The 527,205-nt window shown below is 50.9% G+C and overlaps 13 protein-coding genes across 42 annotated transcripts; 2 read left to right on the forward strand and 11 right to left on the reverse strand.

Moving 5' to 3' along the window:
* Positions 1–3,317: 3,317 nt before the first annotated feature.
* Positions 3,318–4,202, reverse strand: LOC139601143 (splicing factor 3A subunit 2-like). The gene has a single exon (XM_071449923.1). The coding sequence runs from the start codon at positions 4,200–4,202 to the stop codon at positions 3,318–3,320; it is 885 nt and encodes a 294-aa protein (XP_071306024.1).
* Positions 4,203–4,275: 73 nt separating this feature from the next.
* On the reverse strand, positions 4,276–7,590 carry PHLDA3 (pleckstrin homology like domain family A member 3). Its single transcript, XM_071449982.1, has 2 exons — positions 5,339–7,590; positions 4,276–4,969 (listed from the first exon to the last, which is right to left on the reverse strand). The coding sequence occupies exons 1-2, from the start codon at positions 5,688–5,690 to the stop codon at positions 4,848–4,850; spliced, it is 474 nt and encodes a 157-aa protein (XP_071306083.1). The 5' UTR covers positions 5,691–7,590; the 3' UTR covers positions 4,276–4,847.
* A 4,098-nt stretch (positions 7,591–11,688) lies between these two features.
* Positions 11,689–27,211, reverse strand: CSRP1 (cysteine and glycine rich protein 1). 2 transcript variants are annotated; one of them, XM_071450227.1, is made up of 6 exons: positions 26,893–27,211; positions 20,217–20,329; positions 15,265–15,433; positions 14,415–14,541; positions 12,362–12,455; positions 11,689–12,091 (listed from the first exon to the last, which is right to left on the reverse strand). In XM_071450227.1, the coding sequence occupies exons 2-6, from the start codon at positions 20,326–20,328 to the stop codon at positions 12,015–12,017; spliced, it is 579 nt and encodes a 192-aa protein (XP_071306328.1). In that variant the 5' UTR covers position 20,329; positions 26,893–27,211; the 3' UTR covers positions 11,689–12,014. The 2 variants fall into 2 exon arrangements, with proteins under 2 accessions (XP_071306328.1, XP_071306329.1); XM_071450228.1 differs by lacking the exons at positions 20,217–20,329; positions 26,893–27,211 and adding an exon at positions 20,180–20,188.
* An 18,802-nt stretch (positions 27,212–46,013) lies between these two features.
* On the forward strand, positions 46,014–181,405 carry PPP1R12B (protein phosphatase 1 regulatory subunit 12B). Of its 25 annotated transcripts, none has more exons than XR_011682810.1 (26): positions 46,014–46,509; positions 80,692–80,822; positions 82,062–82,180; positions 85,044–85,203; positions 89,367–89,511; positions 91,786–91,860; positions 94,594–94,673; positions 95,243–95,382; positions 100,330–100,433; positions 103,506–103,703; positions 104,468–104,550; positions 106,673–106,798; positions 112,907–113,092; positions 126,581–126,671; positions 127,655–127,798; positions 128,521–128,704; positions 129,245–129,357; positions 130,638–130,682; positions 163,729–163,745; positions 164,214–164,361; positions 166,549–166,653; positions 166,920–166,973; positions 168,309–168,359; positions 178,002–180,338; positions 180,378–180,408; positions 180,448–181,405. XR_011682810.1 is itself a non-coding variant. In XM_071449873.1 (24 exons), exons 1-24 carry the CDS (start codon positions 46,222–46,224, stop codon positions 178,086–178,088), a joined length of 2,874 nt encoding a protein of 957 aa, XP_071305974.1. In that variant the 5' UTR covers positions 46,014–46,221; the 3' UTR covers positions 178,089–181,405. The 25 variants fall into 25 exon arrangements, 2 of the variants coding, with proteins under 2 accessions (XP_071305974.1, XP_071305976.1); XR_011682809.1 differs by having other exon boundaries at positions 178,002–180,317; positions 180,357–180,408; XR_011682814.1 differs by having other exon boundaries at positions 178,002–180,299.
* Positions 181,406–182,493: 1,088 nt separating this feature from the next.
* SYT2 (synaptotagmin 2) lies at positions 182,494–206,301 on the reverse strand. The gene is made up of 9 exons (XM_071450087.1): positions 206,076–206,301; positions 191,709–191,891; positions 191,402–191,571; positions 189,757–189,873; positions 189,377–189,544; positions 189,060–189,227; positions 188,535–188,652; positions 187,182–187,315; positions 182,494–186,397 (listed from the first exon to the last, which is right to left on the reverse strand). Exons 2-9 carry the CDS (start codon positions 191,872–191,874, stop codon positions 186,191–186,193), a joined length of 1,248 nt encoding a protein of 415 aa, XP_071306188.1. The 5' UTR covers positions 191,875–191,891; positions 206,076–206,301; the 3' UTR covers positions 182,494–186,190.
* A 2,657-nt stretch (positions 206,302–208,958) lies between these two features.
* On the reverse strand, positions 208,959–284,268 carry NAV1 (neuron navigator 1). 4 transcript variants are annotated; one of them, XM_071450463.1, is made up of 32 exons: positions 284,184–284,267; positions 270,021–270,632; positions 269,551–269,651; positions 266,702–267,418; positions 239,340–239,442; positions 235,295–235,660; positions 224,406–224,544; positions 223,898–224,195; positions 222,834–223,527; positions 222,273–222,731; positions 222,027–222,068; positions 221,725–221,873; positions 220,948–221,118; positions 220,404–220,456; positions 220,208–220,231; positions 220,044–220,121; positions 219,768–219,851; positions 219,558–219,669; positions 218,846–218,967; positions 216,879–217,075; positions 216,632–216,794; positions 216,319–216,493; positions 216,010–216,107; positions 215,789–215,884; positions 215,497–215,656; positions 215,164–215,399; positions 214,910–215,064; positions 214,649–214,720; positions 214,180–214,376; positions 213,514–213,632; positions 213,084–213,281; positions 208,959–212,538 (listed from the first exon to the last, which is right to left on the reverse strand). In XM_071450463.1, exons 2-32 carry the CDS (start codon positions 270,605–270,607, stop codon positions 212,443–212,445), a joined length of 6,261 nt encoding a protein of 2,086 aa, XP_071306564.1. In that variant the 5' UTR covers positions 270,608–270,632; positions 284,184–284,267; the 3' UTR covers positions 208,959–212,442. The 4 variants fall into 4 exon arrangements, with proteins under 4 accessions (XP_071306564.1, XP_071306562.1, XP_071306563.1 ...); XM_071450461.1 differs by having other exon boundaries at positions 216,632–217,075; positions 284,184–284,268; XM_071450462.1 differs by lacking the exon at positions 220,208–220,231 and having other exon boundaries at positions 216,632–217,075; positions 284,184–284,268.
* Positions 284,269–285,856: 1,588 nt separating this feature from the next.
* RNPEP (arginyl aminopeptidase) lies at positions 285,857–294,162 on the forward strand. Its single transcript, XM_071450216.1, has 11 exons — positions 285,857–286,320; positions 286,767–286,907; positions 288,506–288,654; positions 289,187–289,303; positions 289,420–289,655; positions 290,410–290,523; positions 290,824–290,936; positions 291,258–291,366; positions 291,953–292,177; positions 292,769–292,911; positions 293,906–294,162. The coding sequence occupies exons 1-11, from the start codon at positions 285,898–285,900 to the stop codon at positions 294,068–294,070; spliced, it is 1,935 nt and encodes a 644-aa protein (XP_071306317.1). The 5' UTR covers positions 285,857–285,897; the 3' UTR covers positions 294,071–294,162.
* A 1,681-nt stretch (positions 294,163–295,843) lies between these two features.
* On the reverse strand, positions 295,844–332,161 carry LZTR1 (leucine zipper like post translational regulator 1). The gene is made up of 20 exons (XM_071449894.1): positions 331,947–332,161; positions 331,812–331,874; positions 331,517–331,573; positions 330,822–330,901; positions 330,364–330,472; positions 328,638–328,721; positions 327,097–327,154; positions 326,409–326,548; positions 325,391–325,592; positions 310,558–310,668; positions 309,323–309,415; positions 308,319–308,414; positions 307,078–307,261; positions 305,085–305,254; positions 303,109–303,265; positions 301,691–301,817; positions 300,471–300,620; positions 300,158–300,263; positions 299,397–299,477; positions 295,844–296,647 (listed from the first exon to the last, which is right to left on the reverse strand). The coding sequence occupies exons 1-20, from the start codon at positions 332,120–332,122 to the stop codon at positions 296,531–296,533; spliced, it is 2,361 nt and encodes a 786-aa protein (XP_071305995.1). The 5' UTR covers positions 332,123–332,161; the 3' UTR covers positions 295,844–296,530.
* A 2,576-nt stretch (positions 332,162–334,737) lies between these two features.
* Positions 334,738–375,897, reverse strand: IPO9 (importin 9). The gene is made up of 24 exons (XM_071449959.1): positions 375,739–375,897; positions 365,502–365,563; positions 364,826–364,912; positions 363,434–363,635; positions 362,880–362,968; positions 362,460–362,546; positions 360,627–360,746; positions 355,763–355,863; positions 354,419–354,477; positions 353,772–353,923; positions 352,652–352,750; positions 352,409–352,515; positions 350,968–351,107; positions 349,164–349,323; positions 347,994–348,220; positions 347,647–347,795; positions 346,660–346,788; positions 344,137–344,412; positions 342,385–342,551; positions 340,298–340,431; positions 338,700–338,819; positions 337,734–337,835; positions 336,872–336,948; positions 334,738–336,274 (listed from the first exon to the last, which is right to left on the reverse strand). Exons 1-24 carry the CDS (start codon positions 375,887–375,889, stop codon positions 336,164–336,166), a joined length of 3,108 nt encoding a protein of 1,035 aa, XP_071306060.1. The 5' UTR covers positions 375,890–375,897; the 3' UTR covers positions 334,738–336,163.
* A 7,782-nt stretch (positions 375,898–383,679) lies between these two features.
* Positions 383,680–443,150, reverse strand: KDM5B (lysine demethylase 5B). Of its 2 annotated transcripts, none has more exons than XM_071450499.1 (27): positions 442,506–443,150; positions 429,994–430,071; positions 428,599–428,721; positions 427,538–427,708; positions 421,637–421,771; positions 417,069–417,159; positions 415,812–415,915; positions 414,216–414,374; positions 413,541–413,660; positions 412,943–413,101; positions 412,310–412,491; positions 409,355–409,517; positions 408,260–408,379; positions 406,445–406,639; positions 405,716–405,897; positions 404,862–404,986; positions 404,350–404,500; positions 400,281–400,395; positions 397,415–397,770; positions 396,116–396,254; positions 394,126–394,305; positions 393,022–393,180; positions 389,915–390,400; positions 387,552–387,663; positions 386,077–386,231; positions 385,092–385,418; positions 383,680–384,544 (listed from the first exon to the last, which is right to left on the reverse strand). In XM_071450499.1, the coding sequence occupies exons 1-27, from the start codon at positions 442,641–442,643 to the stop codon at positions 384,407–384,409; spliced, it is 4,563 nt and encodes a 1,520-aa protein (XP_071306600.1). In that variant the 5' UTR covers positions 442,644–443,150; the 3' UTR covers positions 383,680–384,406. The 2 variants fall into 2 exon arrangements, with proteins under 2 accessions (XP_071306600.1, XP_071306599.1); XM_071450498.1 differs by having other exon boundaries at positions 417,066–417,159; positions 442,506–443,149.
* Positions 443,151–457,431: 14,281 nt separating this feature from the next.
* Positions 457,432–469,472, reverse strand: LOC139601303 (tubulin alpha-1C chain-like). The gene is made up of 5 exons (XM_071450232.1): positions 469,391–469,472; positions 464,556–464,778; positions 460,633–460,781; positions 458,655–459,335; positions 457,432–457,822 (listed from the first exon to the last, which is right to left on the reverse strand). The coding sequence occupies exons 1-5, from the start codon at positions 469,391–469,393 to the stop codon at positions 457,529–457,531; spliced, it is 1,350 nt and encodes a 449-aa protein (XP_071306333.1). The 5' UTR covers positions 469,394–469,472; the 3' UTR covers positions 457,432–457,528.
* Positions 469,473–482,606: 13,134 nt separating this feature from the next.
* Positions 482,607–485,855, reverse strand: RABIF (RAB interacting factor). Its single transcript, XM_071449975.1, has 2 exons — positions 485,613–485,855; positions 482,607–485,546 (listed from the first exon to the last, which is right to left on the reverse strand). Exons 1-2 carry the CDS (start codon positions 485,850–485,852, stop codon positions 485,304–485,306), a joined length of 483 nt encoding a protein of 160 aa, XP_071306076.1. The 5' UTR covers positions 485,853–485,855; the 3' UTR covers positions 482,607–485,303.
* Positions 485,856–492,556: 6,701 nt separating this feature from the next.
* KLHL12 (kelch like family member 12) lies at positions 492,557–520,355 on the reverse strand. The gene is made up of 12 exons (XM_071449909.1): positions 520,237–520,355; positions 519,789–519,986; positions 512,995–513,148; positions 512,011–512,228; positions 508,823–508,972; positions 506,494–506,608; positions 503,430–503,536; positions 502,373–502,568; positions 501,065–501,223; positions 499,801–499,899; positions 495,429–495,615; positions 492,557–494,105 (listed from the first exon to the last, which is right to left on the reverse strand). Exons 1-12 carry the CDS (start codon positions 520,318–520,320, stop codon positions 493,979–493,981), a joined length of 1,794 nt encoding a protein of 597 aa, XP_071306010.1. The 5' UTR covers positions 520,321–520,355; the 3' UTR covers positions 492,557–493,978.
* Between the last annotated feature and the right edge of the window lie 6,850 nt (positions 520,356–527,205).

The raw sequence follows: 527,205 nt of genomic DNA on the forward strand, positions 1-527,205 counted from the left end.
CCCTTCCCACCTGGCTACAGAGGGCAAATCCATTGGAGGCAGCTGGGGCTGAATGCCAAAGCAGGACAATTATCCCAAAATGCAAGAAACACCTTCCACTTCTAGAAATATCATGGCCAGTTTGTTTTTCTCTGCTTGAATACTTTGGGGAGGCCTGAAATGTTTGCAGAAGGTCCCAAAGCTGGGGAAGGTCCCCCAAAAGCCAAGGGGCCCTTTAGGAACAGCACAGGCCTCTGGCACATGGAAAAGGCTTTGTTAAATGAGGAGGAATTACCTACTTTGGGATAGTGGAAGGACATTATTGAAATGGAGCCACCCACTGAAGACTTGAAGCTTTCAATGGCTTTGCTGGTGACACATGAAACCTTCCCAGTGCTGATCCTGTGGGCTCTTCTCACCAGGAGAGGGATTTGGGCTGTTCTGTGCCAGTGGCAGCCATGGCTCAGCAGTGACATCAGTTTGAGTATCACAAACTCCAGGCTGGTTTCCTGCCTAAGCAAGAAAGGGCTGTTGCAAATAATCCAAAATTTCTGGCCCAGGCAGGGACCCTGACAGAGTTTTTGGACATTTTCAGGGTATTTTCAGACCTTTACCTCTGTCTCTGAGACACATCTCAGTATCCACTTTGGGTTGTCTGTGCCACCCCTGCCTCCAGAGCCACTCAGTGGCTCCTGCTCGGGGACAGTGGGGGACAGACAGGTGCTGGCATGTGCTGGTTGTTCCTCCTGCAGCTCCAGCAATGTCTGGGCCCTTGTTTGGATTCTTCCTGGTGAGTCCCTGCCCTTCCTGGGCTCCCACAACCTCAGCTCTTCTGCTGGGGAATGTCACAGGCACAGCTCTGAACCCCCTGGGACACGGAGTCCCAGACCCTCCCACAGGACCCTGTGGCTGGGGAGTGAAGGTGTGACCCTGCAGTCCCTGCCCTTACCCCTCAGCACCCCAGGGGCTGTGCTGCAAGCACAGTCACTTCTTCCTACACTGCAGTGCAGGAGGAGTCAGTGGAGATGGCCAAGCCCCCACAGCAGTGCTGGGGACATCCCAGCCTCTGCTTCCTGAAGCATGGACATGCAGACAGCAGAGCTCTGGGCAGGTGCCGTGTCCCAAACCAAAATCCAGTGATTTAGGAATTGTCATTAAGGAATGGCCAACAATGAAATCATTTTAGGAGCATCTGGAGGAAGTTGGACAGTTGACCTAAAGCCAAAAAGCAGAATGCTACTTGGTACAGCTGGGATTATTTTCATTTTTATCTAAAGAGGAACCACCCACAAGCTGAGGGATGATCCCAGGAGAAGCAGGGCAGTGCCAGGCTCTCCACAGGGCACTTGGTGATGGAGGAGGTCCCACGTGACAAAAGCATTGGCACCATCAGGCTGCACCTCCCTGTCTCAGCACTGTGACCCCAGTGCCCTCCCTGGAACTTAAAGTGCCCAGCCAGCCCCAAACTGATCCCAAAGGCAGACCTGGGATGTCCTCAGGTGGGAAAAACTCCTGTCCTCTGCACCCACTGCACCCCTGTGGTGCTGCAGGGAGGGTGCCAGTCCCTGTGGGTGCTGGCAGAGCCCCTGCCCAGGGTGGGGGCACAGGGCAGCCCCCCAGCACAACCTCAGCACTGGGGCACCCTCAGAGAAGTGTGGGGAGGGATGCTGGAACAGGGGCACCGTGGGCTGGGAGCAGCAGAGCCAGATTTTCAGGCTCCTGCCTTTGAACTCTGGGCAAAGCCCCAGGGCACCTCTCTCTTCTCCCTGGAGGCCCAGGGGGGCTCTGGCCATGGGGGCCCTTGTGCTGGAGGGGCTGAGGGGCCACAAAGCCACCCTGCATCCCCCTGTTGTGCCTCAGTTTCCCCACCTCCAGGGGCATTAGAAATGCTTCCCACGAGTCCTCTCCTGCTTTGCAGGCTGCCTGGGAGGGTGCTGGCACCACGTCCCTGGTGCTGGGGATGCTCCAGCCTCTGGCCCTGGCCCTACTCCACTCCCTGGCCAGCTCTCTGGGCTGTTTATTTGTTTTTCAGTCTCGGGGTGACTTTTCCTCTGCAGAGACATTCAGCCCTCCCAGGGGAGATGAAGCCAACACATCTTTCACCCCCACGCTGCTGGCTGGGCTCTGACCCAGCCCCTGCTCCAGGGTCAGCCTGGGAATCCACCCCCAGAGGATGGGTCAGGTGTGGGTGTCTGCTCAGAAGGAAATCCCAAACCTGGAGGCTTGGGGAGCTCTAAAGTCCCTGGGGGATTTGGGGTCCAGGCAGGGAGCCTGGATGTGTGTTGGACTGGATGAAGGGCTCAGGATGAGGATGGAAAAGCTTGACTTTTCCTGGACCTGAAACGCTGACACAGGGATTTGTGTTTTCTTATTGTCCCCTCCCTGCATTGACTGCCTAAAGTTCTCCCCAGCTCTGGGGTACCGTGGCCTCTCTGCTGCCTCATCATCAGTGCCCAGGGATGTACCATGGCCAGGGCTGGTGCTTACATGCTCTCCTTGATAATTTTCTCTGACAGTTCCTTGCTGGCAGTTGGAAAACAGAATATATCTATTTACAGGGGGCAAGAGAGCAGAGAAAATGAAAAAAAAAAGGAGTCACACGGAATAAAACTGATAACTTTGGGAACCCCCTGGCACTGGGTGCTCCCCACCCTGGCACCCACCATGGCACAGTCTTGGAATGCTCACATGGCTTTGATTGAGCCTCACTGAGTCCCCTGGCTCTGGGAGCTGGGGATTCAGGGGGAAGCCCAGGACAGTGATCCTTGCCCTGGAAATGCTCTGTAAGCAGCAGCACCTTCTTGGCCACCCCATTCCCCCCTGACACGTGTGCAGGGACCTGGTCTGAGGCTTGTCCACACAGGGCACCACAGCTGAAGCATGTCCTGCAGAGGGTCCCACCACCCCTGGAGTCCCCCCCGTCCCTGTCATGACTCTGGGATGGTGCAGAGCTCCATCTATGCAGTGCTTGGGTCCGGCTCCATCTGCACCCCGGGCCTGGTCCCCGCCCCTCTGCACCCCCAGCCGGGGGGGTCTCAGTAAATTCAGCTCTGAGCCCCCCCCGGCCAAGGAGGCTCTGCCAGGTGGAACCCCTGGTGCCTGCTCCTGCAGAGCCAGCACGAGCCTGGCCCTGCACAGAGAGCCCTGCCACTGTCCCCAAAGCCCCCGGTGCTGCCCTGGCACGGGGACGGGACCCTCAGGCTGGGGTGCAGGCTGGGGTGCAGGTACAGGCTGGGGTACAGGGGTACAGGCTGGGGTACAGGGGTACAGGCTGGGGTTCAGGCTGGGGTACAGGTGCAGGTACAGACTGGGGTGCAGGGTGGGGTGCAGATTGGGGATCAGGCTGGGGTGCAGGCTGGGTTCAGGCTGGGGTGCAGGCTGGGTTCAGGTTGGGTGCAGGTTGGGTTCAGGCTGGGGTACAGATCGGGGATCAGGCTGGGTGCAGGTTGGGTGCAGGCTGGGTTCAGGCTGGGTACAGGTGGGTGCAGGTTGGGTACAGGTGGGTGCAGGTTGGGTACAGGTGGGTGCAGGTTGGGTTCAGGCTGGGTACAGGTTGGGTGCAGGCTGGGGTGCAGATCGGGGATCAGACTGGGGTGCAGGTGGGTGCAGGTGGGTGCAGGTGGGTACAGGTGGGTGCAGGCTGGGTTCAGGCTGGGTACAGGTGGGTGCAGGCTGGGGTGCAGATCGGGGATCAGGCTGTGTTCAGGTTGGGTGCAGGCTGGGTTCAGGCTGGGTACAGGTGGGTGCAGGTTGGGTGCAGGTGGGTGCAGGCTGGGTACAGGTGGGTGCAGGTGGGTGCAGGCTGGGTGCAGGATGGGTGCAGGTGGGTGCAGGCTGTGTTCAGGCTGGGTGCAGGCTGCCTGGCCCGGGCAATACGGATACCGCGCTCCGTGGTTCCCACGCGGCCGGGAAATCTCCGGCAGGATCCGCAGCGCCTCCGGCCCCGGGCTGGGCTCAGGCTCCGGCTTGCGGAGCGCTGCTGGCTCCAGGCGCTGCTGTCTGCGCTGCCTGTCGGGGCAGGGCCATCCCTCCCTGCTGCGGAGCCACAGCGCTGCTCCCGCGTCACCGGCGCTCAAACCACCGTGGGAATCCCTGGGGACACGGGCGCAGCGGGACTGGTGATCGGGGAGCCTCGGGGTGCTGCTGGGGGGCTTTGGAGAGAGCCTCGGGGCGCTGCCGGGGGGCGTTGGAGCCCGACTGGGGGATGATGGTTTAGGAGTCATGACTGCAAAGCTCTATGCAGGATTTGTGCTCTCCCATGCCCTGTGGGTCCCACAAATCAAAGCAACACCAGGGTAAGAAGCTGAAAGTCCTGTTAAGGGACACTTTTGATACAGGGAATTGGGGTCCCCAGCATTCCCCTCAGCCCAAGGACATCCCAGGGTGAGACAATGTCCAGCAGCACGGCTGTGTCACCACAGCATCGTTTCAGTGCCCTGCTGAGGGGTCCCTGCTGCAGCAGCAGCTTTCCAGCCCCTTTTTAAAATTGGGACCCAGCCACATCCATCTGTCCCAGTGTCACTGTCACACAGGCAGAGCTCTCTGTGGCACAGATCCTTCAGGCACAGCCTCATCCATCCCCTGTCCTGCAGGAGAGGCCTGGGGTCCCCAGCAGTGCACCAAGGTCCTGCACACGTTAGCTGAATGAAGGGTGGTGGGGCCCCAGGCAGGGATGTCACCTCCTGCCTTGTCTGAAGTGCCAGGTGGTGGCCCTGTCTGTGTCCTGTGTCCTGCTGTGCCAAGGGGAGGTGGCTGTGCCAGCCCAGCTCTTGCGGTGCCTCTGTCCTGCCCCGGCAAGGGGGGAGCCAGTGCCAGCACCGGCCTCCCCGGGGCCACTGTCCTCGTCCCCGGGCTGCACAGCGGTGACCTCACTTGCCCGCAGGGATCCCGTTCTCCCCAGCGCCTGCCGAGCCGAGCGCCATCTCCATGCGACTCCTGGGAAGCTGCGATTCCCGGGGCTGTCCCACCGGGGCTGTGTCCAGCTGCATCGCTGCCGAGAGAAGGCTCCTGTCACCCACTGGGCCAGCGCTGGGACATGGGGCATCCTGAGGGGACTGGGGAGTGGGGCCAGACACCATCCCCACCCCATCCCACGTGCAGGATAGCAAAGGGCTCTGTATCCCTCAGGCCACCCCAGACAGAAGGAGGATGTTAGAAATCCCTGTCCAGGGATACGGAGAGGCCAAACCCACGGGGGCGTCCCAGCCAGTGCACGGGGACATGGGAACATCAACCTGCAGACCCATCCCGCTCCACGGGACCCCCTCTGTGATTCCCCAAACCTCAGGGATGGGAACCTGCGGCCAAGGACCTCATGCTGGGCTGGGTCCCGCTCCCTGGGCCGCGGTGGCTGCGGTACCTGCTCGGCAGCTGTGCCGGGCGCGCACCTCCTGCATCGCCTGCTGGTTCTTGAAGCGCACCAGCCCCATGGTGATCTCGGCGTTCCAGCCCGGGTCCTCCTGGGCGCAGCGGAAATCGATCTCGAGGCTGTCGTCCATCACCACCGTGAAGTAAATGTGCCGCTCCTTCCACTCCACGCACTCCACGGCCTTCATGCGGGCGAAGCTCAGCTCCTTGCGCCGCGAGCCCTTGGGCTCGAAGAGCTGCAGCCCCTTCTCCGTCAGCAGGCACCGCTTCTTCTTCCAGAGCTGCAGCAGCCCTCCACTCCGCTTCTCCAGCACCCCCTCCCTCAGCACCTTCTCGGGGGTCATCGCGGCTGCTCGGCCCCGGGGTCCTCAGCACCCTGCGCCGGCCCAGCCGAGCATTACCCGCCGGGGCAATTCCAGCCGAGCTCCCGGGGCCGGGACCCGCGGTGGCCGTGCTGCCCCCGGGCCTCGCCGCTCCCGCTGCGGCTCTCAGAGGGGCTGAGGCTCGGGGAGCCCCATTCCGGCCCCGTGCCGGGCTCCGCTCCCTGCCCGAGCCGCGTGTGGGATCCGCGCTCGCAGGAGCTGTCGCTACTTGCCCGGCCGCTCTCCCACTCGCATTCCTGCGCCTCGCCTGGCCCCTCCTGCTCCCAGGCTCCCTTCACGCCCAGGCGAAGCCCGACCAGGCCCGGCGCAGCCCCGCTTCACCCGGGAGGAGCTTCTGGGGTGCCCGAGGGCAGGCGCAGCCTCAGGGCCTTCGTGTGAACAGGCGGGGTGTGGGACGGGGCTGCATGGCAGCGGTGCAGGGTGTGTGAGGGATGGGGCTGCATGGCAGCGCTGCAGGGATGGGACGGGGCAGGGCTCGGGGACTTGTGCACGACAGCCCGGGGTGCAGGGACAGATATTGGAGGGGCAAGAGCAGCTCTTGGGGGTGCAGCACCAGCTGTTGGGGGTGCAGCCCTCCGGGCACAGAGCTATAGGGTGCAGGGCTGGTGGGACAATGGGCTCTGGGGCACAGGGCCGACTGGGCAGGGGGCTCTGCGTAGCCAGGCAGGGGTACAGAGTGCAGTGCTACCTGGACTGGGGGTTGCAGTGCCAGCCAAGAAGGCACAATGGGCCGCAGTGCCAGGGCAGGGGCTGCTGGGGTGCAGTGCCAGCTGGGACAGTAGGCTGTGCCTGCAGCACCAGCCAGGCAGGGGCTCTGGGGACCCCGAGTGCAGCCCAGGAGGAGAGACAAAGGCAGAGAACGGACAGCAGCAATGGGGACAACCCCAGACAGCCACCCACCGCCCCAGGCACTCACCCAAGGGTGCTGGGCCACCCCTCAGCACACAGAGCTCCCATCGCTCAAAGGCCCTGAGATAGGGGTTTGAAGCGCACAGGCTGTCCCACAGCAAGGGGCAGCATCCCCCAGCCCGTGACCTGTGCAGGGGGAAGGAGCCGTGGAGCGGGACCGGGGCAGCGCAGCCCGGTCCTCCTGCCTGATCCTCCCTCCCCTGCAGCCAAACACCGTCTCCTTTCCAGCCCGTCTCGTTCCCGGCCACCGCAGCACCATCTGTTCCTGTGCCAGCGCCTGGCACCGAGGGTTCCCCGGGCCGGGCTGGGCTGCCGGGGGTCACACCTGGGGACTTGTGGGCTGCCAGGGCGGGTGACGGTCACAGGCGGCTGGGCAGCTGAATGTGCCCCTGCAAACGCTGTGAGGGTGGGTCCTTCACCCAGGTGAGGTCTGCAATGCGAAGAGATGCCCCCGGGAATGTGCCGGGGTCACTGACGGGGCCTGGATCAGCCCCTGGCTCCCTGGCACACAGCGCCCACCCTGCTCCTGCACCCCTCGCAGCCCCGCAGAGCCCCCGGCTGGAGTCCCCTCCTGCCCCAGCCCCTCCATCGCTGCCGCTCCCTGCCGGGGGCTTTGCCGGCAGCCGCCGTGGCCAGCGGGCAAGTCTGCAGCGCTGATGAGATGCACCTCATTATCCCTCATTAAGAGGGCAGGGCGGCTGGCGGAGCCAGGAACCGGTTCGTGCTCCCTGGGGCCAACCTCGCCACGCTGGCAGAGATCCCGGGTGTCCCAGGAGACCCGGGCTCCTGACGGCAGGTGGCCCCGGAGGTCACCCCGAGCACCCCAGCGCTTGGGAAGGGGTAGAGCAGTGTGGGTTTCCCAGCAGAGCAGAGCAGAGCAGTGTGGGTTCCCCTGGCAGAGCAGAGCACTGTGGGTTCCCCAGCAGAGCAGAGCAGTGTGGGTTCCCCCAGCAGAGCACTGTGGGTTCCCCCGGCAGAGCAGAGCACTGTGGGTTCCCCAGCAGAGCAGAGCAGTGTGGGTTCCCTCAGCACAGCAGTGTGGGTTCCCCAGCAGAGCAGAGCACTGTGGGTTCCCTCAGCACAGCAGTGTGGGTTCCCCTGGCAGAGCAGAGCACTGTGGGTTCCCTCAGCACAGCAGTGTGGGTTCCCCAGCAGAGCAGAGCACTGTGGGTTCCCCCAGCAGAGCAGAGCAGTGTGGGTTCCCCTGGCAGAGCAGAGCACTGTGGGTTCCCTCAGCACAGCAGTGTGGGTTCCCCCAGCAGAGCAGAGCAGTGTGGGTTCCCCAGCAGAGCAGAGCACTGTGGGTTCCCCCGGCAGAGCAGAGCAGTGTGGGTTCCCCTGGCAGAGCAGAGCAGTGTGGGTTCCTCTGGCAGAGCAGAGCAGTGTGGGTTCCTCTGGCAGAGCAGAGCACTGTGGGTTCCCCAGCAGAGCAGAGCAGTGTGGGCTCCCCTAGCAGAGCACTGTGGGTTCCCCAGCAGAGCAGAGCACTGTGGGTTCTCCTGGCAGAGCAGAGCACTGTGGGTTCCCCCAGCAAGGCTGTTTTCCCACACGCAGGTAACGCTCAGCTCCAGGGATGCCGAGCCCTGGGAGCTCGGGGGGAGCAGTTTTGTGACTGTCAATGTTCTGGTAATCTGGGATGTCCGTGGGCAGTTCTGGTTCACCATCCAGCTCCAGCTCCATCCTCACAGCCCGGGGGAGAGCCAAGGGCTGCCAGCCCGGCCCCTCTGCTCACCGCAGTCGCTGCTTCTCCAGGTACCAGCCACCAAGGGAAGGAGCTGGTCCTGCAGCTCTGGGTGTGAAGGAGCTTTGGGAATGTCCTTCTTCACTCCTGTCTCCCCAGCTGTCCATTCCCAGACACAGCAGGGGCAGGACTCTCACCCTGCCAGGCTGCCCGGGGGGCACATGGCACCTCCTGCCCTGCAGCAAACCCTGCAGGACCCGCTGTGCCAGGCTGTGGGTGAGCCAAGGGCTCTGCTCCATGGGCTGCCCACAGCTCATCCCATCCACAGGGGCCCTCAGGGCAGGTGACATCCCCTCTCACGGGGCTGCCGGGCTCAGCCCTGCCCCGAGGTGACATCCCCACAGGGCTTGGTGACAGGGTGACATCCCCCCTGAAGCCCCCCTGGCCATGGGGCTTGGGGGCTCCAGTCTGACCCCTCAAGCGGTGCCATCACCTCAAGGCTCCAGGATGCTTGGACACAAGCCACTCCCTGGTTTGTCCCTTCAGGGCAGGTTTGGGTGCCACAGCCCCTTCCCCAGGCTGCAGCCCCCCAAGGGTGGGAGCTGCCAGGCACAGCGCGGCTCTGCTGCCTCGAGGGGGAGCTGGACAGCACCTGGGCACAGGTGAGCAGACTCGGCTGGGCCCTGCCGTGCTGCTGACCAGCAGAGGGTAGCATGTCAGAGCTGTCCTACTGCAGCTCGGGCAGGAGGTGCCCAAAAAGCACCTCTAGTCCCACCCTGCTTCTCCTAGGCCATGTCCCACCACCTCCTCCAGCCCCCCTCTGTCAGGATGTGCAGCCCCCGTGAGCCCATCCTGGTGTCCCCATGGTGGTCTCTGTCACTCCCTAAGCCACTCTGAGTGACCAGTGCAGGCTCAGCAGGAGTGTGGCACCCAGGGCAAAGCCTCAGCGCATGGTCCCTGTCCTGGGACATGGTTTATCCGGGACCTTTGGGGCTGGGAGCTCAGCAGGGACCCACTAGGCAGGAGAAAAGAGGACCTGGGGAGGCTGAACTTCAGTTTTCCACTGTCTATAGAAAGGTTGTGGAGACATGGCCCTGCCTGGCAAAAGGACACAAGACACCAGGCACAGGGGCACAACAGGACAGTCGGGGATTCAAAGAATCATTAATGTTGGAAAAAGCCCTCCCAGGTCACAAGATCATCCATTCCAACCACTCCCCCAGCACTGCCACAATCACCACTAACCCACGTCCCCATGTGCCACATCCCACACATCTTCTGAACACCCCAGGGGTGGTGACTCCACCACTGCCCTGGGCAGCTGTGCCAGGGCCTGACCATCCTTTCAGTGATGAAACAATCCTTTCAAGGCTTGTGTGGCTCAATGCTCTGACAACATCCACAGTGGTGGGACCTCCATCCTCAGAGGGTTCCTGTACCTGAGTGGACACAAATGCCCTGATCAACCTGACCTTTGGAACCCTGCCTTAAGCAGGAGGTTGCAGTTAAGGCTTCTGCTGGCCCCTTCTACATCTTTCCATGGCCCTTCAAAACCAAATCCAGCATCTTCTCTTGGCTTTAACCAGGCCTCCAGTAGAATTGGCCTCTCTGAGGTCCATCACATGTGAAATGTCACCATCCCATAGAACCACCAGCTGGTTTGGGTTTAAAGGGTAAGAACCATCCTGTTCCACCCCCTGCCATGGCAGGGACACCTTCCACTAGCCCAGGCTGCCCCAAGCCCCGTCCAGCCTGGCCTTGAGCACTTCCAGGGATCCGGGGGCAGCCACAGCTGCTCTGGGCACCCTGTGCCAGGACCTCACCATCCTCACAGCCAAGAATTCCTTCCCAATATCCCATCTAACCCTGCCCTCTGGCAGTGGGAAGCCATTCCCTCTTGTCCTGTCCCTTCCAGCCCCTCGTCCCCAGTCCCTCTCCAGCTCTCCTGGAGCCCCTTTAGGCATTGGAAGGGGCTTTGAACTCTCCCTGGAGATTTCTCCAGGTGACATCCCCAGCTCTCCCAGCCTGGCTCTGGAGCAGAGGGGGTCCCTCTCCTCCCCTCTCTCTGACAGAACCTCTACAGCTGCATGAGGAAGGGACAAAATACTCATTGTAGCTTTACTGACCAACCAGCACTGCCTGGGCACAATCCCATCTGGGGCACATCCAGCTGAGATGCACAGCAGCAGCACAGCATCCCCTGCACACTCACAGAGAAGGCAGTGGCTTCCTGAGCCCTCCATCCCTGCAGCAGCCCCACCTCACACCTCTGCAGCAGCTTCCTGACCCCCCATCTCTGCAGGAGCTTCCAAAACAAGCCCCCCTCACCTCCGCGTGGGAGCAGCAGGGCCTCTGCCAAGCGAGGGAGGCAGGTTTGGGTCTCCACACCAGGCAGGTACCTGAGCCCTCTGTGCTGCAGCTCCCAGCCCTACCCGAGCCTGGGCTGTGTGCCCCCCACACCAGACCCCTCATCCCAGCCACCACACAGCCCAGAGCAGTGGGTCCTGCTGGAATCTAGAGCGGGGAAGGTTTTGGAGATGGTGAAGACTCAACTCCCCATCTCCATTTCATAAACACCATGTAAGGCTGAGGGTGTGATGAACAGGAGAAAGCAGTGAGATTGATAAAGGAGCCCCAATCCTGCCCCAAAAAAGGATTTCTGCCTCTGTTGTGCTTCTCAGAGCACTCCCCATCTCATTTGCTCAACCACAATGTTTATAACTTTAAAAACCCCAGAACTCAATTGCCTGTGGAGTCCCTAAGCTGCAGCGAGGCTGATCCGAGTCTGTCCCACCAGTCCAACAGGAGAATCACAGAAAGGGAGTGCGGAGTTTAGATGGAAACCAATTAAACCTGGGCAGCTGCCAAACTGGAGGCTTAATGATCCACAAGCTGTAAAAAAGCAGGGAGTAGGTGAAAAGCTGTTAATTACTCGGCACTGCTGGGCATGCCTGCTTGGAGAGGTGCCACCTAAAAGTACTGATAGGGGTTTTGAGAGCCTGAGCACACGTGTGGTGCTACCAACACACCCAGGAGGGCTGTCCCTGGCCTCCCAGCATCAACCTCTGCTTTTGGAATAGTTATCCCCATTCCTGGAAGTCTTCAACGACAGAGCTTGGAGCAGCCTGGGCTAGTGGAAGGTGGAACAAGATGAGCTTTAAGGTCTCCTCCCATCCAAACCATTCCATGCTGATTCTTGGTGGGAGCAGAGGGGGAGCCCATCCCAGCGGGCTGCAGAGCTCAGCTGGGCCGTGTCAGACTGCACCGACACATTCCTGCCATTGGGCTTTAATTCCAAGCCAGGGCTGCAAACGCCTCCCCAGCCCTGGGCCCTCAGCCCCAGCCGGAGTCAGAGGCAGGGCCAGGCTCTGATGTCGCTGATGTTTTATTGCTTGCTCGGTGTCACGGCTGCGCACGGGCCAGCGGGACGGGCGGGACTCGGGCACCGGGGCCTCTCTGCAGAGCCAGGGAGTGCCCCCCTGTGCCCCCTGCCCAGCAGGACCCCTCGGGGACAAGGCTGGGACCCCCGGCTCTGGGGAGCGCCGGGGCAGGGCAGGAGGGGCTGGTGCTGCGAAGCAGCGGTGGCTGGGGGTGACAGTGGGTGACAGTGGGTGACAGTGGGGCACTCACTGCGGCGTGGGGCGGGCGGGCAGCGCAGGACAGCCCTGGGTGAGGGCAGGGCTCAGCCCTGGGGCTCACTGGGAGTGGATCAGTGCCCCGGCGCCCTGCCCGAAGCCAAAGCCCTTGGGACCGAAGTTCTTGGCGTAACAACCTGCAGAGGATGGAAGGGAGACACGGGTGAGGCTGGCACAGGAGCAGGTCCCTCCAAGGGGCACATCCTGCCTGGCCAGACAAGGTTTGCCAGATTTGTTGGGCAAACAGAGGCCCTGGCTCAGCAGGAAATTCTCCAGCTCTGTGGCTGGCACAGTCTGTCCTGAAAGCAGCTGCTGGGCCACCCCTTCCCCAGCCTCCAACCCCCCTGGGTCCTTTCAGCCCCACCCCTCAGAGCCCAGGACAAGGCAGCAGGGAAGGTGGGGCTCACCTTTGCAGTAGATCTCCCCATCTTTGTCTGCCAGGGTGGTGGACTCCAAGCTTTTGCCACACTTGGCACAGCGGAAGCAGGACTTGTGCCAGGACTGTGGGACAGGAGCAGAGCCCAGTCAGAGCCCAGGGACAGGGCAGCCAGGCTCTGGTACCAACCAGGCCCCCTGCCCTGCTTCTGATCCAAAGGGGCTGGCAAAAGCTCTGAACAGGATAAAAGCTTTTCCCTGGAAAGCACTCCCAGCCCCACAGGGAAAATACGGAGAGGAAACATCAGGTGTAGGCACTGCTCCTGTGCTGATCTGGTTTTGGAGACCTTTTGCCGACACTCTAAGAAGTCATTTGTGCAGTAATTTCTACAATAATTTGTAAGGAGCAATCCCCCCCTCTTTGGGGACTGCCCTCTCTAAACCAGTGAGACACATCCCCCCATTGTCCAGCTGAAACCCACGACTGGGGTGGCAGCAGGGATGGGACAAGTGCCCCACACAACCACAGCTCCAAGGAAGGCAGAAAACAGAGAGGAAAAATGCCAAAACCAGACAGTGTTTAAAAATAACCCCCCATGGTTCCAGCAGTCCCCTGGAGATAAATGAGCTCACAGCCTTCAGGCAGACCTTAAGTAGCCAGAGCTGCTCACCGAGGAATTTAAACAAACACTTGGGAAAACATGAAACCTTTTTTGGAAGAAAATGTGAAATTCATGGGCTGGAGGAGGAGGTATTGGATGCAGTCATCCAGCAAACATTAGCACATGAAATACATGCTCTGGAATCCTCTGTGGGTCTGCTTTAATGTAATTGCTTCACCAACTTTGGTTCTCAGTAAACATTGGGGCCAGAAGCTGACCAGGAAGCCCAGATCATGGTTTTAAGGGTAAATTCAGCTTCTGAGCCTGGGCTGACCCTCAATGTGTTCATCACAAGCCAGCTGGGGGGTGATGATGCTGAGGGGCCCTTTCTTTCTGTTGACCCCCTCCTTGTTCTGGGGACACAGGACAAGCACAAAGCCCCAGGAGGACAGAGCCCAGCCAGGTCAGGGAGTGAAACTTCATCCCTAGTGAGGCTGTCCCAGCATGGCCACCCTGTCCCCATGGCACAAAGCCTGGCAGCCTGGCCTGGTGTCCCTGAAAAGCTCTGCATGTGCCTGACCTCATGGGGAGGGCAGCTCCAGGCAGGGACCTCATCTGGGGTCCCAGGGCTGGCAGGGCAGAAGGGGTCCCCAGGCCTTGCAGAGGAGCTGGGCTGGACCAGGTCACAGCTCAGGGTACAAAGAACCCTGGTGAAGGGATGACTCTGGCACAGGGAGTGCCAGGGCTGTGACAGTGACCTTCACAGCAAACCTGAGCTGACCCAGCCACCACCAGAACAGCCCCAGGACCATTCACCAAACCCATGCCCCCAGCTCCAGCACCCTGCCCGACCTGTGGGCAGTGCTGACCACTGGGATTCACTGCCTGCCCCAAATCCTGGCCACAGCATCCTGACTGTGGCGCAGAGGGGAGAAAGAGGCACCTTTCAGCAACCAGGGACATTGGTCTTGTCACTGCTCACCCTCCCAGCACATCCACAGCAGGATGGGAGGGTAAGCAGTGACAAGGCCAGTGTCCCTTGACACTGAGCAGGGCCAGAAATATTTAATATAAAATGTATTTCTCCCCCATCTACAAATCTGTGAGAGCGCTGCAGCCTGGACAGCCTGGCTTCCAGACATGCCAAGATCTCCTTTTGCTGCCAGGCTTCCAGGTGAACGTGGCATTGGAGCCAAGCCCAGCCCTGGCCGAGGGCAGGTCCAGACCCTCTCTGAAGGTGTCCCTGCCATGCAGCACCCTGTGCCCCCCCTCCCTGTGCCCCCACCCCTGTGCCCCGTGGCCCCCATCCCTGTCTCCCCTCATCCCCGTGCCTCCCACCCCTGTGCCCCCATCCCTGTGCCCCCACCCCTGTGCCCCCATCCCTGTGCTCCCATCCCTGTGCCCCCACCCCTGTGCTCCCATCCCTGTGCCCCATGGCCCCCATCCCCATGCCCCCCACCCCTGTGCCCCCCATCCCTTTTACCTTCCCAGCTCCGATGACCTTCTCGGCCGCATACACGGCCTGGCCACAGCGGGGGCACCCATCAGCTCCTCCCACCTTCTGGGCCATCCGGGCTGCGTTGGGGTTCAGGGGTCGGTGGGGCTGGCCTCTGTGGGTGGCAGGGAGCTCACGATCAGGGGTGCAAGGTGGATCCCAAATCCCACCCCAGTTTATAAGGGAACATTTCCCATGGAAAGTTCAGCCTGGGGGCTGTGTGCTGGGAGGGGTGGGCAGTGTGCTCAGGCAATGGGGACATGTCCCATCCCATCCCATCCCACCCACCAAATGGGGTTCAGTGGGATTCCCTGGAGGGGCAGAGGGGCCAGGCAGCCCATGGACACTGTTGGGAGCTCAGCACAGGCTGCACCACAGCCAAGCACCACAGGACAGGTGTGGGGAGAAGGTGCCCACAGCCCCAGTGTCGAAAACTGGAGCCATGGTATTTTCTGAAAAATCCTTTCCTTAGGATTTTTTCTCCTGAGAAGCTGAGAGGCCTCAGGAACAAAATGTAAACAATGGTTATCTGCTGCTGTGGAATGCAACAGGTGGAGCTGTGATTGGCCCATGTTGGTTGTTTCTAATTAATGGCCAATCATGGTCCAGCTGTCCAGACTGTCTTGGTCAGTCACAAGCCTTTGTTATTCATTCCTTTTCTATTCTTAGCCAGCCTTCTGATGAAATCCTTTCTTCTATTCTTTTAGTATAGTTTTAATATAATATATATCATAAAATAATAAATCAAGCCTTCTGAAACATGGAGTCAGATCCTCGTCTCTTCCCTCATCCTGGGACCCCTGTGAACACGGTCACAGAAAACAAGGCTCCAACTCACTCTTCATATTTGATTCCCAGGGACTCTCCCTTGTCCGTGCTCAGGGTCCCTGCTCCCTGCCCGTAGCCGTAGCCCTTGGGGCCGTACTTCTTCCCGTAGCAGGACTTGCAGTAGATCTCCTCACCGTGCACGGCCACGGTGGTGCTGTCCAAATTCTTCTTACAGACCACTAGAACAGAGGGGAGGGTGTGGCATCAGCCTGCTCTCACAGAGCTCATAATGAGCTGGGGAAAACAAGCCCTCACATGGACAGCAGAGCTGAGCTTTCAAGGAGCAGGGAAAGCCTCGACAGGATCCAGCTGCAGGGAGCACATGCAAACCAGGCAGATAAGGATCACAACAAGAGCAGTGTCTGGCTTAAAAGGAAGCAACCATCAAAGCCAACAGGGTGATACCAAGGGAAGGAAAGCTCCCTTAACCCTCTGGGTGCTGCTCTCCTGCAGCTGCACTTAAACCATGGGGGTGAATTTTCCCTAGGAATCACTGCAGGATTCTCAGGCCTGGGGATGGATGCCCTGGCCCCATGCCTTGTCCACTGCAAATCCACAGCAGGAAGCACTCGGGGCAAAGAAATGTGAGCAAATGTGGTTTTGCTGGTGTTTGGATGGACCAAGAGCCATCCAAGAGCAGCCCTGTGGCCATCACCACACCTGAGGCACTGCACATTGGGCACACTCACCTGTCCAGAGCTCAAAGGCTCCCATGACACCTCAGCCCTGGGTCTGGGGGTGGGCATGGGGGTCTCAGGTGAGGAACACCAACTCAGGCAGGTGTTTGAGCCCTGGGGGTCAATGTGGGATGCAAGATGGGACAGGAGGAGATGGCAGCCAGGCCCAGGGGCCCTGCTGAGCCCACCCAGAGCTTGAGCTTGGTGCTGGGCTCAGGGCTCCTCTTAATTTTTAGGTTTCCACAGAATGACAGACTGGTTTGGGTTGGAAGGGACCTTCAGTTTGGATTATCCGATTCCAACTGTCTGCCATGGATACTTTCCACTATCCCAGGTTGCTGCAAGCCCTGTCCAACTTGGTCTTGAACACTTCCAAGGATGGAGCAGCCACAACTTCTCTGGAATGCAATGTTCCACCACCCTCTGAGTAAAGAATCACTTCCTTATATCTAATCTAACTTTCTCCCTTATATCTAATATAGATTGCTCCTCTTTCAGTTTGAAAACATCCCCAGTACCCAGTCATTATCTGCCTGTGTTTAAAGTCACTCTGCCTCTCTTTCATAAACCCCATTAAGGTCCTGGAAGTACCAGCTCCTGTCCCAGCTCTGCTCACAGCTGCCATGTTCCTTCCCAGCCCTTCCTGAAACCCTCTGTGTTATGAGTAGAACAGCTGCCCATTTTTTTAAGAAGTTGCAGAGTTAACAGGCTGGGCCAGTTGCCGCCAGGGTGGAGTTCTAACTGTTTGTTGTTGTAATCGCCTTTTTCGTTAACTGCCTGTTGTTGATGGTTAAGAATTCCCCCTTCTGTCGAGTGGCACCCTGCTGCTTCCTGGAGGATGGCACCCGGATGGTGAAGAGGAGGGGACATCGAGTTGGCATGCAAATGACATTGGGGTTGGCACACAAATGAAGAAACCCCTCCCCAAACCCAGCAAAAACCCCTAAAAACAACGAGCCAACACGGAATTGAGGGATTGAAGTGATGTCTAGACATGAGGAACAGAATCCAGTCCACTAAGACCCTTTTTACCCCTCACCCTGACCTAAAGATGTCGGCTGGACAGAGGACCCCGAACGTCAAACCAAAGAACTGGGAATCTCTTGATGCTCTTGTGAGCACAGATGCCCCAGCTCTGCCCACAGACCAGTGGACAAAGCTGCAGTTTTCCTCCTCCTCCTCCGTGCCACTCCTGGGAGCCTGTCGGTTCATCCCACCCGAGCTGATTTTTAACAAAGGCATTAGAAAGGAGAAAGATCTCCTGCCCTATTTATTTCACTCTGCCAGGCAGGGGAGGCCCCCAGCACCCAAACTGCAGGTGCTGCCCCGTGTCCCTGTGCAGGATGGCACTCCTGGGGCAGAGTCTGCAGTGCTGGCAGCCAGCCCCACACAGATCCAGCTGCAGCTGCCACGGCTCCCCCAGCCTGCTTTCCACGCCTTAAATGTCGAGGCTTCCAGCAGCTTCTGGGCCAGCAGAGCAGCTCCTTGGCCTTTCCCAATATCACAGGAATGCAAACAGAGCAGAGTTCTCCCCTTGGAGCAGCACAAACTGAGCAGGGGCAGAAGGCAGCCCTTCCATGACTAAAAACAGCCAGGAGAACCCTGTGTGCCTCTGCTGGGCCAAGGAGGAGGAAAGGGAAGCATCTCCTGCCATCTAAGGAGGCTCTGGCAGAGTCCTCTCCTGGCTACATGCCCTGACCACAGCAGGAGCTGGGATGGAGAGAACAGAGCAGGTAACTGGCTCCAAAGCTGCTCCTGGGCTCTCTGCATTGCCCTGGAGTGACACTGCTCAGCCAGACCATCAGGAAGGAATTTGGGCACTTTCACTGGCATTTCAAAGGGTTTTGTGTGAGCTTTGTCGGGGGCAGCAGTGAATGGTCTCGGTGGGATCTGGATGGATTTGGAGCTCCAGCCCAACCTTTCACAGTCCCTCATCTGTACTCACAGAGCTTTGAGAGGCAACAGAAAAATTTCTTACCCAGCCCCCGGGTTTGTGCATTGCAGAAATTCCAGGGCACTGCACGCAGGAGTTAAGGACCCTTTGTTTTTCTAAGAGCAGCTGAGCTGCTCCCAAAACAATCAGACAAGAGCTGCCTCTGCTTTCCAAGGCCATGGGGCTCATTCCAGCTCACTTCTGCTGCACTACCCAGGCAGCTGGATCACGGCCAGGAGTCAATCACCAAGTTGCTCCCCGAGCTCTAGTGCACTGTGGTAGGCTTGGCTCCTTTTAGATGATGTTTTTGGCAGATCTGGTTGAAGTATTTGTTATTCTCCCCTAAAGATAATGGTTTTAAGTTCCTTGATGGGGCCCAAATGCAGCACTGGGGAACAGGCAGGGAATGCAGGAGCTCAGGAGCACCATCCACAGACTGGGAACAGACTAGGAACAGTGGGCAGCAGGGTGGACTGGCACGAGCCACAGCCAGGACAGGCAGAGCTGCTGGGTACATGTGGAGTGGCAAAACAAATGCCTACAAAGCACAGGGACAGCAGCCCTGAGCCCAGGACCACTCCCTGGGCACTTGCTTCCATGATCACACACGGGGGACCTTCTTCCCCACTCTGGCTGTGTATTCCCTCCTGGAAGAAATGCCTTTAGCCTCATTCCATGGCTCTGGAGGCCTGCCCAGCATCCCATGGCAGCAGCTTCCCCTGGCAAACCAGCTGTGTGCACAAGGGGTGAGGGCAACATTCCCACCCTCCTTATCGAGGCCAAAGCACAAACAGGATTTCCTTCTGCAGAGCAGCTGCCATACAAACCCAGCCTGTCACCCTGGTCCTGCCCAGGAAACACCTCAGCAACTCCCTCTGAGCCCTTCCAGCCAAAGCAGGTTTGCAGCCTGGAAACTGCCCCAGATGGGAGCTCCTGGCCATGCTGCTCACCCTGCAGGGAGCACAGACACAGCAGCAGCTCCCCATGCCCTGTGCCAGCTGCAGCCAGCTGTGCCTGCTGTGCCCAGGCAGGCTGGACAAGAAGTCCTGCAGCCAGGCTGGGTGGGCACAGGGGCATCACAGGGATCATCCCATGAGGGCACTGGAGTTTCCCTGCTGGAAGAGATCAGTTCCAGAGTGTGCCTTGTTTCCAGATCCCACCTCTGCTGGCTGTCCCTATGGAAAAGATCCCAGCTGTGCTCCCTGCTGTGATGGGATGCTGAGACTGGGACCAGGGCACTGGGACCAGCTCAGGAAACATTAAACTTCAGTGGGGCCCTGCTGCAAGGCCAGCCTGGAGATGCTCTTCTACTGCTCTGTGACAGATGCAATGTCTCAAGGAGCCATCAGCAGACACAGACAATATGTGTGCTCCTGTCCACAGAATTCCAGAGAGGTTTGGGTGGGAAGGGACCTTAAAACTCATCTTGTCCTACCCCTGCCATGAGCAGGGACACCTTCCACCAGACCAGGCTGCTCCATGCCCCATCTCCTGTAGGCACAGGAGAATCACTGGTTCTGATATGTGACAGAGGACAGTAATCTGGTGCCACACAGGCTGAGGACACTGCTCATCTTCTGAATCAAACCTCTTGTGGCCCCTCTGGATTCCCCAGGTTTAAGGAGCTGCTCTCAGCACTGCAACACCACCAGCTCTGGGATCCCCAAAGGCAGGGAAGGGTGTCTGGGGATTGTGCCCAGGCAGGAGTTGTAGGATCCTGCAGAGGAGGCAGAGGAAGGGAGCTCAGCACTGCATCACCTGCAGCCAGGTCCTGCTCTGCTGCCCCCACCCAGAGGTGACACTTGGGTCCAGACACACCCCAGAGACACCCTCAGTAACAGGGGATCTGCAGACAGGCTGGGGGTGATGCTTCAGCACTTCTCAGGAAGCTTTCCATCAGCACAAGGGCCAGGACAGGATCTCCTTCCCATCATCCCCTCAGACATGAGGAGATTCCATGCCAGCTCCCCAGGCTCAGCCACCTTTTAGTGTGGCACAGGCACTGAGAAGGCCAAAGCCAGCCCCTCCTGCAGCACTGCATGGGATGTGCCACCTCCTGCCACCCCTGCTGGGAGAGGCCCTGGCTCCTGCTCCAATCCTCAACATCTGCACACAGAGCAGAGAACCCAGCCTGGCCTTTCCCTGCAGGAGGGATGGGCAAAGTCTTTGTGGGTGCTGGCTGAGCTCAGCCCTGGCAGCTTGGGCAGCCCACATGTCCTGGGATGATCTGTGCTCCTGCCATGCTGGGGTTTGGAGAGATCCTGAGGAGCCCTGCCCAGGAAGCAGAGAGGGGTCAGGGAAGGGAGGGTACTCACTGCACAAGAAGCAGGGAAGGGAAGGGGGGGTACTCACTGCACAAGAAGCAGGACTTGTGGAAGCTGTTGCCTTCACACTGCACCTCCTCAGCGAAGTACACGGCCTTCTGGCACACCCCACACTTCTTCCCTCCTCCCCAGTTTGGCATCCTGCAGGGGAAAGCAGAGTCAGGAGCAGGGGCAGGGCTCTGTGGGGCTGGGATGGGGCAGCCAGAGCAGGCCTGGAGCTCCAGCACCTTCCCACACCACAGTTGCAGAGAGCACCCACAGTGTCTGCAGGGGCACAGACTGCAGGGCTGGCAATGAGCACTGGAACTCAGGGACCCAGCAGTGCCTCCCGGGGACCACTGGTCCTGTCTGCCAGGAGCAGCAGAAATCCCTGCCTTGGTGCCATGGGACCTCACAGCTCCTGGCAGTGCCAGGAAAAGGGAGGAAGCAGCACAAAGCTGGGAGAGAGCACCCACAGAGCCACCCAGGCACCTCCTCGGGTCACAGCCCTCCTGCCAGCCCTGCCATGGTCAGGGTGACTGAGCCTTGGTGCTGCAGTGGCAGAGCTGCTGCTGCTGCTGCCACAGCCCTGGACACAGTCCCAGCTCCTCCTCCCTGACCAAGCTCAGGCACTGCAGGGCAGGGCACAGTCAGGGCTGCCCGAGGGCAGGAGCTGCCCCTGACAACACCAAGGCTCTGGCACAGGTCCCACAGCACCATCAGCTCCTGCCTGACCAAACCCTCCCTCCCAGGCACTCCCTGCACTGTCAGTCTCCCCCAGGACTGCAGGCAGAGTCACAGCCTGGAAAATCTGAAAGCAAGGAGACAGAGCAGGGCAAAAACCTGAGCACCAGCCTAAGGCACCATCCAGCTCCTCAGCAGGCTATAAATGCTTCTATTTCTCTTCTCATTCCTAAACTGTATCTGATAAGACACCATCAAGAGGCCCCTGGATTTGCAGATAACCCCAAAATACTGTAAGCTGCTTACACGAGCAGCAGAGCTCCAGCCCAGAGGAGCCCTGACACTTGTGCAGACCATAAACCTTGAGACATTCACACAACCAAGGAGATCCTGAGGGAGCCAGGCTAATTGAGTGTGGCCAAGAGGAAGCTAAGGAGGATCAAACAGCAGGGGATGCTACAAAGACAATAAAACACTTTTTGGAGGGGCCCAATGATGCAAGCAAGGTCAACAGGCACAAGCTACAGCTTGAGAGGTCTCCAGGGGCCTCTTTCCATCAACACCTCTGGAATTCCCCATCCTGCTCCCCTCTGGGGACAGGCAGCAGAAGTCACCATGTGCTTCCTGACCCCTGAACAGCTAAAGCAGGGCAGGGGTCTCCAAAAGCAAACCCCATTTTCAGAGTACAAGATTTGCCAGCCCACCATGTGTGTAGGATCTTGTCCCCTCCCTCAGCTCAGCTGTGTGGAGATGAGGAAGGGACCTGGCTCTGCCAGGGCACACCAGGAGCCTTGGAGCCCCCCTTGCAGCAGATCCTGGGTCACCTCGGGCAGCTGCAGCCCCCCAGGCCCAGTGGCTGTCCCAGCTGGGGAGGTGGGTACTGAACCCAGCAGGACTGGGGCTGTGCAAACACCAAACAGAGATGGGGAGCATGAAGGGCACAAGGCACAGCAGGGTCCCTGCACATCCCAGGCCAGGGGGGAGTCAAGATCTTCCCTGTGTGAGAGCATTTTGTCAGGAAAAGGGAACTGATCCCAGCCTGGTTACCAGGGCAGGGGTCAGAACCGACCCCACTTTATCCTGGCCACAGCTCCCAGGTGCCCAGAGGGTCTCAGTGCAGGACAGACGGACAGAGAAGGGGAGGAGCAGGGCTGGGGAGGCTGTGCTGGCTCCCGGGATGCTGGGAGCCGTGTCTGGGCTGCGATCACAGCTGGGAAGTCTCTCTTCCACAGGCCGGGCTTCCCGCTGTGCCAAACCCCTCCCTTCCAGCCACCGGTTCCTCCAGTCCCAGCCTTTGGATTGCCTTAAAAGGACACAGGCTGCTCTCTCCAGAGCCTGCCTTTTCCCCTCCATCAGGACAGCCTGACCTGGTTCAGGAGTTTCCTTGGAGGGCAGAAACATCCAGCAGCACCCCCTGAGCCCTGCATGGGCTGGGAGCCCACCAGCCCCGTGTCAGATCCCACGTCAGGAATGACAGACTGCAATTCTTGCAGGCCCCCCTCCCTTTCCAGCTCCCAGAGCTGGCAGACCCCATCTCTGGGATTCCCAGCCCTGCTTTTGGGGCAGCCTCTTGCCAGCCCTGAGCCAGGGCATCCACCAGTGCACCCCAAGGTTTGGGACCAGCTGCTCCCCTTTGCCTCCACAGCACGTTTTGTTCCCCTCAGAGCAGCAGCAGTGAAGGAAGATGTGGTATTCACATTCTCTGAACTTGGTTTGTCCTGAAGATCAAGGCTACCCTGCTCAAACCAAGAGATCAGCAATGGGGACACCTTCCCCTGAGCTACCTGGAAGCCTAAAGGAGGAGAAAACCTGATTGTAGGTGAAGCTCACCTGACATTTGCCACAAGAGGAGTCCCAGCCCTTTTGCTGCTGCTGATTTTCCTCAATCCACCATGGGAAGGCTGCAGGTGCTTCCACTCAGTTTAAATGATGTGATTAAATGTGATTTGAGCAGCTGACTCTCACCATGAAGCACAAACACAGCCCCAGCAAAGCCACATCCCAGCAAAACCTCCTGGCACACACCAGGATGGATTTTCTGAGGGGAGAGACCATGGACATTAGTTTGTCCTGGGGATCCCTGTGAGGGCTCACAGCCAGACACAGAGAAAACCTGAGATAAGATTTAAGTTGCTGAGAATTCCCCGTTAGTCCACAACAAACCACCCCCACATGCTGTGAGCCCAGCAGGCCACACACAGCCCAAATTTGTGCTACAGGCTTTCAGCAGCAGCAAAAAAAGGAATAGGAAAACCCTGCTCTGGGTGCCTGGACCAGCCAAATCCTCACAACTGCCATCCAGAGAGATCCACCCTCCCAATTCCCTAAGTAATGGCCACTTTAAGATATGTCAGAGTGTTTACAATCCCTTCAGCATTATTTTCAGAATACTTTGTGTATTTTGCCCAATTGCAACACTCAGTGACCACAGTTACACTTCTCCAAGTCATTCTGCGCCCCATGCAAAATAAGGAACAGGAGGTGACAATCCTAGAGCCAATGACCTCACTAAGTACAGGCAAGGGGCTGCCAAAAAAAACAAGATTATTCTCCTTCCTCCTGCAGCTCCCAACTCCCAGTAAACATACCCAGAGCCCTATAAACACCACACTCAGTGCCAAGCAGGGCTTGGCCCTGGAGCCACTCCATTTTCCATCACAGATAAGAGAAGAGGCTCCCAAACCAAGCTCCCATCCTTTAGCAGCAGCTGCACCGTGGGGAGCACAGACAAGGGGAGCTTGTGCAGAAGCAGCCAAGGCTGACCCCAGTTCCAGAGTATGATGTTGCAGCAGTCCAGCTCTCTGACAAAGACCAGCTTGGATGGAGCCTGGAGCAACTGAGACAGTGGAAGGTGCCCCTGCCTATGGCTGGGGTGGCACTGGGTAACCTTCCAGGTCCTTCCAACCCAAACCTGGCTGTGGCTCTCTGAAATCCCGGCTCAGACTCACGGGCTGCACCAGCCTGGCAGGCAGTGTAAGCTACACTGAACAACCAGGAATAAACCAGTATGGATCCAGTATGCACTGGTGCTCTGGGATGTCATCACTGGCTGTAAGAGGAAGCAGTGAGCTGATGCAGCCATCAGGCAGCAGAAACACAGTCATCCTCTTTTTTGAGTGGGTTGAAAGGTCCCTGTGCTCCTGTCACTGCCCCCAGAGCTGACCCCTCCACCCTGCCATCCTGAGAGCAGCTGGGTGGGAGCTGCTGGAGCTGAGCACAGCCTGTGGCTGTGTGGATGCAGCTCCATGGGAGCACTCAGGGCAGGGCAGGTCCTACCTGTCACCTGCAGCCACCAGGATGTCAGCTCAACCATCCCACCTTCTGCAATAGCTGGACAATCTTCCTGTGTCTGTGCCCTACTAAAATCCTACAGTAATTAATTGCAGAGCAATCACTTAGTGTTTGGAGATCACTTGTACTGACCCATATAAAAAGTTCTTTTTTCCCAAATGAGAGCATTAAAACAAGCGAATGACGGAAGAGCACCATCAGTGCTGCACAAAATTCACTCCTAAGCATGTTCACGGCAGTCCAGGCAGAATTAATCCATGCCCTGGCAAAGGGAAGTCAAAGGGGAGGAAGCCACAGCAGGAGCCCCAAGCCCAGGGGTCTCAGTAGTGCCTGCCAGTTTAGAGAGCAGCTGGCATGGCCATAAAATGGGCAGAAATTTGAAGCAAGAGGGACCCAGACAGATGAGATGTGAGCAGAGCAGAGAGGAAGCAGCTCCCAGGGACAGACCAGGGAACATCCCCTGCTCTGGGGATGTGGCACCAGGGGCTCAGCATCGGGACCTGCAGTCAGACCCATGGTGGGGGGGACTCTGCCCCAGGCAACCAGGAGCTGTCACAGAGCAGCTTCCCCATCACCTGGGCACAGGTGGGAACAGCTCTACAGGGGGCAAGCTAGAACTGTCCCCTTGTCCCCAGCTGTGTCATGAGCTGGGAGGAGCAGTAATGTGAGCAGACTCTGGGCCACCAACAGCATAAACAAGGATAAGTGAAGGTCATGTGTGATCCAGTGATGTTGAACTGGTGAGCAAGAGAACAGGGACCTGAGGCTGGTGAGCTCAGAGACATGGAAAACCACTGGGAATTACCAGGGAGAAATCACAGAACTGCCCCACGAGATGCAGCTGGATCATATCAGACACCTCTGAGGGCTTTGCTGGGATAGGAGGGAAGAAGTCAAGAGACTCTGAGCTCGAGAGTGATGCTCACATGTGGCTCATCTACTCTATGACTCCAAGAGCAGTCAGGCCTGACTCCAGCAGCAATCAAATGATTCTGCCACCAAGGCAGCCTCAGGTTGTGCAGAGCAGGGGCCTGAGAGAGGCCAGCACAGAGCTGAGCCACCAGCCAGACACAGCTCTCGCAGCCACGGGCCCCTGCCTGCACACACAGCTCCCAGGCTTGGCTTACAAAGAACTCACAGAATTCACAGAATCACCAGGCTGGAAGAGACCTTCAAGATCATAGAGTCTAACCCTTGCCCTAACACCTCAACTAAACCATGGCACTGAGTGCCACATCCAGGCTTTTTTTAAACACACCCAGGGATGGTGACTCCACCACCTCCCCAGTCAGGCTTTATCACTTTCTTCAGAACTTCACCAGAACTTTATCACTCTCTCATAAAAAACTTTTTCCTAATATCCAGCCTATATTTCTCTTGGCACAGCTTGAGACTTTGTCTCCTTGGAAGCAGGGTTCTCCATGAAAATCCCAACTTGATCCAGAACAAAAGCAACAGCATTTTCAGGGGTGCAAAGAAAAGCTCCTGACTCCCACAGGGATCAAGATCCATCACTGGACTGAGCCCACTTGAGCTTCCCCAAAGCCCTGAAATGCCCCAGTTGGTCTCATCCTCCCCTTCCAGGAGCAGGGGGCTGAGCTCAGATGCTCTCAGGCACTGCCATCCTGCCTGGAGAGCCCCTGATCCCGGGGACAGCAGAGGCTGGCACAGAGCCCATGACCCACTGGAGCAGCACAGCCCTGAGCTCCTGGGAAGGGCTGAATCCTCCCCAGGGCCAACTGCACCTTGCCAGCCTCACCCGCAGCAGAATCATCAGAACTGAACATCCTGAGCTGGAATTGATCCACAAGGATCACATCCAACCCCTGCCCTGCACAGACCCCCCAACAATCCCACCCTGGGCATCCCTGGCAGCGCTGCCCAAACACTCCTGGAGCTGTGGCAGCCTCGGGGCTGTGCCCATTCCCTGGGGAGCCTGGGCAGTGCCAGCACCCTCTGGGGGAAGAACCTTTCCTGATCTCCAGCCTGACCCTCCCCTGACACAGCTCCAGCCCTTCCTTGGGTCCTGTCCCATCTCACAGAGAGCAGAAACCAGAGCTGCCCCGGGGAGCTCTGACCTCAGGCTGCTCTGCTCCAGCAGGAACAGACCAAACGAGCACAGTTGCTCCTTGCAGGGCTTCTCCTCTCACCCTTCCCCAAGCTCTAGAGCCAGGAGGAGCAGCGCCCAAAGCCAGCCTCACCCCTCACACTGTTTTAGCACTGGCCCTTTCTCATGCAGGGAGAGACAGAAGATCTGATACAGGGACTTGGCAGAATCCGGGGCTTTTGCCCAGTGCTCCTGAACCCCCTCCCACGGGCTGAGGGCTCTGAGGTTGAAAAGCAGCACCTGGAGCTGTGCTCGAGCCTGTGCCCAGCCCGGTGCACAGCAGTGCAAATCTCCTCTGCGAACCGACCCGAGCCCACAGCTAAGCTGCCCCAGCTCCCTGGAAATGAGCTGTACTGGGTACCGATCTGATGCAAGAGCTTTGGCTTCCGCATCCCGCCATGTGCGCGGCCGCTCCGGCAGCGGGAGCAGCCTCGGGGGTCCCAGGGCTCCGTGCCCACCCCACGGGCACACGGGGGGCTGTGCCCCTCCCCAGCCCCGCATCCCCCGCTGCGGCCCGCGGGGATGGGGCATGCTCAGGGGAGGGACAGGGATGGACAGGGATGGAGGCAGCCCCGGGCACGGGAGGGGAGGCGGCTCCGCCGCGCTCGGCGGGACCCGGCGGCCGCCTCGGCCCCGCACCCACCTGCGGCCGGGCCGGGGACGGTGTCGGGCTCGGTGTCAAAGCCGGTCTCGGTGCGGGTCTCGGTGCGGGTCTCGGTGCCGGGGTCGGTCGAGGTTCGGTGCCGCTGTCGGTGTCGGAGCCGCTGGGGCCGGCCCCGCTCGGTGCTTTTGTCGCTGGCGGGGCAGGGCGGGCCCGGGCGGCGGCACTGATGTCACGGACCGGGGGACGGCGCGGCCGGAGCGGCCGCGGCAGCTCCCGAGGCTGCCCGGGAGCCCCGTCCCAGCACCCGGGCCAGGATCCTCCCGCTAGAGCCCCAGGCTGGTTCCGGGCGGCGGGAGCTCTTCCCAGGTGCTTCGGCGCTGTTTTGTTCTGCTGAACGTTTTCCTCTAAATTAAAAGAGACGTTGCAAGATTGGAGAATGGACAGAGAGCAGCCCTGGGGAGAAGGACATGGGGCTGTTGGTGGGGGAGAAGGACATGGGGGTGTTGGTGGATGAATGCTCAGCGTGCCCCAGCCCCGTGCTCTGGCAGCCCAGAACCCCCCTGTGCTGGGCTGATCCCCCAGGGGGGCAGCAGGGCAGGGGGGGATTCTGCCCCTGTGCCCTGCTCAGGTGAGACCCCACCTGCAGAGCTGCCCCAGCCCTGGGCTTCCAGCACAGGAGGGACCTGGAGCTGCTGGAGCCAGCCCAGAGGAGGCCACGGAGCTGCTCTGAGGCCTGGAGCCCCTCTGGGAGAGCTGGGGGTGTTCACCTGGAGAAGAGGATTCTCCAGGGAAGCCTTACTGCAACTTTTCCACAGGTAAAAAGGAGTTTATAAGACTTCAGCAAGAATTGTTGTACAATATGGGTGTTCAGGCCCTGGCACAGGGTGCCCAGAGCAGCTGTGGCTGCCCCATCTCTGGAAATGTCAAAGGCCGGGTTGAACAGGGCTTGGAGTAACCTGGGGTAGTGGAAGGTGTCCCTGGCAGGACAGGTGGGACAAGATGGGCTTTGAGGTCCCTTCCAACCAGCCCAGGCTGGGATTATGAGTGTCATAACAAATTGTAGAGCAGGGGATGAGGAGAGATTCTCTGGCAATGGCTCCCATGGGAACCCACAACAGTGCTGCTCTGGGTGCAGACAGATGGGGTGGAGAAATATGCACAGCCCCAAATTGCACAGGAAAGGCTGCAGAGGTGTTGGGAAAGCACTCCCAGCACAGCTGGAGGACAGGTGGGAGCCTGGCTCCCTGTGAAGTGAGAGCTCTGAGAAGCAAAGAGGCCAAAGCAGTGCAGGAGCAGAGACTCTGCTGCCCTTCCCTGATGTCCCACACACCCCCTGTACCCTCACACGTGTCCCTCTGAGCCCAAACTTTCCCAGAGCAGCCTGTTGTACAGAAAGTGTGGCTGCAGGTCTGCAAAGCTGCTTTTCCCTTTTCCTGCATGTTTCTATGCCAGGGCAGTACAAGAGTCCAGGAAGGCCCAGGACCTTGTGACAAACAATTCCAAGGCTCCAGGGGATGCTGTTTACACCTGAAAGGCCGAGGGTGGTCCATGTGTAGGCCCTGCAGCCTGACCCCACCCTGAGTGCTCTGTCCATGCTCAGAGCCCTGGCAGGACCCCGATCCCAGCTGGAGTTTGGCTGTCCCCTCATGTGCTCATCCCTGCTGGATTTGCAGGTGCTGGGGTGCAAACTCCCATTCTCCATCCCCTTGGGAAACAGTGTCCTGAATCTGTCCCCCTCTGGCACTCCCCCTGTGCCTGTGGAGGAGGGCATGGATGTGAGTGGGACACCCTCCCTGATCCCAGCAAAGCCCACACAGGGTCAGGAGTCAGGTGGCATCAGACATGGAAAGGATCTTTGGATCTTTTCTTTCTTAGGCATTTTTAGTGCCCTGGAAGATTCCATCCATCAGTGTTCTGTTCCCTGGATCTGGAGGTCAGCAAAAGGCTGCCACTTCCAGGAGCAGCTGCACAGGAAGCTCCTGGAGGGGAAGTCAGGAGAATGGAACTGTTTTGTTGGTGGCTAAATGGCTTCCCACCCTGAGCTGCTGCCCTGGCAGCCCCTGGGGCGTCTGTGCTCCAGGAGGATCTGCCAGCCCTTGCAGCAGGTGAGACTGGAGGGAAGCTGGATGCTCCAGTGCTCCTGATGGCAGTGGCCATGGGCAGGAGTGCCAAGGGAGGCCAGGATGCCGTTGGCAAAGGCTCCCATTGGATTCCTCTGGCCTGGGCTGGCCTTTTTCTCCTTGACAAATGGAAGAGGGTACTGAGGAGCAGGCAGCTGACACGAGGAGCCTGATGGCCACTCTCTGGGGCTCAGGGACTCTTCCTCCCACCCCTCTCCCAAGGCACCACAGCTCGCTGGGGCAGGCATTCTGCTGGCAGGAGCTGGGGAGCCCAGATTGCTGGAGCTGCTGGGATTGTGCAAATGAAACTGGCAGGAAGGGAGGAGGACTGGGAGGGCAACAGGGAGCTGCTTCCTTTGGACCTGGAAAGCTTTGGCACCAGATCCCACAGGAATTTTGCTGTGAACTCTGGGTGAAGAAATTCCTGGCACAACCTGAGCTATTTCCTCTTGTCCCGTTGCCTCCCACTTGGGAGAGGAGCCAGACCTCCACCTGGTTCCAACCGCCTGTCAGGAGTTGTAGAAAATGAGAAGGTTCCCCCTGAGCCTTCTTTTCTCCAAGCTGAGCCCCCCCAGCTGCTCCCCCAGTCAGTCCTGGTGCTCCAGACCCTTCCTCAGCTCAGTTCCCTTCCCTGGACATGCTCCAGCCCCTCAGTGTCTCTCTTGCCATAAGGGCCCCCAGCTGCCCCCAGGACTGGAGGTGCCCCAGCAGTGCCAGCACAGAGGGACGGGCACTGCTCCTGCTGGCTGCACCATGGCTGGTACAAGCCAGGATGCCACTGGCCTCCTTGCCCACTTGGGCACACTGACCACTCATGTTGAGCTCCTGTCAACCAAAACATCACACCCTGCAGTGCTCCTGGTGGCCAGGGATCTCCCACAGGGATCCCAAGGCCTTGTAGAGCATTAGACACATCCCAGAGCTGATACCACTGCAGCATTTGGGAATGAACATCCTTTCCCCGAGGGCTGGGAAGCCTCTGCCAGATGGCTCAGAGGCTGTGTCTAAGGCAGGCTGCAGGAGATGGTGCTGCAGATGCCAAACTTGGGCAGACCTGCCTCCTCCAGCCTCCACCCACAGGAGCAAGGCAGGGGCTGCCAGGTTTCAGAGGTTCTCCTACTCCTATTTCTTTTCTCCAGAGGAGGCAGAGCAAGTGGATTAAAAGGTGCCTGTAAGCTTCAGAGAAAGGTTCCCTGTATCCCCAGTTCTACTGTGGAAATGCCATCTCTGGTCTTTGCTCTGAAGAGCCCGAAGGGGACCAGGCTTGTGAAGGACCCCATTACAGAGGGAGTGGGGCCCAGGTCTGGCCCCTTCCAGCACTGGCTCAGGATGCCTTGTGTGCCCCAGGGACACTCTCAGCCCCTTTAGGGAGTGCAGAGAGCCCAGAGCCCTCCCAGCTCACCTCCCAGTGTCTCCCCAGTGGCAGAGTGGTGTCTCTTGCACTCTGTAACCTGGGGCTGTCCCTCTGCCTCTCATCTGCTGCAGCCTTCCCATCTCCCCAGCAGCACCCAGCAGAGCCCAGGGATGCAGGAGAGCAGGAGTGTCTGTTCAGGGACTTATAGCCAGGGGAGGGTCAGTCCCTTCTTCCAGGGAACAAGGGACAGGACAAGAGGAAGTGATCTCAAGTTTCCCCAGGAGAGAGTCAGGTTGGATATTAGAAAAAACTTGATGGTGCTTTGAGGCTGAGAAACTGCTCAGCACCTGCCAGCCACATCAGGGAGGAGGAAGTGTCCTGCTTCTGAGCCAACAGCTGGGTGAAAATGCTCTCCTCTGATAAACATGGTTCATTAAAGTCTAATTGTATCATTAACACACCCGTCCATCCCAAAGGTACCCCCTCCCCCAAAAATATGACTACCCCTCACTGGGGTGGTTTTTGTGACTCATCTTTAAAAGCAAAGCAAAAGAATTTTACACATAAAGGCCTCCATGACTTGAGTCACTCAAGTTCCCCCTAAACAGAAATAAACTGATAAAAAGTAAGTTGAGAATGGGGAGAAGTGAGGGAAGACTCCATGGTTACTGCTGGGCTCAGTCAATGGGCTGAACCTGCCTTCTTCCCCTTCAGGACCTGTTGGGTAAGAACTGCACTCTCTGCATATTGAATACTTTAACTGGGGATTAGAGCTTGTCTGGGGATTGCTTTGAACACCTTTATGCAGTCAGATCCTATCAGTGACAAATCCTATCACTGGCAGGTAGTATCATGCACAATTCTTGAGCTATAACCTCACAGTTTTATATCAATAAAGGGAGTTATTCTGTGAACTCTGAGGGTGAGTCCTTCCCCAGCACCAGCTGTCGCCAGCAGCAGGGAACATACTCAGTAAAGAGGAAGGGCCCTTGCAGAGTCAGAAAGTGGGAAGAGCTACTGAGGGCTCTGCCTTATGCTGGAGGAGGTCAGTGGCACCACCAGGATCCAGCAGGATGGCCTGGGGAGGCTCCCCCTGACAGGATGCTGACAGACTGCTCAGGCACAAGGGCTCTCCTGGGGCACTGAGACAAATTAAACACCCAGCGTGTCCTGGTTTGGAAAGCCAGGTGTGTGCTAAGGAAGGCAGGAGCCTTCCCTGAAATGGAAAATATGAACCCCCTCCCTCCAAACTGCTATGAATTTTAAATTAAGGGGCTCTCAGGCAAAAAAACAAGGGAGAAGGAATAACAGTTCTTTATTAGGGAAGAAAATAAAAGGATAAAATAAACAATGCAATAAACCAAACCAACACTGCCAGAGTCAGAACCCAGCCTGACACCCTGTGGGTCAGGCTGTTGGCAGCAGAACCATTGGAATTGTGGCTCAGCCCTCCTGCAGTGTCAGGGCTGGTTCTGCTGGAGCAGGGATCCTGGAGAAAGGTGCAGTCTCTGCCTCTGAAGATCCAGTGGAATAGGCAGCTGCTGTTCCTCTGGGCAATCCAGTGCAGAAGCCGTGCTGGTGTTCCAGAATCTCCAGATTATATCCAGGTAGGAATGCTTGGCTCCTCCCTCTGGGTTCACATCTCCCAATGGGATGCTGTAGTTCTTATCAGCCATGCAGGGACATTCAATGGCTGTTATCAGCAGAAGCCTCCCTGGAGGGAGGATTGGTTGTGGAAGAGATAAGGAAAACTGCCCACTGAACGACTGCCATACAGATGGCAAATAGAATACAATTTGCTTGGCAATCCAGGACAGAGGGTCAAGTAACTCTCCCCACACTAACAGTATAGAAAATCCTTTTTTCACATGAACAGATGTGGGTGTAGCACTCAGGGACACGGGGTAGTGCTGAGCGTGGCAGCTCAGGAGGAATGGTTGGACTCGATGGTCTTTAGAATTTTTAAGTTTAATAATAGGATAAAAAAGGACAATATTTCCAGTGCTGGTGTGCTTTCGACAAATTGTCAGAGAGCACACCAAAAAACTTAAAATCATGCTTTCTATATACAGTTACTTGCTGGGGTTACATGCATATTCATTAGCTTGTACATTATTTAAATATTCCCGAGAGCTTTTGATGTTGCAGGAGCTCTTTGTGTTTAGGTTTCCCATCCTGACTTATCTGTATGACATCCTGAGATCAAGTCAATAAATTGTATTCCTTCCCAAGATTTCATCGCCGTTGTTTCACACTTTTCTGATAAGAGGAGTTAAGGAGCTCTTCCCCAGTCTCCTCCGGTGCTCTGTCTTGTGTCACTGTTATCTTATCACTTGGACAGTCAGTCAGTGGATGGCCTTGCACTGCTCTTAGTTACACAAAAGCTTTTGCACATCTTATGTTTGCTAAGGTCTATGGTACAATATGTTCACCACACCACTATTTCTATAAGTGATACATAAATATCATATTCATTACACTACTATTTCTATGAGCAATACAGTACATAAGCTGATAGATTATATTGTATTAACAAGCAGCTAAAAAAAGTTATATTTTGTACCATATCTAAATACTTATGATCAATAACAACATGCAAAAGCTAATACATAAATATGAAATCCAATATTATCTGGTCATTTTTAACACTCGGGAATGCTCACACCTGAAGGTCCAGCCAAAGAGGGTCCTGGGGCAGTGAGGTGGGGCCAGAGGTGCCCAAAGCAGTGACCAAAACCAATCAAGGCATCACAAATCCTGTTTAGACCTCAAACAAACCCAGTGGTGTTCCCTGAGGGGAAGGACCCGGGGGGTACTGGTTCACGGGCAGTAGCCCCCTGTGGACAGGACACGTACTTAGGGCCAAGCCCTGCCTTGTGAATCCCTGACTGATGGGATTTAGCACGGAGTTTTCCAGAGAAAGCAGCTGTGCAGAAATTTGGGACAAACTCCGCCAGGTGCAGATTTCCCTGCTGCCCATGGCGTGGCCCATGCAGAGGCAGCTGTGCCCTGCAGCCCATGGAGGGCACGGGGGGCAGAGATCTCCTGCAGCCCCTGCAGGAGCCATGAAAGCTGGAGCAGGGGGATACCTGAGAGAGGCTTTGAGCCCCTGGGAAGCCCCTGCTGAGCAAGGGCCTGACAGGGCCCCACGGAGCCATGCAGGGAGGAGCCCTGTGTGCTGAAGCAGGTTTGCTGCCAGGCCTTGGGAACCTGTGGGGGACCCAGGCTGGAGCAGGAGGGCCTGAAGGACTGACCCTGAGGAAGAGTGAGCCACATGGCAGCAGGTTGTGGGGAGCTGTTTCCTGTGGGATGGACTCCAGTTGGAGAAGTTCCTGGAGAACAATCCCCGTAGCAGGGACCCCGTGCTGGAGCAGGGCAAGGACTCCAACTCCTCTCCCTGAGCAGCAGCAGCAACAATGTGGGATGAACTGACCAGAACCCAAATTCCCATCTCCCTGTACCACTGGAGGGGGGACCAGGGAGACTTTGGGAAGGAGGGAGGGCTGGGAGAAAAGTGACTGTGAGATTTGTTTGGTTTCTCATGATCCTGCCCTGATGCTGGGAGTAGTCAATTCAATCGATATCCAAAAACTGAGGCAGTTTTGCCAATGAAGCTGAAGGAGGAGGGGTCTCTCCCTGTCCTTATCTCAACCCAGGGACCCTTGGTTCTATTTTCTCTGCCCTGTCCAGGTGCAGAGGGCAGGGACAGAGCTGCTCTGGTGGGTACCTGGTGTCCGACCAGGGTCAAACCACTGCACACCTCCAGGCCTGGTGAGTTCACAACCTCTCTTGGCAACCTGGCCCAGTGCCCAGCCACACTTCAAGGCAAGAATTTCTTCCCAAGACCTCACTGAAACCTGCCCTCCCTCAGCTTCAGGCAATTCCCCCTGTCCTGTCCCTGAAGGCCGTGGGGAAAAGTCCCTCTGCAGCCTTCTGGTGGCCCTCTCCTGGTGGGTACTGGGAGGCTGCTGGGATGTGTCCCCTCAGTTCTCCAAGTTCTCTCCTCACGTCCCACCAATTGGTTACTGGGGACACAGCAGAGTGCAGGAGCTCTGGCAGCCTGAGGCCAGGTTGTCAAGGATCAGAGCAATGGAAGCCTTCTGCTGCAGAGCCAGAGGGAGCTGAGGCAGCTCCAGGGGCAGAGCCATCAGGAGGCAAGCACAGTGTGGCCTTTCCTCTGTCCCTGTTGCTTCCCTCTTGCTGCCTTTTGGCAGCCGTGACCTTCACTGGAAGTTCACCCCACATCATCTGCAGCCACCAGAGGAAGAGCAGGAAGAAATGGCTGCAATTGGCCCTGGGATCAGCCTTCCTCCCTGCAAGACCCACAGACTGGTAGAGGTTGCTGAGCTGATCACCTCTGCTTTCTCCTCAGCCAGCTTCAGGGAAAGGCTGGCACTGGGCCTTGAAGAAGGAAAGCCACATTCCCAAACTCTTAAAGCTTTTCCAAATCTGGAAGGGTTATAGCTTAGATGGGCCTTGCAGCATTTGTCAGCCATTTTGCAAGGAATTCTGTGGCTGGACCAAGTAGCTCTGCTAGAGGTGATGCTGTCCCAGAAGTGTATCATGGATGTGGCTGGATGCCTCGAGTATGGCCCCTCTCTGGCACAGCCCAAATGGCACTGGCAGCTCCTGCAGCAAACAACCAAGCTGAAGGAGCTTCTTCCCATCTGAGACTCTGAGCTCCAGCAAAAATTCCACCAGGTGTACTGGGCACAGGATATTCAGGCTGTCATCTTGGCCAAGGCAGCTGGGCTGGGAGAGGGTTCTCTGCCCAGCCTCACCTCCTTCATCAGCTGCAAGAAAGAGGAGATCTTCCATATCTTGGAGGTTAGTGCCTTCTGACCTGCTCTCAATGGCTTGGGACCTGGAGCTGGGGTTGCCAAGGGATCACTGTTCCTCAGACATGCTTGCATGAGCACAGGATGGGAATGATCCCCCTTCTTTCTCCCCCCTTGGATTCTGTAGTTTAGAAAGGGAAGAGCTCGGGGAAGGATCTAAAGATTCCTGAATGGGCTGTCAAGAGTCTCAAGTTCTTCTCTTTGATGGCCAAGTGACAGCCTGCTTTGGAGCTGGTTTGTGGGGGGAGCTGGGGAACAAGCAGCTTTTGGGATTTCCTCTCAGGGCCAGGTGCAATGTCTGTGGAACTCATTCTGAACCTGAGATGCCAACGAGCAGGCTCAGGGCTGCTTCCCATGGGAAGGAGTGGCGAGAAATGCAGGGACAGAGAGGGCAGATAGCATCCAAAGCCTTGAGAGATGATGATGATGATGATGATGATGATGATGATGATGATGATGATGATGATGATGATGATGATGGTGATGATGTTCAGCCTGGTTTTCTTGTCCCTCTGGAGGCTTAAGCAATGGGGGAACTGAAATCCTTGGCCAGAAGGGAGCTCTTGTCCTAGATGTCCTGAAGTGTTTCTTGGGAGGAGAGGCTGTGACTGTAGCAAGCCAAGGCTGGGGCAGAAGTGCAGAGCAGAGCATCTGCAAGGGGGAGCTGGTTTGAATGTGAGGAAGGGCAACCAGGCCGTGGCTGCAGCCAGCTGGGAACCTGTTCATCTGCTCCCCCTTGCCTTGGGGGGCCTGAAAAGATGCTTTGCAGGGTTGCAGCTGCACAAGACGGAAAGGGACCCCTGTGGGATGTTCTCAGGTCAGGGGGAGCAGGGCAGGTGCTGCAGGGGACAAACTGTGTCTCAGCTGGCTCTTGGGAGCTGCATTTTTGGGAGCCTCCCCTGAGCTCAGCTTCCCCTGTGGCTCTGGCCTTCTGCTTCTGCTTCTGCTGCACACAGGCACTGCTGAAACAATGCCCTGGGAAGGAAGGATCCTGTGGGATCTGTGTGCTCTGGCACTGGCCTTTGTTGGGCTACAGTGAATGGAGGGGTGGAGAGCTGGGCTTGAGGTAGCAGGGGATCCTCTCAAGATGGAAGTTCTGCCTTTCCAGAGGGCCCGTGTCAGTTGTGTTCCTGTTTTGTGTTGCACAGAAGGACCAGAAATTCTGGTCAGAAGTTGTGGCTCAGTTAGCAGATGGAGCTACAGGTGCCCACCAGCAATGGGAACTGGTGAGTCAGTGCTCACAGGCTTGAAAGGAGAGGGAGGAAGCAGAGAAAAGGAAACTGCTCTTGAGGCCTTCTGCAGTCCTTGAGGTCTTTCTGGAACCCAGGAATCCTTGCCAGTGCAGCTCAATCTTCATTCAAGTCCTCACTTGAAGAAATATTTCTGGCAATGTAAGCTCTGGTGTCTTTGTTGTAAATCAGGATTTCCTTGTGTAGAAAGGAACAGCTCGGAGCTGACACACTCGACTTCAAGCTTTGCTTTCTTCCCAGAATGTTTCAGCATCCCAGAGAACTTTATTTCTGTATCACTGTCTTTCTGAGTTCAAGGCCAAGTGCCAGATTTCTTCTTTCTCTGTGTGTTTCCTTTCCATGGTTTTGCTTTGTTGGTGTTGGCAAAGCTTGGAGGAGACACCACGAGAAGAAGACCACTCTCTAGGAAGGGCCAACCAGACCTCCAACTCTGCTAGAAATTGTAACCCTTTCCTCCTTTCAGAGACTTGTCTCACTCCAAGACACCAGAAATTCTTTTTCCTATGCAACTGGTGAATTTTCTGAAGGACTTCTGTGCCTGTTCCCTCATGTTTCACCAGAAGGGAGAGGCATTTTTACAAAGCTTGGCCAAGCTGGGACTTCTTCTGCTCTTGAAATTCTACTAGTAAGTAAAAACTTCCAGCTGCTCTTCCTCAAAGCAGGAAAGGCCAGAGCCACTGGCACACTTGTTGGACCTGCTGAGCACTTGTGTGTCCCTCTGCTGGCACAGAGTGGCTCTGCTGAGAGTGGAAGTGGATTGCACCACTCCAATGCCAAAGCTCCCATAGCTCTTGCAAGTGCCTACCTGGGCTGCCCTGATTCTTGTGACAGCACCAGGGGCAAGTTCTGTGCTCAGTGCAGTCCTTAGGACGAGGCAGAGTTAAGATGGAAGGAGACTCTTTGCCACGGGGCAGCTGCATTGGTGTTGTTTTCCTGGGACTGCTGTGCTTTTGCTTGGACCAGGGCCACAGAGTCTTTTTAGCTCCTCTGGGGCTGTTGGCTCATTCCTTCCCAGAAGATCCTATCCTCCTGGCAGCAGCAGATTTCTCTGTCTTGAGCAGCAACGGGAAACCAGAATTTTGTCCCTCCTTCAGCTGGGGCAGCTGTTGCCACCTGAGCATTGCAATCCAGGCTCAGTGCTGCTGTTCCTCACAAACACCAGACTCCAGGGGCTTTCTCTGCAGCAGGAACAACCTGGGAACTGAGCAAGGCACAGCACTGCCAGCAAAACATTTGTTCAGCCCTGCTCAGCTCAGCAGCTTTAGGGGAGGGTTGTTTGAACCCCTCACAGCCCTGTGTGGGAGAAACACTAACATTCCCAGCAAGTTCAAGAACAACCTTTGACTCGCAAGCTTGAGGAAATGAAGGCAGAATGAGGCACTTGACAAGTTTTTAAACAACATCCAGGCAAAGGAAGGCCCATCACAAACTTGACCTTGGCAAACTTAAGCTTAACCACCTTTAACTTACCCACACAACAAGGCAGGGACTGGAGTTGTTTAGTCTGGCTTACAATCCATTTGGATGAGGAGAAGAAGTGAGGAGAAGAAAGAGACAGATTGATTTGTACAATCAGTCCTTTGGTATAAAATGAATCAGTTGTGGTTAACAGGTACAGAAGATCAGTGTCTCAGCTATTCCAGCCAGAAAGTGGCACAATGGGAATGGTTCCTGTTTAAAAGGGGACTCACAGATTCACAGAAAGCCTTGTGTACATTCTAAAGGAGGCCATGGGTGGGCAAGAGAGATTGCTGGTTTATTGTTGCTTCTCTGCAACCATATTACTGTGTTTCTCAGAGAAACTTGGGAATGAAACTTTCCCAAAAGCTTTCACTCCCTTTTCTTTGCAGCTTTACCTGATGAGAAACAGCATACCTGATTTACCCTACCAAATTAATCTCTTTTTTTTCTTAGGGAATGGATGATCTGCAAGTGGCATCTGCTGCCACAGATATCTTGTCTTATCAACTTCTGTCCATTCCTGGTCCAAGAATTTGTCATGCAAGAGACCCAGCAGAGGAACCACATAAGTAAAAGTGGTTTGGAGGTGCTTGGATGGACCAGTCTAAGGCAAACAGGAAACAAACCAGCCAAACAAAATCTCAATTTTTCTATTTAATTTTAATTTTTATTAAAAGAAATGAACCAAACTGATAGAAACCAGGAAACCCATTGCACTCTAATTATTTAGGGCTTACTTTGTCTGGGATTTTTGCAGGGTACCAACCTCATCCATGCACTAATGCCATGATGTAATGCCATCATGCTGCTGCATTTGGAAGAGCTGAGCAGGTCATGGAACTGTTGCAGATTCTTCTTGATCCAGGGAATCATCTGGCCACAGCTGAGGTAAGGGAATGCAAAGGGCTGAAGACATGGGACTGTCTCAACCCAGGGAAACCCTGATTTCCCGACTGCTCTTCTTGTGGGCCCAGCATCCAAACAGGTTGGGCTTGGGCTCAGTGCTTGGCTGTACTGCATGCTATGAGCCTAAGAATGTCCAAGGCAGATGAAGTTTCCAGAGCCTTTGGCTGAGGCCAGGGCTGTGTCTGGGGCACTGTCTGGCCAGAGCTCCCACAGCAGAGTCCAGGAGAGGCCCTGGCACCCCCAATCCACAGGTTCATAGCCTGGAATGGACAGGAATAGCTGGGAAAAGGTTGGCAGGTTGTCATGATGCAATGACTGCATTGCAGAGAACTTGAAGGACACTTTGCCAAGCCTTGGCATGGATGGATTGCCACAAGAGATTAGTATCCCTGGTGGGGATTCTCTTGAGGATAGCAGGGTGGGCTGGATGTCTCTCAGATTTCCTTCCAAAGAAAGAAATGGCACTTTGTGCAGGGGACACCTGAAGGCTTCAGGCCCCACCAGAAAGATACAGGCAGAGCTGTTGGAGCCAAAGGAATTCTTTGTAGGCTGTTTCTGCTCATACTGTGCTTTCTGATTGGAAAGATCTCTGCCAAGGCCAGGATTTAATGAAGCTATTTTCTCCCTTAGGTATACAAAATACTTGGATTTTTCAATTCCTTCTATGTCCACTGTGTTCCCGTCCTGACTGCACTGCTTCTGGCCAATGCAGCAACAGGTACCTGAGAAACAGCAAAAGAGGATTTTTCCTTGTTTTTCCCTTTGGAGGCTTGTAGTGTCTGGGAGGGACTGACAGGGGTGGTCCCAGCAATCAGCTGGTCAGGCCAGCTGGGAATGCGCCTGAGAAAAATGGCTGCTCCCCAGGGACAGGGGTTCTGCAGGCAGCACTTTTCAGCCCCTTCTTTCCTCTCCCTGACATGGCTTCAGAGTGTGTTTTGTAGCAGATGGACTTCCTGGAGGAGGGCTGTTCATGGTGGAGGAGTTGGACTTGTATCCTTTCTAAGATTTGCTTCAAGGGCCAGAAAAGTCCCCATTGTGTTGGTTGTTTTGTTCTCCCCCAAAGTTCTGCCTCCTAAAGCAACCCAGGAAAGCCAAAGTCCACTAAAACCATGTCAGAAAGTTCAGGAGCACTTGAGCTGGGTGGACAGCACAGGACATTTCTTTCTTGTTTTTTTCTTTGTTGCTCATTGAAGGCGTTACTTTTCCTGTAGATGATTATCAAACAGCACAACTCCTGGTCTTAATTTTGGAGCTGTTGAGTTTTTGTGTGACGTGGCATAAGGAGCACATGAGGGGTTACACTCTCCACTGGGATTTGTTAAGAAGAGTTGTGCCCTTGATCAATTCCCAGCACACTTTTCTGGCCTTGAGTGAGTAGCCTTGGCATTTCCTTCTTCCAAGCTTAGCATGTCCTGGGTGGAAGGTGTTCCAGAGCACACTTGAACTCAGAATTCATGGGAAGGGATGGGAATGAATTTCTGGACTGCAGCCCTGGCCTGTGGCTCTGGAATCCTTGCATTTCTCTCTTCACAAAGGTGCTCTGCACTTCCTGAGGAAGATCATTGCCCTGAAGGATGAGCTTTATACCTTTTCATCACCCAGGGAAACCTCTTGGCACCCCTTTTGCAGGCTCTGCTGGACAATGGAGCTACGTCCAACCTGCTCCACTGGGCTGTGCCGGAGCTCTCGGAATTCCTCAGACTGGAGAGTTCAGCAGCAGCTGCAGCTCAGACATGGCCATGGCCTCTCAGCTCAACAGGCCCAGTGCAGCCTCCTCCTTCAAGTGTCACCAACAGCCTCAGACACTGCTGACTCTGGTGTCCCTTGCCATGGGAAGATGAATCCTTCTTTCCAGATTCCAGCTCTTGCCTTCAGGATCAACCTGAATTGCTTCACGATTGCTCCAGACAAATGTGTTTTAGTCTGGCCAAGGAATCTGTTCCTTTGCAAAGGGAACTCAGGAGCTTTCTGAACGTTGGCCTGTGACCACTGGAGACTTGGGACCATGTTTTGTTCCTCTGCAGGAAGATTGTAAATCCCTGGTTGCCCATGTCATTGAGAACTGGGTCCACTAAGGAGTGGATCTTGCCCTGCCCACTGGCTGGTCTGGCTGGGGCATGGACAGAGGAGATGGCATTTGGGTGTACAAAAATTGCACCTTTCTAAGTATTCTTTCAACTGGAGAATTTCCTTTTTTCTTTTTTCTATTTGGCAGAGACCTTGACCAGTGGAGTCTTCCAATGATCAAGAGGAAGCATTTCCAAAGAAAAGACAGCATCTGGCCGAAGGAAGGAAACCCACATTTTGGGATTTTCAGGCTAGGAACAGTTGGATGTTAAATAGTTTTAGTTTGTATTGGGTTTAGCTCTTGTTTGTTAAAAGATTTACTATTTTCTGTAGATAGACAAGTTGGTAGAGTTTGTTCAAGAAGGAGAAGTTTGCCTTCTGTTCAAGTTCCCAATAAAATTGTTTGAGCTTGTTCAAAAGTAGGTGATAAGATAATAGATTAAGGCTGAGCTGTAAAATTCGGGAATTGACATTGGACTCTGTAATTGTAGAATATGTATTATTTATACATGTTACTGGGAGTAAGATGTTCTCTGAAACTGGAATGGGTATGTTTGCCTGATTTCCTGAGAGTTCTTGGACAGTGCAGTCAGCCATGGAATGCCATGGGGAAAGGGGGACCTCTCCTGGTCTCATTTCCAGTCTCCTCACACCAAACCAAGAGAGGATTCCAAAAGATTTCTGTAACTCTTCACATCAATTGTTGGGGACAGCCCCAACTTGGCATCTAAGGCAATTCCTTTTGCCTCAAGTTGTGGTTATGGCAAATTTGGACCTACAGGCTGGGGAACTGCTCCAAATGTCAGTCAAATTATATAATCTGGTCTTCATATGGACATGACAGCTTGACTCCAATGTGCTGTATCTTTCACAAAAACCAGAAACAATGGCACAGACTGCAGGGCTTTGGGGATGGCTGTTGGTGTGGGTCACAGCCAGTTCTCCAGAGATGTGGCTGTGCAGGGCTTCTTGGCCTTTGGTAGCTCACTCCAATGTCCAGAAGTCCTGGGAAGAGGCAGAAATCTTCACAAATAGCAGGGTCAAGTCCTGTCAGGACAAGAAAAGGCCTGGTTTCAAATGGCTGATTGGCCCAGCCAGGCAGTTTGCACAGGAGTCTGCTCTTGTCAGCTGAGCAACCAGAGTGGGCTCTCTCCCAGTCCCACAGCTCAGGCAGGGAAGGGGATCCCAGAACCCAAAGCTGAACACAAAGACACCAATGTGGCCATGCCACAGCTTCAGGCCAGGGCTCCAGCTCACGCCAGCCTGGCTTCCAGCCCCAAGGAATTCCATTCTGGAAGCAAGAGGGGAAAAGCTCAGCAGCTGCAGGCCTGCTCCAGCACAGACCCAGCATGCCCATCCTCAGGAAGAACCAATCCTGCTGGGAAGAGACAGGCTGGGGATGAAGGCATCGAGAGCAGCCCTGAGGGGAGGGACTTGTGGGTGCCTGGTGGGTGAGAGGCACATGGCCCATCCACATGTGCTGGCACCCAGAACCCCCCTGTGCTGGGCTGATCCCCCAGCGTGGGCAGCAGGGCAGGGGGGAATTCTGCCCCACTCAGGTGAGACCCCACCTGCAGAGGTGCTTCCCACCCTGGAGCCCAGCACAGGAAGAACATGAAGGTGTTGCAGCAAGCCCAGAGGAGGCCACAGAGATGACTCAGAGAATTGAGGAAAGGCTGAGAGAGTTGGTGTTGTTCAAACAGAAATAACAAAGGCCTTATGGTGCCCTAATTGCAACCTTCCAGTACCTGAACAGAACCAACAAGGAAGATGAAGAGAGATTATTTACAAGGTCCTGGAGTGACAGGACAAGGGGGAACAGTTTTAAACTGCAAGAGGAAGGATTTTAGTTTGGATATTGGGAATAAATTCCTCCCTGTAATGGTGGTGAGGCCCTAGCACAGGTTGCCCAGAGAAGCTGTGGCTGCTCCATCTGTGAAAGTGTTCGAGTGTTCATCCAGCCAGGCTGGATGGGGCTTGGAGCAGCCTGGTCTAGTGGAAGGTGTCCCTGCACATGGCAGGGAGGGGAATGAGATAAGCTTTAAGATTCCTTCCAAATCAAACCATTCTGGGATTCTATGATTCTATGATATGAAGCACCCCACAACCCGTCTCCTGCTCCCCAGGAGTGTGTGCAGAGAGATCCCAGCTGGCATAAACATAATTCTCCTTTTCAGCCACGGAGAATTATTTGGTATTGACTTACTGTGTGTAAATAATTTGTCCTGTTGCTTTCACACTCACCTGAGAGGTACCAATCTGATTTTTATTTATGCCTCAGCATATGTTATATTCTTATAGGGGCTGCAGATGTGCTGGCAGCCCTGTCCCCGGGAAGGCTTCACCTGGAAGGCAATGAGGGCAGAGAAAGCCTCCACGATGGGGCTGTGAGTGGGCCCTCCACGCACTGGCCGGTGGGGCAAATGCCGCCAGGTCGGGCTGTGGGGGAGCGTTAGCACACGGCAGCAGCGGCTCCCGACGCACCGGGAGCGTTTCCTTTGGGCACCTCGGGGGTGCGGGGCTCGCCCGTAGGGATCCGCTCGGCCCCCTCTCCGCCTCGGCTGTTCCTCCCTGTGCTCCTGTGTCCCTGTCCGCCCCCGTCCTGCCCTGCCTGGCCGGTGCCGCGATGCAGCTCGCCACTGCCACGAGTCGGTGCTCCGCTCTTGTCCCGACGGAGCGGGCGCTGCTCCCGCGGCCCCCGGCCCGGAGCCACCGCGCCCTGACCGGAGAACACGCGGCGGCTGCAGGGCCGCGCCCGCGGCAGCTCGCTGTGTCCGAGGGAAGGAGCACACACAGCCTGCTGCTGTTTGGATACCGTGCCCAGCCCGCTGTGTCCGGGGGAAGGAGCACACACAGCCTGCTGCTGTTTGGATACCGTGTCCGAGGGAAGGAGCACACAGATCCTGCTGCTGTTCGGGTACCGTGCCCAGCCCGCTGTGTCCGAGGGAAGGAGCACACAGATCCTGCTGCTGTTTGGATACCGCGCCCAGCCCGCCTCAGCAGCCGCGCAGACGCACCGCGGTCCGCAGCGCACACGCTCGGTCTGCCAAGCCAGGCTGACACACGGCCGGGTGCTTCTGCTGACGCTGTCCCTGTCTTCTCTTTCGTTCTCTGTCTCTCGTTTTCCCTCTCTGCTCTTTTTTTCCTATGCCCCTTTAGTAAGAACACTTACCCTTTTTTATAAATAAACGGTTCTTAGATATAATATTGTTGCATTTGCACTTTATTTTCGTCTATCAAATCTATCAAAAAGAATCCTTGCTGACTCCTCCTTTTATAGTGGAATGGACGCCACCTCAACAGCCACTGTCCTTACCGCCCACTGCCAGGAGCTCCACACGGAACTCTGCCAGGTGAAGCCCTTGTCCTCGTTGCTCTGATCTGAACCATTTCTGTTCTAGCAATTCCAAGCTCCATGTTCGTGATTTTATATTGTCATGTTAACAATTATCTGGCCTTTCTATGAATATTGAACAGCCCTGTGGCTCATAACTGTTCATTAGAGTGGGTCGTGATATTTTGCACGCTGGGGATATCAGATACTCGGCTCCACAGCTCCTGGGGGTTTTCTCTGGAACTTTGCTGAAAACTGCTGGAGTTGTTTTAAGGCTAACGAGCAAATGCCATCTGCTCTGGGGGACTTGTCACTGATCATTCAGCAGCGTAGCCGTCCTGAAATTCTTCCAGTGAACAATTTGAGGCAAATCCTCCGTTCGGCAGCTGAACAACCTGGCGGAGAGGGGCAGCCCCTTCGCCGAGAACAGAGGTGCTGTGTGATGCTCAGCGGAACGGGACGGACGCGCAGCCACGAGAGGGGGCTCGGGGAAGGCGCAACGAAGCCAAAGCAAACCTCTCATCCAAGCCCTGAGCTCTGCAGCAGCTCCGGCTGGAAGGGAGCGGCCTGAGAGGGGCTGTGCCGGAGGAGGCCCGATGGAAGGGAGCGGCCGGGGCTGTGCCAGGGGAGCCTCGATGGAAGGGGACGGCCGGGGCTGTGCCGGGGAGGCTGTGCCCCGATGGAAGGGAGCGGCCGGGGCTGTGCCGGGGAGGCTGTGCCCCGATGGAAGGGAACGGCCGGGGCTGTGCCGGGGGGAGCCCCGCAGGTCCCGCTCGCCTCCCGGGGACGCCCGGGCTCGGGGCTAACCAGGGGAAGCCAGACATTGAAATACTAAGTGTATTCGATCACGCATGTTTGTGCCTCGCTATTTCCCCCTGGAATTCTTTAAATACATCTTTAAATGCCCAGAGAATAAAAAATTCTTGTAATATTTCTTCTCTAATATCTGTAACCTTGCGCAAATCCTGTATTCGTATGACGGAAGAGTTGCACAAAGTTCTGAGAAGGCTTTTTGCCTTCTTAGCTTTTCAAGGAGGATGAATTTGGTTTCACGAAGGTTTCAGAATTCCATACTTCTTTTTTTTATTATTGTTCTTTGTGCCAGGGTTAGAGAGTTTTCACAGACCTACTGATGATTATTGCTTAGTTCTTGCTTGCAAATCTACAGGTTCCGGCACTTTAAAAAATCAGCCACTTGTGTGACTGATTTTAGACCGGCAGCTCTGGGAGCTCCGCACCGCTCTGTCCGTCCCGATGGCAGCGGGACATTTATCCCGAGGCTCCAGGGACGAGAACGGAGCTGGGGAAGGGGCTGGAGCACCAGGAGCTGCTGAGGGAGCTGGGAAATGGGCTCAGCCTGGAGAAAAGGAGGCTCGGGGGGACCTTCTGGCTCTGCACAACTCCTGACAGGAGGGGGCAGCCTGGAGGAGTCGGGCTCTGCACCCTGGGAACAGGGACAGGACAGGAGGAAACGGCATCAAGTTGTGCCAGGGGAAAGTTTCAGTTGGATATTAGTAAGAATTTCTTCCCGGAAAGGGCGGTCAGGCGTTGGAAGGGGCTAGCCGGGGTAGTGGTGGAGTCTCCATCCCTGAAGGCACGAGGTCTAAGGGAGACTGGACGTGGCACTCAGTGCTCTGGGCTGGGTGACCAGGTGGCGATCGGGCACAGCCTGGCCCCGATGCTCCCGCAGCTCCTCCCCACCCTCAGCGGGGCCGGCGTTCCGTGATTCCGGGGAGGGCGGGATCCGAGGAAGCCACAGCAATGGCGCCCGACCACGCCCGCGCGGGGGGTCACCGGGAGTTGTAGTCCCGGTCGCGCCCAGGTGCGGCGCCGCGCGGGGGCCGCCGGGAGCCGCGGCCGCCCCGGGGCAGGTGCGGCGCCGCTCCCGCCCGAACTACATGTCCCGGGGTGCCGCGGGGCGCGCGCGGCGCGGGCGCGGCGGCGGCGGGGGCGTAGCGAAGATGGCGGCGGGGGCGCTGCGCCCCGCTCCGGGCTGAGCGCGGCGCGGCCCCGCGCGGCCCTCAGAGCGGCGGCGGCGATGTCCGAGCCGGAGCACCTGGGCGGGAAGCGGGCCGAGTCGGCGCGGCTGCGGCGGGCCGAGCAGCTGCGGCGCTGGAAGGGCTCCCTGACCGAGCAGGAGCCGGTGGCGGCGGGGGGCGGCCGTAGCCGGCACCGCGGCGCGGGGGGGTCCCGCGTCCGCTTCGAGGAGGGCGCCGTGTTCCTGGCCGCCTGCTCCAGCGGCGACACCGAGGAGGTGAAGAGGCTGCTGGGCCGCGGCGCCCGCATCAACACCACCAATGTGGACGGGCTGACAGCCCTGCACCAGGTACCGGGGCCGGGGAGGCGGCCCGGCTGTGTGTGCGCTCGGTCAGCACCGGGCCGGGGGCGCAGCGGTACCTGCAGCCCCGGCCGGGGGTGTCGGTAAACAAAGGGCTCGGTACGCCTTGGTCCGAGCGCCGTGCGGCGCGTTCAGCCTGTGTCAGAGAACAGACCGAGGTGCTTCCAGTCGGGCAGTGGGATGTACCAACTTTTCACAGGGTTATTAAGTAGCTTAATTAGCGAAATAAAGCGGGGGCTGGCAGGGCTGCGGGCCTGACCAGGCAGCCAATTTATTAATTTTTTGGAAACTTAGGATGTCATGGGGGTCTCCTGAAATGCTGGGAAAATTTTCTGGTAGGAGTGTGCGAATTTTGCAAGATCAGGGGTGTCTGGCCAATTCCTGTGTTGTGTTTTACCAGAGTTTCTTTGAAACTCCCCAAACTGTTCCTTGGCAGGGAGCAGAGAGTGGCCGCATGGCCGATAAGCGACATAGATTCTATTAATACTCATCCAAATGTGAAGATGATACAAAGTGGTTGCAGGAATTGGCTTCAGAGCGGTAAAGCCTTGACTGTCAAGAAACATGTGCTGTGTTCCATCCGTAGCTTTGGCTGCTCTTGTATAAATGAGCAGGAATGCAAGGGAACATGCAAAATTGCCTCCACAGAATATTGGGAAACCTGTTGCTATCCAAGACTGATTGAGGATTTAGCAAGGTGTGTGAAATCAGTGTCCCAGATTGGTGCATCTGGTCAGCGAAAGGAATCTGATTTGGATCCAGGCCAGCTTCATGAAGAAAATTTTCTTAGCTCAAGATAGTGTAGATTAAGCATGTAGTGTAACAACAGGAGTGGGGAAAAAAGCACAGTCCAGGAATAACATCTGGAACTAATGTGTTTGTAAAGAATAATGTGTTAACAGCACAAATAGCAGGATAGTTCTTGAGTTAATCAGGATTTCTTTTTTGCTGGGCTGATGTTATGGAAGCATTTTGGACTTGTACAAGGTGGTTCAGGGGCTTGCTGTCTCCCGGCTGTCAGGGAGCAAGGGGCAGGGAGATGTATTCATTTTGGTTTAGGCTTCCAAAAATAAGTAGTGAAGTAAAGAGCATGGAAGCTTACAGACTGTCAGGTTGAATAAGACTTCAGCTGGCAAAGCAGTGACCTTTGTAATGGATGGGCCTTTTTCTTGGTTATTTGTGGAGTTTGGTGTAGCAATAGCAAATAAATTGCGTTGGTAGCCTCCAGTACAGCACATGTACATTTATTATCAGGTAAATAAGTAGTCCTGTGGACACTGGGAAGAACCAGTCACTGAAAAGCAGATTGTTCACAGCATTTTGACAGCCAAGAAGGCTGAATTTAAGGTGGATACATGGTAGAGTTGGGATGACTTCATGAGGAGTTTCCAGCCAGGATGGATTGTGATCCCCTCCGAAGGGCCTGGCTCTCCTGCTGCTGTGGGTACTGTGAGGTGTCTGGTGAAGTGCTGGATCTGATGGCAGGCAGTGAGCTCAGCAAGGTCACACTCCTGGAGACTGTGGCAGGCCATGTATTGACAGGCAGGCTGCAAATTGAATTCTGTATACGTAAAGGATACAGAATTGTATCATATGTGCCTTAGGAGCACAGTATCAGGTGACACTGACCAGTAACACCTAGGGCTTGATACTTGGAAGAGCTTGGATGAGTGAGTGGTGGAGCAGATGCTGGCAGTACCAGCCAGCTGCTTACGTGAAGTGTTTCTTCACAAACTTGACAGAAAGGGAGGCTCACCTTACTGTGATTGGAATAAAAACTTTGTTCCAGCGTCCCATGCATGTAATAACAGTTTTGCTGAGGAGTGACAAGATGTTCTTGAACACCCAAATGGAACAAACACTGTTTTGTTAAAGGTTTTGCTGTGCATGTGTATCCTCAGTCTGTAAATCTCTATCAGATGAAAATGGTTTTTAGCATGGTCGGGGAGGTTGTTGTGAGTTCCTTTCTCTGAACCTCTCCAACACAGGTTTGTTTTCATGTTGCTTGGAGAATAGTGCTGCCTATGGTAAAGCATCAGCCAAGGCCAGTTAGGCTGGGGGTCCCCAGAGCACTGGTTGACAGCTGAAATGATGTAGTGCATGTAAGGATATTTAAATAACTTCTCTTAGTATTAGAAACACAATGTTACATTACAGGGCAGATAGTAGTCACAGTCTGCCCTTGTTTAATACCTGTGCAACCAAATGGTCACTCAATGCAGAAGGAAATCCTACACATTGAAAGGAGCTGTCTTTGTTGACAGAAAGATCAGGTAAAATATTTTTCTTTGGTTAAAGAATTTAGTACATGAGACCTGCTCTGGATGAGCATCAGGTCTTTTTAGGAAATGGAAGGGTTAACCAAGTCAATTGACTTAATTTGTCAGACTTGGCAGCTGCTCCCACAAAACCTAAGACCAATCTTACAAATCAGGTTAGTTTGTTTGAAGTGCAGGGTGGCCCCAAATATTGTATGTGTTCACAAAGGTAAAATTACACTTGCTCTGGTATCTGGGCCACTGTGGCTAAGACCCATTGTGTACTTGCTGTGTGAGAAGCTGGCTTGGCTATTTATAGCCACAAAGCTGTATTTTGAAAATAACCTTTTTTAATTACAAGTGATGTTTCTGAGCCTGCAGCCTGTGTCACTGCCCTCTTTGGAAGCATCAGGTGCCACACAGACCTGCACCACAGACCGTGTCTGGAACCTGCAGGGTGGCTTCAGCTGTAGTTTGTCTACCTCAGTGCCTGCAGAATGTTGCTGGAGGAGCATCAGTCCTGTATTTTCAATAATTAACTTAATTATATTCACTGAATTATTTTTGACAATGGTTTTGTGTCTAATGCAAAATGGAAAGGGAGATATTAGTTAAATGTGAGTGAACATTTAGAAATCATCAAGAAAACTGCTACCAGTTGGTGAAATGAGCTATTAGTGGCAGTTGAACTTCTCTGGTGTTTGCAGGTGGTGGGAAATGGGCATGAACTGCTCCTCTGTCTCCTGGGTGACAGATAAAACCAAAGAGTAAACTCATATGAAAATTGAGTCTTAAGGGAAAAACATTCTGCTGCTTCTAGTTGGTGAAGCATCTCCCAGTGTAATAATAGCAATGCTTGTTTGTCTTCAAGGACTGGTTCACAAAGGTTGACAGCAAAGATTGTTTATCCTCTGTCTGCCCTTTGATGATTTACTCTCTGTTTCCCTTTGGCCTGTTCCAAGGAGAAGTGAGTTGCTCATGAAATAACTTCTGTGTCATTTACAGTACTCTGCAGTACCTTGGTGCTTGCTGTTGACTTTGTTTCAGGTGCTGGGTGCCTGTGATAATTCAGGAGCTGCTTCCTGAATAGTCAGGTACTTTGTGCAGTAACTCTGGGTTAGGTGGAGGCTGTTTGTTGTTCTCAGTTTGTTATTCCTCCTTCTGAGCCAGAGCTGTAAAACTGCAGGCATGTCTGGTTGCTCCTCAGAGCTTTATAAGGTGGCATCTGTGTCAAAAGGTTTGGACAATTTGCAGTTGCTGCTCAGCAAGTTTGCAATTTCCTCATACAGGTTGTGTGCAGCTGTAACAAAGCAGGAAGCAGCAGAATTTTTGGACAGTCCAGAAACCAGACAGAAATGTTAGAGAGCACTCTGCCCATCACAGCAGTCTGGAGATGTTGGAAGAGTCACTGAGGTGCTAACACTGAGACAAAATCTGGGGACTGGGGGGGGAAGGAGGAAAGGATTCCCCCACTACCTCCATGTTCAGGACTAAACCATGTCCCTAGGTGCCACAGCTGTACACTTTCTGAACACTTTCAGGGATGGTGACTCCATCATGTTGCTGGGCAACCTTTGCCAGGGCCTGACCACCCTTTTGGCAAGGACTTTTCCATAAGATTCAACCTAAACCTCCCCTGGTACAGCTTGAGGCTCTTCTCTTTCATCCTGTCCCTGTTCCCTGGGTGCAGGTCCCACCCCCCAGCTGCCCCCTCCTGTCAGGAGCTGTGCAGAGCCAGAAGGGCCCCCTTGATCCTCCTTTTCTCCAGGCTGAGCCCCTTTCCCAGTTCCCTCAGCCACTCCTGGTGCTCCAGCCCCTTCCCCAGCTTCCTTCCCTTCTCTGGACACAATTTCTTAATCACCAAAAAGTAGCAGCCAGTCTGTGCCTTGAAAGGTGAGGAGATAACACAACTTCCAGTGGCATGATAACTCTGGAATGAATGTTCAGGTGCCCCCATCACAGCTGTGTTTTACGGTAGTTCAGCTTCTGATCTTTAAGTTGGTGATGATAGCATCATAAATCAGGCTGCATTTTTTAAGATTGGGTGGCTGCATTGCCTAAAAATATATTCATTCCTGGAATAGAAGGTTATCTAGGGAGAGTCATACCTTTCCCACTGTGCTGTGCAGAGTTCCTTTCTGAAGGTGTTCTTCTGCCAGGAAAAATAAAAGTTGCAATCTTCTTGTGCTGCATGTAACACTGCTTGTCAAAGTGAAATATGGCACTGTCAAAAATAGGGTTTATCACTAGGGTGAGTGGAATGGGGTTTTTGGGTTTCAGTTATAAATGGGAATTTAGTAGCATGTACCATCCCACAGGGCTCAGAATAAAGTGAGATAGCTTCGAAAATGTCTACAATACACAAGGAATTTATGAGACAAAATAGTTAAAATCTGAAGTGCTGTTTTATCAGCCTCATTCTTTTATTTTCTTCCTTTTGGCTTACTCAGTCTCTGTTTTGCCTTGATATTTTCATCAAGGGTTCAATTGTCTTTCCCTTGCATCTCTATTTCCAAGCAATCTCCTGAGTGGGCAGAATTAACTGTAGACTACACAAGCTAACCTTGAGCTGCAGTTAGAGCCTGGGAGAGCTGCTGCTCCTGGCAGCAGGGCAGGAAACCTTCCCCTGGTTTGGTTTGGGGCACTTTCAGCTGCTTGGTTTGGCTTCTGGAAACTGAAGACAACCACATCATTTACTCAGTACTGGGTGCCTGGGAGGAAACTGCATTTTAGTAAGTAAATGGGTATTTGGGAGGGGAAATGTGCATCTTCATTGCTTCCTTCCTCGGCCTTTGTTTATCCTACCCAGGGATTCCATGTGTCAGGCTCCACTACTCCCCATAAACACTGAACAAGGGAGCTGGTGGGATTTGCAGCAACAACTTTCATGGCAGCAGCTGGAAGTGCTGACCCTGGTCCTTTAGTGCTGCCTGTGGAAAAGTTCTCATCTCCACCAGAGCTGCTGGGCACTCTGGAGTTCTGGCCTCACATGGAAAGTTCATTTGGAAAGCAAAGATATTTTAGGGAAAGCTTGTTGTGCCTAATGTGTGCTGAAAGCTTTCTGACTCGTGCAAATGAAATTCTTGAGCCTGCATCAGAGATGGAGACAAGTTTTCCATGCTGCATACTTGTCTGAATCAACATGGCTTGATAAGATTGAAAGCCAGCTCAGCAGAAATGCAGGAATTAGCAATGAATGCAGTGCCTGGACAGTCCCTGCTCCAGCAGCACAGGGTACTGCAGCTCCTGCTGCCATGGCTGGAAATGTTCAGTGTTTGTGCTCAAACATTCAGCACATTTATGTGCAGAACTCTCAGCTGTAACCTAGATGAAGCTCCCATCATCCTGGCATTATTTTTTGCAATTTATAATGTCTTTTGCTTATTTTAACGGAGAGTGTTTAGGCTGGGATCTGTTTCTATTTCAAACAGTTTTAGAGATTTAGAATTCAGACTTGGTACTGTGGGGCTTGTGAGACATCACAAGTGCTGTGCTTTGTAATATACTGAGATAATAACTGACTAATATTAAAATATAGGACTTCTGAATTGGTATGCTGGCTCCCAGTTGAGGATTATTATATACCATAAGTATAAAAGGCCTGTCAGACTGTGCATATTAGAGCAATCAGTTTTAAGAAGGCTGGGAGAGAGGAATGTTTTGCAAGTGGCTGTATAAATTGATATTTATTCTTTCTAACTTTTGAATACAAATGAGGGCAGGTGGAGCATTAAATATTCTGAAACATGCTTTTTTAAAAAATTGTGTTTGTGCAGAGGGCTGGGGTAAAGAATGAAGGAGAAACCCAGAGCCTTTCAGGGGAATGGCAGCCCCTGCTATGCAGTGCCAGGATCCCCAGCTGAGTGAACCTTTTGACCTAGTGATGATGGTATGGCCCCAGCACGGTGAGGGTGACCAGTATAAATCCTGGGATCTGAGTCTGCAGTTTATTTTCAGCTGTCCTTCTGAAGGGAGGTGCCACAGCTGTCCCTGCAATCTCCTTTCTTGGGCTGCAGCAAACTGATCTCCACAGGGAGGAAAGGTGCAGCTTGCCTGAGGAGCTGGGCCATGGGCCTTGGCAGGAAAACTTCACTCCCTAAAAATTTGAGACCAGGTTGGACAGGACTTTGAGCAGCCTGGCCTAGTGGAAGATGTTCCTGTCTATGGCAGGGTGTTCAGTGAGATGCACTTTAAGGTCACTTCCAACCCACACCAGTTTGTGATTCTGTGAAGGAACGATTTAGTGGGGATTTAGGTGCCTGTTTTCATGGGGCTCACTTCAGCATGAATGGACTTAAGAACAAGCTCATGGTGATTATAGTCTGTGCAGGCCTGTGCAGAGATGCTCCAAGCTGCTGTGAACCTCAAATGGAAGCAGTGGAAGCCAGAGCATGGCTGTGAGATGAAGCTCCAACCTGCACGGCTTCAGGGACCCAAATTTTATTTCCTCCTTCCACTCCTGAGATGTTTCCCCTCTCACTGTAGTGAAACATGACCTTTCTTAAATACCTAAGTCTTCAAATGTTTTTCAGAAGAAATTTGCTTTTCTGCATTTCCAGGCTAATGAGCACAATACCACACATTGCCAACAGCCAGATCCTGGGAGTCAGGCTTCGCTTTTCACATCAAGCTGACAATCAAGGACATCACAATTCCTGATTGAGACACCTATGCAATTTTTCATGTCAGTTTTCATTCATAATAATTATAACATGCAGTGCTTACAGGTGATCAGTATTTTAGAAAATACATCTGTGTGTTCTCTTGTTAGATATTTTCCTTGTTAAACAAATTTTGGAAAAATCCGTCTCCTTCCAGCTTTAAACTCCAAGTTTAAATATAGTCTTTGCTGCTCTGAAAACAACCAAAATAACTGAAAATTCACTCTTTAAGAGTAAATGGTATGATTTATTTGTCTTTAATGCTGATTAGTTTGGGATTTTTGTAGCTTGTTTCCTGTGGCTGGACAAAATAGAACACTCTTAACTTCTAGGAGTTTCACTGGAAATGTTTCTATAATACAATAAGCTGACCTTGCAGAGGGACACAAGCAGCTTCAGCGTTGCTTTTCCAGCATTCAGCCTTGCTCATAAATCTTTGTGAGATGTACAGAATGCAGAGTGACCACCTGCCATTAGCTTTTTATGTGTCACTGCCTTTTCAGGGTAAAACTAAACCTGGTCCCTGTCTGATCCCCTGAGCCAGAGCATTGATTTGCCACAGTGATTGCTCACCATCCATTTCTGGAATCTCTCTGAAGCCACCTCCTATTTATAATTTGTCATTCCCTGCTGTACCAGTTAATGCAATTTTGTATCAAAGACTGACGGGTTTTACATCTGAAAGGTGGGATAGCAGCAAGTCCTGGTCCAGGCTTGTCTAAACACAAGTGCTGGCTTAGTGAGGGGACTCTAGCAGTGGTTTAGGGAAGTGAGGTGACTGTGTGTGGGCTCTGCCCATACCTAGCTTATGTCTGTTTAGTTTGGACCTGTAAATAGAGTAGCATCACCCAGAGGAATGTAAACCAGCATGAAGCTGGTAGGGCCTGCACAGGGAGCTGCTCCCAGTTCACCACATGGGCTTTGTGCTTCAATTGAAGCATCCAGAAGTGCTGCTGATTTCATTCTGAAGTCAAAGTATGAAACATCTTCATCTTCCAGGATTTCAATTCATATGGATTGTCATCCTTACCCAAGCTATTAATTATGAATTATCTTGAGTGACAATTATAAAAAGCAGGAACTTTAATTTAAAAGTGACTTTTTACACAGGCAGATAGCAATAAGACAAGGGGGAACAGTTTTAAGCTAAAAGGGAAGAGGTTTAGATTGGATATTGGGAAAAAAGTGTTCTCTGTGAAGGTGGGGGGGCCTTGGCACAGGTTGCCCAAAGAAGCTGTGGTTGCCCCACTCCTGGCAGTGTCCATGGCCAGGCTGGACAGGGCTTGGAGCCACCTGGTCTAATGGAAAGTGTCCCTGCCCATGGCAGGGAATGGAACTGGATGAACTTTAAGTTCCTTTCAAACCCAAACCAGCCTGGATTCTGTGATCTCTGACAATTTGGTACTTTATGTGAGACATGTAAATAGGAATTTCCCCCATAGAAGATTGGTGGGACAGGGGAGCTCTAACCCAGCTGGCTGTGAGTGCTGTGGCTTGTTTTAATTGTTTTGGTATACCCAAATATATATGTGTATATATATATTTATATCATTGCTCTGAGACTCTGCCTGTTCCAACAGAAATAATCAGTATATTTACCTTAAATACTGTTGTGGTACTGGAGGATGAAATGTTCTAAATTTTTATTTAACAAGCCATTTTTCTACCCCATTTGCTCTGTGGTTTCTGTAAGTGAGATGACACACTCAGCATAGACAGCTTTGGCGTTTTTGTGGATAGCACCTAAATCTGAGCAACTGGTTACATTAACAGAGCAAACACATGTCCAGGAAGAGGTGCACATCCTGAGCCTGGGTAGGAGTCTGACTGCACCTGTGACACACTTCACACTTGCCAACTGTGGGATTGAATTTTTTTTCAAGTCCTGTGAACATGCCAGTGGTAGTTTCTGCAGTAGTGAACCCTAGGCCCTTACTTGAGCCTTTTAATGAATATCACAAGTGATGTTGGTATGACTGACATGTTGTTTTAATGTAATAATTTGTATTACCAAAAAATATTCACTGGCCAAGATGCTTTCAAAGCAACTTGATGGCAGTGAAATGCTACATTCTAGCCTATTACCAGATCATCTTCCATTTTTTATGTGAGATGTGGGTTTTAAAAGTCTGCAGCGAATACTTCAAGCAGAATTATGATTTCTGGGCTGAAATAGCTCTCTAGAACAGAGGTAGAAAGAGCTGCTGACTTGCTGGGTTAAACCTTCAAAGCTGGTTCCATCACTTGATGCTGGCTTTCAGTTCTTCCCTGGCTTCATGCTCCTTCCCTGTGTTCTCAGGAAGCTGACTGATCTGCTCCATGCTTCAGCCAGCTTGACTCAGTGTGGGCTGATGTTCTCATCACACCCTTTTAGGGGATTCTGTCTACCCTGCAAGGCTTCGAAAGGGAGAAGTTGTGTTCAAAGAGACTCTTTCAAAGGCTTTTGAGAGGCAGAGAGTCACTGTTGAGTTGCAGAGTCTTCCAGACAGTGGTATGGATTATCTGTAGGAGCAGTTTATTGTGTCTGTCTGGCCTCTGTCCCCTTGTTCTCCCTGAGAGCTTGGCAGGTTGTTTGCTGCAGAGCTGCTTTACAGCCAGCTGCCCCAGGGTGTGCTGGTGCAAGAGCTGATTCTGTCCTGGGGCAGGACACTGTGTGCCTCTGTTCATAAACCCTCCATCAGCCCCTTTCTCCAGTCTGTGTAGATCCCTCTGAGAAGGATCTCCTGCCCCAGCCATGCCAGCAGTTTGATACCTGCAGACTTGGGGAGAGCACTCTCTGTCCCATAATTGGTGTTAATTGAGTTTGTTAATGAAGACATGGATTTGTATTGATCCCATATCAGCCCTGAGGGATGCTGCTGGTAATCAGCTGCTGGCTGGACTTTGTACAGCTTTTGAGCCTGATATTTTCACCAGTGTCAGTCATCTGCTTCTGCAGTCCAGCTCCTGCCTGTTGAGGACACTGGCAGAGATGGTGTCAAAGGTGTACCACACTTGCTCTCCTGTCTTCCACACAGGCAGCTTGGAGGGCAATCAAGTTAGGCAAGGTTTGCCACTGGTAAATCCATGCTGGCTGTTCCACCTCCTGCTGGAAATGGCTGTCAGGAAGATTTATTACACAGCCTCTCCAGGGGCTACAGTGAGACTGAGATGTCTGATGTTCCCTGGATCCTTCTAACATGGTGTGGTGGTGTTTGCATGTCATCAGCCTCCCTTTGTCACCATGACATTTGAAAGTTGGCAGTGATTTTCAGTGACATCAACCAGCTCCCTCTTAAGCCATGTCTGCATCCCACCTGGTCTCAAAAGTGGTCATGGTCATTGCTTCCCCCTCCCTCCCTGGCTCTGGGCTCTGGTGCTGCACAGTGGGGCTAACAGGACAAGTCTGTGCTTCCTGGGACCTGTACTTTGTCTGTTCCCTGGAGCACGTGTCCATCTTGTTGGGCCAGGGCTGTCATCAGGAGCGCTGCTGGAGTTGTGGGCCTGCAGGAAGCTGCAGCCATACTTGCCTCTGACTCTTTGCAGTGACTGTAAGACATTCCTAGAAACATAGAACTAGGGAATGGCTTGGGTTGGAGCAGCCCTTAAAGATTGTCTTGTTCCAGCCTTGGCAGGGACATTTTCCACTGAACCAGGTTGTTCAAAGCCCTGTCCAACCTGGCCTTGGACACTTGCGGGGTTGGGATACTCCTGTGAGCACAAACGAACCATTTGTAGGGCATTTTCCTGATTTTCCCCTCCACCAGCCCTGCCCTGCCTCTCCCTACCCCGCCTCTACAAAATGTAAGTTGCATGGTGAAGTCCCTGCCTGGAGGGAAACAGGAGATGTTCTTTCCACTTGACTCGTCTCCTGTTCTCCAGCACTCAGTCCTGCAGGAACAGCCAGTGAGCAGTAGCTGTTGTGTCATACCTGTGGTGCCTTCCCTACTTTTTGGTGCAGACTTGCACAGCACTTCACCATTAAGTTCCAAATGGCTTGTGTGTCAGCAGCACTTCAGTTCTAAGGCACATTGTGACCTCTGTTCTTCAGGAGCAGATATGCAATCAGCAGTGCTGCTACGTCCTGTCTCCCAGGAGAGATGATGACTGTAGATTTCTGCTTTCTGCTACCACTTTGGTAAATGTTTCTTCCCCAACCTGCAGCACAGACATCATAGGCTCCTAAGGTTGGATGTATTCTCTTATAGAACTTGGCTGTCTTAATTTTATTAATGGGCTTAGCAATTCCTTCCAGTTGCTGAGGAATGCTTCTCGCTGCTGCAGTGTGCTGACACTGTAGGAAATGCTATAAAGCTGAACAGACATTTTTGGTTCCTGAGCCCACTTTAGTGGAGCCCTTTCTACTTCCAGCCCAGCTACCAATTTAATCAGTACTGCACTTCAGATATTAAGTGTTGCTCAGTGCTCTCTGAATACGGGAAGGGAGTGCAGGAGGCACCAGGTAGGGGCTGGGCTCTGAGGAGGATGCACAGCCTGTGAGTGATAGCTGCTCAAGACTGAACAGCCATAAGTCAGCAGGCTCAGCTTGGTCCTTGCAAAAAGGAATGTCCCAGTCCCACTTGCTTAACCTCAGCACTCCATGAGCCTGTCACAAGTCAGTCCCAGGTGCCCTGCTGACCCATGTGCCACCCTGGGGAGCTGGGTTTGAGTAGCTTTGAGTGCTAAAGCTTTGTGCAGGCAAAGCCTTGCTTCTGCCAGCAGGTGAGGAAGCTGGGCTGGTGAGTGGGAGTCAGTGGCACCTGTGGTTTGGAGACCAGCAAGCAGGGCAGTGAGGGGAGAGCAGGGCTTGGCAGCTGCAGTCCCTCTCTTGGAGCAAGTGGAATAGCCTCTGGCTAGGAGGGGAAGGAACCAGTGAGGATAACAGCCCTGTTTGACAGCTTGTGGCTCTGTGTTCCTTTGCATAGTCCTGGGTGGGACTGTTTGTTTGCTGTTCCTGGGCAGTTCCACCATGTGTTGGCTGCTCTGCATCCCCAGGTGCTACTCCAGGGCTGCCCAGATGCTTTCTGGACCAAAGTGCTGCTCTGGGGCTTCAAACTTCCCTGGAGCTGTTGAGCTTGTGCCAGGCCCGTTTTCACTTGCCTACCTACTGCCATTTGTTTCCCAGACCCTCTAGTAACCTAACCTGATTAATTCAGTGAAAAGCTGAAAGGCAGTAGAGTTCCTGCCAGGTCCTCAGGAGTCCACTTTTCATCCAGGTGCCCTAGGAGCCAAGAAGGCCAGTGGTGTCCTGGGGTGCATTGGGATGAGCATTCCCAGCAGGTCAGGGAGGGATCCTGCCCCTCTGCCCAGCCCTGGTGAGGCACATCTGGAGTGCTGTGTCCAGGTCTGGACTCCTCAAGACAGGACCTCCCTCCTCAGGAGGGACCTGGAGCTCCTGGAGTGGGGCCAGCAGAGGCTGCACAGATGAGAAAGGGCCTGGAGCATCTCCCTGCCAAGGAAAGGCTGAGGGAGCTGGGGCTGTTCAGCCTCAAGAGGAGATAACTGAGATAGGATCTCATTCTTGTCTGTCAGTGTCTGCAGGGAGGGCTCAGAGCAGGGCCCAGGCTCTGCTCCCTGGGACCCAGCACTGGCACAAGAGGAATGGACAGGGACTGATGCCCAGGAAGTTCCCCCTGGACATGAGGCAGAACTTTGTCCCTGGGCAGTGATGGAGCCATGAACAAGCTGCCCAGAGAGGTGTGGAGTCCATCTCACTGGGATATCTCAGACCCATCTAGACAATCCTGGGCCATGTGCTCTGGGATGACTCTGCCTGAGCAGGAGGTGGGACCACATGAGCCACAGGGGTCCCTTCCATCCTGACACATCCTGTGATTCTGTGATGCCCAGTGCCATCTGAGCTGCACCCCAAATACTGCTGTAGACAGAGGTCCTCAGGTATTGCTGTGTCAGCCCTCTGTGCAAAGGCTCTGGGCATGAACTTCCCAAATTTCAGGTTAGATCACCCCCCCCTGCTGGGGTTTGCACCCATTCCCCATTCCCATACACATGATCTGGAGGGTGGGGTGTACAGGGAGAGCTGGGTTTTGAGGATGAGCATATTTGCTGCAGACACCTGGTAGTTCTGCAAACATCTTCACACTGGACCCATGAAATGGAACTTCCAATGAAGAAAATAGAAAAGTGATGATCTAGAAGAATTTAAATCCTAATTATTTCAAAGTGGAAAGAATGATATATTGTTCTTGTGACATATCTTTTATATGTTGTGGCTTGTGTGCATTCTCCTCTCTATCATAAATCACTGTAATAGGTACATGCTCTATTCAAGGAGCACACAGTGTCTATTTTTGAGGGGATTTTTTTGAGTATATTGGGAGAATCTGAGTCTTGGATACAGCTCAACAAAATAGTTTCAAATGACAAATCTGTCCCACTTTTGGCATTGTGTGCTGAATAGTTTTGTAGTGTTTTCTCAGTGATACCAGGGCTGTGTGCTGTCAGTCTTTCCTGTACAAACATCTCTTAAAATAAAAAATTAAAATTCAGCTTTCTGAGCTTTCCCAAGCTGTAGTATTGACAGAACAGGTTCCAGAACTGCTCAGACAAATGGAAAAGTATCAGGTCTTCAGCATCAGTTGGAACTGGCACATGAAATCACTGAGCTATTATCCATTGTGTATGATGTATCATTTAAAGCAGGGGATGTCAGCAGGAAGTGACAGTTTCAAAAGGGACTCCAAGAACCCGGGAAGTGATGAACCCAAAGCAGGCAACAAGCATGTGGAGAGGAGAAATCTGCTGGAGATGGTATGTTTGGATTTTCAAAACACTTTTGACAATATCCCTCTATGGAAGCTCTAAGAAGCAAAGCTGTTGTGAATAAAGAGATCTTATTAATTACTGTCTGAAAGAGAGAGAAAAAAGGCTGGCAATAAAGAGTCAGTTTGCAGGAGGAAGGAGAGTTATCCTGTGCATCTCCTCTGCAGTCTGTGCTGCTCTGCACACCTTTATGTGAGGCAGGAAAGGGAATAGAGTAAAGTTACCTTTTGCAAAGGTTCCTGCACAGTCGAGGTAGTGAAATGTGAGTTGGCCCTGAAGGGTGTCTGTATTGGCCAATTCACTGATAAAATGGCTGGCAAAATTTGGTCTGTAAATGGGGAGTAATGTTTATGGGGAAACAGTGGCTCCCAATCCAGCTGTCACAGTTGGAAAAGCTTGTATTGTGCTCATGTGTAGATTAGTATGTGCAGTTCTCTTTCTACCATCTCAGAAAAAATAGTTAAGGGAAAGAGATGGGAAATAACATCAAAGGGATCAAAGTCATGGATTGGGTTCTATACCAGGAAAGAGCAAAACTTTGTGATTCCTTCTGACTGACAGAAAGCCACAAGCACAGATAGGATAAAGGTTTCCAAAATTATATGTGAAATGGCATTAGGGATGTTCAGTTTTTACTACAAGGAAGGATTTAAGGACATCAGAGTTTTAAAACAAATACTTTTTCTCATCCAGTGTAAAATTCAGCTGTGGAACTAATTGCTTTAGGACACAGGTCATGCCAAAAGCTTCAGCGTGTTCAGAACCTGCATGATGGGTACAATTCTAACTGTGTAAATTAAGCTCTGGATTGCCAAGCTCTAGGATGGGTGGAAGATACAAAAAGCAATTAAAAAAAAGATTATTTATTGCATGCGAGAGTCAAGAAGAGAAAATAAGATATGGGAAAACTAGTAAGGCCAAAAACCTTCTCAAATGTTAAAGCAAAAGTTTCAAAATTAAAACCTGGTGCTTTTTAGAAGGCTCATAATACTGTCCTGCAGAAATTGTGGCAATTCTGCTTTGTGCTTAGTGGGCAATTTTATTGCATTTTTTGGTAACTTGTTGCAGTGGTGTGAACTTTATGTTTCATAATGCTCTCTAAACTAGAAAGAATATGTATAATGTGTGGGATATCATCTCACTAATCCAGGAGGTTTTGAGCATTTTTCTCTTCCTGGCTCATAGTGGACTAAACTGAACATCTGACTGAGCACAGTGTCCAGGTGTTCATCCAAGGGATGGATTTCCTCTTTCTTCATCATCTGCACTGACTTCTCTTTTCATTCTTGGGGGATTGACAAACAGAATTTGACCTTCACAGTCCTATATGGTTTGTCTTTTAAATGAATATCACTTGAGTCATTCTGAACAAGCATTCCCTCGTGCTGAAAAGGATAAGTGGTAAATGTGGCTGTCTGTCTCTCGATGAGAGATTCAGGGCTGTGCCAGCCTGTGCAGCAGCAGAGCCAGGGTTTGAACTTCAGAGCATATTGCAAGAGTTATTTTTGTTCCCTTATATTAATAGCTGCTGTAGAAGGAGCCCTGTGCTTAAGGCCAAATCCTGTCTTACACTTACTCTGAGTATTGGCTTCTCTACAGTCTACAACTCTGTCCTCAAAATCCATTCTTTTCCATTTAGTTTAGGTGCTGTCAATCTGTGAGAAAATTGTTCAATGTTGCAGAAAGTGAATAAGGAATAAAACATTGATTGTAGTCCTTGGGAGGGGATCCATATGCTGACAGCACACCCAGCTTCCTGCAAATTGTGCTTGGAATTTCAGTTCAAGCCCTGGCCTAAACAAGAACTGCTGCATCTTTTAAATTATAGTTGTGGTGATGAAACAAACCTTCAGAGTCCTGGGTGATACCTATTGTTGACAAAGCTACTAGCTTCTTTTTATAATTTATTTATTTTAAACATAGAGTCATGGAACCATTAAATGTGGAAAAGACCTCCAAGATCATCATGTCCAACCTTTGACCAGCCATGTTGTCAGGCACACCTGAGCACTGAGTGCCTTCTCCAGTTGGTCCTTAAACACCTCCAGAGATGGGGACTCCACCACCTCCTTGGGAAGCCCCTTCCAATGCCTGACCCACCTTTTCTGTGGAGAAATTCTTCCTGATATCCAACCTGAACCTCCCCTGGTAGGGCTTGAGGCTGTTCCTCTTGTCCTGTCCCTTATAGCCTGGGAGAAGCAGCCAACCCCTGTCCTGCTACTGTGTTGTGCTGGCCTGGTCTCAGTCTCTAACCATTCACCTCTTCTCCAGTTTGATTAAACTTGTTTCCTAATGCCTTCACTTCTTGGAGCAGTGCTTGGGTAATTCTCCTTCTGTGGTAGGATGCTGAAAGCTGCACCTCTTCTGCTGCCATGTGTTTGGCCTTGTGCTGTTTGCCCACAAACCAGACTGGGCTGTCTCATGGTGAGCTGTCACCTGCCTCTGGTGACAGACAGGTGAGGGCAGATGGTTGCTGTTGGAGAGTTCCAGACACAGCTGGAAGAGGTCACAGAAACGCTTCTAGTTAAGTCTTCTGTACTGAGACATGACCAGGTTTATCAGAGCTTTTTGGGAAAGACAGTTAATTATCCCCTTCCTAAACATCACAAAGCACTTGTCTGCACCTCCCCAGAAGGTGAGAGCCCCAGTGGTGGCAGGCCCAGCTGGAACCATGGGTGATGTGCTTCCTGCTTCAGCAGCACCCTCTGAGTCATTCAGGCAGCCCTCAATTACCCACTGGGGACAGAGAGGAGGGCACAGAGATGCTGGATTAAAAGCAGTGCTCTCAGTCACTGATGCTGTAACCACACATCAGTGAGTGCTGTGGTGGAGGACAGAGACCCCCAGGAAGCAGCGTGGGAGCTGCCAGGGCTGCAGCACAGCAGTGCTGGGGCTGCTCTGGCCTGCTCAGTGATCCCACAGTGCTGTGTCCTTTATGTGCTTGTTTTGCCTTTAGATTCTCCCACCTAAATGTAGGAATATTCCTATTTTGCTTCATTGTAAGACTGTTCATGAGAGGCTGGGCTCTGCTCTCTGGAGCTCTCCACCTTCTCTGCTTTGGGTTCATCTCACACTAGTAAAAGGTGATCTCTGATTCTCTTTTTGCTGAACAGGAGGAACAGAGCTGGGCCTCGTTAGTCTGTGCTGGTGGGGCCTTTGGAGGACTGTTCCCACAGGCCAGGGAACTGCAGGCTGTGGGTTCCCTACCCAGCCCCATCCCTGCTGTGTGGCTGCAGTGGGTCAGGGTAGCAGCTGTGGGGAGCAAATGTGGAACAAACGTCCTGCTTTCCCCAACTTTTTACAGCTTGTTCTCTTTTTATCTTTCTGAAATCTTCTTCAGCCAGTTTGTTTTATCCAAGGAGTTTATTTCTGTGGTGCCCTAGAAATAGCATAAACCATATTTGTGATGCCACAGAATTCCTTAAGAAATGCTATTGGAAAATAAGGGAAGTTGTTAGGGTTTTTTTGGGAGTGAGTTTTGTTTCTTGTTTGGGTTTTTTTTTTCTTTTTTTTTTAGCCGAGCTTTTTCTCATTCATGTCCTATTCATATCTTGTATCTTTTTCAGTTGTGGAGACCAGAATTTCTTATACAGAAAATCTGTTGCATTATATAGAGGCCTAATGATATTTTATGGTTTGTTTTGTTCCGCTCCAAGTAATTTCTAGAATTTGCTTTGATTTCTGAGCTTGGAGCTGATATTTTCCTACAGCTATGTGTTATAATCCTAAGAGCTTTTCCCTGAACTCAGTAATAAGCTCAGAGCCTTTCATTTTGGTATGTTTTGTTGGGTGTATTTTGTGCCTGTGATTCACTCTGCAGTGATCTGCACTGCATTTCATCTGCTCTTTTATCAGCAGTTGCTCAGTACTGTAAGATTTTTCAAGCTTGTCCTTTGCTTTACCCCTTGAATAGTTTCACCAGCTAACTTCACCTCACTGATCACCTCCTCTTCCAAGTCCTTTTTGCAGCACATTTGGTAGCACAAGACCGTGGGAGAGAGCTTTCTGCAGAGCTCTCCAGGAAGATCTGTCTCATATTCTGGTCTCCTCATCAGGAAAATACATTTAATTGTGCAAGAATCTTCTGTCTTACCTGGGCAACTCAGTGGCTTCAGGAGCCACAGTGAGAATCCTTTAGAAAATCTCATAGAATCTCTGGAGTTGGAAGGGACCCACAAGATTCATCAAGTTCATACCCTGTCTCTGCACAGGACAGCCTAAAAAATCACATAATGTATCTGAGGTGAATGTCACCTCTGGACCTTCCTTGTCTACATACTTATTTACCTTTCAAAAGATTCCAATGGCTTTCTGTCACATGACTTCCCTCTGTAAAAGCTTTGGTGGATATTTTCCAAAAAACAACAATTTCTTATACACCTGCTCTTCTGCATTGTGCCATCCACTAATGTGACCCCAGCAGGTTGGTGGTTCTTGGGTTTGGTGAAATCTTTCCCTTTCTCCATTCCAGGAGTTTCTTCACTTATCAGTGACTTTCTTTCCATCTTCTTAGTCATATAGTGACACACTTGCTGTTTGTCCATTTGTCTGGTGCTGTACCAGAGGAGGGTCAGGCTGGGTATCAGGGAAGGTTCTTCCCCCAGAGGGTGCTGGCACTGCCCAGGCTCCCCAGGGAATGGGCACAGCCCCGAGGCTGCCAGAGCTCCAGGAGTGTTTGGGCAGCGCTGCCAGGGATGCCCAGGGTGGGATTGTTGGGGGGTCTGTGCAGGGCAGGGGCTGGACTGGATGATCCTGGTGGGTCCTTTCCTGCTCAGAAGATTCCATTATTCTGATAGATGTAGCCTTGACGAGGTTTCCAGTCCTGCTGTCCAGCTCCTGTTCCAAGCCTTTGAGTTTCTGGAGCCTCCCCTGGCTGTGCAGCTGCCATGTCTGCAGCAGGGAACTCACCTGCATCCCATGGCCATCACCACCTGTCCAGACTTATGCCTGAAATCCACCTGCTCATGGCCTTGCTTTTGCTTCAAGCTGGGAACTCAGCCTGCAGCCAGGGGTGCATCCATGCTTTTGGGGATCTGCAGTCATGTTGCAGTGAGAGAAGCACAGGATTGCTCTCCCAAGGATCGTTTCACTGCATTCTTCTTTGAGCTCTTCCTTCACAGCTGGCACAGAGATGAGGCTGCATTTTGATCCCTCTGAAAGTCTTCCTGTGTGATGTTCTTTGTGTCTCTACTCTCCAGCAGAAACCATAGAATCATAGAATTGTTTGGGTTGGAAGGAGACCTTGAAGATCCGTCTGGTTCCAATCCCCCTGCCATGGGCAGGGGCACCTTCAACTTGACCCGGTTGTCCAGAACTTCATGCAGCCTGGCCTTGAACACCCCTAGGGTGGGGCATCCACAACTTCCCTGGGCTGCCTGTTCCAGGGCCTCACCTCCCTCACAGTAAATATTTTTTTCTTAAGATTGAACCTAGTTACCCTCTTTTAATTTGAACCCATTCTCCCTTGTCTGTCACTACATGTTCATGTAAATAGCAAGATAGTAAATAGTCTTGCCCCATCTTTCTTTAAATTTCTCTGACACTGGAAGGCAACAATTACGTCACTCTGGAGCCTTCTCTTTTCCAGGCTGAACAATCCCAATTCCCTCAGCCTTTCCTCACAGGAGTGGTGCTCTATCCCTCTGATTAACTTGGTGGCTTTGTCTGGCTGGGGTAATCCACTCAGACAAGAGGTTCCATGCCTCTGGCAGTTGGGCTTTGTTGACAAACCTCGCCCTCTCCTTAATTCTCCTGTTCACCATGCAGGTTGTAGTACTTTGTTCCTGAGGATTTCCTGTGCCACCCACCTGCAGGGCAGACTCATGCTCAGGAGACACAGTGCAATAAACAGAGAATTCACCATCCTCCAGCTGGACTTGCACCAGATTTTGATTTGCTTCAGGGATGAGTAAGGGCTGTAGTTCACCTGTAAGCCCAGGCAGCTGCCTGGCTGGTGCTCCTGGTGGCTCCAGAGGTGGGGAGTTTGCTCTGCTGCCAGCCCTCCCTTTACTGGATGCATTCATTGCTCTCACCATTTCTGGCTGTGACCTTTTTTCAGCCTCTGCCATGTGTGTGACACTGTGGGAGTCCTGTTGGGGCACTCAGGCAGGGTTCACAGCAGGCTGTCAGCCAGTGGGGTATGTGCACAGCACCGAGGCAATGACTGGGTTTATGTTACTCTGAGGAACACATCAAAGTTTGTATCAGGTCTGTATTTCTTAGATCACGGAGACCACAGTTTCTGATTAGATTTGAAATGTGATTCATGCCACTGGGGAAAGTTGACACCTTAGCTGTGTCCATCTTTCAAACTACCAAGGTATCTGATGTCATGCTCTGACAAGGGGCAGTGCATGGCCACATCCTTGGCACACTCAGCCACCCTGTGAGAGTCTCACAGGGCAGTCAAGCAGTTCCTCTCCCTCTGCAGTGACCTTATTCCACAGGTCATTTTCTTTAACAGCTCGGTGCTCTCTGTACCATGTTGGCCACCACCTCTCTTTTCCACAGACATCACCAGAATGGAGTTCCCCGCCCTTTCTTTGGACTGCTGATGGCAGCAGGAATGGAATGTGCTCAGAAACAAGCAGTGAAGGATTTTGTTACTGGTGGCTGTGCTGAGATTTGCTTTAGTTTGTTTCCCACAAGAATAGAAAAACTCAAAGACACTTATCTGTGACCGAGCAGCCCTAGCAGTGTCAATTGATTTCTTTTTCTTCTTTTTTTCCTTTGAATAAAGGCAAGTGCAAATGAGCTCTGCCTGAAAGTGTGGTTGGCATTTGAAAACTCACACAACTTGGATCCTCAAACATATATATTTTTCCAGTATTGGGAGTTCTTGAAAAAATTTTACCTCTGCTCTGGAGCTAGACTGGGGGAGCAGGGGGTGTTCAGCTTGGAGAAGGCAAAGGGATTCTGTAGGGGCCCTTCCAGTGCCTAAAGGGGCTCCAAGAGAGCTGGAGAGGGACTTTGAACAAGGGCATGAAATGTCAGGACACAAGAGAATGGCTTCCCACTGGCAGAAGGTAGGAATAGATGGGATATTGGGAAGGAATTCTTGGCTGTGAGGATGGGCAGGCCCTGGCACAGGGTGCCCAGAGCAGCTGTGGCTGCCCCTGGATCCCTGGAAGTGTTCCAGGCCAGGTTGGATGGGGCTTGGAGCAACCTGGGCTAGTGGAAGGTGTCCCTGCCCATGCCTCTCCTGGAGGCTCTTGGTCTCTCCAGAGCCTTCTCTTCTCCAGGCTGAGCACCCCCAGCTCTCCCAGCCTGGTATCAGAGCAGAGGGGCTTCAGAGCTTTAAGTTCCTTTCAAACCCAGACCAGGGGGATTCTGTGAAGGATGTGCAGACTCTGTCATAGGACCATGAACTCCTATGTTCTCCTTTACCTGCTACACTAAAAATGCCAGCTGTAGTCCAGGCTTAAATTGCTATGTTTAGGTAGGTTTATTTGCCATGTTTTGGGAAAATGCCTAACTTAACTTCTGCTGTAATATCTAATTATATCAAGGTTTCAGCAGCATTTAAAAGAAAGCATTTCCTTAAAGCTGAACTGTGATAAGTGATGTTGCAAATCTCAGTGATGGCACTAGAAATGGAAATGCTGCAAATTTGTGGCAGTGGGCCTTTTAGGAATAGTGTGGAATGACTTTATTTTTAGAAAGATTTCTTTATCCAGCCCCCTCTTTGTCAGCTCCATCATTTGTTATGCTTCAAAGAAACTTCTGTGTCCTCTGATTGATGTGGAGCCTTTTTCTGCTGGGAATAGTGACTGTGGCAGTTGAGCCATGGTGGATGCCAAGCTCTTGTTCAGGTGTGGGCAGGAACAGTGGCAAAACTCAGAAAAACCCCTTGTTTGCTTGACTGAGAAGGCTTTGAGTGCCATGGGAGTGGAAGATGCCTAAGCAAGATGCCACACATCTGTCTGGGGATGATTTTTGCCTCTAGGAGCACATGGACTGATCCTTAGAGAGGTTTTAGCCACTGAATATATAACTGCAAAGTAGCAAATTTAAACTTTCCTGTATGCTGCCAGACTGGAAAGGAAAATGAATAAATAGAATTACTGACTGTATGTTTTTCTGTTTATATACCACCTTCTTTTTTTCTGGCCACAAAGGTAAAATTCAGATCTTGAAACAAAACTTGATGTGGTGGCAAGACAGCAAGACAGGGATGTGCATGGAAACCAAGGGCCTGAGAGTCTGTCTGTGAATAAACTGACAATGAATCCCTCCAAGGAATCTCCTCTTGCTCTTCACCTGTAGTTGTGTTGAGGTGTTTCTGCTCACAGCCACTGGTTTCCAGTCACTTAGTACTAATTCAGCATTTTTGGCATTTGCAGGAGTTCATGAAAGTTCTCGTACATGAACTTTGATGTCTGTACAGTAGAGCTGGTTTCTGTGAAAGCAGTACTGGCCCTGGAGTGACTTGAATGCTTTCTGTGTTGAAAAATCCATTTTTCCCCGAGCTGTAGGCAGCATGAGCTGTCTGTCTTGACATAAGCAAGGTATTATGTGGCAGCTTAAGACTATCTCAGTCCTGCCCTTCCTGCTGCTCCTGTCATGTGCCTTTGACACCAGTGCTTGTCTGGTTCCACTGTGAGCCAGTTTAGCTCCTGGATCTGTTCAGTGGGGTATCAAATGAGTGTCAGTGCCCTTGCTGGGGGAGAGGGTCTGCTGGCAGGGTATCAGGTATATGAGGGCAGCCCTGGCTTCAGCAGAGCCTGCTGCAAAATCCTGCCATGGCAGAGACTAAAGAAAGCCTGGAGTGATCCACAGAGATTTTTCTGTCTGCCTTTGAGGTCTATAGTTAGGCAACACAAATCTCACCTTTAGTTTGCCAAGTTGTAGCTAAAATCATTTGCAGCTGTTTTTCCATGTCTCTGCTGGGGTGGAAGACCTGGAGAGGCTCTTCCTGTAGAGGATTCTCTGCCAGAGCATAGGGACCCTGCCTGGCCTTCCCACCCCACCTTGCTCTTCCAGCAGGTGTGGTGTGAGTGGAGCCACCTTTCCAAGTGGGCCACAAAGTGATTTTACATTTTTTCCTCCCATTATTCATCAGGAGAGCCCCCATTTGGCATTGGCCATACCGTGCTGCTTAGCCACCACCAGTGGCCCTGCAAGGCACTGGGGGTGAGTGTCAGCCCTGGCCTGCAGGGCACCACCTTGGTTTGGCTGAAGCTGATCTAAGGTTGCATCTTGGAAGTTTAGGGTATGTTTTTGTTGTAGAGATGATGGCAGAACCATATCTATATTTGCTTGTGTTGTGAAAATGAAGTCTTAAGGAACTGCATTAAATAGTGCATTGTAGCCCTTGATGGAGCTCCTGTCAGGTCAAAGGATTGTTAGCTGAACATTTCTTTGCTAAGCAAACCTGCAGTACCTAAATTTCCATTTTCCACTCAGGATTGAGATGCTTGTGAGTTTTCCAATTATAAAACATAGTTATTTTGGGCAGGAATGAAAATTTCAGTAATTTAAAGGCAAGGTTTTATATAGACTGTCTTGATCGAGTGCCAGGGAGCGCTGGCTGAGGGGGAGAGAAATTACATACTTAGTGGTCAGAATGACTAAACTGGTGAGACTTGAAAAGCCAGTGCTGTTCCACACCATTAGAAAACTGGCAGTCCCTGCTTTTTAGTGACAGAAAGACTTTATTTTTAGTGTTGGCAGTTGATCACGTACTGGACTCATTTCAAGCTCTTCTCAGATGGTACCAAGCATTAGCCTCTGCTGTTGAAATAATGGGTATTAAAAATCATACTGGAACTATTGGGATGATGATGATGATGAAAAGGAAGGGAGTAAAATGGTGATCTAGAGTGAATTTTGAAGTCAGTCCCACATGGCCTGGTGCTGGTTTAGAGCTGTGTTGTGGGCTGTAAACACAAATGGCAAACCAGTCAGTTGGCTGCAGAGGAGGAGCACTGTGGAAGTGGAAAATCAATGTCTTGGGCCCTGTTTGGATGAGAAGTGAATTCAGTGCAAGTTGCTGGACACATGGGAGCACAAATACTGTGAGGCTGGAGGGGTTCATAGGACCATAAAATGTCCTTGGTTGGAAGAGATCATGGAATCTAAGTCCTGGCCCTGCACAGATACCCCAGCAATCTTACTCTGTGTCTGAGGGCATTGTCCAAACCCTCCTTGAGCTCTGGCAGCCCTGGGGCTGTGACCATTCCCTGGTCCCTGGGGCTCTTTGCATAGTGAATCCATGTCTGTGTAGTCCATGCTGATCTTCCTAGGTTTGCCAAAATGTTCTTTGATTAGGAATGTTCAAGGAGTGGCAAAGAGCTGGCAATCCTGCATGCCTGTCATCCTAGAAGAGTAAAAGCAAAGCAATTTAGCTTTCTTGCCATTTCCCTCCCCTTTCAGTGACACAGAGTGTGAGTGTCCAGCTGACCTTCTCTCTCCTTCCCCAGTGGCTCCTGTTTCTTCACAGAAGCTGAGCTGGAAGCTTTGGTGTTCTGAGGGTGAGGGCAGGCCCTGCCCAGGCAGGGACAAGCAGAGTGTGGTGCTTCAGCACTCACTGGCAGCACCACCTCTGCAGCACATGCAGGAGTCCTGGCAGCTGGAAAGAATTCCACAGACATTTAGCCAAGCTATCTCTGCCTTAGTGCAGCAGGTATTTACATCTAACTCCCTGTAAATAACTTGATGGCCCCAGTACATATATGAAGGTGTGGGGAGTTTCAGAATAGTTTCAAAATGTGGCTTCTATTCAAAGCATTTCTCCACCTGACATTTCATGCTGCTATTTCATCTTGGAAATGCTACGTTCGTGGCATAATTATGCCTTTGCACGTATTCCTCTCTTCCCATGTGCTCTGCTGGGTTTTTTGTTGTGCTAATCATTGTAAGAGATTTGTTGTTGGTTTCTTTTGATGACTGACATGGATAGTGCTGAGTACTTCTCGTTGTGTGTGGGGCTTTTTCCAATGAAAAACTCTGACATAATCCACATATTTATCTTCCTGCTTACATGAGAAGTATGACTCAACTGCTGTTAAAGAAATGAACATCCATAGCTAATTAATCAGACTAGAAAATTAATCGTTTTATCTCATTTCGCTCCATTTCCTCTGTTCTTTTTAAAGCAGAATTTACCTCTCTCTCCTGGTTCTAATGTGGTTGTTTCAGAATTAGATTTGCCAAGAATTTTAAATCATAATGATTTTAAAGCTGGGTTGGTGGTACAGAAGTGCCTGTGCAGGGTGTCAAGGCATGAGGACATGCAGAAGCCAGGACTGAGCAGAGAGAGGGTGCAAAAGCTCTGTGGTTATGCAGGCACAGCACTGGGAGCTGTTTGTTGTTCCCCAGATCACTGGAGAGTGTAATCTGTGCTGCCAGAGATAGGGGATCACTTGGAGGTGGAATTTTTGGGCAGTGCTGGTTCTGACAGAAGCCCCTTAAGAGCAGAGCTGTGATCATGGGACACCATGGCAAGGTCATAGCTTCCAGTGCCGACAGTCCGAGTGCTGACAGTTGCCAGGCTATTTTGGGAGCGCTTTTCCCTTTGTTTTCTGTGAACTCCTCTCTCTGTGCTCCCAGATTTAACCCTGATGCTGTTCAGCTGTCATCAGCCCTGCCTTTGTTTGTGGTTTTGAGGTGTGTGTTGACATCACGTATTTACTCTTGCCTTGCATTTGCTGGAAGATGGACTCCCCTATCTCCTGGCTAACCTTGTTCCATGTATTTCTGACTTATGACAGGAGAACAGTCGAGAAGTGAGTCTTGTCATTTAATCCCTTTGGCTGTGCTGTGACAGCATGACTGAATTGCCCTGCCAGTGCTTCCAGCCCAGTGTGTAACAGTTAATGGTGCTGCTGCTGGTGTCAGCATTGGCCTCTGGTTTGCAGGAACCCTTTAACAATTTCCAGAACTTCAAAGTGGTCTCATTACACCAGTCCTGTAGAAAATGTTGTTATAAAGAAAACCCTCTCAAAGCTCCGGGTAAGGAGTGACCGGTGGATCTTGGCTCGAGGAGGGTGGCCTGTGGCTGCTGGTCAGTTCTGGAGGGTGGGGCTCAGCTCACCTGGTGTCACTGGGTCTGTGCTGCTCTGTACAGGCACATCCCACCCAGCTCGGGCAGGCAGCACCCTCTGGGCACATTCTGAAAATGTGGATGAAACTGATCCTGTGCAAGGCAAGGTGTGGGAGCACATGGCTGGGAAGGAGGAACCCTGGCAAGCTGGGCTTAAACCTGCTGGGACTCTTATGGTGATCTTAGGCTGAATTCAGATTGCACTTACATGAACTCAGAAACCATTCTGCTTGTAGACTACTGCTTTTGATGGCCTCTATTCAGTCTCACACTTCACTTAGCACAGAGCAAACCTTTTAATAATTTGAGTGTGCTGTCTCCCCTTGGTTTGTTTAAACAAAACTGACTTTTTTCACCCCATGTCTGAAGCAGATTTTTTTTGTAGCTCCTCCGTGGTGCAGCCTCTGTCACTCAAATGAGTCTACATCAGGTTTTCAGCATGAGGACATCATTTAGGAGGCAAAAGCCAGAGGCTTGGGCACATAAAGCATCAAAGCTGTGGAGGTGAGTCAGGTCTGGATCAGAATGGCTGCACAAATCTATGTCTTCTAGTCCTTCCCCACAGTTATAAAGTTCCCTGAATTTTCAAGGAATAAATGTGTCTGTGTATGTCTATATGAACATGTATGCACGTGCTTATGATAATCCACCCAGAAATGCACAGCCCAGAAGGGCGAGGAGAATTCCCTGCTGACACTGGGGGTACTAGATTAGGAGATTCCAGAGGTACTTCCCAGCTGCACTGATTCCCTGGTCTGTCTGTGGCTGTCTGTACCTGACCTGCACTGGGGTGTGTTGAGAGCTGGGTGCTCTTCAAGCAGTAGCAGCTGGTCCCTGCTCTGAGGGTCTCCATCTGAAGTGTAAGTGCTTTCACCAGATGGAAGGATGGAGTGGCCTTCTGGGCACACAGATGTGTGGAGAAAGGTCCTGAAGAGCAGTGCAAGAATGATGGATGTGTGGTTGTGTGGAAGAATCTCAGAGGACTCAAAAGTTACAGAAATTTGGGTCGGTGGTAGAACAGAGGGAAGCAAACCATGTTAGGGAAGGGCTGGGTGTGTAAACATGGTCCAACACTTGATTTCTAGACTGGAGGAGAGTCTGGTAGAAGAGTTAATAATGGGGGTTTCATGAGCAATCTGATTTAGCAGCAGCAGCATTTTGCATAGGGCAAGAGGTACCATGGTGCTGGGAGGCTCTGGAGATTGGTATTTCCTGGAGTAATCAAGAAGAGCTGAAGCATGGCCTCTCCTAGCCTGGCAGCTCATACTCCATTTCAAAAGCCAGCATGTGCCTGAGCAGTCAGTTTATGTATCACATTTATGTGTGACAAGGGGAACTGCCAAGTATGATTTCCATGTGGGAACCATGGGGATTGCTACCCCAGGATCTGACACGGTAGGATTACGAGATTTTCACAGAGAAGTCACCGAGATTGGATTCTGTCACAAGACTGGGTATTCATAGTAGAAACATGAAACACAGCAGCCAAGCATGCAGCCCTTTCTGCTTTCCCCTTCCTGCATTTTCCTTGTGCCTGGAGCAGATGCATGGCTTCTCTCTCTCAAATCCCAACCAACCACACTGGGAGCACCAGAGAGTTCAATTCAGCCAAAGTTAGCCCACAGCAGTTATTACAGGTTTCCTGGCTGGCTGATGCCAAGTGTCTACATGCTGCTTTATCCCATGATCATATGACACTGGCAGATGTGACATATTATTTGTAAACTGACTGTTGGCTCAGAGGGGCTGCAGGGAGCAGAGCTGTGTGCTCCCAGCCATTTTCCCCCCTTGTTACAGGTGTTGCTGTTGGCAGAGCCAGCACCTTGTGCAAATAGAGGGCAGGATGTGACCCTGCTGCTGAGTGGCTCTCACTGACATCCTGGCCAGAATTGTTTTTCCTGCAAACAGATGTGTTGAATGTTATTCTTGTATTTATGTTAAATCACCAACAATTGTGGAGAAAACAACCACCTCCACATGAGTGCCTGTGACAGCACTGCAGATGTGCAGTTACTGCCTGGCATCTGTGTTCTCCTGGGTTTGGAACCACTTTTCTCCTTGTGGAGGTGAAAAGGGTGTTTTTTTTTCCTCTCTCGGCTGATCCCAAGCAATTTCTTAGGAATTTGTGAGGTGGTTTAGATGCTTTCCTCACTGCTATCCTGTGTGTATCTAATATTGTGAAATATTGTAGTGAAATGTAACACCAGTCCTAGGCTGGGGCTTTGCTAAATGTGTTGCAGCCCTAGAAAGGGAGCAGTGTCACACTGTTCACACCTTCTTGGAGCTCGATTCCCAGTCCTCTGAACCCTCAGTCTCATCCCATCTGTCTCCTTTTCCTTGCTGATCCTCCAATCTCAGAACCAGGGGATGCTCAGGAGATATGCAAACCAAACCCTTGGCAGGCAGCTGGAGCAGATACTCATCAGGGCTCAGCGGTGCCTGTGCGTTCTGGGTGCTCAGAGGAAAGAGCAAACACAACACCATTGTAATAATGAGGTTTCATTCAAGATAAGATCAGATTTTGTCTGGTTGCTGGACAAGCCTTGCCAGACAAGCCAAGTTGTTCTGTCCCATTTCCTGGTGTCCCCGTTTCCTTACTGTAATGTAAACTTCATGCTGGGAAGAAGAATGCCTTGGCAACAGCTCCTGGCAAACTCCAATCTGCAGCGAGCGTCCCTGGCTGGAAAGGGCTCCACCTGTTCACTGCAGAGGGGGTAAGCTAATATGCCATATCTGCAAATTTTAGAAACTGAGCACTTCCTCCCTATGGAAAAACTGCTAAATGCTGGTCTCCTGCCAGGAGCTGGAGGAACACCATGAGCTGGGGATGGAGACTTGCCCAGCAATGCTTGGGATTTAAATCCTATGAGCCAACTTTCTTTGCGTGTTGAGTGGGTAATTCTGGGCACTGGATGTGGTTTGCATCAAGGACTGCTAAAACTGTAATACATTAGTACCATTCCAGAAACCCTTGAAGCTTATCAACTGCCAAGAAAAATACAGGGGTGGCAAGAGATTAGCCTGCTGAAGATCCACGATGAGAGGGGGAGAGACTCACCCTGTACTCCCACCCTGTCACATCACCTTGAAGGTTGTGTTAGAGCTTGTACAGAGGCAGAGGATAAAGAAGGAATTAAAAATTTAAAGACAAAATTGCTGTGCTTTGTAGCTAACCTTGCTTTTAGCCTCTCCTGAACCAAGCAGCTGAGGGTCAGCAAGGCCTGAATGGAAAGAATTAAGCCTATCCCTCTGTTTTTCTTCATGCCCGATTCCAAGGGCAGTTTAGGAGAGGGAGTGTTTCCTCACATGAAGAAACTACCCACCAGAAAGGCAACATTACTTCTCAACCAACTCTTTCTGACTGTCTCCCCTCCCTTTGGGGGCTGAGGGCGGGTGTCTGCTCTGTGACTCTGCTCCCTGAGGTCGTGGTCCTTACGGTGTTCCTGAGGAATGAGGGATCAAATAAGAGAGGAGAACTCTGCATAGCAATAGATCCTCTCGGGTTACTAAACTTATCCACTCTCCTAAATCTGTTGGAGGATTAGTAGTACTTAAAGGAGGACATATCTACCCCTTTACTTCCTCTTTGTCCTCTTCTCCTTCTTCCAGTAACCTCAGGTAACCCAGTTGCTCAGTCTGAAGGTGAGCTGTACCCCTGAACCCCAGGAAGGCAATTTTTCCTGCAGGCTGGCTCACAGGGCTTAATTTCAGTAGATTGGCACAAAAAAACACCACACAGCAGAGATGTGCTGGAGGGATATCAGCTGTCAGGCCTCTCAAAAATTTTAGGTGGACAAATGTGTGCCCTAAGTTCTTCTAAACAGTGAGAATTTTGTTCTTCACTGTGTATCTTGGTTAAATGGTGACATGTATGAAACTATAAATACCATTAATGTATGTGCAAGTATGAATTCCCTGATAACATCAGTGTTAATCAGTTGGTACCTTAAAAGTACTCACAGAAATACATTGCAACCCCTAAAAGTTGCCATTTAATCCGTTGTAACATTTTTAAAGGCTTTCTAAAGTTCTTAAAGTTCAGAAGATCTTTAAGTTACCAATTTTACTCATTATCCAAGTTATTGACCTCATAATTCTTGCTCTGAGTTATTATCATGTCATTATCATGTTAAGATCTGAGAAGTGTGTTCTTTTAGGGTGATTGACTAAAAAATTATGTAAATAATCCCTTGCCTGATAGTTTCTTGCATGACACCATGATGAGATTTTCAGAGCTGAGCAGGAGTTATTCAGTACTTTTTTGTCTAATGCCAGTTTTGGAAACTCCTTTTCCACCTCACTTTTTCAAATCTCAGCCAATGTAATTAGTTGCATGTAATGATACAACAATGCGAAAAAATTTTGTATTTTGGTATTTGAGGTAGGCATGGTCATACCTGTCACTTAAAAAACTGTTTGTGTTACTCTGCTCTGTCTCACTTCCATTCCTGTGTGTCACAGCTCATACTAAAGTCAATATTTGCCAGACAGTGTTCCATGGCTGGATTACATATGTGGAACAGCAGCTTTTCCTTGATCACATACATTGAACAGCAGCTTTTCATGAACTACAGAAGAGTGGAGGAGGGTTATTTCTCTTACAAATTAAAGAATATTCTCCTGCTCCATTAAGGATAAAGGTGGAGACCTTTGCACTTGGCTTTCTCTTGGTGGTAAATGCAGAAAGCAAGTGTTAAATGGTCTTGGCTCCCTTGGGAGTCCCTGGTGCTGTCAGCACCCACAGAGCCCTGACTCCTCATCATTGCTCTGTGCAGGAGCTGGGAGAGGCAAATCACTGCAGATTTCTGTGTAGGAACAGGTGGAGATTGATCCCATCATCCTGCTGCTTCTAGCATGCATTCCATCAGAGCCAGGCAGGGTGGGCACAGCACAACAGCAAGGCCAGTAACAGGGAGAAATTTAAAAGAGTGACAGGGCTCTTTTATGTATTTAAACAGGCATTTAACTTTAGAGTTCAGTTTATCCAGTGGCTTGGGCAAGAACCATGCTTTTCCCTTGGCTGATTCCCAGGCTGTGCAGATGTAGTGGGTGTGTTTGATAAACAATGTAAATAAAATCCTCTGTCAAATATGTACAAAGCTCACGCTCTAGAGGCATTTTTCAGTCTCAATTTAGATTCACACTCAAGCTACAGGTAACACTTGAACAAACCCAGCAGAGTAGTGAGTGTAGGCAGGATCCATCCATCCACCTTGCTGCCTTGGCTGATAAAATTCCTCTGTGAGGCTCCAGTGCTGTGGGCAGCCAGAAGGGATTGTGCCCAAAAGAAAAGCACTGCGTGGGTGAGCCTTTCCTGGCTATTTCCTGAGCAATATGCTTTTAGATGAAGTCAACACTGGTGATGTTCCAGGTCAAAATGTAAGTAACTCATCAGGAAGATGTTAAGTGCAGTTTATTTGAAGTGTGTTGGGGCAAAGCTTGAAGTAAATCACAATTAATATGAGTGGCAGCAAAACAGGGATTGGATCTGAGTTAATTCTCAGAGAATTTCTCCTTGAGCTGAAGAGGGATTATTATGGATCCATGTGTTTCCATGCACCTCTCTATACATCACATCCTTTGCCTTACTGCTGCATTTCAATGCGTTGGTACAGACAGAAGAATTCATAGATTTGTTTGTGTTGTTTGTGGGATTATGGAAATCAGGCACTTATCCTTTCTGCAGTTTGTCTTGAAATTAATCAGATGCACATTGGGCACGCTGGAGTTCTCCTGGACAGTAGGAATATTTGACTTGTGTTTCCTACCCTCATCACTTTTCTGCCCATCCTGCACTCCTGCTTTTCTCTTGGTATTGAATTCTGAACTTCTGAGGATTAAGGTGAAGCCTTCAACTGGTTGCCTGTTGCCATTAGACTGTCTCATGATTCATTAGATACTTTAGGTAAAGTGCCAAGCAAAAAGGAAAATGGGACAGCTGCTACAGGGATGTGTAGTGAAGGAGCTGCTCCCTGTGAGGGTGGGCAGGCCCTGGCACAGGGTGCCCAGAGCAGCTGTGGCTGCCCCTGGATCCCTGGCAGTGTCCAGGGCCAGGTTGGACAGGGCTTGGAGCAACCTGGGATATTGAAGGTGTCCCTGCCATGGCAGGGCTGGGACTGGATGGGCTGTAAGGTCCCTTCTGATACAAACCAGGCTGGGATTCTGTGAGTACATTTCCTTCCACAGACAGACTGAGACTTGGAGGCTGCATCTGTGTTGCTGAAGCAAAAGGAACAAGTTGCAAGGAAAATCCTGATTAGATTGTGAGAATTACCCACAGAGAGGATGGTGAAGCACAGGGATAGGGAGTATCCATCCCAGCAGACTGAACTGAAGCAGGCCCTGAGTTGTGTGGTCTAACAAGATTTAGCTGTGCTTTGAGCAGGGGGTCAGATCAGATAAACTAAAAGAAGAACCAAACCATTGCTCCTGAGGCTGATGGTAGAACCTGGCTTGCACCCACATTACTGAGATGTAACCATGTCCTGCCCCATCATGCTTGGACCTGGGGCTCCTCCAACCTTATGGTGATGCTCTTCAGTCCCCAAGATTTTTTTGTTTGTGTTGGGTTGGTTTGGTTTTTTTCCCAGTTTTACTTCTTGAAATAATCTAAGAGAAGCCTCTCAGAGCAGAGTTTACAGGACAAAACTGTTTTGGGCCTGAGGGTGAGAGATCATAGATAGACTGAGCAGGGGGGGATGGAGCCAGTCCAGACTGGGCTCAGCCATTCTGGCTTTGGAGCAGCCCCTGAAGTAAATGACTTCTAGATTTCTGCTTGTGCTTTTCTGGCCAAGGTTCAGGTAAACCAGTCTAAAGCAGGGCCAGGAAACACACTGATGCTTCAGCACAGGCTCAGCTGGGACTTGAGCCTGCTCCTGGGGCATCCTTTCCCAGTGCTGTGGATGTTCCCTGTGTTGTCTCATGTTTGCCAAGTACCTGCACTAGGAGTTAGTTATCTGGAATGTGCTTCCTTGGAGGTTTCAGAGCTGGACTTGTGCATGGCTGCTTGTGAGCCAATCAAATGGAGGAGTGATTGTGTCCTAAGTGGGCAGTTTGGGATTTGCACTGAGAATCCTAGAGTGTCCTGAGTCAGAAAAGCTCCACAAGGATCATCCAGTCCAACTCTCTTTGCAGTAAAAATAACAAGAACTGGCTGTCCTGGTCTAGGACATGCCTCTCTTTTGACTTGAGCAATGCAGCATAGAAGAACATGTGGATAAACCAGGATTGTTTATTTTGGAGATACGTGGATATTGGTTCGAGAGGATTTCCTCCTTTTTTTTCCTTGCTGGGACAGGAATGGATGGATAGTCCCTGCTGCTCATTTGAGATGGATCATCTGGGAGTCACCTGACTGCTGTAAACAATAGGTGTGCCCACATCAAACTGTGCAAAAGGATTGGGATTTTGGAGGAATCCTGGACAAGCTGTTTCCCTCTCTAGTAATGAGGAGCTGTGTTTCTGCCTGGGGATGGACATGTAGTAAAAGCAGTCCTTGCACCTCCTGGTCATGCCCTGTGCTCCCCAGCAGGGGCACACACTTTGGGATGTGTGTATTAAGTTGCCAGCTCATCCTTGAATAGCAGCTTCCAGTGAACTGTAAATGTAACACAGAATGTGCTGGAGACAGGAATTTGAGGAAGGAGGAATTCCACCCAACAGAACTGCTGAGACTTGAAAATCAAGCTAGGTTTTCTTCTGGCAACTTCAAAGCAGGGAGCTCTCTGTAAATGCAGGCTCAGGAATGACTACAGCAGCTAATCAAGGGCTGTCATTCTCTTCAGCAGCTCATGGGGCTGTAGGAGAAGCAGGGAAAGTTTCCTGTGTCAGACTCAGGAAAACAAAGAGGTACTGCTGAATAAAGAAGTTATTAAGTTCTCTAGAACTCTGCTTTTGCAATGATTACCTCTGTAACTGAGCTGCTTTAGTCTGGCTCCTGGAGCTGCTGCTTTCCCTTCTCATCCCTGCCCCTAGTGAGGCCTCATTGTGTTCACTGTTACAACCTTTATTCACTGACATTTTGAGGACCAGTGTAATCTAAGTAAATGCACAGCTTGCCTTGCTTAGAGGGATTTGATGCTGTACCTAAAACTACCACAGATCCATCATGTCAGTGTCCCCATTGTGGGGAGGGAACTGTGTGGGAGGGTGGAAGGAGATCTCTGGTGAAAAGTAAAGTTGGAGTAAATTCAGAGATTGTCCATCTGGGAACTCTGGGTTACAATTCATTTTTGAAAGTTCTGAAATGGTTTTGTTTTCATTGACAGATTGAAGTTACCCTAAGCTTAAAGGTGTGATTGCTCACAGCAGGGGAAGTTCAACCCAGATATTGCCTGCTGCCAGTGAGGGTTGTACATTTGATTTAACACCAACACAATTTTTTTTTCTCTCTTCCTTTCCCCTTCAATCCTTCTGCCCCCTGGACATCCCTCCCATCCTCCCTCAGGCCTGTATTGATGAGAACCTGGACATGGTGAAGTTCCTGGTGGAAAATGGAGCCAATGTGAACCAGCAAGACAACGAGGGCTGGACCCCTCTTCATGCAGTGGCATCGTGTGGCTACCTGAACATAGCAGAGTGAGTGAGTCTGGGGCTCTTCTGGGTATTTATAGACTTCCCTGTGCCTTTCTATTCAGAGCAGGTACACAGGTACTCTAAGCCTTGTTCACTGCTTTGGAAAGCAATGCTAAAATAAGTGCTTTTCTCTTGGTATTGAATTCTGAACTTCTGAGGATTAAGGTGAAGCCTTCAACTGGTTGCCTGTTGCCATTAGACTGTCTCATGATTCATTAGATACTTTAGCTGAAGTGCCAAGCAAAAAGGAAAATGGCACAGCTGCTACAGGGATGTGTAGTGAAGGGGCTGCTCCCTGTGAGGGTGGGCAGGCCCTGGCACAGGGTGCCCAGAGCAGCTGTGGCTGCCCCTGGATCCCTGGCAGTGTCCAGGGCCAGGTTGGACGGGGCTTGGAGCAACCTGGGATATTGAAGGTGTCCCTGCCATGGCAGGGCTGGGACTGGATGGGCTGTAAGGTCCCTTCTGATACAAACCAGGCTGGGATTCTGTGAGTACATTTCCTTCCACAGACAGACTGGTGTGAGCAGTGCTGTGGTCAAGTGGAGGCTTTGAAGTTCAGCTGTCATCCAGCACCACCAGTACATTCACCAGTAAACCTCAAGTGCCACATCCACTCCTTTTTGGAACACTTCCAGGGACAGTGATTCCACAACTGCCCTGGGCAGTTGTGCCAGGGCCTGACCACTATTTCTGAAAAGAAATTTCCCCTAATCTCCCATCTGAACCTCCCCTGGTGCAGCTTGAGGTCATTTCCTCTTGTCCTGTCCCTGTTCCCTGGGAGCAGAGACCAACCCCTACCTGGCTGCACCCTCCTGTCAGGGAGTTGTGCAGAGCCACAAGGTCCCCCCTGAGCCTCCTTTTCTCCAGGCTGAACACCAACCCTTTATTCTTTACCAGTCATGCCATGCTTATATATTTAGTCCACCACAGCTACCAGAAAGCTTCCAAACTTTGAATTAAGATAACTATTTCTTAAATGAATTGAAAATAAATTATAAAGCCAGGCAACCTCACCCTCCTGTATTTGTGTGCTTAAACAGATACTTCTTTTACATTTCAGAATTCTACTGATTAAAAGATGTACAAGCAAAAGAAGATGTCTGTTGTTCTTCAATGGACTTTTCGTAAAGTTATAAGAGGAAAAATTTAAAAATTGATGATACTTCATGAGGCTTTTTTAAAATTAGTAAAATTTCCTTTTCTTAAAAGAAAAAAAAGATAATCAACCTGTCCTTGCTGCAGGTACCTGATCAGCCACGGGGCCAACGTGGCTGCTGTGAACAGCGAGGGGGAGGTCCCGTCCGACATCGCGGAGGAGGCGGCCATGAAGGACCTGCTTCTGGAGCAAGTCAAGAAACAAGGTAAAGGAGGGGCCTGAATGAGTGAGAGCTGGGACCCCTAAGAGTTTCTCTGTGAGAATTCTGCTGCCTTGCTGTCTGTTGGTGAAGAGATCTGAGATCTGGCCCAGGAAGCAGCAGGCAAATTTTGCTTTGCTGTCAGGACAGTGGAGCAGATGCAGGAGGTTTGTGGTCTCTGTCCTTGGGATTCTTCAAAGCAAGGCACCTCAGTCCTGAAATCTGATTCATCAGATCTAGTTACTTTTAAAGTGAGATTTAAATTCTGACCTCTGATATCAATGAAAGGTCCTGTTTCACTAAGGCTTGATAAAACCGAGGTGAGGTTTGTGGGACTGCCAAAGGCAGGGACCAGGAAATGAATATTCCAGGCCTAGAGTGCCATGCTTTATCCTGATCTTTCCCTAGATTTCTTCTGCCATATCCCCTTTCTCAGCAGGTGTGCCTGGCTGAGGGGCTGCTCTCCAGGCTGTCCCTGCACTAACATCCCTAGCTGAAGAATAGTTTTGGACTGATGTTAGAATAAAGAAATGCTTTATCAGTCTAAAATTTTCTTCATACTCATGGAATTCATTTGGGAGTGGTTGAATGTCTGCATGTGTGTCTGAGAAGTTTAAATCATGTCTATGAATTTCATCAACAATGTTGGAAAAGGAACCCAAGGAATTCCTGGAGCTTCTATCCTTGGACATAGGCAAAGCTCAGCTGCATTCATGTCTGAGCTGGTTCATCTGGCCTTGAAGTTACTCTCCTTGGAGTGTGTGTTTGGGCTACACAGCCCCAAAGACTCTCTCTGGATTATTTTATTCCTGCAGGTTTGGGGGGGTTGCTTACAATGCTGGATTGAATCCAGTCCCCCTATCAGATATATTTTGACACATGATGGTGACTTTATTTTTTAAGGTATTGTTAGGAAGGAATCAGTCCCTCAGTGCTTTGTCACCTGTGTTAATGTTCCTGGGCCACCAAATTTGTCAGGCACAGCTTGCCCTCAGAGAAGCCAGGCTGGCTGTCACCTCCTTATTTTCCATGGGCCTTAACATAGTTTCCAGGAGGATCTGCTCCATGATCCTGCTGTGCACAGAGGAGACGCCAATTGGCCTCTAGTGCCCCAGGTCTTTCTCTTGTCCCTCTTTAAAAATGGGGGTTATGTTTTCCATTTTCCAGTCCATGAGAAGTTCACCAGGCTGCCACAACTTCTCAAATACAAAAGTGACTTAGATACTTCCTCTACCAGCTCCCTTGGGACCCATAGGTGCATCTCACCAGGTTCTGTGGACTTGTGCACCTTCAGGTTCCTTAAATGACAATAATGTGGTTGAAACCTCACAGGACATTGAGGCAGTGGTTCTGCCTTACCTGCAGGTATTTTGTCTAACACTTTTTGGGATTCTGCCTGCATTGCCTCACCACATTAGTGGCATCCTGCTAAGATACCCTGAAACAACCATCTGTCTCCAGATGAAGATTCCCATCTCACAGTTTAAAGGATCATATTGCTGGAGGAAATGGGGTTGAACTTTAAATAAGCATCTGTCCAGCTCTGCAGCCTGTCCTCAGCAGGGGCTGTGAGCAGTTGCCTGCTGCAGACTGTAACAACAGCTCAAGTGTGTACAATTGCCCTCCCAGCTTCCAGCCACTGTGCCTCCAGAAATTCCTGGCTTTCTGTGTATTTGTGAGTGCCCTGTGGCTTTCTGTTTCCTGAGCTCGTGTAGCCCTCCTTAGGAACTCCAGCATGTTCAGGAATTGTGTGTAATAGCTACAAACTTGTCTAGTCCTTGGTCTGAAGCCAGTTTATTTCTGATCTTTGCAAAATCCTGCAACAGTGGGTCTCACAGGATCTCACTCTGAGTTAAATGTTTTCCTTGGTTCTGTTTTAAACCTAATGCCCCATAATTTAATTGGCAATTATGTCATTCTTATACTGAAAGTATTAAACCATAGGAACACTTGTTCTTCAGGTTTTTGAGATTTGTCATCTTCTAATTTGTATGTTTTCCTGAGTGGAGAGTTTTTGATTTTTGAGATTTGTCATCTAATTTGTATATTTTCCTAAGTGAAGAATTCTACTCTGATTAATCTTGTTTGGATTGGTATCAATACTTGTGATTGATACATTGTCCTTCTATGATCTCATTTCTTTGAAAACGCCGCTCCAGTCAAAGTTGGTTTTGCCTCTCATTGGTTTAATGAGTCTGTCAGCCAGACACACCTCCCTCTCCACATCATCCCCCTGCCTCTCCACACCTCCACCTGCCCCTGAGCAGTCACTTAGGCCATCAGCATAGATTTCTTCTGGCCTTCTAATGCCAAAATTATTTCAAATTTCGTTTTGTCAGAATCTGGGGGTATGCTGCTCAGTGGAATAATTCAGCACTTCTCTCAGCATGCCTGTCAGGAATGCCTCTGGAGCAGTGCAGACTCCTGTGTGTGTCACATGCAGTGTCCTGAATATGAAGTGAGCACAGAGCTGGCATCACTGTGCTTTTGCGGGAGACATCTGAGGGTCCTCAGACCTTCCCTGTAGATGTTACCCTCACTGCAGGTCGATTGAGTCAGTTAAGCTGTTGTTCTGACTCTTTATTTCAGTCTGGGACACAGCCCATGTAGAACTCAATCCTTCTATGCACACCTGAGCTTTTAGTTAATTGGACTGGGTTGCAACCACTGGCCCAGCTTTCAAAATTTTTAACTCAGGTAGTTTTTGAAGTCTGTCAATGACACAGAAGAGGCTTTTGCTGGTTGTTTTGTGGAAGATCAGAAATAGTTTACTAATATTTTATAGCAAATGAAGCATAGGTTAAGTGTAACAAGTACTTCAGAGCTTTCATCTCTTGTTGGTTTTTTGTTCTGTGCTTCACCCCTTTAGGTGTAGACCTGGAGCTGTCCAGGAAAGAGGAGGAGCAGCAGATGCTGCAGGACGCCCGGCAGTGGCTGAACAGTGGCAGAATTGAGGATATAAAGCAGCCTCGCACAGGAGCCACAGCTCTGCATGTTGCTGCAGCCAAGGGATATTCTGAAGTCATGAGGTAGGAGCTCCTCCCAGGGCTGATGCATGAAATTAGGGCTGAAGACATCTTGCTTTACATTCAGAGAAATGTATTCCATACTGAGATTTTCAGGCTGCTGTTTCTCAAAAGGCTCAGTGGTTTTATGTGTACAGCCACAGTGGTTCACCCAGAAGTACACAGGTACTGGAAGATTCCCTTTCATACCCCCAGTCCTTTTTGGAGTAATGAAAGCTTTTTGCAGAATGAGGCATAAATTACGAGGTCTCTAATTTTTCTAATCACAAGGTCTGATTTTCATTGTTATAGTTTCAGGACTAGCAAGTTAAACAGTAGTAGGGGATAAAAGTATAATGTTGACATACAAAGTGACAACACTTACTGCATGACAGTCACAAACATGACCAGTCTTGTGGGAAAATGCAGTGTCCACCCCTGTCTCACTGTCCTCTGCCTGTTCATCTTACTGCTCCTGCAGTGACAGAGGGATTCCAGCACCTGCCAGCTCTGCTGTCCTGGCACTAACAAGATTATTATGACCATAAACCTGCCCAGTGTAGCATTTCCTGGTAAAAAACATTAATATTGTTACAGGTAATGTCAAATTAGGCTTTCCACCAATAAAGCTTTCTTTACTCTTTATGTGTGGCTGGAGCTGCCCATGAACATAGAGCTCATGGAATCCCAGACTGGGTTGGGTTGGGAGGAACCTTAAAGCTCATTTTGTCCCACCCCCTGCCTTGGCAGGGACCCCTTCATCTGTCCCAGGTTGCTCCAAGCCCTGTCCAACCTGGCCTTGGACCCTTCCAGGGATCCAGGGGCAGCCACAGCTTCTCTGGGCAACCTGTGCCAGGGCCTCCCCAGCCTCACAGGGAGGAATTTTTACCTCATATCTAATCTAATCCTGCCCTCTCTCCCTGTGAATCTGTTCCTCTGTGTTGTTACTACATGCTCTTGTAAATAGTCTTTCCAAAGTGTCATAGTTTGACACTGCCCAATGCCAAGCACCCAGAGGAGTGACTGACTGACTGACTGACTCACTCACTCACTCACTCACTCACTCACCCTCCCCTTCCACAGCTGGGCAGAGGAGAGAAAAAAATTACCAAAGGGTTCATGAGGTGAGATAAGGACTGGAGAAAACCCTTCAAGGGCAAAACAGGCTCAGCTTAAAGTTGCAGAGTGAATTTATTGCTAACAGAATCAGAGGAGAATAATGAGAAGTAAAATAAGCCTCTAAAACACCTTTCCCCCCCCAGCCCCTCCCTCCTTCCCACTGACAGCACAGGGAGACAGGGTGTGGGGTTTGGTCAGTTCATCACCGAGATTTTCTTCACTGCTCTGGGAGAGGAGTCCTTCCCCTGTGAGACCCTGGGGTCCCTCCCATGGGAGACAGTTCTCTGTGAACTTCTCCAGTGTGGCTTCACTCTCACAAGCAGCAGACCTCCCAAAACTGCTGCAATGTGAGTCCCTCCCATGGGCCAACAGTCCTCCCAAAACTGCTGTAATGTGAATTCCCCCCACAGGCTCACAGTCCTCCCAAAACTGCTGCAATGTGAATTCCCCCCACAGGCTCACAGTCCTCCCAAAACTGCTGCAATGTGAATTCCCCCCACAGGCTCACAGTCCTCCCAAAACTGCTGCAATGTGAATTCCCCCCACAGGCTCACAGTCCTCCCAAAACTGCTGCAGCCTGGGTCTCTCTTCCCACGGGGTGCAGTCCTCCAAGGACAGGCTGCTCCAGCCTGGAAGCAGGGCCCCCTCTCTCCACTGGGTCTGCCACTGAATCACAGCTTCCTCCAGGCATCCACCCACTGCAGTGTCAGCACCTCCCCTGGAAGGTGGCCTGTGGGTGGATCTCTGCATCCCTTGTGGATCCCCATGGGCTGTGGGTGGATCTCTGCATCCCCATGGATCCCCATGGGCTGTGGGTGGATCTATGGATCCCCATGGATCCCCATGGGCTGTGGGTGGATCTCTGCATCCCCATGGATCCCCATGGGCTGTGGGTGGATCTCTGCATCCCCGTGGATCCCCATGGGCTGTGGGTGGATCTCTGCATCCCCATGGATCACCACAGGCTGTGCATGGATCTCTGTATCCCCCGTGGATCCCCGTGGGCTGCAGGGGCACAGCTGCTTCACCACAGCCTGCAGAGGAATCTTGGCTCTGGTGCCTAGAGCACCTCCTCCCCCTCATTCTTCTTGGTGTCTCCATGTTGTTTCCCTCACATGTTCTCACCTCCTCTTCTCTGACAAGAAGAAAAACTGTGCATGCCCACTTTGTTTTGATTTCCTTCTTAAATCTGTTGTCACAGAGGTGTCACCAGCCTCTCTAACTGGCCCAGCTTTGGCCAGCAGCCTGTCCATCTTCAGAGCCATCGGGGATTGGCTCTGCCAGACATGGTGGAAGCTTCCAGCAGCTTCTCACTGAAGCCACCTCTGTGGCCTGCCTGCTACCAAAAGCCAGGCTGTGTGTAACCAGCACACAAGCTTACTCTATTGCCTGTGTTAAAATCCATTCTGGAAGTATTCATCTGTCTTGATCCTAAGTTTCATAATTTTAAGTGACATGACTTGATGTCAAAGAGCTGTTTCATATCAAGCTCAAGCATTTCACCGTACTTCATGTTTCTGATTTGTATTCAGTCATTAGAACTTATAATTGAGTGATGAGCTGTCTGTACCTGTACTTTGCCCAAGAGCAGCAATCTAACACAGCTCATGTGGATAGAAATGTAATATCTCTGAATTGGAGGTGTTGGTCCCATCACCTGTCAGGGGAGGGTTGTGTATCCAGTGCTCCTTGATGAAGTTCAGTGTGTGCAGGATGACTTAGCTCTGGACAGCCTCTCCTTGGCATTAATTGTGGTAATGATAAACACATCTCACAGCAAGCTGACATTGTTTCACTCTTGTGTATGTGATGGCTGTGCTGAAGTTCAAATCCAGAGCTTTAGTGACTTAAACCAAGGGGGCTGACAGCCAGGAGCCAGCTAACTCTAAATGAGACATGGAATTTGTCTGTGACCTTGAGTCTCTTAGCAGCTCTGTTTCTCCCTTCTGCCAGCTGGAAAATCAACAGAAACTCAGCACCTAATTTACAATTTCTTTCACAGAGAAGCCCACAGCTGCTCTGCTGTGGCTGTGTTTTATTTAGCACAGTAGCACTTTGGTGTAAAGCTGCGGGAGTTTCCAAGCTGTTGGTGCCATGTGTGGGTCCTGCTGGATTCCCCTCATGCTGCAATGATGGCTCTGCATGGGGGAGCTTCTCACAATGGAAATTTTCAGGAGCAGTTTGACCAGACTTGCAGAATTCCCCTGGGATGTTATTCACTATTTAAGCAATTTGGATAATAGTTTTGATACAGGAGCTGCTCAGTGCTCTTGCCGGGTTACTGCTACACCAGGGTGCACATGGCTCTGGAGCTCCAGACTACCCCAAACCTTTTGTGTTTGTTTTGGTGGTAAATATTCAAGCTCCAGGTGCTGTGAAACACCAGTGTTCTCCTCTGATGAAGAAGGGAGGCTGGAAGGGGCACAGCAGTGAGGGTAAGGGAAGGAGATCCCAGGCAAGTTCACTTGTGGAAGATTTTCTTGAACTGTCCAAGGGCTACTCTGAAAAAGTGCATTTGGGGTTGTTTAATCCAAATGAGGGTTGCTTAGCATACAGATTTTACCTCTGTCAGTGTCACTGGTGCTTCCCTGCAGTCCTGTTGGTCTCCTTGAGGACCACCCCCCCCACTGTGCCTTGTGCTCTCAGAGAACCAAGCTGGAGCTCCAGTTCCCACATGTCCCTCTCCTGGCAGCTGCTGTGCCTGGCTCCCTGGCACAGGGATGCAACTGAGCCAGTCCAGACTCTCTCCTCTGCTGGAGCAGGAGTTCTGGCTGGGTCACCAATGCCAGATGAGAAGTCCAGGTGTTCTCCCAGTTCAGGACATGCTGAAAGGGAACCTTATCAGTTTGACATGTTCCAGCGGGTTTTACATTGAAGTCACTTTTTGTTCATTGCCCTTTCCATTACAGTTTTGAGCACATCAGGTGGGAGGTTGCTTTGGTTAATAAACAAGTCCAGAAGCTCCTGACTGTTATGGAGCCAGGCTGCCCACTTGGTGCCTAACAGGGGAAACTGCTGTCAGGAAGTCATTCCTGATGGGCTGAGATCAATCCTGCTGCTTTCCTCAGGCTCCTGATCCAGGCTGGGTTTAATCTGAACGTCCAGGACAATGATGGCTGGACTCCACTCCATGCTGCTGCTCACTGGGGAGTGAAGGAAGCATGTTCCATCCTGGCTGAGGCTCTGTGTGACATGGACATCAGGAACAAGCTGGTCAGTACACAACTAATGCAGGGTATTCTATAGCCACATTAATAGTGACTGATGCCTTCTGCTTGATCATGGAATCATAGAACCCCAGACTGGTTTGTATTCAGAGAACCTTAAAGCTCATCTCATCCCACCCCTGCCATGGGCAGAGACACCCTCCATTAGCCCTGGTTGCTCCAAGCCCTGTCCAACCTGGCCTTGGACACCTGCAGGGAATGAGCAGCTGCAGCTTCTCTGGGCAACCTGTGCCTGGACCTCACCACCCTCACAGCCAAAATTTCCTTCCCAATATCCCATCTAACCCTGCCCTCTGGCAGTGGAAGCCATTCCCCCTTGTCCTGTCCCTCCAGGCCCTTGTCCCCAGTCCCTCTCCAGCTCTCCTGGAGCCCCTTTAGGCACTGGCAGGGGCTCTGAGCTCTCCCTGGAGCTTTCTTTTCTCCAGGTGAGCACCCCCAGCTCTCCCAGCCTGGCTCCAGAGCAGAGGGGCTCCAGCCCTGTGGTCAGTTTAGTGGGCCCCTCTCAATTCTTTCCAGCAGGTCCATGTCTGTCCTGAGATGGGAGCTCCAGAGCTGGACACAGAGATCCAGCTGGGGTCTCATAAGAGATCCAACATCATGATCCATGTGCATGACAAAGTCATAGCAGTCCTCCTTGCCTGTGCACTGGATAATTTAAATACATCAGTAAATGAAGAATCTTGACTGGCAGAAGACAGAAGGGATTTCAGATATTATGGGAGATGTGACCTGATTGAACTTTAGCACTGAGCTTGTAGGAAGGGATAGGAGCTGATCTGTGCCATCCTGAGAAATCAAATGGCAGCAAAGAAACAGTCTAGGAGTGAAAAATAATATACCAATATTAAGGTATAAGGCACTGAAAACAAGTGAACCCAGGAGAAACTGGCAGTTTTAAATCCTCCCTCTTCTATATATTGGTAATAAAAAAGGAAATTGAAGATTTGTGAGACATGAGCGAAGAAAAATAGGATGGAAGAAAAGGAGCAAAACCATTTCCTTTCTAACAGTTGCAGCTTTTTCCTTAAAGAGCCCTTGGATTTTCAAGAGCTTGTCCAAGGCTGCTCTTGGTGTTCCATCCCTGCTGGGATGTCCACACTGGTCTGTGAGCTGCTTCCCCCTGGACCAGGTGTGCTGTGGCTGCCTCTGGGGCAGGAGGGAAGGCTGAATGTGCTTGGAGGAGCACCAGGGGCTGAAGGCAGGCAGGAGGATGTGATAAGAGAGGGCCCTGTGTGTTCAAGTGCATCCAGCTGTGCTGGAAACTACTGGAACTCAAATGCCCCATGAGGAGCCCTTTCAGCCTGGTGAGCTCTTTGGCACCCAAAATGTGGGCAATCTTTTCTGTTTAAATGCCATCAGGTGCTTTTCCTGATGAAGTGTTCAGGATGTGTATGGGGTCTTGTATCATGCCATACTTGAAACAGTCACAGGTGCATTTATTGTGTTACCAGCTCCTTCCAGTCCAGAATCATCTCCTTGTTGGGTCAGATGGATAAGGCTACCTTTTATTTTTTGACCTGTAGCCATTGGGTTTCAGGTTATTAATGGCATTTAGAGCTTTAGTTTGGTGAAAATGTAACCAATTTCTTGGTTTGTGCACTAGAGTATTTTTTCTGGTTTGTTTTAGTTGATAAATGCCCATGGATGTGGAAATGGATCCCAAATGTTTTGGCTTGCTGGCAGCCTTGCAGAACATTTAAATACATGATGATAAAGTAACACAGAATCAGGAGTGTCCTGAGCTGGAAAGGACACACAGGGACCATCCACTCCAACCCCTGCCCTGCACAGACTCCCCAACAATCCCACCCTGGGCATCCCTGGCAGTGCTGCCCAAACACTCCTGGAGCTCTGGCAGCCTCGGGGCAGTGCCAGCACCCTCTGGGGGAAGGACCTTTCCTGATACCCAACATAAGGAGAGGTTGATCACATTCCCTCTCAATACAAGACTGTATTGAAACTTGGAAACTCAAGCATAGTCCTGGCTGTTGGATTTGTCAGCAGCAACCAGGGAGCTGCACTGCCCCGGGAAAATCTGCTCACTGAACATAAACATGATCCTAGAGGTCTTCTCCAGCCAAAATGGTTCTGTGATTCCATGATCACTGGCACATGGGTTTCCTTGCTCTGGAGTGAAGCAGAGTGTCACTCACCATTTGGGAAGGGAGGATGTGGAGCATATGCACTGGTAAATGGGACTTTCTGGAATATTACCACCATGCCATCTCAGATATCCTCTTGTGTTCTCTCTTTGCACCAGGGCCAGACACCCTTTGACGTTGCTGATGAGGGACTTGTGGAGCATTTAGAAATGTTGCAGAAGAAACAGACTGTGGTGAGTTTCTGGAGATGGTTTTCCAATCACCTCTCCAATTACCTTTTCACACCCAGCTGTTCTCCAAGACATATGGTGCCAACAGATGCAGGAAGCTGAGGCCTACCTATTTTCTTTAGTTAATCATTTGCAATCTTTAATCACAGCAATATTTTTAATAGCTAGAAAGCTAGATAACTGGATGACAGCAGCAATGAGGTCAGTAGTGTGATGGCATGCAGAATTATGGGAACTGGTAAGGAATTTATGTTTATCTTTGTAATTGTTGTTATCCTGCAGTTGCTTTGTTGACTGGCAGGCTCTCTAGCATCAAAGTGCTCTGTTCCTAATGAGTGATTACCCAAGTCAGCTTTGTGTTTGCATCCAGGGAAATACACTGTCAATGTTGAGAAAGAGATCTGTTACCATGTCTGCCTTTCTTACAGTAGGGAGCCTTTGGATTGAGGAAGAAGAAATTATAAACTTCAGGGAATTCTGGACTGAAAAAATGGGTGGTTTCAAAATTATATTAAATTGCCATTTCATAATGCAGTGGAAGGGATTGGAAGGGATTATAAACCAAAAGTTGACATAAAAAAAGGAAAGCAAAATGTATCTTGTTCAAAGTAAGGGCAGTTGTCAAGCCCGAAAGTTGGGTTTGGATTGAATTGTTTCCTATTTCATCTGATCTACTCAATTATCTCATTTGGGTGCTTCCAAAACACAAGCTAACCTTCTTTCAAAAAGAATTAAAAATCTGTAAGTATCACTTAAAACATTGGGTTCAGAAACAGACAGAATGGGAGCACTGCTGATAAACCCCAGGAAGGGATTTTCAGGAACTGACAGTGTGGGTGGTTAGAACTCCAGCTCTGATCACAACACAGCTGCTGCCATCCTCAAATAGCAGCCTTAGTATTCATAGGAACCTCTTAAAAATTAATCAGCTTCTCCCTAAATGAGGTGTTGATAAATCCTATCAGGGTTGTGTTTTGGATTCCCCTCTCTCTCACTACCCAGGATTTTGCAGATAACTGCACTTCTTAAAAGAAAAGAAAAAAAAAAAGAATTGTTTTGGGTGACTGCTCATCCATTTTTAGGGCTGCTTTGCAGGGGCTACAACCCCCTGTTCTCTATATAGAAGCACTATATAAAGGCCTTCTCCATTTATTCAGTCACTGTAGAGCTAGGCAGAAGAATCCAGATTTTATTACAATTTTTTTTTTTAGCGGATATATTTTTTTAGTGGAAAAGCCAATTTATCATGTGTTTATCATGTGCCACTTCTGTCACTTAAAACCAGAAAACTTATATTTGTTAAGGATAAAACAGGCAGTTCCATGATGTTATTTCTCTTCCAAAATGGCTTTCCAATCAGATATGTTTCTCAGTCACAGGCAGAGCACTGTGCCACCCTTGCTGAAAGATCTGCTGCCATTATTGGAAGGCAGGGGGGATTTTTGTATGCTGGAAGCAATTCATTTGGTTTGGGTTTGGATTTTTTTCCCAGTTACTGAATTATCTGTGAATGGAGCAGGCTGTTTCCTGCACTTCCCTTTGCTGTGCTCCAGCAGTTTGGTCAGTTTAACAATGTTGTAGCACATGTTTAACAATGTTGTAGATTTTTGCTCTTCCCTGGAATCCATGCAGCTTTTCTCACTTCACAGGGTGCCCAGAGCAGCTGTGGCTGCCCCAAAGATCCCTGGAAGTGTCCAAGGCCAGGTTGGATGGCACTTGGAGCCACTGGGATTGTGGAAGGTGTCCCTGCCATGGCAGGGGCTGAGGCTGAATGAGCTTTAAGGTCCTTTCCAACCCAAATAATTCTGGGATTCTATGATTGAGAATTTACAGTGCTTTTACTTCCTTTGCCTGCTGTCAACTGCTGTCAAAAGGAAAAAAATAACCTGGTGAGGCATGACACAGCAGAGTCAGCCTTAAATTGAGCCCCTAACTGCCATCCCTACTTCTGCCTCAGCTCTTTCTGTGCTTCTGGAAGGTACTAAAACAATTTTTGGTTACTGTTTTGGCCACTGATGGTAAAATTAATATTGCTGCTCTCTAGACAAAATCTTTCCATTTCTGTGTGATCCCAGATATTCCCATGCAATCACTTTGTGCATTTGAGAGATTTAAGAAGTGACCCATCCTCACAGGAGTTCCCTGGTTGCCTGTACAGGGCAGACTGGAAGGCTTTCCTCTGACAGCAAGTAAATAACAGCCACAAAGGCAGCAGATTTTTAGCTGAATCTATTCTGATTTCATGGGCACACACACATGGACAGACCTCCAGCAGAGTCCCAGAATGGTTTGGGCTGGAAACAACCTTAAATCTCATCCCACTCCACCCCCTGCCATGGGCAGGGACACCTCCCACTATCCCAGGTTGCTCCAAGCCCCAGCCAAGGTGCTTTGGACCCTTCCAGGGATGGGGGAGCCCACAGCCCTCTGGGCAGCAGTCAAGGGTCATCCCTGGCCTTGGCAGGGGCAGCTGCAGGTGCCTTTGAAGGTTTTGTGAAATGGCAGCTGCGTTCCAAGGACATGCTGGGTGCTGTGCCCTGGTGGAGCCCCAGCACAAGGCTCACAGTGCCACTGCAGATGTGCTGCTGTCCCAGTGGCATCTCACACCAATCTGCAGTGTTTTGGTGTCACAAGGCTGGGCTGACCTTGTGCTGGGTGCTCGCTGGGTTCTGCTGACAGGGCTGGCTAATGTCTGTCCTCATTCTCTCTCTCCCATCTTCCTGCACTTCTGAGCAGCTGCGAAGTGAGAAGGAGACAAGGAATAAGCTGATTGAAGCTGACATGAATGGCAAGCCTCAAAACAGACTCTTCACCAAGTGAGTATCTCCCTCTTAGCTGAAAAGAAACTGCCCAGAAAGTAATGGGAGAGCAGCTTCATCTCTCACAGCCAGCTGGCCTCAGCTGGGTCAAAAACAATTCACTGCTGTTTAGTTCATGCATTTTTTTTAATCTGAGTACTCTCAAGTGCAGTTTTAGTTGTGTCAAATACAGTTTGTGTTGTATCTTAACATACCCAGTGAGTAGGGGAACAAGGGCTTGGGCTGGTGTTTGGTTCTCCAGCTCCTGCTCTGACTGAGGATCAATCAGATCTTTGGGCTGAGAACTGCACCTTTTTGTTGCACAAAGCCCAACAGCCCAACTGCTGCATTGTGTGGCACTAGAAAAGGAGAGATCACAATTTTGTGGATGGAAAAATGCTTGCAGAATTAGAAAATGTGAGACTGGCAGTGGAATCCGTGGCAAATTGGCCATGATGGAAGTGCTGGAGTGTTCAGTCTGTAGGTGGATTTTATCCTTTGCTTGTTCTGGATGTAGTAAATAATGTCTATGTCTTTCTGTGAAGTACAACTTGCTTGCCTAATCCTAAAAATTTCCTATTTTGCAGCAAAGAGAAGATTCTTTATGAGGAAGACACGTTGAAGTCCATGGAAACTGAGGAAGAGAACAAGGACTCAAGCAGTTCTAGTTCTGAAGAGGAAGAAGCTGAAGATGAAGTTTCAGAATCAGATGCTGAAAAGGAGTCAGGTAAGACTTAGTACAGCCTTGGATTTAATAACTAACTATTACCACTATTAATGTTGTTGTTATTGTTAACTAATTATATAATTAATTGTTAAGGACATGCTGAAAGTTTTACTTCCAGTGTATATGTACAGAATTTGGAGAAACCTGGAGCTACTCTGCTAAAAAAGCTGATTCAAATGCTGACTCACAGGTCATGATAATTATTTTTTTAAATCCTTCAGATTTAATCCTCCTGTTTTAATTCTTACTTCCAGCTCACATGTATTGAAAATAACACATTGTCCATAGCTTGTTCTCAAACAGGGTGTTTTTCTTGTTGGCCCAGTTCAAGAAGAATCCTTCAGGAGGGTAGGGAAGCAGGTGAAGGTGTAGGAGGGCAATAGCCTGTTGTGTTTGGATCAGTCTGAAATGAAGGACTGAAGCTGCTCTGACTGATTATAGAGGTGAGGAACTTCTGTTTTCTAGGCTGTGATGAATAATAATTGCAAAAGATAGTGGAAAATAAGGATTAAGTACACAGGGTCACAGTAGCATTTGCATTGCATTATACTGCTGGCATCTTACTCCCATTCCTTTTCCATAATTTCTGTGGCTACCTTAATTAATTTCAAAAGTCTATATGTACAGCACAGAAAGTTTAAATACAGATACTTAATTGTACAGTAAGCCAAGACTTATTTGTACTTAATATTCTACAAACACAGATGGATCTTGGACTATGATGTGTTGAAAGGTTAAACTACTTTTAACATCAACTCGCTTGGTCTATATCCAATATACTAAGAAATAGGTCCTGAGGAGAAGTGTAGTTTAAAGTTTTGTTGTGCTTCTGTGCCAGTGAAATTGTCACTGTGTTAGGATTGTATCAGTTCCTGCTGTTGGGGCAGGGTGAGAGGAGTGGGAAATCCTGGCTGGGCTCTGCTGCCCCAGCTAGGTGGGAATGGCAGGAACACAGGGAAATGATCTTGGGGTTTTTACATCAAGCAAGTCTAGTGGACATGTCAGTGGTAGAAAGAGACATGCAGCATAGGTCACATATATTTTCTCCATAAATCAGGGGTTTACCCTGATTATATACATATTTATATAATATAAATTATACCTGTCTAGCTGGGTGTCAGTGTTTCTAGTCCTTGTAAACATGGTGGCAGTTTGACCAAAACAACTCAAATGTTTGCACACCTCTAAGACCTGGAGCTGTGTGGGGTTTAACTGAGTCAGGAGCAGCCTAAGATCCTTCAGCAAGGAAAGCTCTACAGCACTCAGCATTAAATTTTGTTTAAAGCCAGAACATATCTTTTTATTGCATTAATTCACTGAGCAAAGCACATTATAGGAGTATATGTTAAACCACTGAAGCTAATAGAAATGGGAGACAACAAGCATTCAGGTAGTGATTCACCTGCAGGCTTTGTTTCCTGTACTCTGCTTTCCTGGGAAGATTATTGGATCCTTTGAGAAATTTCCATCAGAATTGAAACCTCACCTTGTGAACTTCTGAAATCTCTGGTAAAATGAGTCTGGATTTGCTCAGCTGGATGGAGACACAGCTCTCACTTGCTGCAGATGTGAGGGTCACATCTTTGGTACTCTTTTTAAAGCAAGATTCTGGAAGGTAACAGCATCAGCCCACATTATAGGAGGCCTCCAAAGAGAAGTAGGATTTTTCATTTTGGTACAAAAAAATAACAAATGTCACAGTATTACTGATTTCAAAGACAGACAATGGTATTCCTGGGGCAGCAGGCAGGGGGGGATTCTGCCCCTGTGCCCTGCTCAGGTGAGACCCCACCTGCAGAGCTGCCCCAGCCCTGGGCTTCCAGCACAGGAAGGAGCTGGAGCTGCTGGAGCCAGCCCAGAGGAGGCACCAGGGGGATCAGAGGGATGGAGCAGCTCTGCTATGAGGAAATCCTGGGAGAAATGGGATTCCTCAGCCTGGAGAAGAGGAGTTTGGGGTGACCTCATTGTGACCTCCCAGGACCTGAAGGGAGCCTGCAAGGAAGATGAAGAGAGACTGCTTACAAGGGCCTGGAGTGACAGGACAAAGGGGAATGGCTTCAAACTGACAGGGAGTAGGTTTAGAGAGGATAATAGGAAAAAATTCCTCCCTGTGAGGGTGGGGAGGCCCTGGCACAGGGTGCCCAGAGAAGCTGTGGCTGCCCCTGCATACCAGGAAGTGGCCAAGGCCAGGATGGAGCAACCTGGGATAGATGGAAGTATCCTTGCCATGGCAGTCGGTGGAATGAGATGGGCTTTAAGGTTCCTTTTGGTTCAAACCAATCTGGGATTCTGTGCTTCTGTGTTTATCTGGTCAGCATTTTACATGCTTGCATTGTACAGGAGGCAGGGGTATGAACACATGATTATTATTCCCTTATTCCTCTTCATTTTCTGTAATATTCCCATACCTTTATCATTCTGAGCAGTGCTGGACACATAGATTATGGCTGTTGTTCTAAAGTGTTCAAAGTCCAGATGAAAAAAAAAAATTCTGAGTGGTCTTTTTAAACCTAAAAATTCCAACCCCTTTGGTAGCTGAGCATAAAGCAGGACATGTAGAAGCTGGCAGTGTAACACACAAGTTTATTTTGAGGTGTGTTTTGAAGAGTCTCAGGTTGCAATTAATTTGTTGAATTTGCAGAGACTGTGAGAGGAAGAAATTGGATGAGGGAAGCAGTGAAATTGTTGGAAGGCTTCAGAGTAGTATGTTTCTTATAATCTGTAAGAAATTTTTGTTCTTCAGACAAAGGAAACTAAGAGCATTCATGTCACTTATTCATTTTGAAGACAATTAATTTGGCATTGACCTCTTGTAAACAAGAGAAAGATCAGTGTAAAATTCTGTGCTGATTATCTGTGCTGGGAACTATTACAATATGTAATTATTGGGAATTAAATCAGGCCAAGGAAGCTTTTAATGTGGTTTTGTTTAGAAAGCAATCAAACAAAAACCCTTATCCAAAAACCCTTACAGAAAAGGAATTAGAAACCTAAATTTTTACTCTTAGCAAATTTGTTTTGAACTAATCCTCTCCAGTTTATCTTGTCTGGAATTCATAATGTTCATTACTGAAATTTTGGTAGAATAAAATGTGGGATCCTGCCCAAAGCCAGCCCTGCCAGCACAGAGTCCCTCTGCTTGTCCCTCTTCTGCAATGACAGAAGATGTCCCAGAATGTCCCAGTCACATTGCTCACAGTTAGTCCTTCCCAACCTGTCATTACCACTTTAGCCTGTGCCCTTCTAATTAGGCTTGACCTTAAAAGCTGTCCTGTGTGCTGTAAACTTCCAGAGCAGGCTCCCAGTGCCCATCCAGCCCAGACTGGAGAGCTGCTGCCACCTTCCCTTCCTGCAGTGCTCTGTTTTACAGCCTCAGTCACAGCAGAGAGCAGCTGGCACAAAATGGGCATTTCCATGCACTTGGATGCCCAGGGCCTGCAGGGAGGAGTGAGGGAGGCTGGGTGAAAGCTCTGCTCCAGAACTGAAATTTCTGCTTCACACAGAGGGAAAAGTGGCTGGGAATTCTTTCTTCTGCAGACCCACAGGAGCAGCTGGAGCTGTGCCAGGGGAGGGTCAGGCTGGAGATCAGGAAAGGTTCTTCCCCCAGAGGGTGCTGGCACTGCCCAGGCTCCCCAGGGAATGGGCACAGCCCCGAGGCTGCCACAGCTCCAGGAGTGTTTGGGCAGCGCTGCCAGGGATGCCCAGGGTGGGATTGTTGGGGGGTCTGTGCAGGGTGGGGGTCAGACTGGATGATCTTTGTATGTCCCTTTCAACTCAGGAGATTCCTGATTCTGTCTTTGTCTCTTTAGTTCAGGCTCTGTCAATCCTGATAACTTCCTGTTATTTTGCAATGTTTCTCTTGGCTTGCTTTTTTCTGGTTTTTGTGCCCTTTGAAACCTTATTTTTCTAGTACTGAGAATATTTGTTACAGAAAGATTGATCTTGACACTCCAAGGTGCCATCCTCCCAGATGCTCCATCCCAAACAACTCCAAATATGTAACAGCAGATTTTTATTCCCTGCACATAGGTTATTTGCTAGGACTGTTGGGGTGCTTATGCTTAAAATTGCTGTATTTTTTCCAAGCCATGACTGTGTGAGCACTCATAGCTATAAGGAAAGCTTTGGTTTGGTGTGGGTACATCATTTCTCAGGCAGGTTCCATGTGCCTGGGTTTATGATGAATAGTCTATCTCTAGCCTGTGCTCTCCTGTCAAGTGAACCTACTGCCTGAGTCACACTTTCTGCTTACTCTCCCCCTGGTAATGTCTGCTGAATGTTCTTCTGTTGAGCATGTGCATAGATACAAAAAATAAATGTGATACTGGACAGGTGCTCTTATCTAACAAGCAGGGAGCCTTATCTAACAGCTGTGAGCTTGGACAAGGGTTGCTTAGCTTGCTTGGAGCCCAAGTAAGGGTTTTTGTTGGGCAGCAGTCCTGGCTTCCTGTAAAAAAATGGATTTTTCTGTAGAAGACCAGAAATTCTGCCCAGCAGCACAAGCAAGTGCAGAGAACTGTGCAGTGAAACCCAGCACTGGGCACTCAGGGCTGTGGGCTGAACCACACTTGTGGTACAGGAGCAGGAACAGCATGTGCCCCTTTTCACCCCAAGATTTACCAGGGAACAAATTCCCAGACAGGAAACAAAATTGTGAAAAACAAAAAACCTGTGTGTCCTCTTTATGGTGCTTTCTGCAAAGATTTTGCTTGTCTGTGAGGATCAAGTACAAAAGCTTTGCCTGGCAAATGTGTCCGTCCTGTTCTTTAGGAAGTGGGAAGCTCCTTGCAGAAAGCCCTGACACTGCCAGTGCAGAAGGCACTGCCATCTCTGTGATCCAGGGAGGTCCCACAGCACTGAACTGGAGAGCAGACCACGCTGTGTAAAGAAGGGCCTCAGAAGTGCAATACTGAAACATTTGTTTTCTCTTCTTGTTTAAAATTGTAGAGAGAAAGGAAGAGCCCTTTGCCAACCACTCGAGCCATGAATCCAGGCCCAGCATCACTGAGCCAGCACCTGAGCCCAACTCCTTCACTGCATCTGCCAGAAGAGTAAGTGAATGTGGATCAGTGGGGACCCCAGGAGTGCTCAGAAGCAGGAGGTGTTACTGGGAGATGGATGCTCTGAAACCAGTCTTCAGAGCACTTAAAGACTTGAATTTAGAAAAGCTTGGTAGTATGAAATTCTGATAAAGATGTGCATTAACAGCAGTGTAGGGACAATATGGTTCCTCTTGAATCTCTGACCTCCAAAGCCAATTGTGGTGAAGAAAGCCAGCCTAGAGCACATGCTCTGTGTGCTGTCAGTTCTCAGGGGCCTGGTGCCAATGTCTTCTCAGCAGATCTGTCACCAGAGCTGATTTCTGCCTGTGTGCCAGTGCTGAGTTCAGCACCATCATTTAAGTGCCTCTGCCTTGGCAAAGCCAGGTGAGTGAGTGGTGTGATGTTACTGCACAGCAAGCAGAGGGTAGTTTGCATGTGGCTGGCCAGCTGGGCTATGAAAGCTTTGAAAGGTGAAGTGGTCACTGAAATCTTATGTGAATCCTCCAGCTCTCAGATCACTCAGCTAGATGGCACCAGGAGACTCTGCTCTGCACAGGACTCCTGTTGTGTGCTGCTGCTTTCTTTTTGCATCAGACTATGGAGAAAACAACACAGAAACCTGGCCCAGGGCTGAAGCACTCGGTGCTTGTCAGGGGGAAGTGTTTCTTGCTTAGTCACAATTTTCTATTTTTCACATGTAACAGAGCGTAACCAAGATCAAATGAAACAGAGCTCCTCTGGGCATTGTTCAGCTCAGGCTGGCTTAGCAGGGGAACTGTTAGAGGGAGAAGGATGCTGGGAAGAGTGAGTACTTCAGTTAACCTTTTCCCAGCTGCACAGGTTTGGTCTCTCACTCCTTTGAGCTGCTGAACACAGAATAAGGGTGTTAGGGTATAGAAGCTGGCCTGTGAGTGGAGAAATTATTGATTTGACCTCAGTCACTTAAGATCAGCTTCTTTGCCTTCTCTCACCTGTTTGATTTTTCTGTAGGTCTCTTTGACAGACTGGGCTTTAGATTGGGTTGCCCTCTATTAGGGGAGTTATTAGTATGTGCTGTTCCTGTGTTGTTCAGAATTTACAGATGGCAGCTTTTGCTGTGGTTTTGAGCATTCTCTGAGGAAAGCATCAAAACTACATGAAAATGTTAGGGCTGTGTAGCTCAGTAGACTGGCAGTGCTGGAAATGGTGGAGTACAGATTAACCCTTTGCATCTGCATTGAAATGACATGGGCTGAAAACATTGCTCCAATACTGGAGGGATAATTTCAGCTTGGCAGTCTTCAGGCAGTGAGTCTGAGGGCAGAACTCTCCAGTAGCTCCATTTATTCTGATTAGTGTCAGATGTTTGTGTCACATAGAATATGGTATAATAATGCTTAGATCAGCTTTGATCAAAAGCCTTGTCTGCCCAGTGTCCTGCCCAACAGTGACCATCAGAAGCTACTAGAGAGCACAGTCTTGCAGGAATTCCCTCCCACAGTCCTGCAATTGGCATTTCAGGGACTCGCTGAACCTGGTTTATTTTTGGTCTTCAATAGCCCCTGTTGGACTTTTCCTTTATGCAGTCACATTTTGACTGGGATTCTCTAATGTCCAGTGGTAAAAAGAGTCCTTCAGCTTAGTTAAAAACTCTACAAAGCTCCCTGTCCTATTAACCAACCACACACTGGATTTGTTTGCTGTCCCTCATTCCTTTATGGGAAGGGCCAAGGAATAATTGTTCCTTACTCACCCTTCTGTGTTCCACTGAAGGTTTCATGTACCTTGGTCATATCTCAGCCTGGAGACTACAGATACACTGAATATCTCCTCATGCAAAACCTCTCTTGCTCTACTCGTTCTTGCTGCCTTTCCCTGAACTCTTCCCTTCTTGTCATCTGCTGCTGAACCCTGGACCTGAGCTGTGTGTGGTACCAAAGGTGTGATTGTACCCTGCAGTAACACAGCCACAGTGGTTGTGTGTTTTGTATTCTGTACTTTTCCAAAAATTCCTAATAATTTATTTGCTTTGTTTCCTGTACAACTTGCTGCTTAGCCCTGTACAAGTATCTCTTGTGATGCTCAGGCTCCATTCTTGAATGGCAGTGTGCAGCCTTTGGACAGACTTGATCACTCTAGCTTAAGTCATGCATTGAAGCAGTTGTACATTGAAGCAGTTCTACATTGAAGCAGTTCTACATTGAAGCAGTTCTACATTTAAGGACTAATACATGCAGGTCAGAAGTGCCTCATGGAACAAAAAGCACAAAGGCCCATTCTGTGCTGTGCACAGTTACCTGCCCATGGAAGAGGCCTTAGTGAGGCTGAAGTCCAACGTCCTGCTCAAAGCAGGATTAAGCTCATGTCATGTTGCTTTGTCCTACCTGAGCTCAGCTGAGTATTAAAAGGTCTCTGAGGATGGAGATGCTCTACTCCCTTATTCTCTGTCCCAGTGCAACTTTGATCCTGCCAGGAGTTACGTCTCCATGTCAGCTGGGATTTCCCAAGTGGAAACTTGTCTGTTCTCCTTTCACGGTAGACTGTAGAGAAGTCTGGTTCCATGTCCTCTGCAAACCCACCCCCAGGTAGCAGAGCAACTAAATCCTGTCTTTGCCTTCTCTTTTCCATGCTGAACAATCCTGATTCCCTCAGTTTCTTCCTTTAGTGTTGTTGACTACAGCTCCCTGGTGATCTCCGTGGCTTCTTTATTTGCAGCTAGTTCTGTAAGACCTGAGTATTTGTTTTTGGAATTCTGCCTTCACTGAATAATTCCCCCTTCCTAAATGGGTGATAATGAAGGCTTCATTGTTCCTTATATTCTTTCCTCAAAGCTGGAGGAGGGCATTGTGTAGGCAGAGACCTGCACAGTGACAGAAGATTCCTTTCATCCTCTGTCCTTGGGGATGAGGCACTACAGCAGTTTACATCCCTGTGAGTTCACCTTGAGCTCTGTCCTGTAATTAAAGTGAAGTAGGAAATAAGTCATTCTACCTTACAAGTCTAGCCCAGCAAAAACTGGAGCTTTTTGAAACACTTTCTGAACTTAGAGTGTGCCTTGCAGTGCTCTTCCTTTTTCCAAATGTTCCATTTTCTCTTCCACAGTTCAGTTGGCTCAGCAAGTCCGATGAGCAGAAGGATGAGTCGCCCTCGTCGTGGCGGCTGGGCCTGAGGAAGACTGGCAGCCACAACATGCTGAGTGAAGTCACTGCCACTCGTGAGGCACAGAGGGATAAAACTTCTTCCATCTATCGCTCCTCATCCAGCCCTCGGATTTCTGCACTCTTGGACAACAAGGAAAAGGTTTGGCTTTCAGCAAGGATATTTCAGTGTATCCCTTCACCCCACAGGTGTAAACCCCTTTCCCTTTGAGTTATTCCTGGGGTTTGTATCCATAGCAAACAAGGGTCTCTTTCATTCTTACCTTCTTTTTCTTTTGAAAAATATTTTCCTCCTGTCAGTTGTTTCTCCAGAACTGGAGCTTGGTGTCCCTTTGGCCTAATTCCTACTCAGTTAGGACCAGCCACTGAACAGGGGCTGCCAGTCTGGCACAGCCTGTTCTTTAACAGAAAATGTCCAATCCAGACAACAGCACATACCTGCAGTGGAGAGTCTCCTTCTACATCATTTATATGGATTCCTCCTCTATCCACCAGCTGCATTTGTAAATCCCATCCCACCTATTCAGTAACTGTAACTTTTCTGCCCATGGGTAGAGATGCCTCTTCCCTGGAGGTATTCAGGGCCACCTTGGGTGGAGCTCTGGTCTAGTGGCCTAAAGATCCCTTCCAACCCAAACCAGTTCTCTGATTCTGTGATTGACAAGTTATTCTCTAAGTTAGAAGATGCTTTTATTCATTGGTCATCAGGAAATTCCTTTCAGAACTGATATTCCTATGCTGTGGCATGTTGCTTTAAGCAACATTAGAGAAGCAAGAAGTTGCTTTAAACCAGCTGGTAGGAGAATGCTTTCTTAGTTGAAGAAATTTGAACATGAATTTATTTACCACTGAATGTGCTGGAAGGGTAAGAGATGTGTAGCTGAAGTTCCTCTTTCGCTTCACCAGGACAGAGACAACAAGAGTTATCTTGCCACCATAGTCCCCAGAAGACTGAGCAGTACGAGTGATACAGAAGAAAAAGAAAACAGGTGAGACTGGCTGAAGTTAATGCTCAGCTTCCCTTCTGTCAATAGTACTTCTGGAATATAATTTTTCTGTAGTCATGCTCTGTATATTTTCTCAGCAGTCTCAAGTACACAGGAATTCACAACATCAAGAGCAAGCTCTGTCTATAAAAGTTCTGGTACGTTGGTTTTCATTTAGGTGAGCAGGAATCAGCAGACTGGTTCCTCCACCCTGTACTCACACAGGCACAGGCTCCATCCAGGCAATCAGATTTATGGATCCTTTTTCCTTTTAATATGCAAGTGCCTCATTTTGTAGCTGCCACCTGCACTTGTAGTTGTCACTTGCTCAGCAGTCACCTTCAATCCCTTTGTTCACACCTCTGTCACTTGAGATTCACTTGAGCTTGTGAACTCTGCCATGTAGGAACTGTTTCATTGCATGGCTGTTTTTACAGTCAGTGTGTGTAAATGCCCCTGGTCCTAACCATGGTGTAAATGGTGTGTGTATGTCCAGGAATTCCAGATGTATTTGAGGAGCTGATCTCTACTAGCAGCTTCTTCAGGGGCCTTCCAGTGCCTAAAGGGGCTCCCAGAGAGCTGGAGAGGAACTTTGGACAAGGTCCTGGAGTGCCAGAACATGGGGGAATGGCTTCCCACTGCCAGAGGGCAGAGTTAGATGGGATAATGGGGAGGAATTCTTGGCTGTGAGGGTAGGCAGGCCCTGCCACAGGTTACCCAGAGCAGCTGTGGCTGCCCCAAGCCTTTAAATGTCTAAGGCCAGGTTGGATGGGACTTGGAGCAACCTGGGCAGGTGGAAGGTGTCCTTGCCTGGGCAGGTAGTAGGACAGGATGAGCTTTAAGGTCCCTTCCAACCCTGGCCATTCTGTGATTCAGTTTGTACTAGAAGGAGTAAAATTTGACCTTAGCCTCAATTCCAGCTACTTCCCCAACAGAGGAGGAAAGGTACATGCAGAGCAGTGGCCGTGAGCTGTAATTGTTGGGCAGGAGCTGTGGCAGATGACACCCTGAGAGAATTTCAACACAGCTTGAGAATCTTTGCTGATCTTTTGCTGGAACCTCCCCACTGTGTTCTTGTTCACTCTCAGGCAGTCCCTGAGATCCAGAGTTTTACAGACAGTTTGTGTCTGTTGATCAGCTCAAGAAGCTTTGGCAGAGGTTGCTGTGAGTGGCACATCCCGCTGCAGGAGCTCAGTGTCCTTTTCTGGGTGGAGTTGGACTGGCTGAGCAGTACTGACCTTCAGGAACAGATGGTGCCCAGGCATGCTGTGTAGTACAGATTTTTTCTTAATACTCTTTCCTTTCAAAACATTTGGGTTTTCTTTTCTGGAACCTACAGGTGTCTTGAGAGAGCATCAGTCTAGGCATGACAACTGGAAATGAGAAATAATTGCTTGCTGATAGGGGAATGGATTAGTGCTGCATTGCAAGCTCCAGGTCCTGTCCAGCACCAGCAGAGAGCAGGATACACTGTCAGAGTGTGCATTAGCATTAGGGAAAGAGCCCTGTTTTCAGATAACCAGGGTAAACAGGACTACTAGGAATTTCTTGGTAACTTGTCAAGTAGCTTTAGATGTTATAAATATTTTGTTTGTTGTTTTCTGCTTCATGATTTTGTGGTTGACCTGGTAGTGCTGGGTTAATTGTTGGACTCAATGATCTTAGAGGACTTTTCCAAGCCTAATGATTTTGTGAAAGGCTTTGCTGTGCTGAATTGCTTTTGTCTTTGCCTGGATAACTTGAAGAATAAAAGCTGCCCTGCAGTTCCAATATCTGCCCATTTATACCTTGTTGTTTGATACAGACAGCAGTGAGAATATTAAATGACACTATTTAATATGTTAAATTACTTTTATGGACAATCTGAATTTCATTTGCAAGTTTTCTGACTAAAAAGGATCTTGTTCCTCTTTATGCAAAACATTACATCATCTGTGGTTCTTAAGTGAGCTGGCAAGAGCAGGAGCTGATGTTAAGGCCAGAGCAGGTGTTTCTCTGAGCTGTGTCACCTGAACAATGAAGCACGTAGGTGTAAGGGAAGGATCTGTGTTGTGAAACTGTGAAGGAACCAAAAGCAGACTCCAGAGGTTTTTCTAAGCCAAGCCTGTGCTCTGTGCTGCTGCAGGGAATCTGCTGTGAACCTGGTGAGGAGTGGCTCCTACACCCGGCAGCCCTGGAGGGACGAGCCAAAGGGAAACGAAGCTCCCCACTCTGGTGCACCCACTACCTATGTATCCACCTACTTGAAAAGGTATGTTCTGTCTTCCATGGGTTCTCAGGCAGTCAGAACCACTCTAAACATGCCTCCCACACCTCAGCCTCCTGCATCTTGTAACTGGCCTTGGGACCCTCTTCTGCTGAGAGCAGGAAAGAAAAGATTTTTTATATTTGTCATGCTAAATAGTGTTTTTAAAGGCTATAATTTTTATTAATTTGCAAATTGCTGTACTGAATTTAAATACTCTTCTTCACATAATTCAAATGCAAAGTTTTCTCTGTTTAATGCTGGTGTTATGGTTAGAGAATAAAACCAAAATTGATCATAAAACAGATTAATGTAATAAGAGTCCAAAAGCATTGCTCAGATAGCTCTTGGTGAGTAAGTTATAGCTTTTCTCTAATTTTGGTTTATATTAGTCCATGTTTATAGTATTATCAGAAAGTGGCAGTGTTCTCGTGCATGATGTACAGCACTTGCTAAGGAGTGAAACTGATGCTTCCACTGTTGTTTTGTAAGGCAGTAAGGAAGCAGTTTGTTCACAGTGTGTGTGAAGTTGTAGAGGCTGATTATTGGTAAAGGAGCCAGGAAGAAGCAGGAAGGCAATTCCAGGCAGAACTCCTGTAACTGCAGTGTCCTGGACTCCCTTGGGAGGCAGAGCCTCGGTGTCCTTGAGGTGCCACCTCAGGGCTCTCTCTGAGTGAGCTGGAGCAGTGCCCTGCTCTGGTGAGCAAACAGGGCATTGCTGGGTTTTCATGTGAGCAGGAGGATCAGCAGTGCCAGCACCTCACTTTTATTTCAGCTGATACTGAAGACCATGAAAACAGCCTGTAATAAACATGTCACACTGCAAAGCCATTGTGTTTCTGCTTAAGGACAACAGCAGCAATAGCCAAGGTTTTAGATTGAGTTTCACGAGATTCTACACCCTGAACTAAATAATTGTCCTCAGTCAGAACAATTGCTTGAGATACTTGGGAAGAGGCAATTTGTTCCAGTGTTTGTGCTGTTTCTGTGGAGGTAAGTGGTGCTCAAGGATGTGTGTGGCCAGTTGCTGAGCACATACGGATTCATTGCCACAAAAGGTGAAGCTGCCCCTTCAAGCAGGAGCTTCTGCTCTGCTGCTCCATTCTGGTGACTTCACAGCTATCCTGGGACGTGATGACAGCCCAGCCTCCATGGCTTGTCTCTCTGAAGCTGGTCTGACAAGCTGCAGCTGATTACATTGGAAAACTTTTGTCCCTTGCAGCTGGCACACCTGTGCTGCTCCCTGAGCTGAGGGACAGCCCAGTCACCCCCAGGCAATCTTACAAACATTGCTGGTTTATCCCAGCTAATCCTGCACCAGATTTAGTGTTGCACTCACACAGTTGTACTGTATTTCCTTGGTTAAACTGTACAGAGAGTGGGGAAGGTTTAGGCTGCATTGGGAGGTCACTAATAATGAGTTCTTGTTATAAAGGCTGAATTTTGCCCTTTCATAAGAGGGTGACTGGTTCACATGCAGGTACAGAGAATAGCTTTGTCAGGTAGGAATAAATGTGCTTTTAAAGGAGAGATCAATGGGTTTGCATTTCATATACAAACAGTAAAACCATGATCAATTAGACCTTTGTCCCATATAGTTTTCTGTAGGAGAGCACAGAGAAATTGAATACAATTGTATTGAACTTTTGATTTCTCCAGCCTTGTGCATCCACCCCTAAGATGAGAAAAGGAACCTGGTTAGACATAAGCATTTTGTCATTTCCAAGTATTAGCAAAACTCTCAACCCAGCTCCAAAAGGTTGAAAGCTTCTTCTTAGAGAGGAAGAATTCAAGGGAGTATGACACGCTTGGATGTCACTGAGGGGATGACTGTACACATCTGCAGCTCCCCTTTGCCTCAGCATTTGACTGATCTCCATAAAAATCACAGACTTTGGGTTGGAGGGGACCTTAAATCCCATCTCCTTCCACCCCCTGCTATGAGCAGGGACACCTTCCACAAACCTGGCCTTGGACACTTCCAGGCATGGGGCAGCCACAGCTGCTCCGGGCAACCTGTGCCAGGGCCTCACCAGCCTCACAGGGAGCAATTCCTTCCCAATATCCCTTCTAACCCTAAGTTACGTTCTTTAAGTTCTTTGTGTGACACCCCAAACATAGAATGAACAGCAGCAGCAGATCATCTTAAGATGGGGGAAAAGCTGGGTTTTTCTTTTTTTCCCCCTTTTTTTAAATAAAAGGGAATAAAATAACTTGCAGCAATGTTACAAATGTTCTTCAGCTTTGGTTGAAGCATATATTGATGCTCTCTCTGTTGTGGTACTGGCAGTTGTCCTGCTTTCTCTGTGTGTGCCACTGGCCCAGAAATCTACAGAACCCTGCTCTAATATCCTGGTGTCCATTTTAGTGTGTACTGGCCTTCAAAAATCCAGGTCATTTGGACTGTAAATGAAAGGATGTGGAGGAAAACTGGCATAGCAGGTTGGATTTGTTCAGCATCCTGCCTTTGACATCAGCCAGAAGTGCTGCCTCCCAGGAAGGGCTCACACTGGAATGAAATCCTTCAGCCACACAGTTTCTCCTTCATTTCACATTTCTGCAAATACCTCCTTGCTGGTTCTGGTCACATAAAAGCCATTGCAGTGAGCCAGGACAGCAGTCCCTGCAGCCCAGACTGTTGCTGACAGTATCTGGTTTTGAAGGAGAAGTTGCAAGAGCCAGGATAACTTCAGAGCAGTTTGCTACCTCCCATGCTCTCCTTGCTTCCAGCAATCAGGAATCGAGGAGCCAGGGGTTATATTTAACCATTGTTCTTAATAGCCACCACTGCAGCCAACTTCCATACCCAAATCCCAGTTTGATCTCTGCAACACCCCATGGCAGTGTGTTTAAAGAATAGTTATGTGCTTTGTGCAAACCTTTTTTATTACCACATGTGGAAGCTTTTTAGGAGTGTGAAGGTTCTGAAGTAAAAGTTTTTAATGCCTTTAAAGTATTTCTTAAAGTCAGAAGTAGTTTTTTTGGTTTTTTTTATTGTTTTGAAATGTTGCTTTACATTTCATTGCTCATTCCCTGCTGGTTCTGTTGTGATAATGTTAGAGAATGAGGAGCAGTGTGTCAGTGCCTTTTTTTATTTCTGACGTTGAATTATTCAGCATAATTTCATAGTCCTCCCTTTCACAGACTCCTATGGATACAGCTGTTAATTAACAGGATTCCCTGGCTAACCTTTATATTGCAATTTTCTGGTCCAGTTCAGATTGAATGTGAACAATGGAGTAATGCCTTGGAGTGCTCCTCACACTGTGCAGTGCCACCCATGCAGGGGACAGGCTGGGAGGTGGATTCCCACAGAGCTGGCAGTGCCTTGGCTCCCTTTGGAGGAGGAGGCTGTTCCTGCTGCCCCAGCACCACATTTCTCTGCCCATGTGTGTTGGAGCTGGCACAATGCCATCCCTGTGCCCTCTTCTTCCATTCCTCCTCCTCCTTTCCTCTTATCCCCCACATCACTGCTCTCCCAGGCACCTGGTGCTGCTTCCATCCTCACCCATTGCCTTTCCCTTCTGAAAAACAACCCTTGGCAGGGCTTTTTTGATAACCCTCCTGCATCCTCCCTTCCTGACCAAGTTCCTTCTCTCTCTTGCAACCACCCTTGTGCCCCAGCCTCTCTGCCTTGGGCTCTCCTAGGATGGTGCCACATCAACTCTGTTCCCCCAGGGCTGCCATCACCTTTTCCCCTGCTGATCCTCTCCTACCCTCCCCAGACACAGGCTCCTCTGCCCTCCTCTCCTCACAACACTCATTTATGCAGCTCCACTGCCCTTGCTCCACACTCCCACCCCAGCAGGGCTCCTCTTCCCACTCCCACCCTCCTCCCAGCCCATCTCCAGGCCTTGGCTTTTCCCTCTGGAGCAGAGAGCCAGGAAGGGAGGGACTTGCTTCCAACAGGACTTCCTGCTCCTGCATGCTCCAGGCATGGAGCATTCCAGAGAAAGCTCTGTTTAGAGTCTGGCAGAGGTTGCTACCTGGTGACAATGACTTGCTTGTTCCTGTGTGACCTGGATATGGCAGGCAGCCATCATCTGGGGAGCCCAAATGGGAGGTTCCTCCCTGTGGAGGCCTTCCAGGATGCTCTCTTGTCCCCTTTGGCTCCCCAGGGACCAGCTGCTCATGCTGGGCTTGCTGGGGGCCTTGGCATGTAAAACTGGCTTGTAAATTGGGTGCCTGGGTGAACAGGACTGGATCCTTTCTCTGGCCTCCTGTCCTTGGCTGTGCTCCTGCCCCTTCCCAGTGCTGTTTCAGCCTTGGGCTGCTCTCTGGATTCTTACTCTACAGTTGACTTCCAGTTTCATTCCCTGGCTTTCCCTAAAACCTGCAGCTCTGTCCTGGCCTGCTTCTTTCCTCTAGGTCAGCTTTTATTCCTGTGCAACTACTTTGGTCCATGTGCCCTGCCTTGGGAGCCATTAGGAGCAGAAGGTGAGAGCCAGCCCTGCTAGCCTTTGATCCTTCAGACAGTCCAGTCTGACCAGTAGCAACCTGGCATGCCAGATGCTGGGAAAGGTGTGGCAGGGCCCTAGGAGCCACTGGACTGCTCTGTGCAGGCAGTGAGCAGCGTGTGTGCAGGGCTTCGACATGTGTGAGAAGGAGATTCTGCCAGACTTCATCAAGTCTGTTTTCAGAGATATGCAGCTTTTCCTACTAGAATGGATTTTCTGTCCCATTAGGGTGGATTTTCTCTCCCTCTAGGCTGGATTTTCTTTGAAAAAGTGAAAAAATCCTTGTACAAGAGCCCTTTTTCTTTCCTCCTCCATCTTCTCCAAAATATGAACAAAAATACAGCTTTTCAGTAAGATTGGTTTTCAGGGCTTGCTTTAAACTGGCAAAATATTATTTCCCTTACTCATTCTTGAATATTTTTGGACAGCTGTGCTAACTATTTTCCAGAAATACAGTTTGTGCCAAACATGTCTTAAAGAGAGTTAAAGTCTGAACTGATCATCTTTGCCAAAACTTTAAGCCACTGGAAATAAGTTCTTAAAACTGGAAGTCCTGGACATCCTCAGGGGTCATGCAGCCAGCCCAGCTTTTGTCACTCTCTCATTTCCTGCTTTAAGCATCCTCATCCTTGCCCCTACCTTTCCCCAGGGCACAGGGTGCTCCATATGCCCTGCTTTCACTGCAGCAGGTTTTTTTCCTTCCCTGATCCTCCCCAGCTCACCCCCACGCCATTATTCTCTTGCTGGAACTGAGCTGGGCTTAGCTAAGCAGGGCTCTGCTGGCACTGGCCTGTGTGGGCAACCAGCAACAGCTCCTCTGCTCTCTGATCTCCTTGCACATGTTTTGCTGCCCTGTGGTACCTGCTCCCTTCCCAGCTGCCAGCCCAGCTGTGGGATGTGCTGTTGAGTATTTACTGTGCTCTGAAGAACGTGGTTTTGTGATGTTTTACAGTGCTTCCTTTGGTAGAAGTAGTGACCTGAGCAGTCCCTACATTTCAGCCAGTCCATCTCTAGCTACCTCACCCACTGCCATTGGCTCATCTACCTCCCCGGGCACCCCGTGGCAACCTGTCTCTTGCTGCCCCACCTCTCTCGGTGTGAACACTCCTGCTCCAGCCCTCCACAGCACCAGGTAATGGCTCCCAGAGACAACGCTCCAAAAGTCAGCGTTTGGGTTGGAAGTTCTGGAGTGGATTAGGGATTGGAGGTGTGCTTCCACATGGGACGTGCTGATAAGCAATTCCACAATGATAAGCAATCCCAGGATGGTGGTGTTGGACAGTCCCAGTGGTGGGTGTGGCTGGCAGGCAGGTGACAGCCCTCAGTGTGTCCCTTGTGCCCTCTGTCCCTGTGACACAGCGCGTGCTCAGGCTGCCCTCGGGTGCTCAGTGTACAAGCTCTTGGAGTTCCTTCCTTCTGCTTTTTCACCAGGTACATTGTCTGATCATTTTTGCTACTAACAGGGATGTGAAGGCTAATAATTCCTCCTGCTCATTCTTCTCCAAATTCTGTAAAATTCATTTTACTATGGCTGTTCTCTACAAACATATGAGTGTAAAGCGAGGAGGATGAACCGTCCATGCACTGTCGAGGAGGTTGGACTTGGTCAGCACTGGAGTTCACTTGCTTTGCTTTCCATATGTCTTCTTTATTTCAGAGCCCCTTTCAGGCAACAAAGTGATTCTGCTGTAGAGAAAAACACAGAGGGCAGCTGTGGCAGCACCCCTCTAGGTGTAATCACAAACCATGCTGTGCTCGGCGCTGCCAACGGCACTGGGAATGCCGGGGCTGCCTCCGCCCCGGGGAAGGACCTCTCGGCTGAGGAGGCCAGGGAGCGCAGAAGGTCAGTGAGGACTGGGCTCTGCTGGCCCTCCACGTGGGCAGCTCTCACATGGTGGTGATGGTGGGGGTGTAAGAACTGGTTTTTAGGTGTTCCATGCAGTTCCCAGGCTGCTGTCCCTGCTCTGTCGCAGGTTTTGAACTGAATCATCACTGGCTTGTAGGTTAAATTTAGTTTCATAATTTTCTACCTGTCTCTCAGGCATCTCAGCCTTTTTCTTCAGTACTAATCTCAGCTCCTAATCTCAGCCCATCCCAGTGTGTTTGCAGGGACACACAGCAGAGTGTGTCCACTCACAGTGGCTTCTGTAAAATGAATTCCATCCTAAAAAGAACATTGCACTGAGATACATTCAGATAAAGTCTGTCCCTCTGATTCAGCTCAGCTGTGTTTACTTATGCCCTGATGGAGATGTCTGTGCTACACAGGTCCCCCAGATTCCCTTTACAGTTACTGGGAGAAAACGCACATTCCTGGGGCGTGTAGGTGTGTGACACAGTAGGAGATGGACTCCAGCAGCAGGTGTGGCTTTGGTTCACTGGAAAGGCCAGAGGTAGGAGACTGCCATGTGCAGCTGAGGCTGTTCCAGCAGTAGCAGCAGTGGGAATGACTCTGACTCCAGCTGGTGGTGTCTCTTTCTTATCACATGGTGCTATTTTCAGACTGGGGAAATACAAACCTGGGGAGACAGAGCTCTTTTCAAAGGAGCTCTACCCTATGCATTAATTACAGAGTATGAAATGATCCATATATTCTTCTTGCAAACAGGTTAACTTTTCCAAAACCTGTCTCTTCTAATGGCATCAGTGAAAGCAAATAGTAATAAACAAAATGCAGTGATGAACTGAGTGTTTCTAACCAGCACTGAGTTCATGCAGAGTACCCAGTGCTTGGATTCTTCCAAACTGTCATAGTGATTTATTGAAATACAACCCTTCCTGAGTGCAGATAGTGCTCTGACACATCTTAAATGGCCTGAGGCTGAATGATGGCAAAAGCAATAATGGGAATTATCAGCTTACAGGGCTAAAGGTGCTGGGGCTGAGCTGCTGCACATCCAAGCAAGATGGGCTGTGCTGTTGGAAAATACTCAAACTTGTAATGCTGCTTGGGATTTTTTTTTCCCAGAGCTTGCACAGGGAACACTTGGAAGGTATTAAAACACTCATGAGGAGCCACGTTCATCAGCTTTGTGAGCATGGACAGTTTGCTCTAGCCAGTGCAGGGTATCTTTGGTGTGAAAACATTTGGGTTAGCCCTGGAAGTGCCTCTGTGTGCTCCTGTTGTGTAGCTGGAGGTCACTTGGCTTGGGGTCATTTGCAATTGAATCGAGATGAGCTGCCAAAAGACACTGCCAGTGCCCAGTGAGGTTGTGCAAGAGGACAGAGTGAGTATTGTGCTCTCAGTTCTCACTAAAGACCTTTCACAATGGTCTCTCCATTTTAGCAAGCCCAGAATCAAGTTGCAGAAGCAGGTTTTTCCCTGCAGAAGTGGGCTGCTCAAGGTCCCCCCAGACTTCTGGCATTGTCTGCAAATAAAGAACTGGACTGGGATAGTTACTTGTAGATGTCCAGAAAAGCATCCATTAATATTACTGCATTGGCATTTACTGCCAAATCTGTTTCTATAAATAATACAGAAGATCTCTTTGTCTCCTGCACTTTTATTAGAGAACCATCTCCTGTGAATTATGGTAATGTAAAGAGAAAACACCAGAAAATTCCTCCCACCTTTAATTGATGCTTTGAAACTACTGAGAGGAAAAAAGCCCAGAAATTATCCATTGTGCTCATGGGGGAGGAAACCTTACTGATGAATGTATGTCCTCACAGTGGGATAAAGTGACTGGGAGCTACCTGCACATTGGAACTAGGACACATGGACCCAGGGAGACAGGAGAAGTCACCTAAACAGGAAAAGCTTATTAGGGAAGGAGACAAATTCCAGTAAAAAAAAAGGCAAATGGCAAACAGTTGTCAGGGCAGTGCTGTATGGATTTCAGTTCCCAATGGCAGCTGTTGCAGGAGTGCTTGGGCTGCTTTGGTGTTTCCAAAGCACCAGCTTGCTCTTAGCAACAAAAACATAAACAGCCTGATCATCTAATTTTAGATCACAGGGATATCTCCGAACTTGTGGCCTTAAAATTATCTGTGTGAAGCCAAAAGGTTAAAGCAGAAGAGGTTTCTTAGGGCTGGGAATGAATGACTGGCATAGTGCTCTGGAGTGCTGGTTTGCATCCTGTGGTGGCCAATAAGCCTTACCCTGCCCCACCACAGTTTGACCCATGGTGATTCACCTGCTCCTTGTTTTCCTGCTGAATTGGTCAGGCTCCAGTAAATGCTGGAAAATAGTGTAAATTACAGGGGGAGGAAGGATCAACAGCAGAGGGGCAGTGGAGCAGAGATCTGCTTGGGGCATGCAATGCCACATGGTGCCAGCTGTGCCCGGTCAGGGCTGGGGCCTGGCTGCTGCCACATGTGTTCTGTGTGTCCTGCTGCACATCCCAGCCTTCTGTGAGTCCTGCTGCACATCCCAGCCTTCTGTGTGTCCTGCTGCACATCCCAGCCTCCTGACACTGCCACGTGTGTTCTGTGTGTCCTGCTGCACATCCCAGCCTCCTGACACTGCCATGTGTGTTCTGTGTGTCCTGCTGCACATCCCAGCCTTCTGTGTGTCCTCTGCACATCCCAGCCTCCTGACACTGCCATGTGTGTTCTGTGTGTCCTGCTGCACATCCCAGCCTTCTGTGTGTCCTGCTGCACATCCCAGCCTTCTGTGTGTCCTCTGCACATCCCAGCCTTCTGTGTGTCCTGCTGCACATCCCAGCCTCCTGACACTGCCATGTGTGTTCTGTGAGTCCTGCTGCACATCCCAGCCTTCTGTGTGTCCTCTGCACATCCCAGCCTCCTGACACTGCCACGTGTGTTCTGTGTGTCCTGCTGCACATCCCAGCCTCCTGACACTGCCATGTGTGTTCTGTGAGTCCTGCTGCACATCCCAGCCTTCTGTGTGTCCTGCTGCACATCCCAGCCTCCTGACACTGCCACATGTGTTCTGTGTGTCCTGCTGCACATCCCAGCCTCCCGGTGCTCCTCTGCAGCACTGCAGTGTGCTAATGCTGTGAGCTGGAAATGTGCCATCTCCCACAGCCACTGCTTGTGCCAGGCAGTTTCTTTTGGGTTTTTTCTGGGAATTTTGGAGCTGATGATGATTAGTGTGGTCTGGCCATTTGGATGATCTCCTGCCAAAAGCAAATTGTCTCCCATTGTCAGTGTGTTTGTCCACTGAACTCAAACAGCCCTGGCTCTGCTGAGGGTGGATTTCAGCTGTGTGGATGTTGTGCCTACAGTACCCCACACAGACCCAGCTCTTCCTAGGACAGAACTAATCACTTCTCATTTCTGCTGTGTACCTGTAGGTGGTGTGGAATGGGGGTTCCTGTTGGTTGGAGCCCAGTGCTGGATTATCCACCTTCATCCAGGGTGACAGCGGCCTCTAGTGCCACCAGAAGCTTCTTACCCAAGTTCTCTGCATCCTGTCTGTGCAGGTTCAGTGCAGGGCTCTGGTCCTGCACTGCAGCCCCCAGCAGAGTATTCCTGGTGTCACAGGCCTGGGCTGCTCAGAGCTCTGTCCCCTGGGCTTAGAAAGGGGCTGCAGGAGATCCTGCCATGCTGGAATTCCACTCAAGTGACTGGAATGTCACTTGAGCCATGAGATATCTGTGCAGGAAAGAAAGTCTGGGAGATCTGGCTGAAGCTTTTCATACTCTTCTTATGGAACTTTTACTTCCCAGAACAGCTGGAAATGTGACCATGCAGCCCACAGCTGGCACATGGGGTGAGACACACTTTGCTTGAGAACTTCTGAAAGGCAAGGCTGTGCTCTCAGTTATGTGGCCTGTTTGAAAGGACTCTTGAATTTGAAATCTCTCCTGGTTTGCCAAGAATTAGGATTTTTTTTACCCCCCCCCCCCCCCCCACCATTGTGTTTATACAACTGAATTCTGCTGTTGTGTGTGTTCTTCCTGTTCCTCAGGAAGGTTCCAGCAGGGTGGTTCCAGCACTTGCCATCAGACATGCTCTTAGAGACAGGAAACTCATCTCTCTCCTTACTTCTTAATTTTTTCTGACCAGTTTCTCACATAACTGCCCAATCCCTGGAAGTGTCCAAGGCCGGGCTGAACAGGGCTTGGAACAACCTGGTTGAGTGGAAGCTGCCCCTACCCATGGCAGGGGGTGGAACTAGATAAGCTTTAAGGTCCCTTCCAAACCAAACCACTCCATGATTCCATGACAAATCCAGAGTAGGAGTGAGGTGGACTTTTCTGGGCAGCTTTAGGGCTGGTGGCTCTGTTCAGCCCATGCCTTCTTGCCCTCTAAAGTCTCCCCTAGAAATACTTTTCAGCTGAAGGAAATTCACTGACATTCCAGGTGTGTTTGACAAACACTTCTGTTTCCTGCTTCATTCCCAAGGGGAATTTTTCATTCTAAGGATCCAGCTGCTAATTATAGTGGCATATATTATTAATATATTAATAACTGAGTCCTCCTTCACCAGTACTGCTAGATGAACAATTTTTGGCAAGTCCTTTTACCTCGTGGTTCTTGTCCTCTGGGCATTCTGAGTGTTTCTCCTCTAGGAAGATCATGGATGTGTCACCTGATATGTCCCTTAACCCTTATGACCTGACAAATGGAATAAAGGACCCTGATCTCTGTGAACATTAAACTTGGAGATTTGCATTCAAGGAGTATTTAAATTTCACTTGAGAGGAGCTGGCAGAAAGGACTGTGAGCAGTAGTTCACTGCTGCCATATTTTTAATAGCATTTGACTGTATAATCCTTATCACTGACTGATGTAAAGCTGAGTGGTCTTAATCTCCTGGGAAAGGTCCCTGGGGAAGCAGAGCAGTGGGATGCTCATGCAAGGAGCTGCTACAAGGCAAGGGAAGGAATACAGGGTATTCCTGTCCACACTACACAGTGGACAACAAGAAGTTAAGAGGTTTCTCTCTGCTGTGAAGAGCTGAACCATCATCTGGCACCTGCTGTGACAGCATTTCCCTGCCACTGCCTCTGCCTCTGCACTTAATCACCTTCAGATAAAGTTGTCCCTTTTTTCAAAGGCCGCTGGTGCAGATGACGTGGGAGGGCAGGAATTCTGCTGGCCTGGGATTGTCCATGTTGGGGAGAGGCGAGGTTGCTCCTGCTGGATCAGAATTCAGGCAGCATTTTTATTTTGAGTAAGGTCGAGGTGTGGGCTGGGGTCAGTGCTGTTTCCTGTAGGGGTGGTGAGCAGGTGTGTGCTGCATGCTCAGCCAGCAGGGCTTTATCCACCCAGGCCTCAGGGGAAGGGGGGTGGATATTTTGGCATTTGCTTTCAGCGGGGGAGCCCAGGCTGTAGGTTGGCCTGCTAACAAAAGCAGGAATCCATGCAGGATCCTTCAGGAATGGTCAAGGAAAGGAAGCAGGGACCACTTGAGCTAAGCATTGTAAAAGAACTGCAGCTTGGCAGCGTGGAGCAAGCAGCAGGTAAAACTGCCTTTTCCCCAGCCCTGTCCATGCCCAGTGTGTGTGCAGTTCCTCTTGGCTTACTAATGGGAACCCCTGCCCTGCTGCACCTGCTTCACCCTGGGTCTAACAGCAATAATGGCACCTCCTGGCTCCAGTGCCATTCCAGTGCCACTGCCTGGATGTTGTGGGGCTGGGCTTTACTAACTTTGACAAATTCAGCTACTTCTCTGTGCCCAAAATGGCTATTAAAGCCAAGGATGTACCTGAAATATTTGTAGAGATCCTGTGTGTCACTACAGCTGAGAGCTAATTCAGCACTAAATCAACTAGTCTGATTTAAATTCTGTGCTCCACGGTATTGACCTGGGGATGTGACAGTTGGAGGAGCCAAAGAAGCCAAGTAACCTCCTTGGCATTTCTATTTGAAAAGTTTCTGTGCAGGCTTAATTTTCTGTAGCCGAGAACAGTAGACACTGAAAATTGAGCCAAAGCCACTGGCTAAGAAATTGCAGTGTGAGCTCAGTAGGAAATGGAAATCTTTGATACATTATTAATATTCAGTGATATTTTGCATAATTCAGCTGGGACTGATCTGTGATCCTGTTCCTCGGAGCTGCTCAAGCATCTCCTGCTCCCACAAGGTGGCAGTGGAAGGCTGCTGGGATGCACTGGCAGGCAAACACTGCTCCTCGGGCTTATTTGGTTCAGCAGCTGAATTTGATCACCATCAAGTTTTGATTTTACTTTATTTTTTAGTTGCAGAAGACAATTTACCAAACACTCAGAGTTTTGCCCAGTAAAGTTTTTTTGTTTTCTCAGGGATTTTCTGCCCTGGAAAATTTCCTGTTTCAGACTGTGAACTAGCTTTTGGGAAAGCTCTAACAGGTCTGCTTAAAGTTGTTGAAAATGTCAAATTGTGTTGGTTCAGTTGCAAACGAGAGGGATGCTGGCAGAGGCAGGACATTGGTTTCCTCTGTCAGTGTCAGGAAGTTCCATCCTGTTCCAATTCCTGCAGCAGATTTTTAATGCAAGGATGCAGCTCCTGAGAACTGCAGACAGTGCACCTTGTTCCCTATCACAGTGATAACCCACTCAGTGCTGTGTATTGACAGCACTGGAGTCGTGTGCTGAACACAAACAATTCCAAAATATTTCATCCTGGTAAGCTTTGTGCTTGTGATGGTCACAGCTGACACATTCAGTGACAGGGTCATGCTGCCAGTTCAGGTGGTGTTGGCTGTCTCTGCCCTGGGGTTGCAGCACTTTTTGCTTTTCTCTTACAGAAAGAATTCCTGGATTGTTTTTGGTTTTTAAAAAAATAAGTGTTCTCCTCTTCTGGCAGAAGTTTAAAGGTCTGAGTTCACAGCAACAGTTACTGCAGCCAGTTTAGGGAATGTGATCACTGTGATGTTTGTTGCCTTTTCACTCTTCACCATAATGCTGAGTGACATTAATTAATGTGAAGGGATTACATAGATCATTAAAACTTCTCATGTATGTGCTGACTCCCCCAGCCCCAAACTTGGTGAGCTCTCAGGAGTCCCAATGCTGTATTTTATTCCTCTGGCAGAGGGATTGCAGGGCTGTGTTCCCAGCTGGATCTGCAACCTGAGCACTCCTCACCTCGTATTGGAGCCATCCAGGCTGCCAGGGAAGCACAAGGAGCTGCTCTGGGGGCACAGCACAGAAGGAGCAGCTCTGCTGTCTGAGGGGCACACACAGAACTGAACATGGAACCGTGGAATGCTTTGGTTTGGGTTGGGAGGTTGGTCAGGATCTTACAGCTCATCTCATCATAAGGATGCCTTCCACTAGACCAGGTGGCTTCAAGCCCCATCCAGCCTGGCCTGGAACACTTCCAGGGATGGGGCATGGGAAAGGACCAGAATTGTTCAGAACTTCCTGATGGGAAATGTTCTTGTAGCCTCAGCTGTCGTACATTTAACCTCACCCCCTTGTAAATGTCCCATGGAAAGAAGAGTTCTGCAGGAATAAAGGGAGCTGGTTGTTCTGAATAACAAGTGGCAAAGATCACAATCTCTTAGTCTCTTGGATCAGCACCTGAACATGTTGAGCAAAGCAGTGCTGTGGGAAATAAAGAAGTTAATCTGCTGCTAGAGAACCTGCTAATCAACCTGCAACCAAAGTTTCAGACACCGAAACTTGCAGGAGCTGAGAAAGAATTCATTGTCCAGATTGAAACACAACAGCTCCCAGCAGCAAGAGCCTGAAAATGGGGAATTCTCAGCCAAGCCTTTTCGAGCCAGCTGTGAAAGGCTTTAGGACTATGATCTTGTTATCCTTCTGTCTTCAGCTTATTAAATAACTCAGCATTGTCAGGCTGTCTCCCCCCTCATTCCCAGCACCAGCACTCACAGTCTGATGTGTTGTCCTTCTTTCCTGCCTGGAAGGGTCTCTCAGAGCACATCCAGCTTCTGGCAGTTTCTCTAATGACTATTTCCAGTTGCAGAAGGCTGATGGGCAGAACGTGTCAGCACAGGGATAAATTCAGCGAAGAACCAAAACCTGTTGCTTGGATAAGAGAGCAGGAAAGTTTCTGACTGTTTCCATGTAGCTGCCAATGATTGACTTGCTGCTGGGGGCATAGTTCATTTTCTAACTTAAGGAATTGTATTTTGGGAACTGCTGTCAGCATTGTTGCCTGCAGAACTTGCACTTGCTTCTCCTCCCTCCTCCAGCTTACAGATAGTTATTTGCTAATGGCAACTCTCCAGTCAGGAGGAATGCATTGCTGGGATGCTGTACTTTTCCAGTTGTTTCCAGGAGAACAGTATCTGTACTTGAGACTTTTGCTGACTTTTATTTTTATCTTCCTTTTTTCACAGTGCATGTGAGTTTTTAATATACATACACGTATATATAAACATATATATGTGTGTGTATGCCTGAGAAATAGATCTATGTGTGACAAAGGCATTTTAAATCACTCCAGTGTTTGGAATAGGGATACTGTACTCTTCTTAAGAAGAGAAATTTCAAACATGTTAAGTCTGAGTAGCCACATAGCTTTCCATGTGGTGAACACACCTCCTTGTGCACAGGGAGCCCAACCTGTGCCTGGCTCTCCTGACCTGTGTTACCTGGATTTGGAAGAGCCAAAAGTCTGTCCTGGCTTCCAAGAAAACTGCCACTGTTGGTTCCAGTCTAGTAGTTCAGAGTCATTTCTAAGCTAGAAAGAGGTGAGAGGATTTGGAGAGGGCCTAGGAAGAGCTTTCCTCCAGAAGAGCCCATCAAGCTCAGCTCCAGTTCACAACCAGCAGAGTCTCCAGAGACTGGGGCAAACTGTGGTGATGAACCAGTTACTGTGTGCAGTTCATGTTCTTACTGTGCTGGCTGCAGGACCTGATTTATTGGAGAAGGACCTGACAGGGATGGAGGGAACCTGTCATGGCCCAATGCAGCCTGTGTTGGGTATGTATCTCAATTTTTAGTTCTGACATTCAGCAGAATGAAATTCCTTGAAGAAATTCTGAGAAGAGAGCAGCTGTAGAACTTGGTGGATGTTTAGCTTCCAAATTTGTTCCCAGGTGTTCTTAGAATGCCAGAAAGGTTTGAGTTGGAAGGGAACTTACAGCTTATCTGATTCCATCCCCTGCCATGGGCAGGAACACCTTCCACTAGACCAGGTGACTCCAAGCCCTGTCCAACCTGGCCTTGAACACTTCCAGGGATTAGGGGCAGCCACAGCTGCTCTGCCACATGTAGGTGATGTAAAACTCCAAGTATTGCACATTCTTGCTGTTCCCTCTGGGGCTTGGTGATGTTCTGCCAAAGGACTCCATGGTGGTGAATGGTGTTTGACAGAAACACTTAGAGCTCTGAGTGCCTGAAGGAGTTCAGGATGGCAGGATGGAGACCAGTGTCATAAAAGGATTATCAGAAGACTCTATGTTTCTTGGAGAAATTAATCTTCTGTTCTTGTTACCCATGCACCAACCAACAGGGCATTGTACCTCTCTTTTCTGCATCGTTCACCCTTGACTTGGGAGGGGTTTCTCCTCTCAGTATTTTCTTTCCTTCTGGCCAGCATTCTCTAACATACAGATTGCTCATGTATTCCTGGTTTGCCAGTCTGTATACCCAGCCTTCCTATCTCCTGGGTTGAATCTCCCCTTCTATTAGTATTGTATTGCAGCTCCTTTTGCCTTGATGTGGTGATGAGTAGTTGGGATCCATTTGAGTTTTACACTGTCCTTGATGAAAGAATTGACAGATGAAAGTAGGTGTTTTCTTGGAAATAGGCAGAATTAAGCTGAAGCCAGGTTCATCAGTCAGTTACCAGGTTTTTTTCCTAGGTAATACACAAACCAGAAGCCTGTAGCTCTCTCAGGGCAGCAGGACACACTTTTCTCTGTCTATGGGAGTTGTAAACCTCTGCAGTTGTTTTGCTGACTCTCACATACACATCTTGAACAATTTCTATTCTTCTCCTTGAACTTACAGCCAAAACTCTGGTAAAAATCTGTTCTGCTTTATACATGCCTTGAGCTTGGTGTGATGGCTGCTCTTATTGCAAGTATTTCTCAGAGAAAGCTTATTGCAAGGAAACACAACACATAGGGCCTTTCCTTTGAAGATCTGCTTGGACCCTGAGATATTTGCTTGAATTAAGAGGGTGACACAGGCTCTGCACTTGAGGCAACAGCATGTTCCTTTAAAACATAATTAAAAACTCTGTGGCTTGTTCAGAGGCTGCCTCACACCCCATTTGGTGCATGTGCCCTGCAGCTTGCTGTGCTCTGCAGTGTTTCTGCTCTGGAGAGCAGCATGCTGCTCTGCCTGTGCCATCCAGCCCAGCCCAGCCCTGAGCTGCATCTGACTCGCTGCCTCCTTCCTGTGCATTTGTTCTCTCTCACTCTTCCTGCCCATTTAGCACACTCAGGTCTCTCAAAATTCAGTTTGTAAGCAAAGTGACACATTGAAAAATTTGTCTTTTCTCTGCCTTCCCCCAGAATTAAAAACCAAAGCACACAGGGTCCCAAGCAGGACAGCACTGCCAGGCTGCTGTGTGCAGTTACAGGCACTGACAGCAGAGCCCCTCCTTTGGCACCTAGAGCAGGCTGTGGCTGCTCCCTTGCAGAAACCAGCTCTGTCACTGTGCAGTGGCTCTGCTGACTTGCCTCAGAAAATTCAGTTATCTCATGCTGTAAATGGCTTTGGGTGAGCTCCAGGAAGTGATGAATTGTGTAAATGGAAAGAACCCAAAAGTTGGTGAATGACTGCGGCTGCAGCCCAGGCTGAGCTGTGCTGACCTGCAGGATGTGCTCAGCTGAAGATCAAGTCCCTCTTACAGGCTGGACTCCCAGAATGGCTAATGATGCTGTGAGATGTCTGTATTTTTATATAGATTTATATAGTGGAAGGGAAAAAGCCTGGGAGGATGATGGGGTAAAAGACCCAAAATGGTTTTTCTCTTGCCATACCCAAAGCAAAGCTGTGGCTGAACTGCACCAAGGAAATGCAGCAGCCTCCTGCAAGTGCCTGGGCTGCCCCTTCTGCAGAGCCCCTCCCCATGCCTGGGGCTGACCTGGTCCCCATAGATTTGCCAAACCGTTCCTGAAACTCATTTGCAAACCTGTTTTGTCCTCTCTGTACCTGTAGCTCCTACATACCTGTGTCCTCATTGCAGACTAAATTCCAGTGATTTAAATTCCACTGATTCAAAGCCATTGCAGCAAAGTGCCTGCTGTACTGAGCTACAAATTTACTTGGTTTATACATTTCAGGAATTTATATTATTTTACTACTGCTCTGAACTTCATTTGCAGTATATTTTGCAAATGCCTTCTTCCTGTAGGTGGCTTATTGCTTCTGACTGCTGGGCAAACAGCAGTGATTCTGCTTGTGTCAAAAGCTGCAGAAAATGCTTATTGTTTCCTTAATGTGCCATTACCTGGACAGTGCACACACTGCAGCAGAGAGAGCAGGAGAGCTCCTGCTCTGCAAAATTAGGAGTTGCACAGCTTTCACTCATCAAACAGCAGCTTTTTTGTTCATGAAACAGCAGATCCTTGAGAGACAGTCATCCCTCTGGAGTGTAGGCGCTTCCCATGTTGGCATATCCATCACAGCTCCTGTGTCTGTCTGGATAATCAATGGCAAGAAATGAGCTCCTCTGCAGTGCATGCACATGGCTTGTGCTGGAGGCTCCTTGTGAAGGTGATAAATCACACCCTGGGAGTGCAGCTCTGCAAGCCCTCTCATCTCCATTGCAGGCAGCTCCCAGGGCACAGTTCAAAGAAGCACAGAATCTCCTGAGTGGGAAAGGATCTCAGGGATCATTGAGTCCAACCCCTTGCTGTACACAGACACCCCAACAACCCAACTCTATCCCTGAGAGCATCATCCAAACACTCCTGGAGCTCTGGCAGCCTCGGGGCTGTGCCCATTCCCTGGGGAGCCTGGGCAGTGCCAGCACCCTGTGGGGAAGAACCTTTATCACAATACCCAGCCTGACCTTCCCTGACACAGCTTCATGTCATTCCTTTGGGTCCTGTGCCTGGTCACAGAGAGCAGAAATCAGTGCCTGCCCCTCAGGAGTCTCCAGTGCAGCATCCCTGGCACAGACTCAATCCTTTGCACTTTCCTTGGCCCCTGGAGATCAGGGATGTTCAGTGCATTATCTATCAGGTCAATCCTTCCACCAGTTTCAGGTGAGAAGGCTCTCACATGAGCCCCACAACACCTGAGGAGCTGGGAGGTGACTGTCTGTACCTCCCACAAACCAAGAAACCCTGGAAAGGGGATTCCTCTCTGGAAGGCTGCTTTTGCTGCACAGCTGAACCAGCACTGAACACAGTCCTGAGGGTGGATAAAAGCCACCATGGCAGATTATTGTAGAATGATCCAAATTTCCAGATTCTCTGTGGTTTTGTCACAGTGCAGCAGTTTAGTGAACTTTCTAATAAATGTCTTAACATACTTGATCAGATGCAAATCCTTGTCAGCCCATTACTTTTCCATGAAGGTGGTGGACTAAAACCAGGAAAAGAGTCCAAGGACAAAGGAAGTGTATTCACCTTCATCCCTCACTTAGCTCACTGCCCTTTGAACACATGCAGACCTCTGGTACAGTGTTAATCTGGCAGTGATGGACCTGCAAAGAACATTCCAGCACCCTTATCCCTGTGCAGTGAGACAGTGTGAATAATCATTCCATATTAACCAGGCTGAGGAGTAAAGTTTAATTAACTGTTCATAAGACTGAAGCCTCTCCTCCAGCATGGAAATCATTTACTGCTGTGCACTTCTTGACTCAAAGCACTGCTCAATTCCTCACCAGTTCCTCCCAGTGAATGCCAGGGTAGAGGCTGCAGTTTATGTTTTCTCATGTGAATAATTCTTTTGAATTCTCCCAGCTTTGATGAAATCTAGTTGTGCACAAGTCTGTGTTTAAATGTGGGTTTTTCAGTGTTAAGGATCTTGATTTACACAGGGTGTGAAGGTCATTTCTTTATTTCCATGGCTCTTTCCAAGGTGTGTCTGTGTGCTGCCTGCAGTTCAGTGGCTCCCAGTGTGATGGGTTTCATATTGATGAAGGCAGCAGATTGCAGGAATATGATCGTGACTGTAATGACAGGAAGGAGGGTCTGAGGAATGCACCAGCACAGGATTTCTGTTCTGAGATTTTTGTCTGAGTGAGAGGGCGTTTATGAGGAGTGGGGTTCTTTTCCTAATGATGCAATGATGTGGAATGGAGCAAATAATCAGGGGAATAGGTGCACCTTTTAAACAGAACTAAAGGGTTTATTAAGAGGCTCTGGGGAGAAGGTGCTGTGAACATGTGTGTATTGTGTGCTCATGGGGAAGTTGTCCCAAAGAAACAGCAATAGTAGATGGAGCTAAAATTAATTTTTGTCCATGAGAAAGAGAATAATAGCTCAGGAGTCTACAGAGACAGGAAGGCAGATCATCTGCTTTTACTTTAACCTCTTCTGCACCTTGTTTTTTTCCAGGTCATATCTGACTCCGGTGCGGGATGAGGAAGCAGAGTCCCTGAGGAAGGCACGATCCAGACAGGCCCGGCAGACTCGCAGGTCTACCCAGGTACAGAACGTTCACATTCATGTGTAGGATGAAGAGAGCTGGTTGATTGGTTGCCCAGAAAAGCTGTTAGTGCCTCATCCCTGGAAGAGTCCAAGGCCAGGTTGGACAGGGCTTGGAGCAGCCTGGGATGGTGGGGGGAGTCCCTGCCTGTGGCAGTGGGTGGAATGAGATGAGCTTTAAGGTCCCTTCTAATCCAAACCATTCCATGATCCTGTAAAGAGGCAGGATTTTCTTTTCTGTTATGTTATTTCTTAGGACCAGGGAGTTGTCTGCACTCACACTGTTTTAGAGAGGTTCTGGCAAAATTTCCTTCAAGCAGTTATTACAAAACCCTCCCACAGACATACATGAGTTAGATTTCCAAGCTTTGCTTTCTGCAGTGTACCTGCCTCTTAGTTTGTCGTGTGATCACATATATTTGGGTTGCTTTGAGTCAGTGATTGTGTCAGTAGGCTGAGAAATACAGTAAAGGCAACAGAATTCTTCCCTTTCTCTTACCAAAGGGATGAAACGTGAGCCTGACCAGATGTGAGTCTGTGGCATTTTAAACTGGCCTGGAAGACTGAAAATGTAATTTCAGGCTGGAGAAGTCTCCAAGGAGACTGTAGAGCCCCTTCCAGAGCCTAAAGGGGCTCCAAGGGAGATGGAGAGGGACTTTGAGCAAGGACCTGAAGGGACAGGACAAGGGGGAATAGCTTCCCACTGCCAGAGGGCAGGGTTAGATGGGATATTGGGAAGGAATTCTTGGCTTTGAAGGTGGGCAAGCCCTGGCACAGGGTGCCCAGAGCAGCTGTGGCTGCCCCTGGATCCCTGGAAGTGTCCAAGGCCAGACTGAATGGGGCTTGGAGCAACCTGGGATGGTGGAAGGTGTTCCTGCCCTTGCTGGGGGTGAGATGAGATGAGCTTTAAGGTCCCTTCCAAGCCAAACCAGTGTGGGGTTCTGTGGTTCTGTGCATGAATGGAAGGCTGCTGTTTCCCTGCAGGGAGTGACCCTGACGGACCTGCAGGAGGCCGAGCGCACGTTCAGCCGGTCGCGCGCGGAGCGCCAGGCGCAGGAGCCGCAGGGTGACAGAGCCGAGGACAGCGGTGACAGAGCTGCACGCTGGGCACGGAGCACGGACGACGAGGTGATCCTTGTGCCTCAGCACCCCTTGCCTGAGAGCTGCCAAAACCCTTTAGGAGAGCTGACATCAGGAGATACTCCTTGGCAGTTATCTTTTTATTCTGAGGGGGACACACTAGCTGCAAAGAGGCGCTGCTGGCTGAGGAGCAGCAGTTCAGTGTGAGGGAGGTGCACGTGGAGGGGCTGGAGCTTAGCTCTGCCTTTGCTGTCCTCTGGGAATTTCACCTTTCTGTCTCTTGCCAGAAAATAAAACGGTGTAAATCCCAGAAAGTGTAATGAGAAGGCTAATGATAGAAATGTGGCCTGGATCCATCCTGCTGTGCAGTCTAGGCAGAGCCTTTGTGTTCATGTTTTTCCACAGATGTTCAATGTGTAATGGAAAGCTGGAGAGACCAGTTTTCTGCCCCTGCCACCACCTCTGTTTTTGCACTCTAAATCATATCTTTCTATTAGATAATTTGTGTCTCCTGCCATGAGCTGTAGGAACAAAGGGATTGATCCCAGATCTCCCAGCTGTGGAGGGTACTTTTACACTGTAGCTGTACGATGACTTCAACATCCATCCTTATCTAATAGAATGAACCTGATCTGGCAAGTGCAGGTGGTCACTTCCAGCAGCAGTGAAGAAAACATTGCACTCTGAAAAATTACTGCATTCCTTGAAATCCAAAATCTGGTACTTCCTTTTCATTGTACTATTTTTCTGTCATGGCTCTTTGTTTCCAGACCGTCTATCGGCGACTGAGGGGCCCAGCACAGCCTGACAAACCCACGACACCTGTGTCTCCTTCCACAGCAGCACCTCTGCTCTATACAAGCTCATACCTGACTCGAACAAATAAATATCTGGGGCTGGACTCCGTGAATCCAGCAGATTTCAGAGCGGCAGGCACAGAGATGGAGAAAAATGGTACGTACCAGGAGAGCGAAGAACAGACAAAGCTCAGGGATTTTCTTGTGGTTTAGAACTTCTAGTGTGTACAAATGGAGAGAACACGTTTACTTGTTACTCTGAGGGAAGCTGCCATGTCACAAAACAAATGTTATTTGTTTAAATGAAGTTAAACAGATTCCTATTGCTTGTAACAGAGGGATAAAAGGATATTTTTCATTTTGGATAAATAAATGAGACAGTGATCATGGAGCATTTAGCTATTAGAGCTGGGGAAAGAGGTTCCCCTAGTACAGGTTGTCCTCAGAACAGGAGTAAGTCAGGATGACTTGGGGAGAGCTGGCAGCTGGGGTAACTTTCCTGGCTCTGATGAGGGAAGGAGTGTGAGTATCCAGCTGTAGTAGGACACTGAGATTCCATTTCATTTGGTTTAATAACTCCTTTGTAATATAACACAAGGCAAGATGACCTTGATCAGCTTGAAAAGAACCCCAGAACCTTAGCAAAAGCACAGATGTAAATCACTGAAACCAAAGCAGTCTTTCTTTGCTTGGCCAGAGTGTGAAGATCAGGATTCAGACGACAGATCCCTGAACAAACAGTCGATCCGAGAGCGGCGACGGCCAAAAGAGAGACGGAGAGGCACCGGCATCATCTTCTCCACACAAGATGTGAGTTTGAGTCCTTAGAAAGAGAAACTCCAGGGTGAATTTTCTTCCTATTCCAAGCTTCATGATTTTCTTCCCAGTCCATTGATTTCCCCTTAGTTCTTCCCTCTCCAGCTCTCTTTCAGAGGTCTCACATCCCTGTTTGGCCTCTGTCAGACCGAGCAGCAGCTCTGGGCAGCCTGTTCCTGAGCCATATCATGGGAACCCTGCAGGACTGGGAAAGGGCCACATGGGAGAGGAGAGATTCAAAGTCTGATTCCTTTGGAAGGAGGTCACAAGCCACCTGAAGTATTTTCAAATTTCTTCAAGCCCAAATTTGTCTGCTTTTTAGGCCCCCTGAAAGACAGACAATAGGAAGAAAACTCGTGTCTGGGTCCCCTCCCAGCACCAGGGAACACTCAGCATAAGTGCAGAAGAGCTGTCTGTGTCACGGTCATTTCTCTTAGTCCTGGTTTCAGAGGATTTCTTCAGTCTGAGGGAAGAAATCCAACCCTCCAAACTTTGGTTAGAGCCTCAGCTAGGAAAATAGATCACCTTTTCCAGGAGAGAATAAGAATTATGAAATTATGGTTGATGAGTTGAGTCCAGAGTCAGCTGGGATGCCATGGTAGCTCACATTTGCTCTGTGAAATCCTGGAGCAGTTACAAAGGGCAGTGGCTTAGGGAGGCTATGCAAGTGCAAGATACCTGGGATGATGAGTCTTTCCATCTGGAGTCTAACTGAACTGGAGATACTTTTGGAAGTCAATATTATGACAGGAAGTCAATATTGTGACAGTATTTCAGATGTGCAGTTTGTCCAAGTTTTTTCCCCTCAGTGTATAAGGGACTTCCTCCCAATTCCTCAGAGGCATTGGAATGGCAGGAGCCATCTAAAGAGAGTGATTCTGTCCTTAATACCAAGGTCTTCTAAATGGCCATTAGGACACCAAACCAGATCTGATAATTAGCCAAAAGCATTTGGACAGGCATTTATTTTGACAGAAGTTTTCCTACAATTAGCATCAAATAATTTTTTCACTGAAAGGGTGTTAGGGGCTGGCACAAGCTGCCCAGAGCAGTGGTGGAGTCACCATTCCTGGTAGGGTTCAAAACACACATAGACATGGCACTTTGTGCTGTGGTGGAACTGACATGGTGTGTTCAAAGGTTGGCCTTGTTGGTCTTGGAGGTCTTATCCAACCTTAATGATTCTGTGATTCTATAAACATACATTATCTTCTTGGGATAAAGTTTTGTTGTTTCCAGAGCTGCCTAATTTTATTGTTTGCCTTTCCTCCTAGGATGAAGATGAAGTTGATGGAAACGAGGAAGTGAAAGAAACTCGGGTAAGTGAGACCATGTATCTGAATCACTGATGTGTCACTCTTGGGTGTTGGTGGCAGAGTGTTCTGTGCCTTTTACTCTTGTCTGTAAGAGAGTTCAGGCTCTGCTCAGGAGGATGAACAGGCAGGTAGTTCCAAGCAGCAATTTCCTTACTGATTTCTCTTGTGAAAGATGAGGTGTATCTGCAGAGTGGCCTGAGTTCAGTGTCGGCTCCTGGAGAGCTGCACAGGAGTTGTGGAGCATGGAGGGAATGCAGCAGTGGGGCTGCAGTGCTGGGGCAGTGGGATCCCAAGTGTCTTGGGGAAGGTGTGACCTTGGATTTTGGAATCACTGCTATTTGGACAGGATGTTTTGTATTTCTGGAATCTGCTCTCCTATCTCATGGATTTGTTTTCTTGCAGTAAATGGTCTTTGCAAGCAGCACGTCAGAGGTTGTTCAGTGTTCCCCTGTTCTTGAAATAGTCTCATCCTTTGAGGCCCTTTCTTTCATTTTATAATAATTACTGACTCTTTCCAAATTGCCTTGGTTTCCTTTGGTTTTGTTTGTCTTTGTCTGAAACACATTTGAGTCTGACAACATGACTGACTCTGACAATGTCAAAGCTAAATACATTTCCAAGCTATTAAAGTGCAATGTGGAAGACGTGGGAGAAGCAGCAAATGTAAGGTTGCATAGGGGTCAGCCTGCTTGTGGGATGTTCCATTTTAGCTGGGAAACGTTGAACCTGGGGCAGCCTTTCCCTATACTTTGCAATGCAGTAGAGTGCTTGAAGCATCATTTAGTTGGAATTAACTGGTTCTTTGCTGAAAATTGGCAATAACACTCTTCAGACTGTGTTTTTGTTTTCATTCTGCAATATTCAGTCAGAATGCGGCAAAGTCACAGTGAGCCTTGCTGGGGCCAGAGCCTCACGTGGTGCTGGGATGGCGTTTAGCATGTGCTTATCTTCCCATGCCAGCCCTTGCTTTCCCAGTGCTTACTTTGCACTTTACTCCACTTGAAATGTGAGATATTCCTGCTCACAGAAGCATCACCTGCTTCAAGGAGGCCAGCTCTTCCCACAGGAGTTTCTGCTCATCACAGTGCAGAGCTTCCTGAAATCTTCACTGAACCCTGCAGCAGTGATTCGGCCATTTATCGTCATTAAAATTGTTTTGACATTTCTGCTGCCTCACACTAAGACTGAAGGAGGGGAGTTTTGTAATGTGCAAAAGTAATAATCGTAATAGGGACACCTTGTTTCCAGCAGGCATGTTTGGAACTTGCTGGGAATGTCTTGTTCTTCTGGGAAGTTGTCCCAGATTACCTAAATTAAGACAAAAGAGTAGCTGAGGCTGCAGGTTTGGAGGCTTCCTGGAGTCTAGTTCTAAAATTGCTGAAGATTTTATTGAGCACCATCCTCACTGGTCATGTAAATGGACGAGCTGCACTTTGGGAGAACCCAGCTGCCCAAAAATTCAAGGTCACCCAGTCTCTTACAATTAATAATACTGGTTTTCCCCAGATTAACAGCAAGGATTCCTTTTGTCTAACACTTCATGTGATTTTCTTGTGGGATCCATCTAGAAGCAGAGCAACTTCCTTTCAGTTCCATCATCCCCTTTGTGCAGGTGCTTCAGGGTACCAGTACCATGGTTTCTTATTCACTCAACATACCTTAGACCTGGGTTAGACTCTCCTTCCACTCTTCTAGAGCTGGTTTTCCCATTTTCCCAGTCCTCTTGTTTTTATCCAGTTCCCAGTTTATTTTCTTGAATGCGTGCCTCCAGCATCATGTCACTTGGTCAGTCTTCCCTGGTTTATTTGAGATCCAAATCAGAGATTTCTGTCCTAACTGGCCATCACTTTGGCAGGAATCATGGAACAGCTCTCTGTTTTCAGTTCTAGTGCCAGTAAGAAAGTACAGTTAATAGTCATTAATTCATTAGCAACTATAGTTCTAGAATGGCAGGTGCCAAATGTCACTAGGTTGTGAACTTGAACAGTCTGGAGTGTCCCATTTTAGTAGCAGAACCCCAAAGAATCTGATTTTGTGGGAACGGTTACAATTTTCCTCCAGTGTTTATATCTTGGCTGATATCAGGATGATTTTCATGGAAGCCAAAAAAAGAACTTGCTTGAAATCCTTCCTCCAAGCTCTGCAGTGCAGGAGACTAGCACAGAAAAGGTAAAGGCAGTTTTGGGAAGAAAAAAAAGGAGCAAATACATGTTGTTCTAATTCTCAGAAGTGGATGAATTATTTTGGCTGAGCTCATGAGCACCAGAGTGGGAAACCAGCCCAGACACTTTGGCTGAGCTTTATGCAGCTAAGAGGTCTCATAGTGGGATGTGTCAGTGTCCTCCATGTGTTCTGCTCCCACCCCAGCTCCCTCCTTGGGACACAGACTGCCTGGATGCACTGTGGAAAGTTGGAAGAGCAGACAAAGTTTTATTGTGGAATAAATGTTCAAGGGTACAAGGACTTCAGCTGGAAAAAGCCTCTGGGGAAGCAGCTTTAGGAGAAGTTTTTCCGTGATTCCAGTGGGAAGGAGCTGCAAAGGAAGGAGTTTTTGTGTGGTCTGGGGCGACCTGAGCTCAAAACAGAGGTGGGGGAGAAGCTTGGCCACAGTCTCTGTTTCTCAGAAAATAAAAATTGGGAGAGTCAAAGGCTCATGTTGTACCCAGACTGAGCTGGTGGGAGGCTGGAGCTGGGAAACCTTCCCTGTTCCCTCAAGCCACTAACTGCAGAATACCAGTGGGAATTCCAGTCTTGGTGAGGCCAAATGCAGCAGAGCCAGTGTGGGTAGGGATCAATGGGCTCGTCTGGGATGCAGCAGGAGGATGCAGATGAAGACTAAAGAGAATATTCCAGTGTTCCATTTCAGAGCAGGTTTTCTTTATCCCTGATTCTGCTGGCTTTGACTTGGCCCTGACTTAAAGTAATAGAATCCATTACAGACTGGTTTGGATTGGAAGGGACCTCAAAGCCCATCCAGTCCCACCCCCTGCCATGGGTAGGGACACCCCCACTATCCCAGGTTGCTCCAAGCCCAGTTCAACCTGGCCTTGGACACTTCCAGGGATGGGGCAGCCACAGCTTCTCTGGGAAACTTCTGCCATTGCTATTGCACAGCAGGAAAAATGAGAAACAAATTTGGAAGAAAAGTATATTTTAAATGACAGAGCATAGAGAACAAGTAGAAAATGTTTACAATCATTTAAAGGATTGTTTCTCCTTGCAGTTCTCTGCTGGAGCATTACAGATGTGCCTCACCAACAGGAGAGTTTGTCAAAGGAAAACTTTAAATTCAGAGGAAGACACTGAGTGTTATGTTCGTAAAATAACAATTTCTGAGCAGTAAAAGTATCAAACAAAATGTCTGTTGTCATGAACTGCCTTCAGGACAGTCTGTATAGCCCAGTATAAACCCCAGACACACTAATGGAATTAAGTTTTATGGAGGAATAGCACTGAAACGTTTGATTGTGAATTACAATTGCAGTAAGTGGATTAACTAGGCTCCATTCCTGTCTCCCTGCGCTTTGATTTATGGAATGAACCAGGCTCACTCTGGTTTGTAAATAAGTGTTCTGCCTACTTGTACTGTTACCATGAAATCACCAGATGCAACTGGATACCAATATAAATTAAATCTCTGGCTTAGAAGGGATGAATTTCTAAGCTTAATTCCACAAGTTCTAAGGGAGGACCAATGAACTGGAAAATTCGTTATACAAACTCAATGTCTAAATGTTATTGCTGATTCAGAGCTATGACCTGGGAGTCCTGATTTTGGTGTGCCCTATTTTTCACCTATATTTTTGCTTTTAGTTCCACTTTATCCTTCCACAGAGGCTTCAGTTCAGCTTTTGTCACCATGCTGTTTGCCTTTCTGTGAAAGATGGGTGTGATGAATAACTAGAAGATCAGGAATAGCTTTTGTTAAGTGCTTTGTGAATGTCCTGTTGTAGCCAGACCGGGTGTACTGGGAGCCCTGGGAGTCCCCAGTCATTGCTGCCCCTTTCCCAGTGTCATGCAGCCATCCCTGTGCCTGTGGACTGTGTTTGGAAGCCAAGGAAGGCTCAGAGTCCTCCACTTTCAGGGCTCACATTGCCTAATATGGTAAGGTATGTCTGCAAGAGCTGAGCTGTTTTGCTGGGATACAAGGGAAAGTTGACCAGTAAAAGGAGCAAAATAGGTGAACTTCTGGCCAGCTGATAAGAAACTAAAACCCTTTCAATCCAGACAGTGCTGTATGGTGGTGCTCATCCTCTGCCTCATTGCTGCTGGCCTGGGGTCCCTTCTGGGGATTAAGGATATGAGTATTTTCCCCTGGTTTTACCCTTGAATGTTTATTTCTAGAGGAGATGTGGTGTGATGTGGGAAGGAAACCATCTGGCTCCTGTCCAAGGGCACGTAGATGGCACTATGCGTCACTTGCATCATGTAGTTAAATTGGAGAGCATTTAATTCTGTGTAACATAAGGCTGGGAGAGATTGGCTCTGTTTAGTCCTGTTTATAAACAAATTGCTCTAATGGGCTGTGTATGCTGCAAGGAAAGATCTTTAATATGTATAGCAATATGAAATAGCAGCAAAGTGCTGCAGGAAGGAGCATGAGCTGAGGCTTTGCCATGGAGCTGAATGTGGTGAAGAATGTCCTCATCGTGTTCAGAGTGCCCTGGGTTCTCTGGGAGGTGAAGGGGGCAGACAGCAGAGAAATTAAAATTCATTCTGCAAATATTCCTACAAAAATGCTTCACATCTGCACAGAGGATTTTCCTTGTGAGTCTCCAGCCTGGTGTGCTTGTGTTGGTTTTTCTTAACCTCAGTATGTGGAGAAGGGCATCAGCCTGGGTGTCTGCTCTCTGTGTTGGTACAGCACCTCTCTCCTCAGCCTGGCTCTGAGCACCAGTTTACAGCTCTGGGAAAACATTGTTTGTGCCTAAAGCCAAGTGACCCAAGTGGGTTATGTGACTACAGGGTTACAGCTAAATGCCTTCAGGTGAATTCCTCTAACTCACCAAGTTGCTGAATTAGGAAGGTGTAATGTGAAGCAGTGATGAGGATGGGGATGGGTAACACAAAACCAGCTCAAAGCCAATCTGTGAGTCCTGGGAAGATGAAGCAAAACAGCCAGTCCTCCAGGAGTGATTCCCAAGGTCACAAACTCATAACTATTTAAGGTAACTTTATGCTGTAGCATCTTGTTAGAAGATTGCTGTCAGACTTGTGGTGCAGTCTGAGGTGACTGATCCTTCTCAGTTGATGGTAAGTCATTCCCCTGCAGCCATGGGGCTGGGGTTGGCCCTGCAGCAGCCACCCACAGCTCCCTTGGCTGCTGCTGGCATTGCTGGGAGGCCTGTGCAGTCAGTTCAGATGATCCCAGCTCACCCCAGGCTCCTTTTCTTTTGCACCCATGGCAGCTGTTGCATGGGGTCCTGGGATTCTCCTGCTTTCTTCCCAGAAGGAGCTGGGAGCAGTGTGATGGATAGGGTGACAACAGGATCCATGACACGTGTGATCTCTGCTGTCTGCCCCCTTCACCTCCCAGAGCACAGCCACTGCAGGAAATGGGAGTGCTCACTCCAGGGTGAATGTTAGCCCAGACCCACTGGCCTGAGGAGCAGCATTGCTCCTGCCCCATATCCCAGAGACAGAATAAATCTCACTATTGTTTTATGTCTGTTTGTAATTTTTGACTTTTTAAAGGTTAACAGTGTGTGGTTGTGCTTATTCATGTAACAGAGCATCCCACCACTTTTTGTGGGAAACTGTCAAAATCTGTCTCCTTGTGACATGTTCAGAACTATGATAGGAGTCTCTGACTGCTGAACTGCTTGGAGCAGGTTCTGGGCCCCTCTGGGAGCTGATGATCCTACCTCAGTGTCAGTCATCCAGTGGGCTGGGGGAGGATGTCTCTCCTGACATGATTGAAGTCATCCTCCAAAAAATCTGATCTGCTGAATTAAAATTCCTGCCTGCAGCAGTAGATATCTGGGTGGGATGTGTCGTGGTGACAGAGGTGTCTGCCCTGGAGAAGGGAATTGGGGGCAGTGGGAGGGGGCTGCAGCACTGTAGGAATGTGCCCCCTGTTGACAGAGTGACCAAATTATCCATTATCTCTTAAAAAGGGAAAAAAGCCCAGAAGTTTCTCTCCTCAATTAGGTAAAAAGACACCTCATAGGACCTCGGGGGCTTCACCTCAAACTTACGCATAGCCAATTGGACAGGAGCTAAAAAGTCCTGCCTAAACAATTTACTCGAAAAAGAAGAGAACAGAGAAACTTTTGTGAGGTGTTTTACCAGGAGCAAGAACCTCTTGTCCTGGCTCAGTTTTTCTCAGTAAAGAACTTTGTTATTTTGCCTTTTATTAAAACTTTTCTGTTTCCAACCCTTCCAGCACAGAAGCCATCCTGCTGATTTTATGCCATCTGAGGTGGCTGAGCTGTCTCTGGTGTGATACAAATCTCCAAGAGCTCATAAGACCTGGCTCAAAGGAGACCCCTGTATCACAGCACGTGGAATTGGGATGTGCCATGCTCAGGCTCTGCTGTCTGGCACTTCTCCCCAGTATGAGAATCTGCATCCAGTTCTGGGGTCCCAGCACAGGAAGGATGTGGAACTGCTGGAATGAGTCCAGAGGAGCCCATGGAGCTGCTCCAGGGCTGGAGCCCCTCTGCTCTGGAGCCAGGCTGGGAGAGCTGGGGGTGCTCACCTGGAGAGGCTCCAGGGAGACCTCAGAGCCCTTTGCAGTGCCTAAAGGGGCTCCAGGAGAGCTGGAGAGGGACTTTGGATGAGGCATAGCATGACAGGACAAGGGAGAATGGATTCCCACTGTCAAGAGCAGGGATAGATGGGATATTGGGAAGGAATTGTTCCCTGTGAGGGTGGGCAGGCCCTGGCACAGGGTGCCCAGAGAAGCTGTGGCTGCCCCATCCCTGGAAGTGTCCATGGCCAAGTTGGATGGGGCTTGGAACAGCTTTCACCTGGTCAGTGAAAGGTGTCACTGTCATGGCAGGGGGTGGGATGAGATGAGCTTTAAGGTCCCTTCTAGCCCAAACCATTCTGTGATTCCAGCATTCTATGGATGCTTCTCTCTGGCAAAGCCAGAAGCTGATTGTCCTCATCAATTGCCATCCTGTGCAGGCTGGTGCCATCACACATTTATGTAGTAAATTATTTATCTCCCAGACATGTCCAGAAGGAACAAAAAGCAGAAGCTGTTATTACTTCATGGCTAGCAGAGAACTTAGGATTAATCTAAATTTGTTTGGAAAATTGGAGTCCAATTCTCTGGCAATAATATATCATTTGGAAACAACCACTGTAGGACAAATGGTATGTTGCTGTGATATAAGTGGTGATGTGGTTTGTCCCTTGTGTCTCTAAAAGGTCACTTTTTGTTCAGAATTTATATCCTCCCACATGCCTCTCTTCAGAAAAAAAACCCATGTTTGGAAAATCATTGTTAGTTTTCTGCTCTTGGACATGGACTTCCCCTGTGAAGAGTAACATTATGTGGAATAAGCTGCTTCATTGTTTGGTGTGTCAAGTTGTTGAATCCTTAAGCTACAAAACTCCTTCTGGCAGGAATTTCCCACCTGCTCTGGTTAATTTACACCTCATTGCTCATTATAGGGAACCTATAAGAAAGATGTAGAATGACTTTTTACAAGAGCATGTAATGACAGGACACAGTGAAACAGCTTCCCACTGTCAGAGGAGAGGTTTAGATCAGGTATTTGGAAGAAATTCTCCCTTGTGAGGGTGGGGAGCCCCTGGCACAGGGTACCCAGAGCAGCTGTGGCTGCCCCTGGATCCCTGGAAGTGTCCAAGGCCAGGCTGGACGGGGCTTGTGGAAAAGTGGGAGGTGACCCTGCCATGGCAGGGGGTGGAACAGGATGAGCTTTGAGGTTCCTTCAAAGGTCTTTTCCCAGGCCATTTGTGATTCTATAGTAGGCAGTGCTGGGTGGGTTTGGGTGGCTGTTTTACCATATAGGTTGACTTTTCATTGATCTTAGATTTCATCCTTGGCAGTGGACATGACCCTGTGCACCACAGCGTGCTGCTGCTGAGGGATGGTCAGAAATAGGCTGAAGCACACTTAGGTGACAGTGTGCTGAAGTTACAGATTTGCCTGGCCAGTGGCACTGGGATATTGTGTGTCAGCCACTCACTTCCACAGCTGAGCTGGCAGACAGGTTTTACAGCCATGGGTACAGAGAATCTGATCAATGTAGATAAAGAGCAGAATGCATCATGACTATTGTTCGGGCCCTGAGATTTTTATTTCTCTACGTCATATTTTGGAAAGTCCCTTAGCTTGAAATAGCTGTTTCCATCTGGTTCTTGTACTGCTGTTTGCTTTCTCAGCTTCTCTGGCATGGCCTGTTCATAGCTGTGCAAATTGTTGTGTTCCTCCTTGTAAGAAACCTGGGTGGGTAGAGGGAACCTGTCAGGAAACACTTGCTGAGTGCAACTGCCAGACAGCTTCCCCTGGAAAATATTATGTTCCAACACTACTTTATCCCTTAATGGTTGGAACTGGATGAAATCAGTTGATTTTTTGCATGAGCAGTGCTCAAACTGGACGTGTGAGTGGACAGAGCAAAACATCTCCCTGGATTTGCTGAAGCCTGTCCAGAGAAGGGCAACAGAGCTGGAGAAGAGTCTGGAGCACAGTTCTGATGAGGAGCACCTGAGGGAGCTGGGAAAGGGCTCAGCCTGGAGAAAGGAGGCTCAGGGGGGACCTTCTGGCTCTGCACAACTCCTGAGAGGAGGGGCAGCCAGGGGGAGTTGGGCTGTGCTCCCAGGGAACAGGACAAGTGGGAATGGCCTCAAGTTGAGACAGGGGAAGTTCAGGTTGGTTATTAGGAAAAAATTCTTCCCTGAAGGGGTGGCCAGGCCCTGGCACAGCTGCCCAGGGCAGTGGTGGGGTCACCATCCCTGGGAGTGTTCAAAAAACATGTGGATATAGCACTTGGGACATGGTTTAGTGATAAACATGGCAGTGGTGGGGGAACAGTTGGGCTCATTGGTTTTTCCAACAATCCTTGATCCTGTGATTCTCTGATTTTATTGTGATGCTTTTTTCAAATGAAGCACAATACTGAGTTCAGGAAAGAGCCAGGTTTTGGGTGGACATGAAGCAACCTCTCCATAGCCACCAGACCAATCTCTGGTGTACAGGCCTGGCAGGATTATGACATGACCATGAGCAGTGCTGGGGTTGCCTTGGGGTTGTGCCCATGGCTACATTTACAGCCTGAATGAAATCCTGTCTGTGATCTTAGAAACATTTATATTTTGCAAAGCTGACAGAAATGTCCCCTTCAAAGGCAGAAATCTGGTGATTTGTTGTTTCTGGTTATTGCCACTGTGGCCACCCATTTCTGTAACCTCTCACCATCAGCCTGGGCCAGAGGAGGGTCAGGTTGCAGATCAGGAAAGGTTCTTCCCCCACAGGGTGCTGGCACTGCCCAGGCTCCCCAGGGAATGGGCACAGCCCCGAGGCTGCCAGAGCTCCAGGAGTGTTTGGGCAGCACTGCCAGGGATGCCCAGGGTGGGATTGTTGGGGGGTCTGTGCAGGGCAGGGGTTGGACTGGATGGTCCCTGTGGGTCACTTCTGACTCAGGATATTCTGGGATTCTATGAAATACAGTTTAATATCACATTCAGAGGGGGAACATCTGAACATGAACATCTGTGGGCTCTCTCAGAAGCATTTTTGCCTTTGATACTCTTGAACCATGGGTTTGTCTGCCCCCTCCAGACCCTGTCTCAGGTTGTACAGATGTAGATTGGTTTACTGGGCTTGTCCTGAGCTTTATCTTTAAATGATGATGAACTCAAGACAGTGAAACCATCTCCCTCTCTGCAGCCTTTGCTTTAGATCCAGTTCTCCCCCTCTGAAGTTAGGGATGTCCCCAGAGGGGTCAGTGAACAGCCCAGCTTCTCATCCTGCTCTACCTGCTGGATTTGAGTGTCTAAGACACCTTTTCTTCCAAAAACTCAACTTTGCTCCACAGAACTGCTGGAAGATGTTTCTCCTGCATGCAGAATAGGGCACTTGCAGGTCCTAAAATTATGTTTCCCTGCTGAGAATGCTGCTTTTTGAACTGTCTTTACCCTTGCTCTTTATTACCTCTATCTATAAGAAAGGAAAAAGAAAAAAACTCTGAAATTTTATATTTAAAATGTGCTAATCTCAGCCCCCACTAAATGATCTGCATGTGCTGCTCAGTGCTAATACAGGTATGCCTAATGCATGGTGCTTCCAGCTTTTTTGTGATAAATTTTGAGATGGGAATAAAAAGTGGGAGAAGAATGATGCTATAGATGCAGTTATAGACTCCCAGCTGCTGTGTGTGTCTGGAGGAGAGGAAGACCCTTTCCTTCTACTCCCTATCTGCGTGGGGCCCTGGCAGATCTGCTCCTGGGAATCCTGGCCTGGGCTCTGCAAATGGAAGTGCTCCCTCCTCCAGTTCAGATTCCATTTATGGAAAACTCCAGCAGAGCCTGCACATCCCATTTACAGAACAGCTACTGCCTGACCATGTTGCTTTGCTCCAGTCCTGCAGCCCAGCATAACCCTGACTGCTTCTGCAGTGCTGAATAAACCCTGCAAGCTCTATTTGACCCTGGTGAAGCCTGAGGTTGATTTAAAAGTCATTTATTTACAGTAGCATTTATATATCATGTACAGTTGTTGTATAGAAGTAGCAGTAGTAATAATAATAATATTAATAATTTGAATTATTAAATCTTGAGATACAAAGTTCCATTAAGTAAGCTAAATCAAATGCCCAGAAGTACAAATTGTAGACTAGAGTACAAGTAATGTTTTAATAACTTATTTTAAAGGTAATAGGTGTTGGCCTTGTAACTGCTAAAGGAATTCATATATGTGTGTTTATACATCTATATACAGACAGTTCCTTGGCCCTTCTGTACACACAGTTCCTTGGCTATACTTGCAGTATAGCACATTAATTTCTATAATCCAGCAGCTCCTCAGCTGCCCATGACTATACCCCAGGAATAAAAATCTGTATTTTGGAGCCAGTTTTAGTTCTCTCACTGTACAAAGACATACTTGGTCAGAATTACCTGCTCAGTTTCCCCAGTGTCATGAGAACGTGACTGTTAATAAGCAATGCAGAGGGTAAGAGTGGAGCTGAGTTACTACATCTTTTAGGTTGAAAAAGGCCAATTAAACACAAAAAACAACCAACCAAGCAACCAGTGCCATCAAACCCTGAGCTGGAGCCCAGTCCTTCTCCTGCTCTGTAAGCATCTCAATAACCAAAGCAGAAAATCCTTGTCAGGAAAAAAATACAAACACCACAGAACACAGAATAGGTGAGAAGAGTTGTGATGTTTTCCAGACTTAATGACACTGTGATTTTCTGGGTTCTGTGGTCACTTTTGAAGATTGGCTTTTGGTCCCATCCCCTGCGACAAGTGACTGTTCTGCCAATTCCAAATTCACTCATTATGCACCAGAATGAGCAGTTTCTCTCCAGAACAAGCAGAATTTCTTGGCACACAATGGGATGGGTGCAGTGAATAAAGAGGTGAGAGCAGGAGGCTTAACAAGGCTCAGCCTTTTCTTTCCAGTGAACTCCTTTCCCAATGTTTTGGGATGGGATGGGACAGGACAGGATAGGATAGGATAGGATAGGATAGGATAGGATAGGATAGGATAGGATAGGATAGAGACATTTTACTGCAAGATCCCATATGGAAAGAGCAGTGACTGGTTCCCTGGTGCAATGGCCTCCTGGGTGTAATCCCTTCTCTGGCTGTGCAGCCCTGAGTGTTAAACCAGAACTGTTCCTGGCTGTTGGAGCCACCCTGGGGCTGGTCATTGCTTGTCCTTTGCAGATTCCAGCTCTTGGTCTGCTCTGGGTGTAGTGGGAGACAAGTGTAAGGTGAGGAGGTTCCTGTTCCAGGAGCAAAGCAGAGGTAGGCACAAGGGGGACACAAAGGATGGCTGCTGGTTTGGGCTGAAGGAAGCCCAGTGTAGGACATCCCATGGTGATGCCAATCACAGGATCATTAATGTTTGCCTGCTGTTGCAAAGGGGAGGTGCAGGATTGTGGCACTATGGATTTCAGTTTTGTGGGCCAGTCCAGTGATATAAAAGCAGTGGGAAATCGAATTCTGACTCTGTTCTCTAGAACCCATGAGGGTAGTTCAGTGGTAAATGGGTTTTTTTTATGTTTAAACTGAGTTTCCTGCACAGGTTGCCCAGAGAAGCTGTGGCTGCCTCATCCCTGGAAGTGTTCAAGGCCAGGCTGGAGCAATCTGGTGGAAGGTGACCCTGACCATGTCAGGGCTTGGAACAAGATGAGCTTTAAGGTCCTTTCCAACCCAAACCATTCCAAGGTTCTCTTTTTTTCTGGATATTTTACAGAACTGCTTTATACCTAGAAACATTATTTTCTGGACGTATAATGACTTTGTAGCCTGACTCTTGGAAACAACTGCCAGATTATTTTGTTCCATTTCTCTAGAGAAGTGTCATGAGAATAAATGCAGCGTTACAGTTGATTTAGGTACTGCATAAAATTACAGATTTCAGTGATTCCCTGGACCAGCACATGACTCCACAGACAAACAGCACATTCTGCTCCTGCAGTGGGAAACCCAGAAGGGGAGGATTGGGAAGATTTGTTTACTTGAAGAGCAAACAGCTGAAATCTGTAGAAGGAGGTGCCAGCAGGTATCAGAAGTGTCTGGAGTGGCATGAAGCAATTATGGGGGGTCTCTGCTTCTCAAAGAAAAGTGAGCAAAGTGGGCTCAACCTGAAGGAAAGGAGGCTCAGGGGGAACCTTCTGGCTCTGCACAACTCCTGACAGGAGGGGCAGCCAGGTGGGGGTCAGGCTCTGCTCCCAGGGAACAGGGACAGGAGAGGGAACAGCATCAAGTTGTGCCAGAAGAGGTTCAGGTTGGACATTGGGGAAAATTTCTTCCCTGAAGGGTGGTCAGGCCCTGGCACAGACTGCCCAGGGCAATGGTAGAATCAGCATTCCTGGAAATGTTCAAAATATGTGTGGATGTGGCACCTGGGGACATGGTTTTGTGGTAAACATGGCAGTGGAGGGGGAATGGGTGGACTCAAAGATCTTTTCCAGCCTCGGTGATTCTGTGACAGATTGAAAGGAAAACATGAAGCCTGCTGCCTGCCTCTCCCTGTTCTGCTCCTCCCGTTGGGTTGTAGCTCACAGGTAGCTGTGCCACCCCATGTTCTTGCATCACTTGGCCCAGCACAGGAGGGGCTCACAGCAGGGGCTGTGAGAGCCCATCCTCAAAGGCTCAGTACCACAGTGCCACCTTAACCTGCTGCTAGCCCTGAGGCCAGCTGGGAAGGAAGGCTCATCTGTGTGACTGAATTCTCCCACCCTGCAGATCAGTGTCCAAGGTGCCTGTTGGGAATGGTCCCTAGGAGTGCCCAGTGGTACCCAGAGGAGCCCTGGTTGGCCAAGGACAAGATGGTGCCAGAGACCTTCCCCCTGCTCAGTGATCACAGGGTTGTGTGCTGGGGCAGGGGGGTCCTTGGCTGTGATTAATTTAGCAGATGTAGGCAGGGAGGCCCTGGGGGAAGGTCACAGTGCTGAGAATGTCCTGGTGCTGTGTGGGCCCAGTTTGTGTTTCCTGCCCCAGCTGAGCCCTGTGTAGCTCCCTGGGATGTGCCTGCACTGGGAGATAGAGGAGGTTTGGCTGCAGATGAAAGAACTCAGCTGGATGGGAAGGAATTCAGTGAGGTACATGGTAAACCTGGTGTGAAAAATGACAGCTAGGACTTTCAGGAGATAGTTTCGGGATAATTTGTTCCAAAAATACCAACTACTCTCATTCTTCAAGTTGTATGAGAATTCTGGTCTCCCAAGAGGGCTTCTCCTCCTCTGCACCCAGGGAATGTGCCGTGGGCTTGCATCATCCCTGAACATCACTGCAGCTCTGGCTTGAACTCCCAGATTTGTTTCCCATTTTTGTCTGCTGCAGGTTGGAATGTTGCAGTGCTGCTGACATTTGTTTTACCAGCATCATGTTCTGTAGGTGAAGATTTTCAACACAGACAAAAAGGGTGTATGTATTTTCCTCTCAAATATTCAGCTCAGGGTTTCATCCTATTTCTGGTACATCATTTTCCTGCATATGAATTCTCCTGTCTAACTAATTGTAAAAATGGAGTACAAACACAGGCATCATCACCAAAGGAAGGGAGAGGACACACATCTGAATGGAAAAGGAAGTAACAGAATCTGCTGAGCTGGAAGGGACCCACAAGGTCCATCCAGTCCAACCCCTGCCCTGCCCAGACACCCCAACAATCCCACCCTGGGCATCCCTGAGGGTGGTGTCCAAACCCTCCTGGAGCTCTGGCAGCCTTGGGGCTGGGTCAATTCTCTGGGAAGCCTGGGCAGTGCCCAGCACCCTCTGGGGAAGAACCTGACCAATTCTTGGGTGAAGGTGTATGAAGAGTGATCATAGCCAACACCACAACTCTGACTATGGGAAAACACTCTTTCCTATGATGAATATGGCAAAGACACAATGCTGTAGTATAGTTGTGCTGCTATAGTCCAAGGTGAGGAGAAACTTTAAGGTGATTTTGCCCAGAAATAGGCCAGAGCATGAGGTCAACATTCAGACAGCCTCAGGGGGATTGTGTGCAGTGGTTGTAGAAATGCTCATGGAAGATGATTTTTGTGCATGTCTTTCTGAAAGTTGTATAAATATTCCTTATAAAGTATACAGCAGCACAGCTAAAGCATGGACCAGCCTGGTACTGACTGAGGAATCTCCTGAACAGACAGGAACAGTCAGATCTAAACAATGACCTTGAACATGACAGAGCTGAGGCTGTGAGTAATAGCAGCACTGTGAAGGAGAGTCATGTTTCATAATTCCACTGGGGACTACTTGAAAGTAAACTGTACAAACCAGCAGGAAGAAACCCCTAAATCAGGCATTTGTTGGAATAATGCTGAAACCTGGCGTGTTTTGCCATATTGCATCTCTTGCTGCTCTCTGTGTCCTGGCTAATCAAGCCTTCCCTTCTCTCTAAATTGAGTTACTATCCACCAAGCTGTATTAATCAGTCTGTGTGAGATCTACACTGGGCCACTAAATAATTAGTGTGGAATGGCTCAGGGTGTATTTTGGATTTGGGCTGTGAGTTCTGTACCAAAAGGTTGATTTTGGAGCTTTCCTGCCCCTTCTCATCAGAAATGTGACTTTGGAGGGATGGGAGAGTGGTTTATTTGGGACTGGATGGGAGGGGAAGCCAAACACTGCAATTTAGAGCTGTGTAGCTCCACCTTGGTGATTAAGCTGGCCTTTGTCAGCCCTGGAGCTGGGATTGGGACACTCCAGTGCACCACCAGCCAGTTCGCCCAGTTTCGCTTACACTGTTTTGAAACTCCAGAAACTGAGACTGGTGTGAAAGGATCACCCTGTGTGCAGGGTCTATAAATGTGCCTCTGAAGCATCTGAATTACCTTGTTGTACAGCAGAGTTGGGCTCCAGGTGCGGGGAGAGGTGTGTGATGAGTGCAGCAGATGGAGGCTGGAAAGATCAAGGTCCTGCCCCAGCCCTCTGGAGCAGCGGGGTGCCTGTCACTGCCTGCTCGTGTGTCTGGACTTCATTTCCTTACCCTGAAAGGGGAATGCAGAGATATTACCAGGCAGAATTAGACCTCTCCTAACCCCTTTTCCCCTCTCCTGCAGTCAGTGGATGATTAGTCCCCTCCCTCCTTGAGAAGAGGTATAGAGAAACCTGATATCACTGTGACTTTCTTAGAGCAGGAAAATCTGGCAGCCCCACCTCCTGCTCTCCCTGGTTATACAGTGATGCTGCTTTGCCCCTGAAAAGTGAAGATGCTGGATGGCAGGAGGAATTACTGTAGCTGCTATTCCAAGTCCCTTCCCCAGCTCTGTGCCAGTTAAATTACTCAGGTGCCAAGCAGGGTGCAGAAAGGAGCAAGATTTCAGAGCAATGCAGATTGGGATAATACTCTCAAAATACTTTAATATAGATACTATTCTGCACTTCACAGAATAGTTTGAATGGGAAAAGACCTTAAAGCTCATCTCCACTCCACTGCCACGGCCCCTTCCAGCCTGGTCTTGGTAGGAAATGTTTGATATTAAGCAGATGTGAAGCTGGAGCAGGACAGATGCTGCTGATGCAGTGACAGGACAGGCACCTGCTCTAAGTGACCCTGCCTTGACAGGGTGGTTGGACTGCATGATCTCCAGAGGTGACTTCCAACCCCAACCATTCTGTGGTTCTGATTCCAACCCCAACCATTCTGATTCTCTGTGGTTGTCTAAACTTGTTTGAGGCATTTTTCAAGCGAACATCCCATGGGCCCATTGCAATGGGACACGAGGGACACACGCCCGCCTTCACAGGGAGCCATCTCACCACTGCCAGTGAGCTTGGGCAGCAGCTGGGCAGAGAGAGGGAGTTGGGGAGAGGCACATGCTCTCCATACCCTCTGTCCTTTCATCCGAGCTCCTCTCCCTCCTCCTTGATTCCAAAGGCTCCCTCGAACCAGGGTACATTACACAAGCTCTGCCGCCCTTCCACAGCTCAAACAGGCTTATGAGCAAACAACAGAAATCTTGTTGTGCTGTCCAAGTATGTCCTCCCTTTCATGGCATGAGCTGCTCTGTGGCCTTTAAATCATCTCCCTTTGTTGCAGCCACACACAACTTCTGGAATTTAGCCTCTGCAAAGTGCTGTCAGCTCACCTCCAACATCCCACTCACATCCCACCAGGCCTCAGAAGCTCGGGAGGGATTTTCTCTTCTCTCCCTTTCCATTTTTTTTTCATTTTTATTCCTGCCCAAATCCCAAAACCAATCCCAAACCCAATTTGGCAGCCCAAATCCCAAGCTGAAAGTGAATCGCTGCTGCTGGCTGCCCTCCAGCATTCCTCTTGGAGCGAGTCAGGATCTGGAATGTCAGAATGTCAGGAGGCAGGGGCGGGAGGGACGGGAGAAGCCTGTGCGTGGGTAAGGGCGCCGGAGGGGGGAGGAGGAGGAGGTGGAGAAGGAGGATGGAACAAAACCCAACTTCAGCTGGACTGCCCCTTTCCAAACCAGTGTTTGTTCCTGATTTATGCTTTTGTGTTTCACTTAAAACGTGCGGCTCCATGCAGTAGGGGCAGAGCCTGCGGCCGCGCTCCGGAGTAAATCAGGGTTTGCTTTTCCTTTCCTTTTTTTAGCTTTTTTTGGCAAAAGCTTCGTGTCTAGATATACCCAGCCAGTTTCCAGCTCTCTCCTTGAGCCGGGAGTTCTGCCTCCTGCACTTCTGGGGAGAGGTTGATCCCTCTGGGCCCGTGGCACGCTCTGGACCAGGGGAAATGTCCTTTTGCGGAGAAGCCGGGACGGGGCCCAGGCAGTGAGGCTGGCACAGAGCAGCACCCGGCACTGGAGCACAGCAAGTCCTTGACACCTCTCTGCTTCTGCTCGGACAAGAAACCTTGTGGAGCCTCAGGTCTTCCTGCAGCAGATTAATGCCTAAAATTATACACCCTAAACAGGAGGGTTTAATTACCAGAGCTGTGAATAGTTTAATTAGTTTGTTCTGACCTTGGAAGAAGGACCTGCCCAGCACCGTAGAGCGACAGGAGAGCAAGCCTGGTGTTGCATCTCAGAGCCTGCGAGGCCATGTCGTCCCTGTACAGCAGGAGTAAGGAATACACTCGCAGCAGGAAGGCTCAGTCAGACTCTCCCCCGTCCTCTCCTTCCCCGATCGCAAAGACACTCAGAGTAAGCAGCTTTTTCCTTTCTGTATTCCCTGCTCAGCACACGCTCTGGGCAGAGCCCGGTGGTGGCGGTTTGTTGTCTTACCCTTGGAGACCTGTGCCTGTGGTTTCCTTTGGAAAGAGGATGGTTTAAATGAAACTTTGGATGGTGCCTCTGCAGCAACAGGTTTTAAGCAGCTGCCAGAGTCCCTGACTGGGATTAGCTGTGTTAGTTGTGGAGGGAATTGCTGGGATGGTAGTTTCCACCTATCCTGGAACATGGCTCTCCTGGTAGGCTGTTGCTGGATGAAAACCTCCCTGGTAAAAAGGAGGCAGAACCTGACCAGCTTGTTAAACTGCACTTTTTCCATAAACACTCTGATATCGCTGGTGAAATGAGGTTTATGTTCAGCTTTCACCCCTGGGGCTGAGCTGGCCAGTGCTGTAGTTCAGTAATTTCAACACCACAAAAAAATTGAATAAGACCACCTGTAGCAGGAGGCAAGTCAAGGTAGTTACCTGTACTTCCCAAACCAGAGCTGGTATCCTCCTCTCCCAAGGTCTTGGAAAGTTGGGAATGCTTCCCAGCAGTGCTGCTGATAACTCCTGTCATGGGAGAAGCTGTCACAAACCCTCTGGGTCTGTATCATTGTACAGGCAGCCTCTTCACCATCAAGAAATATTATCATGCTGGAGTCAAAGCCTGGAGGAATTAGTTTTTAACAGCCAGGCTAATTTTAGATGGGAGCATTAAATTAATTCCAGCACTGGTATTTGCTCAAATCAGATATGCATTGCCTGCTCTGTTGGAAGGGACAGATCTTGGTCTGGAAAAAGTATTGCCTGAAATATTTGAGTTTTAACCCACTGCTGTGGCATTAATGGAAGCAGTTCCTGACCTAGGGAACTTCAGCCTCGAGGCTTCTGTGGCTGCTGGTTGCCCTGGGCTGTTAACTGTAATCAGGAGCAGGTGGTTTCTTCCTTCTGCAGCTGGAGTGTCTTTGGGATGGTTCAGATAATCTAAAACTCTCCCCTGTGGGCTTGGATGAGCTTCCCTCATCAGTTTAAGCACTGCACTTACCACTCCTCCCTAAAGGGCTGCACTCTTGATCACCAGCCTGGGGAACCATCCCAGTGTGCTGGAAATGGTTTCATGTCTTTCAAACCCCAAGTTTTTAAGGTGAGGCATGTTCAGACTGACTCATTTCTCCCTCTTATGATCTGGGCATACGAGTGAGTGACAAACATCTCACAAGAGCCCTGAGCTGTGCCTGGAGCAGATGACAGGAGGGGCTGGTTTCTCTGTCCAGAGCCATGGGGGGGCTGCAGAACTCCTGAGGGTCTGTGGGTGTTGGAGAAAGTACTGGGAATTCTCAGGTGGGTAGAGGAGGTGCTCATTTCTCTCTCCATCACCACAATGAGATTTGCAGGCTCCTGGGGAGCTGTGGGTATTGGAGAAGGAGGTGGGAGTTCTCAGGTGGTTACAGAAAGGTGCCAGGTGGGAATGAGAGGGCGTGGAGAAGAGCTTCTTGTTAGTGAGGTTTTGATGAAAGCCAACACATGAGCACAGAAATCCTTGCAGTGGTAAGGCAGTGCCAGCTGTGACTCTACAGCATCTGTAGGGAAAAACCAGGTGGGGAATGCAGCAGCATCGACTCAGTCAGGGTAGGAAACAGCCCTGGTGCTATCTGGGTTATGGAAACAGCCCTGCCTTAAAAGGCTGATTAGGGAAGGAGTGACTTCAGGCTAAAATAAGGATCTGAGTTAACTCTTCTCCAAGACAATGTAATTTTGCTATGAGCAAGAGAAGGGAGTTTGGTTTACTCTGGATTTGTCCCACATGTTTATTCCTCCCCACCCACTCCCCCATGCCCACAGTAACAGGCCTGTGCCATGAGGAGCCACCACCCTTCATAAAGCAGGTAGGAATGTGAGATCTTGGAGTCTCTTATCTTTCCATCCAGTCCATTGACACCAGCAGAGCTGTGGGCTCTGAACATTCCCAGCTGAGCAGGGGTGTGAGCTCACACGAGCAGGCAGGAGCCTCACTCAGGGAAAAAACTCTTGGAGAACCAGGCACAGCAAAGGAGGTTTGACTGAGCAAGGTGGCAGTGCCAAAAGCAACATTAGATGTCATTTGCCAAGCAGTCTCCTGTGGCATTCCCTCTGCACTTGCACTGCTGCTTGGAATGCCCCTCCTTAGGAGTTAGGAGAATATTGCCTGGGCTTTTTCTTCCTTTGATTGATGGGAAATCCCCAGATGTACAGCTAAGGAAGGGGCACTTTGCAGTGAACTCATGCAATCCATAAAAGAGGGAATATCCCTGCACAGGAGCTTCTGGTGACAGTGGGATGGAGTCCCTGTGCCAGGTCAGCACTGTCCCATAGCCCTGGGACCACCACAAACTAAAATACACAAACCCTGTTCAATCCCCCAGGGTAAGTGTTGCTTTAATGAGGATGTTCCTCAAAAGAGGAAACTCAAACCCCTTTGAAATCAATTCAGATGGTCCCATTATTTGGCACAAGCTTCAAGTGTTTGGCAGTGGGTACCTTGTCATCATGTTTTGCACCATAGGGATTTAGCTTGAGGTTTCTTCTCCTGAAAAAAATAATTTTCACTTCCAAGAATGTAATAGGCATCCAGTGGAATGAAACCTGTTGTGTGCATTTAAGCAAATAAATGACAGGACTGGAAGGGTGAGAGTGAAGTCAAGGATGGAATTTTTTTTTTTTTTTAATTGCTATTACTGGTGGGCTGGTCATTTTTTTCATAGGAAAGGAAATACCATGTAGTTTGTGTTTAGGCTTATCCATCTGTTTGTTGTGGTACTTTGTAACCCTTGTGCTTCTCCAAAGGCTATTGGTTAGGTGGGAAAACAAAAGTTAAGGACAATGCATGCTCCTAACTTTCTGCAGAGATTCCAATTGCATCATTTTATTTGTTTTCCACCTCTTTGTGAAACCTTCCCCTTTATATAAACTGCTCCTTCTTGATTTATTAGCTGATATTTTTTGCTGTAAAAAAGAACATCAAGATTTAAAATGGTCATTGATGTGTGTGGGCTGCTGTTTCAGTAGTGGCTGCATCTGTGTGGCTGCCATCACTTAGAATCCCAGAATGGTTTGGGTTGGAAGAAATCTTAAAGCCCACATTGTCCCATGGGCAGGGACACCTCCCACTAGCCCAGGTTGCTCCAAGCCCTGTCCAGCCTGGCCTGGGACACTTCCAGGGATCCAGGGGCAGCCACAGCTGCTCTGGGCACCCTGGGCCAGGGCCTGCCCACCCTCACAGGGAACAATTCCTTCCCTGTATCCATCTAACCCTGATCTCTGGCAATGGGAAACCATTCCCTCTTGTGCTGTCCCTCCAGGCCCTTGTCCAAAGTCCCTCTCCAGCTCTCTTGGAGCCGCTTTAGGCTCTGGGAAAGGCTCTGAGGACTCCCTAAATCCTTCTCCAGGTGAACACCCCCAGCTCTCCCAGAGGGGCTCCAGCCTCAGAGCAGCTCTGTGGCCTCCTCTGGGCTGGCTCCAGCAGCTCCAGCTCCTTCCTGTGCTGGAAGCCCAGGGCTGGGGCAGCTCTGCAGGTGGGGTCTCACCTGAGCAGGGCACAGGGGCAGAATCCCCCCCCTGCCCTGCTGCCCCCCTGGGGGATCAGCCCAGCACAGGGGGGTTCTGGGCTGCCAGAGCACGGGGCTGGGGCACGCTGAGCATTCATCCACCAACACCCCCATGTCCTTCTCCCCCACCAACATCCCCATGTCCTTCTCCCCAGGGCTGCTCTCTGTCCATTCTCTGCCCAGCCCAGTTGTGAAGTAGCTGCTTGATGGTTGATACTCACTCCTCAAGAGAGTCTGTATAATTCTCCTTGTTCTGTCCATGCTCATGCTTTGACTGCAAGGCTCTTCCCTCTGATGTTAGACCCCTCCCTTGTTAAGCCACCTTCAGAGTACATTACCTGAGCTTTCCAGCTGAATTTTCTTAGGAAGAGCTCAGCAATAAAGCTCTAAGTGTATGCAGTGGTCTGCACTGATTTATTTTATTCTGCCTTTCATTGGTGCATCTGAAGGAGCCATGCTGGGTGAAATATGGGATGTAGGAGCATCACCTTTTATGGGCCGTATGTTTGCAGCAAGTCACTTGATAGTAATGCTTGAGTATAAAAAGCAGCCATTCCCAAATCAGTGTCTGTGTTAAGGAGCCCCACACAAGGCTGAGCCTGAGGTGCTCTGAGCAGGGCTCTGAGCACTGATTGCCATGGCAGCAAATGCACCAAGGCTGGCTACGCTCCTGTGCAAACACACGGCAGCAAGGCAAAGCCAATCTTGCAGCAAAAGGAAAAGCTAATGCACAAAAATGTGAGTGAGTGGCTGAGCTGCAGGTGCTCAGCATGCAAATCACACTGACAGGGTTGGTGTTAATGTTTCAGTGATCATAGAATCACGGAATCCCAGAATTATTTGGTTGGAAGGGACCTTAAAGCTCATCTCATCACACCCCTGCCATGGGCAGGGACACCTCCCAGTAGCCCAGGTTGCTCCAGCCTGGCCTTGGACACTTCCAGGAATGGGGCAGGAAGAATTTCTTCCAGATATCTGATGTAAATCTTTCCTCTCTTACTTTAAAACTGTCCCCCCCACTTGTCCTGTCACTTGCCCATGTAAAAAGTCAATGTCCCAGAGTGCTGGGAGGTCACTAGAAATGCCTGATAGGATTACAGCCTTCCTCGAGTTTGGAATAGAAATGTGTCAGATGGTCAGTTTTTGCTCTGTGGTGTTTTTGCAACAGGTTCCATCCGTTTCAGATATTCCTGGTCACAGGTTTATTCTCACATGGGGTTTTCTGCTATGAATCATTTAACTTGCTGTGCTGCCACTGCCAGTGTATTACAGAATAGAAAGTGTTATGAAAATATTTTTCCAGGAGCCTTTACGTTCCTGGGTTTCCATTTAGTGGCTTGGACGTGTTTGGTTGTGATAAAAGTGAAGCCGCATAAATTGAAAGAGGATCAAATTTAAGTTGTGTCATGACAGTTTCTGTCTCATTTCTGGATTGCTGACTAGTTACACAGTGTTTGTGGAAATGATTCCCTTCTCTCCCAGCAGCCAACAAAAAATGTGGGATACTGAAACTTGAACTTTGAGGCAATTAACCTTTGTCTGTGTTCTCCAGCACCCTGCTTTGTTCTGTCTCTGGTTATTCCTCAAGCACAGTGTTTCTCAGATGGGTATCAGGATGAAATCCTTCTCCCTTGTTTGTCCTTGGTTTGTTGTTTTTTTTTTTTTGAGTTCTCCTCTGTAAATGTCCATATCTGGAAGCATATTGGGAACTTGTGGTAATTCCCAGGGCATCAGCCATGAGATGTTCCCTGCTGTGACTCAGTAGCCAGACGATGCTCCTGCATCTGGATGAATAAACAAGATGGGTCAGGGCATGTGCTGTGACCTGTGGGCTGAACAGCCTCTGTCCCTGAGGCTGAAGTTCCTTCAGCTCTCCTCCCTCCCAAGCAGCAGAATTGATCCAAGCCAAAGCTGGAGCAGGGAGTGTGTTAACTGTTAAAGGCTATGAGGGTCATGGATGATTTGAAAAGGACCTGAACTAACACTTCAGCCTCATTTAAAGCTCCTGTTTGACCCTCAGCTGCCTGGTCAGAGGTGTTGCCTTTGGAGAAGCTGGTTAAGCAGTTGGAGAGCAATCCCTCAGGATAGCTCAGCCTTGAACCATGGCTCATTGCAGGAGGTCACAAGGTCAGGGGCAGCTTGAGGTTCCACCAGAGCTGGGAATCAGCTGGGACTTTAAAAGGGATGAAGGGAGGAGGAGAAAAACGATGCCCTTAATTTGGGTCAGTTAATGGTACAGCCACAAAACCAGGGACAGAGAGAGGGGGAAGTGCTGCAGGATGGGAATGAGCAGCCATGGGAGTGATGGGGAGAGTGGGTGGCACCTCTGTGAGCAGCAAACCACTTCATCCTGCTGAGCTGGAAACCAGTGTCTGCTTCCCTGCAGGGGCCCACTAGAGTTCTGTTTTTCTTAAAATGAACACAAACCCGTCAAAAATAAGGCTGGAAGAGAGACAGAGCCCAGTTCATCCATTTCCCTGTGTACTGGCTACTCTGCTTGTGCTATTCATGGGAGGTGGTGCATAGAATCATAATCATGGAATTATTAAGGTTGGAAAAACACTCTAAGATCACTGAGTCCAGACATGAACCCAGCACTGCTGAGTGGGCATCATTCTCTTCTCCCAGGTGAAAAGCAGCAGGACAAGAGGAAATGGCCTCAAGTTGTGCTGGTGAGGTCCAGGTTGGATATTGAGGAAAACTTCTTCCATGAAAAGGTGGTCAGGCACTGGCTTAGGCTGCCCTGGGCAGAGATGGAGTCACCATCCCAGGCAGTGTTCAAAAAACATGTGGATGTGGCACCTGGTATATCAACCTGTGAGCATGAGTTAGTGGTGAACGTGGCAGTGCTGGGGTAACATTTGGGTTTGATGGTCTTAGAGGGCTTTTCCAGTCTTCAGAGTTCTGTGATTCCCTGATTCCAGTCTCACTGCCATGTGCTGCCTGTGCCCACAGTGCTGTTGTGGGATGTGGCTGCTGGCTCAGGAGCTGTTCACTGAATCTTGGAGTGAACTTCACACTGAAAAGTTGCCGGTTGGCTGTTGGCAGCTCTCACCCTCACTGCTGCTTCAAGAGGTATTCAAATCCCTAATGAAACATCTGAGAACATCCTGCCAGAGTTTTTGCAGGGCAGGGAAAGGGTTTCTGCAGACCTATGGCATTCTCATCTGGAAGAAATTTAGGAGTAGAAATCTTTTCCTCTCATGTCACTTGGCCGCTCGGTTTTTATTTCCACACGTCTGGAGAGTTTTGTCTAAGATCACGTCGCTTTGCGAAATTAAATTTTTCACCAATAAAATTTGATCCCTTAGAAAAGAAGGGAAAAAGGGCAATGAACCCTGGGTTTCAGAATTATGGCCTTTCCTAAATTAAAATACTATCCAGCCTGATGTTTTACATGGTGAGTTTTATCCCCAAGAGACAACGGGAATAAACTGCAGCTGCTGGAAAGCCCAAGGTCCATGAGAGAGTTTTGGAGCACAGAGCCACAGGCTGGCCATGGCACACATGACAACTGTTCCAACTGTAGTTTGTTTGGGATGGCAGGAGATGTGGCCATCAGTCCCTCACAGCCCTGGGTGTTTGTTTCTGATTAAATATGTGCTGTTTGTACTGAAAACGATGGGATCTGCTGCAGCCAGCTGCCAAAGCCACTATTCCATCTTGGAGAAGCTTTTAATGTTATGCTTCAGTAATAGTAGTTTTTCTTAAGCAAAGTTTATTGATTTATAGTTTGAGAAAACATATTTTGCATCAGGCTTTGGGGAGTTGGAGGTTACATAGAGGTGGTTTGGCTGCACTGGATTATTAATCATATCCACAGGATTTTGGAATCCTTGCATTTGCACGATTGCAGGCTCAAGCTGGAAACAGCACATCCATCACACCAGTGGAGCTAACAGGATGCTGCACAAACCACTGCTTTCAGGTCAGAGGAGCAGCTTTCTGAGGGAGGCAATGACCTCAAAATAACTCTCAAAAGTAGAGTTCAGCCAGACCTTCGAATTATTCTGCGCCCACTGAAAAACTAAACTTGATCCCAGCCGTTCCTGCCTGGAATGACAAATGCAGCTGGAGGGGAACACCAACCTGAGTTGTACCCACTGGGGATGGTCTGAGGTGTCCCAGGCAGCCTCCTCCTGGCTTCTCTTCCTTCCAGCTTAGCTCTGGCTGCACTGGCTCCTGGAGGATTCCTGCCCCAGCAGAGTCCTGCTCTGCCCTGGTGCAGCCTCCCCTCAAGCCCGAGGGGCAGTTTTGAGCACTGCAATATAAGAAGGGTCTGAAGTCGTTGGAGAGTGTCCAAAAGACGGTCACAGAAATAGGGAAGGGTCTGGAGGGGCCACACGAGGAGTGGCTGAGGGCACTTGGTCTGTTCACCCTGGGGCCTGAGGTCAGAGCCCACTGGGGGCTGCAGCTCCGACCTCTGCTCTGTGTGACAGTGACAGGACCTGAGGGAGCAGCTGGAGCTGGGCCAGGGGAGGGTCAGGCTGGAGATCAGGAAAGGTTCTTCCCCCAGAGGGTGCTGGCACTGCCCAGGCTCCCCAGGGAATGGGCACAGCCCCGAGGCTGCCAGAGCTCCAGGAGTGTTTGGGCAGCGCTGCCAGAGATGCCCAGGGTGGGATTGTTGGGGGGTCTGTGCAGGGCCAGGAGGTGAGCTTGATCCTCATGGAAACCTTCCAGCTCAGGATTTGATGCTCCTAAGAGGGGGAGGTTGTCCTTTGGAACACACATCAGCCTGGAGCTCATGTAGGAGCAGCTGAGCTAGGTAACTGCAGGAACATAGTGACTTTTGCTTATAAAGGGAAAGAACCCCAAAACCAGCTGGCTTTATTTTACATTTACTTTCTAAAATAAACGCAGCTCATCAAGGGGATATTTGCCAGCACAAGAACATAATTTGAGGGGTTTCTAAAACTTCCCCTGTTGCTTAAAGAAGGACAGAGCTGGAGCTGTGCCCCTGCATCTCATTACATGGTGGTTAATTAATCATAGGCATTGATCAGGATTTCTGAGACAAAAGACACCAAAATAAATTCCTTGACAACTCTCTTAAAATAGTGTACACAGTCCTGAGATTGGCCAGTTGGATATAGAGAAGTATAAAATGTTCCCAAAGCATCTATTTTGTTCTTTTTTCTTCCTTGGTTTTTTTTCTTGAAAAAATGTAAATAGTAGGGAATTGTGCCTTCACTGACTCCAACCTCAGCCACAGAATGCAATTGGAAGCAATTAGGGCAGTTTCTGCCTTGGCAAAAGCAGCAACCAATCCCCCTTTAGTCGCTGCAGTTCAGGGCTGTATTTTATTGAAACCTTCCATGAGGAATTTGGTTTAAATTATTCATCACTGAGCTCCCAACAGCTGCAAAATTTTCTGGTTTTTGAGGGAAGGCTCCTGCCCTCCACAGTCCAAGTACATTTGTAAAATCAGTCCTGGATGGTATTCCTGGCACAAGGCAGCATCCCAGCACTCTGGGTAGGTGGAGCCATGGCCAATACCCAGCTGTGCCTTTCCCTGAGACTGACCAATGTCAGCACCCTGAGAATCTCTGGAAGTGCCCAAGGCTGGGTTGGGCAGGGCTTGGAGCAACCTGAGATAGTGAAGGTGTCCCTGCCCATGGCAGAGGGTGGAGCAGGATGAGCATTAGGGTCCCTTCCAACCCAAACCATCCTGTTGATTCCATGGTTCTGTGGTGTTCTTTGTCCTTTTTCTTGGGTCCCATCTCAGATCCTGGTGATTTTCCAGCCCATCTGGGTTGGATGATCTCTGAGCTGGCAAAATGGGCTGAACCCCTTCAGTGTCCTCCACCACCTCAGCACTACCTGGATGTGCTGCCACCATGAGATTAATGGGAGGGAAGGTGATGGGATCTCTCTGGTGAGACCTCTAAGACCTGAGGATTACCAGAAGCTTGTGAGCATGTCTGCAAATGCCCTGTGCTTTTTAGTTTTCCTCTGGAAGTCACCCCCATGGGTGTGTGGGCAGCAGCAGCCGGGCTCAGCTCAGCTGGGTTCTGAACCAGGACAGCCTGTTTCCCCACCCCAAGCCCTGCAGTGCTCTGACCCTCTTTAGATTATGGAAGGATAATTTCACAACTCGATGCTTCCCTGGCTCTTGATGTTTTTAGTTGAATTTTGATCCCAAGGGAAATAAATGAATCTGGGCAAAACTGCAGTGCTGCTCCAAATTTGCCAGGGAAAGGAAAAAAGCCTCCAGTGCATTTGTTGATAATGACTGGAGTGGATACAGCAGTTTCTCAGCATCCCCTCAGAAACCCTAACAATTCCCTTCAGGAAAGTCAGGAAGGAAAGACCCTTCTTGCACCAGCTCAGTCAAGTGCATGTGTGATGCCTCAGCTCTTCATTCCCTCTGTTCATTCCCAACTTCTCTTCCCAGCAATGAAGGAAGAAGAGTTTTGTCCTTCACCTTCTCACTCTCACCTTGAAATTTCCAGCTCTGGGATGGCATCTCTGAGCAAACAACCTCCTTCCTCACTGCCATGGGCAGCACAGGGACCCAGCCAGTGCTGCTGGAATTCCAGTGAATATTTGGTGGCTGTTGGACAGGACAGGGCAGTGCAGGCAGGGCCTGTGGGGGCTGCTCTGATGGAGGAGGTGCAGCTGGAAGCACATGGAGAGGGTTCCAAAGATGCCATGGTCAAACACTGGGCAGAACTGAGCAGGAAAGCAGCTGTTCTCTGCTGAAACTATGTCTGCAGTGTGACATCCCAGTGGCCTCTGAAGATATTTGTCTCTCTTTGAACAAATGGTCTCAGTTAAGCACCTCCTCCAGTGTTCCACAGAATCATGAAGCCACTGAGGTTAGAAAAGCCCTCTGAGATCATTGAGTGAACACTGCCATGTTCACTGCTAGCCCATGTCCCAAGTGCCACATCCACATGTTTTTTAAAGACTTCCAGGGATGTTGACTCCACCACTGCCCTGGGGGCCGGGGCCTGACCAGCCCTTCAGGGAAGAAATTTCCCCCAATATCCAACCTGACCCTCCCCTTGAGGCTGTTTCCTCCTGTCCCTGTTCCCTGGGAGCAGAGCCTGACCCCCACCCTGGCTGCCCCTCCTGTCAGGGAATTGTGCAGAGCCACAGGGTCCCCCCTGAGCCTCCTTTTCTCCAGGCTGACCCCCTTTCCAGCTCCCTCAGCCCCTCCTGGTGCTCCAGACTTCTCTTAGAGGGCTTTTTCATCCTTAATGGTGCTGTCATTCCATGGTTCCAGGTTACTGCAGGGTGGCTCTGCTCAGTGCTGACAGCAGCAGGAATGCCTCCCCTCTCATCTGGCACTTTGCTTTTCTTTAAACACATAGAGACAGTCACAATCTGAACCAAGCCATTGCAGTATCCATCACAGCAAAGTCATAAATACAATAAACCTGAGGGGTTTCCCCCTTTTTGCTGTGTATGTTTAAGGTGATTCCTTCTTACCCCAGCCTTCCTTTGTGGAAGCATGCCCCTGCTCCCCCTGCATATGGAAATTCTCATTTCTTAGAAGGAAAAAGGACAAAAGTGGTTTTTCCTCTTACTGCAGGACCTGCCTCGGTTCATTGCCTGGATTCCATGTCACCTTGCCCAGCCACGGGGTGTTTCCCAGCACTGTTCAAATCCATTAGCAGGTGCTAAAGTAAGTTGCAGTTTGCTGAAGTAAACTCAGGCTTGCTAAGGAGTGGATTACTTGCCCAGCCATTTGTCATCATATCAAAAGTCATCACTGAAGGGGATTAGCATAAAGTGCACAAATAACTTTCAACAAGAGCCTTGTTCATCACTGTAATTCCCTTCTTCAGCTCTTCAGGGGAGGTTGGGTCATTGGGCCAGGATTCAAAAGGAGCTCTCAGGCTGCTGAGGGGTTTAGGAAACAAATGTTGAAAGCTCAGCTAACAAAACACCACAGAGAGATCAGCATGTGTGGCTGAAAATGGGAAACCCTTTGTAGAATCCTAGAATCTGGACATGACTGGTTTGGGTGTGAAGGGACCATCAGAGATGATCCAGTCCCACCCTCTGCCATGGGCAGGGTCACCTTCCACTAACCCAGGTTGCTCCAAGCCCTGTCCAGCCTGGCCTTGGACACTTTCAGGGATCCAGGGGCAGCTGTGCCCAGTTTCTCTGGGGCAGCTGTGCCAGGACCTCACCACCCCCACAGGGAAGAATTTCTTCCTGCTATCACAAGTAACCCTGCCCTCTACCAGTGGGAAGCCATTCCCCCTTGTCCTGTCATTCCAGATCCTTGTCCACAGCCCCTCTCCAGCTCTCCTGAAGCCCCTTTAGGCACAGGAGGGGACTCTAAGGTCTCCCCACAGCCTTCTTTTCTCCAGGTGAACATCCCCAGCTTTCCCAGCCTGGCTCCAGAGCAGAGAGGCTCCAGGCCTTGGAGCAGCTCTGTGGCCTCCTCTGGGCTGGCTCCAGCATCTCCACATCCTTCCTGTGCTGGAAGCCCAGGGCTGGAGGCTGCTCTGCAGGTGGGGTCTCACCTGAGCAGGGCAGAGGGGCAGAATCTCCCCCTGCCCTGCAGGAGCCCAGGATGTGGTTGGACTTGTGGTCTGTCTTTCTAACAGCCCTCTGCAGTGGCCATGTGTACAGAAACTGTCCCAGCTGGCTGCCTTCAGGTGTCATACAGAGCATGGCGTGAGCCAGGGCTGTTTGGACAAGAGGGCTGTGTCCCTGTCACATCAGGCAGCTGCCAGGCTTTGAGTGGCATGAGATGCTTCCCAGACAGCATCCAGCATGGCTTGTGGAGGTACAGCAGGGTTTAGCCATGGTGGAAATGCATCTGCTGTCTTCCTTGGGAGGTTTCTCACCTCTAAGATGAAAAGAAGAAAGAGATTTTATTAGAGCAAATAAAATAGTACCAGGCTGGACCCACTGCTGTGGCTCAGGGCCCGTGGCTTGGGGCCTCCTGGAGCTTTGGTTGTGGTGTCTACAGGGTGGGGCTGTGTCTTGGTTTGAAAAGCCAGGTGTCTGCTAAGGAAGGCAGGAGCCTTCTGTGAAATGGAAAATGTAACCCCTCTCCCTCTGAATTATTATCATTATTAAATTAAGGGGCTCTCAGGCAAAGATATGGGAATAGGAATAACAGTTCTTTAATAGGAAAATTAAAAATACAAATGCAGTAGTACAAACAAACCCCTGCCAGAGTGAGAGCAGTCCCTGCCCCCTGTGTGTCAGGGGGTGGCACAGCCCCATCCCATGGGGGCTCAGCCCTCCTGCAGTGCCAGCTGTGGCTCTGCTGGAGCAGGGATCCTGCACAAGGGGGGAGTTTTCCTCTGCAGCTCCAGGGCTGCTGCAGATGGGCCTGGGCTCCCTCTGGCAATGCAGGGCAGCAGAAGCTGCTCCTCTGGCAATGCACTGGGCAAAGGCTGCTGTGCTGTGCCAGGCTCAGATTGTACCCAGGTAGGAATGCTTGGCTCCTCCCCTGGGCGGAGCATCTCCCCCATGGGATGATGGAATTGGATCAGCCAGGGAGGGACACTCAGTGGCCATGAACAGAAGATAATTAATAATTAATAGCCCATTAACAGAGGATATTTCCTGGAGGGAGGCTTGGTTGTGGAAGAAATAAAGAAAACTGCCCAATGAACAGCAGAGAACTGCCCCACCTCTGATGATGGCAATAGAATACACACCCCCAGCTGCATCTTGCAACCTAGGACAGGCTGGCACTAGACCTGAGCAAGAGCCTGGCTGAGGATGGCCCTGTGGGCACAGCTGGAGGGAGAATGTGCTAATTCATAGCAGGATTTGCTTGTCCTTTCAATCTGTGCAGGTAGCAGCTTTGTCTGAGCTGTGCTCCATCCTCGAGGCTCCACATGCAGGGTCCCAGCAGTTCATTTCCCTAGTGCTGGTGCTCACAGCACAGTGTGTCAGAGGCTGTGCTGCAGAGCCCACGCATTGCAGACTCCCTAGGCACCTTCCTGTCCTGAATCAGGATGCCAGATGAGGGTCACATTAGGCTGGATGAATTCAAACCTCAGCAGCCAGGTGCAGGTAATGGGTTGCTGTGTCCTGGCAAGCAGCAGGCAGGGCTGGGCACAGGGCAGGATGCTCTGGGAGCTGCCCCCTGCTCCTCTGCCTTGGAGTGGAGGGGTGGCTGGGTCACTTGTCCACTGGGTGACTTAATCCCTCTCTCTGTGGTGTGTACTCCCAGATCCCTGCCCAGGATCAGAGGCATTGTCTGGGTGCCAGGTGGGAGTGGGTGGTCTGAAGTCTTTAACCACCAGGGTGCCAGACAGGCAGCACATCTGCCTCCCAGTGAGGCCTTAGCACTGGATTTACTGGTGTAGCTGACAGCACAGCAGTGCAAGCATGCCTGGGCACAAAAAGCCTGACCTCTCATCTGCTCTGATGTCCTTTGTGTTGACTCTGTTAAAAAGAGCTGAGGGAATTGGCTGGAAGTGCCTGTGGGAGGTTTGTGCTCACTCAGAACAATGATGCTACTGATAAACCAGCAGAATACTGGGCTCAACTTCCAGTTCAAGGGAGGATAAAGAGTTGGAATGCACCTGGAATTTGAGTACATATCTGTCAGAGGAGGTGACTGTCAGTGTGGCATGTCCTGCAGGACAGTGATGGTGTCACCACTGGATTTATGCAACTGTAGGAAGGAACTGTTCGATCCAGAAATTTCATTGAAATGGTGGCTTACTACATTAAGCCTCTGTAGGATATTCATAGAATCATTATTAAGTTGGAGAAGCCTCTAAAATCATTGAGCCCAAACTTCCCCCAGCATCGCCATGTTCACCATTAAACCATGACCCCAGATGTCACATCTGTACATTTTCTGAATATTTCCAGGGAGTGTGACCAGCACTGCCCTGGGCAACCTGTGCCAGGGCCTGACCACCGTTTCAAGGAGGAAATTTTCCCTGATACACACCTAGCCTGAACCTCCCTGACATCACTTGAGGCCTTTCTTTGTGTCCCTGTTCCCTGGGCCCAGAGCCAGGTCCCCCCTTGTACAGGCTGAGCCCTTTCCCCAGCTCCCTCAGCTGCTCCTGGTGCTCCTGCCCCTTCTCCAGCTCTGTTCCCCTCTCTGGACATGCTCCAGCCCCCAATGTCCAAAGGCAGCCCAGGACAGCACAGCAGAGGTTTGGGTATTGATGGGGAAAGAAGAACCCTACAGAGGCTCCAACCACCCTGGTGTAAGGATCTTCTCCCTCCCTCCTGCAGCTGCTATTGTGTCTCTGTCTGCCACAGTGAAGCTTTTCTCCATGGGGAACTGCTTGCCCATGAAGAGAAGAGTGTTTGTGATTTTCTCAAGTTCAGCACAAACACTGGGAGATCCCTGTGTCTGTTAATCGCCCTCACCCACGTCACTCAGCACAGTGATAATAGTCAGGAAGAATAACTTCACTGGAAAAGGGAAACAGTAGATTAGTTTGGATTCCAGAGAAGGCATTTCAATTCTGGAGATGAGAATTTGAACAGCAAGGTTCAGGATTTCTTAGGTGAGTGAAATAAGTGCTTCAGAGGAGCTGAAGCGGTTGAAGATTCAGGCAGAGATTGGAGATTCCCAGTTTGGGCTGGGAAATCTCTGTGTAGCCTGGCATGAGCTGGGTGCTGGTATCTGAGGTGGGAAATTGCTGCTGCCTGGAAGCTCTGCAGTTTTGAATTGAATGTTTCATTCTCATTATTAATTACCTTTTGCTTTCTTTTTTTTTTTTCCCTTCAGCATGAAAGACTTTCCAGGTAAGAATTTTTTTTTTTTTTTTTTCTGTGTAATATTTATTGGCAACATGTTTTTGTATGCCTTTGAGGATTCCCTGTGCTTCAAATCCAGTCTGGTACTGGCTATTTGGTCCTTTCCTGAGCTTGGCTGTGGCACCAGTTTGCTTCTATTCTTTACTCCCCAAATGATTAACCTCAGTGCCCTCTTAGAAATTGAGCTGGTTCCCACCCTGGAGATGAGAGGTTTGTGGGAAGTCAGTGCCCATGGGAGGCTGGGCTGGTACCCTGGGATTTTTTCAGTTCTTGTAGTGGTAGTGGCTGCCAGGTTTTGGGCAGCAATCCCTAGGGCCAAGCGGAGGATGCTCCCACCGACCCCAGAGCTCTGGCTCCGCTGGGTCTGCCACCCCTGCAGTCCCAACCAGCTGGGCTCTGTGCTGGCTGTTCCAAGTTACCACAGCTCCACAGTGCTGGATCTTCCTCGTGTTTCAGGTTGGAGGCAGCTACAAACCCCAGCACGAGCGACTCATCGTACAGCGAGCGCGCCTCCGGCCGCTCCAGCGCCTACAGCCGCAGGGAGAACCGGCTCGCCGCGCTCAGCAGCCGCGCCGAGGAGGAGAGCAACAGGGACTACAAGAAAGTAGGAGTTTTAAACTGATTCTTGTCATTGCACACACTGCAGAACCTGCCTGTTCTGCAGAAACCAGCCCCAAGAATCAGTGGGAAGAAAGAGAAAATGTTTATGTTGATTTTCTCTGTTTCAGAGAATCCAGTGGTTTGGGTTGGAAGGGTAATGTGACCTTTTGCTGGGCTTTGGGGTGTCCCCAGCAGGCTGCAGGAGTCACAGATAGTGCAGTCCTGTTCGGGACAGGCTGTCCGAGCTCCCAAACAGCTCCCAGCCAGAGGCCACCTTAGCAAGCTTAGGTGATATCAGCTCTAGTGATTATCAGCTCATTGTGATTTCAGCTCTTTGCTTGCTGCGTGCCTTAGGCAGACACAGGGAGAGAGAGGAGAAGGCTGTGTGGGGTTCCACAGGAGCGTCTTTATTGATTCTTCTGTGAAGGTTCCCAGTGACAGCTCTTCTGCCAAACTGGGCAAAACCAGCTCTTTATATAGGGTACAGGGGTATCAGAAATTGTCCAGTAGCAAGGGTTAAAGGAAAGTGACCTATAGAGTTACAGAGAGATGAGCAGGGGTCCGAAGGCGGAAGAGAGGGGCTTCTAGCCCATTCACCACGACTTGGCATTGCCTGTCTCAGGCTGCTGACCACCATGGAGGCATTGTAGGACCTGGGTCTGCTACAGAAGGGACCTTAAAGTTCATCCTATTCCACCCCTGTCATGGGCAGGGACACCTTGCACTATCCCAGGTTGATCCTGTATGTCTTGGTTTGAAAGACAGGTGCCTGCTAAGGAAGCCAGGAGCCTCCCCTGAAATGGAGAATGTAAACCCTCCCCACCCCTCTGAATTGCTATAAATTTTAAATTGAGAGTCTCTCAGGCAAAAAATATGGCAGCAGGAAATAACAGTTCTTTAATAGGGAAGAAAATAAAAGGATAAAATAAACAATGCAGTGAACTAAACCAACACTGACAGAGTCAGAACCCAGCCTGACACCCTGTGGGTCAGGCTGTTGGCAGCAGTCCCATTGGAATTGTGGCTCAGCCCTCCTGCAGTGTCAGGGCTGGTTCTGCTGGAGCAGGGATCCTGGAGAAAGGTGCAGTCTCTGCCTCTGAAGATCCAGGGGCAGAGGCAGCTGCTGTTCCTCTGGGCAATCCAGTGCAGAAGCTGTGCTGGTGTTCCAGAATCTCCAGATTATATCCAGGTAGGAATGCTTGGCTCCTCCCCCTGGGCTCACATCTCCCAATGGGATGCTGTAGTTCTTATCAGCCATGCAGGGACATTCAATGGCTGTTATCAGCAGATGTCTCCCCCATAGGGAGGAGTAGTTGTGGAAGAGATAAGGAAAACTGCCCACATGACGGAAGACAACTGCCATGCAGATGGCAAATAGAATACATCTTGCCTTGCACTCTGGGACACTGTGATAGATGAGTAATGTGATGATTGACTCTCACAATTAACAGACAAATATCATGTATATAGGTTAAGAAAAGTTTTGTAGATTTATAGTTATGTTTTACCCCCTCGTGTGGTTATCAAGGGACAGCTGGAGTTGGGACATCTGGGAGGGCTGGCTTGTCACTATGGAACACCTGACCTCCAATCAGGATTTGAGGAAGAGATCTCCACCACTGGACAGCAAAGAAGGGGTTGATGGACAGAACTTTGGGAGGGGTTAAAGGGTTAAAAAAGGGAAACCTCCATTGTGTGGGAGAGAGAGAACATGGCGGGAAAAATCCTTTGTGCCATAGCCTTTTTTCTCTATTCAGTCTTCTGTTGTATTTTTGATAAGGTTTAATAAACCTTCCTAAACTATGAAAAGTGAGTAACCATTTCTCACACTCCTGGACCTGAACACTTCCAGGGATCCAGAGGCAGCCACAGCTTCTCTGGGCACCCTGTGCCAGGGCTTAACCACCTTGTGAGTAAAGAATTACCTAAATTAAAACTGTCCCCTCTTGGTTGTGTTTAAACTCCCTACAAAATTCAACAGCTGTTTTCTTATTTCTAATTCATGAATTATGAAAACATAAGTAAAGCATCCAAGTTGGTTTTGTTTTCCCTTCTTATCTGTTGATGTATGGGAGCAAAGTGACCCCCTCAGCTCAGTGCTGAGGGCAGTGTCTGCTCAGAGCAGCCTGGCAGGATGGGGTTAATTAACCAGGAGCAGCCTGGTTAATTGAGCTCTTGTTTTGCATTTCAGTTATATGAGAGTGCCCTGTCTGAAAATCAAAAGCTGAAGTCAAAGCTGCAAGAAGCCCAGCTTGAGCTGGCTGATATCAAAGCAAAGTTGGAAAAAGCAGCCCAGGTAAGGGAAAATCCAGGTCCTGACTGGAGAAACTGAGCACTGGCCATGACAAAGCAACACTTGTTCCAGATTGGGAAAGGGAAGGGAGCTCCTGGAAGGATATTCTTGGGAGGGAAGGTGCCATAGAGGAAACAGAAATAAACAAATAATTTTGTAAATCAACATGTTGCATCCCAAGCAAGAGCATCTGCAGGCTGTCTTGGCCTTTGTGCAGCACCCTGTGAGTGCTCTCAGGTTTAATCACTTTCTATTTTTAATTTCCATAGCAGAAACAGGAGAAAACTTCTGACCGGTCCAGCATGCTGGAGATGGAGAAGAGGGTACGTGTCTCTGCTTTCTTCTGAGTCACAGCTGTGCCTCGTGCAGGGCAGTCATTTCTAGAAGGGAAGTGTTAATTAAAAGATAAGTTGTATTTTTGCCTTGAGGAGCAGTGCACAATGATAATTGTGTTCTGACCTTTGCAGGGCCTGAGACTGCTGCTCTCAGCTTCATTCTGATTCCTCTCTTTGGTTCTAAGCAGCTGAGGGCCAATGGATTGTATCACACTGGGAGACTTGGTCCATTATGCTTTAAAACATTCTTGATCCTTACAGATAAAGGCTGGTTTGGGGTGGTGGGGGAACAAGGCAAAATCCTGGAAGGGCTGTTCTCAATCCCTTCTTTCCCCAGCCTGGGTTGATACCAAGGATTGCCCCAACCCAGGGACAGGACCTTGAACTTGGCCTTGTTGGAGTCAGGGCAGCATCCTGTATAACTTGTGTTGAATTAAGATCACAACAGCCACAAATTCTGTGAGTTAGAAAGTAAAAGCATGTCCAGCTGTTCTCAGTGAAGATGCATTAACTGTTTCCAGGATGGCTCATGCATTTTGCACTGATGAATCCCTGGATGAACTGTGCTGTGGGCAAAAAGTGACCCAGAATTCATCATCCACAGCACACTCAGAAGCTGCCTTTTCCTCACTCTCCTGGCCTCATGGCTCTTTGCACAGGGCAAAGGAGCAGGACAGAGAGTGTATATCTTGTTCTTGATGCATGTTTCCCACTTCCCCCTTCTCAGGGCATGTCCCTGGAGCAGTTTGAGCCCCTTCATGTTGGGAAAGTCACTGAGGAGTCCACTTCTCCTCACCTTGGCACAGGTGTAGCTGAGGCCACTCACACAGCAGAGTCTAGTCTTCACTTTCTAAAGTGCACTGAAAGCAGTCAGCTTTACAGCCCTGGATTGTCTGGGAGAAACAGGATTTCCAGGCAGGGAATTTCCATGTTCTGTTTCCTATTTGAGCGGCTCAGGGACTTTTCTCGTTGCCACCTTCAGTGGAGTATAAGTAAATCCATGGCTTCACCTACAGAGCTCAAAATCACATTACATCAGCAGCTCCTGAGAACTGGGATCACTGAAAATGGAGAATAATTTAATTAGGGGTGTGAATAGAGCTTGTGATCTGCCCAAACAGGCCCAGTTTATATCCCTGCTGGTTTGCCAGCTGCCCTCTCCCATCTGATCAGCTCCTGGTGGTAACCTCTGCCTTGCATTCCCCTCTTCAGGGAATGCTGCTACAGAAACACAAGACTTCTATTTTTCTTTAAAAGAAAATATACTGTAAATTTTTCTTCCAAATCCTTGTGACCTTCTTTGTCATGAATCCTTGTAAACAGGAGAAGCGAGCCCTGGAGCGGAAACTCTCTGAAATGGAGGAGGAAATGAAGGTAAGAAATAATCTTCACTGTGTCTATTCCATTTTATATGCTTTGTATTCATGTCTTTGGGGATTGTCACCCAGGAGGAGGATGTTAAAGGTGTCCATGGGAAGGATCTCATTTTCCTTTCTGCAGTCAGAACCTGCTTTAATGGCCCTGTTCTCCAAACATGAAATGCTAATAAACTGTCCTGGTTCTCATTCATCTGATTGCTCCTATGTTTGATTTGTTCTGCTGTTTAATCTGAGAATGGTGAAAGCTGTTCTCCTTAAATGCCTTCCTAAACTAACTTTTTGTGGCATCGCTGAGTTCCAGTGTGCTGACCCCCTGTGCTCTGACTAGTCTGCAGCCCAAGTAAAGCCACTGAGGTTCTCTCCGGATGGGTAAGAAGACAAAGCTGGCTTTGAGCTCACGCACACTGGCCAGCAGAAAACACAGAGTGGTTGTGTTCCTGTGCTCCCTTCCCACAGCATGTCACTGGGAGGCCACGGCAGCCTGGGATGGATAATTCCAGCAAAGAGGAATTTGCTTCCTGGTGGGATGTGCAGCATGGCTTGCTGTCACCAGCCATGGCCACTGGTGCTCCAGCACATTCTTGCTCCCATGGTGTGGCTTCCAGGATGGCTGTGGCCATGAGGGGAGCCCTGCAGGGCCCAGCAGTGTCTGGCTGCCCACACACCCCCAAAGCCTCTCCCAGCTCAGCAGCACTGCAGCACGTTCTGCTGGATGTCAGTGCTGTGTTCACAGAGTGGGTGTCCCTCTGCTCTGCCCCTGCTTTCCTTCCCTTTCAACATCAGCAGGTGGGACCAAGCTGCTCTCAGAAGGAAGGACCCACCTGAGAGCTCTCCCTGCACCGTGCACTGACAGAAATTACTTCCTGCCACCCTGGAGGAGGTTCCAGCTCTGTTTCTATTTGAAGCTTTTGTTTCTACCAAGCACATTAACTCTGAAAGGCCTGTGCTGCATCTTCTGCTGCAATAAGTAGCACAATGATACGATGGATTCTTGCTGTAAAGGCTCTTGTTCTCTCAGAGAGGGGAAAAGAAGCCTGGATGTGTGAGCCAGAAGGAGAAAGGATTGACTATGTCTAAATTCCAAACTCTTTGTTCAGTGAGCAGGTAGGAACCTTCCACTGCACAGAGACTTTCCTGTAATTACAGCGCTGGGGTCTTCAAGAGAGATACAGGCATGAGCAGTTTGTGTTGGTCCTTCAGCTCTGCAGATCACTGCAAACCTGCAACTTCAGCCCATGGAGTAAGAAGACAAGGTGGTGGCCTCTAGTGGCCTCAGTCTGGAAACATAACTGCTCTGGAAGGAAGTAGTGAGGGAAGGTTCCTGCAGGGTCTATGGGACACAGCCAGAGCACCTCCAGGTCAGGTGGTCTGGAGCTGCAGAGCCATGGAAGCCAAGGGAGGGCAGAAGGAGAAGCACTGCTGGAGGTTGGACGTGTTTTCACACTGCCTCGAGAGACATGAGCTGAAGGAACCTGGCTCCAGCTGAAAATGAGGTCCTTGAGGGTGGTGCTGACTCTGCTCTCTGTCTGTTCTTGGCTGCATTGGACAACCAGAGTGGCCTTCTGTTACTAGAACAAATAGAAAGGGATTTGGAAAATCTCTCTTCTGGGTCATACTACATTTTTACTAGTTTTTGCAAAACCTTAATCATGTAGTGAGTACCTGAAGGCACTGTGACATGTCTTGTTTGACACCTACTCAAAAAAAAGGAATATAAAATCTCTTAAGAAAGAAGCATTGAATTGGACCTTTCCAAAGGGAAACTGTTGTGTCCATTTTCATGATGCCTTGAAGTGGGAGAAGCAGCCCTGCTGTGTTTGCCTGGAGGGAGATAACCTCTGCAGAGCATCCCTGTTACTCACTCGTGTGGGAGTTGAGCCAGGAAAATCTACTAATTCTGGCTGGGCTTTCATTCTTGTTCCTTGCACTGCCTGAGTAGCTGTTGTGCAGAGTCAGAATAAGTAAGGAGTCATGAAGGAAAAGGCAAATCCACCAATTTCCTTTAATGTGGAAACAACCAAACCTGTCAGGTGATTAGGTCTCAGGTTGTTTTTGGGAATTCTTCCCACTAGTCTTTGAATCCAGCAAGACTCACATCCAGCTGTTGGATCCAGGGGTGTCTATGTCCAGGTGTGCACAACATGTCCTGGCCAGGGCTGTCCTCTCCTTGCAGCTGACTTCTGAGGAAGAGGAGGCAGAGGTGGCAGAAATGTGCAGTACTTCAGCCTGTGTTTGAGGGATTGAGCTTTGTTCCTGTCTGGAGTGTGACCCCTGCTACCGAAGCCATAGAGAAGTGAAGAGGATCAAGACAGGCTTGGTAACTTCAAGAACCTTGGTGGCAGAGCTGCTCCTCAGACCTGCTCTTGCAAAGTTGACAGAGAAGTGCAGCATTTCCCTGAGTGACTGCACAATTCAACGGGAGATCCAGAACCTTGGCTGAGACAGGAGAAAGAAAATTAACTTTTGCACTGAGCTGAATTCAATGCCAAGTGCCTGAGGTCCCAACTTAACACAGCAATTGTTCTTGAAGGTCACAGAAGCTCCTTTATTCCATAGCAGTGCTGCAGCTCCTGGCTTCAGCATCGTGCAGGCTCTGGGCATTTTTATTTAGTGTTGCAGGCACAAAATCTGTTAATTGAAGGCAGGTACAGAGAACTGAGAAACCTGCTTTTGCTAAGCCAAGTATCAAGCAGAGTGATAAGCAATCACAGCGGTATCATCCAGATCCTGCTCTTTGCCCTTGGCTTCAGTCCCAGCCTGCCAGCCCTTGCTGGATTTGGTGCATAAACAGGAGCCTGGCCTACCTGCAGTCACACATATTTTTACATAAATGATCCCTTCTGTGGACTGTGCGGCATGTGGAGGCTGAGCAGGGGGTGATGGGACCATGCTGAGGTTCTATGTTGTGCAGGTGTGGAAAAACAAAGGTGGTCTCTGAAATGGTCACAGTCCTTTCCACCTCACAGAACAATGCCCCTACTGTGTATGTTAGATGCTTTCTGCCAGCTGTGAGCCATGTTATAAAACAGAGGGGCTTTATTATCTGTGTATCATAAAATCATGGAATATCCTGAATGGAAAGGGACCCACAGTCCAACCCCTGCCCTGCACAGATCCCCCAACAATCCCACCCTGGGCATCCCTGGCAGCGCTGCCCAAACACTCCTGGAGCTCTGGCAGCCTCGGGTCTGTGGCCATTCCCTGGGGAGCCTGGGCAGTGCCAGCACCCTCTGGGGGAGAACCTTTCCTGAGATCCACCCTGACCCTCCCCTGGCCCAGCTCCAGCCATTCCCTTGCATCCTGTCCCATCTCACAGAGAGCAGAGATCAGAGCTGCCCCTTGGGAGGAGCTGCAGCCCCTAGTGAGGTCTGACCTCAGGCTCCTCCAGGGTGAACAGACCAAGTATCCTCAATCATGTTTGGTACTACCAAAAGAAGTGACTATTCCAGTACAGCCATCTTCCAGCACCTCCTGCTGTGATGTATCACAGGACAGCTGTGCCATGTCTGTCTGTCTGTCCTCACTGAGCACAGTGGCAGCCAACAAATCTTGGGCTGTGAATGGATGGATGGATGGATGGATGGATGGATGGATGGATGGATGGATGGATGGGATATGGTGAGCAGGGATCTCACTGCTGTGGTGTCACTGCAGCTTTCCTGCAGTTTGTTTGCTGTAGCTCTGTCTTGGGATCTGTTGATTTATCCAGTGTCAGAACTGTGTTTGTGTGTCCCAGGAGCTGCTCTGTCAGTTTGATGATCTCAGGGGCTCAAACCCCGTCCTTTGCTGGCTCCCTGCCTTCCTGTCTTGCTTACCTTGGTTTTGCAAAGCTTTCCAAAGAGGTGTCTTCATTCTGTCATGGAGAGTAAATGTAGGGCTTTTGGGCAGCTAGGAATGGAGCTGATGGCTGGGGGCCATACAGAGTGCTTCAGTTTTGTACTGGAATGAGCCCTTGGACAAAATGTCCTGGGACACAGCCGATTCCTTGCCAGCTGCAGTCAGCTCTGGGTCATACAGAATTCCAATGGCTTGGGTTTGAAGGTGCCCTTCTCATTCCACCCCTTACCATGGGCAGGGACACCTTCCACCATCCCAGGCTGCTCCAAGCCCTATCCAACCTGGCCTTGGACACTGCCAGGGATGGGGCAGCCACAGCTGCTCTGGGCACCCTGAGTAGTGCAGGTTGGGTGGATGGTCATTGTCATTGTGTCACAGTAGATTCTTTCATGGTGCTCCTTGTTCAGGACAGACAGCACCTCCTTTGAGTGCTTTTTCCTAATGAAATGGTAGAAAGGAACCGTCTTCCTCCTAAACCCTTCCCTCTGTCTTCTTCTGCCACTAAGTGGACATAGGGAGGAATATGGTGCTTTGTGGAACTGCCTTGGTTTGGGACTGGGATTTTGCCACTTGAATTTACAACTCTTCTCGTGGATGTTTCCTGCCTGCCCCTGCCCAGTGTTGGGGCTCCCTCCATCATGCAGGATGGGTTCTTGCACAGGAGGGGTTCTTGTTTTCTTGTGGCCCAGCTGCCCAACCTCTCAGGAGCAAGGAGGGCAGAGATGCTGCTCAGGAAGCAGCTCCACAGCATCTCCTGGCACCTGCAGTAGTGTAAATGTCCAGCACATGAATTCACTTTGGCATTACTGGGAACAGTGTCATCCTTGTGGCATTGGGATGTCTGCATGGCTTCTACCATTTCCCTGTTCTGCTTCCTCATGGCTCTTCTGTTCCTGACCTCCCACTGCTGCTGTAGCTGTGCAAGCCTCAGTTTGTAGCCATGTCCAGTTTGTGCCCGTGCCCAGTTGGTTCCTGTGCCCAGTTTGTACCCACTCACAGTTTGTACCCATGTCCAGTTTGTGCCTGTGTCCAGTTGGTTCCTGTGCCCAGTTTGTACCCACTCACAGTTTGTACCCATGTCCAGTTTGTACCCATGTCCAGTTTGTGCCCGTGCCCAGTTGGTTCCTGTGCCCAGTTTGTACCTGTGCAAGCCCCAGTTTGTACCCATGTCCATTTTGTGCCTGTGCAAGTCCCAGTGGGGCTTGGTCTCTGCCCTGTCCTGTGCCCGTCATTGCCTTTGTCACCAGGAATGCCCTCTTGGCACATCCCCACTGTGGGAGATGCTCTCATTCAGACTCCTCTTCCTAAAATGAACAGTTTAAGGTTCAGACTTGTCCCCTCTGAAGGTCAGAGATAAATTGAGCCCTGAGACAGAGAAGAGTTGAATCTGGACAGGGATGAGAAACCAAACCCCAGAGGTTTTGGCAGGACTGAGCCTGGGCAGACCCAGGAGCATCACTCAGGTATGACAGACACAAGCAGACACAGTTCCTGTCCTGGTGATCTGCTGTGGGACAGTGGCACTTTCAGGTGCTTCAGTCTCTGCCTTTGGGATCTTCCAGGAGGCTCTGATTCCTTTTTGCTCCACACAGCTGCTTTGGCTTTTAGAGATACATGAAGAAAAGGAGTTTTAAAGAAATTCTCGGTTCCCAGCAGTGCTTTCAGAGCCTGTCTAGGTGTTAAGTCACTGGTGATAGGTCTCACAGCAGTTCCCAGGTCCCAGGGCTGTCAGGGTAAACTAGAATACAATCCTGCTTTGTGGTGGGAAATCCCTGTATGTGACCTTTTTTAAGACTTTGGGGGCCCCTGGAGAAAGGGCTGATTCCCAAAATATCCTTGGTGTGTTGTCAGGCTTTCCCCATCCAGCACTCACTGCTACTAATTTCTTTTAATCTCTTTTTTTCTTTCACTGCCTATGGACTAAACTCCCATTTCTGTGCCCATTTCTGTTCATTTCCATGATGTTCTCTCTGTATTTCTCTGTCCACTCCTCTCACTCTCTGCAGAATCTCCACCAGCTCAAACAGATTCACACTCTGAGGCAGATGAATGAGCAGCTGCTGGCTGAGAACAGGGCTCTGACCCGGGTTGTAGCCAGACTCTCTCTGCCCTCCAAACCCAAGGAATCAGAGGAGCTGTAGCTGCTTTCCCTCGGGCTCATCTTGCCTCCTCTTCCTCTCCTCCAGGCAGGTCTCCGCTCTCCTCTGCTCTCCAGGCTGCCTGGGGAAGCTTGTGGCTCAGAGCTTGTGGCACAGCATCTCTGAATTCCAGGAGCATGGTGCTGCTGCCATGGCAGGGCTTTGCTGGAGCTCTGCTCCCCCCTGGCTCTTGCTCTGCTTGGCAGATGCTGCTGCCCTTGCCAGCTTAGCATTGGGAATGGCTTTGGGGTGGCTTGGCAGTGCCAGCAGCTCCTTGCCAGGCACTTGGCCTTCAAACAGACCCACAGAAAGTTTGTGTTGGAAGGGGTTAAGTTAAAGTTCATCTCGTTCCACCCCCTGCCATGGGCAGGGACACCTTCCACTAGACCAGGTTGCTCCAAGCTCTGTCCAGCCTGGCCTTGGACACTTGAAAATAAGTGGTTTGTGCTACATGTCTGCTTATAATAATGTAATTCTTTTTTAATTAGACTTAGTTCAGGGAGAAACTGGCACTCAGCAAATCAGATTATCCAAAGTCAGGAAATTTTCAGGGATGTTGTGAAAAGCTAACATTTTAGACAGAAAGGGTATTTTTAGTAAAACTACAAAGTGAACTGTTCCTCAGCAGGTTTGCTTGGTCACTTGAACAAAAAAGACAAGCTCCTTTCCTTATTCTAAATTGAAATGTTTGGGTATGAGTCCACAGGCTCAGCATCCTGCTGTGGGCTGGCACAGGGTGGGGGATGCAGCAGGAGCCAGACCAGGAGTGCTCTGTGTTTCCATCTTCTGTTTTAAATCCAGTGCTGGACAATTAATGGTGGAAACCCAAGGATGAGTCTTCCCTAAGCTTTGCCTTCACACATCACACAGTTAAATCACATCTCTTCCTGCTACTTCATTGGTTCAATGCTAAAATAAAGCTGTAAATGCTCCTTTCTGGGGGCCCTACCTGTCCTTTGCAGGTTAGTAGGGATATTCATATCCTTTGGGACACAAGAAGTTGTGTGCTCTTGTGGGCTGGAAGTGGCACCACAGAGTAAAAAAATCTATTCTTAGCACACAAATTATATCAAGGCTGATTAACCATAGAAACAAACTAATCAGGGGAATTGTGGCTTCCCCTTTCCAGGAGTCTCAGCTCAAGCCCACATGTGTGTCACAAGGGCCAGGAGAGTCAGGGGTTATATTGTGTGCCCTGGATTGTGCAGGTGGTCAGGTGAAATGATCTCACAGCCTTTCTGGGTTTAATCTGTGGCACTATCCTCCAACCTGACCCTGCCTCATCTCTTCTCATAAACTGTGAGTTTAAATTGTTCTCCTTCCCCACATGCTTTGAGATCTGAGAGGGAAAATTGGGCAAAATTCTTTCCAGAAAAGAAGTGATGTTTCACAACCTGCAAGTCACCTCTCCTCCTCCCAGGACGTGCCCACATTATCACTGCCCTGCATCCCCCTCTGCTCTGGCTGAAGCTCTCACTTCCCTCCTCACTCACAGGTTTGCAGGTCCCTGCCAGTGCCCACACTGGGGGAGAGCCATGGTCTGTGAGCTCTGCTGATTTAGTTTCAACTCTCTGAGTAGGTCCAACACAGGATGTTGCTGGTGTGTGTAAACTCTGCCTCAGAGGTGTCTGTGGACATGACAGCTGTGCAGAGATGTCCCTGGTTTAGGCTCTGCCAGCTGTCCCATGCTCTGGCAGCAGTGCTTTTCAGTGAATCTCATTTTCCTGAAGGCACGTGGTTTCTGAGGAGCTGTGTTCCCATGTCCCAGGTGACACCAACACTGCTCATGGTCAGCCCTGCCATTCCCTGGGGCTGGGCCACATCCCCACTCACCATTCCTGGGAACTTCAGCCCTTCCAGCCTGTTCCCATGGGGTTCATTTCACCTGACTTGAGACTACTCTGCTTCAAAGGGAGGAACACCCTGGGCTTGTATTGTCTAAGGCTGATGTGCAGCTCTCAGGAGGCCTCACTGGGCCCTGGTGGAGCTGGGTTATGACCAGGAAACGTGTCCAGAGGCATTTATTTCACATTTATTTCACACACTCCTTCATTTTCAAATAAGTGACACAGGTCACATGAAGCCCCCCATGAGGCACAGCCCTGTCAGGCTCCAGCTGAGCCCTGGGTCTGTACTGGTTCTCTCTCACATTGTTTCTGGGAACTGTGACAGGTTCTCTCTCCCAAAACGAGTGTCAGGACTTCACACATTATCACAGCAATGGGCACTGAAGAGCCACCCCAGGCAGTGACAGGGGCCTGGCAGGTCTGCCAGTGGGTGGAGGGGCCAGTGTGAGTGGCAGTGGAGCTCAGGAGGAGACACAGGAGTGCAGAGATACCAGGAGCTCTGCTGTGTCTCTGAGCTCCTGATCACTTTGGGCAATGCCTCTTCTTTGGCCATGAGAAGTGGCACAAGGAGCCATGAGTGCTGTTCTGGTGACAGCCCAGCCATGGTGTCACAGCAGCACTGGCTCCAGGCAGGCACACTCAGCACCTCTGGCTGGAGCTCTGGCCAGCCCAGCACATGGATTTACCCTTCCCACAATGTCCCACCATGCAGCACCAGCCCCTCCTCCCTCTCTAAAAATCCTCCCAGCTGAAACATCCCCCAGCAGTGCCCACGGGGATGGAGTTGGGTGTGTTGGGTCCCACCATGGCTTGGCCCAACCTTGTAAGAAGGGAATTGCTCTGGTGGGAGCTGGAACTGCCCCAGGAGCTGCCCCCACTCAGAGCTGGTGATCAGGGAGGGACTGCAGGTGGAGGGGGGCAGAACATTGTGGTCAAAGCTGAAACACCAGGTTAGGAGGAAGGAGAAGATTTAGTGCAGATTTTTAATTAGAGGGAATTCCCCCAAGCTGCACCTTGGCAGACAGAAGTCATGGCTGAGCTCGTGCAGGTGCCATGTGTGTGATCCCACTCTGCCCTGGGTGCCCCTGCAGCCTTGGGGCAGCCTTGGGACCCCTTGTGTGCCACACCCCAGACAGGAGCAAGGGTGTCCCTCTGGTGCCCAGTGGTTGGGAACAGCCCAGGGAGGGTCACTGAATGCAGCACAGGAAGCCAGCAGGTTTTATGCCAATGGGAGATGCTGGAAGGGTCTTGTTGAAGCTATTTCTGCTCTGTTTCCAAAGGCTTTTGTCTGTTACAACCTCAGCTGAGCACCCAGGAGGTACCTCCAGTGTCAGTGTGTTCTGCCAGTCCTCTGGCCTCAGCACTTGGGACTGTATTACACATCTACAGGGTCCCAAGGAGATCTGGGGGTATTCTAAAGAGATTTGGCAAAGTCCAGTCCTAAATGAAGATTTCTTTGGTTTCCCTTCCAGTCCTGACAAAATGAAAAAAGCATATCAGGAAAACCAGCTTTACTTGTGTGCTGAGCTGTATTTAGCCTCTGGGCACAGGTTTGGGATGGACCAGCTCAGAAATGGTTCCTGCCTTGCTGGTCTGGTCCTGCCCTGCTGCTGGGGCTGTGGCCTTGCTTTGCACCAGGGGCTCCCTGGTCAGTGCTGTGCTCGAGGCCCCTCTCACCCCTCACGCCTGGCTCTCACCCCAGCTTGTGAGAGCTCTGGAGGTGCTGCAGAGCCATGGGAGGTGCTGCTGGAGGGATGCAGTGTCCCCCTGGCCCCCAAGCCCCTCTGATCCCACCTTGTCTTTGTCTCTCCACAGATTTTGACAGAGCTGAAGTCGGACAACCAAAGGCTGAAGGATGAGAACGGAGCCCTCATTCGAGTCATCAGCAAACTCTCCAAATAGGAATCAGAGCAAAGGGAGGACAAGGAGGGGTGTCCTACACCAGCTGCCAACCCCACCACCGAGCCCTACCCCTTCCTTCCCGTCAGTACAGCAAGTGTTTCAGCCGTGGGATCAATGTCACACCTGCCTTGCCCTGCCCTTTGCTGTACATTCCCTTTCTACCCCTATTTCCCTCCCAACACACTCCCTGCCATTTTATTTTTTTTTTAATTTATGCATGTTGTGGTATCTCGGACATTTTATTCAAGGGAGAAATGTGAGGACTGGGTTTGAGCTGCCAAAACTTCTTCCAAAAGCTCAGTGTTTGGTTTTGGACTCTGACCTGGAGTGGGAAGCTCCTACTGTAAAAAGTGACATCTGAAGAACTAACCCAGCATGTCCAAGCCCTTTACAGGTGGGAAATGTGAACCTGGGCTGGGACTCTGAGGATGCACATCAGCCCACAGAGATGTGGGACTCTGGTTAAATGTGATGCTGTGAAAGCCACCAGAGCTCATGTTTGTCACAGGCTGATGAGCTGTTTTGCACAGACACCTTCTCCTCTTGCCCCAGTAGACTGAGTCTTCTAGTTTAGATAAGATTTTGAACCTGTTCAGTAACATCAGTGCTGTGCTGACACTCAGTGTCAGACCCTTATCCCTCAGCCTCCCTTTCTCCCCCAGCCTGGGTGATCCTGTGTCACTTTGTGTCCTTCCAGGGCTCCTGTCTCTGTGGTTGGTAGCATCCAGTTGCCACCTGGACTCTTGTTCCTTGGGACAGGATATATCCCAGGCACTTGCTGAGCTTTCTGAAGGACGAACTTGAGCCCCTACAGACCCTCTGCTGCTCTCACCTGTGTGTGAGCGTGAATCACCTTGTAGGGAGCTGTGCCCATGCCAGAAACCAGGCTCCCCTTCCCAAAAGCCATCTGGGACATTCTCCCGCTGCCTCCCTGAAGGCAGAGCCCATAGCAGAGCCTGCTCTGGTATTTCAGGTACCCTCCTTTTGATTTGCAGCAGGATTTGTAGACAGAATGCCAGCATCCTGTCCCACACACCTTGAATAGGTCAGGATGTGTCAGTGTCAGAGGGACAGGGAGCTGCTGGTAACTGAATCATGGTAAATGAAAGTCTTCTGACCTGTCAGAAACTTGTGATAAGCTTTGACCTTGAAGGAACCCCCCCAGAAATATTCCTCTTTAATATTACATGCACTCTAAACAGTTTGGAATTGTTCTCTCCCATGGGCATTTAGACATTGGCTCCTCTCTCCGTGCTGTGGGACGTCAGCAGTTCTGCTCAGCTTCCCATTAACAGACTCCTCTCAAACAGAACCTTCCCTCTCAGAGACATCCTGCTGTATCCAGACATTCTCCCATCTACATCCTTCCATATTTGTCCTTTCATCCCCTTTGTCCTTCAACTCCCCAGGCTCTGGCTGGCCAAGGGCAGCAGTTCTTGGTCACTGAACCTGGAGGTGGCCATGGAGCAGCTCTGCCATGTTCCTGAGCAGCTCTGCTGGCTCTGGCTAGGGGAGCTCTCCACTACCAGAGAGATGAGATACTTGAACATGAGCAGAATACTTGAGCTTGCTCAGCAGAGTAAAACTTATCTCTATCAGGCAATCCTGGGCTTTTTCAAACCTTTTGCTGGTTATTGCCTCAGAAAGCATCTCTGTTTCCTCTCTCTGGGTTTTTTTCTCTTTTTCACCCCCCTATTCTCCATTTTCCCCCCTTCCCCTCCCTGTCCTGCCTGTTTCCACCTCTCTTGCTCTTCCTGGAGCTGCCAGTTCTCCCCAGGCAGCTCTGACCACAAGTTGCTCTTCAGCTGGTGGAGCCATTTGTGCAGCTGAGGCACCGTTTCTCCTGGTACACTGAGGCCCTGCCTCTGCTGCTGAGCTTTGGGAGGAAGAGACCAAAGCTGGTAAAGGCATCAGGGTTTCTGCAGAGCACTGCCTAAGCCAGGCATCCTTTTTATATTCCTTGATTTTAACCCTGCGCTATTTAACAGCTTTAAGTCTTGAGATCCAGTCAGTGCTTCCCCTGCACGCCGTCCCCTCCTGGTGCACTCTTTCTGTGAGTCCTTCTGCTGTTCTTGGTGTTTTCTCTCTTGGTGACCACTCCTCGCTTCAGCCTCGGGCTCTGCTCTGCTCAGGAGCTCAGGGGTCAGCAGCCCTGTCCCTTGTGTGCTCAGGAGCCCTGTCCCTTGTGTGCTCAGGAGCCCTGTCCCTGCTGTGATCAGGAGCTCAGGGGTCAGGAGCTCTGTCCCTTCTGTGCTCAGGGGTCAGGAGCCCTGTCCCTTGTGTGCTCAGGAGCTCGGGGCTCAGGAGCTCTGTCTCTTGTGTGCTCAGGGGTCAGGAGCCCTGTCCCTTCTGTGCTCAGGAGCTCGGGGGTCAGGAGCTCTGTCCCTTCTGTGCCCATGGAGCAGGAGGTGCTCCCCAGCTGGGCTGGCGCCTCAGGCTGTGCATCCCAGCAGGATGAGGAGGAGAGTTCAGAATCAAGATCCTGTCCTCTCACAGGCAGGTTCCTGGCAGCAGGAAGAAGCCTGGTGTCTGTTTTAGGGAGAGGGTTCAACCCAATCTGACAAATCCATCCTGCACTGATGTTTTGCCCCTTCTTACAGGACACTCGCTGTGCTTTTTCCCAAGGAGCAGAGTGGGAAGGCTGTGGAGGCTCATTCTGAGTGGCACCTTGCAAAGCCAAACCACTGCAGCTGCAGTGTCTGCTTAGCACTGGATTCTCTGAGCCCTGGGCCCCACAGCTCAGTGTCCCTGATCAGCCAAAGCTGTGAGCGTCTCATGGGGACGGCACAACTGCAAATCACATTCTTGAGAATGGATTTTTTTTTGTCTCACTTCATGCCTGACATAACCAGTGCACTGAGGAGGTGACAAACAGGACACCTCAAACCCTGGGCTTGGCACAAGGTGCAGAGCAAATAGGTTTTTAAAATTGATCCCTCTTGGAACCAGAGCATTTGCCAGACGTGGTCTCCCTTGGGGAACATGAGCTTTTTTTTCTAAGCAATTGCTTGGGGTGAGTTAATTTTTATTGCTTGGGGTGAACCCACCTGTTGTGGCTGCAAGTTTGGTGATGGCTCTTTGTAAATAAACTCCTTGGAGAAGCAGGACTGGCTGATGAGATGGGGAGAGAATGTATTTTTATGCAACTTTTGAGTGGCCTTTCAAACCCTGAGATGAATGATTTGTTTTACTGGTTGTTGTTATATAGTATTATAAGTATTATGTGTTTGAAAGTTTGGGAATAATATTCACAGCTATGATGCTTGTAAACACAACAGTATTTATAAATGAATAAAGTAAGAGTTGATAAAATAGAAGCTTTGACTTTGCTTCCATCTTTCTGGAATTACAAGTTGTTTGTGCTAAAATTCCGTTTCTCCCAAAATTCTCGTGGCATAACAATATCCATCATCCATAAAAGCACAAAAGTTTTTCAGCTACAACACAGGTGCCTTTTCAGGGGAAGCTGAAATGAGGGAACTGGGTTGCACATCCCTGAAAAGCACCCACCAGTGGGAAGGTAAAACAGGAGAGGGTCCCATCTCCTCCATGACATCACACTGGGGATCAGGCCCATTTCCCACTCTGGTGGCAAGGCCTGGTTTTGCTCAGAAGTTTGGTCAGCACAAAGTGTGGCACAGGCAGGAGGTGGTGTCACATCTGGGAACCTCTGTCTCGGGTGAGGCTGCTGGAACCTCCATGTGTTCCAGTCTTTGGAGGTGGTTGGTGCAGGCTGAGTTCTTCCCTTAGGGCTGGTGGAGCAGGATGCGACTGTGGGCCAGACTCAGTGTGCTGGGGGCCAAGAATTCTGTGGGGACCTTTGGTATTTCCCACCTGTGCCCCAGGTCTGGTCCAGCCTCGCTCAGCTGGGGTTCAAGGCTGCCCAGAGCACAAGTCAGAGGGAGCTGGTGGGGCTGAGCCTGGAGAAAAGGAGGCTCAGGGGGGACCTTGTGGCTCTGCACAACTCCTGACAGGAGGGGACAGCCGGGTGATGTTGGGCTCTGCTCCCTGGGAACAGGGACAGAACAGGAGAAAATGGCCTCAGGTTGTGCCAGGGGAGGTTTAGGTTGGATACTGGGGAGAAATTCTTCCCTGAAAAGGTTGTCAGGGCCTGGCACAGCTGCCCAGGGCAGCAGCAAAGTCACCATCCCTGGAAGTGTTCAAATGGTTGTGAATGTGACACCTGGGACATGGTTCAGTGGTAAACGTAGCAGTGCTGGGTTAGCACTTGAACTCCACGATCTTAGAGAGCCTTTCCAACCTAAGTGATTTCATGATTCTGTGTTTTGGGGGACCTGGGCCCTTGTGGGGTTCCACCCACACCTCCATCCCTCCAGCATCCCTGGGATCACTGCCCTGGCTCTTGCCCCTCATGCCCCAGCAGCAAGACCAGAAGGGAACCAGCTCCTTTCAGCTCGTTTCTTTAATAAGGAGACGTAAATCATTACAAAATAACCATCAAACGATCAGAGACGGAACGACAGAGTCCACACGAGGGGAAGGGGCATTAAAAGCAGCTTCCGCCGGAGCCGAGCGCTGCGGGGCTGGCACGGTCCGAGCGGGGCCGGCACCGCCGCTCCAAGGGTGGCCGAGCCTGCGACTCCCAAAGGAGCCGGCTCTTCCCTCCCAGACCGGGAGAAAAAAGGAAAAGGAACCCGAGCCTGTTGCCAAGACTCGTGGATTCACTTCCTTTGGTACCCCCGGGAGCATCCCCGTGGCACAGCCGGGTTTGCTCCGCGATGCCGCCAGGAGAGGGAAGTGCCAGCCCTCGTCCCCAAAACAGAAACCACCGGCTGGGCATGGCAGAAATAACCCAAATTGCTCCGAAAAGCCTTTTCACCACCAGCAGGTCGACCCCAACATCTGTGCCCAGCGTTGTCCCGTCCCCTGGCCCGGGTAACAGCGGCACCCAAGGGCAGCGAGGCGCGGCCGCTGCGGCTCCCGGCAGCCCGAGCCCCACGAAACCGGGGGGACACACGGGGGAAGGGGGTCACGGCTCACCGCGGGCCTGTCCCCGTGGGGTCCCGCTGCACCGTGCTCTAATATGGCTTCTAAAGTTGCTCTGACGGTGAAATGCACCAACGCGACACAGGACACCGAAGCCACGATGTTGCTGCTACCCGGCCATGGGACAAACGCGACAAGACACAGGAACACGACACACATGGACGCCACGGCCGCGGCGGTGATAGCTCACTCTCCGCTGGCGGATCGGGCTTGGCATGCTTTGCTTCTTGGCATTATTTTCTTCTTTTATATGATTTAATCGGGGATTTTAATTTTAATTGGGGTAGGGGGGGAGAATCAGGGCGGTGGAGAGCTCTCGAGCGATGGGTTTTGGTCGTCGCCGCCTCCGTGGCGGAGCCGGAGATGGGGACGGCAGTGGCGGGGCGGTGGCAGCGCCGCTGGGCTGGGGCCATGCTGCTGCTGCTGCTACGTGGCTGCATCGCATGCACTGCTCGTGGTATATACAGCTATGTCTCCATATAATTTACCTACACACAGCTAAGGGGCGGGTCAGAGGCAGCGCAGATGGCTTCAGGATGTTGGTTGGTTTTCCCTTTTTTATTAAAAAAAAATTAAATCATGTATTAAAATCACAGTCTTCCCCCTCCCCCAAAGGCTTAAAGAGTCTGAGTGGAAAGCAGCCAGGTGGGATCGCCGCTCCTGGCCTGGATCCCCAGACCCCGGCTGATGCAGTGGGTCTGGGGGCAGGGGGGAGCACAGGAGGAGATGCACCTGGGGTGTGCAGGTGTGATGTGCAGGTGTGCAGGTGTGCAGGTGTGCAGGTGTGCAGGTGTGATGTGCAGGTGTGCAGGTGTGCAGATGTGCAGGTGTGATGTGCAGATGTGCAGGTGTGATGTGCAGGTGTGCAGGTGTGATGTGCAGGTGTACACACCTCCACCTGCTTCCCTGGGAAGGCTGCAGGGCCATGCACACTTGCTGGCTGCAAACAAGGATTTCAGTGCTTTTTCTAATTCCTCCTCTTTTAGCCCATTCCATGTAAGGCAAATGCCCCCACACACCCCACACTCCCTCTCCCCCAAGGCCTGGATGGACCACAAAGTGAGACTGAGTCCTACCAGTGCTCCTGACCATGGGGCATCAGCCCTTCTCCAGCTCCCCATTATTAAAAGCATCCCAAGACTTCTTCTCCCTTTGGCTACAGGGGCAGGGCAGGACTCCATCTGTTGACACTGACACATCCATTAGGAAAAGGGACTAATTAAAGCTGGAGATGGCCCTGAGAGACCACTGGCTGGATGACCCCTGCAGACCCAGCATGGCCCCAGTGCCCCCTTCACCAGGGCATAGCCAAGTGCAGCTGCAGTGGTGGTGGAGGTGGTCATTAGAGGTCCCTGTCCAACATCTCCTTCCCACACTGCAGCTCAGCCACTCGAGCCCCAGACCTCCCCAGATGGAGATGTCCTGCCCTGGGGACCTGTCCCAGAGCTGCACAACCCTCCAGGGACGGGGGCTGGTCCCACGTCCCTTTGAACCCCTTGAGCCAAGTTTCAAACCTGGTGATTGCCACCAAGTGTCCCATTGTCTCCCCACCTCTGGAGAGGGCCAGGATGCCCTTTGGGAAGTCAGAGCTGTGGGAGCTGCTAAAGCATCCAACAGCACTGGCATGAGCTCAGTTTTGGCACTGTGTCCCTGGGCCTGGGTCCCAGCCCAGATGTTGAACCCCCAGAGCAGCATCCCCAGTGCCAGCACATCCCTGGGGCTCAACCCTTCACTGCTGCAGTGCTGGAACCCCCAGCACTGAGTCCAGGGATGCCAAAAAGAGCAGAGTGTGAGGCTGCTGTGGGGCTGGAGCTGGGACAGGGACATGAACTAACATCAGTGCTCCAGTACAGACTGGACTGCACTGGGCAGGGCTGCTGGACCCTCTCCCAGCTGCAGAGAACTGTGTTGGCTTTCTGGCTCAGAGGCTTTTCTGGGACAGTGGGAGAAGTAGCCTAGAGAAGCTCTTAGCCACTGTCAGGGTCATGGATATGGCTTATACCCCAAGGGGAGCAGGATGGGGTGGGTTTAACAGCCAATGGCCTGGTGGGGAGTAGCAGCTCATGGGGCTTGGGGGCTGTGGTCCCTTGTTGGCCCCAGGCTTGCTCTTGCCATCCCCACCCACAGCAGGTGATGGGGCTGGAGCTCCCCATGGCCCCCTGGCTGCCCTGAGGCTGGGGTGCCCACAGCAGTGATGGGACATGCAATGGACAGTCCCTGGGGAGACACCTGGTACAGCTCTGGGGAGCTGCCCCCATCACATCTGGAGACCTCTCATTGTAAACCTGCCTCATGGAAGCATTTTGATCTATGGGATTCACCAAGCATGGTGGGACACAGATGCAAATCACCCAGCGCTGCCCCTCTGGGGACAAAACAGAGGTTGTGGTGCTGCTGGTGGTGGTGATCCACACAGTGCTGCTGGTGCATCCACATGTCACCCTGTGTCTCCTTGGAGCAGCCTTCCTGAGGCTCCCTGTGCCCAGACTGGCCTCCACAGCTCCTGCTGCAACACTGAGGGCTCGACACCCCACCACCACAGCAGGATCCATGGCCCCTGCAAGCCTCTCCTCAAAGAACCCAAGCCTGGAGCTGGCCAGGGGCTCTCAGCCTTCCTTGGGGAGGGCCAGGGGGAGGCACCTGGGTCTCTTCAGAGGGTCTTCTGCACGATTTTTCTGTCTCACTGCTGGTCATGCCCCAACCAAGCACAGTGGGTCTGGTCATCTCACACCATCAGGCTCCAGCATCACCTCCACACAATGTTCCACGGTTCCCCACGTGATCCCAAGGGCAGGATGGTGGCAGCAATGCTGCAGGCTGGTGACACAGCTGCTGGGGAAGGTCCCAGGTGTGCTGCTGGCTTTGCACTGGGAAGGGATGGCGAGCAGAGGCAATGGGACATGCAGCAGAAGGGAGCGATGCCGAAGAACAAAAAGAACCATCCATGTCTTTAACCTCTTCCCCTGGAAGCTATTGGGACTGCCTGGATACCCTTCCAGAGGCATCGAAGGGCATTTCAGCTTGGAACAGAACAAAAACCAAAAGGAAGGTTGCAGAACTGAGGTATCAGTAGCTCTGGGTGAGCTGTCCGCAGACTATTTGTTCTTGCCAAGAGCTGCATCCACCTCCTCCTCCGGCTTGAGCGAGTGCCACTGCGCGATGGGCCGCCGCGGGTTGGCCAGCATGTCGGACCAGTGCCGCAGCTCCGTGCCCGTCGAATTCAAGCCCGTGAAGATCTTGCCAATGGCCTCGTTCTTCCCCAGCTTGTCATAGTCCAGCACTGTGATGACCACTTGCACTTTCTAAAGGAGGAAACCTTGTTTAGAGGGCTGGGAAGATGCGGTGGCCATGACAGCTGCCTAGCCCCAGGGTGCCCCAAGGATCCCCCAAGGATGAGCCCCCAGAAGAAGCAATGAAAATCTCTAACAAATGTGAAGAAAACATTCTTAAACCATCTCTTTAAGATAGTGAACTTCCCCTTTTAGGATCCAAACTGCTGCTGGATGTTATATCTGAGAAAATCTCAGTTTTCTTGTATTAGATTTTACTATAGCTACATTTGGCCCATTTCAGGGCAGGGCCCCATCCCTGCTTCCTTCATGTCCTCTGAGGAGTGCAGAGCCCAGTGGGGGCCCAGCTCATCCTGAGCTGATTCACCAGGGAAAGGTCGCCAATGTGGGGTGTGGGGCTGGGCAAGAGCTGTGGGCTACTGGGCTACCAAGGGGCATGTGCAGGGACTTGCACAGGACATGGAGGGGCAGAAGGCAGTGGCCAAGAGTCCAAAATGCCCCCAGGACCACCCTGTTATGCTTAGGGTGAGCGCTGTAGGATCAGAAACAGAGGAAAACCCAATTTCAGCTGTGATCTGGGTTGGGGTTCACTTCCCATGGGTGCTGCCCAGCCTCCCACCTCTGACCCCACACCAGCTGCCCTCAGCATCAGCCCAGGCCCCAGATGAGACTGGAAGAATCTCCTGGGTGACCAGACCAGGAGCTCAACAGGAACAGCTCAGGCTGCTGGAGGGCTGGGATGAGGGCTCAGGCAGCTTTAGGACATCTTCCATCCCAGGGTAGTCATCAAACAAACCTGTATCTGCTCAAAGGGGATCTCAAAGCTGAAGGACTCATTGAAGTAGGGGTTCAGGGTCTTCTTCTTGACTGTGGTCTTCTTCTTCTTCAACCTCTTGCCATTCTGCAGCAGGTGGATCTTCACGTAGGGATCTGGGGGTCAGGATGGGGCATTAGCCAGGGCTGAGGTGCCCTGGGGGTACCCCTGGGGATACCCCTGGGACACCTCCTGCTCCCAGGAGACATCTCAACCCAGGGTGAGGGAGAGACTGCCCTGAGTAAAGACGGTCAAGGTTTGTGGTTGGATGCCAAAGACAAAATGGTTGGGCTGGAGAAGATTTGTGGGAGCAACTGGCCAAGGGATGGAGCTCTTCTGCATCCAGCAGAACTGGGGAAGGGTCTGGAGAGTCAGGAGAGTGAGGAGAGGCTGAAGGAGCTGGGGAGCTCAGCCTGGAGAAAAGAAGGCTCAGGGGGACCATCTCATTCTCCACAACTCCCTGACAGGAGGGGGCAGCCAGGGGGCTCAGGCTCTGCTCCCATGGAACAAAGGACAGGAAAAGAGGAAACAGCCTCAAGCTGAGACAGGGGAGGTTCAGGGTGGACATCAGGAAGAATTTGTTTATGGAAAGGATGGTCAGGCACTGGAATTGCCCAGAGAGGTGGTGGAGTCCCCATCCTTGGAGCTGCCCAAGCAATGCCTGGACATGGCACTCAGTGCTCTGGTCTGGGTGACAAGGTGGGGACCAGGCACAAGTTGAACTCGATGGTCCTGGAGGTCTTTTCCAACCGTAATGATTCTGGGATTCTGTGCTGTGGGGCCCCTTGTAGGAAGGCAGGGGACAGCAGAGTGACAACTGGCCTGTCAGGTGAGTGACATTGGGTGGGCTCTGGCCTGACCCCTGTTTCTGGAGCAGGAAAGCCCATAATAATGCTGAATCCTTCCAGCCATGCAGGTACTGCTCTTGTCATGGTTAAAGCACGTCTGGAGAGAGCTGAGGACCCCTGGGCACAGAGCTCAGCCCTAGGATGGGCCTGGGAAGACACTTTAGGCACAAAACATGCTGGCAACCGTGGTCCCCAGCCACGAGGTCAAGGAGGAGCAGGAGCAAATGGCAGAGGAGCACTTTCACCTCCCAGGTCCTGCAGCATCCTGGGGGACCAGGTTTGAAGGGTCCTTCCCAAGAGTCAGGGATGCATCCCATGCCCATTTCCCCTCATCCCCCAGCCAGACCTGGGGCTGCCTCCAAGGCATGAGGAGGCCCTGGGGGCTCTCCCAAGCTCTGCCAGACAGGTGGCCCCAGAGTCCTTTCCCACAGAGGATGCTGAGAGCCCCCAGCAGGGCAGGGGAAGGCTGCCCCTGAGCAACACCCACCTGAGAGTCCCCCAACATCCATTTTCTTCAGGTTCTTGGCTTCCAGGATGCAGACAGTGAGCTTCCCAGCTGTGGGCACGTACCGCAGGGAGATGCAGATGTCTCCCAGCTTCTCTGGCTGCCAAGCAGAGCAAGGAGGGGAGATCAAAGCCTCACCAGTGCCTGGGACTCCAGTGGTTGGACACAATCACACATGCAGGTCCCCCCAAACCCTGCTCAGTCCAGGCACAAGCTGGCACCCTGTGCACCAACACAAGAGTTTGATCACCAGGTCCAGGACATGCTAGACCCAGCACAGCACTCAAGATATTTTAGTCTTGATGTTTTTGTTATATAAACATTTTCACAGAGAGGATCAACAGGTCAGATCCCAGTAATGACTGTCAGGATGTTCATGGTACCCTGGTGGGACCCCACAGTGAGTGGGACCCTGAGCTGTGGGATGGCCCTGAAAGCAGAGCTCACCCCGTGGCCAGCCCCCATCCCAGGCCCCCAGCCAGGGGTTCAGCTGTGGGCTGCTCTCACCTCCTCCTTCTCTCCACTCTGCAGGTCCCGCCACTCCTCGATGGGCTGGCCCAGGTCCACTGTGTTCATGGGCACCTTCACCTCCCCGATGATGTCGTGCTTGGAGAAGCGATCGAAGTCGTAGATGGCCATCACCAGCGTCTTCCCACCCAGCTCCTGGTAGGGCACCTGCACAAAGGGACAGCAACCAGGCTGCAAGGGGGACCCTGAGCCAGGACCACCTGCTCCTGGAAGGGAGAGTCAGCACACAGGGCTGCTACAGCCAGGGGAAGGACTGGAGGGGGAGACAAGGTCCTTGCTATGGATGCAGGGCTCACCTTGAAGGTGAAGGTCTCATTGAAGGCAGGGTTGAGGGTCTTCTTCTGCACTTTGGTCTCATACTTTTTCTTCTTGTCAGGGAGCAGGAACACCTTGACGTAGGGGTCTGAGGTGCCACCCATGTCCAAAGCTGGCAGTTCAGCAGCTTGGAGGATCCCCACTGTGAGCTGGAAGGGCAGAGGAGTCCTCAGTGACACAGCCCAGCCATGCACTGCAGCTGCCAAGGGTTCGTCTCCAGTCCAGCATGGGGCAGGACTTCTCTGACACAGCACCCAGCTCCTCCTTCCCTCACGTGCCTCCCAGGTCCAGCACAGATTCTCCTCTCAACTCCCCCCCAGGCAAACCCCACTCCTCAGCTGAGCCCCAGCCCCTCCATCACCTGGTTTGCCTGGAAATCATAGTCCAGTGAGAACTGCAGCTTGCCCAGGTTCTCTGGCTCCTTCTCCTCTTCCTCACCTTCCCCCTCTGTCAGACCCGTCTCTGCATCATCGTCATCCTGTTGGTCCTGCAATGGCAGCCAGGTCCCGCTCAGCGGGACAGACACAGCCCAGCAGCCCCAGCCCCACAGCCCTGGGCACCTCAGCACCCCAACCCTCCTGGTGTCTCAACAGCCAGGTTCTCCCCACCAGAGGGAGGGGGACCCACATGCTGGGGACAGGAAGCACAGACAGAGCAGGTTGGGGTGGCACTGGAGGTGGCACTGGGGATGGCACTGGGGGTGGCACTGGGGGTGGCAGTGGGGGTGGCACCGGGGATGGCACTGGGGGCGGCACTGGGGATGGTACTGGGGGTGACACTGGGGGTGGCACTGGGGATGGCACTGGGGGTGGCACTGGGGGTGGCACTGGGGGTGACACTGGGGGTGGCACTGGGGATGGCACTGGGGGTGGCACTGGGGGTGGCACTGGGGGTGGCACTGGGGGTGACACTGGGGGTGGCACTGGGGATGACACAGCCACGCAGCTCCCAGGGAGGCCCCGGTGCTGATCCAGCCAAAATGACAGGGGGGTTGCCAGGGGTGCCAGGACAAGGGATTGACTGCAGTGGAGGGAGTTTTGGTGCTTACAGCTGGTGGGTCCTGTGCCCCCAGCCCGTGCTTGGAGGAGCACCACAGCCAGAGCTAAGGACTTGTCAGGGCCATTTCCAGGCTTTGTAGGCTCAGAAATAGATTGTCCCCAGGAAATCCACCCCTCTTCCTGCCTCTCCAAGCACAGTCCTTGGGGTGGGAGTCCCAGCTCCTTGCCCCCTCTTTGCTCCTTACCCCCTCCCCAGTCCCCCATCCCACCCAGAGGCAGATGATGAAGGAGGCTCATGGTGACACTTACGTGGAGGGTGTCCCCAAGCAGAGGCAGCCAGGGCAGGACAGTGAGGGCACCGTGGGCAAAGAGAGACACAGACACTGTGTTACACAGACACTGAGGGACCTGGCAGGGTGGGGGATCAGAGCTTGTGCCACCTGGGGATCTCACCTCACACCTGCCCCCTCTCCTGCTCCAGTCCTGTCTGCATGCCCATGGTGCCCACATGGCTCTGAAGAGCAGGAACAGATACCCAATTTCTCCCACCCCCTCCAAATGGCCATGGATCAAGGCCATTGAAATGGCTGGGGTGGCCCCAAGCCTGTGGGTACCAAAGCCTGCCTTGGGCTGGCCATCAGGATGAGTTACCAGCACCTGCCACTTCACCGCAGACGTTTTGGGGATCCCAAACTGCCCGGTGTTCTGGCCTGGTGGGCCTCCCCTCTCAGCTAAAGGCACAGAGAAATGAGTCTGACCCAGAGGGAGGTGGGATTAAATCAACATTTCCTGGCTCGGGTGAAGCATTGGCAGGTCCAGGCCAGCTTGAGCCTGGTCCATCTGGGCCACCAGACACTGGAAGAGGACAGTGCTGCTGTCCCAGGTCCTGGCTCCATCCTGGGGTCCTGGTGGCTCCATCCCAATCTGCTGCCTGGTCTATGAGTGCCCTGACACAGTCCATAACTCAGCCAGAGGGGCTGTTGGCCAAGCAGCCCAGGAGGACATCACCTGGTTGCCTGACTTCATGTCCTTCATGTTCATGGCATTCTTCATGCCTTTGCCCTTCTCCTTCTTGTTCTTCTTCTTCTTGCAGCAGCACTTCTTGCAGATGCAGAAGCAGCAGGTGAGGATGAGGAGTCCGGCCACGACAGCGATGGCGATGAGGGCCCAGGGTGGCACTGTGGGTGAAAGCCAGTATCCTGGTCAGCCCTGCAGCTCCCTCCCAGCCACCCAAAACCTTGTTCCACAGGTTCTACTGGGACCAGTGTGGTGGGGAGGTCATCAGGAGGGTAACACCTGGAAAGGAGCTACTCACAGGGGATCTTGTTGAGCTCATTCATGAACTTGTCCCTCAGCTTGGTGAACATGTCCTCCTTGCTCTCGCCCGGCCCCGCAGCCTCCGTGGAGTTCTCCATGGTGCTCATGGGCAGCGTGCTGGCCGTGGCCTCCGGGGCCATCATGGACGCTTGCTTGAACGTCATGGTGGGCCAGGGGCTCCCTGGAACACATCACCCACTGGTCACACAGCCCTGCTGCCCCCACTCCTGCCCAGTGTCCCCAGGACAGCCCCTGCATGGGCAGCGGGGCTGCACCAGGACACCTCATCTTCTGCTAGAGGGGCACAGACCCAATGGCTGTGAGAGGTCATCTGGATACCTCACAAGCCATGGGAAGCCCAGTTTGCCCCTGGGTTTCCTGGTCCTTGACATCTCCAAAGCCACTGGGAGCATCACCCAGCCCTGCATCAATGATGGTGCCAGCTCTGAGGCTCCTGGGGACAATGGGGACACTCCTGGGAGGAGTTCACCTGGCACGGCCCCTTGGGATGAGAGGAGGGGGTTTGCATCCCCAGGAGAGAAGAATGAGATCAGCTGGGACAAATGCAGCCCTCCCATCTCCTCCTTTTCTCAGGCAAGGATCCCAGGCATGGGACACCTACAGGGACTCAGCAATGATGTGGGACCTCAGGACTTGCTCCCAGCCCCAGGGTAGCTTCCAAGTCTGGGAACAGCAGCAACTGCTCTTCTGCCAGCCCCCAGGGAGCTTTGGCAGGGCACGTTTTGAGGATGGATGGAAGCAGGGAAGAGCTGGCTCTACACAGCAGTGGCAGGTTCAGTGTGCAGGTCAATGGGTCAACCCACATGTCACAGGTACCATGTCCTGGGTGCCACACCTCCCAACCCCACAGGGCTCCCCTGGCCAGCTCTGCTCCTCCATGGATCCAGGGAAGGTGTTCAGGTCACAAACAGCCCAAGAGGCTCTGCACCCCCTCCACAGCCCAGCTGGGTCTGAGCACCCACCAAGGATGGGCACAGCCATCGTCCTGTAAATGTGGCTTTGACTCCTGCAGGCAAACCTGGTACAAAGCACCCCCAGAACCCCAGCTCCAGCCCCAAAGTGCCTCCACAACCCCATCGGAAAGCAGCTTGCAAGAGAAGACCAAAGCAGGGAACAATGCCAGGGAATGCAGAGTGCCAGTGGGGTTAAGGAGAACACCAGGCTCTCCAGCAGGGGAAGCAGGGACAGCAGGATCACTGATAACCCAGGAAGGAGTTTCTGGGGGCAGGTGAGCTGTGGCTTGAGTGCACCCCCTTCCTTGCATCTCTTCTTTCCTCCTCACCCTCAAGAAGCCTCTCAGTCAGAGCATCATCCCCTGGGCCCAGGTGCTCCTCTGCCTTTCCTGCAGAACTTGGGAAAGAGTGCTCTCATCTCAAAAAAGGCAGCTAGAGAGACCTGGGGGCGTTGCTGTCCCAAAGTGACACTGCTGTGTGTCTCTGGCCACCTCGCAGTGAATCAAGCACTGAATTACCCAGTGTGTGGCTCCACCCCTGGACACCTTCCTCCTGCACCCCTACTCTGGGGTAACATGGTGTGGGGGTCTAGGGGGGCCCCCATGAGGCAGAGACAGTCCTTCACACAACAAAATGGGATTATGTGACTCCCACCTAGGCAAGGTCCCTGCTGCAGCTTTGTCACCCTTGGCCACAGTCACCTTCCCACCCCACCGAGGGGCTGTCACAGCCCAAACACCAGCAGCAGCAGCTTCACCTAGCCCTGGCACTGGGGGGCTGGAGCAGGAGGCTGGAGGTCCCCCATAACCCCCACATCCTTCTTGGGATGAACCAGGAGCTGCTGCATTTAACCCCTGTGTTGGGGAAGATGGAACAGGAAAGCCTTATAAATATGATTGCTTGGCAAAAGATTTTGAGAATATGGAAACTATAAGCGAGATTGAAATGAAAGCAAGCTTTGAGATCCCTCAGTTACTGAACAACTGGAAAACAATGGTGTGGCCAGCTGAAGGTGATCCCCTTTTGATGGAACAACACCCTCTGCTTGCAGACAGGCCCAAGGGTCAGAGCAGACCCTACAGCTTGGCAGAAGGGGCTCAAAGGGGAGTGTCTGTGTGTGTGCAAGGGGAGTGTCTGTGTGTGTGTGTACAGGGAGTGTCTGCGTGTGTGCAAGGGGAGTGTCTGTGTGTGTGTGTACAGGGAGTGTCTGCGTGTGTGCAAGGGGAGTGTCTGTGTGTGTGCACGAGGAGTGTCTGTGTGTGTGCACAGGGAGTGTCTGTGTGTGTGCACAGGGAGTGTCTGTGTGTGTGTCCAGGGAGTGTCTGTGCATGTCCACGAGGAGTGTCTGTGTGTGTGTACAGGGAGTGTCTGTGCATGTCCACGGGGAGTGTCTGTGTGTGTGCACAGGGAGTGTCTGTGTGTGTGCACGGGGAGTGTCTGTGCATGTGTGTCCAGGGAGTGTCTGTGCGTGTCCACGGGGAGTGTCTGTGTGTGTGCACAGGGAGTGTCTGTGCGTGTCCATGGGGAGTGTCTGTGTGTGTGCACAGGGAGTGTCTGTGTGTGTGCACAGGGAGTGTCTGTGTGTGTGCACGGGGAGTGTCTGTGTGTGTGCACAGGGAGTGTCTGTGTGTGTGCGAGTGTCTGTACATGTGCACGGGGAGTGTCTGTGTGTGTGCACAGGGAGTGTCTGTGTGTGTACACAGGGAGTGTCTGTGTGTGTGCACGGGGAGTGTCTGTGTGTGTGCACAGGGAGTGTCTGTGTGTGTGCGAGTGTCTGTACATGTGCACGGGGAGTGTCTGTGCGTGGCTGCACACGGGGGGAAATGGAGGTGTAGGCATGGCCATGCACTTGTGCAAGCAGGTGTGTGTGGAACATGCAAATGTGTGAAGGTGTGGACGCTTGTGCAAGGTGTGTGCACAGGGTATGGGAGTGTGTGTGTGTGTGTGTGTGTGTGTGTGTGTGTGTGTGTAAACGTGCACAGGGTATGTAAATGCTCGTGCACAGTGTGTGTGTGTGAATACTCGTGCTCAGGTGTGTGCCTGTGGCTGTGCACAGGTGCGAGCATACCTGTCTGGGGCTGTGTGTGAGTGCCCGGGGCTGTGTGTGAGTGCACAGGCAGACAGTGTGTGCCCGAGGCTGTGTGTGAGTACACAGGGCTGTGTGTGAGTGCCCGGGGCTGTGTGTGAGTGCCCCGGGGCTGTGTGTGAGTGCACAGGCAGGCAGTGTGTGCCCGAGGCTGTGTGTGGGTGCACAGGGCTGTGTGTGAGTACCTGGGGCTGTGTGTGAGTACACAGGGCTGTGTGTGGGTGCACAGGCAGGCAGTGTGTGCCCGGGGCTGTGTGTGAGTGCCCGGGGCTGTGTGTGAGTGCCCGGGGCTGTGTGTGAGTACACAGGGTTGTGTGTGAGTGCCCAGGGCTGTGTGTAAGTGCCCGGGGCTGTGTGTGAGTGCCCCAGGGCTGTGTGTGGGTGCACAGGGCTGTGTGTGAGTACCTGGGGCTGTGTGTGAGTACACAGGGCTGTGTGTGGGTGCACAGGCAGGTAGTGTGTGCCCGGGGCTGTCCCCGGGGCTGTCCCCGGGGCCGTGCACATCTGCCCGGGCTGTGTTGCCTGTCCCCTCAGGCAGGGCCCGTGTGGCTGTGCACACCAGCCGTGTGTGTGCGTGTGCCCACCCGTGCGAGGCAGTGCCCGCAGCCCGTGCAAGGCTTGCACACACCCACACAGCCCCGAGTGCCAGGGGGGCTGTGGGGCACAGATGCAGCCCAGGCCCTTATCCAGGGAACTGCTGCTTCGGGGGCTGCTGCGGAAACTCTGCGGGGCTGCCCGGGGCTGGGGGCTGCAGGCAGCCTCAGGCCTCGCTGGAGGGGCTGCTTTTGAACCGGGCAACCTAATTAGCATCACTAATTGCTCCCTTGTGGTGCTCAGCGGGCGCTGGCAGAGCTGAGGCCCGGGAGGTGCCTGCGGGGAGCCAGGCAATGGAGGCCCTGTTGCTTCTCCCATCAGCCGAGCGCCCCATAGGCCCTGCCATGGGGCGGGGGCTGATCCTGCCCCCAGGCGGGGGCACCAGGCTTTGATCTGCCTCCTGCAGGGGCGGGGCAGGGCAGGGCAGTGCCGTGGGGCAGCCGGGGAGCGAGGGGAGGCTGCGAGGGCAGGGAGGGGGGCACTCTGTGGGGCACGGAGAGCAGCCAGCGGGACACTGTGATCTCGGAGATGCCCCCTCAGCTCCAGGTCCCAGTCCCCACGGTGCCTCACTGGGTGTCCCCGGGCACACTCCGTGTCCCCAGCAGGCACAGGCGGGCAGCCCAACCCCTCAGCCGTGGGGGCAGAGCTGCTGCCAGCCCAGGGCTCAGATTCTCAGGGGTGGGGGCCCGTCCCGGCCGCCTTGTCCCAGTCCCGGCCCCTTCCCCGGCAGCGGGCGGGGGCCGTGCGGGCACGGCTGCGGCACTGCATTGCAGTCCTGCTCCGGCTCCGCTGCCTGCTTGGGCTTTTTTTTTTTTTTTTTTCCATTCCTTTTGCAATTTTTTCCCCTCCTCTTTGCAAGTTGCGGCAGCCGCTGGCAAGGAGCCGAAGGCCGGCGGTGCGGGTGGAAAGGGAGCTCGGCCCCCGCAATCGCCACCGCACCCCCGAACCCCGCTGGGCTGCCCCTGCCGAGGACACGCTGCCGTTCTTCAAGTTTCCTCTTTATTCTGCCTGGTTTGGAGTTGTTCCCCGCCAACCCCCACTGCTCCCGTCCCTCCCCCCGCCAAGATCGCAGGTTAGGGACATAAAGAAAATATGAGGGTTATAATTAACCATTTCTATCAGTCCTTGGCCGAAGAACGAGCGTAGGTTAAGGCATCATGAATAAATTCTGGCTAGGAAGGGGCCCCTTGCTGCCTTGCTGGGGATCTCCCAGCCCATCCGTGGGGTGCAGCATCCATCAGGGGAGGGTGATGGGAATGCACCCCATGGGAATGCACTGCACCCCTCCCCCCACAAAAGCCCCCACAGGAGCTCCCCATGGAGCAGGACAGGCGGCAGCTGCTGCAGAGACCCACAGGGGCAGCGCGTGGGGAGGGTGGCGCATCACCCATGCGCCTCCATTACACTGCCCCCGCAGTGTGAGGGTCCCCACAGCCCCCCAGCTTCCACCTCTGCCCCCGCAGGGCTTTATCTTGCTCCGTGTTCCTCCAGCCCCCCAGTGTGTAACCCTGAACCCCACTAACCCATCACCCCCACGGTGCATTTCTCCCCTAATGCACCCCCCTGCAGCCCCCAATGCCTCATCCTGCACGCTTCAGTGCAGCACCCCAAATCCACCACTGCAGCACATCCCATATCCTGTGCCTGCAGCATTTCCCAGACCCCCTGACCTATCACCCCAGCCCCATTCCTTGCATGCACCTGCATGCTGCACCACCCTCAGAGCCCCTGAACCCCATCTGCACCCCACACTGTGTTACCCGGTACCCCTCAGGCAGTGTCCCCCAGCTGCAAACATCTGGCCTAGGACCCCCCGGCGCTGGATCCAGCGAGCTCCCTCCAGGCTCAGCCCCCAAACTGGCCCCAGGTGTCCATCCCCCCTCCCCGCGGTGAAGCTGATACTGAACCCCGAGAAACTGCACTGAGCTCCAAACCAGCCCTTCCTGGTGCAAACCTCCCTGGCTCCATCGCTGGTTTTAGGGAGCAGAGGGGGTGGGGGTGTCCCCCCTTCCACCTGCACACATTCCATTTGCTGCATTCCGTTTGCTGGCACCACCCCAAGGTCTGGCGGGATGCAAATCCCAGGCTGGAGCTGGCAATCCCATCCCCATCCATCCTCAGGGCATCCCCTGCGTACAGAAAAGCAGTTTAGACCCTGAAATATCCCCTTCCTGAGCCCTTCATCCCTCCTCCTCCTCCTCCTCCTCCATCAAAGACTCCATCCCAAAGACCACCCCCCTTGCTGCTGCAGCACCTGGCACAAAAAGGGGATTTGGGGTTTCTCCAGAGGTGGTTATCATGGGTATCCCCTGCCCCAGCAGTAGCTCTCTGTCTGGCTGGGATGGGGAAGGATGGAGGGGGGGAGTCACTGGCTTGGGGGGCTTTGAGGATCTCTCTTCAGCTAGGATGTTCTGCCAAGGACCAGACACGGGGTGAGAATCTGGGGATGCACAGAAGGACTGGGATGTCCCTGGACACAGCAGCTCAGTCCCCATCAGGGTAAGGCTTTGGGGGAATGCAGCTGCTCCTCTGCAGGGGCAGCAGGAACCTCCCCCTCCAGCAGCAGGAACCTCTCCCCTCCAGGAAGGTGAAGGCCGCGGGGATGATGGAGAGCAGCAACAGCAACAAATGAGGATTAATGAGGCTGAGGCAGCAATTAGCAGCAGCGGCGCTGACCCAGCATGGGCTGGGTGTGGGAAGGCACGGGGGGGTCCCAGCTCTGGCCCCCTCAGCCCAGAGGGATGAAGTGTCCCAGGGAAACCCCGACCTGGGGGAGACTCGATAGCTAAGGAAGGGTGGCTGTGGGCCCAGAGGGATGAGTTATTGCTCCTTTAGGGGATGGCAAAGCCAGGTCTGAGCTGTCCTGCTCGGACAGGGATGTGGGAACCCCTCAGACCTCCACAAACGAGGAGCTGAGCCCTAAACTGTGCTGCAGTGTGCTAGGGCTTGGGCTTGTATGGTCATGAATGAAAATCCCGAGCCAGTTTCAAGGTAAGACCTCTCCCATCCCAAAGCCAGCAGGAAGCCTGGGCCCTGCAGAGCCTGCACAATCCTGCAGTGCAGCCCGAGGGCAAGCAGAGATCCCAGAGTACAGCTGGGATACTTGCCAGTGCCCCATCTGGATTTTGATGCCAACAGGTGTTTTGTTTCTGGGGTCAGGAGCTGGAGGGGGAGATCCCATCCCTGCTGGAGCCATGGCTCAGTGCCCGGGCATCCCTGGGCAGGCACAGCCGCTCCCCAGCGCTCCCACCGGCCTGAGTGGGACACGGAGGGGACACGCTGGGCCCGAGGTTCAGCTCACAGCAGTGAGACAGGAGACTCTAATTAAGGCAAAAACATCATTTGGCTTCTAATGGTCATTTAATTAACAGCAATCCCAGGCAAGGGATGTGTGAAGGCACCAGACCAAAGGGTCAGGGAGGAGGGAGGGCAGGGGGTGCTGGGTAGGGAGATGCTGCAGGGCCCTGCTGCAAAGGGACTCTGCAACAGCCCAGCAAGCTGTGGAATCTCATCCCTGCTCCCCTTGCCCAGCCCCAGCACAACACTACAGCAGCTGCATCAGCAGTGCCACATCAGACCCTCAGCACCCAGCATGGTGGAGCAGCTCCAAAAGCTTGGGGAGCACTTTCCCCCAGAATCTCCCCACATTCCCACCTTGATCCACTGTGCTGAGGGCAAGGGGAGTCTCTGCTCCCCCAGCTCCACATTTTTCAAGGGAGGGTATTCCTACAACTGAAGGGTGTGATTCTAGTAGCAAGTGGCACCACAGGACCTGAGCTGCTGGGACATCACCCTCACAGGGACATATGTTCCTGTCCCCAAACCCATGCAGGAGCAGGTGCTGCTGGCAAGACACCCCCACTCTCCAAGGGAAACTGAGGCACAGCATGGGAAGCAGCGTCCTGAGAGAGGAAATCCCTGAGCAGGGCTGAAGCTCAGCATTCCCCCCGCTCTGAGTGTGCCAGTGACGGCCACCAGACCTCACTGGGACCCCCAGCACTGCTCCCCATCCTGCAGGCTCCAGCAGCATCTCTGACCAGCACCCTCCTCCCAGCAGGACACACTCCACTCCTGGCCTCATCAGCTCCCTAATTAAAACTAATGACTTGCTGGAGTTCAGCAGCCCCAGGCTCTTCCCCAGGGATGAGGAATCCGAGGAGGGCACCCCACTGCCCAGCTCGGGATCAGCTCCTGCCTCACTGCCCACAGCTGGAATCTGGGCTCCTCATCATGGAGCCCCTCGCCTCAAGGAAAAAAACTCAGCCCCCTGGCTCATGAGGGGGAGCTTGTAAAATAAAAAATTTAAAACTGATGGTGGTTTTGTAGCCAGTGCTTGCCTGTGAGAGAGGATCTGTGTTACTCACAGCAAACCCAAGTGAGGTCTAGCAGTAAATGCAGCCTTAAGGCAGCCTTTGTCCATCATCTGGGTTCCAGATTGATGGCTGCTGGTGTTCCCAAGCCAAACCATCAGCTCCTGCTGCCACGAGTCTCCCACTGGATGGACACCTGAAGGTCAATATGGGGAAGGGATGATCCCACCCTGCCCTGCTCGCTCCTGTGCATCTCCTCCTGCAAAGCACCCCCCCAGCCAACACCCACCAGGTATTGGGGAGCTTCTCAGCAATGGCAGGGCCCCCCAGAGCATTGTGACTCAGGAGATGGCAGGTTTGTCCCTATCCAGGGACACCTCCCTGCATGGGGACCACCAACACCAGGGTGCCCAGTGAGGCAGCTCAGGGATTTTCTGTTCCTTTGCCTCTAAAATCAGAACAGCAATGAGGAGGAATGGGGGACAAGGCCAGTGACAGCCCTCAATGCCAGCGCCCACCTCAGAGGAGAGAAGGACCCACTGCTGGCCACTCAGAGCCCTGCCTGGCACCCAGAGGTGCTGGTGCCCCAAAGTCCACTTTTTCTAGAGTGATCAGGCCCTGGGTCTTGTTTGCAGCTGCCCCAGAAAGGAAGGGCCGGAGGGAGCTGCACTGGGACTGGTGTCAGGGCTCCTGCAGGAGCTGGGGCAGATGCTGCCACAGCCACTGCCACCTGAAATTTGGGTGCAAAGGGACTGATGAGCACCTTGTCCCCCTCTCCACTGTGGCTCTCTGCTTCGCGTTCTCTCCCATCACTGCTGCTCTGCTCTCTCATCCCACAGGAATGCTGCAGAGGCTGCAGGCACCATTCACCACCAGCACTTCCTCCAGAGGGTTTTGGCTTACGCCATGTGCCACCATGGCACACGCAGAAAAGGCAGCTGGGGATGCTGGACACCACATCCTGAGCTGTGGGGACACAGCTGTTGCCAAGGCCAACAGGGCATACGGAACATCCCACACGGCACTGACCACTGCCACAGCAAACCACCAGGCTCAGCCCAACCCCAGGCAGCTCACTCAGTCCACCCTTGGCACACAGAGTCATGAATGGCCAAAGAAGCCTCCCAAAAACAGGTTCCAGGTGCTGGCAGAGCCCAGCCCACCCCCCAGCTCTGTGATGCCACAGCAGCAGTGCCTTGCTCTGAAGGCAACACGAGAGCAGCTAAATAGGGCACCAGATGGTGATGGGCTGAGCTGCCCTGGCACTCTGGAGCCACCACAGAGCCAAGAGCTCCAAGTTCTGCCCTCCCGGGTGGGCACCATGCTGCTGGCACCACGGCCACACTGCCAGCACTCCCGGCCATGGCTCTGTGCCACGCTGATGGCTCCAGATCAGCAGGGGAGGAGAGCAAAGGAGCCAGGTCAGCTCCTGGGGAAGAGCCAGGAGCGGCTCCAGGAGCAGGGCGCGACGTGGAGATCGATCCCAGACGGAGCAGGGAGGGCACGCCCCGTGTGCTCCCAGCTCAGAGCATGGCTGAAAGAAGCAGGCACAAGCCACCAGGGGCCATTTCCAGGGGAGGCTCCGGGGAGATCTCCACAGCTCCCAGCCAAGCCCGGTGTTCCTGGTGTTAGAATCCAGGAAACCACCTCCCATCCCCGGGGAGCTCCCAGCAATTCTCATCCCCCTCCTCCCTGTCAGCCTGGGCTCAGTCCCCCAGGACTGGATCCTGTGGGAGCAATGCTGGTGCTGCTTGCCCAGCTCCAAGGCACAGAGAGCCCAGAGGCAGGGTAGAGCTCTGTGTCCCCAGGGCCTCCCAGCCTTGTGGCATTTGGGGTGGCAAAGGGAATGGAGGAAGCACAATGACGGGATCAGCAAGGACACAGCACCACAGCAGCCCAGGGGATTTTGCTGTGGCACAAAGCCCCACCAAGGCCAGGACACAGGACTGACTTCCATGAATAAACCTTGTGCAGATGGACAAATGTCACTGGGAGAGCCGGGGCACAGCTGGGGTGGTGAGCACAGCCCCTGAACACCACAGGGGGGTCACCTGTCCCTGCCCAGCCCCTCTAAACTGCATCCCTGTGTGACTCCAAGTGTTTTGTCAGCACAAGCACAGCAGCACACACTTTCAGGGCTGCACAGAGGAGCTGCTCCACCAGTGCATCCTGGAGAAGGTTGTTCCTCCCCTGGAAAAACCAGATGCAAAACACCCCAGTTCCTGAACTGGTGTTGGTGGTCACCATCCCTTCCAAAGGTCCCCCATGGCCAGGCCCACACCACTCCACCAGGAGGTCTCTGCTGGGCTCTCCCGTGGCACAGAGCAGTGGCTGATCTGGCACAGCCCCACACAGCACCAGGCAGGGGCTGTGCCAGGCTCTTGGCAGTGGTGCTACCATGCTGCATGGGCAGAGTGGGCATCCAGGCACTAACCCAGCTCTGCCAGGCCTCAGCTCCAGGAGAAAACCCTGGGACTCTCCTGGGAACAGAGCAAGACAGCAACAGAGCCCACAGGGAGCTTGTAAATTCATGCATGGCCCTGAAATTTGGGGTTGTTTTCTTCCTTGAATCCTCTGCTCGAGCCCGGTGGGAGCTGTGGTGTCACTTGGGGTTCCCCAGAACCAGCAGCCCTCAGTCCCAGCATGTCCCCAGGGACACCCTGTGTCCTGCAGGAGAAGGTAGGAGGCATCTCCCTGGGACGATGCTAACCAGTTTGGAGGCTGACCCCACCTCCATGGTGTTTTGGTGGAATTGCTGTGGTGTGAGGCACCACATGAGGCTCACAGGAGTCAGGGATGCCTCATCCCATGCCAGCACTACCAGAAGTCAGCTGCCAGATCATCTCTGCTGTGCCCAAACCAGCCTGGCACACAGGCATGTCACACTCTCTGCTGCTCACAGACACCCCCAGTGCCCATGGCCTGGCTCCAGAGCAGCTCCCCAGGTCCCTGGCAGCAGGACAGTCCCCCCAGGCCACCTCCAGTTCAGCCCAGACTCAGGGCTTGGACTACCCCATCACATCCCACAGCACCCACCTACACCAGCACCACAAGCATCCACTTTGCTCCTGGTCTCCCCATATCCCCAGGGATGCACAAGCCCAGACTCCACATCTGCTGCACCCTGCAGGGCTGGGAAAAACTGGGGAGCATGAAACACCCCAGATTAACTAAAACACACCAGCTTTCCTTAAGATGCACAAGGAGAAGGACACCCTGTCAGTGCCAGAAGTACCTTCCAGGCCGGTGGGGCCACAGCCAGTGGGGATGGGTTTGGTGCAACAGTCAGACAAATTCCTGTGTGGGAGAGTGGGATGTGGCTCCAGACAGCAGGAATTTGGCACAGCCCAGCACTGCCAGAGCTGGCTGCAGTCAACCCTCCCAAAGCACCAGCACCAGGAGAACCACCCTGGGGGAACAGACTCTGCTGACCAGCAGCTAAATTCAGGGACAACACAATTCCTACTCCAAACACCAGATCTGATGAAACATCACAACTTCCAGCAGGCAGGAAGCAATGGAGCAGGTGGCCCCACTGGGATGTGGCAGCCCCCAATCTCAGCAGGAGACACCAGGATCCCACACCCCAGGGCTGACAGGAATGGGCCAGCACCATCCCCAGCAGCAGGATTACACCAGTGTGGGGCATTCAGATTCCAGACGCACGCTGCCTAATTTACGGTTTAATTAATAAATGGGGAATTATGCCAAGTTTATCCAATACTTTTGGACGTGTGATGTTATCAAAATCCCATTACTGATGAAGGAAGGCATGAAGAGCAAAATTAGCTTTGGCATCTGAAACAGTTCAGTCAATGCGATAACACAATTATTAGGGCTAATAATCAAAGAGCGCTTTGGGGAGCGCAGGCTCAGGCAGGAGCTGAGCTGAGGGCATGAGCTGGGGAAGAGCCGGGTGCTCACCCAGGAGGGAAAGGCCGACCACAGCCAAGGGCAAAAGCTTTTTGCTGATTGCACTTCCCGGCGGCTCCAGGTAACTGGCACAGGGAAGGTGCTGGTGGCCACCAGGCTGAGGAGGAGCACGGCCGGGCACAGTGCCGAGCTGCACTGCCAGGAGTAGGGAATTAAAAAATCCAGGATTTTAAACCAGTGGGCACTGGGTCCCATCTGTACACTGGGCATTGATCCTGCTGGAGGACATCACGGCTGCCAGCTCACAGCTCTCTGCGCAGCCCGGGGAAGGAGAAATTCCAGTCGTAATGAGGAGCCGCAGTCATCCGGCTCCCAGAGCTGGGACTTTGCCAAAACCATGGTGAACTGGAGGAAGGGCGTGTGGGGGAGTGGGAGTCCCAGCTCACTTCAGTGGCCTCGAGCTCCAGCCAGTGACCATCCCTGGGGCTTATGGAGCAGGAGGCAGCTCCCATGGGAGCAGTCAGCAGCAAATGCCACAGTGGCTGTTTGGAAATCCCTCTGCCATGGATATATAATATATATCCATCTACATGTATATACAGGGTCTGTATGACTGTATTTGTGTGTCCTCCCTCCTCTGGGACCGTGGGTGCTGTGGGCAGTGGGGTGCAGAGCCAGCACACAGTGCCACGGGTGCTGCTCAGCGCCGCTGCCACGCCGGGCTCAGGCAGCGAGGGACGCGTCCTCGCCCTGCAGAATCGGGGGCACCAGGGCTTCAGGCTGGCTCCCGGCAAGCAGGGCAGGGGTGCTCACCAGGGGAGGCCAGGCAAGGTGCCAGGGGATCGGGCAAGGTCAGACCCATTCCTGCACTACACCCATAAGCAAGGAGGAGACATGGCATCACTCCGAGAGGTGCTCGGGTTTGGGGGCGCAGGGGTGCTGTGCTGAGCTGTGCTGTTCTCAAGCAGCACAGGTGACTCCCACTGCCACTGCTGGCCTCAATGACCTTGGGTGTATCACCTCCCCCTTGATGTCTCACTCAACCTGCACACAGACCACCGCAAACCGCACTTTCTCCCACCCAAACCCTGCGACCAAAAGCACCCTCACGCAGCGCAGCGAGGGCGAAGAGCGCCGGGGATGCCCCAGGGGTGCCCCGGGGGTCCGGCAGCCCCGGCAGCGCGCTATCTGCTATCTGCTAGCGAGCAATAATGCAGCAGGCTGGAGACTCCTGCCGGTGGCTGCGCTGCCGCTCGGTGCGTGCAGGAGTAGCACCGCTGCAGCAGCAGCTCGCGTACCAGCCAGCCTGCGCTCAGGACTGAAGTTTTGCTGCAGCAGAGGAGCAGGCGGGGAGTCCAGCAGCGCCCTGCAGCTCCACAGCGCAAGAGGCTGTGCTGTCGGACACTCTGCAGTGGGTGACACCCGCAGCACCCCGGCCGCTCTCTCTCGGAGGACAGAAGAGCGCTGCGCCAAGGAGCGCCCGAGCAGAGAGAAACAGAGGCGCTGATACAGTTGGAGACCACGAAGCAATGGGTGACACAGACTTGTCCCCCCCCTCTCTGTGCCACAGTCACCTTGCAACGCTGCCTGTCCCCTGCGCAATTTGCAGAGCTCCTTTGGGATCACTCTTTAAAACTAGGCTGAGGGGAGCAGCGATGTGCTGAGCACAGCGAGGGCTGCGGCACCCCGGTGTGACATCCCCGGCGCCGGACCGAACCCCTCCTGTGCACGGCTGCACCCTGACGGCACCCAGCCAGCGTGGGGAGTGCTGGAGGATCCCGGAGATGGTGCAACCACGGCGGGGGAATCCAGACGGAGGGTCTGCCTGGAGCTGGCTCCTGGCCAGGCCGCTACGAAGAAGCCGTCAGTGCAGCGGGGCTTGTAGCTGCCCACGCTGGGGCCACGCCGCTCCCGGGTTCCCAGCACCAGGGTGGGTTCCCCGCAATGCTGCGGGAACAGCCCCGCGCCCCCGCCACTCCCGGGGCCAGCACCCCAAGGGCACCCATGTGGGGCATCCGCAGGGATGAGGAGCTGGAGCATCCCGCAGCGCCCAGAGGGCACCTTTGACCCGGCGGCACCGCGCGGCATCCTCGGGGTAGCCCCGCACTCCCAGGGGGTCTCACGCTTTCGGGAGAGTCCCCACGCCCCTGGGCGCTCCCCGCCAGCTCCGCAGCCTCCTGCAGCACTCGCCGCCCCCCTCTCCATCCCTCCAGGCTCCGTCCCCAGCCGCCTTCTGGGCGCAGCCCCCCACGAGCAGCCTCCGAGCGGTGGGCAGCTCTGGGACCCGTGTCCCGGGATGGGTTCCCGGGAAAAGCGCAGGTCCCTGCCCTGCTCCCGGCACCGGGACTCGGCGAGGTGCACTACCCGGTGCCCACGGCGAGTACTCCATCCCACCCCACGGGGGACGATCGCATCTCGGGTGGCGGCGCCGGGACGGGCTCGGCGAGAGCTCGGGCAGCCCCGTCCCGCATGGTCCGCGCCGCTGCGGCACCGGGGAAACTTCGGCGGGAGTGCGGGCGGGCACTTACCGGCCGGGGCGGGAGCGGAGCGGTGCTGTGCGGTGCTGTGCGGTGCTGTGCCGTGCGGTCCGTGCGGTCCGGGAGAGCAGCGCTCGGCGCGGGGCGGGCGGGAAGGGAGCGGTCGGTGCGGTCGGTGCCGGGCGGGCGGCGGGACCTGCGCGGCGCTGCGGCAGCCCCGGCCCCTCCGGGCTCGCGTGCGGCGGCTCCGCGAGGCTCCTCCCGCCACCGGGAGGCCCCGCCCGCGGCCCCGCCCGCGCACCGGAGCTCGTGCGGGAGCGGCACCGCCCGCGGGCGTCCGGGCACCGGCACCGGGCACCCCATGGGGCCACCTCATACCTGGCACCGGGCACCCCATGGGGTCACCTCATACCTGGCACCGGGCACCCCACGGGGCCACCTCATACCTGGCACCGGGCACCGGGAAACCCCCACTGGGGTCACCTCGCACCGGGCTCTTCACATCAGCACCGAGCACGGGCACTGGGCACAGGCGTTGGGGTCACCTCACACACAGCACTGGCACCTGGCGCTGACACCAGGGACTGCCAGCAGGCCCCTCATACCGGACACTGATACTGGGCACCAGCACCAAACACTTCACGTCCATCACCTCGCACTGGTCACGCATGCTGGTCCCTTCTCACCAGTGACCTTGCGCCGATCGCCACCCGCCAGTCACCCACCACTGCCGCCACCACCGCCACACGGACCTGCCAGGTCCTGCTGCGGCCACAGGAGAGAGGCACTGGAGGCAGCTGAGGTGGTGGCACCTCCATCGTGCCTCCCCCCAGATCCAGAGGGCTCCTGGGAACCCAGGTTTGGTTTTAGAGCCAAAACATCAGGAAAAAGCTGATGGGATACAAGCGAGGAGCCCGGGCAGGGAGCAGAGGGCAGTGGGGGGACAGCTTTGCCCCTGCTGTGGGATCCCCTTCCCATCAACGGAGTCTTCAATGGGAAAAGGGAGCCCTTGGACACTCCTTACTACTCATACATGAGCCAGAGACAGGGACCCTGGGGGTTCACCCCAAACCATCCCAGCTGAGGTTCTGCCACCTCCATTCCAGCAGACCCTGGTCCCAGTGTTGCAGCCAGAGCATCTGAACTACACAGGGAGGGGGCCGGCTGCTCCAGCCGCTCCAGCCAGACGCACTCTGGAGAGGTGGTGCCTGGAGCAGGGAGGGCATCCCGAGGTTCCAGCCCAGCTGGGAGCTGCATCACCCAAAACCACTGCACACCCTAGTTTTGCTGCAGCAAAACCCCCTCCCAACCTTGCACCAGCCCCCGACAACATCACAGAGACAGGCAGGAGCTCCCACCGGATACCGGGGGCAGGGGAAGGGCCCTGCATGGGGCCATATCCCCACTGCAGCACCCAGGGGTGCTGGTTACCCCAACCGAAGGGACCCTCCCCTGCCCATCACTCTTGAAAAGGGCAGCTGAGTGTTCCCAAACGCTGGAGTCCGTCTGAAATTGAAGCGTCAGCATCAGCCCCGTGTGGTCCCTCTGCATCCCCCCACCCCCGCCGCATGGCTCGGACCGATTCCTCTGGCTCTGTGCCGTGGCAATTCCCGTAGTCACGATGAATGAGACCCTTCTGACGCTCCCCTGCCTCCTCTCCCTCCTGCTCTCCTCTCCTGCCTGCTTTGCTGCCTGCACAGGGCTTGGAGTCAGCACAGGTCGGGATGCACTCGCTGGGGACATCTCTGCGGACGAGGGGCCGGGTGTCACCAAAACCAGTCCCACTCTCCGTGTCCGGGACGGCACCCAACGTAAGGAACTCGTGTGAACTCGCCCTGCGGGAGGAGCGGGAGCCGATGGGAAGAGCCCTCTCCTGGCCCTGGATCCGCCACTGCAGCCTCTTACAGCTCATCGCCATCCCGTCATTAATTAACGGCTCCTGAAGCATCTGTCCCTGCTCCAGCATCGCTCTCCGGAGGGGAGAAAACAGATTTGGAGACTCCGCGGGAAGAGCGGGCTCTCCCTGCCTGCTTCAGCCTCCAGCCGTGCTCTGCTGCAGGCAGAGCAACTGGATTTGCACCAGGGACACCGTCCCACCTCTGTCCCCCTGTGCCGATGTGGCATCTGCCACCATCATGTCCTTTCAAATGGGAGATCAGATCAGACCTGCTGAGGAAAAAGGGGCCCTGGGAATGCCCACCCACCCTGAGCCCTCCTCCCCCTGCTCACCTCAGGCAGGACCTCTCTCCCCCGCCCCAGAAAAGGAACCTCCTGCTTTCCATGTCCTGAACTGCCAAGATTCCAAACCAGGAGCATTTCTGCCCACTCCAGACTTTACAGGAGTGTGATCTTGGGAGAGAGGTCCTCAATCCCTATAACTGTTCCCAGCATCCTGAAAACAGCCAAGATTTCAACCCAGGAGCGTTTCTACTCAGGCTCCCTTCATATTTTGCAGAAAAGCATCTACCAAGGACAGAGGGAGATGCTTTGAGGGCTTGAGCCCCTCTGCTCTGGAGACAGGCTAGGAGAGCTGGGGGATACTGAGCCTGGAGAGAAGGCTTAGAGACCCTTCCAGTCCCTCTCCCTTCCAAGAGAGCTGGAGAGGGACTTTGGACAAGGGCCTGGAGGGACAGGACAAGGGGGAATGGCTTCAAACTGCCAGAGGGCAGGGTTAGATGGAATATAGGGGAGGAATTCTTGGCTGTGAGGGAGGTGAGGCCTGGCTCAGGCTACCCAGAGAAGTTGTGGCCACCCCATCCCTGGAAATGCTCAAGGCCAGGGACTTGGAGCAACCTGGGATAGTCCAAGGTGTCCCTTCCACTGAGATGAGGTTTAAGGTCCCTTCCCAAACCATCATATTCTGTGATGTGTACAACTGCCCTCCCCTCTGCCGCACAGGGCCAGAGCCACAGACACAGGACCAGGAGCCGACAGTACAGGAGATCACTTTATTGAATCCAATGGTGTTAGACAGACGACTGAGAAGAGACATGCCAGTTGGTGCGGGCAGTGTGGGCAGCAGGAGCTGACTTGGTGCAGGGCTGGATTTGTTTCTGTCTTTTCAGAATATCCTCAAGCCTTTTCCTGGCTTCCTTTTATGTTTCCTTTAAAATTTCTTTGAAGTAAAAACAACTAATCGTGGAAAGAGTCCAGATGGTGTTTGTTTGTTCCCTATGATTGTTCCCGCAGCTATATACAACGTGGGGCTGGGTCTCAACATCAGGTATAAAATGGAGCGAGTTTACAAACGTGGAGGGTGCAAGGAAAAAGCAAAAAACAGACAGGCGTGAGTAGAAATCTGGACCAAAATCTTAAAGAGAAATTTAAAAAGTGCTATAAAACCCCTCGGCAGGAATACCATGCAGTTAAGAAACACAAAACCCAGTCAATTACACAGATAATCTAGAACAGGAATTTGTCCATTTCATCTTTTATTTAATTAAAAAAAGGTTGGTTGTGTTTATTAGAAAAAAGCTAAAATTGTAAGGTTCAGGCCACCAGGCAGCAGCAGCTCGAGGGGGCAGGAGGGTGAGGCACTGGCATCACCCACCTCCAGCCCCTCAGGGGGACTCCCAGGGACCATGGGCACCTTTGGGGGCAACTGGCACCTCTGGAGGTGGCAGATATCACCTTGTGGGGTGATGGGCACCTTTGGGGACAGCAGGCACCTTTTGGGACAACAGGCACCTTTGGGAGTGGTGGGCACCCTTGGAGGTGGCAGGAGGATGAGTTAAAGCAATCCTTGGACCCTTTCCCTGGGGACAGAGGGGCTCAGCCCACAGCCAGGGGTTGGCCCCAGACAGCTGCCAGCCTTGGGGACAGGAGGTGCTTGGTGTAAGCCAGGAGGAATCCAGCAGGACCTGGCCCCTCCTGCCAGGTAAGCCCAGCCAAGCCCCCCAGCAGCTGATCCCAGGGGCTGCTGGCATGGCCCTTCTCCTTCCCCTGGAGATTCCTCCTGGATCACACCTCACAGGCCACTCACCTCCAGCTGCTGGGGCCGAGGGGATGGCACGAGGGGCAGCCCCAACCTGGGGAGGGATGGGGCAAACCTGCAGGACACAGGCCAGGGGATGCTCAGCAGTGGGGGACGGCTACAGTTTGGTCCAGGTTCGGGTGGCTCCCTGGAGGAGTCAGAAAAGAAAGCTCAGGCAAGGCTGCCCCTCCTCCCACGGGACTCCTCAGGGCACCTGGGCACAGGGCAGCCCCCAAAGGTGCATCAGTCCCTTCCCTCCCTGGGCACCAGAGTCCCACGGAGGGTGCGAGGGGCTGGAGGGAACAGCTGCGTCCCCATTGCAGACCTCGAGCGGCTGCCGGGCCAGAGCCTCATACAATCAGAAAAGAAGTCAGCACAGCACAGTCATCACAGAGTACAAAAAAAACCCAAAACCAGGGACAAGGCGCAGGGCCGGGCCCCCCCAACCCACACAGGGCGTTCCACGACGGATCTATGTACAGCGAGTCCTCGACAGAAGAGAAGGCGAACAGAAAGCCCTAACGCCCAAGCCAGCATGGGGAAGAGATCCCGGAGATCCCCGCGGGGAGGGGCCGGGCTGGCTGGCCCCGGAGGCAGCAGGAGGCTGTCGGACAGACGGAGGAGTGGGAGGAGTGAGCACCATGGGGCGGCGAGGCGGGAAACACCGGCCAAGAGCACCGAGGGCAGAGGGGGCAGCAGCCTCCGGGGGCACTGCGGGAAATGCCCGTCCAGAGGGGTGTGAGGGGTCCCTGAAGGCCACACCAGCTGCAGCACAGGGGGCTGAGGCTGCCCAGTCCCCAGCCTGGCAGAGTTTGGGGACAGGGTGGGCTCAGGTGATCTGGCCCTGGGGTCACCTCTCCTCATGTCTCTCCAGGGCCCCAGAAGAATGTGGGGGCTGAGATGGAGGGCAGCAGGGAGGGGGCCCCCAGAGCCCAAGTGGGCACAGAATGGGAGTGCAGACCTGCAGGGCACCCCACGGCCATGGCTGGGGACAGGCCAGTGAGGGTGCTGCAGGCAACAGTCCCAGCACCTTCATTCCATCCAGCCAAGCTGGCTTTGGGGACAGAGGATACTGGAGCAGGCTGTGACAGCATTGTCCCAAGCCCCACGTGCCCCATTCCCGCATGGCCAGAGATTAAGGCACCACGGCAGCACCGGGGCCGACCCTCTCCATGGAGTCTGGCCTTTTGACAATGCAGGATAAGGCCAGGAGGACAGGAGGACACATGGCAGCCCCAGGTGCCCCCAAAGCACCAACACAGACCCTGCCAGGCTACAGGAAGGCACAAGGCCAAGGGGAGCAGGCAGCGTGGGGAGCAACCCCAGGCTCATTGACCCACAGCCCCAGGCCTGGCAGCACCAAGGGGATGAGAGGTTGGTTGGGCCCCCCTCCACCAAGGAGACAGGGATGGCATCCAGCTGCTCAGGCATGGGGCAGCAGCAGCAGCCTCCCCTTGCCCCAGTAGCTCAGGGAGGGGATGCTCTGTGGCATCCCAGCCTGGTGGGAGACACCATCCCAGTGCCCTGTGCCTTGGAGGAGGAGGGAGTTGCCATGTGAGGGGCTGCTCTGGGAGCCTCCTGCTGCCACCTGCCTCCACACTGGCCTCCAAATCCCACCTCAGCCAACCTGTGCAGCCCCAGGAGGTGGGTTCAGGGACTGGAGATCGTTCAGTGAGCACCAGTTTTGTGACAGAGGTGGTTTGAGTGGTGGAACCAACAGCTGCAAAAGAAACCAAAGGGGAAGGACACTGCTGCCAGGGAAGCAGTAGGCACCAGGCCACAGGCTCCAGGCCAGGAGACTGAAGTACCAGAACAAAAAAAGGGACCAAAGCAAAGTCTGGACTCGGCCAAAGGAAAAGGGGGAACCAAAATAAAATAAGAAAAGCAGGGTTTTGGGCTGGTCACAGCGGCTGCAGGTGGAACAGGGAATGCACAGAGAGCAGCCAGAGCCGTGCTGCCCTTGGCTGGCACGGGGTGGGAGCTCCACAGTGGAGGCTCCCGTGGCTTGGCCCAGCGGGCGCAGAGGGAGCCAGAGCCCCTCGTGCCCATGTGCTCATCCTGCAGCCCCAGCTCCTCCCGTGCCCCCAGCTGTGGCCCAGGTGGCTCCCGCGGGGTCCCTGCCCCACGCAGGGGCCTTCCTGCAGCTCCCGGGAGCGGGGCTCAGCCTCAGGGTTGCCTTGGTCCCAAAGCCCAAGAGTTTGCAATAGAGACAGAAAAAAAACAAGAAGAGAAACCAGGATTCTCCTACCCCCAGGGCTGGGAGGGGAGATGGTAACTCGTGCTCTTTCACGGATGAGCCGAGTTTCCCCAGGCTCCACCAGGACACGCCAGAGCCCTGCTCTTCTCCTCTCCGCTTGCTCGCCAGCCCCACGCTCCTGGATGCCAAAGGAAAAGGAGAGCAGCCCAGCAGCAGCTCCCCTCCACCTGGGCTGGCACATCTGGGCCTCACAGAGTCGACTGCAGGTCGGGGTCCACCATGGTCTCACGGTCTGGAGACTCAATGTAGTTGGCAGCTTCCTGGAGCTTCAGCAGCATGGCCATCTGTGGGGACAGGAGCATGGCAGGAGCCCGAGGGGGACACAAGGCCCACAGGTGACTGGGGAGGCCACTTGGCCCTTCTTGCCCTCCCAAACCAGCCTTGCTGGAAAGCTCCTTAGAGGGTAAAGCAAGTCCCAGAAATGCTGCAAAATCCCTCCCTTGTGCCAGGATCCAGCCTCGAGCACAGCTTGAATGCTCAAGACTCAGCGTGCCAAAGCAGCATCAGCTGGCATCACCTGTGGAGCCCGCAGCCTCTCCAGGTGACACATCAGGACATGTAGGAGCATGTGTGCCTGTCTGTGGCTCTGCACATGGACATGATGCCTCGTGGAGTGTCATGTCGTGCCCTTTCACTGGCATGTCACCAGGTGTCCTGGTGTGCAGCCCACGTGCCAGTGCCACCACCCCTCATCCACTGCTCCTCCTGGGAGCACTAAGTGTTTTTGCATCCCCAAATCAAGCTTTTTACACTGAGAATTAACTGGGAAAGCAAAGCTCCGTCCTGCTCTGCCACCAGCTCCTCCCAGCCCTCCTGCTGGCCAGCCTACCAGCGGGTCCGAGTCCAGGGAGCTGGGCGTGGTGTCCTTCACGGTGCGCTCCTCAGGGGGGGACACGGTGCTCTGGGGCCCGATGGTGGGCGGGGGCAGGTGGTACAGCTTGGACTGGTCCTGCTGCGCTGACGGCCAGGGCAGGGTGTCCCGCACCCACTCCACGGGGTCCTCCCAGGCTGCCTTCTGCCCATGCACCTGTGGCAGGGATCAAGGGGCAGCCATGCCCTCAGTACATGCCAGAGCTAGCAATGTGGCACCCTGAGCCCCCCAGGACAGTGCCATGTGCCACAGCAGCCACATGGTACAGGGATTGACAGAGAGTTACACCCACCATCCCAGGGCCTCCCCTCTGCCCCCGACCCATGACGGCTGTATCACTGTGTCCCCACCCTGCTTTGTGCTCTCATGTGCCAGCAGCACTGGCTACCTTGAGCCCATCTTTTGCCCCCTCCTGCAGGTAAGGGATGATGGAATTGTTCCACAGGTCGATGAACCAGGTCCTGAAATCCTCAATTCCAATAGGGCAGGACAGAAAGAAGCAGGGACCTGCGGGGGGAAGGCAGACAGTGGAAATGGGAGCTGGGTGCCCCTCCTCCAGTCACTGGGCCTGAGGCTCAGAGCACAGAGGTGGGCACACCTGGCTGGAAGGGGGCCCTTGGGTACAGTGACTAGACACCATCCACCTGCACAGCAGACAGACAGCATCTCCCAGGCAAGGAAGGGGCCTGCCAAGTTCAATCTATCCCCCAAAAGCCTGGTGAGGCATGGGGGATTAACCTGGGAAAACACAGCTCCTCCATGCCCAGGGAAGGGTGCTGGAAGGACTGGCAGCCTTGGCTGACACCCATAGTGACAGCTCCCAAAGGAACAAAGACCACCCAGGGAAGAATAACGCTTGTGTGCATCACCCACCAGCTGTGGTCTGTGGGACTGGGAGACACAGGGAACACATCAACCCCCCCGAGCTCCTCTGGGAGGGCTTGGTCCCACTCCCCAGGGAGGGTTTGGTCCCAGTCCCCAGGGAGGGTTTGGTCCCAGTCCCCAAGGCTCCTCACAGCCTGGGGCAGAGGAGGAAGGTGAGGCAAGGCCGTACCGATGAGGAAGTCGGATGTGCTGTGTTTTTCCAGGAAGGTGTGCAAATGGTACCAGAGCTTGGGCACCCAGTCCAGCACCCGCAGCAGCTCCTCCTTGTTGGCGTTGATGTCCGTGTCCGACTCCAGCAGCTTCCGCCGCAGGTAGCGCACCAGGAAGCCATTGGCCGGCTCCACGTTGTTGGAGAAGGTCAGCATCCTGGGGGAGGACTCCAGTGGTCAGGACTGGATCTCCACACAGGCTGCCCTGCTCCCCAGCACTCTTGAGGCCCTCCTTGCATCCCCACCCTGCATTTGTCTGAGGCTGGGGAATATCAAGTCCTTCTGGGATGGCAGGGACAGGCCTGGGGGCTCAATCCTAATCAGGGTCCCCAGCCATAGGATGTGACCACAGAAACACCCAGGTGCAAGTGATGGCTTCTGTCCCCCAAAACCGCACAAAGATGATCCCCAGGGATGTACAATTCCTACCTGAAGCTGAGATGGAGGCCATGGTTTGGGGTCATCTTCACAGGCTGGTTGGTAGTGCCAATAATATACGGACTGAGTGAGTGACAGAGAGAAAAGATTCATGAGAAAAAGCCTCTGAGTCACCCCTGCCCAAGGCAGAGCTGACCTGGTCACAGCAGACATGTGCAGCCTCATCCCCACAGCCCAGCGACCTTGGTGAGAGCAGCGGGGAGCGTGTGTGTGCCATGGGGCTGCACTGGAGGGGTGCAGAGGGGCTCTCACCATTTGTGGTACTTGCAGGTGAGCGCCCCGTTGACGAGCTCGCTGATGGAGCCCGCCTCGCTGAGGTCGTCCAGCAGGATCACCAGCGGCACGTCCGCCGTGCCTGTCTCCCGGTCGATCTGGTTGGCCAGGTTGGACAGGTACAGCTGAAGATCCTGGAACAAACAGGTCGGGTGTCACATGTGGGGCGATGGCATGACAGCCATGGGGACCATGGCACCAGTGCCCACAGGGACACTGCTGTGTGCCCTCACCTTGCAGGACTGCTGGTGCATGTTGAAGGTGCTGACGATGCCCTCGGTGACGTCCCGACCCGAGCGCTCCACCAGGTACTCGGCCAGGCGGTTGGTCAGGTAGGTCTTGCCGGTGCCACTGGGCCCCGAGAGGATGAGGCGGCGGTGTTTCAGCAGGAGGCTGATGTAGTGCTGCATCATGGGCTTGGGGATGAGTGTTTCGAACACCAGGCTGTCCACGCACTTCTCTTTCAAGCCTGTGGGCAGGGGAGGGCTGAGGGTCCGCTCACACCCTGTAACACCCCCAGACAGCAGGGACATGGCACAGCCATGGAGCCCCTCTGCCACACTGACCTTTGAGCGTCACAACAACGCTGGTCAGGCCCCGGCGGCACAGCGGCAGCTCCGGCGGCTCCGTGTCCAGCACCCGCTTGATGTGGCTGATGCTGTAGCCGTAGATGGACTCGGTGCTGAGCCCCAGCGTGGATGCAGGATCCATCTTAGTGATGTAATCCTACATGGAGAAGGACAGGGCTGTCAGAGAGCAGCTCCAAGAGAGCTTGGAGAGGACCTGGGCCAGGAATAGCGGGCCTGGTGGAGCAGTGTCAAAGGATGGCTCTCTAAAGAGTGCTCTTTTTGCTCCTACCTTGAAGACCTGGCAGACAGCCTCATCCAGCATCTTCCAGTCTACCTTCCCGCTCACTTTGGTCCAGCCCAAGAAAAATTCCTGCTGCTTGAGGTCCTAGGAGCCAAGGTAGAAGTGTGCAGTGCTGCAGCACCACATCCAGCCCTGGGAGGCATCCTTTGCCCCTTTGTCAGGGCCATGACACCGTGACAGGTCAGGCTGCCCATAGAACCCACACTCACCCCCTTGATGATGTGCTGGGGCGGCATGCGCACCACAATCCGCAGTGTCAGCTCATCCTTCTGGGTGCCAGCGCTGACAGCATCCATTGGGGACATGTCTGGGGATGGAGCAGTGAGGTTGTGCTTGCCAGAGCTGAGCCACCAGGCCTGGCTGTGCCCAGCCAGAAGCAAATCCTGCTGTGGCCAACAGCAGCACCAGCAGCACAACAGATCCCCTGCTCACTCCAGGTGAGCAGCAGCACATTGCCACCACACACACTCCTCCCTGTCCAGCCCTTCCCCATCTGCCAGCAGCTCTATCACCCCTACCTGCATCCCCCGGGCTGGGGCTGAAGGCGTGACCGATGGTGAGACCCAAGGAGCGCCGTGGTGAAGAGGAGGCCGATGTGCTCGTGATGTGGCTGGGAACAGCACCTAGCACTGCTGAAGGCCCAGGGGCCACCTTGAGACGGTCATTCTCAGCCTTCAGGAGATCCACCTCCAGCTGGGGCACAACAAGGCAAGGCACAGGGTAACGAGCTGTACACCAGCAGCACTCTGGGGTGCAGCATGGTAGTGAGAATGCAGGGACTGTGGGCACCTTGGCACTGAGAACAGCCAGGCTGCTGGCAGGGGTCCTCACCTGCATGTTGTGCATGGTCTCCCGCAGCTGCTCCAGCTGGTGGGCTGAGTTAAGGGCCTCCAGGCGGATGTCTGTCAGCTTCATCTCCTTCTCCCACAGCTCTGACCGCAGCTCTGACACCTCCTTCTTCTCAGGCTCGCCCTCACTGTGGGCCTGGAAGAGCCTAGGCCAAGGGAGACAAGGTCTCACACATGTCCCTGGCAGGAGCCTGCTGCCCCTGCCACTTGCCCTCCCTGGCCCCACGTACTCAGCCGTGTCAATGCCCACGGAGGAGGATGTGGAGGACTTGATGGAGGGCGAGGCAGTCTCTGTGGAGCCATGCTGTAGCTTGGGGGAGGAGGGGGCTGACGAGTCTGGCGTGGCGATCTCCTCTATGTCAGAGTAGGACGAAGCCGACTTGGGGCCCTTCTTGATGCTGAAGGCCTTATTGAAGGAGCTGCGTAGCTACAGGAGAAGGAAAACTTGTTAGACACAGTCCAAAGTGCAGCCTCACAAGCAGAGACCTGGCCTGGTCCTGCCCTGTCTGTCCAGGACCCACAGACAGTCTGAGCTGGGACCAGTACAACCACACCCACCACAGAAGGAGCACCTCCACCATGCTGGGGAAGGCTGCAGCCAGACCCCGCTCTTCTGGCACAGCCCTTTGGGCAACACTCACCCCAGCCTGGATGGCACCAGAGCCCCAAAGAGTGGGACCCATGTCCTAGTCAGGATGTCTCCCAGCCCTGCTCCCCACCAGCACCTACACCAGGCTGTTCAGGCATGGCACCAACACCCTGGTCCATCAAGAATGGCCAATCCATCCCCACATTCACCCCACCACAGCCATTTCAGCAAGAGGCATTTATTTCATGGATGTCCCTTGCTCCAGCCACTACCGAGCCAGGGTCCTGCCCCACACCTCCCTCTGCCCCGTGGATCCTGCTGGAAGCACAGAGGGGTAGCCAGCCCTCCACAGAGCATGCAGGTGTCTCACCTGAGCATGCAGCATGCACACAGCACACACAGAGCAGTGGTGGGTGAGCAGTGGGCTGGGGCCAGGAAGGGGGATGGACACTGCACAAACTAGACCCACACTGGGTCCCACCAGCAGGTTGGAGAGCAGCAGGACGAGCACCCTGGGCTCACAACATGTGCCCTGGACTGCCAGGGCCTGCTCCAAGGGAAGGTGGGAGAAAGAAGGGATGGTGAGCACACTGGATCTGTCCCAATCCCCACAGGAACTAGCAGACTGCTCTAGGGTGTTCCCAAAAGCAAAAACATTGCATTTCAGTGTAAACAAAGTAGGTATCCAGCTCTGCTGATGGTGGGAGCAGGGAAACACTGAGACCTATGTGGGTGCTGGCAGAGACAGAGCCACTTGAGACCACATCAGGCAGCCCTGGAGAGGCAGAGATGGGCAGTGCACTCCAGTGTCCTCAGTGACACTGGCAGGGCTGCACCAAGGCCTCCATCCCAAAAGATCCAGTTACAGGAAGTCAGGAGAGTGCCTGCCTTCCCTAGGCAAGAAGGGGACTGTTCCCATCCATGGGGCAGGTCCCATGTGAGCCTTTCCTGCTGTCTGTCTATGGCAGTTCAAGGCCCTCCTTGTGGGTGCATATTTGTCCTTGGCATCAAAGGAAGCAGCCAAGGTGGGCACAGCCTGGCTGGGGACCCAGGATGGCCTGTGCTGGGGTTAGTGCCAGTGGGATGGATGGGATGGGGAGTGTATGAGCACCGTCCCATGAAATGGAGCAAAGGCCCTGGCTGGGCACAGGTGGATTGGACACCGTGGGACTTACCTCATACACCTGGAAAAAAAGGGTTGAGGTCAGCATAGGGGAAGAGAAACAAAACAAAGCAAGACTTAATTGCACATCCAGCTCAGAGCTGCCTGGTGCAGGGAAGGAGCTGCCCGGCCGAGGTGCCAGCCCTCCACACTGTCAGAGCCTGCGTGCGCAGGAGGGAGACATGGGGGAATACACAAGGAAGCAGGCATGCAGGGCCAGGGCTGGAAAACTCCTGAAGGGGCTGGAGAAGTCCCAGCCAACAATTCAAGACACAAATCCATGGCAGTTACACTCTCCTCACCACTGCTGTCCCCAGAGGACAGGAAGCACCAACCCCAATGCCAAGGCAGACTGAGAGCAGTTGGTTTGTGGGGCTGACCTTGAGCAGACCCTGCCAGTGGCTCCCCAAGCCCCACTTCTCCTGCCAGTGCCCCATCCAACCCACCCAGCTCTTCTTCTTCTTCTTCTTGGCGTCAGCGTCCTTGCTGCTGCCGATGCTGGAGTGGCTGGTGATGCTGTTGAGGCTGGAGATGCTGTCAGAGGAGTTCTGCCGCTTGATACGTAGCTCTGGGGTCCACCAGAGAAGCAGGAGAGATTGGGAAAGGAGGGATCAGTTACCTGCAACTGTCCCAAAACCAGAGCACCCTATGGTCCCCCCTCCCTACACCCAATTCCTCCTCCCACCCAACACCTTCTGAGCTCTCAGAGCCACCTTGTAACAATGACATGGGACTCAGACACCACATGGGCACTGCCAGGGAGATGCCCAGGGCACATATCATCCTGCTGCTGTCCCAGGCCATCTCCCTGACAGCTCCTTGCACTCACAATGGGGTTTTGGGGCTACAAACAGCACTTATGGGAACAAAGTGAATAGCAGCAGGCAAAACTGGCTGTTGGCAAAGGGCCTGGCAAGGTCTCCCAAGATTGACAAACAACCATTCCCCTACATACCACTACTGTGACCTCCCATGGCGACAGCTCTGGCTGTACATTCCTGGTTTCAGATTCTCAAGGATCCCAGGTGGAGAAAAGCTGCTGCCTGGGGCACCCTGCCTCCAAATGAACTTCCCCCACAAGAGGGTGTGCCCTGGGGCCCTGTGCCGGTCCCAGCAGGAGCACCCCAACTCAGGAAGGGCTGCAGCATCATGCCTTACCTTTGGGGGTGACATCAGTGCCATTTAGAGCACCCTGGATCACAGCCTGGGCCTCGGAGTTCTTCTTCTTCAGGAAGTCAATGGTCTCTCGCAGGTCCAGCAGCTCCGTGTCCTGGGGCAGCAGAGTTGGGAGCCATGGAGTGCCCACTCAAGAGCACCCTTGGGGTAATCTCCCAAGCCCAGCATCCACCAGCCCCACAGCACACCCACCTTCTCCTCGGCGGTCTCAGCCAGGTGCCGCAGGCGGGATGTCATGCTCACCAGGCTCTGCTCAAAGGCCGCCACCAGGTTGGCCTGGGAGAAGCGGAGAAGCAGGTGAGCCCCAACATCTGGGCAAAAACCCATGGACAGGTGAGCACCCGCTGCCAGGTGTGGGATGCAAAAGGCTGAAGGGAAATCAGGGCTTCCATGGGCACATCCAGCACCAGCCCTACGCCCTGCAGGGATGGAGTGGGGTGCCCCATAGGGGCTCCCATGGGGACTCACGTTAGCAGACAGCTGGGACGTCAGCGTGGCCACCTTCTCCTGTGAGGACTCCAGCTCGCGGCGCAGCTTGCGGATTTGCTGTGGGGAGAGAGCAGAGATGAGAGGGGCCAGGCACTGCCCTCACTGGGGGCAGGGGCAGGCGTGAGCAAAGGGTGTGGGCTCACCTCAGACTGCATCTTCTCCTCAGCCTGGCAGCGTGAGAGCAGAGAGGGACAGACAGACAGAGGCAGGCAGTCAGGGGGGCAGCGAGGCACAGACAGGCTCAGCAGCAGGCAGAGGCATGCACAGAGCCCCCCCCAGTCCCACCCGGATCCCCCAGCCATGCACAAAGCAGCACAGCAGCACGGAGACGGCTCTTACGGAGGAGTAGGTGGAGGACGCGCTGGAGGCCAGGGACAGCACCGATCCATGAACTGCAACACAGGAAAACCCGAGCTGTCAGGGTGCCCTGGAGAGCAGCACCCAGGGCCAACAGGTCAGGGCACACCTAGTGACTGGGCTCTCAGGGGGGGCCTGGGGGAGGTACAGGGTGGGATGGCAGCTGCTCAGCACTGCTCATTTCTCGGTGCGTGCCCTCCACCTGCACCCTCCTCTCTGGGGAACCCAGGGGCTCTGCTGCCCTCCCTGTCTGCTTGGATCCCCTCCTTCCCAGTGTCACAGCACCCTGGGGGCAACCCAAGGACACAGAGTACCCATGGGGGTCAGGGCAGACCCAGGGCTGATGCCAGCATAGAGTCCAACAGAGCCCTCAGCGTTGCTGTCCCTGCTCTGATGCCAAAAACAGGACACAGCCACCCATCCAACAATGCCATGGCAGCACCAGCAGGAATGGACAAGGGTGCAGGGAGCCCCACCAACCCTCTGCAGCCTCCTCTGCCTGGGCAGGAGCACAGCACATTCTCACCATCGTCCACAGGGTCCCGGAAAGAGCCCGAGCGGATCATGCCCTTGGACTTGTCGGCCAGGGAGAGGGTGCTGCCCATCTGGGAGGTGCTGTACAGCTCGAAGGTGGAGTCGTGGGTGGGGATGCTGTTGGAGCGGGTGATCCGCGGGGCTGTGGTGGCAGTGGGGCTCACTGCAAGGAGAAAGCAGGGAGAAGGCAGGGTCAGAGCCACGCTGGGGACCTGCCATCAGGATGGGGAAGCAGGACTGGGAGCAATCCATGAGAGCTGTGATGCAGTGAGGAAGCAGGGATTGTGGTCCCAAAGCAGGGAGGGGCTGGGGAAAGCTAAAAGGCAGGTTGATGCTGGGAAGACCTGGACACCAGCATCAAGGTAATCACAGGGCTGAAAAACAAATCCATTACCCCAGGGCCAAGTGGATACCACTATGCCAAGGCCCAACACCAGCAGGTGCAGGAGTGGAGCCTGCTGCCCCAACTTGTCTGCCTGGACCCCCTCAAACCCTCCAGGAACATGCAGGTCCTGGTCAGATCAGGGCAAGGTTTACCCCTTGCCCTGCCAGACACCCCCAGAGGAGCAGTTATGGCCTGAGGCCCAAAGGTGGATGAGATGCCCTGAAGCAGAGGTGATGGACATCCCTGGTCCCAGTCCAGCACCCAAAGCACCAGGTGCTGGTGTTGGTGGTGTCAAGGAGACAAGCAGCGCCCAGGGGAGCACCAGCACATCACACAGGGAGCAGGGGGAGCAGGAGGGAAGGGGCTGGCAGCGAGGGCACTGACCAATGCTGGTGAGCGGGCCCTTCCCGACCAGCGCCATGGGGAGGGCGGGGGGCGAGGGCAGCTCCTGCTGCTCGTCCGACTCGGGCAGGCCGCTGACCGCGTGGGAGTGGCGCCGCTCCTTGGCCTCCTCCTGGGAGTGGAGCTGGTACCTGGGGAGCCGCAGACAGGCATGGTAAGATCGACCAGCACCGTCCAGCTCCCTCCCGCTGCACTCAGCCCAGCTTCCCTGGCTCAGGGGCACTGGCCTGGAAAGCCCCCCCTTCCCACCACAGCACCACACAAAGTCATTTGGGCTCTTTTACCTCAACCCCTTCTTGGGCAGCGTGTTCCTGTCGCGGTTGGCACTGGAAGGGAAGGAAAGATCAGTGACAACCCTGCACAGACTAGGGAAGGAACCATGGGGATTGAATTGTAGAAACAGGGAGCTTTTCCCTAGAAATGTAGCAGGAAGAGACTCTGAAGCAGGCAAAGGACATGGCGGAACAGCAGGGAGCAATGTGTGCCCATGAAGGTGCCGCAGCAGCCCACCAACCTCCTTCCAGCCATACCTGTCCAGATGTGAGAGCCGGGGGCTCCCACTCCAGCCCAGCTCTCCTGCCTCTTCCTCTTCCTCTTCCTCCTCTGCGTTGGCAGGGGGTGCAGCAGCAGGGGCGGTGGTGGTGGTGCTGCCCCCTGAAAAGGCACTGGGCAGGCTCATGGGCATCTGCAGGGATTCCATGCTGCGGTGAAGGCCAGAGAGCTTGGGGTACATCCTGCCCTCTTTGGGGACACTGAAGCCACCCATGAGCTCCAGGCCCTGGGAAAAGCTCGCCGAGTTGATGTTGAGGATGGGGGCAGGGCTGGGGCTGAAGCAGGGCGCAAGGTGCCCACCAGCTGGATGCAGGTCCTGGAGCTTGGCAGTGTGTGGGGTGTGCAGCTCGCTGGAGGAGGGCAAGTCCAAGCTGTTGGAGTTGACCTTGTCCAAGTTGGCCAGCGAGGGAGGCTTCACGTAGGTCTTGGCAGCTGCTCTGGAGGGGGAAAATGGGTAAGGAAACAGGTGAGACTCAGGTACTGATGCTGGACAGAGCCATGCCAGGCACCTGCTGCCCTTGGAGGTAGAAGGACCATACCTGAGAGGTGTAGGGGGCAGCTCAGCCACCTTGGCTGCTGGCGGGAGGTTGGCCTGGGCTTTTGGAGTGCTCTCAGGTGAGCTGGCACTCTTCAGGGTGCTGCACTCAGAGTCAAGTGCCACTGCCTTGGCCTTGGCCTTCTCCTTCTCACGGTCTGTCTGGTTCACAGGGGCCGGTGTGCCACGGCCAGTGCCAACCTTGGATGGCTCCTTGAGCCGCGACACCGAGATGCCACCCGGCTTGGTGCTCAGCAGGCTGGGGTCAATGCTGCTGCTGACCGGCCGGGCTGCGCTGCGGCCCCCGGTCACACTCATGGAGCTGGACTTGGCCGGCCGGGGCAGGCTGCGGTACTGGATGTTGGAGCGAGCCCCTGGTGCCAGGAACCCAGGCTCAGGTGCGTTGGAGACATCGAGGCTTGTCTTCCTCCCACTGACTGGCTTAACAGGGATGCCAGAGCTCTTCTGGATCTTGCCAAGAGTGGCCGAGCCCCCAGCCTGCATGACAGTGGCCGTGCCAGTGGCAGGAGCTGGTTTCTTGTAGCCAAAGGAGCTGGAGGATGAGGGGCGTGCGAGCCCTGATGGCGGCTTCTTGGCGTCAGCGGTGCGGTCACGGCCGGCATCGGAGGAGGAGCGCTGCAGGCCCGTGTTCTTCACTGACAGCTTGCTCTTGTCGGTGGCTTTGGTCTCTGGCTTGCCTGGTGGCAAGAAAGGACAGGTTAGTGTCCCTGGAGGCTTTGGGGACATTTGGAAGTGAACAAGCCCAGACAGGATATGAACACCAGACTTGCAGGGATGTGACGGAGAAGGGACATGCTAGACCCTTGGTGCACTCAACGGTTCCCCAGCCTGGTGTGTGGACATGAGACCATGGGGCAGGCACAGACCCCCAGCGTGCTTGCAGCCCACAACACAGCCCTGCCTCCCCTTCCAGCCCACACCCAGCTCCCAGGTCTGAGCATGGCCATAGGCCATCCCATAGCCCACATGCTTGGGGAAGGCACACAAAGACAGCACCCAACATTCTTTCCATTAAAGGAGCTGGACCCTGCCCAAACTGGTTTTTACCTGCCACTTTGAGGGTGCTCTGGGCCATATGAGTGATGGGGGAGGTCACAGCCACTGGAGGAGTCTTGCCCTTCTTGAGGGAGCCCGGGGTGCCCAGGCTGACAGGCTTCTTCAGCTCACCACCCTTGGACCCCTCCTCTCCACCCTCCGAGGGCTCCCGCCGCCACTTGGAGGAGCCATGCTCCATCTTGAGGCTGCTGCTGTCGTAGTCCAGCTTCTTGGGTGCCTTCTCGTCACCCTCACCGTACCAGCTCAGGCCGCTCTCTGCCAGTGAGCGCTTCTCCGAGTCCGTGCGCAGCTGGGGGTAGAGCAGAGTCAGGGGCACTCCTGGCACCCACCCCAAACCCATCCCCAGAGAACATCAGCCAGCTGGGAGAAGGATGCAGCAGACACCCTGTGCCATCCTTGTTTCCTCACACTGGCACCCTCCATGCCCTCTGTCCCACCAAGGTGTGGCAGGAAGGCTGGGATAGGTGCTGGAAAGGGGCTGGGTGCCACTGGCACCTACCGCTATGGCCGAGTTCCTGCGCGAGGCGGTGGGGGTGGAGGGCAGGGAGTTGAGCGAGGAGCTGGCATTGAACTCCTCTGAGCTGAGGTTGTCGGAGGCATCGCTGAGGCCGCTGCTGATGGAGCTGCTCTCATCCCAGCTGTGAGGGAGAGACAGCATCAGACCCCTGCTCACCCAATGGGTCCCACCACCGGCAGGATCTCCCTGTTCCAGGGGCTCCTGGTAGTGCCCATGGCAAGGACATGGCATGCAGGGCCCATGGCTGGCTCCAGTCCAGCCGTGGAATTGGCTCGTGTTCCTGTGGCACACAAGCCTCAGTGACCCTGCTTCTCCCCATTAAGGCTCTGTGGAGCTTTGGCAGGGATGGAGGGACATCCACAGCTGGCAACAAGCCCCCGGCAACCTGCTCTGACCCTGGAGGCAGGTTGGGATTGTCAGGACAGGACTGCTGGAATAAACAAACCAACCACTCTGTAGCACCCATCCTCCCTGGGGTGGTCCCCACCCACTGTGCCCTACTGCCCCTCTCCAGCCCCCAGCAGCCAGAGGCAGCAAGTCTGGGATCTGCTGCTGTGCCAAGGTGGCTGCTCCACGCTGGGGCTCAGCCAAGTGTGCAGAAGCCCATCTGCAGGGCCATCAGTCAGCATCACACTGGGGCAGCAGCTGCCTGGGTGCCCCAAGGGCACAGCGGGTTCCACAGCACTGGGCTGTGCCCATGTCGATCTGGCACAGGCAGGCACGGAGCACCTTCCAGCAGGATGAGCACAGCACCTTTCAGGTCAGCAGCTGAGTAGGTCAGTGAAGCCTCGCAGCCTCCCAGGGCCTGTGAGGGGCTGGGGGAGACAACACTGAAACAGGCTGCACAGAGAAGCTGTGACTGCCCCATCAATGAAATGTTCAAGGTCAGGTTGGATGGAGCTTGGAGAAACCTGACCTACTGAAAGGTGCCCCTGGCCATGACAGGGAGTGGCACAAGATGAGTTTTAAGGTCCCTTCCAACGCACACCATGCCATGATTCTGTGACAAGCTGTGGTGTAGGAGTGCAGCTGGGAGCTGCAGCCAGCCCTAGTCTCTGCAAGAGATGTCTGTTTATTGCATCAGGGCCACAGAGGTGCAAGTGAAGCCCAGCAAACAGCAGAGCTCCAATAGCAGTGGCAGAGCAAAAGCAACAGCCACCAACAGAGGCAGCTCCAACACCGTAAGACCTGCACTGCGTGTCCTGCTCTTTCCATAGGGGAGGAGTTCATCAGAGACTGGCCAAAGCCAGGATGGACACAGCCCCCTGTGGCCCCACAGCAGCTTCTGGGACAGAGCCAGCAGGTGCTGCTGCCCAGGAAGGGATTTCAATAGGATCATGCACTCAGGATATGCTGCTGAGCTCCTCAGCTCCAAGCCATGTCTTACCACCAGCCCTATGCCTAGGGTGAGTTCCCACTGGGATGGAAATCTTCACCCCAGGATCTCCCAGCCTGGCATCACCTGGCAGTGGGCAGTGCCAGGAGTGAGGCCAGGCTTCAGAGGACTGTGTCCTATGGCAACACAGCTGAGGCCACATGTGGTGCTGGGTGTCTCAGTCTGGCTTTTTGGGGCCAGGCAGGGAAACCCCAAACACTCTCCCAGCCATGCGTGCAACACCCCCACTGCCCTGGGCATCCAGAGAGCCACTGAGAAAGGGGCAGAGGGTCGGAGGTTAGGCCAAGGCAGGAGGTGACTCCAAATCCTCCTCAACAACCTTGTGCCAAGAAAAGACAACAAGCAAGGTCACATCCCAAAATCACTAAAACCATGGCATGAGGCTGGGGAGCCAGCTGCACACTGTGAGGGTGTCCCTGACTCTCTTATGGGGCACACAGCTGGTGCACTGAGGGATCCCCCTAGCTGGTATGTGTATGCCATATGCGGCACAGCAAGGAAAGCCTCAACCACAGCACCACTGGCCCCGCAGCATGTACAAACTCCCGGAGTATGGCTGAGCCCTGGCACCTCGACTGGCCCCCAGAACCCTCAAACAAGGGGCAGCCATGTCAGACTGTCACTCCGGGGCAAAACTGACCCTCTGCTTTGTGCTCCATCCCCTCCATCTTATCCAGAGCCATTCCCAGCTCCTGCAGACGATCCTGCACCGAACCTACCCGCCAGCAGCCCCGCGGCAGATCCCAGGAACGGGGATGCTCAAGGGCAGCGTGACCGTCCTGCCGCGCTCCGCGGCGCCGGCGGGCGGACGGGACCCGCTGAGGGCGGGATGGACCCGCACGGCCTCGGGGACGAGCACCCCGGCCCCAGCCCGCCGCGGGGAGGCGGCTGCACCGGCAGGGAGCGGAGGATGGACTGGGACCGCGGCGCGGTGCGCGGGGATGCTCCGCCCCGCCCCGGCCGCACCCCGACTCGGAGCCCCGCGCTCGGCAGTCCCGGGGTCAGACTCGGCGTGCGGAGGCACCAGAGCCCCGGGAGCCCCGCGGAGGACAGGCCCGGCCGTACTGCAGGTGCGGGGCGCGGGCCGGGGCGGAGGATGGGGGTGCCGGGGCGGAGGATGGGAAGGCAGCGGGAGCCGCCCCGATGCCCCGATGCCGCGGTGCCGGGCGCGACCGCGCTGCCCCGACCCCCCCTTTCACCCCCCCCCCCCCCCCCCCCCCCAGCGCGGCCGAGACAAAGCACCGCCCGCGGAGCGGCCCCGGGGCGCGGGGCTTTGTCTGCCGGGGCCGAGCTCCGGCCGCGCCCCCGCCCGCCGCGGTGCCCGCTCCCTGCCCGTGCCGTACCTGCTGGCGAGGCGCGGGGCGCGGCGCGGCCTCCCCGCCCGCAGCATCGTGCTGCCCGCGGCGCGGCGCGGCCCCGCCGGGCGGCCGAGAGGGGCGGGGGGCGGCGGGACCGCCCCGCTGCCCGCGCCTTAAAGCGACAGCGGCACAGGACCCCCTCCGCCGTCCATCGGCCCCTCCCCGTCCCCGCCGGGACGGGACCGGGGTCTCGGCTCCAAGCCTCGCCCGCCTCAGCTCCGCCACCATGCCTCCGCATTCTGCCCCGCAGCCCACGGCCCCGACCCCTGTCCCTGGTGTCCCCCAGCGTCCCCTCAAATGCCCGCAGAGCCCCCAAACCACGATTCACATCCCCAAACACAGCACCAGTGATCCCCAGTCCAGCCCGCTGTGTGATACCAGAAGGCATTCCTCAGCACTGGACCTGGAACCTGTGCCCCCCAAACCGCCCTGTTCTCTGTCCCCAAAGGAACCACCTCCTCGATGTGGGTCCCACTGTGGGGTGCAACCCACTGCTCCCAGCAACCTCAGTGCTCATCCCCAGAAAGGACATCCATGCCTGCCCTCCTCTGCCTTTCATTGACCAAAACCCCAACTTTTGTCCCTTTTTTCTCTCTCTCTTCCATCACATCAAGAGCCATGCTGCAGGGTAGGGTCCTCACCGGGATGGTAACACCAGGGACAATTTTGCCAGCCCAGCCACGTAGGGCAGAGAGAGTTAACTACAGCCTTGGCAAGACAGACCAGACCCTGCAGGCTGGGAAATAAGTAATTCCTTCCTTGAAGCAACGGTGACGCCTCTTGGCTCCTTCCCCACTGTCCCATCACTCACCACACAGGGCTTGTCCCGGCATGGCATGTTCGGACAGGGGTACCTGACCATCCCTGTCCCCACTGATCAGCTCGTGCCCACACCCAGCAAGCCCTGGCAGGAGCTCATGGCCGGGGCTGGTGGTGCAGCCAGCCCGAGCTGCGGTTACGGCCCCACAGCCGCGTGCGCCAATGGGTGCGGCGGCACAGCCCGTCCAGCACCGCATCCCTCGGGTCCCTCCGGCCTGGCACCATGCCGGATGCTGTCCCTTCCCTCCTCTTCTCTTGGCTGCCTGCCTCAGCCCCACCACGGCCGGCTCAGGCAGTGCTCAGAGCAGCTTCTGGGCAAATCTGGGCATCCCAGGTGGCAGGGGAGCCAGCCTGGCACAGCCCCTCAGAAAGGCAGCTTTGACCCAGCCAGAGCCATGGGCCTGCTGTGAGATAATGGCAGAGAATTGCTGCTGGTCACAGCAGACCCTTGGGCACCAGCACAGGCACTGAGCCCCGTACAGAGGAATACCCCCAGCACATTTCTCAGCACAGGCTGCTGTTGGAGCTGGATGGTTTTGAACTCTCCTTGCTTCACCTACCTCATACCAGCACAGATACCTGCCCATGTAGCACCCAGACCCACTGGCACCAGCCAGGGCTCCGGACGCTCATGTCCCTGCCAGGCTGGTCCAGCCAGCTCCCCGCTGCCATCCTGAAGCCCACCCTGCATGGAAGCAAGCCCTGGTCTGCCCCGGCCCCTTCCTCCTGTGGCAGGGGAGGAAATGCAGGGTTTGCACTGAGGGGGTCTCACACCCCACATCAGCAGATCACTGGCATTGAGGGGGCTCTGTGGCACTGGTGCTCCCAGCCCCAGCGCATGCTGTGACTTGAGATAGGAGCAGTGAGGAAGGCACAGGCACAGCAGGGGCTCTTCACACCCTCCCCCTCTCCTCCACTTAATGGGGCAGAAAAAACAATTAGCTTCATAAATCCCGTTGAGGGGGTTGGGAGCTCCCCATGGATGTGGGCAGGGCGGGGCTCTGCATCTCACTCACATCCACATCAGGAACCAGAGTGTAACAACACTCCCTGACTTCCCTGATCCCCACAGCCCTGTAAACCCCTCTGTACCCTCCAGGATGCCCCCCAGACCCCCAAGTACCCCCTCAGAGAACTCCAGCTCCTACAGAGAGTCAGGCTACCTTGACCCTAGGTGTCTCCTGCTTGGATTTTGAGTACTACGATCTGTCACCTTTCTCTGAAGCTGCACTCAGAGGAACAGGAGTCTGCAGAGATCCGGCAGATGGGGAAACTGAGGTAGGGAAGGGGGATCTGACGTGCCTGAGCTTCCCCAGCAGAAGAGGATCAACATCACATCCGCAATTGATTCAGGACCCCATTCTCCAGGCAGCACTGCCTCTGGTCTCTGGTCCCCCAGAACCCTGAGGGGTGCAGAGGACTCTGCCACAGGACCCTTGAGTGTGGTCCCTGCAAGGGGGGACCCATGGCCAGGCTGTGCCTCCACCCCAGCCCTGCACCATCAACCTCAGTAACAGTGGGGTCTGATTTCCCTGCGGCAGCGAGGCTGAGGCCATGGGGGGGTAGCCAGCACTCACTGCCTGCTGCAGTGACATCAGCCATGGACCCCAACCACACTCCTGGCTGAGAGCTCACCTCTGGTCACCCCTCTGCTCCCCCTCAAGTGGTGGAAACCCTGGAGGAACTGTGTCCCGGTGCGGGGATCTCCGCTGGCAGTTTCGGTGACATGTGGAGCCTCACCCGGGCCATGGCGGCACCCGGGGCTGCAGAGGCCACGTGCAATGCTCAGAGAGTCCCAGGGCAGTGCCGGGGTGGGGAGCAGAGTGACTCAGCTCGGTTGTGAAATTCCTATTTTTCCTGTTGTCTGGACGAGCTGGTGACCTCGGACACCTCAGTCCAGAGTAGCCAGGCTCCTCCAGGCAGCAGGGTGGCACATGGTAAAGCCAGGTCTTGAGGTCCCCAGGTGGCATGCAGAGAGGCAGGTAGGTTTAGGTCAGATTCTCCCCAGCAGCTTTCCCCAGGGCACATGGGTGTGTGAGGTCCAACCCTGCATTTGGCTCTGCCCTGTGTCCGTATCCAGCCTCATCAACAAGCCACAGGGGCCAGCAGCTTCCTGCATCTTGGGTGTCACTGACCCCCAGGTGCCCTGTACCCCCAAGCCTCACAGCCCCAGGATTCCCTTCCCAAAACATGCCTCATGCAGCTGCTGTCACATCCCCAGGGGCCAGGGATCAGCACTGGGTGCCTCAACCCAAACCCCAAAGGATGGAATTGCTAGAAAGCAGTGCACAGGAAGGTGCTGATGCTCAGTGGGGCCCTGGGGCCCCTTTCCAGGAGCGTCCCCTGTACCCAGCTGGCGGGAGGAACTCGCCAAGCCCAGCACACAGCACAGCCCAGCAAATATTTATACAACATTGCTCCCTGGCCAGCCAGGGTCCCACACACACGCCAGGCCACGTGCAGGGCCACAGCCATGCCCCATGGGATGTCCCTGATGAGGAATGACTTCATGGGCTCACTGGGACAGGACATGGGGTCATCCTGGACTAGCCAAAGCGGAGCAAGGGGCGTTTGAGGGAAGGGAGCAGGCTCCAGCACCAGTCCTGCTCGGGGCAGGAGGAGGGCGGCCACTCCCCTGCTGCTCCTGGGGAGCTGAGCCAAACATCTGCTCCCGCCTACAGGCTGTGCCGAGCCCGAGCCCGAGGAGCTGCGAGGAAGCTGGAGCCAGGCCAGCCAGAGCGCAGTGGGTGTCAGCTCCAGAGCATCCCTCCCGGGAGGATGCTGCTGGCAGCCCCCAGCCCTGCTGGAGGGGACCACAGGCTCTGCAGTGCTTGGCTGCCAGCAGCACCATCACACTGACCTGGGACGGTGCCCGGGGTGTGCTGTGGGCTAGCAGCATGCCCTGCACTCCCAATTCCAAAAGCTGCTGCCTCAGCTCCATTTCATGCCCACAAGCAGAGTCAGGGCAGTACCCAGCTCATGAGGGTGCAGATGCTGCCACTGCTGCAGTGGGATGCAATGCTGCCTCCCTTTCTGCCTCCAACAAACGAGATGCAAAAGGACATCCTGAAATCACAGCAGTCCCAGGGTCACACAAACATTCCCCCAGTGCTCTGGAAGCCCCAAGGGACATGCAGAGCCCCGGGGACTGGCTGCAGAGCTACACCTCCACACCACAGCACTGCAGCACACACAGACCATCATCACTGCTCCTGCAGCCACCGCAGCAGAAGGTGCTGACTCAGCAGCCAGCCCCGCTAGCTGCTTCTGTACCCCATGAGCTCCTGACTGCACTGCAGCATCCCACTCACTCCCACTGTGACCCAACTGGCCCTAGGAAACACCCAGGGACGGTGCTGAGCCACTACTCAGGACACACCACATCAGGCCTGCTCCATTCTCCTCACCACTGCCTGGTTCACATGCAGGTCTGCACACAAAGGCACCCATGCTGTGGCTGTGCAGACAGAGATGTCCCTGGGGAAGTTCCCAGTGGAGAGACCTTGGTGGGGTGACCTCCAATGTTCAGGAAACAACCCCAGCCTGGATGAGTGGGAAAGCATTACAGGTGGCACCACACCCTTCCTGGAACTGGCCTCAGGGCAGGGAACAGTGGCCACTGAATAGTGGCATAGGAACCAGAGCTGACCAAGGAAGGGAGTAAATATGTTTCACTGTTACAGAAACAGCCCAAGACTGGGTGCTATCTCTGCACATGCCCTGCCTAGGGCCCCAAGGACAGGCAGGACAGGGCAGGAGAGCAACAGCACCCCTTCCATCCCTTCAGTCACATACTCCCTTCACAGGGAGCATCCTGGTGGGTGCTCCCTGTGCCAGGTCCCTGCCCTGATGCAGTGCACACGGAGGATATAGTGATATTGGGAACAAAAGATATGTGCTGCCACGCAGGGGGCCAAAGCAAGAGCTTTCTAAATCCTGAAACCAGCAGCAGGTAGAGAGGAGTGGCAAGTGTTATGCCGATGGATGCAGGCACAGCTGGGCAGGGAGCCAGGATGCTGGTACATTTGGCTAGCACAGCAATGCTGCTGGTGTCTCGGGTGTCCCCAGCCAATCCCTGCTCAGACTTGACCATCCCACTCCCTCTCTGAGCTGGGCCTAAAGTCCCCCACAGCCTCTTTGGCTGGGCTCACCCCAACCTCCACCCAGCTGAATCCACCGCGATACCTTGCAGGCAATCCCCTTGCCCCAGTCGTGTCTCACCTACCTCAGCCCTCGCTCCTTCCAGCCTGCTTCCCCGCCGAGCCACGGGCATGCCGGGGCACATCCCACACATCTGTGTGTCCCACAGGGACAGGGACAGGGACAGGGATGTGTCACCACGTCCTCTGAGCCGTCTCTGACCTACTGCCCTACAAGCCGGGCCGTGCGCCGGCGCGGTGCGGGGGACGCTGCCCCGAGGCCCGGGCTGGGGCTGCCGGCCCCATCTGCAGCAGCCGCTCCTGCCCGGTGCATTAGCAGCACCGCGAGATGGGGCCTGCGGCGGTGCCGCTTTCTAGGTCAGAGCCAGCGAGGAGGCTGTGCTGGGTGAGGGGCTGTGCATGAGGGGCTGTGCTGGGTGAGGGGCTGTGCTGAGTGAGGGGCTGTGCATGAGGGGCTGTGCATGGTGAGGGGTTTGGGTGAGGGGCTGTTCTGAGTGAGGGGCTGTGATGGGTGAGGGGCTGTGCTGGGTGAGGGGCTGTGCATGAGGGGCTGTGCTGGGTGAGGGGCTGTGCTGGGTGAGGGGCTGTGCATGAAGAGCTGTGCTGGGTGAGGGGCTGTGCTGTGTGAGGGGTTTGGGTGAGGGGCTGTGATGGGTGAGGGGCTGTGCTGGGTGAGGGGCTGTGCTGAGTGAGGGGCTGTGCTGTGTGAGGGACTGTGCTGTGTGAGGGGTTTGGGTGAGGGGCTGTGATGGGTGAGGGGCTGTGCTGGGTGAGGGGCTGTGCATGAGGGGCTGTGCTGGGTGAGGGGCTGTGCTGGGTGAGGGGCTGCACTGGGTGAGGGGCTGTGCATGAGGGGCTGTGCATGAGGGGCTGTGCTGGGTGAGGGGCTGTGCTGTGTGAGGGACTGTGCTGTGTGAGGGGTTTGGGTGAGGGGCTGTGATGGGTGAGGGGCTGTGCTGGGTGAGGGGCTGTGCTGGATAAGAGGCTGTGCTGGATGATGGAGGCTGGATGAGGGGCTGCACTGGGTGAAGGGATGTGCTGGCTGAGTGGGGTCTGGATGAGGGGCTGTGCTGGATGAGTGCTCCTGGCCAGCTCCTTGTCCTATCTGGCTCTTGGCAGGAGGGAATGCTCCTGCTCTGCTTCCCGGGCTCTGAACCCAGAGTGTGCAGGCTCCTGGAGAGGGCACCTCAGTGTACCCCAGCACCCAGCCAAAGGCATGCTCTGGGACAGAGACCCTGCCATGCTGCCCACTCTGGGAGACCCCCCCAAGTCCTGCTGTGGGGCTGTGGGGGATGAAGCTGTGAAGCTGTGTAGGTCACTACATGGCTCTGTGCCTGCAACAACCCCAGTGAAATGGCTGATCCCCAGGAGATGCCCCTGCAGATAAGAGGGTCCTGTGCTGCCCTGGCTCACTCCTGCACCCTTCCTTGGGGAGGGTACCCAGTGCAGAACACCCAGTCTGTCTCTGGCATGGCAGAGAACTCCAGGCACATCCAGGAGTCCCCATGCTGGGGACTCTGCACAGGAACAGGACTGTGGCACCTGCCCATGGTCCAGCTCACCGCAGCACTGACAGCCTCACCCACACCAGGGGATTGTGGTGCTGCCAGGGCCTCACAGAGGCTCAGCCATGCAGGGATCCATCCCCAAAGCTTGTACCTTCCTGAAGGAGAAGTAAATCCTGCCCATAGGAGTGCAGGGCTGAGCTGTCCTGGGTCTTTGACCCTGCCCACACTCCCCCTGCTCTGTGATTCACGAATACAAAGTGTTGCTCTACTGCCTCTGAAGCCAAGGGCACCCCAAGGTTATCTGCCTGCATGAGCAGCACCAAGATGAGACAAGGAGGGAGATGGGGAGCAGTGTACCCTTCATCCCCACAGCCAGCCCTGGTGCAGCCTCAGCCATCCAGGGCAGCCCAAATCCACCCCACTGCCAGTCACACCTCGCAGTCCAGTGCCCAGTGGCAGCAAGTGGTGACGTGGGACCTCTGGCTGCCAAGCAATAGGTTAAGATCTATAGGAGGGTCTGTGCTGAACCAGCACAAAGCTCCCTCATTCACAAGCACAGGGCAGCCCCCAAAGCCAATGCCCATGGGGAGGATGGGTCTGACACCCACGGTGCCACAGACACTCTCAGCCCACAGCTGGAGCGTGGCAGGGGCAGAAGCCAGCAGATAGCCAAAGCTGTGTCCCCTGCAACTGCAACAAGCACCTACAGGCCATATCTAGGGCGCACTGGCCCCAAGATGGGTGAGAAGCCACAGGCTCTGCTCTATCCTGCAGCAAACTGATGTGACTACAGCCACCCTAGGAGGGCCAAAGCAGCACTGTCAGGAGCCCAAATACCTCATCGGGCTCTGGGACAGCTCAAATGCCCACGTTATTTATTTTCTGCTGTGCTGAAACAGGAAACCTCCAACATGTTCAAACCCTGGACTCTTGCCAGAGCCAGGGGCACCTCAACAGTGCAGCAGGAGCTGGACACATCTGGCAAGAAAACGTGAGCCCTGGGAGTGCTGGGTTGTGCCCATCTGGCAGGAGATGCCCCTGGGCCCATGGGTAGAGGGATGGAGGCTGATGGGGGTCCCAGAAGGAGGGACTCTGCTCAGCAGCACACCTTGGTCCATTTAGAGTCATCCATCAGCAATGACACCTCAGTGCCCAATTCTCACTGGGGTGCTGAGATCTGACCCAGCCTCTCCCACCATGGACCACCAGGAGTCCCACAGGACACCCCCACAGTGCCTGGGTCACAGGAAGCCACTCAGACTGACTGGTGTAAACTGAAGAGCACTTCTGAAAGCAGCAGGACTGTGGCTCAGGGCTTCTGCAGTTACAGACCATGCACTTTTCTCAGCTCCCTGCTCCAGGAACACCCAGATCAAGCTGGGCACTTCCCACATGCTGGGAGAGCAGCTCATTCTGGCTCAGGAGCCCCAAGAAGACCCAGCTGGCCCAGCACCACCAGCACTGCTAGCAGGGAAGCATCTCCTGGGATGTGGGGACACGATCCAATCCTAACCAGACTGGCTGTAACCCCTGTTCCACTCCATCCACCCCCACTGTGCCAGGTGAACTGGAGCAGGTGAAACTCCTGGAGAGCCCCAGTCTGGCCAGGACTCCTGTCACAGGCACGTACCCCGTGGTGATGTCATCATCCTCCGTCAGCGTCTTGCCCATCAGGTCACTGTCACTCATGTACCCCGACTTGAGCTCCACGTCGTCGCTGTCCAGCGCCTCGACCAGATCCAGGCGGGAGATGTGGCTCAGCTTGCTGGGGCTGCGCATGGGCATGGTGTGCGAGTAGTGCGCGCGCTCGCCGTGCATGTACCAGCTCGGGGTGCCCTCGGAGCGGCACGTGCCCCCCACCGAGGGCGCGTCCCCGGCCTGCAGCCGCGGGCTGGACTGCCCGTAGCGCCAGGACAGAGGGGACGAGCGGTTGGAGAGGCTGGAGACGCTCCGTGGGTTGGCTTCATCGCTGTCATAGCAGGTCATCTCCAGGGAGCTGCAAGGACAGGCAGTCAGGGAGTTAGGGCAGGGCACAGGGGGCAGGGGAGATCTGTGCCTGCCTCAACCCCCAGAACTTGGTCTGCAAGTGCTCAGATACCAAAACTGCCCATTTTGAGGCACCCAGGCAAGGCCAGAGGCTCCCGGGACTGTGGTTGCAGGGACGCTGTCTGTCGTGGACCATCTCCATCTCAGGTGGCAAGAGACAGTCCCCTCCTTCCTTGCCCAGTGCCACCCCAGTGTCCCACAGTCCAGGACTTGCTGGGACATGCACACCATGGTGTTCAGTGATGCCATGTCTCCCCAGGGACGGCGGAATAGGACATAGGATGTGATGGGGACTCTGTGCTCAAGTCAATCTACAAAAGCAACACTCTACCACAGCCCTGTCCACCCACCTCAGAGCAGGGACTGGTGGCAAACACATCTGGGAAAGGGATCAGCACCATTCTGGAGACTGGCTCCAGCCCCAAAATCCAGCTCTGCTGAACTCATCTAATAGGGCACCTTTAGTGGATCTAATAGGGCACCTTTAGTGGAAAGCCTGAACATGCTCCCCTGTGTCTGGGCTGCTTCTGCTCAGCCACTTCTCCTCCAGCACTTCAACATCTGCACCTCAAGATCACACCAGACCCAGGACAGGACAAGCTGGAGTGGTGGCACCAATCCCAGGGAATGTGACAGTGGGCCATGCCAGGGAGTGGAGGCTGTGAGTGAAAGGATGCCGAGGGACAGACCTGGGACCAGTCCCTGCAGAAGCACCTCACACTGAACCCCTGCAGACTGAACCCCCAACATCTGGGCAGGAAAGATGACCCCAAGAGAGGGCTGCTCACAAGGACAGTGCTCAGCAGCCAGCCCAGAGCCCACAAGCACTTCAGAAATGGGGAGTTCCATCACTCCCTGTGCCTCTCAGGGTGTATTTTGGGCAAATAGTGATTCTAAAACTAAATTTGGCCACGAGAAACTATTACTTCTTAGAGCAGCTCCTTGGGAACCCACAGTCCTCAAATTGGCTCCAAACACTACTATCAGTAAATTATTCCCTAGCTTGGATTAAAGGTTCCTGCAGGAGCACCCAAAGCCAAACCCAGGCTGCAGCACTGAATCTAAAACAGGGAACTACATTTAAAAAAACGAGGAAGTTTGTTAAAGCGGAACTAAAAGGGGCAGCTAAAAGGGTTTTGTTTTTGTCAGCAGCACAAAGGCTGTTTGAGGATGTGCTCCCAGCAGCTCAGAGCAGATGCCAACCATGTCTGAGCAGGAGGAACGGAAGCTTCACCTCGAATCCTGGGTTCAGTTCTGGGCCCCTCATGACAAGAAAGACATTGAGGGGCTGGAGCGTGTCCAGAGAAGGCCAATAGAGCTGGGGAAGTGTCTGGAGCACCAGAAGTAGCTGAGGGAGCTGGGGGGCTCAGCCTGGAAAAAAAGGAGGCTCAGGAGGGACTTTCTGGCTCTCCACAACTCTCTGACAGGAGGGAGGAGCTGGGGAGGAGTTGGGCTCTGCTCCCTGGGAACAGGGACAGGAAAAGAGGAAATGGCCTCAAGTTGTGCCAGGGGAGGTTTAGGTTGGATATTGGAGACAATTTCTTTCCTGAAAGGGTGGTCAGGCACAGGCTGCCCAGGGCACTGGTGGAGTCACCATCCTTGGAAGTGTTTAAAAAACATGTGGATGTGGCTCCTGGAAACATGGTGTAATGGTGAACATGGGGAAATGGTTGGACTTGATCTTAGAGAGTTTCTCCAAGTGTCTTCCAAGTCCACTGAGTATCTCAGTGACTCTGTGATTTCATGATTTTCTAAGCCCCAAGGACATTCATGCAGCCCTGCTGCCAGAAGTATGGTGACATCTTTCAGGAATAACACTGTGCTCTAACAAGGGAACAGCAAAGACTGAGCCCTCAGCCACTGGAAGGAAGAACACAGTGAGGGTAACAAGAGAAATTTGAGGAATGAATAAAGAGAGAGCCCAAAGCAGCTACAGGACACCAGCAATGCAGGCACATCCATAGGACTTGCAGATGACATCTGCATTGGGCAGACTTGTAGGAAGTGTTCCCAAGAGCAGAATGAGTGGGTATGTGTGTAATTACAAAGTACCAGGGAAGAGCTGACACAGCTTTGGGAAAGGAAAATCTGGCTCACAGCCGCAGAGGAGCTCCTGGAGGGATGCAGGGAGCTGCCGAGGCTGCTCTGGGCTACTGGAATAAAAAAAGCTTCCAAATAAATTCAGCTGTCATGGGATAAGAGGGAAGATCTTCACATGTTTAAGTCCTGCTGAAAGGGACAGAGAGCAGGGTAGGGATCCCTGGGCTATCCATAGCCATTTTTCTCCACAGCAGGAATGCAGCTGAGGCATCCACCATGTGATATACTCACAGCTCATCAAGGAAAGGAAGTGATAGTGAAGACTCAAATCCCACCAGCAATGCTAATTTAATCACCCTTAATGTCCTCGCCCTATTTTCCTAAGACCTGATCTGAGAAGGATTTCTGAAGGAGCTGAGTGCTGGAGTGAGGAGGGGGGTGGAGTTTGACACTTGTCATTTGATGAAAGCTAAATGAACACAACGCAGCCCTGGCTTGGCATGAGCAGTGCTGGGCTCTGACCCAGCTCCTGCACTGAGCAAAGGGATGGCAGAGATGTAATGGATCATTTCAGGAAATGGCCAGCTCAGAAAATATTGTTGTGGCCCCATACAAATCCCACTGCCACAGCTCTCTGCTGCTCCTGGCTTGGAAAACATCCAGGAAGCACAGCAAGGGTGAGCTGGGTCTCCAAGGTCTAGAAATTTCAGGCGATGAAAGGGGAGGTCAAAGGGCTGCTTCATCATGGACAAGGCTGCTTGAGGGCTGACACGGGAAGGTCTGTAATGGTGAATGGTGGGTGAAAGGTGGGAGGAGGCTGCTGCTTTTTGTCCCTTCCAAGACAAAAAGCGGGATCGAGAGAGACCACGAGGTGGCAACATACTCCAGGAGAAGGATGTTCCTGCATCCCCACTTTCCCAACCGGCAAACACCCACACAACCTTGCAAATCCAGAGTGAAGCAGAAACCGTCCAAGATCTCAAGTGAGTGACCCAGGGGCCACAGACAGTCCCAGACGTGTGTCAGAGCCCCCTAAACGCAGACACTGTGCCCTGGTTGTCCATGCAGTGCTCACCCTGTCCCCATCACCACCATTCCCTCGCTCCAGTCTGGGCAGGGTACCCCAGGGCACCCCCACCTCTGCTCCTGGGCTCTGGCTGAGAGCTCCTCCATCATCACCCTACAGAGAAAAACTAAGCCATAGATAGGGATGGAGCCTCTGGTGCAAACTGGGGTGGGTACAGGTGATATATTCACCTCTGGTGGTCCATTCAGGGTCACCTGACCACTGGGAACAGACCTCACCCCCTCTCTCTGCTCTGTTAGCTCCCCTCACTGCCAGCACTCCCCAGCCTTTCTGTCCCAGAGCACTTTAGGGGACAGGACTCTGCTGCAGCACCATGGACACCCCATGGGTTTGGGGGCTTCTCTCCAAGCCTCCATGCACAGGGTCCCCAGGTCACAAAGCACCACTGATTCCCTCCCACCCACATGGCCCTCACCAGCAGCAGAGCTGCTTCCCATCTGCCCCAGGAATGACACTGACTGTGGGGAAGGGGCTGGGGGGGGGTCTGGTGCTGGGGCCTCACCTGTGAGACACCTGAGAGCCCCTTAGGCTGGACATGGTCTCCTCCAGGTTCTGACGTAGGTCCAGCACATTCTGCACTGTCCTCTTCCTCTGGGACTCGGGGTCTGTGGAGAGACATGGTGAAGGCTTTAAAGGGATGGATGGATGGATGGATGGATGGATGGATGGATGGATGGATGGATGGATGGATGGATGGAGCACCCCCCTGCCCACGACCATGACCAACAGCCCCGGCTCTGCCCATTAGGAAGGGACAGGGCAAGTCTGGCACCAGGCTGCAGCTGCACAACCCTGAAATGCCACTCCCAAGCATGCAGCTGGAATGGTGATGTCTAGTCCAGAAAGGATGAGCTGGCAGAAACCAGGTGGGGCCACAGGACCCACACAGGTGACAGGAGCAGCAGTCCTGGAACAATGTCCCCAAACCTGCCCCTGCATCCCCCAGGCCCCAGGGGTGCTCCAGCTTGGGAACATGAGTGCTGGAGCAGCATCACTTGGTGTGCAGGCAGTGGGACCGAGGGGATGTCAGGGGCTGGAGGACACTGAGCCCCACTCACGAAGGAGTGGCTGCTTCTGTGCAGGGCTGGAGCAGCTGGTGGGACTGAGCCCCCACAGGCACAGCCCAGAGCTTAGGATCCCCAAGCTCTGTCTGCCCTGGGACTTCTCTAGGTGTACACACCCTTGGCATGGGTGTGTACACACACACACAGAGCCATGCACCCCCCAAAGTGCACACGAGAACACGCATCTACCCACATCACAACCACTTGTGCACACGTGCAGATATATACAGGCACCTCCACAAGCATGTACATCCACCTGCACACACAAAGGTGTGCACCCTGCCCAGAGACACCTGCACAGATGTGTAAGAACACAGACACCTGCACAGAGGAGGAGGTCACTCCTGGCACAGCCCCAGCAGTGCTGTGGGCTCGGGGCCATGGCTCCAGCCCCAAGTCCCTGTCCTGTTCACGTGCACCCCGGGCACTAACAGCCGTGCCACTGCGGCTTTGATCCCTGATTTCAGGCCTTTCAGCTGCAGCCTGCCACGGATCTGAAGTGACAGCAGGCGTCAGGGACATGGGATGTGGCTCCTCCTAATGTAACGTGGCAACCAGCACTTCAGGATTTGCAACGGCACCGGCACCATGTGAACTGCAGGGACAGGGGGATGGGGGACACTGCCAGCACACACCCCAGTGCAGGCACAGGGGATGGGGGACACTGCCAGCACACACCCCAGTGCAGGGATGGGAGATGGGGGACACTGCCAGCACACACCCCAGTGCAAGCACAGGGGAATGGGGGACAGTGCCAGCACACACCCCAGTGCAAGGATGGGAGATGGGGGACAGTGCCAGCACACACCCCAGTGCAAGCACAGGGGAATGGGGGACACTGCCAGCACACACCCCAGTGCAGGGACAGGGGATGGGGGACAGTGCCAGCACACACCCCAGTGCAAGCACAGGGGAATGGGGGACAGGGCCAGCACACACCCCAGTGCAAGGATGGGAGATGGGGGACAGTGCCAGCACACACCCCAGTGCAGGGACAGGGGATGGGGGACAGTGCCAGCACACACCCCAGTGCAGGGATGGGAGGGGGGGACAGTGCCAGCACACACCCCAGTGCAGGCACAGGGGATGGGGGACACTGCCAGCACACACCCCTGTGCAGGGACAGGGGAATGGGGGACAGGGCCAGCACACACCCCAGTGCAGGCACAGGGGATGGGGGACAGTGCCAGCACACACCCCAGTGCAAGCACAGGGGAATGGGGGACAGTGCCAGCACACACCCCAGTGCAGGGACAGGGGATGGGGGACAGTGCCAGCACACACCCCAGTGCAAGCACAGGGGAATGGGGGACAGGGCCAGCACACACCCCAGTGCAGGCACAGGGGATGGGGGACAGTGCCAGCACACACCCCAGCAGCTCCCCACCAAGGCATAGCCACATGCCAGTGCTCGAGCAGGGCTCCTTGTGTGTTCCTGTCCCCATCACATTCTGGCCACACCTCAGGCAGCACCCATGGGTGCTACCTCATCCCCAGGCTCCCCTTGTCCACCTGCCTGGGCAGGAGCACCTCAGACCAGTGAAGCGACCCTGATTTATGCATGAAGGGGGTGACAGGCAGGAACAGCCCGATGAGACGGGTTCAATGAAGCAAGTTAAAGTCAGTTGTAGATGAGGTAAAAGGGCTGGTGAGCCCACAGGGCACCCAGCATGGCCAGCCACGTCGGAGCGTAAGGACACCCATCCCTGCATGTGTCCAATCACCCCAGTCCAGCACCCAGAACCTGGCTCAGTAGGATACCAGTCATTATTAACTCATTATTAAATCTCCATTGTGGAGATTGGAGGAGTTAATCAAAGGCACAGAAGCTCCAAGTGCATGTTGCAATGGCACTGACCCCCATCCCCAGCTTCATCCATTGCACCAGTGGAGGAATTAATCAAAGGCACAGAAACTCCAAGTGGTCCCCAGAGCCACAGGATGGGGATGCACAGGCAGTACAGGACAGGGATGTAGCTGAGGTGGCTGCACACAGGGAACCAGGGTGCAGGAGAGTCTCGAGAGGCCCTCAGTGCTGAAGGGTGGCACCCACCTTGCTCTGCAGCCAGGGACAAGGGGACACCATGCCTGTCTACTGGGGGAAGAAAACATTGCGTTGGCACCTCAAAGCTGCAAGGTCCTGCCCCCAAGTTGCCTGCAAAGATGGATTTTCAGGCTTGAAATGGCAGGGCAGGAACCTGTGGCCAGTCCCTGGCTGTCACGCTGCAGTGGGTAGGGCAGTGGGAGATTTGGGCTCCTTGAACTTCAGGGAACAGCAATACCAGCAATACAAAACCCAGTGTCCCCAGGCGGGTCTCCATGCAGGGAAGGACTTGGCACCTTCAGCTCCTTTACCCTGGCCCCATTCAGCGGGTGCTGTCACCCACACCCAGCCCCTGCAGCCAGAGAAGGTGGCACACACACTCTGGCAGTGCCACATCCCTGCGTGCTGGGCCAGGGCAGAGTGGGACGGGATGAAGAGTCACTGTTGTCCCCTGGCGCCGGCAGTGGCTCCCACCCTGCCAGCTCGGCAGCGTGCTCCTCCTGGGCATGGCTCCCTCCCAAAGCCCCGTCTGCCTCCCCCAGGGCCACCCGCAGCCATTCCCCAGGCACAGAGCCAGCGCGGGCCTGGTGCTGCCTCCTCCCCGGGCGCCACTGCCAGCAGGGCTGCTCTGGCCATCCCAGTCCCAGGAGCAGTGGGGCGAGCCTGCCTGTGTCCCCAGCTGCCCTGACTGAGGGGCCAGCACAGGGACACCCTGCACTGCTCTGCTGCTGGGCCACCAATGGCAAAAAGCAGCATCCCACTGCTCAGGGACAAGAGTTCCAGGGCAATGACACCGACCCACATCCCCAGCTTCATCCATTGCCCCATTCGTCATCCATGCCTGGATGAGATCACCCCAGTTCTTGGGTGACAGTCCAGGTCACTCTAGACTCCAGGAAAAGCAGCAGCTCTCACCCTGGAAAGGGCCAAATTGGGACTGGAAGAGCTGCTCACCCACCTCTGGCACACATCCTGCTGCTAGCACTGAAGTGCCACCATCTGCCCCCACAGTGCTGTCCTGGTGGTGACACAGGGACTCCTGCAGCCCCTGTTCCCCAGGGGCAGCGAGGGGCCAGGGGCTGGCTCGGAGCTCACCGAGTCACCGCATGCCAGAGTTGAGTCGAAACCGGAGCCACTGGGAGAGGCTGAAGTGTGGGAACAGCAGGAGAGCGCTGGATTCCTCCCCACATCGATTTAGTAAGCTTGTGCAGCCAGATGTTTCCAGCTGCTGGAGCATGGAGCAGCAGAGAAGGCTCAGCCCATGCCGTGGCAGGGTCAGTCAGACACTCAGCCTAGGCCAGGCTCAGTTTCCCAGCAGCTATGGCTGGGATGTGTTCTGCAGCACTCCCCACTCCACTGGAGCTGCAGGCTCAGGGACTGATGTCTCCCTGCCCCAGCCCCAGGCTGGCCTACAGCCCCTCAGCAGATTCCACTGTTCTCACAGGCTCTGACCATCCTGCTGTTACAGAGGGAAGGGAGTGCTGCCTCTGGCCCTTTGTCCCCCGTTCTGACCATGCACAGGGCAGCCATGAGATGCAGCCACTGTCCCCAGGCCTGCACTGGGAGGTCACCAGAGCCCATTGCCCAAATCACTTGTCCCTGTGCCAGGCTGGCTCTCATTTGCCTATACCCTCTGCTGTGCTTGAGCAACTCTCACTCAGCTGAGAGCTCCCACTCAACACTCCTTTCTCAACTGAGCCCTTCAACATCAGCAAATATGATACAGCTCCACTTGGCACTCGAGGAAACTGAGGGAGGAAGCCTCAGCCCAGCCCCAACCACCCCCTGACCTGCAGCACTCCCTGGCATGGCTTCCAGCACTGACCACCACATTACACACACACAGCAACCTGGCACTGTGGGCGCCTGGCCCTGACCCATACAGTGCCCATCACCCCCATCTCCTGCCTGCCAAGCTGGGGCAGCAGCAGGTACCACCACCACAAGAAGGAGCATTTGCAAGGTGGGATACAGAGGCAGCCAAGGAGGAAGAAGAGGAGGAGGAAGAAGGAGAGAGCTGTGTTGGAATGGCTGGCTCAGGGCACAGCACTGTTTGCTGTGAGTCTGACTGTGAAGGGCAGCACAGAACCATGGCTGGACAAGGCCGGGGAGCTCCAGGCTGTGCTCATGTCCAGCTCTCCCTGCACCTCCCAGAGCAAGCAGCAGCAGTTCCTTTGTCCGTGTGTCGGGGTGCAGCCCTGGCCCCGCAGCCGGGTGCTGCCGACGTGGCCAAGTACGTCAAGGAATGAGGGAATAATCAACTCCAAATGGCTCTGACAGCTCATTTCAAAGAAGCATGTGGCCACCAGCTCCTGCTGGGGCGAGGCAGGGCTGCATGCGTGGGACACGTGTGCCCCATGTGCCTTAGCACAGAAACTCGTGTGTGTGTGTGTGTGTGTGTGTGTTTGCATCATTCATGTGGGGGCCACATGGCAGCAAAAGCCTGCAGAAAGATGCATGTCTGCATGAGTATCACCTATGCCTGTGACCTTGCACATGTGCCCATGTGTTCATATGCAGGCAGTGGAACAGCAGGACATGACACCAACACGGGCACAAGGGTGCCAGGCTTGCAGGGGTGCACCGTCTGCACTCAGCATGAGCATGGCACTCACACCTGTGTTTTCTTGTGCCCTGTGACCCAACTGGTCTCATTTCAGAGGATCCAACTAGGAAAGGACTCCAGCTGGCCCAGTAAAGATTTCACCAGCAAGCAGGAATTCACCAGGAAAGGCTGCGTGGTGTTCCTGAGTCATTCCGGTGGGCCCCTATTACACAGTAGCTGTAACGAATTTCCCCAGGCTGGAAAACATTTCTAACTGCTTGCTCAATTCCTTCCAGTGCATTGAAAAATCCACTAATAAACTCTGCAATAAAACCCATTCTCATGGGGCTGTGAGCCTCCTCCGGCCCCGCTGCACTCCCTGGCTCCACGAACCCTCGAGCAGACTCACACTGCTCCCTCCATCTGCCCCAGCCCCTGCTCCCAGTCCTGTTTATGAATGAATCAGCACAGGCACCGTTTTGTTGGTATTTTTCTTGGAAACCTTCCACTCTGGCACTTGGAGACCACCCGAGGGGAAACCCAACAGCCCAAGCCCAGTGTGAACCTCACTGAGCCCTGTGGGTTCCTCACTCACACCCTGCAGCCTGGGACTCTCACCAGCATCTGGGTGTGCCACCTGCAGTCCTCCTGAATGGAGTAAATGGCCTTATCTTGCATTATTACATCCAGCTCTGATTCCCACTCCTGGATGGCTGGGCAGGGGGATGGTTGCAACCTGCAATCCTTCTCTTTGGGGCTTACCTGTCTTTTCCCCCCAACAGCTCCCAAACAGGCAGAATGAGCAGTGGAGATGGCTAACAGGGCTCTGTGGGGTGACTGCCATTCTGCAGTGTTGGCCTTGTTTTCCAGCTCAAGCCCCATCCCTGAAATTCCTACATGCTTTCACCAAGGATGTACCAGTAGCCCCAAATTACCCCTCTCTCTCTGGAGATGTCCCAGGGCACCCAAGCTGGGCAGAGCATCTTCCACACTTGCTCAGCGCTCTGGGAAAGCACCACACTCGTTCCTGCAAACCTGCTGCCCCACCCAGAAGGCAGCAGGTACATTAGCACTCCTGGTTTTATTACTTTCATTGGTGTGAGCAGAGAGCTGGCTGCCAGCCCTGCATCCTCTGCAGCAGTGTCAGGAGAGGGTCCTGATCCCTGATGGGCAAGGACAGGGCCACCCAGCACCCTGGTAATGGGGTACTGGGGTACCTGGACATCTGACTGGTGTTCTGCTGCCCCCAGGCAGATGGCTGGGGAAAGCCTGGCCACCATTCCCTGAAAGACAGCAGCAGCCCCTCAGCTGGTGGAGTTGGAGGTGCTATTCCCCATGGACATGGAAGCACAGCCTCCTGCCATCAGCGATGGTGATGTGCAGGGGAAGCTGCAGATACCTGAGGTCCCCACCTGTGACTCCACCAAGGCAGGCTGACACATGGTGCTGCTCTGCACGTAGCCCTGCAAGGCTGTGGGAGGAGGTTGGACACAGCCCAGCACGTTCTGCACTTGCCCTTGACTGAGAGAAGAGAGGCCAGCAGCAAGTCTTGGGGGAGACAATGGGGTTACAGCAGGCAGCACTGTGGGGGTAGCACGTGTCCTGCAGAGCCCAAGTCCCCCAGGAAGCACCAGCCCCTGCGGAGCCAGAGCCAGAGAGGTGACAGGGCTCTGGTTTGGCACAGCCACCCCACGTCTCACATGTAGCTGGACCCTTCTTCAAAGGGCACCGTTGGAGCCTCCTGCAGAGCCATGTCAGAGACACCCTGATATGGCTCTGCAGGAGGCTCCAACGGTGGCTGCAGAGGGGGAGGAAGCCAATTCCCTACCTGCACTCACTGACTATCATTGCACCCCTCTACTGTAGTCATCATCTCAGCAATCATCACCACCACCATCCCCATCACTGCCAACATCCCCACCACTGCAGGCATCATCACCACCACCATCCCCACCACTGCCACCAGCACAGGCAGGGGCAGCCCCACACTGTGGGAGGGGGCCACCACCTCCCTGCTGGCAGGTGAGAGCAGACAATAAGCAGCTGTGCAGCAATGACAGGCTGGGACTTGAGCCGAATCAGCACTTTAGGGGCGATCGTGGCTGCTAAGCCTTGAGAATCACTGCTCATAACAAGGGCAGGGCTGAGAGACCTGGAGCCTGGACCCCGTCTGGCTCCAGTGAGCCAAGCTTTTAAAAGGGATTCAGACTTTCTCAGGCTAGAGCAGCCATAAATCTACTTAATTGGGTCTCTCCCATACACAAGTTTCCAAGTGAATCCACTGGAGAGATCCAGACTGGGCCTCCAGCCCATTTGTGGGTTATTCTTTCAATGGATGCTGCGCTTGGCCCCAAACCACCCCACCTGCACATCCAAACCACAGCTCCTTTTCCAGATCCAGAGCCTCTAGCTGCTCCATGTCCAGGCATTTCACCTCTGTGCTCCTCTGTGCTGATGAGCTGGGGGAGCCCAAAGTCCCATGTTTTGGGACAGATTCTGCTTCTGCACAAGGCACTACTCACCCCTGAGTCACACCTGCCTCCAAAGCTGCTCCCGAGAGCATCAGAGGAGCCGGGAGCATCCCAACACCCCTGTCCCCAGCATCACAGATCTCCAAAATAATCCATGCAAACACTTGTGCAGCTTGGGAAGGAGGGGGATGGTAGGTTAACAGGCCAAATCCATGCTCCAAGGGATGCCCCGAGCCTCTGGCCAGTGGCACACACAGCAGCAGTCACACACGATGACACTAACTCCCTGCTGACAGCCCCAAGGCTTTGGGAACACGGAGACAGTGTCACCAGTGGTCACTGCACCTGGGATTTGTGCTAAGCTGACAGAGGAGGGTCAGACTGGTCACACAGCACTCCATCCCTCAGTTTGCCCTGGAGCCTGCCATTCTCCTCACAGTTGTGCATTACCAAGGTGTGCTAGTGCCCTGCTGGCCCCCAACACAGCACAGCTGTGTCCAGCCTGGTTTCAGCATCCCCATCACAACACCTTTCCCACAGCCACCAGCAGATGGTCAGGGCAATGCTGCAGACCCTGAGCAAAAAAAGCCAAAAAGTGGGGAAGAAACGGAAAAAAGCCCTTATTCCCCAGGGTGAGGCAGAACAGCACAGCCAGGCCCCAGCACAGAGGCCCCGGAACAGCCGGCAGCAGCGGGTTCACACTCCCCACACATCACCAGACGCAGGTTGGACATTGTGGAAATTCAAAATTCCAGATGGCTCTTTTTGGGTGGGTTTTTTTTTTTGCCTTGCCTTATTTCCAAGGCAACAAGACTCCCTGTCATCTGCCAGTTGCCATAGAGATTTCACCTGATTCTGCTTCAGCGGAAGAGAAAGCCGGGCTCCTCGCTGCTGCTGAGGAGCCACGAGCCGAGACCGCCTTCAAACTTACTGGGAAGAGCAGAGATAAATGGGGCTTTATATGAGGAAGGCAATGGGCTGATTCAGAGGATCAAAGGAAGGAACTGCGGGTTTCTATAGCACAAATCAGCCCTTCACTTAACTGCTTTGGTGCCCTCCAGATGTGCCCTGCATCTGGGGACGTCGCCAGCTCTCGCTCCAAGCTTTGCCTGGTGGAGGAGGGGGGATGTGGGTGCATGGGGAATCCAGCACCCACTGCTTACAGAGAATCAAGGACCAATCTGGGTTCCCTGCAGGAAATGGAGGGCACATGGCCTGTGCAGGTGACAGCCATGTCCTAACCCCATAATGACCCTCCCTCACCCTGTACAGCCCTTCTCCAAAGGCCCTGTGACCTGAAGAGCCAAGGGGAGAATGGGGAAATGCAGGAGCAGCTAGGGAGGAGGAGACGCCCACGGGCTGTGCTCAGCACAGTCATGGACATGGGGGACAAGCACCACAGGCCCCCAGGGCAGCCCCATGCAGGCAGACACAGGGTATGCTCCTCATCAGCACCAAAGCCATCCCAACAGCCCCATCACTGCTGGGGATCATCCATGGAGATGGTGGGGATGCGGCCACACCCCAAGCCCAGGTGCAGCACATGATTCAGTCATTCCTCCCAGACCCACCCTCACCCCAGGCCCCTGTGACAGTAGCCCCTGGACTCTCAGTCAGATGCCCCAAATGAGTAGATCTGATGTCCCCCTGCCTGGGGCTCCCTGTTGTCAATGATAATGAATCCCTTGGGCACAGGAGAAGGTTCTAGGCACTGGCAGGGTGCCCATGGGTGGCAGTCACCCCTGTGTACAAGAGGCCAAGGTCCCCACACTCATCCCTCCCCACTGGGTGCCCAGGTCTGGCTGAAAGGGCATTTATCAGGCCCCAGAGGCTCTGCCCTCCCCAGCCTGCATCTCTGCACCAGGGCCAGCGGAGAAGGGCCTGACTGGGCAGCTCTTAGCTCGAGTTGGCTCTGCTTTGTAGGAGAACAGTCATTAGCAGAGCCAAATTTTCCATTCCCAGCCAGAATACGGCCATGCTTGGGGAAGCTTTATATTCACAGAGACAAACAACTCACATTTGCTTTTTAACTGTTGGAATTGCACCCACTGGGACAGAGCGAACAGGGAGCCTTTTGTCCCCCTTGCCTTGTGACTGAGAGCTTTGTGCAGAGCAATGCGTTGCAAACATAATTCTCCCCGGCCTCAGCTGGGCTCTGGTAGACACTTGGTCTGTCTGTCCATCACCAGATCAGCCAGAGTCCTCATGTGTCTCCAGCAAGAATGCAAAATGTCCTCCCCAGCTTCCCTGGCAGCCTGTGGAGCTGCTCCACACTGAAAGATCAGAAACACTCAAATGGACCCAAAACACAGCTGGTGATGGGGGCTCTTCATCTCCCAGGCACCTGGGGTGGGCAACCAGAGTGGCAGGCAGCTACAGGCAGCAGAGCTGCTCTCTGGGGCTACAGCTCGCCTGGATGCAAGGAAGTGCAGCTCCAAGCATGGAAAATCCCAGCATGGCACAGGCACAAAGTGCAGCTCATTGTGAGCCTCCAGAGAAGGTGCCCCAGCCACTCCCCAGAGAGGGCATCTCTGGAAACCTCCAGCCCACTGCCAAGCTCCTGAATATCAGAGCTGGCACTCACTAAGCTGTGAGCATCAGCAGTCCTCAGAGCTCTCACTCTGGAGAGGGACAAGGGACTGCTCTCCCAGCGTGGGACACGTCCTTGAGGCACCAGCTGAACCCCCACCTCAGCCCAGCAGGAATGAGCATCCTTCACTCCAGAAGAGGGAGATCCTGGAACAGCTGCTCCCCTCCAAACATTCAGCTTCAGGAAGGGGCTCAGCATTGCAAGCACATCCTGGGCTCTCTGCAAAGCCTGGGGGATGTGCACCATGAGGGTCCAGCTGACAGCAGGGCCGGACCCCAGGGTAGGTCATCAGCCCTTGCACCAGAGGGTCCCTCAATAGCCCCGTCGAGAGAAGAGACTGGGCAGGACGCAGAGCACCTCGGGGGGCAAACCCAGCTTAACGAGTTCCAGGCTCGTTAGTAGATCTATTGTTACCACATCCCGCGGGAGGAGGGAGATAACACAGGCTATTTTTGCTTCCATCTGGGGAATCGTTTTCCTCCAACATATACTGCCACGATGCTAATTTTTAAGGCTGATGATTAATTGATGTCAGGCTCATTATGGGGCCAACGGATCTCTCTTCCCTGGGAGCGCCAAGGACAGAGGGAGACGTGTTTTGACAGATGTCGTTGGAGCTGCGTGTGAGTGACGTCCTAACAACAGAGGAGAATAGGAGCCATTACCATGGAAAGCCCTGGAAATGGGAAGGGAAGTGCCTGCACGCGACCCCAGCACCCCTCCTCGAACAGCCCCTAATCAGCCCTTCACGCTCTGCCCCGTGGTTACCAGGGCTTTGCTCCGGAGATAAACGGTCTTTGTGCACACCCAGGGAGAATTGAATCTCCTGCCTGCGGCGAGGAGGGCTTGGCCTTTCTTCTCCCCCTCCCCAGCCTCGCAGGAGGGCCAGGTGCCAAATTCACTCTGGCACCAGAAGCAGCAGCCTGCAGGGAGCCGGAAACAAGTCTGCTACACATATGATCCCCAGGATCCCGCAAGGCTCGAGCTCTCCCTGCACCTGCACCCCCGGCAGCGGGGTGGGTGAGCACTGCTGGGGTGCCCAGGGCTGTACCAGGCACTGGGCAAGGCTCACCCTGAAAATCGTGGCAGCATCTGCAATAGCAGCCCAGGCAGGGCTGCTGACCAACATGCATATCACAGATTTTGGGGTCCCTTCAGTCTGCAGCATCAGCTGCCCAGGTGATGTTCACCCCAAAGCAAACCCCCCCATATCCTCCCAAAGATGGAGCTGTGCATGGTGAGTGGCAGAAGGATTGGGTGCCATGGCTCTTACAGCGACACAATGACCTCCTGCACTCCCCAGGCCTCCCATGCCCCCTGCCCAGAAGCAGGATGAGGCATCCTGCTGAGTGGAGAGCATGGGGTGATCCTGATCAGTGCAGATGATCTCCCCTGCCCGATGTGCCAGCTCCCCAGGGCCACCCCCACTGCAGTCAGGGGGTAATGAGCATCATGCCCTGCCACAGCCCTCAGCTTGCTCCCCTCCCCACCAACATTGCCATTGTTACCTGCTCCTCCAAACTTCCCTGGGAAAGGTACCTAACCCACTGGGGCCAGGAGCAGCACCAGCCCCACATCTCTCCCCATCCTGGGGCTCCACACCCAGCACCCAGGACTGCATCCTGCTGCCCCACAACAGTGCCTCCCATCCCCGTGCCAGGGACATGCTGGGTGTGTGCTGGGGAGCTCAGCAGCAGCAGTCTCCCGCATCCATACTCAGCCAAATTCGACACCAGCTCCAAAGGCTGCACAGCCAATCTGCCAGCAGTGTTATTACAAACTTGTGTTAATTGCTGCACAGTGCCTCGAGCATCCTTCACAGGGGGAGGGATGCAGATAAACTGTCTATTCTTAGCACTGATGGTTCCCCACTCCTGGTGCCGGCCCACACCATCCTCCAACTGCTTCCAGACCTGCTCCCTCTCTCAAAGCGCACTCGGAGAGTCCCCACCACCAGGGAAAGGTTTTCTTGAGCAGCAGTTGTGCTTTTCCCACTAAAGATGATTTGCAGAGAAGGAAGGTCCTGTCTCCTTCAGGAAATTTATTTGTGCCACAGGAGGGAAGGGCATGCTTGGGACCAGAAAGCTTTGTGGGAGTCGCCACTTGGTCCTTACCCAGGGGCTAGAGGCTGGCACAGAGGAAGTGTGCTTTACCTCCACCATCTGCGTTAGTGAGTGAAGGGATGCTGACACACCCTACTATTCTATGCAAAGAGCTGCTGTTCCACCTTCTACTCCAAATTTTACTGGGGGCCTGGCAGTACGTGGGATGGACAGGATGGAAAATGCTCCCAGTCAGTGACCAGTGCCAGTCAGAGGGACTTCAGTGTAGCCTCTGGACTTTCCCCTGTTCAGCTCCTGTGGCTGCCCTCACAATGCACCTGCCAACACCAGGGGCTGAGTGACATGTGATGACAGCAGCCATGAGCCTCCGGGCACAATGGGAGAGCAGCCATGAGCCTCTGGACCCCACACACGGACAAGCTCCATCCCCTGCAGGCTGCAGGATCCCTTTAAGCATGCTGAGACCACAGGGAGTTACAGCCCCAACTTGGACAGCTGGGATCCCCAGCCAAGCTCGGGACAATGCCATTCCCTGAGCTGTCAAAGCGCCAGCGCACACCGTCCCACAGGCAGGACCTCCTGGGAGTGCCATGCTTCAAGGATGGTGCAGAGGGGTCCCTGGCAGCACTGCAGCTGGGATTTATCTTCTCTAAGAATATCTCAGCTCCATGCAATGGCTGCCTGCACAGCACAAGCCCTCTTCGCTGTGGGAAGCAGCTCTGCAATGTGCTTTGAGCTCTTCTCCCCAAATTTGCTCTGGGGGCCTGTCCAAGCACTGACGATGCACAGCCCAGAGCCACAACTGCTGCAAGAGAACTGAGCCAACACTACAGCTTGGGGGGAAAGCATCAGCCAAAAGTCACTCAAACAAGGAAGCAATTTGTCTTATTCTGGCTACATTCCCTTGAAAAAGCAGCACAGAGCAGGGAAATCAGGATCACGTGCGGCGCGCTGACCGAGCACCCACCGCAGCAGCAATGGGGAGTGTTCACACCAGGAGCCTGACAGATAGAACAGAATAGGGGAAAAAGGATGGAAAAAGAAATGCCATGTGACCCCTCGCTCGATCCAAGGCAGACACCACATCCAACAGTTCAGAATATGAAATACGCACAATGAGCTCCAGTGAGTAATTAATCCCTTCAGGAACACTGTAAGTGATTGCAGACAGCTTACCAAGAAAAAAAAAAATTGGAAAGTCATTGAAAAAATTACCACAAAGTGTTTCTTTTTCTTTCCCAGCCTGAAATACAATGAGATCTGCAAGGAGCCCTCTCTGCTCTGCACAGTGTGACAGCAGTGGATTTCCAGCAACCAGCTGGTTTTCCAACAACACTCAATCTACCTGCCAAGGTGAAAGTTGTGAGAAACCAGCCCAGCCTGACACAGGCAGCAAGAGTGGCTGGTCCCAGTGCTGGGCCCTGGCCTTGGTGTCAGTGGGACACAGTGGAGGGACATTCTGGAGGGACAAGGCATGGCACAAAAAGATGTCCATGATATCTCACAACTTCATCGGTGATTCAAACTTTCGCAGGTCAGAGTTTGGCTTATGGAACAGGACAAGCTCTCCTGGTGATGGGATTTGGGCTCCCTGGTGATGCTTAGCTCAGTGAGCCAGCCTCCCCTCCTATCTCCACCTTTCCCCTCCATCCTTGTGCTCCCTCTTGCCTTCTTCCACCTTCTCCAGCACTAACCATCCAGTTCAGCTGGAAGGCTCCAATTTGGACCAAATTCTGACCCGTTGCACCCAAAGTCCTGCATCTGCTCAGTGCCCTGCACCACCAGGCAAGGAACCACACCTGTCCACATTCTGCCCTGTGTAAAGTGACCATGTGTGGGTGATCAACCCTGCAATCCCTGTGAACAGACAGACAAGCATCCAGAGGCATCTGCAGGGTGGTCTGTCTCGCCCACTCCTCCAGCCCCAGTCCCCCACCTCCAGGGAGCACTGACCCCCAGCACAGCCAGGGGGAATTACAGAGCACAGCAGCTGCCTTTTACTTCCATAATTTCATGGTATTTTTCAACCAACTACTACTACTTCTACTTGTAAAACAGGACTTTATTAAAAAGAGTATTAGGAAAGGTATTTTCTCCTGTCGATAAAGCGACTTAAAATTAGTTGGAACTTTCAAATTAAAAACATAACCTAAACTTTCACTTCCACTTGCAATTACTCTGATTTGGAAAACAGAGTTTTTTCCTCATATCCTCTCCTGGGTTTTCTCCCCTCTCTCCTGTTCTCTCCTCACCATGTTTTTGTTTAAAAATTCATCAGGTCAGGGAAAAATGCCTGGGCAGGAAAAGAGGGTGGGGAAAAAAAAAAGCAGAAGAAACTGTAGCTTTTGCAAACCCATCTCAGCACAGGGGAGAAGAAGAGCTTCCAGACTCACCTCCCTGCTCTTGGAAAGCAAGAGGCCCTTGGAAGGACAAGGGAATATTGAATATTAACCAACCTCCTGCACACTCCGGCAGCAGACGTGGCCTTGCTGACCCTCCTCAGAGTTCTGTGATCCTCCATGGCCTAACAGCTCCTCTAGCATGGCAACCAGGGGAAAAAGGGATGGATAAGGCAGGAAGAGAACCCTGGGTGTCGGTGTGGGATGCAGCCTGCACTGACCATAAACCCCAGCTGCTGCTCCCAGCTCCTGACAGGGCTCTCACTCCACAAAGACAAGTGCCAGCTCATGTCTGGCCATGGCACAGCTCCGAGCTGGACACCGGCTGATGTGAGGCACACCCCACAGGGGATGCTGATTTGGGGAAGGACTAAGATGGTGTTTGCACAGCAGCAAGGGTGCTCCCCTACCCAGTGGTGCAGGGACACAGAATCACCACAGAACAGTTCAGGCTGGAAGGGACCTTAAACTCCATCTCGACCGAACACCTCCTACCCAACCAGGCTGCTCCAAGCCCCATCCACCCTGACACTGAACACTTCTAGGGATGGCACAGCCACAGCTTCTCTGGGAACCTGTGCAAGGGCCTGACCACACTCATACTAATGAATTTCTTCCTAATATCCCTTCCTGCATCCCTGCAGTCACTCTCACCCTAGGCAGATCCCTCTTTGCTGTTCCAGAGCTTCCCTCTTACAACATGATTTTTGAGGACAGCTGCTGCACTCTCCACACAGGATGTGTGCAGCATCGGCTTACGAGTGAGCACACTCTGCCAGAGGATGAAAAGCTATATGGAAATGGAAGATCATTACCATGATCTCTGTGGAAACATCCCATCAGAGCAAGTTTTTTGTCCTCCTCCTTCTCTCTCCCCATGTGCACAAATTCTGGCACCCCATGCAGCACTTGGCGTTGCCTCAGCACTGTGGGCCCAAAATGCAGGCGTCTGATTTCTAAAGCCATTGTCTGGGATGTGCTATTGAGCTGCAAAACATGGAAGGTTTGGGATGGAAAACAGGCATCTCCTGAAACACAAAAAGAAGCTGGCAACCCAGATTTTATTTGACTTTGAAGTTACAGAGAATGTCAACCAAACACAATTTGCTTTATTCCCACAAAGGGAATGAGAATCTAAGCCACAAAATAAACCCGCACCTCTGCCCCTGGAAGGCAGCAATGGACAAATGGAGAGCAGAGCAAAGAGAGCTCTACTGGTCACTGCTGCAGCACAGAGCAGCTGGGCTTGGAAACACATTACCCTGCTCCACCTGGGAATGTGAGGCAGGAAAAGCTGCCTTGTAAATTTACTTTTGATTTGGAGCTCACGGTTCGTGTGCCATTACATTTAGCCAGTGCTCCTTCCTCAGTTCCAGACAGGGAGGTTTGCAGGAACTCCCAGAGTTTCACCCATTTTAATTTTAGCACAGTGACTGTATCAGTTACCTGCTGTTCATTTTTGAGAGTGAACAGGGTGGGAAGTGCCCAGGGGTACAAACAGCAGCTGAGCTGAGATCAAATCCTGCCTCCAGGTTACTGAACTTTCCCCACCATAGTATCTGATGAGTGACCTCTCACTGCAGATTCTGCTTTCAGAGGAGCAGCTTTAAAAGCCCAACCTCCAGGCCCTACTCTGCACAGTCCTGAAAGCATCTCCCAGGCTCCAGGATGAGATTCCCTCACTCATCCCCCATGCTGCTTTATGAGTGGGGCCATTCCCCTCCCCTTGCAGGAATCAGCCACATGTTCTCCATCTGGGAGCAGATGCCCATGAGCCAATAAGCTTAACTTGGAAAACTTCACTGAAAATATCACCAAATTTCTGAGTGCTCTACAGACTGCGGCCAGATGATGGATATTAGTGCTTCAGCAGTCCTGGGACGCTGTTTGGCACAGCACAGCAAAAGCACAGCTAAAAGGGCTCAGGGAAATGGAAATGAGATGGCTGGAGGTGCTGCTGCTGGAGTCTGCCCTCCTCCAGATGATCCAGCCTGTAAGGAGGGAGGGTCTCGGTCTGCTGGTGAATCAGCCCCCAAACAGCTGCTGTACTCAGCCTGGAGTGTTGAAGGACACCAGCTTTGGCCTCACAACAATCCCTGCAACTGCTGGGGTACAGGGCAGAGCCCTGGGGAGAAAGGTGAGGGACGATGCAAGGCAGGGCCCCTCACTGCCCTATCCCAGCCATGCCCATGGCACTGCTGGGACAGAGCTGAGGAGCAAGAGGCCTGGGGTAGGTCCTGGGCACTGCTCCTCCCCACAGGGTCAGGATACAGTCAGCTTTTGATGCATTCAACCACCGACAGTAGGAGACAGGAGGTCCAGACAGTGATAAATCCAGCCTCACACAACCCAGGATGAGACACCAAAATGGAATTTACCAAAGGACCTTAAACTGAAGAGCTGTGAGCTCCAGGCAATGTACAGCCCGAGGCAGAGAAGACTCAGGCCTGCTCAGAGCCAGGCAAATGCTGGTAATTCCCCTTGGCCAGCAATCATATGTTAACCCTGCAGAGCCTATGTACACATTACCTGGGAGAGAAACCACCAGGAGCCAACAGGTACCTCTGCCCCCAGGTCCTCTCTTCACTGCCCACCCTGACATGCAATGCACAGCCTGTACAGGGTGACTCCAATTCCCTGAAAGGGTTTTGTTACATTTTTAAATGAATCTGGGATCTGGGAGAGGCAGGAGTGCAGGGCAGCCACCTTCCACCAAGCCCAGGGGATGGGGCAGCCCCAGAGAAAAGCCCCTGGGCTGTCCCCATTGACTCCCCACAGCTGTTTCCTTCCAGCAGCCCTGCCCTGATCCAGCAGGACAGAAAGCATCATGCCAAACAGAGCCAGACTCAATTTCCTCCCATCCTTTAGTCTGCACAAACCTCAAGCCCTGCACAGTTCAGCTGCAGTGTGAGTCCAGCTCCTCAGGATTCAGCACACGCTCCTCTGGGCTCACGGCAGCAGAAGTTTGCAGGACATCATCTGTCTGTCCTCCCTGCTGAGATGGGAGGAAGCTGAACTTCATTATTTCCCTTGCTTCTGTACTGCCTGTTGGGGGTTTGGAGCCATCTCCTCTTCACTCCCTTGGTGCAGTGAAGGTCTGGAGGCAAGATGGCTGTGAAAGGCCACAGCTGGGTGGCAGGGGTCCTGTGCCAATGGTGGCCTCAGCATGCTTGGCTCCATGTTGGCCCTGCCCTGGCAGGGCTGGACCGTCCCAGTTTCCAGCCAGAATCTGTCAAATGCCTTTCCTCCTGCTTTTAAGATGAAGGGAACTATGTTGTCTCCCCTCCCACAAAGCAGTGCTCCCACCTTGGAGCCTGCCAAAACAACCCTGCCTTACCTGATTTCACCACTGCCAGGCTAGGCCATGACTCTGTACCCACCCTGGCAATGCTGCCTCAGGCCTCTGAACCACCAAAGCTGGGAGAAACCTCGGGATGTGGGAGCAAGCATCCACGAGGCTGAACACGTGTCCCCTGCGGCACCACACCGGGAAACAGCCGGGGAGGGACGTGCTGGCCCCATCGAATGGCCCACAGCACATTTCCTGCCAGCCCCAGCTCACCTCGGGGAGCTCCAGCATCGCAGGGATCAATGTGAATTAGCCGCTATCTGCTCTTCCACTTGTTTGCATCAGCTTGGAAATTTAACACCAGGCCAGAGATAAAGTGAACTGGAAATACCCCGGCAGGCCTAACACTTCCAGCCTGAGGGGTTCATTCAGCTGATGGGTTTCATCATCACAGGTTCCAGCCCGAAGAGCAAGTTCCTGCACTCCCCATGCACATCCCTCCCTGCCAGTGCCTGCATCTCACATGCTGGGCTATGAAAGGGCTGCTCTCTGTGAGGTGGGTTTTACAGAGCCCAAACTGCTCCTCACCACAATCCCTGCAAAAGCTGATGATGTCCTGACAAGAAAACCCTGCCATTATTAACCAGCTGAATCTCCAGGCCAGAAAAAACACCAGGGTAAACCCCTTTTAGTATCAAACCGGGCTGGCACAGGACCAAGACAAGCCCCAAGCTGACATGTGGGAAGCTGAGACGATGACGCTGCGCATGGGCGGCGGACGTGTGATTTTGAGAAGTGTCTCCTCAGTGAGTTATTCTCAGTGCACAGCAGTGCTGAAACTCACACACTATAAATAGCCAGCAACAGAGTTGTACCTGTGCCGCAGCTCAGAACGTGCCTCAAGCCAGCTCGTGGAATTGGGAGTGCCAGGCTGGGGCAGTGCCAGTGCCAGGGACGCTTGAGGCCCATGACAAAGCGGAGGTGTGAGCTTCAGGCAGTCTGGGCTCCCAACAGAACCAGTAAGGGCTAGGTTTGGCCATGACTGGGTGCTCTTGAAAAAGCTTATCTGGTTGTAGGGTCTCACTGCCAGCTTTGTCACTCTTGATGACACAACCTTGCATAAGATGAAGAGAGGTGGGATATGCAGCTTCTCCAGACACCAAGCATGCAGGCTGGGAGCCAGCAGGGCTGGTATGAGAAATAAAGGTGGTTCTACATTTCTCCAATGCTAAAGGTATGGTACTACCCATCTGCCATGCTGCAGTTAGGGGGAACAGTTTTATATTGAATGGAGACTAGAGATGGACTAGAGATTAGGAGGCCCTGTGAGGGTGGTGAGGCCCTGCCACAGGTTGCCCAGAGAAGCTGTGGCTGCCCCATCCTTGGAAATGTTCAAGGTCACGTTCGATGGGACTTAGAGCAACCTGGGCTAGTAGAAGGTGTCCTGGCCCGTGGCAGTGATTGGAACAAGATGATCTCTAATGGTTTAACCCAGACCATCCTATGGTTCTATCATTTCCCCTCCAGCTCACACAGCACAGGCTGCAGCACCCACAGCACAGCTCTGCCTGTTTTTCTGGGTTACATGAAAACAACCAGAACCTCCAGCAGCTTCAACAAGGATCTCATGCCATCCTTCCAGCTCACCAAGCAAGAGAGGTTGTGATCCCAGAGCCGAAGCCAGCCGAGCGGCGGGTGAGCCAACGAGCTGGCACAGCGCCCGGCGCTCCCGCTGCGTCACCTGTGGCTGCGAGTCAGGCTCCCAACCTGCCGGGGAACCGCGGCTTCGAGAGTGCAGCTCAAACCCTCAATTTCAGTTCCCCATTGAAAGGCGCCTCCTGGGTCCCTCCTAGCCAGCTCACCATCCCCTCCCTACCCACTGGGCAGGATCCAGCCTGAGGGGAAGGCAGAGCAGCCCTACCTTTACATCTTCAGACACTAATTTCTGGATTTGCCATAAAATCTTTCTGTAATTTCACAGGGCAATGCTTGAGGCCAGACCCTCACAGGTACAGAGGAGGACTGCAAAGGGCCCACCTCTGGATGAGCAGGACCGCTAAGAAGAGAGACAAGGCTGACACAACACCAGAGCAATGTGGAGTGATTAAGAATCACTGATACCTATGCCAGGTGGAAAATCCTGTGCTCCCAACGCGATGGCATGCTCACATGTTCACAGAGGTGGAGGCACATGTCCAGCTGCAGGACACATCTGCATTTCACTGGGCAGCACGGGAGCACGTGTGTGCCCAAGGTCTGCTCAGGTCCCCCCTCCAGGGAGCTCACATGCCATGCTGTGCCAGGGCCACAAGGCTCTGGAGCCGCCTCCCCGATCCATGGCTACTCCCAGGAGTGAGGAAAATGTCCTGACCAAACGTGCTGAGCTTCTGCTCAGCTTCCCTATGTGGATTCCAGCAGGTCCTTCAGTGGGAGATGAATCTCAGTCCTCCTCCTGAAGTAATAAAAAATACATTATGCCCTCAATTGAACAAGACAAATACCAGCACAAGGAATGAGAGAAATGCTGGCACAAAATGAAATGTGGAAGAACTGGATTAGAGGAAGGACCAGCAAATCAGTGGGCACTGGGCACCTCAGTGTCACACCCACCCTGACACAAGCACATCTCCATTTGCACAGCTTCTAATCTCAGCTCTGCAATGCAGCATCCCCTGACTTCCCAGCTTCACGGCTGCAGCATCCCTGCCTTCCCAGCTCCCCTCCTGCTCAGCTCCGTGCTCCAAGCTGCAATGCAGCAGCCTGGGCAAGCCCTACTCTCCCTTTTGCCCCTCCACCCCACCACGAGGCAACACTGAGCGTCCCAGCCGAGCTGTGAGCCTCACACATCCTCTACCCTCCCAAGCTCACTGCTTTTCAGCCAGAGAACTGGCAACTCCTTCCCTGGCTCCCCCGGGAGAGCTGCTTCGTGTGTCTGGAGGAGGACGTGACTTTGCAGGGTGGGGGATATGGCAGAACGGCACCATTATCTGATCCCCTGTGTCCCCACAGCTCTGCAGGAGACACAGCCAAGGTGTGAAGCCTGGAGAGGACAAGGACTCAGAGGGATGCAGCCATCCCCACTCCACCCAGGGAGTTGATCCAGGCTCAGCAGCTTCACCATTGCCACCAGCACCAGGAACACTGCACACACAGAGCCCAGGACATCACATCTCTGTCACTGGTATCAGGAACACCACACACATAGCCATGGGACACCGCTGTCACAGGTACCAGGAACATCACACACCCAGAGCTCACTGCACAGCTGTCACTGAAACAGCCCAGGACACCACTGTCACCAGTTCCAGGAACACCACACACACAGAGCCCAGGACATGGCCCAGGTCACCAGTACTAGAAACACCACACATGCACATTGTGTGCAGGACAGTGACTGTGCATGCAGGGCACCAAAAGCCACAAGCACAATGCCACAAAAGACACTCTGGACCAGACAAGTGACTGATTCAGGGGATGTGCCAGTGGGTCCACCTGACAGCACACAGCCAGGCAGTCTTGATCCCAAGACTGCAGCCCTACAGCAAACCACCATGTCATACCCACAGCTGAGCCAGGGAAGCCAGGAGGCACATGCTGGCCATGGCAAACAGGCTGGCACTGGCATCTCTCACAGCTTATACACCCCAGAGAGTGCAGGCTCTGATTCTGTGCTGAGCTGGAACAAATCCTCCCCCATGCAATGGGCACAAGCATAAGCCAAGGGCTGTCCTCAGATGCTCAAGTGAGAGTGGGCAGGGGGGTCTGCAGGTAGAAGGGACCAGGGACATTGTTTTCTGGCACCATGGGAAGCTGCACAGGAAGACAAAGAGCTGGGAACCTAAATGGACATTGATGGTGGGGGGACTTGTGACAAGGGAGTGCTGTGGGCACAGAGATACATGCCACAGCATGAGCAGCCAAATACACAAAACTGGCAACAGGGGCATGTGGAAGACGGTCTCCAGAAGGACCCAAAACTGCCCATGATTCTCCAAGTACCACCCACAAGGAAGCAAGCTGCTCAAGAGGCACCAGGACCAGGCAGGAGCCATGGGTGGGCTGGGTCCATCCCAGCAGCACTCAGCAGTCACACCCATGGGATTGTAAAGCCTTGAGGAGGCATCACCCAGGTTCCACTGGGGTCACATCCCATCAGCAGATCCCAAATAGCACTTCCAGAATTTCCACAATTTTCTATTCATTTGCATATTTTCTTTTTAGACATGTTGGATTTGGTGGCGAGATATAGGCAGTCACTGTGAAAGCCCCATTTGATCAGGGATTTTCAGGCTCTTTGGGGAGAACTTTATTTCAGTAGTGCATCCACAAATATGTTTGTTTTCAAGTGTTTGCTCTGCTACCTTTCCACAGGAAATTTTGAAAGACAAATCTGGATTTATTTTTTTCTCAGCCCTTTTTCCACACTGCCATAATCACTGGGAACAGAGCACATCCCAAACAGCTTCAGCAGAAGCTCTGGGGCGGCCCTTGGATCCCATTTCCAGATCTTCTTCCCAGTCACTGCAGCCATCTCAGCTGGAGAAAGCAGACATTACTACTTGCAGTGAGGTCCTGAGAGCAGGCTGGAAGTACAACTGTGTACCACTCCCCTTTTTCCTCACTATTACCCCAAAGGCAGGAGTCCAGCTCTGTGGGCAAAGGGAAATAAATCCCTATCCCAATGACCTCGTCACACAGATGCTGTCACACAGGGACCTTAAGAGAGGAATATCATTAGTGGTATCAGGACAGCCACAGCACTTTACGAGGCAATAACCCGCTCTCATCACTGTGAAGAGCTACTTGGTCTCTGACCTCCTCATGGTCTCCTGCCAGGGAGCCTGGCTACTGCTGCCCAGTGCTGCCACGGGCACATTAGTGCTTAATTAAACCAGTAGGAACAACGTGGGGCAGAGGGAGGAATGCCATGGGGCAGAAGTGCTTCTTTGATCCCATCCCATGTGTTTCCCAGCAAGGATGGCAATCAAATAGGAGTAACTTGGCTCCCATCTCCACCAGGGTCAGGAATGTCCTTGCATGGATGCCAGTCCTCTCTGCACTGTGGTTCACTTTTTAAGCCAGAGTCAGATGCAACACGCAGCTCCCGCCTGTCATGGAGCCCATCTGCCCATTCCAGCCCTTGGCTCTCCTCCCCACCACTGAGGGGCTGCTGGCACCCAGTGCCCACCCAGCACCAGCCTGAGCACAGCGGGCTCTGTCCTGCCTGGGTGTTGGCAACACAAGGCTACCAACTCCCCACAGCTATGTACTGCCCAGCAAGCACATCCCTGCTGGGGAAGGGCAGCATGGCCCACTCGAGGGCTGCAGGACTCAGATGGGTTATAGCTGCAACTGAAGAGTTTGGCAGGGCTGCAGACTCCTGCAGAGAGCATTTCAGGGAATACCATCTCCACTGGGACCTCATGTGTGTCCACCTGGGTTCTGACCCACGCAACACTGACCACTTATTTGTTGATGCGAATTAGCAGCCACTTAAGAGGCACCACATCCAGCAAGAGATGGACAAGGAAATGGCTGCAGAAAGCAGCTGCAGCATCTCAGAGGTGCCCTGGGGAGCTCTAGGTAAGTGCAACCATCACACCGGGCACCACAGGCACAGCCTGTACAAAAAAGCCCCTGCACCTGATCAGCCCTGTCCATCACACGTGGACACGAGCAGGGTGAGCTCTGCACAGCCAGCTCTTCCACCACGCTGGCCATGTGCCCTCCGTCCCCTTCATCCTGTGGTTGGGCACTGGCGTAATTAGCAGCCCCAGCTGCCAGGCAGTTTTGATGAGAAGCCTCAGCCTTTGGTTGATGCAAAACGTATAATTTGGATGATGGAAATAGCCTCCACAAAGCACATGTGGTTGCTGCGTGCCCGTGACCTCTCCTGGCTTGCGCAGGCTGCTCTTTAAACGTGGTTCAGCTACAAAGGCTTCAGTGGCATCAAACAGATGAGGCAGCAGCAGTGACCGAATGAGAGGTAACATTTGGCCATGACTGCATAAACTATTTTTGACCGAGAGGCTTGGGAATGCTTCTGGCAGGAGAAGCGTGAGGTAGAGATGAGAATTCAGGTGTGGACACTGAACACACAAGGTCTCTGGAAGCCACTGTGGCTGGCAGCGCCAGGAGCTCAGAAGCTGCAGGGGCTTCACAACACAGGTCAGCAGTTCAAGGACAACCATATCTGCAGAGGCTGGAAGTCCCCGCAATTTCCTCTCTCTTCCCAGCACAAACCAAGCTTGTGGCTCTTTCCATGCCACTCTGGATAGGGTGTCCTTCAGCAGACATTGCCAAACAGCTCAGGCTGATGTTCTGTTTGCCAAAGGGACTGATGAAAACAGCAAAGACTTTCCTTCCCTCCCTCCTGAGCATCTCCTAGCAATCAGGAGAAAGCCCCTCTCCTGGTGCTCCTCACCAACCCTAGCAGGGTGTGAAGCCCACTCTCCTGAATCCAGCTCTCCTGGGATCCCATTCCTTCTGCGTCCATCTCCACCACAGGAACCACCTTTTCCTGGGGAAGCCAGGTTATGGAAGGTACCATCACCATTGGGGAAGACCTCATCTGCCTGGATCGCAAGCAAAGGGGTCTGGAGGCTCAGCGTGTGTCTACACAACCTCAAGTTGTGGTTGTGCCAGCACCACTGTCACACAGCTCCCTCCTCTCATCATCCCAGGCTCCTGGTGGCATCCCCACCACACAGGCTGTCATGGATGTGCCAGGTCATGGCTGGCTTGGCTAAGTAGGTGTGATTCAACATCACAACTCCCACGAATGTGGGAAGTACAACCCCATGGAAGGGGAGTTTCAGCAGGGTGAAGCTCCCTTTCTGTCCACCCCAGACACTCTCCCCGTCCAACTCTGGACACAGCCCTCGATCCCCCCTGCAGGAAGCCTGCCAGTCGATATATCTTGGAAAATTATTGGCAATACACAGAGGACAGATCTGGCAGAGTTTGGGCCTCCTGGACCAGCTGACCAAGTTTCAGATGCTAAGTGCAGTCCAAAAGGATGTTCAACACCTCCCAAGGTCAAAGTCAGCCCTGACTGACGCAGGTGGAAGTTTGGCAACACCCCAGAAACCAAATCAATTGCTGGGGGCACTTCCACAACCATGATCTTCCTCAGAGTGTGCACAAGATCCTTCTTGGATCTCTGGTACTCCAGAGTACCAGCAACTGGGAGTCACTCCCACTTGGGCCAGTCCCGCAAGGATTTCTCTTGGAGATGCTGAGGAAACTCCCACCTAAGAGCAGAGCATCATAGGGGGACACTGAGATTCCCCCAGGGATCCCAACATCAGTGAGTGGCAGTCTGTTAGTCCCGTAAGTGACAAATCCTCCTGCAATCCTGCCCTGCTCCCGTGGCATCTGGTGCTACTGCAGCATTAGGCCTGAGGATGGATGTCTGTACACCCAGATGTGGGACCACCGGGGCAGCCTGAGCCCCCACAGCTGGGCTGACCTCCTGCACCCCCCTGCTCATCCCCACAGTCTGCCTGCCCAGGCCTCGAGCTCACTCTGTGGCTTCCATTTGCAAGCCCTGGGATGCCCCAGCATCAGGGCAGACCCTGCCAAGGAGGGCACTGCTGCTGCCCCTGCGGCTGGGGGCCAAGGGCAATGCTCTGGGAGGCTCCATGCCTCTGTGCCAGCACACACTGGTGCACAGTGGCTGTGCCAGAGCCCTGCTGGAGCTGGGGCTGTGACACCCCAAAGGCTCCTGAAGCAGCCAGGGGTACGCAGGGAAGTGGACTCTGCAAGTGTGGCTTTCCAGGTGCCTGACTCCAGCACCTCCAGCTCACTCCACTTCTCCAAACCCCCTCCCTCAGATCCCAGCCACAGCAAATCTCTTCCCTTTCTCTTCATCACACAGCAAGGACAAGGCATCTCAAGCCAGCTCAAGCACTAGAGAAGCTCCCAGCCTCCTAAAAAGAGGTCCAGGCAGGGAACTTGAAGGGACTGGACACATCAGTCCTGCCTGTCTGTACTGCTGCTCCCCCACCACCAACAAGCACCAGGGCTTTGCAGCCAGCCAGCATGAGCACCGTAAGCACCATGATGGCTGTGCACAGCTCCTTTGCCACCTTCTCATGCCAGTTTGCCAGACCAAGCACAGCTCTTCAGAGCCACAAGCCCCCACAGTCATTGCCCAGCCAACCCCAGGCACTGCTGGGTGGGATGCAAGGAAGATGGGGTGTCAGTGGGAAACAGAGGGCTGCCAAGGCAGCCACAATTCCTAGAGATCAGCATGCAGCACGAGAGAATGGCAAGGGCTGGGCTCACCTGCACTGAGACCCAGCACTGGGGGCACTGGGTCCCGAGGTCCAGGGCACAGCCAGCACTGGGCCAGTGCTCGTTGTTCTCATGGAAACCCACTCTGCACACAATGCACACAGCAAGCTCAGGGATCAAACCCACAGGGATAGAAAAGCAGGTTTCAGGCAGCCACAGCCTGAAATCAGCTCATGCAAACCCTGCAGCAGCATCCTTGGAGACCCTCCTCTGCCAGAGACCAGACCTCAGTGGAGCTCTGGGTCTGCCCAAAATGGAGCAGCAGCATGAACCCCTCACACGGCACCTCCACCAGCAGCTTCCCAAGGTCACCCCCAGGGCGAGCCACGCTGATGGTGGGGAGCAGCTGTGGCACCCGGCTGTGCAGCCTCCATGGTGTTTGGGGGGTGTTGAGACAAGGGATGGCCGACAAGACACGTGGGGGAGGACAAGCTCCACCACCACCTGCCACTGCTCCCTGTGAGGAGGAACTGCCTTTCCTCCAAGGCAAGAGGCAGCTGACAGTACCTTCCCTCAAGCACGCCTTGGAGATGCACTGAGGGCTGGAGCCCCTCTGCTCTCAAGACAGGCTGGGAGACCTGGGGATGTTCAGCCTGGAGAAAGCTCTGGGGAGACCTTAAAGCCTCTTTCAGTGCCCAAAGAGGCTCCAGGAGAGCTGGAGTGGGACTTTAGGACAAGGGGGAATGGCTTTCCACTGACAGAGGGCAGGGGTAAATGGGATATTGGGAAGAAATTCTCCCTGTGAGGGTGGGAAGGCTCTGGCACAGGGTCCCCAGAGAAGCTGTGGCTGCCCCATCCCTGGCAGTGGCCAGGGCCAGGTTGGACAGGGCTGGGAACAACCAGGGCTAGTGGAAGGTGTCCTTGCCCATGGCAGGGAGTGGAACAGGATGTCTCTTCCAACCCAAACCATTCTGTGATTCTAAGTGACTGGGGACACCGAGGCTGATGACTCCTTTCCCCTCAGTCACCCTTCACTTCAAGACCCTGAGGTCGCCCTCAGTGGGTCCTCACGGAGTGTCAGGAGCCCAGCTGCCTCCAGCTGCCACCTCTGGCCATTCCCATCTCGACGTCGAGCCCAGCGGTCGCGCCGGCCGCACTCACCCAGCATCTGGCTGAAGAGCAGCTGCTCCAGGTCGCCCAGCACCGTCACCACCAGCTCGGGATCCACCTTCAGGTACGGCTTCTCCTCAGTGCCCGCCGCCACCGCTGGCCCCTTGCCGCCCAGCAACTCGTCGTCGCACTTGCCGCCGCCGCCCGCCTCGGGGGCCTTGCTGAGGGGCTTCACCTCGGCGTAGGGCCCGCGGGGGATGCGGCTCGGCTTCCCGGCGGGCGGCGGCTTGGCCGGGCCGGCGGGGCGCGGCGACAGCAGCGAGTGCTCGGAGCGGGACAGGCTCCGCGACATGGCGGGCGCGTCCCGCCCGCGGGGGCCGCCGCGCCCGCCGCCCCCCGCCGCCGCCGCCCCCGGCGCTGCCGCCTTGGCCATGTCGTCGCTCCAGCGAGGCTCATAGAGCTGCCGCTTCTTCTCGGCGTCGGTGAGGAAGGCGAGGTTGGTGAGCGACTTCTGCTTGCGCAGGTTGGAGCCGGCCGGCAGCCGCCCCTCCGCGCTGCTCGCCTTGAAGACGCGCAGCTCCGCGCCCCGCGGCCCCGCGGGCGCCGCCGCCGCCGCCTTCGCCCGCTTCGGCATCACGGTGCTGCCGTCGGGGCCCCGCCGAAAGCCGCGCTCCTCCTCGCCCAGCTCCACGTCGGGAAGGCTCTTGAGGTTGCTCCCCAGCATCCCCGCGCTGCAACCATTTAACCCGCCAGGCGCTGCTGCTGTTGCTGCGGCACCGAGGACACACCGGGCGAGACAGAGAGAGAGGCGCCGTCAGCGCCCGTCCCACCGGCCGGGGCGGAGCGGGGAGGGGATGGCGCGGGCGGGGAGCTGGGGTGGGGGGAGAAGGGGGCGAGTGCACAGCCCCACCTCGCCGCTCCGCCGCCGGCAGGACACTGCGAACCAGCGGAATGTCAGGGGCGAACAAAAAGGGCCCGCCCTCCTCTGGCGCGGGCAGGGGGCGGGGCGCGGCGCGCGCGCCCGCGGGGGGGGCAGGGAGGGGAGGGGGCGCGCGCGGCGGGGCGGGGCCGGGCGGGGGCGCGCGCGGCGGGCTCGGGGCGGAGGGAGCGAGCGGGACCCCGGGAGCGCGCTCGGGGCGGCGTGAGGGGCGAGCGCGGGACCGGCCATGGCCCCCGCCACCACGGCCCCTCGCAGGCAGGGACGTGCTGGGGGCTGGGCGGGAGGTGGATGATGCCAGCGCGGGGGCCCCACGCCCCAGCACCCTGCGCTGAAGGGACCCCCACACCCCTGTCCCGCCCGCCATGGACCCCACACCCACCTAGACACTGTGCACCCATTCCCAGGGGGGCCAAAACATCCCCGTTTCTCCCCAAATTATGCAGCAAGAGCCCAGGGTGGCCTCAGGAATCCCGTGAGGGACACTGTAGCCCCCAGACCCAGCAGGGCCTCTCCACTGCTCCTAGGGAATTAAAGGCGGGGGGGGGGGGGGGGGGCAGGAGGGGAGTAGGATCTGGTTATCATCATTTTTCATTAATTACCCGTCCCTTGGGAGGGGTGAATTAAGTCTATTTGGTGACCTCACGCGGGCTGCCATGGCAACCGCCGGGAAATATTGCATTAGACCCCATCACTGCTGCCGAGATAAGGCCGGGAGCAGCGGGGGTGGTGCGAGCCCCCCAGCCCACCCCCGGGCTGGTGATCCCGGGTTCAGTCTGTGGTAGTGCTGAAGAGTCCCAAAATAACTCCACCCGGATGGGACAGTAAAGGGTGCCCCAAAAAAAGATGATTTGCACTAAGAGGTGCTGCTGGGGCACGATGGGTGCAGAGGCTGCACCCCAAAGCTACTCGGGGTTCGGGGGAGGGCTGTTGACTGGGTGCAGAGCCTGTTGTGGGGGCAGATCTGCGGGTGTTGTGTCGTTTTGGGGCTGCTGAGGTGATTCTTGGGCTCTCCCAATGTTCCTCCTGTTCCCTTTGGCTGGGCCCAGCCGAGCCGTGGGAGGTGCCGCGGGCAGGGGAAGCTGGAGCAGGCAGGGAGGGAGGGAAAGGATCCGGCCCCTTCCCCGGGGCCGAACCCGCTCGGCTTTGTCCCAAAAGGTCCCCAAGGAGCAGGGCAGCTGTGCTGAGCGCATGCCAGCCCCGCTCGCTCCCTCCTGCTTCCTCCTGGAACACCCTCCCGCTTCCCGCTGGCTTCAGCACTTTCCAAATCGGGGTTCAGCGCTGATTATTCTCTGACTGAGGTGCTGAGACCCCAGGTCAGAGTCGGGCTCTGCCAGGAGCCACCGTGGATCTGACCGACTTCTGTCCCTTCAAATCACCCGGTGAAGCTCCCGGCTCTCTTTTTCCCCTTCTCTGCACATCTCTGGAGCATCCCGCCATCCTCCGCTGCCGCTGCCCTGGCAACCGCCTCCCCAGCATCCTCCCTGGATCCGCCTCCCCAAAATCTCCCTTCAATGGAAGCTTCAGAGGGGACTGGGATGGCCTCAGCATTGCAGCGGGGAGCTGGTATTCAGCCCTCGACAAAGGGGGTGACCCGGTGGTGGGTGTGGGCAGCCAGGGGTCCCTCCGCGCCACTCCTTGGAAATGGGTCATTCCTGGAGCTCGCCGGGAAACTGGGGAGGGAAAGGAGCCAGCAGGGGTGATGTCCTGGCACCCTCCCCGGAGGGGTCAGTCCCCTGTGCTTCTCACAGCGTAGGGATTTGGCCACGGAGGTCACCTGATGCAGGAACTGCAGACGAGCCTTTCCCAGGGGAGTTGGGGCACCTCCAGTGTGAGGGCTCCCCCATACCCCACTGCCCTCTAGCTCTGGCTCCCATTTCAGCACAGGCCTCTGTCCCCTGGCCCTGTCACAGCAGCCCCCCAGCAGGACACCCCCACTGCTGACCAACCCCTCTGGACTCACTCAGGCCTCTGGGCTTGGGGTCAGGGTCAGATCCCTTCTCAGGACCGGAGCTCTCATCACCCAGGGACGTGGCCCTCTCATGCTCCCGGTCCTCCTGCAGCCTGTGGGCAGAGGGGGCAAGGGTGGGTAATCAGGGACAACTGGCTGGGGACCCCCAGGAGATGAGAACCTCCCATGGTCTGGGATGGCTCTGCCATGGTCTGGGAACACTGGTCTCATGGCAAGGCATCCCAGGGCACCCTATTCCCCAATGAGTCCATCCCCTGCCCCACATCAAGCTCCCACGGGTGACTTAGGAGCCCCAGCACCCCAAACCCTGTGGGAACTTTCCTTTTGGCACAGAGCCCCCTGACCCAACTCCACCATTTCCCATGGCCACCCATGCTGGGCCTGCCTGCCTCCCCCGTCCCCATGCCCCCCATGTCCCAAGGCACCCCCAGCCCCATGCTCCCCCATCCCCGGGGACTCACCGGTACTGGAAGGGTGCCACAGTGGCAGTGATGGGGTGGCTGTGTGGGGGCCCTGAGGAGAAAGTGATGGCCCCTGACCCAAACACAGGGCCCCTCCCTTGTGAGCCACCATGAGACTCATCCTCTGTCCCTGCTGTGGCTGTTCCCCTGCCCTTCCCAGGGGACCCTCCCAGCCGCCCCCCACCCCTGCCCTGTGTCAGGGGAGCTTTGCACAACTCAGTGAGCTCCCCCACCCTGCCTGCCCCTCTCCTCCCACTGCCCACTGCCTCTGGCCATTTCCCAGGGGACACCAGGGGTCTTGATGGGGCTTTCTGCCCTCCCTGAGTGGGGACACCGGGGCTTCCCTCCCTGCCCTCGGCCAACTCATGGCCAGCAGCTTTGCCAGTGGCTTTGGGCTTGAGAGTCTTGGGACCGGGGGCTGGCAGCTTCCCTGGCCGAGGGGATGGAGCCCTGTGGAGGACAGGGGACCCTGGGGTGCTCAGGGGGGCTGTGGGGTGCAGTTTGCTATGGGCTATGGCACGGGGCACTGGGATGGCAGACTGGAAGTGGCTGCGGCCAGTGGAGTTGACATTGGCTGTCCCCTTCATCCTGGTGAGGCAGTTGCTGGCAAGGCTGTGGAGGAAGAGGAGGATTTGTTACAGCCCAGCTCAGAGAGGGCACCCACAGCCCCTCAGCTGCACCAGATCTCGGTCTTTGTTCCCACTGGCCATGGGTGCTCAATGTCCCCATCCTGGGAGAAGGCCACTGCACCCCACACCCCAGAGTGAGGGCACACAATGTCCCCTGACAGGGATCCACAGAACCAGGGCCTATGTGATGTCCTCCCCTAGGGAGCCTTGCAGCCCCACCCCTGTGTCCCCAGGTCCCTACAGCAGGTCCCTGCAGCAAGGACATTTGGGCACAGACCCTCACCACTTAGGCCTGCACCACAGGCAGGATGGGGCCCTCTTGGCCACTCAAAACTTTTTCCTGGTCCCTAAAACCACCTCCTGATCAACCAAGACCACCTCCCAGACATCTGAGGCCATCTCCTGGCCACCTAAAACCATCTCCTGGTCATCTAAGACCAACTCCTTGTCACCTGAAACAATCTCCTGTCACCCAAGAGCACCTCCTGCTCTTCTAGGCAGGAGGACCAGCTCTGTGACCCCCATCTACTGGTGTCTGAGTCCCACCCCCACACTGGAGTGTCCTCCTCATCCCCAGAGTCCCCCCACATGGTGCCACCTGCCACATCTCTCCATGCTCCTGCTGTCATCTTGCTTGCCCCATGGTGACTTTCATGTCACCCCTCAGACAGTGCCCTGTGTCCCCCCCCTTGCCTTGGTGTTTTTCTCCATGTGATAAGGGTGTGGTCTCATGCCACCCAAAACACCCACAAGCAGGGCCATCCTTGCCACCACCAGTGACAGGGATGTCACAGAACAGTCCCAGTGAGGGGAGAAGCTCATCACTCCTCATGCCCACAGGATTTGCCCAGGCAGGCAGAGCAGAGTTCAGCAAGGAAACCAGCCATGGAACAAAGCTCCATCTCGCCTGCAGCTCTTCGGGAAAAAATCTCAAAACTCAAAGAAAAAGGTTTTCTCCAGAGGAAGAAATGATCTCCAGAAAGATGTGGAGCTGTGGTCCCACAGACACCAGGTGCCACAAATCTCCCAGGACACACATTCCACAGGTTGCTCCAGCATGGTTTCACTCAGCCTCCTTGAAGAAAAACCTCTGAGCAGGAGAAGCTTTTTGGGGTCCCAGAGCATTCTGTGGGGACCATCAGCTCCAGGCTGGCCACCCATATTAAGGGTTCCTCTACCTGTGTGGGTGCAGTGAGTGCATTGGAGGGTGTACTGGAGCCCACCTAGGCTGTCCCTGGTGGGCTGGGGAATGCAGCCTTCCAGGTACCCCCCCCCACACCTCCTCTTTCAAACCACCTGGCCAAGACAGCTTCTCCAGAGCTGCAGAGAAGCTGGGGGTGCAGGGAGATGGCTCCTTCACCCCAATGGGCACAGCAGCCCAAAACTCAGCCCTGCATCCACTGCATTCCCCAGCAGAGGGTATTACATGAACAGAGTCCAAAAATATCCCAAACTGTTCTGTTTTGCCTCTTCCCCATCCTGAGGATGCCCTGCTCCCCCCAGGCTTTTGGGGGTCTGCAAGGACCAAACCATGCCCCACATTCTCCCCACCCTGGGATGACCATGTATGTCCCTGCCACAGGCAGCACTGAAATTCCCTTTTTCCAGACCCACATGAGCTGGATCATTTGATCATGGAGCCGTGGGTCACAGGGAGAAGGGCTGATGCAGCAGATGAGATCGGGGGATCACAGCGCCAATTCCAGCGCCAGCTGGGAGCTACAGAGCTCCTTCCAAGGCAATTTTGATTAAGGGGCAGAGGAAACTGACACACACAGCTCTGGGCTTGCTGTCCCTGAAGCCTGTGAAACACTGGCATGTTGCAGAGGATGTGTCCCCACATCCTGGCTGAGCTGTCTCTGGCCCTGAGCCACAGCAGAGCTGGGGGAGGCAGTGCTGGGACAGGCACAGGGGGCTCTGGAACCTTCAGATCCATCCTCGAGTCACTATGGGAGGTGGGATGGAGCACGGGGCTCTGCACTCCTGTGGGCACACAGATCCAGCTCGGGGGGCAACCACAGCCCCAGTGTAGGGCCTGTGCTGGCCCCAGCCCGCACCCAAGGGTGCTGCAATGTGGGCAGCAGGAGCTAGGCAGGGCTGTCCCTGTGCCAGTGGGATTTCCCAAACCTACAAAGGTCACTCCTGGGAGTCTGGAGGCCGGGGCTCAGCACCCAGCTGGACACCAGCTCATTTTGGGGGTCTAATGTTTCCAAACCAGCTGTGAATATCAGCAGAGAGCAGCTCCCCTCTGTCCCCCCGTCTGTTCCCAGGCTGTGCACACAACCCACACCCGCAAACCCCAATTCTACACTTTTTTCCCCTCTCTTTAAGGCAGCCCCTGCCCCAAGAGGGCTGTGCCTGGGGACAGCAGTTCACAGCTTTGAGCTGCAAAACACCTTGTGCAAACACAAAGTTGACCTTCACAGAAGTACAGAACAGTTTGGGCTGGAAGGGACCTTACAGACCATCATCTCATTCCACCCCATGCCAGGACAGGGATCCCTTCACTATCCCAGGTTGTTCCAAGTCCTGTCCAACCTGGCCTTGGACATTTCCAAGGGTAAGGGAACCTTCCTTCCCATAGGTGCAAGAATGATGGAACCACCAGTTCCAAGTCACCCATTTCACCCCGAGGTCCCTCACACAAACACCTCCAGCTACAACAGCTGGCTCTGGTGGGTTTTCTCCTAACACAGAGGAAGATCATCTGCCCCTCACTCTGTAAAATCTGTCCCAAGCTCATCCTCAACCAACTCAGAGGCAAAATTTTTATCTAAATTTATGCTGTGGCTTTACCTTCCCCAGCACCCATTGAGCACCACCAGCACACAGCACTTCTTCAACTCTGCCTGCTCCCTGGGCATGTGGTATCAGGGCTGTAACCAGGTTTTGTAGATTTCTTTTCCACTCTGGGTTTCTCTCTTGTGGACACAACTTCCATTTCTCCCCCTCTGAGCCCACCAGCAATGCCACAGCTGCAGCAGAAGCCAAAGCTGCCACGCTGGCCACAAGAAAATCAATCCTTCTCTTGTGCTCACAGGGTTGAGGCTTCTCAGGAGATGCCAATGCCTGCTGGGAGCCGGGCTCAGAGCAGTCCTTTTCCCACCACACACACCTCAGGTGCCTCCAAGGATTCCACTGTGCCTGGTTCAGCACTACTGACCCCTCTCCAGGCTTCACCGTGCTCTAGAGATGCCATGGGCTTCCTCGGGGATGTGGCCCCACTCCCCCAGCCTGTGACAACCACTGCACCCTCATTCTGGGGTCCCACACCCGAGGATGCCATCAAAGGGATAAACCAAAGCAGCTCCTGCCAAGTCCCTGTTGCCGCCAGCAGCTCCAGGAGGAGCCACTCCTTTGCCCAGAAGCCTCTTTCACATCCAGCATCAACCACCCCAAACCAAAACCATTCCTGGGAAAGACTCAGCCCATCCTTGTTCCCAAAGGATTCTTCTTTTGCCTCCAGACTGATTTCACCCTATCCAGGACTGGGTGTCCCTGCACATGCCCCGTGATGATGGCAGGGGAGCGGACAGGTGCCCATCTTGCTGTGTCATGCTGTGTCACGCTGTGTCACGCTGTGTCACACTGGCATCCTGCTGCCTCTGCCTGGCTAAAGCAGGTCATGGCCTGACCCAGATAGACTCAGCAGCTTCTTTGCAATTAGTTCAAAAAGGAAACAACTTTCTCCTTCAGCCCAGGAACAGCTCTCAGGAACAGGCTGCTGCTCCCCCTCTGGGTAATATGAGCCCTGGGAACTTGCATTTAGTATGGGGACTTCCAGCTGCTGGGTGAGTTTTTGGCCCAATCACTCCCCTGGGTACCAGTTTGGGATCACTGGGTCCCTTGGTAGTGCAAAGCAGCAGGCACACACGGGGTGTTTCAGCACAAGGGGATATTTTGGAGCAGCCACAGCAGTGCTGTGGGCAGCAGAGCCATGCCTGGGCATCAGGGCCGAGCCTCCTGTATGGAATATTAATCCCAATATTACTGGGTGGGACGTGCCTGGGCTCGTCTGACCCTTGCTGCTGGGCCAAAGGCAGCAGCTGTGGTGTTTCACCTCAGAGATACATTTGGCCGGCTGGATGCTGCAGCTGGGCACTCAGAACAAATCCAGGCATAGTAGAAATTCAGTTTACCTCTGGTGGAAAAGGTTCAGGTGATGGTGAAGAGAAAAAGGAGAGGATTCTGCCGTAGAGTTTTAATCCAGAGTTTATTCCAGGATGACAGACCTCTGAATCTTGTAACAGCTCCCAACAGAATCCAGACCGCATGGTCCCATCTCCTTTCAAGCCCGGGGACAGGGGGAGGGGAAAGGAGAGGTTGGCACACCTGGGGAGTTGGGATAGGTGAAACAGGAAATGGCACCACACTGCAACACTCCTGGGCAGCCAGAGGTGTTTGTCTCCCAGCCAAGCAGAGGATACTCATTCCAGGGGTCTCCAGAGCTCAGGTCTGGACGTGAACTTCAGTTTTTAACCCCAGAAGTGGGGTGGAATTTGATCCCTTTGGACGATGCCATACACAGAGTTATGAGCATTCACATTGAAGGAAAAGCCTTGGCTGAGCTCTGTCCTTCATCCCAGGAGAGACACAAGCCAGCACATCCCTGAAGGCATCTCCTTCAAAGCGGCATCTGTTGTGCCCAGAGCTTGAACTACTTCCTCAGCCTCGTGTCCAAATCCATCTCACACGTGTGATTTTAGCAGCCAGAAATGAACAGGGACCTGGAGCCTGGTCTCCTTTCATGTCCCCATTTCCATGACCTAGAGGGGTCACTGGAGCATTCCCAGCACTGAAGCAGATCTGCTTTGGAGCCATCCATCACCTGAGCTGAGCTGGGAACAGCCTCCAGCCCTGCAGGGGCTACAATGATGGCTGAAGCCCTTGGCTCCACCTCTGTGCCTTGGAGGGGTCCGTCCAGCCACGGGGCTCCCAGTGAATGGCTCTGCAAGCATTTTGCTCTTTATTTTGTAGCATTTGGCGGTGACTTTTATGAGTGAGATAAAATTTGTTTCTCTCCTACCACAGTTTAGATCCCTGTCAGGGATGACATGCTGTCCCATATCCCAGGATAAATCTGGCAGGAGTCTGAGCACGGACACTGAGTGACAGAAAATGTGTTCAACCCTTCAGCCTCTGCTGGCATCTTGCTGCTGTTCTGTGCCTGTTTCCCCACCCTGACGCAGCCTCTGGAAGGGGTAAGAGAGCTGAAACCAGGCTAGTAAATAGGAAAGAGGGAGGATGGATCCTTTCCTGGGTGTGCTGGGATGCAGAACAGCTCTGTAAATTGGGAATCATCCTTGAGACACCCTTGGGACTGGCAGCACAGGAACACCAGGGGCTGCAGCACTGTGCCAGGTGTCCCCACAGAGATGCTCAGGGGCTTCAAAGCATCCTTCCTTTTTAAGGGTGAGGGTGGAGGGGGTAGCCCAGGGGTGAACCCCAGGGTGTGAGAGACAGGAGGAGCTGAGCCCCTGCCAAGGGACAGGTCCTGGTGCTGTGAAACAGCTGCCCCCAAAGGCTGCTGCCTGCACCTTGCAGCCCTGTGCAGCATCCAGCCTTGAGCTGCCATCAGGGATGGCCATGCTCCAGCACAGCCTTCTCCCTGGCACGCTCGGGAAAGGCGACAAAGAAAAGGCTCCTTGTGACACAAGGAACATAAAACTTTCCAAAGAGAAACAGAGGGAGCCAGGGCAGAAAGGGCCCTTCAGAGGAGAACAAGCTGCCGATTCAGACACCAGGCCCAGCCCTCCAGCCCCCGTGCCCCGGGCAGGACCCGGCCTGCCCACCAGCCAGTGTCATTGCCTGGAACACTGCCACCACCCGTGTCACCGGGGCACCAGGCTGGGTCCTTCCCCAGGGAGGTGCCACTGCTCCCCTCTCCTGCCCCTCCGGAGGGCAACGTCGGGCTGGGTGCAGGCAGGTGCTTCTCCTGGGTGCAGGCAGTGGATGGGCAGGCAGGTAGAACTGGAGGGCAGCCAGACCCAGCTCTGCCTGTCCTGGATGTCTGATCCCCCCAGCACGATGCTGGGAGCTGCTGGGAGATGGGCAGGGGCAGGCACTGAAGGACAGAAATCAGCTGTTGTCCAAGCAGAGATCAGAGAGAAATCACAGAACTGTCAAGTTGGAAAAGCCCTCCAAGATCATCAAGTCTGACTGCTAACCCAGCGCTGCCATACCCATCACTAAACCACGTCCCCAAGTGCCACATCCACACGTTTTTGGAACACTTTCAGAGATGCCCAGCTCGTAGTCACAGCACTAATCCCTGCCTAAGCCCCTCAGCAGCAATCCCATTAGCCATTTAACCCACTTCAATAAAACCGGCTCTGAGCAAAGCTGAGCTCTGGGCTGGACCTGCTGAAGCAGCCGCTGTCACCGAGCCGCGGGTACCCAGGAGACCGAGCCCTGCTCGGACTGAGCTGTGCCCGGCACAGATCCTGGATGGATGGGCTGGGGCTGGGGCTGGGACAGAGCCTGGGGGCTGCGCGGGGTCTGTGCAAGGGCTGTGTGGGGATCTGGGAGGGGGGGACGCTGTGAAAGGCTGGGTAAGGGTCGTCCATGCCCAAGGCTTCTCCCCGGGGGTATCCCGGCCACACGGTGCCCGGTTCGCCACGGCCCTGCATGTTCCCCCAGCCCGTGCCCACCCCGGTCTGTCACAGCCCTGCTTCCTCCGGGGCCGGTGGGTGTGGGGAGCCCCCGGCAGAGGCGGGGGACAGCGGGGACGTTCCCGGGCCCGGCGCTGCGGCCGTTCAGGAGCCGCCGGTGCTGGACAGCTCCGCCTGCGGCACCGCCCCCCGGTACCGCCCCCCGGGCCGGTGTCACCCCCCGGGCCGGCCGGTGTCACCTCCACCCGCAATCGCATCCCGAGCCGGTGTCACCCTCCCCTCCGCCGGGTACCATCCCCTGGGCAGATGTCACCCTTTCCCCCCGAACCGGCGTCACTCTCCTCAGTCCGGTACCGCCTCCCCCAGCCGGTGCAGCCCGCCCGGGACGAGCGTCACGTCCTCGAGCCAGTGTCCGTCCCCTCCCCAGCCCGGTGCCCACCGGGGCCGGCAGTGTCCGCACCGCCTATGGCCGGTGGTGCCACACGGGCCACTGTCGGTGGTGTCACTGTCCCCCTCGGGCCACAGCCACCAGCCGGGGGCCGGCAGAGGGATCCCCAGGGACCCGCCCAGCGCCGGAGGCCTCCCGGTCCCTCGGCTGCCTGTCTGGGACGGAGCCATCTGTCCGCTGCCTGGTGCCATCTGTCCCCAGCAGCGCTGCCTGTTATGTCCCGGTGTCCCCAACACCCATAGGGAAAAGGGTTGGCTGTCCCTCCATGGGGTGACACCTCATCGGACCCTCTCCAGACGCCCCTGCAGTGAAGGGTCATCTGGGAAGGTCTGGGCTGTGCCTGAGGCTCTCCCACTCTCCTCGGCCCCCTGCTCTTCCCGTGTTGTGTGGCAAGAACAGCCATAAACCATTGGTAGCCCTGCAGGTGCTTCCTCCAGCCCAGGAGCCACCACTGGGCATCACAGAGCCTGGGGTCCCTCTGGCATCCAGCACCATAGCCAAAATACAACATCTCCTATTGCACATCCTGAGGGCTTCAAAACCTTCCCAACACCACCCCAAAGCCTTCCAGAGCCTCAGTGCTGCTATGGGGCCAAGGAGCTCCCAGTGCCTGGTCAAGCCCCAGGCCAGGAGCCTTCCCACAGCTCTGGTGACATTCAGCTGATCTTGTCTGGGCCAAAACTCCACGGAACCAGTTGCATCCTTTATTCAGCCCTGTGTTCCTGCAGCATCACACACCTGGCCCTTTGCTACTGAGAATTTTGGGCAAGACCAGATGTCACAGTGTCTGCGTTCTGTGCCGCTGAGCGGAAATGGCCCCCCCAGTCCTCGACCCATGAAACCTGGAAGGCCCTGATGGATTTTGGCTTGGCTGCTGGGCTGGCGGGGAGAGGCAGCTGCACAGCAGGGCTGCAAAACACATTAACTCAGCAGATGCTGTCACCTTTGCAGGCATATGTGAGCTCTGGGTGGTCAGGATGGTCGAGGGGGCAGCTGGGCTTGTCCCCCCCATCCTGGCACTGGCAATGCATCCCCAGCACCCCCAGTGCTCCCTGTTGAGACCCTCAATGCCTGTCTGCTCATTTCAACACTTGGCTCTCTCAACACATAGCAGGCAGAGAGGAGTCATGGGTGTACCCAAAAAGGCATTTTTCCCCCCTAAAGCAGGTTAAGGATTTAAAAATGCCACTGGGAACATGGGACAGTTATCTCCAGGGACACAGCAACAGGGTGTGCCAGCCAAGTGGAAGATTAAGCCCCAAGAGCAGAGACACAGAGCCAAGCTCCAGATTGGGGTGGTTTTAGATGCTGAACCTACTTTGGGTGAAGAACCAAGTGAATGAAAGTCAACCTATGGATCTGATTCCAAACTGACCCCCTCAATCCCTGCCCCAGTATAGGCTATTCCCATCACAGACCGTTCCTACCATGAGCTAAACTGCCCTGTCTGGTCTTACCTGGCCAAGCGAGACAGGTGTCCCCTGATCCACCCTGTAATAAACGAAGCCGCTCTCACAGCCTGGACTCTTCTGTGGGGTTTGCCCCGAGAGCCCCACACACCCACTGGCACCAAAGGGAGTTTCCCTAGGGATAACCAGGTATTTGCAATGGAAAGCAAAAGCCACAGGGAGCCCTTAATGGGATGAGTGGATTTTCCAGTAAGCCGTAAATCCACAGTGGCTGCTGGCAAACACCTCCCTGCTGGCTCCAGGGGTGGGTGTGGGGGGTGTGTGTGTGTGTGTGTTGCAACAGTCACCACTCCAGAGGGATCCACATCCCCAGGGTTTATCAGAACAGCTCCAAGTGTGTTCATGATGCCAACAACCCAAGGGAGTTGAGTACGGTCACTTAATAGATGAGTCTGGAAGAGCTTGGCAGGGGCTGCCAATGCCTGGCCCCAATACCCCTCACCAGCCCAGCACAGCTCTAGTTCCACGACCCTCTTACACCTAAAATTAAACCTCCTCCCTCCAAAGGATGCGGCCAACACAGCCAGCATGAAGCCATCTGAAGGCTGCCTGAGTTTCCTAGAGGGGAGCCCAAGCATCCCTCAAGCATCCCTCCAGTATCCCTCAATGTCCCTTTGGCACCCTGCCTGCCCGTGCGAGGACGGCCGCACTCCTGCCTTCCCTCGCCCACCCCGCACTGCACATCCCCCGGTACGGGCGGCCCGGCGGGGAGCGAGGAGGGGCTGCCGAGCCCAGAGGGGCGAGGAGAGAAGGCGGGGGAGCAGGGATGGAGGAGAATCGTGACTGAGCGCCCTGCCCTGCCCAGGGGGAGTTTCCGCTGCCGGAGGCGGCGCCGCCCGGCCGCATCCGCACGGGCCTCGAATGCGATGTGCGGTTGAGAACGGAGAACGAGCACGAACCCAGCTCCCCCAGCTCCCACCTCCGCTCCTCCATGGGAGCAGGGGATCCAGGGAACTCAGGCGAACAGCGGGAGGCGTTAACTCGAGCGCCGGCTCCCGCTCCAAACCCGCAGCACAGCCGAGACCTCTGGAGCCCCATTCCCCCGCTCCGGGGGGCGGTAAGAGGATGCCAGGACAGCATCCCAGTGCCCCAGCCGGCCCCGGACACGGGGGGCTCGTCCCCGCCTGTTCCCTCCGCATGCTCCGCTCCGCAGAGCCGGCAGGGTGGCAGCAGGGCAGGGGCGGGGTGGCACCAACACCTGCTGCTGGAAGGGAAGGGAACTGCTCGTGGAAGGGAGCTTGCAGGATGTGATCCTACAGGGAAACTCACGGCAGCCCGGCACCGAGATGGGGTGAACCGGAGCCCCCCACAAAAGTGCCGAGGGCAGCGTTGGTGCCACAGATGATTTGGGGCCGGGATGGGGCCAGACAACTCAGAGAAGGGCAGGGGGACCAAGTCCCACAGCCAGAGACAGACTCACCCCAGCTCCCACCCCGCCAGGACCCCCGGGGACAGAGCAGAGCTTCAAACCCTCCCTGGGCCGCTCATCCAGGACCTCCCCCCACCACGGTTAATGAAAATCTTGCTCCCCCCAATTATTGTCACTTCCTGTGATGGTGGTCGTGGGTGCCACATGCCAGGGCAACCTCCAGCCCCTCTCCCAACAGGCGTCTCCTGATCCAGGCACTCAATCCACAGCAGTGCCCAATGTCCACAGCACTGCCCAGACCATGCAGCACAACTCAGCAAAGCTCATTACAGTCACTTGCTAATGAGCAAGACTCAGGCTGTGCCAGCAAATGCACCAGGGAAGCCACCAGAGCCTGCTGGGACAGGTTGATGGCTGATCTGTCACCTGGAGCATTCGAGGAGGTGTTGGCAATATGCCACCTGCCTGCAGCCTGTGCCTCAGTTTCCCTATGCACTGCCACCAGCGTCGTCACCACCAGTGCCACTGACTGCCCCAGCAGGTCCTGGCTCCCTGCAGAGCACTCCTGGGACTGGCACTCCTTGGTTAGGAGCTTGGTTAGGGCTTGGGGACCAATCCTGCCCAGGCAGGACAGGTCAGTGACACGAGATGAGATATCCTGGGGACACACAGGGCAGAGGCAGTGTGGTCCCAGCTGCTCCCTCCCTGTAACTGCTGGTTTTGCCACAGCACAGGGCACAAAGGGCTGTGGGAGGACAGAGGGTGCTGTACCTGCCCTGACTGCCACTAAATGGATGCCCCAGACAGGTGAGGGGGGACTGTCACCCGTTTGCCAGCAGCAATGTGCAGGGGCGGGTCACAGGGTGGTGGGAACAAATGCTGAAGACTTCCATCCAATACTGATGTCCCAATCCCATCCCATCCTGGTGTCCCCATTCCAGACTCATGTCCCCAGCCCAGGCTGGTGACCAGGCATTTTGCTGGTGGAGCATTCCAGACGTTCCCAGGGAGCACAGGCAGGTGAGGGGACATGGGCAGTGAGCAGGAGTGGCTCTGCACGGGTCATGGGCAAGGACAGACACTCTGCTCCCACAGTGCCCCCTCCAGCTGCACACGGATCCTGCTCCAGCCAGAAAGGAGGAACATGTCCCCAGGGTTCTCACCTGGTGGCTACCCCAGTTGGTGGCACTGGGAACAGGACAGGGTGCCCCAGCCTGGTGGCAGCACATCCTATCCCCACAGCGGTGCCAGCCTGCACTGAGCTCCTGCCACCAGCCCAGCCAGGGCCCAGGGGGCTGCAGTGGCCCCACTGAGGTCAGGGGTCCCACCAGCCACGGGATCAGTGGCTGCACCCCAAAATCCAGCCCGAGGGGGTCACCTGATGCCCCTGTCCGTGGCCCAGGCCCCACACCCCGCTCCAGGCCTGGGCCCCGCTCCCATCCGCAGCCGGAAACACCTTTTTCCTGTCCGTGGGGCTGCATGGGGGGGCAGCAGGAAAAAACCTCGTGTCCTGGCAGGTTATTTACATCCTGCTGCCAGTAGGGCTGGCCTGACTCCCTCCACGTCCCCACATGCACCCCAAACTCTGCTCCAGCCCTGTCATCCTCATCCCTGTCCCCATCCTCTTCTTGTCCTCACCCCCATCTCATCCCATCCTGTCCCTATCCCCACCCCATCCCTATCCTCATCCCACCCCAACACATCTCATCTCATATCTCATCATCTCACCTCGTATCTCATCTCATCCCCACCCCTTCCCTATCCCCATCCCTGTCCCCATTCTAATCTTATTTCCCATCCCAGTTCTCATCCCCATCCTTTCTTCACCCCCATTCCTCTCCTCAATGCCACCCCCCTCCCAGCACACCCAGACTGGAGACCCCCTTTACTAGAAGGAGGATCCCAAATCCTCCTTTGGGGGATTCTCCTCCCAGTGAGCACCAGAGCTCACCCAGTCCCACAGTCCCCATCCCAACCCATCTCCCCTCTCCCTGGCCTCTCAGAGCCAGCTCCCGTGCCGGGATGTGTGACAAGTCCACGTCCCAGGAGCCTTCTGTCTCCTCGAGTCCTAGGAAAATGTCGGGGGGAAACTGAGGCACGGGGCTGGCGGGGCTGGAAGTACCGGGGGCCAGGGCCAGGGGCACTGCTGGGACATGTGCGGGCAGCCCCTGCTCCCCCATCCCCCGGGCGCGGGAGCCCCGCACCCCCGGCACGGGCACTTACTCAGCGCCGCCAAATGACTCAGCCGGGATCCGGCCGGGCCAGCCGGGATTTCCTGACTCAGCTCCCCCGGCTGTGAAACTGGGGGGGTCCAGCCCCTCCTTCCAACAACGCAGACACCAACACACGCTGCTGCGGGGAGCAGGGAGCTCCCCATCCCTGCCACCCCCTTGGGAGCACATGGACCCTCTCTGGCCCCGGGGGATGGCACGGCAGCTACGGCAAAGCCTCGGGGAACGCAGACAGCGCCCCAAAAACCCACGGGCAAGCCCTGCCCGCACGGGGTCTCGCCCGCTCTGGGCAGTCGCGGGTGTGCAGCAGGGCCGGCTGCGGGACTGGCATCCCGGCACACCCAGACTCCCTGGCTCCCCTCCCAGTTGTTTTTTTCCTAGGTGAAATCCGGGAAAAGAGTCCTCCCGGCACTCGGCGGGGCTTCACTGCTTCCCTCCACAGGGTGACGGCACCTCTGTGTCTCAAGGGGCACGGCCTGAGATGAAGTCATCCCAAAGTTTTCCCTCTGTCCTGTGCCATCCCAGTTTGGCTGCAACACCCCCAGCTCCAAGCAGTGTGGGGATGGCTCCTTCACCCCAGCTGGTGGAGGATTCCCATGGGAAACACCCATGGATGCCTACAGCCCAGAAGCACCTTCCCATGTCAAAAATGAGGGCAGACACCGTGATCTGCCAGCACCGACCTGCTCTGCCCGTGGAAAGGAGATGTGGGGCAGCAGGACACACATTTTGACAGTCCCCGTGCTTTCCCCCATCACCCTTTGCTGGCCATTTTGTGCTCCCCAGGACTGAACTGGGGAGGCACCACAGCGTCCTCCTGCAGTGTCCCTCTGCTGGGGACAGGAATTGGGGGTGTCCAGGGGACACCGAAGGCACTGGGACACAGGAATTTGCCAGCCCGGTCACGTTGCAGCTCCCACTGCTGAAACAGGGTCTCTGTGGAGAGGTGGGGACATCGTGGGGCACAGGAGAGGGGACGCAGGGGCTGCCCCGTGTGTCAGGCTGTGCCAGCCCCGACAGCTGCTGCCCGTGCTCCCCGGTCCCTGCCAGCATCTCTCGTGTCACCGCTGCTCCCCGCAGCATGACCCCATCACCTCAGCAGCGTGTTCCCCATCATCTGCCGCCCTCACCGTGGCCAGCCAGTCCCCGACGGGGTGTCCCCATCACCCCCCGCTGTCCCCTCTGTCAACGCCGATACCCGCAGGCTGACCCAGCCGTTGTGTCCCCGACCTTCACCGCCAGTCCCCGGTGTCGGGGTGTTCCGCACCACAGCCGGTCTCCACCGGGGTGTCCCTGCCTTCCAGGGCCACGCAGGGCGTCCCCAGCACCCCCGCTCCCACCGGCGTGTCCCGAGTGTCCCCGCTCCCCCGGGAAGTGCCCCGGTCCCAGCCCGATGCCCCGCTCACCGCTCGCTGCCCCGTCCCGCGCGGCCCCGCCGGCAGCGCCCGGAGCCGCCGCCGGTGGCGGAGTGACAGCGCGGCCGGGGACCCGCGCGGGCCGGGCCGGCGGCCGGGGGAGGAGTCGCGCAGGCCCGGGCCCGGCCCCGCCGCTCCGGCCGCCCGGGGTGCCCGCCCCGGCCTCCGGCCCCGGTCCCCGTGGCCGACCCCCGGCCCGCAGAGGCAGGTGCGCGGCCTCGGGGAAGGTCCCACCCGGTCCCCGCTGCCCCGCTCGGTCCCCGGGGGAGGTCCCACCCGGTCCCGCTGCCCCCGGTGCCGCTCGGCTGCCGAGACGCGGCGCTTGGAACCGGCAACAGAACCTGAGCCGGGAAAACCCCATGGACCCCCCCAGTCCCCCCCGGAACATCCCCTCCTCGGATTTCTCATGGATCCCACATGGCTGCCCTGACCCCGCGGATCCCCCACGGATCCCTCTCCGTATCCCTCCTCGACTCTCCCCGGATGTCCCCACGAGACCCCCAGGTGGGTCATCCCTTCATCTCCTCCCCATGGATCCTGATATTGTCCCCCGCCAAGCACCCTCCAGATCCCCCATGGACCCCCCCCAGCGAATTTCTTATGGATCCCACTCCCATCCACCCCCCTCTTCCCTGGATCCCCTGCCATGGATTCTCCCTCTGTGCCTCCCTGATTCCCTTGCTGGATCTTGCCCCACCTGATCCCCGGCTCTGGATCTCTTCCCCATGGATCCTGACCCCCTCTGGGTCCCCCTCTATTTGCCCGGATCCCACATGGATCCCCAACTCCTGGCCACACTTTCCTGCACTTATCTTCCCCCGGATCTGTATCTATATCCTTCCTCGAGGTCCCCCTGGATCTTCCCACGGACCCCTGTGCTGGGTCCCCCCTTCCCATCCTCTCTCCATGGACCCCGACATGAACCCTGCAAAGGATCCCATTTTGGATCCCTATTGACCCCCCTGTCCAGGGGTGCCCCGCCATGAATTCCCTTGATCCATGGATTCCCAACCTCTGAACTTTGCTGCCCTCCCCGGCCCCCCCACAGATCTCCACCCATAGATCCTCCTAGATTTCTTGCCCCAACGAATTCCTCCCATCCCAATTTCCCCCAGACATCTCTCGATTCTGCCCAACCCATAGATTCCCCCCTTCTCCTGAATTCTCTCTGGAACACCCTTAGGTCCCTCACAGATCCCCCTACATCCCTGTAGCATGGATCCCACCCCATGTCCCCTCCATGCCCCCTCATTGATCCCCCACCCATGGATCCACCCTATAGATGTCCCTCCAATTCCCACCCATGGATCCCCGGTGGATCCCATCCATAGATTTCTCTCCATCCCCCACCCATGGAATCCCAAGGGAATTTCCCTATGAGTCCCCTCCAATTCCCACCCATGGATCCCTGATGGATCCCACCCACAGATTTCTCTCCATCCCCTACTTGTGGAACCCCGAGGGAATCTCCCCATGGGTCCCCTCCATCCCCCACCCATGGATGGGTCTCCTCCATCCCCCATCCATGGATTCCCCCCGGGTCCCCCCTGGGTCCCCTCCCTCCACCTCCATGGATTCCCCGCCCCTCCATTCCCCGCTCCCGGTGCCGGCCCCGCCCCCGCCCCCGCCCCCTCCCGCCTCCGCTCCCGGCCCCGCCTCCGCGGCCCCCGGGCGGCCCCGCCCCCGGCGCGGTCCTGGCGCGGCGATGGCGGCCCCTGCTCAGGACGTGGCCGCGGCGCGGGCCCGGGCCCCGGTGCGGGACGCGGCCTCTGCCAGCAGCGCGGGCCCGTGGTCGCTGCGGCACCTGCACCTGGACCTGCGCGTGTCCTTCGCGGCCGCGGGCGCGGGGCGGCTGCAGGGGCGGGCGCGGCTGGAGCTGCGCTGCGAGCGGGACGGCGCGGGCGGCGCGGAGCTGCGGCTGGACGCGCACCCCACGCTGACCGTGAGCCGCGCCGCGCTCCTGCCGCCGCCGGGCGGGCCCGGGGACGCGGCCGGGCAGACGCTGCCCGTGGAGAGCCGGCCCTTCGCCAGCTATGGCAGCGCCCTGCACATCGCCCTGCCCCAGGCCCCCCGCGCCGGGCAGCTGCTCACCCTCCTCATCGACTACGAGGCGGGCGAGGGGCCCGGGGTGAGCGCTGGGACACCTGGGGACACCGGGCCCAGGGGGGTGGGAGTTCACCGGGGACACCGCGCCTGGGATGAGCAGGGGGGCACCGGGGAACACCGGGCACAGAGAGTGCAGGGGGACACTGGGGAGCTCCGGGCCCAGAGAGAGCAGGGGGACACTGGGGAACACCAGTGGGGCCCGGGATGAGCAGGGTGCGGTGAGGAAATGCCGAGCCCGACAGGTGACCGGGTGGATGGAAGGGACGCCGAGCCCCGTGGGACACCCAGGCCCACAAGGACCGGGAGGACACTGGGGGCTGCCAGACCCGGGGGGAGCTGGGAGATGGTCCAGGGGACACCAGGCCTGGAGTGGGCAGAGCACCCCTGGGTGAGGAGCCCCTTCCCAGCTCCCTCACAGGGAGCAGCTGTGGTTGAGCCGCCCCTCACTGGGCTCTTGGTCCCCCCCAGGTGTGCTGGCTGTCCCCTGAGCAGACGGCGGGGAAGCAGAAGCCCTACATGTACACCCAGGGCCAGGCTGTGCTCAACAGGTCCTTCTTCCCCTGCTTCGACACCCCCTCAGTCAAGTTCACCTATTCAGCCACCGTGAAGGTAAGCGGAGCCCCAGGAGCTGCCCTGGCCCTTCCCTGACACCCAGCAGCAGCAAAACCCTCCATGAGTGCAAAGTTTGCTGGGGAAGAAAGTCCAAAGGAGGCCATGGAGATGATCCAAGGGCTGGAACACCTCTGCTGTGGAGCCAGGCTGGGAGAGCTGGGATTTCAACCTCCACCAGCCAGGCTGTTCACCTGCAGAAGAGAAGGCTCTGAGGAGACCCAAGAGCTCCTTCTGGGGTCTAAAGAGGCTCCAGGAGAGCTGGAGAGAGACTGGGGACAAGGATCTTAAGTGCCAGGATAAGGGGGAATGGCTTCCCACTGCCAGGGGGCAGAATTAGATGGGACATTGGGAAGGAATTCTTGGCTGTGAGGGTGGGAAGGCCCTGGCACAGGGTGCCCAGGGCAGCTGTGGCTGCCTCTGGATCCCTGGAAGTGTCCAAGGCCAGGCTGGATGGGGCTTGGGGCAGCCTGGGATAGTGGAAGGTGTCCCTGCCCATGGCAGGGGGTGAGACAAGATGATCTTTAATGTCCCCTTCCAGCTTAAACTGCTCTGAGCTGTTGGGTCCCTTGCAGGGAATGTGCCAAAGCACGGGGGCATCACAGCAGGGACACTGCTTCAAACCCTCCTCCTCAGGCCCCAGCTGAGAAATCAGTCACCTGTACTTGGGCTGTTTTTCTCTTAGATGCCCTTTTGATGGAGACGAGCAGCCCCACGGTGCTGCTGCCTCTCCCCACTTGCAGTACTGGTGCATGTGCTGGCCTGGCTGTCCTGCCCAGAGCTCCTGGCATTTGTAGCAGGATGGGCTGAGTCTGGGGGAAAACAGCTGGGCCATGCTGGGTCTTGGTGGCAGTTCTGGGGCTGCCAGACTTCCAGGAAGGAGCAGCTGCTGTTCCCCAAAGATGGTGCTAAATCCAGATTCCCCCCTTGTCTGTGTGGGCATGTGGTGACACTGGCACAGGGCTGCCATGCGTGCCATCCTGCTGTGGGCAAGGGGAATGCCTAATGGTGTGACACTATCCAGTGTCAATGGCATGTGGTGGCATCAGCTGCTGATGCCAGGATTGATTTATTTTGCTCTCCCAGGGCAGAGCCCCTCTGGTGCCACAGGGTGAGTGTGGGGCTGTTGCTGAGCTCTGGTGTGAGCTCTGTATTCCCTGTGCACCACGGGGCTCACCCCCTGCTTGGGCTGGGGCACACTGGATCAGTGTCCCTGGGCTCAGCCCAGGCTGGTGGATTTGCCATGGGTTCTACACCGGCTTGGGAACAGGAAAAATGAGTTGTTGTGCAACAATTGGGAGAGGAGTCAGCAGCTGAGGGATCTGCATCCTCTGCCCTTTCGCACTGCAGCTCCAGCATTTCCTTATCTCCTGGTAGCTCCAGGGGCACCTGGGGCAGCTCCAGGTACTCTAGCATGGCAGGGATGCAGCTGAGTGGGAGCTCAGGGTGTTCCTGCTCTGCTCTGCTCCCCAAAGCCTGCAGTGCCCCTGGCCCTGGCACCTTCAGGCTGGGACACATTTGCCATCAGACACTGTGGCTGGCTTAGCTGGCCTGCTGTGTGCTGTGAATCTAATGGGTGGCTCTGTCCCTGTGGTCAGGTCCCCGAGGGCTTCACGGCTGTGATGAGTGCCACGAGCTGGGAGAAGCAGAAGGACAACACCTTTGTATTCAAGATGTCTCAGCCAATCCCCTCCTACCTGATTGCTCTGGTTGTTGGGGACATCGTGTCTGCTGATGTTGGCCCAAGGTAAGGGGCTCAGGAGGGCTCCAGAGCTGTGGCAGCTGCACAGTGAAACTCCTGTGGCAGCCCCTTTCTGCTTCTCCCTGCTCCACGGGGCTCTGGAGAGCAGACACTGGCCATGAACATGAACAGGCCCCTGTCTGTGTCACCAGATGGGATGAGGGTTCTTCTCAAACTGGAGTGTGAAAAGGAGACTTGATGCTGTGTCCCCTCACCTTCAGGAGGGTCCCTGGCTCTGCTCATGTCACCCTGCACAGGAATGAGGGCAGTGGGTCCCATGCATGGAGGATCCCACATTTCCTCACAGGCTGGTGCTTTCTTGAGTTCTTGGCTGCCACTGCAGCCATATAAAAGCCCTTTGACAAGCCCTTTCAGACAAGGGAAGAAATCACAGCAATTTGCACTATTGGCCTCTTTAGATGCCTTTATCAGCAGGGTTTTATTTTTCTTTGGAATAAACCTGTGCAATTTCTGTCTGATGAAGCAACAAGGTGAAAGTCCCCTAATGGTTAAACTTCCTCTTCTCTGCACTTGGCAGGAGCCGCGTCTGGGCCGAGCCCTGCCTGATCGAGGCTGCCAAGAAGGAGTATGATGGGGTGATTGAGGAGTTCCTGGTGGTTGGAGAGAAACTCTTTGGACCTTATGTTTGGGGCAGGTATGGCTGGAAGGTTCCTGAAGGATCTGGTTCCTCAGGGACAGGGAGAGAGTTTCCTTCTGTCCCCAGCCCCGTCTTCAGGAGGAGCGGGGTCTGAGCCCAGCCTTCCCTGGCAGGTACGACATCCTGTTCATGCCGCCCTCCTTCCCCTTTGGTGGCATGGAGAACCCCTGCCTGACCTTCGTCACGCCGTGCCTGCTGGCCGGGGACCGCTCCTTGGTGGACGTCATCATCCACGAGATCTCCCACAGCTGGTTTGGCAACTTGGTCACCAACGCCACGTGGGGCGAGTTCTGGCTCAACGAGGGCTTCACCATGTACGCCCAGAGGCGCATCTCCACCGAGGTCTATGGTGCGTGGCCCTGCCTGCCTGGGGGATGCTGGACCCTGGGGGGGCCTGGGGTCGGTCCCACAGCTCAGGGCATCCCTCCCAGTGCCCCTGGGGATGGAGCCTGCGCTGCATCTCAGAACAGGTGAAGGGCAGCAGCTGCTAGGCCCTGGGGGGTTCTGTAAACTGAAAAAGAGTAGGTTTGGATTAGATATTGGGAGTTTGGGGAGGCACTGGCACAGGTGGCCCAGAGAAGTGTTGGCTGCCCCATCCCTGGAAGTGTCCAAGGCCAGGTTGGAAGGGGCTTGGAGCCACCTGGTCTAGTGGAAGGTGTCCCTGCCCATGGCAGAGGGTGGAACAAGATGATCTTTAATGTCTGTGATTTCTGGTAGCCTTTGCTCTGAGATGGACAGTTCCTGCAACCCCTGCCAGGAATGTGGGCATTGTGTCCTTGCCTCACCTTCCTCATCCTCCTGCAGTTCCCATGCGGAGCTGACACCAGCTGTCCTGAGCTCCCCCCCTGGACACACAGTCCTGTCCAGAAGCTTGTGCTCTCCCAGCACAATTTGCTGTATCCACATGAATTTAGGTGGAATCTCTCACTGCCTGGGGCTGGGTTGCCCCATGCCCCCCTACAGCTCTGCCATTCCAGCTCCTCATGTGTGGCTTTCCTGCTCTCCCAGCTCGTGCACTGATGCTGTTCCTCTCCCGCCGCAGCGCCTGCAGTGCGCAGGGGTCTGGCCGGGCTCCCTGAATGCCCCCACTTGTCTCTGCCCAGGTTTGCCCTACACCTGCCTGGAGGCTGCCACGGGAAGGGCCCTCCTGCGCCAGCACATGGATGCCACGGGGGAGGACCATCCCCTCAACAAGCTGCGGGTGGTGATCGAGCCAGGTCGGTGTCCCTGGGTGACCCTGGTGTCCCTGGGTGACCCTGGTGTCCCTGGGTGACCCTGGGTGTCCCTGGGTGTCCCTGGGCTCTGGGGGAGCAGGACAAGGACAGGTGGGCTGGGGGCCAGCCTGTTCCATAGCTGGCAATAACACCAGCACGGGTGATGGGACCTGGGAGAAACGATGGCTGCAGGAGGGGTGGGATAGGCTGTGCCCAGCACTGATGGGGGAATCTTGGTTCATGTGAGGGCTTTGTTGTTTTGCAGCTGGGCAGAGGATTTCTGATGGTTTTGCCTTTTTCTAGGTGTCAATCCAGATGACACATACAATGAAACACCCTATGAGAAGGGGTACTGCTTCGTTAGCTACTTGGCCCATCTTGTGGGCAACCAGAGCAAGTTTGATGCCTTCCTCCAGGTGGGTGTGAGCTGCAAAGTCAAAATGCCATGGCAGGAGGCCAGGGCACAGCAGGAGCCTGGAAAGGACAGGCTGAGAGGGTGGCTGGGGAGAGGAAGAAGAGGTGGGAAATGGGAATGTGAATAGGGGAATAAGATGAAGGCAGAGCCTCGTGCTTGCATCAGGTGCTGGGAATGTTGAGGGGCATCCCTGGGGATGTAGGGACTGGGAACCCCTGGAGGGAACAGGGGCTGGAAGGGGTTCCCCCATGAGGTGAGCACAGAGGCCTGGGCAGCACTGCTGGGTGGGAGTGTCTGGCATCAGCCCCATCTGTCCCCACAGGCCTACGTGAACCGGTTCAAGTTCCAGAGCATCACTGCAGACGACACCCTCGGCTTCTTCCTGGAGTACTTCCCAGAGCTGAAGGAGAAAGGCGTGGACTCCATCCCAGGTCAGCACAGTGCCATCCTGACCAGGGAACAGGGGCTGCCATTTCTCAGCCCCACTCCCATGGGTGTCAGAGCAGCCTATGTCCCCCGGAGCCTTTGCACGTTGCTTTGTGTGTTTTACTGGAGATGCTGCTGCTGCCAGCCTAGCTCTGTCGGAGCAGGCACGGGTGGCACTGGCCAGCTGGGATCAGGCCCAGGCTTGGGCATGTGCCAGCTCAGCCTGATTTTTTTCCATTCAAACCCAGTCCCTGCTCTGCACTTGGGTGCTGTTTCATGGGGTGTCTGTGACTCAGCCTTGTGAGTCGGGTGAGCACTGGAATCAGGCCCAGCCAGCACTCTGGGCTTGGCCCAGCCTTGCTGGAGATCCAGGCTTGGCAGGAGCTTTCCATGCTGGAGCTGGTGGTGCTGGGGCTGATACCCACAAACACACCCTGAGCCCATGTGTCTGATGGCCTCACCCCTTTAGTTTGTGGTTGTCACCGTCCTCAGGCAGGTTCGGTGGCACTGGGAGAAGGGGTGGTCTGGGCAGCAGCAGCTGGTGTGGGGCTCAGGGCTCTGTTCCCAGCTCTCCCTCCTGCCTCGCTGCAGGGTTTGAATTTGACCGCTGGCTGAACACGCCGGGCTGGCCGCCCTACCTGCCTGACCTGTCCCCGGGGCAGCAGCTGATGAGGCCGGCGGAGGAGCTGGCAGAGCTCTGGGCAGCCGACAGCTTGAACATGGAGGCGATCGAAGCTGTGGACATCATGGGCTGGAGGACGTACCAGCTGGTCTATTTCCTGGATCAGGTCCTGCAGAAGTCCCCCCTGCCTGAAGGTGAGTGCCAGGGCACTGCCAGGGCTCTGGTGCCCAGAGGAGACACGGGGTGATGGGCCCAAGTCCACCCAGAGGGCACCCTGGGGGGGACACTCGGGTGTGTGGCCATCAGCCCCTCTCCAACTACTCTGTGGGTCCTAGTTCCAGGGAAGCCTCGGTTGGTGTGGTGGAGGATGGAGAGCCAGGGGAAGCATGTCCCTGGATTTATGGGGACATGTGCAATCCTGCTGTCCCCAGGCTGGCTCTGCTGGGCTGTGTCCCCATGTCACTGCAACTCTCCTTGCCCTCTTTGCTGAGGAATCTCCCCCCACTTTGTGCTGGCAGCCCGAGGCACCAGCACATGGCCCTGCAGGGCTCCCCAGCCTGGGAGGCCCAACAAGGGCACCGTCCTGCCCAGAGCCAGCAAGTGCCTGGGGGGCTCCAGAGCTGGGGGTGGGGGGCACTTGGGCAGGGGCCAGGGCTGACCCGAGGCTGGGAGGACCCCAGAGAATTTGCAGCACAGCTGGGATGGACTGACAGGGTTCACTGGGAGCAGGGGATGGGAGCTGGGTCAGAGCTCCCTGGGGGACGGTAACCACTCCCCTCTCACAGGCAATGTGAAGAGGCTCAGCAAGATGTACCCCAAGATCTCCAAGGCCCAGAACGCTGAGCTGCGACTGCGCTGGTGCCAGATTGTCCTCAAGAACAACCTGGAGGCTGAGTACAGCAAAGTCAAGGACTTCCTGCACAGCCAGGTTTGTCCCTGGGCACTGGTGGCAGTGCCCAGCAGCATGCCAGTGGGGAGGGAAGGGTGTAGGGCACAGGGCTTTCAGTGCCAGAGAGACAGGGGTTGGCTCTCACTTTTGTTAGTCCCACAGGATGGTTTGGGTTGGAAGGGACCTTAAAGCTCACCTTACTCCATCCCACTCCATGGGCAGGGACACCTTCCATTAGACCAGGTTGCTCCAAGCCCCATCCAACCTGGCCTTGGACACTTCCAGGGCTGTGCCAGGGCCTCACCACCCTCAGATGGAAGAATTCCTTCCCAATATCCCATCTAACCCTGCCCTCTGGCAGTGGGAAGCCATTTCCCCTTGTCCTGTCACTCCAAAGTCCCTCTCCAGCTCTCTTGGCACTGGAAGGGGCTCTAAGGTTTCCCTGGAGCCTTCTATTCTCCAGGTGAACACCCCCAGCTCTCCCAGCCTGGCCCCAGAGCAGATGAGCTCCAGCCCTTGGAGCAGAGGGGCTGCACCTCCATGGACTCCTCTGGACCTGCTCTGTCCCTGTGTGTCTTGTGCTGGAGACTCTAGAGCTGGATGCAGTGCTCCCGTGTTGGGGTCTTATGAGAGGGCAGAATTTCCCCCTCACCTGCTGCTGGGGATGAGCCCAGGACACAGCTGGCTCTCCAGGCTGGGAGAGCACCTGGCCAGGTCACATCCAGTTTGTCACCCAAGTCCTTCTCTGAAGGGCTGCTCTCCATCCTTCCATCCATCCTATCCCGACCCAGGTGCAGGACCCTGCACTTGGCCTTGTTGAGCTTCTCAGGGTCTACTCCTTCTCCAAGGTTCAGGTGCTCCCCCCTCTCCAGGTGCTGCGGTGCCAAGGGCTGCCCACGGCAACATTCCCCACCCTGTGCCATTTGCCGTGTGCTCCGTGCCTCGCCAAGAGCAGGGACAGGGGACAGGGGAGCGGGGAGTGTCCCCGCCGTGCCGGGGCGGGGCCGGGGCTGTCACTGCGCTGTCCCCGCAGGGCAAGCAGAAGTACACGCTGCCGCTGTACCGCGCCATGTGGGGCGGCTCCGAGGCCACGCGGGCCCTGGCCATGGAGACCTTCTCTGCCACGGCCCCGCAGCTCCACGTCAACGTGCAGAACTACGTCAAGAAGATCCTGGGCTTGGCAGCGGCCGAGGCCTGAGGCAGCCCGGGCTCTGCCCCTCCGCCGGTGCTCCTGCTGGCAGGACCTCAGTGCCTCCCTCTCACATTTCCTTATTAAAATGTGTGATTTTTTCTCAGTGTTCTTCCTGTTCCCAGTGAGCCACGGGCCACCTTAGAGTGACTCCCTGCCCCATTGCCAGCCCTGCTCTGGGTGCTGCTGGCATCTCCTGGCCCTGTCCCACGCTGCTCCTTGCTAGGCTCCTGCCCAGCTGCCACAGGTGTGATAATGGGGACATGGGGAGCTGGTGCAGTGTGGCAAAGCTGGGACTTCCTGGCTCCAGTGCCCTGAGCTGCTGCTTCAGAGCAGCTGGGGATTGCTTCTCTACCTTGCTTTTTGTCACCATGCTGGGGCTCACACTGGTTTGGAGGAAAGGGGTGCTCCTGCTCTCCCACCAGCAGTCCCAAGGGCCTTAAAGAGCCAGTGGGGCCTGCATGTGGCAGAGATTGTAAGAATAAGACAAAGCTGGACAGCTACAGTGTTCTGTATTCCTTATCAAAATCAGGGATATGACTGCACAAGCTCCAGTAGAGAACTGGCCAAGGCTGGCAGGAGCATCAGTAACCTGAGAGCCTGCTGGCCATACTGATACCAAGGTGGTGATAACAAGAGCACCTAACTGCCCTGGGAAGCTCATGTGTACACACAGTCTGTGTGTATGATCCCTACAACACCTCCCATCCCATGACCTCCTAGGAAACTCGGGGTGTCCTCTCAGAGAGCTGCATGGTGCTGGCATTTGCACAACAGCAGCCCAGAGGCCAATCTCAGTGGGCTACAAGTGTTCACAGTAAATCTCTGACCCAGCACTCTGGTCCCTATAGCAGTGACTGAGCCCAAAGTCCCCCCAAAGCCAAGAGCTCACAGTGCTGGGTCAGAGGGTGCAGAGGTTGCACATTTCCTCACAAGTGGGTTCAGGATTTACAGAGGGCTGGTTATGGCATGTTCAGCCTGAGAGAATGAGGCTTCCCTGGGCAGTGGGTGTCCTCTAGTGGATCAGCATTACTGGAAATAGACTGTAGTGTTGTTACAAGTTGCAGTGCAGAACCTCTCTAGCTGCCAGCCTGGTTTCCCAGGGAACACAGAACCTGTCAGGACAATTATCATGACCTCTGGTAAGGGACTCCACTATCTATGAAGCATCTGGAAACAATCCCCCTGGTTGAAAAGGTGCCCTTGGCTCTCAGAAGCAGCTGTCACCTCTGGTCTGACTCACCTGAGCAGGCCACCAGGGAGGAGCTCACAGCTGCTGCTCCAGGAACACTTCAGTGAATGAAAATCGTGGCTGCACGGGTGGGAGTGTGAGGGCTGGGAGCTCCTTGTCTTGACAGGGATCCTGCACCACTCCAGCTTCAGACAAGCAGAGAGCAGCCCCTGCAGCTGGAACAGGACAAGGTTTTGATTCCCAGCTTGTCACTCCCTGCCAGGGCAGCCCCAAGGGCTCTGGGCAGGGCTGGGACAGTTCCACCACCAGACACTTTACCAACACCATCCAGCTGTGAGGAAAGGTGGGAAGCATCCAGCACAGAGCTGGGGGCTGCAAGGGGAGGGAACAGCAGCTGCTCCTGCAGGGGCTGGAAATGGCATTCTGCCTTCATTCACCTTCCTGCAAAGGCAAGGGCTCACAGAGACACTTCAATATAAAATTAGTAACAAGATGTAACACACTTATTTTTAACAATGTGACCTTCATCAAGCACAGAACATTTTTTGCTTAATTTTTTTTCCAGAATGAAATCCAAGTCAATCATGAAATGCCAGGAGAAGATGTTAATTCTTTATTAATAAATAGATTTAGAAAGGCTTAGCAAGACAGGATTAATGGATTTGGTGGTCAGAGAGGACTGCTGTAATCTTCCAGTCTGACCTGCTGCAGAGCATAGGTCTGGATTCCTGCAGCCCACCAATCCAGGCAGCTGCACAGGGGCTTATCTGTTAATCCACACCATGGAGTTTCTGAAAAGTCACTACATTCTGGTCAAGGGCCAGTTTCCCTGTGAACACCACGTGCTCTTGTTCCCAGTTTCATTCTGACTTCCCCTTACAGCCCCCGGGCTGGGTCAGCTGAAGCTCTTTAAATAATATTCTTTAAATATTGTATTTCAAAGGATTAGTGACTCTTACTCATGACTGCTTGATTTTACAGTATGAAAGTAATAATGGGTTTGATTATGAACTTAGTAACTCCCCAAACCATGTGGAATTAATTCACGCCTGCAGTGATTTCAAGTCTGCATTTGGGTAACAAATGTAACAAAGTCCAAATGTTGCACAAAGGTACAAACCCAGCAAATCCAGAGAGCACCTCAGCTGCCCCTGCTCCTCCAGGGCTGCTGTAGTGTGCAGACACCGAGCTGCTCCATACACAACAGTAAACCAGAGCCAGCTCTAAAGTGCCAGTGTTTTTCAGGAACAAATGAGAAGGTGGTTTCCCAAGGCATGTCATATGTCTGCACTCAGCTCTGCACACTGCTTGTCTGAGATGTGGGTAGCTAAGGAATCTATGATGTCAAGGAGGAGGAGCTGACTGAGCGAGCGGAGATTTGGCAACTTGGAGACCTTCAAGGAAAACAAAACAGAAAAAACAGGAAGAAATTAAAACCCTCCCCAAATCACAGCTCATGTTATTACTCTTTTACCCTTGGCACCCCACAGCAGGTCCAGCTGGGCACAGATGGTGCAAGAGATCCCAGCTGTGGGGCTGGGCTGCAGGGAACAGACCACAGGGCTTAGAACCAAATTGAGACTGCTGGGAGTGAGGAGCAGCAGGAACCTGCCCCCAGAGCTGCCCTGTGGGTACTGACAGCCCCACTGCTGCAAGACACTGAGCACTCTCCTAAGAGCCGTGCTGACCAGCACAGCCTGAGCTCTGAGATCTGTGGTTTTGCACTGAAAATGTGACTCAGGGCTTGATCCCTTTGCTGCTGTGCTCCTGAGGAAAAGCTCTTCTCAGTATCCATGCTGGTTCTGCTGGCATTCTTCCTGCAGTCAAAGCAGGTCACTGGAGCACTTGCCAACACAAACCTCCACATCAGATAGATGAGAATCTACAACAAACTTTATGCTTTTGGACTGTTGAGAAGCTCAACTGTTTGCAAAAAGGAGCTCTACACATTCCTTCCTTCTCCTCACCCTCATGGTAGGGAGCCAGTGGTCCCTCTGCCCAGAGGCACTAACACACAGGCAGCTCCAGGCAGACCCCAGCACTCACTCACCCTCCCTACCTGCACTGACATTATCACCTCGCTCTAGGGAGCTGCACTGGGATAAAGAATAAAGAATAAAGATGTCCTGAGCAACCTCTGAAGGCCAGGAGGGAAATGGCTGAGGATGCTTTCAGGAAGAGCTCAGGACGGGCTTGTAGCAATATCCCAGTCTAAGGATCTGCCAGGACTGGGAGGGAGAGAGACCCCCTGAGCACTGGTGGGATCTGCCCCCACCCAAGGCACACACTGCAGAACAGATCAGGGTGTCACTGCAAACACAGCACAACAGCAGGTTTATTATGGCTTTTGCACAACACTGACACACAAGAGCCTGGAAACACATTGCCCAAAGCAGTGAACCTCTGGGAAACAGCTCTTCAGTAATGCTCCTGCTGTGGGGAAAACTCCTTAACAGTCCAAATCCAGAACAGCATTAAGTAACTGGAAGAACAGGAGATCCCACAGCCAGGGAGCCAGCCTGCCTGAGCTCCAGTGACCCACAGGGCTTGTGCCTGAGAACAAATCCCCCTCAGAGCCCGTGGCTGGCCCAGGAGCAAGGAGAGAGTGTCTGTGCCCAGCCACACTGAGTCACCCAGCCCAGGCCAAGAATCACACACTGAGGCCTCTCAGGCCAAGGGAAAACATTGCATAATTGAGGTTTCTCCGTGCACATCTGCTTGACAGTCTTCCAGCCACGTTTTGATGAACACTGTTCTACCAGTCAACAGTTTAAATATAAAACATTTCCCCACATCCTGGTGAGGAAGTACAGCTGAGGAACGCCCTCCAGCTCCCCTCGCTGCCTCCCAGAGTTGTAACGTCCACTTCCCCCTGAACATTCTGGGGACAATCACACCTCTTTGTCTTCCTGTGGCCTCCACTGGGAAGTGATTCTGTGATATTTCAGCCCTCAGTGGCTGCAAGGCACTGACCCCAACCCCAGGGATGTCCTGTTCATGTCCTGTCCTGTCCAGTGGGACCATTCCACATCCCTGCTGAACTGGGCAGCTCCACAGGACTCATGGGGCCAGAAGAAAACAGACAGGATGAATGAAGGCAGGGGCTGCAACCTCACGCTGTGGACTCTCCTCTGGGAGTAATTTCTGGATGCTGACTCTACTCTCAATGCTTTTTATGCAATTTCAGTTATTTCTGAATGTAAAATGCGTCATGCTCCAGCAACTTTGGCATTTAATGAAGAGCCTGAAACACCATCCTGTCTCCTCTCCAGACACTAATGGGACATAGCAGTGCTCTTCTTCCCCAGGAGGATTGTGAGTTTAAATATACAAAGCAGAGTGAGCTACTTGAATATTAACTAGGGAATTATTATCAGTATGTGTGTAGCATCCAGAAATCCCAATTCCTATAATTTATCTACCTATTTCAGCAATGCTAATAAGCTGAGCAATGAACTGATGACATGCTGGGGAACTCTCATGGAGGGATCACATCTCATAGGAACAATTAAATGACAATATCCTTATTCTCTCAAGTGAGGACAGAAGTATCAGCACATCGGGCTCTTGACCTTTCCTGCCACGAATGCATAATCCCATCAAAACAGACCCACAGAATTTTTAAGATTGGAAAGGACCTCTAAGACCATAGAGCCCAACTGTTGAACATGGAAATCACAGAGAGCCCAGCCAGGACATGGTAGTTTGTTTTAGAGCACATGACAACAAAACATGTATGACAGAGAATACTTCAAGGGGAGTATGAGGACCACACTGATAATTGCTAGTGAGGGAGAGATTTGTGCCCTCAATGTACAACAAACTTACCCTGCTATACACACACCAACCCAACAAGGCCATGGCACAAAATTAACAGTTGGAACAACTGGAAATGGAAGCAATTTTGGGTAACTTCTGCTTGGAAGGGCTTCACATTTCTAGACTAGCTTGTTCTAGTCTTTAATTTACTTTGGTGTGAGAAATGTGCTAGCAGTCCTGTCAGCGAGTGTCAGGAACATGCAGCCAGCTCTCAGCTGTCTCAAATGAGGAAGAATTAAACTCATTTCTATATGAACATGTCTTTAACCAGGGCAGTGACAGAGGACAGCAGCTCTCAAAAGCCACAGAAAAGATGCAACCAACCTTGGTGAACTGGTGAACGATGATGTGCAGGCAGTGCCTCTTCATGTCCAGGGCCTGGGTCTTGTCAGCTGCCTCTAAAATCTAGAGCAGGAGCAAAAATGTGATTTCCTTTCTGCACAGCTCAGATGCATGAACAGTCCTGACCCAGAGCAGGTAACTCCTCTTAGCTAGGGAACATCTCCACTTTGCATTACAAACTGAATATTTTCTGAACTATTCAAAATTAAGCCTTGGATTTAAAATGTATGGAGTCCTCAAGAACTAATCAGCAGGACTTGCTTCTGCTTGTGCTGCAGAGGTTCAGGCTGCCTGCCTGGGAGCCAGCATTGGCTTTCTTACCACAAAATATCTTTTGTTAGCTCAAACTCCACTGCAAAATCCTATCAGTATCACTGATAAAACAAGACTAAAGTCTGTCACCTGCAGACCACCATTTGCCCTGGAACAAATGCCAAAAAGGGTTTACAGTTGAGTGCTGAGTATGTGGTCATCTTAAAAAGACCTTTAGAGACACAGTTCTGTAACAGGGGATGAGAGCTCAGGAGGAGGCAGGTGAGCAGCACCTGCTGAACCCTGGAGCACAGAACAGAAGTGACACAGTACAGGTAAGGAACAATGCTGCTGAAGGCTGGGCTCCCACACATCATCACACAGGGCCACTGCCACTGGAAGGGCCTGGGCAGTCTCAGTGACCTGGCACTGGGGGTACCCACTTGACCTTTTCTTCTAAGTGACTAACTGAAGTGCTTGGGGACAATTACCTGCAGCACATTCTCCACTGTGACATTCATTTCCAGGTTCTGCTTACAGTAGGCCTGGAGCCTGTTGTTGTAGAAGCCATAATAGTAAGGAGCTGCAAAGAGGTATCTGTTCACTCCATTGAGGAATAAACCAGAAAGAGAAGGTGAGAGCACTGATGGCAAACAAAGCCCTGTGAGGAGAGGGAGTGCAGAGCCTGCTGGTGCCCCCCAACAGACCCTCCCAGGCTGTGCCAGGCAACCCAAAGCAAAAAGGAAGGTGCATGCTGGGCATGCACTCAGACACATCCTCCAACTCCTTGGAATGTGAGGATACAGGGAGTCCTCAGGAGGCATGTTCACTTCTCCATAATAGATGTATCTGAGCATGGACTCGAAGGCTTGCTTGCTGGGAACCATTTCACCTATAGAAATGTTCACTTGGCCATCTTCTGGCATGAATGAACGGAACATGGCTTCAAAGTAACTGCAAAGGGAAATAAAACTGATATAACATATTCTGCAGAGAGATGGTTTAACCCAGTATTGTTCAAAGGCTGCTATTCAGAACTGCAGCTTCCAAAGCAACAAATTCAGGTGACAACCTGGGCAAAAACACTGCTCATTTATTTCTTCATGTATGTCTGTGAAACTCCAAATATAATCCCCCTAATTACCATCAGAACTACCTGAAATTTGTCTGTTTCTTGAAAATTAGGACACATGGTACTTTGATTTTTTCTCTAATTTGCATAAGACCCAGCAGAGAGCTTAAAGCATTATGAATTTCCTTGGTATCTACAGGCTGCCAATCATCAGGGCTGTTTTAAGAGCTGTGAAATGCTTCTGGTAAAATACCACAGTAACTAATACTGAGTATTGTTAGGGCTTTTTTCTGGGAAAAATTGTGATGGTATTTGAAATAGACATTTTATATGAACACTTAATGTTTGGTGGAACATAAGGTGCAGGTCCACAGAACACACAAGTGCAGGACAAATCCACTTCACCCACGCCCTGAGGAGGGAGAACAGTCCCACCATCAGCAGGGTGGACTCCTTTCTCTGCATAAAGCATGAGAACACTCTAGGCTCTGTCATGCACCATTTTTCGTTATGTTTATTCATAACCAGTCTTAAATATCAGAAAGTGAGAAAGAAAATCAAGTTCCACATGACAAAATACGAATTGTTCACTGTCAGAAGGCTCCTTCTGACCTCAGTGGACATCTGTTGCTTTCCACTTCACTGAAACCACCTCATGTTTTCCACCCTTTTTCCCTTCCTGTGATGCTTTGTCTTGCAGTACAGCTTCTCACACACCCTCTGCAGAATCTCTGCAGTTCTAATTTCTTCCTATCTTTCCCTGCTGGGTATCAAATGGAAAAAAAAAATTTAATCACTGCTGCTTAAAGGCTTATTACACTCATTGAGCAAAGCTGCATCTTAACACTTCATGCAGATTTAAGTTCCTCCCTGTCTTGTGAACCAAGCCAGCTGAGCACAGGCTGCCCAGCCCTGCCCTGTCCTTCACACACACTCTTGGTGCAGGGCTCACCTGGAGCGAGCTGCCAGGATGGCTTTGTGGGCTGGCCGTGGGTGCCCGTCCAGCAGCAGGATGATATCACAGAATTCAGTCCCAGCTCCTTCCAGGTAAGCCTTCATGTCCTGAATTAAAGATGTTCCTGAAATTAAACATAATGAAATAAAGACATGATAGTTCCAGGTGACCAGGTACTAACCAACTAACACATGGCCAAGCCAGAGCTCCACCCCCTCTTTCCTTTGGGACTCTCACTGTGAATTTGAGTCCAGTCCTTCCTCATAATCTTGGAGCAAAATGAGCTTCATCCTTCCCCAGCACAGCTGATTCCCTACTGCCCCTCCCAGAACCAAACCTGTCAGCTCTGCTTTTTGCCACTGACAGCAAACTCCAGCTGTGGCCACACTGACAGATGCTCTCTACAGATATGAAAGCTGAATTTTCCCCTCTCTTTGCACTATTTACAACCACAAGGAATATAACATTTTGTGTCTTAATGAAAAATCTTCCCAAATTAGCAACAAAGGCTTCTTTTATCCAATATTTAATCAACCTTTGTAAATACACAACTGAGAAATAGAGCACATCCAAGTCTGCTCCAAACTCACTCATATTTTCAAAGTTCATCTTTCAGTTTTTAATGTTTGGGTCTCTCACACCATTCTAGCTCTGGATACAGAACTGGCTGTGTCACCTTCCCAGCCAGTGCACTTCACCCCCCTGGGACAAATGCCAGACAAAGCCTTTCTACTTGACCTTCCAGGACAAGCTTCCTTCTCTTTCTCTTCAGTTCCCAGTTATTTTTGTGCAGCACTCCACACCAACACTGCCAATGCCTCTGAACTTTGTGGCCTTAGAAAATTTCATTACATTCCTTGTGTTGTGTGTCAGGATGTTAAAATGTTGAGTAAGACTAGTCCCAAATCAGCCCCTGATGAATTTCCCAATAAAGCTGTAAATCACATCTTTCTCTTCTCCTCCATATCTCCTGTTCCTTTCACACGGGCACACAGAGCAGTGCCTCATTCACAAGCTCCTCCTTCCTCCTGCTCCTCCTTGGTGAACACCTTCAAGCAGCCTGTTTCCCTGCTCAGCTTTGTCACCCTTCAGCCCCTTACAGTGACTGTCCACTGCCTTTTTTGGATCATTCTTTACACCCTTCTGCTTCTTCTCTCATATCTCTGAAGAGGATCAGGATGGTTTATTGCAAGAACACGATCCCATGTACATTGATGGGACACTGTTCTGATTGAACCTCACTGGGAACAGAACTGTTGTGCTCCATCTCAGTCCAGCAGAGAGCCTGAGCAGCTATCCCAGCTGGGAACTGCTGGGCTGCAGAGGGCTGCTTCCCACACACCTCCCCAGGCTAAGCAAGCCATGAGCAAAGCCAAAGCAGCAGCTGGACTGACTCCATAGGGCAGGGAGGTTACCGATGTCCAGCGGCTGGTCAGAGTGGGTTCGGACAGGAGGCTGTTGCTTTCTCCGCACAATCTCCACAATGAGGGATGAAGAAAGATGCTCAAACTCCTTCATCATTATGACTTGATTGAAATGGGATTCCTTCACCACAAAGTTCAGGCAATGTTCCTTAAAAATACACCAATATTAATTAAGAAATTGATGGTTTATTGTTTGAAGTCATCTCAGAGCATCCCATAAATCTTACATGTTGCACGTGAATCAACCATCCTTTCCTTTGAACCTCCACAGGGATCCTGCATCTGGAACTATCCAACAGTGATATCCTCATCCTTCCTAAAAGACCTTTTAGGCTCCTCCTTGAACAGAAAATTCAGGACAATTCTAAGCATCTAGAAAAATTTGACTAGAAATATTAACAAGGAAGAGATTAACTGCCCCATGAGCTGCTCCAAAGCTTTCTAAAACAGGAATCTCAGGAGATACTGAAAACTTCACAGAGATAATGAAGATTGGTTGCTACCTCATAATAACTTTTAACATAATTAGATGCCAAAAGTTAATTAAAAGGGTGAAAAGATCTTAACTCTTGACACTCTCCATCAAGGGTCCAAAGAGCTTACAGGATTCCTTGTGTGGGTTTTGCCTGAACCTTTTCCATAACAGCAGCAAAGTGTTCAAGGGCTCTGGAATGCTCTTGTGTAATAAGCTTCTTACAAAAATCAGTGTGGTGAAAAGGTAACAAATGAACCAGACCCAATGCTAAACAGTTAGAGACCAAAAAAGGGCACTTTATTTCCCAGTATGAACCAAGGCTTCCCCTCATTCCACTTTTATAAGCAATAAATACAATCTACACCAGCTCACCATAAGGTAGGTGCAAATTCACCCAAAGAATCATTACTACTGTCTGTTTCTGGCAGTTTATTCCACCTGGATCCAAAGGTATCTGTCAGGACTCACCTGTGAAACATTTTAAATCAGGACTGGGATTCCAGAAAGGACAGCTTTCTACAGAGGACCCACCCATGAGGACTAATGAGCACCTGAGCAGACAGGATGCCAGCTCAGGGTGGTCCTGCCCAACTGGAGCCATGTGCAAGAGCCTCTGTCACTCCAGAGGTGGCCAGGGCAGGTGGGAGCACCAGATCCACCAATGAGCTTCTGGGCAGCTGATGGCACCATGATGCCATGCACCAAAGGCTGAGTCAGCATTTACACACTTGCTGCTGGCCCTGCTTCTTCCTCCTGGGGGCAGTTCCTCTCCCAGATCCAGAGCACACACAGTGCCTGAGGAAGTGCTGGTGCACGCTGCTTTCTGCAGCCTCACTGTGCTTGCAGACACCAGCAATACAGTCACTGCTGTGCACAGGCTGAGCATCCTCAGCAAGCACTGCACACTCCTGCTCTGCCTCTGGGTCTGGGGGCAGGAGCTGCCTCCCTGCAGGTTCAGCAGAGCTGGCTCTGGGCACTGCTCTGGGATCAGCACAGCCAGCACCTCTTGGGCTGCAGCCAGGGGTCAACTCCATCCTGATTGTCACCCAACACCCAAAAGCCTCTCACCCACCACAGAGACACAGAATCACTGGCACATTTTGTTTTTCAGTGCAAAGGGCTGAGAACAGAGTTTAGTTTTTCATTCTAGAAAATGAAAGAACCTATCTGCAGTGTCAGTATACATAACACAGCAAGACCAGGAAATGCACTGGTTCCATCTTGCTGCAGCAAGAGTGAACTGATGAAGAGCCAAAGTCACTCTGCCCTTGACATTCTACAAAGCAGATATGCAAAAATATTGAGCATGTATTGAAAAAGCCTACATAATATCACAAGCCACTGTAGGACAACCCATGCTAAATATACTCAAGCAACTGTAATTAAAGGAATGATGAATTTGCAAAAGCTGATACCTTTGGCCAAATGTTAATTACATAATTTTCTTTTTTAAAAATTCTTATCAGTTACTTTGTATGCAGAATGTGATTACCTTTAGCTGATCCAGCTGAAGCTTGTTAGCATTCTCACACACAATGAGCACATTCTGCAGATCTACAGATGCTTCGATATACTGAAGGCAGAGCTGTTCCAGCCGAGAGAGCTTGAAGTTTAAGGCCAGCTTGTACACATCCATAATGAGTAACACATCCTGCACATGACCTGAAATTGCAAGAGGGAAAACTGCTGGAAAGCCCACAGAACAAAGAGATGAACCTTTCTGAAAGTATTTTTTATATCAACTGGAGCAATCGGAATAGTAGAACAGGGAGTGGCTGGAGTATTTTTATAGAGAAAAGAATTCCATTCCTGGTTAGATAAAATCTGAATCACTACTAGAAGAGGAGGTTCAAATTTGAAGCGTGCAAAAGACAAAGATTTTGTGACAATCTGGACCACAATCTTTTGAAACCCTCCAAAGATAGTGAAGTGATTCTCTAAAATCCCTGACAAGGCCCAGAGCTTGCAGCCCAATTTCTCACAGTGCCCAGATGCCAACAGCCAGAGTCCTTGGGGTTTACACAGTATTAACAATCAGCTCCCTGATTCTGACAGACCCTGATGAAGGTACTCTGTGCTTTCACTCTGTGCTTCAGCCTGCACAGACCTGGTCTACAGGAGCTGAAGTGAGAGAGAGCAGAGGAGACCCTTTTAGGCACTGCAATGGGGCTACTGGGACACCAACTCAAGGAATAATCCCCCATGGCCTTTGCTTTCCTCACAGGAGATCTCTGCCCATCTGCTCTAACTACTTTTTAATAGAGAAAAGCCCTCTCACATGTCACGTGCCTTCCCTGTGTCTAATTGGAAAATCCCATTTGATGAGCATGCCCAATTCCATTAGCTCAGCCTCTGGATGGCTCCCCAGGGTGCTGCTCTCTGAGCTGAGAGGAGCTACTAGGAATACAAATGGGCAGGGTAGGGCCCATGGAGGATCCCAGCAGAAGGGGGAGCACCAGGGAGAACCCCTCATGGGCTGGGAAAGAGGGGCAGGCTGCCTGGGAAGCCTTTAACAATGGGAAGAGCTCAGGGGTCCAAGCCTTCCCTTGGCCTGAGGCTGTCCCAAGGTGAGGGTTCTGAGGATCAGCAAATGGCTGGGGGCAGGATGTGGCAATGTCAGCAGAATGCAGGGAGCAGTTCCCTCACCCCCAGTCAGTGGGATCATTCTCAGACAGGCCTCCTCACAGGGAGAGCCTTGGCACAAATGGACATGCATCACTTTTTTCCTGAGAATTATCTTTGCAGAAAGCAAAGCTCTTGGAGTGAAGCTGAAGCAAAGGTCAGTGCTAGGACAGCTGTACCTCACTGTACTTCACCAGGCCCCATGGCTGCAGCTTCCCCAGCCCCAGCAGCTGGAGTTCCTTGCTGTATCCAGTTGTATCCAGCCCCCCTCCCATTGCCCCACAGCCCTCACCACTCACACAGCCAGGACCTGGATTCCCTGTGTGGAAGCTGCAAGATCTCTGGCTGTTACTTCCCTACCCACAAGTGTTTTTAACTCAGAGAACTTCAATTGAATGCACCAAAAGGATTTTTCCTTTCTTGAGGCATTCCTTCAGATTGGATTTTTAACAGGTGATAAATGCTGGCTTGCACACCTTTCTCTGTGGGCTCAGCTTAAAATGAATCAAAACAATATCAGAAAAAGGAAATAAGCCAAGCCAGGATAAGATACATGGTCCTTCCAAGCAGGATGCTGTGATGTTCAAAATACCACAATATTTTTGTTTGTTTGGGGTTTTTCACACCTTTTGGAATGATCAAGAACTTGTTCTTCCTTGATATTTGAAAAGAATTAGGGGAATTAGGAAAAAAAAATCATAGTTAGTACTCTCTGATAAAAATCTGCTTTTGTTTAATCTCAGGTTAGTAATGAAGTGCTCAGCACAGGACTGATCACCTGCAAATGCTGGATGCTGCTGTTTCTGAACACGTTTTCCCCCCTCCCCTCCCCAGTGCCAGTGTTAGCTCACCCTCCTCCCTACCTTTGCGGGGATACTTTATCTTATCTGTGTACAGGAACTGCATGAGCACCTCAAAGGGCTGCGCCTCGGCCTCTCGGATGGGCACCTCCAGCAGCGGCTGCAGTCGGCACAGCTTGACATTGCCACCAATGCCATCCTTCTGGCATGTGCTGTGTCCCTCCTCTTCAATGTCTTGCTTTGATTTCTAATGAAACAGAAAAAACCACCCAAACATGGCACAAGCCTGTGCCAGTTCACACAAGTTACCAACAAACCAGAGGATCCTTCTCCTTACTCCATATTCTTCAAGAGTCAGGATCTCTTTAGCTTCAGGATTATCTTGAAGATAGCAAGGAATTCATGTCTTAGACTTACTGTTCCATATCCTGGGACACACATGGATGAGAACACAAGTAAGCTCCTGGATACAGGTCAGAAGCAGGACATCAGAGCAAGGGAGGAATGAACTGCACTGAATTCACATTTCTGCCCACAGCAGGGACAGCCTCACTCTGTGAGGAGGGACAGGTGGGAGTAGATTCCACAAACCCTGCCTTGCAAAGGCACAGCACAAAGTGCTGCACAGAAGTATTTTAAAGCACTCTGTTACTTCAAGTTTTACTTTGACAGCCTTTTCCCACAGCCTTTCCAGTGGCAAAACAATTAACTGGGGGGCAGTGAGGCATCCACATCTTACTGCAGATCGTGTGCTCCTCCCTCCCCAAAAGCCCATTAAATGTTTGCTGCTGAAAAGATGGAAGTAGTCAAAATTAATAGACAATGATTAGAAGGCACCAGACTTTCACCTCTGGAAAAAGTAAAAAAATACAAAGTTTAAGGGAACAGAGGCAGCTGAAACCCTTAGCATTGCCTTTCTTCCCTCTAATCTGTCTGATCTTGTGGGCCATCCCCATGACACAGCTCTACCACCCCCACAGAGAAGGGTACACACACCTCTCTGGGGCATTCCACAAGATTAGACCTCAGACAGCTACAAGAGCTTCCAAGAACCACACTGTCAAATCCAGATAACTGGATTAACTCTGGCTCCTCCATGTTACACTCCTGATACACATCCAGTAGCCTTAGTTAATACTAATGATCTTCTTTATTTTACTTGCTCAAGAGCACCTTAGCATCAGACACTGCTCCTGTCCTCCAGCTGTCTCAACAGATATTACTTTTCTCCTGACAACCTTATTCCCAAAGCTGGGCAGAATAAGCCTTACCTTGCTACAAGGCTACTTTTCCAAAACACTCACCTGTTTCACCCTCTCCCTGGCCTGCATGATTTTCTTTTTCAGCCACTTGCAGCGAGCGGTGACGATCGCAGTGTGCCCTCGGACTCGCTCCTCCTTCTGCCAAAGGCAAAGGCAGAAATCACATTCAGCTTCTATCCCCAAATCACATGGTCATGGCAGATGGCAGAAGCCATAGAAACCTGGGCTGAACTCCAGGTTATGATACATTTCAAGTTAAAGGCAGCCTTACATCTGCTCTGCACATACAGATGAAATTCAACACCTATTTCCCCAAAGGCTAATGGCAAACACCATTTGGGAAAGAGCCTGGTCACATTCACTGCGTGGAAGCTGCTGTGTCACTTATAGTGCTTTTTATTCTTGAATCTGATTTTCTGTTTAGTTTTCCCTTTTCAAAATAACAGTATGGTTTTTGCTATTGTTTGCCATAATTTATTTCACCTGTTGTTGAGGATCTGTTCTCTGAGCTTTGCAAAGCTTTTTCTGACTTTTCCTTTTTGCAAAAGGAATGCAGGTAAATTCAAATTTCTCATGTTTATCTTCAGAAAACCTCTTCTCTGTTAAATGTTTTAACTGTTTGCATTACTAAAGAACCATTCCCCTGTACTGCTTTTTCTCATTCTCTTTTATTTCAGTAGTTAAAAATGGCTATTGAAATGATAATGGATTTGCAAAACACTGACCTGCCTTCCTAGGAGACAACTGGAACCTGGGAGTACAGAGGTCATTGGTAAATTTTCATATTGCAACTCTGTATAACATGCCTCGATAAATTCAGGTTAAGTCAGTGACCCACAGATCTTCTCAGTTTAAAAGATTCTTCTCCATTGCAGCTTTACAAATTTATCTGGATCAGTGAAACTTAGTAAACCAGGCAAACAGTTCACCAGTGATTCATTCCCAGGGTTTCTGGCACAACCACTGCACAATTTGCTTTTTCCCAGCAAACACATCACACACACAGTAACACCCCCACTGGCACCTCTCCAATAAATTCTACTCACCTCTCCCAAAACAAACTCCAAGTCACTGAACTGTCTGTTTTCCCACAGCCTTCCATAGTCCTCATGGAGAGTGCATTTAGGGTAACAAGAAAACTAAAAAAATAAAACCCCACAGAAGACAGAATTTCAGTGGCTATATAAACTTCAAATCTCACATTGAAGCAGAGGAGCCTGAGGTCAGATCCCCTCAGGGTCTGCAGCTTCCTCACAAGGGGCAGTGGAGGGACAGCTTCAATCTCTGCTCAGTGTGAGCAGGGACAGGACCCAAGGAAGGGCTGGAGCTGTGTTAGGGGAGATTTAGGCTGGAGATCAGGAAAGGTTCTTTCCCCAGAGGGTGCTGGCACTGCCCAGGCTCCCCAGGGAATGGGCACAGCCCCAAGGCTGCCAGAGCTCCAAGAGTGTTTGGGCAGAGATGCCCAGGGTGGGATTGTTGGGGTGTCTGTGCAGGGCAGGGGTTGGACTGGATGGTCCCTGTGGGTCCTTCCAGCTCAGCTGATTCTATGATTCTATAACCAAAAGAGCCAAGGTGACATCCACAATCACTGGATTTTGTTACTAACTCAGCCTCAGTGTAGCACATAAAGCAGAATGTCACAAGCAAACCAAACACAAGCAAGGGCTTCCCCCATGGTGAGGTTAAGGACAGATAACACAGTGTAACACTGACTCATCACAACTTCCAGATACGAGGATTCAGAGGTTGGGAGTCTCACCTGCTCTCAGGACTTGTCTGAGGGTGCCATGCAATAAAAATAGACTTGACTGTATGTGGGATTTAATCTAGTGTGAGTATCCTGAATTTAGAAATTTCAATTCCCATAGCTACGTCAGATGGGAGTGGGAGAGCTGCATGGAGATGAAACCGCAATACAAAACTGCCCCAGAGCCCTGAGCAGGACAGCACATGAAGAGGAGCAGCCAATTTTAATGAAATAATAAAGCAAATCCCATCTGCTACACTTTCCAATGATTTGTCAAAATTGTCATGATCTCTGTAGGACTTCAGAAGGCACTAGAGGGTTTGACCTTACCAAAATGTCTGTCCAAATAACATTTCTCAGAAGATTCTAAAGACACACATTAACCTTTGAAAGCTGAATCTGAAATACAGAGGCTGCCTGCAAGAAGGACATGGACTAAATGCTGTGGAGCTCATGGTGAGCTAAACCAGACACTCCACAAACAGGACTCATGTGGAATTGGTGGGGAAGTGAGTATGTTTATCAGCAAATTACCTGGAATCTGTACATCTCTCCACTTCTGATGTTATTGTCCACTGTGCCACCAAAGATGTACATAGCATCCGAGATAACGGCTGCTGCATGGAAGAGTCTCCCACTGGGTAACTGGGGAAAGAAAATAGGGAATAAACAGAAAGAAAAGGACAAAAAAGGCAAGGTAATAAATAAAAGCCCATTATTCTGCCAAGAAAAAGGATATGCTATTAGCAGATCAAGAGTGAAAAGGGAAAATCACAGACTATCTGAATTGGAAGGAACACACAGGGATCATCGAGTCCAGCTGTGACTGGGGATCGAATCTGCAACCTCGGCATTACAAGGACTGAGCTCTGACCAAACCAATGCAGCCTGGGGTCACACACTCACACACACACACAGACAGACAGACAGACACACACTCACAAACACACTCACCAACACACACACACACACACACTCACTCACACACACACACACACACACACACACACATTCTCACACACACACTTGCACAGACACACTCAGACACACTGATATGCACATTCACACACACTCACACTCACCCTCACACAAACACACACTCACACACTCAGATACACACTCACACACTCACACACAAACACACACACTGACACATTCACACTCCCCCCCCACACACACACACAAACACTCACACTCACACACTTGCATGCTATGACTGACATTTGCTGTACCTCAGGATTGTTTCCTAGCATGTCTCTAGAACATATTGTCCAGTCACATTTAAGAACTGCATTCACTGCACCTTCTAATCACAGTGGTACCTACACAGCTCTACCCATCATGGCAGTTACAAAATGTATCATTTACAAAATTAAAGCCAATGTCATTTTCCACATAAACCCCACTCATACTTTAGAAATAAGCAGATTCTGCAAATGTGATCACTGTGCTTATTCCAAATGCTGTCAGGAACTTGAAAGGTGAATGATCATCTACCTCAGCAGGACTGAGCCCCAGGCCTGTGAGCACCCACCTCCCCCACAGCTTGAAGGGCTGAACCATCTGCCTAAGGCCCCAGGAATGGCCAGTGCTGAACAGGAGCCCAAGGCTGGAGCTGTTTGCAGAGTTGGCACTTCAGAGCCACAGCTCTGGTCTCCATCCTGCCAGCTCCACAGAAAGAAAAGCCCCCCACACTGCAGCTATTTATAGGGCTGAGGGATCACACCATCCCTGCAACAAACCCCACCTCCGAGTTGCAGCATCGGGTGATTTTTGAAGCCAAAGCCACCATGGCCCTCCTGCAGAGCACAGACTACAGCATTTTTACTCATTTCTTCTGAGGCTGCACAAAGGTGTGTGAACACATCAGCATATCTCACTGAGAGCTCACAGAAAGCCTTCAAGTGGTGAGAGAAACTTCTTTTTTTTCCCTCTAGTTTGATCAGGCTTTTCGTCTTCCAGGCAGTAAATCTCATTAAATCTTTGCCTACAAAATAAAAAGCCCTCTGGTATAAGAAATCTTGGCTTCTTGTACATATTTATAGACACCACTCAAGTAAAGTCAAACATGAAACAAGATTATGTTTATCTGGAGAGGCAGATTTTCCAGGAAAGCATGCTGACTGGCAGTTTCCATTCCCACCAATTCACCCCTCTCACCACAGTATCACACAACAGCCTCATTTAGCCTGTTACTCACCACACTTTCCATGACTTGTTCTCCTCCTCAAACTACGGCTTTTAAGGAGACAATCCCCCAGTCAGTAACTAGGACATGGGTATTTTTCTCAGATGTACAAACCACAGGCTTGCTCACCTGAAAAGGCACATTTGCCTGTGCCAGTTTAACAAACCCTCTGGATTCCTCTGGATAAACAAGATGCCTTCTGTATCCAGCATGTTTCATGGATACTTTATCAAGGAAACTTCAGAGTTAGCTCTAATAAATACTGGGATGGGTTATGGAATAACACTGATCTGTTAGTACATTCCTGCCTGGACCCAGTTCCATACCTCTCTGAAAGAGGATGAGATTACTGTCAAATATAATCTATTTCTATGGCCTCTGCTTGTTCCTAGCAGTAATCTCATTACCTAAATAAGATGTATTGATTGAAATAATCAGCCATATTGTAATGGGTTAAAAATACATCTGTCACCCTCATCAACTGGAGCTCCAACCTCATCCCAAAGTAACAAGTTTGTTTGCCAAGACCCATTCCCACACAGCTAGGCAGGCTGGTGTTAGCTGTACTGTAACATCTTTCTCACAACTAACTGCAACCAAAACCAAACAAAAAGAACTGTTCTAGCAGAGCTCAAATGCAGCCCACCTGCTTTAGACTTATTCAGGTAATTTTCCACTTTTTCTAAATTAATAATATTTTAGTTTTGCTTTTAATTAAAATAATTCTCAAAATTCTCTAGTATTTAATTTTTTTAAGCTGCCATTGAATTTAACAACCACTTTTTTTTTTTTTTCAATCAAAAAGCCTTACAGCTTTGAAACAACTGGTGCCAGAAAGCAAACATGAACCACCTGAATATTTAACCAAGTAAGATGTACTTGCCAGTCACATCATATTCAGCTCCAACAATCTCTATGGAACGCTGTAATGATGATTTCTCTTTTGTAATGGTTGGTACTGGCCAAGGAACCAGAGCTCTGCAGTTACTAATAACTAAAGTAATCAAACAACTTTACTTTCTAAATACACAGACCACATTCTTAAAGACAGAAATGTAAGACATGGAATGACAGCCTGGAACAGAAAAGGCCATGTTCAGTTCTCAAAACATTGTGCAGCTGAGAGTTACAGGGTGTTTGTTTTACTGAATCAGAGCAGAATTCAGGCCAGCACAAACCCCCACGTGGAGATGACGATGCTGCAGTGACATTTTGGTGCCACCCGCATGGGGAACAACGCTCGGCCCTCCCAGCACCAAGGGTTTGGCCACAGCAACTTTGTCCCAGTGCAAGGAAGGAAAGCTGGGCCCTCAAGAAAAGTTTCAGGAGGAAAGAAAGGTTAAGAGAGCTCAGGAGCACAAACAGCTGTTGAGACACTCCCCAGTCCCCACGTTCCTCATTCACCAATACCAGACACCCAGAACCTGCCCTTATCTTGAATTTTTCACTGGGAGATCTCCCAGGCTGCCAAATCCAGCTGCTGAATACACTCATCCCAGGCAGAGTTTATAAGAAACAGCTACAAAATACCACCTACTTTGCTAGCCAGGATGGTCAGAAAGGATGAGAGGAAATGGCTCAAATTGCAGCAGGGAGGTTTGGGGTGGATATTAGGAAACATTTTCTCCTTAAAGGGGTAGTAAGCATTGGCACAGGCTGCTCAGGGCAGTGACAGAGTTACCATCCCTGGAAGTGTTCAAAAGGTGCACAGCACTTGGGGATATGGATTAGAGGGGAATGTGGCAGTGCTGGATGGATGACTGGACTTGATGATCTTGAAGGTCTTTTCCAACCCTACCAGTTCTGTAATTCTATGATTCTAATTTCATCTGCTGGCACAACTCCAGATGGTCCTGTGTGAATCCAAAGGGATTTGTCTTTCTCATTCCTGTTACATACAGGAATGCTAAAAATCACAGACAAAGAGGCACTGCCAATCTGACTGTATTTGTCAGCTCTAGATCCTGTACTTATCTCTCCATCAATGTGATCTCCTTACTTTGTTAACAGTGCCTGACAGAAGAAATTCTGGATTCAATCCTGACACTTCCAATGATGGGGGCTGGCACCCCTCTCTGAGCTACATCACCCTGTTTCATCTGCTGGAGTGGTTTCTCTATTTAAGGTTAATGAGATTTGCATCTGAGGATCTTTACAAGCTGGAATCTTTGCTTTCAAAAGCAGAGCTCACTGGTCACCTTTGCTTCCCTTTCAGTACCCCCTTCCACACTGCAGGCATGACTCAAGCCATCACTTTCAAAATAAAAGCATTTCACAAGGCTTTCTTTCCTCTCATTTCTTGTGCTCAGACTCACACTGCAGCCTGTCCAGACTGCACAAATGGAGTTTGTCCTGTGCTGCTCACCAGGCTCCTAATTTGACTCCCAAAGCTGTGCATTAAAGTTGCCTCTCCCTGTGCCCGAGCACCCAGCATCATTCAAATAGGTGAGATTACAGCAGCCCTGAGCATCACCTCTGGGCCTGAGCACATATACTTTAAAATAAACTCAGTAATACCTGTGAAAACCCCTTCATAAACTCATTGATTTAAATTTTGATCTCACCAGGAATATATTCAGCTTAGCTTGAAGTCCTTAATAAATTAAGTTGAAGCAATGTAAAGTAAAATTAAATAGTGAAAGAAGTAAAATGAATCATTTCCACTCAGGGGTCAATAGTAGCCTGCTCTGTGCAATTTAGAACTTGCACATGCAGAGCCAAGGCTTAAATGATTCTTGGATTACAGCTTAAGTTAAATAGCTCATGAGAAATTGCAAGAGGGGGAGAAAAGGAGCAGAGAAGAAAAGGCATATATGAAAGTGGAATTTCTCTCTCCTATAATAAGTTAAATTTCCATTTTTAAAGTCTTTTTCACTTTCAAGTGTTTCTTTATTTACCTCTGAGTCTGCTGTAGGTCCTTGTTTTACTGTTGCTATGCTGAAATCTAAACCAAATACATCCCAAGATTTTTTTAAACCCCATTCTCTGGAGGCCACAGTGGGAGCTTCCTCTGGGGCAGATACCCTGTCAAGCCAGTGCTGGGTAGGACACCTGGTTACAAAGTTTAAAAATAAAAGTGTGTAAAACTATCAATGGAAAGCATGAGAGACTGGACATGGAGCAGCAGTCCCCTGCAGCTGAAGCTCCATAAGATCATCCCTGTGTATCCAGAACATTCAGGGTCAGTGCAGAGAAAGCTCTGTGGTCTTGTTTGGAACCCATCACTGTGACTGAACCATTAACATTTTAGCTGTGTGGTTTCCTCAACGTTTGTGCAACGACAGAGACACAAAGCAAGGAAATCTCTTGCATTAGCTGCTTTTTGTCTGCCCTCTTTCTCCCAATGGCTCTTCACAAATCACAGAATCTGAGACTGCCTCAGCTTGGGAGGGACCTTAAAGCTCACCCTGTCCCACCCTCTGCCATGGACAGAGACACTTTCCACTAGCCCAGGCTGCTCCAAGCCCCACCCAGCCTGGCCATGGACACTTCCAGGGACGAGGATGAGAAGCTGAGGGGTTTGCTCACTGCAAGCAGGCAAAACACAGATCACAAGCTAAGATGGTGAAGAGGGAATATCCATCAGCTATTCCCAAGTCTGAGACAGCCTTCCCACGTTTTGTCTTGATGAAAAAACAGGCCAGATGGATCATCCCAAAGGGACAACCTGTGTTTTATGTCAAAGCTGACTGACACACTGGAAGAGGATGAAGTAAAGCCTTTCCTCAGCTGGCAGGTCAGCAGCACACACAGAGCCATGGCTTGCCCAGCTCTTCTGGACAGGCAGCAGAACTGGGTCGGGGACAAAAATTCAACCTCCTTGTAGTGAGATTCACTCTCTTGGCTGTGAGGAATGCATTAACTATGCTATTATTGCAGGCTGTGACTACTTGTGCTGTTGCAGTGCTTATCTTCCCTCTCTGACTCCTTTCTCAGAACATTTTAATAAGCTTCAGTGCTTTTTGTGATAGAAATTTCAACATTATGGGCAATACTAGGACATTGCTAAAATCAAATCCTCTGCAGCTGTTTAAAGGTTCTCCATTCTTACTCTCAGCTCCTCAGAAGCCTTACATTTACAGAATAGATTTATAGCTGTGTAAATGTTCATTTTCCTCACACTCAGCTATGAATGAGCAGGATTATGGAAGGAAATTGTTGCACTGAACTCAAAAGCCAGTAATGATGTGCTCAGATTTCTTTATAATTAAAAGCTCAAAGCCAAAATAAAATAAGAAGACCTAAAGCCATCAACAAACCAACCTGGTGAACCAACATAAACTAACAGGTAAAAGAATTATCTATTTTTCTCTGAAACTGGAAGAAAACCATAAGCTACAAAAGGTCCAAAGGAGCTGTCACTACTGGGAGATTGGGAGCTGCTGATACCTGAGATGTTTCCACACAGTTACACCAGGCAACAGCATCAAACTCAAACAGATGGACAGACAGAGCTTTGGATGGTCTTTAGGTTCAAGGAGGTTTAAGGATTTAAAATGTTTTCCCATGCTGGGTGCAGACAATCTCTGCTTTCAGACAAAATTGGAACAGACACATGTTAGAGTGAACTTCAAGACATGCAGCTCTACAAATGAAGACAAGCAGGCAAATGCTGAAGGATTTTACTGAGCCTTTCCATAGGCTGCTGCTCCTTTATTGGGCCTTTCCTTAGGCTGTCATTCCTTTCAGATTATGGCAACAGAGTCATCCAGTTTATCACTGCAGTTACCCAAGTGTAACCAAAGTGCTGTTTATAACCCAAAAAGTATCTATTAATTTTAAAAATCTGGCCTGGTATGAACTTTGGGAACACAGCTAACCATGAGCCAGGCAACTGCACTGCTGTCCCAAGAAAGTTACAGAGAAAATCCTCCTGGAAGCTACTTGTACCACATGAAAGAGGTGACTGGTACCAGTCAGCAAGGATTTACCAAGGGTAAATTTTTCCTGACTAACCTGATCACCCCCTTCAAAATGCTTCATGGGTTATAGGAGGGCACTGCATTCTCAGCAAGTCTATGCTTGATAGCAAATTGTCTGGAGCAGCTGAAATGCTGGAGGCTGATATTCCAAAGGACTTAGCCAGGCTGGAAAATGGGCCTATGGGTGCCTCAGGAAGTGCTGCCAAGTCCTGTCCCCAGGACAGTCATTCCTTGCAATGATACAGGCTGGGGACTGGCTGTCCAGAACACAGATGTGGTGGACAGGGAGCTGCAGAAGGTTCAGCAGCATCCTCTGGCAGCACAGCCAGCAGCCCCTCAGCTGTTACAGCAGCTCAGGGATGGGACTTGTCCTCCTCTACTCACCCTTTTTAAGCCCTCAGCTGAAGCACTCTGGGATCCCCAGTACAGAAAGGCATTGACCTATGTAAGTCCAGAGGAGGGACACCAACAGCAGGGCTGTGATCAAGGGCTGGAGCACAGGATGCATGAGAGGAGAGAAGGCAAAGGAGGCACCTGCCTGCAGGGAAGTCAGAGCTGCTCTTCAGAGAGTGGCCTGGTGGGAAGAGAGGAGCCAGCAGACTCAAGTCAGCACAGGAAGTTCTTTCTTAGTGTGAGAGGAAAATGTCTTTGATCATGATAGTGCACAAGCACTAGGAGATGGCTTCCCATGATAGTGGGAAGCCAGGAGAAGCTCCTGGATCTCTAACCCTGGAGATACACAGGAATGGAATGGAATGGAATGGAATGGAATGGAATGGAATGGAATGGAATGGAATGGAATGGAATGGACAATGCCCTGAGCAGCCTGCTTCAACCAGACATGCTCTGAGCATGAGGTTGCATTCAAAGCCTTGGAAGTCCTTTCAATCCACCTGCTTTTGTGATTCTAAGACTTCCTCCTGTTGTTTAACAAGTTGCAGGGCTGGGACACAGCTGTGCTCTTGTTACAACAGAAATTTAATTTGCATCCAAGATGGAAACTTAGCTTTTACTTTTCCTCTTTGACAGTACAGACAAGAAAACAGGGAATAAAAGCTCCATCACAGACTCACAGAATGAACCTCTTCAAAAGCTATTTCCATTCCTTTGCCCCACACAGGGTGAACAATACTTACTCTGTTTCTGAGAGAAAAAATTCCAGCCTGTTCTTAGAGATTTCCTCTGGTAGACTTCTCAAGACATCTCATGAAATCTTCAACACTACACTAATGTCAGAAAGCCAAAAATATTTTGTCTGCAGTTTATTTATTGAGATTGCCATAACTACATGGTCAACATAAATGGACCTACTGCAGCATAACAATGATGAAAAGCAGAGGATCACCTCTGTAAGCACCACTTCCTAATATGGAGCCATTAATACAGAGAGAGACTGTCAGGGATTGAAGAAAGAAGATAGAAAGAAACCTACAACTTAGCATAAAGCACAGAATCACAGGATGGTTTGGGTGGGAAGGGACCTTAAAGCTCATCTTGTTCCAACCCCTGCATGGCAGGGACACCTTCCACTTGCCCAGGTTACTCCAAGCCCCATCCAGCCTGACCTTGGACACTTCCAGGGATGGGGCAGCCACAGCTGCTCTGGGCTACCTGTGCCAGGGCCTGCCCACCCCACAGCCAAAAATTCCTTCCCAATATCCCATCTAACCCTGCTCTCTGGCAGTGGGAACGGTGACCGTGCTCACAGGGGTTTTCAGGTGAAGTAAGAGATGAGAATGTTGACTCCATGTTCAGAAAGCTTGATTTATTATTTTATGATATATATATTACATTATGACTATACTAAAAAGAAAAAGGACAGGTTTTCTCAGAAGCTGGCTAAGCTAAGAATAGAATAAGAAGAATGACAACAAAGGCAGCTCTCTCAGACTTGGTCCTTGATTGGCCATTAATTATAAACATCCAGGATGGGCCAATCACAGGTGGACCTGTTGCATTCCACAGCAGCAGATAACCACTGTTTACATTCAGTCTCTGAGGCCTCTCAGCTTCTCAGAAGGAAAAATCCTAAAGAAAGGATTTTTAGTGAAAAGATGTCTGCGACAAGAAACCATTCCCTCCTTGTCCTGTCCTCCAGGCCTTTGACCAAAGTCCTTCTCCAGCTCTCCTGGAGCTCCTTTAGGCACTGGAAGGGGCTCTAAGTTTTCCCAGAGCCTTCTCTTCTCCAGGTGAACACCCCCAGCTCTCCCAGAGGGGCTCCAGGCCTCAGAGCAGCTCCGTGGCCTCCTCTGGGCTGGCTCCAGCAGCTCCAGCTCCTTCCTGTGCTGGAAGCCCAGGGCTGGGGCAGCTCTGCAGGTGGGGTCTCACCTGAGCAGGGCACAGGGGCAGAATCCCCCCCTGCCCTGCTGCCCCCCTGGGGGATCAGCCCAGCACAGGGGGGTTCTGGGTTAAATCACCATACACAGAAGCAAAGTCATAATAACAAAAGCTTGTAACATTATCAGCTGTGGTTATGATAAGTGACAGGGGATGCAACAGAGACATCCTTTGCAATTGTGCTCTACACTGAGGATGAGATTTTTCCATTTGGCATTCACTGGAGAGCACAGAATGGAACCAGGAAGGTAAATCTATTAACAACGACATCCAAACACGTGGCAGCATAACCACAAAGGTCAGGGTATGAGGCTGCCTGTAATTTATTTACAGCTGTAATAATAGTAAATGTTATTTCCTTTAAAATTGTTTTGGTACATATCAGCTGCAAATTTAAAGAGCAATGTTAATGTATAATTCATCAGAGGGGATGAGGCAGTTTGAAGAACAAGCCAAACTCCAGCCAAATGCAATGAACACGTCACAAAAGATCATATATTGAAATCTGACAACAGCTGACAGAAATCCAGTGACCACCCATTTGTTTCTCTTTGGCATGTGGCGTGCATTCAAAAATCCAATAATAACCATAATAGTACTTCTGGGATCTTAATCTGACTTCCTGAATACACCAACCGACCAAACTTCTGTGAAGAGGTACTGAAATTTAGACTTGTTTTCAGGAAAACATTCTTTTTGAAAAATATCAAATCCTGGTTTAAGTGTAATGAAGACTTTACAAAAGAAAACCCAGATGTTCCCGTAAATATATGTAAATAAATGTTCCAGTAAATAATTACTCTCATTCTTTAAAATTTGTAAACATTTGTTTTCCTTTCTTTTTCAGTCTGGATATTTCTAGTTTCAAATTAAAGTGGCTGGATCTTGTTTTATCTTTCACTGATAGATTAAAAACCCTCTGTTCCCCAGGTAAGCCAGGGAAGATTTAATTTCTTACACCTGAAAGAGACTTCACTTCATAGTTGGTCACTGGGCTTCCCATTCCTCAATCATTCTCTGAACAACCTCCCTGTTTGCAAACACGACGTGGGGAGATGTTATACTGGAAGATCTATCTAATAAACACAAGGATCATGTATTTATGTTACTTAATGGCACTACACTGTGTCAGCTTCTAGGATGAAGACTATCAGAGCACTTCCAGCCATTTCAGACCACCAGGAGCTCTCTCAGCTCCCCACAAGAACTGGGAATTTAAGTGATTGTTTCCAGGGATGCTGTAAGGGAAACCATGAAGCCCAGACCACACACTCTGTTCATAAATGTATCCTACAGTCAAACTGGAACCTGGACTGTTTGCACCCACCTTAAGAAGAAATCAAAATCCCTGAGTGGACTGTTATTGTAATCAGTAACTGGCAAAATTCTGGACAACTAGTAAATTTTGGAAAAAAGCTGTGATTTTCTGTTGTCTTTCAAGGTTGGTGGCATAAGTTTTGTTTGAGTAACTGCTCCTTAATCAAAAAGCATATTTCAACTCCTTCCATTACTCAATTTTATACCATCTTAATGCAGGTCACGTTCAATCTGTATTATAACAATTCCTCACCATTAAGTGAGTTACAGAAATATTCCTTCTGCCTATCATCCACATCATTTGCATTTTGCTTTCTCTGGGAGAATACTGTAGAAGGATGTTATAATGAACACCCCTCAGAAAGGATATGAACACAGAATTGACAAACAGAAGTGGAGCTGTACAATAGTATTATCTACAGGTACTCTGATGTGCAGATTCTTATAAACACAAACATTTTCAAGATGTCTCTCTCCAGTTCACTGAGCACAGACCTGCAAAGGGCACTGGTATGAAGCTCCTACATTTTTAAAACAGTTTTTTAAAAAAGGATGCAAGCCTGAGCACTGCACATTAAACACCAAAAGTATCAGCCTACCCTCTGGATTGTGAAATGCTCAGTTTTATCTCTCCCAGCAGAACATGGTACCTTGATAACCACCCTGCCCACGAGTGAGGCAGATCCTGTTAAGGGGCTCACTGCAGGCATTCAGGGCATTGTGCACACAGTACCGTGTTCCTCTTGCCTGAAGGTACCTCAAGGGGTGTAACTAATCCCTGCACAGGGGGACTGGGGCACACTCATGCCCAGGAGGATGACTAAATCCTTTTAATCTTCCTCAGCTGCCCACAAACCACGTCACTGTAATCTGTCTGAGAAACCTCCAAAACTGAGCCTCCAAGTAAGCCCAAGAAGGTTACCAGCACATTAACCTCCCTTTTGGCCTATTAAAAGAAAAATTAAGAGCTTTGAAAATTGGAGATTTTTATTGCTCTTGGCTTTGAAAGCCCTAATTGTGAGACTGAAATGTTTCCCAGAACAAGTTTTAGAGATTTCCCCATAACTTCAGGAGAGATGGATGACTTGCCAGTCCCTGCAGCCACAGGGACATGATGGGAACTGTGAGGAGGCAGAATTTTCTTTTTCCTGACATAACACCCTGCCTCTATGAGGCAGTGGCTGCTCCAAACATCACCTTGGATTCTGTGGGTCTGTGTCCACAACTGACTGTGCTCCCTGCCAGACCCAGAGCTCCTGTCATACAGAACACTCCTCTCTGTAGCACAAGCCATGACTGCCACATGTGTTTGTCAACTGTGCAACACAGGGCACTGTTCCTCCTACTGCCTGCTGATTTCTTATGCTGCTCCAACCTTCTTCAGAAAGTAAAAGATATCTTGAGTTTAATAGAAAAACTCGAGGAAACAAAAATCTATTTCTTGTTTTTGAAATCCTTCAGTAGCCCTGTATAAAGAAAATCCAGCATGCCAGGAAGCTTTGGCAGTGTGTGCAGGCAGGCAAGGACTCAGACAAGATATTCCTGTGGCTGCCTTAGAAAAGGAGAAGCTGCAGCTGTGAAGATCATCTCACAGCAAGGATGGGGAATAGCTCTGTATGCTCTGTAATATATATGTACATGTATTGTATATAGCTCTGAGGAGCTACAGACTGCAATTGTGTAGCTCAGCAAGGATGTCTTGTTATCCATTCTGGAGACATCCTAAAGCATAAAATGGCAGCTCCTGGTTTCTTTTTGAAGTCCTGACCTGTTCCATCTCAGTTTGCCCTCTTTACCCAATAGCCATTTCCCATCCTCCATCCCAGAGCGAGGCACTACCAGGAATTCTGAGTGTCCTGGGCAGAGAACTACAACAGGTCCATTGCCAGATCTACTCCCAGGTTTGTTCTCCCTGTTTACTCAAAATGCAGAAAATGCCAGAGGCATCTCAGGGCATCTGCAGCACGTGACACACAATTGCTGTCTGTGCTCAAGAAGTGCCTCTAGGATCTTCCCAGTACTCACTCCACTTTGCTGTAATTAATGCCCAAACTGGGCCCCCTTTTCAGGTAACAACCCCGAGATTCTTCAGCCTTGTGTGACTTGGCACCTTCTGTGTCAGCCACAACAGGGCAGCAGAGGATACACAAGTTCCACCTGACACCTATTCCTGCTACTGGCACGAACAGGTCTGAAAAGTCCAAATCACTCCCTGATCACCTTGAGAAGCTCCTCAGGGCAGCCTAAGTTCAGAGAACAAGACTGCAATGGCAGTAATGACTCTCCTTCAGCATAAGCAATCTCTTCTGTAATCTCTTTTGCCAAGCACTGTAAAAATCTCCACTGAATTTATAGCTTAATCAGCACCAAACCTTATTTTGGACTCCAGAGGCTCCACCCATTCCATGCTAAACATCCAAAAGAAGAAAGAATTAAGGATATGCATCACATGACCATAAGTAAGAAAGTAACCTCACCACAGTGTGGTCAAGCAATGTTGTAATGCAGCATTTCTAAGATCATACCACATAATACTGAGCAAGCAGAAGGTAAATCCTACTATCCATCAAGTGGAAAGGAAAAAACCCAACTCTAAAAGTCAAGGTAGGTCATTCTCCTGCTTGATAACAGAGGTCACTATCACTTCACACACAGCAGAAACCCTCAAGTGCTGAGACAGCATTGCACTTACTGACTTCTTTTTTGTTTCGAAATAACATGAATAATTTTGCTCACAGAGATGGATAAAAAAGGAAAATCCAAGTTCAGAGTGTCCAGGGAACAGGATGGTATTAGAGATTCATTGCTACCTTTAGAAGTCTTTGCCAAAAGCTCATGGAAACATTAGGAAAATGATTCTGAGAAATTACCTAGTTATGACTCCAGAAGACACAAAATAATTTAAAACTTACTTGAAACACAAAAAGTCTGCAGTTAATCAGTCTTTTAGGAAAATTTACTATCGGTTTCAACAGCACCAGTTTCACCTCCCATTTCTACCAAATCAGTTTCTAGATGCTGTACCAGAGAAAGAAACTACAAAATACAACACAAGCAACCAACCCAGGATTACAGACAGACGAAGAAAAGAGCTTTGAAATCTGAAATGAAATTCAACAGGGGATAACTCAGGGAATAATGCTGGTTTACAACACTTCCAGGAGCACTTCTGCTCCTGGAACCAAAAAGCAACTGTGTCCCAAAGAACCAATGCCTGCTGAAGCCTCACATGTCAAATGGTAACAGTGGCAGGAACAGAACAGGTTCTACACTCCTGAAGACAACCGTGGCTTTAATAAGTTGAAGAAGCAGCTTTATTAATTTCATGTGACAATAAATCAGCTTTGTAAAGCATTAAATAGGCTGCTGTGAAATACTTTGGTCAAATAACAGTTCCCAAGGAGGCCCATGTGCACAGTTAATTTTGAGCTCTGTGTGTGTGGGATTGTCCAGCTCATCCAATGCTGTGTCTGCAAACACAAACACACCAAACACCCCACACAGCTCTGGGGTGAGCCCTGTCACACCTGTGCAGGCTCAGTCAGTAACTCTGCACCTGATCCCAATTCCTGCAACACTCAGCTGTCTGAAGTGTAACCTCAGGCTGTGTGGTTGTGTGCACAGCACACACACACACACACAGAGCATCTCCTCCTGCAGAGCAGCTCATACCCTACACCACTGTGACAGCAGCTGCACTATCTTAACATGGCTTAAGGTAAAATCTATTCACATTAATAAACACAGTGAATGCTGCTGTTCCAAAGCCAGGAAGTACACACACTGGTATGGACTTCAGGGAACAACTGCTTGTGCATTCTGGGATGAAATGATCCTCACTTACATGACCTGAAATATGCACTGAAATCAGGTGAGCCCTTGGCACTTCCACCTGGAATACAAGCTGATCCCAGAGAGGATCTGTGAGTGTGCTTTGAGAAAAACCAGACATTTTATTACACAATCACTACCTTGCATGAGTAGCAAGTAGCAAAAGAAACAGATTGAAAATGTTCATCTTTCTTTCTTTTAAATACTGTCTCATTTGGAGTGTTTCCTTGGCATTTGGTAGTCAACAGCCTTTTGATGTCCATGTAAAAACAGACATTCTTAAATTTGTATCTCTTATTAATGAAAGTATGTTAAAACAGCCATATCTGAGCCTCCATATTACTATTTTCCAGCCACACCTCTATCTAAAATCAGAATTTATAAGATTTTATGCACATGGGCATCACAGTGTCCTTCAAATCAAACCTTGTCTAGTTTTGAATTCTGCTTCAAGAGGATCACACAGCCAACAAAAGAACCACTGGTACTCACTGAATTAATTGTTCAGCTTTTGACTGAACAAATGATTGAAACGCATATCAAAGTGTTTCATGGTATTTCTTTAAAACGTGTTAAGAGAAGTTTTAGATGTGTCAACACTGACTAATTTTTAAGGACTGCTACCCACAATATTTGAGCTGATTAATCATCAGTAGTAAGGAGTTGTTCCTATTCAGCTAAAAGCCAATGCTCTTGTCAAAAAGCATCCATGGCAAAAATGAGTCAAAAAAGAAGGAGCACAAAGGAAAAAAGCACAAGCTGAAGCTTTTACCTCACTGTCTGGGCTGGGCTGGATGACCTCCCAGGTCTGGGAGTCCACGTCGTAGCAGTGCAGCTCGTTGGGCAGCGTGTTGTCGGCAGCGCCGCCGAACACGTACAGGTGCCGATCAAAGGCCACCATGGTGTGCCCGTATCGGCGCTGCGGAGGCGGCGGCGAGCCCCGCAGCAGGTGCTCCGTGGGGATCCGGGTCCAGCTGCGACAGCAAACAGCAAACGTGGGAGCTTTTTACAGTGCTTTTAAATTTTCTAACTCTGTGCTTCGTTGTTGGGCAAGATGAAACAGGAAAGCCTTATAAATATGATTGTCTGGCAAAAGATTTTGAGAATATTGAAACTATAAGCGAGATTGAAATGAAAGCAAGCTTTGAGATCCCTCAGTTACTGAACAACTGGAAAACAATGGTGTGGCCAGCTGAAGGTGATCCCCTTTTGATGGAACAACACCCTCTGCTTGCAGACAGGCCCAAGGGGCAGAGCAGACCCTACAGCTTGGCAGAAGGGGCCCAAAGAGGAGTTTTTAGGGTTTAAAATGTAACACAGTATGGGAATGTAATGATTCTTACAGGCTGTATGTAAATGCTATAGGATTTGTATCTTGTACTAGATTGGCTAGTGAGAATTAGAATATTCAACACAGAAGATTTATGGTATTGTAATGGGAACCTCACTCTCTTACCCTTCTACGCTCTTACGCTTTTGCTCTCTTGCCCTTTTACTCTCTTACCCTCTCATCCTCTCTCCCCCTCTCTTCTCTCAGTCCTGCTCCAGCTGTGGCTGGCAGCTCCCAGCAGGGGGCCCTGCACCCAGGCCCTTTGCAATAACCCCCAAGTTCCCAGTCCTGGCTGCAGAGATCTCTCCTCTCCATGCATCCTGACCGTCCTACCCTGTCACTCCTACACTCATCACCAGGAGACACAGCGTTCTCCCCCAGTGCCCTTGAGTATTACATTTCACAACTCAGGCAGTCAAGGATTTTGTGGATTTTGCACGACTTAACTGTCTACACTTACATCTTTTCCTTGAATTCAAACTGGAAGAGATTATTGGTAATCTTTGCTCCACTCTGGCCAGAGAAAACAAACATCTTGTCTTTGCAAACCGCCACGGGAAAATTACAGCAGGAAGGAGGAATTTCACCACTTTGTTCAATCTGAAATGTAATTAAGTTCAGAATCAGAAATGTATTGTTACAGTGCACAACTCCACATGCTGAGGACACTGCAGGGCCACAGGACACAGGTGCAGCCAGGGTGAGCACATGGCATGGACCCTGTAAAGCTGGTAATCAACAGGTAATCAACTCCTGCTGTGCTTACATGGCTGATTTTCCCTGGATAAAAAGATTGGGAGGCCATGTTTTGAAAGCTCCCAGTACTGCAAGCATCAGGACTTTGGTCAGCTGGCCAGCAAAGCTCCCAGTCTGTGTCAGTGGTCTGAGTGGGAGTGCAGCTCCAGCACAGCAAATCCCCCGTGGGAAGTCCAAGTCCAGTTCACAGATTCACAAGCAAAAAAATCACCCTTTCATACACACTTGGTTTTCCAAATACCCAAACCAAATCAAATTTGAACTGCTTCTTTTCACTGTGGATCAAAAACACATTTTGGAGAAAGAGCAGTGCAGTCAAGCATGGGAAATTTAAAATAATTCTGCATCAAAAACCGGAATTTTATGTGTTAGTTGAAATTAAAGCTTCTTACCTCTTCCCAGCAGGTCAGCTCTCTGTCCTGCAGGCCTATTGTCCACATGTCATTTAATCTGTGCCATAACACAAAAAATGCTTGATTTGAAACAATTCATTTTTTGCAACAGTGTTGAAAGTGCAGAAATCCTATTTCATCAACATTCCTTCTGCACAAGAAGAATCTCCTACTTCCACTGACAGAAAAACAATTATTAGAATCCCTTTGTCCTACACCTAAATCTTACAGCCCCACCCCAGCTTGCTTCAGCATCTTTGTAGTTACAAGTACCCTGCAGTTAACAGCTACATACAGCAACTCAGTCTGGAGCTTAAGGATTTGAGCTATTTAATCTTCAGGATTTTTACAAAATACCCCTTTTTATCCTGCTTCTTCTGCTCATCCCTGTTAAGTACTGAGACTGACCACAACAATTATTTACATGGCTGAATCCTTCCTTAAATACAGAAAGGATGAAGCAGGTAACCTGACACATCTCTGACTGTGCTGTTCCTAGAACAAGTTACTCACAGTAACTACAGATGTTTCCTTTGTTCAAATCTGCCTGGAGGCTCGAGTTCCATAAAAAGACATTTTTTTAAAGTATCTGACATATTTAACATAAATTAGACAGCTCCTCTCACCCACTCCTTCCTTACAGCTACCCAAGGCCCAGGGGGACTCCTTAAGCTGGCACTGAACAATCCCAGAGTCATGCATCTTATACCAATTCCTCCTCCAGAAATAACAAAGACATCCCATCTGTATTCCTGATTGTCAGCAGCTCTCCTGGAGACTTTGTGGAGCTGGACACAAAGCTTCAGTTCTTTCTGAAGATTCTTCTCAAAAGAGGAGGCAATTCAGTCCTCATTTGTGAAAATCTCCTCACCTCCTCATTTGTGAAAATCTCTGTGTTCTCTCATGATGCAAATACTGTATATCAATATAAATGACTCCTCAAGTTCATCATGACAGAAAAAAAGGGCACATCCAGAATTGACTGTTCCCTGACAGACCAGCAGCAAATGCAAGGAGCCACTATGAGACAGAGCACCAGGCTCCCTCTCACATCTCAGCACCACTCCTTTACAGTCTTTCCCCATACAAAATCCCACCTCCCTTCAACCTAAATATTACATATTTCCAGAGATTTCTGAGAAAAAACTGACACATTGCTCTTAGTTCTGTCAGATGATTTCACAGCAAATCCAGGCTTTGCTCTCTAAGCATTCAGCAACGTCAGCTGGCCTGTGCTGGGGATCTTTCAAGAAATGTGCATTTGCCTAATTCCAAAGATCATTTTGCAGCCTTACAACCAAGCATGCTGTCAAATTACACATCCACAACCACTCTGAATAACCAGATCTTTAGGCTTTAAGCACACATTCATGTGAACATGAACCAGTGAACTGCAAAAGTGCAATGCTCAACAACAGAGTGGGTTTGCAAAGCTCCAGTATTTAAACCTCTTGGAACATGGAAATGTCTCTACAAAGGTGGAAACTGAGGGGCTGGGATTTCCCAAAAGCAGTCAAGGAGAGGGTGACAGTGCCCCATACCGTGCGTTGCCATCGTATCCAGCAAAGATCCACAGCTTGTCACTGTACACTGTGGCACCATGAGCTGACCTGGCCACTGGCAACCTGCAAGGAAGAAAATGCAGACAACAATCTTCCCTCTGCAGCTGCAGAGGGGCTGCAGAAGGATCTAAGAGCTAAAATGCACATGTAAAAAGAAGAATAAAGTCCCCTACACAAAGCTGTTTCTGCCATGTGCCCTTCAAACACTGAGTGAGCCTCTGAAGGCATGTATTAGTTTTGCACTCTGCTGTCTTCAATGGAGAGACACTACCTTAATGTAGACAGGAAAAAAAAAGAAAAAAAATCCCACCTAATTCCTTGTCAAGACTCAAATACTCTCAGAGTACTTTGCATAAAGTAGTTAAATAAAGCACCACTGGTAGAGCAAGGTGGCAATCAGCTCTGGCTATGAACATCCCACACGTGTCCCCACAGATTAGGCAGGAGAAACACAGAAATGAGACCAGGAGGGAGCTCAGGATGCTCATTTGGGATCACTCAGGGTTCTTCCCAAGATGTAGCGCCCACAATGAAAGATCAAACCTATGATTCCTCTTCCACAATCTTTGTTGTCTTAACTAAATCAGCCAGGTTGAACAAACCTGTGATGCCACAAGGCATCTGTTGGCTTGTCTGAGGTCACTGTGTAACATGAACACTAACTCTGGGGAACAACAAGCAAAATGTGAATTTGTAAACGGAGTAAGAATTGCTCTCCAAAATGTCCCAAGTTACCAGAATTAACCAGAAAGTGAAATTACTAATACAGTCTCTGTTCTGGAAAATAACGTGCTTATCAGAGGTGAGCAACTGTAACACAAGAATGGACGGGACATTCCTCATCCCTTTCCACAAATCACAATAACAAATACTCCCTTCCCTCTCCCCACTGAAACCAGCATTCCAGAAGCTTCAGCCATGTATAAGACTGCAGGTAAAGACACCACACAACCCTTACTGGGGAGTGGTAAACACAGAAATATTTGGGGCAGAAAGAGGCCTTAAAGCCCATCCAGTCCCCCCCCCTGCCATGGCCCAGGTTGCCCAGGTTCCACTTGCCCAGGTTGCTCCAAGCCCCATCCAGCCTGACCTTGGACACTTCCAGGGATGGGGCAGCCACAGCTGCTCTGGGCACCCTGTGCCAGGGCCTCACCACCCTCACAGCCAAGAATTCCTTCCCAATATCCCATCTAACCCTGCTCTGCCAGTATGAGGCCATTCCCCCTTATCCTGTTCAGGCCTTTGTAAAAAACACTAAGAATTGGATCACAATCACTGTCAGAAATGGCATTCTGAAACGTGCACAGACTCAACTTTAGGAAAGTGTTAGTGATTTTGATTTTCCTTGAACACTGAATCTCAGGAGCCCTTTTCTTCTTAAGGGATCCACAATTTACAAGCTGTTCTTGAAACTGAAACAATTCAGAAAAAAAAAACCAAAAAACCTCCCTTTGCTCCCATTCCTTCTGTCATGGACCTGAAACACGAAGAGGGGATTTTGGACATATTTCCATTATAGTGCATTCTGGAATGGAGGCCTTCCAAAAAAACTCCTATAGAACCAAAAAAGTTAATGAGAAAGCAGAGCAGCAGTCATGCTGCAGCCCTAACATCAGCACTGTAACTAGGTCTGACTGTGCCATGTGAAATGATGCCAAGCTACCCTGACTCCCCCCAAGCATGAGGCAATGATACCAGCTCTTACCTTCCCTCAGTCTTCCACTCTGTCCACTGCCCGGTTGCAAACTTATACTCAAAGAGGTCATTTTTATTCTTCAGGTTAGAATTGGAATAGATATCTCCAGTATAACCACCTGGACAACAAGAATTCCATTAGACTCCCAGGCAATGGAGCACACACGCTCCCAGGCGTTGCATTAGGAGAAACTTCAGATTGCATAAAATGTTTGGCTAATGGACTACTACAGAAGGAGACTTCTCTTTCACTCCTTCTTCTAAAGAATCATTATGATAATGAGCTTCAAGTTGTCTTTAAACAAAACAGCACCATCTTTCCAAATTAAAGTTGAAATCATAGCCATGAAAAATACTGGATTTGCTACTGGATGAGATCTTTGACACCTCCTAAAGATCCCTCACTCTTTTTCCAAACCAGTACAGCAGCACATCCACCACTTGCAGTACGACTTGCTGCTGCCTTACCAAAAACGAACATGCTGCTCCCATAGACCACGGCGGAGTGGTGGTACCGTGGTGCCGGCGGCGTCCCCGTCGTGAAAGCCCTGCACGGGTTACAACAGCAGCAGTCAAACACTCTGGTTGTACCTTGGGTACCCAGAGCTACTGCACAGACTCAGAAAAGAAACAACTGTTAGAAGCTATTCTTTTGTTCCCCAGTGTTTCCCTGGTTTTGAATAGTTGATTGCACTAAGATTTTATGGAACAGCAATATAGTATAGATGGTTACAAACATGCTGCTCCTGAAATCTATTTGGCAGAGCTGCAAAGTGAGACACAGGTGAGATAAGACAGACTGCCTACTGCAGGACAAAGGAGCCAAGAAAGGTGTGAGGACCCCTGGCACCTTCCCTGGCCCACGGAGTGCAGCACACCCTGTCCCTCTGCCCTCCCACAGGCTGCAGGAACAGAGCTGACCCTGGTCCTCTCCCTCACCACGCCGCCCGGCCTCCCCTCGGGCAGGATCGATAAGCCAGATGGCCCAGCACACAGCAGGCCGGCAGGGAGCAGCTGTGACAGTGCTGGGCGGAGGTGACACTTCCTCTCGGGTACTCAAGTAGTGCCACAAACTTCTACACCCAGCCCGAGGTGCTGACGGAAGCTGCGGCACGTCCCGGCCCTGCCAGCGACCAGGGATGGCGAGGGGCCGCGCTGCCCACCTGCACCACGAGCAGTCCTTCACGTCGAAGCGCAGCAGATCGTTCAGCATCGTCTTCCTGCGGGGAGGGACGGGAGAAGCGGCTGAGCCAGGCCGGGGGTGGGACAGGGGCGGCCACGGACCCTCAGCCCTGCTCCCCTCACACCCACCTCCCCTCACATCCCGTAGCCCCCACACCCACCTACCCTCACACCCACCTACCCTCACACTTCGTTCCCCTCACGCCCATCTCCCCTCACGCCCACCTCCCCTCACACCCATCTCCCCTCAAACCCGGAGTTCCCGGCTCCCCTTACCCGTTGTCCCCACCGAACACGTAGATCGCATCCCGATAAGCCACCACAGTGTGTTTGCTGCGCCTGCGGGCGGCATGGACAGGTCAGCGGCGCCGGGAGCCCCCCTCCAACCATCCCGTCCGCTCCCTAGCTCACCGGGCCCCCACGAACTCGTCGCAGGGTGGGAGGCGGCGCCAGCGGTGCACGGTCTCGAAGGGCCCGAAGTTGAGGGTGAGATACTCGACACTGTCCGAGCAGCTGTGGTCGAAGTCCACGCTCGGGGCCACCTTCGAGCGCCCCGCGCCACCCGCCGGGGCCGCGGCCGCCGCCATGGCCCACGCCTGCCCCCTGGACTACAGCTCCCAGCGTGCCCCGCCACGCGCCCCCGCTTTCCGGCGCGCCTGCGGTCCAGCCGTCAGACCACAACTCCCGGCGTGCATCGCGTCCGAGTCTCCGGCCTTTCAGCCGCCAACCCCTGGACTACAGCCCCCAGCATGCACCGCTAGACGGGAGGGGGGTCCGAACGCCACTGGCGAGCCCGAAGTGCCGCGTTCGAGGCCGGGCCGGTACCGGCGCTGCCTGGGTAAAGACGGGGAAGCCAGGCAGGATGCTACATTACTAGGGTTATTTGTTCATTCAAAAACAGAACAGTATTGATGAATATGCATAAAGTCTCATTCCAGGGTCCGAGCTGGGCGGATCGCTGGTCAAACGCGGTCCATGGGGTCGGAGCTGCGCTGCTCCCCTCAGGGAGCGAACACGGCCCGTTCATCCCCACAGAGTCCTGAGCGGGATATGTGTGCCAGGCACCAAGGCAGCAGTGGATGTTCCCTCGGCTGTGCAGTCCCCCACAGCCCATCCTTGGCTTTTCCTTAGTTTTTGTTTCCTAACATGGTGCCAGTCACCTCTATGACTGTTAGTTTAGTTTCTTCGCAACAGCAGACAAAACAAGTGGTGCTGCACCTCAAAACCAGAGCTCAGATGCTGCTTCACAGAGTCCAGCAGTTTCCATCCTGAGCAATCGCTGTGTGACTGGTCAGAGGGTTTTTGGCACAATTCCTGCAGCAAACACAATCCTTGTATAAAGACACACCACAGAGCGAACCTTCAGAATTTTATTAGGAAAGATGACAGTGGTTAAGCAGAAAAGCAACGTAGTCATGAGCACCAGCAGGACTTTGCTGAGGTCCCTCAAACCATCTCCCTCGTGCACTCTCAGATCCTCTCCAGCCTCTTCCTAGGGATTGCTTGAGTCAGAGTATTTCTTGCCCAGACCACCCTGCACATGGTGAGGCTGCTGGCAATAGCTGCTGCACAACCACACCATCCCTGTGCCAGTCCTGTCCCTCAGGCTGGTCCCAGGCTCCAGCTGCCATGCAGCAGCACCCTGCCCAGCCAGCTCAGGCTGTATCTGAGCTGAGGATGAAAGAGGGAGAGTGCAGAGCACCAGTTCAGCCAAGAGGAACAACCTTCCCACTTCTGAAGCAATCTGTAAGGGACACAGAGCCTTTTTTTTGTCCATCTGTGCTGTGGGAAACTCAGGTAAGTGAATCTTTACACAAAGAGACAATGCCACTTATCCCCCCATCCTTCCCTTCTCACACTCCTTGAAAAAGCACTGATAACTGCAAATCAAAGCTGTTTTTGCCCAAAACACAGATGAGCTCCAGCAGGAACATGGCACTGACCCATCCATCTTTTGGCACTTACAATGATACAGACACCTTTAGATGTTTCAGTTCAGTGTCAGTACTAATGTCAGCCTCATTTTTCATGGACTTGTTTCAATCCACCCTCTGACCTGGCTAAAGCCCCCCTGAGGTACAGGATTCCAGCTCCCACTGGAGCACACAGGAACCCCAGCAGCACCTCTGTGAGCCCAGGCTAAGCATCCTTCAGCTCAGTGTGCTGATTGCTCCTGACACCCTGAACACACCTCGATGCTTCCACACATTTGGCATCCACTTTTGTCCAAGTATGGATGGCTGGGTTTGTGCCTTTGTTGCTGACACACACAGCAAAGAAAGCTGGTCCTGCCTCTTCCCAGAGCTGGGACCAATTCCTGTAAGGACACTCCTGATCCTTCTGGAACAGCCATGTGCACACACCACTGTGGCCATCAGCTTCTTGGTGGGTTTTCAAAACTGCACTGTTTGGTTTAACTTGTTGGCCCTTTCAGTGGAAGCTGAGAGGCAAAGGCCTCAGAACAAAACTCCTACTAGACTGTTATGAGTAGAAAAGTTGTCCATTTTTTTAAAGGTTGCAGAGCTCACAAGTTAAACCAATTGCTGCCAAGTTGGAGTTCTATTTGTTGTTAATAATTTCATGTTGTAATCCCCTGTTGTTAAGTTTTCCTTCAATTACCTGTTCTTGATAGTTAGAAATCCCCCTTTGTCGAGTATCACCCTGCTGCTTCCTAGAAGATGGCACTCAGGACTGTGAGGAGGAGGTGACATTGGAGTTGGCATGCAAATGAGGAAACCCCTCAGCAAATCTAGCAGGAAAAACCACTAAAAACAACGAGCCACCATGGAATTAAGAGATCAAAGTGATGTCTAGAATGCAGTATCTGCTGAGACCCTTTTTACCTCTCACCCTAACCTAAAATGATGTCAGCTAGACAGAGGACCCCGAATGTCAGACTGAAAAACTGGGAATCTCCTGATGCTCTCATGAGGACGGAAGCCCCAGCTCTGCCCGCAGACCAGTGGATAAAGCTGCACTTTTCCTCCTCCTCCTCTGTGCCACTCCTGGAAGCAGCAGCAGCGTGAGCGCGACCCATCGGTTCTTCCCACCCGAGCTGATTTTTAATAAAGGCATTAAAAGGAAAAAGATCTCCTGCCCTATTTATTTCATGGACTGTGTGACAGGAGGGTCGGGGCACCCCTTTTGTTACATGTTCTTATAGACCAGAGAATCCCCAGGGAAGAAAGACACTGAGACTCAATGGCGTGGGAAGAGCTTGTACCTTATTAGACACATAAAAATCAGGCTTCAGACTCTGCATCTTATAGAGTTAGTTAGGCACTCAAAAAATTGAGAATGGCTCAGAGGAGTCTGCAGGGGATGGGGGGGCTTCCCCCCTGGCACAAGGTGAGACCAGTGAGAGACAGAAGGACTCCAGATTATGGGGGTTTTGATACAGTGTCTAAGCAAATGATTCCACAAAGGAACAGCAAGTGCCTTTCTTAAAAGGAAACTGTAATGGCTCAGCCCATTTTAAGCAGCAGATACACACAGCACAGGACTCCCTTTCTGTCCAGGTGGCTCCCATGAAACACCCAAACATCCTCTGGCAGCACATACAGAACGTGTGCTAAAGAGAAATAGGTCTTTATAAAAAGTGACTTCAGGAAACAAGCACAAGTTCCTTTTAAATCTGTTTTATAAGAAGGATACCAATGTACATTTTAATAGTTTTATTTCATTTTCCCCGAAAGGGAACCAAAGGCAGAGAGGTGTTGTGAGATACATCACACTGTTCTCATGGGGAAATCAATTTGCAAATGTTACTTTACCACTCTATAAAAATACACACAGGAGTGTGAAAAAAGCAAAGTAGTTCAGAGTGGCTGTCATGGAGCAAATCTGTTAAATACAATCAGTTCTTTTTTTTTCCCCTAAAAACTGTGGCTCCTTGTGTTCCAGAAAACCAGTCTTTCATAGCCACATGCCACAGGAACAGAAATGTAAGTGATGGCTTCCTCTGAGCATGTGCACACACAAGTGTTAGTGAAGAACTGCTCCCATGGGAGATGTGAGCAACAGAGCCCCATCCACACCAGGAAAGAAGAAACGCACTCAGGTTCATTGTCTCAGCTTCCCCTCCAAACTCCTGTGAACTGGCTCCATCCCACCCTGGCAGCTCTGAAAAGAGTCTGTGGTTCTATAAAAGAAGTCAAGTCACGTTGTAGGATCAAGATATTTACCCTGTGTTAGGTGAGGAGGAACAACAGCCAAGAGGAACAACCTTCCCACTTCTCAGGCAATCCGTAAGTGACCCGGATCCTTTCTCTGTCCAACTGTGCTGTGGGAAACTAAAAGTGCCTCTTCACAGGTAGAGACAGTTTCCTTTTAAAAATATTAAGGACACATTATTTTTTATCTTTAAGAACTTCCTGGAAAGTTACTGTGGAAAATGAAAGTGCTCCTGTGGTGAGACCAATGTGCAATGTCCTTCCTGCTTTCTCAGGATTCCTCTCCTTAGCATCCTTAGATGTGCGTTAAGATGAGGCTCAAAACAAGGAGGCCATTGTCGACCTGAAACAAGGCAGGCAGACACTGGAAGATGTTTTATGTCCTATCATAAAACGTGGAATTAGCCAAAAATAACCTATTGTTCAGATCTGGCAGGTGTGGTCTCTGGAGTGGCTCTATATCCCGATGGCCTGCAGCACTCGCTTCTCGTTGTCGTTGAGGTGGTCAGAGAACATGGCATAGCAGGGCTGCTGTGCAAACTGGCACAGGAAGTCGGTCAGATAGGCCTGGCAGGGACAGAAACACCCTGTGAGCACCACCCTCCTGGGAAATCCTGCTGCTTCCACCTGGCAGGACACATAGCCCAGCCAAGTAACACCCTGGGATTGGAGGGAACAGAAAGGAGCGTGCAGGAGGAGGAGTGGAATCAGAGAGAAAAGGGTTGGAGCAGAGGAAAAGGGTGGGAGCAGAGGGAAGGGCCCATCAACAGCTGCAGGTGGTGGGAAAAGCAGGAGCAAATGGTAACACAGGGGCTGACTGGGTGGGAACATCTCCAAATGGAGTATGAAATTTTGTCATGTTCACTCTCCAACCTACTCCTGACTGTGCAGCTCACAGGTAGAAAAGTCTCATCTCCCCCTGTTCAAAGAGTTTTGTTCATTCACATTTCCACATTATAGATATTAATGATAAGGAAAAATAGCACCAGAAGTTCTTGGGACACCTGGCCCTTTCCAAAGTAATTTCAATTAACAGAGTGCCTTCTGGATGACAATAACTGGTGTTTCCAGTGCTTACCTATTTGTTAAAGTACAACATCAAAAAAATTAAAGTTTAGAGAGAATGATTGGAATCTGATAAAACCCCTCATTCTAAAGCATCACCTGGAGATCTATTTGGTAAAGAGGGTCCTTTAATGCATCTGGATCATCCTCTTCATCATCTTCATAGTAATCTTCATCTGTCAGAGGCAAATCAGCAGGTTTTAACATCAAAAAGAGCAGAGTATCTCAGGAAATTTTCTATTAAGCTACTGAAACCCAAGGATCCAAAAGTAAATAGTTTCAGCACTGCTGAGAAAGAGAAAATTGTATCCAGAATATTCTCCTTTGGGTGATGTGATAGAAACCACTGAAGCCCAGAAGCAGGGCCAGTGGAGGCTCGAGTGACACACAGGTGAGCCAAGCACACAAGAGACACTCCCAGGCAGGTTTGGCAATTCCAGGCACCAGGATCTTCTGCCTTAATCCCATGTGAGGGTGACACTTTGCCAGTTCTGAGCTAATGTGAGCAGCATCCCTCACTGTTTGCCTGTAAAGGTCTCCCTTCTGAGGCTACATGAACCTGAGGGATGATGCCCCCACTCATCTCTTCATGCAGCACTTGCTCCTCAAGGTCTCTCCACAAACGAGCTCACCCATCCCTAGGACACCACCATGCTGAGGTCACACCTACACCTTGAGCAGCAATTTTCTCTTTAGAAGAAATACCTGCAGGAACCTTGGAGGTGTGAAGCCTGTGCAGTATGTGAACTCCCAGGTGATGTTATTTATAAGGCAGCAATTTAATCCCCATGTTGCTCAAAGCCATGGCTTCTCCAGAAAGTCCTTATTCACAATCCCAGAGCAGAATTCCTTCCCCATGCCTGCAGCCTTTGTTCTGCTGCTGGCAAGGGAAGGAAACTTTGACTAGGATGTCACCTACTTGATTACTGCTTTGAAGAAGGACCTTCAAGCTGTTACTCACCATACTTGTTTGTGGAAAGAATATCTGACAAGAACTGTCCTGCTAAGCCTTCATCTTCATCCTCATCTTCTTCCTGATCCTCCCACATATCATTTGAATCATCTGTTTAGAAAAAGAAAGTTCTAGAAATGATCCAAATCCAAGAGGTCCAAGAGGTTTGTGATCACTCTATATAGGGGACTGGAGTTTGTAGGCAAACACAACTCTGCCTGTGTGGGTGGATGAAGAGAAACACCTACAATGCTCCTTATCCTTCTGGAATGGTTCCAGAGCTGGAGCCAAGCAAAAGGCAACACCAAGAACAGATACTTGAAGTAGGAAGCAAGGCAAACCAGATACACCATGAAAGGGTAATTTTATTTGCACATGGTCAGATCCCAAAAGAATTTTTAGGTCTAAGGATACACAACACTGACTGATCTTATTCTCCCATTTTATTTATTTTTACCTGGAAGAGATTGGTAGCACTTAAATACAGCACAGGGAAGGAAGAGATGTTGTCCTAATGATGAACTGCACAACAAAACAAGAGATCTGGAGAGGGACTTTGACAAAGAGGAATGGCTTCCCACTGCCAGAGGGCAGGGTTAGATGGGATATTGGGGAGGAATTGTTCCCTGTGAGGGTGGGCAGGCCCTGGCACAGGGTGCCCAGAGCAGCTGTGGCTGCCCCTGGATCCCTGGGAGTGTCCAAGGCCAGGCTGGGCAGGGCTTGGAGCAGCCTGGGACAGTGGAAGGTGTCCCTGCCCATGGCATGGGGTGGAACAGGATGAGCTTTAAGGTCCTTTCCAACCCAAACCAGCCTGGGATTCTGTGATTCTATGAACTTACCCCTCTGGACCATTATTCAAGCCTTTGCAGGATACATGATTTACTGTCACAAAGTTCCTATACCAGAAATTCTTCTCAAGAGAAGATCAAGTAGCTTTAAGCCATGCAAAGAGTAAAAGTAAACCCAGTATTTTACCTTGGCTCCAGTCTGCAGTTGTCTGTCTAGATGCATTTGCTTCCATGGCATTAGAGAGTTCATTTATTATTAATTTTAAGATTTTTACTAACAAAGGAATGTTTGTCCAGCGCTCAGGATCTGTAAGAGAAAAAAACCCACATATTTATGTTGCTTTTAGTTAAAAGTTATAAAACAGGCCCTTTTTGTTGAGGTGGGGTTCTTTATTAGGGAGGTTGGGAGAGAAAACCAAATGACAAAAAAAACCGCAAAGCTTCTTTCCATATACCCTCAGAGCTACATTCCCAAAGATCTCAATGCAGTATCAACCTTGCATGTCCTGAGTGAGGAGGAGGGGCAGGGGGAAAATCTTCACAGCTCAATGAATGTGTGACTCTGCTCCTGCAGGCTGCTTAAGAGAGTCAGCTGGAGCCAGCCTTTCCTTGCTGAAGTCCATTTGCACATCCACCAATGCTTTCATGTCAATGAGCAGTGCATGCTCCCAGGCATGGCTCTGCCCCTTCTGAGGCCCTGCAAGCTCCAACTTTTCCTTACTAGTGTTCCTGCAGGGCTCAACTATTCCACAGGGACAGCCAGACAGTATATTTGCCCTTAACTACAAAACTAAAGATCCTATCAAATAAAATCTGGGAGCATTAGTTTTAGCTCTCACTAATGCTAGTACTAATCTTTGTTTAACTCAAATGCTGGCAATTGCCATTTTTCTCTCTGACCTTCATTGGTTTGGTTTTTTTAAGCCAAGATTAACCAGGTAGCAAGTGATTTGTGACTACCACTCACCTCATAAAATCCCTAGTGCTTGTCCCTATTCATCTCCTTAGCTGTCACCTTAGTCCTTCACTGCATCACTGCAGATCCCAGGTCCATGGCAGCTCAAGGAGCACTGACTGTCTGGAGAGGCTCCCAGTTTGGATTTTACAGCCTCCACATCCCATGCCACCACTGGGCACACAGGTGCTCTAGCACAGCAAGTGGCACAACCAAGGTCTGACTGATGGCTGAGCAGCCCCTGAGTGTCCTCCCCCTGGAGCTCAGTCCTCAGGAAAAACTGCCCAGGGCTCTGCACTAATTTAAAAGATTAATCTCAACAGCAACCTCCAGTCAAAGACCTTGGGTTCAACCTATTAAAAATAAGACAAGTCTTATGCAGGAGACTGGTCAAATTTCCTTAAAAGAAATCTCTAACTTGTTGAATCACTGCTTTTTGTGAACGAGTCTCATTGAAAAAGACACCCCTTTGTTTTAAACCTCTGCATGCACTAAAGACATTTTCAGAGAAGCTACCAGGCATCCAGAAATATCAATTCTGTCTCATGATGCAAAACAACAGTGAAGAAGTCCCCATCCCATAATTACCTCATCCAGTTATATTAAATCAGACATCAGGAGTCCTCCAAAGCAGTCTCTGGCAGAATTAAGGTAAATAGATACAGGTATATTAAGTACCTAATGTATGAATTAGCTCTAAAAACCAACACATGCCTTCTGCAGGAGCTATCTCCCACAGCTCTGTGTGATCTGCCAGACCTATTTAAGGCCTTTCACAGCATCTACTTACAGAAAAAAGCCCTGTTAAACACAGCAGAATGATTACTCACTTTTGGCCGACTTGGATCGTGTCCGAATTCCCTCATCCATATTGAATATTTCTTCTCCCTTCACCCTGATGTCCTGGAGTCTCTTGTCATCTGTGTTGATGCCATACTGCAGGAGTTTGCACAGTGCTACAGAGCTGGGAGCAGAGAATAGGAAAATTAGAGATCAGAATTTCCCTGAACTGTCTGGTTTTCACAGCCCCTCTCTAACAGGGAACACAGCCCAGAGCAGACACCCCAGTGCCCTCTCTTCTGCATCTTTGCCAAGAACAAGCATGACAGAATTTCCCCATCTCTTCTGTTTTATGTCAGCATCTGAAACTGGACTTGGCTCCTGACCTGCACAGCAAGCTGGGCACTGGTCAAGCTTTGGATTTAGGACCAGCAGCAGTCCAGACATCCATCCACACACACATTAAAGGTTCTTCCAGGTCAGAAGGGCCACCAGGTTAAACGAGCCCCTGCAGCACCATGTGCACATGAGGGTGGAATTCAGAGAAAAGCAGTGGCAGCAAAGCAGTAATTTGGCTGATCTGTAGCAATGATCTGCCCCCTTTCTCCAGTCTCAGTGCTCATTTTCACTTCTGGTCCTTCATGGCTCTGCCACACTCAGACCTTCCAGCTTGCTCCTCCCCTTTACATGTTCTTTCCATCTCTGATCTCACATTTCCACTCCACACTTCAAACCTTCTCCAGCTCCACACTGTTTTCAAGCACACTGAGGATGATGCTGACTACAGGTCAAGGTTGACAATCTATGCTTGGCACCCCCAAATCTCTCTCCCTCCTGGCTCCACAAATCTCAAACGGAAGTTTTGGAGTTCTGTGGAACTCTTTTTGTGCTTTCACTTCTCACCCTCTCTCTCTCCCACACTATGGCTCTCACTTCTGCTGGTTTGGACCCAGGTCTTACCTGCTGCCTCAAGCTGCCCAAAGTTTTCCCATCATTTCATCAAAACCCCACAGCCACTTCTTCAAGCTGCCCCCAGTGGCTGGGACTGTGCACACAGGAGGTATCAGCTGCCTTCAGGGCCCTTCTATTAACCCTGCTCCTCAGAGCAGGCCCTGCTTTTCCTCAGGACACAGAAACTCCAAGCATTTACTAATGTGGTAAATGTCACCACAACCAACCAAGTCCAAGTGTTTAATACAGTGTGGAGCCCTGTTACATCACCTGTACACAAACATTTCTCATTTTGGACAACACAGCTCTAAGCAATCACCTTTAACCTTGTTCTCCTGGTCAGCCTTGGCTTTTCCCTGTGCCATAAGCCTCAAGAGATCCTGCTGACAGGCCTGCACTGTCAAAGTGGGGATAAACCACCAGGCTTAGGTATGAAACCACCAAAATGTAACCAAAAAGAGCACTGGATCCCCAAATCTGCTCCTTGTCCTTCAGGATTATTCACTAATTTCCATTTTGAACCTGCTTTTTCTCATTATTTATTTCACAGGCTATTTGACAGCCCATAACAATGACATAACAACACACACTAATAAGTGAGTTAACACACCCTAAGAGTGGTCTGTGAGGCTTCATGATTCCAGAAAAATCTAATACAGCAGCTGTGACAAAATTTAAATGAATACAGAGCATCCCATGCTCTGGAATACAGCACTCAGTCTCCAACAGAACACAAACATGCCCCCACAGCAAAAGGGAGAGAACACTGTTGCAATTGATTTCTTGATCAACTTTTAAAAGATCAATAAATCCACAAGAAATCACCAAACTCTCTTAGGAAACCCTCAACAACACTCCAGAAATCTACAGTACTCTACAAAGGCAATTCCATGTGTGGAAGTTCTCATCTCACTCACAGAAATTCAATCCCAAAAGCAGCCCCGTATTTGCAGGAGCCATCCCCTTCCCCCTCATGTCTGTTCCATCACAGGAGCACCAGGAGCACTGCTGGGAAGATCAGAGCTTGCTCCAGTTAGCACAGCTCTCCTGAGCACAGCTGACAGTGCAGGGAGTTCTGCCCAATGCTGGCACCCACTGCTCCCACGTGAGCCAGCTCCCCTTCCCTGCACCCAGCACTCAGAGGCAGAGGATAAGGGCAGCTAACAGGAAGATCTGTGCCTCCCACCTGACTTTGCCTTCATACTGCCCATAGAAGAGGTGCTGCCTGCTCATCCACTCGGCCATCACAAACTCCAAGGCAGGCTTGCCAGTGGGGCCAGGCAGGCTGCACAGGAATTCCAGGAGGGGCTCCAGTTGTGAGTGAACCAAGTGAGCAAACACCATGATCAGGGACTGCAGGAGGAGAAAGGCAATGTTAGTTGTACATAATTTAATAGCTGGAAATGTTTTATCAAATATTGAAGGAGCTGGAGTGAAGCTGAAGCTCCCTGCAGGAGTGAAGGCTGTGCTTACCAAACCCAGGAGAAAGAGAAAGTACAACCAGCTGCAAAACACTGTGCTCCAAATGCAGGAAATAAACACCAGCACATCATCACTCAGCAGCACCTTCCCAATTCTAAATGCATTTTGAACATGATTTCAGGGAAAGAACTACAACTTTTGAAAAGGTTTCATTACAACATGCAGTTTTTGACTCCTAAAGACCAGGGCAGAACTCACTTGCTGTGTATGTCTAAATGTCAGCCTCCCAGCCTGAGGCATCTCTGTAGCCCTCCTCAGGAGAAAGCTGCCATCTCCAGAGGACCATCTTCCAAGCTAACACAGGGAAGAGATCCAGCACTGCAAAATGCTTGGCTACAAGGGCTGCAGGGGGCTGCTTCAGATTTAAACTTCTGTATCCTTTAAATCCAAAACCAAACGAAGTGAGAGTGATTCCAAACAATTATCATCAGTATATCCAGGGGTAAAAAATCCTAAAGCAGGTGAGATCTGCTGACATTGAAATGGCAATTGTGGTACTGCAGGCTGGCTTGAAAAATGTATATTCAAAAATCAGATAAATAAGATAAAATTGTTAGAGCAGAGTGAAGCTCAGCTGAGTGCTGCACTGGGGGCAGAGATGGGATCTTGCTCAGCAGTGCCAGCAAAATGTCTTCCCCCAGCTGCTACCAAGGAACCAGGGCAGTCAGCATGAGCTGTTTTACATTGAGGGCACAGACAAAAAAAGACAGGAGAGAGAATGAAGACCACTGGGAAAAAAATCACTCCAGAAAACTGTGTCACTACAAGTAGGTCAAGGCTAGAAGAGATGGTGATGCTCTTTAGTGGGCTCACTCAGGCCAACTATGTCTCCCATCCACCAAAAGCTCATCTTGTCTCAAGTCCCAGGCATCTATCCATGGAATACAGAACAAATCCACTCAAAAACACATGCTGCCTTTGCCATAACGTCCCTACTGAGGCAACTCCTACCCCTCCAAAGAGGGCTTGCAAGTACAAGGGCATGAGGGACTACTGAAGGTACATTACAGCTTATCCAGGAGAACCTTGCTTACCACGTAACCTGACAAAAAAATTTTGGACCTGAGGAAGAGCGTGGAGCTGTGTCACAGGAGGGTCAGGTTGGGTATCAGGAAAAGTTTCTTGTCCCAGAGAGTGGTCAGGCACTGAACAGGCCCCCAGGGAATGATCACACCCCCAAGGCTGCCAGAGCTCAAGGAGTGTTAGGACAGAGTGAGATTGTTGAGGTGTCCTATGCAGGGCCAGGAGCTGGACTTAATGATTCTTTTGGGTCCCTTCTAACTCAGGAAGTTCCATTATTCTCTGATCAGAGTAGGCATTTTCCTGACTATTTCAACAGGATACACAGACCCACCAACTGCATGAGCCGTAAATAAACAGGCATGAAATGAAAGAAAATGATGAGTTTCTTCTCCTGGTGCTTCTCCCCACTCTCCTGGGTGCCAAACCTGCTCACCTGCATCACACTAAGCGTCTCTGCTTGCTGCATTTTACTCAGGATGGCTCTCAGGATCTGGTCCAGATTCTCTCCCAGCTCACTGCCGGCTTTTGAAATTAAAGTGGAGACCAGTCTGCCCACAAAGGCAGCGGTGAACTCCGAGGTCCGCGGGTCCAGGAGCTGGCTCACCACCTGCATGACGTACCAGAGCCCGTTGTGGCCCTGCTCGTCGTGCCACTGCGCGATCTGCTCCAGCGCCACCGACACGTACGCGCGCAGGCACTCGCCGCCGTTCTAGGGACAAGAATGGGCAGGGTGTCGGGGAAGGTGAAACAGGAAAGCCTTATAAATATGATTGCCTGGCAAAAGATTTTGAGAATATAGAAACTGTAAGTGAGACTGAAATGAAAGCAAGCTTTGAGATCCCTCAGTTACTGAACAACTGGAAAACAATGGTGTGGCCAGCTGAAGGTGATCCCCTTTTGATGGAACAACACCCTCTGCTTGCAGACAGGCCCAAGGGCCAGAGCAGACCCTACAGCTTGGCAGAAAGGGCCCAAAGAGGAGTTTGTAGGGTTTAAAATGTAACACAGTATAGTAATTTAATGATTCTGATAGGCTGTATGCATGTGTTATAGGATTTGTATCTTGTACTAGACTGGTTAGTGAGAATCAGAATATTCAACACAGAAGAAGATTTATGGTATTGTAATGGGAACCTCACTCTCTTACCCTTTTACTCTCTTACCTTTTTACTCCCTTACTCTCTTACCCTCTCATCCTCTCTCCCCCTCTCTTCTCTCAGTCCTGCTCCAGCTGTGGCTGGCAGCTCCCAGCAGGGCCCTGCACCCAGGCCCTTTGCAATAACCCACAGGTTCCAAGCCCTGGCCTCAGAGATCTCTCATCTCCATCCATCCTGACCATCCTACCCCTGATGCTCCTACATAAGGGAGTGGGCATGTGGCATTCACACACTCTTGGAACATAACTCTCTCTCCCCCAGGATTTTTCCTGCAGAAGTAAAGAGAGAAGAAGAGAAAGCAATTCTTATTTCTACTTGCTGCTCCTGTTGTTTTTGTACCTGTGGAATGTGTTAGGAAGATTGTTTACCTGAAGGGATTTGTCAATTGGATTCTGCTGAGGATTGTTTTGTTTCCTTGGCCAATTGGGTCAAAGCTGTGTCCTGGCTGTCTCAGACAGTCACGGGTTTTTCTTTAGTATTCTTTAGTGTCTTTTGTGTAGTATCTTTTTAGTATCTCTTTAGTATAATTATAATATAGTATTAATATAATACAGTATCATTTTAATAAAGCAATTGTTCAGCCTTTTGAATCATGGAGTCATTCCCAGACATTGGGGTCACCCTGCATTCAATATGGGCAAGAAGGGGAGACATGCCCTTCACCATCCCAGAACCTCCCTGAACCATGATGAAAACAAGGGGAAAACTGGTGGCACCTGTGAAAGATTTACAGGTGAGTTCTACAGACTCCAGCTTATTAACACATACACTACTCCTCACTGCCCAATCAGCAGCAATCAGGATAACTAATAAATACAACAATAAATACAACAACAGCCTCAAGTAGCTGCAGTTTTGTGACCATCTTGGTATCTGAAGAAATTCAAAGAGTTTTTAACAAGTGAGAGGTGAAGACAGAGAAGTGTGACATGAACAAAACACAACTCAGCAGCAAAGCTGCAGTCCTTTTGAATTCTTCTAAGCACAAAGATCCAGCAAAGCAACCAATGTGCAGGTCTACAATTTCTTCCTGCTGGTCTCTCACCTATTCTTACTGGTTTGTTGTTTAGGCAAAGACCACATTGCCATGGTCTGTATTCACATGGCAAAGAGTAGCTGCCACTATGGAACTCCTTACATAAGGAATGAAACCACCCTTGTTATTTATATGCCAGTTAGGAGCTGGAATGAAAAGGCTTCCTGCACTTCTAGCCTCTGATGCTTTTTCCTTCTTGCCAGATACTCCAAAGACATCAGGCCATAGCCAAGCCTGCAAGCACAGCTCAGGCAGTGCTGATGCTGGAGATGATTCCCTGCTTTCCCTCCATCCCATACCTGGCTCAATCAAAAAGAAGTTTGCCTTCCCCTTCCCTCATAAATGAGTACAGAAAGCTGCTAGAGTAGGAGGGCTAGGAGGGTTTTTGCTGTCCTGTGCCTGTGATTGCTCCTGAAGATAGCCCCTGCCATTACCAGGTGTGATAAATGTTATGGGGGCAGAAAAGCATTACAATTTGCTTGGTTGTTTGGTTTTGGCTTTTTTTTTTTTTGTGTTGTTGGGCTTTGGTTGGTAGGTTTTTTTAACGTGGTTCAGTGCACTAAAATAGAAAAAAACATCCAGGCTGCTGCCTTTCTCACTGTAGTTCTCCACATTCAGGAATAATCAGAAGTCACTGCAGGCCTGAACAACAGGACTTTCATGGTAAACTGGAGGTGGCAGAGGCTCTGAGGGGCTGCTGATACAGCCCTGCAATCCTCCCCTTCCCCAAGTGTCACCAGCCTCCCCCTCCCCACAGCAGTACCTGCATAGTAGCATTGTCATCTGTGTTCAGGCTGCACTGTGCCACTGCAGGGAATGCCTGGCAGATGAGAAGCTGGGACAGAGGGGGCTTTGTATTCCTCACAACTGTGGTCAGTATATCAATAGAGGTCTGAAAGGAAAGCACAAACTGTCACAGCAGCAGCCACAGAACTTGAAGTCAGCACTACCCACTCCTGCTGCAAACATCAAAGGTGTGAACTGCAGGGATGTGGCCACTGCTGCAATCACACCCTGAACTCACAGTCTAGAATAATTTTTAAATGCAAGGACCCTGGAGTCACACACCCAAGCATCACTGCTGTGAGCTGCAGAAGTTCCCAAGACAGTGCCCACATCAAGAGCAGTGTCACCACTCAAACAGGGCAAACAGATGCATGCTAATCAGAACAGCCAGAGAACTGCTCTAGCTGACTTGTTCCATTTTGATTATATTGATTTAAATTTATCTTAATTACCCATAAGCAATTATTACAGTCACACCAATTAAGAGATTATATGCATATTGATACGGATGTTTATGGATTTAATTCCATACAACCATTCTACACAGTCAATGCTCCATCTTTTATTAAGGCACCTGTATAATTTATCTCAAATTCATACATATGTGATGCATAAATCAGAAAAAGCCTTAGGAAGAAATGCAAGGAAAAGTTGTGTAGTCTGCTGGGAGAAGAGGCTGTTCCTGCTGAAAGATGGCAATGTCACAGCAAAATGACTGGGGATGATTGAGAGTGTGGAGACTGGAAGAAGGCCAGAGGAGCAGTTTAAAGCAAACTTTTGGAAGCATCTTCCTGCACCTGCAGTTTGCTTCCTCCACAGAGAAACCTTCCCCAGTGACTGAGGCCACTGCTCCAAAGCATGCCCACAGCAGCCTTTCTGCCCTTTGCAGAGCAGCCACCCCAGGTGTTACAGAACAGGAACATCTCCAGCCCAGGCCATGCCCCAGCATGTAAGAAGCACTTACTGCACACAGCCCTGCTGGGATCTTGTCAGCTGGGGCCTGCATGATGCTGACAAGGGTTGGGATCAGCCTCATCTGCATTGGACCCTGGCAGGCTTCTATTTGAGCTAGCTCCTTAAAAATATCCTGGGCAAGAGAAGCAACAACAGGATCTGGAGAGAGAAAGCATCATTTACTAAAACACACACACACATCTCAATCTTTGCCACCACGATTTTGGCTGGGCAAGGCAGCAAGTTTCCCCTCTACCACAGGAATCAGTGTTCATTCAATGACCACTGATTAAGTTTTCAGCTGCAGGATTGAACAGCAAAACCAAGTGTGCTTTGGGATGTAGGTGGAATGCATACCGTTACTGTACTTGAGGAATATTGCAATGGTGAAGGGGCAGATCTTGTTCTCCATGCTGGCTGTGAAAGCTGCATCCACCGTGCACACGATGCACAGTGTCTCCATCACCAGGTTCAGCACCTCGGAGCTGAACTGAGTTGCCAAGTGGATCAGACCATCCAGAATGCTGGGAAGGAAAGGCTGCAACACGTGGGTGCTCTCAGAGATCTTCAGCTGGTCACAGTAGCTAGACAAGAAATTTGTGATACAAAAATACATTCCTAATTTATTCAAGTAACTTAAATATATTCCATTCTGGATAATACATAAGGGGTTCTTCCATCCTGTCCATTCTTATTCCTTAAGTTCACTCCTCTAGGACTTCTCTCCTTCAGTGACTACTGCTTGACCTCCCAGCAGCTCAGCAGGAAGGAGGAAAGCTCTCACCAGAAATCTTCCCTCCACATTGCACACAAAGCAGAGCTGAGCTGAGTGATGTTAGAAGCTTCTACTGCCCCTCAGTGACAGATCTCTCCTAAGAACTGCCCATTGATGGAGAAAAGGAAAAAAGGCCAGGACAGACACTGCTTACAAAGTGTTTTGTTACCATGTTCTACAAGTGAGCTGGGGTGTGATAAAGCAATTTCAGGAATAACTAAGTCATAAATCTCTGACTTTATTTATTCATTCACATTTCAGTGCAAATAAGACAAGGTGCTCTGTTTTGAAGTGGTGAACAGTTAGGTTTTAGCAGATTTTTTTGTGACTATTTTTTTGATTTTACACTAATGTTCATCAAGTAGAGCAGACCTTCCTTCTGACAAAAATGGGTAAGAAAATCAAACCCCAAACACTCCTTATTGCTGTGATTGGCTCCATAGGCCTGGATGATGTCAGTCACCTTTATGGCCAAACAGAATAATCTGGGTTTCATCCCTGTGCTTTCCAACACTACCTAGTGCTGCTCCTCCCTGTGACCATATCCATCACAACACTTTACTGTAGCCAACCTTGAATCTTAATTCCACATTCTTTATTAGAGTTATTCTATTTTGAACCTGTTTGCATACACTTTTTAAGCTGACATCTATTTCATTCAAAGCAAAACCTCCCACAGCCCAGACAGAAATGCCACTTTAAGAAACCAGTTTATCAGTGTGATTTACATCCCTGTCCCAGGGTTTGCTTACCCCCAGATGGCTCTGACTGCAGAGATCCTGACAGAGGGGGGCTGGGTTTCATGCAGTCCACTGACAGTGGCCTGCAGGAACTGCTGGATGAGCTCTGGTGACATGGCCACGGTGAAACGGCTGGCGGCCCACAGGGCCCGGCCCAGGAGGAAAGGAGACACTGCAGCAAAACAAAATACCTCAGTTGTTTCAGAATAAGCTTTATGAGTTTAAAATCACAGCTGCTTCCATCCATTATTTAAAATCTTGTCATCCCAATAGGAAAACACTGAAATGTGACACACAAGACAAGTGTGCAGGCATGCAAAGAATTTTTGTTCATGGGCAGAATCCGGTTTATTTTCTTAGTTATTCCAAAGAGTAATTTCTCATTTATTAAAAAACCTCCTCCCTTCAACTATTTACACTTGAATTTGTTCATCACTGAATAAAAGCAAAGGAAGAGAACAGAGGCTTTGCCACCAATTCCCATTTATTCAGCTCAATATTCTGTCCCCAGCTGAAGAAAGCAGCATCTTGGGGAGAAGCATTGCAATAACAGAGCTCATACCCAGGGACCTTTCACAGATTACATTACCAGTCTGCAGCCATCACCCTGCAGTTACAGAATAGAATTCTGTGGTCCACCAGCACCACAGAAGCAGTGGACATTCATCATCCACTCACCTGCTTGCACTCACTAGGGTATGATATATCTTTATCACACTTATTCCTGCTGCCTTTTCAGACTATAATCTCCTTACCTATCTAGGCTGGCCTCAAAGTGATGATGCTCTCTGTTCCTCAGCATCTTTACTGCCATTATTTATGCTCCTGCAAGTACTAATTTTAAGATGAGGACATAAAACACTCTGTGCAAGATGTACAGCAAGAGAAGAGCTTTGTTTTTTAAGTCAGTATCATAAAACACAACATTTCTTTGTCTGTACCATTACTGACCATTAAATGGATATCCTTGGAGAGCCATCAACACACTGACTGTGGGAGCCCTTCTAGAGCACAGCAGCTCATTTACAACCCAGTGCCACACATGTAAATGAATGTAAATATATGTAAATTGCTGAGGTTGGTTTCTTACATGCATTGCACACTTTGCACACTAGTTCTTCACCCAACATTAACACAAAGAAAAGAAAAGATCCTTCTTTGTAAGGGGCTAAATAAGTGTTTCTTTGATGAAAAAGGAACCCAGGAATCAGTTTTTTCTACCCTGACAAATCAATGTGGACTCATTAGTGCTGCTCACATTAATGCCTTAAACTTCTAAAATTTTAATTTGCAAGGACTTTTGAGGTCTGACTTTCAACAATTCCTCTGATTTTCTTGCACATTGATGTAAGATAACACAGAGAGCAAAATCCTGCTGAGTTCTCAATAACAGAATGCCATTTAGCCAGGAGCATTATTTGAATTCATGTGCTACAACTAGTGTCAGCCTCAGCACAAAACAAATGGGATGACATGGTGCAGCAGGAATTCTGAAGGCGGTTAAACAGTGCTGGTGCCTTTCCCAGGAACAGACACAGGACATCAGAACAGCTATTTCCACCCAGCTCCTCCAGCCCTACAGGCTCATGCATCCAGCCAACAATGAGATCCAGCTGAAAGCACAGTCCCACATACAAAGGACTTAGAGTAGAACTGGGAGCACGTGGGAACTCACAAGATTTCTTTTTTTCACGTGAGCAAGGTGCACAAGTGCATTTCCCAATCCCTCATGCACACATCAACCTGACTGATCCATCAGAGACTCTCAGTGAGAGGCACCCAGCAGTTACTCCCAGGGATGCAGGGTCCCACATACCTGAAAGGTTGAGGTCTGCCAGGACCACATTTGTCAGGAAGCCATGCATATCAAAGTGTATTCTCCCATTCTTCACACTGTCTGTAATTATAGACTTGACTGAGCCCAGGGCCAGCATACAGGCTTCATGTATTTTCCACCTGCAAAATAGTTCAGATGCCTTAAGACTTTTCCTCTGTCATCACTCAAGAAATAAATACATATTCTGAAGTGAAGTCACAAGTAATTTTCTGGTCTAAGCTATGACAACTATTTCCTTGATCCCGAAAGAGAATTTAAAAAAGCCCTTAAAGAGATTAACATTCACAAACTGGAAGATGGGGGCTTGGAAACTCCCTCAGGATGGGCAGCATTCTCAGTCACTTCCTAAAATATTGGTGGAATAGTTGTTACTTGTACCAATTTTGTTCTCATAATAAAAAAGAACCTCTTCCATGAAAGCTTGTGTTCCAGCCATGCCTTCATAATTTATGTGCAGAAGCACTGGGATACCCAGTACATTAAAGGTTTAAGAACATCTAAGTTTGCATTAACATTTTGTTAATTATGATGATATAGAACTCTGTGCAAATACACTTCTCCTTGGTTTTATTTGTGAAGCCAAGAACCTACTTTACAACTTCTCACAACTGAGGCAGATGGGAACCTAATGTCTGATTTTGCAGCCATTCCATTGCTGCTCATTATCAGAGGGGCTCCTCTGACACTAATATTCAAAATAAACACAAACACTGAACCAATGCCCTGTAAAACCAGGAGAGAATCACTGTGGAACAGCAGCCAGGTACTCCTGCAGTGAAGTTTTCTTCTTCTATCCCCAAATAGCATTAAAAACTGCAACTCTGAAGTTCTAAAATTGAATACATACATCTGCATACAGCACTACTCGACATCAAGTTAAAAAAAAAAAATTAACATATATATATTTTAATATATATTCCTGAAAATTATATATATATTTACACATATATATAAATATATTTTTTTATATATTTTTAACATATATATATCTGAAAATTTTATCCCAATTAACTGAGCTTGAAGTATTGCAAATTTCTCTTCTGATTTTCTATAAGTAATTATCATTTCCCATGAGATGTTTTAAGGAACATCAAGCTCTGAAGGGAGGGAGCCTTGGCACAGATGACTTGTGCTAGGAACTGCCCAAAGTACTCCCCATGAAGATTTCACCATCTGGCTCAAGAACTGCTATACTTTATTTTTTCTTCTAATCAGAGCTTTCCAGCTCCATCCTTGCCCCTCAGTCACATTTTCACAATTGAAATGTGATTAAATCATGGTGCACCCAGTGCTGCAGATGAGCTGGGAACCCGTCCCAGCGCCATCCCCTCCCCGCCCCAGCGCTGTCCCTTCCCCTCCCCACCCCGGTGCCATCCCCTCCCCGCCCCAGGGCCGTCCCCTCCCCGCCCCAGGGCCTCACCAGTGCTCAGCACCGCTGTTTTTAGCCTGCTCAGCTTCCTGCAAATGCCTCGTAGCTGCTGCAGCCAGAGCAGTTGCACTCTCATTCTGGAAATCGGCAGCCACAGCCTGTGCACAAGGAAATGGTAACGCTCATTTGTATGGACTGTTAAAAGTTGGCCTTTTCTCTAAATGCCCCTCCTGAGGGCAGGTTTGATATTTGTTATTACTACTGCAGTATCTAAATGTGGAATATCTTTCATACCAGCAGGAGATCCTGAGCAGCAATTCTCACTGTGTAGGAAAATGTATCATCATCTTCATCCTCCACAAACTGCTGTGGATTGGCAGTCCAAACCTTAATCTAGAGGAGACAAAAAGGACAAGACAGCTGAGAATTCAGGACACCATCCATGAAAGGCAGCTTTTCTGTTCCCTGCAACCTGTTCTGGAAAACTACTTTCAGAATTTTTCTCTGCCATAAGAAGTCTTCATCCTCAACTGATTTTTCTTCTATTCCATTGGAGAAACCTTTGAAAAGAAGAAACTTTCTTTGTTCTGAGCTCATCTTGCTCTTCTGCCCCTCATTTGAGATCAGAGTTTGACAGAACCAATGACTGACCAGGAATCAATGCTACCAGCTTTATTTTTAGATGAGGAATGGGAGAAGCAGATAAATCTTTTAACAGAGTGCTTGTTTTTATGCATGTCTACCTAAACTAAAAGATGATGGTTGTGACACTTGAGAGGCCAGGAGCTATGCAGAATTTCAGTACAAATTATTTCACTCGACTAGCACAATATTTTGGCTCTCACAGAAAGCTGTTTATTCCTTTCAGCATGAAAATCCTCATTTCCACAGCACATGGAAGAATGAAGGAAGAAAGCCTGAAAGCGCTGAGGTTGTTCAGCCTGGAGAAGATTCCTGGAGGACCTTGTAATTGCCTTAAAAATAAAGCCCTTTTACCAGAGCCCCAGGATAAGGGCAAGATGGCAGGTTTAGATTACAGTAGAAATTCCTTACTAAGGGGGTGCTGAGACACTGGGTATGTTGCTCAGAAAAGTTGTGAATGTCCCATCACTGAAAGTGTCCAAGGCCAGGCTGGATGGGGCTTGGAGCAACCTGGGATAGTGGAAGGTGTCCCTGCCGAGGGCAGGGGGTGGAACAGGATGGGCTTTAAAGTCTCTTCTGACCCAAACCCTTCTGTGATCTGTGATTTACTGTCCACCTTGTACCATTCTGGAACCTCTAAGTGCTGCTACAGCAAAGTGATGGAACAGCCTCTTGGATTACAGCAGCTCCACACACTGAAACACTTCCCAGGACACTTGCTGGTTTAAATCTCTCATTTCCTTTGTTTCCTACAGAACACAAACATGCTCACCTGCTCCTCTGTGATCTGCATGTAAAGCAGGATGTAATAGATCAGGTCTGGCAGAGCCTTCTTCACTGTGCTCTTAAATTTGTTGTTTTCCAACAAGGCGTGAACAAATTCAAATATGCTGAACACCAGATTTTCAAAGCCCAGGACTTCACCTGAACAAAGTGGAAAAAACAAAAAAAAACATGACTGACTATGCCAACATACAAAAAGGTACAAATGGATGTGAAAATAACAAACTGTTAGCTTCTCTGAGCAGATATTTATTCATTCTCCTGGACTAGCAAGTGCAGCAGCAGCCCCAGGAGGATTTCGGACCTCATCACTTTCTGCTCTCTTCCCACCACACACTCCTCATTAAAATTTATCAAGCTCAACCTAAAACCTATTTGATTTTCTTTTGTTCCACTACTTTTACTCAAAATTGTTGCCAATCTCATTCCTTGAGCCATTAGAAAACTTAAATTGTGTGCCTTCATTGAACACAATCACAAGTAATTTGCAAAGAAGTGATGGACACCATTCTAACATGGTAAATGCACCTTTAGCACAATCTCCCATGGTGTGTCAGTCATTGTTTTGACAGCAATATTCAGGTAACTCCATTCCTCTTCAAATAGCAGAAGTGAAGTGCAAGTTCTAGTTCTTACCATCAGAATCCACAGGATCCTCCACCTCTTCTGTGTAATTTACTTCTGTTCTCACATAAGTGGATGGAGTTAAGGAAATGCTTTTTTCTAAAGAACATCATCTATTTTGGAATTAGTCTGTTCCTGTCTTAAAATTGCTGATAACTTGGGAAGGTTTTGTTCCTTAAAGAGCCTTTGATTTTGTGTAGAATCCTGTGCTTCAGGACACACAGACAACAACCCCAGGAGCTTGTGGACTTGTGCTTTGCCAAAGTTCAAAGACCACTTTCCACAGACCACTCACATACCATTTCAGCACATCTTTCATATTATTTGAATAAGTTAGATCAAACTCACCAAGGTAACCTAAAACTTAATTTATGTTAACTTTGCAAGAACAGAACCCCCTGGACTCATTCTTTCCAGGAGCTGTGAGCCAATTCAACACCTCACTGCTGCCCAAGGGTAAAGAACCACTCCAAGCTCCCATATCCTACCTTAGGTTGGGTCTGCAACCTACCAAGCTTCTCCATAAGCACCAGCCCTGGAAAATGACAGAAAACTAACCTGGGGGTAAAAAGGAAGGAGTTTTCTTTGCAGATGGTGAACTGAAGATCCAACAAGTACCAGAACAAACACAAGGAAAGGAAGAACAAGACTCTCCCCTTTTGCAAAAAAAAAAAAAAAAAATTTGTTTGCCCATAGCAACAGGACTGTAGTAGGAGTCAGGGCAGGAGAGGGAGAAACACACCATCCAAAATCCTACAAACAGCTCCTTGTATTTTCATATATTCACAGAACGGTTTGGGTTGGAAGGGATCCTAAAGACCAATGTAGTTCCAATCCCCCTGCCTATGGCAGGGACACCTTCCACTGTATTTAAACAGGGGTATGAAAAACCAATATGGAGAGATTTGAGTTGTCAGTTTTCAAGTACTGGGGCAATGCACCCACAGACCACTCTGACACAGCTGGGTGTGCAGTGAGCACTGACTGAAAATTCAAATGGCAAATCAGCTTCTGCAGCAAGTGCAATCTGCCATTAGTTCTGCTGCAGCAAGGGGCACAGCTGGTTCTCCTTCTCCTAAAGTCTTTACACTGTCACCAGCACCTTTTTAAGAAGACAATTTTTACCAAAAAGTACCAGAAACAATGCAGAGCTCGTGGCAGTTCTACAGGGCACATGCATCAACCAGCATACATTTTAAGCAAAAGGAAACTTAATGGAGCCTTCAGAAGTAACAGAAAGATCCTGTTTTGTCTGGCAGGGCAGAGCACTCCATGAATTGTGGTTCTCCAGCAGTCAGGTCATTACTGAGTTTGTCTCATTTGGTTCCAGGTAAACACATTCACTACCAAGGATATAAAGCAGCACTTTCTGTAAGGGTGTTCCAGACGATGGGCAGGATCTGCTGCATTGATGAAATCATGTGCTTTGGGTAGTTTTTCACAAGTGCTGTCACAGCCTGGAACCAAAAAGAATATCAGTGAAAAGTGAAACTGGGAAAGCCATCAAAACACTCCAATCACGGGCTGCTGTTTCATTAACAACTGAGATCATCCAAAGGCTTCCTGTCACCGAGTTCACCTCTCACTCCTGACCACACAATCCCTTCTCTTGCTCAAACACTCACCACACACTCCTCTTGGTGTTTCCTCTCTGGCAGGGAAGCAAAGGGATAACACAAGATGTGGCACTCTGGAGTGAAGACAATGCCATAATGCAGTGGTAAGACAATGACTCAAATCCAAAGCACATCACTGTGCAGCACTGTCTGGATACAATTATCCTGGAAGTGTCTTGTCCCAGAAAAAGAACTCTAATGTAATGTAGAACCAGACTACTGCCCATTTTCCACACCTCTACTCACGCAAGCAACACATCCATTGCACATCCAGGGAGTAGCTGGAGAAGCAAACACCCACCCAGATCAATTCCCTTCCCATTCTGGCTGTGCCAGCCCAGCACAGGGGCTGCTCTGGGAGCAGCTTAGCAGCTCCACAGGGGATTGTGCCTGGACTTTGATGAAGCTGATCATCCTGACTTAGGGGAGCCCTTCCACTGACGCTTGCCAAAAGCCTTTAGGACCTTCCAGGAGTAGGAGAGCTCTCACTCCCCCCTCTCCTCCCCAGGGGTACAGCTCCAGCTGTGTTACACTTGCTACAGAACAGCTCCTCACAAACTGCCTGAGAGGTGGCTGCTCCCAGACACACAGGTATCAGTTTGTTTGTGCTTACCCAATACAAACCACTCTGTGCAGTTTGTTTGTTTGCAGCACTGGGTACATTAATAGAAACCAAAAAATAGTAATTCACCTTCTAGAAAAACAAGAGCAATCTAATATCAGTATTGGAGATGAGCAGGCATCAGAAATAACCCAGTTATGTGGGTTTGGGAATGAGTCTGGCAGGTGCTGGAAGGAAGCATTACAGAAAAACAATGCTGAAATCTCTGGGGAAAAAAATTATGCAGGTTCTGGCAAAGGATGTGAATCTGATCTTCAGGACTGCTGCAAACACCCTGCCTAGGGCCACAGGAGCATCCAAACAGACTTGTTCCATATGCCACTCCATATGAACCCTAGGTAAATGTTTCCAAACTCTACAGGAAGAGCTGCTTGGAGTGCTAAGGGAGCTCCTCCATGGCTCTGCAGTTGTAACAATAGAAAGCTGCATTTGCAAGGTCACCACAGTCCTGCACAGCAAGTCATTAAAAAACAGAGCACTCTCCTGTCAGATGTTGTATTTCAACCCCTGGCCCCTCATTCTGCCAATTCCCACTGCTTGTCTGAACTCAAAGAACTGCTTCACAGATCCTCTGCCAATCCCCATGTATTGCTCCACCACCTATTAATCCTTCAAGAAAGCCCTTATCCTTCTCTCTTCAGAGCACTGCTCCTTCAAGTCACTCTATCAAAGCCTTTTATTGCTTCTCTTCCTTGTCTGCATCTTTAAACAGAGAAGAAATCCCTAAATTTCTGGATAAAAAGCTTAAAATACACACTAGAGAGCATGCTAAAGCTGACTGTCAGTCAAAGTTCAGAAGCAACAGGTGAAGTACCTTGTTCATAAAATTGGGAAGTTTATCCCAAGACACAGATCCCACCTCATCTTCCATCCAAGAACAAAGGGGTTATGATTAATTACTTTTTCTACCTAGTTATTTGTTCCAGTGTCAGGAAAAATGTAAGCATAACTTCTCTGACCCACAGGTGTTGAACAGCTTCTAAACACAAATGAAGAAGCACAACAGCGAGGCTGCAAGATGCTTTGATTGTTGATTATTTGGTGTTCCTGATATATTACCACACACTAAGTACATCATTGTATTCCAATTTGTACTCCATTATTGTGAAATTTACCTTAAATCTGTCACCAGTCATGTTTAATCACTCTGTTTCTCTCAAAACAATCAATAGTAGCATGTTCAACACTGGAATTAGGATTCAAGAATTTTACAGTTGCAGCTCATTCATCCTTACAGACAACAATTTAATCATGCTGAACTATCAAACACAACAATAAATTACCCCATGGGTATTTCCTTCTAGTCTTTACACTTGGTATTTTTGTTGTGGCCAAACCTCCCATCTCCTCCAAGGATAAAAGGCCCTGATTTTCTGCTGATAACTGCTTAAAAACTTGTAACTATTCTGGGAACGACTTGGGACACATTAACCATCAGTGGTTCCCCATGATGTGATCCAAACCTTTCACTCCCCTAACCAGGATAACTGTCCCCATGAATCAGGCAGAGGTGCACACTGCAATAGAATTCCTTAAAGCTTCTGCCACTGCCCTGCAGAACATTCTGACATGGACAGCACAGCAGTTTAGGTCAGGACTGCCTCTGACTTCCATCAAGAACTCCATGAACCTTGGAGTACAAAGCTCTCAAGTGACAGGGAAGGGAAAAAAAAGTCTTCCTATTATTTGCCACACAGCACTTCATTAAGGAAAAGAAAATGGAATTGAGTTTGCATCTGGTTGAATATGTGCTATAAAAAAGTCTCAATTCCCTCTTCCATTGCATCAGCTTTTCAAGGGGTTTCTGTAATGACCTCATCTGTAGAGCTGGTTTAAATAATCCCCTGAGGTTTCTTACTTCTACATTAAAATGACTATAAAATCCACTTCTCTGGAAGTGAAGGCAATTCACCTGAATCCTTTTTTCCTCGGAAAATTGCTATCATTAGTTTAGAAACCCTAAGTTACAAAACCATGAACTGCTTTAAGTCAACAGCCAGAACACTCATCTGTTCAAAAAGAGCCTCCTACAAACCACTTGTCAGCAGCAGATCTCCTGAATTTCCTGTTTAATTCCACACTGATTCCCTGCTGCCATCGATGCCACCCGACTCACAGCAGTGGATTCAGATCCAAATCCTCTTGTGCTGCACCTCCCCTGCAGAGGCCAAAGGCAGAGCCCCTCACACAGCTGAGGAGCAGAGCAACAACAAGGAGACATTTCCTCAGAGACTTTCCCAGCCTGTCACATTGTTCAAGAACCTCCTGGGGTGACCAGTGCTGACATACCCATGCAAAGAGCCCAATGCCAGCAAGCACTTACTTAAATAACAGAAAAGGCTGCAGAATGCATGGATGTAATGAGAACAGAACTGGCCTGGCCTGGTTTAGAGCAAAGCCATCAGTTACAACTGCTTTCTGTGGAGGCTGAAAAATACCACTACTCATTAACAATCCAAATGTGAGTATCTGGAGTAAGGGATCCAAATATTCTTGAGCTGCAGCCTGTTCAAATTGAGATGATACCCTGCAGTGCTCCTTTCATGTTGCTGTTCCTATAAATCACTGCCCCAGGAATCCCAGTGCACAGGCAACAGAAAGGAAAAAAAAAACCACAAGAGACACTCTCTCAACAGAAACTGCCAACATCCTTCCCCAAACTGCTTTGCAGCAGTGCTGCACAGCAAGAACAGCTCAGCTGTTCCTAGAGCACGAGACATGCAACCCCTCCCTGAGGATGCCCAGACCAGGTACTGCTGCCTTGAACAGGACTGAGACAAGTTCCACATAACAGAGCTCAGGAGCTGCTGCTTTGTGTAACACAATAGCACCTCCCAGCATGTATTTTCACTACTTCAGTGTTGGAATGCTGGGGGACACAAGACAGATGATGCACTTTGGACCTGGTTAACATAAGAGATTTGATAACAGGATGCCTTGGCAAAAGCAAACGGAACTTTGAAGATTGGACCTGGATTGCAGGAAGATGAAATCAAACGGGTTTACTGGAAAAAAAAATCCCATTAAACTCTGCAAGCAAGAGATGTTGTTACATGCATAGGTTTTTGTATGTGATTTTAACCTAATCATTGTAGCACACATTACTAGTCTCCCTGAAATGGTATATAAGCATTTGTACCCCACAATAAAATTGGATTCTGATCACCGAGTCAGTCTCCCCGTCTCTCTCCATCGCCGACACTTCAGCACAAAGCTGGTCATCCTGACTTTTGACACTTGTCTTCAGTAACTTCCTTACTGCTTTCTTCATGGAACTGAATGGGCCTCAGTGCCCAGCCTCAGAAACCTGTACACTGACCTGAGTGTTGCTCACCCCAGCACACAGGCAGGGAAAGGAAAGATTTGGATTTGATCCTGCAACTGATGCTTTTGGCTCTTTGCTCTCCCATGCTGCAGACAGCACTCCCTACAGCTCCAGTGCTTTGTGAGCTCTTACAGGGCTCTGCACTGGCCCCTGTCCCCATGCACACAGAGCTCTCCAATCCAACCTCCTTTCTACAGGAAAGCAGCACAGTACAAAGACCTTCCATCTCTCTTTCCCAGAGATCATTTAGCATTAAAGAGCAGGCAAGTTCCAGAAAAGCACCCGCACTTAATAAGCTTTTACAACTTCACTGCAGCAGAATTCTACAGCATCTTTAGAAAAGATTGGTGTTTAACTACAGATTATGATGTCCAAGGCATATCCAAGATATATTAGATCAGCAAATGACAGAGACAGATGGTCCTGTGGACCAGATTCCTGTGGATCATTTTAGAGACAGATCCTCATGGATCTCATCATAGGTATCTTCAGTACAGGCAAACAACTTGTTTCACTGTTGATGGTGCTGGGAGCCAAAAGCCTTCACTGTTCATACCATGAGCATACTGGGAGATGTGCCACTTGAGTTTCCCAGCACATCTGAGTGTGTGTTGGTATCCAATTCTTTCTCCACTTAAGCAGCCCTAAGTGACTCACCTTTAAAACTTCCATCTTAAACCCGCTGTCCGATGTTGGTCCATCAGGCATCTGCAGGGCCTGGACAAAGGCTTCTGTGAACTGCTGCACCACAGGAAAAATCAGGACCTTGGCAGCACCCTGGTTACAGACAATGCAAGCACAGCTGATTATCAGATACAGAACCCCCACATCTGACAGGTAAAGCACTAGAAGCAACAGTAAATGCACTTTTCTGGTACAAAATAGAAGAGAAACTCATGACAACTTCAGAATATTGCAAAGTCACATGAAAGCTGTTTCAGACATCACTTGGGCTCTCTCTTTAGGTAAGGAACTAAGCTCAGCTGAATCCCACTCTTCAGAACCCCACAGCACAGGCTCCCACAAAACACACACATCCAACTTATCACTTTGGAGTCTCAAGAGAGATCCAGACAATCCAGTCTGGAGAGCCTCAGGAGCAGTGCTCACCCCACCATTTCATTTGATGAGTGAATCCTGCCCTGCACCCCAGCACCCCCAGGCTTCAAAACCAACCTGGGGTGGCTCCATCACACACACAATCACCCCAAACCCTGCAGCTGGCATTTATCTCCCTGCAGAGCCTCCATCCCCCAAACCAAACAAGCTGAGTATCAACAGCTGGCCTGAAGATTAACAGGATGATTCTTCCTAGGAAAATGCAGCAAGTATTTTTCCAGATGTCAAAGCACTCCATAAGCAGTCCTTGGCAGAGCAAGTAATACAGGACCAAAATAATTTTATTGAGATTATTCCTCATAAATACATAGCCAGGACAGCAAAGTCCTATGTTTAAATCAATTAGAAAATGCCATTTATAAAAAGATTCCATTTTTATTTATTTTTTTAAGTAAAATTTCAATAGAAAAGGTTTAGTATTCAATGTAAAAGACACTTTCAGCCCTTCTCCAGAATGAGTGGGGAGTTACTACCATCTCTTAGATACTGGTATCAGCTGTGTGATACAGTGCATGAATAACCTTGTCATGGCAGTACAGATACAATGTAATTATCAGAACTTTCCAAAAGTCTGCACTGGGTTGCTCCCTACGCAAACAGGGAGGGAATAGCCACTACACTGAGAGTCATCCTTCCCTATCCTCACACCCCAAAAAGTTAAAAACAACCATTTATTGTCTGGGAGTGCTGGAAAAGCCACTTGTCAAAGGCCTTTTACAATGCAGATGTGCTCAGTTAGAGCCAGACAGCAGACTCATGTCTAAAGCTGCTTGACTGCTGTGTTTGTTTCTTAGCTATTCTTCCAAAACTGGGCTGGGTTTGGCTTCACTCACCCCTTCAGGAGCACAAGGCCAAGGCACCTCCTGAAGCACGGGGTGGAGCTCCAGGAGCTTGGAACCAAAGCCTTGCCCAAGGGTCCCCCATTACCCAAGGCCTGGCAGGTGACTGGGACATGGCTCAGCTGAAGGCTGGAAGCTAAGTTACAGGTTTATAAACAAAGAGGTGATACTCCATCTCCTCCCCATGCTGACTGGACATGGCTCAACTGGAAGCTAAGTTACAGGTTTATAAACAAGGAGATGATACTCCATCTCCTCCCCATGCTGACTCCCCCCTTTCCTGAGCTCTTACAAGCATGTCTGTTGACAAACCATAAATTAACCTTAATTATGGAAACCAAGTCCCACTATCAAGGCATGCATGTAAAGCAGGGAGTCAGCTACTTTACATGTATTAAATTACAGCCTCTTCCCCCAAATTCCAGCTGACACAGTATGTAATTTCCTAGTGTTTAATTTCCATATTAACAATTATTTAGAACCTCACTCAGTTTGAATTCAAAGCATCTTGTATGTCAAGTTAAATTCTTGCCTTTTCCAGCTCCTCCATGTTACAGATCATGTGGGCACACGTGGTAAATATCTCCACCGCACGTGACCTCGTGCGAATCCCATACACCTAGACAGAAGTTAAACATCAGGAACACAACATTCTTCTTACACAAGATACATCCTTTAATTGTATTTTAATTGTATTTTATTTTTGCTTTAGCTTTATTCTCTTATTTTACTATTGGCTTCAACTCTTCTGTTAAAACATTAGCTGCCATCGACTATCATATCATCAAGAAAATTCTTTAAGTCTAACTCATACTGCAGTATGACTTAACCATTAAATTTGAAGTTTCTCTGTTCCAAGGAACATAATTCCCACTAATTTAATAGTGGGAATTATTTCCCACCAATGGGAATTCATTTCCCACCAATACCAACCTCACTGTGAAGATCATACCTCTGCCATTGTGAAAATTTTGTACATCTCTGGAAGAATAACTGGAGCTACAAGTGGCATCTGTATGTCTGTCACTTCTCGGGTAAATTCTAAAAAATGGAAAAAAAGAAGAGAAGTTCTTATAAGAAATCCAGTTTATTGGATTTCTTATAAGAAATGTTTCTAGGGAACAGCAACAATAGAACCACTGGGAAACATTAAGTGAATTGAAACATGCTGATCTGCACTTCACTCCACTAGGGTCATCTGATCTACTTGAGGCAATCCTCAAAGGCAAGCAGAAAATATCACAAAACTAAAAACTGCAGGTATCTGGAAAACAGGGTGTTACAGTCCAAGTCCCTGCTGAGCTCTAACCTGCAGCACAGCACCTCCTTCCCCAGCCCTCATGACACCTGCTGAGCACAATTCCACAGCCAGCAACAGGCACCAGGGGAAGAGAGGGAGAAAATTCCAACTTCTTCAATTTGGATGAAACATGACACAATACTGGCACAAGGAAAAGCCTGAACAGCTCCCTAGAGCAGCCTTGCCCAGCCATGGCTCCCACAGACCTGTGAGCACCCTCATGGCTCCGTGCACTGCGTTGACATCACCGCTGACCAGCATCTCCATGAGCAGGTTGAAGAGCTCGGGCCAGGCCTCGGGCCAGTCCCAGTGGGCGATGGCTGACACGGCGTAGGCCACGCTGGAGCGCACTTTGCTGATGGACTCGCGCAGCCCGCTGGGCAGCAGCTCCCTGATTGCCACTTTTGCCTGTAGGAAACAGCATTCAGAACAGATCCACAGCACAATCTAATTTTAAAATATCTAGACCTATGGCTGCATCCTGATATTGATTCAATGCTGGTTTTACAAAATGAACATCCAAGAGGCAAAACCACTCTCGCATACTAGACGCTGTAATTTTCTAGGGAAAACTGCATTGGTGACCGACAGCTTTTAGGGTTAGATCAGGTTCCTTGATTTTGTCTATTATGTAGAGGATTTGGAAGGATGGGAGGGTGAGCATGACCAGCACTATGGCTGGGAGAATGGTTCAGACAAGTTTGATTACTTATGCTTCAACTGTGCTTGATGACAGTTTTCCTGTAAGTATGTGGGTTAATAGGTAGAGGACTAAGCTGCAGATTGCTAGTGCAACCATTAGGGCGTGGTGGTGGAATCCTATCAGTTATGCATGGTGTGTTTTAACACAGCATCATCTCACACATAGCACCACACAAGCACAGAGTAAACAGCACACAGCTGCAACTACACAGGATGCACAGATCTACATGGAAAACATCCAGAGTTAGCTGAGATAAATCCCAGCTCCAGTGTCAGGGACTATGTTTGCTTACTTTGGAAGATTTCAGTAAACAAGAACAGTCACCCAGCCCTGAAGGGACAGGAAAAAACAAAAGCCACTTCTGGGACATAATTCAAGTAATTATCTCTGGATGGGATGAATCATATTCTAGATAGGAAAGATATTCCAGTCAACAGTCAGAGTGGAAAGGGCTGGAATGTCTGGCCATCTTAGCTGTTAAATACCCCTGCTGAGCAGATTCTCAATGAAACACAGCAGCTTTAAACTAAAATTTGTCATGGGAAAATAAGTCCCAAGATGTATAACAAAAGATTTAGCCAATCTCCAAAAAAAGACTGCCAGAATCAGTATTGGTGAAACTTAGGAAAAGGCTTTTCTTCTAGTCTTGTTCTGAGAGTAACAGGAGCCTGAACTTTGTGGCTGAACTTTCCCTACAGGAAGCAGCCCAAGCTTCTCAAGCCCAGTGCTGTTTTAGGCAACTGGAAACAGATTTTTGAAGTGCAAAATGTCAAAAAACTGAAGCCATTAATCCTCAAAATACACATGGGTGCTGGTACTTCTTTAACTGTCTAAAGAATTCATATTCTTGATGGATAAAGTGTTTCAAACCAGATAATGTGAAACCAAGTCTTACCCTTTCTGTGGTCTCTGGAGGTCTAAACTTTTCAGACTGAGAGCACCAGTGAGTTTCCACATACTGTTTGAGAATAACGGACGCCAGCTGTGTCAGGAGAGAGGTCAGGAATCAGGGACATATCCTGGAACCACTGCAAGAATCACCCCTGACCCATTTGCTCAGCCTCCTGTCCCATCATGCTTCTTTTAGAGGGGCAGCATGACTTGCCAAAAATGCTAAAAATCCATGAAATGGACCATAAAGTTACTGTGGTAAAAAGCACTGCTGGGTATCCACTGAGCAGCAATGGCCTGCACAGCACTGACCCAAGGCAGCAGCTCTAGAAAGGCACAAGATTCAGGTCACAAAGTAACTAAAGAAATACAGAACCAAAACTTCCTTTCCAAGGAGGAAAACACCTCCAGAAAAAGTTTCTGCAAAGAGAAGCCACACTTCTCCTTGCTGATGCCAACCACCCACCTCCTAAGCTGCGTCCATTTCCAGTACAGTATTGTCTCTGCACCAGGTTTAAGTAAAAAAAAAAAAATTCAAAAAATGTTAAAGTATAACACCAGAATAATGTTGAAAGACTCAAAAAGCTACTTTCAATTTTTCACCTGAAAACATGGAAGAATCTTTTAAAAACCAAGGAAATTTCCATCTAAATTCTTTCTGCAGCTCCAGGAAAACTCACCTGCCGGATGGCCAGAGCTCCCTGAGGATCCACAGTCAGTTCTGCTAAATGAACACCAAATTCTGCATGGAAAAAAAACAAATATTTTAACTATTTTAACAGGTATTGTAACTTTTATTGCCACACAGCAAAAGTCATCAAGATTTTTGGAGAAGGACATCATACCAATTGAGTGACTCATATGCAGGAAGGAGAAGGCAATTCCAAAGCACAGCTACTCAAATAAATCATAAGCATTAATTCTCCCCTGTGCTCTCCACAAAAATTTCATTTATTGTCTTGGCATCTTATTTTCTTCTCTCATGGGCAAAAAATTTTGCAATGCAGGCTAATAACAAGCAAATTATTTAAATACATATATAAAAGTCTTATCTATAATGTAAAATCATTACTCAAGTTTCTACAGGAGAGATGCATGGAAAGGATCCAGGATGGAGTAAGACAGCAGCAGACTGGCAGGCAGCTGCCCCTCTGTGGACACCCTGGCTTCATCCACAGGGGTGTGCAGGCATCACTTCAGCTGTCCCAGCCATCACCCCAGCACTGCCCAGGACACACCAAACACCTTCCTGAGCAAACCCTGCCCAGCACAGTGACACCAGCACTGCCTGGACAGCCTCTGGGGCTGTGGGACCTTTTCCTGCAAAGAATCTGTCCAGAAAAAAGCAAGAGCTTCTTGTGGCTTCTTGCCAGGCAAGCTCCATGACAAAGGCAAAATTCAAACACTTGTAACAATGCTGTTGATGCTGAGCACAGGAAATAAAAGCCTGGAGGAGCAGCTGTTCTGGTATGGTAAATCCATACAACTCAATAAATTTGCTTAAAATTGCAATTTTAAGTTCCAGGCAGCTGATAACTGTCCTAAATACTTCATTTAACTTCACTAGTGTGCTTAAGAAACACATTTGTGATGTTTTAGTTCTTAGAAGCTGTGGAGCAGAAGTTATGGCCTGGGGTCCTGTCAGCACACCCTGCCTCCTGCAGGCAGGCTAAACGTGCTGACAGCATCCCTGACAAACACAGACTGAAAATGCTTCTCAAAAGGAGTTCTGTGACTTCCCTCAGCAGCACATCTGAGGGAAATGGCTGAGTGTCTCCTAATACCCACCTCACTGCTAAGAGGCTTTTCTGGGTTGGGAGATAATTGCCTCTCACTTTCCAAGCACACACTGAACATACCCAGTTCCTTTACCCTTTCTTCATAGATCATGCATTTAAGAAAGAGGAAAATAACCCTCTTATCCCAGCTGTGAAAGCAGGGAGCCTCATTCTAAGATGTACTTAACATAATACTTCTCTTAACTGAAGCAATCATTATTCTATGTGCTCTCTGTGATTTCCATGATCAAGTGTGGCATTGCATTTCAGCCCCATCCTTAAAGGGTAAGTTGGAAGGGTATAAGGAGTATAAATGGGAAGCTAAAAAGGGTAGAAATAGATACAAAAGAAGCCAGAGTAACTGCAACTGCTTCACACAGCTACAACTCAGTATTCTAAACCACAGTCCTTAATTTGTTGACATATATGCATTTAATGTATTCTCTCTGCATACACTGGAGAGCTGGAAGGGACCCACAAGGATCATCCAGTCCAACTCTGCTGAATGGCTTACACACTATGGAGAGGAGCAGTGTCTGTCACACAGTCCTCTAAATTATGTGGTAAGGAGGTTGAATGGCAGCAGGAGGAGCTTTAACCATGGCCTGGGATTTACAGTATTTAGCTTCTCCCTTTTCCAACACCTTGGTTCTACTCCCCAGGCAGACTGCAGTGCCACTGTTGGGACACCAGACCTACTCACTGCTGGAGGGACCAAGAGTTCTGTCCTACAAACCCCTTGGCTCTGACAATAACCACTGACAAGCCCCTCCATACACACAGGCTTTCAGCCTGATGTCCTGCTTAAAAACATTACAAAACTGCATCTTCTTAACTGATAAATTACCATTGTGGCAAATTCCTATCAGGAATCCTGCTGAATTCAGATCACTCACACCCAGCACTTGTTTAAGGAATAAGCCAGCTCTCCTGTCAAACCAAAATCAGATGGATTTATCAAGAACAGATCACATAGAACAGTACTGGTTGTGTAGCAGCTATTTATCCTATTGTTACAGACAGTGACAAGCTGTTTAATGAGCTGCTCCAAGAATATTTCCAGGGACTGATGTTACACTGATCCTTGTTCAGGTCACTGGCTCCTCTTTTCTCAAAGGATGGTTCATTATTGGGTTCTTTCCCAGATGGCTGGAAATATCATGGGTAAATGCAGTTCAAATGGACCCTGATAGGCAATTCCTCCACTTATATTTTGTAAATTTGAGATATCAGAAATACCAAGTCTTCTCCCCAAGATAAAGTCTGTAAACCTCAGAGATTAGAAGCTTTTAATGAAGCTTTTTTTAAGTGCTCTGGCATAGACAGCACTTGGCAAACACATTTTCTACTGGCTCTGCTTCTCCTCTTCATTAACCTCAATATTAATAAAATCAAACTCTCCTCCTTTATCTACCATGTAACCAGTTTATGTTACCTCTTCACCCCTCAACATTTTTGCAAAACTAAGCCACATGAAACCAAAAATTACTTGTAAGCAAGCAGGAAGGAATAAATGAGCAGAAGTTTCAAGTGAATCTTTGCACCTACCTGCCTAGCTGAAAGGGGTCAGCACTGACCAAGTCCAGCTCTGCACATCCCTGCAGAGCTGCCTCAGGAGCTGCTAAAGGTGCCTTTGGTTGTTTCTGCTGAGGGCAGAGACAGGCTGAGCTGGAGAAAGGACTGTGGCAGTCTGGTGAAGCCAGGTGGTCCATGGCCACTGACACTCCAAACTAAAGCAACACTTGGTCTGCAGAGCCTGGATCTCACCACCAGCCCCACAGCAGCACCAGAAACTGAGTTCCCTTTAGTCAATACTTGCCCACCTTTGTGCACTGTGGTCCTCAGCCACACAGGCACAGACGTTTTCCACAGCACTGCCTTTCAGTAACATCATCATAAAGCAGCTTGGGTTGAGAGGGACCTTGGGAGGTCACCCAGTCCAATCTCCTGCTCAAAGCAGGGCCAGCCACGAGATCAGACCAGCACAGAATGAAATGAGGACCTACAGACAGACTAGGAGGAAAAACCAAGCAAGAATCTAATGCTTAGCCAGAGTTCTGACACTCTGCACATGTGCTGCCTTGAGGAACTCTTCATCCTCCATCATGATGCTCAAGAACTGCTCCAAAAGCACTCCTTTTGCTAGCCACCTCTAAAACTGCACTCATATTTTCCTCATTTCTCAGCAAAAGATAGAAAGATTGAGGTCACTCTTCTCCAGAAGCTGGAGAAATGCTGGTTTTAAGTATCTCCTTTGAAACCCTTCTTCACAACTTCTCTGTACACTCAACATATCTGCAGCATTTCACAGAGCAAACACCAGCGTTTGCTGCTGGGAATTACCTTTCTCCCTGACAGTATCATATGTTGCAATGTGGCCATTTCTTGTTTCAACTTCCCTGTTACAAATCAGTTCCATGGTAAAGTTTACCCCTGTTAAGAATTCAGCTCAAGCCACCCACAGGACTACAACTCATTTCTGCCCATCACTCACTCTATCACAATTCAAGTTACAGCCACAAGAGCACCACAAAACTACAAGTTGTGGTCAATGTCTTTATATTCTCCAGAATCTCTCCTTCCAAACAATGCTTGGGTTTATGGCACAAAATCATGGACTCACAGAGTACCTGAGGCAACACTGAATTCCCTCCTGAAGCCATATTAAAGCAGTTCTGTTGGGAAGGAGCTGAACCAGGGAAGCACAAGTGATGCCATGTGTTTTGTGCCATTATGGTACCTGTAGGTGCTCTGGTACAAACTGACACCAACTGTATCATGAAAACACCATCAGAGAATCAAAGAGTTTTAAAGCATCAAACTGAACGTGCTGAGCCACCTGCTCTGGAAGAGGAGATGGTGAAAGAACATTTACAAGACCCATAAAGCCAATCTTCCATTCTGAAATCACATTCAAATCAAAGCACTGGTTGTCTCCTAGACAGGACTAGTCTCAAACAAGATGGACAAGAGGGTCAGCATGCCCTGACTGACACAGGAGTCAATCTGCCAGGGGCAGCACCATCTTCACAGCCACCTACACATCTCAGCTTCTGGCAACAACCAACCTTGTAAAGGACTGAGCTGAAGGCACCTTTTCACACACACATGGGGTGTCACAACATAAGCCATGCTGAAGATGGCCTTATGATGCCTTTCTACCTGCAAAAAGGACACACAGAAACACATCAAACAGGCAAAAGAAAGGCAATTCTCCAGCCTGGAGCCATTCATCTCTCACCACCACGTTTCCAGAGCACAGGAGCTGACAGCTCAGAAACTAAATACTGTCACCATAAAGCATCAAACTTGGAATCTAACCTGGCAAGCAGGGAACAGTGTTTTCCAACTGTCTGAGAAGCTGCCATTAAACCTCCTCATCCACATAATTTAGAGGGGGTGTAAGCTATTCAACAGAGTTGGACTGGATGATCCTTGTGGGTCCATTCCAGCTCAGAAGTCTGTGATTCCCAGCAGTCTGAGCCTTCCTGCTGGACATGAACTCCTCAGAGTGCCACTGCCCTGCTCTGGCATTCCTGGAGATGACTTGGGGTTCTCCACTACAGCAGAAGAGACCATTTTTCCACACGAAGCAATCATCCTCAGGTGATATGACACTGGCAGTAGTGCACACCATCAGGGTGGTGTGTGATGCACCTGGATGGACCAGATAACAGGAACAGAAGCCCCAGTTCACCAGCAACACACTGACTGCACAGTGGAGCCAAGTCAGACACACTCACAGCAGCACCACTCCACAGCTGCTGCTCTCATTTCTCTGCCTTCCCCCTGCAGCCTCAGCACTGCTTTTATTTATGTTCCACTAAAATCTAGAGACAACAAAGGTCACCAGGTGAACTCTCCTCTTTCCAGAGACCAACAGTAATGCATCTCCCATCCCCAAGCTGCCATGTGGTGTCTGTTTCCTCAGCAGCCAGAAGATGCAGAAGCAGGTGAGAGACTGAGTTGCTGAGGACATCTGGCAGTTGCCAAAGGGTGACTGACATGGTGGGAAGAAAGTGCTACCATGTCCTTAATCCAGAGACATCCCATATTCCTCCAGAGCAGATGGATGGAGTCAGACAGGACACTCCCCTCGAACAGTTCAGCCTGTTCCAGAGGCTTTGACTGTGCACTGCTACTCATCTCCTCCTACAGGCACCAGCCAGATCCACTGCCAACCTGCAGCAGGGAGCTCAACTGCATCCTCCAGACACCTGGACCATCCTCACTTGGCTAAAACCTGCTGGAAGAGAGAGCAGCACACACCACACAGGAGAGCCAACAGCTGCATTGGCCTAACCACAACATCCAACCCAACCCAGGAGCAGCTTAGGAAAAGGGGTGGGGGTGGAGCAATGCTGCCCCAACACCCTGCAGGAAATGCTGGCATTAGGAACCTCCTGCAGTGGATGTTACATCCAACCCCTGTGTTCAGTGGTTCTTGAGGAGTTTTTGCCTCCACAAATGTCAAATCATTTTAAAACCACTTCTGCTTTTAACATCCAGCAACAATGAATTCCACAGTTTGCACACTGGGGCAACAGCCTCATTCTGCCTGTTTCAGATTCATTTTCCCTGACAGCCCAGGATATTCCATGATTCTGTGATCTCAGCTTTATGAAAAGTCACAAACAATCCCTCCTCATTCACCTTCTCTATAGCTTATGATTTCAGGGCCTCCATCTCTGCTAACCCTTTCCCAGGCAGAAAAGCTGATGGATTATGTCTTTGAAAACAGAAGCTTTTCCACACCTCTGTGAGTGTGTGTGCTGCCTTTCTGCTGCCCTGCTTGATCCCTGCAGGAGCAGCAGGCAGTAATGCATGCAGCACTGGCTGTGGAAGCACGAGGAATTTATGATGGCTTTGTTCTCTGTTCCCTCCTTAACGGTCCATTTGGCTCACTGGAGCATGACAGAGCAGTGATTGGGTATTTTCAGGGAACTCTCCACACAGACAATGGGATTTCTTTTCCCAAGGACAATAGTTAGGACCGCCCATAACTTTTTAGGGCATTATCTGGACTGGGTCCCCTTCCCCCAACACTACTCTGCTGCCCAACACTGACCAGCTACAGCTTATGTGTCTGCACTCACCACACCTTGTGGAATCATCTTGTAATTTGTGCCACCGATTCTCACTCTGGCCAGACTGAGCAGCACTATCAGCAACTTTGTCCCACCACTACTCACTCTGTTCCACACCATTTCCAGATGTGCTGAACAGCTCAGCTTCACCTGGGACTCCTGACCCTGCCACTCAGGAGCTGTGGTCAGGAGCTCAGTTTCTGAAAAAAAACTTTTCAGCAAGTGAACTTTCTAAGAGCTTTGTGGGAGTCCCAGGACTCCTTCAAACAATTCTTCTGCCACAACAGCTTAATGTGCCTGTCTCTTCTCATTCCAGCTGCTGAATTTTAACCATAACAGACAGTGCAAAACCCACACCACTCCCCTGTACCAGCCCCTGCTGCTCTTCACCTTGGAGCCCTCACTTAAGGCTGTCCCACGTTTACCAGCTGAGTATTAAGCTGGTCCCTAAGTGGCAAGTTTTACAGCCCAGCAGTAATTGAATGTTTGAGTCCCTCTAAACTCTGGGAGATCCATTCTTTAGCACTGGTAAGTGGAACTGCTCCTACTCAGGCTCCAATCTGACGTGGATTCCCTGACGTGTCTCCTGTAGAGGCTCCTCAATGGTGCAAGTCAACATCAGCACAAGGAATTTGGCTCCTCTGCAGTCCTTTTGTACTGAATGCACCTTCCCAAGTCAGTCACTGGCTTTGAACACTTCTGAAACCTTTTCTGCTTCTGCAACATTTGAAAGCATTTAAAGTTTTTCTGACTTTAACTAGTTCTTCCTTAATCTCTTTTTGCCCTACTTTGCTTTGTTTTGCATTAAAAGTGCCAACCCTTGTACTCTTTCCTATTCCTTCACTTCTACTTCAGCATCTTCATGCTACTTAATGATACATTTTTTGGTCTTTTAAAGTACTTGTGACACACATGATCTACATTTCTCTACCTCAATAACATGGTGCTGGCACACACCAGATTCCTGCAGCTCCTCCTCTTGGTTTTTGCAAGCCTCTCCATACCAAAGACAGCACAGAAAGGGGAATGTAGCTTATTCTTCCCATGCTGCTGGACTAGTACAAGAGAGGAGCAATCAAAGGTGTGCAAAATAATTCCCTGAAAGACACCTTGGGAGGTTTCCAGACAAACCCCCATGATCAAAGCAGAATCTGCAGCATTATATCAGGGTGCTCAGATTTTCCAGGCAGGTCTTGGAGATACTCAAAGATGGAAACAACACAGCTTTTACAGACAACCTGCTTAAAAATTCCTTATATCCAGTTGGAACCTCTTGTTTTGGGTTTGTGCTCATTTATCCCTCATCCGCTCCCACCTCTCAGTTCCTGACAATCTCCTCATAGTTACCAGAAGCTGCTGTCAGACCCATCCCCAAAACCCTCTTGCTTCCCCAGTGGAAAACCCCTCAACCCCAGCATCACCTCATGCAGTGAGTGCTGCAATTCCCCCACCCAACCCACGGCCCTTTGCTGAACTCAGTCCCCTCTGCTGCTGTGTCTCATCCTGGGGCTGGGAGCAAAAGGAAGGGAGCCCAGGAACCCCAGGTGTGGTGTAATGAGCACTGACTGCAGAGGGCTGATCCCTGCCCTGACCCTGCTCACACAGCCCAGGTACAGGTGGCTCAGGGCACACTGCTGGCCCTGTCCAGCTCAGCAGGCACTGCTGCTTCCTGGCCCTTTGTCCCTGGCTGCTCCCTGGCCAGGCAGTGCCTGACCCACATCCCAGCAGTGGCTTCTCCTGTCCCAGGAGCAGAACGTGCTGTCTGTCTGTCCTTGCTGAACTCCTCTGGCTCTGCTCCTGCAGGGCTCTGGAGAGCAGCCCTGCCCTCAGGACATCAACTGCCTCCCCTCCAGTTTGGTGTCACCTGCAAGCTGCTTGTGCAGGTGTCCTGCAGCCTCCTCCAGGTCACAGGGACAGATCCTGCACCAGACCTCAGAGTCCTGGCCCTACAACCACAGAGAATTATCGGGGACTTCAGGAGATTTGTAAAAGCATGACAAAATAGAAGGGTAGATGACTCCATTCCTCTTACCATAACATCCACTAAATACAATTCTGCAATCCTGACCTCTCAAAGGCACCTCAGGGACATCCATTGCCTAGAACCCTCAGAAAACATTCTGGGAATCTGTCACCCAAACAGACTGTGGAAAGGTTCACACACTTTGGGGAGAAGCTGCCACTGAAGTAGTAGCTGTGAAGGCCAAAGTTCCATGGTCAGTGAAGCTCCCAGCACTTCCAGACTTGTGCTGCTGCAATGTCATCAAACCACTCCATGAAATTCAAAGAGCTGTGGGGGCAACTCACAGAATTCCTGGTAATGCCAGGAAGAGCTAAGCTGAGTGTGGTAGAAGCACTTTAAGGGAATGTACAACAACAAACATTTAATCAAACAATCTGCCTGCCTTCACTCCCAGAGCAGCAAAATCACAACACCACTCTTGACCCTGTCTCACCCTTACACCTTCCCTCCTTGCACCACAAACTGCCTCTGGTAACACTTCTGAGCTGAAGTTCAGGGGCAGAAAGTGTTCACAAAACACTTCAGAAAACACTTTCAGAACAGTGCAATCAGACTAAAGGGAAGGCAAAATTTCCAAGAGGGTCCACAAACAACCAGCCCATCAAGCTGCCAGGCCACAGGCAAAACTTCAGGCCTGGGGTAGCAGTGCTGCACTCTCCAGCTCCTGGCACAGCAGATCATCTGCAAATCTTCCCGTGGTTTCTACAAACTCCAGTGATTTGGGCTGAAGCAAAATAAAATGTTAGCATTATTAGGTTTTTAAATGTATCTTCCACACAGAAAAAGCAGCCAGTGCATGAACTAACCCAGTGCCACCATAAAAAGGCCAAAAGACGAATGGAATTATAAGAGACACTGCTTGAACTTGGGGTGTCTGCTCATTTAGAATCTCTCTTTCCAAAACCATAGGTCAGTTGCTATCCAGCTCCACTGTCCTGCTTGTCCTCAGCTTTCCAGACAAACAGTAGAGCTCTGTCACTGGAGTTTCACACTGGATGAGGGCACAGCTACATCCTGGCCACTCTCAACCTCAACCCCCCATGTAGAGATGACAGCCTGCAGGACATGGGCACGCACCAGGACACACATCCAGGGGTGAAGGAGATCCCTGTGGGAGCAGGGCAGGGTCTACAGATGGAAGGGCTCTCCATGACCCTCATGTGACCAATCCTGGGGGCTCCAGCTGAGGCGGACCAAGGTACCTAGAACAGCCCAGCTGCTTCACCACCCCGGCCCTGCAGGGCCCACCCTGGTGAGCTCAGAGCACTCCTTGGTGCCCAGATCTCCCACAGCACCCCAGATCACCCAGGGCAGAGCCCCGCCGCGCCCCGCTGCGCTGGGGGCCAGCCCGGCCCTCCGGCACCGAGCCCTGCGGCGGGCAGGGGCTGCTCCGGAGAGAGACGCGGAGCTGCGGGAGCGGGTCTAGCGAGGCCACAGAGATCATGAGGGGTCTGGAGCATCCCTCTGCTGAGCAGAGCCTCTGGAGCTGGGCTTTAGTCTAGAGCAGACTGAGAGGGAAATCTCAGCAATCCATACGAGAACCTCCACGGCGGGTGCCAAGAGGTTGGTGCCAGACTCTTCTCAGCAGTGCCCACCGACAGGACAAGGAGCAATGGCTATAAAGTAAACCACGAGAAGTTCTACCTCAACATGAGGAAGAACTTTACATTGAGGGAGGCAGAGCGCTGGAACAGCTCCCCAGGGAGGTCGCTCTGTGCAGACATTCCAAACCCACCGGGACGTGTCCCTGCGTCACCTGCTCCAGGTGACCCTGCCTGGGCAGGGGCTTGGCCCGAATGATCTCCAAAGGTCCCTTTCAGCCCCAACTGTTCTGTGATTCCGGCAGAGACATCGGGCACACACCGACAGCCGGCAGGAAACCAGCCGCAGCCGCCTGCTCCGGCCGGCTCCAGCGACGGGGCTGGAAGTGTCGGCCGAGGCCGAGGCGCAGCCATGAGGCGCCGGTACCGGGAATGGCTGTGGCGGCGGCCTGGGGTCCCCCCATCCCCTCAGCGCGGCCCTCACTCACCCTCCGTCACCTCCAGCACCTTCACCTGCTCCTCAGCAGCGGCTCGCACCGCCTGCACCGGGCACAGGATCCCCGTCAGCGTCTCCACCAGCGCCTCCTTCAGCCCCTGCGCCACCGGCCCGGCTCCGGGCCCGCCGCCACCTCCCGCCATCGCCGCCCCCTCCGCGGGCCGCGCGCGCCAAACGCACCGCGAGCCGGTGGGAGGGGCCGGGCCGGGCCCGCGCACAGCGCCCCCTGGCGGAGCGGCGGACCGGGGTCATGGCAGGGCAGGGAACGGCGGCGAGCCCGGGAGGGGCCGGGAATGCCGAGAGCCGGGCAGGAGGGGCCGGGAATGGCTGACCCGGCAGGAGGGGGTGGGAATGGGGAGAGCCTGGCAGGAGGGGCCGGGAATGCCAAGAGCCAGGCAGGAGGGGCCAAGAATGGCTGACCCGGCAGGAGGGGGTGGGAATGCCGGACCCGGCAGGAGGGGCAGGACGGGCTGCACAAGGGACCGTGCGGGGCCAGGGCAGCGCTCCCCTGGCACAAAGCTCCCGGCTGAGCCGAGGCCGGGCGGGGCTGTGCACGGTCAGAGCCCTCACGGCCCCCGAGGCAGCTCAGGAGAGCCCGAACGAAGGGCCTGGCAGGAGAACTCTCATTGCAGGAGAACTCTCATTGCAGGAGAGCTTTCATTGCAGAGGAGCTCTCATTGCAGGAGAGCTTTCATTGCGGAGGAGCTCTCCTTGCACGGAACGAGGGACCTGCGGAAACCTGCCCAGAAAATGTAAGGAGCCCGCACACCCCATGGAGCGGACAGCAGGATCAATGTGCTGGAGCCAGGACTGCTGATTGATTGACTGATTGATTGATTGATTGATTTCTCTCTCTCTCTCTTTAATTAATCTCCTCCTTTTTCTCTTCTCTTTCCTCCTAGCCCCCAGTCCAATCCCCACTGCCATGGGTTTATAGAGTAGATCAGGCATTAACAGAGCAATTTCTATTACAGGTGTGTGATTTACTAATAAAGCTTTGATTTTTTGTCGACTGATTTTTGTCCTTTTCCAGCAGGAGCATCCAGGGCCCGTGCGTGTCCCCTCCCCTGTGAGGGTGGGATGCCACAGGGGGAGCAGGGACTGAGGCAGTGCCCAGGGTCCTGTGGAGCCCCCAGGGAGTCCAGTGACCCCCAGAGCAGGGACTGCCCCGGGGTGCAGGGACCAGGCACAGGGAGGAAACACCTCACAACCTCTGTCCCAACACGTAGATGTGGTAAACAGCCAGTGTGAGCCTTGAGGAGCCCGCCTGTGTTCTCTGCAGCTGTTTATTTAGGAAGTATAAGCAATTTCACAAAGCATTACAAGTATTAAAAAGCAGTATTGCCTCATACAAAGTGGGTTTCTTACCTGGGGATGGTGATGGAATTTGTGTTTTGGGATGGGGTAGCAACTCCCACACACTGGGAAAAACACTGTGAGGTTTTCTGTATCCAGTAATGGTTTGGTCACTAAGTCCCCAGGAGTGTGACAGCAATTTGTCTACAGCCACAGTTCAGTGCCAGGGATGAGCCTGGCAGCCACATTCAGAGAATCACAGAATCACTCAGATTGGAAAAGCCCCCCAGGATCATCCTTGTCACCAGCCCAGAGCACTGAGTGCTGTGTTCAGTCATCCCTTGGACACCTCCAGGCACAGGGACTCCAACAAAGCCCCTTGCAATGTTCCATCAGCCTCTGTCCAAGCAGCCCTGTGCTGCTGCAGATGCACTTTGCACTCAGACCACCCCATCCTGGGGGAACACCTCTTTCCACTGAGAGCCCATCAGCATCCCAGTCCATGGTGAGGGATGCTCTCCTTGCCCACAGCACCTCCTGTTTGAAAGCTCTGGGGTTTATCAAGTGAGCACCTGGTCACTCATGTGCTGCCACCTGCAGAATTTGGGGTTCACTCTTGTTCTTGTGCAAATAACAAATGTTCAAGGCCAGGATGGGACTTGGAACAATCTGATCTAGTGGAGGTGTCCCTTCCAACAGCTCAGGGTGGAACAAGATGGGCTTTAAGGTCCCTTCCGACCCCAGCCAGTCTGGGATTCTGCAATTCTGCAATTCCAAACTTTTGCAACCTGGACTGAAGATTTTCTGTAAAAGCAGAAGGAGCAGCTTGAGATGCTACACAACCCCAAGCCTGGGTTCAGCTCCCTGCAGGCTCAGTGTCCTGCTGCCCCTCATCCTGCAGCCCCCTGCCAGCACACATCAGCACCAGAACCCAAGGGCAGAACCTACCTGCCCAGCACCAGCCCCCAGCCCCCCTGGAGTCCCCTCCTCACCCTCCCTGCCCGGTCTCCAGGCCTGGGCAGCTCCTGCAAGGGCAGCTTCACATCAGCCAAGAGAGCAGAGGGGACACCAAGTGCCTCTGGAAGCTCCTCTGCGCTCACCTGAGACACAGCCTGGGCAGCTGTGGTGAGAGCAATCAATTCCCACCTCACACCAACTTCCCAAGAATGAAGGCAGATTTCCTTCTGCAGAAGTTGGGCTGGTGGGCCCCATCTTTCCCCTCAGATAAACAGGAGCAGGGGCCATACCCCAGACAAGCCCTGCTCTCCCTGGCACAGCACAGACTGCACAGAGAGGCCACTCCCAACCAGAGGCACAGCCACAACCACACAGGCTGGGACTTTTGTAGCAAGAGAAGGGCACATTTCAGCCACACTGCTCCACCCAGACTGGGCCCTGCCCTGAGCAACCAGGGAGCTCCTGCCATTCCTCTGTCATTGCTGGCCCCAGAGAGGTCTCTGCAAGGGGAATGTTTGATTTTTCTCTCTTGTTCTTCCCAATCCAAAATGCTGCTTCTGCTGGAGGAATAAATACATATTTTTATGTGTGACTTCTGCAAGCTCAGGGTCATCACTCATCTCTGCACTGTCCCAGGATTTCAGCCTAATGGAAAACATAAGTGAGCTGCTGCTGCACCAAAATCAGTGAGGCAGGAGCTCCAGATCTCTTCTCCCAGGAAATAAGGGATAGGACAAGAAGCAGCAGCCTCAAATTCCTCCAGAGGAGGTTCAGGTTGGATACGAGGGAAAATTTCTTCCCAAAAGGGTGGTTAGGCCCTGGCACAGCTGCCCAGAGCAGTGGTGGAGTCACCACCCCTGAGAGTGTTCAAAATATGTGTGGATGTGGCACCTGGGGACAGGGTTTAGTGGTGAACATGGCAGAGCTGGTGGAATGGTTGGACTCGATGCTCTTGGAGGGATTTTCCAGCCCTGTTGAGTCTGTGGTTCTCTGATCCCATCACAGCAGGCTCTCAGTGCCAGCACCAGATCTGACACATCTCTGCAAGTATCTGTTAGGAAGGCACAAAAATGATCACAATGGCAACAATTTGCCTTACAAACACATTGCAAAAAAAGAGGATGAGGTTTAGTGAGAGGAGGGGTATCCCAGAGCAATGCCAGCCTAGCCCAGCTCCTTTTATGAAGTGATGCATAACCACCCTGAATGTGCCAACTCATCCTTCTGTATTTGTAGAAACTCCATTTATTTGAATCTTCCAGGCTTTTCCAGTTTGAATTCCCACCTGTTTGGGCACTGCACAGGCTCTTCACAGGTTTCTGCAGGGATCCCTCATCAAAGTCAGCACTCGGAGCTTGCTGATCAAATACTTCTGTCTCCAAGCTTAATCCCAGTGCTGTCATCCCTTCTTTGGGAGGACAATTCCCTCACCACAAAAAGACATTCTTGGTATGCAAAGGTGTTTTATGGTGAACTCTCTGTTTCTGCCTTTGCTGTTTCAGCTCAAAGCACAGCTCTGAGCTCCCCCCACAGACCCATCCCCAGAAGGCCCCACAGGAAGGTGGCATGGGACTACTGGAACCAGCAAAAAAACCCCAAGAAATATCAGGGCAACACATGGAGCAGGGAAAGGATCAGCCTGGGTTAGAAGGTGCCAGCCCAGCCTGTCTCCTGCTTGGTTAAAATCTAACTCCAGACAGTAACAAAAACATGAAAAGCCAAAATCCCAACAGACACCAAAGCAGCCCAAACACTTGACCCACACTCTCCAATATTGGTTTTATCTTCAATAAAGCCTGGATGATGGAGAGACTCTTCAAGTGAATTCCATGTGCTTTAGACAGGGGGCTGCTGCTTTTACTTTACATGTTTAGAAGCTCAGCTCTCACAGATTTCAACAAACAAGCACACGCACATAATTTTATATATATATAATATATAAAAATTATATATTTATCTATATATATAAATCTGGCCCAGTATTATGATTAAACAAACAGCTAAATTCCTTTAAAACACCTCTGTAAGCAGTTTTATAGAACTAGAAAAACTGAGGTGCACAAGGAGCCTTTGTGAAGCTGCACCTCTGAATTTAGGGTATGTCACTATTTCTTTTCAACCACCTTGCAGCAAACCTTCTTCTAAGCAAGTGGAATTTTGGACCTGGCAGTCTATCACATGATCACACAGGCTTTTCTTTTTGTCATAAAAGACAAAAATTTGTTCCTTCTACTCAAGGCCTTTAGGTAGAAAATATTTGTTCCTTCTATCCAAGGCCTTTTTGCAGGAAGCCCCTGATCCCAGTCTTGTCTGGCTCCACGAGCAGCTGAGTGTTGAACCTGCAGTTCCATTCTTCTCCTGTGGCTGCTTTATCTCCTTCTGCAGACAGACTTTCATCTCCATTGATGCTCTTGGTGAGGAGCTGTTTCCTCACAGGCTGAGGTGCTCACAGCCCCAAGGAGAGCTCTCAGTATGAGATTTGTTCCCTTCTAAATTAAATGTATTGCCATTTGTCAGGGCTGTACTTCAGCCACTCTCTCAGAGCAGCACACTCATTTCTGGATTCACACAAGAGCTGTCTCAGCTCCTTATGTTGCTGTGTGTGCATTCTAGAGATGATCCCTTCCTGAACCCTGTGTGACACGTGCAGTTGTGTCCTACAGACTATCTCCTGCAGCCAAAACATCCAACATTCCCATTTGTTGATGTTTTGTGTGCCCTGGCAGGGTCCTGGCAGCTGAACCCCTGCTGGAAGCCCCAATTCCCTGAGCTGCACTGACCCTGGAGCAGCCCAAGCACTCAGCAAATGCTCCCCAATGTTGGTTTTATCTTCCATAAAGCCTGGGTGATGGAGAGTCTTCGAGTGAATTCTGTGTTCTGTAAGGATAAGCTCATAGGATCACAGAATCCCAGGCTGGTTTGAGTTAGAGAGGACCTTAAAGCCCGTTCTGTTCCACCCCCTGCCATGGCAGGGACACCTTCCACTATCCCAGGTTGCTCCAAGCCCCATCCAACCTGGCCTTGGACTCTTCCAGGGATCCAGGAGCAGCCAGAGCTGCTCTGGGCACCCTGTGCCAGGGCCTCCCCACCCTCACAGGGAACAATTCCTTCCCAATATCCCATCTAACCCTGCCCTCTGCCAGTGGGACATTCCCCCTTGTCCTGTCCCTCCAGGCCCTTGTCCAGAGTCCCTCTCCAGCTCTCCTGGAGCCCTTTGGGCACTGGAAGGGGCTCTAAGATCTCCCCAGAGCCTTCTCTTCTCCAGTGAACACCCCCAGCCCTCCCAGCCTGGCCCCTTGGAGCATCTCTGCAGCACCTGAATAGGTGGAATCAAAGCCCTGAGCCTTCCTTGGGTGAGTCACAGGTGCTGTGTGAGCACCCTGGGCTGTTCTGATGCTCCTGGAACACAACACAGGAACATCCCATGGACTAAAGGTAGCACAACAGGTACAGTCTCAGGGTCTGGGCACACAGTACAGGCAGGATTTAAACCTGAGTTTTCAGCCTGAAATCCACAGGTAGGGTTACATAATTTCATTTTTGTCCTGTTTTATGATTAAATGAATGTAGAAGCTATAAACTATTCTTATTAAATAAAGAATTAGGATCTGAGCAATCCAGGGAAGTTTGATGTATTTGGTTGCTACATTAGAAAAATAAATAAAATAAAGAAAAGTAGCAGAATGAGGTGAGAGAGACCTGTTTCCTGTTCTGGCTTTGCCTTTGGAAATCTGGGGTGCACAAAAGGAGGGGTGAAAGGGGCAGCTCATCCTCCCAGACTCTGAGCATGTTCTGCCCTCATCACCCTCCCTGAGGATGAGGAATGTGCAAAGGGCACACAGCAGAGCCCATCCCAAAGTGAACAAATCTCTCTTGTTTTGTTTAACAGAACTCAAACCCCAGTTTCACCAAGTCTGAGCATCCACATGGGGATGAAGCTCAAGGGCAGGGTCTGTGGCATGGCAGGCACTGTCACCTCTTCCAGCCTCCCCCCTGTCCAGGGGCCACAGCTCCAGCAGGAAATGAGACACCAATCCTGCAGCAGTCCTGGGCTGCAGGCACAGCCACCCAAGGACTGGGGGCTCCATTTCTTGAAAAAATTCAAGCAACAACGTGGTCATTTCCAAAAAGTTGCACTCCAATTCTACTCAGTCAATAATCCTGATAAGAAATGCTGCTTTTGGGACTCCAGAAGTCTCCTCTGACCCCCTGAGTCTCCAAACTGACAATGGCTGGTCCAGTATGGAATCACCATGCTGAACTTAACTGCATGGTGATTCCTCTGGCATTTTGATAAACAAATTTTTCCTCTGGCACTTTTTGATAAACAGCCATTTCTTCAATGGAAAAAAATAAAGGGGACAGAGAAACATCTGTAATGATTCAGCTGCATCAGACACTGTGCCAGCTCCATTTCCAGCTCCAGTTTGTCTGTCTGTCCCCTCTGAAAGGAAGTTATTAGAGAGCAGTGTTTTTCCCCAGCATTGCACAAAGATTCTTCCAAGCAAAAAGAGGAAAAAAACCCCCAATTTCTCATCCTTTTGGTATTTAAATAAAAAGGACCAGTTATACCATGGAAGCATAGACACAACTCCTATACAGAGGCTCAAGGCTCTCCCTTACCCCAGCACCTTCAGACAGATCACTTGAGCCAGGCTGAAGAAAATTTTTAATTTTTGACTCTTTTAACAGTCAAAAATTAAAAATTTTAACATTTTTATCTCAGAAGGAGAAAAAAAAATAATAATAAAAAAAAACCTAACCAAATCCCTGTGGGACCAAATTCCTGCACAGTTCTGATCCCACCCACAGACCCTCCCTGTCACCATCAGCCACAGATGCTCCAAGGCTCTGCCCTACCCCAGTGACTCTGTGCACTTCTGTCCAAGGGAAAAGAGGTAAAACCAGCAGGGAAAAAACTTACCAGCAAATTCCTCCTGGTGATGAGGGGAGGGAACACCAAGCCCACCATGGTTCTGCTGAGGAGAAGCTGTCCTGGAGAGTGCTCTGCCTGGGACAAACCTCTCCAGCCCTCCTGTCTCCCTGGGCTGCAGCAGTTCCACCTCTGGCAGGCCTTGGAGCCACATCCCTGCCATGGGGCCCTTTCCAGCTCTGTCCTGCAGCAGTGGCTGCTCTCCAAGGGATTTTGGGGGCAGCCCCATGTGGGAAGTGCCCTGTGGGCCTGAACACCCAAAGCTGTGCTGCTCAGAGCCCCAGGCTCCTCTGGCAGCCACACCTGCAGTGCCCCAGCTACAGGCCCTGAACAGCCTTTGGGAGAAGCATAAATCTCCTTATTCTCAGGCTTCTGGGCTAAATGCAGGTGGGAGCAGCTGAAGGGATCCACCCAGAGGCAGAGCAGAGCTTGCTGTGGCCACCAGCCTGGGTGGTGAGGGAAGGTCTCTGCTTTCCTGCAGCTGGGCAGGGCTGGCAGGAGAAGCTGCCCCACACCTGAACCCTCCATTCCCCTCCCAAGTCCCAAATTGTGCCTTCAATTCTTCACACATTCAACCTGCAAATAATTTCAGCTTTGAAAAAGCTTTGCACCTCCTTCCAAACCTGAACAGACAAGAATCACCACAACTTCTGCATTGCTTCTTTGGAAGGTGATTATTTCTTGGCTAAGAGAACCCAGCGATGCAGTGTGGATTCAGAGGGAAATAAAACTGCATTTCAAACTCTCTAAAAACACCAACATTTAATTTTATAACATAACCAGGGGTTTATTCCACAATATAAACTGCAACATTTGATACAAGCTACCCAAAAAAGGAGAAAGCCAAAATACAGCTGTGGCAATTACTTTACAGATTTTTTTTTTCCTGTCTTCTACATCACAGGGCCCTCAGTGACACTAGGATCTAACATTTGCTGTCTGTACATCAACCAATGCTAGAAGCAACACGCTGTTCAGTTGTCATTCCAGTCACTGAAACCAGACATAGAAGTTATTGCTCAGATAAATAAACCTAGTCTACGAAAAACGAAGTGGAAAAAAACTAAAGTCTCCAAAGAGTTAACAGAGTAAACAGGGATTTCCTCAAAAGAGGATTATTGGAAAATTCATGGTGCAGGGGTTTTTTTTTGTTTGTTTTTGCACCCAAACCAAGCTGAATTAAATACGTCGGTAAATCCCAGAGGTAACTGAATGCTGTACAATAAAGGTGCATTTGTCAAATGCCTTCCCAATCGGTGGAAACCCCTGCAAACAGTCAGCATCTCAAACCTCAACAACCACAAACAGATCAAGGGAAAATACAAAAGTGTCAAAAATTGTTCTGAGTTCTGGAAAATGATCCCATAAGGATAGAAGTAGCACCATTTGCAATCTGGTTCTTAAACCAGCCCCTGTGGCTTAACTGGAAAACTGGGAACCTTCTTTACTCGAGTCCTGAAGGGTTTCTGGGGTTTCACTTGCGGCCCTGGGCATCCTTGCCGGCGCAGCTGGCACAGATGTAATCCTCCTTCTCTGCCATCTCGGGGGAGATGCCCACACACACCTGGTGGAACCACTGGTTGCAGCTGCCGTCACACTGGACCCAGTCGACCTGGTGAAGAGCAGACACAGGGGTCAGAGCAGGGCCAGCCCAAGTGTCCCACACTCCTGGGTCATCCTGGGACTCCTGGTCTGTGAGAATTGTCTGATCCACAGCTGGCTGGTGCTGGATATTCACTGTGTTCCCTGCTCTCCTGGGCTGTGGGCAGGGCACACCCTTCCTTATCTCCCCACTGCTTTCCCACCTATCAGAGACTCAACATCCCTCTTCTCCATTTCCAGCGTGGATGGGCCTGAGCAGAGCCCCAGGCACTGCCCCCATGACAGAGCCCATCCACACCTGGATCCCAAGAGCAGCCAGGACACAGTGTCTGCACAGCCCCACCTGCTCCCTCCCATGGTGTGCAGATGTTCTGATGCCACATGGCTGCCCCAGGGTAGGTGGGGTCAGTCCTGCCCATCCCAGCTGCACAGGCACCAGCCCTGGGTTAGCCAGGGCCTCTCACCCCCCTCCTGAACAGCTTTTCTGCAGTCCCAGGGCAGCTCCCTGTCCCAGATCCCAGCACTGGGAACACCATGGTGGGTCTGCCCCTCCTGACCTCATCCCCCTCGGGCTGGAGGCAGTTCACAGCTGGGCAGATGGCATCCTCATCCTCGGAGTCCTCCTGCTCTGAGAAGGACGTGTCTGAGGGCAGCAGGTGGCTGTCACTGGAACGCTGCAGCTCCAGCAGCCGCTCCCGCTCTCGCTCCAGTTTGTTACTGCACAGATCCTTTGAGTGACTCAGTTTCAGTTTCTTCTTTTTGGGTGTTCTCATCTTTTTTACTCTCGCTCTCTTCTCACCACAGAAGGTTTCTCTCTCGAAACGCCGCTTCAGTTTTCTCTCCATGTAACTAATGCCGTCCTTCTTCCCTCGGCAACACTCGTTCTGTGGGAAGGACATTTGGCAAGGTTGGAAGTGTGCAGCTAACACCCATTATCCTGTTATTTCAGACCCTGATTCTAGGAATAGGTTTAAGTACAAGTGTAGTGTTTGATACTGCAGCATTTTCAGCAGCATGAGATGTGTAAGAGGAGCCAAGGGCAGGGTCAGGCACCAGGGATGGAACTCAGAGAGAAAACCACCCTCATTTCCTGCCTCTGAGCCCACAGCTTCCACAGCAGCTCCCTTGGAAAGCCTCAACATAGGACAAGAGTCAAGTGTTCAAGGCCAGGATGGGACTTGGAACAATCTGATCTAGTGGAAAGTGCCCTGGCCCATGGCAAGGGGTGGAACAAAATGAACTTTAAGGTCCCTTCCAACCCAAGCCAGTCTGGGATTCTGCAATTCTATGAAATCAGGACAGATGTATGTAAAGTACAGAGACTGACCATAAACCCATATCTAAATTTCAAAAATATATTAGGCCACAAATTCAATTCAATATTTTGTAACTAATTTATTACCGACTTCTTGACTCCTTTTGCACAAGGAAAATGTATTTTCATGGAAGTGCAGCCACACACACAAAGCCCAGTAAAGCCCAAGGGCTGAGGCAGAGCCTTCCCCAGGGTGCCCCAGCTCAGTGCTGCTGTTGGACACTTGCCTTGTCACCTGTGGCTGTGCTGGGTGACCTCTGCTCTGGCTGCAGGGCTGGGCTCTGCTTGGTGAACAGGGCCTGATAGAGCTCCTGGATCTCGGGCAGAGAAACCTGCAGCAGCTGGGCTTCCATCATCAGCTCGTCCAGCTCGGTGCTAACCACTAGTGTGAAACACAAGGAGACACAGCAGGAATTCTTCAGTGACAACCACTGCACAGATAATGAAAAATCTCTGGTATCACAACAAAAAATGGTGAAATCTGCAGCTGCATGAGTTAGTTCTTATCTGCTCCCTCTCGACTGCTCATTTTTAACAGTAGGGTTAAAAGGAAAGACAAAGGCTTGCACAGAAGCTCCTGCACTGTGGCTTGGCACCCTGCCATGCTCCCATTCCCTGCTGTTCAAGGATAAGGCATTGCCACCATTCCTGGCAAATTCTCCTGCTTTGGGAGCTGCAGGAGTGTGACAATCCCCTCACTACCTAACAAGTGGGTAACATGAACAAACTGAGTGAGGTCTGTACAGGGAGCCACGAGAGGAGAGGAAGGAAGGCTGAGGATAAGCCTGATGACAAGGTCCTGCTCCATGGTCACTGCCCACTGCTGCTACTGGCTCCAAGCTCCAAAGCTCATGCAGGGCTCTGAAACAGTCCTGGCTGGGGAGGCAAAAATCTTTGTATAAATAACAGCTTATTAATGCACTACAACTCAAATATGAAAAATAAACCTGATGACACAAAGAACTGCCTTGTTTGATGTGAACTGTAACATTCCACCATTCCATTTTCTAGCACTGGTATGGACTGAGCTGCACAGACATGAAGGTAAGTCTAGACTTGTGTCCCTGGAGCATTATGCATGAGGAGGGAAGAAATGAAAAATAATTTCTGTCACAGTCATAAAATGATGCAATTCACAGCTTGTCTGTTAGTCCAACCCACTGAGTCTGAGGTGAGGATGGTCCAGAGCCTGTGCTGAGCAGAGCAGCCCATGGGGGCTGGGGCAGCTCCAGTCCCTGACAGCTGGACAGTTGTGCTGCAGCAAAGTTCACATGGACTCATGTCCTGTGCATTCAGTATCCCATGGCCTCCAGCACCACATCCCTGCTGTTCCCATCCACCTCCTGCACTTCCAGTGGCCCCTCCTCTTTCCTTCCCCCTTCTGCAGCTCGGCCGGGGCACAGCCTGGGGGAGCTGTTCTGGTGGGAAGGGGCAAGCTCTCCTGATTCCTCATCCCATTGTGCCACACCTTTTCATCACACATGGGAAATTTCTATCCTCAAGCAATGCACCCCTCTGCCAAAGCTGGACACTGAGCTCCAAATTTGCTGAGGAGATGGAGAAACAACCACCAGGGCTATGCAGTCACAGGCCTGCTCAGCCATTTCCTGGGGACCAGGACACCCTCCCTGCCCCACCAAACACAGGGGAAAAAAGGAAGGGGCAGGGGGAAACCTCCCAAATCAAAGTGAAGATTACAAACCATGAAGTGGGATGCAGTGCTGTCCTGTAGAGAATGGAGAATGCAAATACATGGTTCTGTTATCCCAGTCATGAGGCATGGAGAATGACATTGCCCCAATTGTCTGTGACACCTAGAAAACAAAACACATAGTTTCACTAAACATGGAGTTTGAAATGCAGAATAACTGTGATAGGATCAACACTTGTTTCTCTTACAGCTACTGAAATCTTGTATCTGGTCCAAAAGGCTGCAGGGACACGCCAACAGCAAATCCTGCACCTCCTGATACTGCCAGGGGCATCTCACAGGAACCTTCCACAACACCCTCAGCCTCACTAACCCAAGGGCCTGGGCCCCTTGCAGAATAAGGCTCTCTTCAATCCCCACTGCTGCTCTCAAGGGAATTTTTCAAACTCACCCACATTCCTCACTTTGGCCTGTGTCAAAGCAGCCCAACTCCAGTGGTTACTGAAGAGCTTCTTGTGTGGAAGTGGGTGCTGGATTAGCCCAGATGACAGGGAGAACAGAACTGGGACAGGACAGGACAGGACAGCCATGGTGAGACACTGGATTCACCAGAAAACCACCTCAAATCCATGGAGACTGAAGTTTCAGCTCACACCTGCCCCGAGGAGCACTGGGGCCTGGCTCAGGAGGGTCCCCAGCTCAGGCACACTGAGGGACCCAGGCAGGGGCACCTGCTCAGAGGCTCTTCCACTGAGCTTCCCAGGGACCTGTGACTTGGGAAATGTCATCACAAGGACCTGGACAAGCTCAGCCAGAAACCCCCTGATTTGGAAGGTTTACTGACTTATGGTCCAGACCCTCAGAAATGATTACACTGCTCTGGGTGGGAGGAACCTCACAGCTCCATGCTGAGCTAAGACTATCAGGCAAATAAAATGAAACTGTTTCAATTTCTGGCCGCAACATCAACTTCTGTTTCCAAAATCTTGGCCAGCTCTTTTCAGCTACACTAGCTGACCTAGTAAAATGATACTTTAAGACCTAAATTACCAGAAAAAAACGTCTTAAATACCTAGAGATATTTTAATATCTTGACTTGCCTGTTTGAAAAATTTGGTCCACTAGCCACTGGCACAGCTGGGTGAATGAGAAGCAGCTGCAACACCCTGTCAGGTGTGGCATGGTTTGTGTTTTAACATAAGTGAACACGAAAACAGAAACACAGCCTAACTGTAGCTGGACTGGACCAGCTAATCTAAGGTGTTTCAGAATGTAAAACCAAGAGAGTACATTCCATTTTGGGGAGTTTCATGTCCTTCATACAGCACAGAACTTTGATTTCTGCTATTCTTCTGCATTTGTTATTCTCAGGAAAATTCTTTACCTCCTTTCCTTCTTTATGTGGGCTTTTTGCTGAAGGAGCTTCACTGAAAAAAAACAAACTCCCTCACTACCCCACCTGAAACAGCTGCTGTGGCCAAACCCAGCAATATGAGCAGGATATTCAGCTTGGGAGGTCTAGAGGAAGTGAGGAGAGGCAGCAAAGGATGAAGACACTTTGTTGAAAACAACTTTGCCTGAGAGCCAAGCTGGTAATGCACAGGACAGTTTGTGCCTCTGTCAGTAATTCTCAACACTTATTTGAATACTTGTAGAAGCAGAATATAAAGACCAACTGAATAGTATGTGTGACAGTGTTCATAGGGATCTTAGGATGAGGGAAGAGATGAAGATCTGACTCCATGTTTCAGAAGGCTTGATTTATTATTTTATTATATATATTATATTAAAACTATACTAAAAGAATAGAAGAAAGGATTTCATCAGAAGGCTGGCTAAGAATAGAAAAAAAAGGAATGAATAACAAGGCTTGTGTCTTGGACAGAGAGTCCGAGCCAGCTGACTGTGATTGGCCATTAATTAGAAACAACCCCATGAGACCAATCCCAGATGCACCTGTTGCAATCCACAGCAGCAGATAACCATTGTTTGCATTTTGTTCCTGAGGCCTCTCAGCTTCTCAGGAGAAAAAATCCTAAGGAAAGGATTTCTCAGAAAATATCATGGCTACAAGTATGCACTCCAGAAACAATAACTCAGCAGCTCTGTCATTAGCGGTGCCACAGCAGAACACAAGAGCTAGAAAAGGACAGGGGAAAAACAGGCTCTTTGGGAGGAATTGTTCCTGAACTCCAGCAGAAAGGAGCACGAAGCTGCTGCTGGGGCACACACACATCCTGGCTGAGGGGCACAGCAGGACCCAGCTCCTGCCAGCTGTAAAGCAGGAACAAACCCTCTGCCTTGTGGGGATTTGTAGGGAGGTACAGCAGACCCAAACCCAAAGCAGCATCACTCTCTGTCCTCACTGACCCTGTGCTGCCAGTGCCAGACGCCCATCCCCGGCCCAGCCTCACCTTGTTTGTCTCCGGCAGCTGTCCCGCTGAGCCTTGCCACCTGCTGTACAGTAATCCTGAGCCAACTTTGTCCTGGATGCGTTTGAGATTCCCTGAATACAACATTTGTTGTGCTCTGTGCTGCCAGTTCACAGTTCTCTCGATCATGTAGCGCAGGGCGTCCCCCTCGGGCAGCCGCACGCGGATGCGCTGCAGGGACGCCAGCAGCGGCAGGATCTTCTCCAGCGGCGGCTTCTCGGAGCGCCGGCACTGCGGGCACAGCCACACGCGCGGCCCCGGCGCCGTGCCCGGCACGGGCACGCAGCCCGTGTGGAAGAAGCCCCTGCAGAGCTCACACTGGATCATGGGAGCAGCCGGCTCCTTCTGGCACAGACACACCTTGAGCTCGGCGTCCTCCTCGCTCGACAGCACCTTCAGCTCGTTGGCTGCTCGCAGGGCACGCAGCGCCTCCATCTCCCTCAGCCGTGCCTCTCCCAGCGTGGCCATCTGAAAGGGAGGCAAAGGATGGCTGTGGAAACCCAGGGCACCACAGGAATATTTCTCTGACCCCCAGGGGAGCGTGGCAGCTTGAACTGCTGCTAGTAAAGTCCAAAGTAAAGAAGCAAAAAGGGCCTTTGCATAAGATCTATGGATATTTAATTCAACCTCGTGGTGAGACATTCAGGTCCCAGCCACACATCCATTTCAGGTCCAGCCTTCTCCCCTCCAGGGGCTGACCTTGGTCTCAGGCAGTATAAAGGTGAGGGGCAATCAGGGAAATGGGAAGGAGTGGCTCAGGAACACCTATGTTCAGACATAGGAACAGGGGAAGGAGCCAATGGGGTGTAACTTAGGAGATGCCCCCCCAGGGCCTCCACAACGGAGCGCTGACTTTGACCCTCATCCATGGAGAAAGTTTCCTAGACTCCAGGATAGACTAGAATCCCCTAAAGTATGAAATAGATTATAGAGAGTAGTGTAGGTGTACCACTTGATGAGAAATTTAGGGTTTTGGGATTTTTAGTATGTTGTGGATGGAAGCAAGATGGAGGGCACAGGGTGTCCTCCTGGGTTTCTTCTTCCTGCTTCTTCATCCTTCCTCTCCATGGGTTTGGGTGGCATTTTGTAATTGGGCAGAAAAGTCCACATTGTGGGCTCTGTGGAATCAGTTATTGGGTTAAAAGGGAAAATAATCCAGGTGTCAGCTCTTAATTGGATAGTTTAGTTTTAAAACACCTTGGAACAAGAGATTCTTGGACATTTTGTGCCTTCTAAAGAAAAGCTGCAGAACTCACAGTAGTGAGACTGTTTTAGTGATAAGAAATAATGAACACCTGAGTCCAAACATTAACTACTGTCTCAAGTGCCTTCAATCCAGAGCCAGAGAAGCTGACAACCAGTACCCCAGCAACTGGGACCCCAACAGATGGCATCCCCAAGGGAGCACTGCCTGTTACAAACAGGGTGCCCCCTGCTCCATCATCCTGCAGACACACCAGTCTCCAGGGCTTTAAATGGTAGAATGAAGCAAGGATAGGGATGTGCAGTGGGACAGCAAATGGGATTGGAGGGGCAGCACTGGGGATGTGCAGTGGTGTGACTTCAATTCCCTACCATTTTCTCATGAGGCCCTGAGAGAAAAGGCTTAACCCTTTGTAAAAAAATAGCTCCTAACCCCTTCTCTCTTCCAAGCTTTTGTGTTTTGTAATACAAAAACATGGTCTGCCTTCAAGCAGCTGAAATCCTGAAGAAGTGCAAGTTTGGATTGCAGACACTGCTCTGGGAATGTGTCTCTCAACTGTCTGACTCTGGATACTCAGAAAAGCTTCCTGGGCAGTTTCCACAAATGCAAATGTACCTCTCACCCTCATTTTGTACATGCTGAGCAGTGCTCAGGGCCATGCCCTGACCTACAAACTTGCTCTGGGGATTGTGAACAGCAGACAAAGTTCAGGTGTACCCTGGATGTGCTGTTTACCCTCTCTGCAAAAGCTCATGATCCTTTTTTCAGGAATCTTTAGCACTAACTCCTATAAAGATAGCAATATATAAGCTGTTCAGACCAGCTGCAACTAATTAATTCTATGCATTTTATAATGTATATAAACACACTGAGGAGGGCTTATAGATATATACAAAGTGGTTATTTCTCACACCATAGCTTTCAGGCATAATTCCTGGACTAAAATCAGCTCTGGAAAAGTTAGACAGCTGTGTCCATCCTGGGCAGACATGGGACTGGGACACAACACATTCTGATGTGCACACAAGTGCTCCTCTGGGTTGGGAGCGTGGGAAGGTTCTGGTTCCCCTCGTGTGTCAGAAGCAAACCCTGCCACACTGAATGACCTCTCCCTCCCCTGGGGGTGCCCTGGGTCTCCTTGGCCAGGGGTCCTGGAGTCACCAAGGGCTGAGTGTGACCCAGGTCCCAGCCTGTCCCCACAGGGCCACAAGAGGGATACCACTGCAGCTCTGGGGCTCAGACAAACAACACCAAAGCACTGAAAGTATGAGTTTCAAGTAATTGCCACAGGTTAAAACTTAAATGTCCCACATTAAATGACATCCAAACCCCACCCAATGAGCCCCTACTGCATCTCATGAGCCACAGGACTTCATTACCTGGCCCAGGCGGAGGCTCTGCACTAGGTCTGCTGGAATGAAGCCCTTCCTCACCAGCAACTGAGTCTGGTCCACCCAGAGCAATGTTTCAGTGACTCCATAACTCATGAGGTTTTCTTTAATTATTTAGAATGTTTGTTTTAATTATAAATGGTGCTGGATTATTGTGTTCTTTGAAAGGATCAGACTTGGCCAAACCCTATCCCATTTTTAATAAGGTTTAGGTATGGTAGGGGAAAACAGATCTCCATTTTTTGTTTTGCTCAGCTACAGTCACTGCCTAGCAAACTGTGAGGCTGCCTAATGCACAAAGCAACAGATGATGTTTCCACTGAAAGCAATTTTGGGAAGTCTGAAGCAAACACAGCAAAGTGCAGTTCCAGAAATCCTGCAGAGCAGCACAGCAAAAACAGGGTGGAAGCCACACTCCTGCACAGGAGGCAAACAGAAACAAGGGTTCAAGGAACTCAGAAGAAATTCCAGTTAGGAGAGATCTGAGCACTTACTGCAGATGCAGTGTCCTTGCTTTCAGAGAGTGCCCGCTCCAGGTCGCTCAGCGTCTCCAGTTTAGTGCTTTTCTTCTTGCCACTTGGCACTGGCTCCTTCAGCTTCTTCTGCTTCCTCTTCAGACTGAGCATCCCAATGTCACACCAGGGACACAACACCTGAGGCACAGAACAGCAGTGTCCCACATGCAGCAGTGTTACACCTGCACTGTTCCTAACAGACCTTCCTGCCTGGATGCAGCCACAGGCAACTGCTGAGAACTACAGCAGTTCCTGCAGTTATTCCATCAACATCTGAGGGATTAGGATGACGTTATCTGGAAGGTAGGGAGAGCTGGGAAGTTGGAATTTCTGTTTTGTAAAATGCCCAGACCCAAACAACCCTTGTGTTTCACCCAGACTGCTGGGAGAGGGGGGAGAGAGAGATAGAGAGAGAGAGAGGAAGAGAGAGACAAAATGCTGAACAGCCTCCATGGGACTGAAACTGCAAACCCTGGGAAAGAGCAGATTCCAGGGGCTGCCCTACATTCCTGTCTGTCCCAACAGGAGGGGGCTCAGAGGGCCTCAGTGCTGGGCAGAGTGTACATTGCTCATAGACTGCAGGTGTGACACAGCCACAGCTCCAGAGGGGCAGCAAACACAGCCCCAGTCTCGTCCTGGCACACCTGAACCTGAGGAGGATGGAGCAGGTAGGAACCTGCTCACCTGCAGCTCAGCCTGATGCACTGGAGTTAATCCAGTGCCACAGATTTGTCACTATTCCCATATTCATATGGAAAATGTTAGACACTGGCACTGCCTGCTCTTGTTAGCCACTGATTAAGAAGAATAGAGAAAACATAGCTAAATCTTAAGCATTTTAGAAGTTTAAAACTAATATTAGAGCTATAGGTCACTAACAAAAGTTCTTATTAAACCAGTTTGTGTAATCCTAAAGCAATTCTGCCAATAAGAATTTACAACCAAATTGGAGACGTTGGACTTATTCTCTGCATAGCATGACTATATTAAATATTAAATATTTAATATTTACTGCTCCCTCCTGGGCACACCCTGAGTCCCTGCAGCATGCATGACTGAGCTGATCCCCATGCAGGCTCTCACCTCCAGAAGGGAATATGGAGAGTTCTCACACAGGAACGTGTTTGCTGCACACTCCTTCCACGCCTGCACTTCAGCCACCAGGGCCTCCAGCCTGGGCAGGTGGTCCAGGTGCACTGGGAGGGACCGGCCCCTCGTGACGAGCTCCACCAGCGTGTCCAGCACGGGCACACGGCCCCCAGCCTGCCAGGGGGAATGAGGAGATGCTGGATGCACCCAGCACACAGCACTGCCCAAGTCACAGCAGTCACTCATGGAATTCAGGGCAGAGCTTGTAAAAGTGAATTTAATGCTCTGACAGCTCAGTGACCTGCACTATCAGTCCAACATTTGTGCTGCTTGTGCACTTAGTCATTGACTATCAGACAAAACTAACAACACATTTGGGGCCTGGGAAGCAAGAACGCACTTGCCAAGTGACCCTTTAAAAAGAAAATAGAACAAAATCAAAGACTGACAACAATATAAGTAGTCTCCCAGTCTCATACTGCATTCATAGCAGAAAATCAAAATAATTCTGAAATCATAAAACTATAGATTTATATTATCATTGAGAGAAGATCTCCAAGATCAATTTCAGCAATTAACCCAGCATTGCCAAAGCCACCACTTCTCCCCAAGTGTCACATCTACATACCTTTTAAATCCCTCCAGGGATGGTGACTCTACCCTGGGCAGGCTGTGCCAGGGCCTGACCACTCCTTTCAGTGAAGAAACTTTCCCCAACATCCAACCTGAACCTCCCCAGGTGCAACTTGAGGCAGTTTCCTCTCATCCTGTCCCTTGTTCCCTGGGAGGAAACTCTTGATTCCCTGGCTCCAGCCTCCTTTCAGGTACTGCAGGGAGCTCCAGCACCAGAAGACAAGCTTAACCCAGGCTGTGCCCGGCCAAGAGTGAGAACCACCCCCAGTATCCCATGTGCCAGTCAGGAGAAAGCTCCAACCATTGCCTTGGCACCCCACACCTCAGGCAATGCAGGTACCACACACCCAGAGGTAAAGCAGCACAGGAGTAATTCCAGAGGCAATTTCTAGAACAGGCAGTTGATGTAGAACTGGAGAACTATTCACCAAAACAACCCCAACACCTCTAGCAACTTCAAAGTCCTAATGCCAAGAACTTCCTGCAAGTCACAGTGATTGCAGGTGTTTAACAAAACCTTCACAGAACCAAAGCAGAAATTCTTGGTGCAGACAGAACTAGTTTTCCATGTTCAGGAGGCAGGATTTCAGAGTCCAGACCAAGAGATTAGCAAATACCAAGGAAAAAAAAATCACTCAAATTCTTTCAAGACAGCCCTCAAATGGAAGTTAGTATTACATGAATTTTATTCCTTAAAAATATTTAAATCCAAGAAAATTAGTTTTTTAAATAAGAGTTCAAAATAAATTTTTATTGAAAGCCAAATTTAGGCCAGACAGGCCTGAAAATACCCCTAAGTTAAATTAGAGCTCACTTTATAGAAAAAAAAAAAAGAGGATAAATGAAAATATTTGGCAATTTATACCAAAATGTGAAATCAGGGCTATCCCAGTGCCACCCTGGTCTGATCTGGGCAGTCCCACCGTCCCCTGGCTGGCTTGAGCACTTGCAAGGCTGAGCCAGGAACTATTTCTGTATCACCACTCTGTATCTCAGTGTAGCATAAAAACGTGATTAACAAGCAGTTGTTACTGAGCAACTCAGAAAAAGTGACCTTTTGGTGAAGCTCCATAATGCAGTAACTTTTTAACTTTAGATTATTGCTAATAGCTATTTTATAGATTTTATTGCAGGCAGTTAGTTGCAAAGGTGAAGGAATACAGACCAGAAACAGAAGCAAAAATCAGGGCAGTGGGTGTAGCTGCTCCATGGCTGAGGTAACCAATGATGTCCCAGACTGGGAGTTCAGAGTCAGAGCAACACCAGAGCCCAGGAGCACACATGGGGTGTGGGGTGGCTCTGGTGACATGAGCAGGGTCACTGTCCCTGCCCAGCAGCCAGGCTCACGTACCTGCAGAGCCTCCACCTCCTGCAGCCAGTCCTTGGCCTTCTGCACTGCATCCTTCAGTGCTGCTCCATTTGGGAGGTAGGCTGGGATCTCCTCCAGCTCCTTCACTGCTGCTGCCAGGCTGCTCAGGGACTGCCGGGGCCTGGGGGAGCACAACAGCCCAGATGGGAGATGCTGCTTACAGGGGGGCTCTTCCACTCACCTGGGTTGTTAAAATCAGAGGGCCACCACACCAACTGAAGATGTTACTGATGATGTTCAGTACTGGCTGCACCCAGCAGAGCTGGGGTGTCAGGAGCAGGGGGGGGTTTAGAAATGTCTGTTTGCTTATTCTAGCCTCCTACTAGAAATATTCTCACATTTGGACTTAAAGATGATGTTCCTTTTATTAACTTTTGGATGACAAACACCCACCAGACCCCAGACCAGCACCAGCTGAGAGATTCTGCATTAGAAAGTTAAAACCCTGAAATGGGCTTTTCTATATTTCCTGGTTTGATTCTGAGGTTTTAGAGAGGTACAAACACAACACAACTCCCTATCGAATGTTGAACCCAAGCTTAGTCAGTAATGTGCTATATGAAGTTGTCTTAAAACCCTGTGGTTAGTAGTGGGTAAGAAATGTTCCAATACTTCAAGTATGACAAAATTAAAAAAAGAAAGGAATCTTGAGGGAAGAAACCTGGCACGTAAGTTTGTGCCACGTTCCTAATTTTAAGTACACTGTCCTCTCCCCTGTTTTACTTTATAAATCAGAAGGTAAAAACCACAAGAAAATTTTTCTTAGTAAGGATGTATTTGGCTTATTTCCTTCTTCCCTGCACCAATTAATCTGGAAAAATCTCCTCCTTGTTAGTTAGAAACAGCCCTACATGGACTCTATGGACTACAAAGTTTTACCTGCTGGTGGTACCTATCTGAGCTTGATCTGAACACGTGTTCTCCAACCTGAAACTGGGGAGGGGAGAAGGTGGAAAAGAAGGAAGAGGTACCTTAAACCCCCTTCCTGAGTGTCCTGCTTTGATAAGTTTTTTCGGCATTGTGGTAGCGTCAAACCATGACACTGTGGCACAAGGAGAATTTACACAAGATGGTTGAGCAACACAAACACTGCAAAGCAACCCTGACACCTGAAACTGCTTCATCCCTCATCCCCCTCCTCCAGCCCTGCCCCTTCTGGCTGGCACAAGCTTTGCCTTCATCAAACTGGATGAACAAAGGGGAGCCCCTCCAGGAGTCAGGGCACTTCCATCTGAAACAACTCATGGAACTACAAAATGCAACACTGAGATTTAGCTCTACCTGGCCTTTATCAGGTTCCTGGCTTTGTCATCCCAGTGCTCGGACACGGTGAGGAGCTCCTGCAGCTTGGCCATGGCCTTCTCCACTGCAGGGTAGGGCGCGAGCCCCACGCCGGAGTCGATGAGGCGCCTCATGTCATCCAGGGTGAGGGAGCTGTGCTCGGAGCAGGCCAGCTGCACGTCCTCCAGCCAGCGTGCCTGCTCCAGCCGCGCCCGCAGCTCCGGCAGCTGCGGCAGCTCCACGTCGAAGTCAAAGCTGACGTCCAGCAGCTCCTGCAGCTCCGCAGCGCTGGGCATCTCTTCGGAAAGGAGCTTTTGGCTTTGCTGCTGAAAAGCTTCCACACGGTCAAGGAGATCCTGAAATACACAAATGCAACATTAACAACAGGAGCACGGGCTCCTGGCAAACCCCCTGCTGCAATGCCACAGTGCACATGGCAAATTATCCAGATGTATGTCTCCTATTTCCTTTATTTCTCCTCCCAAGTTGTCCAAGTTTTTTGCTCCTGGAACTTTCCTTAATTATGAAGGATTTAAGAGTTTTCATTGTGATGGTCTAATGTTACAGTGTTGCTTTTTTTTTTTTTTTTTGGCCCAAGACGGTGTACCTTGTGCCATCTGATCAGACCAACAACAGACCCCCACTGTTCACCATCCCCTCGTCTGCTAGTAACCCCAACACACCCCCTATAGCAAGCCCCACCACCACAACCAACCCCATCCCAAGGCCATAACCAACAACACCCCAGTTAGCCCAGGCTTCTGGGTAAGGATCCACTGCCAATGACACTGAATAAACAAACACTACCAACATCCCCCCTAAATAAACCATAACAAGCACCAAAGACACACAGGAAACCCCCAAGCTTACCAGCCAACCACACCCTGCAACTGCTGCTACAACCAGCCCCTGCACCCCGTAATAAGGGGAGGGCTTAGATGCAATTAACAACTTATACTAAACCATATGTGCCAGAGAAAGGAGGTGTGGAAACATTAGAAAAAGTACCAGGAGCTTTTTGTAAATGGCACATGGCAAATTATCCCGAGGGCTGAAACACTACAATAGTGTCTTCAACACACAGTGTTGCCAGCACCTCCTCATATGTAGCTGGGGTATCCCAGAACAAGGCAATCCCAGGGACAGGGTGCCAGAAAGAGGGCTCCAAAGAACAGAAAGGATGGAAAGGGAAATTGAGCATTCCATGGATGTTGCTGCCTGGCTTTGTTTTGGAATGGTTCAGGCAGCTGAGGAACAGCAAGGTAAGGAATATGAAGGCTGTGCAAAACACTGGGAAGGGCACAGAATTTCTGAGGTCCATTTCTGCTGCACTGCTAAGGCTTTTGAGCTGCACCCCACAGTCCCAGTGAGCTACAGGCATTTTACTCTCTCATGCAGGGGAACACCTTCTCTCTCTCTCCATGCACTCAGCAGCTCATTACCCCAAAGGTATTTCTGAGACTGTTTGCACTTTCTTTAGGATAAAGTACAGTCATCCAGAGCAATCCCACAGTGAAGGCTGGGATTATTCTGTATGAAGCAACCTGCCCAGTCCCCCCAGTGCTGCCTGAAATGCTGCTCCTGCAGGAAGTTCTTCCCTCACAGCTGACACCTTGGCATTTTGCCAGTGAGGCTGTTTCCCAGGGTGGGCAACTACCCCCAGCATGGAATCAAACATTTTTTAGAGATAGACTGAATTGTGTACCCATCTCCAGTAATGCTGGTCATTTATATTAACAGCCTAATTTGCACAATGACATATAATTGAGGCTTGTTGAGGATGACACAAAGGAACACTCTGACCATATGTGTTTGTTATTTCCCTGTTCAGGAATGCCAGATGGAGAGGAACTGTTTGCATGTCTGGCATTTCCAAATTTCTGCTTTTCAACCAGCAAGAAAACTTCACAGCTTCAGTGCTACAAACAAATAACTGTAAATAGGACTGCATCGAATCTGATCCACACACTGCAGGGCAGATAAAGCTTCCAAAGCAGCAGTGAAAGCTGAGTAGAACTGGTTTATTCCCATTCATTTCCATGGCACCATCTGGTGTCAGTGTTGGGTGGATACTTGAGGGACAGTTCAAGAACTGGACACGGCATCTCCTGGTTTCAAGTATCACAAATATGGAAAGCCCTTCTCCTTTAAGACAGGAATTGCAGCTGCACAGAATTTTTTTATTTGCCCCTCAGTGTGATATGGAACATTTTGGCAAATTCTGAAACAAGATCTTGAATTACTTTCAAGTTTGCCTGAGGGCTCATCATGTGGGGAGCACAGAACCAGCACAGCTGGTGGTGATGGGATTCAAAGTGATCTGACTCCAGCCAGCAGCAGGTTCTCTGCTAGAGACAGGATTTGGCCAGCCTGGGCTGGGTTTGGCTGGAGTTATCTGTGGGGTTTCCTGGAATGTGGTTAGAGAGCACGAAGAGGGATCTAATTACAAGACTGAGAAAGCTGATTTTGGATTAACAAAGAAGGAAAGTGGAAAGGATGACAGAGCTGTCCCTCAGAGCACTGGGGAGTTTGAATGTTCTCAGATTAACCTGGCTTTACTCGTAAGAGCCGACAGTTAACTGACCCCAAACTTTTAACTTGTAGTTACCCAGGTCATCCTGCTCCTTCTCCTACAATCCTTCATACAACATGAATGGTTTGATTTGCCTGTGCAGTATAAAACTGTTGACCACAAACAGCAGCTGGTCAGAGCTCCTTTCTTCAGCATCCCACGTGCCCAAGTCACCCCAGCCTGCCGGTGCCCAGTATCAACCCTTGGAGCAAACAGTGAGATGGGAGATGAAGGCAGTGCAAGCCTATCACTCTGTAAATGCTCCTGCTCCCTTCCCAAGGCCTCCCCAGTTACCTTCAGCAGTGGTGTCTGGCTGAGGACACAGGGCAGGGCGTAGAGCTGCCTCACGAAGAGCCGCAGCTCGTTCACCGTCAGCTGGTTCTGACACTTGCCTCCCCCGGAGCGGTACCTGCAATGACACATTCAGCCTTCAGCTTATCACCAAAGAGAAAAATACATCACAACATCAACTCTGAGGCCAGGCTGGACAGGGCTTGGAGCAACCTGGTCTAGTGGAAGGTGTCCCTGCAGGGAGTGGAACAAGATGAGCTTTAAGATCCCTTCCCAGACAAACCATTCTGTGATGTATTGATTCCCTGACATCTGCTTATGATTCATGTCAGCCAGGCCTTCTTCAGGAATTACAGAATATTCACAAGCATCCAAGCAGCCCAGGGCTCACACATGTGGGAAACCTCAGTCTGCCACTGCAGAACGAGCTATTGTTGAAACACTCATACTAAACAGGATTCTGGAAAAACTACTCAGCCTTGGAAGGGCATTGGTTATTATGGAATAAAATTAAGCTTTTTTTTCCAGAACACAAAACAACTGTGGATAAACTATTCAGTTATGTTGCAGTAGCTATTGTAGTCAGCTCTGCCCATGTCCACACCAAAAGAGAACAAATCCCAATTCTGAATGGGTTTTATATTGACAGGTTGTGTAGGCACTTCTGAAAAATCCTCTCTACACTGAAATCAGCATTTTTATTTTTATCTAAAAGCTTTGTAGCAAATGAGTGGCTTATAAGTGTTAACAAATGGCCCAATATTAAAAGCCTCTCTAAACTCAAGCCAGTATTAATGAGGTCTGAGAAGCCTGAACAGAAAAGGAAAGAGATCCCTTACAATGCTGGCTCCAATTGAATCCACAGTGTGTTATTTATACAAAAGAGGAGAACAGCCCAGCAGGATATGCCAGCATGACTGGAATGTGAACTCTATAAAATAAATTTTAATTTACCATTCTGTGTTAAAAATAGGTATTTTTAACGGATACACACGATCACATTGAGAGTTCCAAGCCCCACAGTCAGCTGAACAATAAAATGAATTCAAAGCCTCAGGTATAACACAGGTTTCTTTACAGTCTGCTTTGTTCTACTGGTTTTTGAGTAAGCTCCACAGTGTCTTCCAAGAAAAAGCACAAGTTTTTAAATACATAAATATTTATATACATATACATACACATATTTAAATGGCAAAGCTGTCACAAGATGTTTTTGAAAACCAGAAATTACATGAGCCTAAGAAAAACCATCGACAGAAGCCAAACCCATGTCCATCCAGGGTTAATAATCACAAAGGTCTCCAAGCACCAACTCTCAGAGACTCTAAGGAACAGAACAGGTTTCAGGAGACCTAGAGAGGAAAGGGGATAGACAGGAAAAATATGGCAGCAGGGCAGGAACACTGCTGCCTTCCAGTGCCAGGAGAACAAGGGCCACACTGTGCTCCAGCCCCATTCAGATGCTCACAGAACATCTCCAAGCCAGAATCTGTGAGTGTTTAATCCCCCAGCACCAAGAGAACCAGAGGAAACAGGGACATAGAGCCCATCTGCATCTCTTCAGGTACTGCAGAGGAGCTGGTAAGCCACAGGATTTACTATGATTTATTGCCTTCTGTCCTGGTCTTCTCCCCATGAACTGCTGTGTTTACTGCACTGGAGGAGATCCCCCAGTGTCACTGACTGCTGTGACTGACAGGGACAACCTTCCTACAGGAGACAAGTCTCCTGCATGACTCTTCCAAACTCAGGATCAGACCAAAATGCTCAGTCCACAATAGAAAGTTTGCCAAAAGCACAAATCAAGTTTCAGGCAGGATCCAGAATCCTTCCTAACCAACACCTGGGTGTGATGGAGGTTGTCAAGCATCCTGCAGATGTGAGCTCCAGGCATATGAATCTGCATGTGATGTAACATGTATTAAGATTCTAAGCAGGTAATTATCTTCTTTACATTTTCCTTCAAAAGTTGTGAGCATTCCCCACTTTAACCTTGTAAGGAAAAAAATAATCAAGTAACACGGGTTTTAAAACAACTAAAACTTATGAAGACATGAAACTGGACTTACCCCAGAAACATACTAAAAAAGATGCAAGAAAAAATTGTGAGAGAAGGACTAAAACCTCTTCTAGAGCAAATAAGAATCTCAATGCAGGCACTGCCTCAACACTGTGTACAGCAGCAGCACAGGGTCAATTACTTGTCACAGCCTGAGATGCTGCAGGAGCTGGCAGGCCCAGCTGTGAGGAAGGCTGAGAGCCTCTCATGGTGACAAAAGAACAGATCTAGTCAAGGAGATGAAGATAAAAATTGCTCCCAGCTCTTCCCAGGCCAAACAATGTCAGGGACACATTCAGTGCAGGAAGGACCCATCTGGCAGAGGAGCTGGGAAGGGCCTGGCTGCTGCTCCCAGTTCAGCACTGGGAGACCTGAACAAGCACCAGGGATGGGAGAACACACACAGGGGACACCAGATGGCTCAACACCAAATGAAGGAGGGGATCCAAAGTGGACAAGTCCTTTGGTGATGGTGCCTAAAATCTCTAGGTTGGAAGTTCCCTATCTGGCAGAAGTCATGCCTGTGAGAGTGCTGAATTTCTCATTCCCTGTTGCAGTATTTTCATGTTGCTGTTACAGAGGCTTCATCCTCCTGTGTGTGCAGGACAGCAAAAGTGAATTTTTATCAAGTTCCTACTACAAAGGCTTACAGAGGGAACACCAGGAAGGAAAACAAGAATCATGTATAAGTGTGACACCAATATTCAGCTACAGACAGTGTCACAGAACATTCTGCCCCCAAAGTTCTTCCATGCCAGTCTTCAATGTACTGCAAGAGCACAGGAGTGAGGAGCTCTGTGACCCCTGCTGAGGCAGGTGACATGCAGGAACCACATGTGCACTTCCATCAGCACAAAAGGCAACTGCTCCAATAAACACCACATTGTTCAAAGCAGCAGAAATGGGTGATAATTCTCCGAATGGGACAAATGACAATCAATTTTTTCTGAAGTACAGCACACTTAAGATTGGTGGACATGAGCCATACTGTTCTCCACACAAATAAACCAAACATTTTCTTAGAAACCACCATCCTGCAAGGCTCAGTGTACCCATGGTGAGTGCCCTGATCAATGGCTTTAAGTTGAAGGAGGGCAGGGATAGATGGGATATTGGGAAGGAATTGTTCCCTGTGAGGGTGGTGAGACCCTGGCACAGGCTGCCCAGAGAAACTGCAGCTGCCCCATCTCTGAAGTGGCCAAGGCCAGGTTGGACAGAGCTTGGAGCAGCCTGGGATAGTGGAAGGTGTCCCTGCCCACGGCAGGGAGGGTAGAATGAGATGAGCTTTAAGGTCCCTTCCAGCCCACACCAGTCTGGGATCTATGAGTGAGAATGACACAACAGAAGATGGTAATTTGTGAATCCTGAGAGAAAGGCTCTTACATCAATACAGGCACAACTAGACTTGTGCAATGAAGAGAACTGGCCTTAGTCTTCTGTTCTGGCTCTTTTCAGCTCATTTCAGACATGGAGTGTCAGCAGGACCAGGTAGGCAGTTCACAACCAACACTGCCTTACTTCAAACCCCTTGAACAAATAACCTGTCTGAAAGATTCAATGTAAAGAGCAGGTATTTTTTCAGAGCTCTCATACAACATTTCCACCAGCAGCAGCTCAGGGAGTTAAGGCACTTTGTTTTTCCACAGCACAGAGGGTAATGAATACAACAACACCTCCACTATGGACAGATTTACAGTGCTCACAGCACAAAGACAAGGGGACTGTATCTTGCTGAGTGTTACTTTGTCAGACATACCACACCATTCCTTCTTTTCAGGGAACACTGGAATGAATTTACAAACTGTCAAACACAGAGGAAGAAGATATTTGAAAACTCAGGATATTTAACTTATTACATATAGTAATGCTGAATCTCCCTGTCAAAGATAGCTCTGCTGAGGAGACAAAGATTCTTTTAATCTTTAAGTCTTGTAGAGCACTAGCACCCATCACTGGCCACTGACATCCATCTCTGGTAGCCCAATTTTGCTGCAGACATGGAGTGGCACTTACCTGGTCTGTCTCTTGCCATTCAACAGCTGCTGGGCCACCGAGGCACATTTGTCTGCGTCCTGTGTCACCAGGCGGAGGTGTCGCAGCAGGTCATTGTCTGGGAACTTCTTCATTTCTGATTCTTCTATCAAAGCCTTGAAACTGATGAGACCTGTTGGGAAAGACATTAAGTTAGGAAGTCTCCTTTTGTGATGGATTTTCCATGTAAGGAAAATCCATGTAAGGCAAATCCTTTCCATCATGTAAGGCTTAGAAACACAACACATTAAATGTATTTCTATTTCTACTTCAGTTACACTTTGTGTCAAACTGATTTATGGTCTTGTCACACAGAGACAGCTTAGCATCATTTCTGGGACTGCAACAGCTAAAATATTTACTTAAAAACACAAAGTAATAAATGATTTCTTTTGATTATCACATAAGAAAAAAGTTACTGTAGTTTGGAAACTAAACACTGAAAAAACAGTCCTTTTAAATGATGTGCTACAGGCAGTAGGTAAAATCCTCACTTTTTTTGTTGTTGATCTTTGCCTCCAGGGCCTCGTTGACGTTGGAAGCCCACTCGTTGTAGGACTCGGCGCGCATCTTGAGCGCGTTCATCATGGGGTACAGCTCCTCCAGGGTGTAGCGGTACCTGCGGGCAGACATGACTCAAACCTCAAACCTCCACGAGGGTGCAGCGAGGGCACCAGCACGAGGACCCAGGCTGGATGGGGCTCAGAGCAACCTGGACTGCTGGAAGGTGCCCCCTGCCCATGGCATGGATGGAATGAGATGAGCTTTAAGGTCCCTTCTAGACCAAACCATTTGGTAATTCTAAGGTGTGTTGGTCTGTACAATACAGAAATAAGCTTCTGTGCACTCAGGGTTATGCAATTAAGACCTTACAACCACACCATGTTCCTTTTGAGATCATTTCAATGTTGTAATTGCTTCAAAAAGCAATTTTTATGGGACAATTAAGGAGTTTGGACACTGTCTCAGAGCAAGCTACGTTCATGTAGGACAAAAGATGTACTAAAGAGCACAGCAAAGTTAACAACGGGAAGGAAAGCTCCAAAAAGCAAAACAATACTCCTTGGCAAGGACTGGATCTAAGGGACAATGACCTGGTTGCTATAAATAAAAATGCCAACTAACTTAGCCAGCAAGTTTTGCCATTATAGAGCAAGAAGAGCTGAATGCTGAAGAGGCTTTGTGTGTGAGCACAAAACAGTCCCATTGTTGTGGGGGCACTGGATTTGCAAAGGACTGAAACAGAAACAGAGAGCAGTCCCACTGGCAGCAGAGATTACCAAATCACAGTACCTACACACACAATACTATCTCCAGATCGTGGTGGTAGTTACTACCTCAAGCTTACCCCAGTTTGTATTTGTAGGTGGGACAGGAGCAGAGGTCCTCAACGTGGTACAAGCACACCAACAACCCAGGTTTGCAGGGACAATAAACTGCTGACATGAAGCAGGTGGTTTTACACTTCAGGCACTGTCGCTCATCATCAGGGAACAGCTCAAATGTCACCCTCTCCGAGTCAGTCACTCCCTGCAAGAGTGTCACATCAAAGCCTAATGAAGAAGTGACTGTTCCAAAGAGGAGGCTATTCCAAGCAATAACATCAAAAGGTGAATTTATCAAAAGAATAATGAAGTTTAGATATAAGATATTCAACTCAGGTAGACAGAAATCTTGGTTAATGAAAAAATCAGCTTTTCTGACCAAATGACTGGAAGTACAAATATTACCTTCAAAGTGACATTCTGAGCAACATTAAAGGGCAGGTACTAAAATAAGGTGCATGATCAATGATTCTTTACCCAGGTGCTCCTCTGAAATCCACAACTTAGGAAGGGACTAAGCACCTCTAAGCCTCTGACACTCCAGTACAAGAACCAGCATGTTCTCACATCACTGTTTCAACTGTTACTTCATTCATTATAATTAATTCCATCCCTCCAAGTGCTCAAGCCCAGGTTGGATAGGGCTGGCAACAACCTGGTCTAGTGGAAAGTGTCCCTGCCCATGGCAGGGGATGGAACGAGATGACGAGTGAAGTCCCCTCCCACCCAAACCATTACTTCCTACAACTCACCAGTTTATCAACCTTCTCACGCAACCTCTTCTCCTCTTCAATCATAATAGCCATGTCTTTCTGGACTGTAGATGCCACCACAACGTCCAGGACATCTGCTTTGGAAGCCATTTTACAGATCATCTCGTCGTGGGAGAAGACGCAGTAGCGGTTGAGCAGCCGGTAATGCTCCACGCACTGCCGGCCCAGGGGCAGCTGCGGGGCAGACACAGGGTGCACTTGGGAAAGGACATCAAGGGAATCCCTCTGTATGCTACTACCCAGAAACTGCTCCCAGACAAATCCTTTCAGCAACAACATTCACACTTCAGAGTGTAAAACCAGAGAAATCAAGATTCCAAGTTGTGCACACCAGGAATGCTTATGGCTCTTTCCCAGTGGACTCTATGGGTGTGAGCCAAGGGAGGTGCCTTCTCTTGCAGAGGTTGTAATTAAAGGCTACTAAATCACTAAACCACAGTGGGCTCAGGAAGATCCAAGATAAAAATTCACTGAGGCCAAGGAAGCATCAAAAGGACAAGTACATAAGCCTGGCCTGTACCCACCACTCGAGGGATGCCCCATTCCACACAGGCGCAGGGCACGCTGGGCCTTTCCCCTGCTGACAGGAACTGTGCTGCAGCACGAGACAGGGAGGCTCAGGGAGCACTGATGTCCCTAACTGGCTGCAGGCACAGCACACAGCTCATCCTGAGCTGGGCAGGTCACTCAGCTCTGTTTTAAGAGCAGGCAGACAGGGATGCTCAGAGTGCAATGAGGTTATGTGTTGGGTCCAGTGTGAAACTCATGGAAGGACAAGAGGAAAAACCAAACCGACTGACATGTGAGCACAGTCAAGTGCAGAAAGCTTTCTTGCAATATTAGTCATCTTCCTCATCTGTTTTTTACATCCAGCAATATTTTAGTTGGGCTACACTTAGAAATAGCCAAGACTTTTTTTGGGGAAAAAAAATCACAAGAGAAGTAATTTGAAACACCAAAAGCTTAGAAGAACCTTTGTGAGATCAGACAGCACTGTGTGTCTGAGTCACTTTCTGTGAAGGTAAAATTACTTGTAACTTAGGAGCAACTGTCCTCCATTTGTGTTTATTTTTAAAAAGACAAAGATCTTACTCAATAACTCTAACCTAGTAACTGTAATGTGTGCCCACCTCTGCCAGTTCAGTGAGCTGAGTGAAGCTTACCAAGAATGATGCACTGCTCTGTACACCTTCCATCTGAACTTGAGAACTTTCTGCTCTCTTCTCATTAAGGAGTTTTTCCCTAAAAATCTAGAGTACCCCTGTTACCTAAGAAGATTCTTTCACATTTGCAATTCCTACTTTTTTCCCCCCCACAAGGGGACTATCAATGTCCAACTGTTATTAATGTGCTACATGTATTATCTAACTTTATCACAGAAGCAAAAGCAGAAAAGATATACAAGTTGGATTTGGTTTCCAGCTGCAGAAAGCACTTAGAAAATTCCCAGTGCAATAAGTTAGGAAATTTTATCATTCCAGCTTTTGATTTGAGATGGAATTTGGGGACACAAAAATGAGCAACACTGGTGCATCTCATACTCCAGGCATGCATGGGACTGTGCCTCCCTCCTGCTGCAATAGCTACATCAGCCCTGACACATAATTCCAAATGAAATCTTCAGAACCAGAGGCATCCTGCAGCTCAGTGCATGACAAACCTTCAGCAAACACAGTAACAGGCTCCTTCTGATCTGTGGCCTAGATTTGTGCATCAGCAATAAATCAGAGCTATACAGCAGCTAGGAACAGCTTTGGAACTGCTCACTTAGGGAAAAACTGGTTTGGAACATACCCAGTCCACGGTGCAGAAGTTCACAGCTTCAGCAAAGTTGAAGCCCTGGTTGAAGCCGCTGTGGTAAGCTCTGGGAAAGGTGATGACAAACTCCCCTGCACACTGGTTGGTTCTGTACACCTGGGGGGACAGACAGGCCAGTGTCAGCTCACACCCAAGCACGGCTGCTGAGGAGAACATGGATTTCCAACTTGCAGTAACTTCTGTGCGGACTTCTGAGAGTTTAAACCACAAGCCCAAGAATTACAACTGACAGCTGATAAAGCCTCACATAAAACCCTGGAAAGCCTGGGTTCCACTCAGCCACACCCCTCTCTGAACAGTTTCAAGCTGGCTGCCTGGGCCTTGTGCTCCTCACACCTCAGGGTTAGGATCAACACAGATCCAGCTCTCTCCAACGTGCAGCTGAAGGGGTAAATAAATTTGGAACCTTAACATTCATATTATTGTTCATCTAAGACTGTTGGGGCCACACAGTCATCATGAAAGCAGGCAAGTCATCCTGCATCCTTCCATTTTGGAGGCTACCATAGGAGACGAACAATTTTGCTACTTTTTCCAGATTTTCCTTTAAGTCCCAAGGTCAGCTCATCAAAAGCCAATTAAGTTGTAAAGGGACATAATTCCCATGAATAACCTGGTATGGAATAAGATGAAATCTGATGAAAAAATGTTTTTTTAATACCTAAGGACTTATCCAGGAAAAATAAGAGAATGTGGATGACAAAATAAAGGAAGAATGGGGTTTGGGGCCTTGACAGAAACTCTATGCCAAAAAAACTGTGTCTGATTGAACAGACATACAAGAGCTCCTGCCATTGTTCCAAAGGTAAAGCCTAAACCTTTCAGTTGAGACACAGAAATAGAAATATCCAAGATAGATCTCCAGAGAAGAGTCTGCCAGTTGACTCCAAAGGCAACAATTGCATTGCCCATCTGTTCACACTGGCACATTTTAGTGGATAAGGAAGATGCAACACACATGGAAACCACCACACCACCTCTGTAATAAAAGTGGCTTCAATTATCAGCTTTAAGTAGGGTTCCAATCAAAGAGGGTTGGTTGGGGGAGTAGCACAGGAGTCTGACACATACAGGCACCCCGTGGGCCATCAAAGTGTTCGGGTTCATTATGGTGACAAGTTGGTGCAAGAGATCTGGCTGGGACTCAAATAGCTCTGGAGCAAGTTTCTTCATTACATCCTCCAGCTGCTCAGCTGCGTACCCTGGGGCTCCATACCACGTTTTAGGCTCCCCCCTGCAAGATTATTAAAAAAAGTTAAATATAAGCAAACTTTAAGTTACATTTTTAGTCTTCTGCTTTAAAATACACCATGTCAAAAGAAGGGCATATCACCAGGAAGGAATGCAAAGGTTCTGTACATTCCTGAATCTTCACAATTTACACAGGTCCCACTACTCCAGACCTGTTTTTAACTGCCTACACTTCTTAGCAGGTACTTCAAATATTGTGGGGGAGGGAGAAAAAGTCTGAAGAAGTCCTCAATGAAGTTCTGCTGTTCCAGCACAACTTCAAAACATAAGCTGCCTGTCTTTTCCCATGAACACAAACTCTCTCTTGGGTCCAACAACCAAAGCCAGTTCGTTCTCTCTTATGTATAGCTGCCATAAAAGCAACACATAGGAAGTAGAAATCAAACTTCCAAATTATGCAAGACTTCAAGGGGAAAAAAAATCCATATCCAGAGTAGGAACAAAGAACTTTCAGCACTCGATGCAAGCCAGCTGAGAGAATTAAGGGGATGCAGATGTGTTCCAGCAGATACTGTTACAAGCTTACACTGACACTGGCTCACTGCAGCACTGAGACAAAAATGCCTCCAGGGCCTTAGAAAGAATGAACTTAGAAAAGGTATTTTGAAAGGAAAACAGACAAATCACCTTATATCAAGATTTCTGAAGAGTTGGCAGACTAAAACTGACCCAACAGTGTTCTTTACTTCCATCAATCATTAAGCAATTGGGAGGATTCCAAAAGATAAAAGTGAAGTGTGAATCCAGAAGTCTATCTCTCATCCCTAGGAGCTCATTCCTGTACTTACACAGTCCCTGTGTCAGGGGAAGAGGAGAGCCAGCAGGATGGACTGTGGAGGGGCAGTTACACACAGGGAGTTACACACAAGGAGTTGTTACACAGCATTAAATGACTTTGCAGCCTTGGGCCTGACCATTATCCTGGGACAACTCTAGGAAGTCAGGAAGACCAGCCACAGATGTAACTAAAAACCATTCTGGGTCTGGACTGGGCTAGTCAAGAGTTCTGCTCCCTGACAGATGTCAGCACTGAGGAATGGGTAACATAACAGATACGAACTGTGTAAATTTGAAGCAGGATATTGGAACTGAGGGTCTCTGGACTCAGGGGAACAAGTAACAGACAGTTCTAATGCAGGTGTTGAGGTGCCAGCAGCCTGAGGGAGCAGCAGTGGAGGTCACAGGTTTTTTGCTCTGTTTCCTGACTGCTCCACATCCCTGCCTGTACAAATACTGGAAGCATTGATGGCAATTCTTCCTCGTCCAGGACTGACATCTTATTTATTTCCAAGCATCTTTAGAGGAGAGGTTTGGGGTTATTTTTTCCCCTTTACCTTTTCTAGATCCAACACAGAATTGGGAGTTCTGTAGGAGAACTATTGTCTTCAACCCTAGGAAAGCTCTGCTGCTGCAGCCTGGGTCCCTTGGGGTTAGCTGCTCACAACACTGCACCAGGCAGGGCACAGGCCCCTCCAAGGAACATGGGAATGTTGAAGACAGACACACCATCCCTAGGACTCTCCCAAGAACCAGTCCTGCTTTTTGGAGTCTTTGATTCACAGTTTGGAGCACTGTCTCTGCAGAAGCAGGCTGTTCAGGCTGCTCTGGCCAAGAACAGCTTTAACCTCAACTGCACATTGCCCTCCAATGCAGACTTAAACCTCTGCATGGAGGGGAAATGAAGGATATCTGCAAATGAAAGGACATCAAGGACTTTCAGGATGGAGGATAAATAAACTGAAAGCAGTCAAGCAACTTTTTATGTCTGGATGCATCTCATGTATGCACAAGTGCACATGTGCACTGACACACCTTTCTGGCCATCTGCAGACAATAATGCAACTGGGGGCTCACTATGGAGGTCAGAAAGCCATTCTATGAACAGTTAGGGAAACTCTTCTAGAAGAAATGAAATCTGTGCTGCAATCTCCTCTTCCACCCACAGTTTGCAGTCTGACTGAAGACTCAGACAAAGAGAAAAAAAAAGCAGTAACACATGACAAGAAAGATTGTTTTTACCCTGTAATACTGTCACTCCTTTGCTCACTCTCACTCAAACATTTGGTTTTTTAACAGTAAGCACCATGAAAGCAAGTGAATTAAGTCACTGGCTCTTGGGCTGCACTGCAGAAGCTGCTATTTCAAGGAGCAACAACAGAATAACCAAGCAAAAAGGACCCACTGAACCGCAGCTGGGATTGGTTTTACCATTCTGCTTGAATACTCGTATGAACTAGGAAAGAGAAAGAGCTTGACAGGTTTCAGGAAGAGTGACAAGCATAATCCAGACTCTAGAAAAGCTGTTGTAAGGTGAGAAGTTCAAGGAGTTCAGTCTATTTAGAATATCAAAGAGATGGCAAAGATCTGTCCTGATTACAGCTGACAAGTGTTGGCTTGATGAGAGGATTTATGACAGCATGATCCATCCAACAGACAAAACCTGCCGGAACTGAGTTGCTAAGCTGAAGTTGGATGATTGTTAAAAGAAAACTCGCATGGTTTTTAGTTTATATTGAGTATAATAAAACATTTGATGGAGTATCTGCTGCATCTTTCATGGATTTTTTAAAACTGGGAATGGATGTCTCTTTCCAAAACATGACCTCTTGTCCAAAAGTAAATCAATGTAGGAATTACACTGTCAGATTTGACCCTGCTGCAACAGGACAGCAGGTTACTCTGAGCTCTGTAAATCTGCTTTTAGTCCACTAATTAAGGAGAATAGGGAAGGAAAGGGAGGTTGTTTCCTAGACTGGGTTTATTCCTCAAACTCACCAATGCAGATAGTTAATGGAATAGCTCCAATGGTCTTCTATATGCCAACAAAATGAGGAAAAGCACATTCCTACATACAGCCAGGGCAGTTTCATCCCACAGATGTCTGCAGTGATGTGAGCAAGCACAGACTGCTCCATCACAGGCATGTTGTTTAAATTCCAGCCACTATCAAGGTATTCCTGAAAATAGAACAGAACAGTCACAGGTTTATACAACAGGAAGAGAAAACCCAAGAAGATAAAGCTGCTCAAGAGCAATAGAAGAGAAACACTTTTCCCAACCAAGGAATGTAAGAAACAGGTCAACGACTCAAAGACTAAAGCCTCCATTGTCTTTGCCTCTTTCACAACCCTGACCTGACCTGCTTTGTTAAAATGACACCTTTTTAATTTGGTTTTATTTGGTTTGGAAGTTATTTATTAACTACTAGAATAAACCTATGGCTTTGAATGGCTGATCACAACAAATTTTATTTATTCAAAATCCCAATATAGCTCTCCTCTTCAAATACTCTGCCAGATACACAAAACAAACTCTTTGCAACCAGTTCAATTATTGTGCTTTAAACCAAGAAGACCTATTCCATGAAAAACTGCAATAAAACCATCCATAGTAAACTAAAAGACCTACCTCTTCTTCTGGTCTAACTTTAAACTTCCCACCTCTAACAGGGAAGCCACTGCCAAACTCCTTCGAAGCAATGTCAGCTCCGTACTCCACTGTCACATCCTCTTCAATGGTACTCACAAGTCTCCAAAATTCTTTTTCAACCAGCTCAGTGGGGACCATCTAGGTATGAGAAGAAAAGGGAGTATGTACTGAGGAATCAGTAGATGAGAAGCACGTGCATCAAAGCTGTCTCAGGGAGGAACCTCCATTAGCTTGAAGATTTTCCCCATTTTAAAATTATTTCAATAAGAGAAAAACAACTGCAGCAGAGATGGGGCTCCAGGAGATGCTACTGCCCTGTTCTCTCAGGAGTGCCTGACAGTCACTTTCTCTTCCCTACAGACACTTCTTGTAAAGTGGGAAAAAACCAAATGGTGGAACAAGAAACCACGACACCAGCAAGAACCAGGATTTGCTGACGTAAATGAGAACCTCTGATCTGGGATTTCATTCAATTCAAAACCAGAATCCCTCCTTTCCTCCCTTCCCTAGAGTTACCTATTTTAGCTAACCACACAAAATGAACTGTACACAACATGAGGATAAAGCAGGAACATACATGTACTGGCATGTTAAAATAGTCTGACTTGAAGGCATCGGCCATTTCCCCGAACGTGCGCAGGGTGTAGTCTCGTGCTGCTTGTTCAAACCCAAAGGCTTCCTGAGGCTTGTTACACTCCTGCAAGTGAAAAGGAAATTGTTTCTATAACCCATTAACACAACACTGTGCTCAGATTTACACAAATGGCTCCTGTAACAGCTTCTGAGCCGTAAGAAGGACACCACTGAAATGAAAACACTTTCCTAAAGGGCAGAGTCACAAGAAGAAATTCTGCTTGATTCACCAAATTACAAAATTTATTTATAAATCTGCATAAACATTAATGAATTAATATGCCTAATTTCTCCTTACTCTAGTAGAGCTAAGCAGGATAAGATCCATAAATGATCACACTGAAGCACCCAGTGAAACTCCAGTTTTAAGTACAGAGAAAAGGTGTCAGTTAAAGTCCAAAATGTTCTTCAAAGACACACCAATTTTTGGCTCAAAACAATAAGTGTGAGCTTTGCAATATGAAGCATTCCCAGTCTTCGTTTTAGCTTTACCTCTATCACCTTATTTGCACAACCTTAAATAACAACAAATTGTATTTTCTATTCCTGTGATCAGTTTAAAAAAACCCACAAAATACAAATTAGCCTTTGGCCTTACTGCAGTGATTTGTCAGATTACCTGAGCCAGACACTGGGGACACCTCCAGTCCCCTTTGGGAACATCATGGAGGGGTGGAATTAAACAGAAGGTGTGGTAACTGTCATCACAGCCATCACACAGCAGGAGTCGGTCCTCATCATTCCCACTGCCACACAGGAGACATACATACAGATCCACCTGCAACACAGAATTCCACAGCAGCAATGGGAGAGCTGAAGGTAACTCAGGGTGAAAGCAGTTTGGTAACTCCCATCTGTGACACTCCCCAAAGCTTATCCTTACTTTATCTCTGCAATCGAAATGAGACAAACACACCCTGAATATTCTTTTAGAAGTTTAAATACCTCCCTCTTTAATGTAAGAAAAGACCACAAGAGCTGCAAGCCCTTCCATGCATTTTTTTTCCCAAATGCCAGAAGACTTGACCAAGTGCCAGGACAGCTCAGATCAGCAGCACTGTGGCCTTGGCAGGTACAGCCCAACACCTGGGGCTGGGCAGGAATAACCCCACACCTGCTGGGGCTCACAAACCCAGCATGGGCTTTTCCCATGGACAGCCTCAGGTGTTTCATTCCCCTCTGAGACCAATTGCCTTGGAAAACAGAAATCTGGAGAAAGGAGGTCCTGTTGCTGAGGATGTTCCTTATTTTCCCCAGAGAAGGCTCCAACCTCCCAGAGGAGCTTTGGTAGGGGGGCAGTTCTTAATTCTGACAGAGCAGCTTCCAAGCCCCAAGGAACAGGCACAGGCACTCCAACCTGGGATGGGCTCTCTGCTGCCTGTCCTACACCCAACTCTCAGCAGCAGTAGCCTGGAAGTCTCTTCCCAAACACAGAACAGAGTCATGAGGACAGACAGAACCTTTTGCCTTATGTTGTTAAAAAAAAAAAAAGCAGCAGCATCGCCTGTTCCTCCCCACAGGTTTTTTTCATTTGGGGGTGAGGGTGTCAGGCTTCTGGTATTTGCACCCTTCATTTCTCAGGTACCAGCTACAGGTGTGGATTGAATGAGAACATGTTTGGTTTTAGGAGGGACCCAACTCGTGGCATAGGCAGAAAGAATCTCAGCATTATCTTTTCAAAAGTGAGACAACTACCACTGCCTTCAGGTGGGGGCTTTGGGGATAGTTGGTGGCATGTGGAGAGCTGGAGCAGGAACAGGGCTGGTTTTTTAAGATACATTTGAACAACAAAGCTTCCAATTTAGTGCTGAAATTGGGGAATTAGGGGCAGTCTGTGAAGTGCCATGTGCCACAGCCTGCACAGAGCTCCCCTGAGAGCAGTGGGGAGGGATCAGCTCACACAAGAGCCACTTCCACTGGACTATGCTTTCAAAATGCTTATTTTGAGACTGTACTTTGGAGGCAGAAAACAAGTTACTTTAGTTATAGATAATGAAACTTAACCATCCAGCCATTTCCAGCTCTGTGAAGCAGGAAGCTTTGGCAGTGATGATTTTCCAGCAGGCAGAAACACTGCTGTGCTTCAGCCTGGGGCTCCAGGAAGAAGACAGGAGTTCTCCATGTGACAAAGTGACAGCAGATTTTACTACACACCCTAGAGAAATCCAGAAATGCCTGCAGAACATGCAGCTGCAGGAAGGCAGGGGGTACTCACAGCATTGGTGGGCTTTTTAGATCTGGCTTTGGATTTGTCCTTCTCTGGCTCCCCAGAAAGTTCTTTCTTCTCAGGGAGTTTCACCACACTGCGCATTTCCTTGTCTGGGCAAAGGAAAAAAATGAGAGTATTGCAAAATGTTACAATGCTTAGCATTCTTTGTTAATATTTGTTTTATTTATTGCTTGTTAGACTGCATCACACCAAGGTGTTTGCTGAATTGTTATCCCCCCTACACTTGTTTCAGTCAGCATAGGGCAAGACTTGAACTCCTGCAATGCCTCCAGAAGCCAGTGTTATCCAAAAATCCCAGCACACCACCACAAGCCAGACTGGCTATCACAGCCCACAGTTTTTCAGTATATGCCACTTCAATTCATTTTAATTGAATTATGAGTGGGTTTATCAGCTAAGGTTTTCTTTCCACGTGGTGTTAAAGAATGTTGTCAAGAGCTTTTTTCTTCTACTCTTGGGGGAGGGAGGCTAGTGCTTAGAGACTCCTTAAATTAAAAAAAAAAAATCAAATTACAAAACACCATAATCTAAACAAATTCTTGAAAAAAAGATTCTGAAGGAACAAATGAGATTGACAGATTGCTCAGGTAATTTCAATTATTGAGTAGTTGTAAATGGTTCCTGTATTTATTTGGCTAAATTTTTTATCAACAAGCTTATTCTTCTGTTTGATGGCATTAAATATTGTTTCTCAGTCTCAAATAATTATTTCTTAAGGAGAGAAGAGACTCAGGACTGCTGATAGCAGCAATTTAATCATATTATGGGAACTTTATCATTAAGCTCAAAACAGACTACCTTTTGCTTTCATTAGTTAAATTTCCAGATTTTAAGTCCAAATTCCTTCCTAAAAGTGTCTGGTATCTGATACATTCTTAAAAGAGTTTCTTCTATTTAAAGCTCATGGACTGATGTTATTTAAAATACAAAACAAAAACATTGCTCCAATCTTATTCCTGATTGTTCCAGAAGAGACACCCAAGTTCAAAGAAGTGTAAACCTTTTTCAAATGAAAACATCATCTTCAAGAAAACTCAACCACTTACAAGAAAAGCCCCCAACAAAAATACTTAAAACCCATAAAAGAACTTTTTAGCAAAAATCCAATTTTAAAACTAACTCAAAGTTGGGTTTTTTAATAAAATACTTCGAATAGTTCCAAATGCTGATTTTAGTTCTGGTCTTAAAATGCATTTGTGCAAAGTAACAGAAACTGCATTTATGCTGTGTTTCACTCACCACCTTCACTCTTTGGAGGGGCACAGCCCATTCTGCGTCTCAGATTGTGAGTTCTGGCTTCTGGAGGGTCAGTCTCACTTTTAACATTGGTTGCCTTTAAAAAGAGAAAAACAAGACAAGGAAAAACCCCTCAGTAACATCCTTAGCTGGAAGACTCTGGTTTGCCACTTGTGTTTGGGAAGATGCTCGCTGCCAGCTGATCTGGCTGCTTGCCCAAGCACAGAGAGATGAGTTTGGAATCTCCAGCTGCCTGTGGGAAAGGCTGGCTCTGTGAGTCCCAACTAAACAGTTCCTAAAGTCCCTTCCAAGTAACCTGCCTCATTCCAGGAAAAAGGGAGACAGGTGAGAGTCAGAGAGACACTCTGGGGACTTCAATTAAACTCAGAACCATTTGATACTTACAAACCACTAAATCTAAACAGACATCTGGAGTTCTGAAATACTTGTCTTCAATTATTTACAAGTAGTTCAGATAGAAATTATGCAGGGAACAACATGGAAGATTGGAAAGCAAACCCTCCATAATGTCCATGCCAGTAACGATACCAGGATTTGGGTTTGCTTTCAGTGGGACCCATTAAGAAGCAAAGAACAAGGAACTCGGTGCTTTCACAGATTTTCTTGTACTCCTGAGGAGCAGAACATGCTCCAGTCTTCAAAGCAGGGACCTTTGTTGGTACATCTTGGAACTTTCACCACAGAATAATGCTCTTCATTTAATTCTTACATTTCATCCTTGAAATTTTGAGATGGTGGGAGAACAATTCTCAAATCCCTCAGTGTTACAAGAGGTTTCTCAAACACACTAAGGAAATGAGGTTATGCAACAATCAGTCACTCTCAGCCACTCTCTGAAGCCCAGAAGATGGGATGTGTGGATCAGGTCTAAGGCAGGACTGGACACAGCCTCATGTACTCCACAGGCTGGGAACTGTTGTTCAATCTAGGGGTTTTTGGTTTTTTGATTTTTACAGAGCTGGTTTTGACGTTATTTCCTAATCACTTTTCATGTTCTCTTTGCCCAAATATCTCCATCAGACCACTCAGAGGTCCCAATGCTTAAGAAATGCACCAAGAGAAGTTGTTCATTGTGTGCAGCAGTTCTGCCTCAGGGCCAGCATGCCCTGAACCTCAAGTGCAGGGACAGACACCGAGTTTCTGCATCTTCAGCTCCTCTGAGCTGTGCCTTTTGTGCTTCAGCCGATACTGATCTTCACAAGAGCAGCTCCTATTCTGGCCTGAGCCTTTTATCACATCAGGTCATCTCACTTTCACCTCCCCTGCATTGTTGTGGTCTTTCACACTGAACTGCTCTACATCAAACACTTAAAGCCTTTGCATTTCAAAACCAGCCCAGACAGTCATTGCCCTTTTCCTTTCTCATTATGAACATTTTCTCCTGACTGTTTACTCACCAGGTAGAAAAGGGCAAGGAAAAACTGTGTGTGTCTCACAACTGCAAACTAATGCTTATCCTACAGGCCACAATAACTTACAGTACTTCCCTGTGGGGCTCACTTCTTCTAAATGCTTATGGTCAGCCTTTGAAAAGCAGGAAACATCAAACTGGCAAACATGAGAATGAATTTAAGACTCACAGTTTAAGACATTGACAAATCGTTGTGTATCTCATTAGAGCAAAAAACTGAAATGTGAACCAAACATTTCTCTTTTCCAACCAGATCAGTGCAAATGCAAACTGCTTGGAGCTTCAATGTTGAACAAAATGGATTTAATCACCTTCTCTGTCTGCACTGATATGGAAGAGCAAAATTCTCATTAACAAATCTTAAATTTAGGAAATTACTGTCTTAAAACACTACAGCTCCTGGCTAAGCCAGCCAGTCCCTATTGCTCAATTCAGCCTTAGCCCTGTGCGTTCCAGTTATGTTCTTAATTATAGATTTTCTTTCCACAAAAATGAGGTACACAACATCAGTGGTGCTTGGGGCAAGAGCTGAGAGGGGAGCCTTGCCTTTTGGCTTAGGATGTGCACTTGGTTTCCCACAAAATGACAAAAATGTGCTCTCTGTCAGTGCCACCTGGGACCACTGCCAGGGAAACAGCTGGAATTTTAGTGTATATTTGTCCTGCTGTCAATTCTTAAGGGATCCACGAGAACAAGAATCCTTCAACCACAGGCAGATACTTCAAATGGAAAGTTTCAGCCCAAACTACTCAAGTCTGCTCAGAATTATAAATCCACTTGTAACCAGGTATTTGAGTGGAAAAGCTTTAGAAACCCTTAATTGTATCTCATTAACCAAGCATAATTACAGACAGAATTTGCAACAGCTAAGCTGTACTATTAGTACTAATAAAGACCAAGACCAGAACAATGGGAGTTAATAAGAGTCTGAAACAAACTGTGACCTTCCTAACTCATGATGTCACCACTAATCAGACCCTCTCCTGGGAATATCCTCCCCTACTCTTCATCTGCTCAAACAAAAGAAATAGGAACTCTCTGGAGATAGGATCATCAGGCTGGAAAGGCTGGAGCCAAAGCATTGCTGTTTTCCAGCAACAAAGGAGACACATGATCTCCTAAAATATGTCTTCACAGAAGATACTGAGATATAACCAATACATTTCATGCTTATCCAAATAAACATTGCTTCTTAGAGATGTGTAAGATTGCATAAAACCATGCTGACTTGATGGTATACATTTTTCCTTATATTGCAAGGGTAAATTAACACAAATTGATAGAACTCAAGAGTGAAAAATGAATTACAACAATGCTGATGTTATAACCAAAATCTTCCCCACTCTAATAGCTGGCTTCAACTCATGAGAGATGTACAGAAACCTCCTGGTACATTTAGAGAACAAGGAGGAGGAACAACAGATCAAAGCTGCTTCATTTCCAGGATTTGTCACCTGTATTTTAATCTAAGAGCCCCACAGTATCCATATGATGCTGAAAGCATAACCCTACTGTACAGCCTCACCAACAGTCCCCACAGCAGAGCCTCCCAGAATGCCAAACCTCAGTAACACACTGGGTAAAGTATCAGACAATTCTTACCCATTATTTACAATTTCTGTTATAGATGGATAATGAGATTATTGGCTCTCACAATTAAAAGATAACTTTTGTTGAATATTAAGAAAGGCTTTAGTGATGTTATTGTAGTTTTGATGTCCTCTGTTCTCCCCACAGTTCCCTTTCCCCCCCTGTATTGTTACCATCAGACAGCCTGGGGTGTCTAGTACAGGTACAAAGAAGCTGCACATGTGTCCCTTGCATGGGGCAGTTGGGAATGGAAAAGTTTGGTGCTTAGGGGGTGAGGCATGGCAACACCTGACCCCCAATCCAGTTACAAGAAAGCAGTTTGCACTGATAAATGGCAAAGAAGAGCTGACTGACAGACTTTGAGAGGGGCCAGGGCTGGCTGATGCAACCCCCAGGGGTATAAAAGACTGAGCATCCAGCTTCAAAATGAACCAGCCACATGGTATGCACAAGGGGCAGTTTCCAGCACTGCAGCTTTTTTCTTATGTAGTCCTTTGTTGTATTTTTGTTAGGATTAATAACCCTTTTTAAATTTTCAAAGTGAGCAGTTGTTTCTCACAATCTCTAAAAGTTTAGGTAGCCCTGACACAGTGAAGCAGCTGTTCCTAGACACAAACACACACAGAGTGCCCTGCTCAGGGTGCCCTCAGCCCCCAGCTCACCTGTTCTAGGCACACACACACACAGAGTGCCCTGCTCAGGGTGCCCTCTGCCCCCAGCTCACCTGTTCTAGGCACACACACACACACACAGAGGGCCCTGCTCAGGGTGCCCTCTGCCCCCAGCTCACCTGTTCTAGGCACACACACACACACACAGAGTGCTCTGCTCAGCTCAGGGTGCCCTCTGCCCCCAGCTCACCTGTTCTAGGCACACACACACACACACACACAGAGGGCCCTGCTCAGGGTGCCCTCTGCCCCCAGCTCACCTGTTCTAGGCACACACACACACACACAGAGTGCTCTGCTCAGCTCAGGGTGCCCTCTGCCCCCAGCTCACCTGTTCTAGGCACACACACACACACACACACACACACAGAGTGCCCTCTGCCCCCAGCTCACCTGTTCTAGGCACACACACACACACACACACACACACAGAGTGCTCTCTGCCCCCAGCTCACCTGTTCTAGGCACACACACCCACACAGAGTGCCCTGCTCAGGGAGCCCTCTGCCCCCAGCTCACCTGTTCCAGGCACACACACAGACACACACACACACACACAGTGCCCTGCTCAGGGTGCCCTCTCCCCCAGCTCACCTGTTCTAGGCACACACACATACACAGAGTGCCCTGCTCAGGGTGCTCTCTGCCCCCAGCTCAGGCACACACACACACACACACAGAGTGCCCTGCTCAGGGTGCCCTCTGCCCCCAGCTCACCTGTTCTAGGCACACACACCCACACACACACAGAGTGCTCTCTGCCCCCAGCTCACCTGTTCTAGGCACACACACACACACACACACACACACAGAGTGCCCTCTGCCCCCAGCTCACCTGTTCTAGGCACACACACCCACACAGAGTGCCCTGCTCAGCTCACCTCGGGCATCAGGCGCTTGGCGCGCCGGGCGGGCGGGCAGCTCTCTGAGGGTGGCACCGACTGCCGCTGCGGGATGTCGTGGGGCTTGTACTCCTTGTCCTTCGTGTCACTGCTCAGATCTGGCTTCTGCAAGCACTAAAGAGACAATTTGATTACTTTGTTTCTGCCTCTCCTTGCAATACAAACAGTGTAGAACAATTTCTTGGCTCTTGGAAAGAACACAGACAGGGCCCTAATAATTCCTGTGCTGGGTTAATAAACAGCATGTATGACAATGGTAACATTACTTATCTGAACAAGGCACAACATCACTTTTTCTCATCAGTTTAACGGCTGCAATAACCATAATAATGGATCTTAAATAAAGCTGAAGTCATCCTTTAAGTGTTAATGAGCACCAAACATTTCTCTGTGTGTAATACCAAGCCCAACTCTTCTGGCAGATGGGGTTTTGCAGACTGGGTCACCAGCACTCTGGAACTGCTGAAGTGTCCTAAGGTTGAGTGGCTGTCATGCCAACATATAGAGCAATATAAAAGTAAATTACAACCTATCAAACATCCCTGTCCTAACTGAAATACAGCTCTGTACTACACACATTGCAGGAGCTCCCTTCTTTCCATGTTTTGGAGAGGACAACTGCTGCTTGAATTAAGGGCAGAAGGGAAAATATTCAAGAACAGTTTTAGTTCTTTCAAGCTGCTGAATGAACACACTTAATTGCTGAAAACTGTGCATACCTCTGGCAAGAAACAGAATAATTAGTGACAATTCCCCGTTTGTCAAGCCACACAACACTCAGTAAGTGCAGACAAAATGTAACCGTTTTTAATGAGTAAACAACAAATCCTACAGACAGAAAAATCTCATGTTGCCAGGAAGTAATTCATGAAATTGCTGGATCCACATTTCCCCAGTTCTGTTAGTCTATTCCCATCATAAACATTTTCTCAGCAAGAGAGAGCAGTAAAGGACAGAGAGAACCACTGCAGTGGTGTGAGGATGATGATGCTCTATAGACAGCACAGAAAACAGACTTTCAGAAACAAATGACAGCCAGGAGGGGGCAGGGAAAAGGAGGAAAAAGTGTTATTTTAGAAGTGAAGTCTATGCTAAAAAACTATGTATTTAACAAAAAAGGAGCATCAGTCAAGGGCGACAGATGTCATTAACCACCACCCACAGACAGCCTGTGATAGTGACCAAAGAAACATCCAGAACTGCTGTTGGTTTCAGACTGCCTCCAGTCTTACACTTTGTAAACTCCAGGTTTATATGCTGAAAGCAAATGGCTGACTTAATTTCAGCATTAAATGCACAGTACCACTCAACCTTGCAGCTCATGCACACAAGCAGTGAGTCCTGGCTGATGCTCAAAGGTTGGGGCTGGAGCCCCAGAGCACTGCAGCTGCCTCTTCACAAGAGCCTTAAAGCTCCCACTGGAACCAGAACCACAGGATTGCAGAAGGGTTTGGGTTGGAAGGGACCCTAAAGATCACCCTGTCCCATGGGCAGGGACACCTTCCACTAGATGAGGCTGAGACCCATCCAACCTGGCCTTAAATGTTTCCATGGATGAGGCATCTACCAAAGATGAAAGATGATGTGACATCATCATCAGTGGAAGGTAGCAAAAAATAACAATTTCTCAGAACAGAAAATGGACAAGCAGAAAGAGCAAATGAGTGGGAAAAGGTTGAAAATGAGAGAACAGGAAAGAACTTCGATAAAATCTGGGTCCTTGAATCATTCATTTCCTCATTTGGTGAAAACCAAAATTATCAGAAAAAAGAGCTTCTACTGCTTCTGATAATAGAGGACATATGGTCCTTGAAAACAAAGATTCTAGAAGGCAAACAGCTTTTCCTAAACAAAAGTGTAAGAAAACCTTGAAAACCAACAGATTGTGCCTCACTTCAGAGCAGTGCCCAAACAAACCCAAAACAAAACCAACCAAACAAAACCACACACAAAGCAAAAAAAGCCCAAAAAAACCAAAACGACCCTCAAAAATCCAAACTAAAAAACCCCCAAACCCCAGGAACAAAAAAAAAAACCAAACAAACCCCCAAAAACCAACAAAAAACCCACCCACAAAACCCTGAAAAAAATCAATCAAACAAACCAAACCCCCCCAAACCCCACAAAAAAAAGAGCATTCACTGTTCTTTAAAAAACACCAGAGGACACTTCCTAAATAATGATCTTTCACCACCGATTTAAGCACAAACACTTCCCAGTGCCTCTCTCACCTGAAGCAAAGGCAGTGGTATGGAATGGCTGTTAATCACAGTATCAGCTGCACCAAGAGAACACCTGCAATGAAGTTCTAAGGATGGGAACTCCTCTGTCCCTCCTTTACTCCCACACTGACCATCAACTGGCTCCAACCAAGGACACAGCTGCCATCTCTACAGCCCTTCCCTGGTCCCAGCCAGGCTTTGGTGAGGTTGTGCTTCCATCAACCATTCCCCAGAAGCTCATCCCACACACTCTGACCATGATCTCCTCATATTCCAACAAGATGGTTGCACACATGATCCTTGAACCCTCCCAGTGACAGGGAGCAAGTTAAAACCCCTCAGCTGAAACCACAAAGGAGCAGCTCCTTTAGCAGACAAAGGACAATGCAGGAATGGTCACAAGGCCTTCAGGAAGTCAAAAGATTGAGGGGGGAAAGGGATACAATTCATCTCCTCCAGGTTTAGACATTTATCAGTAGTAATTAAACTGGTAGTAATTTACACAAAAGCCAGTCAGTCAGGCTCCCTGTACTTGCAGAATACAACTGGTTTATCCCTGTTACACATCCATGGAGGGTAAGCCCCACCAAGCTCCAGAGGTGCTCGTTGTTCTCCAGGAACAATGAAGATGCCAGAGAAATGTCTGTTGTTTTGGTTTTTTTAAAGTTTTTCTAAACTTTTTAATGTTTATATTCTTGTAACAAACTTTCTCACACACTTAATGTAAATAGTTTATTGTTTTGTATTTTTTTATGGAGAAGAAGAAATTTAATAAACTGTTAGTTTGTTCAGTGTCATTGTAGAGTAGCACTGTTATCCTCTAATCTACTGTCACTTTTAGAAATCTATAAATGTTAGAGTCAGAAATTAAACTTCCCTCTTTTTTACCTTAGAGAATTGTGTCTGTGTTGTTTTATTTCGTGTCCTATAGCAACAAAATGTTTCACACTGAAATATCTTTATCAGAGGCACACACACATAAATCTTTGGAAATACGAATCTCACTAAAGCCTAGTTTGGAAAAGAGATGAGATGCACAATTACTGAGTCAGCTGGATTCACTGAAAAACAGAAGTAAGACCACCTCGGAGGCCCCCAAATGTAGCTGCACTTTAAATCATGAAACAGAAGATGCACTGACAGAAGATCCTGGACACCCCAGTTCATGTAAGGGACACCTGTCCCTGTAGGCATTCAGTGTGACTCCCTGGGATGACACACAGCTACCACAGCTGGCAATGAGAGGTACAGGTGGCAGGAGCCAGTACCAACAGGTTCACTGCAACTACTCTGGAGACACCCAAGGCCTGTCTAGTCCAATTTCAAAATAAGAGGAAAACAAATACCCCCTGTGGGGAACTGCTTTGGGTATTAGAAACTGGCTGGTTTAAGGAATCTTTGCTGTTGGACTGAACATGAGCTTTAATGAAAACATGCTATTCCAGTCTATTCCCCTCTGAACAGCTCCAGAGAGTTTCATTATTTCAGCATGTAGATAGAAATATCTCCAGCTGGAATATCTGTCAAATAACTCCTGAAGCCAGTTTAACATGTATTGAAGCCACACAAACAGATAATGCTATACACAGATCTAGATGAGATTAAAGTTATGGCACAGTCATTAGTGGAAACTACATAATTTAATATTTTGGCTTTTGCAGGAAAGAAAGCAATGACTATTTCAAGTATTACCAAATAAAGAAAAAAAAATCAAAAGACTCAGTGAATACAAGCAGTAATCTTGTCTGGATGAGCAGCAGAGCTGCATGAAGAGCTTCTCTCAACAGGCTGTTGAAGGAGGAAGCATATCTCCAACTGACAGCTGTCACATTGAACAGCCACAGCTTCTCCAGAAACACAGCTCAGGTGCTTACATTACCACTGAACAGACACACAGTAACAAACACCTACACAAGAACCATCTGGGTAAGCACCACTTAATAAAAACATGTGAAAGGAAGCCAAAAAGAATCTCATTTGACATGATACTCAAAAAATGTATTGTAAAACAAACTCACTTGAAAGACAACACTGTCAGGGAAAAAAAAATCAAATTAGAGTGAAAAGTGAGCTAAACCCAGCTTATTTCTGTGAATTCTCTCAGGTCATTAAAAAATCTGTGTCTGCTACATATAGGAGGGGAATATTTTAACTGCCTGGGGAGGGGAGGAGCTAAAAAATTAAGTTAACCCTACATGCATCACTTGTCTAGAACTGCCTCCACATGGGTTTGGACAGATGTCAAGTGCTCATTGCAAGACAGAGCTTGAAAAGTCATTAAAAATGAAGCATGTCTTCATTTAAGGAGGTTTTTCCTCTTCTAAAAGAGTTAAATACTGAGCAAACCATGAAGTGAGTGTTAACTGTGTGACAGACACTCTCAGGAAATTTCTATTCCCAGGATACTATAGTACCATATTCACTGTTTTACAATTTAAATTAGATCTTTCCCTGTGCAATGGCACCTCAAAAATATGGCAGCAAAGACAGGTGTAACAAACACACAAGCTCAATAAAAACTCAAAAAGAAATCACAGTTTTCAGACCTAATATAAATGCCAAGTTTTTAATGAAATGCCTTTAGAAAATGGTGCTGCTTTCCATTACTTAACATGAATGTTTGAGGGAAGCCAAATTATTCTTGATCCAGCAGTTTCCTTAGCATGAAGATTTTTATCTTCAACTCTATTTTGTTCTTATCCTGTTTGCAAAAGACCCCTTTTTCTGAAGAGCCAGCAGAATTTAGCTGTTCTTCACTGAGAAGTGATTGTCACTGCCTACAGAAAAAGTCTAATTCTAACCTCTCTGGACTTACATCAAATCCCTTCCTCATTTTGGTAGCTTTGTGTAAAGGCCTGTGTTGATTTCTGTACACAGAGATATTGCTTGTAACAGGATTAGGGCATTTATTGCTTAAAAAAGGTCAGCACTCCTATCTTTGAAAGATCATCACAGAAAGAGCATTTCAAAGAAATAAAAATGGATGTTGGCAACTGCAACCAATTTTGGTTTTCCAAATGAATGACTGCTGCTCTAAAAGATCAGACCTATTCCTCATTAGAGATTACGTGGCCTCCACTCTCAATCAACCCTGAATTATGGTTTAATGGCCAAATCAAAGATTGATGACTAAGAAGGATGAAGATTTAAGCTTGAAAAATATCCCAAGTCATGCTATTAACATCACTACAGCAGCCAGGAAGCTTTCTGCAACTTGTCCCCTTTAGTGAACATGCCACAACCCTGCCATGGCTTGGCACAGTCCCTGAGTCACTCTAGGCACGTGCCCACTCAGGCCCACAGCACTTATTGTGGCAGAGAGATGGACCTGGAATGTTCCATGAATGCAGCAGGACTTGGCCTTACAGAAATCATTACAGGAACATCCCTTATCATGAGGCTTTGGTAAACTGCAGAGAGAGAATACCAACAGATACTGCTGGAAACAGGAGGCAGAGGCTACCTGGGAGGACTAATGCTAAAAACTTCACTTCTAATGAAAAGTTTGCCTGTGGCTTCCTGAACTGCTGAGCACAGCATCTGGTCACCTGCATGACACCAAGCACAAAATGCAGCTTCACAAACATTCCAGAAACCAAGAGAACCCTCCCAGAGTGGCTGCTACATGAACTGAGCAGTTGGTTCCAGCACAGCTTACCAAGAGACTCGCCCCTGACTGGAACAAGTTGTAGGGGTAGAGAATTCGCTCGTAATGCGCGCGGATGTGCGAGCCCACGGCTTTGCCAGGAGCAAAGCCCATCCTCGTGGCTATTTTGGTCCATTTTCTCTCCTTGCAAACCACATCAAATCCTCCTTGTTCTGCAACTAGCTAAAAAGTGAAAATAAAATAGTCACATATTTAATGGTAAAACTACCAGTGTTCAAGGAAAAAGGCAAGAGGACAGCATTCCAACTGACATTTTAAACAACAAAAATATAGATTTAAAAAACCACACTCGACATCAAAGTTGTTTTAAGGCAATAACTGGAATATGTAACATATAGCCTGTAATTCCTGTAATATATTCCTGTAATTCAGGAATTACAAACTTGTTGAATTTACAAAGAAGTCAGCCCCTGTGTTCCATGCACACTCAGCCTACTCTGAGAAATTATTTGGCTGCAATTTGTCACTTTGTATCCCAACACAACTTTCTAGCACAGGACACTCAGTCCTTTTCACTGGAATAAGTGCTATGAAATAAGCTTTAAAACTCCCAATAAAAACTGCCCTAAACATAAAAAAAAGAGAAAGAATGTATCCTATTGGAGAATTCCATCTCTTGCTATCAGTATACATGAACTTCTCCACAAGTTTAACAAGTTTCATCCTAAAAGTAATTTGATTTTTGTTTTCTTCCATATTTCTAATGGAATTTTTTTTTCTCTCACTTTTGTCATTGTTCAGGAACTTTCTCCAATTAAGCCTAAGTTTATTCTTGACCAGTATACCCAAGCTCAGTTTTAAAGAAGAGCTGTAAATTTAAGGTGATCTCCTAGCCCACAGGAAAACTTCCATGAGAATTATGTATTACCTACAGTCTTTCTCTGATAATGTATTCTTACTCTTACTGTCCCATTTGCTATGTTAGCTTAAACAAAGGAATACTTTTTCCAGCTTAGATATACCCCAAAACCTCCCCTGACCCGCTGTGATACCACCCCAGGAATTGAGGTAACACAGTAGCTCTTCAGGATAGTTTTTCATAATGGTCTTACTCTGTTAAGCTGAAATAAATCCAAGATCTTCCTCTCCACATGTGGAATTTTCAGTGTGCATCCTTGAAGCTCCCAAAACTTTGCAATCTGGTCCAGAAAATTCAGCTTTACACGAGTTTGAGCCTGAAACCAACCAACCAAACAAGTGAACTGCATGCTAAAAGCAGATGTAGGTTTTGTATAAGGTTTACAGCACTGCAGCTGGAGCTGCTTGCCCAGCTTTGCCCTCTGCAAGAGTCATTTTCCATTTTTCCCTCTTATCACTTGAAGAAAAATAAATTCCATGTAGATATCATTGATGGTATTTGTACCTTTCCTTGAGTCACTTTTTGTTACCTTTTACTGCATTGAGAAAAGTACTTTGGGAGAACAGCCAAACAGTGATTACTGCTAAAACCTCCCTAAACTAGCTGCAGAGTCAGGATTTATTGCATTTACTACATTAATCATTGCAATCGTTCATTACTATTTGGTTTATTTGCAATAACAAAAAAATAAATCTTTTTTTTTTAATTTTTGAATTTTTTTTCTGTTATCCTTTCTCACAACTGCTTTTGTTTCACTTTCAAGGATACAAATGGGTCAGGGCAGGGAAAGTCTGCCTGGCTGCACAGCAGTTACCACAGTTAGATCACTGCACTGCTGCTATGTAAGAACAGTAACTTGAATTTTGACATTTTTTTTTCAGCACCTTTTTTAATCTTAAGGTAAAAACTGGCCACGTCTGTACAGATTAGCTTGTCTGCAAACTCCAGGGAGCTCTGAACAGCTTGTGGTCACACAAATCACCCCCTTAGCATTCCAAGCCAGCAGCTGAGCCCATCCCCAGCACTTCACACGACCACGTCAGGGCTTTAAAAACTGAGAATCAGGAGAATAATCAGGCATAGAGTCACCATCATCCCAAATGGTACCAGCACTGAGCCAACCAGGATCCCTCACACTCCCCTTTAGTGTCAATTCATTGAAGCAGTGAATGAAAGTGCTTGTGAACAGCAAATTTCCACAAACTGAATCCAGATTTTGCAATTGTTTCTTCCAAAAGGCTGGCTATTTTTAAAGCACTCCAAGTGTTTAATCTCTTTTCCTTTTCAAAGATGCTGTATGAGTACAAAATACAGACACAGATCTATAGCCCTGGACAGTTTAACTACTTTGAAGCACCACCTGTGTGGAAAAGGCCTAAATTATGTTCCTTTAATGAGCATTAACATTACTTTTATGCCTGGAATGTTTCTAACCAGGTTCTCAAACAGATGAATTTCCGTGCTAATTAAAAATTGCTGGTTTTGGTCCAAAGTGCTGTCAGCTCATGGCCAACTCTGGCAAACATCACCTCCCAAAAGCACACGGACACATTTGGGAGCAGAAGGACTGCTCAGCTTTCCAGTTTACCTCCAGTTCATTGAGCCTCTGGATCCTCGGTGTGAAGTGAAGCTTGTCCACATCGCACGCGAATGGAGGCTGCCAGTCCTGGAAAACAGAAGGGTTCCATCAAAAGAGCGGGAAAAGGAAAGGAGCTCCTGTGACAGTCAAAAGCCAGGGGAGCCCAAGGCATGAAGATGCCCCCGTGGCCTCCAGAGCCTCCTCAGCCCCACCAGAACTTGGTGCAGAGGGGGCTCAGCAGTCCCAGCCCGACCTGTCAGGGAGCCAGGGCTGTGCTGACACCCAAATCCCCTCACCAGGAACAAGTCAGCAGCAATGGTGAGATACCTGGAGTAGTGACACTGTCCACCCCTTAGAACACTCCACTGTGCCTCAAAACCAGATAATGGAACCACAAAATCAGTTACATTTTGGAATTGAAACCTGTCCTGCACTGTAAGCCTCCACAGAGCCATGGAATCACTAAGGCTGGAAAAGCCCTTTATGGTCATTGGGTCCAGCTTTGAACCCAGCACCACCACCACGATCACCACTAACCCATGTCCCCAAGTGCCACATCCAGAAATCTTTCCAACACTTCCAGGGATGGTGACTCCACCACTGCTCTGGGCAACCTGTGCCAATGCTTAACAATTTCTTTGGCTGCAAACATTCAGGGAGAGCTGGAATATGACCAATTAAAAAAAAAAAATTATTATTACTATGATAAAGTACCTGCAACTGAAGTGTTATTTATAAACACAACTATAAAGCTGTTTTATCTTTTAGATCTCTGACAACTACTGCACACTCTTGGTTTGCCAATACACAATTTCACAAAACTAAATTAGATTTGATTTAAACTTGACAGGAATTTATTACATATTATGTTATCTTATTATCACTAATTACAGAATGAAGATAATGCACAAGTGAGCTACTGACAGTGGAGTAAGACAAAGCTTTGCTTCAGGAAAACAAAAACCTTTCTTCAGCATTGGGTGACTGAGGCAACTGAAGTAAGACCAGCATCATAAACACAGTATTTTTTATTTTAGATTCACAGACAACATGAAAATTGGAGTTAAAACAAATCATGCATGATTTCCAAAGCAATTATCTTACAAACAAACAAGAAGCAAGATTCACCAAGAGTGTGGAGAAGCTGAAGAGCAAAGAGAGCCACCAATCCATACATTTTACCAAGCTTGCATTGATTAATCCAGACCTCAAAATCGGTAGTAGAAGTTTTCTGATCCTGCAAGGCACTTGCAGCACATCACAACTTGACAACTCCAACTGGAATTAACATTTGAATTGGAAATTATACAATGGTAGGGGGTCAGGAAGATAAGTTATCCAGAGAATACTCAATCCTTGACCAGTGGGACACATTTCTCGATTATTTTCCTGCTTTTAACCACAAGACTGCCTGGCCAAAGATGTGTTCTTGAGAAACTCGATAACACTAACCCTTCTTTGACTGCCTATTCTCTATGCCAGAAAACCAAATGCAATGAAACCACCAAGTCTGAGGAAGAGAACTGACATTCTTCTCTAATATCCTTTGTCTGATGAGTCATTTCGAGCCCTCAAGCTGTAAGATGAGAAGTACAACTGGGAACAACCGGGCAGGATTTGAAGTATTGTACTTCAACAGGACAAATCTGACACTCAAGCTGAACCAACTGGTTACATCATGAGTCACAACTCCAGGGTCTGCTCTGTACCAAAGACAGGGAGACAGGAGACAGGCACCAAGACCAAGAGGGGACACAGTGGCAATGACACACAGGACCCTTGAGACACTGGGGACTGAATTAAACTGCCCAGGGGAGAACTGTAGGGAGATTTGCTTAGGCTGAGAGTAAATGAAACCAACCAATGAAGCCAAACCAGCTTAGGCTGTGCTGCCTCTGGCTTTGCTAAGCAGTAAGTCAAGGCTGTTCCCAGGTGGACTGTGCATTACCCCAAACCAGACCCTCTAACAAGGCTCTGCAAGGGACAAGAACCAGGAATGAGGTGAACAGGGGCAAGAATTCAGCTCATGTGGGCAGTGATACCACGTCTGAAACTGTCACCAGTCTAGGCTGCACTTCAAGGCCACCACCTGTAGTTACTGTGCTGGCAACGTGTCAGGGAAGCCAAGGAAGGGAGGGCACAGCACAGGAGACTTCTGGTTGGGCCACGTGTCTGCTGGCACAGGCTGCTGCTCTGGGCAGAGCCCAGAGGAAAGCCTGCATGCCACTGGGCACAACAGGAGGAACAGGATCTACCTGCTCCTACAGGCTCTGGCTCTTGCTCAGACTAAAGAAATCCAGCTCCAAGGATGCCTAGGGCAGACACAGAGCCAATCCAAGTCAGACAGCACAGAGCAGGCGAGTCCCCTCTGCTTACAGAAGCAAATGAGGAAGTTTATGTGCATGATCTTACAGAAACACCTCGTTCACAGCTTGGCACCCGAAACATCCTGCTCCAGAATTAGCTGATTATCTCCATGATCTCCATGTGTCTATTTATTACTGACTGATGCATGTTTGGGGACAGTCTTTCCTGTTTGGCCAAAGACACTGGCTCTGGCAAAGCACCAGTCACCTACTGTGTTGGAAGAGTAACATGACTCCAGACAACACAAGCTGCCACAACAGGCATTTCCTACTCCTGCAGCTCTGAAGTTTACCAATGACTGAATGACCAAGGCACACACCAAGACACCCTGATGGCACATCAGCTGTTTCTCAAAGACAAGCTTTGTGAACTCCATTTATTCAACAGTATTTTCAGAAGGTGACTTTTCAGCCTATCAGGCAGATGGGGTCATCAGCCAGAATCAAACATTTAACAGCCTTAAAAGTGTTAATTTTCAGCAAGGAGAAAATCATTGCAAGAGCTTCTGCTGGGTGATGGTAAATTGGGTTAATGAGAGGCAACACAGGATTGACTCCTGAGGTTTTTAAGCAGGTACCATAGAATATGTTGAGTTGCAAGGGATCACCAAGTCCATCAGGATCATCACATCCAATTCCTGACCCTGCACAGACACCCCAACAATCCCACCCTGTGCCTGGGAGCATTGTCCAAACACTTCTTGGACTCGGACAGGCTCGGAGCTGTGCCCATTTCCTGGGGAGCCTGTTCAGCGCCCCAGCACCCTCTGAGGGAAGAACCTTTTCCTGACATCCAACCTAAACATCTCCCAGCTCAGCTCCAGCCATTCCTGCCAGTCCTGTCACTTGTCATGAGAGGGAAGAGATCAGTCCCTGTCCCTCTGCGGCCCCTCAGGAGGGTGTTGAAGACCCCAGTGAGGTCTCCCCTCAGTCTCCTCTAGGCTGAACAAACCAAGTGACCTCAGCTGCTCCTCATGAGGCTTCCCCTCCAGACCTTTCACCATTCTCATGGCCTTCTTTAGGATGCTCTCCAGTGGCTTCATGTCTTTTTTATATTGTGATGCTCAAAACTACACCAAGGACTTGAGGCAAGGCCACAGTGGTGCAGGTAGAGCTGATGGAAACAATACCATACATAATATATCACATTAGATTATTATAAAACCACTCCTGGCCTTACAAACACACTACAGCACATCCCACTGCACACAAACTGTGTCAGATGACACTGCTGCAGACCCACAGCCATTCACCATCTGGAGAAATGACAGCAGGTATAGCAGACCGTCCATCCTGACTGTCACTGAGTCATTTAAAGTCACAACAAGTTTATTTTGGGGCATCCAAACTACTCAAAGTTGATATAACAAATAAGGCTAATATTTGTCTTTCTCTATTCCACAGTATGGCAAAGTCCTAAACAAGATGCTTTCAACTCTTCTTTAATAAGTGTATTATTTACTCAACAAATATCTTGGACACATTTTGAAGCACAAGTTACCAAGCCAAATGCGATGCTCGCTTGCAGGCCCATGAAAAGACATTTCTGTGAGACAGAAATGCCTTTATGCACTTGGAAAGGCAGCAGCACCACGAGAGGGAGCTTCATTGTGCAGGATTCACTTGCCAAGCTGCTGAGCCACATGAGCAGCTTTGCTGGGGAAGAGACAGCTCCCACCCCCAGCTCTCCAGGCTCTCTTCCCTAAAGCTCCTGCCTGGCAATCAGTAAGACTTGCCCTCTCCATCCAGCTCCTCAAAGGAACTGGTTTGGATTTTCCTGTTTTAAAAAATTAATTTTAAAAGTGTAAGAAGTTCAGTTTGAGGTGTCTTCCAACAGCCATGCTGGGCATTAAGATTAAGTATATACAGAGAGCAAGAAGATATCAATTTCCTAAAAAAAAAATCAGGTGTTCTTACTCCACCAGGACTCTACATTTGAAATTACTCTACTGTGTTCTCTTGTCTATCCCTGACTGTTATAAGCCTACAAGGGACAAACAAAATCCTGTGCCCACCTTTGCCCGCAATTGTTATAAACGTGTCATCAAATCCAGGCAAAAATGAGATTGACTTCAAAATTCCAAACTCTTCTATAAACTTGAGGGACAAATGCAGCCATGCAGAAGGCACGCTCTAAGGATCACATTAATATTTCAAGCAGTAATGTGAACTACAAATGGTCAGCAGAATTATTTCTGTGATTTCCATATCCCAGCTCCCAGATGAGCTGTTCCAGGGATGTCAGGCTTCAGAGCACTGCATTTCAGCTGGCAAACCTGCACCTCACCCAAACTGACTAATTAAAATTTAACCACCCCCACCCCTATGAATTCAAGTGAATAAGAAATTACCAACCTCCCTGCTAAGCTGTTCTACAAGTTGGTTGGCTTCAGCTTTTCTTCTTCCCTTATCCTCATGTCCTTTATAACCAAATCCCTCGTCTGCTGGCTGCCAAAGCAGCTATTCCTGAATCCTTCCCAGAAGAAATGTTTCAAGACATTTTTCAATAAACAAATACCTTTTTCCTTCTCTTTACAGAGCCAGCTTTCCAGTCCTGCAAATAAAAGGGTTTTTTTCCTTTGGCTTTTTTCTGAAGTCTCTTATATTTTTTCAACATCTTTTGAAAACTGCAAGTAGCATTTTACTTGCAGTCTCTCCCATGTCAGACACAAAAAAAAAGACAGCTCTTTCATTATTTTGCTAGACAGGAGCTCATAGTAAGATCCAAAGGAATATCTTAGCAATTCTTGCCAGAGAAACACATTCATTCAGTAAACTGCAGCAATTCCCCCCTTCCTGGGATGCCCACCCTGTGAGCCTGACCTACATTCTTTGTTCCCACATCTATGATCTTGCCTTGGCAAAGGTGTTCCATGATTGCTGCCTCTGAGAGGAAAGGAGCACACTCGGTGACTCAGGAGGTCCCTTTCAGCCTCCTGGTTTTATGCCTACATTAAAAACACACTTGGAGCTCAGATGGCAGAATCCACACAAACCCATTATCACCCGGCAGTGGGTCAGCCACAAAGCTCCTGTCTAACGGGAACTAATCCCTCTGTGACCCTGTTAAAGGCTGACATCAGTTGGAAACTCCAATCATCAGCTAACCCAGTTTGTGATGAACACTCCTTCCTTGGTCATTTTAAATGGTGCCGATTTTCTCATCAAACCCCCTGAATTCCTCCTTGCCAGTAAGGGACCCTGGGTGCACTAACCCACCTCAAGTGCAGAACTCTCCAAAAAGGAGCCTGGTAGGGTATTTCTTATTTGAGACAAAATTGGGCTCTGCTATGTATTGCAGACTAGCAAGGGAGAACAGGCTCGACCACAGATCCTTCCCATCTGAGACGCACAGCTAATGAAAATGAGTGTACAGTGGGAATCATGTCTCTAGATCCCAATGTTTCTGTGCTAGCTCCACAGCTGGAGAGAAATAAAGGCTCAGGTAAGCTGGAGATGATTCTCAAGCACCAGGGCAAGCTGCTCCTTGGGACCCAAAGGCAGAGGGGACAGAAAATCCACACAGGGTTTGAACCTCTCTACACAACAGGCAGGCAGGCCCACGCACAGGAGATGCCAGGCTCCTCTCCATGGAGGCACCTGCATGCAAGAACAGATACAGCACCAGTCTACCAGCAGCACTGCAGGTACAGCTGGGGATGGATGGGGTGTTGGGATCAGCAAATCCCAGACCCCTGATTCACTGCAGAGCACTGACCAAGACCCTGAAACAGAGCATCCATCAGGCTGGGGCCAGACCCAGCTGTGGCTGTGAGGGCACCAGACCCCAAGAGCTGCTGCCACCTCCCCTCACATGGACACACTTTGCTCTGATCCCCAGAGTGTGTGATTGGCAGGGACAGTGCACTCTGTTCCTTGGGCTGTCCCATCACAGCCCTTGCAATGAGTCCAAACCCTCTTCAGAGCCCAAACTGGCAGCTTTTAAACCTTGAGTTCACTCCCAGTGCAACTCAGACTAGGAAAAGACCTGAATTTCACAGCCACCCAGAACAGCTATGGACAACTCCACCAGCCTCAGCCATGAGCAGCTGCAGAGCCCCAGGTGTCCAGGGATTCCCTGCAGCTCCCTCCATCCACTGCCCTGGCTCTCCACAACATCCTCCCTTTCCAGCTGCTCAGATTCACCATCCAGGTAAAGCACCTGCTCCAGGAAGACATTTCACTCAGGCACTCCTAAGGGCAGCAGGCTGGACGATCCCACAAGTTCTTCTTGGCTTCTAAAAACGCTCAGCCTGGTCTCTGGACATGGACACAGCATTCTCCCCAGCACATCTCAGACACAACCCAATCATCTGGGATTGAGAGGAAGCACATCCTAAAGCACATCCTGGTTTGCTTCCATCCACTGGCAGCTTTTGTTTCATTGCTGGGCAAGGGAGCCATGTTTAGTTTTAAACTCCATTTTGAGCTATGAGCTATCTTAAATTAGATAGAATTTCTGTAATTTTTTGTTTATGTTATTCTTGCCCCATATGGAAAGCTCTAGACTAAATTGTTTCATCTTAAATTTTCAATGAGCTGAAGAATGTATCTTGAAAATCCCTCACTGAAAGAAACTGAGGCAAGGAAAGGAAACTCTCAATGGTTTTTTAAGCCTCTCCCAATGTTTCAGTGTTTCTGAAGAGCAGAAACCACTCATGGTGACCACAGCAGCCCTGTGCATGGCCACTGCCATTAGTAAAATAAATAATAAACTAAAAAGAATTATTCTTTTGCATATTTTCTTGCTAATTAGAGATCAGTAAATAACCTACTCTGAATTTACCTGATTCCACAACACAACCCCTGTGATGAATATGACAAGTTCCTCATTTAAAGCCAACATTTCCTAACGACCTTGGGTAGCGGATCTATTTTTCTTCACATGAATTGACAGCAGGGGAACAGGAACCTCAGCACTCAAATATCTCTTCCCCTCCCAAAACCTCATTCATTCTTGACCCCAAAAGCAGCAGATCGACCACTTTCCACCCTCCACTTTCCCCTCCCAGCTGATCCTCTCTCAGTCAGAAATGCCCTGTTTCCTGACTCACCTGAGCCTGGCCCCTGCTCGGCAGGGCTTGCCAGGACTGACAGACGTGGCAGCACCTCTGGTTTCTCCCACTGAGCTCACTTAGGTGTTGTAATTGAGTTACCTCTGTGTTTTCTCTTTGAGAAAATCAACTGACTGAGCCTCTGTGTATTATCAAATCTGAAGGATCATCACCATCAACTTCCTGCTTCAGACAAAGTATCACAATTCTTTGCATTAATTCCTGTTTTAATGGTGGTTTGTTTTACGGCTCCAGGACTAGATTGCCAGAACCCTCAGTCAAGCTGCTCCAAAACTGAACTGGTTTTTTGTTTTGTGTTTTCTTTTTCTCCATAAAAATGTAAATAAATCAAGCAACCAGCTGAATGAGAAGCCTAAACAGACCTTAAGAGGTCTAAACAATATTTAAATCAATGTTGCTCCTCAAAACATGTCCCAGGAGGAGGAGGTCCATTTCTCCCAAGCCCTGAGCCTTGAGGTTTCACCACTCAGGCTCTGCTAAGGTTGAATATTTCAAAACTCATTATTTCATGTGCTGAACTTTTCTGATGCTTCTCTGTGTCCTCTCCAGTTGTCAAATTTTTTTAAATCCTCCAATGAGTGCAAGATCCTGAATGCAAAATTTTCTACTCTCGTGCTGCCACAGAGGTAAAATCCCCCCATTTCTCGCTGAGAAACTCCAGAGCTGCATGCACTGCCTTATCCAGAGCTCCCATTCCACCATTACACTGCTCTCCACAGGGATCCACAGTTATTCTTCTATTTACTCTTTCCTCCTCTAAGATGCTCTATGCTCCTTTGTTCCAAAGGCAAACCTTCTCATTGAGTCCTACTTAAGTGATTACTGTTTCATAATATCCACTGTTTATTGGGCAACTGGGATCCCTCTAGAGCAACGAGCCACCACCATAACTCCATTCAGAATCACAGTTTTTGCTCGTCTAGACTTGTAAAGAAAATTACCCTTGGCTTGAGGTTATGAGACACCATTAGAAAGGGATCCTTCATTACAAACAATCATTAGTAGTTGAAACAATTTGTGATTTGGTGTGTTAATTTTGCACAACAGTCATTTCTGTAATTAGAACACTGATCACAATTTCTAGATCTCAGACAACAATAACACACAAATACATGGAATCATGGAAAAAAATAAAACTAATTTGACCACATCAGTGTCCATACAAATGTATTCCACACTATCACCTTCCAAGTTCCTATCCAGGACTATTCCAGACATTCTTCCATTCTGGAGCTAGAGGGGGTCAACTCTTGCACCCACAAAGAACTTAAGGAAATTAATTTTCCCCATTCTCAAGTTCACCAGTATTCCAGAATTTACTGAAAACTGACAGTCAATAATTTTGATAACTCCTTCAAATTTCCAGCTCTCCTAATACAGACTTTCTAATCTTTAAGTGCTTGGTTTAAGTTACTTGGAAGCCTTAACAGTACTTCTCTATATTCACATTATTTAAAGCAATAAAATTTAGCCTGGATGTTGTCAATTTTCATGCTTGGCCTTGGGAAAGTGATGATGTTTCTAGTACATTGTACAATACTGTGTATTTTGAAAAGTATTCATATGTTAAGTAAGGCCTAAGCAATCATTATTTATTATTTCTTCACAGCAGCAAAGCAACAATGCAATGAAGTGAAGGAAGAGTCCATCTTCAAGAAAGGCTTGGAGCATTTGATACCACTCCTGCTCCACACGTTACCATTAACTCTTGAAGCTAAGCTTCACATTTATGAGACTGTTTGCTTTCATTAATTGCTATTAACTACCGACCTTGAAGAACAACTCCATTCTCAAGCAATTCTTCATTTGCCCCCTATATGCCCTCACTGATTTGCAGAGCTATCACAAGCTTCTAGAATACAAGTCCATCACTTGACACGCCAAGTTTTGGAGTAAACTTAGTTTATTCCAAACTATCAGATACTGCTTAAATGAAGAAATGCTAATGAAAGATGTTTTTGGTTCATAGAAGGAAATTCTAACTACAAAATGGCACATGATGGACTGCAAGCAAGTTGTACCTCACCCACTTTCCTGCATCCAGCTGCCCCTTCCCCCACAGATCCGCAACAGACTCAAATTTACATCTCTACTTTATGCAGCTCATGAACTACCAGGAACAACCCCCATCCAAGCACTCTGCTGCCAATGGGACTCTCTACTCATATCCCCCACTGCTGACAAAGAGCCACAGAGAGCAGTGCCAGTGAGCTGGTTATTGCTGCACCCTCCACTGCAGCATCTTAGAACCCCCAAATGAGAGCAAAACTCAGTCACTGGTGATGGCTGGAACAAACTGAACTGGAATGAAGGGGAAGAAAACTCCTTTTGAGCACTCAACTGTGCCATGCAGAAATTGCACCTCCTGTTATATTCCTGGATGTTCTTTCATCTTGTGAACATGCAGTGATCACCCAGAATCCTCTCTCTTCCACCCAGATGTCTTCTGCACATCAGCTACCTCGATATCTCCTCACTAAACAAGTCACTGTCCTCCAAAGCTGCTACAAGAAGCCACTGCAGTTGCGGTTTTCTCTGGGCCCACCTGGTTCTCAGCTGATGCCAGCAGAAAGGGACCGGAAAAAGCCCTGCTGCTGGTCCTTCAAGCCCAGGCAGCTCTCCTGTGCATGCTCAGGTGCTGGAGCATCCAAGCCAGCTCTGGAGCAAGGACTTGTTCATAAATAAGTGGGGAAGCTACAGCTGGGCACCACCAGCCTCACACAACATTACTCCATACTGCTACTCATCTACAGAAACACAAATTCATCTGCTGATAACTATACAGCAGAGTTTAAGCTAAAATAATGCCAGCCCAAGATCAAATTTTCAATTCCTCTCTCGGCCCAGATCCTGACAGTTCATGGTGCTGCCTACCTGCTTCCCGGCACGTAACCAGACTGCGCACGCCGGCAAGAGATTCCCTGGGATGCAGGAGGATTCCAAAGCCCAGCCATCACCAAACAAGGCATCCAGCTGGAGCACACACACTGCTGTGCAGAGGGCAGTGCAGTCTCCAGCTCTTGGTATTACAGACCCCTCGATTACACCAAAAAGAACAATAACCGAATATTCACTGCGGCTCCTGATCGCAGGGGGAAGGCCAGGAACTACGTCAACTTAAAGGGTTTTCTGGTCGCTTTGGAAGAGCTCCCTCTATGCTCCAGGCCGCTGAACCAAGCACGCACTTCACAAGTCATCCTAGGCATTATCCAGGGAAGATAAAGCCATGGGAGCTCAGCTCTCCCAAAGCCAGGCTCCACAGAACCACCCGTGCTCAGCCCTCAGCAGCTCCAACTATTTTCATCCTGCTTCTAAATGCGCTCAAAGAGCTGATCACACGCCAGGCAGGCACAACACCTGGTGTAGTATCTGCTGCAATACCTGCCCCTTCGGGAAGAGGAGAGCGGCTGAAAACGCAGTTGCAGTGAGTAATTCAGTCCTTTGGAGGGCTGTTGATTTATGATCTCCAACAGATAACCTCCTACAAGCAGCTTTCTGATAAGGTTTTAGCTTTTTACACAGGCAGCCAAGAAACATGGGATTTTTTAGACGAGCTGTTTCTAAAACAAAGAGACACTCCCCCTCAAAAACATCCAAACAAACGAAAAAATAACCCCCTCAAGAAACCCAACCAAACAAAAAAAAGCAGTTCTGGTCGCAGTTGCTGAAACATTGTTGGCAACTTGGCAACTTAAAACCCCAAAACATCTACTAAAAAGTACTACAGAACTTCAGTGGTGACTCTGTAACAAAAACCATCTTACCCCCTTAACTCTGAGCATCTGGCTGCCCTGCATGAAAAGAAGCCCTGGCACATTCTACCAGGAAACAAATTCAAGAGCGATCTTCACACAGCAATCGGGGATTATTCCTCCAGAGAGCTGGAACACCTTCCTTCCTCTCCAGCAGGATTCACATTATTCACTCTGCCACAAACATTTCTGCCACCTCTGACACTAACTCAGCAAGTTACTACTACTATTTTAATTCAGAAGGAAAAGAATGGACACAACAGGAGTCCCAGCAACAACCAAAACACAAAAGTGAGGAGTGTGTGTTTCTGAACATTATTTCTTTGAAGCCAAAGTCTCACTCGCAAAACTTCAGCCTACAAACTGTTCAGTCAGCTTCTCCCCTCGCTGGAGGAGATGTAAGCTCAGTGCCTGTTTAACATTCTAGTTGTTGCCGTCATGTTAACTGCCTTACCTGGCTGCACCACCCCAAGACTCACACCACGCTCCACTTAGGGGAAGAGCAATTCACTCAAAATAAAGATGATTCACACATTGTTTAATTAGATTTTTACTTCCAGAAGCCCCTCTCCTCACCAGTGCGGGTGTTCATACCTTTAAACAAACTAACAATTCTGACTCCACAAAACTGTGGTTCTAAGATCGACACAGCATTTTTTAGTAAATTGAGTCGACGAACAAGAGGAAATCAGAATTCATACCCTAATTTTGAGCTTACTACACCATCGGTTGAGATGATGATGATGAAGATGAAGGCTTACTACTTCTTCCCACTGTGGATTGCATTCTAAAATGGTGGCCATGTCTGTCTAGGCTTCAGCTCGCACAGCCACCAGCCAAACTCACGGCTGCGGAGTTTGGTCTTGTCCAACTTGAGGAACAGTTCCCTGCGCTAAAAGTGCGCCGAGGCCGGGGAGGCCGCGGCGGGGCCGGGGGCTGCGGGGAGCGGGCCCCCCCGGCCCCACACGGCCACAATGCCAACATGGAGGGCAGCACCCCGGGACCTCCTCCGGGGTTCGGCGGGGCCGCTTCGGGCGCGAGGCCCCGGCCAACCCCGAAAGCCGGGGAGAGGCCGGGCCCGGCCGGGGCAACTGCCCCCCCGCTCCCTTCACGGCCGCTCTGGCGACTCCCCCACCGGGAGCTCCGACACTTAGGAGCCACTTCGCGGGGGAAGCGGCCGCTTCCTTCGGTCCCCTCAGCCCCAGCCCAGTGAAACTTCTGAGGGGCGGCCCCGCCTGCCCGGGGTCACCTGCGCGGCCGCGAGCCGGGGGGAGCCGGGCCGGGCCCCACACAAAGGCCGCTCCCGGCGGCGCCATGCGGGCACTCACCGGCGGCGGCCGCACCTTGCAGATGCCGGTCTGCTCGGCGATGGGCCGGATCTTGTGGATGAAGGCGAAGGGGTCGGCGAACTCCTCCCAGCTGGGCTCGAAGACGGGGCACTCAGGCGGGGGCAGGAACTCGGCCATGGCCCGGCCGGGGCGGCCGCTCCGCTCCGCGCTCCGAACAATCTCCGGAGCCGCCGCGCTCCGTGCGCGTCCGCGGGGGGGCCGGGGCCGGGAAAAGAGTCCGCCCGGCCCGGGCAGGGGAGGGGGCGCGGCTGCCCCGCCCCGCCCGCGCCTTTGTGCGGGGGCCCGGGGCCGGACCGGGGAGGGCCCGTTGGGGGCGGGGGGAGCAGGCAGCGGCGGCTCCTCTAGAGCGCGACCTGGCCCGCGCGCGCCGATCCCTCGTCCGCTACCGGGCCCCGGCGGAGAGCGAGGCCCAGAGAGCGCCGCTCACCGCGGCCGCTGGGGGTCCCTCCCGGTGCCCCCCGCCCCGCCGGGCCGCAGCCTCGCGCCCCCCTCTCCCGCCGCCTTTGTGCGCGGCCCCTCGCCCCGGGCGCGCTGCGGCCGCTCCCCCCAGCACCGCTGGTTCGGGGAGGCCCCCGGGCCGCGCTCCCCGCCCGCCGTGCCCCCCGCGGCCCGGCCGGTCCGTCCCGCCCCCCCGCGCGGGGCCGCCGGCGCTGTGTTTACATGCGCGGAGGGATCCGCACAGCTGACAGCGGACCGCAGCCGGTGCTTCTTTTTTTAAAGAGCCTCTCCGCGCGCCGCCATTGGCTGAGCACGGGTCGCGTCACGCGGGGGGCGGGGCCGTCCGCCTCCGCGCGGCCGCATTGTCTGCCCCGGCCGCGGAGCCCCCGCGGCCCCGGCCCGGCCCCTTTGTTCGGGGGGAGCCGGGCCATTGTCCTGCCCGCCGGCCTCGGGCAGCGCGGGGTAAGGAGCGCTCCCGTTCCCGAGGGAGCGCCGCGAGGTGCCTCCCCCGCGCCCCGGCGGTTAGCGGGGCTCCCCCCGCTGGGGGTCCCACACTGGGCGGTCCCGGCCCCAGCAGCGGGGCTGGGGGGCGGTGCCGGGCGGGGGAGGGGCGGCTCCGCCGCAGCAGGCGCCGCACGTAGCGCACGTGCGCGGGGGGGAGGCCCCGCCCCCGGCCCGGCCCCCCGGCTCGGCCCCGCCCCCGGGCCCCCGGCACGGACCCCCCGGCCCGGCACCGCCCCCGGGCCCGAGGGACCCCCGGTAGCGCCCCCCGCACGGAAGCCGGGGCTTCCGCGGCCCCTGAAGACACGAAGTCACCCTTGGTACTTCAAGTCACCGGTCCAGAGAGGAGCCAACGCTGTGCTGTCACATCCGACAATGAAACAAACAATTGCAACTTTTGAGACGTGCACACAATGCTCAGGGTGTCATTTCTTATAAAACTTCACTTACCGGCTTCAAATTTCACTAAAACTCAGAAAAGCGTCCCTTGTTAACTGCCGTGGCTGGAGAAGTAACACCGAGTTGCAGAGCAGGGATCGGGCAGTAAGGCCCTGAGTTCACCCCCTGCCCGCTGCCACAGCAGGGATGGATGCTCATGGAATCAGCTCCGTGTCACACAGTGCTCCCACCGCACGGGAACACCTGCCCCAGATGGGATGAGAGCTGTCAGCTCTCCACGCTGCTGCTCATGGTTACAGTGAATCAAAAATTTGTACAAAGTGCTCAGGGCCAGTTTATTCCTCACTTAAAAATGAAGGAAAAAAAGCAATCAGACACAGCTTTTGTAAAAAGCATTTGTGCAGGCAGTGTCACAGGGAGAGATCCTCCCCTCTGAGCTGTCCCTGCTGGAGCCGCCCTGGGGGGATGCAGAGGAGCAGGACCCACACCCCGGGGACTGCCCCTGCCAAGGGCACAGGACAAGGCAGCACCTCCGAGCCTGGCAGCACAGGCTGCTCTCCATCCCACCCTGGGCTCAGGGGCCGTGCTGGGCCAGCGCCGGGGCCCCAGGCAGCACAGCACCGGCAGCAGCGCTGAGCTGAGCTCTGACAGTCCCACCCTGGCAGGGACACGGTGACAGTCCCACCCTGGCAGGGACACGGTGCAGTCCCACCCCTGCAAGGACAGGGTGGGCCCGGAGTCACACCCAGGTGCAGCTCCAGGAGCCCAGGCAGGCTCAGCTTCTGGGAGCCCTGGAGAGTCCTCAGCCAGCAGGAGCATCTCCAGTTTCCAGGAGGCTCCTGTCCTTTCCTTCCCCGAGTTTGACCTACATCTGATAAAAATCACTATATCCCTCTTCTTGTACAAAAGCAAGATCAGGTTTAGTCAGGGAGCTTTAACCATAGATGTGAAATGCACCATATCTGTTTGTACTTCCATTTACACCAAGAGACCCCACGGTACAAATCACCAAATATCACCATCTGGAGAGAAAATGAAGCTGGTTGATCACCTTCCAACAGCTGGTCTGCAGCACATCCCAAACTTGAGGGGCTCTGGCAAGGAGCAGAACACACTACCTTTGAAACTTTGGGTCTGAGTGTCCCTGAGGGGCAGGGATGTTTGAACAACAGTGGATTATGGTGTTCCACAAATAAATCCATTTCTGCAATGATTCCCTGAGGACTCCTTTCATCAGAGCTGAAGGACCACATTCAGCAGGACTGTTTCTGCCACTTCTGTCACATCTAAAGGCCTCCCACGGGGCTGTCATGAAAAAACACTCAGACACAGGAGTTTTACTTGAGTAATTCTGATGGAGGAGAAAAAGCACTTACTACAAAGATCTGAAGATGGGCAAAGCAGGGAGATCAAGGGATGACCCAGGGATAAAAAACGGGTGCCTTGAAGGGAGGGCGAAGTGGCTCAGGGGTGGATGAGATGGAGATTTAAGGTAAGCAGGAAGCCCTGGAGGGTCCGTGCATCCCATCAAGCATCTTACTTGTCTTTCCTGCTAACCTTGCTGCTGCTAATGAAAACACTTCATCACCACAAATGTGTACTTTTGCACGTTGCCTTCTCTGTATCTTCCCTCTGCTGTGACATCTGCAGTATTTGTTCTGTTCAGGGGATTAGTGTGGCACAGCACTGTCTGGCTTAGAAACCCAATTCCCCAAGTGTTAGAGGCACAAGCTGCAGGAAGAAAAGCTGATTTCCCTCGGCTGGAATGAGAGCGCAGACATTCCTTTTTCATGGTTCAGTTGACTGCCATTAATTAACCTTTTATTAGATGGGCTTTCTCCAAGCCTGTTCCATTTGTGCCCTGTGAGCAGAATTCCCCCATTTGCTGCAGCTCAGTGTTAACCCAGGAGCAGCTGCAGGGCTGGCAGGGACCAAGCAGGGACAGTGAGAAATAAGGGAGCAGGACTCCAACACACAGTGCAAGGGCCATCCAAAGGGGTTAGCCCAAGGTGAGGAGTGCCAAGGCTTCCAACTGAAGCCAAGCATTCTTCACCACATCAGGGATTTGTTCTTGGCAGCTCCTCCATCCTCGCCCAGCTGTGAGCTCCAGAGTATCTGTCCAGAACATTCACAGCTGAGTGTCCCTCTCCAGGCTGCTGCAGCACAGCTCTCCTCACACACCATCTGACTACAGGAGTCCCATCAGCCTGGAGGAATCTTTAGCAAATCTTTTGTGTTTTCTTGGATGGGCACCATACCCTGAACTTCCCTACTAGTGCAAACTCCCCTTCTTCTCCTGCACCAGCCATCACCTGCCTGGAGCACCCTGTTCACACAGCCTAGGCTGACTTGTTTGCATTTATGTATCTGATTCAGACACTGCAAGGAAGATCACAGAATCCCAGACTGGTTTGGGTTGGGAAGGACTTCAAAGCTTATCTTGTTCCACCCTCTGCCATGGGCAGGACACCTTCCACTATCCCAGGTTGCTCCAAGCCCCATACAGCCTGGCCTTGGACATTTCAGGGATGGGGCAGCCACAGCTGCTCTGGGCCAGGGCCTCAGCACCCTCACAGGGAGGAATTCCTTCCCAATATCCCATCTAACCCTGCCCTGTGGCAGTGTGAAGCCATTCCCTTGTAAATGGTCTCTCTTCATCCTTCCTGTAGGCTCTCTTCAGGTACTGGAGGCTTCAATTAGGTCACCCCAAAGCTGCTCTTCCCCATGCTGAACAATCCCAATTTTCTCAGCCTTTCCTCTCAGGAGAAGTGCTCCATCCCTCTGATCAGCTTCATGGGCTCCTCTGGACTCACTCCAGCAGCATCACCTCCTTCCTGTGCAGGGGACCCCAGAGCTAGATGCAACTCTGCAGCTGGTGTCTCATGAGAGCAGAGTAAGGATAATCAGGTTAATCTTTCCCCCTTCTGTGTACCTACCATTCTAGACCAGCTCTCCTCTTCAGACAAAGGTTGGCTACCTTGATCCAACACACCTTCCATCCCAGTCTGGGTCTGTTTGGTTTAATTCTGTGTCACAGCAAGAGCTGCCACTGCAGCCACCTGCTCCAGCCCTGGTGCCATCAGCCCGGCACAACAGGAACACTGAGAGGAGCAGCTTTAGGAAACACCATACACTGGACTTCTGAGCAGACAGAAGATATCTGCTCCTGGGACACTGGAAAAGCCAAGCAAACAGCTGCCAGAGGCTCTGCAATGAACAACACTCAGGGAAATCCGGTAACATTCCAGAAGCTCCACTCCAGAATAACCCAGAACTGGTCTGGACATCCTGCCCAGGAGGTGCACTGCCATGTCCAGGGACCATCAGCACCACCTGGGAGCTGAAACTCCACTGAAGCCAAAGCCCTCATTTCATCAGCACAGTCTGGCCTAATTAAAGCTCTACATGTTTAGAGGAGTACAGGGCAGGGAGAGATGTGCTGAGCTTCTCTGCTCTTTAAGAAAATAGGTTCCTGGGAACAAACAGATTTAGTAAGCAGAATCTCTGACAGATCAAACCAAACCAGTTTTCCTGGGCAAACCAACAGCCTGCACAAACCTGCAAGGCAGTCCAAGTGTCATCATCAAGGCTAGAGAAGGGGTTTACATTTTCCAGCTGCTCCCAGAGATGGTGATGCACATCAGTCCTTGAGAAACAGGGCTCTTAGTGACAAGGCACTGTGATCTTGGGATCCTGGTCCAAATTATGGAGTATTCTGAATACACTGGGCTCTGGCATTTACGGCACAGCTCTCAGCTCAGATACTGCACTGGATCTTGCTCTGATGCCAGGCCAGATCTCCTGTCTCACACTGTGCCCTGGGTGAGGCTCAGCAGCAGCACTCAGATGGGGAATTAAGGACTTTGCTGGCAACTTTTACTACAACAGAACCATTGGTTTCAATCTAGAGATGCCCTGGTATGTCTCTGCCTTTCCTCCAGAAGCTGTCCCTGTCCCTCTCTGCACTGCTCCCTGTGATCCCCTCTGCACTCCAGGGGAGCCAAAGAGCCCCAGCAGCTCTGAACTCCTCAGGCTGGAGCTGTGAGCACAGGAAACCCTGCTGAGGGGCCTGCAGAGGGGGCAGGCAGGAAACCTGAGCCGGGGCTGTGGGCTGAGAGTGGCCGAGGACAGAAGTCCCCCAGCTGCACACAGGTCCAATGGGGACTGCAACAGCCAGGTAAGAACAGCTGGTGAGCATGTGGAGCCAATATGGAAGCTCCCCTGCAGTTGTGCAACTGCCTTCAGCATTACTTTTATTAATAAAATTCTCTAAGTCCCTTACCCTATCATTAACTGCTATTAAAGCTGAGTAAAGCCTTACTCCAAATCCTTGCCCAGACTACCCTAAGAACAAGGATAAGCAAACCACAGCTGTTGGAAGTGCTGGAAAGGCAGAGCTGAGGTGCTGTTTCACATGCCTCACCTTGCTCTCAGGCAGTCACTGACTCACACTGAAGAAATTTGGGCTGTACCTTCCTGTGCTTCAGCATGCAAGTGACAGCAGTGTGGGACACAGCCTGCTTGCAGGCAGGACGTGCAGCAGGTGGGATTCTCACAGTGTGGAGGCTGGCAAGGGACCTGGCACCAGTGTAGCACTGACAGGCAGTGAGGGTGAGGCTTTGAAGTTCATTATCTTAAGGCAGGTGCCTAAAATAGGTCAGAATAACCTCACCCAGCCCCCGCTGCTGCTCTGCACCGACTGTTCAGGGAGCCTGGGGTGACTGCTCAGCCCCAGGCCTCAACGCTTGAGAAAGTGAAGCCCTGGCAACAACAGAGCAACTTGGGAAACACACTTTGCCACAATGTATAAAACCACAAAAGCCTACGTTTTTTCTCAGAAAAAAACCCACTGAGACATGAAAATCCAACTCCTCTGGCCCAGCCCCTTGACTGCAGTGAAGCAAAGTGCTATCACCACCGGTCCCCCAGGAGGATCTGGACTCAGCTGTGGTTTCTGCCAGGGCAAGCAGAAGCAGCAGAACCCCCCCCAGCTCAGCAGAGTGTGCCCTGTGCCAGCCCTGCACAGCCTCTGTCGCTGTGTGTGCCACCTCAAGTGAACCCTGCCCCTCCCACGGTGCCCTGACACCCCCAGGCCCAGGCAAGGAGAGAAGCTGGTTCTGCAGAAAATGTTTAATTAGCAAATCTTGTTCCTAGTCGGGCTTCCTGCCTCTGCTACAGCCAAAATCCCCCTCGGTTACCCAGACACACTCCAGGACTCGCTCTCAGACACACCAGGGCTGGCATTACCAAGGCACTGAGGACACTTCATTAACTTGGGCAATGGCACAGGATTCAGGGATCCTTGTGCCCAGGTACCTGCACTGCCTTCCAGAGGGAATTACACTCTCAAACTCTCCCACCAAGCTACTAGCCAAGTTTCAACCAGCAAGTACACACAAAGCCATCTAAGCACCTGGGGATCCCTTAAAATACACTAAAAATGTACAGTCCAAGGCTGAACAGACAAGTTTGTTAAAACTTAATCAAGTCTGTTAAAATCCAAGTAAAAACCTGGGTTTTAAACCACTCATTCACTGACAAAGAGCCATGGAAAAACTGCTCCTAAAAGGGATTTAAAGGTGCAGAAATAGTTGCAGATCACTTGAGTACAATGGAAAATATGCAAGAGCTACATGAATTAAGGCAGAGAAGACATTTCAGTCAATGCTGATGGCAAAGATGACAGTGTCAGCAAAGCAAAGGTGGCAAAAACCCACATGAATCATACCAAGGAAGACTGATAATGTGTATGGGAGATGGAACGCAGGTTCAAAGCAGCTGGGGAACCAGCAGGCATTCAAAGGGGAAAGAATGGCATTAAACAACCTGCAATGGAAAGAATTTAGGAGTTTACAGTCAAAAATTAGGCCTCCAAATGTTCAGAGTTCTGAGGGAGCTTCACAAAGGAATCTTAGCTTACTGTCTTCATACCTGGAACCACACACATCTGAGGAAGATTATAGAAAAAATTCAAGGTTTCCAACAGACCTTTGAGCACCCTCCACAAGGAAGTAGAAGACTAAACAAGAAAAGCCTTTAGTGACCACAAGTACAACAGTAAGGGTTACTCTTCATCTGCCAGCACCTACAATTAGTAAGAAAAAAAGAGGTGTATCAGCACACAGGTGCTTCAGAGAGGAGCCTGCACTGATCATGTATGAGTGTTTAACACAACTAGCCCAAAGTAAACACAGTCTAAACCAGTATGGGGTCCAGCTGCCTCCCTCAGCCTCATCAGGCAGATCCAACACATGCAGACACTCAGCAGACATGAAGTACTTGCAGGCAGTGACAGTAATGAAGCCAGTGCACATATGCTCTAATAGACAGAGCTGGAGCCAAAACACTCTGCCAGGATCTGCAACAGCAGTGAACAAGCAAAGAAACAGGCACAGAATTTGAAAACACAGAGAGGAAGATAAACACTAAACACAGCAACAAGTAAAACAAGAAACAGGAGTACTCTGCATGGAAGTGCCAGTAACTTGCTGGAATGATGAGGGAAGTGAGGAAGAGGAACCCCCATCTCTGGGTGCCATATGTTCATATGATCACAGCAAGGCATTAACACCAGATTCAAAGGCATTTGTGGACAATGGCAGAAACTGTTCTATAGCATACTGAGACGTGACTGGGACACTTCCATGCACACATGGGCCCTGCCTTCCACATAAACACATCACAGGAGTTGTGAAGAAAAAAGGCAGAAACCATTCTGTCCCACTCAGCAGGGAGCAGAGGAGTCTGTGGTTCCACAGCTGCTGTAGCTAAGCCCTGGTACCCCAGTACCCTGCTCCAGCACCCAGCTGCTCCTACACTGAGTTTGGGGGAGCAAAGGAAAACTGGGCCCTTCTTGCAGGAAGGGATTTTTTTTTCTTTCCAATTTAACACAAAGCTCAGTGCCAAGGGCAGTGTAAGAGTGAAAACATGATTGTATGTGTGAGACAACAGGGACAGTGATAGCCAGCAGGTAAGATATAAAATGTACATATATATGTGTGTATATATATAATATTTACATATATAAAAAAAGTAACTCAGCATAAGGCATTGCTGTGGCAACTTGTGCAGAATTGCACAGAATAAAGTCCTGAACTGCTGGAAGACAGCACCAGGCTCAATGTGGGACATCACAATCTCTTGAGAACACTGCACACCAGCAGCAGCACCCAAGGCAGGTTCCACAACAGGGTTTGGAAATAACTGAAAAGCCACAAAGATCCCCACTCTCAGCACAAGTGAAGTGCAGCTTTTGCAAGTGGTGATGAGGTAAGAGCACGAAATGCATTTGACAGTTGCATCCACAGAGCTCTATCAAAAGGAAAAGCAACACAAAGATGCTGAAGGTCTTTGCAGCCTTCTTGAAGAACATTGCTTGGAATTCCTCCCTAATTTGAAGTTCTGCAACAAGTGCCTCACAGCAGCCACCTCTGAAACAGGAACTGGAACACTGACAGCCAGTAACCTCAGGGGTTCTTGTCTAGGAGAAAGGACAGATGAAAACTGCAGGGTAAAAATCACAGAAACATTGAGACTGGACAAAACCAGAGTCCAACTATTCCCCCAGCACTGCCATGTTCACCACTAAACCATATCCCAAGTGCCACATTCACAAGTTTTTTGAAAAAAACTTTTCCAAAATGATGTGGTGGAGTCATCATCACTTCCAGGGATGGTGACCCCACCACTGCCCTGGGCAGCCTGTGCCAGTGCTTGGCCTCCCTTTTGGGAAGATATTTTCCCTAACATTTAATCTCAATCTCCCCAGTGACACTCGAGGCTGTTTCCTCCTGTCCTGTGCCTTGTCCCCTGAGAGCAGAGCCTGACCCCACCCTGGCTGTCCCCTCCTGTCAGGAGTTGTGCAGAGCCAGAAGGTCCCCCTGAGCCTCCTTTTCTCCAGGCTGAGTCCCTTTCCCAGCTCCTTCTGAGCCAAGTCTCAGGAAGTTTGAGCCATTTCAGACAGAAGAATTTGTCCCAGTTTAAGCCTCCTGAAGTCAAACACAAGTTCTGGATTTAACAGGCACTTGCTGCCTGGTGTGTAAGGAGCAGAGACAGGTCTGCAGATAGAGCCCAGCATAGCCTCTCACCACTTCAATCCAGAACTATTTAGAGATGAAAGAGCTGCAGCTTAGGAGGAAGCCACAAACAGGCCCTCAGCACAGGGTGATGGCAGCTCAACATCACCCATCACCTCCCGAGGGGAGCAGAGCTGCAGGGGCAGAAATGCCTCAGGCAACATGTCTGGGGCAGCCCTTCTGGAGCCCTGATCAGACCCACATGGACACAAACCTAAGTCATCTGGAACATTCTTTTCAACTTCTCTCAACATCTGATCTCCAGTCCCAATCCTATAAAATGAATTTCAATATTCCTGCCTGTGATCAGGACGTGCTTGCCGCTTTTTTTAAACCCTTGTTCCTCCCTCAGCTTTGCAGCTGACGTATCAAAATCACAGCTGCACATATTGAGCCAAAATTGAGAGACCACTCACACATTTACTCGTGTCACACAGAAGCCTGGAATAGTTCTTAAAGCCAAGATGAGCACATCCAGTGGGCTGCAATGCTTCATTTTAAAGGGACTCAGATCCACCTCCTTTTTTTCTCATAAAGACTAACTCACTTAAGACTTCTCCAGTCTCTCTGAATTTTTAATAACTGTTCAGCATTAGCAAAAAGTAATTCCTGAATGTTTCCAGAATGTTTTCTGGATCTTCAAGCTTAGTATTTACAGCTATTGTTTTCTAGCAAACATTTGAAAAGAAGAATTTAAGTTTTTGTGCCCAAGTACCCCAAGCTCCTGACACAGACCAGGGAAAACAAAATAATGCTACAGAAAAAGTGGGAAACCTGCTCCTGAAAGTTGGCTGGAAGGTTGAGAAAACAGTGTAGTATCTCAAGATCTAAGAGTATCTTTAGACAACTCAACACATTTTATATTACAGGAAGCTGGCCATGCAAAGGAGGGTCTGCAGAAAGCCAAGGAACAGGGACATGACAGCAGAAAGGTGGAGACCAGGGTTTAACTGACTCAATTCACTGAGAGGCTCCACAGACAGCACCAGTCCTCATGTGACTCTTGCCCTTTTTTTCTTTAAATTTAATATCCTGGTATTCTCAGCATCTTGTCAGCCAACACCTACAAAACCTTCAGAGCAATGTAATTTTTCCCATTTCATCATGCTCTCATTCCTCTCCCCATTAACAGCCAGTTGAGACTCCACATCTTTAATCTACTTGCCCAACTTTTAGGAGAAATCTGTAGATCAAAGTCTCTGCACAGCCTGAAGTTACACTGTTAGTCCTCCTTCTAGTTCAAACCCAGATAGAGCCAAGGGATTAATCACTATCACCTCCCCAACACACAGAGAAACCCCTACAGCCCTTCCAGGGAGTCCTGCAACATGATGGAAAATTATTCTTCAGCTCTTTACTGCTGAATTTACTTATAAGCTCAGTCCTTGTTTTTGGACTTCAGAAGAAAACACTTTTTTTATTTGAAGTAATTTCTTATAAACATGACAAAACAGGCAAGATCAGGAGTCACCTAATTCAAGATCTTTTTCCTGACAGAAGGCTCTGTGTTTTCCCAGCCAGAGCAGCTCACAGCTCCTATCCAGGATATGGCATCTCCTCATTTAGTACCAGAGTCATTTTTCTTCCTAAACTTTTTGGAGTTATAAAATAAATGTGACTTCAAAGGTACAACTGTGAGGGTGGGGAGGCCCTGGCACAGGGTGCCAAGACCAGCTGTGGCTGCCCCATCCCTGAAGTGTCCAAGGCCAGGCTGGATGGGGCTTGGAACAGCCTGGGATAGTGAAAGGTGTCTCTGCCCATGGCAGAGGGTGGAGTGAGATGAGCTTTAAGGTCTCTTCCTTTTTGTTGCCATAAAACTTCAGCAAGGCCAGTGAAAAGCCCACCCCCTGTGCTGAAATAGCTCTGCTCTATAAATAGTGACCATGGCAGTTTTGTTTCCATGCAGCATCTCCTACACACAGGAAACCATGGCCTGCTACAAAGGTTTATCTGGCAGAACAGAGGCACTGGGCACAGAGCAGCACAGCAGCAGCACTGCTGCAGCTCTCAAGCTCTGTGCTGTGCCAGAGCTCACAGGGACTGCACTGCAAACAGAGTCACTACAGAACCACGCCAGCCTGGCTTCTCTTGGGGAATTACCAGGGTGGAGCAGGATTCCAACAGGAATGCCAGCAGGCCTAGCAAGGCTGAAGGCCTGGAACAAAACAACCAAAATTGTGCAAAGATGCTCCTGTAAGCAGGCATAAAGTAATAGAATGAGTGAATGGGTGAACCTTGCCTATTTGACAGAATTTTATGTATCTGAGGCACAAAAGTTCTTTGTGATATTACTTAAGATCAGTTTATCTGTAGTAAGGAGGTAGAGGCATGTGTAGCTGTGGGCTTATGTGACCTCTTTCATCATACAATTACACTGTGGCATGCTTACTATAGAAATGTACATAATTATATATATAAAATACAGATATTAGCACATTTAAGGGGATTCAGATTGCTTTTTCAGAGGGGAGAGTGGGTGGAAATCAAATTCTGCTGCATTGCATTCTCCTGGAACAGCACCAGAACTATCCTAGAACAGATCTTACAGATAACACCAGAATTTACCACAAAGTTCACAGTGACCGCCATGGCTCCAACTCATTTCCTCCTCCTCCTCCACCTCATGACTCACACAAGTTTTTCTGTCAGGTGAGAGCTATTAATTGCCAATCTCAATGGTGGAGAAAGCTGTGTCACCACACAGGTAAAGATATATTTAGTTACCACTAGATAATGCCTGCACTTCTGCCAGTGCAAACAGGCCCATGACTGTGCAAAGCACAAGTATGGGCATTTCTTATCAAACAAAACAACAATTAAAGTACAGAATTAGAGAAAGTGCCAAGCAAGCAATTTCCTTAAAGTGACAGCTAACATCAACCTCTGCAAGTTTCAGAAGTTCTCACTCTTACACTCAAATTTTAATTTAATGCAAGGTCTCCTCTACATTTCAGGAAGCAGATGAGCCACACATTTGCTAATCCAACCATAGAGTCAGTAATTAGAACATGTTTAAGGATTTCTGCAGCTCACTGAAGCAAGAGCAGTTTTAGCAGGATTTTCCTGCTGTAATTGGCTTCATATCTGAGAAAAACCCTATCTTATCTTAGCATGCACATGCCTACACAGAGAGCAGCTGCCCACTAGCTAAAGCAACAGGGTTTCTTAATACTAATATGATGAAGTTTCAAGTATGATGTAGGCTGAAAATGTATAATGTGTTTTCAGCAGTCCCATGGCTACCAGGTGCCAGAGTATCTCTTGTGAAACCTTCCACCCATCATGTTGCAGATTGTATCTTCTCTAAGTAACATTACATGTTACTTTTAAAAATTAAAAGCACAATGCTTCTCATCTAATGCCTACACAGAACGAGATTCCCAGGTTTTCAGAGCTCAGCATTCCATATGCACCAGGATTTTACATGGCTGAGGGCCCTGCACAGCCTCAGCACTGTACACACCTGCATCAAACAGACACAGCATGAGCCAACTCCCACTGCAGAGGAAGTGGCCTCTACACAAGTAATCCACCACTGCAGTAAAAACCACACACTATTTGCAGGAGAGAGTTAGGCCAGGCTTCAATGAAACCAAATTCCTCACAGAAAAGCCAAATCACTGCTAAAAGATCCTACTAAAGGCTGGTTCAGAAACCCACAACTCCAACACAATTAGCTTCCAAAGGAAATCATGGTGCTGCACTTGTGGCACAGAGCACTCTCCATGACCTGCTGGCAATGCAGGATGTTTGGGGTGAAAACCTGACACTTGCATGGCACCAAACAGCCCTGTGCACGTTTCTCTCTGGGAACTGCCATCCCATTAAAACCTGAATGATTGCCAACATGGAGTCCTTCTGACTGGAATGAATTGTGTCTGTCCCTGGGCCCCACCAAGCACATTTGCTTAATCAACCAGTAAGCAGGAAAATATGTTAATCAACAGGACTTCAAATTGATGACAGTTATGTCTACCCTGGAACTTAAAACCACAAGGAAAAACAAATGAGAAACTCACTGAAACACTGGCCACACTTAGCTGTGCTGAATGGCAGGAGGTGTGATTGCCACACATCCTGCACAGCAGCAGGGCTGACTGTCTGACACAACCACAGAGGTGATAAAGCACTAAGACTGCTCTCCCCATCCTTGTAAAACTGGGAACTTCCAGCTCCAAATCAGACTGAGTCAACACAATGGCTAAAAAAACGACAGAGTGATCCGGGAAAAGAGGAGCCAAAGCAATTCCTGGTCAGCTCTCACAGACCAGGTTGTTCTGAGACCTTCTATCAACAGCAGCAGCCTGTTACTCTAAATTACAGGTGACACCCCCACCTAGAACAAGTGCAGCCAACTGGGACCAGGAAAGGGGCCCTGCTTTGTGAGGGGATGTCAGATAGTGCAGCATTACCTGAGTACTGAAGCTTCCATGCAGAAAGGAGTCCAGGATCTTGCATAATTCAGTGGAGACTCCTGCCAAGCAGGTGTGCACATCTGCAACTAACAGATTTCAAGGCTTGGCCTGAATCACACTGCTATTAAATCAGAAGGAATATGAGTAAGTTTGAAATTGGATGGGGAAAATTCTCCAGCCCAAATCTCATCTCTGAGTCAGACTTTGGTATCCTGTAATCACATTCAGTATTCAATCATCAGATTTAACTGTTCCACCTTTGGCATTGCTGTGGGGGAGATTGTTCAGTCATCCAGCTCTACAACAATGAAGTTATTTGGTTTGTGGTTCACTGTGTGCCCAGGCCCCCACTCAGTCGATGCAGAAGGTTTCAGACAGAGGCTGCTCACATCTGAAGATAAACCTGATTAGCCAAATCCTCTCCTGTTCCAGCAGCTTACACAGAAGGATGGCAGCATTCATATCTGAACCCATGGAATAATTACTTCTGCAAAAGACTTAGTTTTAGGGAAAACTAAGGTGTTTAACTGTGGCCAGTTAACCCAGAGATTTTTCTCCAGACAGCTTCAGGAGAAGTCTGACTAGAGAGCTGCAGACAGGGAGACTGCAGGTCCTTCTGTGGGAGGGCACAGCAACACAAGGGCACCCACTGCTCAGGCTCTGGCTACAGTGGCAGGTCCACCACACCCTTCCTGGACATCTCCTCCCCATCCAGGTTACTGCATCTCTAAGTTATGGCCCTCTCTAAGAATAGGAGACAGCTAACCCAAACAGCCTTCAGCTCTGAAGGTCTTGCATCTTTTATGGGTAACACAGCTCCTTTTGCCTCTTGTAACACCAGCTCTAGAGTCTTGGAAAAAATATACCTAACACCTTCCAGAAAAAGCTCCAGCTCATTCTAGTCTCATGTTCTGGGCACTAATAACTCTTCAAATAGCAATGCCTTAAGGACAAGAGCTGACTGAAACACAGCATGGTTATTTTATTCAGCTACCTTCTTCAGAAAGGAATTCCATCTCTTGGACTGCTGACTGCATGTAGTTAATGAGTGTACATAGTGTTTGGACACTACCAAAGTTCTTGATTAAAGAAGTTTATTCCAAGCAGTTGACATGATTTACATTGCTACTAAAGAGGCAGTAAAATGGCAAAGACTTGCAATTCACTGTTGGATTTAATATTCTTCTCCTTCATCTTCTCCATCCATCGAGTCTGTGCCCACTTCTTCGTAATCTTTCTCAAGTGCAGCCAGATCCTCCCGAGCCTCTGAGAACTCCCCCTCCTCCATCCCTTCTCCAACATACCAGTGGACAAAGGCACGTTTGGCATACATCAGGTCAAACTTGTGGTCCAGGCGAGCCCAGGCCTCGGCAATGGCCGTGGTATTGCTCAGCATGCAGACTGCCCGCTGGACTTTGGCCAGGTCGCCCCCAGGAACCACTGTGGGGGGCTGGTAATTGATGCCAACCTACAGGAGAGGTGCAAGAGACCATGAGTTTCTCAGTGGTGTTTGACAGTGACAATAATCAAAGTTAGACAACAGGAGTTGATTAAAATGTATCACTCACAAAACAGCCCTGCATGAGAACCTAAATCTTCACATCTCAGAATATAAACCAGGTACCTACAGAACAGCTCAGGGCAAACACACTCCATTGTAGGAACACACCAGAGTTTTCCCCAGCTAGGTTGAGAGAGAAGACTTCCCCCACGGTGCTGTGCAGCACTATTGCCAATCTACATGAGATTGCTTCCCCCATTGGCCAGCTGACCCTGCCCACCCCAAGTGTTCATCCCCCATTTCCCCTACAGGCTGCTGCCCTTTGCCCTGCCCTGTGCCCTCAGGTCTTGGCCACTGACCCCACACCTAAACCTGTGCACAGCACATGGTTGTGTCTTTGTCCCTGATCCCTTTGGCGTGGTGGATGCAATAAACCTTCACTGGAATACATCATACAAAGACCCTTCCTGTCTGTCCTCTGCTGAGCTATCTGTGGGGTGTGTGTGTGCATGGACTTGAAATGGCTGCCCTATGGCCTTACTCTGACTTCTGAAGGAGACACTTTGAACAAGAGTAGTCAGAAGCTTATGTTGTTTATTCGTGGGAATGCTATATCTGGGGCTCCAATTATTAGAGGAACCAGTCAGTTTCCAAACCCTCCAATTATAATTGGTATAACTATGAAGAAAATTATTACTGGCAGCATTTCTACCACCCTGCCACATTACAACAAAACAGCACCCACCACCCAGGACAGTGAATGAGAAGTCTAAGAAATCATGGTGGAACTGAGACTTGCCTTAAATCCAGTAGGACACCAGTCCACAAACTGGATGGTGCGCTTGGTCTTGATGGCGGCGATGGCGGCGTTGACGTCCTTGGGCACCACGTCCCCGCGGTACAGCATGCAGCACGCCATGTACTTGCCGTGCCGAGGGTCACACTTCACCATCTGGTTGGAGGGCTCGAAGCAGGCGTTGGTGATCTCAGCCACGGAGAGCTGCTCGTGGTAGGCCTTCTCCGCAGAAATGATCGGGGAGTACGTCACCAGCGGGAAGTGGATGCGAGGGTAAGGCACCAGGTTAGTCTGGAACTCGGTAAGATCCACATTTAAGGCACCATCGAACCTAAGGGAAGCAGTAATGGAAGACACTATCTGACCGATGAGGCGATTGAGGTTAGTGTAGGTGGGGCGTTCAATGTCCAGGTTCCTACGGCAAATGTCATAAATGGCCTCATTGTCAACCATGAAGGCACAGTCAGAGTGCTCCAGCGTGGTGTGGGTGGTCAGGATGGAGTTGTAGGGCTCCACAACAGCTGTTGAGACCTGAGGTGCAGGGTAGATGGCGAATTCCAGCTTGGATTTTTTCCCATAGTCAACTGAGAGTCGCTCCATCAGCAGAGAGGTGAAACCAGATCCAGTTCCTCCCCCAAAGCTGTGGAAAATCAGGAAGCCCTGCAAGCCAGTGCACTGATCTGACTGAAAGAGAAAATACAGGTGTTCAAGACATTGTGTGCATTAAGAATCCCCAATCAAGCTCAAGAAAGACAGCTCTGAATTCTGACACATACCAACTGTTCAAGCTTCAGAAATACAGCATTTATCCACAAGAGTCAAAAAGGTGTCCCAGAAAAAGCAATATTCTTGGCTAGTTTAAACCCCCTACGTATTGGATGGCAACCACTTCAAATTGCTAGCTTAAAATTCCTTCTATCCCCAATTCTCAGCTGAGGCCATTAACAATGAGCAAGAAAAGCAGGAATAGTCAAAGACCTAACCCTTACAGTTACTTGGTATTCTCTATCTGCACAAAAATGGAGCAATTCCCCATCCCAGAGCTACTGTTGCAATGCTGCAGGAGTGCCAAGTGTGTATCTCCGCTGGGGGAAGTGAGCTGTCACAGCCTATTACAGTGCCAGTCCCATCCACCCCACTCAGGAGACAAAACTAGACAGCCCTGTCCTCACAAAGAGGTGCCACATGATGCTCAGCTCCCAGGACTAACAGGGACTGCCAACAGCTTGTACAAAGAAATCATGACTGTTTTCCAGGTCAAAGTAAAGCCTGCTGCAAACTTATCATTGCTTTAATTAGAGACTGTGGCAGTCAAGCGTTGAGAATAATTCCAGTTGTAATCTGCAAAAGGTGAACTTTACACTAAGACTCAATTAGCATTCCATATCAAAACACCTGCATTTTGTGCAATGAGAATTCCCACCTTTGTGACACAGATTGGGCAATGGACATGCTTAGCAGCCCTAAATAGGGAACATGAACTTCCTAAACTGCCCCCTTCATAAGTTTACCACATGACTGAAGTACTGGGGAAGCTGAAACATCCCAACTTACTGAGATTTATTCCTTTTCTACTGTTACTACCATAAAATTAATCCAGAAATCATAATAGCAGGAAATGCAAACGATAGTCCAAACCACAGAAGCAAGCACTCTTATTTAAAATTCCTTGAAAGAGCCACAGCCAGAGACCAATCCTTCTCCAGCAGGAACTATGCAAATCATAATTTTTGGTTCTGACTTTCTAAACATGAAACTTTATAAGAAGTTTTAAGTGCCTCATCAGCATTTTAGGCCACTTGAAAGCCATATCTGACAGGAGAAATCCAGCCATTCTCAGCTGGCTAAGAATAAAAGCAGACGCAGACTATGTCCACAGATTCTCATACCACAAAAAAATTAAAGCACAGTTTATGTATTTGATACCCTCATTTCCAAATCCTGTAAAACAGATGTTTCAGAGCCTTCAGGGGAGTCTTACCAGCTTCCTGATGCGCTCTAGAACCAGATCAATGATCTCTTTCCCCACTGTGTAGTGACCTCGAGCATAGTTGTTTGCAGCATCTTCTTTCCCAGATATCAGCTGCTCAGGATGGAAGAGTTGTCGGTATGTCCCATTCCTAACTTCATCTGGGGAGAGACAAGATATATATTAATATATAACATATAAATATTTTAAATAAATTTTTTATATAAACCAGCTTTTTCAAACTTCTAGGGGTGTCCAGAATAATGTACTTAAACCTTTAGAGATAAAAAGCAAATACCAATCAGTAGGTGCCTTCCTACAGCCTAAATGCTGAATAACTAAGAAAAATTAAGTTATTGCTTAGGAAACTGCTCTATTTTACACCAATTTTAGAATTTTGACCTGTCAGAGCAATTAAAAACTGGACTGTAGCAGAACCATTTTTTCCAGTTTAAAACAACTTAAGGCCCATTTTGCAGCCCAGCAGCTGAAATCCCATTTTCCCCTTCACTTCCCAATCCCTCCAGAATGCTTCTGTGGGCAAGCAGAGCCAACTTGGCTTCCATGTCCCTTTCTCTTCACTGTACTTTCAGCCAAAGGTAGAGAAGGGTTCCAAAGAGATGGAGATGCTCTTAGAGCAATTATCTAAACCCTGAGCTGTAAGCTGTAGCACACACATCCCCCAGCAGTTACACATTTGGAGACTGATTTAGAGCCACTAGTTCCCAGAAATATGCACTTACATCCAGCAGGCTAAAGCTCTGTCCTACTAGAAAGGTACAAAGACACTCAGCAGAGCTTTGTCTCTGGTTTAGCTCCAACCACTCTTGTGTGCTATTGCAGTATTGCATTGTTTAATTTAAATCAGGTGGACAGCAGAGAGCTTTATTAACTACAGCTGAAGCTGCCTGCTTGCATGTATTCATTAATCTGAAATAGAACAAGCAATACAAAGAAAAGTAAAACCTAAGACATAAAAATAAAGTTAGCATTTAAACCAGTTTAGGCTGAGCAGCTCCCACTCCAGTCTGCAATCCAACAGTCTAAAGTATTTCTAAGACTGCATCAAAATAAAAACAATTTGGAAAAATTTCCATCTCAAATACCCATGTGCCTAAAACTTCCTACAAGACCACTCCACATTACAAGGGACAAATATGGGTAATAAGGGAAAAATACAGAACCAAAATAAAATGGTTCTTTATCCTATGCAGACAGGGGTAGCATGAGCCAGGATGGTCCTTGGGAAGTAACAAAATTTGTAGAGTTCAGAGGATCAGCCACTGGACTACAAAAGTGTGCCTGGAACAAAGGACTTGGGTGAGGGGACAGCCAAACCAGCTGGCCCCAGACATTCTATCCTTCATGTTTTCAGGTCTAGCTGGGGCAGACTGCTAAAGACACTTGTGTTGAATTCTCAGATGTCACTGCCCTATTTTGTGGTGGAAGTTTGATGGTATTTTACCACCACATTCACAGAGGTGGTGCATATCCACCATCCTGCTGCTTTGTGCAAGACCAGCACTGATCTGGAGGGACAGAAATCCTTGTGCACACAAGTGGCAGCTGCACAGCTGCTGCATGCACAGAGATGGGTTTCTCATAAATTCAGTGCACAGGGACTTGCTGCATGAATGGAGACTCATGAGCCCTGCCCAGGAAACTGGAGCAGTAATTTTCACATTAGCCAGGGAGGAATAGCAGCTATTTCTGAGAAAGGCACATGATGTAGCCTTTAACAAAAAGCCCTAACTGAGTATTACCAATCTTGCCCATTTCCCCACACTACACCTGCATCACCAACAAGCACTGGAACACTCACTACCTTTGGGCATTTGTTCCAAGACTCACCAGCTCCTCTGCCCTGTTTTGCCACATGTCTCATCTCATTTCTGAGCTGTTCCTGGTTGCTCAGAGCCACCACCTGGCCAGTGCAGAGGAGGCAACAGCCACAGGGCTCAAAAAAGCACAAAGCCAGACCTGCAGCAGCTCCTGGGAATATCAGTGTATGGCCAAGGGTGCCTGGGCTCATTTCAAAGTTAGAGCCCAGCACTCCCACCCTCAAACAGCCCCACAGCCTTCTGCTCCCCTGAGAGGTTCATCTGCTGTGTTAGCCACAAGAAGGGGTCTGGTGTGTTACACTGAACAGAAGTTACAGAACAGCCATGGTTTGGGTACAGAGGAGTGGCCACAGTCACACATTTCCCCAGCTCCATATTGCAGAAAGATAAAACACAGGCAACACAGACCTCTGCTATAACAGCCCCAAATCACTACTTGAGGCAAGATAGCCAAAAACCAGCTCCAGAAGAATTACTTCTGCCACACACTGGTAAGAGGAAAACCAGGATTCCTGGCACAAGGGATGAAGGAATTGTGAAACCAGGAGCTCACATTGAGCTGACAGTGCATCTACTCCCCCAGGATGGAGGACTGGTCAGTAGCTGATGCATGGGATCACACCTGAACACCAAGAGCCAGTGTTGCCAGAGCCTGGAACAGAACACATTTTCAGGAGCAGACTGTTTCTCAAAGATAAGGCACCAGGAAGCTGAAGTGCATGTTCAGAAACCTCTGAATTTAGGCCAGCTATGGGGACTCATTTCTGCAAGCACTGTTCAGCTTCCACAGATTGCTTTGGGAAACTACAGCAATCATTCCTGTGTGCAATAAGGAATCTTCCTAATGATATATATTGTGTCTCTTAAAGAGGTTCTACTGACTGCAGCACACATTATGCCATACTGTTCCAAGGGGCTGTAACTGCTTCTTGCATAGCAAAAGCATGAAGTGTGTTCATGAGACCCATTTAACTCTACAGCCTGGCAGAAGGTAATGCTGAAATTCTTGAAAGCTCCACAGAGCACATTTGCCAGTCTCAATGAAAATAAAGCCAAGTATTTTCCATCACTAGGAAGGTGTAGGAAAGCTTCATGCACTAAAAATTTGAAGCCCAAAGCATTTTTCAGGACTAGAGGAATGGATCCCTTAGCCAAAACCAATAGTCTAAAGTATTTATGTGGCAATAACATGTGGCAATATTCTCCAGTGCCTTTGTGAAATACAAAGCTGTGTTTCATGTCAGGTACATCCAGGCAATGTGTGTATTTGTGATTGTGATATGTGTGGAAACCGACCATGGGACAGTTGCGAATTCTAATAATAACTGAGGAAAGTAAAGCATGGAAGAAGGCCTTTGAACCTATCTTTTGTTCACAATTAACCTTTATAAGTCTTAAGTTGATTTAGGAGCATTTGAATTAAAGCATTAAGGATGTTGCTTTTTGACAGGAACTTTCTGCTTGTAGCTAAGCCTTAAAGAGTTCTGCAATAATAACCTTTTGAAGCATAATTTCAGAATATTGCTTGTATCCTTGAAACTATAGCTCTGGAATATATATAAAGGAAACATGCTTATCTCACACCTTAACAAAACAGTGAAAAACAGCTTGAGAAAGGAAGGTGAACATCAACTCAAGGATTTATAGTTTCAACCAAGGGAAGCTGGACATCACTGTTATGAGATTTATAATCCTTGCAATTAAAAGGTGGATCCACATCTGGAGAGCTGGACCTCACCACATGGGATTCTTCTTCCTTCTTTTGGAAACCAGACCAGCACCATCTGGGATGCTCCTTTTGGGATACATCCTGAGAAAAACTAAATCACCATAGTGTATAGAATTGTGATGTAAAAATTGGGAATAGAAACTGCTGATGAGTAAGAATTGGAATAGAAACTGCTGAGAAAGCTGATGAGTACCCCTATAAATACCTGTAAGCCTCAACTATCGGTGTGCAGTTGGAGGGAAAACTTCCCCCACTGTACCCAGCGCTGTATGGCTCATACTTTACCATATTAATTAATAAATTGATTGCTGCTTGAACATTGGCCTAGTCAAGCTTGTTATTAATAACACCTTGCACTGTGTTACCTATGACTGCAGGTTCGAGGTCCACAAAGACAGCACGTGGGACGTGTTTCCCCGCCCCTGTCTCGCTGAAGAAGGTGTTGAAGGAGTCGTCCCCGCCGCCGATGCTCTTGTCGCTGGGCATGTTGCCGTCGGGCTGGATGCCGTGCTCCAGGCAGTAGAGCTCCCAGCAGGCATTGCCGATCTGCACGCCCGCCTGCCCCACGTGGATGGAGATGCACTCGCGCTGCGGGACAGGACAGAACGCATGGCTCAGCACAAACACAACTGCCCTTGTTCAGCAGAGGATCAGCACGCCCGGGGGGACTGCCAGCCCGCAAAGCCATTAAAACATTGGCCTTATTGTCTGGGTGTTGGGGGCATTTGGCACGAAACAGGACAGGACACAAAAGCCCCTTTGAGACATCATCAGCTCCACCCAGAAAAACCCTTTTGAACATTATCATTTTTACAAGCTCATTCCTCTTTGTTATGCTTCAATCAGACAGGAAGAGTCTGATCAACTCTTTCAAGTTCTTCAGCCAATTTCTCTCTTCATACCAAACAGAATATTTAGAAAAGCTGATGATCACACCTCTCACTGGCCTAAGTGTCCAGAACAGCAACACCCAGACCCCAGCCCCAGGGGCAGCAAAATCCTCCCAGGACCCAGAAACACTTCATTTAATGTACACAAATAAAAAAAAAAATATATTCTCCAGACCCCTTGAGGAACCTTTGTCACTCAGTAGGAGAGGCTTTGCCTAACAAACCCCTTCATAACCCTCCATAAATACAGACCCATCAGGCCTCAAACCACACTGCTGTACGCAAGGTACTCAACACCTCAACACCAGATAAAACTACCTCGTGAAAGCCATGTAGAAAATAGTTCATGGCAGCCAAATTATCTGTTCCTACCCATTATGGATTCCCGAGTTCCCTCTGATGTCCAGAGTATCAACCCAGTTTCTTTAACAGTGCAGCACAGGATTTCAAGTGGTAAAAGCCAAACCATAATAGAGACATCTCCAAACTCCTGGTCCATCTGTGGATGGACATTTTATACTCAACATCTAGTTTTGAATGTCAGTAAAGCACAGTCTACAAGAGCCTAAATAGACTCCAGTTTAAAGTGACTGTTACCCAAATCTGTTCAGACCCTGTGACTGGATGAGCCAATTTGGTTCCCTGGAATTCCAGGATAAGCAGGAGTACTTTCAGGCACAAGTACAGGCCAGGCAGAGAACGGACAGAGAGCAGCCCTGGGGAGAAGGACATGGGGCTGTTGGTGGATGAATGCTCAGCGTGCCCCAGCCCCGTGCTCTGGCAGCCCAGAACCCCCCTGTGCTGGGCTGATCCTCCAGGGGGGCAGCAGGGCAGGGGGGGATTCTGCCCCTGTGCCCTGCTCAGGTGAGACCCCACCTGCAGAGCTGCCCCAGCCCTGGGCTTCCAGCACAGGAAGGAGCTGGAGCTGCTGGAGCCAGCCCAGAGGAGGCCACGGAGCTGCTCTGAGGCTGGAGCCCCTTTGGGAGAGCTGGGGATGCTCATCTTGGGGAAGGTTACAGGGAGATTTTAAGCCCCTTCCACTGCCTGAAGGGACTCCAGGAGAGCTGGAGAGGGACTTTGGACAAATGGAAATGGCCTTAAATGCAGGATGATAGGGTTAGATCAGACATTAGGATGAAATTCTTCCCTGTGAGGGTGGCACAGGTTGCCCAGAGAAGCTGTGGCTGCTCCTTCCCTGGAAGTGTCCAAGACCAGGCTGGATGGGGCTTGAAGCAACCAGGTCTGGTGGAAGAGATGAAACTGGATGGTCTTTAAGGTCTCTTCCAACACAAACCAGTCTGTGATTCTATGACCTGGAACTGCCTATTCCACATCCACAGTCAATACAGAAAAGCAGGAGCACAGTCCTTTCAAACTCATTGGGAATCCCATGAAATTAAGATTTGTATTTGTCAAAAAAAAAAAAATCAGTTCTCAAGCACAGCACTGAACTATTTTTAAGCTCCCATTCATCCAAGCTGTACATTCAGATGTCCAGCCCACATCCTTTCTGCAAGCAGCATCACTCAGAGCTGCTGCCACCCTTCTCCTCTCCAAAGCCATTACACCACCACCCTCCAGGCTGAGGCACTGAGCTTGGCCAGTGCTGCCATGGCAGAGAACACACAGCCAACCTGCACTGCATGGAAGAGGTGACAGGAAAGCTGGCTGCAGTGCCACAGAGACCAGACCATGACTCAGGGAACATCCCTTTAGGAGAGCAGGACAGCCTGAAACTTTCCTGCAGGGACAGGAGAACACAGACCACCACATCAGCCTGGATCCTCGCCTGACTGAAGTGCTACCAGTGACCTAAGCCTTGCTAGAGAAACCCCCAAGCAGCTGGGAAAGGTCATTGAAAGGGTAAGGACTACACCACAGCACAGAGATGGAGGGGGTAAAGAAGAAGGGTATGTGGAGCAGCTGAGGCCATTGGCTTGGTTAGCCAGGAGAACAGGGGAGATTTGAGCATGGTCTAGAGCTTCCTCAGGGGAGGAGACCCTTTGGTGACCAGTGACAGGACCCCAGGGAAGCTGTGCCAGGGGAGGTTTGCCTGGATATGAGCAAAACATCCTTCCCCCAGAGGGTGAGCAGACAATGGAACAGGCCCCCAGGACAGTGGTGACAACCCCAGGGCTGACAGAACTCAACACAAAGAGTGGGATTCCTGGGGGTGTCCTGTGCAGGGCCAGGAGCTGGACTCAATGGCCCTTGTGGGTCCCTTCCAACTCTGAATGCACAGCTTGGCAACACAGCCACAGAGCCACAGGTGTTACAGGTGCCACATTAAACATGGCATGTTTACCTGGACAAAATACAAAGTTCAACACATTGGGCAATGACTCCCTGCACAAACAGCAGTAACTGAGAGGGAGTCCTGCTGCAAAGATCCTGGAGGCTCCCACAGAAACCAGCCTGAATGTCCCACAGGGTGCTCTTGTCCTCAGTAGGGCAAGCCACATGCCAGGGAACAAAAGGAGACGTGGGGAGCACGGGAGAAGGCTCCCTCTGCTCTGCAGGTGGCTCCAGGTCAGATTCTCAGAGGCTGCTGCAAGGCTCAGGCTGGTGCTAGGAAAAGGCTCCCCAGTGGAACGGTGTGGCCCTGGAACAGGTCACTAGAGAAGTGGGAGGGGATTTCCATCCTTGGAGCCCTTCAAAACTTGACTAGATGAGGTCAGTGACAAAGCCTGGCCTGGTGTCCTGCTTTCCTACAACTCTGCTAAGGACTTTTAAGTAGTATGTGGCTATTCAATTAAGAACAAACCTTTGTCAGACACTAACAGATTCTCTGCCCATTTTGTGCTGCATGGCCTTTTCACAGAACCAAGGATACTGAAGAATGAGGCCCAGATTTTATTCCAAAAGCACCAGCTCCAAGTTGGAATGACAGGCAAGAGAACTGCCACACTCATTATAGATCAATGCCTTCACACATCACTGATGAGCTTCAGAATAAGGATTAAACGTATACAGACAGTGCTGGTAAATGCAGTACTCTTATTTACTTAACACTAAATGCTTTCTCCACACTTACATACATTATTTTCAACACACAAAGTTTCAGGCAGAATTTCTCCAGCCCAGTCTCAGTTTCCTTTCCCTACAGGATGTGCTCCAGCTGAAGGGCACTGCCCTGTCCTGTCACTGCCCTTCCAGCAGCTGCAGACAGCCCCTTGCTGCACTCACTGCTGGGCTGCAGCCCCCCCAGATCCTCCATGGCACTGCTGGTTCAGGCTCTGGGTCCTCTGCTTTCCCCAGCACAGTGCTCAAGGTCCAGCTGCACCTGTGTGAGGCTGATGGAAAGCCAAGCTTCCTGAGAATGGCTGTGCCAGCTCAGACCAAACTTATCAGCACATTATATGGAGGAACGCGGTTTCCCTGGGATGGGACTCCAGGGGACCTGCATCCTTTGCACAGACCAGGAGCTGTATTCGTACTCTTGATTTGACTTTATCTGAAAACCGTGGCAATAAACAGCCCCCAAGGGTAAGAGCAAGAACCTCAACACATCCACCAACACTCTAACTTACTTGTTGAGCTGAAAATTATTGTATTTCCCACACATTCACATGCCTACAGTGGCAGTCTTGCTACATTTGTAAATCCATGTAACCTTCTGACAATCTCTTTTCAGAGACGTAGGAAGGCAACACCCCCGTGGAGAAGAGCCGAACGCCCATCCCAGCCTCCAGCACCTGAACCCTGTCCTGCGGGACATCCCAGTCCCGTCACTCCTCTCAGACCAAGATGACTCAACCTATCAGCTCATTCTCGCCAGCCCATCTCACAACGTCCTTCAGGAACTCTGCCCATCAGCCCAGCCCCCGGACAGCCGCGGGGCAGGAGCGGGGGAGCGGCACCTCGGCACCTCCCAGGGCGGTGGGCCGGGCTCCTCCCTCCCTGCCTGCCTCCGGCCCCGCGGGTCGCGCACACCGCGCGGAGCTGTCCCGGCCTTGCACACCGCGGGAACCCGGCGGCTGTCCCGAGCTCTACAGGCAGGGCGCCCCGGGCCCGCACGGACACACGGCCCCGGGGGCTGACGGTGCCCGGAACGGAGCTGCAGCCCCTGAGCCGGCCGGGGCTGAGGGTCCCGGGGGCCGCCATGTTCTCGGCGAGCCCGCCACCATTTTGGGACGAGACGGCGGGAGCGACAGGGCGCGGGACGAGACACGGCTCGGGGCAGCGAGACCCACTGCCCCCCACGGCCCGGCGGGGCCGTCCCGCCACCCATCCCGTCCCTTCCTTCACCGCTGCAGCTCGCGGAGCTGCGCCGGGCTACCCCTGCCCCGCCGGGCCCTCGCCCCACTCACCATGGCTCAGGAGCGCCGGGACAGACGCGCAACGTGTCTGGGCAGCACCGCAACAGCGGCGGCTCTTACCGGGCTCACATTTTATAAAGTGAGGGGCGGGGCGCTCGGCTCCCTGCGCTGTGCTCATTGGCGTGGCGTGCGCTCACCTGTGGGTCATTGGGTAATAGAAATGTCTGTCACCACCCTGCGCGAACTATTGGCTGATTCGTAACAAAGGGCGGGGAGGGGGCGGGGTTTAGTCTTCCCGCCAACGAAGGTCGGCACCTTCCTCCTCAGACTCCGCTTCAGGCCGGGATCGCTGTGGCCGGGCCAGCGATCGCTCTGTCCCGGGCTGGGATCGCTCTGTCCGGAGCCAGCGGCTGAAGGGCAGAGGGCTCAGCACCGTCCACCCCCGGGTGTTGGCCAAGGGCTCCGAGCTTAGCCTGGGAAGCCCAGAGTGAGCGGCTGCTGCCCTGGGAGGGAGCCCTGAGGGACGGGGGACCGTTCATGGCCTCGCACCCACGGGGGTCCTGGGTGAGAGCTCTCCCTGTCCCGGCTCCGCGCAATGAGCCTGGGGAAAGGCAGCAGTGAAACACCCGGGCAAAGTTGGGACCAAGGATGGCACCTGGGATCTGCTGGGGCCCCACACATCTGCCCGGTGGGCACCCACAGGGCCCGGTCCTCCAGGCGCTCTGGGTGCTGTCTCTGGGCTGAAAAAGAAAAGTCCCTGTCCCAGGAGGCTGGAGGCAGCTCCACTGCAGTCACAGGGACAGCAGGGCCTGTGCCAAGTGCCACTAGTGGGATGGAGAATCACAAAATGGAAAGGACTCAAAGCTAAGGGGCCAGATCTGGAGATCCACATAGGTTCTACTGGAATCTGTAGATCAGGTATTTAAACGCCCCAGTTGAAGTTGGATATTAAGTGGAAAGCATAAAAACCCTGTGGTATGTCCTAAGGGTTATATTAACAGAAATATTCCTGCAATTGCCAAACTCACTCCCTGGGTAAAAGCAGCTGCTGTGTGTGCAGGTCTGATATTTGATACCTGGAGTTCCACCCGTCCTTCAGGGCCTCAGCACCAGCATCAATTTCAGGAAATTCCTTCTTCCTGCACTGAGCTGAGTTTTTGCAGCAGGAGAGGGATGTGAAACAGTTTTGAACAATAACAAAGTAGATGATTTTTCCTCTTCCTGTATAGATCTCCAGCCCTGCAAGCAGCCTGCATAAAGGTGTTACTTTTAACAGGAGTGTGGTGGAATTGTGCCAGGCTGGATCTGTACATGGAGGGGAGGGATTAACTGATCCCCAGGGCAGGGAACTGACACCTGCTGAGGATGCTGCTTCTGCTGTTCAACCCCATTGTGATCATTTGAGCCCAAGGCATGGAATGAAACCTGTGTGGGTGTGCCCTGAAAGGAAAGAAGGGAAAAGCACTCTGGAAAGCAAGGACCAGAGGATTGAGAGAGGGTCAGAGGTGGAAGAAAGGGGAAGAACCCACAAATAACATTGATATAATTGTTTTTCCAAATAATGACTCCAAGTGTAATGTGTGACTGAAAAACAGGTGGGCTATAAGAAAGCACAAAATGGTGTTTAGGGAATTTGGCTGATATTTTAAGTTTTAGCTTTCATATTTTCCAGATTCTGTACTGCATTAGTATATAGCTCTAAACTTCATATAGAGCGTCAGTGAGTTCTCTTCACAGTTTAGTCAGACAAAGCAATGATTTTCCAGCCCCAGAACCAAGGACACCGCTGCAGCTTCAGGCTCTAAAAGTGTAAACAACGGGGATTTGAGGAGAGCAAACTGGGAGGATGGGACTGCACAACCTGGAGCTGGAATTGGACAATTAACCCCAATATGGAAATGAACCAAAACTTTTAAAAGTGTGAAAACTTGTGGCTTGGGGTCCATCTTGGGTGTAGCCTTGGCCAGGCTCTTGTACTGCCCAAGGTGTATCTTTTGAAGGCCTTTTTAATACCTCCTTTATTCCTTTAACACTGTCTAGCTCTGTTCTGGGTAGCCTCTCAGGGCATCATGGCCATCCCCACACCAGAGTGAGGAGTGATCACACAAATGATCCTGTGAGCTGGGTGATGGACACCAAGAAAAAACATACACCAAGGTGTGCAATGTGTTTTTTAAAGATAAGTCTTTCATGTTTTGATCCTCAGCAAGCCCAACTTCTTTGCTTAGTGCTTTCAAGCTGGTGTATATTTGAAGAATCCAGTCAATTTTAAACTTCTAATAATCAATCCCCAACCTGTGCTCCAAGAGACCTGAAAGAACTTCTCTTTCTGTTCTTTTTTCTCATTTGTTTTATCCTAATTGCTTGGCCTAACCTCACTGGGGCATGACCTTGGTTGCAAAGTGCTCTTAGCTGTGAGCATCTCCTTAGTGAAGTTGTTTGGTAAAGAAGAGCAGGATAGTCCTGGTAGTCTGAGACAGGAAGAACTGAAATGACAGAGCCATGGAATGGTTTGGCTTGGAAGGGACCCTAAAACTCATCTCATTCCACCCCCTGCCATGGCAGGGACACCTTCACTGTCCCAGGTTGCTCCAAGCCCTGTCCAGCCTGGCCTTGGGCACTGCCAGGGATCCAGGGCCAGCCCCAGCTGCTCTGGGCACCCTGTGCCAGGGCTGCCCACTGTTACAACGCAGAATTTCTTCCCAACACTGATTTTAAATCTCTCTTAGTTTAAAACCATCCCCTGCCGAGTCCTGTCACTCTCTACCCCCTGAAAACCTTTGCAGCTGTTGTTGTTCATGATCAGATAGGAGGGATCCCTCCTGCAGTGGGCATGAGCTATTGGAGGATGAAAGAGATAAATAGTTACAATATTTTAGTTTCTTTTGTTCTTTTTTATTTAAGGAAAAAAAACCCAGTTAGATGTTATTTATTTTTTTTTAATCATCTGTTGTGCTTTTCTTAGTTGGAAAAAAATACCAGCACTACATGTCTAATGAGACCTTTGCAAGCCCAGATTTGGGAATACTTTTCCTGTAGGTTAAAAGAGAAAATAGGTCAAATTAGATTTAATTCTTCCACTTGTTGCTATTGTATTACAAATATTTCAGTGTTCTCTTTTTTCCCTTCTCAAAGCCTCCCATTTTAGACACCAGGTACACTGTGAGAATTTTATCTGCTCTTTCAAAGCAATACATTTGGTTCTGTTGTTCCAAATTACTAAGGAAATCTTCAAATTATGAGCAAAGTTTAATCTAAACTGTAGAATGCATGGGAAAAAAAGTGCCTACACTGATTTAAAAAAAATCATAATTTTTAAACTAGTTATAAGACTTTACAGATTTGATTTATGCTTTTCAAATGCTCTGACCTGAAATAACACTCCCAGTGCAGCTGAGCAGTGGGGCAGGGCCTGGACTGCCAGTGGTACAGTCACACACACTCAGAGGGAATTTTATTTCTCTCATTTTATTCTCTGTTAGAAACATTGCAGCACGACCACATGAGATGGGTCAGACCCCTTGCCAAAGCAGAAAATTCAGATGGTATTGCTCTGAGTGCAATGAGCATTCTTTTCAGCTTAGCTGACAAAATCAGACTGGTCTGGGCCGTGATGTTAAAGGTGCCCTGGTCCAGTTTCAGCTGAGCTTTTGACATGTTTAATTCCTGTACTCAGTGCCTGCTCTGACTTGGGCACCTGCAACTTGTGCTGGCATTGCCTCAGCCCCACTCCCCAGGCTGTGTTGGGTGTCTCATGTGGCATCAAGGGCAGGTTCAGGTTGGACATCAGGAAGGATTTTCCTCTCTGAAAGGGTGATTAAACACTGTAAGGGGCTTCCCAGGGAGTCCCCATCCCTAGAAGTGTCCAAGGAAGGACTGGACATGGCACTCAGTCCTCCAGGCTGGTTGACAAGGTGGGGGTTTGGTCACAACTTAGGCTTGATGGTCTTTGAGGTCTTTTCCAGCTCAATGATTCTGTGATTCTGTGAAAAGGACATCACAGCAGTGATTCCACACATTTGGAGCTGTGTGCCTCAGTTTCCCTCAGTGTGCCCTCCCACAGCTGCTGCACTATCAAGAATTCCCCCAGTCCTACAGAAGCTGGTGCTGCTGCACACCCAAAAACCATTCTTTGGGACCTGAAATGCTTTTGATTTAGTTTGACTAAACGGTCATGTCAAGTCCAAGGGGCTATTGGGGCTTTCTTGAGCACATTCTTTTTTCCTGCTGGAGACCAGTTCTGTGAGCAGCAGAGTTTTTTTGTTTCTCCAGTGTAAGAACCTGAATGAGAGATGTGGGATCCAGGCAGCTCTCCAAAATGCAGTTTATTCCATCCAAGATATTCCAGCAGTCCAGGGTCATGGGTGACAGAGCTGTGCCCACAGCTGTCAGTTCCAGCTGCAGGCAGGCCTGGAGACCCTTTGGTTTTGGTTACAATGCACTATATACTTTTGTTTTGGTCACAATGCATTATATACTTTTCTTTTGGTCACAATGCATTATAGACTTTTCTTTTGGTTACAATGCATTATTTACTTTTCTTTTGGTCACAATGCATTATAGACTTTTCTTTGCTGAGCACCTTAATACAGCAGAACCAATCTATACCTTAACTATTATCTATAGCCTATCATAACTACTATAATTACCATATTCATGTTACTGTTCTCCAATCACTAACAGTCAGTACATTACAGTTTAAGCTAGAAGTTGTTTTTCAGTTTTCTTGCAGTGGAAAATCCTAAGACCTTTTTTCTACTTGCACCATTTGCTGACTTGTTTGCCTGTGCTCTCTTTCTGCTTGGTAAAAACATCTTCTTGTTTGGGGTGGGTTTATCCTTTGCTCTAAGCCATAAAAACCCCTTCTAACTAACACACCCTTTGCCTCCTTGGTTATCCAGTAAGACTGGCTCAGTAATTCTTTTCTTCTGTATCAAAACTTGCTTCCATCTCTATTCCTTCACCAAACTCTACATTTAAAAATCTTTCTGCTAGGCATACATATCTGTGAGACTTTCTTGTCAAACTTTCATCCTTCCCAACACTCCAGGATTTCCCTGTGCCTGGTAATGCTATCATGGCCCCAGGCACAGACTTTGGCTGCAGCCTGTGTGTTCAGTGAATATGACACCTTCCAAAAATTCTGGACTGGCTGTGTATCTGTGATACAGTCTCTGCAGCTGCACTGTGGGCCTGGGCTTCTCCAGCAGCTTGGATGAAACTTCTTTGAATGTACAACTCTGTAGCTCTTACTTTCTGTTCTCTCTCAGAAGAATTGGAAAAATAATGTGTGCATGTTCACTTCTATCACTGAATTCCCAAAACCATGACATCCTTAACCCTCTGCCTGCCTGCTCTGAGTACCTGGGATGACCTGGGAGTTCCATGCACATTCCCCAGCACTCAGATGGACAAGGGCAGCCTGCTGCCTGCATTTCAGCCAGGTACTGACTGAGGCAGCAGCTCCTCCTCATCCCCAGCTCACAGCACACCCGTCCAGGTGTGAGAATTACTGAGGGCACGTGTATGGTGAGAGTGAAGCCATCAAACTGCACCACTCAGGGGACAGTGCTTCAGCACAGCTCCATGGTTTCAGAGCTCAGGTTCATCTCCTCCTCTCCAAGTGCAAATCCAGGCTGTTTCACACATCCATCCTCAGTCCTGGGCACTCACCCTGCTTTTAGACCTGGCTCCTTCCAGAAGTGTAGGGCCCCTCTGGGTGGATCAGAGGAGAGACACTCCCTTCCAAGTGCCTCCTTTGTGGAGGCCAAAGAACCCAGCCCAGATGCCTGTGTGGACAATTCCACACACAGGAGCATGGCAGCTGGGGAAGGGGGGACTGACAGTGACTTTGTGGGATTTCCTGCTCTGGTTTAAGCTGTATCCCATAGCCACCAGCCTTACACCAGCCCACTGCAGGCTGGATCAGGGGGTACCTCAGCAGTGTGGGGGCCCTGCTCCTCAGTGATAGATTTTATTCTCTGGCTCTGAAAGACTCTTTCTGTCTTTAATATATTTGATTTTATTAATTGTTTTAAATTTTAGCTGGCAGGACCTGGAGCTGCTCCTGGACATCACCTGGGAGCTGGTGAAGGGATGTGTGATGCTCCAGCAGCAGGAAGGAGCACAGTCCAGCAGCCAGTTCCTTAACATGGATTTCACTTTCTCATTAGGAGAACTGCATAACCCAGGTGGGTGGGGATCCTCTGGTGTGCCCCAGGGTGGTGTGGGCAGGGCCCTGGGAGGGACAGGGATGTGCAGGTGGGGGTGCTCCTGGGATGCACCAGAGAGTAGCAACAGCCCAGTGCACATTGCTGGGCTTTGGCTGCAGAGCAGGATGTTCACCTCCCCTGCACATTTGCCTGGTTTCAGCCAGGACAGGGTGAAACTTTTTCCCAGCAGCCATGAGAGGCAGAGCCTGGAGCCATGTGGGTGGTTCCAGGTTGTTATTCCATACCATGCACTTCACTGCCAGGTGGGAAGGTGGCAGTGAGGGACTCCCCCTCCCTGGGGGAGAATGACATTCCCTTTTGGTGGGGGAAAGTGTGGTGTGGTTGGGAAGAGCTGTTGGGTATTGTGGTTCTCCATGTACATAAATAATGCCTTATACCTCGTGTTATTACATATTGTTGCTACTTCTGGTTGTTTTCTTATCTCATAGCTGTTTCCAGTAAATTGTTCTTATCTCAACTCACAATTTGCACCTTTTGTGCCCCCAGTTCTCAATCCCATCTCCTCCCCAGAGCAGGAAGGTGGAGAGGAAGGGGGCAGTGAGAGGCATCTGGTTTGGGGGAGTCTTGGTGGAGACACTGAATTGGGGAATATAATTTCTAAACCACAGCAACCTTCCATCTCATCACACAGACCTGCACATTTTATCTCAGTGTTGCATTGCAACAAACAGAGCAACATTTCGGGAGAATGCTTGATCCACTGAGCTCAGGCCAGACCTTGATGGGAGGACATGGATTCTCCATAAGGGTTTTGGGAATGTTTGCTGGGTGCCAAGATAAATCTTTCATTTAGAGATGAAAACTATTAATAACTAGACAGCACTGAATTCATTCCTGTTCTAAACAGTCCTGATCCAGATGGGCTGGGAATCCCTAAATACAGGAACTACAAGGCAGAAGGCATAGCCAGAGTGGTTTGTAGGGAAGGCCTCCAGAACCCTGAGTGTGTGCAGTAGGTGTATCTGTGATTATGTGATTAAACCCTGTTTGTACCTGATCCTGCCCCCGCAGGGAGTGTCCAATTAACTGGCAGGATGTGCCTGAGTTGCCAGAGTGGAACCCCAAAGGGCTGGGCTCTGTTTTTGTTTGTGAGGTTCTTTCAGTGCAGCAGTGTCTGCCCACAGATGAACATTTCATGAGCAAGATTAATATCAGCATTCTCTCCCTTGATCACTTGACTTTGTAACCTCACCGTGCTATTAGCCTGGCTTCTTGGAGGTAATCCTTAAATAAGTGCCTGGTTTAATGACCTTAAATACATTCTCTGCTTTTAAATCTTAGATTATTTGTTCATCCAACTGTTTTAATCCTGCTCCTGCAAGCCTGGACTTCACTGCCCTATTTTTTTGTTCTCTGCAAGCCCACATTGCAGGGGCTGCTCCCATCCCTGCTCACTTTAAATATTGCTTCAGCCCAGGCTCTTTCAGTGCTGCTTTCCTGCCTTTCCTGCTGCTCTGCGGTACCAAACCTCCACCTGCCATTTGTCAAAGCTGAAACAGCTTCTCTGGCAAGTACAGTTGTTTTTCATTTAGAATTCAAAGGCTCCCTGAGGAACTCACCCACTGGGCTATGCCCCTCTGTTTTGGGGTGCTGTGTCTGTGCTGGACAGTGCCCCTGTCTCAAATGATCCCAGACTTTGGTACCTGAACCTGTAACCAGTTCAGTTTGTTATCTGGGAGTAAACTGTCCCTAGCCTACACATTTTGTCTTCTCCACACTAACTTTTGGTTTAGATAGTGAAAAATATCTTGTCTTGCCCTGCTAGAGGAATTGGTCTCTCTTTTAGGGCAATAATTGGCTTTTTTTGGGAGGTATTCACCTGGAGAAGAGAAGGCTCCAGGGAGACCTTAGAGTTCCTTCCAGCACCTAAAGGGGCTCCAGGAGATCTGGAGAGGGACTTTGGACAAGGGCTGGAATGCCACGATGAGGGGGAATGGCTTCCCACTGCCAGAGGGCAGGGATGGGTGGGATACTGGGGAGAAATTCCTTCCTGTGAAGGTGGGGAGGCCCTGGCACAGGTTGCCCAGGGAAGCTGTGGCTGCCCCTGGATCCCTGGAAGTGTCACAGGCCAGGCTGGATGGGGCTTGGAGCAGCCTGGCATAGTGGAAGGTGTCCCTGCCCATGCCAGGGGTGAAAACAAGATCAGCTTTAAGGTCCTTTCCAACCCAAACCATTTAGTGATTCCTTTAGTGTGGGTAACCAAAATAACCCATTAAGCCAGCTCTCTCTTGCTGTGCAGCTTCCCCTCCCTGCTGCTCAGGCAGCAGCACCAGGGCCCAGCTCATTCCTATTCCCAGAGCTGGGACATTCACATCTGTACTGACTGTGACCATGGCACCTGGCAGAGGTGCAGTGAGTGAGTGTGGCAAGCAGGGCACATCCTGTAGGGCTTTGGGCTGGGCCAGAATTACAGCTCTCCACAGCACCTGGTGGTGCTGTTTGGAATCTGTGCTGAGAACAGCACTGATCCCACAGGGATGATTTAGCTCCTACTGATTCAGGAGCTGTTCTACCCCCTCACCCTGACCCACCAGTGTTGGGCCAGGGGTGCACAAGGAGCTGGGGGGACACAGTCAGGACAGCTGTGGTTCCTTACTGACCACAGGAATATCCCATGTGATGCCATGCTCAGCCCTGAAACAGAGGATAGGGAGATGGTGGGGTCTGGCCAGGCTTAGGGCAGTTGGTGATGAGCAATTACTTTCTTGTATCACTTTTCTTGGTTTCTATTTTCCTCTCTTTGTTAGTTTTCTCCCCTTATATTTTTAAAAAATTCTTTTTCATTATTTACCTGTCTTCAGGTAAACCCACCAGTTTTCTCACTTTCACCTTCCACTTCCCCTGCCATTACAAATGAGGGACTATGTTGGTGCTTAGCTGCCAGCTGGGGCTAAACCACAATACATCCACAGTCCAGACTCCTCCATCTGTGATGGCCAGGCAGCAGAGGCTGGGGGAAGTGTCACAGACCTGAGTTGGTTCTTGCTACCCAAAGTGTACACAGGGTGGTTGTACTGAGAATCCTGTGGAGTGCTGAGCAGTAAAGCAGGTAGGAACAGAAACTGCTCAGATTTGAGACTCTCTGGAAATTCATGGTGACACTGATGGATTAGAGCAGGGCACCAGGACAGAGCTGAGCATTCATGCCCCCATTAGCCCTGAGGAGCTGAAGCACTGTAGGCACTGACCTGGCTGGAGAGCTCCAGGTGGTCCAGTGCCCTGCCCAGGGGTGCATGGACAAGGCAGAGGTGCTCTGCAGTGCACTGCACTTCAACCAGTGCACCCAGTCCTGCAGTGGCCTTGTGGTGCAGCTGTACATGGAACAGCCTCTTCTCACTGACCTCTGTGCCAAGACCAGTTTCACATCAGTTTAGCTGGATCAGCAGCACAAACTAATTGTCTGTGAAAGCAGGGAGGGGGTGCCAAGGAGTGAGCCAGAGGGTCCCAGTGAACTGCACTTTAAGTTGTGCTGCCCTGAGTTTGTGCAGCACTGGGCACTGTGGCATCACCTCTCCCAAAATCAGGAGCTGTGTCTTGGGTACCATCCAGCTACACACAAGACATTCCCATTTGGTGCCAGCATACTGGGATCCCAACAGAAACCCCCATATCCTAGCAGGGGCCTTGAGGAAAGGGATGGAACCAGATCCCCCTGAGCAGTGCTGGCATCATGAGGGCTGTGGAGTGCTGGCACCAGAGCCAGGCTGGGACACCTGTGGCTGCAGCAGGGGCTGAGCTGATGAGGGCACAGAGCCCCCAGATCACTGCTGAGGCACAGCTACAGCCCTCACACTTTGGTGTTCCTCATCAAGGGAGATCCCTCCCTCTGGAGCCTGAAGCTGCCCCTTTCTCCAAGCACCCTTTTTGGGTTCTATTTGCCAGGTCCTGGCCTTTCTTGGTGCCAGCCCCTTGGACATGCCATGGCCTGGCAGAGAGAACCAAGTCCTCCAAGAGAACAGGAAAGAATGAGGCAACAAATTCTAGAAGCCATGTCCTCATGTTCCACTGCCAGATATTCCAAATTACCCAGCGATTGTGCAACGAGCTGTGCTCTGGCTGTTTGCCATGGACAGCATTCCAGGCAGCGTGCAGAGCCAGCTCCTTCGGGAGGGGAAGGATACCTGTGCTGACACGGCTTTGCTCATTTTCCCTTGCTCTCAGGGCATCTCTTCCAGCTGGGCTGGAACAATGGCACAGGGTACTCCGGGCAGCAAGCAGATGGAGCGCTCTCCCTCTGCACGCACAGCGATTACAGCAACTGTCAGCTTCCCGCAGGGAACCGAGAGCCTCTGCAAGATAAGGAACATGAAAGGGGGAGCGGAGCCCAGCTGAGCATACACACACCCTGCTGCTTCCCCAGCGGGGAGAGGCGGGGACAAACACACCCACGAGGGAATGCTCCCAGCGCGGCCCTGCCCCAAGGACACTCGGATCCCATCAACGCAAATTACCCTGAAAGGTTTGTGAAGGACAGGGCCGCCGGCAGCTCTGCCCTGTCCTGCCACATTCAGCCGGGGCTCTGATACACGCGGCTCTGGCTCTCTGCTTCGGCCTCCTGGGCGGCTGCTGTGGCAGCACATGCCCCACTGCATTTCTGGGCTCTGCATTTCTGTCCGGCTGCATTTCTGGCCTCCAAACCTGCCCCAGGCTGTCCCGCCCAGCTCAGCCCACACGGCTGAGAGGCAGGCGCCCTTCCCTCCCTGGCAGGGTTTTCTCCAGGCAGAAGCTGTATATGACTAGCTGAGTCTCTGTTCATGTCTTAAGCCCTCAGAAAATGGCCCTGGGATGCTCAAGGGACAGATCCTCCCCCCAGGTGCTCCCACCCCTACAGCTCTCCTGGAGTTCTATGTGCAGCACTTCAAAAGCCAAACTGCCAAAAGCCAAACAGCCCATTGGGATGGGCTGTGCCATGCTCCATTCAGTTTTAGAAAAGATGCAAGAAACACTTTTTCCAGAGCTGCTTCCCCCTCTCAGAGGATGGAAGTGTTATCTCAGAAACCCTGGAACCTGCTCACTCTTCCTCAGGCGTTACATGAAGGGAGCCAAGCACTCGATTTTCACTCTGTGTAAGATTGGGTCATTTTCAGGTGCAGGGGCACTCACTCCAAAGCACACTCCTGTGAAAATTGCCTTCTCTCCCCCATGCAGCCCCACAGGCTCACCTGGACTGCTGGGCTGCCACCTCCCTCTTCTCTGTACTGAGGGGCCCAGCTGTGCTCATACCAAAGCTGCACTGGAGGGACCTGGCTGCCTCACAACTCAGCACTCAAGTATTTATGCTGAAATGCATAAAAGTGTTGGTTGAAAGAGAACAAAGCTGGCTTTGATAAAAGCCCTCATGCTCTCTCTGCATTTTTATGGCCAGTTCCACTCATCTGCTGTGGTTTCCTTTTGTGTCCCCAGGCAGCTTCAAAATACTTGGTGGGTTTTTGGCAAAATACTTGGTGGTTTAGTGTTTCTTTGATTCTGGAGTTTGGCCTGTATTAACCTGACTCTGTGGGAGGCAGGGACGCTTTCCCTGCACCAGTTGTCCAAGGACCCTGAAGCTATTTCATCTCAATTGTTTCCTTTCCTCCTACTTATGTTCCTGCCAGGGAGTGTAATGTCAGATATGTAAAATTACCTTCAGGGAAATTCATAACTCATTTCAGAAATCCTGTTCTCCCAACCAGCTCCCTGCAGAACTGCCTGTGCTGATGGGGCAGTCCCTGCTCACAGAGAGGTTCAGGGAATGCAGCAAGATGAGCTGTGCAGGACAGGGAACCACAACCACCTCCCTGGCCAAGCTGGCCCTGCTTTCATCAGCCACAGCTCTTCTCTGAACTCTGCTGAGCCGTTCCCTTCCACACCTGCAGGCAGCAGGTCCCACAGACACACTGCAGGTGCTGCAGAGATCCCACTTCATCCCTGCTGGGTTCCTGTGTGAGGCCTCAGCTGGATGGGAGAGCCCTAGGACACAGCAGGGAGCAAACAGCAACGTTCTCCAAGCTACTGCTTCAAAGTCCACATTGTCACCACTGCCTGCTGAAGATTCCCTCAGTCAGAGGGGAGGAATCAAGGAGAGGCCTCAGGTCCTGGCAGGCCCAGGCACCCAAGCTTTTGCTGACTTGCAGAGTTTGGGAAAGAGGGAGCCTTGAATCCCAGCCCCTGCTCCATGCACCACTTACCTGGTTCAGTGAAATGTAACTCATTTAGGGAAGGAAGAGTGTGATTGTGACCTCTGTGCAAGGCATGAGTTGTGGCAGCTCCCCAGGACAGCTCAGCTGATCTCACAGCCTGCAGCTGCCAAAAAGGAGGAATGGCCTCCATCCTGCCATTGCCCCTGGAGCAGATCACAGGCTGCATGTGTCAACCCAGCAGCCAAGAAAGGAAGCTTTAGCCCAAGTTATCAAACTGAACATACAAAGGGCTCAGCAGCTGCTCCAGTGGGAGGTTTGGGTGGGAATGGGAGCAGAGAGGTGAAGCTACAGGAGGTGCCAATGCCAGAACCAGACCACAGCTCTGGGCTGTGAACCCATCCCAGTACCAGAGCCAGACTGGAGCAAGGTCTCCTTTCAACCATCCTGAGCACATTTAGGGCATATAAACACTGCCCCAAACAAATCAGGCATGCAGGCACTGGAGATCCTGCCAAATCCACACCGGGAAGCAATTAGACAAAATTGTTATTATTTGCCCCCTTGAACCTTGCTGGAGGGATTGGCTGGAGCAAAGGAGGCAGGTTTGTTACTGTTCTCTCTCGAGGCACTGCTACATCTTAACACAGGATGGTCTCAGGAGTCAAATCCATGCAGACATTAAATAGAAGAATCCATTTTCAAATTAATATAAAGTCATCTACATGTGGAAATAAGGATTTCTATTTCTGTACTGTCTTAGTGTTGATAGAGAAAGAGGGGCTGCAAGCTCAACCTTCCTAGGTACCATGAAAGTGCTTTCCATGCCTTAGGGTTGTCTACCCATATTTTCTAGGAGTTAGTGCAGGCAACTGGAAAACAGTTTTTCAGCATGCTGGAAAAAAAGCAGTGAAAATATTTGTGAGTCTATGTGAATTTTTATTAGCTCTCATTGACACAGGAACGGTGCAGCTTCAGCAGATCCCAGACCTGGTGATGTGTCCAGTGGAGCAGCAGCTGCTCTTCCCCCAGGCCATGTCTGCTGACTGGGACACTCCTTCCCCACAGCTCCACTGATGGCACAGTGGAGCTGCCTGAGCTCAAATCCCACACAGTGATGCTGCTTTCCCCCCACCACCCCGGAAATTCCCAGTCACCTCTGGGAACATGAATTGGCCCAGGTGCTGACTGAGAGCTGGGTTGCACAGCTGTCCCATCACCTCCCCAGGCCTCTGTGCCACCAGCACTGCAGGGGTTTCTCATGGCCTCTCCAAGCTGCAGGAACCCAGACCCTATCTGAGGCTGAATGACACCCAAGATCTCATGGTACAAAAGCTTCTTCCCAAGAATTCCCATCACACTGTTCATTTCTTCTTAGCATTTCAAGCCTGTGTGATCCCATTTAAGAGCCAGCAGAAAGCACACCTGGATCCAGGGAGGACTCAACTCCCCTCTCCCACTGAAGAGGAGCAGGAGCTCCCAGCACTCTGGGGGCTGTGCTGAGGTGGATTTCAGCTGCTGCCATTCCAACGTGAAGGCTTTGACCTGAGCTCTCCCATCTCTCCAGGGGTGTTCTACTGACTGGGAAAGCTGCCACCACCCCCAGCTCCTCCCAGTGCCACCCACTACTCAGGAATCCACAGGTGCCATTTCTTGGAGGTCATTTACTCAGTGTTAGTCAAGCTGATTTCCAGTCTGTTCTGCACAGTGGCTCCTTCAAAATGAGGTGTGAGCAGTGCAGCATATTTAAGTAACACGAACTGTAACTGGGGTATTTCAGGTCAGAACACATATCCTAAGAGACAATAATTCAAATGAAAGTGTGAAATTACTGATGTGATCCCACCATTTTGCCATGCCTATGCAGAACCCAAGTGAAACTCTCCTGTCCTTTGAGGCACATCTCCTTGGTGAACCTGTGCAGTCCTTGGGCTTAGGGCTAAGAGACAGGAAGGGCAGGAGGGAAAAAGCAGTTTCCATGACAAATGTCCATCTGACACATTTAGCAAGGACCCAGCACAGGATCTGCCTCCTGCTCCTCTGCCCCCAGTTCTGCCTTTCTCCCTGCCCTGATAAATCCTGACTGCCCACAGCAGAGGTTCCTGACAGAGCAGCCCCAGAACAGGCCACACATTGAGGCAGTGTCTCCAAATCATAGAAGTGCAGGTGCTCAAGCACTGCAGGAAGAAGGGACTTGTTTCTGCCCCTCCTGCTGTCAGGATGCCTCTTCTGGGAGACTCATCTGCGGCTCTGCCTGCCTTACAGAGCCCTGCCAGCAAAATTGTTTCATTAGAGGGGCAAGGGAAAGGTTCTTCCCACAGCCTTAGGGCAGCACCCTACACTCCACCTTGAGTTAGGTGGCACAAACAAGTCCATCACCCAGCATGGTGACAGCCACACCTTCTCAGCCAGGTTAGTACCCAAGTGCTCAGGAGCAGAGGACAGGGATGTGTCCCACAGAGAGGGACAGCACCAGGGAGCCCAAAGCAGCCCTGGAGAGCTCTTGTGTCACTCACACAGGGCTCAGCAATGGAGAATGAGCTGGGCCACGATTACCAGCAGTGATAATGCAGGGAGAGCCACGGCTGCTGAGGCCTCCTTCCATCTTTAATCAGCTCTGTGCCCAGCTTTTAAAAGGCAGAAACCAAAACTGGTCACAATATCCCAGATCACTCTTACCACCAGCTTTTACAGAAGAGAAATTCCTTCCTGACATCACTGTTTAACACACACTCATTTGTTCTGACATGCTTCAGCACTGCCTGTCCAATGATTCAGGTGCTTTTCAGGCTGGAATCTCTTCACTCTTGCTGCCTGAAAGCTCCATGGTCTGGCACATTTTCTTTGTTTGCTGCTCTATCAGCTTATGCTGTCTGCACATTCTACCTGTGTGTTTGTTCCCAAGTACTCAGTTAATAGGACTGCACACATTAGTTGGAATGCCTTACACTCACTTCAGGTGCCACAGCTGTCAGGTGGGATGAGGTTTTGGAGAACATAAATGTTAGAGCTTGGGGCAGCGAACATTCCTTCTGAAAATCAACAGAAGATTCAGCCTTAAGCCCTGGAACTGCTGTGGCTGCAGGTCAGACAGTTTCAGCTGCCACGAGGACTCAGTGCAGCAGTCCTGTCAGTGCAGTGCCCTGTCCCAGTGGCCCCATTCACACGGTGTCATAGGGCCACCAGCACGAGAGACACCTCAGCCCCCTGGAGCAACAGCAGCCACCAGGGAAGTGGCAGAGCAGCCAGACTGGGGCAGAGCAGCCAGACTGGGGCTACGAGGCAAAGATGTCAGGGTGAGCTGTCCCTGCAGGGTACAGGGACTCTCCCACCACCAACACTCTTCCCGTGTGGGTGCAGTGAGGAGCCGGCCTTGCCAGGGCTGCGATTCCTGACGCTGCTCAGCCTGTGGATCTGGGAAACGGGGTGACAGCGGAGCCGTGGGTCGGTCACACCGGGGAGCAGGCAAGCTGCGGCCAGCCAGGCCGCGGGGCAGGCGGGCCGTGCTCGGTGGGGCTCGGGGCGCCCAACCGCGGTCAGTCCCAGGGCTGCCCGGCCCCCGCGGGGCTCTCGCGGCTCCCGAGGGCCGGGCCCGGCTGCCAGCCCGGGCCGGCGTCACTCGTGGGCCACGCGCTCCAGCGCCACGTAGAAGCTGTCCTTGTCGTCCAGGCAGTGCCAGCCGATGGGCCCCGCCTCGCAGTCGGCGCACACCAGGAACTTGACGTTGCCCACGTCGCGGGTGAACCCCACGTTCTCGAAGGAGAACATGTCGCGCACCAGCCAGTGCTCCCGCAGCACGTCCCCGCCGCCGCCCGCCGCCGCCGCCGCCGCCTTCTTCCTCATGGCGGGCAGGAGGAGCTGCGGAGACACGGGGCCGTCACCGCCCGGCCGGCACCGCCCGCCACCCCCCGAACCCCCCGGTACCTCACGGCGGGCGAAGGTGGCGGCGCCGGGCAGCAGCACCCGGGAGCCGCAGCGCTGGCACAGCACCGCCCGCAGGTTGCGGCCCTGCGCGCACACGAGCCCGGCCGAGCCCGGCGCGGCCGCGGGAGCGGCGGGGGCAGAGGCCGGAGGCGCCGCCGGCTCCATCTCCGCGCAGGGCGCCGCCATGGCGAGGGGCGGGGCCGGTACAGTGACGTCATCGGAGCGCCGCGGTGACGCCATTGCTGTGGCCCCGCCCCGCTGTGATGGCCCCGCCCCGCTGCCCATGCCCGGGAGGGTCCGGGAGCGCCGGGCTGGGAATGGTGTACTGGGAATGATGTACTGGGAATGGTGTACTGGGAATATTGTACTGGGAATGGTGTACGGGAATATTGTACTGGGAATGATGTACTGGGAATGATGTACTGGGAATGGTGTACTGGGAATGGTGTACGGGAATATTGTACTGGGAATATTGCACTGGGAATGATGTACTGGGAATGATGTACTGGGAATGGTGTACTGGGAATATTGTACTGGGAATGCTGTACTGGGAATGGTGTACTGGGAATGGTGTACTGGGAATGGTGTACTGGGAATATTGTACTGGGAATGGTGTACGGGAATGGTGTACGGGAATATTGTACTGGGAATGGTGTACTGGGAATGAAGTACTGGGAATGGTGTACTAGGAATATTGTACTGGGAATATTGTACTGGGAATGGTGCACTGGGAATGGTGTACGGGAATATTGTACTGGGAATGCTGTACTGGGAATGGTGTACTGGGAATATTGTACTGGGAATGGTGTACTGGGAATGATGTACTGAGAATGGTGTACTGGGAATGGTGTACTGGGAATGATGTACTGAGAATGGTGTACGGGAATGGTGTACTGGGAATGATGTACTGAGAATGGTGTACTGGGAATGGTGTACTGGGAATGATGTACTGAGAATGGTGTACGGGAATGGTGTACTGGGAATGGTGTACGGGAATGGTGTACGGGAATGGTGTACTGGGAATGGTGTACTGGGAATGGTGTACTGGGAATATTGTACTGGGAATGATGTACTGGGAATGGTGTACTGGGAATGGTGTACTGGGAATATTGAACTGGGAATGGTGTACAGGAATATTGTACTGGGAATGGTGTACTGGGAATGGTGTACTGGGAATATTGTACTGGGAATGATGTACTGGGAATGGTGTACTGGGAATGATGTACTGGGAATGGTGTACTGGGAATGGTGTACTGGGAATATTGAACTGGGAATGGTGTACGGGAATGGTGTACTGGGAGTGGTGTACTGGGAATGGTGTACTGGGAATCCTGGACTGGGAATCCTGGACTGGGAATTCTGGACTGGGATCCTGGATTGGGAATTCTGGACTGGGAATGCTGTACTGGGATCCTGGATTGGGTATGTTGTACTGGGAATCCTGGACTGGGAATCCTCCCCAGGAATCCTGTCCTGGGAGCAGGCTGAGACCCTGGCACGGGCTGAGGCCCCAGCACAGGCTGCCCCTGGATCCCTGCAGTGTTCCAGGCAAGGCTGGGCAGGGCTTGGAGCCCCCTGGGATGGTGGAATTGTCCCTGCCCATGGCAGGGGGGTGTTTTAAGGTCCTCCCCACCCAAACCCGTCTGGGATTTTCTGGTCCCCCAGGGATCCTGGACTGGCAGTGCCCACAGGGACCATCAGGGACAGTCACTTCCCAGGCATGGGAGTCTGGAGATGCTTGAATTCATGGTTGGAGGAGGAGCTCAGTTGATGCTGGACAAAGGGAAATTGTCTCCCTTAAAAGCCTCCATCGATGGAGATATTCCAGAACCATCTGGATGCAATCCTGGGCTGTGGGCTCTGGGATGGCCCTGCCTGGCAGGGAGCTGGGACCAGATGAGCCCCTGGGGTCCCTTCTCTGACCCATTCTGGGATCCTGTGAAGCCGCAGCCCTGATTGCATCAGGATTTGAGAGCACCTGGGCTGCTCTAACAGCAGCTCTGTGGCTGCTTGGCACAGAGAGAACCCCTCAATGGGGAGGGCAGAGGGCCTGAGAGGGACAAGGGCACACTGGCAGCAATGTGTGACCCCACAGAGCCTGGGCAGGGCAGGGGGCAGTGCCAGGGCTCACGGGCAGCAGTGAGGGGCGAGGTCCTGGGGCCCAGGGGACTCTGCTGCTCCTCTCTGAGCACCTTGGAGCCCCTCTGGCTGTGTGCTGCTCTGGGCTGCTGCTGCCACCCCTCTGCTGGTGTTAAAAAGATTGAAAGAGGCCTTTTGATTGAGCCACTGCTTCTTTAGAGGGTAGGCCAGATCCCAGCAGAGTCCTGGTTTGGTGTAAGTGTGTCCCAGCCTCCTGCTGTCTCCCTCCTGACTGCTGCCAAGAGCCCTCAGGAGAAGCCAGAAATGGGAACTGACATTTGAGGTGAATATTCACTAAATATCCACTGATATTCACTAAATAAAGGTGTAGGATTTCTGCAGCAATCCAGCTGCTCACCTCAGGCTCCAGCCTGGGCAATGAGCTGGGGTGTGAGTGTGGCTGGGAGACATCACCCCACCCTCCTGGCACCTGGGCAGGAGCTTCTGAGGCTGGGCAGAGTTTGGGGCATTTGAGCTCCTGAGCCCTGTCTGGGGGTGGGTGAGGAGCAGAGCAGGGGGAGGTGAGGAGCTCAGCAGTGCCACTGAGCAGCCCTGGGGCTGCCCTGAGCCAGGCACCAACCAGGGAAGGGGACAGGGTCCTGTCCTGTCCCACAGGAAGGGGACAGGGTCCTGTCCTGTCCCACGGGAAGGGGACAGGGTCCAGTCCTGTCCCACAGGAAGGGGACAGGGTCCTGTCCTGTCCCACAGGAAGGGGACAGGGTCCTGTCCTGGGGCTCAGGGAAGTCCCAGAACCCCCATGCCTGGAGATGCTCTGGACTCAACAGAGCCTGATCCAAACTGGATCAGGGTTACAGACCCCCAGCTTGCCCTTCCCAAGTACAATTATCCTTGGATTCTGTGAGTTCCTTCCTGCTCATGTAGGGTCAACACCAGTTTGAGAAAAACACCCCAGAACATTCCTGGGAGTTCAGATCCATCCCTGCCCTGGGAGCTGCCTGGGCTGCCCCAGAGGCACCTGAGCAGGGACAGCCACTCCAGGGTCCCTTCTCTCTCTCTCCAGAGCTTCAGAGCCTCCCATGGTCACTCCTGCCCCAGAGCAGCCAGCAAAGCTCTGCTCCTGCCCACATCTGCTTTGCAGGGGGGTCAGTGGGGGAGGCCTGTGCCCACATTTCTCTTCACAGAGACAAGCAAGGCACAGCTTCCCAAGGATATTTCCTGGGAATTCCTGGGTTCCTTGGGAATCCAAGGAACCTCAGAGAAAGAAAAAACAATTTTTATCTCATTTGCTCCTCCTGTTGTGCTCATGTGGAACGTGTTGGAAGCTTATCTGAAGGAGTTTGTCAATTGGATTCTGCTGAGGATTGTTTTCTTTCCTTGGCCAATTGGAAAAAGCTGTGTCCTGACTTTTGAGAGACAATCATGAGTTTTCTTTAGTATCTTTTAGTATTCTTTAGGATTCTTTGTACTATAGTATAATATAGTATAATAAAGTAATTAATTAGCCCTCTGATATCATGGAGTTCTGCACATCATTCTTCCCAGGCGTCGGGGGATCCTTGCAAATCCAACAGGAGGCCTTTCCCTCCCAGTCTGGAGCAGAACACTTGTAAGGTTCTGTCTGGCTGTACCACGTGTGCACATCCCCATTTTGGGGTAACCCAGGCTGTGAGGGGCGAGATCCCAGCCAGATGTGGGGAGGGGAGCCCTGCCTGCCCTGTGCAGGCTGCAAACCCCCCCTGCTCTCCCCTGGTCACACTGACACGAGATGGGCACTCCTGAGGAGGGCCCAGCCCAGAAACAGAGTGGCTCCACAGCACCCTGATGTCTCCAGCCTGTGGCCCCAGGCTGGGCTGGTCAGGCCTGGTGGCTGCAGTGGGGTCTCTCATTGTTACAGTCCTTGTGGACAGTTCAGGAGGTAAATAAAAACCCACTAAAAGGATCTTTGGCCAATTCTTGAGTCTTGGATGGGAGCTGTCTCTGTTGAAAACTCACTCCAATTCTGCCTTTTAGCATTTTCTGCTGGATCATTCATGAAGAAAAGCTTCACTCTTGCTGGCCAGGAAGAATCCATACCAGTTTCCTCCCAAGCAGAACATTTTGTCCCTTTGTTTTGCTTTCAGCAGGATATTTTCTCATCTCCAGGACCAACATGGAGCATTTTGAAGATTTATATTGTGCATTGCCTCCCTAAGAAACACCTTGAAGTTCCTCTTGAAACCCTTCAGTACATCCTGTCGTGGAAAGGCAGGGGTGGATCTGCTGGTCACATCCTGCTGTGACCCAGTTCTGCTGCTGCTCCTTCAACCTGCCCAACTGCTGAGTTTCTGCCCAGCCACACACTGGACACGGCACTTTTGGAGCTGAATCCCCCTGAGCCCTGAGCAGGAGGGCAGGGAAGGGAGAGCAGCTCCTGACAGCTCCAGGGGCAGCATCAGAGCCTGGCAGCTCCCCCTGCACTGCCTGCACCCTGCAGGTGGCAGAGGGCACAGGGGGACAGATCCATGGGTGGCACCAGGGAGTGCTGCACTCCCCAAACGGGACCTGTTCCCTTCTTTGCTTCCCCACTCCTCACTGGTTAAAGAATGATGGAGTGTTGTGTTGTGATTTCAGGGTTTACCTCAGAACCCCGGGTCCCTCCCCTGATCATTCCCTCCCAGGTGTGTCAGTCTCCTCTCCTTTCCCCTCCCAGCACTGTCTGTCAGTCCTGGCATTCCAGAAGGGCATTGAGTGATTGGCAGATTCAAAGGATGCCCTCTACCCCTGGGGGGCATTGGGCCATCCAGGTGTCCTTTGTCCCTTTGTCCCTCCCCTCCTGTCCCTGCTTGGTGCCTCCCTGCCCCTTCCCTGCCCTCTCCCCGGGGTTAAAGGAGCAGCAACCACGGGCTCAGGGAGTTCTGTTGGAGCTGGTGCTGCATTCAGAGGCCTGAGGGCCAGAATAAAGCTCTGGATCCAAACCCTCCATCAGAACCGACTCCTTTCCTTCACCATGGCCTGAAAGCTTCTCCGCAGAGGGAAACCTGAGGAGCAGCCCCTGTTATGGGGGGAAGCTCCATCCCAGCACCACCAGAGCTCCTGCAGGCCTGGACTTGTCCCCACGTGCCCACTGCAGCACCCAGGCAGGCAAAAGTGTCTGTGGGGTGAAACACCACACACCCAGGCAGGCAAAAGTGTCTGTGGGGTCAAACACCACACACCCAGCCAGCCAAAAGTGTCTGTGGGGTGAAACACCACACACCCAGCCAGTCAAAAGTGTCTGTGGGGTGAAACACCACACACCCAGCAGCCAAAAGTGTCTGTGGGGTGAAACACCACACACCCAGGCAGCCAAAAGTGTCTGTGGGTCAAACACCACACACCCAGGCAGCCAAAAGTGTCTGTGGGTCAAACACCACACACCCAGCCAGGCAAAAGTGTCTGTGGGGTCAAACACCACAGTTGCCACTATTTGGGTCAGCAGCAAGGGCCAGACAAGCTCAGGCACGTCCTGTCCAGCTATATTGGTATTATTCCAATAATGGAGCAGTTTGGGGACAGGTGTCAGGAGAGGCTCCTGAACAGCTGGAGTGAGTGGTGAGCTGTTTGTGGGGGCACCAGGCAGTAGGGGGAGGATTTGGACCCATCAGAGGCTCCTGGGGCAGAATGCTGCAGTTTGCCCTGAAACCAAGAGAATCTGTTTTGCACATGGAGAGATGAATTAATGCTGGGCTCCATTCATCCCACATGCCTGTGGTGGGCAAAGGAGCTGTAATTTTTTGCAACTGCAGCTTTACTGTAACAGTTCTAGAATTATGGAATTGTTTAATTTGGAAAAGGCCTCTAAGATCACTGAGTCCAACTATTTCCCCAGCACTGCCGTGTTCACCACTAAACCATGTCCCCAGGGCCACATCCACAGGTCTTCTGAACATTTCCAGGGATGGTGACTCCACCACTGCCCTGTTCTAGAATTATGGAATTGTTTAATTTGGAAAAGGCCTCTAAGATCACTGAGTCCAACTATTTCCCCAGCACTGCCGTGTTCACCACTAAACCATGTCCCCAGGGCCACATCCACAGGTCTTCTGAACATTTCCAGGGATGGTGACTCCACCACTGCCCTGGGCAGCCTGTGCCAGTGCCTGATCAGCCCTTCAGGGGAGATTTCCCCCAATATCCAACCTGAACCTCCCCTGGCACAAATGGAGGCTGTTTCCTCTTGTCCCATTCCTGTTTCCTGGGAGCAGAATCCAATTTCCCCTGGCTGCCCTCTCCTATCAGGAGTTGTGCAGACACAAGGTCCACCCTGAGCCTCCTTTTCTCCAGGCTGAGCCCCTTTCCCAGCTCCCTCAGCCCCTCCTGGTGCCCCAGTCCCTTCCCCAGCTCTGTTCCCTTCCCTGGACATGCTCCAGCCCCTCAGTGTCCTCCTTGTGAGGGTCCCAGGACTGCTCCCAGGATTGGAGGTGTGACCCCAGCAGTGCCAGCACACAGGGATACTCACTGGTCTTGCTGGTGACAGCATGGCTGGTACATGCCAGGTGTCATTGGCCTTCTTGGCCACCTGGGCACACCTGGGCTCATGTTCAGCCCCTGATGATTCATTATTGCCGTTGACTGTCATCAGTCTTTTCCTCCTCTCTGCTCCATGCTCTTCTCCAACAAACCCTGCAAGAAATTCCCTCATTAGGGAGCTCTCCAGGCCTGGCTGGTCTCTGTGCCACAGCTGGAGCAGCTGTTTTTCATCACTGGGCCAGAGCTGCAGGGCAGAGACAACCTGAGGGCAGCTGCCTGTCTAACACAGGGTTTGCACAAACCCTCCACACAGTAGTCAGTCATGTCTGGAAGGTAGAGAACAGAAGCTAAACTCCTACTGGCTCAGGAAATATTTTATTCTTTATACTTTCATTAAAAAATAAACATAGGAAACAAAACCACAGAACACTTGTGTGATAGAAACAAACGCAGAAGGTCATAGCATTGGCTGAAAGTGCATCATTAGGTCATGCTACCACGTCCCTGATCCCACCCTGTCCCCAAGCAAGGAGTCAGCAGGAAGCTCAACGAGCAGCACTACATGGAGCCCAGGCACTGTGGGGCCAAGCTGATGGCAGAGGGGAGCCTGTGCTCCCAGGACAGTGAGGCAGGACATGCTGAGCAGGGAGCGCTCCAGGAGCTGCTGGGAGCCACTGGTGGAGCCTCACCTGGGCTCATGGGGCAGGCCAGGGATAGCAAGTGTCACAGGATGTGGAGTCATGAGACAGGGGAATAAACAGCTGAGAACAAAGGGCGAAACAGAATCCTGGATGTCACTCCAGAACAGCCCTGGAAGCAGAAAAATCCTAGATAAAAGGAAAACCAACACAATGAACTTGAGTGAAAGGCTGCCTTGGGTGCGCTGGGCTCGGGTCTGTCTGGGGACAATCCCCAGGGATTCACCCAGCAGGACCTTGGTGGGCAGCAGCCACTGTGTCCCTGCTCTCCTGGCCTCAGCTCAGGTGGCCTCCTCACAGGGTGAGGCACAGGTATGGCCAAGCTCCCGGTGCCACACCTCATTTGCAGCTGGAGCTGTCAAACTTTTTGAGAAAACACGATGTGATGAACCTTGCTGAGCACCTGATCAAGAGCACAAACCTGCAGATGCTTCTGTGGCAGGCAGTGAGCTCCTCCCTGCCTCTGCCCCGTGGCCTCAGGCTCTGGTCACAGTGGCTGACAGCTTTAACCTTCGACTCCTTTGTGTGCAGCCCTGCAGACACAGTGACAGCTCAGGGCCCCTCACACCTCACCCAGGCTGGCTCTGCAGTGCTCGGGAGCACGTTGGAACATTCAGGACGTACACAATGATTTGAAGCTGGAACACAAGAGCAGCTGGGCTCAGCCTCACACATCCACACGGCTGAGAGCGACCCGAGGACCCACGGGGTCCTGCGGAGGCTGAAGAGGTGACCCAGGGCTATGTACATGTCCTTGGGAGGGGTCACCAGGCTGCCTGAGACCAGGCTGGGGCAACTCTGCTCTGCCCACAGACTGAGCCACAGGAACAGCAGAGAGTGCAGCTTCTCCTGACCCATTCATCCCCTTCCTCCAGCTTCCCACAGAGCCCCTGATTTCAAATGACTGCTGAGATCACACAGTTATGCACATGCTCTAGTCACAAGCAGCACAGAAAGCTGCTGTTCTGGTGCCTATTCCCACAGCATCCACAACTCTCAAGAACAGTCACTGCAAATCATTCGGGACTCTTCCTCCAGCCGAGACATTTTAGAATGTTTTTCTTTGTGAGTTCCCTCTGCTCACTTCTCCCGAAGGACGCAGACCCCGGCGTCGCAGCGCTGCATCCCCAGGGAGGTGACGACTTCCCAGCTGTCAATGATGGGGTCGTAGCACTCGATGCTGCTCAGCAGTGAGTTGCCATCGTATCTGCCAGGACACAAAGTTACACATGAAGGAAGGTGCTGGAGGAAGAGGCTGAGGCATTCAGAGCTTTTCCTGGGAGGCTGGAATAGCCCAAATTATAACCCCTGCACCAGGCTGCCATTGCTGTCTGCTGCTGCTCTCCTGCCTGCCTGGGCCCTGGACTGTGGCATTCACATTCTCTGAAATTTTGCCCAGGATTTTTCTCCTGGGAAGCTGAGAAGCCTCAGAGAAAAGGAAAACATTTCTTATCTCATTTGCTTCTCCTGTGTTTTGCTCATGTGGAATGTGTTTGGGGATTGTTTACCCCAGGTTGTTCCAGATGGCAAGGGAAGATGTATTCTATTACCATTGGTATGGCACTTGTCTTTTGTCAAGTGGGCAGCTTTCCTTGTGATCTCTCTCTGAGTGATCACAATCACTCCTCCCTCGGGAGGGGACACTGCTGATAACAGCCATTGAATGTCCCTGCATGGCTGATAAGAACTACAGCATCCCATTGGGAGATGTGAGCCCAGGGGGAGGAGCCAAGCATTCCTACCTGGATATAATCTGGAGATTCTGGAACACCAGCACAGACTCTGCACTGGATTGCCCAGAGGAACAGCAGCTGCCTCTGCCACTGGATCTTCAGAGGCAGAGACTGCACCTTTCTCCAGGATCCCTGCTCCAGCAGAACCAGCCCTGACACTGCAGGAGGGCTGAGCCACAATTCCAATGGTTCTGCTGCCAACAGCCTGACCCACAGGGTGTCAGGTTGTGTTCTGACTCTCTCAGTGTTGTTTTGGTTTACTGCATTGTTTATTTTATCCTTTTATTTTCTTCCCTATTAGAGAACTGCTATTTCCTGCTCCCATATTTTTGCCTGAGAGCCCCTTAATTTAAAATTTATAGCAATTTGGAGGGGTGGGGAGGGTTTACATTCTCCCTTCCAGGGGAGGCTCCTGGCTTCTTTAGCAGACTCCTGTCTTTCCAAACTGAGACAGATTTGATTGTTTCATTGGATTCTGGTGTAAGTTGTTTTGACTCTTTGGCCAATCAGGGCCAAGCTGTGTCGAGACTCTGGAAAGAGTCAGGAGTTTTCATGATTATCTTTTTAGCATTTTAGTGAGTATACTTTCTGTATTCTTTAGTATAGTATAGTATTCTTCAATATAATACAGTATTATAAAGTAATAAATTAACCTTCTGAGAACATGGAGTCGGATTCATCATTCCTGCAAACACAATACTGGACCTTTGAGCTGCCTGTTCTGGCTGGGCACAGTGACCCTGTGGGTGTCTCCTCTCACAGAGAGGCCCTGTGGCAGGGGCAGGACCCAGGCTTACCCGGCGATGGCGTAGAGCCGGCCCCGCAGCACGGTGGCCCCCACGTAGCAGCGTGGCGTGGTCATGCTGGTCACCGTGGTCCAGGAGTCGGTGCGGATGTTGTAGGCCTCCACTGATGAGAGGTGAGCAGTGCCATCAAACCCACCCACCACGTAGATGTGGTCATTGAGCAGAGCCACGCCAGCCCCTGCGGAGAGAAGGTGGCACAGTCACATCCACGAGTGACACCGGCAGCGTCTCTGTCCCTCTGGGAGCCCCTCAGGAACCCTCGGACAGTCCTGAGTCCCAGACACCGGGGGGAGCAGCCCCAACATGGCCGACAGTGGGGGGACACTCTCTGTGTGTGCCCCGAGGGTGCTGAGGGCACCTGGGCTGGCAGGGAGACACTCCCTGTGTGCCCTGAGGGTACTGAGGGCACCTGGGCTGGGGGGAGACACTCTCTGTGTGTGCCCCGAGGGTACTGAGGGCACCTGGGCTGGCAGGGAGACACACTCTGTGTGTGTCCCCCGAGGGTGCTGAGGGCACCTGGGCTGGCAGGGAGACACTCTCTGTGTGTGCCCCGAGGGTACTGAGGGCACCTGGGCTGGCAGGGAGACACTCTCTGTGTGTGCCACGAGGGTACTGAGGGCACCTGGGCTGGGGGCAGACACTCTCTGTGTGTGCCCCGAGGGTGCTGAGTGCACCTGGGCTGGGGGGGAGACACTCTCTGTGTGTGCCCTGAGGGTACTGAGGGCACCTGGGCTGGGGGGAGACACTCCCTGTGTGTGCCCCGAGGGTGCTGAGGGCACCTGGGCTGGGGGGAGACACTCTGTGTGTGTGCCCCGAGGGTGCTGAGGGCACCTGGGCTGGCGCCTTTGCAGCTCAAGAGACACCAGAGACATCGGGAGAAGAGAAAGGGCCGACTCTTAGCAGGGGTTAATCCAAGGTTTTATTCAGGGGCTCTGGGGGGCTCCTGCTGAGAGCCCCGGGAGATGTGCCAAGGTTACATTTAAAGGGAGGTGGAAACCCAAAGTAGATAACATTTTACTAACCAAGAAGTGACCCTAAGGGATGGATGCTGGGGGATGGACATTTAGGACAGCGTATGGGGCAAGGCTTGGGGGGCTGACCCCTGGCCTCTGGCTAATCACTCGACGACTTGGACTGAAACTTCTGCATGGAGGGGATGGGATCTGAGTGATTGACAGAGAGCCAGGGTGGGGGTTTGGGGATGATCTCAGCCAGAGAGAGGGATAACACAGGTAAAGGGAGGGGGGTACAGTCTGGGATAAACCATTTGGGAAAAATATGGGGATACAAACCAAAACTTCTTCAAAGTATTGCAATGTATAAAAACACACTACAACAGGCAGCACCGGGCTCGCTGCCACAAGGTGAACAGCTCAATTCCTCCCTCTCCACAGGACATTTTTTATGCTTGTATACCTCCCCTAAAATAGCTGGTAATTGTGTCTTCTGGTGTTGTTGTCTCCAATATGAAACATGAAAACACCTCACTCCACTGAACACTGCTGACTCTGTGGCATGGCAGGCCTGGGCAGCACAGCAGCACAAGAGTTTACCTGGGCTGACACCTGACCACAGGTGTGTGAGCACAGCAGCACCAGGCCCACTCTGCTGGCAGGCAGAGACAGGTTCCTCTGCTACTCTGAGTCCCTGGTGTCACCCATCTCCTGGCTGTGGCCTGGAGAGTAGCTGCACACTGCTCCATGCTATGCTGGAGGAGGGATTTCCCTGACATTACTTCTCTGGAAGACAAAATGAAAACTGGTTTCTACACTGTTGCAGAAGTAGAGGTGGCTGGAGCAGCTGCCTGAACAGGTCTTCTCACAGTGAAAGCAGACAATAATATGCTGCTCCAACTGGGAATTTATGAAACCAGCAGCAAATAACCCCCACCAGCCTTGGTTTCTCCTTGGCAGGCCCTCAGGTACAGCACAGGAGGACACTGTGACATTACCAGGCACTTGGTGGCCTCAGGGGCTCCTGGGAGCACAGTCAGCCCTGTCAGGCTGTCACCACCCACATGGAACTCTTGCACTAATGAATATCCTGAAGGAAACGAGCCAGCTACCCTGGCATGGAACTGTTTCTTTACAAACAGGGTGTAAGAGACTTTCTGTTCCAATAACACATCCTGGCTTTCCTTGTCTGTCCTTGCTGAGAGCCTCAGAACAGCTGGGAATGGCCAGGCTGGCCCAGGGGCTCTCCAGGAGCTTTGGCTGAAGAGACCAAACCAAGGCCTACTCAGGGAAATTGGGTCCAGCAATGCAATGTGGCCAAGGTCTCTGAGAGGTGGCCTCCCTCCAGAACCTGTACTAAGAGGTGAAAAGAAACAAGGAGGAAATGATCTCTGTGAATACAGCCAAGATTACTCTTAGTCCTGGTCTTGGAATTCAAACACCTGCACGTGGATAAATCTTAGAGGGTTTTTTGGGGACAAAAGAAATCCTGCAGGGTCCAAGGTCACACCTAAGGTGTGAGTAGTTAGGGGTGTTATTACCAGAGTGGCAGCACAAAAACCTGAGCAAAAAAAGGCCCTTGGGCACACCCACGTTTCAGATCTTGGTATTCCAGGTCACAGTGCCAAGGAAGGAACCAGCTGAGCCAGTGCTGGGGACAAGAGCCTCACCAGGTTCCTGCTGGCTTGTGGCACCAAGGAGCTCATGCTGCAGCCAAGGCACAGCCACTAAAGCCTGCAGCTCCTGTGGGGAGCACAGACCTGGGAAAGGCCTGCTGTAGAAAGTTTGAACTCTGCTTTTGGTCTTGTCCAAAGTCAGCCTTCTCTGGTGCCCACAGCAGGCCCCTTGAGGAAAGCCATCTGATCCTCAAGCTTCCTAGAGATTCATGGATTGACCTCACATGGTGCCTCTGACCTAGAAAAACGTGCAGATTTTATCCTGTGTTTTACATGTATGGCCTTCCTGGACGTGGAAAGTGCCCAACTCCTAAATCAAATCCACTCCTGGCAGATAAACCAACACTTAACAGGAATATCCCTGTCATAGGAATAAATATTTAAAGATTGGAGTTTTGGTGAATGCCTGCTGCAGGCACAGGAAAACTGAAATGTTTTGGAACAGAGCCCAGTTTTATTGAGTACCCAGTACTTGTCCCTAACCAGGACCACTGCACAGGGATCACATGCAGGAGTGCTGCCCAGCTGGCTGTGAGGGCCAGTTATTGCAAGAAGCAGAGAAAAAGCAGCTTCAAAAGGGATTTGAAAGAGGGTCCAAGCACATAACTGTAAGCACTGGGAGGCATACAGGTGTGGAGGCACAGAGCAACCTTCCCATGCACTCACAGGCAGGGCCAGGGCAGCCCATCAGCAGGGCCTGGAGGGCAGGGCAGGAGGCCTGAGGCACACAGCCAGAGCAGGAGGTCAACACACCTGGGCACACAGGAGCTACAGGAGCCCCATGACAACCCCTCTGAGAAATGGAGCGTTTAAACAGAAAGATACCCCAAAAGTAGGATTTAAACTGTATTTTTGTCCTAGATACAAATGCCAACTTAAAGCTTGGATAGAACACCAGGCAGGGAGACAAGTGAAGAGCTGGTGGGGGATAATTATGGTGTGATTATTTGTGTAAGCCCACTGCTGGGTGACAGTGCTGTGGCAGTGCTGCCCCAGAGCAGGGCTCAGGTGAAGGAGCCTGGCAGTCACACCTGCCTTCACCATGCCCCATGCAGCTGATGAGCACTGACCCAGTACTGGGGTCAGTCTGTGCCTTGGGAGCTCTTCTCCATGCCAGGCACTGCTCCTGGTTGTGGAAGTCACCCAGCATTTCATCTGCCTCCCTGTAACCTGTAACCCTGCAACTGCATTCCTCTGTACACACCTTGGCCTGGGATGGAGGCATGTGAAAATTAATATTTCTCTTAGGAATTCAAGCCAGTAAAATCATCCTTTCTCAAAGCCAACCCACCCACTGGGGCCAGAGCATCCTCCAGGGCAGCAGAACACAGCAGCAGTGACTGCTCCCTCAGTGCAGCAGAAACACACTGACCTCAGGCACTGTGGCTGTGGCTGTGACAGTCTGGTCAGAGAGAGAAAGCTAGAAAAGCTTTCCCATGAATTCGTTTGAGGCAGCTGGAGAGAAAGAATGATAATCAAATACTAAACAATCCACAGGTGGTGGCTGCAATAAGTTGTTTTCCCATAAGGCTGTTTACAGGTGGGTGTCCTCTTAATTAGCCAATGGTGAGGGTGTTTTGATTAAAGGACCAATGAGGTCCACTTTTGTGAACTAGAGTATAAAAAGGAATGGGTTCCTAATAAAATTGTTATTAGCCTTCTGAAAACACATGGAGTGTGTCACTCATTAATCTGTGTCATTTCTGACTCAGCAGTGACACTGTGGGCTCTTACCTGAGCGCTTGGTGGCCATTGGAGTGACATTTGTCCAGTGTCCAGTGTGGGGGTCATACCTCTCGACAGAATTCAGGATGTTCAGCCCATCGTAGCCTCCTGAAACAAAACACAGGAGCAAACCATGGGGCTGGCCTGGGGAGAATGTTTTCTGTGCAGAGAGCAGTACCATGCCTGCTGGGCCCTGAGCACAGCGTGGCACTGCCATCAGCACAGCCCATCCTGGTGGGGCAGAGCATCCTGCAGCCAGCCCAGAGCCAGCTCTGCCCTCACACTGCCCTGGGAGAGCATCACCTCCCCAAAGCAGCAAACCAGGCCAGCCCCATGGAGCTGCCTCTGAGCACACTGAGGCCACTCTGGTGCAGCTCTGCAGATGTGCAGCTCCCAGGTCTGTGCTGAGGCTGAATGGTGTAGGCTGGGATCTCTCAAGAGCTGTTTCACAAGCAGATACCAAAATCTCTGTGCAGCCCCAGCAAAGGAGCAGTGTGCTGCCATCCACCCTGGGGAACAGCAAGAGGAAGAGGAATGAACATGGTTGGTTTATTCAAGGCCAGGTTGGGCAGGGCTTGGAGCAACCTGGTCTGATGGAAAATGTCCCTGCCCATGGCAGGGGGTGGAATGAGATGAAGTCCCTTCCAACCCAAAGCATCCAGTGGCTCTATGAAACCAGTGCCTAAGATCTGTGACTCCACAGCAACAGGACTGCAACAGAGGTGGGTGCAACGCTGGGCCTGCCTTTTCTGGGGCCCACAGAACAAGCTACAGAGTGCTTTGTCCTCTGGCAATCTCACTATATTCACAGCTGGTGTAGTGCTCTGAAACTGAAATGAGTGCTACAGGAAGAAGCTGGAGAACAGACAGCTCAAGATACATTTCTGGAACACTACAGCCACCATTGCAGGTGCACCCCCTGTCCCACAGCTACCTGCTTCATGTCTGGGCATTTAGACATTGCCCAGGCCACACAAAGCCTCAGCTGGCATTTCTTACCTCCACACTCCTGCCATCCTTCAAATGCAGTGTGTGTAAATTGTGTGTAATTTGCAGTGTGCAGCATTCCCTGCAGTGATGTGGCAGCTGCAGTTCAAGCCATTGTGATGGGCACAGTGAGGTCAGGCAGCACTGACACAGCTGTGAGTGCCCAGTGAGGTTAAACCTTTTCTAACACGGATGTGACAGGTTGGGGCTGCTCAGGCAGCACTTGAATGGTCCCTTGGGTAAAAAGGCAGGCTCTGCACAGCTCAGAGGTGCTGAGGGTACCTACCCAGGCAGTAGATGACTCCGTTGGCCACCACGAGCCCTGCTCCCTCCCGTGCTGTCTGCATGTCTCCCAGCATGCTCCACTGGTCGATGTTGGGGTCGTAGCGCTCCATGCTGGTGTGCCGGCGGCTCCCGTCAAAGCCCCCCGAGACGTAGATCATGTCTGCAGGGACAGAGGAGGCACCAGCCACAGCCAGTCAGCCAGGGGCAGGCAGCACCAGGGCCCTGACACACGGAGCAAAGCTGCAACATGGGCTGCAAACCACAGAGAACAGACCATGGCACACTGGGAGCCAAGATGAACCCAGGCTCCTCAGCCTGGCTCACGGGCCCAACAAACAAAGACAACTTCCATCTGGCCCTTAAATCTGCTTCTTGCTGATGGATGAAAGAGAACACACAGAATTCAGCTATTTTTTTTCATGCTTCAGAACCACGGAAACACTGCCATGCCCAAACCAAACCCTGCCCATGGTGAGCCTCATGCCAGTACCTCCCCAAAGTCCTCACTCCTTCCCTGCAGATGTTCCAGTCACTGCAGTGCTGGATGGTCACAGCTGTACTTGGTGTCCTGTGCTCAGTGTTGCCCAACACTGTCACCACCCTCAGAACTTCCCACTCCATAATCTCTCACAGAGCCCCTTTCCCCCAGTTCACAGATACATGCTGCAGGAATGCAGCGGAGGCAGAGCTCCTCTCAGGATATGTGGGCAAGTTTTCCATTTCTGATCCCAGTGATGAGAAGGCAGAATCTTGGGCTCCCCTCCTCCTGCAGAGCCAGCCCACTCTTCACACAGCAGCTCAGGGCATCTCAGGCCGGAGCTGAACAGGCTGCTCTGCCCTGGTATTGTAAATCAAAGACGACTATGATGGAGGGGAGAATGATGCATCTGATTCCATCATCAGAAGGCTAAAGAATTACTTTACTATACTATACTATACTGTACTATACTATACTATACACTATACTATACCATACTATGTACATTGTATCTAAACTGAATCTGCCATGCACTCACCCTTGCTCACACTGCACAGAACTGCACTCATCCCTGATTCTCTCCTGACTGTCCCGTGACAGTCTGACACACACACACACACACACACACACACACACTTCTTGGCCCTGACAGGCCAAGGGAACAAAACATCCACTTTGGGTAAACAATCTCCATATTGCATTCTACTTTAGCGCAACACGGGCACAGCAAGCGAGATAAGAATTGTGTTTTCCTTCTCTCTGCTTGTCTCACAGCTCCTCTCTGTTCAGAGGGCGTGTGAATGCCACACCCTGGCAGCGAGCAGGATGTACCTCCGAGGGTTGTGGCTCCTGCCAGCCCTCTCCGCACGTTCATGGGAGCCACGGAGTACCAGATGCCGTCCTCATCCGAGGTGTAATCCAGGCACTCCACGGAGCTGAGGCGGGAGCGCCCGTCGTAGCCCCCGATGACGTAGATGCGGTCGTGCAGCGACACCGTGGCCACGTAGCGCCGCTTGCGGGTGATGCTCTGCGACAGCAAAGCAACACCAAGGTCAGACAGAAACAGCACTGGCCATGGAGATGAGCCCCTGCTCTTCACCCTCTCCTGCTGCTCCTTTGGGAAATGGCCACTGCCCCAGGGCAGGCAGCTCTATGGATTTAAAGGACACAGCCTGAGTGACTGTGCCTGCCTCCCCTGGCTGTGCTCTCTTCTCAGGACTGTGTCTCTCTGCCCTCAAATGTTTCACACTAAATGTCATTTATCCTGTGCTGCTGTATAACCCCCAATGCATTTGGGATGATTTTGTTAGCCTCCTATTACAATGGGAAAAAGTAGGGACTCTGAATATTTGATGAAGCTTTCAGCCTCCAAAAAAGATCAGAATTTTGGAACACCAGGTGATACTGAGTCTGCCCTGACTGGTGATACTGAAGAAGAGGCACTTCTCCACCATTTCACACAGATAAAGCTGATTTTAATTTGGGTAGAAATACTCCTCAGTGCAGGAATTCTCTCTTCCCATTATGCTCCAAAACACTGAAAGCAGTGGGATCATGCAGCAGCCTTAAGACTGCACTGATTACACGGTTCCTATTGACATTCCAATTATCATCACTAACCTTAAAGCTTCACACCCCTTCACTAAGAAACATGATAGTTCTCACTCCCACAACCAAGATGTGGGTCTCTGCAGGCTCAGCTGATCAGGTCTATGACAACAACCCCCTCTTCCCTCAGTCACTCTGCATTCTCCATGTAAATCTCTAAAGAATTTCTGTCAGAAATCCTCAGCAGATTGCACAGGACAGCCCAAGGAGATGGTTATCCAGCTGGTGCTGCAGGATCAGTGTTTGCTCAGCCCAGTGGTGCTCAGAAGCAGTCCCTTACCGGCAGGAAACTCCACTCCTGGGTCTTGGGGTCGTATTTCTCCACCACATCAATGGGGGACTGCTGGCTGCCGAAGCCGCCGATCACCAGCAGCACCTCGTTAGCTCCTGAGGGACAGAGGGACAGCAAAGCCAAGTCAATCCCTTCACAACCAAAGGGTCACCTCAGGGGAACAACCTGAAGAAACTCTGAGCCTTCCCTGGCACAAAGCTGCCTCTAAATCCCTGTTTTTGTCTCGGCTCTGGAGAAGGGACCTAACCTGGCTCAGGCACTCACACTCCCTTGTCGCTGTCATATTTTCTGGGAAAATCCCTTTGCCAGGATTTCTTCTCCTGGGAAGCTGAGAAGCCTCAGAGAGAAATGAAAACAATAATTATCTGATTGCTTCTCCTGTATTTGCTGCTTTGGAATGTGGTCTGGAGATCATTTACCAACTGATTATTGTTTGATTGATTTCATGTGAATTGTTTTTACTTAATAACCAATCACCATCAGCTGTGTTGGACTCTGAGGGGTCAATCATGAGTTTTTATTGTTCATTCTTGTTAAGCCTCCTGTCTGTATCGTTTCTCTTTCTTTAGTATAGTTTTAGTATAGCATAATATAATATAATACAGCATAATATCATATATCATGTCATATCATATCAGCCTCCTGAGAACATGGAGTCAGATTCCTCATCTCTCACCTCGTCCTGGGGACCCTCACAAACTCAACACTCCCTGTGTGCTCAGCAAGAAAGAGAAGGGAGAAATGCTTCAGAGCATGTGGCAGACAGTTGACTGAGGTGTTAGGAGCTGGCTGCTGGAGGGCTGTTTCTCCAAACATCAGAGGCACTTTGAAAAGACAAGCTGCCTCAGAGACAGGTGGTGAAGTTCACTCCTTTATATCTCCTTTTGTACCCTTCCCACTGTTTTTCCCAAACCTCTCACCACTCCATAGAATCTGTAGGAGAATGGCTGCTTCCCTGCAGCTTCCTCACAACACAAAGTCTCCTCTTGGCCTCAGGTGATATCCAGGCCTGATTTAGGGGACTTTGTTCACCACATAACTGAGAAACAAGTCAGGCTGTCTGAAGGCTGGAAAACCAATTAAATATTTTCCCAGGAATTGTCTCTTAAATCTTGTGTATTTTATTTCAAAATTGCCTTCTATCTATTTTCTCTGAGATGAATTCTCTGAATTTTTCTTATTTCCTCCATGACTGTTAGCAACAGCTGTGACCTGGAGAGTTGCAACTTCCCCTCTAATCACTGCCTGGAAGCAGGCTTCTGCCTCAGGTTTAGAACAGCTTAGCATCCCCTCCACTCCTTGGGCCCTTTCTGGAACAGGGAGTTTATCACTAGAATTTAGGACTGTCCAGCCTTTCATTGCACAAGGACTGAACCCCAAGCAACAAACATTTAACAAGACTTTGTCTGTCACAAAGCAGAAAGGTGCCACCTCAGATGAAGAATAATATAAAAAATAACTGGGAAGGATTCACAAGAGCTCCAACATCTTGCAAAGCCTCTTTTCCAGTAAGAAAGCTAAAAGTGCAATCACTTCAGCTCCTCCTGTGCAAAGTTAATGCATGCCTTGATCACAGTTTAAAGTGACACATTACTGATATCAGATGGTATGGAATCAATTAAAACAGCTAGGGCTGAATCCAAAGGATGAACCTCAACAATAATGTGCAGTTTTAACCAGTACAATTAGACAATAAAACAGTTTTTTAATGTCTTTTTCATCAGGTGAAGTATTTCAACTAAGAATAAAATGAAATGTGTTTTTCTAAAATCATAGAATCACAAAATGGTATGTGTTGGAAAAGACTTTAAAGCACATGTCATTCCATGTTCAGGGACAGTTTGCACTATCCCAGGCTTCTCCAAGCCGTGTCCAGCCTGGTCTTGGACACTTCCAGGGATGGGGAAGCCAGAGCTTCTCTGGGCAGGGCCTGCCCACCCTCTCAGGAGAGAATTTCTTCCCTAGATTTCCCTCTTTCAGTGTGAAACCATTCCCCATTGTCCCATTGCTGCAGTTTCTGATGAAGAGTCCCTTTCTGGCTTCTTGTAGGTCCCTTCAGTTACTGGAAGGCTGATGCCATGACAGGCTGAGCTGAAGTGCAGATCTTCAAAACTGGTACAGGAATTCCCACAAAATGTGCTGAGGCCTGGACTATGCAGGAACAGCACAACAACATTTCCTTCAGGCCAGAGAGGTGCGATCACTGTGTCTCTGACAAACCTGATCTGCCCTCCTCCTTTTGTGGTTAAACTGCTTTCTGTCCCCTAAAAGAGGCCACAAAGGGATTTTGGAATCTCTCTCCACCACACCTGCAGCAGCACTGGAGAACACACAGAGAGGATTCCTTGCAGGGAGAGTGGTACCTGCTGGCACTGATGGCAGTGCCCTGGGAGTGCACCAGGACACAGGCATGGCACAGAAGCCAGTAAAATACTTTTCCTTTTTCTGTAGGCCCTTGAGTGTTCACAGCCCTAAGACAAACATTTTCTGAACAATTCAGTGACTGTGCTTGGTAGAAGTTACTGAAATAAAGGAAGATATCATAATTTATTTGCCTTAACAAGGCTAGGGAGAAAAAAAAGGCACCTCTGAAGGGGAAGAGGGACATCTCCATCTCCTTCCTTGCACCTTCCCCTGTTCAATTTGCTGTGGAAACTTGCTGTCACTGTAAGGCAGCTGCCACTCACCTCATAGCTCTACTTTGGACACTGATACCTACCTACCTACCTCTTCAGACAGGAAGAAACTCTTCCCACACTTCTTGGACAGCTGTATGCTGGGAGAAATGCATCTGCAGGCACCAGCAACTCAGGAAATTGGTTTTAAGGCCACAGCAGGGGCTGGGATTAAAGGCAGTCAGCTAGACCCCACATTGGCACTAAAGAGGCACCTCTGTCCTTTGCTCCAGTCCCCTCTCTGTCCTGCTGGGGACCATGGCACAACAAGTTACTGCTGTGAAGAACACCAACACAGTCACAAGGCATTAGACAAGGGCTAACACAACACCTGCCAGTGCCCTGGCCCCTCTCAGGGTCCTTTTTCTGCTGCTCACCCAGACGTGCTCGTGTCCTGGGTCCCTGCATCTGGCTCCGGAGCTCGGGCCGAAGGTGGAATTTCTTGGCTTCGTCCACGAGGTCTCTGCACTGCAGGCTGCAGCGGATGAAGGGCTGGGGAGAAACATGAGTCACTGCTACATGCAATGTATTTTAAGAAACCTCAGAAGAACTGTCCTAAAGCCAACTCTCATCAGCTCAGACAGCATGAAAGGGACTTGTGTGCGGGTCCTGGGAAATGCAAAGGCAACTGAGGGTGCTGAGAAGATATGGCTCCATCCTCACAGTCTGGCACTGAAGGCTCCTTAAAGAAAATGGCTGCATTGGAACACTAAGGAAAAACCACTTCTGCTCCATTTAAGCCAGCAGAAGTATGACTAGGAAGGGGAACTGGCAGTGAAACCACACTTGTTCTGCCCCACATAATTTGACCTGCACCTGCCATTGGAGAGGAGCAGGAGAGCACAGCACAATGAAACTGTTTAGCTGATTTACTGCCCTGATCACTGTGCACACGGGACATGGAGCTGGGAAGAGGCAACAGGAACACTGAGGTCTTGTTGAAGAGTGAGGGGCATGCAAGGACAGCCTCATATCCTTGCACAATGCTGTGTAATTCCCTTCCCTAGCTGAGGGCCTGGACCAACCTCCTTTCAGCTCAGCTATCATTTTCCTATGGGTGTTGGGTGTACATGCTGCTTCAGTAAGTTCAGATTTATCTCTACAGGTTCCTGGTGTCCGTGTGAGACAGCCACATGGGGCCAACACTCCACTCTCCACACTGCCCCAAGCTGAGGATGTGCCACCAGTGTGTGGCCCTGCCAGACTGGACAGGTCACCCTCCATGTTCACTCTGAGAGCTGAGGGCTGCACACACTCTGTCTCAGGCTGGATTTGGAACAGATCTATTTGTTTTGGTACCAGTCCCTTTTCCATTAGCTTAAATTTCAGTTTGAAGTGGACCACAATAATCTGACTGAACACCCTTTAGCTCTGGCACAACCCACCACAACAGCCCATTAGGTTGTCCTGATTTAGTAACTTCCATAATCTATCACATTTGAGACGACTGTTGCTAAATCAGCCTTTTCCTGACATAGAGAAATGTCTGTCATTCACCACTCAGCACCTGTCAGGTGACAAGGGCTGGTGACCCTTGAGTACATCCTATGACCATCTAACCTGAAGGCTGGTTTGACCTTCTCTGGGCCTTCCTTTGAAATCTTGCCTGGGGTCATTTCCTGTCTGGAATTGAATTAACACTTAAAAGCTTAATTGTTGTCCCCATTTTGGGCTGCCTCTGCAGCATCCCAGAACACAAAGCAGCAGCTTTAGCCATGGCTCTTGGCTGTGTGCTGGTCCTGGACCCACACAGCTGCTGTCTTTCTCACTCAGAGGTACATTCTGTCCATCTGCACCTCAGACACCTTCTGAGGAGCCATGACCTTCCTGAGATCGATGCCAGCAATTTTCAGCCTGGGGAAGGGGACCTGCCAGCGCTTAGGAATGAAGGCAGGAGGCACTTGGAGACTGTAAGGGACGACAACAGAAAGGTGCTGTGGATATCTGCAGAGACAGCTGACTAATGGCACTGGAGAGGGCACCCTGGGGCTGCAGAGCAGGATGCTGTGACTGCTGGCACAGTAATCAGCTCAGTGTGACAGCAGCGCTGCGCTGAGCAGGGACAGCTGCACAGTGTCACCAAACAGCAGCAGAGAAAGGGCTCTGCAGCCGTTCTGGGGCCAGCAGAGGCCAGGCAGGAGCAGCAGTGGCTGCTGTAACTGTAGCAGACTCCATAGAATTGTCTGTCTAAGACCCCTTGGAGGGCTAAAACTTAACAGCAGGAATTGCTGAGTCATGATGAGATAGCAAAATAAGCTCCTGTCTTTTGCTTCTCGGACCCTAACTTATCTCTGTAACCCCATAGGTCACTGTCCCCTAACCCCTACTATTGGACAAGTTTGGATCCCCTATACCTATAAAAAGGGGCTGTTTTAGCCCATTCAGCAGAAGAAGAGCCATCGCTGGAACCCTTCACAGACCCCTCAGTAAAACCATCACTGTGGAACCACCAGGACCTCTCCTTCTCCTCTCTCTCATCTGCTTCTCCCCCGAGCCCACTGGCGCCTTAGCAAGCAAGAGCTGGAAATCCTGAGAGAGCTGATAATCACTAAAGAGCTGAAATCCACTAAGCTTGCTTAAGGCAGCAGCGGCTACGAGCGGCCTGGGTATGCAGGCACTCTGTCTCCAGGAGGGACTGAGCTGTGTGGGTAGGACTGCCTTGCTCAGGGCAAAGCCTGCTCTGGGGCAGGGGGACCTTGACCGTACCTCGGTGTCGATGACGTCGGTGATGTAGCGTGGCGTGAGCAGCGGCATCCGCACGTACTGCAGCAGCTCCGGCAGCGACGCCTCGCGCTCCTTCTTGGAGTGCTTCACCCAGTTTATCACCGCCTCGAACACCGGCTCCTCCGAGTCCACCTGCACACAGGCACACCCCGATCAGGGGCAGCAGAACAGCAGCTGCTGCCATGGAGCACACAGTGCTCAGCTGCTGCTCTGCTTCACAGCGAGCAGGGGAGCAGGACCCTTCAGCTACGGGTCCCTTAGGGAAATCCCCATAACCACAGTGAACTCCCTCACTTTCTTTTCCTTAAACCTGCGTTTGCTTTTTCCCCTGCAGCTGAGATCGACCATGGGCAGCCCAAGTCCCAGAGCAGTGAGTGCTATGGTGCAGAGCAGAGCCTGGAGCTGAGAGCTCCTGCAAAATTCAAAGTGCTATCAAAGAGAAGATTAGAATCATGTTTCCTTTGCACAGCAAAGTGTCTGCCCTAGGCCCTGGCAGCCCTGGGCCTACACACTGCCCCACACACATTCCAGCCAGAGCAGGTACATTTAACGTTTCAATCCACCTTTTAAAAACTACAAAAGATTTCAGAGTGGAGAATCCCAGGGCATGAATGCTACTGTTTATTTCTACTGTTTATTTTATTTTATCACTAGTTTATTTCTGTCTCCATTTAGGACCAGCACATGCTGGTGCTTACACCACTTCTGGAGATTACACTGACTAAATCATCCAAATTTGATCCTTTAATGAACCACAGATGCTTTGGACACCTATGATTACCAAAAGCATAAGAATTGTATATATATATATCTATATCTATCTATATATATAAAAGAATTATATATTACTTCTATATATATAAGAATTATATATTACTTCTATATATATAAGAATTATATATTACTTATATATTACTTAGACTTTGTTTTCTTTTTGCACATCTATCAGATCATCCGACATAAAAGGAAATCAGACATGAATTTATTATCACACAGTCTGTTAACTGAGACTAAATATGAAGATAAAAGAAGAGCTTGTGATGAAAGGACTGAGCCTTCCCACCAGCCTATGACTGGTCCCCTTTGAAATCCAGTCTGAAGCTGTCAGGCAGAATGTTTTGAAGCAGGGAGCCACTGAGGTTAATTATGTAAGGCATTCTTCTACACCATTGTTTTATATTTGTTACAGTGTAATTTGGAATGGCCTCTTTCTCTTGGAATTACAGGGGAAGGACATTTAGAGCTCACAAAAGGAGAGCAGACTACTGTATTGTTTCCAATTTCCCCACCTCCTCTTTAAATGCAATAATCCTGTGTTGATTTATTCCTTCCTGAACTGAATGTCCTCAGATATATTTAACAGCTTTACCATTCATTGAATCATTTATGTTTTCTGATAAATGATGAGTAACACTAAATGCAGGATCACACTGAGGACCTGTCATTGCACTTCTTGAGCAGCCCAGAGATTTTCTGAGGGTGTTCCCTTATCACACTCTTGATTCCACACAGCACCTCTGTGCTGGCACAGCAGGAGAGAGATCTGCTCCTTATCCCACACTGGTCTGGGCTGGAAGGGACTTTAAAGCCCATCCCATTCCACCCCCTGCCATGGGCAGGGACACTTTCCACCAGACCAGGCTGCTCCTGGCCCAGCCTGGCCTTGGACACTTCCAGGGAAGGGACAGCCACAGCTTCTCTGGGCACCCTGTGCAGGGTCTCAGCATTCTCACAGGGAAGAATTTCTTCTCAACATCAAATCTAAATCTCTCCTCTTTAAAACTGCTACCCCATGTCCATGTAAAAAGTCACTCTTCCTCTTTTTTATAAGCCCCTTTATAAGGTTTCCCTGCAGAATCCTCTTCTCCAGGTGAACAGCCCCAGCTCTCCCAGCCTGGCTCCAGAGCAGAGGGGCTCCAGCTCTTAGAACATCTCTGTGGCCTCCTCTGGACCCTCTCTAACAGGTTCACATGTTCCATGTTCTGTGAGAACCCCAGACCTGGACACAGCACTCCAGATGAGGTCTCACAAGGACAGAGAAGAGGGGAGAATCCCCTCCTGTGCCCTACTCATCACATATTCTGAAGGTACCACAGTGCAAGCCCAACACACTGCCTGCTGCAAGGTCTGAACCAGCCCTTCCAATCCACAAGGAATGCCACCTTTCCTGAGCAAATCATCCAAGAAGCTTGGCTGGGTCATTGTGAAGTTCCTCATTCTTTTCTGGTCCCAGCCCAGAAGCTGCTGGCCTATGGCATCACAAGCCACAGGAGCTCAGCCCCTCACAGCACAAAACTGCAGTTGGTCAAACACCAAGCACACTCAGCCTCCTCCACTGCAGATCCCAGCCAGAGCTGGGGCCTTCACCACTGCCTCACAGGCTTTTTCTCAAGCAGCCTCATTAACAAGGGGATGTTGGCATGGCTGAAGACCACTTTCAAGGAACACATCAACAATTCTCCTCTGGCTACCCCTGTACTGGCTTTTCAGGAGTACCATCAAAGATATCCCATACACTGGTTTGCTTCCAGACATTCCTGCTCCCCTGAACTCTGAGCAGTGATTGCTTCAAGCCTTTCCACTGCAGTGAACATCAGCTCTCAACAAAATCCACCTCAATAAATAGTCAAGCTCTTTCCTCATTTACCTCATTTAATGTTCAACTTATTTATAGAAAAGTTGGAAAAATGTATTTGACATGTTCCAGTCACATAGCACACCCTCCAGAAGCTCACCTTCAGGGAACTAAATCTCCCTGTAACCCCTGGCAGAGTCAGACCACCCTGCACCAGCCCAGGATTCCTTGTGCAGCAGCCAAACAGAAGTTAGAGCTTGAGGCTGTTTCTGAAATGTAGGCATTGAGACAACTTATCTTCTCCAGGGAAAGGAGGCAATGAAGGGCCAATAACTCTATAACTCTGCAAAGGGAACTAACTCACTGTGATTGACTTGCAAGAAACACTTGTGTGACAACAAATTCTTACAAAGAAGCTACATGGTGTTGATAAAATTACAAACTAGCAAAAATAAAAATAGATGCCTCTTGAAAATTAAATCTCAAATTCAGGAACTGTGTGAGAAGTCCATCCCAGGAGTATGGACTAATTACTGACTGGTTTCAATGTTTTATTTCAATGCTTTGCACAGTAATGGTACTTTTCAGGTTTTACCTGAATTTCATCACACTTGATGAGCTTTTCAACCTCTTCTTGATTTAAGAGGATAAACTCTTCATGCTGAACCACCTCTGGAAAATGTTTCTGGCTGAAGACCTCTGCAGCTTGCATTAGATCCACACAATTGTGTGTCTCAGCAAAATCCCGAATGCCCAAACAATTTGATGGATCCAGCTGGCTTTCTAGAAACTCACAGCAAGCTTGTTTCACACCTATGGAAAATTGGAGGGGTGAATGAGCACTGCACACTTACTATCAATCCACTGCTTTGGCAAGGTCTTCAAAAAAGCAAGTTCTAAGCAATAATGAAAGTCCAATCCAAAGAACAAGTAAAAGTACTACAGAAACATACACATGCATGTATTGCTTTGGAGACTGAGGACACTTGGAGCAGCCAGACCACGTGTTTGGGCTGGTTTGAGCTCTGGCTGTTCTATTCCAATGAAAAAATGATATCAGTCTGATACCAGGAAGACTGCAGTGTGAGTTATACTCAGCTTCATGGATTATAAACCACTAATGTGTCTGCCAGTGGATATGGCACCAGATTTCTAGGACTATGATAACTTTCAGGTAACCTGTCTGGGATAGCTCCATAGGTGCATGTGCAATGACAGCAACCAGTCTGTTACTGACCCAGACACACTGTGATGGCAGGTCAAATGACATCTAGGATTGCTTATTATAATGATCTAACTGAGCTGGAACATTTAAGTGCTATACAGCTCACAACTCCTCTTGGGAGTCCTCCTGCAGAACTACAGTAGCCCAAAGAATGGAACCTGTTTTACCATTTTGTTTTGCACTCAAATCCATTCCTCCACCATGAGACCACAGCACACAAGAAAAGAGAAGTTGGACATAACTACTTAAAAACATCATTCCTCCCCCAGCCTCTCTTCCATGCACAGAGGGTCAAACAAACCAAATCTCTAAACAGCAGCAATGATGCAAAATTTGTGCTAATTTTTGAATTACCTTTCAGCTGAAGCAGACATGCTGCTGGAAGCAATTCTTGGACGTTTTCTACTGTCACATGCACAGTTTCTGTATATACAAAGTCCAGCAGGATTTCCATGGTGGAGGCTGTCAGGCCCTGGATATCCACACAGGGTTTATCCTTCTCTGAGAGCTGTAAATTAAAAGGGAGACACAGCTTTATTTTTCATTAATGTGATCAGAAAGCCCACAACCCTCAGCAGGTTTGAAAATAAGATCTGTCAGAGCTTTCAAGAGAGATTTGTCCTTTCTATTCTGGTGCTCACTGAAAGGATATAGGGAAGGAAGGAATTTCCCTACAGAATTCACTTACAGAAATGAGTAAGAGACAAAAGTTCTTTATGGCTCAAAAGGACAATCACACAGTACAGTAAAACCTGTGAGCTGAGATCTGAGTCAGCAGAGATCACATGTGTCACCTGTGCAAGACAACTCAACTGTCTCCTCCATGCAGTACTCCAAGCTGTGCTCCAAGGGAATTCTTGCCTGAGCTGGATGTGTGTGACATGCTGCAGTTCCCATGGAGCCTCCATCTAAGTGTTGGCCCAAACCAGGTTCTTTCACCCGGTGTGAAAGAGGCCAATCCACACCCAGAGTCTGGGGATTTGATTCATTTCACTTCAGCACAGAAAGGGGGGCTGGGGACCAATCCCCAAAGCCCGCCAGACTGACAAAAAAGTTTATTATTTATACATTTTAGCAAACAAAGGCATTAATGTTCATTGGCTACAAGCTATCTAGTTCTCTTATTGATTAGCCTTCTATCTTCTATTGGTTAACGATTTCCTTGCTTCTTTTGCTAATTAGTCCCATGCTCAGTCTTTCTCTTCCTCTGGTCAGGGGACTTCTGCAGTTGGTGGCTGTGAGTCAGCAGTCTCGACATGCCCCTGCCAGAATTACCTTCTGCCCATCCAGAGCTGAATTCAGCACAGCTGCTGGGCTGGCTTTATCAATTTCTTCCTTGTTTTGTGAGTTCTGCCAAGTCTCTGTGGCCCAGAAATTTGGCTTCTCTGTGCCCCCTATCAGTAGGACATCCTTCTGCCTGAGCTTTGGTAACTTCTCCCTGGGCATGTCCAGCCCTAAACCTGACCAAGTCAATTCTACTGACACGTAATTTTCCTTTCCAACACCTGGACATCTTCACCACTCTTCTCTAAAACCAAGCCAAAGAAAAAGCTTTCTCAACTTGTCACTTTCCTGATATGTTCTTCAAGCTTATGGTGAACTTCATTCCTAAAATGAAATAAAGTAAAATGACAGTTTGTGCAGTGATGGCACTTACACAATCCAGGCTTTGTCCCTCGACTATTTAATCACCTCTATGATTAATTTTGGAATAATTATTTTTTCCAAGGAACATGATCCTCTCAACGGTCAATCTTTGGGAACAGCAAATTCTGTGAATCCATCAAATTTGCACAAAACAGATTATATTTCACAAAGCATCAGTTTCATTGCCTCCAGCACAGAGCTGCTGGCAGAGCACCTGATGATTCCTGACCAATGGACTGGCTGGTGGGCTCACTGATCACACCCTGCACACTGCTGCCAGCTCAGCAGCATGGCTGCACCTCAAGGGATAATGATCTTCCTGTGGCATGCTGCAAAACCAGCCCCTGACTTCTGGAGCAGTCAGCATCAGTGCAAGCACAATGCAGATGAAAGCCCATGGCTTCTCTTGCCAAGAATGAGCCCAAAGTTGGTACAGCCAGTTGGGCAGAGGCTCAGGGAGCAGAAAGCATGGCCAAAGCACCATCACTGAGCTTCACATCTGCCACAGCTGGGGAAAAAGGAGGTGATACAGAAACAGAAAATAGGAGCAGTGGAAGCTGCTCCTGCAGAGGCACTCCATGACACAGCACAGATGTCTGTCTGCTGGGACTGAGCCCTGTCTATCATGCAGAGATACACCTGCACAGAAGTACAGGAGGTAAGGGTGACCCTTGAAGGAATTTGAGGGAAGAGGCTTTTCAAATCTCTTGACTCAGTGAACAAACTTTATGGATTCCAAAGTTGGGAAGGAACAGCAAATTACCTTGTCTGACCTGCTGTGTGACAGGCCAGGCATTGCATTCAGAAGCTAAAACCAGTTCTTGCCTTGGGCCAGACAAAACATTCCTGAACCAAGACTAAGCTGTTTGTACCACAAAGGACACAGGTGCCACCAAAGTGCAGAACTGATCAGACAAGATGTCCAGATGATTCTAATAAGCAAATGAAGACACAGACCATACTTATTTAGGACCAAAGATGTTACAAACTTCTACTGACCTCCTGATAGCTGTAAGCATCAGTTCTTCACACATCAGCCTGGAGCTGATAAAGAAGCTCCTGACCCATGATCAACCAACCATGTACATACTCTCTCTGTATTGGTGACCACAACACAAACCACAAGGACAACACTAATACCATACAGATGATTACTTCCTGTTTCCCTTCCACTACTTGGTTGCTATTTTGCCCAGTTTACTCACATGCTAAGAATGCCTAGTAGGAAGGAAGTATTTTATGTAAATTCATCTAATGTCTGTGATGCAGAATTGGGATCCTAACATCATCTCCTAAAGAAGGGTCTCAGTGTGGAGACAATTTGATTCTGAACACAAAACCATGGATTGGTCTTGTTTGGAAGGGACCTTATGTGGACCCCCTCTGTCAGTTTGAAGCCATTTCCCTTTCTCCTATAACCCCAGTGAAAACAGTCTCTCTCCATTTTCTTGTTGGTTCCCTTCAGGTACTGGAAGGCCACCCCAGAGCCTTCTCCAGACTCAACAATCCAAATTCTCTCAGCCTTTCAGACTCATGAGGACTCTGAGCTGAGCTCCAGCCTGTGTGTGCAGCATTAAAGAACTGCCTGCAATGCTCAGTGCTGGGCTGCTGGGACACAGACACTCCCTGGTCCATCCATGCAGCCACATCCTTGGACTCAGAATGCAAAATGATGGTCATCAATGCTAACCAACACACAGGCCAGGCAGCTTTCCCCTCCAAGGTGTTCACTGTTACCTCTGAGGTTGTTCAGTGGCACCAGAAACACCTCTGCTGTCAGAATGTCAGACTGGTTTCCCACTTTGCTGTTTAATATCAGAGCTCTGCTCACTCTCCCTGAAGGGAGTAGCCCATACATAGGAAGTGTGCAGCAGCACAGATCCCAAAATCAACCACAGCATCCAGGAAAACAACTAAGGACAGTCACTTCCAGGCCTCAGGAGTTTTACCTCAAGGCCCCCAAGGTGATGAAAGCCTTAAGGCAGGGGCTGAGGTTACAGCTCTTTTGTGAGACACAATGTTGCTTTTTCCATTCCACCCATCAATCATTCTGCTGGGTTTGGCTGGGGTAGTTTATTTCCTTCCCAGTGGCTGGCATGGGGCTGTATTTTGGATTTGTGCTGAATGTAGGGATGATAATGGAGATGTTTTTGTTATTGCTGAGCAGTGCTCACACAGAGCCAAGACCTTTTCTGCTTTTCATACTGCCAGGCTGGCAAGGGGGCTGGGGGTGTGTGGGGAGCTGGGAGGGGACACAGCAGGGACAGATGACCCAAAGTGACCAAAGGCATGTCCAGGCCATATGACACCATGCTCAGTACACAAAGTGGGGGGCAGAAGGAAGGAGGGGAGGGATGTTTGGAGTGATGGTGTTTGCCTTCCCCAGTCACTGTAACGTGTCCTGGAACCCTGCTCTCCATGGGATGGATGAACACCTGCCTGCCCATGGGAAACAGGGAGTGAATTCTTGGTTTTGCTTTGTTTGCACATGTGACTTTTGCTTTCCATATTAAATTGTCTTTATCTCAACCCACAAATTTTCCAGCTTCTACCCTTCTGACTCCCTCCCTGATCTTGCTGGTGGGGGAGCAAGCACGGGGCTCTGAGGGGCTTGGCAGCTGCCTGGGGCTAAACCACGACAATCATGCAGGAGAATGGGTCTAAAATTTTGCAACTCCTTTCTTACCCAAGGCTACTTCTTGTTTTTGCCGTTACTAATACAGATACACAAAAGTACTCTGGAATAAACCCCAATTTCTTCTCACAGGGGGGAGAGAAATGCTGGCATGACAGTGCTAATGTGTGGCTCACTGTACCCTGGAGAGCAATCACAGCACAGAGAAGCTGACCATGTAAGAACCTGGAAACACCAGTTGTTTACTTTCAGAATAATATTTCTCTGTTCTGGGGGAAAGGACCCTTCAATTTCTAGAACAAAGCCTCCAAGAGAAGACAGAACAGTTTCCTTCTGAGGTGAAGCCAGTAATCAGCTCTTAAAAGATCTCAAGTTATGTTAACTTGGACAAACAAAGACAAATGCCAATACACAGCCAAGATCCAGGGGAGATAAAACTGCTCTGCAATTTTCATTACAAGGAACAACCCTGCAGGTAAAACTGATGGTGTTTCAGTGCTCCCACACTGCTCAGCACAGGGGCAAAGCAAAGTGTTGTAAAAAGCCTGGGCTTCATCAGGTGATCAGTGGCTTCTCCTCATGTGGCAAAACGGGAACAAAAAATGGGAAGGAATTAATACTAAGCTAGACTGACAACTTCTTAGAATGTTAAAAGTCAGAAGTGAGAGAAGGAAGGAAACTTTAGACACAGAGAGAGGCAAAGGCAGTTCTTTATGACAACAGTATTGCTGCCAGTCAGTGTTGTACTGGCTATGCACAGATGTGACACCAGGCATAACCCCAGGAGAAAAGGCCAGGAATGCCATGGCATAACCCCAAGATCAATTCTGAGCAAAGCCTTGTGCAGCCCAGCCTGGCACATCAGAGCAGCCCAGCAGGCCCCAGAGCTGCAGGAGGCAAGCCATGGAGTGCTGAGGAAGCCCTGGCAGGGCCTGTCAGCCCATGGCACCACACACACTCCGAGCTCTCTGGAGTCCCAGCCTGGCCAAACCCTGCACCCACAAGTGCCTGGAGAGTGTCCAAGCACTGTCCCATCACAGCCCTGACACACACAGGAAACATGGCCACTCTGAGGCTCACCAAGCTGCCCCTTCCTGGAAGGAAGTGTCCCACAAACACTCTGTAATTGTTGCCCCTTGGCAGGTTGGGCACTTTAGGGTTTCCATAACAAAGAAACGAGTTTGGAAGAAACACAAACCAAGCAAAAGGAAAGAAACCCTTAAAGCAGAGGCATTGTGGGAGCATGAGAGAGCAAGCAATTCTGCCCACTGAGCACAGCTGCTTTCCCAGGAGGAATTTAATTTCCTAGGAAGATTCACACGTCTGAATGAAGGTCACCATGATGTTACCGTTAACATGAATGTAACAAAGCAAGGAGACACAGCTCAGACCCAAAGCACACCAACCGCCAGCCTTTGTTAGCAGCCACAAAGAACATTCTGGAGCACATGGAGTAACACTGCCTAGAACAAGTCCAGAAGTCGAAAGCACTGACAGGAACGTGGAGGCAAACCCAGAGAAGCAGAGATACCTCTGTACTGCTGAGCACCTAGAGCTACTGGAGACCAGAGAACTTCAGCCTCAAGGGACTGAATCTGCTTTGTGCGTTTTCTTCATCTAATTACATTTCCTTTATGCAGAGAAAAAGCACAAACCTGATGAATTTACAAATTTCATGAAGATATGGACAAAAAAATATATTGGTCTGAGGTCAGGCCACACAAGCATCATTTTGGTTTCTTTGCACAGGACTGTAAACACCTGCTGCCCTGACAGCACTGAGATAAGTGGGCACACAGAGAGCTCTGCCACAGCCTTCGTGCCTGGGTAAAACAAAGAAAAAAATCATTCTCTGCTGCAATGACTCTTGGGCTAGTAGGGAGGGCTTTAGGACCTGTGAGCTACTTAACAATGTTTCTCCCTGCTCATGGGGAAGGTGGTAGGATAAGGAAAGCATCTTCCATAAGAAAAAGATGCAAAGATTGACTCCAGCTTATAAAGACAAAGCCAGGCAAAGCATCTGACATTCAGCAGCGAGTGCCAGCTCCAGCTGAGGCAGTGCCTGTCAGTGACTCAGGGAAACTGCACACAGGTAGTGCAAGTCTCACAGGAAGGGCTGAGAGCCAAGGTGCTCACAGGTGAGATGTGCTGGGTGCAGCACCTGGGGCTCAGAGCCACCCCAGCCCCAGTGACACCCCCACCCAGCCCAGCTCCCAGCCAGTGCCAAGGGCAGCCCAGAGCACGCATCAAACACCCTCCCTTGCACTGCAAGGGCTGCCCAGAATCCCCAGCACGGCTCCCACAGCGCTGTGCCAGGGCAGGAAAGATGCCCGGAACCACGGAAACCACAAATCAACACTAGAAAAATAAAGAAATGTATCAGAACTCTCCGGCTTGGCAGCTCAGCCTGGCAGCTCCCTGGGCACAGGGTGGTCACAGCAGACCATGAATCAAGGCCACAACCTCTTAACTCCCTACCAGGTCGAAATAAATGGCTCTGGGGCCACCATAAGACACAGAATTACCTCGAGGGGCTCCAGGGCCACCAGGTCAGAACCCAAAGGGCTCCAGGGCCAGCATAGGGGGATTCACAGAGACCAAGGGCCACCATGGAGATATCCAGGGCCACCATGGGGGTTCCTGAGGCACCCACAGCCACCATGAAGGGATCAAGAACCACAACGGGGGCATCCTGAGCAACCACGGGGAGTATCCAGTGGACTCCAGGATCACCACCAGGGGATCCTGGGCCCCTACGGGGGGATCCTGGCCCAGCTGCTGAGCAGCTCAACAGAGAACAGCCCAAGCACTGGGCGGCCCTGCCTCCTCCACCCACGGAGCACCCAGGGCCGGCGGCAGCACCGACCTCGCTGGTGAACATGGCGCAGAAGTAGTCGCTGCAGGCGGCCAGGACGATGCGGTGGGCCGGGAAGTCCTTGTGCTCCACGCGGAGGGTGACGTCGCAGAGCGTGTTGCTCTTACGCAGGGCGTTCATGGCGTTGAGGATGGACTTGGCGTGGGAGTTGGTCATGATGTCCTTGGGGGGGGCCATGGCGCGCGGCACCTGCGGGCACAGCCAGCACGGCCACATGGCACGGCGCCCGCCGCCGACAGGGGGCGCTGCCGCCGCGCCGCCCTCAGCGCCCGCCCTCAGCGCCCGCCCCGCCCGGCGCCCCCGCCCACCGCGACCCCGCGCCGACACCCGCCCGGAGCCGCCAGCTCAGCCCGGCCCGGCCCCGCCTCACCCCGCCCTGCCCCGCCCGGCTCGGCTCGGCTCGGCTCGGCTCGACTCAGCCCGGCCCGGTCGCACTCACCGCCGCGGGGAGAGGTCCCGGCCCGCACACTTCGCCTCCCCCCGCCCTTCCCTCTCCCCGTGCCGCGCGCTCTGATTGCGTCATCGCGCTGCGCGCACAGCGCCCCGCCCCTGGGTGCCGGGCGGTTGCCGAGCAACGAGCCTGGAGCGGGCCCCACAGCGCCCCCCAGCGGCCCCCGCGGGACCCGCAGGACCCTGAGGGGCGCGGGGGGAACGGAGCACCGGGGGCGGTGAGGGAGCTGGAAAGGGGCTCAGCCTGGAGGAAAGGGGGCTCAGCCTGGAGAAAAGGGGGCTCAGCCTGGAGAGAAGGAGGCTCAGGGGGCACTTCTGGCTCTGCACAACTCCTCACAGGAGGGGACAGCCGGGGGATCGGGCTGTGCTGCAGGGAGCAGGGACAGGAGGAGAGGGAGCGGCCTCAGGCTGGGCCAGGGGAGGGTCAGGTTGGATAATGGGGGAAATTTCTTCCCTAGAGGGGTGGTCAGGCCCTTGCACAGGCTGCCCAGGGCAGTGGGCATGGAATGGTGGAATCACCATGCCTGAAAACGTTCAAAATATGCGTGGAGATGGCCCCTGAGGACATGACTTCACGGTGAATATGGCAATGCTGGGAGAGTGGTCGGACTCCATGATCTTAGAAGGCTTTTTCGAGACCTTAATGGAGCTGTGATTCCATGATTCTGGGTTCCCAGCTGCAGTGCTCTGGAAGCAGAGCCCTCACAGATCCCTCACAGAGCACAGGGCAGGGTGTGAGCTGCCTCCTACCCCTGGTGTGGTTCCTGCCGGGTGATCCCCTGGATCTGGCTCTGCCAAGCTGGGAGCCAGGCTCCGGCAGCCTGCTCTAGAATCCCAGGATTTTAAAATTAATACTATTTTTGAGCTCTTCCCACACACACAACTCAACATCTCCGGCAGATCGCCTCCAGCTGACAGCCCTGAGCCGCCTCCGCTCCCCTCCTGCCCTCGAGCTTGCTTCCAAGCCTGCCTGGGGATGAATTTTAAAACCTGAATCCATACATACAGTCAGGTGCACAGTCATTGTCAACAACCTGAGATAAATTCCCAGCTAAATGTAGAACAGAGTATGACTTAAGGAATATGTCCATCAAGGTTGAGATATTATCCTGGCCTGCAGGCTGATCATTAATTCATAAGCTTTGTCCTCCAAGAACCAGGGTCAGTCTTTTTGGAGGCTGTACATGGAATGAGAGTTTGGAGGATTTGTTTGACCTCAGCCATGCTAAAGAAGCAAATGATTGGCAAGACCGAGCAGCTGGAGATGAGAATCCAGTGTTTGGCAAGGAGGGCAGTTTACCACTGCCTTCAGAGCTGCAGATGCTCTGCCACGGGGGATTTTTGAGTCAGCAGCACCTTGTTCTCTAGATCCAACTCAAGCAGAAATTGTTGTTCTGGAGGCAGGTACCAGTATGTGTGTGAGACTGCATCATCACCTGCTCCTCTGGGAGCTCAGAGTCAGGAGGGATGTGTGACCAGGGTGTGAGAGCAGACTCAGTGCATGGGAGATACAGCCTGGAGGAACGGAGGAAAGAGGCAGCATTTGCCTGCTTAGTGCTCTCTGTGCACCTCATTTCCCAACAGGCAGCCTCTGTGTCCACCTGGGGCTGATTGCCCAAGGCTACAGATGAAAGCCCTGGAGTATCAAAGGCCAGTTTGGAACAATGGGTGGCTCCCCCACCCCCTGCAAGGTGGCAGCCTCACCTCAAGCCCGAGGGGCAGTTTTGAGCGCTGCAATATAAGAAGGGTCTGAAGTCGTTGGAGAGTGTCCAAAAGACGGTCACAGAAATAGGGAAGGGTCTGGAGGGGCCACACGAGGAGTGGCTGAGGGCACTTGGTCTGTTCACCCTGGGGCCTGAGGTCAGAGCCCACTGGGGGCTGCAGCTCCGACCTCTGCTCTGTGTGACAGTGACAGGACCTGAGGGAGCAGCTGGAGCTGGGCCAGGGGAGGGTCAGGCTGGAGATCAGGAAAGGTTCTTCCCCCAGAGGGTGCTGGCACTGCCCAGGCTCTCCAGGAAATGGGCACAGCCCCGAGGCTGCCAGAGCTCCAGGAGTGTTTGGGCAGCGCTGCCAGAGATGCCCAGGGTGGGATTGTTGGGGGGTCTGTGCAGGGTGGGGGTCAGACTGGATGATCCTTGTATGTCTTTTCCAGCTCAGGTGTTCTATCTATAATTCTATGATTTTTTTCAAGAAAAAAAAATCCGAGGAAAATTAAGGCAGCCACAGTAAAAATTGCATATTGAAATTAAATTTTATATCTCAAAGGATGAAAAGTACAATACAATTTACTGTATGTTTGTTAATTTAGATACATGTTGTTATTTGAATGGTGACATATATTGCATTGCTCTCTACATTAATGTTCTTCATATATTTTTTATCCTTTTAAATAAATATTATTGAAATAGGAAAAAGGAACTAAAATAGAGAAATTGGAATGATCAAATTTGTGTAAACAAGAGCAAGGTGCATCATAGGACTCAGAAATAATGTACAAATAAATTCACTGCAGCAATGTTCTTTAAGAATAAGCAAATATTCAGAGTAAGCAAATATTTCAGAATAAGCAAATAAGTAAAGCAGGGCCTTTGAAAATGAAGATGTCATCCCATGTGTGGGAATGACAGTGGTGATGACATCCCACAGTGGTGATGCTGTCTAGAACACTCTGTACAAACACACCATGCTCCAAAGTCACCTACATGTACCTGGATAAGGCCCTGAGCCACCTGATGTGATGTTGGTGTTGGCTCTGCTCTGAGTGGGGTGGCACCAGCTCTCTAGGCCTCTGATTTAAGCTGTGCTTTGGGTCTGGGTTAATGTCCATAGCCAAGTTCCTTGGTTTGTCTTGATAGAACTTGTCTGTTCCTTGGAGTGTCCTCTGGGATGGCATAAAAAGCTCCCAGCTGGTATGGTGGAAGGGAGAAACTTGGGGGAACTTTATCTGTAGCTTCATTTTGGGTTTCTCCTTCAGACTGGCTTGGACTGAGACACCTCCTGCCATTGGAACAGGCCCAGCCCAGTGAGTGGAGGAGCCACCTGTGCTGTGCTTATTTGAAGAAGCAGTTGGGATGTGGTGGAATGGCTTTTGAGGTCTGTGTTCCATCCATGGGGTGGATGGTACTGAATGTCACCTGCAGCAGAGCTGCTCAGGTCAGCTCTTGTGCCCCCAGGACTTCCTGCAGAGTGCTGTGACCTAAACATGGCACTCTGTTCCAGGTTGGAGGGCAAGATGTATTCTATTACCATCTGTATGGCACTTGTCTTTTGTCAGTGGGCAGCTTTCCTTATCTCTCTCTGAGTGATCACAATCACTCCTCCCTTGGGAGGGGACACCTGCTGATAACAGCCATTGAATGTCCCTGCATGGCTGATAAGAACTACAGCATCCCATTGGGAGATGTGAGCCCAGAGGGAGGAGCCAAGCATTCCTACCTGGATATAATCTGGAGATTCTGGAACACCAGCACAGCTTCTGCACTGGATTGCCCAGAGGAACAGCAGCTGCCTCTGCCACTGGATCTTCAGAGGAAGAGACTGCACCTTTCTCCAGGATCCCTGCTCCAGCAGAACCAGCCCTGACACTGCAGGAGGGCTGAGCCACAATTCCAATGGGACTGCTGCCAACAGCCTGACCCACAGGGTGTCAGGCTGGGTTCTGACTCTGGCAGTGTTGTTTAGTTCACTGCATTGTTTATTTTATGCTTTTATTATTTTCTTCCCTAGTAAAGAACTGTTATTTCCTGCTCCCATATTTTTTGCCTGAGAGTCCCTTAATTTAAATTTAAAATTTATAGTAATTCAGAGGGGTGGGGAGGGTTTACATTCTCCATTTCAGGGGAGGTTCCTGCCTTCCTTAGCAGACTCCTGTCTTCCCAAACTGAGACACACCTCCTGGTGACTCAGGTGTTCTGCCAGGCCTGTGCTGGGACATCAGGGACACAGTTCCCAGCAGTTGTGGGAACACTCTTGGCTCTCCAAGGCTGCAGTGTGTCCTGGCTCAGTGTCTCCTGCACAAGCCAGGCTGGGGAAGCTGCTGTCACACTGCCAAGCAAACCTGGTTTTCTGCAACTCTTAGTGAATACACAGAATCTGTGCCTGCAGGTCCTGTAGGTTAAGAACACTGAGATGAGATCCCCAGGAAGCACAGCTGCTCTGGCTGTGCTCCAGCCCTCCTTCTCCCAGAAGTCCTCACTCTTTCTCTTAGAAAGACAATCAGACCCTTTTACTTGGGCACAGCAGTGCCGAGCCCAGATGCCCAGTTTGAGGTGTTTTGCATTTGCTGTTTTTGTGGATCCCAGCTGGAATCCCTCTCACTGCTCCCTTGCTCCCTTGTCTGTAGCTCTCAGGGATAACAGTCCTTGGAGCTGTCATTGCCCAGCAGAGTAACCTGGGGAGGGTTGTTCTCCCTCACCTGAGCACTTGGGAAGGTGGCTGGTATGGCTTGGATGAGTGTAAGTCTGCCACAGGGAGGAACAAGGATTTCAAGGAACAGATAGGGTTTTAGAAGAACTGAGGGTGCATCCAAGCCACCTTCATTCTTTTGGTTTGAAAAGACAAGTGTCTGCTAAGGAAGGCAGAAGCCTCCCCTGAACTGGAAACTGTAAATCCTCTCTTCTGAATTGTTATAAATTTGAAATTAAGGAGGGCTCTCAGGTAAAAAATATGGGAGCCGGAATAACAGTTCTTTATTAGGGAAGAGAATAAAAAAAATAAAATAAACAATGCAGTAAATCAAAACAACACTGAGAGAGTCAGAACACAACCTGACACCCTGTGGGTCAGGCTGTTGGCAGCAGTCCCATTGGAATTGTGGCTCAGCCCTCCTGCAGTGTCAGGGCTGGTTCTGCTGGAGCAGGGATCCTGGAGAAAGGTGCAGTCTCTTCCTCTGAAGATCCAGTGGCAGAGGCAGCTGCTGTTCCTCTGGGCAATCCAGTGCAGAAGCTGTGCTGGTGTTCTAGAATCTCCAGATTATATCCAGGTAGGAATGCTTGGCTCCTCCCTCTGGGCTCACATCTCCCAATGGGATGCTGTAGTTCTTATCAGCCATGCAGGGACATTATAATAGCTGTTATCAGCAGATGCCTCCCTGGAGGGAGGATTGGTTGTGGAAGAGATAAGGAAAGCTGCCCACTGAACAGAAGCCACCTGCCATACCTCTAACAGGTGGTAAATAGAATACATATTGCTTGGCAATCCAGGACATTCAGGAACTCACAGGGCCTGTGTGACTCAGGCACTTCACTGTGGAGTTCAAGGAGTGGAGATGTGCAAGAACTCTGGAGACACAAACCAGATGTGCCCATGAGATAGCAAGGAGAGCTTTAGCCTGAGTACAGGCAGGACCATTACAAACAATTCTGATTGATTAAAAAAAAAGATTTATTTGAAATACTTTAGGTATAAAAAGGTTTTTGGAAGCTTTTGTACTTCTAGACACAAGACTGATGTGTTTTATTGTTCATTTACAGAGAAAATGTTTTCTGTTGAAGTTTCTGTTATTAGAAGTTTCCTTCTTTTCCAGGACTTTGATCCTTTGGTCCCACACCAGGCCCATTCTCAGTGCTTGCAGGGCATGCAAAATTGTGGTGCTGTGGGCGAAGGATGGTTTGGGAAAGGCAGAGGAAGAAATGTTGGAACTGGGTAAACTGTAAGTCTCTTATGTCAAAACTAACAAAGGCCACCACCAGATTTGGGAATATCCTCTTGAGAACATTCATCCTCTGGAGGATAATCCTTTACCAGCCAGAGGCACTCAAAGGCTACTGCCAAGTGCCTCCTGTTTTCAGCTCCTGCATTGAGCTGCTCATCTGAGGAGCCTGAGCCTGTCCTCAATTCCTGTGCTGCAGTTTCCAGGAGAAACATTCAGTTACTGCATTTCAGCTCCTGTTGCAAGCCCTGGGTTAAGAAATGTTTTTATTCTCTTCTGGTCCAGCTACCCGATGGATGTTCTTCAGTTAGAAAGAAGGAAGAGGTGATTTCTTATATCAGAGAAACTGATATTCCTGGAAAAACAGGCCAGTGTGCACCCAGGCTCTCCTTCAAGTCTGAGCAGCAGCAGGGAGCTCCAGATTCTTCTTCAGCAGTGGTTTACCAGTTTGGGATGGGCAGGACTATTGTGGCTGTGATGATGGAAGAAGCCAGACTCTTTGATCCCTCACTTCTTACACAGTGGTTTTCAATCTGGCTGCACTGTGGAGCAAGTCAGCTCCATCCCTGTGGGAGAAACTCATGCTCACTGTCAGGGGAGTGGTGGAAGAGGGAACCAGCCTGGGCTGCTGATCTCAGGTGATCTGCAGGGAATTCTTGCAGTCATGAATGGAAATGTTCATGGCAGATTCAGTTTGCTCCTCCCATGAACTGCAGGGTAGTGCCATCTTCAGCTGCCCACAGTATGGCTGTTCTACCTTTCCATGAGGTCACCTTTCCATGAGTGGATGTGGTTGTCTCCACTTTGCTCTTCACAGCATGTAGTGGGTTCAGTGAATGTGACTTGATAGGGAAAACTCACAAATAGAACATCACTTAGACCTTTAAATCACATCTCTGATCTTTCCCAAAGACACTGTTACATAACCATTATGTAAACTGTCTCCAAAAAATCTAAGAAATGCCTCTTGTAAAAATACCCCACCTCCATCATGGAACTATTGTGAAAACACACAGAGGAGACCAAAAACACTGCCAAGGAGCTATCAAGAGTAAGCCCAAATTCCCACAGAGGAACTATTGTAAACCTAACCATAAAAAATTGAGGGATCATTGTACAAATCCCTTCAAAAGGCCCCCATGAGAATACTTCCAAATATCACACAAAAGATTTTTAATACTGGATGTTTTGTGGGATTTTTTAGTTGGTTTTTTTTTTATGGTCCTTTTAATGAGGTGTTTATTGCTATGCTTTGACATTCCAGATCACTTCCAAAATGGCTTCTATGTGATGTTATTGGGGCAATTT

This window comes from Agelaius tricolor, unplaced genomic scaffold, assembly GCF_023055355.1.
Source record: "Agelaius tricolor isolate 1412-34295 unplaced genomic scaffold, bAgeTri1.0.p SCAF_30, whole genome shotgun sequence".
Taxonomy (NCBI): Eukaryota; Metazoa; Chordata; class Aves; order Passeriformes; family Icteridae; genus Agelaius; species Agelaius tricolor.

What these genes read in the sequence shown, in the direction of transcription:
- LOC139601303 (XM_071450232.1), bottom strand. An exon ending in CCTCGAACCTGCAGTCATAG is followed by an intron (nt 460,782 to 464,555) that starts GTAACACAGTGC and finishes GTCTCTCCCCAG; the next exon opens with ATGAAGTTAGGAATGGGACA. An exon ending in TAGAGCGCATCAGGAAGCTG is followed by an intron (nt 459,336 to 460,632) that starts GTAAGACTCCCC and finishes TTTCTCTTTCAG; the next exon opens with TCAGATCAGTGCACTGGCTT.
- RABIF (XM_071449975.1), bottom strand. Translation starts at nt 485,852, where the DNA reads ATGGCGTCACCGCGGCGCTCCGATGACGTCACTGTACCGGCCCCGCCC. An exon ending in CCACCTTCGCCCGCCGTGAG is followed by an intron (nt 485,547 to 485,612) that starts GTACCGGGGGGT and finishes GTGTCTCCGCAG; the next exon opens with CTCCTCCTGCCCGCCATGAG.
- NAV1 (XM_071450461.1), bottom strand. Translation starts at nt 270,607, where the DNA reads ATGAAGGGGACAGCCAATGTCAACTCCACTGGCCGCAGCCACTTCCAG. An exon ending in CCCCAAGCCCAGAGGCCTGA is followed by an intron (nt 267,419 to 269,550) that starts GTGAGTCCAGAG and finishes TCGGTGCCGCAG; the next exon opens with CAACAGCAGCAGCGCCTGGC. An exon ending in CTGAGACCGCCGAGGAGAAG is followed by an intron (nt 219,670 to 219,767) that starts GTGGGTGTGCTG and finishes CTGCTGCCCCAG; the next exon opens with GACACGGAGCTGCTGGACCT.
- PPP1R12B (XM_071449873.1), top strand. Translation starts at nt 46,222, where the DNA reads ATGTCCGAGCCGGAGCACCTGGGCGGGAAGCGGGCCGAGTCGGCGCGG. An exon ending in TGCAGAAGAAACAGACTGTG is followed by an intron (nt 91,861 to 94,593) that starts GTGAGTTTCTGG and finishes ACTTCTGAGCAG; the next exon opens with CTGCGAAGTGAGAAGGAGAC. An exon ending in AAATGGAGGAGGAAATGAAG is followed by an intron (nt 168,360 to 178,001) that starts GTAAGAAATAAT and finishes GTCTCTCCACAG; the next exon opens with ATTTTGACAGAGCTGAAGTC.
- LZTR1 (XM_071449894.1), bottom strand. Translation starts at nt 332,122, where the DNA reads ATGGCGGCGGCCGCGGCCCCGGCGGGTGGCGCGGGGCGCTCGAAGGTG. An exon ending in GAGCAGCATGTTCGTTTTTG is followed by an intron (nt 330,473 to 330,821) that starts GTAAGGCAGCAG and finishes CTTGTTGTCCAG; the next exon opens with GTGGTTATACTGGAGATATC. An exon ending in ATCCTGGCAGCTCGCTCCAG is followed by an intron (nt 300,621 to 301,690) that starts GTGAGCCCTGCA and finishes TTCCCTTTGCAG; the next exon opens with TTACTTTGAAGCCATGTTCC.
- RNPEP (XM_071450216.1), top strand. Translation starts at nt 285,898, where the DNA reads ATGGCGGCCCCTGCTCAGGACGTGGCCGCGGCGCGGGCCCGGGCCCCG. An exon ending in GCGGGTGGTGATCGAGCCAG is followed by an intron (nt 290,524 to 290,823) that starts GTCGGTGTCCCT and finishes GCCTTTTTCTAG; the next exon opens with GTGTCAATCCAGATGACACA. An exon ending in GAAGTCCCCCCTGCCTGAAG is followed by an intron (nt 292,178 to 292,768) that starts GTGAGTGCCAGG and finishes CCCCTCTCACAG; the next exon opens with GCAATGTGAAGAGGCTCAGC.
- KDM5B (XM_071450498.1), bottom strand. Translation starts at nt 442,643, where the DNA reads ATGGCCGAGTTCCTGCCCCCGCCTGAGTGCCCCGTCTTCGAGCCCAGC. An exon ending in ACCTACAAATACAAACTGGG is followed by an intron (nt 404,987 to 405,715) that starts GTAAGCTTGAGG and finishes GTCTGCCCGCAG; the next exon opens with GTACCGCTACACCCTGGAGG. An exon ending in AATGGCAAGAGACAGACCAG is followed by an intron (nt 400,396 to 404,349) that starts GTAAGTGCCACT and finishes GTGTCATTGCAG; the next exon opens with GTACCGCTCCGGGGGAGGCA.
- IPO9 (XM_071449959.1), bottom strand. Translation starts at nt 375,889, where the DNA reads ATGGCGGGAGGTGGCGGCGGGCCCGGAGCCGGGCCGGTGGCGCAGGGG. An exon ending in AGCCATGAGGGTGCTCACAG is followed by an intron (nt 362,969 to 363,433) that starts GTCTGTGGGAGC and finishes TCCATTTTTTAG; the next exon opens with AATTTACCCGAGAAGTGACA. An exon ending in CTTACAGAAAGTGCTGCTTT is followed by an intron (nt 354,478 to 355,762) that starts ATATCCTTGGTA and finishes AACTCCATCCAC; the next exon opens with TTATGTGAGAACAGAAGTAA.
- CSRP1 (XM_071450227.1), bottom strand. Translation starts at nt 20,328, where the DNA reads ATGCCAAACTGGGGAGGAGGGAAGAAGTGTGGGGTGTGCCAGAAGGCC. An exon ending in CTGGGAATCAAATATGAAGA is followed by an intron (nt 14,542 to 15,264) that starts GTGAGTTGGAGC and finishes TGCCACCCACAG; the next exon opens with AGGCCAGCCCCACCGACCCC. An exon ending in TGGGGAGATCTACTGCAAAG is followed by an intron (nt 12,092 to 12,361) that starts GTGAGCCCCACC and finishes CATCCTCTGCAG; the next exon opens with GTTGTTACGCCAAGAACTTC.
- SYT2 (XM_071450087.1), bottom strand. Translation starts at nt 191,874, where the DNA reads ATGACGTTCAAGCAAGCGTCCATGATGGCCCCGGAGGCCACGGCCAGC. An exon ending in ATGATTTCCAGGCAAACCAG is followed by an intron (nt 189,545 to 189,756) that starts GTGATGGAGGGG and finishes CTGCCCTTCCAG; the next exon opens with CTCACAGTGGGGATCCTCCA. An exon ending in AGAGTGGAGAGAAGGAGGAG is followed by an intron (nt 188,653 to 189,059) that starts GTGAGAGCAGCC and finishes TCTGCTTGGCAG; the next exon opens with CCAGAGAAGCTGGGAGACAT.
- PHLDA3 (XM_071449982.1), bottom strand. Translation starts at nt 5,690, where the DNA reads ATGACCCCCGAGAAGGTGCTGAGGGAGGGGGTGCTGGAGAAGCGGAGT. An exon ending in CCGGCACAGCTGCCGAGCAG is followed by an intron (nt 4,970 to 5,338) that starts GTACCGCAGCCA and finishes TTCTCTCGGCAG; the next exon opens with CGATGCAGCTGGACACAGCC.
- KLHL12 (XM_071449909.1), bottom strand. Translation starts at nt 520,320, where the DNA reads ATGACGCAATCAGAGCGCGCGGCACGGGGAGAGGGAAGGGCGGGGGGA. An exon ending in GCGCCATGTTCACCAGCGAG is followed by an intron (nt 513,149 to 519,788) that starts GTCGGTGCTGCC and finishes TTTAATTTACAG; the next exon opens with CTCTCAGAGAAGGATAAACC. An exon ending in CGGCTCTACGCCATCGCCGG is followed by an intron (nt 494,106 to 495,428) that starts GTAAGCCTGGGT and finishes GTGTCCTGGCAG; the next exon opens with ATACGATGGCAACTCACTGC.
- LOC139601143 (XM_071449923.1), bottom strand. Translation starts at nt 4,202, where the DNA reads ATGACTCCTAAACCATCATCCCCCAGTCGGGCTCCAACGCCCCCCGGC.